Raw genomic sequence first — 576,716 nt, 5'->3', positions numbered from 1 at the left:
TGGGTGCAGAGTCCTCCCAGCAGTGCCCTTAGACAGGAGGGGTGGGTGCCTATCACTCCCAGCAGTGCCCTGAGACAGGAGGGGTGGGTGTGGAGTCCTCCCAGCAGTGCCCTGAGACAGGAGGGGTGTGTGCCTATCACTACCAGCAGTGCCCTGAGACAGGAGGGGTGGGTGTGGAGTCCCCCCAGCAGTGCCCTGAGACAGGAGGGGTGTAACACATGTGTGTGAGGCTGGAAGAACACACATGCATACTGCCTACAAGGGAACATGTCCCCATGAACTCATGTCAACAGACTCCATACACAAGTACAGTGATCACCAAGGATGCCACGAATGTTGCAGGTGGAGACATGGCCCTGCATGCATGGCCAAAGTAGAAGGGCACTGTCACACACACAGCTCATGTAGACACAGCTCTGCGCTAAATATTGGGAACACCCTGCAGGGAAGATATCAGGGTACACAGAGGAAGGAATACACCCTGGGACAATTGCACCATGCAGTAACTGCTTACATGAACAAAGAAAGTTAGCTAACACCTTGTGATGGCACACAGATCCCAGGGTCCCCCCAATGAGCAGCACACTACTACATATCCCACACACCCAACACATAAACACCACCCAAAACCATGTAGCAGCCCCACCAACACCAATACCAGCATAGCAGTAGTGTTATAATGAAAAAAATAATGAAGCTTTATTCAGCATGAGCACAATGTCCGTGGATCGCAGGCAGTGCAATATTCACAAAGCCCATAGGGCAGTCAATGAGTCTCAGCTGGATGGGGGACACAGTGGGATGCGTGTCCCCTACCTTGCCTGCACAGTTACATGCCTTCGTTTTCCACAGGGGTGAGGGCATCATGGGGGGGGGGAGCACCAGGCACCGCAGGGACATCAGGGCAAAGGGGAGGCGTTGTGGGTGCAGGGATGGAGGACTCCACCACAGGGGGTGGGGCAGGGCCAAAGGCGGAGGCCAGGATGGCAGTACACACCTTTGCAAGGTCCTCCAGGGATTCCCCTGCACCCGAAGGATCCACAGGCCCCAAGGAGGGGGGGGGGGTCAGAGGGATGGGTCGCAGCGCCACCGGGAGGGTGTAGACAGGGGGGGAGAATCAACCACCCTGACCGAGGACTTCCTTGATAGCTTGCGTGGTGGTGTCACTGTGGGGCTCAGGGACAGAGCGGCCATGAAGGAGTCCTTGGGGGAGATGTGGCCAGGAGAGCTGAGGGGAGGGGATTTGGAGGGAGTGGACTGGGTGGAATGCGGACTCCCACTATGGCTGCGTGTCACACGTTTGCCCCCCGACCCAGTGGGTGTGCCTACCTCACCCTGTGTGTGCGTGTCAGGAGGAGTGCGGTGGACCTTCCCTGCTGGTGTGGTGCCTGTGTCTGTTGATGTGGGTGCATGCCGACGTCTGGGTGTACGTGGGACAGGCATGGGAGTGGGAAGTGTGGATGGGGCAGGGGTAGGTGGGGGGAGGTCGCGCTGCAGGAGACCCACTGCTGCAGTCAGTGTGGAGTCTATGGACCTCAGCAAGTTGCGTTGGTCAGCCTGCGATGAATGAATGCCCTCCAAGTATGCCTCGATGTTGGTGAGGGTTTGGCCGTGGGCATGGAGGACATTAAGGATCGCAGCCTGACCAACCTGCAGCTGCCGCTGGATGTCCACTGACTCGGCATTGGCGGCAGCAGTGGAGACAGGGGCAGGGGGTGCGGTGCCTGGCATGAAGGAGACATGCGGTGACCGGGCACGCTGGGAAGGGACACGAGCAAGTGGGAGGCGGCTGATGGGAACTGAGGGGGCGGTGCGAGGTGTTGTTCCGCTGTCAGCTGCTGGTGCAGCCTCCGCCCACTCGGAGACATCCTCCTCGGACCTGTCAGCTTCGTATTCTGACGTGCCAGTCGACAGGTCCTCGGCCGCACTCTCCTCCGCCTCTGTCCCACTCGATGTGCCAGCCCCAATGTCACGGCTGGCACTGGTGCTCGGTCCCTCCGCCTGGTCTGTGTCCATGTCTCCCTCTGTGTCCCCCGACGATGCTGTGGGCAGGGTGGAGAGACAGAAATTAATCAGACACCTGTACACATCTGTCACATGAGTCCAATCTACATAGGTTACATTGCATAGCCTGAAAAGGAAGATCCCTAACTTCTACTAAACAAGGTACCGATGTAGGGCATGAAACACACAGTTGGTTGAGCCACCATGCCACTGAAATACCATGGAGAGCATGAGACAATAGCAAAAGACAGGAAACGGAGTCTGACATAGCACCCAGGCCCTGGGGACAATCCAGCACTGCATCTGCACCACACAGCGTTGGCGAAAATAGGGATGACCAGGGACCATATCCATGAACTTGAGACACATGCTGCATAGGTAATGCTGAAAACATGCCCAACATGACTGGGTCACTGCACCTTGCGTGTGTGTCCAGACAAACATCACACACTGCCCAGACCCAGCAAGTAGAAATCAGGATTTGACATATAGGCTTTGCCCGCACCAACCACCCCCTACACGAGGCAAATTGTTGAGACACAGGTGGCACCAACATCTCATAGTCTGGGTGATAAACACAGGGGCAGGCAAAATGCAAGATTGGACGCCAAACACCCAAGGTGCGCCTGTACAAATAATGAGGTACCAGTGCCCATCCTCAGATGAGTATAACAAGACACACAGGCACTGGCAACTGTGAGTATGAAGAAGGACATTCAGGTCAGGCTGCACAGTGGACACCTGTACAAAATTGCACATCAATATACATGGTGCCAGGGGACAATGGCACAGAGCACAACCTACGCTGTAGACACTGAGAGTGTCCATGTTTTGTGATGACACATACAACACTGAGGAAAAGGTGCCCCAGGGGACAGTAGTGGCCACGCAACTCCATGCTCCTGAATGGTAATGACTGCAACACACGCCACCATCCCTGCACTATGCGTATCGCACACTCAAGCACATCATGTCACAGGCCACTACATAGGACATGCGCGCTGTCAGGCATGACACTTGAGAGACTAACTCCCATGTCTGGACTCAGCATCAGTGCCAACTGACATGGAACCCACATGCAGTGAACTGGACAGGGCACAGCCAAGGTCCCAAAACCTGTTACACACCACCCCCACACATGATGCCACAGGCATAGTTCTCGTGGACAAAGCGCCAGCCTACATTACCTTGTGAAGGAGTGACTACACACAGACCAGGGAACACATTGCAAGGAGGGGAAGGGTGGCAGGAGCGCAGCGCTATACTGGGGCAAACTGGATCTGCACAGCACCTTTAAACCCTGGCAGTGAATTCATGCTACTGTGCCCTTACAAATGCCGGTGACACACAACAAACACACATGTACCTACCCCCTTCCGGCTGCTGCATCTCCTGTAAGCGCCTCTCCAAGTCTGGAAAGACCACCGGCAGCACACGCCTGTGGAGGTGGCTCAGACGGCGGCGCCCGCGGTTCTTGCGGCTCTCAGGTGAGTCCCCCAGCAGGACCCGTGCAATCCTCCGCGTCCAGCACCGGATATCCTGCCAGCGTTTCCTCACCTGGGACAGGCTCCGCCTCCGACCATCCACACCCCTCACGGCACTGACGGCAGTCAGCCAGATCTGCTCCTTGGCAGTGGCGCCTACCTGTGAGGAAGAACAAGTTACACCACATCAATACACCAGCCACATGTCACAGAGAGACATATGAGAACAAATTAGCTGGTTACAACAAGGCATGTCAAGCAGCCAACGCATTGCACCTTTGTCATAGGGACATGATCCTCTGGTGAGGGAAAAAGCAGTACGTGCCATTGTGGGTACACAGGTGGAATGATGGCAATTTCACAATCAATGATCAAGGCTCACACTGTGCATCACACCCACCCCTCCTGTCTCAGGGCACTGCTGGGAGGACTCTGCATCCACCCCTCCTGTCTCAGGGCACTGCTGGTAGTGATAGGCACCCACCCCTCCTGTCTCAGGGCACTGCTGGGAGGACTCCACACCCACCCCTCCTGTCTCAGGGTACTGCTGGGAGGACTCTGCACCCACACCTCCTGTCTCAGGGCACTGCTGGGAGGACTCCACACCCACCCCTCCTGTCTCAGGGCACTGCTGGGAGGACTCTGCACCCACCCCTCCTGTCTCAGGGCACTGCTGGTAGTGATAGGCACCCACCCCTCCTGTCTCAGGGCACTGCTGTGAGGACTCTGCATCCACCCCTCCTGTCTCAGGGCACTGCTGGTAGTGATAGGCACCCACCCCTCCTGTCTCAGGGCACTGCTGGTAGTGATAGGCACCCACCCCTCCTGTCTCAGGGCACTGCTGGTAGTGATAGGTGACACCCCTCCTGTCTCATGGCACTGCTGGGAGGACTCTGCACACACACCTCCTGTGTCTGGCCAGCACCTCAAAGCAGTCACATGCCACAGGCCACTGACGCCACCTCAGCAGAGTACACAGACACACACAGGCACAGGACATTCACCTGCCATTGCCAAATGCAGATACAAACCTCACTGCACATGTGCCACTAGATCGGGGGGGCTCACAGGTGTGGGGCTGTCTCTGCACGTCAGACACACAGCACTGCTCCCTGCTCACATGAGATGTGCAGGGCATATCCAGGCCTCATGCATCTGGGGTGGTCCACTACACATATGCACCCACACAAATGACATTGGACTTACACACACAGGTGTCCACACATCATGTGGACACCCTCAGCATAGGTACAGTGGACAAACACACATCTGTAGGCACAGTCAACTGTCACACTGGGGTAACCACAGAATCACAGGAGGACTGTAGTAGCTCCATTCCCTGGAGGATTAGACAGGCACAATGTGTAATGCCACATGCAGTGAATGTCACAGTAAACACAATGCAAGTGAGGAGAGCAGACATGCACCACAGCATGCTCTGGCTGGGAGACATCAGGCATCCCCCCCTGGGACCCCACCTACAGTACATGGCATGTGTGTCACACCAGGACACAATGGCAGAAGTCACAGTCACAACATAGGGACAGTCTGTGCCAGTGGCCTATGCACTCACCTGATACCCTGGTCGCCCATACAGCATGGGGTACTGTGGGAGGATCACATCCAGCAATGCCATGTTCTCCTCCAGGGTGAATGGCTGTGACCTCTCCACAGCCCTTGACATGGTTCCAGGGAATCAGTAGCAGCAGCTGGGTCGACGAATTCAAAGATGTGCAGGCAAGTACTCCCTCATGGGACCTGGCTGCCTTATATGTGCCTTTCTGCCCTGTCTCATGCACAGGAGTACAGAGTGATTGGTCACTCACATTTGCATCCTATGTTTCCACCAATCCCTTCAAACCTAGCAGTCTGTGTGTACTCTATCGGTTTCATTCTCCTGCATGATGTCAGCTCCACAAACACATTGCAACAAAGTAGATTAATTCCAACTGACTTCTGCTGTGCACCTTCCAGAAGAAATTCGATTTTTGAACTTGGTCTCCATGACAACCAGCATGCATGTAGGCCTTAATACTTGTCCCTCATGTGTCCCCTATGTAATTTGGAGCTTCACACACAGGTACGGTGCGTTCCGGGGCCCTAGGGCACCCCAAATGCATTGCAACGGCCCGTACACGCGTGCCTACGTTCACTATCACTATGGGTGTCCTCGCGTATGCGTACTCGTAGTGATAGGGAGCGTACAGGCGTGTGTACGGCCCGTACCACTGTGGGTGTCCTCGCGTATGCGTACTCGTAGTGATAGGGAGCGTACAGGCGTGTGTACGGCCCGTACCACTATGGGTGTCCTCGCGTATGCGTACTCGTAGTGGTACGGGCCGTACACACGCCTGTACGCTCCCTATCACTACGAGTGTGCATACGTGAGGACACCCATAGTGATTGGGAGCGTACAGGCGTGTGTACGGCCCGTACCACTACGAGTACGCATACGCGAGGACACCCATAGTGGTACGGGCTGTACACACGCCTGTACGCTCCCTATCACGACGAGTACGCATACGTGAGGACACCCATAGTGGTACGGGCCGTACACACGCCTGTACGCTCCCTATCACGACGAGTACGCATACGCGAGGACACCCATAGTGGTACGGGCCGTACACACGCCTGTACGCTCCCTATCACTATGGGTGTCCTCACGTATGCGTACTCGTAGTGATAGGGAGCGTACAGGCGTGTGTACGGCCCGTACCACTACGAGTACGCATACGCGAGGACACCCATAGTGGTATGGGCCGTACACACGCCTGTACGCTCCCTATCACTACGAGTACGCATACGCGAGGACACCCATAGTGGTACGGGCCGTACACACGCCTGTACGCTCCCAATCACTATGGGTGTCCTCACGTATGCGTACTCGTAGTGATAGGGAGCGTACAGGCCTGTGTACGGCCCGTACCACTATGGGTGTCCTCGCGTATGCGTACTCGTAGTGATAGGGAGCGTACAGGCGTGTGTACGGCCCGTACCACTATGGGTGTCCTCGCGTATGCGTACTCGTAGTGGTACGGGCCGTACACACGCCTGTATGCTCCCTATCACTATGGGTGTCCTCACGTTTGCGTACTCGTAGTGATAGGGAGCGTACAGGCGTGTGTACGGCCCGTACCACTACGAGTACGCATACGCGAGGACACCCATAGTGGTACGGGCCGTACACACGCCTGTACGCTCCTTATCACTATGGGTGTCCTCACGTATGCGTACTCGTGGTACGGGCCGTACACATGCCTGTACGCTCGCCATCACGATGGGTACACATACGGCAGCACTCCCATAGTGATATGGGAACGTACACAGGCCCTCTTCGCAGCAGTACAGCGGTTTTCACACATCACAGTGGTGACAGGCGGCACACAGGTAGGGATAGGGCGGACATACTTGTCCATGGATGGACATACTTGTCCATGAATGGACATACTTGTCCATTAATTGACATCAAGGCATCGTCTGTGCATCACTACATGTGTGGGGCACAGGTGTGACGGCCTGTGATGTGGAACATTACTCCTGAGTCGAGAAGGCACCAGATGTATGATGAGATGTGTACAGATGTACTGTGTGATGGTGCTATGTGTGCCAGGCATGCCCTTGACTCCTTTGACATGTGTGCATGTCGTACTGCACACTTGGGGTGAGCGGCACTGGCATGGCACGGACACCAACACACGGAAGTGTCCCCTGATGCCCGGTACAGGGGTCATGACACCTGACTTGTCACTACCCACGGTGCACAATGTGACTATGTCATGTATGTGTGGGGGCTTCCCATCAGGTTGATGTTGGAGCACCCTCAAAAGCTGCAGCCGTTGCAGCAACCAACATGTGTCTGTGTGTAGATTGTCAGTGCACACTGTTCCGCACACCATGCCACATGTGGTATCGGATGTGAGGTGCACATGTATGCATGGGACACGGAGTAGCGTGACAAGGACATGTCAGCATCCTCACAAGGAATGTGTGGTGAGTCATGACATGTGCACCTTCATGGCAAGGTGTGTGGGCTGTCCTAGTGTAATGTCATGTGACCTGTGGCTCCAGTGTTCCGCTACCAGTCTCTGCAATTGGCATCCTACGGCTGCTGATGTGTGGGCGTATGTCACTCCTGTCTTGCGTCTGGCTGTTCACTTGCACTGGGACACAGCTATTCCCATGGCGTGGCATAGGGAGGTTCTCAATCTCTGTGTGTAGCTGGGTCTTGGTAGGAGTGTCACCTTGCATCCATACGTGTCCTGGCCATGTAGCACATACCTGACTCCCTATGTAGCATGTGTGTATTGACAGATTAACATGTGCTCAGTACACATGATTTGTTGTCGTACTGCACTCACTCTTCCTTGTCACTTCCAAATTACTGCAGAGCGCCGCCTCTTGCCCGACCAATTCCGGACTTGGCTGCCATGCAGGAGAATGACAGCATCCGGCTCTACCGCTTCACCCAACCGTTGATTCTGGAGTTGACGGCGAGACTGGCACCACACCTGCAACCGCAGCACAGGTATCCTACGGCACTGACACCCCAGCTGAAGGTAATGGCTGCCCTACATTTTCTTGCCACGGGTACCTTTCAAAATACCATAGCTCATGTTGGTGGCATGTCCCAGAGCATGTTCTGCCGTGTGCTGCATGATTTCTTAGAGGCCATGTTGATTCACCTGGATGACTTCATCAAGTTCCCAACCCCTGAACAGATGACTGAGGTCAAGCGTGGATTCTATGCCCTGGGAGGGATGCCCCATGTCATTGGGTCCATAGATGGGACACATGTAGCTTTGGTACCACCACACGCACGGGAGGTGGCGTACCGCAATCAAAAGCACTACCACTCCATTAATGCCCTTGTGGTGTGTCTGTCGAACATGGTGATTTCACATGTCTGTGCTCGTTTTCCAGGATCAGCACACGATGCCTACATCATGAGGCGTAGCAGGATGCCTGAAATGATGATGTGTTGTTGGTGGGTACAGTCTGTCTGTCCTGTATTTTGCATAACCTACCAGCACGACCGCTTCACCACTTCTAACGATGTCCATGTGCTTCCCATGTAGGGGACGCTGGCTATCCCAACATGCCTTGGCTGCTCACACCTCTCCGCAACCCCATCACGCCGGCCCAGCTCCGCTACAACACCGCCCATGGCCGGACAAGGCGAGTGATCGAGAGGACGTTTGGCCTGCTGAAGAGCCGATTCAGGTGCCTCCACAAGACCGGCGGCGCACTCCCATATGCCCCGGCGAAGGTCTGCAAGATCTTCATGGTCTGCTGCATGCTGCACAACATGGCAGTTGAAAGAGCTGTGCCACTCATCCTGAATCAACATGACGAGGACCATCCACCCGTGGAGGACGAAGGGCTTGGCAATGGGGCTAGTGATGTGGAGGATGTGGAGCCGCAAGAGGACATCCGGACTCGGCTCATACGCGACTTCTTTGCTTAGTGGTGAGTACCAGTGTCTGAGTGTGCACGCATTGGTCCCCGTGTGGCATGTGTTGTGATGTGTGTGTCCACCTGCATGTATGGCACGTGAGTCAGAGGTGTGTGTGGGTGTGTCACTGGAGTGATGGTGGCAGTGATGGTTGTACTTCCCCAGTCATAATTGTGACCTAGCATGTTGTCATCCATACATGTGTCGAGTAAATGCACATGCAAGTGGCTGTGCTTTTTGTGGCTGACTTCTTGTGTGTCTCTCTTCCCCAGGTACTTGCGCTTGCCATCTGCTGCTTGCATTGTTGTGGCACTGCTATTCCTCATGGACATGACATCGTGGGCTGACTCAGTGTTACAGGCACGGACACGTTTGGAAGTCTCCATGGGGTAAGAGATGCATCTGGGGTGTATTGGGTGTGGCAGTTGTTCACGATGTATGCACACTGCCCCTGTCGATGTTTGGTTCCTCTGCAGCCATGTCGCATCCCCATGGGACACGACATGCAGCTGGGTACACCTGAATAGATGGTCTGCCTGGTTGACCGTCATCAGTGATGGGATAGGGGATTGTGATGATGGCATCAATGTGTGTGACACTGCCCTCGGCCACATACGGTTAGCATTGGCTTGACATGGTGTGGGACTTCGACATCAGCGGATCTATGGTGTATGGCAGGCTCTCCGTGTGCAGCTGTGGGTATTTAGCTGTTAGCCGACGCTTGTGTGCCAGTTCCATGGCGAACACGCATTTGTGCTGCAGAAGGGGGGTGCCAGTGTTGGACCCACATGTTACTCCACATGACGTCTCCATGTGTACTTCGAGTTGCCTCTGCAATCCCGAATACATGACTAATAAAGGTGTCCCTATGCCTCCAAGGTGCCTTTTCTCAGTCAATGCTGGTGTGTTGCCACGGTGCATCCAGCATGTCTGGCATGGTATTCCCTGATTGTGGCTATGTGTCAATGTGTCAATGTGTCGAGTAGCAAGATGCAAGCTGTGTGTGGGCTGAGACTGTGTATTGGGCATGATGTCCATGACTGTGTGGGTATTGTGACATGTGCCATCCCCATGCATCCAACTTTGGCCAGGCCCCCATTCTCTGCATCCACCGGACTCAAGCTTGCAGGACATGGTTCTGCCACCTGTCTACACATACCTGGGTGCCCCCCAGGACACTGGACTGGATCCCTGACCTCTGCGCATGACTGTTGCTGTACTCAATGTGTCTGTCAGCACGGTTGTTCGGCAACCCCCTCAGCTGGTTGGGCCCATCACGGGTGTGTATGGTGCTCCATGTCTGTCTTGCCTAATACACTGTGACCCATGTGTCCTGTGCCAGACTCAGGCCCCAGGGTGTGGATGGTTGAAGACAAAAGATGACTCAGGCATGTTTAGACTTTACAAGACACATGTTAGGTAATAATGCTACCAGCAGGCATCTACTCTTCATAGTGTGATTTATTATTGGGGGGGGGGACAAAGTGAGGGGCTTTCCGGGATTTTGGAATCCAAAGTTCAGTAGGGGAGTTGGTGTCCTTGCCATTGGAAATCCTCATAGTCCATGCCACAGTCTTTGTCAACATTGGTCAGCCAGTGACCAGCAGGGCCATGTGGCAGAGAATGTCTCTTGATGCTGTGATGCTGTTGCTCCAGTGGGCCAGGTGCCAGGCCAGGTGTCCTGGGAGATGGTGATGTTGCGCCGACCCTCACGGTCCTTTCCGTGGACGACCCGGCCTCCTGCGGGGACCCTCAGCAGCAGGCCGTGACGACATCTGGGATGCTCCGTCGGATGTTTCCTCCTCCTCCTCCTGATCCCTCCCTGTGGGTGGTGATGTTCTCCGCCTTCTGGCACAGGGAGGGTCGGCCATGTTGTCGGCCATCTGACGGAGTGTAGCGTGAATCCCCTGGAATGCCGTCACTTGCTCAGCCTGTCTGTCCTCCATCCTCCGTTGGTGTTGCAGTAGACAGGCATGTAGCTCCGCATGTTGCTGGGCCTGCTGGGCCTTGATCCCCTCGAGTACGGACACAACCTGGGCCATGCCCGTGGTGTCCTGCCGGTATGAGTCCAGGATGTTACGGACATGGGAAAATACCGGATCCCCAGCCAACTGGTCAGGCCCGCGCCTCCGCCGTCCTCCACTCCCACCACCCCTGCCCACTTGCACCTGGCCTGCCCTTGTGGGCACATCGGGTCTCCGGGACCCCTGAGGGGTGGCATTGGCGTTGTCGCCTGCCTCCTCCTGGGTGCCCGGGACACCGTGTCCCTCCTGGCGAGCCTGGCTGCATTGTGGTGTTGGGGCAGGGATCCTGGGTGTCTCCTGGGATGTGGCAGGAGTGGGGGTGGTGGTTAGCACAGTTGTACCTGACGCAGGTGCTGCAGGTGGTTGGACACCAGAGGGGCCAGGTCAGTCGGGGTCGTCCACAGAGTGGTGAGAGTGGTCGCTGCCGGTGGGATCGGGCTCCTGCAGATCCGGGTCCTGTGAGGCTTCCCCCCAGTGTTGGGGGGTGAACCACGACGTTGACCTGTGTGTGAGAGAGACAATGTTAATTTTGGTCCATGCAACATCCATGTTTCATCAGTGTCAAAGTTGGCACTTTTCCTCTTGGAATTGGGATCTGTCTTGCATTCCACTCACAGTGCACTTGTGCATGGGTGTGTCCCTTGTGCACCACTTTTGCCCTTTTCACTATGTGTGGCACGGTCTTACTTGCTGCGTCAAGTGTGACTGCAGTCAGCAGTGGAGTGGGCAGGTGTGGCGAGCCATGCATTGGCGCCTTCCGTGTAGCACTGTACATGTGCACATGGAGTGGATCCACACACTTATATGATCCAGGTAGCTGTCGTTGTGCTCGTGAACAGGTTGTGACATGGCCCTGTGTTTTGCCATGGTGAAGAGGGGGGGTTCTGGGACTGGCCACCCTTGTCTACATGCACGCAGTCTACCTGCTGACGAGCAGACATTCGCACACGCCACACGGCTGATTTGCTCTCCCTGTGTCTCGCTCCCTCTGTGTCCCCCTCTCCCTCCCTCCGTGTGTCAGCCTCCTCCCTCTGTCCGTCTCCCTCCGTCTCTGTCCCCCTCTCCCTCCCTCTCTGTCCCCCTCTCCCTCCCTCTGTGTCCCCCTCTCCCTCCCTCCGTGTGTCAGCCTCCTCCCTCTGTCCGTCTCCCTCCCTCTCTGTCCCCCTCTCCCTCCCTCTGTGTCCCCCTCTCCCTCCCTCTGTGTCCCCCTCTCCCTCCCTCCGTGTGTCAGCCTCCTCCCTCTGTCCGTCTCCCTCCCTCTCTGTCCCCCTCTCCCTCCCTCTGTGTCCCCCTCTCCCTCCCTCTGTGTCCCCCTCTCCCTCCCTCCGTGTGTCAGCCTCCTCCCTCTGTCCGTCTTCCTCCTTCTCTGTCCCCCTCTCCCTCCCTCTCTGTCCCCCTCTCCCTCCCTCTGTGTCCCCCTCTCCCTCCCTCTGTGTCCCCCTCTCCCTCCCTCCGTGTGTCAGCCTCCTCCCTCTGTCCGTCTCCCTCCCTCTCTGTCCCCCTCTCCCTCCCTCTGTGTGTCACCCTCTGTCACCTCAGCCCAGCTTCCTGGGCACACACTGTTAGCAGATCTTTGAGTGGCCCTTGGCTTGTTGATGTGAGTTTGTTTCTGATCTGCAGGCACCCATTGGGTGTGATGTGTGTCTGTGCGCTGCTGCTGTGGTGGTGTGTGCTGCAACTCTTTCACAATGTTGGCTGTTCATCAGCTGCTGTCATGTGCAAAACAGTGCCTTCACCCCCATGTGTTGATGCAAGGCGTCCGCCATTTGCTGGCAAGTCATTCCTGTGTTGGGACACACTGTTTGTCTGGCTGTGACCTAGGCCATATGGGCAGAGGGCATTGTTGTCTGCTTCTGAGTTGCACTTAGTGATTTTTGTGGCCCAGCCTCCCGCCATCCGGGTTACCGTGTCATGTGTTGGTGTCTTCTGTGGCCTGTGACTTGACATTGTCCAGCTGGGTGCATGGGGCATGGTGGCAGCAGTGGCATGTGCGTGCTCATGGAGTGTGGTTGAGTCATGCGATGGCTTGTGGTGGTTGCGTGCCTGTTAGTGATTTTGGTTGTGGATGCCGTTCCCCCCATGTGAGGTGCGTTGTTTGTGTACTCACCCGGGTCTCGGAGTCCCTCTAATCCTTCGACTGCCTCCACCGGCAGTATGGCCATCACCCTCTCCTCCCAGGGCTGGTAGTGTACGGGTCTGCGGGAGGGCCCTCCTCCTGTGGCGTTGGCCTGGTCGTGTTCCTCCTGCCTCTTGGCTCGGACCCTCCTCCGCAGATCGTACCACCTGTTCTGGCATTCCTGCCTGGTCCTTCTGGTGTCCGCAACAGCATTCACAGCATCGACGATGGTCTGCCACATGGCTATTTTTGCTGCCATGCTGGTGTTTCTGACCAATGTTCCAAAGATCTGTGGCTCGACTCTGAGGATTTCATCAACAAGGACCTCCAACTCTCGGTTACTGAACTTTGGATTCTTGGTGGTGGGCATGGTGAGGGGTGTGGGTGTGGATGGTGGGGGGGGGGTGTGTGGATGTTGGGGGGTGTGTGTGGATGGTTGTGGGTGTGTGTGTGTGAATGTGATGAGGGTGTGTTTGTGAAGGTGGTTGTGTGAAGGTGTGCAAGTGTAAGGTGTGATGAAGCTTGTAGTATGGTGCTGTGGTGTCTGGCAGCAGTGAGTCTGTTGCAAAGGCTCATGGTTTGTGTGTGTGGGCCCTTTTTATTGGTCCATGGGTGGGTGTGGCTGTGTTTGAAGTTTGGGTGGGTGTGTTATAAGTAGTGGTGGTGTTTTGGGCCTCTGTTTGTCTTTGGCAGTTGCAGGTCAGTGAAGGTGTTTTTGTAGTGTTTGTTGGCCATGTTTAGTGGCTTTGTGCCATTCGTATAGTGTATTATTGTGTGGTTTTGTTTTGTCCTGGTTGTGTACGTGCGTTTTGAGCGTGTGTACGGTGTGTACATGGGCCATTTGGTTGTACGGTGCTGTCCTTGTGTGTGGGTTGGTACGACTCGTACATGCGGTTGTGATGTTGGGGCCTGGGGTGCGCTCCGTACTTAGGAGGTTGTGTTGGGGGTAGGACCGGAACGTACTGGGGTGTACATTGACGGTGGAACGACACGTACACGGGTGGGGGTTCGACACGTACACGGGTGTACATCCAGGGGGGGGTGTACATTGAACGGGGGGTACGACTGGAACGTACTGGGGTGTGGGTACACGGTGGTACGACACGTACAGGGGTGGGGGTACGACTCGAACGTACTGGGGTGTGGGTACACGGTGGTACGACACGTACAGGGGTGGGGGTACGACTGGAACGTACTGGGGTGTGGGTACACGGTGGTACGACACGTACAGGGGTGGGGGTACGACTCGAACGTACTGGGGTGTGGGTACATGGTGGTACGACACGTACAGGGGTTGGGGTACGACTCGAACGTACTGGGGTGTACATTGACGGTGGTACGACACGTACAGGGGTGGGGGTAAGACTGGAACGTACTGGGGTGTGGGTACACGGTGGTACGACACGTACAGGGGTGGGGGTATGACTGGAACGTACTGGGGTGTGGGTACACGGTGGTACGACACGTACAGGGGTGGGGGTACGACTGGAACGTACTGGGGTGTGGGTACACGGTGGTACGACACGTACAGGGGTGGGGGTACGACTGGAACGTACTGGGGTGTGGGTACACGGTGGTACAACACGTACAGGGGTGGGGGTACGACTGGAACGTACTGGGGTGTGGGTACACGGTGGTACGACACGTACAGGGGTGGGAGTACGACTCGAACGTACTGGGGTGTACATTGACGGTGGTACGACACGTACAGGGGTGGGGGTACGACTCGAACGTACAGGGGTGTACGTACACGGTGGTATGACACGTACAGGGGTGGGGGTATGACTCGAACGTACTGGGGTGTGGGTACACAGTGGTACGACACGTACAGGGGTGGGGGTACGACTCGAACTTACTGGGGTGTAGGTACACGGTGGTACGACACGTACAGGGGTGGGGGTACGACTCGAACGTACTGGGGTGTGGGTACACGGTGGTACGACACGTACAGGGGTGGGGGTACGACTCGAACGTACTGGGGTGTGGGTACACGGTGGTACGACACGTACAGGGGTGGGGGTACGACTGGAACATACTGGGGTGTGGGTACACGGTGATACGACACGTACAGGGGTGGGGGTACGACTCGAACGTACTGGGGTGTGGGTACACGGTGGTACGACACGTACAGGGGTGGGGGTACGACTCGAACGTACTGGGGTGTGGTTACACGGTGGTACGACACGTACAGGGGTGGGGGTACGACTCGAACGTACTGGGGTGTGGGTACACGGTGGTACGACACGTACAGGGGTGGGGGTACGACTCGAACGTACTGGGGTGTACATTGACGGTGGTACGACACGTACAGGGGTGGGGGTACGACTCGAACGTACTGGGGTGTGGGTACACGGTGGTACGACACGTACAGGGGTGGGGGTACGACTCGAACGTACTGGGGTGTACATTGACGGTGGTACGACACGTACAGGGGTGGGGGTACGACTCGAACGTACAGGGGTGTACGTACACGGTGGTATGACACGTACAGGGGTGGGGGTACGACTCGAACGTACTGGGGTGTGGGTACACGGTGGTACGACACGTACAGGGGTGGGGGTACGACTCGAACTTACTGGGGTGTGGGTACACGGTGGTACGACACGTACAGGGGTGGGGGGGTGTACATAGACAGTGGTACGACACGTACAGGGGTGGGGGGTGTACATGGACGGTGGTACGACACGTACAGGGGTGAGGGTACGACTCGAACGTACAGGGGTGTACATACACGGGTGGGGGTGTACATACACGGGGGGTACGTGTCGGACGTACGGGGGCTGGGGGGAGTGTTGGGCGCATATGCGGGCACATGTCTCCATGGTTGCTATGGGAGTTCGGTGCGGACGGCGTTTTTTCCATACGGTTGTAGCCTCGGACGCACGGGATGGATTGTGATTCCTCGGTCGGACTTCACCTTTCACATTTATACGGTAAATCGTACGAGGACGTGTCGGACACATTTTCCGACCCGAGGACGTGTGGGGAAATATTCCCAATGCGGTTCGTATGGACTTTTTACCATGCGAATCGTGATTGCCAGTTCGTACGGCACTTGTACGATTCGTACGGTAAAAAGACCGGATACGAGTCGCACGGGGAATTTTTTTACCGGATCGTAATCGGCACCTCAGTGTTTGGTGGTCTGCCGCTAATTTTGGCACTCGCTGCACGAATCCTATTTTTATTCCTACTACTATGCTATGGCAAGCCAATCCACCAGCGTCACTCCCTGTGACTTGGAAAAGCTCTTGTGGAGAGGAAGTGGCGTGAGCGCATATTGCAGTTATTAGGTTTACCTCGTCTACGAGAACTAAATACCACATGGTTTCTGTCGTTCAGACCAATCTGGCAAGATTACCTGTTCTACGCTGCCTCCTTTGCGGTGAAGAATGCGTGCTAGACATCTGTCTAACACTCCCATCAGTCATGCCAACGGATATCGATACTCTGCTGGACCCGATAACGGCCCATACTCTGTGTTGTCCCCAGAGGCTACCAATCCTGATGACGGCATTCATTGAGATCTCACAGACGCAACATGCTACTGCTGAGGTACGAGATGGATCAACAGGTAACATCGGTAATGAACACTGCTACTGACGATGCGTCACATCTATGTGCAGTTAGTCTTCTAAACGAGGTAATCGACCTATCACCGACTACGGTAGATGGTTTTTTGTCTATGGGAATAGAGGATTTCATGTTTTCACCAGCATCTTACACTGACTTTTGATTTGGCTCACAGTGTACCGGATAATCTATGAATTTGGCCTTCGTTTTTTCAAAACAAAAGACAAAGTTTGGAACCTTTTTTTCAGATAATTGACCTTTTTTTATGGCTCAAAAAACTCTGCTTACAGTAGAACTATTCATAGAGAACAGACTTCTTTGGAACACTTCCAGGGACACATTGTCACCTTTTCTTCGCATATATGTAATCATGACATGAAATGGCCCTGAACTATTTATTTTTTTCCTTTCTGTAAAAATGGACCATTCATTATATATGTGTATATTTCTGTGCATTCATTTAGCATTTTAGCATCCATTGTAAACATATACTTCGGATGAAACATTACTTTAAATATGTACAGCACCTTTGCATTCCATGTTTGGCTGAGAGTTTTTAACATGAACTTATTTTTAAATATGCTTTTAGGAAAGTTTTTAGAGAACATGTGATACTCAATTTTTTGTGTTTAGCATTTAGTAATATCTATCATCCGTCAATGGAGTGGGTGTTGTGTTTCGATTTAGATGCCCGTACATAGGTTTCCCTGAATCATGTCCTTATGTAGGCACAATTCGCATTGCCCTTATTTAGGCATAGAATCCCAGTCCTTATTTAGGCATTAGCCATGCTATCCATATACAGGCATGGTCACCTACATCCCCATGTCACAACGAGTTCTTAGAAACCAGACCCTTAAGCCTTTGGGACTTTCCCTAGCTAGGATTATTGATTTCTCCAAGAACTCATCTATTATGCATGAACTACTATTCCTTAGGGGTTCATTCATCATGGCTTCCTCTGCCTGACTTTACGTCAATGCTAGCATTCCTAAGCACCTTCCAGGTATAAATATACCTTCCCTTAACATGGCAAGCACGGCACGGCTCAGCTCAATACGGCTCGCCACGGCAAGTTCGGAAGAATTCGAGTTCCCGTCTGACGCACTGACCAGACGCTGTCGTCCCTGCTCGCAGAGAATCCAGCTTCCAGTGTTCTGACTCTCTTCGTGGGGTGTTGGAGTTTGAGATTCGGAAAGAGATTCCCACCTCTCATTCTAAGGTATGGCGCTGACTAGAACCTAGAGGGACTCTTGGCATATAAACTTAGTATATACTATACTATAGAAAACAGCACCTACTTCTGATTTTGTACTACACTTAGGTTAGGTACACTGGGGTAGAACTATTTAGAAGCATCAGACGAGTATTCACTTTTTAGCCTGTGTTATTTATGTATGTATATATGAATATATGTCATAGCTAAAAGACAATGCTATTGCAGTATTATTTCTTCTTACTGCTTACGCTGTGCATATTATATCTTGCTTACTGTCTAATGATTGCAACAGCTCATATCTCTTACACGAGAAACAAGACTGTTGAATATCCTTTTATTGAAACGCCCGTCTATCTATTTCTGTGGAACTCTGATGAAACTAAGCATGCATGATTGACTGAGTGAAACTGTTATCTATTGTTTCCACGATTCTGGGACACGTTCCGATTCTAGGAGAAACAAAGTTGTCATGTTTATGCGGTTGTCAGAAACTAATCCCTTCTTGTTTATTCGAGAAGTTTCTAGTGACCTCTGAGTTAGCTGGCACATAAAGTAATTAAGTTTAATGTAATCGATAGAGGCATACTGACCTTAGTCCTATGCAAAAACTATAGTGTATAATATTCCAATGTGCAGAGTTTATAAGGGAAATAGGAACTACACTACAGTTTCAAATGATAAAAAACATGGCAGTGGGGGGTGTTGGAGAATTGCAATTGATTATGACGGATTAGACATGATGACGAGCTATATCTCTGTTGAGAAATGTCTCTGTATTTTGTACCCCACAAAACCTTAATAAACAGTATATAAAAAAGTGGGTCGTAGCAGAGAGTTCTAGCTTGCACCCCCTAGCCTTAGAGCTGCCATGGCCAGTGCAGGTAAGAGTGGTAGGGCAGTGGGGCCAGGTGCGGGGGAATTTCGACAAACGACGACAAGGGGAAATTTAATATATATTTAATTTTCCCTCGTGGTCGTTTGTCGAATCCCCTCCAACCCAGCCCTACCGCCCCACCACTCTTACCTGAATAGGCTGCAGCTGCCTTAAAGGTGGCAAAAGCATTGCCAAAAACACACAGAAGCTATTTGGCCTTATAGATGTTTGGCCCAATAGTTAATATAAGTGCATTATTCACTATTGGTGGCACCAGGAGCTAGAACAAAACTCTCACTAGCAGGCAACATTTTTAAAAATGCATATTGTGTGCATGCTTGTGGGTGAGGTGAACATGAGGTGAACGTGTAGTAGTGAAAGTGAGTAAGATTTAGTGAGAAGTAGTTAGTGAGATTGAGTGTCAGTGAGTATTAGTAAACGGGGTGAATTAGAATGAGCGAGTGAGAATTAGAGTGGCTGCAATCGAGAGAGTGGGTGACGGAAAATGAATGAGCAGCATCTGTGTCAGGGAGTGTGAGTAAACATGAGCAGGAGTGAGAATAAGTGGCAGTGAGTGAGTGTATCTGTGAGTGAGAATGAGTGAGTCAGAGCAAGTGAGAATACTAAAAATGACTTAAAGTGCAGACAAGTGAGTGAATCTGAAAGTATGAGTGAGTGAGATTAGGTGGATATGAGTGAAAGTGAATCAGTGTAAATGAATGAGTCAGAGTGGGTGAAAATGAGGGATAGAGATTAGGAATGAGTGCAAGTAGGTGTAAGTGCAAAAGTATGAGTGAATCAGAGTATGAAAAAGTGAGAGTGAGAATGAGAGTAACAGTGAGTGTCAGTGTGTCTCCTCAGATTTTATGGCTTTTGAGTAAATGAATGTTAAAATTGTGCTTTAAAATGCACTATTTGATCAAATTTTTATTCAAATTTCATTGAGAGACAATCCATACATACCCCTCGCCCCCCACCCACCCAAACGAGTGTCTGCACAAGTGGTCTTGCTCACTTACTTCAGCTCAGGGCAAATATTGCACCCCAACACATTCAAAGATCATGTCAGTACCCTAATATTAGTTGTTTCTAAAACATTTTTCTGAGTTGTGTTATTTAACTAAACCTACAGTTATTATGGAACTTCAGCACTGTCAATTATTAACATCGAATTAGGATTAAAGGTCATGTGACCTCACATCCTGGGAAGATTCAGTGTCAACAGTTATATGATATCACTTCCTGTGATATGATTATGGTCAAAGTGTGTGTGAGGTCACATCCTTATTTTGGTGTATTTGCATCGTTGAGGAGTGGAGGGTAGCAACTTGGAGAGAGGAGAGGAGTAAAGTGAGAATCAGCACACAAGGAGAGAGCAAGAAAACCCATGCGCTCCCAGATAGTGCTTAAAGTAAAAAGTAGTTCAAGGAATGAAAGCAGCGGAAGGAAGCAAGTTGTCCAATCAGAATATTGCAAAGATTAAATGTTTCAGAGGTGGGATAAAGAAAGAAGGGAGCAAAGTCACCAAATAAGGAGGAGTTGTGATAGTCAATAATGCCATCCAATCAAGAGCAAGGAGTTGAATAAAAGCCCTTTTTATGTGTATCTTTTAAGATAGTACAGACACTACACAGCAGAAGCTGCCTGTAGGCGAGGCCTAAAAATGAACTACAGTCCAATTTCTGCCTGTTCTGATGGTAACCCTTATTAGGGGTACAGAGCAGATTGAGCCTGCTCCATTACTAGGAGAGTTGTATAACACCAAGTTTTCAGCTTGTAGTAATAGACAGTGCCAAATGTTAAAAATGTAGTAAAACCTATGCAAAAAAAAGCTATTTGCATTTGTTATTCTTTATTTTGTAATGGCGTTGCCCAAATCAGAGCAAAAATACAGTCGAATTGCAGTACAAGTGATACATTCGCTCATGTGTTTTTCCACCCGCAACAACCACATCGATAAATGACTCGGATAGTGTTTCCCAGATTCCTCTTTCAGATTGAGGATAGTGACAGAATGATAGCAAAACGTAATTTATTTTCATATTGTGCTCTTTAAGGTTATGTGACACCATGGGTGCAATTAGACCCGAAATTCATGGAAAGGGCTAACACTCCCAGACAGTGTTGGAGGTGCCTGGTGCGACAGTCTTTTTTAGCACCCCATGCCCTCCTTCTCCATGAATTTCCTCATTACCACTCTCCAACACTGCACCTCATCTCTCCGTAGCCTCTCACAGATATACATTTAAATTTTTTATATTGCTACTCATAATTCACTTACACTCAGTTCTGTGATCTGCATGGCACATGTTCTTTGCAACAGGCACATCAGCCCTCTGCGCTACATTTACGATGAGCCTAAACTGACACCAGACAAACTTCCAATCTGTCATCAATAGGAACATTAATCTCCGGAGTTATCTTGACATTTTTATTGTTACCTGAAAACTGCTGGAGGCACCAGGAAGTTCACAGCAGTGGCTAGTAGTGAGGCCTTTAACTGTGCTGCCAGGGCATCATGATGTCCAAAGTTACTGCCACTTCAGGTACTGGGATTTAAGGACCCTTTTTCCTGTGAATTCTTCAGGCAGGTCTCCCTGTTCAGATCTCCTGTCTCATGCTAAGGTCTCTTGACCACTGTCTACTCTTCAGGCCACAGGTTTGCTTTCCAGGACATAAGGCAGGTTACTCTGAAACAAGGCAGGCGTTAGGTCTCATGGTGTTCCTGAGTCCAGTCAGGTTTTCCTGCTAACTATTTGTGGGTTGTTCATCAGGAGAAAATAAATTAAATATCCATGCTTGTCATCATACAAAGGTTGAGCAGTGACTATTCCTGTATGTGTTTGCTGTACAGACCAGGGCAATTACTGGAAAGAATGTATATTTAGTTCAATAAGTAAACACTGAAGCAGAAATATGCATCAGTGCAATGCAATGACACATTTAATGGAGTCCACTAAACTTGTACGGAGTGAACAAACCATAAGTGAGTCCATATTAAATTTAGGAAAAATACAAGGAACAGCCTCTCCAGACCATCACCTCACTTCCGGAATTCCGAATGGCCCTCAGAGCCTGTCAGTTCGTATCAGCCTCCGGGACCTGCTAATGCCTGGATACCATATTGGGTGATTAGCCACACTTTATAAATCCTGATTAATTGATTGATAGGAGAACTATGCACTACCTAGCTCCTTGTAGTCACTGTCATCCACTTACTAAGATTTAAAGGAATCAAAGGCAGAATGGGCACAGATAAGATCTGTGCAAGATTATTGGCAACAATTGAAAACAATGTTATTTTGAATAAAGCAGAGTGTAATAAAACCACTGCTCTGTTTCTGGATAATGACTAATCCTCTGTAACCATTGACATAACTCCATGCATCAGTCTGGATGTTAGACCTGGCATCCTTGGCGTGGTTTTCCCTGACTTTTTGCCTCTTGTGTTTTTGATGCTATGCTGGATTTCGTTTTTTTGCTGGTTTTGATGCTTTGGGCACTTTGCCACTGCTGATCAGTGTCAAAGTGCAAGTGCTCCCTGGGTAAATTGTTATTGTGATTGGTTATCCATGATTGGCATATTTGTCTTACCAGTAGGTCCCTAGTAAAGTGCACTATGTGTGCCAGGGCTGGTAACTCAAATGCTACTAGTGGGCTTGCAGCACTGATTGTGCCACCCACATAAGTAGCCCTGAAAAGATGTCTCAGGCCTACCACCACAGTGCCTGTGTGCAGTTTGTTAACTGCCATGTTGACCTGGCTAGTGCAACCACTTGCCAGGCCTTACCCTTCTTTTTTCTTACACAAAGGACACCCCTATGGTAGGCCCAATGTACCCCTCTGGGTAGGGTGCAGTGTATGTGAAAGGTAGGACATGTACTGGTGTGTGCAGCATGTCCTGATAGCGAAATACTGCCAATTTCGTTTTTCACTATTGAAAGGCTATCTTGCCCATAGGACAGAATGGGGAATACTCTGTGACATTTTACAAGCATGTCTTCCCATAGGAGTAAGATCAGAAATTAGAGTTTGGTATCCCTGAACTCAGAATTTAATAACAAATCTTTTAGGAAGGATGGTTTTTAAAGTCTGTGTTTGAAAATAGCACTTTTAGAAAGTGGCTGTTTTCTTGTCCAACCTTTCTGTGTGCCTCTGCCTGTTTGTGGATTGACTGGCTTGAGAGTGACAGGGGCTGGGGTGGCTCCAGGAGTCTGGGTGAGTCAGCATTAGGCTGAATAGGCCGATCTGCATTTGGAGTGGTGGGAGGAGTAGCAACTGGGCCTGAATAGGGCTGTGCCTGCCTTCCACATTTCTGACTCCACCCCCTGTGGTGTGTCTGATGACCCTGGCCCACACTAACAAAGAAAGACGTTGTGCACTGGCAGAGTGCACCCAGAACTGGTTTGGACTGGGCTCAGAGCCCCTTTCACAAAGGAATCAAAGACATTTTGGGGTATAAAAACCCCTGAACTTTAGATCATTCCTGGAGCTCAAGAGGAACCTTTGCAGAGGAGAAAAGCTGGAGAAACTGAAGAGAAGGACTGCCCTTGCTGTGTGTTCTGGGGCTAACCTGCAGTTGCTATCCTGCCAAGGAAAGGAGAAAGACTTTGCAGTGTGCTGTGTGTGCTGTGTCCCCTGCTTGAAGAAGATCTCCAAGGCCCTGAGGAGAGATGGCCTCCTGTTTTGAAGTCCCAGGAACAAAAGGACTTCACCTCCAGCTCCGCTGAACTCTGCTGTGTGAGTTCTGACCTGCCTAGAGTGCCTGACCCAGTTGTAGGGCCTCTGGAGGTTGTTGCTGCTGTTTGGGAGCTGGAAGAAGAAGAAGCATGAAAAGAACTGCAAAACCCGATGCATCGCTCTTCTTGCTGCACGTTTCACCGGCGCATCTCAATGGCATGAGAAGATTACCATCACATCGCCGTGCCACTGTGAAGATCGTCGCAGCGCCTGTCGCTGCTGCATGAACCGACGTATCAAGGGATCGCAACTGAAGAGGACCGACGCTGCGCAATGGCGCTGCATCGATCGCCATCGTATCCCAAAGATCCACGCATCGTACCTGTGCGAGACGCTTTCCCAACGCATCACCTGCAAACCGGAACCGGCACGAAGACTCTACGCATCGCTCCCCCTACAGACTGGACTCGATGCAACCCGTCCGCTGCGAGCAGCGAGGCTGTCGCATCGCCTCCTCAGGGTCTTAGGAGTGTCGCATCTCTTTGTTTTCCTACACTGCAGCTGTTTGGTTTGGGAACTTTTGTCGCATCCACAGGTACTTTGGTGAAAACCCTTTTTAAAGACATATTTTTAAACTGTATGTTGGATTTTTGTCATTTTGGTCTTGTTTAGTTTAGATAAAGATACTTTATTTTTCTAAACTGGTGTGGTGTCCTTTTGTGGTGTTTTCACTGTGTTACTGTGAGTGTTGGTACAAATACTTTACACATTGCCTTTGGGATAAGCCTATCTGCTCGTGCCAAGCTACCAAGGGGGTGAGCATGGGTTATCTAAAGAGTGTATCCCCCTTACCCTGACTAGAAGCAAGGCTCCCTATTTGGCCAAAGGTACCTACCTCTGCCAACTAGAGACCCCCATTTCTAACAATGGAAAAGTTAAGATACCTGATTTTAGGAATATGGAGGACGTTTTTGAGATAGCATGCCATCCTGGCATTCTATGGTTGACATGCTTGAGGATGTAAGATTGTGGAAAGAAGCAACATTATTTTCATGAAATTATACTGCCTCTATCATGTAATTTTATAGGTGCTACATTAAGGGGAACAGTCTGGGGTCTGTGATGTTACCACTAGACCACCACTTCTGCAAGGAGAAAGGATCAGCTCAGGAGGTGAAACATAAGGTAATGCCTGAACACAAACATTGAAATGAGATTCTGCAAATGCTAGAGCAAATATTGTTGATGTTCACCCTCAGGTTTGGCTCACAGTATTAATTTTAACTAAGACTCCCAGTTTTCTGTTTTCATTGACTTTTACACATAAATGCATACAGAAAACCATCTATTTTCCTGTCTGTATTTATATTTGAATATGGATAAATATGGAAAAAGCTCTTCTTTTGGATGATTATCAATACTGTCAGTCATGGGATTGAAGGTCAGTAGCTGTGCAGATTGACATGTAGGGGAGTTAAAAAAATGAATGACGATTTTCTAATGAAATTTAAATAACTGTGGATGAGCAGGTGTTTGAGCAATTCTACAATGTAAATGTATTCAGATAATTGCATTGTACTGGAAATGGCTGAAGCATGCAGACAATCAAATGTAAGTATAGATGTACCTGTTAATTGAATGCGGAAATATGCCCATTGCAGCTTCATTTATACACAAAACACAAAATAAATTCTGATAAAAACATATAAAATGACCAAAATATAAGTATGGATAAATAATACAGAAACATAAAAAAATAAATTCAATAAAATCAGAACCCCTAACTATACCACCTAGTAAGTTAGGACTCCTCAGTTTGACATGCACAAGATGGAGGGTGGGGATAACCCCCTTGACAGTGGAAGTTAATTGCCTGCATTCTTGTGAGTGGCGATCTAGACACTGAGGTACGGGGTTCCCTTTAAAATGTTTATGAAGAGTTTGTTGGCAAGTGGCTGCTGGTTAGATTTCCTGAAACAACTCTTTGATGGATGGTAGGGATGAAGGGTGTAGCTGTAGATTCTGGAACAAGGTGTTCCTTTAGGTGAGGCACAGCCTTTTTTTTCTTGATCACACTTTTAATTTGGCTGATGAGAGCCACACCAGGCACTCCACAGCCCGGGGCGGCCCCACCATAGAGGGGGGCTCCCTCACTCTGTATTGGGGTAAGTGCTGCGGCCCAATGCGGATTCTAGCCACCGGCAACCAGAGACAGCCGGCGGGTGCACGCCCGTAAAGTAGCGCTCCGGCGCAGCTAGGCCCAGCGCCGCGGCCTCAATTTTTGCGCTGGCCCCCCAGCACCACTTCTGGCAGTCGCAAGGCAATCAGGGGGGCCGCGCTCACCTCATCTCAGCAGCGGCGCCGATCCCCGCAAGACTCGCTCTCCGGAGCACGACTCGCCGCACCTGGATCGCTCCAAAGCCCGGTCCCGGGGTCAGCGTGGGCACCCGCCATCACCCACTGCTGAGGCCGCTAGCAGAGGGCCGGCGCCATTTTGACACCAGGCACCGAGCCACGACAGCCACAAACTCCGCCTTCGTAGAGGCACCTCAGCCCACACTGCGGAGGATCGCCATGCTCCTGGACCCTGGTATGAGGGTTGCTGCAAATTTAGGGGGGCTGCAGGGACAGAATAACCCAGGGCAAGGGGGCGCGGCGGGAAGCCTCTGAGCTCCACATCTCCTCAGGTCACCATCTTGGCCATGCCCCCGTGTTCTCTCTGTTTGAGGGGGTGGGAGGGCACCTCATTTGCTCTGGGTCTTGCAATAGGGGTGATTGGTGGTCCTGCGATGCTGGAACCCGACTTGCTCGGAGCCCAACCTTTTTCACCCAGTTCCCAAACCTAAAGGGGGATATGTGTGGGTTTGATCTCAAGGCACTGGCCAAGGGCTCTATATAAAAGTTAAACAATAGGGGAGAGAGGGGACACCCCTGTCTAGTACCTCTTTCTAAATATATCTTTTCCGTAAGGGACCCATTAACCAGTACACATGAGTTTGGGGATCTATATAGAGCTCTTACTGCTCTTACAAAGTTGATACCCAGCTTATAAGCCTCCAGAGTATTGTGTCAAAAACTCCAACTGACCCTATCGAAGGCCTTGGCGGCATCGAAGGTGATTACTGATAGGGGGAGTTTCTCCTCACCCGCCAAGTCTATTGCTCCAATTAATTTGTGGTTGAGTTCCTGAATCTGTCTACCTCTTATAAAACCTTTCTTATCTTCATGAATTAGGCAACATGTCCATTTCCCCAATGTTTTTGCTAATAATTGCGTAAAGATCTTGTCATCGCTGTTTAACATTGAAACGGGTCTATAGGGCTCACATAGGTTAGGGTCTTTCCCGGGCTTCAATATAATACAAATAGTTGCTTTACTCCAGGACTAAGAAGTTCCTGTCCCCTTATAAATATATCATTGAATAAGCTAGTAAGTTCAGGCACAAGTTACTCTTTCAAAACCTTGTAGATCTCATTAGGCAAAGCATCAGGCCCAGCCGCCTTAGCGCTTTTTAAACCTTTAACTATCTCTTTTACTTCTAATTCAGTGATCTCTGCTTTTAGTTCTTCCCTTTGCTCTTCTGACAGAGTTTGCTTTACCCAGAAGTTCAGATAAACTTTAATTTGGTCCTCACTGTTGCACATATCCTCTTTATATAACTCTCCCAAAAAACCATAAAAGGCTCTCTTGATTTCTGACTCTTCTATAGAATGTTGACTTTTAGCCACCTCTTGGATACTCAAAATCTTGTTACTGTTAAAGTCAGTCTTTGTTTTCCAAGCTAAAAGCTTACCACACCCCTCACCATATTGATAGTGGGTGAGTTTACTTGCCTCCCATTTTCTCTTAATTCGAGTGTCTAAGATATTTACTAGTTTCCTTTTTTTGTTGACTAATTCACCAGGAAATAATTCCACTTTAGCAGCTAAGATTTCTTCCCTAATACTCTTCTCCCGTCTTTGTATTTCTCTCTCTAAACTCTCTATGTCCTCTTTGTTCAGCTTGTTACAGTAGGCCGCTAAACTAATCAGCTTCCCCCTAAGTACTGCCTTATATGCATCCCACCGAATCTGGCAGGCGGTCCCCTCCAAATTTAACTGGAAGTAGGATATAGTTTCTTCTTTAAGGTCCTCTGTTACCTTAGCATCTAGAAGCAATGTCTTATCTAGAGTCCACCTCGGCTGAGGTTGCTGACTATGGAATTCAAGCTCCATCGATACTGCCGAGTGATCCGAAAGGTGTTTTGGGAGATGTCTAACCTTTTTTACTTCACCCCCTAGTGATTTATCAATTAAAAAATAATCAATTCTGGAGGAATGGCCCAGTTTTTTATTCTTAAACATGAACAGGTAAGATTTTTCACCTTTTCTTCTCCATATATCAATTAAAGTCATCCTGGTAAATCTTAAGCCAACTCCTCATTTTTGGTAGAGTGGGGAATTTTTTTGTGGGGCTCCTATCTTGTTTGGGGTCAATTAATATGTTAAAATCACCCCCAAGGATAATACACGTCCAGGAGGTATGCATAGAGAGCCTGTAAAGCTGAGGGGTCATCTACGTTTGGTCCGTAATGCCCTGCTATAGCCAATGATCTTCCGTTCATACGTATATTCCCTACAGCCCATCTCCCCTTTATATCAGTCTTGTACAATTCCATGATAGCTTTCACTGACCTTTTAAAAATAATGATTATCCCCTTGACGCAACATGGTTGATCAGTACAAATGAAAGAATCCACCCACCGCTGAGTTTTCATTATGTCCCCCCACTCTGCTTTTAAGAGATGAGTTTCTTGGAGAATTATTATGTCACACGTTTTGTTTCTAAGATACTCTAAAATCCTTTGCCTTCTAGCTCTTACTCGTAAACCATTCACGTTCCAAGTGAGGATATTAACTCCCATATTCTAAGATGATGATTTTGCTTTTACGTATATCTTTTGTGAATCGGACCAGATTTTTTTGTTTTTTTTCCCAAATTGCTCCCACATCCTTAGTGCACAATATTGTACATAACCCATGCCCACCCCCGCCCACTGTCCCAACCCCCCCAGAGAGAACCCTCGCTTTATCCATTGGCAGGTCAATCCTGCCTCTTTGAGATCCATACTCTAGGGCATATTACACTTTTTGTGCCTTTATCCTATTTATCAGTGATTCTACCTCTTTAGCTTCCCTCATATTATGCATCTGGTTGTCCCACATAATCCTCAATGATGCCGGGAACTTCATCTGCACTGTAGCTCCCAGTGTCTTCAATTCCTGCATGTATTGACCTAGCTCCCATTGTCGGTCCTGTGTCGTCTTTGACATATCCGATCTTATTTGGAAAGACCAGTCATTCTTTTTATGAGATCCTGCTCTTATTGCCTCTCTCAGAATTCTCTCCTTTAATGCATAGGTCCTGAAGTTGACTAAAATCTTCCTTGGGTTCACCCTATTTTTACCTTTCCCAAACGGGTCTCTGTGAGCCCTTTGGATGTCCTCATAGAGAACCTTGGTTTTGATCCACGGGAAGATATCTTTCAAAAGGTTTACCACAAAGTTTTTTATATCGTCTCCCTCCTGACCTTCTGGAATATTCAAGAGCCTCAAATTATTTCGTCTAGACTGGTTTTCCAAAGACTCAATCTTCCCTCTTAGTTCTTTCTCGCTGAGTTGCAGGACCCTCATATAATTTTCATTGGTAGTGAGCCTTTTGTCCATCTCTTCCACAGAGGCCTCGACTGTACTAACCCTTTCCATAATTGAGTTCATCTTAGTTTGTAAAGCCTCGCAGACTCCCTGAATTCTAAGCTGGTTTCTTTCAGATGTAGCAAAACTCGACCTCATCTCTGTGATCAGTGTTTCCATTAGATTGTCCGCAGATTTAGCTCCATCTAGCGATTTTGAACCTATTACTGGTAATTCCTCGCCCGCTCCATTCTCTCCCAAAATCAGACCTTCAAAATGATTGGCACTATGTGGGATGCCTGCCGTTAATCCATCCTCTGCCATTATATTTTTTTGTATGTGCTCAGTATTATCTGTCTTCAGTCTATCTGTCTTCTGTGGGCTTGGCTCTTTTGATTCTTTTGGGAGGGATTGCTTAACTTTAAAGTACGTATGAAGGGAGGGAGTGATTTCAACTTTTTTTTTGTCACAGCCTTGGTCCGGGTTGACACTATAGTAGACTCCAGGATTTGTGGTGGGGACACAGCCCTAATTTTTTCTTTATCACTCTGGAGTGTTAGTGTTCTGGGGGTATTCTACTGCTATCGTTATCCCCCTCCTAGGCGAGGTCTCTTGCACTAACTCTTTTGCGATACCAGTGCTTTTATTCTTTTTCAGGCCCTTGCTCTGAACCAAAATGTGGGATTTTATCACGCTATTTACTTCACTTACTCTGTTGGTCTATATTGCGCCTCTCGAAGTGCGAGTCCGTCCTTTCTTGGTGGAGGTAGCAACTTTGGTTGCCTTGGTGGAACCTGCCGTGCCTGCCATGCTTTTCTCCCCTCCGCCGGTGTTCTTGCTGCTGGGGCTGAGAGTAACCTTCTCACGGAAGGAAACTCTTGCTGCCGCCTTCCTGCTCTCCCGCAGGACTTGACCCGCCTTAGCCCACACTGAGATTGTTGTGAGGCTCCGATCCCGTCTCCGATCCCCTAGCGGCGCCGCATCAGCAGGGGGGCCGGGAGACGGAGTCCGAGATGGAGTCCGAGATCGCTCCTGAGTGTCGCCCTTCAAACCGTGTTGTGTCGCTGAAAGAGGTTCGGAGGGCAAAAGCTTGTTTACCGGGGTGACGAGGGACATGCTACGACCTTGGACGACATCAGGAAGCCTTCAGAAAGTAAGTTAACAGTTTAATAGGCAAAACCTTATCTCATGCTCAAAATTTGCCCATAGCCGTAGGGAGCTCTCGACCGGCGTTCCTATCCGGCCACTATATTCTCCCCCTGTTAGAAGGTGGTTCTGACACTATGGGCCACCCGGATTTTTCGCTTTTTGAGCACCTAATTGGTGAGCTTTTACTGTGGGGGAGTCTCATAAGTTGGGACTCACCCACAGTGAACTTAGGATGAAAGAGACTGCAAGGGGATTTCACTGCTGTACCCCTGGCCTGACCAGGCCACTGCGCAGCAGCTGGAGTAAGGGACACCGGGCTGGTTACATGCAGACACAGTTGTACATGCATGTGCACACGTGTAGGGGCTGCACAGGGGAGATGCCTAGTGTGCGCAGTCCAGGAGCAGCTACAGAGTGAATGGTGTGGCAGGACTTATGCAGAATTGGGTGGTGACATGGAACAGGCTTTATACAGTGGGAAGAGACATGCCAGTGAAAGTCAGTGTGCTTTACAGTGTTTATTCCATTATTCTCTTATGGGGATAGGGAGCACATGTGCTAGTTTTACTTTCCTAAGGCCTACAGATTCCAGACACCCACTAAAGTCCACGGTAACGGATGTGAAAAGGAGTATTCTGCAGAGTCCAAAGTCATAGTTGTACTGCTTTTGGGTCATCCAGAAATGTCGCATTTCTCTGAGTCAGTCATAACCAGGGCCTGGCTGTGGGCTGACCTCAGCTGGATGGACTGATAACTTTTCTTCCACAAGCTAAGGCCTCCTCTCCATGAAGAGAAGATGGGTGGGGCTACAGCCTCATCCATCAGCAGCTATCACAGGGTGCCAGGCACCAGCCTGCACCAAGGAGGGAAGGTTTTTTTTTTTCAGAGGCCATGTGGCAAGAGACCCTGGACGAAGCCATCTTGAACAAACCCAGAAGCTGGACAAGGAGGGAGCAGGCGCAGGGAAGTGAGGTGTGGCTGTTTGATAGGATAAACAGAGACTTCCTGCCAGCCCCCTACTCAACTTTTAAAAAGTGCTTGGACAGGAAGAGAAGCTCTCTCTGGGGTGTGGTCTGCTGAGGCGGAAGGTGCTGGAGCCTGGCAATGTGCAGTTGGAAGGAGGAACCCCCTGACTGCCCCCCAGGGCCCTAACAGCACTAGAAGAAGAGCCCAGGACCGGTGCGCAGAAGCAGGGGCCTCTGCGCAGGGAGAAGAGAGGCCAGGAGGAGAGCCAGGTGAAAGGCTGGTGCAGGGAGCCTGTGAAGACCGCTCCCTACAGAATGCACCCTCTTGGAGACCCGGAGGGCAAAGGAGAGTGCTCCCAGTGGCTGGGGAGCGCCACCAGGATCAAGACGACACAAAAATGGAGCAGATCGGACCCCCAGGGGCTGAGATATGGCCCCCGGAAGGTAGGCGACCTCTGACCCAAAAGAAGACCAATGACGAAGCGCGTGGGGCTCCACCGCCGGTCTCAGAGATGCCCGCAGGGTGGGTCAGGTCCCCAGGGGCTGCCCCCAGAAGAAGAGAAGCTGGGGAGTGCCGTTGCGCTCCCCGTGAAAGTGCCCTGAAGGGGGGCCAGGAGCCCACCCTGGCCCCCAATGAAGATGGAGACGGGGGAGCGCCGTCGCGCCCCCCCCAAAGAGGTCTCTAGGTGCCCGGGACCCCATCCCCGTGCCCCGAAGTCTAGCCGGGGAGTGCCGTCGTGCTCCCCGTGAAGATATCCCCCTGGGGGGCCAGGAGCTCACCCTGGCCCCCGCCGAAGAAGAATGGGAGGAGGCCGGGTGAGTGCCGCCACACTCCCCCGCAGTCCAGCAGACCAGAGGACGATGACGCGTCTGCCCGCAAGCAGACCAGAAGTGCCCAGCCGGCTCCCGCGGCCAGCACCCTCGTGGGGGTTTGATGTCCTTGACACCAGAACGTGGGCTTCTATTGGAATTCTCTAGGGCATATTATCAAGCCCCTTATCGCCGCTTTAGCGGCAGTTTCCTGCCACTAAAGCAACGATAATGTTTGCGCCGTTCTTGATAATATGCCCCTCTAGATCTACCTCTACTTCTCCACCTCTATCCCAGCTCTCTACCTCATCCCTCTTTTTTTATCTCAACAATCTCTCTGGTCCTCACTGCTGTTTCTGTCCGAGCTCCCTGTATATCTCCACCACCAATCCTGTATACTTCCTCCTCTCAACCTCATCTCTTTACCCTTTTTCTCTCTCTCCATTTCTCTTACCTCACCCCTCTCTACCTCTGAACCCCCTCTCTAATCTCTCTCTCAACCTCTCTCTGGGCCTACTCTTTATTATACCTATCTATTTCATGCCTCCACCTCACATCACTCCTCATCCCTTTCTACCCCATTGCTCCGTCTCACCTCCTATTCTCCCAGTTTACCCCACCACTCATTCACCATCTCACCTCTCCAGCCTCCCTCTTCTACCTCTCTTCTCTCTAGGTCACCAATATCTTACTCCTTTCTCAATGTCTCTTTCTCTAATTCAACCTATTTTTTCTAACTAACATTACCTTCCCTCTATCATGTTTCTTAGTACCTCCTTTAGTTCAATTCACTCTTTCCACCTTACAGCTCTCTCTCTTTATACATCTCTCTACCTTTCCTCTCTGTCTCTGCCTCTGGTTACCTCCCCTATTCCTGTGCACCTTCCTGGCTACCTATCAAACTAGGCTTTTTCTCTGTCTCAACTCTGTCTTTCTATTTCACTTCTTTTCCCTCTGTACCACATCTCTCTGTTTACCCTTCGCACCCGTCCTCATTTCTGTTTAACTGACATGCCATTTTGATCATCTTTTCATTTTGCCCATCTCTCTACCTCACCACAGCCTACCTGGCATCTCTTACTACCTCACTGTGGCATCGTAGAATGTTGCTCACGTTGCCTGGACAAAGGAATGTTTATGATTGAGGGGTCTGGAATGATGTGAAGCAGTGAAGCAGTTGAAGGTAGCTTCAGAAGTGCTTGCAGCAGCTTATGGTGGATGGGATCATTTACTTGCAATAAACATAAAGAACCAGCTATTATCACCGACTACCTTGTGCCTTTATTACACTTGGCGACGCTGGATGGTTCCAAATTCGTAAAGATTCATGCAAGATCCCAACACTACTTCGTTATTCAAGCATCATTTACAAAGGACACGCGTTTTGTTACGATCGTACTGCTCTACAGCTTTGCAGCACCATGTCAAGAAGTTGGTTTGGATTCTGACTGTTTTGGACTCGTTTAAATGAAACGCTGCTCTGTGAGTAAGTGCGCTCTTATCTATTTACAACAGCTGTCTTTGGATGCGTTTTTAGTCCGAGTGAAGCAACGTAATGAAGTGAGAGCATTGTGTGCGAGTAACAAATGCAAGTGAAACGGAGCATTGTTCGATTTTAAGACTTTCGGCATTTGTGTGATATCGGCCGCAATCCGGCACATCAAGGACTTTAATGAAACCTCATAGCATTTTTTAAATGTGTGCCTACCGTTTCGAACGCTGCCAAGGATCTGCCATTACACTGTTCAGTGTTCCGGTGTATGCAAGAGTAGACGCACAAACGTCTCACGTCATCAGGCCACGTTTCGTATTACGCTGGTCGTCAAGGGAACGCCTGGCGTCACCGATATTCTACACGCATCGCGCTGTTTATCTAAGCAGCGTCATCAGCTCGTTTTGCGCTGGTTGTCAAGGGAATGCTTTGTGTCAGCAACACTCTACACGCTTCGCGTTGTTTGTCTAAGCAACCGCTGTAAACAGAGAGATTGCTGCTGGACAGGAAAGTATATTTAGCTGCCTAAAGTAAACATTAAGAAGTGTATTCTTTCAGTGATACACACGTTTCACAATAAGAAGTGTATTCTTTCTGTGATACACGCATTTCACTTTAAAAAAAAAGAGAAAAGAAGAGGAACACAAAGTAATACTGGTGAATAATTTGAATAGCAAATGAAGGAAAGGAAGCAATTTGTTTTATTCATTCCGGCCTCATAGTAACCAGTGATTGTTAAGTGGCAATTCTCACATTCTCATTATCATTATTTCTTTCTCTTTGCATAAGGTACAATTTGTTTACGAAAAGTGGTCAGGTTTATAGCATTACAATGCAAAATGTTACTGCACCTCCATTTTTTCTGTCAGAACCAGGGAATCCTCCCATTAAGTGGCAAAAATGGTGCAAAGTTTTTGAAAGTTATGCTAGAGTTTGTGGTGCGTCTCTAAGTGCAGAGAGGAAGACGGCCCTGCTATTACATTGCCTAGGTTCAGAAGGACAAGAGGTCTTCGATCATCTACCTGAACTGGTTGATCGAAACCTCAATGAGTACGAAATCGCTATTGCTATGTTAGATAAACATTTTTTACCCAAGGTTAGTACCATTTTGGAGAGGTACCATTTTGGCAGAAGATCCCAATTGGAGGATGAGAGTGTCGAGAACTACATCACATCGCTCAGGAAATTGGCTTCCTCATGCAAATTCGCTGCAACTCTCGAAGAAAGGATAAGGGATCAATTCATGTTGGGTTGTAGCATTGAACGCGTCAGAGAGGAATTGTGGCAAAAAGATGAACCGAATTTAGAAGAAGTTATTGTAATTGCAAAAAGGATAGAACACTCTTTAAAATGCGTAGATGTCATAAAGAAAAATGGAGGAAGTGAAGAAAAAAACCCTGTACATACGGTCAAGACTGCACCTAGAGGAACAGTTGATCAGAAAGAAACCAAGAAAAACGAAGCTGTAAAAGAAACTCCCAGGAAATTTAATGTATCTAATGTAAAATGTTTTCGTTGTGGAAAAAATGGTCACTTTGCAAACGACAGGCAATGTCCAGGGTGGAAGGTTACATGTAGCAAATGTAAAAAAAGGGGTCATTTCTCGACTATGTGTAAAGGAAAAAACTACAAAGGAAAAGTTAGTGAAATATATTATGACGTAGATGATGATTATCAAGGCCAAGATGAAGTTGATTGTGGGCAAATTCAAGTGCAGGTAGTACAAAATGGAGAGGGGAGGTATTGTCCCGTTGATGAGATCTTAGTTAATGGGAAGCCTACTAGAGTCCTTTTTGATTCAGGTGCGAAAATAACCATTATTTCCAGAGAATTTTACAAAAAACAAATAATGGGAAAGGTAAAGGTTTTTCGACCTGACATAAAGCCTGTTGCCTATGGGGGTGAACCAATTAAACTTGTTGGGTACTTCTGGGGTTTAGTTGACTACAAAGGTAGATTAGCCAGTGCAAAAATTTATATATCACAAAAGGGAGATAGCATTCTCAGCTGGTTCCACCAGAAAGATTTAGGGGTCATGCTAGATCCAAATTCGTCGCCCCCCATTATTTTGAAAGAGAGTTTTGTGTCTAAGATGGTATCTGTGGTTCAAGACTCTTCTAACAAGGAGTTTGCAGATATTTTGAGGAACAGATTTCCAAGTGTATTTTCAACCAAGTTGGGTTGCCTCAAAGGGTACTTTCATCATATCAGAATGGTTGACAATGCTAAACCAGTTTGCTGTAAAGTTAGAAATGTACCAATTGCAGTTAGAGATTTAGTCGAAGCAGAGTTGGAGCGACTCAAGGACGAAGGAGTAATTGAAGACGTAGAGGCCACTCAGTGGGTTGCTCCGGTGGTCGCAGCCAAGAAAAGTGATGGGTCCCTTCGTTTGTGTGTGGACCTTCGCGAATTAAATAAGAGTGTAGTCATTGACCGATACCCCCTACCGAACATAAGTGACATGTTGATGTTCCTAAAGGGGGCAAAAGTATTCAGTACCATTGATTTACGGTCAGCATACCACCAGATTAGATTAGATGATGATTCTAAAGATCTAACGGCCTTTGTCACCCCTTTTGGGACATTCAGGTTTGCTAGACTTCCTTTTGGGCTGGTGTCAGCAGCCTCAGTTTTCCAAAGGGCACTGGAAAAGGTTTTAAAGGGTCTAACAGGAGTAAGAATTTACCAAGATGATATTTTGATTTTTGGAGGTGACACAAAAGAACACGATGACAGATTATACAAGGTGTTGGACAGGTTGAAGGATTCTAACCTTACAGTTAAGATTGAAAAGTGCAAATTCAGGAAAAGTTCAATTGAATATTTAGGACACACTATCTCTCAAGGAGGGGTGTTACCTAAGGAGAGTCTTATTAATGCAATACAGAATCTAGCTGCACCTACGAATAGAGAGGAACTTATGAGTTTTTTAGGTATGGCCGAATACTATAACAAGTTTATTAAGGGTTTCGCTTCTTGTTGCGTGCACATGAGAGCGTTGTTGCGCAAAGGTTGTGAATTTTTGTGGGATGCGGAATGTGAACAAGAATTCAGTGATCTTAAAGAGAAGTTAAATTCTGCTCCCAAACTGTGTAGTTTTGACCCCAAGAAGAAGTCAATTTTGATTACAGATGCAAGTTTAAAGGGACTAGGAGCAGTCTTAGTTCAAAAGGATCAGTCCCAAGAGCAAGTTATTCTTTTCCTATCCAGGAGTTTGCGAGATGCTGAGTTTCGTTACTCCGTAATAGAGCGAGAAGCTTTAGCGGTATACTGGGCAATAAGCAAATTAAAAAATTTCTTATGGGGTTCTACTTTTGAAGTCAGGTCTGATCACAAACCTTTGGTGGAAATTTTCAAGAACAAGGGGATCGATGCTGTTTCAGGGAGAATCACAAGATGGGTGGTCGGACTTCAAGACTACAATTTTGATGTAAAGTATCTACCTGGGGTGGAAAATAAGGTAGCTGATGCTTTGTCCAGATTAATTGGAAAGGAAAATGGCAACGGTGATGATGAGTGTGAAATGGATGAGGAAATGGTTTGTCTAGTGGAAGATTCTGCTATTGATAAGGACAAATGGAAAAAAGATGCTCTTGAAGACCAAGTATTGGTGAAGGTTTTAGAGGCCATTAACGGTGGGTGGAAAAAAGAACATAGAGAAGACGTAGAATTGGAGAAATTTTGGCATGTTAGAGACCAGTTGTCGGAATGTGATGGTCTACTTCTCAGGGGTTTGAGGCTCATTCCACCAAGTAGCATTAGAGCAGATCTCATTTCGCTCGCACATGTTACACATCAGGGCATTTCAAAGACGAAAGAGAGACTTCGTCTCAACTATTGGTGGCCAGGGATGGATATGCAGGTTGAAAGGAAGATAAGAGAATGTGTTGAATGTGCCCTGAGCGAGAGGGTAGCGAAACCCAAGACACAACCCATGGTGATAAGGGAAAGACCTGATGCCCCTTGGAAAGAAGTGGGTTTAGACATTTTGGGCCCCATACAGTCATCGGGTACTGATTGGTATGTTTTTGTGTTAGTTGATTTTTACTCAAGATGGCCTGAAATAGGTATTTCAAGAGGGGTTGAAACAAGACATGTGATAGGTTTCTTAAAGAAAATTTTCTCTAGGGAAGGTATACCTTCTAATATTTTAACGGATAACGGGGTGCAATTTGTATCCAGGGAAATGCAATCATTTTTTGAAAAAAATGGTATCAAGCACAAAAAGTCGTCATTGTATCACCCAGAAACCAATGGCATGGTTGAGAGGTTTAACCGTGTACTAAAAGAAACTATTAACATGGCTAAGTCAAGTGGTCTGGATTGGCGTAGTCAAATTTGGGATAAGGTTGAAGCTTACAGGGTTTCGCCTCACGCTGTCACTAATAGAACGCCTTTTGAACTATTCAGGGCTAGATGTCCCAATACTCGTGTAGCCCCTCCGTGGGTAAATGATATGCAACCTGGGTTGATCACTAAAAATGATAAGTCTAACTGGAGGGTCAAAGAATCACAGAAAATTATATCTAGGAAAGAGAATTTTGATGGAAGGAAATCTGTTAAGAGGACAGTGGTGAAAGTGGGAGATTGGGTTCTCATAAAGAACCCAATCAAAAAGAGGTCTGGAGTAAGATTTTTGAAACCCATTCAAGTAATAAAAGTGTTCACAAATGCTATAAAAACTGCTGACCACCGCATTTGGAATTTGAACAGGGTGGTGGTGGTAAGGAAAGAGTTTTTGATTAGGGGGAAGTTGTCTGATGGTTTTGATGCAAGCAGGGCTCCCCAAGGTATTCGCAAATCATTGTCTGATGGTAATGATGCAAGCAGGGCTCCCCAAGGTATTCGCAAATCATCCAGGGTTTCCAAGCCTCCCATGTTTCTAAAAGATTTTGTTAAATAGGTTTTGAATTTTCTTATGTTGTATATAGGTTTGCACCACTGCTGTAATTCATACATTTGTCTTCGTAAAGGAAGGGGATGTGTGGCATCGTAGAATGTTGCTCACGTTGCCTGGACAAAGGAATGTTTATGATTGAGGGGTCTGGAATGATGTGAAGCAGTGAAGCAGTTGAAGGTAGCTTCAGAAGTGCTTGCAGCAGCTTATGGTGGATGGGATCATTTACTTGCAATAAACATAAAGAACCAGCTATTATCACCGACTACCTTGTGCCTTTATTACACTCACCTATCTGCAAAGCTCCTCTCTGTCATACCACTCTCTCTACCTCACCACTTGGTGGACACCCACCCCGCACTCTCTCTCTGCTCCCTTTCCCTATTTCAAGCTCTATCTAGCACTATACCTCACTCTAAAACCTTACACATCTCTCTTCTTCTTTTCCCCTGCCTACCTTCCTCTTTCTACTCTGTATGCTTCTTTCTGGCTACCTCACCTTGTTCTCTTTACCGTTCATCTTCCTTCCCTATTTGTCTACCTCATCTCTACCTCTACTTTCCTTAAACTCTCTACTTCACCTCCCTCGCAGTGCCATTCTCTTTGCCTCTCAGTCCTTCGGTTTCTCTTACGCTGCAAGGGTGGCGGTCTTTATCCAGCCAGTGAGGTGTGCACACTGACAGCAGAGATGCGGGCAAGACAGAGGAAGAAAAGTAAGGAGAAAACTATTCGATTTCACCCAATAGACTGGTGAAATGCTAGGAGGAGTGCTTTGATTTTCCTTCTTGCAGCAGAATCCATATGGGAATTTATTTGTGATTCCAAATGTGCAGCTATTAACGGTAGGTTTCAAGTGGCATGTGCTTGTATCTCAGTTTATTATTATGCACACGCACACTAAACGCCCACTGCCCACCCTTAACATGCCTTTCCTACATTGCGAAGGGGATATCGGTTAGACATGAAATTCCTCATAAAATAATTGCTGCAGACAAAATAATATCTAGATTCTAGCACAAAAAGAAGTGCACTTATCAATGCTTCTTCAAGCTTTCTTAAGGTACTTTTTGGTTGGAGACGCTGGGCATCGGTTTCACTGTTTTAGTGTGCACCTGTTTAGTGTGCAGGTCTTTCATATGGACAGAGTTTGATACCAGTATCGACCAGCGGGACTCGAGGGAGTTCTATCTAGAAACTGAAGTTCACTGGCAGGTGGATTGAGCTTTGGGGAATGCCAGAAGACTGGTGCGAACCATGATAGAATGTCTTCAAAGCCCACTCTGGAGGAGAGCGTCAAGCAGTGCTCGATAGTTGACGGTATCAAAAGCTCAGGCCAGCACCATGTGACTTTGGGCAATAGCTCGCTTAATTTCCCCGATGGCCTCCGCGCCTTGAGACCCTTAGAAGTGATTAGTTGCCGCTTTACAAATACCGGGTTATTGTAATCTCCTTGAAGGACATCCAGCATTCTGAGAAGTCATCTAGTCGCTGTATGTTTTCTTCAAGAGTTGCAGATTCTGTATGGTCTTGTAAGAGTCCAGAAGATACCTTGTGTGAGTGAGGTATTTCCCATGCTGAGGATTGGTGTCAGCACATTACCTGTGATACTGTTCAAAACAGATATGGGGGTGAGTCTTGTGTGGTCTTGTGGGAGTGAGGTGTTACCAATGCTTAGGACAGGTGTCAGAACTTTACCTGTGTAACCCTTCACAACAGCTATGGGGGTGATTCCGTGTTTCTTTGAGTTTGCCTCTTGGGAGCCCAGGCGATACCTCGGATGTTGATGGAGAGGGTGATCAGGTAGAGAGGGAGTCCATTTAGATGGTATAACGTACATGTCTTGTGAAGTGGTTTAGTGGTGACTCTGGTGACAAGACCTGCTACATATAAAGAGAATAGTCACTTTTGTGGTAAGCAAACTGTGAAAGCAGGATTTACAATAAACCTCAGAAAAAATTTCCGTAATGCACTATTAAAACTGAACACTCAAAGATGGAGAACAGTTACTGACCTGCACATATGCAACTTGTTTAAATCATTCTTGTGGTTTAGTTTTCACCCAAATGTGACACAGCACATTCACGCCACAAATAAAAAGTTGTGGGCTGTAGTCAGACATTTTGAGAGAAACATTACGTCATTGCTTGGAGTAATGCAATGAACTTGATATTTAGGCTGAAGGCAAAGGGTCTCATTTAGAGGTGTGTGGGGCCCCTTCAAGAGATCCCTCCTGTCTCTTACACAAAAGTGGTGCAGCGGACGCCCTTTTGGTAAAGCTGAATTCCAAGGGGGCCACCATGTTGTTTTGGCTTGCTCTGCATTTTTTAGCCCATTTATTGGTTATTCAAGATAGCAATAAATTGCTGGATGGGCTTTGCAGTCCCAAAGCCCAGTGGATTTTCACCATACCATCATGGCAGTGTGGCACTTTTCTAGGTGGGGGTCAAATTCAACTCAGTATAGTTTCCACTGAACCTTCTTTCTGTCAATTATTTCCTACTTTATATCTGAGAATGAAAAATGCAATGGCCCTGATATACAGCGAGTAACAAGTTTGCTACCACCAGGTGGGGTCTCAAAGCTTACTTTACTTACCTGGGTCCGCCATGCCTCACATCCTGGACCCAGCTCACGCAGTGAAAATTTGCAATTGAAGTACTACCCAAAAGGCTGGTCTTCCTGATGCAACATTAGCAGCCTTGTGGCCATTTACTGACCGCTGGCAGAGCCGATGGAGGTCTCAATTGGCAGTCAGTAGTTTTTCCACCTCTAAATGAGGCGGGAGCCCACAGTTTGGGTGGAGCGGGATCCCTACTGCGGGATCCCTGATGACTTGCCGCACTGAACCCACTCTGCTGGATTGTAGTTCTATCTCTAGCTCCTTATCGCCAGGGCCTGGATACCCTCACAGGTGACAAGCAGTGCTCTGCAGATCCACCTTACGTTACATTACATTGCCATTCCAGAACAAGGTGAGATGCGTATATGCAGTGAAAAATAGCCCGAGTACAATAAAGGATTAGTTACACTCGTGCGTTTTTGTCTTATGATGGGTATTAGTCCAGAAGCAGTCTTTCAACAGACATTGCTAAGGGAAAGCTTCCCTTGAGATTGGGAAATCATAACTGCTCAGTTCAAAGAGTAATACCAGATGCAGGTACCTCTAACAGGATGCAGTGTATGGCAGGAGTTCACAAAATGCAATTTCATCTACAGAAAGGACATCAATGTGTTTCCTGACCTGTGAGAATGATGGTGAACGTGCTGGGCAAGGGCAGAAAAAGGTCTAGGGATGGGCCCTTTGAAACAGGCATTAGTATTAAACCATGAACCGCCCAGCTGCAGATAGATAGGAAATCCAAGTTTAATTCCTCTGAATCATACATTCTACCATGTATACAGCTGTATATGTCAGGGTTTGGTTTAAAATGAGGCTAAAGGATGAGGTTAGCACTTGAACAGGGCTGGTGGAACAATTTTCAGAGTGGGGGTGTCGCCATCAATGTTAAGTCACTGAAGTCATAGGGATTGTGAAAATCCAAGCATCACACAAAGAACAAGTGTAGCAAATGAGCCACGCCCATTTAGCAGGAAAGTGGTATGGGTGTGGTATGTAGTCGATGGTCCATTTGGAGCACATTGTTGAAAATATATTACTAAGCATCTATGATAGAACTTTGCCATTTACACACAGCACATTTGCCACTGAATGGCAATACAATTCGCACTGACATTCTTTTTTACTGGTAAAACTATATAGCATGCAAGCAATAATGTGTGGAAATCAGGATTCAGCAAATATTTGTCATTTGCACACCAACAAGTAAAGTGTCTTGAATTGTTTTGATTCTATTAAAATCTTTGTTTCCATCACAATTAAGAATTACAGAAGAAAAATGTGTTTCATTTGTCCTTTCCTAATGGTTGATATGTTTTCAAATATTTACAAAGTGCATGTTAGAAAAAAACTGACATCCTACAGCATTTCATTTCACACTATGCCTCAGCCAGATTGTGAGATAGTTGATTTTACAAATCCTCTAACTGTGCAGTCATAGAAATAAAAGTAAACACCAATCTATATGTTAAAAGAATAAGCAGCAATTTGTCAGAAGACATAGCCCAACAATTGACCTCTGTCTATGAACACACAGGAAATGTGACAAGATAAAAACAAAGGGGAAGATTACAAGACCCTTGCGACACTTTTGCGCCACTGTTGCATCACATTTTGTGATGCAGCGGTGGCATAAAGAATGCACCACATAGGGACCCATTTACAACGTGACACTTCTAGTGAGATGAGTCACCTTGTAAAGCCCTGCGTCGCATCATACCTGCGTCAGGTATAATGTAGGCAGGGTGAGCATTTCCACGTGGGAAAGCCTCCTAGAAGGGATGCAGTGAAATCTACAAGATTTCACTTCGCCACCTTCTAGGACACCACTGCGTCAAAACCCTACGCCTGCTTGGAGCAGGCGTAAGGAGTGACACAGTGTATTAGGAATAGGCCGCCCCATGTATTGCTGGAGTTGTGTTGTGCTTGCGACACGACTCCAGCAATGCGTGACTTTTGCGCTGACAGTTACGTCAGAATTTCTGACGTATCTGTCAATCCGTGTGCCATGGTGCGCCATATTGTAAATACGCTGCATCCATGGCCGCACAAGGGTTTTGCACGCAGGTGCAGGGAAACTGACGCATCGCTAGAGATGCGTCGGTTTCATGTTAATAAGCCCCAAAATGTAATGGCGTCCTTATTGACTATTCACCTTCTGAACTCCAGCATGTTTATTTTGGGGGTGCTGCAGCACCCTCTGCACCCCCTACGTCCAGTGCCTATGCACTTGGGCCAGCAGATTTACTGGGGTGGTGATAGGGCTTTAGTCCCATAAAGAACTTTCAAAGCTGGTCAAAAGCAGGCTTGTTTATTACTCTGTTTGGATTTACCTTTGGTTTAGTTTCGTGGTGGTGGCCAGAGGTTGTCTTCATGGACTCATACTGTACCAGACCCTGGCATTGCTCTTTCTGATGCCTCCATATCTAAAGATGTCAAGTACCTGTTTTTGCACATTGGCACTGAAGGGTCCACCACCAGATCCTTTGCATACTGATGATTTTAACACCCATTCACCTTCACATTTACCATCCTGATTGGTGAATCACTCATCTTCGTAGTCGAGGTATTCGAACAGGACAGTTTTGACTTTCATCTCACTGTTTTTCAGCAGGGCCAAAGAAGTGCCTTTTGTAAATTCACACTTGCAGCTCCTGATGTCTGCGTCTGCAGTAGGAAGCACTATAGTCCTCATTAGGAATGGCTATTACAAACTCTCATGCACTCCTGAATTACCATTACAGAGGGTCTTAAAAATTCCAACGTTCAAGAATACTCTGTATTTTGGAAATAACTTGTGGGAATCAGATTTGACGTGCAAATTTCAGCATATATTGTCCTCGTTTTTTTACACAGATATGTCATCTAATAGTAGCAGGTGAAATCTCTAGGAGAAGAGCCCTGCCATGCGGTGTTCCCTAAAAACTTCTAACTCCTGCTACCAGCTGCACCAGAATGAATAGGACACTCATAATGAGGGTATTCTTGATTATTCAAGATGGCAATCAATTGCTGGTTGGACTTTGTAGTTCCAAAACACATTGAATGTTCACCGTATTATGATGGAGTGACAGTTTTCTAGATAGGATCAAATTCAACTCATCACGGTTGCCCGTATAGCTTTCTTACCCTGTCAGGTATTTCCTATTTTTGCGTAATATAAGTATTTTTGAATTTTGCTTTTCTGATCTTTCAGGTCCTTTGATAATAGGTGCCTATCTTGCTCCAGTTCCCTTTAGTCCTGGTGTTATGTCCCAAAAGGCCAAACTCCTAAGCAGATGTTCCATTTCTGCAGAAAAGTATAGGGTACCCTGTGATCCTACAGGAAATTTGGGGTATGCATTAAAATGTAAAACATTCCAGGAGGGTAATATATCTACAACTAATTATATTTGAAGTGCAGGATCAGCAGTGCTCTCTGAGTTTTTTAAAATTTATTTTAAACAGTTTTCCATGTGTCAGTCTGTATTGTGCATATATATGACAGAATCCAAAGCAGTTAATATGTGCATTTATTCAATGTGTATTTTACATTTGCTTATAAGTAATACAGAGAGAGACACACACACATATATATTCCGACTGAACATCCTTGGTTTGAATGCCGACTGCTATATTATGATTAAGGAGGTCGGAATTCAAAACGGCCGGTCATTCCGGCTGGCGTCTGATGGGCTGAAGGAGCCCGTCGGCCAGTTTCAGCCATCGGGATTATGATGTCGGTTTCCAACAGGCTTACCATGTTGCGCTTTCCAACATGGAAAGCCTGTGGGAAAGCAACTTTGGGGGGCCCTAGCGGGGCCCAACTCTCTCTGCGGCCTCTGGTTGGGGGCATAGGTGCCCCCGTGTAAATCTGAGGTGCCTGCCACACGTTGCAGGGATTTACATTGACTAACATTCCTTAATAGGAGCTTGTGCTAAGGTCAGTTTCCGACAACCACACAAGCTCCCCTAGGGAAATGAGAGTCTGAGACAGCACCATGTGCGGTCGCATTGTAATTGCGGTTTCGGACCGCCGACCCGAGGTCGGTCGGTCTCAAAACCGCAGGGATGCCAGACGGAAGATCATTTCTTTCTAATTTTGGCACCCCGAGTGTGGTTGATGTGTGTTGAGCCTTTTATTTGTCATCTGCCCGTCTCTGGGACATGCATGGATCTTCATTCTTTTTTTATGCTCAGGTGCTCTGAATCAAAGTGTTATTCCATCTTCCTTATGCTATTCTCATTCTTTACCACTTCAAAGGTTGTGCACGGCATGCTTTTTCAGTCATTCTTATTGGTATTCTGATGAATTTTCTCACTCTAAATTCTTTCTAAACTGCAGATTAACAGTCTTTAGTCCCTTCCAAAGGGCATTTATGGGCATATCAGCAACACCCGGTGATAATTACGCTCACCGCTCTTAGCGTGAGGATGATTATCGCCGGGTAACGTGGATTTTTATCGCTGAGATAGCGTGCTATTAGCAACGCTTATCTCCTCAGCGATAAAAATCCTCACGCTAACTGCCTAACGTGAGATTATCGCTGGAAACCCAGCGATAATCTCACATAGTGTGGCATTAGCTTGCTGATAGGGACTCACAAACTTAGCCATGATATCCACCTTCGATAGGATATCATGTCTAAGTCAGTCCTGAAGCAGGCGTAAGCAAAGCAGCGATAACAGGGGTTATCGCTACTTTTTCTGCCGCTATGCTTCATAGCGTGGGGCTTGATGATAGGAGAAATGTCGCTTAGCGACATTTCCCCTGTCATGTTAGGTCAGGAACGCCCACTTTGCATCTCATTAGAGATGCAAAGCTGGGCGTTAGGAATCCCCACGCTAAAGCAAGGTTTCACGCGTTAGCGTGGCCTTGCTAATTAGGCGATAAAATTATCGCCGCTCTTTGGCCAAAAACGGCCGCAAAAGCGGAGATAATTTTTTATCGCCAGCTTGTAAATATGCGCCTTGGCTCCATGGTAGTATAAATATTTAAGATTATTCCCCTTGTTTTTACTTTGCACTGTTTTTTATATAATGTTTAGCAACACTGTTTCGTATTTTGTATGAATGGCACTTTTCATTGCAGGGGTGCTTGAGTGCCCCAGAGGAGAAGGGGCTGTCGCTTCAAATTCAGTTTTCCTGCCCGCAGCACGGGACGTGCCCAGGCATGTGCCAAGGACAAAACCAGGTCAAGAATGGGCCCGTCTTCGCCCGTCATCACCTGGCAGCAGCTGGGCTGGGTCACCCCCCTTTGCCCTCTCTCGTGGGCTGCGACAGTTACCTCCTTTTGACTTCTTGGCTGTTCACTTGTCTATTTGTAATCATTCAGCATTTTGCTTGCATGCACAATGGTAAAAGAAAGGCCGCTTCAAACAAACCCCCTCCCACCCCCAAAATGCTGCTCCAAGAGCCTCAACCATTGATGGGTTCGAAGCACAAGTGGTGAGAGTGATTTCTAAGGAGACTGAACTGGCGGAGAGCCGCCTCTCCCTGACAAGGATAGCCTTTCCTGCCAACTTTTAAACTCTACCCTACCTCTAGACCACCCTTCACTGTGCCCCTTGCAGGCCGAACCTGTGATTCCCAGTACGGCAGCTGTGACTTCCTCTCAGCTGGTTCTAGGTACCTTGTCTGAGCCTGCCCCACTAACTAATGCTGCACAGTAGTCCTACCAGTCATTATGCTCGACCCCAGCAATTAAGCGCAGGAGGAAGTCTGTAATATCTAAGACGAAACCCTCCGGGAACAACTCTGAGATACAAACTGGGGTTACCCTATGGCAGGGCCTGAACTCTGTGGATGACCTGGTCAAGTTACGTAGGGATGAGCTTGATGCCCTTCTAAGTGCCAAACTTGACCCCATCTTTGTAAGATTGTCGTCTGTTGAAGCTAGACTGAACAAAGCTCTGTAATATTGATACATCAGAGCAGGACCAATGTGAAAGTTGTGTTAATGTAACTGCTTACTCTGGCTGCCCTAGCAACCACACATCAGGTGGTAGTGTTCCTGCCAATGGTAGTCCCTGCTGGCCTGCGACCTTAGAGGGCAGCCCTCGTGGGTTGGGAAATTTACGGCTTTACTCGGCAGTACCCAGACACTGGAACCGAAGGCTAGGTTGCAACAAGCTCGGGAGGGGGGATCCCTATCGCACCTGAGTCATGTCATTATGTAACAATTTTGGCTAATGTACCTCCATTGGCAGCACCTGGGTCTGTTGAATCTACCATCGAACTAAAAAATAAGGTCATTCAATGGCTAGACTCTAAGACTAATTTTCTCTTTGTCTGGTGACATCTTAATGGTGCGTAGAGTTGGGTGGGTGAGATCACAACCCAAGTGCTTTGACACCCACCTACCCCCCAGAGGACGAATTTGGCTGGCTTAACAAGCGTACTATAACATTCGGGGATTTCCATTTCTAATTGCATTGACCCACTCTCCAGTCGCAGTAGATTGACTCCAGGATTCTGTGCCTAATGTGACTAAGTTAGATGTACCCCTCCCTATGAGTACTCTTCAGGGTCTAGAGGGTCCCCAGACAGATTTTCTCATTAATAAAAGTATTCCTGCACCCATACTGGGTTTCTATAATAGCACCAATCTTCCAGACAAAGTTGATGTTGGCACCCACAGCTTTAGTGTTCTTAGCTGGAATATTGCAGGGGCATAATGCCAAGATGGTTTGGTTCCATCTGGTCCAGCAGCTCAATATTGTCTTACTGCATGAAACATGGGCCACATCTGTGATGGATTTGTAGACTTTGCCCACTATACCTGTCGTCAGCACCAGGACGACCCAGTTCAGGCCTTCTGGCCTGGTTTAAGGTCACCCTTGACTACTCCATAAAATGCATCAACACAGGAAGCAAACTTTTTCAGGCATTTCACCTCAAATGATCATCAAATTATGGTCTCTTTGCTTTGATTTTTATAATGATGATTGTTCTGTCAGGAATAACAAGAATTACTCTGCACTCATTCCCTTAATAGCTTCTTTGTATTCTAGCCCTCTGTATAAAGGTGAAAGTTTAATGTGTTGGTTGCAGATTTCAATGCAAAGCTGGGGAATACCTCATGCCTCTCTGAGTTCCAACTCCTTGAAACACCATCCCTGTCCAAATCTAGTCGTCAGGGGTGCCATGCTGCTTCTCATGCTTGTCAATCATAACCTGTGTAATGCCCTTGAGTCCCTAGACTGTGATGTTGTCAAGCAGCCACATTCATTGGTAGAGGCCAGTGTTCAATCATAGACTATGTTTTTGTTACACAAAATGTGTCCACAAGAATTGTAGATGGCGGGGTAATCTCAACCATATTTAGTGACCATAATCCCCTTCACCTTTCAACTAGTCATTCTGCTAAAGGCAAAATTGAGTACTTGCTGGTAATTCACCGATAGTAGCCAAGGATCATTTGAGTATATTGGTTTGAAGGCATGCTGATATCGCACGGCTTTTCGCCAAGCTTATGCTTGGGAACCAGATCAGCATCTTAAACCGCCTCTCCTTAGAAGTTGACATACAAGTAGGAGTCAATTCCTTTCTGTCCCTGAGGTCTGCTATAAAAAACGATCCTCACAAAATAAAGGTTAAGTCTAATGACCTGGGGGTTGCCCCTTGGTTTGACAAAGCTTGCAGGCTGACCTGTATGAAATTATATCTTGCTTTGAGGACATCACCAAAGGATAGGGAGGAAATTGCTAATTGTTGGAAGGACTATGCACAGGCTCTGGCTGTGAAGAAAGCTGAGGTGAGGAGCGAGCACTGGGATATGTTGATCTGGGCTTGTTCCCTTAAGGTCCTTCTGAAATTTGGTCAATAACTATTCCCTGGCCAATGCAGTGAAGCAGGCTCTTAACTGCAATATCGCTCCAGCGGACTGGGTGAACCATTTTTGACACATACATGTTTAGTTTAGTTTAGTTTAGTTTATTAAATTCTCACCGTTAATTAAAACCATTGCAGTAAAATGTCATCGTAGCATTGTTACCACATTAAAAACAAAGCGAAGCAAACCATCAAATTGCAATTCATACACATATTACTGAGGAGGCAGTCCAGTAATTACTGTTGTAATCACGGGACCGGCTTCTAAAACCAAGGATAAAATGCTTTAGTGCAGAGACACAAGGGCAAAGTGCAGTGTTCGTCTGTGATAAGTTTTTGGGGAGGAGGAGCTGATAGGGCAGGGGCAGGAGGGGGAGAAAGCAGATTGTCCAAGAGTCTCACATATTTCCTGGACCTTGCAAGCACTTGAATATCTGTGGAAGTAAAGCAGGGAGCAGATGCCTCCAAACATGTGCTGACACCCTTTTTTAGATATCGGGGTTTTAAAAGAAGCCTTCTGAGAGCGTCAAGGGCGGGACAACAGCACAGAAGATGCAGCCATGATTAAGACCTGTAATTGCACAGTCTGCAAGCCCCCTCCTCATTAATTGGAGCCCATTGGTTGAAAGCAGTGGAGCGCAGACCTAGGAGACGCATAAACATTACATTTTTGTGGGCCACTGCGTTCAGACTATCAAGGAGGTAAGGTTGAGGTACCCCAAGGAGGTATGAGTCGTTTAAGGGAAGCAGGATAGGTGATGTTTTTAGGACCCAAATGTCCATCTGGTAGGAAATTTGTCTAACCTGCTTGTTGATAACCCTTTTCCAGGCTGTGTATGGAATAGAGTCTGCAGTTAGTGATGTTTCGTCAATATGTAGCATTCTTATGGCTTTTACAATTTGACGGTTCCATGGATTCCCAGGGCTGGCAAGGTTCTCTTTTAACAGGGCTTTAAGCGTGTTATCAGCGGGTTTTAGTGCCCTTATATAATACTTCAGGGTGTCAGCCTCACAGAAAATAAATTGAATTGTCTTTGAAGGCCCAGCTCCAGTCGTAGTCTAGCCCTGTGGATGTAGTTCGGGAGGTGGAAGATTTTTTTATGAATGGAAACCTGGGCGTGGTCGAGATTGGCCGAGCATGTTCCAGGAAAAGCCTGATGCCCGTAACTTAAGGCGGGAAGAAGGGTAGCTTTAATCACCTTCAGAATGGGTTTGGCAGAAGGACTACTCAGGTGCTGGTTAAGTCGAGTCAGGCTGTATGTTGTTGCTCCAGCTCTCTTATTCTCTCTTGACACATATATGACCTTAAGGATAGTGAACACAGAGGGGCTAACTCCGACCAGCCAGATTTTCCCATTGCAATCTCCTTCTCCTTGGGAGAAGTCCAGCAGCGGCCCGTGCAGGCAAAAGTGGTCAGGCGGTGGGGCCGGGTGAGGGGTATTTGGACAGCTGATGACGAGGGAAAATTAGTTATTTATTTAATCTTCCCTCGTGGTCGTCTGTCGAATCCCCCCAACCCGGCCCCACCACACAAAACTCTTACCTGCACGGGCCGCTCCTGGAGAAGTCATACCAGCTATCTTTCATAGCCCAGCCAGCAAAGCCCCTGGCCCTGATGGCGTACCAATGGACATGTACAAGGAGAATATTGATTTTTGCCCCCCCCACTTACAAACATGTTTAACTCTTCTTGTGTGATCGGGTTTCCAGAACCTTGGAGGTCTGCAAACATTGTACCCATTTTTAAAATAGAGAACAGGAAGGGTCTGGCCTGCTACAGTCGTATCTCCCTCTTAGATTCTTCTGTGAAGATTGTGGGACGCATAATTTTGGATACGCTAGAACTCTGGATTAATGATAACAATGTCCTGTCGGGGATTCTGTGTGCCTTCTGACCTTGCCTGGGTACCATTGAACAATGTCAGACCTGCTCCTTATAATTGGCAAGCAGAAACTGCTTAAGCGAGGTTCCATTCATCTCACCTTTATGGATCTGTCTAGCACATTTGACAGCATGAGCTGTTTCAAGCTATGGGATCTTATGACCACAATGGGGGTACAGTAGGGTCTAGCACAGTTCCTGAGGATGCTGCACCTTAATCTATCACAGTGAGATATTGGAATAATGGTGAATGCTCAGACCCCTTTACCCTACAGTGTGGTGTCCACCAGGGGTGTGTGCTGGCACCAATTGTTTTTCTACTGTATTTTAACAAGTTAGAGTCTGTCCTGCAAGGCATAGGAGATGATGTCTCAATAATTAGGCATACGCCGGTGCCTGTTCTCCTTTTATTGTTTTGCTAGCCAGAGCCCCTAATGGTTTTACGGTCCTCCCTGATGGCTATGTAGCCTTCATGGAGCGCCTTAACCTGGAAATTAACAGATCCAAAATTTTTGTTATGGTTTGCGGCCCTAAGAATGTGTGGACTTGAACACTTAGTGCCTTATTACGATGTCGGAACACTGTTGCAGAATCAGGACCAACTGATCTCTGGTCGGCAGCCCCGAATGCAATATTACAATATGACCGCACATGGTGCGGTTGCATACTCCCATTTGTTTCTGGGAGCCTGTGCTGCTCCCGTAAACTGACCGTAGCTCAAACTCCCATGGAGAAATGGGAGAGTCTGTTCATCCCAGCCAGTTTCAATTTCGACCGCCTGCATTGTAATGTGGCGGTCGAAAGTGAAAACCGAAAGTGTGACTCGGAAAGCCTACGACCTGTGGATGGTGGCTTTTTGAGTGTCATTGTAATGAGGCCCTTAGGAATAATGTCACGCCTATCGAGAGAGCACGCGCTTTTCCTTATCTAGGAGTTACGTTTCTTAAAAATCTCATTTTGTCTACAAATACTTGTGTGGCTAATAGGAGTACCAGCTTTTCACGTGCCTCTAGTTCCATCTTTAATGTATTGGCTTATTTGGAGAATAAGCCCATTCGCCTGCTCGAAATTTACAAGTGAAGGTGTGTCCCTGTCTTAACATATGGGGTTGGGATCTGGGCTTGCTGCATAACCGTCAATTTACAGAGTGATGAAAATAGGTTGCTCCGCAGATTATTGGGGTTGCTCCTAGTTGTCATAACTCTATGCTGCACAAGGAGCTCGGTTTAGACTATGTGGAAGATCGTATAAAGTATGCCCCTCTTTTACTCTGGTGTTCCATCTGGTGTAATGTTCAGGCCCTCTTCAGCAGAGATGTAATTGAGGATTGCTTGGCATGCTCCATGGGATCTTCAATACCATGTCTTAAGTATATCCAAGCAAATCTCTCTAGCATAGGAAGACCTAGCCTATTTACTAACCCTCCATTGAGAAGGAGGATACGCTGTGGCTAAAAGACAACTTTCTGACAAAGAAGGACAGGGATATCTCGGTTAGCATTAGAAGCTATGGGATGATTCAAACATGATTGACCCGTATTTGGAGAGATCACTCCTTACCAGCTTCCGTCTGGGCTCAGTCTGATTGAAACTGTTTCCCACTTGGTCGCTATGACATCACTAATATCAGCTGCTGTCTTTGTGATGAAATATCTGCTCAAACCCTGTTACACTTTGTCGTCTTCTGCACATTTTATAAATAATTGTCCAAGGGCCTACTGATTCCAGCGATCCAGAAGGCACAGATAAAAAAAACTGTAGAGCTGTCTGCATTTATGTACAGTCTTTACATACACAGGAAATATGTGTTAGGATGGGCCTCTTTTTAAAATCGACTGTCAAACTTCGCAATTTAATGAGGTTTTAATATAATTTTATTTAATCTTATGCAATTCCCACTTTTTATACATTCTGATATGAATTGTGTCTTATTTTACGAATGGTGGTTTTAAATTATTCTGCTTTGAATAGGAATGCTGTTTTAAATGTATTATACCCTGTGATTGTTTTTTATGTGCTTTTATCGTATCTTTTTGCCGAAATAAAGAAAGTGATTGATTGATTGATTGATTGATTGGCTACTGAACCTTACTTGACAATGATTAAGATAAGTTTATTGTGTAATTACCTAAAATCATTGCAAGTGAGATAAAAATATCACAGTAAAGACAAAGACAGTGATAAAAACCTGTTAAAAAAAAATCAAATTTCCTGTGTTGGAACACATTTTGCAAACACGGTAGCATGAATTCAAAACTTATAAAAGTGCAAGCAATCTTGCAGTTCTGTACAAAATTCCATATCTTTAAAAAAATCATGGCAAGGTAGTAATGCGTGCTATTCTGGCGTGTACGGCGACTTGCTGTCATTCAGGGATAGTACCGTCCGGGATGCCACCGGCCCATGCCAGAAATGTGCAAAGGGCGGAGACAGAAGGTGTACGACTTGTAAAATACAGCCTGTGTGTAAAAATAAGCAATGGGTGTCCAAGAGCAGCTCAGGATCATGCTAGGCATGTTCCCAAAGGCCATAAAGCTAAAGTGCAAAGTGCACTGCACCTTACATGTGGGATTCCAGATTTGTGTTTGTCTATTATTTCAATAAAACCACCTTTAAACGTGAGACAGAAGAGTGTTATTAGTTTATTTTGTTATGCATATTGTAAACGAGCTAGATCTGCTCATTTAGATGCTTTGTTGTTTCGCTATGAAAATCAAATTGATTAATAAAAGATTTAAACCATAAAAGCGAGACGGTCTTGTGTTGTACTCTAAGCGTTTTTAAACGTATTTTGTTTGTATCATCAATAACATTCAATTGTACATTTATAATATTGTTTAAAGCGCATCGTTTACAGAGCGTCCTGACATTTATGCCAGCAACTTTGCCCTACTCAGCTTCCACACCATGCAATTAGTATGTAACTAGTATGAAGACAAACGTGAGACAGGAAATGTGCAATAGCAATGATCCCAACGGAGCATTTTCTCGCACACAAACGTCATTCAAGGTGGTCCGTTAGTAAGGAGATATATTTATGTAGTTACCATTTCTCCACACCCTGCAAGATCTTGCATCACTATGCCATCTTTCCTTGAGGCCTTCATGTGCTGTTCGTCGCCACAGGCCATTCCTCAAAAGTCCTTTTTAGGTCTCGCGAACCAAAGGCTCGAAGAGACATTTTATATGTGGGATTTTCAAAGTGCTACCCAGTCTTTTGGCTGGCCTAAACCTTGAGTGCACGAGATCACATGCACGTGCACAGCTGCTCCTCTGCTCATTGCATTCCCCCCTCCCTTCTCAGCCAGCCCTTTGATGCTCTGCTCGATTACTTTCCCTTTCGCCGCTTTGACCCTTGCATTCCCCCCTCCCTTCTCACCCAGCCCTTTGATGCTCTGCTCGCATCTCCCTCCTCCCTGGGCGTGAAGGGAGACAGAGCCATCCTGCTTGATTGCGTGTCTGCGATCACTTTAATGAAATGCAGCGCTCGCTCCCCTGCTTTCACTAGGCCCGTTTGGCTTCCTCGCGTGTAGATTTTATAAAAGCTTCCTCCTCCCCCTTGTTTTTAGTTCTCGCCTAGTTCATTGCACAATGGAAATTGTACCTTATTCTAACTTGCCACACAATTCATAGTTAAGCAAACGGTTTATCCAGTAAGCACAGTACAACATGAAAGTAGGCAAATACTGCCTATCTTCAAATTCACATAATGCTTTTATTTCTGTTCATGTTGGTGTGTTGATTGATGCACACAGTGTTCAAAACATAATTGTGGTGCCTGTGCGTGTGACTGCTGTTTGACGTGACAAACATAGCCAAGGTTTTTCAAATGTTCCTGCGAAGGTAATCAGTGTGCGTGTCTGAGCATATGAAGAAAAAAAATCACATATCTACTTCTTTGGGAGATATCGTTTCGGGAGACTTGGGGTACTTTTGTTAACCTCCTTCTGACTCGGTGCGGACTGAACCCATCTGGTAAGAAAGAAAATACCCTTCAATGTTTTCATTTATAAATCGGACATAGTGCACCAATTAAGGAGATTATGTGGTAAAATGAGAATGTGTTCTGTTCATTTCAAAAAGCATAGCGTATATTTATGGTCCCTTCCCCTTTCCGATAGCACTTCAAGGACACACGCGAAAACATGCTGTTTGCTGCCATCTACTGGCCATAGATTCACTGCTGGGCTCTGTGAGACTGTGTGTAAGTGTCATTTAAACAGAATCCTGTTGGCGCAGACTCCCGAGTCCTGGCCCTAGATGCATTCGTGCTTTTCAGAACGGCATTTTGTACATAATTACCTGTGATGGCCTCTAAGCCAGAGGCCTCGTGGCTAGCGCGCTGCAACGCGCAGTAAATGACCCGGACACACTATGCAGTTTCCAGCGTGGTCCCGACTCCCGTTAGCGGGCCACGCCCCTTTATTTATACCGAGCGCCTGACGTCATGCGTCAGCGCTCGCACCTCACCTCCGATGCGGGTAGACTATACCGCTACCCCACGTCGGAGGATACTACATTCCTTCTAACCTTTATCAAAAACAAACAACAAACATTTTGACCTTGTAGGTCTGTTACCAGTTACCAGTCACTAGAATTCCAGTGAGCACCAACCCAAGATTACCCTATTTTTATACACTGCCAAAGATTCACAAAGGGGTCTCCCCACCTCCCGGGAGACCCATTGTGTCTGGCATAGGGTCCCTCTTGGAACCTCTATCCAAATTTTGCGATCATTTTTTCCGCCCATTAGTTCAAACCACCCCAACATTTCTCCAAGACACCAGAGATGTTCTAAAACTGATTGAACTTACTAACCTGGAGGGCCCACATCCAGATGTACTTCTTACTCTGGATGTGGAGGCCCTTTACACCAATATCCCTCAGCTTAATACTCTTGAGGTGGTGGAGACGATCCTGCTCAATACTAACTGGGACTCACCAACCCCCGTGAGTTTCATTATGGAATGTGCCAATATTGCTCTTACTGAGAATTTCTTTCTATTTGAGGATCAACTGTTCCATCAGACCCAAGGAACTTCGATGGGCAGCACCTTCGCCCCGAGCCTGGCATGCCTCTATATGTCAGACTTTGAGGGCAAGCATGTGCTCACGGACACCAATCCGTTCTTGAGTAACGTTCTCCTTTGGAGACGTTACATTGATGACATTTTAATTTTTTGGAAAGGCAGCATGGATATTATCCCGAACTTCCTGTCATGGATTAATGATCTTAATCCTTTCCTAAAATTCACTGCAACCTGTTCTGAACAGGAACTACCATTCCTTGATCTGACGATCATTAAAAATATGGGTACCTTGGAGACGATAACTTACAAAAAACCTACTGACAGCCATTGTCCTTTACTATACAATAGTTTTCACCCCAAGGCACTAAAAGACAATCTCCCCTATGGGCAGTTCTTACGCATCCGTAGGAACTGTAGCAAGATAGATGACTACAAAAAGCAAGCATCTGAACTTAGTAGGAATCTAACTCTGAGACAATATCCTGCTCGCATCATCAATAATGCACAAAAACGAGCACGCAATACCAACAGGTCAACTCTTCTCGAATCACAGACAAAACCAGAATCAGACCTCATTACATGTGTGACCACTTTCACCTCAGAGTCAAATATGTTAAAAAGGGTCATTAACAAACACTGGCGAATACTAGACTCGGGTGATCTGTCTCTAAGTAAACCGAGATTTGCATTCAAACGCACAGCCAACATCAAGGATCTCCTAATTAACACCAGACCAAAACCACCGGCCCCTACAGTCTCTACTACCTTATGGAACTTACCTCCGGTCAGCGGGCATTACCCTTGTGGCCAATGTGTGGCTTGCCCACTGACCCGAGCAAGCAAAACAGTCCAACTAACTACCAACTGGATTTGGACCCAGAAAAAACACACAAATTGCAACACACGCAATTGTATTTACCTTATCACATGCCCCTGTTCGTTGCAATACATTGGGATGACCACACGCCCAGTAAAGACAAGACTAACCGAACACAGAAGCAATGTACGTTGCAAAAAAACTAACACCAAGATGTGTTCTCACTATGCGGTACACAATCATACGCCAAATGAGCTAAATTGGACTATTTTAGAGGCCTTCCCAGTCATCACAAAAGAAGCCCTTTTTAGGAAGGAACAATGCTGGGTGTTTAAGCTTGCGTCACACATCAGGGGTCTGAACGATGACATACCTTGGGCTGAATTGAATCATTAAATCAAGCCCCCCCAATGTCATCCTGAAGGCTCGTCCTCATTATCCCCTGCCTGACTCTCCATTAATCATCTTGAGTTGCTCCCTAGGGGTTTCTATCATCTACATCTAAAATACCCCCAGGGACCACATAAACAGAACAGAAAATATATTTTATATTTTCTAACATAGGTATCATAAAAAACTACACGTGTTCATGTACACGGTAATTAGATTAAATCGCTCTCACCCCTCGACCACTCCCACGCCCCCCCTTCTTTTTTAATACAATCTTTGTAGTTCCATTCCCATTCTTTCATTTGTCCCGTTCTAATATGGCCGCCATGAACTACCGACCTCCCGGATGTCACATGACAGTAGCGCTAGGACAGCCCTATCCAATATGGCCACCACGTTCAGGGACGTCTTTCTAAAACGCTACATAAGAATCACCCGGGAAGTGTTCTTTACGGGGCCCAGAGCGAGGGTAGGACGCCAGCAAGTTGCCAGTCTACCTACGTCAGTACCTGTATTGTAAGACTGGATCTCGACGGTAAGCCGTTTCGCCATATTGGTTATCATGTGAATGTAACTTTGACCACCCTTTTTTCCCCCGTCTTTCCTCCCCTTTGTTGTTTTCCCTCTCGATTGCTTCCCCATAGAAATCGGAGCAACTATTGTGCTCTGTTCTCATCCGCGTCTGTCCGGAATTAGGTCGTGAGGGGTGAGACTTAACCTAATTGTGCCTTGTGTCCCGCGTATTATTTCCTTTACATTAGCGCGTTTGTTGCATGTTTTCACACAAGTGTGTAAATTAGTTCACCATCAACCTCCGACTTCCTTGACCTTAAAACGATCTTTTTAATAAATGTCATTTTTTCGTATCACGGTTGCATAACGTTACCGTTTTTATCATTCCAAAATATCCTTTCTGTCTTTGGATACTGTATTGATGGACACACATGTGCACAGCACAGGACTACTTTATAGCACTGCACTATAGACCACGACTGTATAGAAGATACAAATTGTCATTCTACTTAGTCACTTGAGATCGACTGTAGTCCGTCCACGCTGCACGGTATCGTCGGAATAGTCACTACCCCTGACACTCTGTCATTAGAAGTATCACGACGGATTGACTCCGTCCCCCCACCACCCACTGGTCGAATATTGAGAGTACACTATGAGTACACCTGTGTACCTTTTTACTTCACTTAGGCGCACCACTGTCCAGTGCATGCACTGTATGCCGATGGCTGGTTTAATCGCTGGTTTTGCTTCCTTTTTTCCCCTCCCTTTTCTGTTGTTTCTCCCCTCTCCCACAGGTCTATCCTCATCCCAGTACCAGTTCCTATATTAATCACCCCCTACCGTTTCTAGCAACTAGTGCTAAACGGTAGTGCACTCACCCTACACGTTCTATTTTGGTCCTGACAAAGTGCCATTGACCCCTTTTGGAGCAGCTGGGGCACGAAACATGTTGACCACACCCACACTTGACTAGCCCTCACGGAACATAACTCCTAAATAGGGCTTTCACATAATTTTATTAAGGCTGGAGCTACCTCATTAATAAAATACTTAAATCAAGTAGGACGGCCCTATACCTTTTTTAAACATCTCACTCCTTGTGCACTACCCTGCCCTCACACCCACACGCACCCATACGGCTTCTTCAAAAGATCCCCGACAAAGAGCCCCGGTTTCGGGAGCCCGTCAGGCATTGCAGCGCCGGCCTGACGAGGGGCAAATGCCCAAATGATGAAGCATGACATCCCTTGGGGTGTGTGAGGGCATTACGAAGAAAGACCTGTTCTTCCCCACTTCCTCCCCCTCCCCAATCAGCAACCCATAGGAACTGCTCTTCCTCTTTTCACTAGAATTCCAGTCCCAGGTCCGTCACACTAGGAAGTCAGCCAGCTGGGAGGATGGCGCCGGATTTCTTCTCAGGCAGTATCCGGACTGCCGTTTCCGCACTGATGGTGTTGTCGGGACCACTCCTTGCGAGGCTGCGCTCCCTGGGGACCTCGCCTGAGGGCTGGGCGACCTCCCGCCTGGTGTTCCTGGGGGCGACGTTGCACTCTGGTCTGGTTGATTCTCGTAATTGGTGGGGGTGGACCCCTGACTCCCTTCTGGACCTCCATCCGCTGGCGGCTGACTCGGCCAGTCGCCCTGGCGCTCCGACGGACGCTGGTCTGAGGTCCCGGGGTGCACTCTTTTGAAAAACGATATGTTCCTGGTGACCTCCTCGGTCCCTCTCCTCGCGGTGACCAGAGTTCCAGTTCGGCAGACTACTGTCCACGGTTTGTGTTCAAAGGGGAGCCGGAATTTGCTCCCAGGATACCTGTCCTTGAGATAGACTCTGTCTCTTACTTGAATGGTTGATGTCCGGGCTCCCCGGTCAGCACTGGCCTGTTCATTGGAGTGGGTCCTGTTGGCTAGGACCTTCCCCGCGTCGATCTGAGGCGGAATCCAGCTTGGATGATGCGGGATGGTGTCTCGCACTACTCGGCCCATGCTCGCCGGTCCAGGGGCTGCCTCTGTCGTGAGATGAGGCGTCAGCCGATATTCTCTCAGGAAGCTGTAGATGGCCCTCTCGAGCGGCGACCCATCGGCGTGCGCAATGCGTACCACTTTGTTGAGGGTCCGCATGAACCTCTCCGCTTCCCCATTGGCTTGAGGCCAGCGCGGGGTCACTTTCCGGTGGTGCATTCCCCACTCCTTTAGATAGTCCGCAAATTCTTGCCCTTGGAAGGGTGGGCTGTTGTCTGTCTTGACCACTTCGAATATTCCGTGCGTGGCGATAGTCTTCTCGAACTTTGTGATGACCTCCGCGGCTGTCTGGCTTCCCACCACCTCGACCTCCGGGTACTTTGTGTAGTCGTCGATGATCACCAGGGCATAGCGTCCATCTGGGAGGTGCCCAAAATCTGCGCTCACCCTCTCCCATGGTCGTTGCGGGTTTTCCTCGGTGATGACGGGGTGGGGGTGATCCGGCTGACCCGACGCCTGGCACCAGGAGCATGTTCGGACAGTTCGCTCCACCATAGGGTCCATCACCGGGAACCATACCTTGGCTCTCAGCCGACTCTTTGTTTTCACCATGCCTTGATGGCCCCTGTGTGCCAGGTCCACCGCTTGCTGGGTCAGACGGGATGGGATCACCAGTCGCGGGCCCCGAAGAAGACTCCCGCTGGTGTCAACCGAGAGTTCATCCTTGACCCGCATGAGCGACTCCAGGATGGCCTTGGCTTGCAGCGTTCGTCTGGCCATGGAGGACTGGATGGGGCGCCAGCCATTTGACTGGACGGCCGTCAGGACCAGTTGCAGACATTCATCCCCCTGGGTGGCTGCTACGATCGTGTCGAGGCTCATGGGCAATGGCCGGGACCTCTCTGATACCATCCGGACATTTTCTTCCGTGTCTTCAGCATCCTCTTCTTCCGCTTTAGTGGCTACTCTGGGATGTCTCGAGAGATAGTCCGCGGGATTCGAGGAGCCTGGCTTGTACTCCACTCTGTAGTCGTACTCCTGTAGCTGAAGGATCCACTTTTCGATCCGCGGCGGGGGTTTTGATGCCGACCCCTGAAACAGGGGGATGAGGGGCTTGTGGTCCGTGGACACGGTGAATGGATTGCCGTACACATAGACGTGAAAATGTCGGCAGGCCCAATGAATGGCAATCGCTTCTCGCTCGATCTGCGAGTACCTCTGTTCTGTGTCCATCAAAGAGCGGCTCGCATAGGCTATCGGGGCCCACTCACCATTCTCCTGCAGCTGCGCGAGCACTGCCCCTAGCCCATATGGGCTGGCATCCACTGCCACGTTGGTGGACCGGGCCGGATTAAAGTATGACAGGGTGGTGTCAGCCGACAACGCCGCCTTGGTGTCCTTAAAGGCTTGTTCCTGTTCTGGTCCCCATTGCCACGGGGTGGTGGATTTTGTCAGTTCCCTGAGGGGCTTCGTGAGGTTCGACAAGTCCGGGACAAACCGCCCGCAGAAGTTCACCATCCCCAGGAAACTCCTTATTTCCGAGATGTTGGAAGGTGCTGGAGCGTCCTGCACATCTTTGACCTTGTCCGGGTCCGGGGTGACTCCTTGGTCGGAGAATGTGTACCCAAAGAAACTGATCTTCTTCTTTAGGAATTGGCACTTCTCCCTATGTAGGGTCAGTCCGGATTTTTTGATCCTCTGTAGGACCCCTCGCAGTCTCCGATGGTGATCTTCTATCGACGAGGCGTACACCAGGAGATCATCGCTTACGTTCAGGACCCCTGGCAGCCCGCTGCGGACCTCTCGGATAGCGTTTTGGAACACCTCCGCGGCGCTTGAGATTCCAAAGTTGAGGCGTCGGTACCGCCTGAGGCCGACGTGTGTCGAGAAAGTAGTGATGTAGCGAGAGTCCGGGTGCAGCGGCAGTTGGTGATATCCGGACCGAAGATCCATCTTCGAAAACCATCTGGCCCCGTTCAGTTCTCCCAGGATGTCGTCAATGATGGGAGTTAGGTGACGCTCCCTCTTCACCGCGGCGTTGGGGAGTCGCATGTCCACACAGATGCGGACCTGCCCCGGCTGCTTCGGTTTTCTCGCCACTACGATCGGGGACACCCACGGGGTGGGTCCGCTGACCTTCTCGATAATCCCCTGCCTCTCCAGTGCCTCTAGCTCGTCCTCCACCTTCTTGCGCAAATGGAATGCAATGCGCCTGTGCCTCAGCGCCACCGGTTGGACCGACTGGTCGATGTGGAGGGATACTTCTTTACCTTTGAGGCATACGATGCTCTTTAAGATGTCTACGAACTCCTCCAGGATGGCCTCTAACTCTTCCTCTTGCACCGCCAGGGCGAACGATATCAGCCTCAGCTCTTCCGCTGACTGCCCACTGATCAGCATCCCGTTTCCATCAGGGGTCACGTACACTGTGGTGGGGATCTTGATGTCATTGTGGCACATCTCTGTCTTGAAACACCCCAAAAGCGGGATTGGTGTCTTCTGCCCATACGCGAATACTCTGATTCTTGCTTTGCTCAGAGGGGGGCTGGGATTCAGTTGTTCATACACATTGGCCGCCATGAGCTCGATCGATGCCCCCGTGTCTATGGTGGCTCTCACGTCCTGGTTGTGGATCTTGACTTTGCACCTCGGGAGTCGTCGTCTCTTCCGTCGTGGCTGGTCTACCGCGAACACGTAGTGGACCGGGTAGTCCCCTGCGTCATCATCCATGTCCTCTCCGTCTTGCTCTTCCGCCACCGTCTGGGCTGCCTCCTTCCATGGCTTTGTGGACCGGCAGACTGCCGCACAATGGTTCATCCACCCGCATGCACTGCATCTTTTCCCTCTTGCCGGGCAGTCTTGCAGGCGATGGGGCGTGCCTCCGCAGTATCCGCATCCCTTTTTCCTGTCTTGCGGCTTTCTCCCTGCGTTTTGGCGCGACTTGGGCCTTACCACATTGGTCGTGTCCACCGCGTTGACCTGTTCCGTCTTGACAGGGCGGTGGAGCGCCGCCTCCATGTGCGACGCCCTGGCTTGCGACAATTCTTTTGACCGGCCCAGAGTGAGGATGTCCGCCAGGGACTTGCCGTCCTCCTGAAGAATGTTGACTCTGAGTTTGGACGAGTAGCATCCTTGTATAATCTGACCTCGGATCTCCTCCTGTTCGTTGCGAAAGCCGCACGTGCTGGCCAGTTCCTTCAGGCGCCCATGGAATGCGTCCAGCGATTCTTCTGCTTCCTGCTTGGCCTGGCAAAATATGAACCGTTCGTAGTCCCTGTTCGCCATCGGCTCGAAGTGCGCATTCAGGGCATTGAGAAGCGTGACGTAGGTCTTTGGTGTAGCCTCCACCAACGTCTTGTAAATGCGATGGATGTCTTTGCCTCCCAGGTGGAGGAGTAGGGCCCTGCGCCGCTCTCGGGCTATGCCCGCCCCTTCGAAGTAGATCTGGAGACGATCGGTCCAGTCTCTCCATCGTGGGGCAAGAGAGGAGGAAGCTCCGTCGACCACAAACGGCTCAATGGCGGAAATCGACGCCATCTTGGCGCAGTCGCAAAGACACTCCGCAGCACGTGCACTGCTTACCTTCCTGGGACAGTGGCAGCCGCTTGGCTGAGGTCAGGTTAGACACCCTCAGGGCTTCTCCAGCGGCCTGGCCGTGTCAGGCCTCGCTACGGGGTCTTCCGCTCACCAGGGTGCCAGGCGCATACCTCCGCAGGCTCCGCCGGCCACGTGCGACGCACACACCCATCAGCAGGCACACCCCCGAGGAAAGGGGCCGAGCATGGGGTCTCACAACCTGCCTAGGGCACATAGCAGGTGAGCTGCACCCAGGCGAGACAGCAAGGAGCCAGGGTTGAGGGCACAGTAGTGGTGCACGAAGAGATGGCTGTCAGCACCACAGCATGGGGTCGTTTCTGCCCCTTGTCGCCAGTGTGGTGGCCTCTAAGCCAGAGGCATCGTGGCTAGCACGCTGCAACGCGCAGTAAATGACCCGGACACACTATGCAGTTTCCAGCGTGGTCCCGACTGCCGTTCGCAGGCCACGCCCCTTTATTTATACCGAGCGCCTGACGTTATGCGTCAGCGCTCGCACCTCACCTCCGACGCGGGTAGACTATACCGCTACCCCACGTCGGAGGATACTACATTACCTTCGATGCTAGCTGTCATCTAATCCCTAAACCATTCCTCTTTTCTGTTCCTCCTTTACTCCTTCTCTCTCCTTCTTCCCACTCGCACCGCTTTCTTTTCCTGCTCTCCCTTTTCTCACCTTTCTTTGGTTTCCTCTCAGCCCCGCCTCTCCTCCTAGCCCCATCCCCGCCCCCCTCCATCTGCTGTTGCCCTGTAATCCCCCCTTCTTGTAGGCGCGAGCCAGGCTCAATGAGCCCCTTTGGGGATGGGGCCGAACTGCGGAGATATAGCGCGTATTGCAAACAATTGACATGGGCTTGGGCGCCTGATCACTGCCGGATCACACACACAGTTATCGATTTCGCTTGATTTGTCCTTGTTAAGTTATTTCTCTCCATGCTGCAGACCGGGGGTAATTCCTTAAAGTGATTCCTCTGCCTGCCTGATCTGGCGGGGATGAAGGGGGGCACGGCGAGGCTGCCCAACTCTGGTGGCATCACTCATAGCCTGGCGCCGAGCATGTCAGCCATAAGATCCCTGGATGGCCAAAACAGCACTCATCTGCAAGATTCACACAGTGCGCCAGCTACTCTCACACTTTTGGCAGCTTAGTTTGTGCCGCTTTTACTTTGCATTCCAAACCTCACACCGGCGTCAGTCCCCACCTCTATTAGTTTGTTTTTTTACATTACACAAGGCAACATATCAAACCAGAACGCCAACTTCCCCATTTCATGTACCTGCCCTGGGCGTTAGGCTGTGGACGAAAAAATACGGTAATCATTCACTTTTATATACGGAAAAGTAGATTAGCAGGTAACGCGTAAACTTTAAACGTGTTTGCTTAGAGCACACATTTACAGCAAAATACTGGTTCAAGATCGGGGATCTTTTATCTCCTTTTAAATAGCGGCTCACTAAAAGCTATTTCGACACTCTGCACGTTTAATAGCACATGCTATTATTACTACTCTCAACTGTACTGGTTTTATCACCGTAAAGAGGATAATAATCTGAGTTAGCCCAAAGAGATTAAGTGATTTTCCCACAATCACAGTATATTCAGCTTATCCTAGGAATCAACCTGATTCTCAGTTCCAAAAGTCGGCAGCTCTGGGAGTGTGGCATATATTAATCACTTACTTATCAGAAGATGAGGGCTCACCTCTATTGTATACAGTATTGGGCTTTCAACCCAGCCATTGCTTGGCACTTTGTTGGAATCTCTGTCATTCTGCTTTACTGCAAGCTAAATAGCCACCAGAGCCCATGTGTCACTTCCATTCCTTTGTCTGGCACAGGGACAAGGCACAGATTCATTACATTTAATTGGTCTCCATTCGCTCGTGCCTTCGTTAAAGTGCTCTTCAATTGAAGTGCTATTTTTTTTTTACACGTGTTGCTGCATTCCTCTCCCACCCTCAACTTTGCATGTTGCTGACCGATCCACCCCCACCCCTCCGGTCTTGTTTTTAAGAGCAGTGGATGCATTAGTCCACTGAGGACTTTTATTTGTGTTGTTTGTGCTCAGGCATCCCGGTCAGAAAGCTGCTTCCGCCCTGCGCCTCCTCGCAATTCACAGGGTTACAATAACATCCCCATTAGCAGGGGATTAACCCTCCTTGAGAATTTGCTGACAGACTACAGCACACAGCAGGGGCTCGAAACCCTCAATCAGTTGATTCTGTGTTTGCACTTATACTGTCTGGGGACCCAGTGGCTCGACCAGGCGAGGTATCGACAGCGTCCCTACAAATGGAAACAGATGCATCCGGGCGCGGGAGTGACATAGAGTCACTCCGTCTTTACAGTGCCTCCGCTCTCACGTTTTGAAGTAGGTGGAGAGGGTTGCACTACTTCACATACAGCATGTTATATAATTGGGAGCCGCTAAACCACCTCCCACTAGTCCCTGCTGCATGTTGAGTGGTACGGCAAGAAAGACATGCAGTGCCATGAAGTTGATAGACAGCGCCGCTGCTGCAGCATACCAAAACTAACACACAACAAAGTGTGCATTTCAAGGTAATTCGTTTACACTTTCATTTTAAAAAGCACACACAGGAAGTTAGTCTTGGTATGTTTTATAATAGTCAGTAAAAACAAATTCAGTTTCTATATGTACTTTTACCTCCCGAACAGCATCCTTTCAGGCTCTTTCAGTTTAGACGCCATCGGGATGAAATTGAGATGGTTTTAGTGCCTGACATCTTCTTCTTCTCTTGTGTCTAGTATGGTTATCCGAGTGCACTTCAATGTGTTTGTGTGTGCGCGCTTCACCTCCCAAAAAGCATACTCTCAGCCTCTTTCAGTTAAAACGTCTTCGGGACAAAATTGAGGTGTTTTAATGCATGTTACCTTTTAATTTGACTCTTGCGTCTAATTGGGTTATCCGAGTGCACTTCAATGTTTTGTGTGTGCGCGCATCTGAGCAGTCTGATGAAAGCAGGTTGTCACATTTACAATGCAATAGGTCTCGCATTTGTGAGAATTTATGCTATTGGCATTGTAAATGACAATGCTTTTTATATATTTGTTTCAAAAACCAACACAATAATAAAAGGCATTGTAATCTACAATGCCAATGGCTCAAACTCTAGTAAATGCGAGACCTAATGCATTGCAAATGCTTGTTCCTTTCTGACCCAATTCAGCCTCTTGACATTTAATCTCAGCGCTAATCCGGTCATTTTAATATCAGTTCCCGAGGTCATCCGCCGTCTTGAAGAGACTCCCTTAAGCTTCAAATAGGGTCGAAAGGCAGTATGTACTTCTACAGACAGACCATTTGTTTTCCAGAACACTGTGTGAACCTCTCTCAGTGCTTCTGTACTTTCGAAGATCAATAAGGCATATGGCTGTTTGAGAAAACCAATATACCTGTACCACATGCACTGTTTTCACAACTTTTTCTTGGTTCTGGTATGTCACTTGGGTAATGCACATTTTACACTGATGCTTTAATTCTGTTTATTTAACTGCATTTTTATGCACAATAAATTGGACTTAATTGTTTGAAAAAAATAATGACATGCTGGATTTCTCTTGATTCAGTCTTCACAGTGATTTCGCTGTCTTACTGTAAACCGCATATATGAGTTCCATGTGAAAACCTGTTTAAACCTTGACCTAAAACAGTTAACATATTGTTTACAATATAAAGGAGCCTCGCCCCACTGCTTTCAAGCAGTGTGAGAAAGAAAAACATAAAATGCTAATAACTTTTTTTGTGCTGCTTTGTGGGCGGGCGGGGCTGCTCCGCACTCAAAGCAGTGCAGGGGAGGAGTGGTTTGCCCACTCCTAAGTGCGCAATGACTGTGGCCGGCCCGCTCAAGCAGCCGCGGCCGTGCAGGTAAGAGCGGTGGGGCAGGGTGGGTGGGATTTCGACAGACGATGACTAGGGAAAATTAAATAAATAATTCATTTTCCTCATCATCGTCTTTCGAAATCCCCCACCACCGCGCCCCTTCGCCCCACCGCTCTTACCTGCATGAGCCGCTGCTGCTCTCGGGCCGCCCGAACCAGTCATGCGCACTTTCCCAGTTCTCCATGCAAGCTGCATTACAGCCTGCATGGAGAAAATGCCCACCCCTCCAGCCCCTGGCGGCGCTCAGACCAATCACAATGCTGAATTGCAGCATTGTGATTGGTTTAGGGTAGGGAGCCTGGTTGCCTGATTCCTGTTCCTGAAGTCGGAGGCAGGAGAGCAAGAGCAAAGATGCGGGACCCGGCGGATAGGTACGTTATATTTTTTTGTTATGCTCCCTACCGTAATCGTGCAAACCCCCTGCGCAACCCGCCCGTGACCGTCCCCCTACTCGCGAGCCATGCTGGCTGCCACATTTAGAATTTGGTCAAGGGTAACTATCAGTGTGTCAGGGACCTGACCAAAGATGGCAAGAAAGAGCTCAAATTGGATCTTAATTTAAAAGTGGTTCCAAACAGTCCACCTAAATACGTTTGGCCCAGGGCCCCCAAATTCCTTAAGTTGCCCCTGCCGATGTGGTGGGACTACATTGTGTAAGTGCTTTTCCAGACACAAAGACTTACAGTTTATGAAAATACTGAATTTATGACATCTGGGCCGGAATGGGAACCCAAAGCAACACTGGCAATTTTATTGGAACGGTCCCACTCTAGGGTGGGGGGGTTGGGGGATGCAGGGGTGAAGGGGGACACTTACAGGGGGAAGCATGAAGCACTGCTGCTTAACAAAAATGCCCCCCAGCAATGCTGCATTTGTTAATAGGGCCGATGTTGCAGCATCACTGCAAAACCGCCCCTAGTAACAAAACCTACCCCAACCCCGCCAAAACCAGCCTCCACCCTTCCAGCTTCTCGATGCCCGGTACGGCCAGTCTGGCCCTGTATGACATCCCAAAAATGTTTTCTCCATAGGGAACGATGTCGCCATGTTGCAAATGTATAAAGAATCAGTAGAAAAGTTATATATTCTACAGAATACATTCAGTTCGATTCTGTGTTCCCTTTGATCAGCTAAAAATAGAAAATTACTCAAAGTGGGCTGTCAAACAAACTGTGAAAACTCGCATGTTATTTTTTAAAGGAGATATTTTTTTTTAGTGTCGAAGTTGTTTTCCTTGTGGTTTCACTTAACAGCGGAAAAGATATGTTAAACTAGAAGGTGGTGACAATCGGCAACTGCTGTGACTTTCAATCTTAACCCAACGATCAACGTAAATGACTTTCTAACAATGCCGATACATTTGCAAAGTACAGTCACACTGGGGTTTACTTCTTCGCTGTGTGTATGTCCTACGTGCACGGAGAGCAATATATTTTGAAAACGAGTTTTACGATTGCAGTAGAATACAATTCCACACCATAAAATACATTTTAAAAACACATATTGACTTCTTGCTGCAAATGTGAAAAACAAATGTCTGTGTCAAAGGTGATCATCGTTTTAAAAGCATACAGGGACACAGCAGCCAAGTGCAGCAAATGTCTTGGAACCCTGCTGTTTACAAGCGAATATGAAAAGGCACATAGTGACCATTGTTTAAGTTGAAATATATTATGTATGTGTGAGCTGTGGTTTTTAACAAAAGAATAGTAGCTGTTTTGTTTTCAACATAATTAATGGTACACAAAAATATTCGACTTACAATTATGACTCCACATGAAACGAAAAATAAACAATATCGAACTGATAGGTCTGGCTTTAATTACATAACGCAGGCAAACAAAGGCATGAACAAATGCTGCTTGTTTATGTCAGAGCATTAAAGCCAGACCTATTGGCTTTGCCAGTGCCTTTTTTTTATCTCAATTGACATGTTATGAAATCAGTTACTACCATTGACCACTAGATGGACACATTGGACATGAAATTATTATTTTTTTTATAGCCTACGTTACAGAATTATTTTAGTTTTGATGCACATAGAAAATAAACGCAGGAATTCATGTGAAAATATTTTACACTGTTTTTTATAGGAATGAAATATATATATATATATATGTATATATATATTCACTGAAAAAACCATAGGTTTCAGGCCTGATATAGTTAGGAATTAGCATTTAAAAAACCTTTGAAATTCACTGAAAAAAAGATAGGTTTCAGGCCTGATATACTTAGGAATTAGCATTTAAAAAACCTTTGAAATTCACTGAAAAAACCATAGGTTTCAGGCCCGATATAGTTAGGAATTAGCATTTAAAAAACCTTAGAAATTCACTGAAAAACAATAGGTTTTAGGGGTGTTATAGTTAGCTGGACATTTCACTCAAACAAAACCATTGAAATTCCTCCGATATAGTTAGTTGTACTAACTACATCTCGCGCGCCCGCTATCCACTGCTGATGGTGTCACATATTACATCATTCATGACATGGTCAGTGACATCACTGATGACATCATCCAGTGAATGTGGTTTGGTTCGTTATTTAAATATGTATTATATATATAGCAATTTGCATTGAAGAATGAGTGGATATATAAATATAAATATCTGGATGGAGGATTTAGTAGCAGTGTGGTTGACTTTTTACTTGACTAATTTATAGTGTGTCACTAAATATATTGGATTGTGACTAAACTGTGTGAATATCTGTATCACTGTGTCAGTTGTTGTGTAAACTGCTGCACTAGTTGGTTACTAGCTACGTGAAAGTCTATATTATTTAATGATTAGTTAACTGAGTATTTGTATGGGAGAGTGAATGTGTGTGTGGTTCGGTGGGGGGTGTGTGACTGGCCAAAGATGTGTAAATAGTTGATTCAGTACGCATATGGAGTTAAAACTACATGTTATAACAGTTGTTTGGGTGAGTGAATATCTTTATGGGTGTGGCGATGAGCAAATATATTTCTCAATGGTACATGTCCAACAAACTAGAACAATAAAAGCCAGTGTATGTGTCAGTTGTTGTATATCAATAAGTATACATAAGACTCAGTGAGTGTATGAGTGACTGTATGGATAACTGTATAGTTGTAATAGTGATTTATAACACACTAACTATGAGCTATTATCCATATGAATAGATGAAGTGGTGTTTTTATAAGTGTATAGCTAAGTAAAAGTAAGTATGATCCATTGTTTGCATAAGTGAGTAGGACAACTTCATAAGTGATTTGGGTGTGTGCTGGTGTGTAATGTCGATATAGGTTTATAAGTATATTTGATAGTGTTCTATTGATCATTGACAGCATATATGAGTGAATCTATAGGTAAGTGATTAGATGTGTGTATAGATCTAGGTATGACTGAGTGGGTGTTTAGAAACTTGTATTGGTGTGTCAATGGTTTAAAATCTGGCACTCTGTATTTTACAGTGAGTGATGAAAGGTTATACTAGTGTATGATGAGGTATATCTGATTGTCACGTGGATGATGTCATCAGTGATGTCATTTGAGATGTCATCAGTGATGTCACTGACCATGTCATGAATGATGTAATATGTGACATCATCAGCAGTGGATTGCGGGCCCGCGAAATGTAGTTAGTACAACTAACTATATCTGAGGAATTTTAATGGTTTTGTTCGAGTGAAATGTCCAGCTAACTATAACACCCCTAAAACCTATGGTTTTTTCAGTGAATTTCTAAGGTTTTTTAAATGCTAATTCCTAACTATATCAGGCCTGAAACCTATGGTTTTTCAGTGAATTTCAAAGGTATTTTAAATGCTAATTCCTAACTATATCAGGTATGAAACCTATGGTTTTTTCAGTGAATTTCAAAGGTTTATTAAATTCTAATTCCTAACTATATCAGGCATGAAACCTATGTTTTTTTCAGTGAATTTCAAAGGTTTAGTAAATACAAATGTTTAATGTATTAATTGTTATACTGATTTTTTGATACTGATTTACTACATTTTTTAAATTGTTTATTTTTAGATTTTTTTTTATTACATTATACATTACAATACAAAATATACTTTCTCAGAATGAATTACTTTAGTTTAAATACTTTGCAAATAGGCAATAGACTTTTAAGCACAGTAAACACAAAGCAACATTGAGCTCAATGTGAGTTTCTAGTCAAAGGCAATTAGTTACTGTATGGATTACTTTTCTAACCACAGGACTGGATCCTAGATTCTGCAAACTACAGTGTCCCGGGGGTGGGCACCCCGTGGCACTGCAGGAGCCGGCCCTGAGGTGTGGTGGTCCCCAGGGCCTATACAAGGCTCCAGGAGTGGGGCTGCGTGCCCCCCTCCCACATTTACAAGTTGCCCCGGGGGGTGGCGGTCCCCGGGGCTGGGGGGGCCTGAGAGCCCCCATCCCAAATTATTTTAAGCCCCAGGGGGTGGCGGTCCCCGGGGCTGGGGGGCTGGGAGCCCCCACCCATGTCCCTTGTGGGACCCCTGAGCAGGCCTAGGGGGTCAGGGTGTTTCTACCCTGCCCCCTTGTCGCGTTTTGTGCCTTTTTTTGTGGTTTTCTAGTGCCTTGCTTCTACTGAGGCACAAGATGGCTGCCATCACTTCCTGATTCAGAGTGTTGGCAGCCAATTAGCATACAGCTCGTGCTCGGGAGGGTTCACGGATTCTCCGAGGCCATAGATATATATGTACATTTAACTCGAATTTTCTCAGGAACTACGGAACAGATTTACACCATTAAAGCAAAAGGCATGAGTCTGAACTGAGGACTACCTCTTTGCCAAATTTGGTGTAATTCCATTCAGCAGTTCGGGCTGTAGCTGCGGCTAAAGGTCCTATGGGAAAACGCATTTTGGGACCCCCCTTTTTTCTCGGCCCCCGCTTGACGAATCACCGTGAAATTTTCAGGATAGGAGCAGACCAGAGCTGGCCAAAAGTTTGGAAAATTTCCCGAAGATTCATCAATCGGCGCCAACGTTATTCCAAATAGTTGCGGATTTCCTATGGAAAATAGGTCCTAACTATATCTACCCACTGGCGACCGCCAGTAGGTAAAATACATATATATATACATATATATATATATTTATACACACACACACACACACGCAGACACATATATATATTTTCACTGAAAAAAAACAAAGGTTATAGGGACGTTATAGTTAGGAAATGGAATAAAAACAAATTAGAAATATACTGAAAAAACAAAGGTTACAGGGACGTTATAGTTAGGCTAAAGTTTCACTCGTACAAAGCCAGTGAAATTCAGCAGTTATACTTAGCTTAGCTAACTATAACTCATGCCCCCACAATGCACTGCTTATGACCTCACATTTTACATCACTCATGACATGGTCAGTGACTTCACTGATGACATCACTGATGACATCTCAAATGACATCACTGATGACATCATCCAGTGACTGTGAGTGCTAAATATATATACCAATGTTTATTGGTGAATCAGTGGATGTGTGAGTGCCTGATTGGATGATTCAGTGGGTGCGTGACTAACTGTATAAGTGAGTGATTAGGTTTCTCTGTGAATGTATGGGTGAGTGACTGGTTGTGTGAATGTCTGTATCTGTCTGTCAGTTGGTGTCTAAGTGGTTGTATGGGTGTGTGTATGGGTATGTGAGTCTCTGTATGGGTGAGTGATTGGTTATCTGAGTACCTCTATGGGCGTCTGAGTATCTATGTGGGTGGGTGAGGGTGGGTGTGATTGTCTGTATGGATGAGTGAGGGTGTGAGTCAGGGCTCTATGGGTTAGTGAGTGTGTGAGGGGCTGTATGGGTTAGTGAGTGTGTGTATGGCTGTGTTGGTGAGTGAGTGCATGTGTCAGTGGTATATGGGTGAACAACTGGGTATGTGAAAGGCAGTATAGGTGAGTGATGAGGTATGTGAGTGGCTGTATCGGTGAGGGAGTAAATGTGAGACTGGTTGTGTGTGTGTGTGTGCGTGTGTCAGTGGCTGTATAGGTGAGTGAGTACATGTTAGTATCTGTATGAGTAAGTGAGTGAGTATGTGTAACTGCATGGGTGAGTGAGTAGGTGTGTGAGTAGCTCAATGGGTAACTGATTCAGTGTGTGAGTGGCTGTATGAGTGGATATGTCAGTGGCTGGATTTGTGAGTGTGTGTATGAGTGGCTATATGGGTGAGTGAGTGGATGTGTCTGTTGATTTTTGAATCAGTGAGTAGCTGTGTAAGCACTGGTATGGGCGTATGAATGGGTTTGAGAACGGTAGTGTGAAAGTTGGAGTGGGTGTAAGAAAGGTTATATGGGGTCTGAGTGGGTGCATCAGAGATTCTGTGGATTGTCATTAGTGATGTCATCAGTGATGTCATTTGAGATTTAATAAGTGATGTCACTGACCATTCATGAGTGATGTAATATGTGAGGTCATAAACAGTGCATTGCGGGGACACAAGTTATAATTAGCTCAGATAACTATAACTGCTGAATTTCACTGACTTTGTACGAGTGAAACCTTAGCCTAACTATAACGTCCCTGTAGCATTCGGGTTTTTTCAGTGAATTTCTAAGGTTTTTTGAATGCTAATTCCTAACTATAATGTCCCTGTAACCTTTGTTTTTTTCAGTGAGTTTCTATGTTTTTTTAAAGTAATAATGGCGTTTGCAGAGTGGTTGAGAAAGGGGGGTAGGGCCTCTGACCAGCTCTCAGGAATCCCGCTGTGTAGGAGTTACAGAAAGTACCAGGAGGGCTTCTTAGCCCCAACGTCCCTCAGCATCCAAGAGGACTTCATTCCCCAACCAGTAGTGTGCTAGAAGACGCGTTTGCAGAGTGGTGGAGAAAGGGGGCGTGGCTTCTGAAGACCTCTTAGCAATCCCGCTGTGTGGGAATTACTGGAGGTAACAGGAGGGGTTGTTCACCCCCAAAGACCCTCAGCAGCCAAGAGGGCTTCATCCCCCAGCTAGTAGTGCACCAGAAAGCGTGTTTGCAGAGTGATAGAGAAAGAGGGTGGGCCACGAAGACCTCTTAGCAATCCCACAGTGTAGGACTTACTGAAGGTAATAGGAGGGGTAGTTGGCCCAAAAGGACGTATTTGGGGGCCAACAAGCCCTCCTGTTGCCTCCAGTAAGACACACACAGTGGGATTGCTGAGAGGTCTTTAGAGGCCACAGCCCCTTTCTCCAATAATCTACAAATGTGTCTCCTGGTGCACTGATGGTTGAGGGATGAAACCCCATTGGTTCCAGAGGGTCCTTGGGGGCCAACAAGCCATCCTGTTACTTCCAGTAAGGCCAACACAGCGGAATTGTTGAGAGATCTTCGGAAACCACTCCCTTTTCTCCACTACTCTACAAACGCACCTTCTGGTGCACTGCTGGCTGGGGGATGAAGTCCCCTTGGCTCCAGAGGGTCCTTGGGGCTAAACTAGGTCCTAATCATAACTACCTACTAGCAAACACAGAGATTCACCAGCTCCAGTAACTAAAACTCATGCCCTAAGGTAACTAAAAACTCATGCCCCCTCCATGCACAGTTTTGTAATCAAATATGTGATTTCAGATGTTGCAGTGATGTTATCAATGATGGCATAGAACATATCATGAGTGATGTAATATTTAGGAATTTATGGCAAGAGTGTGAGTTACACTTCCCCTAGCACATGAGTTATAGTTACTAGGGATAACTATAATTGGTGAATTTAATTTTTTTTTAGTTAAAAATGTTAACATTGCCACTGAAATGATCACCTAACTATAACGTCATTTTAATCTTTTTTTTGTCATAGAATTTCTAGTGCTTTTAACGTAAAGTAATATTTTATTACCATACATAAAGCCAAAACCCTGCCACGCACCCCTCACGAACAGTTAACTCCCGCCACGCATAGCCTTTGGCTGTGTGCAGCATGGGCTTTGCCACAGGGCCAGGACCAAGCCAGGCCTTACAATCAACCCCCAAGGGCAGCCAACACCTGACACAAACGTTTTTTTGCCTTATGCAGCATGGGGTTGGCCAGAGGTGCTGGCCACAAAGGTCCTACATACAATTTCCCTGCAGGCTGTCAACCCCCTGCTGGAGCCATCCACCAGGAATGAAGTGACATGGCCCTCCTCCCTAAGCCACTATTGGCCCTGGGGACTCCATCCCCCTGAGCCTTTTGTTTTTAAAAAGGTGGCCCCAGGGACCCCATTCCCAGGTCCTTTTTTCTTTAATAATGGGGAGGGACGTATACAGCTACCCTCCCCAAGCCACTACTGGCTCCTGGCACCCCATCTCAAGGAGCCAAAAAATATGTTATATGGGGAGGTGGCATGCAGCCACCCTACTCAAAACTAAATGGGCTCCAGGGACCCCATCCACCAGGCCATACTTTAATTTTAGGAGAGGGGGCACATTGCACCCTTCCCGAGCCTTAAGATGCCCTAGGAACCCCATCCTTTAGGTCAAATACATTAATATAAGGGGAGAGTGTCCAAATACATTATTATTGGGGTCCCCAAGCCCAAATAGGCCCAGAGGACCCCATCCCTGGGGCCACACTTTAATTTTAAAGGAACGTCTTGTGGCCCCCCTCCGGAAGCCTTAGGAGTCTCCTGGGAACCCATCTCATGGGGCCAAATACCTTAATATTAGGGGAGGGGGCACGTGGCCTCCTCCCCAATCCCAAATGGACCAGTGGACCGCATCCCTATTGGTCAAACATAACATTGTGGGCTGCGGTGGGAGGAGCACCAGGGCCGCCGCAGCCCCAGCAGCTGCTTCTGCTTGGTCCCACTGGGTGAGAGCAATTAGAATTTACCTGCCCGCAGGAGCACAGGCAGGGAAACAGAATTATGCTCCCACCCAGCAATAGCATTTTCAAAGCTCCCGCAGAGTGCTAGTACACTTCTTTCCCTGATGGGACTCTGGGGTCTAATAAGGCTTGGTGAGGGGTTCATCTCGTCGGACCTCCCCTTTTTGACAGGTTTTGGGCCTCGTGTAATGGGGTCCATGAGCTTGGGAAGTGGGGATATGTGACCCCCTCCCCTTTTTATTGGAATTTGACCCAGGGGATTGGCTCCCCAGGGCCCAAGAAGGCTCAGGGAGCCGGGTCGCAACCCCTTCCCCTTAATTATGGAATTTGGACCTAATAAGGCTCTGGAAGGGGCCACACGTCCTCGTACCATTAGAATTCAGCCTTAGGGAAAGGGGTTCCCAGGGCCTAATAAGGCTCGGTGGGCCCTATCCCCTTTAAAAAAATATGGCCTGGGGATTGGGGTTTCCGCAGCCCGAAGGCCAACCGTATGCCACCCAACCTGATATGCAGGGTAGGGTTTCATGTCTGGCATAGATTTTTTGCATAGATTGACCAAGAACTGTAATAGTATTATATAACAAAAAACTATTTTGATCGCCTTCCCTGATGTAAAACTAATTTGAATTGTGAACAGTTCAGTCAAATCATTCAAACCAAAGTAAAGAAAGGGATAAAAACTATCACTAACAATTGACTCGAGTCTTCCAGAAAAAAACTATATAAAATGACATCTATGAAAACACAATTGATATGGTTAACCTATTGTGCAGTCAGTAATATATATATATTTTCATTGCAAGTGGGTGATCACTGCCTTACAACTATTCAAACATTTCATTCCACATTTGCCCAGGATAATGATGTATCTAGACCAGCAGTTCTTAACCTTTTGACTTCAATGGACCTCCTTTGAATCATTACTAGAATCCAGCGAGCCCCACTGAGTCATTATTGGAATCCAGAGACCCCAGGCCTAAGCAATTTTTATTATTTGAACCTCAAAACAATGTGCAAAAACAAAAAAACAATTATACACCAAATACTAAATTGTTTTGTTTAATTCACAATCAAATATAGAAAAAGATTACAGATTTTCAATGTTGCTTCTTTATTTGTGTATAGCTTACTAATTTGTTTTATTAACTTTAATATCATTTAATTTTTGTAAGCAGTTGCAGATCCCCTTAGTTTGATTGAGCACCCCCAAGGGTCCTCGGACCACAGGCTGAGAAACAATGATATAGACTCCAGCCATCATTAAAAATAACTCTTGATTTTCTCCTCTAGGTTTGTTAATTGCTTGCTCAATTCCAAAGTATATCAGCTCAGTGTAATTGTTATTGTATTTCTCTTGAAAGTGTCTGCCAACCAGATAAAATTGATTACTTTTAGTGATGACTCTTCCGTGTTTGAAAATGTGTTTTTGCACAGGGAAGGCAGTGCTCCGGACATACCAGCTGCCACAAGGACATTCAAGAATATATATACTATTGCTTATTCTTTATCAAAATCCCCATCCTTGCTGCAGTTTGTGTCTGGTTCTAATCAATTCCCAAATGGAATGCTCCATTTTAAATCTGAGGGATTCCAGCTACATGCATGTAACAGGCATACATTTGTTAAATGCATATGGCCTGATTCACAAAGGTAACTTACACATTTGAGTTATTGTAAGTAATGTTACACTTTGAGTGCATTTACTGCTCTTTGTTTAATCGAAAAAATCAGACTGTAAGTTACTCTTGAAAAAACACAGTAGTTAGTCCAGCATTACAGATGGGTAACCATTGGTCCTGCAACACTCCTTCATAGAAAATAAGGGGAAGAGGAAATTAAAATAAAACACAATAGGAAATAATGTTGAATTAAAGGAAAAATATAAATAAAATAGTTAACAAAATTAAATAAATACAATTTCATGTTAATAATGTAAAAAATAGTACATTTTTATTAAGTATATTATTAACTACATATACATTTTATTAAAATATAAGTAAATTAATTGTAATTAATCCTATGCATCACTTTTAATAATTAATAATGCACATTTCATTTTTTTTTCTTTCAGTGGGGATTCATTTTTTAATTAAAACTTCAGAAAAATTATTGTAATTAATTTAAAATATTTCTAATCATTAAAGATTTATGTAGAAAATAAGTTAACGGCGCTGTAGCATGTTTTTTTTGTCATGCATTCAAAATAAGTATATAAAATGATATATAAAATGAATTTACAATAATATTTTATCTAAAAAATTCTCATATTTATTTTTGTGTTAATTGCAGTATAAAAAAAAATCCCTCTACTTTACCATAGGGAGACTCTGTTGGCAGAACTCTCCCAAAACTGCAATGGCATGTAGCATGAATAGTATGTCTTTTCCCTTTAGGGACTTATCCTTCTTTGAGTTACATGTGCTAATGAATCAAAAGCAAATCCGTTATTAATAGAATGCACATTTGAGTATGTTAGTGTGTTCAGCACTGTTGATAGTCCAGCTTACTAAGCATTAGAGAGGGTGTTCACATCAGGTGACATCAAGATGAACTCGGCACAAATGCAGCGCCCCCTTTAACTGAAGGCTCCTGGGAGGCAGCCGGCCTTGACTAAGCATCTGTACAGGCACAAATGCAGCGCCCCCTTTAACTGAATGCTGCTGGGAGGCGGCCGGCATTGACTAAGCATCTGTCCGGGCACAAATGCAGTCCCCCCTTTAACTGAAGGCTGCTGGGGGGCGGCCGGTCTTCACTAAGCATCTGTCCGGGCACAAATGCAGCGCCCCCTTTAATCGAAGGTTGCTGGGGGGCGGCCGGCCTTCACTAAGAATCTGTCCGGGCACAAATGCAGCGCCCCCTTTAATCGAAGGTTGCTGGGGGGCGACCGGCCTTGACTAAGAATCTGTCCGGGCACAAATGCAGCGCCCCCTTTAACTGAAGGCTACTGGGAGGCGGCCGGCATTGACTAAGCATCTGTACAGGCACAAATGCAGCGCCCCCTTTAACTGAAGGCTGCTGGGAGGCGGCCGGCCTTGACTAAGCATCTGTACAGGCACAAATGCAGCGCCCCCTTTAACTGAAGGCTGCTGGGAGGCGGCCGGCCTTGACTAAGCATCTGTACAGGCACAAATGCAGCGCCCCCTTTAACTGAAGGCTCCTGGGAGGCAGCCGGCCTTGACTAAGCATCTGTACAGGCACAAATGCAGCGCCCCCTTTAACTGAATGCTGCTGGGAGGCGGCCGGCATTGACTAAGCATCTGTCCGGGCACAAATGCAGTCCCCCCTTTAACTGAAGGCTGCTGGGGGGCGGCCGGTCTTCACTAAGCATCTGTCCGGGCACAAATGCAGCGCCCCCTTTAATCGAAGGTTGCTGGGGGGCGGCCGGCCTTCACTAAGAATCTGTCCGGGCACAAATGCAGCGCCCCCTTTAATCGAAGGTTGCTGGGGGGCGACCGGCCTTGACTAAGAATCTGTCCGGGCACAAATGCAGCGCCCCCTTTAACTGAAGGCTACTGGGAGGCGGCCGGCATTGACTAAGCATCTGTACAGGCACAAATGCAGCGCCCCCTTTAACTGAAGGCTGCTGGGAGGCGGCCGGCCTTGACTAAGCATCTGTACAGGCACAAATGCAGCGCCCCCTTTAACTGAAGGCTGCTGGGAGGCGGCCGGCCTTGACTAAGCATCTGTCCGGGCACAAATGCAGTCCCCCCTTTAACTGAAGGCTGCTGGGAGGCGGCCGGCATTGACTAAGCATCTGTCCGGGCACAGATGCAGTCCCCCCTTTAACTGAAGGCTGCTGGGGGGCGGCCGGTCTTCACTAAGCATCTGTCCGGGCACAAATGCAGCGCCCCCTTTAATCGAAGGTTGCTGGGGGGCGGCCGGCCTTCACTAAGCCTCTGCCTGGCGGTGTTTATCACACACAGTTGCTCCCGTCAGACGCCAGAAATTAAATGTGGGTATTTTAATCACTCCCTTATCTTCAATATCGTCCTCTTTTTGTTTCTCTTTTAAATATTGCCAGTGGGAAAGGGAACCTTCATTACAATTCTTCTTTAGAGTCTATGACACGGTCAGAAAGGATGATTGATTTTTAAGGCTTACTTGACATACAAAAACTTTCAACAAAGAAACCAAAAGGAAAGGGAGCTTTCAATATAACCCACTTTTCATCTATCTGAAATGAATAAAAACTCTTGTCCCTGCGGTAGGGACTTTGAGTGCATTTACTGCTCTTTGTTTAATCGAAAAAATCAGACTGTAAGTTACTCTTGAAAAAACACAGTAGTTAGTCCAGCATTACAGATGGGTAACCATTGGTCCTGCAACACTCCTTCATAGAAAATAAGGGGAAGAGGAAATTAAAATAAAACACCATAGGAAATAATGTTGAATTAAAGGAAAAATATAAATAAAATAGTTAACAAAATTAAATAAATACAATTTCATGTTAAAAATGTAAAAAATAGTACATTTTTATTAAGTATATTATTAACTACATATGAATTTTATTAAAATATAAGTAAATTAATTGTAATTAATCCTATGCATCACTTTTAATAATTAATAATGAACATTTCATTTTTTTTTTCTTTCAGTGGGGATTCATTTTTTAATTAAAACTTCAGAAAAATTATTGTAATTAATTTAAAATATTTCTAATCATTAAAGATTTATGTAGAAAATAAGTTAACGGTGCTGTAGCATGTTTTTTTTGTTATGCATTCAAAATAAGTATATAAAATGATATCTAAAATGAATTTACAATAATATTTTATATAAAAAATTCTCATATTTATTTTTGTGTTAATTGCAGTATAAAAAAAAATCCCTCTACTTTACCATAGGGAGACTCTATTGGCAGAACTCTCACAAAACTGCAATGGCATGTAGCATGAATATTATGTCTTTTCCCTTTAGGGACTTATCCTTCTTTGAGTTACATGTGCTAATGAATCAAAAGCAAATCCGTTATTAATAGAATGCACATTTGAGTATGTTAGTATGTTCAGCACTGTTGATAGTCCAGCTTACTAAGCATTAGAGAGGGTGTTCACATCAGGTGACATCAAGATGAACTCGGCACAAATGCAGCGCCCCCTTTAACTGAAGGCTGCTGGGAGGCGGCCGGCCTTGACTAAGCATCTGTACAGGCACAAATGCAGCGCCCCCTTTAACTGAAGGCTGCTGGGAGGCGGCCGGCATTGACTAAGCATCTGTCCGGGCACAAATGCAGTCCTCCCTTTAACTGAAGGCTGGTGGGAGGCGGCCGGCCTTGACTAAGAATCTGTCCGGGCACAAATGCAGCGCCCCCTTTAACTGAAGGCTGCTGGGGGGCGGCCGGTCTTCACTAAGCATCTGTCCGGGCACAAATGCAGCGCCCCCTTTAATCGAAGGTTGCTGGGGGGCGGCCGGCCTTCACTAAGCCTCTGCCTGGCGGTGTTTATCACACACAGTTGCTCCCGTCAGACGCCAGAAATTAAATGTGGGTATTTTAATCACTCCCTTATCTTCAATATCGTCCTCTTTTTGTTTCTCTTTTAAATATTGCCAGTGGGAAAGGGAACCTTCATTACAATTCTTCTTTAGAGTCTATGACACGGTCAGAAAGGATGATTGATTTTTAAGGCTTACTTGACATACAAAAACTTTCAACAAAGAAACCAAAAGGAAAGGGAGCTTTCAATATAACCCACTTTTCATCTATCTGAAATGAATAAAAACTCTTGTCCCTGCGGTAGGGACTTGCCACAGTTTTAGCATAGGCTAGGTTACAACAGAGAGAAGGAAGAGTGGATTGGAAAGTAAGTTAAGCACAGCACAGATGGTTGAGCTAGTGGTTGTCTCAGGAAGTGCTCTGGTTCACAGCGGAAGAGGAATGAAGAGGGTGGACTAACTGCAAGAGAAAGCGAAGGCAGCTATATTTAGCTGGAGATATGAAACTCTGAATTTGCAGTTCTCCCTTTCTGTGGAGTGTTCAGCGGGCGGGTGAAGCTTCAATATTAGAACTAGAAAGACAGCTCAGTAGGCTGACCTCTTGCTGTAATCAGGTGTCTCCCGCATCAGGTGTAATCACTGACAACAAGCCTCCCCTTAACACCGCAACGGAGTTGGGTAACATTAACCAACGCCTGTCATTGCAACTCACAAAGGGAAATGGGAGGTCTGGTGCAGTAATTCATCAATAAAAGAATGTTTTCACGTGAAATACTGTGAAACTGCTTTAGAGAGTGGCAGCATTCCTATAGAGTTTTTAGGTCTCGCCTAGCATTGCAGCGCGAATGCGCTGCCATCACTTTGCGAGGCATGCAGTATACACTGTAGTGTGGAAGCTTTGTGAAAGCTCCGCCCACTCTCTGCCCATTGGCTTTTGTCTGAAATGCTGCCTTCCGATTGGTTTGAGGCTCGTTAGTCCCTCCTCGTTCATCATTTGTATCCTTCCACGGCTATTGGCCCCTTTACTCCTAACACTATTTTCTTTTAGGTCTCGCCTAACTTTGCAGCGCGAATGCGCTGACATCGCTTTGCGAGGCATGCAGTATATACTGTAGTGTGGAAGCTTTGTGGAAGCTCCGCCCACTCTCTGCCCATTGGCTTTTGTCTTAAATGCTGCCTTCCAATTGGTTTGAGGCTCTTAGTCCCTCCTCATTCATCATTTGTATCATTCCACACCTATTGGACCCTTAACTCCTAACACTATTTTCTTCCCTGTCTCCCCACACTACCGCCCTCTCCCTCGGTCTGTGACTTCTCACCCTCCCCCACCCCCCCACTCCCATTCATGATTTCGTGCCTGCCGGCACTTCCGTTTTCATGTTTATTATTGCCACTTTGAAATATGCGAGTTCAAGATGCGTGCTGTACAAAAACTTCTTGTGTTTAATTAACTAGATTTTAATGTTACTCCAAATATAATAAGACTCTAGGCAACATTCGGGGTATGCATGGCAACTGACACCTCTTAGTTCACAAATGGCATTGTTGTCGGGCGGGAAGAGCGGCAGTGTTTTAACTCATGCTTAAAACAAGCACTTTTAATAACTTCCTCTCAATTCAGTGCTATAATCTTGTGTACTGAGGTGATGCGCTAAAGAAATGCACTTTTTTTTAATTCTGAAGAAACATTATCGCACATTTACATCATGTTTACTGTATGATTAACATGTCGATCATTTCCACAGCTCACCCACTGGCTCATATACGCTTGGCTCGTCTCCGGCTGGCTCTACCTGCTAATTAATATATTGGCTCGCGCACCTCTAACAAAGAGAGATGAATAGATACATGACAGTGAGCCCGGTAGATGGTAGAGAAATAGACTGGTGCAGACAAACAGACAAAGTCACTCTCCATTGCCTCACGTCAGAATCATTACTTTCAATAACCTGATAATCTGCCGGCAACTCCTGCATGCCCCAACCACATCCCCCTCACCTATTCTTAGCAGAAGCGGCAGATTCTGAGCTGTGCCCTGCTGGTGCAGAGGAGCACAGCAGAGTCTGCAGAAACGCTGGAATCCCTGGCCTCTCCGGGCGGGCACCTAAGCCTTTCTGGTGCTTTCACACTCAGGATAAATGAATACATTTTGTTCTGTGCTTTAGTCGCCCCTCGGTGAGCACTGTTTGGTAGATGGAGCTCTGTGTTAATAAACACATTCAGAGAGGTGGTTGTGTACAAACAAACAACAGCCACAATACCGTACGATTTGAACGTGTAGTTAAATACCTGCTCATCGAGTACCTCATTGGCTGATCATTCCATGGCACTACCAAAATTACATTTGGACACATTTGCTCAACTGTAAAACACTCCCTTCTATGGGTCATTTAACAACTCGGGGCTTTGGGATTAGGTAACCTACTTTGGATGCTGTGTAAAAGAGTAAATACAAAAATGAATGCAATGAAACCAAGCAACCAGCACTGTCTAAAACACTGTGAAAACTGACATGCATTCTGCATTTTGTTTAGTTAATGTCAATTTTCTCATAGATGCGAGTAAAGTACTCTTAATATCTTAATGAAATCTGCACACTTTTTACATAATAGCACCGGGCGACCTTTGACAACTAGGCAATTATTACATTTTCATATACCCCCGAAACCCCCCTGCCCCCCGTCCCCTTGGCAAACTTCATTGCCTTCCAGTGTTTGAAGGATAACCAAGACGCAGTAGAATGAGTCAAATAGTCTAGAAAATTAAAGAGAAGCCGGGATTCGGATTCACATACTCCGATCCCGATTGCGTTGGTTAGTCTGTAAGCACTACTTTTATTAATGAGTTTAGCATTAGTAAAGCACGACGGTGTGCATGTGTGGTGACACTTCACCCATGAGGTACGTGCCAAGCGATTGTTGACACAATCCACACTTTGCATCTTTTTCAATATATTTCTTACGAAGTGCAGGACCTTTCCAAGGGATTTTGCACACTCCATACATTCACTCCAAAAATAAAATGTGTAGGTAAAAAACATTGCCATTTACAACGTCAATAGCTCTAACTCACAAATGCGAGACCTATTTGCATTGCAAATGCTTGTTTTAGGGGCAACAACGTGGCGGATATCTTGTAGGGGTGTGCCATGTATTTATCACGCCAGCAAAGTCTCAAATGGGTACCAATAATGGGCTGCCTGTGGTTTGTAGAGTTCACTGATTTCCCTACGTCTATCCAGTTTACACCTCTGCCACACAACCTTGCAATATTAACCTGCGAGTGGTAGCTGGTGCTGAAAATGGATGGCTGTTAGCTTTAATAATATTTTTTTCTTAGAATGACTTATAAGGGGCATAAAAGACCCCGTCTGAACATGAATACCAACATCCAGAGAAGTACACAAAGTACAGGTAGTGATCAAGAATTACAGGAAGTTTGACAGAAAAAGATTTGCAACTTTAACACACACAAAATCATCGTTTCCATATCTAGCTCTGTATGTTGTTTTTTTTTATTCTGGTACTAGAAGTTATTCCCTTTCCATTATGAATACTACACTGCAAGGACCACAATGCAAAGTCAGAAAAACAAATATGAGATGAACAATAGTTCTCCTCTCATTACTTTTAAACCAAGTGCTATGAGTACTGTGAAGGGATAGCCTCAGATGCAGAAGAATGGCGGGTCCAGGGGTGTCCGCAGAAGATAGAGGGAAGCTGGAGATGAGGATGACACAGAATTCAATTGGGTGGAGAATGGAGTGAGGGACCAGGCCAGGACTAGAGATGGGGGAAATCCCTGGAACTGATGGTTCTATCATGAATGAGAACTGGGCTGAGGAAGAGGGTGGACTGGGGTTTGCACTAGCACTGGGGAGAATTGGAATGGGGTTGATGATTGGACTGGGGCTGAGACTTGAGATTGAGGTCCAGATCACAAAACATTTTTGCTGGCGCTATTATGCGTACATGGTGTTAAGTAAAGCAAAGCTTGGTGAGAAGACTTTTCACCACCGTATTAAGAACGCACATTTGTGAAGGCTAGTAATGTGTGAAAAGTGTATTTGTGTATATTTGTTGTGTTGGGATTTGATGTGGTGGTGATGTGTTGTTTTTTTGTGTGGAGTTATTCTGCTACATTTTTGCATTGTATTGTTGTTGTGTTCTACTGTGGTTGTTGACTTGAGCTCTGTCTCTCAGGATCTTGGTCATTGAGAGACACTCTAGGGGATGGTGTTTAACATTGAGCAAACACAAGGAGATGATGGACGGAGTGCTGAAACTTTTCAGACACTCCCCCCTGTGATATCTGAGGGCTCTAGGCCCACATGCTGTTGAAGGAGACATAAACCAACACCGGAAACATAGTTGCTGGTAATGGCCATGAGTACGTGCACTTGGGCTCCTTTATTAGCAGGGCTCCTAATTGGTAACACCTGTGTTGGATGGGTGTAGATGAGTGTATGGGCCAGCCCTCAAGGGGGTGGCTTGCAAAACATTCAACTGTGTCCAACAGGACACAACATTCCTCCCAAATCCTATGAAAACAAAAACAACAAGCAAAAGTCCAACCTGTAGGAAGGAATGAGAAAACAACTAAGAACAACTTAAAGTCTCACAGTGCAGGACAGCGGTGGAATGGTGCAGCTAGAAGCACCCGGGCATCTTAGCGCGTGTCCATACTTTAACCAGGTACATCTGGACACGAACACAGTGCTGATGAAGTCTGGCACTCCAGCTTTGCATCAGTTAACTGACAGTTTCCCTACATGATGTTAATCGGTCCAGCGTACTCTTGCTGTGAGGCAATTGATGTTGTCCAATTCATATATAGGTGCATTGGGAGCCTGAGTGAAACCCAGCACCTTAATCCATTGACGTCAGTCTTGGAAATCCTTCGGTGGGGCAGAGTAAAATCCATCTCTCAGACTCGGGGAGGCCCTTTAAATGAGTTGCCATGGGACCGCCTATGGGCTGCACTGGGTCTGCACCGCCTAGTCACTCGCGCAACTTCAAGGGTAGATGTAACCAGGACAAACAGACTCACACCACCGGAACAGGATGTATGCCAGCTAGACAACTGGTCACTGGGTCTATGGATTGGTACACGGTGCAGGACTCCATTCGTGTCATTTAATGCCCCCTAGATGGTAGTGATGCACATGGCTAATGATGGGATGGCGGCCATGAAATAACTCGGAAAAAGTGGTGACAGGTCACGCAATGCATGTCCATTACATACATGCACTAAAATGTGGCGACAGGCCACGGAAACTCACGGAGGACTCCTGCTCACTCCGTCACATCCTTAGGACTACGCATTTTCTCCCGTCACGGACCACTCTCCGGTCCAGTCCTGTCCTGTCAATAGGACCGGGAGGCTTCCCAGATGCGCTAGCCAACTCAGGGACGGCAGTGAAAATAGATGTACCTTAATGGATCCAGTCTGTAGTGCCTTCCATACCCATCTTCCCCTTGATAAAGTATTCCGGCAACTCAGGATCGCTGTGGGAGGCACAGGACTCCCTTCTCATTTGCGGTTGTGGCAACCTGCCACAGGGAGTGTGGGAAACTCCTTGGTACTTCACAGATGGCGGGTAATCACCCTTCTGTCTTCTCTCCGCTCGAGGGCACTGGTCTCATACCTTGAGGCCGTGCACGTCATGACCATGGAGGGTAACTCCATGTGAAATTCCTCTTAACTGTACTAAAGCAGCAGGCCATAGCAGCATGGGTGTAAAACACACAGTCCGTTCAAAGGCAGCCACTGGGGCACAGGTGTACCATGGGCTATAGAGATCTACCTGAGTCTGACACTCTAGCTGTACCTGCCTCTCTTCTGCAGTGGCGGCCACGTGCCACCAGAGGCGTCTGCTCTCATCCTCAACAAAGTCAATAATGCATGCAACGTAAGAAAGTGAATCCTTTAGTGGCTGTGGCAGTGTAGGACCTCTCAGTGTTGATACATCCAGGTTAGTGAGGCTTTGCGAAGCTTATCCACAATGGGCGGGAACTCAGACGGTGTGCAGAAACATTTTCCCAGTCAGGCCCACACCACTCACCACTAGGTGGCGCCGCTGGTACTGCCATAGGCCACAGCAGCATTCAGGAGGAGTACCCCGTTACGGTAGTAGCAAAACCAGTCGAACAGTCATGGGGCATAGTGCCAATATCGGCAACTGTAGTCACATAACAACATCACAATACATCAATAAACCACACAACACATTGTTTAGTGGAGAAATTTGCTGCAGGTTTATTAGCATAACCAATATGCCAACATGGTGGGTTATCTTACAGGCGATCCCAGGGCAGGCCAACCCATATGCCGCCTGCCCGTCTGATAAGCCAAATTACACCGTGGCCATCGCCAATTGGTGCATACCAAATCTTGGGAGGGGCCACCCCTCCCATCCGTGGACCACCAGTCCACTCGCTTACTCACGCCCCCCTTGAAAGAGGTGGGCGTAGCGTTCCTGGCAGCCCCCGGTTGCTCAGACCCACAACCGCCCGTAGGACTAACGGGGCGCCGTAGTTCTTCCAGGGGACAACGCTAAGACATCCCTGGGTATCCTGGCTTAGCACCAAGCTGTGCTGCTGCATGAAGTACCCCTTGGTATCTGCAGACTCTGGATCGCCCTGTAACTCCTCCTGCAACACAAAACAATATGTTAGAAATTATGCCCCCCCCCCAAAACCTTATATTGGCCGTCCGCCGGGTAAGCAGAGGGGCGGGCAAGGCGAGACGGCAGGGACCAAGAGGCTGCACGTTGGGCGGGGGACAGCATAAGTACCCCTGTCCCCCCCCCTCCCCAGAAGTGGGGTCGGCCAGAAGTCTTCCCTGGATCCTGGCCCAGGGAAACTAGAAGGATGACTCCAGTGCCTTCCTGTGGCACTAAGGCGGCCGCCCTATTGAGGGGCCGCAGCACGGCCCCCAGGGCAGCCTTGGCATAGTGCCAATATCGGCAACTGTAGTCACATAACAACATCACAATACATCAATAAACCATACGACACCTTGTTTAGTGGAGAAATTTGCTGCAGGTTTATTAGCATAACCAATATGCCAACATGGTGGGTTATCTTACGGGCGATCCCAGGGCAGGCCAACCCATATGCCGCCTGCCCGTCTGATAAGCCAAATTACACCGTGGCCGTCGCCAATTGGTGCATACCAAATCTTGGGAGGGGCCACCCCTCCCATCCGTGGACCACCAGTCCACTCGCTTACTCACGCCCCCCCGAAAGAGGTGGGCGGAGCGTTCCTGGCAACCCCCGGTTGCTCAGACCCACATCCGCCCGTAGGACTAACGGGGCGCCGTAGTTCTTCCAGGGGACAACGCTAAGACATCCCTGGGTATCCTGGCTTAGCACCAAGCTGTGCTGCTGCATGAAGTACCCCTTGGTATCTGCAGACTCTGGATCGCCCTGTCACTCCTCCACAGCTCTGGGAGTGGCCACCGTCACTACCAGGGCCCCCCACCAAGGTAGGCCTCTTTACTTCCAACATGCTGATACCGGGCCTCGGCCAGGTCCAGCCACACAAGTCTTAGCCCATACAGGACCGGAGGCCAACATGCCCCTTCTGGACAGGTGCCCCCATCCATTCTAAACTCCCCGTGGATTTTTGACTGATATGACCTAAACCAATAATTAGGTGTTGGTTCAATGTTAACATTGCCTGGCTGAAGAGCCATACCTTTGACAAGCCACTCCTGCCAGGAAAGCCCATGCGGGTGGAGGTAAGAGTTGACAAGCCCGCCTTACTTCCTCTTTCACTCAGTTATCTGAGTCTGGCACTAGTCGGAGTATGTCCATCGCATTCCGTCAGTCACCACCCTATGAGAAGCCTTGCCCTCCCCCAAACTTCTGCTAGTATACCAGGGAGCAGACAGGACAGGGTGAACCAGAGGGGAACCAAAGTATAAAGACCTCTCTTTTTTGAATGCTGGGAATGCCAAGGGTTCTTCTAATACTTTGTAGCCCAATTGAGTTTAACCCAGGCGTTTCCCCCCAAACATATGGACCATATCGCCCTAGTTGGAAGGCAACTTCCACAACCTGCATAGCTGCCAGCCAAGGCTGGAGGGCGGGAGGAATTACACGTTATCGTTACTCAAATCAAAGGTGCCTGTTTCAACGAACTCCAGGACGGGATACTAAGTGAACCTACCAGGATATGCACCTGAACCAGAGGTCGGACCCAAGCCCCTCTAAGTTCTGCCACTCCACCTGCCTGTGAACATGTATCACGGGGCAGACCTCAGGCATCTAACCCATGCTTGGCCATGTCTGAGCTAAAACACATCTGAAAGGCATGACAACAGGCTAACCACCAACATTGCTTTCTGAATGCTCACTGACAATTGCCAAGGAAAATGCGCATAACTGAAGCAACTGGTTCCATGCCATCAAATTATTAAATTAACCTTCTATGACTGCAAAATGTGCTCTTGTGGTTGTCCGTGTTAGTGCTCCCGCCCACCATATCAGCCCTAACCAGGCAACCCTCGCCCTCTTGGCACTGGCACACTCCCGCCCCAGTAAGTGACCTAGGTACAGTGTCTCCCTGCTTGGCAGCCTGCCAGTGAAAAATACATCACATAACCCATACGTACCCTACCTGCCTTTGCGCTTTTGCTAAAATCTTGCCTGGCCGTCCTACCTGCCCAGATATACCCAGCAAAATTGGCTGTACTCGGTCGATTGACCCGACCAAACATCAAACCCACCAGTTTGGGCCAGGTAACCTGCCCCGAAACTCTGCAGAAACAACGAATAAGCATGATATGACATAAAGTAAGGCGATTCCTGATTGTAGTTTAAAATTTCATCTGCCCAACCAGATGTGCCCCTCGGAAAGGGACCACAATCGCTTTGAATTTGAGCCTCACTCAGCACAACCTTTCATCCTGTACCTACCTCCCACATGACGTGTAATTGAGCGCGCTGTAACCTTAGGGGTCTGCTGGCTCTGACAGAAGTGACAAGATGATGCATGCTAACCTGCCCCCAAATACCCAGAACACCCAGTGTGCGAGCTAACCACCAATGTTCTGCAAACGTTTGCCAACCCATATAATGTACACTTCCCCTTGATCGAGATGGGGCAGTCCTGTCCAAAGGAGTATGTCTTGAACAATATGCGTCCTGTAAGTACCTATGAATTGAGTACAACCGAATAATTCCAAGTACCTGGTGTTTTTAATAACTAATAGCAGGTCTGCCAGCAACAACAGGCATCCTCAGCTTACATTAGGAGTGTTGGATTAAGGGGATCCAGTGAAAAGGAAGGTATGACAGCATCCCATTTAACCAACAGTGGTGGGAACCACTCCTGTTTATTCTAGTACAAATCGTCCCTGTTAATCTGACACTGCCCGATGTGTGACCTAGGTACATGGTCTCCTTGCATGGCGGCCTGCCAGTGAGACAAACATCAAATACACGATAAGTACCACTACCTGCCTTCGCTAGGATCTTGCCTGGCATTCCTTCATGCCCAGCTATACCAAGCGATAATGGCTCTCCTCAGTCAATTGACCCGACCACACTTCAACCCCACAGAGACAAGATGCGGCCTGTAACCACCTGCCCTCAAACTCTGCGGAATCAACATATGAGCAGGATCATGTGCGAGCTTGCCACAAACGTCTGTAAAAGCCTGCCACCCCATCAAGTATTTACTACCCTTTGCTCAAAAAAGGGGGGGGGGCAGGGAGGGGCAGTCCTGTCTGGAGATGTGTGTATTGGGGGTCATGTGTTCTGGAGTACCATTATTTGAGTACAAATGTCACTACCTCCTAGTACTTGGTGTGTATAATACTAATACCAGGTCTAACAAATCAATCAGAAAACTATATGTCGTCCATTCGCATCTCGGCACAGGGCTTGTTGACACCCCCGCATAAAAACCATGTGTGACAAACAGGGAGATTAAAGTCAGGCTAACCCCAATCTTACGAGGAAAGACCCACCGCACAGCTGTGCTCGCATAACAACCATCCCGCATCAAACAGACATGGTGGAAAGACAACAGGAGCCTCACACTCTACACCCGCGGATAACACCGCAAGTAACTAATCGTTAGGGGTGGGCAGAATTACCGGAAGTGCCTTTCGCCAAATATAGCGAAACAGCACAAAATCTCCTCGATCTCGCGATATTTCGTGTGATCGCGGAGATTAGTGCTTCCGGTTGGGTGCCCTCGAGTCAGCTGTCCGTCATAGTGGGGGAAAGGGCGGGAAGACGTTGCCCACCGCTGGTGTGTGTGGCGGGGCTTCCATGCAGTTCACATGTCGCTTGTTTAAAGGGCCAGAGACCGATCAGAGCAGCAGACGAGGAGACAGAACCTCCTGGTGTCAGGAACTACATGGGGATTGCGCTCGAAAAAGTTGTGGATGCACAGAGCTCCATCGAGGATCACAGCTAATTTTTGACGGGAGATAACTGGACTCGAAGTACTTTCTACTGGCTAATCAGTAAGTGCTACCTCGTTGGGTAAATGTATAGTGCTTTTCCTACACTACAACTGCGTAAAGGGCCAGAAGAGTTGTCTACAGTGACCATGTGTGTCTTTAACGTTGCCACAACGCCGACGGGCCCCGGGGTTCCGTGAGTCAGCTGTCCATCATAGTGGGGGAAAGGGCGGGAAGACGATGCCCACCGCTGGTGTGTGTGGCGGGGCTTCCATGCAGTTCACATGCCGCTTGTTTATAAAGGGCCAGAGACCGATCAGAGCAGCAGATGAGGAGACAGAACCTCCTGGCGTCAGGAGTTACACCGGGGTTGAGCTCGAGAAAGTCGTGGATGCACAGAGCTCCATCGAGGATCACAGCTAATTTTTGACGGTAGATGTGGGGAGAAAAGCACACCTGCCCAGCCTCGACCTAGCTACTCCCGAATGTTTTCTGCTGATTAATGCGTTACTGAATTTGAGCTCCAACTCGGGCACCTGCTTTATTTATATCTGTAAGTGCTTCCTGTTGAGGTTTAATTTTTGTGACAGGAGCATCGTGCCAGAATGAATCCTGTCCTGCATATGTCCGTTCCGGTCGCAGATCGCGGAAGTTTCGACATTTTCACGTTCCGCGCGGAACGTGAAAATGTCGAAATGTCGCAATTTCCGCGAGCGGAACGGAAATCTCGCCCACCCCTACTAATCGTTTAACGTTCGAATAAATAACAACGGACATCCTTTCAGCATCTGAAGCCATAGCCAATTCAGACGTGAACTGGGACCCCAAGGCCTTTAGCATTGATGCAGACCTCGACACCTATGGTGTGTGTGATCTTTGCCCACTTTATTGTGAGCCGGGCCCCGCGATGCATACTTTCTTCATAGTCGATAAAGCACACGTAAACCACCCTAGCTGCTCCTTGCCGCTGGGTCATCCTACCCTATGGAGCCCTTCTGAAAGACCCAGGAACATTAAATCACACTCAACACTTAAGCTTAAAACTTTGCTTAGCATAGGTGCTGCAGGCGATGTGTACACCTTCCACCTGATCCCGGACACAGCGGTGAAGAGTCCCCGGAGGACACGGCTAATATAAAAGACACCAACAGAGCAGAGGGAGCCCTGCGCAGGCTTCAAGGATTGTTTAAGAGTTAACTAATCTGCAGGGCTACACAGCTTGCTCAGGCAATGACTATGGCAAGCAGACCGGCCACCACCACACCGCGCCTTTACTAGGTGTTCCGCTCACTGAAAAGCCTGACTGATCACCATTCATGGCGTTAATCTCTCGCGCATTGAGAATAACATCTCAATTATACAAATGTAAATGTATGTGAACGCAAAGGTGTTCAAACGTAAAACATGAGCTCCAGTTACATGTTATACTGAGCACATGTCATGCATCCCTATATTAACCACAAAAGAAGCACTACCTACAACAAGCCCATCTATTGGCTATCCAGCTGAACCAACAGAAGCGGATTAAAACAGGGTCACATGCGCACGTGCCGTGGGCCCAACTGGAAAGCAACAGCCATTGTGACACCTGACTGGTGATGTACAATCCTTGCGCTGGTGGTGAAGCCGACCACCTTCTAGCCGGCTGCCGCACAGAGCCCCCCTCATTGCCTATGAGACCCTGAAGCACAGACCTTCCTTACACCCTTAAGGTCTTGGAGCGCTGGCCGGAAAGTGCGTAACACAGCGGCTCCGTTGACAGGGTTGAACGGTTACCAGCCCCTCCCCCTGCAGTCTTCCATATACTAAAGCAGGAAACCAGAGAAGGCTGGAAATGAGCAAAAGGAACCTGGGCGACGCGACAGCAACTTAATTATGCCTGATCGTTTCTGTAGTGCAGACACAGGCTCCAAGCTCATTACGAAAGGTAAACCATTTTAACAGTGAGCCCACATCTTTGCTGATACCGAGATATGTCAAAATTCCCCCAAGGCGGGTGCTGACCCAAGCAGATTAAACCTCTCGCCTCACCTATGAGGACTGCACAGCCAGTCTAATCCCGCTGTGCTGCCCAGAGGACACGGTTGACAATCTCAGCAATGGCACCCTGCACATTTGTGAAACGCACACCCCATCGCATTCATCTGGGATTGGCAACCAGATGACAGGCATAACATCAACACCATATATTATAGTCGAATTAACCGCCGACTGTGAAGAGAAACGCATGCGGCCTCCCAAGGGACAAGGCACCCTCAAGTCATTCCAAAACCGCAAAAAACATCACCGGGGTGCAGGGTAGGAGCATTTTGCACCCGCTACCCATGCTCATTATTTGGGGAATCGGGAACACAAAATTAATGACCAGTGTTCCCCGAGTGGGTAACTGTGCCGAAAGCACCCAGGCCTCCCCTAGGAAAAAGCTGGTCCTCTTACCAGGAAACGTGCCTTGCTTTGCAGGCCGAGACACCTCGTGTGTGCTTGCACACCGTGACCACACATGAGTGACGCACCCGGTGTCCCCTCTTGTGTCGCTGCAACCATAAAACCTTGTGTACACCTGCCCCTGGTGACACCCCCTGAGTACTTCCACCCGGGTCCCCCTGTACTTGAGGGAGCTATTCTGTGCCTAGGTGATGTGCCTCCAGACTGGTATTTTGCTGTTTCTGTCATGCATGCGGAGAAATGATCCAGCAAGAACTTCATACCCGACCCGTCGGGGTTGTTGGCTTTGTCAATGGTTGTTAGTTGCATAAGATAATCAGCAGCAACTGAGCTTGAAAATAATATTGCAAAGTTTCACTTGGGCACGCTGACAGACAATATTGCTTATGATGCAGCATGTACATCATACCTGCCATTAACATTGTTTTTACCCGTTACATTGTAAGCTGCAATGCTGCATTTGCCTTTGGCTACTGGGGGGGAAGCACCGACTTCCCGATTATAATTGTTGGCTGCTATTGCTACTGAACCAGCACTGTGCAGCACTCCACTGTCCAGCAGTGCTGACAGGAATGATAACACCAAATTTAAAGAAGAACAATGCGTACTCTGTCTCATATGTATGTAAAAAACATTCCTTACCATGTGAGCTAAATCTAGAACATTCCTGACTTGTGTTGCATCTGTGCATATTTGAATGTATGGGGTAGGATTTAACGTAAACACACCATTCCTACCCTAAGTAAACTAGCAGCATTGTAAAATGATTATCCCTTTCCCATAATTAACAATCGTTTGTCGTTCCCAAAACGTGGCCCACAAGCCTGCTGCTAGTGCAATTAAAAGTCCGCATCAGTCTACCATGTCTGTGTAGAATTGAAAACACTCCGTGCCTCTTCAATTCACAATTGGACACACTCTGGCCCTGATATCTCTATTGCAAGACCGTCCCGAGTTAACCTATCAGTCACGCGCCAGGGGTCGATGTAGAGCGCATGGATGTAGCACGGAGGTACAGGTGAGCTACTCACGGATATGAGGATAATTTTTTATGCCAGGTATGAGGATAATTAATATGTCGAGCAATATTTGCTGGGGTACTTTTACTGAAGACATGACAAATGTTGCACGCTGAACAGCAAGAGATACGGTACCCACCCCCTAAACAGCTGCTCAAATGAAACGTTTTTAAAACGTTTTCCGGGCGCTTCACATCTGACTTTGACAATGGTTTGCAGACCCCTCTCTCTTTTCAAAGCGTTGTTAGTTTGACCAGTCAGTTACAAAAGCCAATGCTGAACCAGTGAAAAGAGTGATTTAAAACCTGGGTATACTAAAGTGCCTACTTCCCGCGCAAATCTTGTTCTCTCCGTTTAAACAACAAGGGAGTCGAACTCCATAAAGCCTGCCTGTAAGAACTGCTGTACATTGAAACCGGTAGCAACCCCAGCTTTTATACCATGGCAGACTCGCCACTCACATTCTACATACCACGCCAATCCACGAACCACGGGTCTTTCGCCATTACTGCAGGCAGTACGACGATATTCGGAAGGTTCTCGGGCGATGTTGCAGAGAATACGTTGCCGGTCTCTGAGCGAGGTGGCGAACCAGGAACTTTTCTCCATGACTGCCCAGAAAGTGTATGGTTGATGTTGATCGACAGTAAGCGCACCCGCGACCCCAACTGGGCCGGCCCTGCCAACCAGTATTGTCGCCTGTCGTGGGCAGCATAGGGAAGACCTACGCCCAAGTGGTTCTAGTGCCTGATGCCCTCCCCAAACGGTGCCCTGCCGCCGAAGGCGCCGCATTCAAAGGCCCCTTGGCCGGCTCCCTCCGCCGAAGCCATCGGCTCCCCAGTGCTGCAGGGAAGGGATCATGCTCCCGAAGCGTGCGCCCCAGACAGTGGAGGTTCGCAGGTCTGCCTCAGCCCCCGCGAGCTCCATTAAACCCTAGAAAGAGGGGGGGGGGGCAACGGTGCTACCTGCTCTCCCCCCTCCCCCACACATTGGGAGTCCCAGGCCCTGATAATCCCGACCTGGCTCTAGCTACACCCCAGGGGACCCCAAGACTTGGATGCCGAGGGTCGGCTGCTCTCTTTCCCGTTGGGGGAACCTGCCAGGGGATCCCCCTCGCCAGCTGGCCTGGCCAGGCCAGTCCGACGGCTGCCACATGGGGCCCAATAGGACAGACCCCACTCCCTCGCTGCCCCCCAATGAACAACCACTCGGGTGGCCGTGTAAGGGAGTAAATTACCCCGGCGTTGGAGGCCGCGACCTCGGCTACAGCCAGGCGTCTGCTGCCTCGGGACCCACACGCACTCAACCCCCCCCCTGACCCCTGTCCCCTCCCTTAGCCTCAAATCCCACCGGTACCGGCAACGCGGACCTCGCGGGGGCCGAGCTAACTCCAGGGTAACCCGGGTGGTGAGACCCCAATAGGGGGGGAGGGGGAAGCCGACTAACCTTGTGGTCCACAGCAGTCCCCAGCACGACCGAAAAGGCGAGTCGGCAGGGACCAAGAGGCTGCACGTTGGGCGGGGGACAGCATAAGTACCCCTGTCCCCCCCCCCCCTCCTCCCCGGAAGTGGGGCCGGCCAGAAGTCTTCCCTGAATCCTGGCCCAGGGAAACTAGAAGGACGACTCCAGTGCCTTCCTGTGGCACTAAGGCTGCCACCCTATTGAGGGGCCGCTGCGCGGCCCCCCAGGCAGCCTTGGCAGAACTCGTGCAATGGCAAGTGTAGAAGCAGCTTCAGGCACCCACTCTAAATGATCCGTGGACCCTCTCTTTCCATTCATGATGCTGGCTTTCAGTATAGTAACTCACTGGCCCCCTGTGGGGCTCAAGGTGATAGGACTGTACTGTAGCAATCATCTCCAGTGTCTCATCAGAAGGTAATTTCTGTCCTTGTATGTAATATTGCCGGCCAATGCAGCATGGCTGCCACTGTTGAACTCCTGTTAGACAGTCCTCAAACAAAGCATTCTTTTCCAGTCTTCTCCTCTTGGGGTTCAAAATAACAGCAGGCTGTGTATCTCCCTAAAATTGGAGGTCATAACAAGTGTTCTCTACCACGCCACAGAACGAACATTGCAAGAGGCAATTGAAGTGCTCAGCGGGCCCCACTCCCAGCGTGCTTTGCTGTTTGATTACCTCCCACCATGGCACTGCCTGTGGGGGCACATCCACCAAGAAAAAGTGCAGAGGTACGGAAGGGAGGAAACAGGAACAGAAAGACACAGAGGACCTTGAAGCAAGCAGCAGGGTACCGTCATCTGCAGCTGATATAATGGCAACGTTCTACGAGCACCTTGTTCTGCATGTGTCCACCAGGGGTTGCGTGTGTCCTCTTCCTTCTTCACTGGGGTGACAGCCAGCCCCTCTCATCACCAACAGAAGCCCACAATGGCTGCAGTCCCCCACAAGGAGGCATGCAGCGCAGTCCCCACGTCATCGATCCGTGCTGAGACAGCGCAGCTTCCCCATGCGCGCCTGATCGCAGACGGAATGTGCTTCGCAGTAGAGTGGGTTAGGAGGGGGCCATTACTTTAGGGACATGGACTCCCCACTGTAGGGCGGCACAGCGTGAGCACAGATGCATAGTACCCCCAGGGGCACCCCGCTGTCCCCCCTCCCCCAAATTAGGTTACCCAATGAAACACACGAAACAGTTGTAGGTGGGTAACAATTGCTACAGGTTTATTACATAATTCCAAGATATGTAATGGGTGGGTTATCTTACGGGCGATCCAAGGGCAGGCAACCATCTGGGTCGCCTGCCCGCCTGATGAGCCGGGCAGCGCGGGAGCGATGCCCGCCGGTGCTGCCCTCCAGGTGATTCTTTCTACGATCACGTGCCGTTGGTAATTCTACTCACGCCCCCCCTCTCGGGGCGGAGCGTCGCATAGCAAGCCCCCGGTTGTTCAGGCCCACAACCGCCCGCAGGACTAGCGGGGCGCCGACACGGCTTCCGGGACCTCTCTGGAGGCTCCTCGTTTTGGCTCAGGCACCCCCTATGGTGCCGCGCAGAGGTACCCTTTGTACCGGCCTGCTTCCAGATCGCCCTGTAACTCCGCCTGCAACGAAAAAGAAAACATTACAACGCTCAGAACAACCCCCCCACCATGCCTACGCCGGGTAAGCAGTAGGGAGGGAAAAGGCGAGGTGGGCGACAAAAGAGGTCGCCAGTGAGGGCGGGGGAAGGCTAAATAGCCTCCCCCTTGGCCAGGAAGTGACACGCATTGCGCGTCACCTCCGGCCCTGCCAACGGAGGGGGGCTCCATTCTGTGTCCCCGCCCCCCCCCCTTAGGGAGGGGGTGGGGAGGGGTGACCGGGGCCCCGGGGCCACTAAGGCACCGACCGCCGAGTGGCCCCCTGCGGGGGCCGCGGTCAGCAGCATAGTACCCCCAGGGGCACCCCGCTGTCCCCCCTCCCCCAAATTAGGTTACCCAATGAAACACACGAAACAGTTGTAGGTGGGTAACAATTGCTGCAGGTTTATTACATAATTCCAAGATATGTAATGGGTGGGTTATCTTACGGGCGATCCAAGGGCAGGCAACCATCTGGGTCGCCTGCCCGCCTGATGAGCCGGGCAGCGTGGGATCGATGCCCGCCGGTGCTGCCCTCCAGGTAATTCTTTCTACGATCACGTGCCGTTGGTAATTCTACTCACGCCCCCCCTCTCGGGGCGGAGCGTCGCATAGCAAGCCCCCGGTTGTTCAGGCCCACAACCGCCCGCAGGACTAGCGGGGCGCCGACACGGCTTCTGGGACCTCTCTGGAGGCTCCTCGTTTTGGCTCAGGCACCCCCTATGGTGCCGCGCAGAGGTACCCTTTGTACCGGCCTGCTTCCAGATCGCCCTGTAACTCCGCCACAGCCCTGGAGGCGGCTAACCGTCGCAGCCAGGGCCCCCCACCAACCCGCTATAGTCTTACCTGCACCTCTCCTATCTAGGGCTTCCTGCAACTAGCTGGAAGGGAACCATCCCTGCAGACAGAAGAGTTTGACATTCTGCCACCTCATGACAGTTTGACAGTGCTCGCGGGACTCAAACCCTGTGAGATCCCTTATAACCACAGGCCCAAGACTTACCAGTGAGCTATAGCTCCTGGAGTTGTAGATGGCCCCATCTATGTCCCCAATCCCTAGACGCTATCCTAATCGGATAGGGTCTGTTGAAATAAAGGGGCCTGTGAAGATGTGCAATAACTATTCGCCCCCCAGCGGGAAGGTTACACCTATTCACAATCCTGGGCCTGCCCGCTTTGACTATTATGACGAGAAGGGTTTTACTTAACATTTGTACAGTCCCCTCAGATAGTTAACCTGGGGCACGGGAGTGCACCTAACTGCCAGCGCGTGACCATGGGCAAGGGGCGACTCTTGCCCCTACCCACCATCCCTTATACCTTATAGGAATTATGCCCCTACGGATCCCTCAGTGATGATCCCTTAGGCATACCAGCTTCGGGAATCTGTTTGGCTTCAGCATTGCGCGCTGTCATAATGTCCCCTTGTGTTTGCCCCGCTGACACCCCAGTTATTGGGACAGCAGCACCCATAGCGCGGTAAAAGTGTCCGTAAACCAGGATCCCAGTCTCCTGCAGCTGCCGTACGCGACCAGTGATTCCGGTGGGGAGTGCCACCAACCGCAATGGTCCTCCAAGCATTATGGAAAGCCCATTTTTACCTGGGCCTATCTCCAATTGATGGTGATTACACCCAGCTGAAGGCCAGAGGCCCGCCTAAGGAGCCTATTCACTTGTTTTGCTACCCGGCTCCCTTCTGGGAGGGCCTCAGAGTTAGGGCAACGAGTGTGCTCCCAGGGCACGGTGCTGCTGGAAAGCAGATATCTGATACTCACACGCTGGTACCTTATCTGTTGCTAAATGCCCTACTGCAGGAAGTTTCCCAAGAACCGTAGACTTCGCGGTCCCACCAAACTTGATCCCATCACCTGGGGGGAACCCAGTGGTGGCAGGACCTGCATGGTAACTCCATCCCGGCGTAGCTATCGCTTATTTGTGCCGCCGAAGCAGGCAATGCCCCCTTAGTCTCAAGTTCTACCCCTAGAGGATGACCTTGGGGGCAGACAAGTCTGTGGGAACCAACCGGAAACTTTGGTGCAAATACCGGCCCTATTCTGAACGTAGCGAATGCTGCACGGTCAATAATGCCCTGATGCCCTGGGGCTCTACGTGGTCTTTACCAAACTTTGAACGACCGCACACTTGCTATATAACAACCATACCACCCACAAGCCGGGTGGAAGGTCTTCATTGAAGCAACCCGAAATCTGTCTTTGGTTGCAGGGGAATGCCCCCCAAAGTACATCTGGACCTATTCCTATATGGTTCCTTCAGCTACTCCTCCTGCAGGCCTAACTCTTGGTTATGGTGCCCAGCTCAGTGTTCTGCAGGCCAATCGGCTTAACCATGAACGATCGGTCGATTTGAGACAGAGGTAAACCACGGGTTGCAATCCGCTCGCGAGCGGCGCACCCACAACCACTTGGACAATCACGCCGGTAACCTTGTGCCGTGATTTAGGCCCTAGTGATGCGCTATGTGGTGACCACTTATTCTTTTGCCGCTATGTCAGTACGTCCCCGTATTCAATGCGATTGGGGCACTGAGCTGCACCCATATCTAACCCATCTAGTGGCTCAATCCAGACTTCCTTTAGCATTAGATAATAACTACCATTCTATCTCGGTTGCGTTGCCCTGCCCGACTAGGCACCCACCCGGGTGTCTAGGTTACAGTTAGATATGTGTGAGTTCCCCATATCAGTGACCGTTGAAGGCGGCCCACATAAGCATGTTGGCGTGGCCGAGTTGCGGGCTTAAGCATACCTCTTTTAGACTGTCGGCAGCGACCCGTGTTTAACTGTTACTAACATGGCAATGACAGTTCTACGTTAGGACTATCCCCACACTGGTCCGCCCTGCCCAAGGACTGATGCACCTGGGAGGGCGAGGCCGTAAGCAAAAGGTTGGAGACGAGCGACACATGGTCACGTGTGGTCAGGATCGGACTGCGCGACCCTTGCTGTAATTAGCACCTTTATGTCGCGCGAACTCGACCCGAAGGTATGGCAACGCTGTGCATGAGTAACATATTTACACACATATTCGGGCACGGGAGTGAGATCATGAGCCTCCAGGTCCGCGACCCTCGGGAACCCGGGCATACCAGGTCCAGCAGCTCGCATACATATTCGGGCACGGCGATATTCATTGATTTACCCAGCGTCACAAACCCAGCGCGAACTCGATCCGAAGGTATAGGCGCGCAGTTCATGAGCACCGTATTTACATACATAAACGGGCACGGAGAGATTAAGTGATCTGCCCGCAGTCACAGCGCGACTCGGCCGACGGTATATGGAGCGCAGTCCATGCGCCCCGTATCTACATACATATTCGGGCACGGAAGTGTGATAATGAGTCGCGACTGTGAGAAGTTGGCCTGGTATATGCTGTTCACTAGTTCTAGTGACCACCTTGTACCATGCCAAGCAACCCTTATGGTGTGGTTGTAAGTCAACCTTTTCGGACTAGCTGCCCTAGTGGTAGCGTAGGCTAAGCAGTCTTTGAGGCTAAACTCGTGAAGCGTGTTAAGCAAGCTGTTTTACCAATAGTAACCCCCTTTTATACCAATGAAAGGACACCACACAGATATATATTCAAAATATATATGTATTTATTTCTCAAAGTAACCCCTAGTCTCTTTATGAGCACAGGAGCACAAATCGTCAAACAAGATTATCACAGAATACACAGAAGTTGCACTTTATATGGATAGGCCCTGGTGGCCACTCGAACCATATACTAAAATAGTGGTATAAGTACCACGAACAGAAAAGGGAAAAGGCCTAGGGCCTCTAGAATCGCTGGGCCTACAAGGAGCTAACGTCAGTTAGTGACCAGGAGGTCCACGGGTGGCGTGTGCAGAGCAAATAGTCACACGCGTGCTCCCATAGGTTTCAATGGGTGCGTAAAAAGTACAAAGTTACTGCAAAAGGAATCTTCCGGATGACCTAGGAACTTAAGATTTGGAACACAGGCACTAGAGATGTAATACTACACTTGGGCACAGGTGTGCCAGCTTTACCTCACCCACAGGAAGCGGGTGCATAGGCCTCGAAGTGCGTCGGGTTTCTTCTATCTGTTCCGTGGGGCCTGTAGACAAAAGTGCTGCAGGCGGTCGGTCGGGAAGAGATGCAGTGGATCCAAGAGTGGATCGGAGATGTTGAAGACCTGTAAGCAGAGGGGACAGTGTTCACAGTCACTAGCCAGTGACCAGCGTGGCACCAGGTGGGTACCAGGCGATGTCGGGTGCAAACAGGTGATGAGGGGTAGCTTGTCTCCGCAGCCACGTGGTCCCTGAAGGTCGACGACGTCCAGGAGTCGGCTCACGAGCTGTCCCACGCAGGCTCTCGCTGTCGGCGGTGTCGGCGACTTGATCGAAGCAACCAAGCCTTGGCAAAAGCAATTGTAGGAGGATTCGGAAATCAGCTGTTGGTTCTGACCAGCAAGGTCAGAGGGATTGCTCCTTTGGAGGGGAGCAAGGGCCAGTCTGGAGCAACTAGACCAGCGGTGTTTGTCGTAGATTTCGTCGCCAAGATGGCCACTAGCCAGCGGGCCAGCAACCGGTTAGGCGCGTCGAGTGGCAAAATGCAGAAGGGCCCCACGCAGATCGTGGAGATGCTGGAGGGCTCACCTTTGGTGCAGATGCTGCTCGAGGGTTGGGCTTCTCAGGACCCAAAGCACAACTTGGAGGGAGCCTCGGTTGTTGCACTTGTCAGCTTGTCGTAGTCGTTCCAAGATGGCTGGCTCCACGTGTCTCGGTGCCTCCACGGGTCTCCTCTTTGCAGGGACTGTGGATCGGGCGGTGAGAGGTCTGGAGGTCCAGGTCTTGTCAGTCTCTGGGCTCGGGCTCCGGCGGGAGGCGGCGGCAAAGCAGACGTTGATTCGCTGGATGGTGCTTGCGTTAGCAAGGTGGTCACTCCCTGACCACAGGGGAGATTTTCTTCAGTCTTCTGTGCAGCAGAATGTCGAAGTTCCCGTCTTCTTCTTAGTTTCAAGTTGATTCCAGGATGTCTGAAGTCTTAGGACACAGCTCCTACCTTTAAGCGGATTCTAGGGGCCGGACTACCTGCTAGGTCCCTCCCTATGGGTGGGACCAGGAAGGGGGGTGGTTACACCCCCAATCCTTTGTCCAGCTCGCCCCAGGCCCGGGACTGGTGTGCCCCAGGACCGGTTTGAACTGGCATATGCACCGAGGCTCCTTGTGAGCCACAGGCATGTCTGGTTTCTTTCAAGCCCTACCTGACCAATACACAAAATCCTGTCTGGGGTGGTGCACGCACCTCCCCTGGCAGGAAACCCTTTGTCCACACCTCCCAAGCTGGAAGGACTCCCAGCAGCAGGAGGGCAGACTTGTGTCTGTGGTGGCAGCATCCATTTTGTGGAGCTGAGGCTATGTCTGATTTTACCCGGGTTTCAGGTACTGTACATGTCGTGTCCCTCTAGAAGGGTGGAATGCTAACCCCGTCGCCAGAATTGGCGAGGGGTTAGTATTCCAATTCGTATGACACCTTACTCGACATGTTTTGATAAAGCCAAACCAAAGATAGCATTTAACCGCGAGGTTCATAATGCACTTAAGAGTATATGGTATGACGATATCTGGAATCAGTAGAAGGAAGTTGTTCCGACCACTGCAGACAGGCTCAGCTCATGCCAGAGCACCATCTCACATGGAACCAAGCGCTCTGCCTTCAGGATTGTTAAGGCCTGCCATAGGAGTGACTTATAGGTTACCAGGTGTCCCATTTAAGGTTAGGTATAGGTATACTACACCTAAGTAAGAGGTGATTACACCAACTTACCCCAGCTGAGTGATCAGCCAGTTGTGTCAGATTGTTAGGCCAAGCCTGGGGTGGCATAATACATGCTGCAGCCCCTGGCAGGCCTTGGGTACACCAATGCCCTGGGTACCTAGTGTACACTGGTACAGGGGCTGACAGGGTGATCCACTTCCAATTGGTTATGCACCTAGGGTGCATAGTTTTAATTTAGTAGAGAGAACAGCAGGCTGGGGGTCTGATTGGCAGGCCCACAGCCTCAATATGTCAAAAACCAGTGAAGCAAAAAGCAAAAATTTGGGGTGACCATAGGATAGCAGACCCTACTCTCCTACACAACCCCCCCCCAAACGCTGGGACATTAAACTAGCCTTGACCAGTCTCGTCTTCATGTCCTAAGTGGAAGTACCTGGAGAGACCATCTGCATTCCCATGGTCAGTACCTGGCCGGTGCTCCACTGTAAAGTCCATCCCCTGTAGGGAAATGGACCACCTAAGCAGTTTGGGGTTTTCACCCTTCATCTGATTTAGCCACAAGAGGGGCTTATGGTCGGTCTGAATCTTGAAGTGAGTGCCAAACAAGTATGGCCTCAGCTTCTTCAGGGCCCACACCACAGCAAAGGCCTCCCTCTCAATAGCTGACCAATTCTTCTCTCTGGGGGTCAACCTTCTGCTAATAAAAGCAATGGGTTGGTCTTGACCATCTACATTAAGTTGTGACAGCACAGCTCCCACACCCAACTCAGAAGCATCTGTTTGGACAATAAACTCTTTGGAGTAGTCAGGACTTTTCAGGATAGGTGCAGAGCACATGGCCTCCTTCAGGTCATCAAATGCCTTTTGACAGCTTACTGTCCACTGAACCTTTTTGGGCATCTTCTTGGATGTCAGATCATTAAGAGGAGTCACAATGGACCCATAGTTCTTAACAAACTTCCTGTAGTACCCAGTCAAGCCCAAGAAAGCTCGAACTTGAGTCTGGGTGGTTGGAGGGGACCAGTCCTTGATGGATTGTATCTTACTCTCCAGTGGTTGAACTTGGCCTCCACCTACAAGGTGGCCCAAATACACAACCTTACTCTGCCCTATCTGGCACTTAGTAGCCTTGATAGTGAGGCCTGCCCTTTGCAGAGCCTCAAGAGCCTTCTTCAGGTGGATCAGGTGATCCTCCCAGGTGGAACTAAAGACAGCAATGTCATCAAGATATGCTGCGCAAAAGTCATCCAACCCAGTAAGGACTTGGTTCACCAGCCTTTGGAAGGTGGCAGGTGCATTCTTCAGACCAAAGGGCATCACCACAAACTGATAATGCCCACCTGGGGTTGAGAATGCTGTTTTGGCCTTAGACTCCTCAGCTAACCTGATTTGCCAATAGCCAGCTGTCAAGTCAAATGTGCTCAAAAACTTTGCAGAAGCTAGTTTGTCTATGAGCTCATCTGCCCTTGGAATAGGGTGTGCATCTGTCCTGGTGACAGCATTGAGTCCTCTGTAGTCCACACAGAACCTCATCTCTCTCTTGCCATCTTTGGTGTGAGGTTTGGGGACCAGAACCACTGGGCTAGCCCAGGGGCTCTCTGAGGGTTCAATGACACCTAATTCCAGCATTTTATGTACCTCAGCCTTTATACAGTCCCTGACGTGGTCAGGTTGTCTGTAAAGTTTGTTCTTTACAGGCAGACTGTCACCAGTGTCCACAACATGGGTACACCAGTCAGTTTGACTAGGTATCAAGGAAAACATATGTGAAAATGATTGTAGAACCTGTCTACATTCAGTCTGCTGATGGGCAGTGAGGTTGCCTCCAAGGGTCACTCCTTCAACTGAGCCATCTTCAGGGTTCTGAGACAACAGGTCTGGGAGAGGGTCACTCTCTTCCTCCTGTCCCTCATCTGTAGCCATGAGCAAGCCCATGTCTGCCCTGTCAACATATGCTTTAAGCCTGTTAACATGGAGTACCCTGTGGGGACTCCTGGGAGTTCCTAGGTCCACCAAGTAGGTGACCTCTCCCTTCTTTTCCAGGATTGTATGGGGTCCAGACCATTTGTCTTGGAGTGCTGCTGGGGCCACTGGCTCCAACACCCATACCTTCTGTCCTGGCTGATACTCAACCAAGACAGCCTTTTGGTCATGCCAAGCTTTCTGTAAGGCCTGGCTTGCCTCAAGGTTTTTAGATGCCTTCTCCATATACTCAGCCATCCTGGAGCGGAGACCAAGTACATAGTCCACTATGTCTAGCTTAGGCTTTTTGAGAGGTAACTCCCATCCTTCCTTCACCAAACACAGTGGGCCTCTCACAGGGTGCCCAAACAACAATTCAAAGGGGCTGTAGCCAACTCCTTTTTGTGGGACCTCTCTGTAAGCAAACAGAAGGCAGGGTAGAAGGATATCCCATCTTCGCCTGAGCTTTTCAGGTAATCCTTTGATCATACCCTTTAGGGTCTTGTTGAATCTCTCAACAAGCCCATTGCATTGTGGGTGATAAGGGGTGGTGAACTTGTAGTTGACACCACATTCCTTCCACATAGCTGTTAAGTATCCTGACATAAAGTTGGTACCTCTGTCAGATACTACCTCCTTAGGAAACCCCACTCTGGAGAATACTCCCAGCAGGGCCCTGGCCACCACAGGAGCTGTAGTGGTCCTAAGGGGAATTGCCTCTGGATACCTGGTGGCATGATCCACTACCACCAGTATAAATCTGTGCCCAGATGCAGTGGGAGGATCCATGGGACCCACTATGTCTATTCCCACTCTTTCAAAGGGGACCCCCACCACAGGTAGTGGTATCAGGGGGGCCTTTGTTGTGCCACCTGATTTGCCACTGGCTTGGCAGGTAACACAGGAGCGACAAAACTCCTTTGTATCTTCATTCATATGAGGCCAGTGAAAGTGAGGGACAAGTCTGTCCCAGGTCTTATTCTGGCCTAGGTGTCCTGCTAAAGGAATGTCATGGGCCAAGGTAAGAAGGAAGCTCCTAAATTGCAGAGGTATGACCAACCTCCTGGTTGCACCAGGCTTGGGGTCTCTAGCCTCTGAATAAAGGAGCCCTTCATCCCAATACACTTTATGGGTACCTTGAGCATTCCCAGCAGCCTCAGCAGCAGCCAGCTGTCTGAGGGGTTCAAGAGAGGGACAGGATAACTGAGCCTGCCTCAAGTCAGCCCTTGAAGGTCCCCCTGTCCCCAGAAACTCAACCTGATCAGGTTCAAGCTCTTCAGGGACAGTTCCTTCAGGGTCCTCTAGATCAGCTTCCTGGGAAGGCTGATCATCACTCTGAGGCAGGGGGGAAGGCACAGCCTTGACCCTCCTGTTCTTCTTCTTGGTAGGTGCTTGGTCCATTGTTCCAGGATCCAAGACCTGAGGTTCAGTGAGGCACTTTTTGGCCTGTGACCTGGTCACAGCAAGGACATGTGATGATATACCTAACATCTCTGCATGAGTCCTGTACTCCACTTCTGACCATAGAGAACTCTCTAGGTCATTGCCCAACAAACATTCTACTGGGAGGTCTGCACTAACCACAACCCTTTTGAGGCCAGTTACCCCTCCCCATGAGAAGTTAACAACTGCCACACTATGTGAAGTAGTGGCATTGCTGGCATTGGTCACCAGGTAGTTCTCACCTGGTATGTACTGTCCAGGATCCACAAAGCCTGGTGTCACCATAGTGACACTGGCACATGTGTCCCTGTAGGCTTGAGCCACTTTGTCATTAATTAAAGGAGTCTGTCTGTACTTGCCCAGGTTACTGGGGCTCACAGTCAGGGACAAATCAATGTCCCCATCACAGATCAAGACTGCCTGTGTAAGGGTTCTGTCTAAGTCAGAATCTCCTTCAGTTCCCATAGTGATTCCCACTACACCCTTTGTCTGGGGACCAACACTGCTAACAGTAGTACTGGGAGCAGGTGCCTTAGGGGCAACAGTGTTGGGGGCTCCACCCTTTTTGCAATCACTAGTCCAGTGAGTTGTATTTTTACAATGATTGCACCAGGGTTTCTTCTGACCTTCTTTCTTCTTCTTGGACTGTTGGGACCCACCCTCCTTAGCAGTAGTTTGGGGCCCTGTTGAAGACTTCTGGTCTTTAGGTTTCTGATCTCCACCCTTTTGGTCTGTTTTCTTCTGATCACCCCCTTGGCCCTGGTTCTGGTTCTTTTGCTTAACCCTGGTTCTGACCCATTTGTCTGCCTTCTTTCCCAATTCTTGGGGAGAGGTCAGATCAGAGTCAACCAAGTGTTGATGCAGTTGCTGGTTTTGACAGTTATTTAAAATCTGTTCTCTCATCATCAAATTATACAATCCTGTAAAATCAGATACCTTACTTCCCAGCAACCAACCCTCCAAAGCCTTAGTGGCACATTCAATGTATTCAGACCAGTCCTGAGTCTGTGTCTTTTGGGTGTCTCTGAACATTAACCTGTACTGCTCAGTGGTTAAGCCTAACCCATCAACTAGAACACTCTTCAGGACTCTGTAGTTTCTGACATCCTCTTCTCTAACAGTGAGGAGTCTGTCTCTGCCTCTTCCTTCAAAGGAGAGCCAGAGGATTGCTGCCCACTGATCTTCAGGAACCTGCTGTACTTTGCAGGCTCTCTCAAGAGCAGTTATCCACTTGTGGATGTCATCCCCACTTTTGTAGGGGGGCACAACCTTAGACAGGTTTCTATTGTCGAAAACCCTATCTTTGTCCTTAGGGACAATGCTGCCACCAGTGGGTATGGACCCACTCTCTTTATGCTGTCTAGCCTTGCTAAGTTTCTCTTCCATCAGGGCTACTTCTAGCTCCTGCTTCCTGATCCTCAGCTGGGCCTCTTGCATCTTGGCCTCATGTTCCCTCCTCTGAGGGGTGGTCATCCTTCTCCTGGAGTGACCTTGAGAGCCTCTAGAGCCATGGGAAGCATTGGAGTCACCTGAGCGATTCCTTTGCCTTCCAAGCCCTGTGTTAAGTCCACTGGGGAGATCCAGTGGGTTGAACCCACTGTCAGTCCCCAATAGCCTTGGTTTAGCTGGGCCAAGTATAATACTTGGCACTGGGCTAGTTCTCCCTTCATCCTCACTACTGTCAGTATCCTTTTCACTCTCATCCTCTGTGGTAGGCATCCCATCTAAGGGGTGACTATTGGGAAGGGGTACTTCAGTGGCATCTTTAGAAGGGGGGCCTCCTGTTCCTGTCCCTAAGGGGGCTAACTGGGAAGCTTTCTTGAGTGCTCTCTGATTCTCATCATTCTGTAAGAGCTCTCTGAGCTCAGCAGAGTTTGGGTTCTTGGGCTGTTTAAGGCCTCTAAGAGTTGCCAAATGCCTGAGCTCATTCTGATTAAGGGTAGCAAAGCTGGATGGTGCCCTCTGGGGGTCACTCTCAACAGAGATGGGTACAGTGGACCCCTCTGCCCCGGCCATTGCTCTTAAGTGTGGGTGGATGTGTTGCAATCTACCTACACTTGGGTTTACCTACTAAACCTATCTAGTAGTTGTAGTCAGGGTGTGCTACTCCCTTTGCTCTACAACAACTAAGTTCAGTAGAACTTATGTATATCTAATCTTGTTTTATATGTACCTACAGGTACCTATGTGATCTTTCAATTGGTAACCAAGAGATTACAATGGTAAAACACAGCAAGCTCAAATCCAACCGCTGCTCACCAATGTGAGAAGTTGGCCTGGTATATGCTGTTCACTAGTTCTAGTGACCACCTTGTACCATGCCAAGCAACCCTTATGGTGTGGTTGTAAGTCAACCTTTTCGGACTAGCTGCCCTAGTGGTAGCGTAGGCTAAGCAGTCTTTGAGGCTAAACTCGTGAAGCGTGTTAAGCAAGCTGTTTTACCAATAGTAACCCCCTTTTATACCAATGAAAGGACACCACACAGATATATATTCAAAATATATATGTATTTATTTCTCAAAGTAACCCCTAGTCTCTTTATGAGCACAGGAGCACAAATCGTCAAACAAGATTATCACAGAATACACAGAAGTTGCACTTTATATGGATAGGCCCTGGTGGCCACTCGAACCATATACTAAAATAGTGGTATAAGTACCACGAACAGAAAAGGGAAAAGGCCTAGGGCCTCTAGAATCGCTGGGCCTACAAGGAGCTAACGTCAGTTAGTGACCAGGAGGTCCACGGGTGGCGTGTGCAGAGCAAATAGTCACACGCGTGCTCCCATAGGTTTCAATGGGTGCGTAAAAAGTACAAAGTTACTGCAAAAGGAATCTTCCGGATGACCTAGGAACTTAAGATTTGGAACACAGGCACTAGAGATGTAATACTACACTTGGGCACAGGTGTGCCAGCTTTACCTCACCCACAGGAAGCGGGTGCATAGGCCTCGAAGTGCGTCGGGTTTCTTCTATCTGTTCCGTGGGGCCTGTAGACAAAAGTGCTGCAGGCGGTCGGTCGGGAAGAGATGCAGTGGATCCAAGAGTGGATCGGAGATGTTGAAGACCTGTAAGCAGAGGGGACAGTGTTCACAGTCACTAGCCAGTGACCAGCGTGGCACCAGGTGGGTACCAGGCGATGTCGGGTGCAAACAGGTGATGAGGGGTAGCTTGTCTCCGCAGCCACGTGGTCCCTGAAGGTCGACGACGTCCAGGAGTCGGCTCACGAGCTGTCCCACGCAGGCTCTCGCTGTCGGCGGTGTCGGCGACTTGATCGAAGCAACCAAGCCTTGGCAAAAGCAATTGTAGGAGGATTCGGAAATCAGCTGTTGGTTCTGACCAGCAAGGTCAGAGGGATTGCTCCTTTGGAGGGGAGCAAGGGCCAGTCTGGAGCAACCAGACCAGCGGTGTTTGTCGTAGATTTCGTCGCCAAGATGGCCACTAGCCAGCGGGCCAGCAACCGGTTAGGCGCGTCGAGTGGCAAAATGCAGAAGGGCCCCACGCAGATCGTGGAGATGCTGGAGGGCTCACCTTTGGTGCAGATGCTGCTCGAGGGTTGGGCTTCTCAGGACCCAAAGCACAACTTGGAGGGAGCCTCGGTTGTTGCACTTGTCAGCTTGTCGTAGTCGTTCCAAGATGGCTGGCTCCACGTGTCTCGGTGCCTCCACGGGTCTCCTCTTTGCAGGGACTGTGGATCGGGCGGTGAGAGGTCTGGAGGTCCAGGTCTTGTCAGTCTCTGGGCTCGGGCTCCGGCGGGAGGCGGCGGCAAAGCAGACGTTGATTCGCTGGATGGTGCTTGCGTTAGCAAGGTGGTCACTCCCTGACCACAGGGGAGATTTTCTTCAGTCTTCTGTGCAGCAGAATGTCGAAGTTCCCGTCTTCTTCTTAGTTTCAAGTTGATTCCAGGATGTCTGAAGTCTTAGGACACAGCTCCTACCTTTAAGCGGATTCTAGGGGCCGGACTACCTGCTAGGTCCCTCCCTATGGGTGGGACCAGGAAGGGGGGTGGTTACACCCCCAATCCTTTGTCCAGCTCGCCCCAGGCCCGGGACTGGTGTGCCCCAGGACCGGTTTGAACTGGCATATGCACCGAGGCTCCTTGTGAGCCACAGGCATGTCTGGTTTCTTTCAAGCCCTACCTGACCAATACACAAAATCCTGTCTGGGGTGGTGCACGCACCTCCCCTGGCAGGAAACCCTTTGTCCACACCTCCCAAGCTGGAAGGACTCCCAGCAGCAGGAGGGCAGACTTGTGTCTGTGGTGGCAGCATCCATTTTGTGGAGCTGAGGCTATGTCTGATTTTACCCGGGTTTCAGGTACTGTACATGTCGTGTCCCTCTAGAAGGGTGGAATGCTAACCCCGTCGCCAGAATTGGCGAGGGGTTAGTATTCCAATTCGTATGACACCTTACTCGACATGTTTTGATAAAGCCAAACCAAAGATAGCATTTAACCGCGAGGTTCATAATGCACTTAAGAGTATATGGTATGACGATATCTGGAATCAGTAGAAGGAAGTTGTTCCGACCACTGCAGACAGGCTCAGCTCATGCCAGAGCACCATCTCACATGGAACCAAGCGCTCTGCCTTCAGGATTGTTAAGGCCTGCCATAGGAGTGACTTATAGGTTACCAGGTGTCCCATTTAAGGTTAGGTATAGGTATACTACACCTAAGTAAGAGGTGATTACACCAACTTACCCCAGCTGAGTGATCAGCCAGTTGTGTCAGATTGTTAGGCCAAGCCTGGGGTGGCATAATACATGCTGCAGCCCCTGGCAGGCCTTGGGTACACCAATGCCCTGGGTACCTAGTGTACACTGGTACAGGGGCTGACAGGGTGATCCACTTCCAATTGGTTATGCACCTAGGGTGCATAGTTTTAATTTAGTAGAGAGAACAGCAGGCTGGGGGTCTGATTGGCAGGCCCACAGCCTCAATATGTCAAAAACCAGTGAAGCAAAAAGCAAAAATTTGGGGTGACCATAGGATAGCAGACCCTACTCTCCTACAGCGACCCTCGGGGGGGCCAGGTAGACCAGGCCCGGCAGCACGCGTGCATATTCGCGACCCTCGGGGGTCCAGGTGGACCAGGCCCAGCAGCACGTATGCATATCTGGGCATGGGGTGATCAGTGATTTGCCCGGAGTCACAACCACAGCGCGAACTCGATCCGAAGGTAATGGTGCGCCGTTCATGAGCACCAATATACATACATCATCAGGCACGTGGATAATAATTATCTGTCCAGAGTCACAGCGTGACCCGCCCGAAGATGTTGGGAGTGCAGTACATGAGCCCCGTATTGACATACCTATTAGGGCACGGTCGATTAGTGATTAGCTCAAGCCGTAATGCGCGCAAAATTATTAGAGCGCTGGACACAAGCACCGACCAAATACCATTCATGTGCAGGAGTCGTCGTAATGCCCGGAATCACCTAATGCGTGCAAATGTGGGCACAAGCAAATTCTTGTGAGTAATACATGCACTTGAATCATGAGTCTGCATTATAGGAAGCCAGCCACTACATGTTGCATATTTATCTAGCGTGAACTCGACCGGAAGGTATTGGAGCAAAATCTTGTGAACAATGCCTGCACTTGTATCAAGTATCTGCCTTATAGGAAGCCAGCACATACATGTTGCATATTTGTATAGCGCGAACTCGACGCCAAAGGTATTGGAGCGCTTTATATGAGCACCGTATCTACATTACACAAACCGGCACGGGGAGCGTAGGAGATTAGTACCCATAACACGATCCCCGTGGCAGGTCACGCGAGCACCGCACCAGATTACCCTTGAGGTGCGGGGGGGGGGGGGGATTCGTAATACCCGTAATCGCGTGATGTGGACAGTGCATGTACTGGTATCATGTATCTGCCTTATAGGAAGCCAGCAATTACATGATGAATATTTATATAGCGCGAACTCGACCGGAAGGCATTGGAGCACTTTACATGAGCACAGTATTTACATTACATCTACACGCAGGGGGTGCTTAAGACATTCATACCATATTACCAGCTCCCCGAACCAGATCATGCGAGTACCGGACCAGATTATCCATTGACGTGCGGGGGGTTTATTAATGCCCGTAATCGCGTATGTGAACAATGCATGCACTTGTATCATTTATCTGCCTTATAGGAAGCCAGCAATACATGTTGCATAATTATATGGCGCGAACGCGACCTGAAGGTGTTGGAGCGCTTTACCTGAGAACCTTATTACATTACACATTCAAGCACGGGGAGCTTACAAGATTTGTACCATACTAAACGATCCCCGTGCCAGGTCCATTGCGTCTGCCGCAGCCCACTGCATGCCCCCCCCACCCCCAACTGCAGCGTGAGGGGGGGGAGATAACCTTAACCAGGGAGCGCCACAGGTGTTGCACCGCCCGCGATCAGCGGGGACCCAGGCAGCTCCCAGCCTTGCAGTGCTGGTGTATTAGGGCCATGAACCGACGCTAATCTCGTAACGGCTCCCCCGGCGCAGGGTGTGCGGCTTCTTTGCCGTCGAACCCCCATTCATTTACTTTGCACGCGCATGAGCATCGTATTGACCCTACCCAGGGCACTGGTAACTCAGTACCTCAATCGCGTTCGAACGCGAAATCGACACGAGGTATTGTGGCCCCTTACTTAAGTCACGCAGTACAATATTAACATGCTTGAATGCCCCAGATCACGCGAGCTCCACACGAACGCATTGAAGCGCTTGCAAGAGCGCCGGCTGCATAGCACAAAGTGTATTGGAGCGCTTACATGACAAGTCCAAAACTCCGTGATTATGCACTCTAGGCAGCCCCCAATTCCTGTTGGACCCCGGCCGCCCCGTCACTAATCTCGATGGATCAACATAATTGCGCGAGCTCGACCGAAGGTGGTGCTGCGCTTCACATGAGTGCCGTATTTAAACTTCTAAATATAAGCACTGGGCGCTTCCCTCCCAAGTACCATCTTGCGTGAGCGAGTGTCAGGAGCAACCTGTTGCATATTTATGCAGCGCGCCATCGCCCCGAAGGTATTTGAGCGCTTTACCTGAGTGCCCTAATTACATTACACAACCAGGCACTAGGCGCGTAATTCAAACCAAATGATATGCCTTTGATCACCGGGCCACACAGGTGCTCGAATGTCATAATCACCGTCTAAATTTACACATCGGGGCCATGAATAGTTTAAACGCGCGTAAATGCTTGTTTCTTGTTGGGCACGGGGAGATTAAGTGAATTGCCCAGAATCACGGGATGTTTTGCCGACGCCGAGGCTTCGAACCTCGTTTCCTATTACCAATGTCGGCAGCGCCCCATCAGGAGCTCTACCAATCGGGGCTACGTCCCTCGGTACACCGATAAATTCGGCCGGCGGACCGCGTCACTGCCCTTTAAAGTCGCCACCCTCGCCCTAATCTTGCGCCCCCTCCGCCCGTGGCCCACCGCGCCACAGGGCCCTGTCGATCTGGTACTGCCCAGGGACAGGGCCAGGGCGGAGTGGGTGCAGCAAGACTCACCGCAATCTGGAGACCCGACGACGACCGATCGAAAAGATGGGAGCTGCACCTCTTTGAAAGGTTGTGAAGATTGTTGCCTATTTATAGCGCAAACTCGACCCAAATGTATTGGAGCGCTTTACACGAGCACCGTATTTACATTACGCATTCAGGCATGGGGAACTTAAATGATTTGGCCGGAATCACAGGATGTTGACGCGACCCGAGAATGATTGAACCCTGGTTACCAGCACCAAAATCGGCAGGAAATCAAAATATTTATTTAATGCAGGTTTGTACTGCGCGAAGGTATGACGGTGCTTTACAGGAGCATCGGTTACCTTATTCATTCAATGCAGGTTTGTGCAGCGCGACGGAATGACGGCGCTTTAAATGAACACCCGTTACATTCCGGCGCGGGGAGATTAAGTGATTCACCCAGAAGCACAGGATGTGGAGTCGACCACTAGGCTCGAACCTTGGTTTCCTGCCCCAAAGTCGAAAAACCAACCGTCAGACCACAATCGCTCTCCTACAAGGCACGATGCGGACGCGGGCCCGAGACTCGAAGACCCCGCCCCCCTGATTGAGGACATGCCGCTGACCGCGGCCCCCGCAGGGGGCCACTCGGCGGTCGGCGCCTTAGTGGCCCCGGGGCCCCGGTCACCCCTCCCCACTCCCTCCCTTCGGGGGGGGGGCAGGGACACAGACTGGTGCCCCCCTCCGTGTCAGGGCCGGAAGTGACAAGCAATGCGCGTCACTTCCGGGCCCAGGTGTGAGGGGGAGGCTATTTAGCCTTCCCCCACCCTCACTGGCGACCTCTTTTGTCGCCCACCTCGCCTTTTTCGGTCGCAGTCTCTGGCTCCTTCGTTCGTCGTCCTCGCCGCTGCGATCCCGGCCCCACCGCCATCTCGAACAACGGTGAGTCTTGCTCTACCCTTCCCGCCCCGGCCCCGTCCCTGGGCAGTACCAGGTCGCCGGGGCCCTGTGGCCCGGATGGCCACGGGCGGGTTAGGGCGCAAGTTGGGCCAAGAGGGCTCAGGGCCGCAGACACCAGCAAACATGAAACCTTCCCAGCTTCATGCGAAAGGGGCCCCGTGATAATGTGATGCAGTGTCGTAGAAACGATAGTTTGTGCTATAAAAATGTAGAATGAGCGGCGCTCCCTGGGGAAGGTTATTGCCCCCTTCCCAACGGCTACGAGGTCGGGAGGGGGGCTCGTGTAGTGGGCGCCCCCCGTACGTTGTTGTGTGGGGGGCTGAGGTGGGCGGGGCCAAGGGGTAGCCGTGGCTACCTGATAGTTGGGGGCGGATCTAGGGTAATCCGTTCCGGCCCGCGGGATCGCGTCCGGATTGCGGGGGAGGAGAGTTGGCCTAACCGCTAGGGCGTTCGACCTCGAACCTGGGGAACTGGGTTCGAGTATCGGCAATGACGTTGGAACAGCCTTTGATTCTGTGCAAATCACTTAATTTGCCCGGGCCTAACAAAAATGTATGTGCTCTCATTCTATTGTATTCCGAATGACGCGCCTAGTGCCTGCATGGGGTAGGAAAACAGGGCACTCAGGTAAAGCGCTCCAATACCTGTGGGCCGATGGCGCGCTACATACATATGGCAACAGGTAATCGTGGCTGCCCATATATGCGTGTCACGATGCCAGTGCAGGCATTGCTCGCGAGTTGTTGCTCCAAGAAACTCGAGCTCACAAGATTGCCTTGGGAGCGAAGCGCCCAGTGCCTTCACGGGAGAGAAAATGCGGCACTCATGTGAAGGGCATCAATACCTTAACCTCAATCTCCAATAACTGCGGCCTTTTTTCCCGCTGCATAACGGATACAGGCATGCCCAGGTTCGCGATCTCAATCGGCTTGGTGCATTTGAATCCTGGGTCCGCGTCCGCATTCTGTGATTAGGGGCGAATCCCGTGCCTAATATTGATTTAATGACGGTGCTGCGCGCTACAATGTCATCGGGTCGCGCGGCTGCTCGATAACGAATAAAGGCTTAGAGAGCAAACCTTTAGAAAGGCCGTGGCTCATGTCCTCAATCAGGGGGGCGGGGTCTTCGAGTCTCGGCCCGCGTCCGCATCGTGCCTTGTAGGAGAGCGATTGTGGTCTGACGGTTGGCAGGAAACCAAGGTTCGAGCCTAGTGGTCGACTCCACATCCTGTGCTTCTGGGTGAATCACTTAATCTCCCCGCGCCGGAATGTAACGGGTGTTCATTTAAAGCGCCGTCATTCCGTCGCGCTGCACAAACCTGCATTGAATGAATAAGGTAACCGATGCTCCTGTAAAGCACCGTCATACCTTCGCGCAGTACAAACCTGCATTAAATAAATATTTTGATTTCCTGCCGATTTTGGTGCTGGTAACCAGGGTTCAATCATTCTCGGGTCGCGTCAACATCCTGTGATTCCGGCCAAATCATTTAAGTTCCCCATGCCTGAATGCGTAATGTAAATACGGTGCTCGTGTAAAGCGCTCCAATACATTTGGGTCGAGTTTGCGCTATAAATAGGCAACAATCTTCACAACCTTTCAAAGAGGTGCAGCTCCCATCTTTTCGATCGGTCGTCGTCGGGTCTACAGATTGCGGTGAGTCTTGCTGCACCTACTCCGCCCTGGCCCTGTCCCTGGGCAGTACCAGATCGACAGGGCCCTGTGGCGCGGTGGGCCACGGGCGGAGTGGGCGCAAGATTAGGGCGAGAGTGGCGACTTTAAAGGGCAGTGACGCGGTACGCCGGCCGAATTTATCGGTGTTCCGAGGGACATAGCCCCGATTGGTAGAGCTCCTGATGGGGCGCTGCCGACATTGGTAATAGGAAACGAGGTTCGAAGCATCGGCGTCGGCAAAACATCCCGTGATTCTGGGCTCTTGCAAGCGCTTCAATGCGTTCGTGTGGAGCTCGCGTGATCTGGGGCATTCAAGCATGTTAATATTGTACTGCGAGACTTAAGTAAGGCGCCACAATACCTCGTGTCGATTTCGCGTTCGAACGCGATTGAGGTACTGAGTTACCAGTGCCCTGGGTAGGGTCAATACGATGTTCATGCGCGTGCAAAGTAAATGAATGGGGGTTCGACGGCGAAGGAGCCGCACACCCTGCGCCGTGGGAGCCGTTACGAGATTAGCGTCGGTTCACGGCCCTAATACACCAGCACTGCAAGGCTGGGAGCTGCCTGAGTCCCCGCTGATCACGGGCGGTGCAACACCTGTGGCGCTCCCTGGTTAAGGTTATCTCCCCCCCCTCCCGCTGCAGTTGGGGGTGGGGGGGGCATGCAGTGGGCTGCGGCAGGCGCAATGGACCTGGCGCGGGGATCGTTTAGTATGGTACGAATCTTGTAAGCTCCCCGTGCTTGAATGTGTAATGTAATAAGGTTCTCAGGTAAAGCGCTCCAACACCTTCAGGTCGCGTTCGCGCCATATAATTATGCAAACATGTATTGCTGGCTTCCTATAAGGCAGATAAATGATACAAGTGCATGCATTGTTCACATACGCGATTACGGGCATTAATAAACCCCCCGCACGTCAATGGATAATCTGGTGCGGTACTCGCATGATCTGGTTCGGGGAGCTGGTAATATGGTATGAATGTCTTAAGCACCCCCTGCGTGTAGATGTAATGTAAATACGGTGCTCATGTAAAGTGCTCCAATGCCTTCCGGTCGAGTTCGCGCTATATAAATATTCATCATGTAATTGCAGGCTTCCTATAAGGCAGATACATGATACCAGTACATGCACTGTCCACATCACGCGATTACGGGTATTACGAATCCCCCCCCCCCCGCACCTCAAGGGTTAATCTGGTGCGGTGCTCGCGTGACCTGCCACGGGGATCGTGTTATGGGTACTAATCTCCAAGGCTCCCCGTGCCGGTTTGTGTAATGTAGATACGGTGCTCATATACAGCGCTCCAATACCTTTGGCGTCGAGTTCGCGCTATACAAATATGCAACATGTATGTGCTGGCTTCCTATAAGGCAGATACTTGATACAAGTGCAGGCATTGTTCACAAGATTTTGCTCCAATACCTTCCGGTCGAGTTCACGCTAGATAAATATGCAACATGTAGTGGCTGGCTTCCTATAATGCAGACACATGATTCAAGTGCATGTATTACTCACAAGAATTTGCTTGTGCCCACATTCGCGCGCATTAGGTGATTCCGGGCATTGCGACGACTCCTGCACATGAATGGTATTTGGTCGGTGCTTGTGTCCAGCGCTCTAATAATTTTGCGCGCATTACGACTTGAGCTAATCACTAGTCGACCGTGCCCTAATAGGTATGTAATACGGGGCTCATGTACTGCACTCCCAACACCTTCGGGCGGGTCACGCTGTGACTCTGGACAGATAATTATTATCCACGTGCCTGATGATGTATGTGTATCGGTGCTCATGAACGGCGCACCATTACCATTCGGATCGAGTTCGCGCTGTGGTTGTGACTCCGGGCAAATCACTGATCACCCCATGCCCAGATATGCATACGTGCTGCTGGGCCTGGTCCACCTGGACCCCCGAGGGTCGCGAATATGCACGGGTGCTGCCGGGCCTGGTCTACCTGGCCCCCCCGAGGGTCGCGACTCATGATCACACTTCCGTGCCCGAATATGTATGTAGATACGGGGCGCATGGACTGCGCTCCATATACCGTCGGCCGAGTCGCGCTGTGACTGCGGGCAGATCACTTAATCTCTCCGTGCCCGATTATGTATGTAAATACGGTGCTCATGAACTGCGCGCCTATACCTTCGGATCGAGTTCGCGCTGGGTTTGTGACGCTGGGTAAATCAATGAATATCGCCATGCCCGAATATGTATGCGAGCTGTTGGACCTGGTATGCCCGGGTTCCCGAGGGTCGCGGACCTGGCGGCTCATGATCTCACTCCCGTGCCCGAATATGTGTGTAAATATGTGACTCATGCACAGCGTTGCCATACCTTCGGGTTGAGTTTGCGCGACATAAAGGTGCTAATTACAGCAAGGGTCGCGCAGTCCGATCCTGACCACACGTGACCACGTGTCGCTCGTCTCCAACCTTTTGCTTACGGCCTCGCCCTCCCAGGTGCATCAGTCCTTGGGCAGGGCGGACCAGTGTGGGGATAGTCCTAACGTAGAACTGTCATTGCCATGTTAGTAACAGTTAAACACGGGTCGCTGCCGACAGTCTATAAGAGGTATGCTTAAGCCCGCAACTCGGCCCCGCCAACATGCTTATGTGGGCCGCCTTCAACGGTCACTGATACGGGGAACTCACACATATCTAACTGTAACCTAGACACCCGGAGGGTGCCTAGTCGGGCAGGGCAACGCAACCAAGATAGAATGGTAGTTATTATCTAAGGCTAAAGGAAGTCTGGATTGAGCCACTAGATGGGTTAGATATGGGTGCAGCCCAGTGCCCCTATCGCATTGAATACGGGGACGCACTGACATAGCGGCAAAAGAATAAGTGGTCACCACATAGCGCATCACTAGGGCCTAAATCACGGCACAAGGTTACCGGCGTGATTGTCCAAGTGGTTGCGGGTGCGCCGCTCGCGAGCGGATTGCAACCCGTGGTTTACCTCTGTCTCAAATCGACCGATAGTTCATGGTTAAGCCGTTGGCCTGCAGAATACTGAGCTGGGCACCATAACCAAGAGTTAGGCCTGCAGGAGGAGTAGCTGAAGGAACAATATATGAATAGGTCCAGATGTACTTTGGGGGGTATTCCCCTGCAACCAAAGACAGATTTAAGACCTTCCACCCGGCTTGTGGGTGGTATGGTTGTTATATAGCAAGTGTGCGGTCGTTCAAAGTTTGGTAAAGACCACGTAGAGCCCCAGGGCATCAGGGCATTATTGACCGTGCAGCATTCGCTACGTTCAGAATAGGGCCGGTATTTGCACCAAAGTTTCCGGTTGGTTCCACAGACTTGTCTGCCCCCAAGGTTATCCTCTAGGGGTAGAACTTGAGACTAAGGGGGCATTGCCTGCTTCGGCGGCACAAATAAGCGATAGCTACGCCGGGATGGAGTTACCATGTTGGTCCTGCCACCACTGGGTTCCCCCCAGGTGATGGGATCAAGTTAGGTGGGACCGCGAAGTCTACGGTTCTTGGGAAACTTCCTGCAATAGGGCATTTAGCAACAGATAAGGTACCAGCGTGTGAGTATCAGATATCTGCTTTCCAGCAGCACCGTGCCCTGGGAGCACACGCGTTGCCCTACTCTGAGGCCCTCCCAGAAGGGAGCCGGGTAGCAAAACAAGTGAATAGGCTCCTTAGGCGGGCCTCTGGCCTTCAGCTGGGTGTAATCACCATCAATTGGAGATAGGCCCAGGTAAAAATGGGCTTTCCATAATGCTTGGAGGACCATTGCGGTTGGTGGCACTCCCCACCGGAATCACTGGTCGCGTACGGCAGCTGCAGGAGACTGGGATCCTGGTTTACGGACACTTTTACCGCGCTATGGGTGCTGCTGTCCCAATAACTGGGGTGTCAGCGGGGCAAACACAAGGGGACATTACGACAGCGCGCAATGCTTAAGCCAAACAGATTCCCGAAGCTGGTATGCCTAAGGGATCATCACTGAGGGATCCGTAGGGGCATAATTCCTATAAGGTATAAGGGATGGTGGGCAGGGGCAAGAGTCGCCCCTTGCCCATGGCCACGCGCTGGCAGTTAGGTGCACTCCCATGCCCCAGGTTAACTATCTGAGGGGACTGTACAAATGTTAAGTAAAAACCTTGTCGTCATAATAGTCAAAGCGGGCAGGCCCAGGATTGTGAATAGGTGTAACCTTCCCGCTGGAGGGCGAATAGGTATTGCACATCTTCACAGGCCCCTTATTTCAACAGACCCTATCCGATTAGGATAGCGTCTAGGGATTGGGGACATAGATGGGGCCATCTACAACTCCAGGAGCTATAGCTCACTGGTAAGTCTTGGGCCTGTGGTTATAAGGGATCTCACAGGGTTTGAGTCCCGCGAGCACTGTCAAACTGTCATGAGGTGGCAGAATGTCAAACTCTTCTGTCTGCAGGGATGGTTCCCTTCCAGCTAGTTGCAGGAAGCCCTAGATAGGAGAGGTGCAGGTAAGACTATAGCGGGTTGGTGGGGGGCCCTGGCTGCGATGGTTAGCCGCCTCCAGGGCTGTGGCGGAGTTACAGGGCGATCTGGAAGCAGGCCGGTACAAAGGGTACCTCTGCGCGGCACCACGTGGTGCCTGAGCCAAAACGAGGAGCCTCCAGAGAGGTCCCGGAAGCCGGTCGGCGCCCCGCTAGTCCTGCGGGCGGTTGTGGGCCTGAACAACCGGGGGCTTGCTATGCGACGCTCCGCCCCGAGAGGGGGGGCGTGAGTAGAATTTCAACGCCACGTGATCGTTAAAAGAATCACTTGGGGGGCAGCCCTTGCGGGTCGTTCCCGCGCTGCCCGGCTCATCAGGCGGGCAGGTGAAGTAGATGGTCGCCTGCCCTTGGATCGCCCGTAAGATAACCCACCCATTACATATACTGGAATTATGTAATAAACCTGCAGCATTTGTTACCCACTTACAACTGTTTCTTGTGTTTCATTGGGTAACCTAATTTGGGGGAGGGGGGAAAGCGGTGTGCCCCTGGGGGTACTATGCCGCTGACCGCGGCCCCCGCAGGGGGCCACTCGGCGGTCGGCGCCTTAGTGGCCCCGGGGCCCCGGTCACCCCTCCCAACTCCCTCCCTTCGGGGGGGGGGGCAGGGACACAGACTGGTGCCCCCCTCCGTGTCAGGGCCGGAAGTGACGCGCAATGCGCGTCACTTCCGGGCCCAGGTGTGAGGGGGAGGCTATTTAGCATTCCCCCACCCTCACTGGCGACCTCTTTTGTCGCCCACCTCGCCTTTTCCCTCCCTACCGCTTACCCGGCGTAGGCGTGGTTGGGGGGGGGGTTTCTGAGCTTTGTAATGTTTTCCTTTTCGTTGCAGGCGGAGTTACAGGGCGATCTGGAAGCAGGCCGGTACAAAGGGTACCTCTGCGCGGCACCACGTGGTGCCTGAGCCAAAACGAGGAGCCTCCAGAGAGGTCCCGGAAGCCGGTCGGCGCCCCGCTAGTCCTGCGGGCGGTTGTGGGCCTGAAAAACCGGGGGCTTGCTATGCGACGCTCCGCCCCGAGAGGGGGGGCGTGAGTAGAATTTCAACGGCACGTGATCGTTAAAAGAATCACTTGGGGGGCAGCACTTGCGGGTCGTTCCCGCACTGCCCGGCTCATCAGGCGGGCAGGTGAAGTAGATGGTCGCCTGCCCTTGGATCGCCCGTAAGATAACCCACCCATTACATATACTGGAATTATGTAATAAACCTGCAGCATTTGTTACCCACTTACAACTGTTTCTTGTGTTTCATTGGGTAACCTAATTTGGGGGAGGGGGGAAAGCGGAGTGCCCCTGGGGGTACTATGAGCCACGGCCTTTCTAAAGGTTTGCTCTCTAAGCCTTTATTCGTTATCGAGCAGCCGCGCGACCCGAAGACATTGTAGCGCGCAGCACCGTCATTAAATCAATATTAGGCACGGGATTCGCCCCTAATCACAGAATGCGGACGCGGGCCCAGGATTCAAACGCACCAAGCCGATTGAGATCGCGAACCTGGGCATGCCTGTATCCGTTATGCAGCGGGAAAAAAGGCCGCAGTTATTGGAGATTGAGGTTAAGGTATTGATGCCCTTCATATGAGTGCCGCATTTTCTCTCCCGTGTAGGCACTGGGCGCTTCGCTCCCAAGGCAATCTTGTGAGCTCGAGTTTCTTGGAGCAACAACCCGCGAGCAATGCCTGCACTGGCATCGTGACACGCATATATGGGCAGCCACGATTACCTGTTGCCATATGTATGTAGCGCGCCATCGGCCCACAGGTATTGGAGCGCTTTACCTGAGTGCCCTGTTTTCCTACCCCATGCAGGCACTAGGCGCGTCATTCGGAATACAATAGAATGAGAGCACATACATTTTTGTTAGGCCCGGGCAAATTAAGTGATTTGCACCGAATCAAAGGCTGTTCCAACGTCATTGCCGAGACTCGAACCCAGTTCCCCAGGTTCGAGGTCGAACGCCCTAGCGGTTAGGCCAACTCTCCCCCCCTGCAATCCGGACGCGATCCCGCGGGCCGGAACGGATTACCCTAGATCTGCCCCCAACTATCAGGTAGCCACGGCTACCCCTTGGCCCCGCCCACCTCAGCCCCCACACAACAACGTACGGGGGGGGGCGCCCACTACACGCGCCCCCTCCCGACCTCGTAGCCATTGGGAAGGGGGCAATAACCATCCCCAGGGAGCGCCGCTCATTCTACATTTTTATAGCACAAACGATCGTTTCTACGACACTGCATCACATTATCACGGGGCCCCTTTCGCATGAAGCTGGGAAGGTTTCATGTTTGCTGGTGTCTTATTGTGAGAGAGTAGTCAAGAGTACGTTCCATGTTTAGTTTCTAAGCTGGGTGTCTGGTAAAGCATGACGAGTTACGCGCACGCAACTGGACCACATCCCTAACGCGGCCCTGAGCCCTCTTGGCCCAACTTGCGCCCTCCCCGCCCGTGACCATCCGGGCCACAGGGCCCCGGCGACCTGGTACTGCCCAGGGACGGGGCCGGGGCGGGAAGGGTAGAGCAAGACTCACCGTTGTTCGAGATGGTGGTAGGGCCGGGATCGCAGCGGTGAGGACGACGAACGAAGGAGCCAGAGACTGCGACGGAAAAAGGCGAGGTGGGCGACAAAAGAGGTCGCCAGTGAGGGCGGGGGAAGGCTAAATAGCCTCCCCCTCGGCCAGGAAGTGACACGCCAACGGAGGGGGGCTCCATTCTGTGTCCCCGCCCCCCCCCCCTTAGGGAGGGGGTGGGGAGGGGTGACCTGGGCCCCGGGGCCACTAAGGCGCCGACCGCCGAGTGGCCCCCTGCGGGGGCCGCGGTCAGCGGCAGATGCGGAATAACTGTACACTGTATGCAGGTGCAGTCCTCAAACATTCCTCAAACAAAGCATGGCAGGGAAGCTCAATGACATTGTAGCGAAGATTTGGGAGTGTTTGACGAACCACTTCTGAAAGCAGACAACTGGGACATGGTATATACTCGGTAAACACCATCCAGTCCATCAAATGTACAGTTTCTGTATCAGGTGAAAATCGGCATGTCCATTGTCCCCCGACATACATTACAGTAACGAGTAGGCGCCCGGCCAGTGTGCTGTTAATAAGCTCCGGTACAGACCCCTTGTTTCGTGTTGTACCCACTGGTTTACTATGGACGCCATTGCGCCGCTGTCCCCATAATCCACACCTTTGATTGCGCCAAAACACTACAGGAGAACCTAAGGTAGATAACGTCCCCCTCAACAAGGCCAATTCCCCTAGAAGCAATTGATGAAATGCATGAAATGATAGCACAGTCCAGCAGCAAAGGTGCAATATAGCCAGGGTCCATATAACGATGTGGGGACAGTTTGGTATCTTCAATAGCAAGTCACTTTTCTGAGGTTGCATTGCGGCTGCTAAGTGGCACCTTAATCACCTCCCCATGCCTCGGGCAACAGCAGCCCTCCTTTTGCCGCGAGCCGCTTCACTCACGTGGGCAACGCCGAGCCTCAGCTGCGAGACCCTGCACAGGTGTGGCTGCTGCCTCTGATATCGCACCACCCAAACAAAGGTATGCAGGATTGTGTTCACCCCTTCACCGTCGACACTGCGTCGGCCATCGCCCTGGCCAGACCGCTGTGTAATCTCCCCGCACAGCATTGCTGAAGCTGCAGGAGGGAAGGTGAGTGCCCCCTTTCTTTCTAAAACGCAGGCAGAGGGCCCCCACATGTCCATCACAGAAGCGGGGTCACTTACGGGTCCTCTCATGATCCACGAGTCCGATGCACACCAAGAAGCACCTCCGGCCAGGGATGGCAACCTCCCACAACTGCGGCCTCTATAGCCTCTGTAGTGTTCTCCGACGCGGGGTAGCGGTGCAGTCTACCCGCGTCGGAGGTGTTGCGTGAGCGCTGACGCATGACGTCAGGCGCTTAGTATAGATAAAGGGGCGTGGCCCAGAAACGATAGTCGGGGCCACGCTGAGACGAGTACGAGTGTCCGAGTGCATTCACTGAGATCGCGGCGCCAGTAGCATGTGCGCGAGCGACCCCAAAGATATCACACTGGCGACGAGGGGCAGAAACAACCCCATGCAGAGGTGTTAATGGGCCGATCCAAATGTGGAAAGTGAGCTTTGATCATGGCCCTGCCTCCATGAAGCACTGCCTGGCCTGGGCTAACCTGCTGTGTGCCCCCAGCGAGTCGGCTGCATCCCAGAGCAGCCTTGCAACCCCGGAGAGTGCATGCAACAGGGGTTTTTTCCACGCCCACACGGTCGAGTGTGCCCAGCATCCTGGAGGAGGGCGGCTCCTACGGTGAGGCCTAGGACAGACAGGCCACAAGGAAGGCCCGGACAGTTTTTCATCATCCTCGGCCGGGAGGCTGCCACTGTGCCCAGGAGGTAAGCAGCGCACGTGCTGCGAGGTGTGGTTGCGGCTGCGCCAAGATGGCGTCAATCCCGGTCATCGAGCCTTTTGTGGTGGACGGTGCCTCCTCGTCCCTTGCCCCGCGATGGAGAGACTGGACTGATCGCCTCCAGATCTACTTTGAAGGGGCGGGCATAGCCCGGGACAGGCGCAGAGCCCTACTCCTCCACCTCGGAGGCAAAGACATCCATCGCATTTACAAGACCCTGGTGGAGGCCACACCCAAAACCTACATCACGCTTCTCAACGCCCTAAATGCGCACTTCGAGCCGATGGCGAATAGGGACTACGAAAGATTCATCTTTCGCCAGGCCAAACAAGAGGCTGAGGAATCGCTAGACGCGTTCCACGGGCGCCTGAAAGAACTGGCCAGCACGTGCGGCTTCAGGGACGAACAGGAAGAAATCCGAGGTCAAATAATACAAGGATGCTACTCGTCCAAACTCAGAGTAAACATTCTTCAGGAGGATGGCAAATCTCTAGCGGATATCCTCACCCTGGGGCGGTCAAAAGAATTGTCGCAAGCCAGAGCATCTCACATGGAGCCACCGCCCTGTCAAGACGGAGCAAGTCAACGCGGTGGACGCAACAAACGTGGTGAGGCCCAAAATGCGCAAAAACACAGGGAGAAAACAGCAAGACAGGAAAAAGGGATGCGGCTACTGCGGAGGCACACCCCATCGCATGCAAGACTGTCCGGCGAGAGGGAAGAGATGCAGTGCATGCGGGTGGATGAACCACTTCGCGGCAGTATGCCGGTCTACGAAATCACGGAAGGAGGCAGCTCAGACAGTGGCTGAAGAGCGGGAAGGAGAGGACATGGATGATGACGCGGGAGAATACCCGGTCCACTACGTATTCGCAGTAGATCAGCCATGACGGAAGAGACGACGACTTCCAAGGTGCAAAGTCAAGATCCACAACCAGGACGTGAGAGCCACCATAGACACTGGGGCTTCGATCGAGCTAATGGCGGCCAATGTATATAATCGACTAAGTCCATGCCCACCGTTAGGCGAAGCAAAGATCAGAGTATTCGCATATGGACAAAAGACACCAATCCCGCTCTTGGGGTGTTTCAAGACGGAGATGAGACACCAAGACCTCAAGGTCCCCACCACAGTGTACGTGACTCCAGAAGGAAGCGGTATGCTGATAAGCAGACAATCAGCAGAAGAGCTGAGGCTGATATCATTCGCCCTGGCGGTGCAAGAGGAAGAATTAGAGGCCATCATGGAGGAGTTCGAAGACGTTTTCAAAGGCATCGGATGTCTGAAAGGGAAAGAAGTCTCTCTCCACATCGACCAGTCAGTCCAACGAGTGGCGCTGAGGCACAGGCGCATTGCGTTCCACTTGCGCAAGAAGGTCGAAGAAGAGCTGGAGGCACTGGAGAAGCAAGGGATTATAGAAAAGGTCAGTGGACCCACCCCTCTTGTGTCCCCGAACGTAGTGGCAAGGAAACCGAAGCAGCCGGGGCAGGTCCGCATCTGCGTTGACATGCGACTCCCAAACGCCGCGGTGAAAAGGGAACGTCACCTAACACCCACCATTGACGACATCCTGGGAGAACTGAACGGCGCAAGATGGTTCTCGAAGATGGATCTCCGGTCCGGATACCACCAACTGCCGCTACACCCGGACTCTCGCTACATCACCACATTCTTCACGCATGTCGGCCTCAGGCGCTACCGACGCCTCAATTTCGGAATCTCAAGTGCCGCGGAGGTGTTCCAAAACACCATCCGGGAAGTCCTTAGCGGGCTACCAGGGGTCTTGAACGTAAGCGATGATCTACTCGTATACGCCTCGTTGATAGAAGATCACCACCGGAGACTTCGCGGGGTCCTCCAGAGGATCAAAGAATCCGGATTGACCCTACACAGAGAGAAGTGCCAGTTCTTAAAGAGAAAGTTCAGTTTCTTTGGCTACACATTCTCCGACCAAGGAGTCGCCCCGGACCCTGACAAGGTGAAAGATGTACACTAGGCCCCGGCACCTTCGAACATTTCGGAAATAAGGAGCTTCCTAGGGATGGTGAACTTCTGTGGGCAATTTGTCCCAGACTTATCGAACCTCACAAAACCCCTCAGGGAACTGACAAAATCCACCACCCCATGGCAATGGGGTCCCGCACAGGAACAAGCCTTTAAAGATACCAAGGCAGCCTTGTTGGCAGACACAACCCTATCATACTTTGACCCGGCCCGATCTACCAATGTCGCTGTGGACGCCAGCCTGTATGGGCTAGGAGCAGTTCTCACACAGTTGCAAGGGAACGGAGAGTGGGCCCCGATAGCATACGCGAGCCGCTCCCTGACGGACACAGAACAGAGATACTCGCAGATAGAGCGAGAAGCAATCGCCATCCACTGGGCCTATCGGCATTTCCACGTCTACGTGTACGGCCATCCGTTCAGAGTGTCCACAGACCATAAACCCCTCATTCCCCTGTTTCAAGGGTCAGCGTCGAAGCCTCCGCCGAGGATTGAAAAATGGATCCTTCAACTACAGGAGTATGACTACCAAGTAGAATTTAAACCAGGCTCATCCAATCCCGCAGACTATCTTTCGAGGCACCCCAGGGTGGCCACCAAAGCGGAAGAAGAGGACGCCGAAGACACGGAGGAATATGTCCGGCTTGTATCGGAAAGATCCCGGCCTCTTCCCATGAGCCTGGAGACGATCGTAGAAGCCACCCAGAGGGATGAATGCCTGCAACTTGCCCTGATGGCGGTCCAATCAAACGACTAGAGCCCCATTCAGTCCTCCATGGCCAGACGAATGCCGCAAGCGAAGGCCGTCTTGGAGTCAATTGTGCGGGTCAAGGATGAACTCTCAGTTGACAACAGCGGATGTATACTCCGAGGCCCGCGACTGGTGATCCCATCGAGTCTGGCTCAAAAAGCGGTGGACCTCGCACACCGGGGCCATCAAGGCATAGTGAAGACGAAAAGTCGGCTGTGGGCCAAGGTATGGTTCCCAGGGATGGACCCACTGGTTGAGCAGACAGTCAGAACATGCCCGTGGTGCCAGGCTTCGGGTCAGCCGGATCAACCCCACCCCATCACAGAAGAAAACCCCCAACGGCCATGGGAGCGGGTGAGTGCAGACTTTGGGCACCTCCCTGATGGACGCTATGCCCTAGTGATCATCGACGACTATTCGAAATACCTAGAGGTCGAGGTGGTGGGAAGTCAGACAGCCACAGAGGTCATCACCAAATTCGAAAAGACCATCGCCACCCACGGAACATTCGAAGTGGTGAAAACAGACAACGGCCCACCCTTCCAAGGGCAAGAGTTTGCTGATTATCTCAAGGCTTGGGGGATTCAACACCGGAAAGTGACCCCGCGCTGGCCTCAGGCAAATGGGGAAGTAGAGAGGTTCATGCTTACTCTCAACAAAGTAATACGCATCGCGCATGCCGATGGGTCGCCACTCGAGAGAGCCATCTACAGCTTCCTGAGAGAATATCGGTTGATGCCTCATCTTACAACAGAGGCAGCTCCAGGACCGGCAAGCATGGGCCGGGTAGTGCGAGACACCATCCCGCATTACCCAAGCTGGTCTCCGTCTCGGATTGATGCCGGAAAGGTCCTAGCCAACCGGACCAACTCCAATGACCAGGCCAGTGCCGACCGACAAGCCCAAAGGTCAGCCATTCAAGTGAGAGAAAAAGTCTATATCAAGGACCGGTACCCCGGGAGCAAGTTCAGGCTCCCATTTGAACATAGGCCCTGGACAGTCGTCCGGCGAACTGGCACCATGATAACAGCAAGAAGAGGAACCCAGGAGGTCACACGCAACATCTCGTTCTTCAAAAGGGTGCAAGCCGGGACTCCGGAGCTGCAATTGTCAGAACACCTGGGCGCCAGACCAAGTCATCCGCCAGTAGAGGGAGGCCCAGAAGGTGATCAAGGGACGACCCCCACCGACGATGATGATCGATCTGACCAGGGTGCACCCTCTGTGCCGGGAACACCAGGCGGAGGTCTGCCAAGCTCCCCGGGGAGATCCCCTGGGAGCGAAGCCTCGCAAGGAATGACCCCAACGTTACCGTCATTGCAGGGACAGCACTCCAGATATAGCCTGAGAAGAAATCCGGCTCCATCCTCCCAGCTGGCCAACTTCTTGGTGTGACAGACCTGGGACTGGAATTCTAGTGACTGGTAACAGATCTACATGATCAATGTTTATTTGTTGTTTGATAAAGGTTAGAAGGAATGTAGTGTTCTCCGACGCGGGGTAGCGGTGCAGTCTACCCGCGTCGGAGGTGTTGCGTGAGCGCTGACGCATGACGTCAGGCGCTTAGTATAAATAAAGGGGCGTGGCCCAGAAACGATAGTCAGGGCCACGCTGAGACGAGTACGAGTGTCCGAGTGCATTCACTGAGATCGCGGCGCCAGTAGCATGTGCGCGAGCGACCCCAAAGATATCACAGCCTCTGCGGCACCCTCCTTTCTTCAGGGAGGAACGGTCAAAAGGCCCCAGGTGGGAAATGTACCTCCCGCTCTTCACCTCGCACACAGGCGGCACAGATGCTGGCAGCTCCACTGCCCACAGGGCCATGGCGCGCCTCCCACCCCCCCACAGCAAAGTGCCGCAGCAGCAACGCAGAGCCCATGATCACCTCAGGGCCAGCCTCGCTGAGCCGTCGCCCCTCTACCGCTGGCAGAAACGTCGACAGCTGCAGGCACTCACAGGCACCCTCCCAGCAGCAGGCCATCTCAGGCAGCACGGTGGAAGCACGGCCACAGACCGCCCAGCAGGAACATCGCAGGCCCCCACAGCAGGCACACGGGGACAGACACGCTTCGTTGCCAGTGTGATATCTGTGGGCTCTAGGCCCACATGCTGTTAAAGGAGACATAAACCGACACCAGAAACATAGCTGCTGGTCATGGCCACAAGTACGTGCACTCGGGCTCCTTTATTAGCAGGGCACCTAATTGGTAACACCTGTGTTGGATGGGTGTAGGTGAGTGTATGGGCCAGCCCTCAAGGGAGCGGCTATCAAAACATTCAACTGTGTCCAACAGGACACAATAACCCCCAATCACTATTAGATCTGGGTTGAATCCATCATTGTTCTTTAGCTAACTTCACCAACCCAGTTCAGATCCAGCCATATGCAAATCAGTCTTGACCCTGTTCCTCATGGGGATGACATGGAGACAAACAGGTCCACTCTCTCAGCATTACTATCCCTCGTGGAAATTGACGGGAATGTTAATGGGTGCTGACGCACTCCAGCCCTCCCATAAGATTTCAGATACTTATAAAGGCTTCTGGGGCACCACAGATTATGGGCGTACACAGGCTCTCATGCAGGATGTGGTAGCTCCCAGTGGCTCTACAAGACACTGTAGGTTGGGCTGGGCAGCAGACACACAACTTCTAGTCTTGGCACTCTCAAACTCCTCAAAGCAATGCATGGGGCACTGGTTTTGGGCTCTTGTTCAGGGACATGTAAATTATGTTTATTTTACACCCAAAAGAGAGAGTGAGAGAAATATATATATGCTACCGATACACGTTCTCCCTTGCAAACTCACATCACCAACAGTTGGTGAAAAGGTTTATATACGGAGGCTCCACATTTCATTGGACTCCTTAGATATCTCAGACATCAAATGCACCCTCGGAAGAAAAGTGAAATCTGTAGGGTATACCCTGAGGTATTATTATGTTAAATGGATCCCAGTTGTTATCTAGATATTAATATTTTATAACGAACACCCAACAATGTTTATGTCCATTCGTGTGATACTAACCTTCTTAGTGAGAAAGTAACAATGATGAAGCATGCCGCTATGAAATCATGGATGAAGTGTCTTCTCCTGACGTCTTCTGATATCTCAGATGTCTAAAGAGTCCAACGAAAAGTGGAGCCTCTCTATACAAACCCATGCACCAACTGTTGTGGATGCAAATTCTGTATATGACAGGTGGCCTATCTTCTCTTCTTTGGGTTTTCAGCAGTGTAGTCTTTTCTGCATTCTTGGAGTATACTTGGTACCCCTGAAAGGCAAATATCCAAGATTCCTGTCTCTAGTCTCAGCCTTCCTCTTCACAAACAGGTTAAGCTTTCCAAATTGAAAGTTTAACGGGTAAGCTGATATCCACTGTAGTGGCAGTTGTCCTACAACCACCTTCAATCAAATTGAAAGTTGTCTTTCAACTCTGGGAGGGTGCTTATTGGGTCAAAGCGAATTTCCTTCCAGTGGGCATAGCTCTATGACAAACAATCTTCACGGCATCTGACACTCAGAGCATGTGGATTAGGGTGTGGAGGATCTCTTGCCCAATCAGGTGCTATTGCTGGGCTCTGGCCACTGTGACAGAACAGGGCACAGTAAGAAGGGAGTGAGCACTGTTGAGAATGTACCCTTTCTGCAGGGTCACATGATGTTTTTTCCTTTTTGCTGAACCCTATTTTTGCTGGCTAGAGAACTCTGTGCGCCTTACCCCTGCTAACTAATAGTAAAAGTGCCTGTTCTCCTCCTTCAAACATGATAAAATGGTATAGTCCTGATTGGCATATTTAACTTGCCTATAAGTCTCTATAGTATATGGTACCCTCAGTGTTGCCGGGGTTGGTAAGGTAAATGTTACTAGTGGGTGGCAGCTCTCATTGTGCCATCCACTACAGCGGCAATGTAAGTGTTACTGTAGGCCTGCCACCAGTAGCCTGGCTGTGCTGGTTTAGCGTCAAATTCGACCTCTAATAAAACCCTTTTGACCTGCCTAACCCTCCTTTTACATATTCATAATCACCCCTCAATAGGCCTTATTGGCCATAAAGGCAGGGTGAATAAAATTTAAAAGTAGGACACGTAAAAGCTTAAAATCAAACATGTCATTACACTGAAAATTTCCTCAAGCTATCTTCACTGCAGTAGGTTTGGCTGTTCCATAGCAAAACATTGGAATACAATATTATCATCACCTTGCTCTTCTCTCTTAATGCTGATCTCAACTTCACATGCTGAGTTCAGATCTGCTGTTGTGCCGTCAGCTGCCGTGCAACATTTCACGTTACACGCACACTTCAGGGTCCTGACGCGCTATCGCGCGGACGAGAAGGAGAAACAGCCGGGAGGCTGCAGCGTCTGGATTCATTCGTCCTGGGGAAAAAGCACAACAAGCATTTGCAAATAGGTCTCGCATTTGCGAGAGTTTAAGCTATTGGCATTATAAATGACAATGCCTTTTATTTGGGTTTTCAAAAGCAACACATTTATAAAAGGCATTGTTATTTACAATGTCAATAGCTCAAACTCATGTAAATGCAAGACCTATTGCATTGCCAATGCTTGTTTTGGTATGTTCCTGGAAGCAGTTAGGCTGTAACGCAAATTGTGTTTTCTAGCCTTTGTATATAGTATACACCCACTATTCAAACTAAAAGGTGCACATGATGTCTCTAAAATAGTGCATCTTTAACTGTGCTTGTTTCTTAATCTTTTTTATATAGCTTGTTCCAGTGTAAAAATATACCTCTCATTTTTACCATGTAAACATATTTTGTTTAATTGTACAAAAAAGTTTAAAAGTGTCCAAAAAATGTTTGCATTTTAGAAACTGCTGGCCGAGCCTGGCAGAAAGTACATTTTCTCTTTTTGATTATAATATTTAAGTGTTAATATAGTTACAACTTCCGTATTTCGAAGACAGTTCGTATGGGTCGAACCTGATGATAAAACAATATTTTCTCGTCTTGTGGGAAATAAACCCACTAAACTAGAACCTGTGTGAAAGAAACTGTACTTTTTTGTGTTTGTCCCTTTGTCATTCCTACACAGGTCTGGTGAATCGACCCCCACTTGAACCTGTAAAATAACAATTACGGCTGTAGTTAGTCCTTTGTACATGCAATCCCGTGTATGCACACAAACATTATTTCGCAGATCAAATTCTGTCCTTTACTTCGAAGGCCTACGCCGCAACACAAGCCTTGAACTGTTATTGGAAGACAGAAATGCCTTGGAAAGAAATCACCATTAATGGAAAACCACGTGTGAGATTCCAGATCTAGGTGCGCGCAGGGAAATATGCCAACTGAGTTATGGTGACAAAATAAGTCATAAAATCATGTTTGAACAATAACAGATTAAAATTACAGATGCAGGAAAATGAGTAAATGTATTCCAAAAGGTGAGAAAGGTGTGTGTCTTTATGCACCGGAAAAAAAAGAATCTCGTGCAATGAAAAGTGTAACTCAGTAAAGCATGAGTGTCATTTCAGGGGTAACTGAAGGGACAGGTAGACAGGTAAGAGGGGTCTTGTGAATAGGGAAGTGCCGATGCAGCGGTTCTGTGAGAGTGGAGGAATAGAAAGGGGGGGGCAGTGAAAACACAGGGACAATGAGACTCTGAGAAAGTAAGACTGGCTCAGTTTAATGTCCAGCGCTATGACTGTACGACGAAGAATTAGTGAACAATATATTTAAGGTGAGAAAGGACAGGGCAATTACAGGTGCACAGGACAAGCAATCGAAACATTAAAGAGTGGGTGAGTACTACACTGTACAACAAGCATTGGTCGCGGGGAATGCAAAGATGGGGGCTGCAGCGGGAGAGGGAGGCGCGCGTCGGCAGAAACGCGAGTGGTGCGCGCGCAGCAGTGCCCAAAGTGAAAGTAATTGCACGTTCACGCGAGCGTGAACGCAAGCATTAGGCCAGCACATGCCAGTGGGAAGCACTTTTAAATCCCACTTACAAAAGTCGAGCAACAGCGCATGCGCTGCTGTAGGCTCGACCTAAAAAGCGGAAGAGCGCCCTCAGAAAATGGAGATACCGAAGAACCCTCTACCGATGGCAAGCGGTGGAGTGTGCACCCGGCCACGGGAACCCCCGGAGGGGGGAAAGGAAAGCGCCCGGCCACGGGAACCCCCGGAGGGGGGAAAGGAAAGCGCCTGTAATAAGGAGGCTCGCGGCGTACCAGCTAAAGTATAATTAACCACGGGCAGGAATAACCCTTGAAAGCTGGTAACACGGCTAGCCTGACACCACACAACAGAGGTAAGCGATTTTGGAGATAAACAAAAAGCTCATTGACTCAAATCTGCCATTCCCTTAGCAAACGCCGGTAAACAGTTCTGGATTGGGGTAAAGTGGAGGGGGTAACTTGTGTTGGTAATTAGTGGATAAACTAAGAATCTAAGTGTGAATAAGGTGGTGGAGTATTCATAGGCTGGGCTGAATTTGCCTCATATACTCTCCCGTTTTGCTACCATCGTTCTATCCACTCATTTACACCCTCTCTACCTCCTACGGCATATATTACTCAATACTGTAGGAGTGGACATCAGATGGCACCAAAGAAGACAATAACAAGTAAAGCAAGAAAAGACCTCCCGACTCCGAATAATGAGTCAATGGAACAAAACATGTCCCTAGTAGAAAGTACGGATGGTCGGGAGGAGAATGCTAAGAGTGTGCAAAGAAAAACTACTAAGAATAAATTGACACTCAAAAAAATCGCAAGGTAGTGGGAAAGGGGGAAGTCTTGTGTCAAAATCGATAAAAGACTTTGTAGGCAAACACTTTAAGAAGATTCTTACACCCCAAAAAATTCAAGCCCAGGATAAGGATGTGCCAATGACCCGAAAAGTTAACGTTCACTGTGTCTCAAGTATAGAAGAATCACTGATTGAAAAAAGTATTATTAGCTAAATTAATATCAACCTGGAACCAAGACTTTCCTCGTCCTCAAGGATATTTTCTATGACGGGCTCCGTAGAAGAAGAATATGAGGTGGATGTCTCAAAAGACCTGCAAGCCCAGAAAGATATTAAGGACTCGGAAATAAGGTCTAGGCTAGAGAAAAGCATGGGTCAATCGATGATTCAAGGTTCCAAGGTTATAGAAGAATTAGAGCGTAATAGTACTTTGGACTTGGACATAGCAACACCTTCAGCCTCAATGCTGGACATAATGTTATGGATGCAAAAAACCTTGCAAGGCCTGGTAGAAGTTACATTATCTAATAATAAAACATTAAACTCCCATGAAATGTACCTAAAACAAACTGTAAGAGAATTACAAGGCATCAGGGGTCTGATGCCATATGTGGTTAGACCGGTACCTGACATTCCTACCCAAGGTGGTGCAGGGGAACCAGGGCAAATGAATAATTGTCATGATGTGTATATCTCTAGATGCCCAATGCTAATTAGGAGATGGGGGGAACACCCTTGGTATAGGGGGCCTTACACAAGGTTTCATCTAAAAAGACAAACCTACCAAAAGGGAAAACAAAAGGGCCCAAAGAAGGGAGGGGATAAGGGAGTGGGACCTTACGAAACATCTCACGAAAGAGGATCTCCCCCACATGACAAGAGGTCAAAAAGGGTTTTAGAGAGTCCCCCAATTATGAGACAGGTGGCAACAAGGGGGAAAAGGGCCCATCAAAAATTCACTCGTAAAGTAGAAAGTGAGGAGAAAATGTTGGGAAAGTGGGTAAACACGCAGGAGGAGAAAGAACTCCCTAAGAATCCAGGGAGGGGTGGAAAAACTCCAAAAAGCCCAACAAATCCAACTACAAAGAAAGATACAAGGGAAAATAAAAATTTGGGTATAACAGTAACAGAATCAAGTGATAAAAAACTGATATATGTTGAACCCTCTGAAGTAGAGAAGGGGAGGAAAAAGCTAAGAAAGATTGTGCCCCTAAATCGTTCAAAACTCTTATTTGTTTTCTCAAAATGCCCTAGCCTGAAAGAAATTGAGACAACAGATCTGAGGCAGATAGGATTCAACTTGAATAATAAAGGTAAGGAATTCACAAAAGTCGAAGTCTACTCAGGGTTGGTAAAAACAGCAATCTTAAAATCCGAAAAAGAAATATTAAAGGAAGGAATAAGATTAATATCAGAAGCCGAATTGGATAGGGTAAACCAACCTGATAGTGCCTTCTTGAAATGTCACGCGGGTCTGGGGAAAAGGCAGGCAAGAATGATAACAGGGGCACGTGGGGAAAGAGCAAATATCAACATAGTTGTAGAGAACCCAGAGCTAAAAATTAGTTGGGGTAATAGGAGCCCAGGAGATAGCCCTATAAGTACACCCGCATGGGGCTTGAATGAGTCTGGCAGTCTTAGTGAGATTGATTAGGGAAGTGGGTTGTCGCATAGCATAAAAATAATTTCATGGAATATAAATTGGTTTACAGGGCAAACAAACACTGAGAGTATAAAATATGCCTCCCTACAGGCAGACATTATTTGTCTGCAGGAAACTTGGCTATGTGACAACACCCCGCCAATCAACGGGTTTGTTAGACATCATAAACCAGCTAGTAAAAAAAGATTTGGTTGACCTTCCGGGGGGAGTATGACTCTTACTTCTACCGGGACTGCGAATAAGTGGATAACTACAGCCTGTAAATGGGTGTTGGTTAGCGAGTTATCCCTACTGGTCTCTGAAAGGCCAAATGAACGATTGATTCTGGTGAACATCTACATACAATGGGGCTCTCAAGAGGAGTATGAAAGGGAAATGGGGCTGTTTAAGGATGTAATGAACTCGGTGTGTGACAAATATGGAAATGATCTGTTAGTCATTACGGGGGATTTTAACCACAAACTAAATCCTAAAAAATTAGATCTTTGGCTAAAAGAAATCGTAAAAGCGTATAACTTAATGCCAGCACTTTTCCCTATTTGCACCATGAATAAACAAGATGAAGTCTTAAGGAAATTCTTGGTTTCAAAGGGGTTAATTAGTTTAAATGGTAGGGTAGAATCTGATCGCCCAGCAAAGCAGACATTTAGAAAAGGTAACCAACACTGCCCTATAGATTATGTGTTTGTGCATGCATGGAACTTTGATAGGTTAAAAGGGTTTAAGGTAATCCAGCGCAAGGAAAGTGACCATAATGCCCTTTATTATGAATTAACGAGGGGGCCCATAAAACATTGTGAAAGAGTCCTTCCTCAAACTATGTCATACCCAAAACGTCTGACTACAAAATTAACAGATGAATGTTTAACGACATTAGCGAGTTTCCAACAGAACATATTCTTGGAGGAAGCTACTGATCAGAAGGTCTCATGGTTTGAGGATAAAATTAAACAGGTTGTACAATGTCTTAGAGTTGACTTAAAAAGGAAGGAAAAGGGTGCTAAAGATATACGTTCAAGTTACAGAAAGCAAGTAAGTTGGTTTGATCATGCATGTAGGGGAAAAAAAGGATAATAAAGAGGGTAGAAAGATCCTTACGGCTAAGCTATGATCAGGGGGGTCTAACTAAACTAAATAAACTAAAGAAAGAATATGAAATACTGGTAAGGTCTAAGAAGAGGATTTTTAAAGTAAAATGTTGCAATAATTTACTGGAAACAATAGAAACAAAAAATGTTAAAGGGTTCTAGAAGTTGATCAGGACGCCTCAGGTCGGACCCCTGGAGCCCTGAGCTGTGTGGTCGATGAGGCAGCCTGGGAGGAGTATCTAGGCCAATTATATAAGGCAAGTCATGTGCCTGAAATAAGTAAGGGAAGTGCCCTTAGAGGAAGGATAGCAAAAGAGTTAAAATCATCCTTTTTGGTAGAAAAAGTGAAGGAAACTATTAGGAAGTTAAACCTAACCCGAGCCGCTGGGCCGGATAATCTACCTGCTGTGATAATTAAAACTCAGCTAGACTGGAGGGCACAATTTTTCTCTCAAATGTTTTTAGCTGTCTTAGATTCAGGAATTGTCCCTAAATCCTGGAGGGGGGCAGTGATTAAGCCTCTTCACAAAAAAGGTGATAGGAATGATCCTAAGAACTACAGAATAATTAATCCGTTAGATATTGGAGTGAAAATGTTCTCAAAAATATTACTCGTCAGATTGAAGAACTGGGTGGAGTTACATTAGATCGTGCCGGTGGAACAAGGAGGCTTCAAAGAAGGGCACTCAGCGATAGACCATTGCTTTGCCTTATGGGCATTAGCACAGAAATCCATGGAGCAGCAGGGCAGATTATACTGCTGTTTTGATGACTTTCGTGCAGCTTTTGATCTGGTAGATAGGGAGTGCCTTTGGGAGACGCTAAGAAATTATAACATCCCGGAGGATCTCCTAGCAATAATTCAAGAGTTGCATAGATAGAACTGGGCACAGGTCATTAAAGATACAATGGGGGCTTTAACTCCGGAAATAGCGATCAATAATGGCCTAAAACAGGGTTGCATATTGGCCCCACTTCTTTTATCAATCTTTCTCACAGACCTTCCATCTTCCTTGATGACCGATAGAAGTGAAAGTCCAAAAGTAAATGGGAAGCATTTATCCTCTTTACAGTATGCAGACGATTTAGTCATCCTTGACCAAACAGAGCTTGGTCTGCAAAGGAAGTTAAATGCGTTCAGCACATATTGTGCAACTAAACGTCTTACAGTGAATATGGATAAAACAAAAATCAAAAGTTTAATTGGTCTCTGGGGCAAACAAAATTAGAGATTGTCAACCAGTATAAATACCTTGGAATATGGTTTGACAAGTCTCTAAAATGGGGTACGCACCTGGAGGCCCAGAAAGTAAAAGCCCTAGCTTCAGTTTGCGGGCTGAAAAATTTCAATCGTAGTTATGGTGCCATGTCCCACAGACCATTGCTGAAGGCTTTCATTGCAATGACCCCTCCACAAATGCAGTAAGGTGCTGAAATTTTATGTTTAGGAGGGAAAAGTACCTGGAACAGTGAGGAAGGGAAATGTTTAAAAGCATTGATGTCATTACCTAGCTCATCAATGTTACAGTCAATTAGATTGGAGCTAGATGTGACCTCATGGAATGTCCAGGTGCAAGTGGGTTTGCTAAGATTCTGGAAACGGTTGGGAACAGGAGAAGAGATGATGGCGTATGGAGGAGATTCAGCAGAGTGAACTAAAGTGGGCAAAAGAAACAAGTAAGAAACTTTATTCCATCTGTGATGATCAAAGATCAGTTTCTGTCCCTCTTTTGGCACGGAGATAGTTCTGGTTGCGGCCATAAATGAGATCAAAATATCTCAACTTCAAGTGTGAAGCCACTTTGATTTAGTTTGATCACTTTGCTGCCTCTGACACGGTATCCCATACCATCCTTTGGAACACACTGATAGAGGTAGACAGACAGCACTCTATTTCCAAAATAATCAGTGGCGGCGCCAAAAGCTCAGCTCAGTAGTGCGCAGCCAGCACTATTACATCTCAGTGCGCCAAATAGCAAGGCTGCACATACCTCTTTAATGCACCACCAGACCCTTCCTGTCCTTTTAGCTCACTCTTGCAGGATCCTGTTTTCTTCCTTTGTGATGGGTTTTCAGTCTCTCTTTCTCCTTTGTGTGTTTTTCTCTCTCTTGTTCTCAGTAAATATCCAATCATCATAAATGTCTGCCAGTCTTAAAAAAGAAGTGCCTGTGGGCCCCACAGGCAAACAGTGACTCAAATTAAGCACTTAGGTTTAGTCTTTGAGAGGCGTGCCTCTTTTGCTAAGGACTATACTCAGTCTGTCTTATTGGCCCTCTTCTAATCAAGCTATAAATTCATTGCTTGAGGGGGTACCTCAGGACTCTGCTCTGAGCCCCACTCTGTTCAACCTCTATGTTGCACTGCTGGCTGCCTTCTGTCCTTCTATTGATATACAATTTATTTTGCCTCTTGCTAGTGATCAAGCCACTTTTCAGAAGCAATTCAGAGCCTGAAATGTGCCATTGCAGAATGTTTAGAGGGAATTTTTCCTGCTCTTGCAATACAGAACTGTTTGTTTTTACTCAGTGCTCCTTCTTGGATTTTTGTTGTTGGTCTACTGACTTGGCAACTACCCCTTCATCAGTGTTTTTATACACAAGATTGATGTCATTAATTCTCCACTGAGTTTTACAGACCAAACTTCTAAATTTCACTGAACATGCTGCCTTTTCCTAAGAATGCTTAGAAAGATTCTACCTTATATTCCTTGTAATTTTCACAACAGGCTGTGATTATCTCTACCAATACACATAAACCCTGGAAAATAGCCACGGTAGGGGACCAGAGTCAAAGGGTCCTAAACCGATGAGCTGGCTTCCAGCCACAAACTATTATACACAAGCAAGTCACCAAAATCTTTTGAGATTTTTATCTAATCTAACACATTATGCAATATGCTCATATAACATCATTCTGCTCCTAGTCATATACAAAAATGTGGCGGTATGTCCTTATATACCACTAGGTGTCATGCTTCATCATAGGACTCCCCATGCTCTTCAAAAACCCTGTTTGATGATAATACATTAAAAACCAACGTAGGACACCAATCTCACCTTTATACTAAGTGAGTTACCACTTGGTATTAAAAATACAGTATGGAGAACAGGGGAACTAGTACCACATCCCCACTCAAATTGTCAACATGTTTCTGCCTGTTGGCTCAAAAGATTCCATGAGATTCATCAGGACGGATCCTCTTGTGGCACATAAACAATGTACATTCCATTCTTTTAGTGGTCTGACCTTTGTCACCACCCTACGCTCTTAGGTCCCTAGTTACCTGAAAGACATTAATGATGTAATTATTCTAACTAATTTCATAGGCTGAACATTTGGGACACAATGTCCCTCTCTTACATGCGAGCATCAAATGCACGCTTCACTTCCATGCAGTGCGGGTGTGACACTGCATTTGTGGATCACACTTCTCAAAAAAGTGTCATGCTGTGAAACCAGCTCACATCCTTTTACCCTAATTACGGGTCATCTTGGCCCCATGGAGGAAGGGCTCAGGAACCCCTGTAATTACACACTATAAGTGAGAAAATGGGATTGGCAAACTTACTCTATTGAAAATATTAAAATGGGACTTCAGGTAGTCTTGCCTCCCACCACTACCCACTTACTAGACCATGGTGCATTCCTCGTTGGTCACCTACTGGTACTGGCTCCTTCCTCCCAATGATCGTGGGAGTCACTGTGAAGCCGGTTTAAAAAAATACACATGTGAACATCCATCCAAGTGGCTGGCTGTATCCCCCCTAATTATATTCAGCAGTATGGAATAATGGTTCTGACAAATTGTAAAAGCAAAAATTGAATTGAATTGAATTGTGTATTTAAAAAGCGCAGACTGTCACTGCAGTATACTAGATCACCTGTCCATGTGGTCTGTTCTGTGATGACTAGAAAAATAAAAGTGAAGATAAATAAACATCGCAGCTCCATTCGGTGCAAAAAGAAGAACACCAAACTAATACTCCTCTATCTGGTGGCTAACCACAATGACAGAGAACTATCTTGGGTGGTGCTTGAAAAAGTGGCAACAAATGTCCCTGACATAGCTAAAAAAAATGTAATGGCTGGCTAGGAGTGGGGGTGATAGGGCGGAGGTGGGATGGATAAAAAAAATGGAAATAATGAACTTAACTTCTCCGCCGTGCCACCGCACGATTTTCCTCTCTCCTCGGTCTCCTGAAAGCACTGGAAGCAACTAAACTTCTGGAATCTCCCAGCCAATCACGACGCGGCAGAAGCAGCGTCGTAATTGGTCTGAGTGTCCTGCTTGGATGCTCAGGCATTGCCTGGGAGCCTGGGCATGTTCTTCACAGGGCAGTGCAAAACAACCCAATGGAGAACATTCCAATTGCACATAACAGTTTGGCCAGCCCTAGAGGGCTGGCATGTGCACTTACAGGAGTTCAAACCCCTCCTCCCCTGCTCTGGTGTCACAGAGCCCAGCCCTGCATAGAAAAATAAAATGATAATAACGTCCTGTTATTTTCATTTCCTTTGTCTTTTTTGCACTTCTGAAATAGCAGTGAGCGGAGCCTTAGTGGAGGAGCCACCACTGGAGATGGTTATACCATCTGAAAACAAGTGGCTTGTTTGTGTGATTATCTCTATTCTGGACTACAATAATAATTTCTTGGAGTTCCCACATACCTGTTGTACCTCCTACAACCTGTTCAAAACTCAGCACCTCGCCTTATTCTGGAACTGAGGAAAAGCACCGGCGTCTCCTCTCATCTCAAGGCAGTTCATTGACTGCCCATCACAAAATGCAGTATGTTCACATTGTTAAGCCTTCGTCATCACACTTTTGATACACTTACCCCACTTTATATCCAGACTGTAGTCTCTCTATACTGCCCTTGTCATATTCTGTGCCCCACTTCCTCTCAACTTCTTCAGGTCCCTGAATTTCATCATGTGGGTAAGGTTGCAGATCCTTTGTTTACCTAACAGATAAAGAGCCTAATTTAAACTTTGGCGGATGGGGTACTGCATCACATTTGTGACGGATATCCCGACCGCCGTATTACAAGCACATTATATCCTATAGCACTTGTAACACAGTAAATGGGGTATCCGCCACATTTGTGATGGAGTATCTCACCCACCAAATCTAAATCAGGCCTAAAGCCTGGGGAACACTGCCCTTGATGGGGAGCACTGCTCTTGACTTTGTCCTTTACTGCCTCTGTCTCCTAAAAGTTATGAGACTGCTAGAAACTAATTTCTTCTCCCCTATATAATACATTTAGTATTTTCAGGGAGGAAATGTGTCCTAGTGGCCAGAGCTAAAGACTTTTGAACAAGAGAAACCTGGTTCTGTGCAATCTTAGAGTCTGATTTATATATTGGCGGTATGGATAACCCGTTTCAAGACTGTGGTCTGCCCGCCCACCCGATTTAAATGCAGATAGATCTTTGGTTTAATCACGAAAGAGACTAGTCCATCTCTGCCGTGATTAAACACCTCCGACGGCACGACCAAGTAAGGGCCATTGGAGTTTGACCTCTAACTCTACCCACCTAATTTAGATTGGCAGAATTAAAGATCAGTTTTCACTGCCCATCCCCACCAGGAAAACCCTGGCGGTACGGGACAGTGAAAACTATTAAATGCTCCACTCAGCATTGGAGAAGACTACCATGGCAAGGGGAACATTGTCTGTTTGTTTTTTTCAAAAAGAAAATCCCACTTCTGGATTTTCTTTTGAAAATAAAAAGAAAGCAGTTTGCCATGCGGCTCTGTCATACTTGATGGTGCCATGCCTCAAACTCCAATAAGCATGTGGCAATGCATTAAGATATGAACATCAGCTTGGTGATCAATTCATAATTTGAAGGGCGGAAGTGCAGTCATAGCGACAAAGTAAAATACTCCAAACCTCTGTTCGCCAAATTATACATTTAAACTCTCTGGGCCTAGGGAAGAACACAAATGTGTAACTAGTCTACTTCTATTGTAAAGTGTTCTAATACCGTTAGGCCAAGTACTGCAAAAACTGCATGAGGTCAGTACTAGAGCATCCTGTTACCTGATAGCAGTGTACTTTGGAAGCATATTCATTAATTAAAGTATGCAGGGCATACAACAACAGTTAGTCCCCTAAAAGGGCATTTTGAGGATCAATAGGCTGTGGCATGAGTGGACCAGAGACCATATTGTACATTGTGCGTAGAGGCACAAAACATGTGTGTACTTTCATTGGGTGACCTGCTGGGCACAATGGTATTACGAAAGGGGCCACAGACATGTGTGTATCCCCTTCTGTGATACTAACTGTTAGATCTGGGGGTCTCTAGTTGGCAGAGGTAAGTACCTTTTTCCAAATAGGGACCCTTGCTTCTAGTCAGGGTAAGGGGATACACACTGTTGATAACCCCTGCTCACTCCCTTGGTAGCTTGGCACAAGCAGACAGGCTTATCCCCAAGGCAATGTGTAAAGTATTTGTACCAACACTCACAGTAATATAGTGAAACACCACAAATGGATGCTACACAAGTTGTTTTATAACAATATAAATCACTTTATATAGATGAGGCAGATCAAAACAACACAAAAATCACATACACTATCAATCTCTTCCAATAATGGGTCTCCAATAAAAAGGTTTACTGTAATAATGTTCTTTTATAGTAGAAAGTTCTTGTAAGGATAAAAAACACTTGTGGGCTCAATATGGCAGTGAGCCCTCATTGCTAGCATGTGGAAACTGTGCCTTTAGCGATCAAAATGCCGCCGTTGTAGCACGAATGTGCTCTGCTGGTGCGTTCAATTCCTCTGTTGGGAAATCACCCTTTTACCCAAAAGCGCGGGCGCGCCTGTTACAGAAAGGACACTGCCTTTAAATATTGCCCCCACTGCCTTTGAAATCGCCAGGGGGACGCTTGTCCTGAATATGGCCTTCGTTGTAGCCCGGGATGTGCTATACTTTAAATCACCCCCTTCGATTAATGCGTGCGCCGCCAGCAGCGAGTTGCAGCACAAACAATCCTCCTTACGCCGGCTCCGGTCCAAAATCAGAGCCGGTTACCTTTTTAGATGCGGAGGGGGACTTTGCAGTCTGTGCAGGTCCCCGGTGGACTGCTTCCTTCTCCGGTGGCGCTCCCCGGCCTCGGGCGCCGCTCTGATCATCGTTGCAGAGCATAGGGTGGTCGCTGGGAGACGCCTCGCACCAGCGCGGATCGGTCAGGACGAGCCTCCTTGTTGCTGGGCAACCTGCAACGCTGGGGGCCAATCCCAGCGCGGCTTGTCCGTGAGGTAGGTGAGTGAATGGGCACAAGGCTTACGAGGCTTCCCGGGCCGGCGGCAGTGATTTTCCCTCGCACAGCGCTTCTCTCCGCCGTCCCACCGGGCCGGCGGCGGTGATCTCGGCCCCTTGGTGATGTACTCGGGTAGTACACGGGCACGCTCTCTCGAGCGCCGTATCAGTTGTTCTGGAGGCACGGCAGACTTCACACATAGCCTCGCTGTGTGCCGATAGCACACCGAATCGATTACACGCAGGCAGGCAGGGAAGAGCAGAGTTCACGAGGTCAGAGGTAGTGTGCAGCAACACGCACTCAGCGCCAACACAATGGTTCCTTCTGCAAACTGTTGTGTCCCTGAGTTTGATAACACGAGGCCAGCTCTTCCCAGGCCCTTGGAGATAGGTGGACTTGAGAGGGGGTAAAGCACACAGCACAGCTCCTCTTCAAGTAAGGGGGAAACAGCACACAGCAGACAGTCCCTTGGTCCTCTTCCTCAGTAATCACAGCAACTGCAGGTCAGCTTCCAGACACTCAGCAATGGCAGCACTTTTCCTCAGTTTTCCTGGCTGTTCTTCTTTGGCAGGGATTCCTTCTTGATCACAAAGTTTCCTAATCTAATTTTACAGGGGTCTCAGCTCTACTTTTATACCCCAAATGTCTTTGTTCTTCCTGTATGAGAGGTCCTGGACCCAGTCCAAACCAGTTCTGGGTGCACTCTGCCAGTGCACATCTTCTTCCTTTGTGAGTGTGGGCCAGGGCCATCAGATGCACCGCAGGAGGTGGAGCCAGCATTGTGGAAGGCAGGTACAGCCCTATTCAGACCCAGGTGCTACTCCTCCCCACCACTCTACATGCAGATGGGTCTATTCAGCCTAGTGCTGACTCACCCAGTCTCCTGGAGCCACCCCAGCCCCTGTTACTCACAAACCAGACAGTCAATCCACAAACAGGCAGAGGCACACAGAAAGGCTGAACAAGAAAATAGCCACTTCACTAAAAGATGTGTTATTAAATTCTGAGTTCAGGGATACCAGATTCCATATGTCTATCTTGCGGTTATGGGAAGATATGCAGGTAAACATGTTACACAGTATTCCCCATGTTACCCTATGGGCAAGATAGCCTAATAGTGAAAAACGAAATTGGCAGTATTTCACTATCAGGACATGTTACCCACAATAGTACATGTCCTACCTTTCAAATACCCTACACCCTGCCCAAGGGGGTACCTTGGGCCTACCATAGGGGTGTCCAATGTATAAGAAAGGGGAAGGGTCAGGCCTGGCAAGTGTGTACACTGGCCAGGACACCATGGTAGTTCACAGACTGCACACAGGCACTGCAGTGGCAGGCCTGAGACACTATTTTAGGGCTACTTATATGGGTGGGACAATCAGTGCTGCAGGCCCACAAGTAGCATTTGAATCACCAGCCCTGGCACACCAATCACAATAATAATTAAACCAGGGAGCACTGGCACTTTGGCACTGATTAGCAGTGGCAAAGTGCCCAAAGCATCTAAACCAGCAATACAAAATCCAGCAGTGTCAAAAATATAGGAGGTAGAGGCAAAAAGTCAGGGGAAACCACGCCAAGGATGCCAGGTCTAACACTAACAGAGCTGGCACACATGCAGCACCAGCGCAATCATGAGAGGGCATTCTCTTATTTGCATGGGGGATGTGGTGCCATGCAAATGAGGGGATCACTTTGCCTCTGCGCCCGCACCTAATGGCATATGGCAACAGACGTAGAGGCAAACATGCCCTTAGGAGGCGCTCTGAAAGTGTGCCACAAAAAGGTGGCACTCTTTCAGTGAATCTCCTAAAGGCAGCCCTCTGGAAGGGGACATAGAGGGTCCCAGGAACCATCGCCCCAGACATCCCCCAACAGGTGGGTGCAGTTACTCACTGTACCCGCTTGCAAGGGGATCTCTCTCCCCTCTTGAAAGTGCAGGCAGGTGCCGCCTTCACTGTGAAACACAGAGAGGCTTTGAAGCAGCCGCTTCATATTTCACTTGAAAGAACTGCCCCCAGGGTATCGCAAATTCGTGTGTGCTTTGAGTGGCAGAGCATTCTTTGCAATACGGCACACTGTTCCTGTTTGCACCTGTCATACCTTTTCAAAGGTGCGCCATGGCATAAACAGGGACAACGCGTCGTATACATAATATGGCTGTTGGAAAATGAGGCAGAATCTGTGAGGCCTGCACAAATAACATGACTACATTTGTCCTTCACTGGGAACCAAACACCCATTTGTAGCGCCTGACTCTCAGAGGGTAGCATTGCAGAGTAGTCTGAGGCTTACTCAAGGGAGGTGGTGTCGGCTAGTTATCGCCATTTGCAGGTGCAGAAAAATAACACTCAATAATTGATTGTCCAGTCTGTACTTTGCTTTATAAAAGTAAGAGTACATTTATTAAACACACACACTACTCAAAACTATGCACCAATTTACAAATATACATAAGCTGTTGGAATTACTTTGTGACATTGCATAACATCTTCACCCCTCCCGCAGGGGGGGTGGGGTCTAGTACCACCACTCCCATGTATGCACATCAACTTGCCCCCAATGCAGATAGTTGAGCATAACCTGGAGCGAGGGCCCTGCGCACTGGCACCATCCCAGTGGCGACCCACCCCATTACCTCAACAAGCATTTAAAAGGGGTAAACCTGCCTTGGTGACACATGACCCTGACTGAGCATCTCTTACTGACCATAAAGTATGCACCTCTATATCTTAAGGGCCAGCAGTCTGGGGTCTTCACCTAAGCGCAGCAGCAAGAATCCATGTTTACGCACACTTTCGAATGACAGTACTCATCACCTCGGTTGATCATTTCAATGCATTGCAATTACAGTCCCTAAAGGCATCACAGATGAAATCACAGGATTACGCATATACAGCTAGACACCCTAGCAGGACTGTCTGGCAACATAGCCCCACTTGGCTTATGACATCTCCTTACACATGTGACTTACAGTCCCTTCAAAAGAAGTACCCCTGGCAACTACACTTCTCCTGCAGTGCGCCTCTTCACTTTAAAAGGAATCACAGGTAAAAGCATGGGATTACATAAATACAGCCAGACCCCCTAGCAGGAAGGTACAGCAACATAAGTCCATCTAGCTTAACATCACCTTACACAGGTACTTCACTTTACACATGTGACTTTCAGTCCACCTAAAAAGAAATAACCACTAGTAAATGCATTTGGGTGCAATTACACCACTTCACCTCCAGAGGATGCACTTCTCCACACATCCCCAACTCAGCTCTTCACTTCATGATGCACTTCTCCACACACCCTCAGCTGTAGAACAAACGTTCCAGCCTAGAAGGTGTGTAAATGCTAGCTGAGCCCTTGAGGGGTAGTTTCCTTTAGGTTCCCTTGACACTGACGGTGGGACTTTTCTTCTTGCTGGTGGGGGAAGACTGCGCTTCTCCCGCAGCTCCCCCCAGCACCTTTTCACAAGTGAGGGTGACCCCCCTCCTCTGGGGGCTACAAAACACCAAAACTGCAGATTTCCAAATGCCTGGCAAGGCATTATGGGGCGCTTCATGCTCCTCTTTACCAGCCCCAGCCACTGGGAACACTCGCCCCCCCCTTCGGGGTCTCTGAGAGGGTGGATTCACGAGGGAGTTGCCTTCACTGGCTCCCTGTACCAGCCTTTAGCCTGGCTCTCCTCCTTGGCCTCTCTTCTCCCTGCGCAGAGGCCACTGTTCCTGCGCACCGGTCCTGGGCTCTTCTTCTGGTGCTGTTAGGGTCCTGGGGCAGTCAGGGGGTCTCTCCTTCCAACTGCCCATTGCGCCAGGCTCCAGCACCTTCAGCCTCAGCCACTGGGAACACTCTCCTCTGCCCTCAGGGTCTCTGAGAGGGTGGATTCAGCAGGGAGCTGTCTTCACTGACTCCCTGCACCAGCCTTTCGCCTGGCTCTCCTCCTTGGCCTCTCTTCTCCCTGTGCAGAGGCCACTGCTCCTGCGCACCGGTCCTGGGCTCTTCTTCTGGTGCTGTTAGGGTCCTGGGGGAAGTCAGGGGGTCTCTCCTTCCAACTGCCCATTGCGCCAGGCTCCAGTATCTTCAGCCTCAGCAGACCACACCCCAGAGAGAGCTTCTCTTCCTGTGCAAGCACTTTTTAAAAGTTGAGTAGGGGGCTGGCAGGAAGTCTCTGTTGGTCCTATCAAACAGCGACACATCACGTCCCTGCCCCTGCTCCCTCCTTCTTTTCCAGCCTCTGGGTTTGTTCAAACATGGCGTCGTCCAGTGTCTCTGGCCTCATGCTCCCCTTCCCCCAGTACTGCCTTCACCTGGGTTCAGCTTGGTGCCTGGCACCCACCGAAAGCGGTTGATGGATTGGCTTGTAGCTCCACCTATCTCCCTTCCTTGGAGGGAAGATTTTCGCTCAGGGAAGAAAGGGCATTAATCTAACCTGCCAGGGCCAGACCCCAGCCAGAGACTCAGAGAAATATGACATTTCTGGATGACCCAAAAGCAGTACAAACATGGCCTTGGACTTTGCATAATACTTCTTTTCACCTCCAATACAATGGACTTTAGTGCGTGTCTGTAATCTGTAGGCCTTGTGGAAGTTAATCTAGCCATGGGCCCCACATCCCCATAGGGGAATAATGAAGTGAAAACACAGTAGGACACACTGACTTTCCCTGGCATGTTTCTTTCCAGTGTATAAAACCTATTCCATGTCACCACCCAATACTGCATAAGTTCTGCCATACCATTCATTTTGTAGCTGCTCCTGGACTGCGCACGCTAGGAATCTCTCCTGTGCAGTCCGTACACGTGTGCACATGCATGTACACATATGTCTGCATGTAACCATCCCGGTGTCCCTTACTCCAGCTGCTGCGCAGTGGCCTGGTCAAGCCAGGGGAACACAAGTAAAATCCCCATGCAGTCTCTGCATCTTGAGTTCACTGTGGGTGAGTCCCAATTTATGAGGCTCCCCCACAGTAAAAGCTCAACAATTAGGTGCTCAACAAGCGAAAAATCTGGGCGCCCATAGTGTCAGAACCACCTTCTAACAATGGCCCCTGGTGTGCTTTAACTTTTCATATGGTGCATTTGGAGCTCTTAAGTGACCTGCCCACCTCTTTTAACTACATCTTGAAACCACCCTAAACTCAGGAGTTGGTGATTGTGATGGAAATTACACTGCATATTTCTAAGATGGCTTCTTGCAGTCTTCCTGAGTGAGCAGCAGGCTTCTCCCCTCTCTGAATTACAGATTAGCCGAATTAAATAGTCTCTTGTCCTTGGAGGGGTAATAAGCAGGCATGGCCGGCACAGGTCAGAGCGGTAAGTTGGGGCATGGTGAAAGGTGGGAGTCGACAAATGATGGGATAGGTAAAATATATAATAAATGAAACCACTAACCTTGAGCTCGCCACATCGCTAAGTCGGCAATGCAGCGAGCGCAAGGTAAGTGGTTTTATTTTATTTTTTATTGAATTTTACCTATCCCATCGTCTGTGGACTCCCCTCCCACCCTGCCCCGCCCCTGCTCCGACCCACAACTCTTACCTGTGCCGGATACGCCTGGTAATAAGTCCCCAGTAACTGAACCTGGACATCCCTAATGAGTGCAAATCAGACTTTTTCCTTCTCCACTGCCCTCCCTTCCGGAGCACACATGCAGAGTCTCCATTTTGCCCCACCTAGTGGATATATATGTTTGTCCATTCCGAGCAAGATTCTGCTGGCTTTGTCTGAGTCCAGAATTTCCCATTACACATTAAAATCTGTACTCAGAAAAGCCACTTTTTAAGTGAATTGTGAAAAAAAAAGAATACTGCTGTCACTCGGCACATCAGCCATTCTCTGACTATAGCACGGTTAGGAGTATTTATTACATTCTAATGTCAGTAGTTTCCCCACAATCTGGAAACATTTCAAATTGAGCGTTCTACTGGCATTGAATTTAAAAAACAAGCATAATTCCATCTTTGGACCTGCAGAGACAAAGGACCAGAGGCCTTCATGGTGTGCAGCCATTACTGTCATGGTCATACTTTTGTGGTAATACCGGTGAGCATAGGAAATCCCAAGCTTGGCTTGGTCCCTCAGCTAAGGTCAAAAAGGGAGCAGAGCTACAGATGGAATCACTACAACTGTGGGCCTGGAGCGGAGGGTGGGTCAGTCTGTGAGATAGGAATGAAGCCCAGGATGAAAGTGGGGCTAAGGATGAGTCTGCAGCTTTGGAGGCCAGGGCAGAGGTTTAGACTAGGGCTGATGGATTGAGGCAGACAATGGGACCTGTGCTGATGATAGTGGGCTTTAGAACTGGGCTGGGAGTGGGATTACGCAGGGACGAAGGGCTGAAGATAACAATGGGAGGTGACGATGAGGCTTGGAGCAGCTTTGGTGTTAGGGCTGTAGATAGTCAACGAGGATAAAATCGGTCTAAGTGTCAAAGACTGAAAATAGGAATGACGTCTGAGGATGGGAGGGGGTGAGTTTGGAAATGTGAGTGGGTGATGGGTGGGTCCGCAGCTACAGGTGCACTGGGAGTGGAGTGTGAGTGGGTGATGGGTGGGTATGCGGCTACAGGTGCACTGGGACTGGGGCGTGAGTGGGTGATGGGTGGGTCTGCGGCTACAGGTGCACTGGGAGTGGGCCATGAGTGGGTGATGGGTGGGTCTGCGGCAATAAGTGGTACTGGAAGTGGGCAGGAATGGGTGATAGGTGGGTCTGAGCCTACAGGTGGTACTGGGAGTGGGGCATAAGTGGGTGATAGGTAGGTCTGAGGCTACAGGTGGTACTGGGAGTGGGTCGTAAGTGGGTGATAGGTAGGTCTGAGGCTACAGGTGGTAGTAACTGGGGCGTGAGCGGGTGATAGGTGGGTCTGAGCCTACAGGTGGCACTGAGAGTGGGGCGTGAGTGAGTGGTGCAGGTGGTACTGGGAGTGGAGCATGAGTGGGTGATAGGTGAGTCTGAGGCTACAGGTCGTACTGGGAGTGAGGCGTAAGTGGGTGATAGGTGAGTCTGAGGCTACAGGTGGTACTGGGAGTGAGACGTGAGTGGGTGATAGGTAGGTCTGAGGCTACAGGTGGTACTGGGACTGGGGTGTGAGTGGGTGATAGGTGGGTATGAGGCTACAGGTGGTACTGGGATTGGGGCATGAGTTGGTGATAGGTGGGTCTGAGCCTACAGGTGGCACTGAGAGTGGGGTGTGAGTGGGTGATAGGTAGGTCTGAGGGTACAGGTGGGCATGACTGGGACTGAGTGTGAAGCATGATGTGAGAATACAACTGGTTCTAAGGATGGCAGAAGAGCTGTGGAAGTGGATTATTAATAACCCACTGGTGCAGGGTCACCCTTTAGTCCATGGGTTCTTAACAAGTAAGGAGGAATCGACATTGAAGAGAAGTACAAACCATAGGTCATTTAATTAGCATTCATGAATGGGGCTCTGTCCGACATGCACCATAGAGATACTCAAGGAGAGAGCACACCGAACGATGGTTACATGGGTTTTTATAGCAAAGATCACAAACAAGGGACGCCCAGAGGTAAATAGAGCTTTGGGAAGAACACACAAATGAAACAATCGGTGATAATCAACAGCCTTGGTGCCTTGTGTAACTGTTGCGTCCTGAAGCCGCACAACAAGATATGCTATCTGATCAAACTTTACTTGAGGCTTTACCACTTTCTGAAAAGCCCTGTGCAGACGCCAGCTGTTCATTTGACCTGACTCTGCATGTATACACAGCCTACAATGCCCCAATCTAGATTCTTTACTCATGTTTATACAGATGTGGTGTCAATGATAGAGCCAGGCTGAAAGAGGAGCAGGGGTGAGAAATGGATGAGGCATAGCTTAATCAAAAAAACGAGAGAATAAGATTTTACATTTCAACAGTACTTCCTTTTCAGCTATGCTGAATCCATTCTAAAAAAGTACATATATTAATCTTGAATGTTAATATTCATAAGTTCGGAAATTTCAGTGTGCAATACTGCTCACACAAAGTTCTGCTCGGGCTCTGGTTACAGCGATAGCAGGAGGCCCATTACCCTTGGTTGTTCGAGTGTTGGGAAAAACATATCTTGTGGCGGAATTCCCTCTGCGATACTCCTCTATTTCCCATAGTTCCTTTGGCTTGTGAATCCCCTTCCTCATCGGGGTAACAAACCTTGTTTAGCTGGGCATTGAGTCTTCCTACATCAGCTTGAGTGATATTGCTAATTGCAGAGGCCCACAAAAGTGCGAACCAGGCTCTACAGGAGCCATTATGTGAAAATGGCAAGGGAATGAAAGGTGTTCCTCCCTTCTTCTGATGAGCTGGCATCATTCCACATACCCAGCAGTTGGTAGTGTTCGTAGCATTATGAGTATGATGTACAATTTGGATGAAAGTGTTATTGAGGTAGGACATCCGATGTTTCTGTTCATGGTAGGGAAGAGTGAAGTAATAATGTTCCGTGGGGTCAGGAGAAGTAGCGGGCAATAGGGTTCGAGCCGGAATCACTTTCTCCATTGTCCAAAAAACTGCTACCAATATTATCAACAATATGATCAGAGTCACCATACACAGAGTCTTGTCATTACCTTGCTACTTGGATCCTACTTTATACATTTCTCCTTCTTGGTATCGATACAACCACAGGTCGGAGAGAGATCCAGGCACCACTGAACACGTATCACAATCCCCTCTGAACCTAGTTCAGCTGATTCGGTGATCCTACCGTGTCACAGCCGAACCGTTCCACTAATTGAAACCGGTCCTCCGGTATCTCTATCTGCTCCTTCCCTTCCTTGGTAGTAAATCGTACCTTGTTGCTGAAGGCGTAGTTTGATCAGGAAATAAAGTGTCTTGATTCAGAGGAGCAACACTTTTCTGAGTCTGTAAGATGTCTTTCAGATCATTTCTGCCTTCTGGCTGGAGAACAGTTGCTGGGATTCGCTTGCAGTGTGCTACATTAATCCAATGGCGTCTGTTGGTGACACAGACAGCAGTTCGAGTCGCAAGCAGGATCTGCTCCGGATTCTTCCAGCGATGCTCCAAATCTTTAGAACGTTGGACGTTTTTTACGAGAAAGAAGTCACCAGGTTGAAGACCATGAGCCGGACCCTCTGACTTGTGTGGAATAGCTTCATGCACCAGCTGATGAATCTGAGACAGTTTCTTAGTCAATTTTTTTAGGTAATCACTCAAAACAGGGTCCCCATACATTTATAGGCCTACCATTGACTATCTCAAAGAGAGAAAGTCCAATCTTACTATGTGGGATGGAACGAACAGATAACAATGCTAGAGGCAATGCTCAGCCGTTTTCCGAATGAGTGGATTATCCCAGACCTGATCTAGGTGGGAGATGGTGTTTTTGGCTGGTCCATGAGCCATAGTATCAAAAAAGGTAATAAATAGGCATAGGGCAACTTCCATTTTGACATATCTTTTGACCTCCAACATTCCTCTTCATCTAACTCTCCTTCCTTTTGCCATTCTGCCCTTTCTTGTTCAGTGGCTGACTGCTGTTTTTCCTTAATCTCTGTATACATGTTTTCCCATCTTTAAGCTTGGGATCATAGTACATATACTTTACTCGTGAGTGCACTTGCAGTATCTCGTGCAACTTCGTCAGCGAAAGCATTTCCTTGTCCCACCTTGTCTGTAATTTTCTTGTGGGCACTACATTTGATAATGGCTACACTCTTTGGCAATGTCAAGGCAGTACGAAAACTATTTACCAATTTGCCATGTTGTATTTTAGAACCATGGGAGGTTAGGAATCCCCGTTCCTTCCAAAGTTTGCCAAAATTTTGTGCCACACCAAATGCATACTGGCTATCCGACAAATATTTATTGATAATCCCTGACTGAGTTCGCAAGCCCTTAAAAGCACAATGAGTTCAGCTGCTTGGGCAGATTTTTGTGGGATACAGGCTGTTTTCACCACAGTTTGTAATGTGGTTATAGCATAGGATGCAGATGTGGTGCCATTAGGTAGTTTTAAACATGAGCCATCCACCCATAGTTCTCCCTCAGGATCTGACAAAGGTGTATCCTTAAAATATATTCTTCCCTTAGTTTGTTCTTCTGTGAGGAAAATACAGTCATGTAAATCTTGAGTTTGTTCAGCTGGCAAAGGTAACAGCGTAGCTGGGTTTAATGTCAAACATCTCTTGAGTGTGATATGAGGTGCCAAAAGCGTATGTTCGTATCCTGTGAGTCTAGCGCTAGTCAAGTGTTATGTTTTTGTCTGGTTCAGGAGCGCATCTACAGAATGTGGTACCTTAACCATAAGCTTGTTACTCAAGACTATCCCTTCAGGTTGCTGTATAGAGATGGCGGTGGCAGCAACTGCCCTAAGACAACCTGGACGTCCTCTGGCCACTGGGTCTAATACAGCTGAGAAATAAGCACATGAACGATGCTTATTACCACATGGTTGTGTCAAGACGGACAATGCACATCCTTGTCTCTCGTGTACATATAGGATGAAAGGTTTTGCATAGTCTGGAGTGCCTAACACTGGAGCAGAACAAAGGGATGCACGAAGCTGCTGATATGCTCCCTGACATTCTGATGTCCATGGTAGAGGAGAGGGAGTATCTTTAGTAACAAGGGACAAAAGAGGTTGATGATAAGTGAGAAGTTCAGGATCCACTGTCTACAGTAGGAAGTAATACCAATAAGTGCCCTGACTTCTTTTTGGGTACTTGGAATAGGAATTCTTAGGATAGTTTGAATCCTGTCTTTAGTCAGAGTGTGGCCTTCCGTAGACAAGTGGTAACCCAAATAAGTGACCTCAGACTGACAATATCACAGCTTATTCTTAGAAACGTTATGTCCCTTAACAGCAAGATGATGCAATAGGGAGAGAGTGGCCTCTTTACAATGCTCAACTGTGGCTGCGGCTAGCAAAGTATCATCGACATATTGCACAAGTGTAACTCCTGGTGGCAAAGTTCATCCAACTGTCGTTAAGTGCCTGACTGTAAATACTAGGACTCTCTGCATAGCCTATTGGAGCCCTACAGAATCTAAATGAGCGGCCCCATAATGAAAATCCAAATAGATATCTGCTGTTTTCATGTATAGGAATAGAGAAAAAGGCGTTCTTGAGGTCGATAACGGAAAATACAGTGGCTGTAGGTGGGATTAATGTCAACAAGGTCGTAATATCAGAGACGACAGGATATTGAGGAATCACTATTTTGTTGACTTCTCTTAAATCAATCACGAATCGATACATTTTATCCCCTGTTCCATCGCCCCGTATTAAGATAGGGAGAATGGGGCTATTGCATACATTAGAGGAAACTTCCTCAACCACTCCTGTACGTATCATGTCATCAATGATAGATAACAGTACATCCTCACCTTCCTTTGATATGTTAGATTGCAGGACCCTTGGTAAGGAAGCATCCTTCCGAACCTGTATATGCACTGGGGAAATGTCCATTCTTCCCACATCTGTGTCAGCTATAGCCCAAACACATGAAGAGACAGAATCAAGGTCCGAACATAAAGAAAAATTATATTGTTTAGGCAATGTCTTTTTCCCAAAAATGACGCGTACTCCAGATGAGGAACAATGTATAGTAGCATGGAAATATTTCAAAAGATCGAGTCCCATCAGATTATCTGGAGCATGTGGGGGAAGTAAAAAGGGTGCTGTAGTGATGACATTTTTAACCTGCAAAGGTAGTTTTTGGGACACAGGGCTAGGAGTTGGTGTTCCATCAAATCCTATCGATGTAATCACTTGGCCAGACAAGGGTGTCCCAGGGGCCAGTTTCTGAGATATTGCACTACGTGTCGCCCCTGTATCCACTCAAAATTTCTAATCCTGCGCAAGGATAGTGGCTGTTATATAGGGCCCTGACTGGTCTACAGGTATCTCAACTGGTCCTCCTTGTCCTACGCTGTCCTAGGCAAAATGTGTTCCCACAGTTTCCTCTGATTCCCAATCCTCCATAGAATATTGATTATTTCATTGATCAAAATAATTCACTGACCTATTTTTCTCTGGAGCTTGAACCTGCTGTAGCTGCTGTCGGGGAGCTGAAGTCCCCCAACTACCATTCACTTGTCCCCTTCTTCTCCCACCAGCAGCTAAAACAGGACATTTGGAACGCCAATGTCCCTTCTCCTTACAATAGGCACATTGATCCAGCCCTAGTGGAGTTTGTCTGCGTGGTGGCCCTACTAAAGGTGGTTGTCTGAAATTCTGACCATACTTTTGACCACGACCTCAACCTTGAGGTCCATAGGCCTGGACCATCATTACCTTAGTTTTCAATTATTTTAGTTTTCCTTCTTTTCGTTCCTGCTCAGTGGTCACCTGCTTCTGAGAATACTGAGCCATATCTAATATAGCTTTTGGGGTTACTGAAGCCCATGTACTCTCAGAATTTTTTAGGCGAAACAATATCTCAGGAAGTAAATTTCCCATAAATCGATCTACAAATAAATGTGCACCTGGAACACTTCCTCAAAGTGAGTAAAGAAATCAGGTACAGTCTCTCCCTGTTTTTCTTTACAAGCAGTGAGAAGTGCCCAATCTATTTTCCTGACTGGAACCATTGTTTTTATATAAGTGAGTATGTTTCCAGGAAGTTCCAGTATGAGCTGACTAGGTTTCTTACCAGGCTTCCTATCCCTATCGGCTGCTACTATGGCAGCCCAGTCTCCTCCCAAGTCAACAGCATGATCCTGTTTCCGGGTAAGTTGCCACATATCTGGTGGCAGGATCATACCAAAAAACATATCAATATCTGCTAAGGTCATGATGCAAGACTGCCCTACATCATCATAAAATCCTCTAGGATTTTTCCGTATGTCTGGTAAGGAGGCTTTTAAAGTGAGTACATCCGTCCTTTTCCAGGGCGTACATATCCAACTATACAAAAAAAGGGCTCTAGCATCAGGATTAATAGGGTCATCATTATCTGCATTCCCTCTTCCAGGAATGAACTGTTGCGCAGCTTCCCTCATAGGTCTTATTCGAGGAGAGGAAGAGAGTTAATTACGATGTCCAATTATCAGTGCTATGGCAGTGTTAAGCCTACTTACAGGGAAGGCTCCTATCTGACACTGTTGATTAATAGCTCTAACATCATCAGGGACATTCTGTCCTGTAGTCATCTCCCATTAGACCATAAGTTGATGAGAAAGCTTATTTATAACATAACATTACATAACAGGTGTATTTGTAAAGCACACGTTCACCCCAGCAACGGGGTATCTTGGCGCTGAAATAACAGATGTATATTGTTACCCAACTCAATGGTACTCATTTTATCAACCTCAAATGGATGAAAGGCTGAGCAGACCCGCCGGGATTTGAACCTGTGACCATGAGGTCAAACACAGGTCCCTGCAGTGGATGCATTAGTCCACAGAGCCACCAGACCCGACTTCTCCTACCTCCATTTCTAGATCACTCAACCAATTTAATTCCATCAATCTTATCGCATCCTGATGTGATTGAGGTACAGTAGAATGAAGAATTTGAGGGGTCAGGACAGATACAGAAAGTACAGGATCATCAGTCATTTCGGGTGCAGTAGCCTGGGATGGGGGCGCAGTGGCCTGGGATGCGGGCGCAGTGGCCTGGGTGGAGGGGTAGAGGATGTACCGGTACTGGTTGGAAAATAGGGAGCTGGACAACCACAGGCAAAGGAGGTGGAACCGGAGGTACAGGGGGAACGACATTTGGTGGTCCAGGGGGAAGAGGTGTTAAGGGTACATATGGGGGTGGGGGTAATTCGATCAATAGTCCATCAATGTCTGAATCCACATCCTCTTGGTGGACCTGAACTGCTACTGTCGGTCTAACTATATATCCCTTAGATATTAATAATCTATGCTCTCTATCTAAACATTCCTTTTTCTCATGAACTTCCTTATCCTTCAATTCCTTATACTTCTGATACTCTGTCTTCCTTTCCTTTCCTGGTTCCTTAGTACCTTCTCTGCCTTGAGCTGCCGCTTCTTCACTTCTTTCCTCCACATATGCAAACTGTCAAACATGGCTGGCCTAACTTTCTTTAAAAACAATTGTTTCTCTAGATCCTTGAGTTTGGGAGGGTCCATTTGTTCCCTCTAATGTCCATTGCAACTGGGGATCCCCTTTTGTATATTCCACAATGCATTATACATGATGGGACAAATACCATATTTGATGTACATCTCAAAAATCAGCGTACCTTGTGGTGGCGCCGGCTGACTTGCTTCCAAAATGCTGTGCTTATCGCAGCAGCAACAACAAAACTTCCAAAGAGTGCTAATTACAGGCATATATGTTATATAAGATATAAAAAACTTATAAACAGAGAGAAATAAAAAATATTTTCACATTACCTGTAAGAAAGAATGTTAGTCAAAATAAATAACAAGTTCCAAAAGAGTATCTAAATTCCAAAATTCCAAGCAGATTCCGAACGGATACCAAACAAATGCCAAGGCAAATACAAAACAAATTCTATCCAAATGAACCGGTTCAATACAGATTTACCTTCTGTGTAGTCTTCAACTTCCACCTGTCGATCCTCCCAGATCCAAAAGAATGACCATCCGAGGGCCCTAGTCAAGGCCAGCCTCCGCCAGGAAGATCAGAGTTGGAGAGCTGAAAAATCACCTTGGACCACGAGCAACACTAGTCTCTTCATGTGGGGCGCCCCTCAGCGAAGTTTGTCTTACTGACCCGATCTTCTCCCCTGGTCCGACTGCAAGCCCTTGATGGAGCCCCACGTCTGGGCGCCAATTTGTGAAAGTGGTTTCTTAACAACCCACTGGTGCAGGGTCACCTTTTAGTCCATGGGTTCTTAACAAGTAAGGAGGAATCGACACTGGAGTGAAGTACAAACCATAGGTCATTTAATTAGCATTCATGAATGGGGCTCCGTCCGACAAGCACCATAGAGATACTCAAGGAGAGAGCACACCAAACGATGGTTACATGGGTTTTTATAGCAAAGATCATAAACAAGGGACGCCCAGAGGTAAATAGAGCTTTGGGAAGAACACACAAATGAAACAATCGGTAAGAATCAACAGCCTTGGTGCCTTGTGTAACTGTCGCGTCCTGAAGCTGCACAACAAGATATGCTATCTGATCAAACTTTACTTGAGGCTTTACCACTGTCTGAAAAACCCCGTGCAGACGCCAGCTGTTCTTTTGCGCTGACTCTGTATGTATACACAGCCTACAATACCCCAATCTAGATTCTTTACTCATGTTTATACAGATGCGGTGTCAAGGATAGAGCCAGGCTGAAAGCAGAGCAGGGGTGAGAAATGGATGAGGCATAGCTTAATCAAAAAACAAGAGAATCAGATTTCACATTTTAACAGAGCTTTTGCTACAGATGTCACTTAGACTGAGGATGGACTAGGATTGGGCATGCAACTAAGATTGGTTAAGGCAGGAACTTTTGGGAAGGTCAAACCTTCCAAGTCCAGGCTTCATGAGCTCCTGAACTTTTTTTAGTCAGCTTTAGGGGGCAGGACCTAACACTTGAGATCCGCCAGTCCTGACTCTTCTCATCTAAACTTGCTTCACGTAGATCATGCGCCACTGCACGTGGGTGGTGAGCACCCTCCACAGGATGCATTACGTGATAATAATCAAGGTTATTGCTCAGATAAAAACCTTACAATATATCAATGTAAAATACAGTCATCTGGTGTAAAGTTCAGATTGAACAAACAGATTGGAGATTACCTAACACATGGCTCCATTACCATTCTCAGTCTGATTTCATTGGGAAAATTGGCACGCACCCTAAGATTATTATCAGTATAATGATTACAGTTTACTTCTCCTTCAAAAAAGTGAATTAATAGGCAGTACGGCCAATATCGCCTTTAAAGAGCAACAATATTTTGTATGTAGCTAGTAATGCTTGAACTTTCTGTTCTTTCATTTTTAACAAAGTGAACTTTATTTCTCACCAATTGGAAAATTCAAACAATATTTTGCAAAATTATACATTTTACAAACACATTGTGCGTGATCGGTCGGAGGTCTAGATCTGAGGAATGGAATTAGGCCAAGATCTGGCCTTATGTTCTGGAAAAAACTGATGGTGGGAGTTGAACATGGACCATATGAGATAGGGCTGAAGAGGGATTAGACTAATGATGAGTCTGAGAGGGGTGTGTGGCAAGGAACAGGCATGTGACTAAGGATAATTGGACTAGGTCTAGGTAGGGCACGGAGCATTGAAAATAGGATTGAGAATTGGGCAGAGGCTTACAATTGGCCTGGGACTGATAATGAGACTGCTTTGAGAGGGGCATTGCTTAGAAGGGGATTGGAACTGAGAATTAAACTTGGTGTAAAGATGATGCAAGGGACTGTGCCTCAGGAGAAGCTGAACTCACGACAGAGGATGCAACCTGCGGCTGAAGATGGGATGAGCGATGGACTGGAGCGGAAGGGATCGGGTACTAGAAGGAGAGAGAGTAGGATGAGAATGGCGATGAGTATGGAATCTGGCTGAGGGTGGGTCTAGGGTTACAGGTAGAATTAGGCCTAAGGACTAGACTAGGGTGGTAATAATAGTTCAAACTGGCTGGGTATTAACTGTGGGAAGTGGCTAAGGATGGGGCCATAGTGTGAGCATTGGACTTGGAGCTAAAGATGAGGCTGGGGGTTAAAGCTCAAACTGTGTTTAAGAATGGGTCTGGGGTATGAAGATGGGACTGAAAAATTAGGTGAGCAGTCAATAGAAAATGGACTGAAAGCATCGACTTGGAGGTCAGAAGAGGGGCTCGAGCTATGAATAAGCCAATTCCAAAGTACAGGACTGGAGATGTGGTGAAGATCAGGTTTGTAAATGTCACATAGAGAGGATGAGGCTGAGGATGGGATTAAAGCTTTGCTATTTTTAATTTATTGAATGTATTTGTAAAGCACCTAACCACATAGTGCTCACGTGGAAACAAAAAGACATTACAGGGAAAATGTGTGAATATTATTTCATATCAGGATGACAAGTGGGAGATGGAAAGGGTGTAACAGACTATAGGAGCACAGCATGTGTACAACGTAATATGAAAACAACAGTCTATGAGGCCCTGCAGCCAGGTAAGAGACAATATCTTTGAGTTTATATCATTGTGGGGCACCAAGGATCCTGGTTCTTCAGATTCCACTGTGATTTTGAGTTTGCCCTCTGAAAAGATGCAGTTAGGGAGTTTGTGCTGCATGAGCCATAGGAGGTCTTAAAGGACTTGCAAACAACCATAGGGTGACAATGGCGAAGAAATAGGAAAAGGGATTCATGTGGTAACATGTCTTTTCACCATGGATAAGGTTAGCTGCAGATTGTGGGTGTAAAAGATGCAACTGTAGTTTCAGGCAGCCCCGCCAGCAAAGTTTTAACACAGTTCACCAACATAAGGACAATCAAATGAGAGAGCAGAGCTTACACAGTCAAGAGGAATACACAGCTTAGCTTAGAAGAGCATGTGATGGTAATAGGGTGCAGTCTTGCAGCATGGTCACTTGAGCTTCCAGTACTAAACCTAAGGATTTGGAAGAGGCTGACATCTTGGAAACAAAGCAATTTGCTGACAATTGGGAGATTCAGTCTTGGATAGGAAAGAGAGCTTCCCTTGTCTAAAGTTCAATAAGAATTCTGACTTTTTTGTTTGAGCTGTAAGAATGCTGGCATCCTACAGAGGCCAATAATTGGGCCTGACACCCAGGAAATAAGCTGAAAATGTATACATAAATGCATTGATTACTTTATCTGGGAAGGACAAGATCTGATATTATAGATTTTCTTCTACATGAAGTGACCCCTGGGCTAAGCTTGATATCACCTGCATATTGGTGGATATGATGCTGTGCCCTGATAAAAGGATGCTAAATTGGCCCATATAGAGGTGAAAGAGGATCGGAAGTAAAATCAATAGGATTAACCAGATCGAGATGAAAATTATTTTGACAACGAGCTTGGTGCTGAACCTGAAGATTAGAAGAGTTCGATGGAAAATGAAACTGAGTAGGATATAAATTAGGATATAAATTGAATTTGAGTGCGATGGAGATTGAGACTAAAATGTAGGGCTGAGAGTGAGATATGGTTGAAAGCAACAATGAGATGTAGAGAAATACAGAGGTTGAGAGTGAGCTAGTAGCTAGAAGTTAGATAGATAGAGAGAGAGAGAGAGAGAGAGAGAGAGAGAGAGAGAGAGAGAGAAAGATGGAGGGCAGTGATGTAAATGTTGACAACGAGATTGTAGTTAAATATGAGACAGAGAATTCAATCTGGAGGCTCAGATTAGAGTGAAAAGAGGGAGCTGGATGATGACCATGAGATTAAGACTGGAATTGAAATTGGGATATATGAAATGTAGGTTTGAAGTGAAATTAGAATTGAGAGTGAAATTGAGTTTGAGAATTATATGAAGGTTCAGACTGAGTTGTAAGTTTTCTGAATTGTGAAGTTTAAGAGTGAGAAGGAAAAGGTTAGTGCCAAGAATGTTCAGAGCTGTAGGATGATTAAAATGATGGTTGATGGTATCATAGCTTTCACCACAGTAGTGTTGTGAATGAGATATGGGTTATGTTCCATTATGGAAGGAATTATTGCCTAATGCTGAGGCAGAGCTTGGTCCGGACAAGCATTTACAGTTCAGAACCCTCACTGATAGGTTTATAGATTTTGATGGTGGTATATAAAGTGGTTGTCACCACCGAAATTTTGGGGAATTTAGTATTTTAATTGCCTAAAATATGTCAAAAGTCCCCCTCTGCTGTCAGTCTTTAGGCTAGCATAGAGTAAATGTTCATAAATGCTAGCTGAGGTTTCAAAGCAGGTTTGCCCTTACCCCTTGTGGTTTCGCGTAAACTAACTTATCATCCTTGTTTGGTGGGACCTAGGATACTTGTTTTTTTCAAGGTAAACCATGGTAAGCATTATATGGAAGCTATGCTGATCTCTTTTCTTTTTCTGTACTTTTGCGAAACATGCTAATGAAGCTATTGAATATTAAAAAGTGATGTTTCTTACTAGGGATATTAATTTACTTAACAAGGTGCACGTAGAAGAGAGAGGATTTAACTTAAGTTTGAAAATTAGATTATGCTTTCAAATGTAAGCACAAGTAAGGAAAATTTGTGTTTCAGAAAGATGGAGCTAAACTTTGGGATTGGGATTGAGACTAATGCTGCTAATGAAAGTGTGATTGGGCATCAAGTGCATATTGTGGTAAGTGTGGAGATTTAGCATTGGGTAATATTGATGAGATTGTATGAGATATTGGTTGAGATAAGGAATGATATTTTCGTGTAGGCGTTAATTACGGAGGAAAGTATAAAAGGGGATAAAAGGAGGGCTTTGAGGTTGGCACTTAGCATGATACTTATGTGGAGCATTTAATGAAAAAACGAGAATGGGATTGGAGATAAAATGAGAAGGAGATGAGGTTAATTTACTGTTAATATCAGATTATAGCTTACATAGAGGGCTAGGTTGGGGGGTAAACCTGATACTCATGGATACATTCTGATATTAAAGACCTGATTAATTGTATTTTACTGAGTATTTAAATTTAAAGTGTAAAATAGGAAGTGTGAAAAGATATAAGAATGCTAGTGCAATTGGTGAGTAAAATAGAAAATGGAGAGCAGACATGTATGGTATAGAAATGGAGCGTAGATTGAAAGGTAACATGTACAGGAAATGTGCAAATCAGGATAAGACCGAGAATTTGGTTAAGGACAAGATAGAGTCTGACTATAGGGTGGCGTAGAAGAGAGATGTTGCTATGGAAGAAATCAAGGTTAGACCAAGGACTAGAGGGAAGTGAACCGTTGGATGCGAGGAACGTTGACACTAAAATTGAGGCTAAAGTGGGATTGCAGATGCGACTGGAGATTTGGCTGAGTTACTGAAGCAGGGTTGGGTTAAATTATAGAAAAGGCTGATTTGGGAGTAATGGTGTAAGAATGGGGTTTGAAATGAATAATGAAGTTGGGTTGGACCTTGCTATTGAAATGAATGATTATAGTGTCCATTGTAGATTGTAGAAGGGTACATTTGTGAGAGTGATAGCTAATATCATAGGCTAAGATTGATAGTTGTGGTTCACAATACATCCGGTCAGCTGTGTGTGAAAAATCACAACCAATAGAAGTATGTTGTCCTTGCCTCGTATATAAATATAATACTTGCATTGGTGAGGGGAGTCCTGGAAGTGCATTTCATAAAGAATGCACTACCTACCCCCTGGGTGTATCCTATATATATATATATATTCCTATTCCCAGGCCCTCGACAGCAGCAGTACACGCACTTCTGAAGTGAGTCACAGGCAGTGCATTCTATATATATCCCATGCCTGTTTTTTACAGGTATTGATGAAGTGAGTCCCAAGGCACATTGTGTATAAATCTCGTACTCCATTGTTTAAAAAAGTGTTTACAGGGACCAGTGGTGTAAGTGCCAAGAGTGTATAGACTATCTAACGCTTCATTTTCTATATACATTTTGTACAGATGCTGATGCATTGTGTCTTTTTGATGCACAGTGTATAATTCCCATGTCCCATTCCCTCTTTAAATGTGCTACAGAGACTAATCAGTTCTAGGATATAAGCTGTGATGATTTCAGGTCCTGTGTCCTATATACATGTTGTATAAGTTGCATCCTTCCTTTGTTGCTTACTGCGGAGATGAAGGTCTATGAATGAAGGCACCAGCTTCTTGGAGGACATTCCTTTCCCCACAGTCCACTATGCAAAGCTTTCTTTGCTTAGGTCTCTCTAGGATGGAACCCTCTAGAATATTCCTGGGAATGCAGGATCCAATGAAGGCAGTGGTAGACAAAGAAATATGCAAGAAGTCATTGAAGTTCACCAGGAGGGTTCTGATACTGAGTCTGGTATTGGGTTTTCTTCATTCTCACTAAATATAATCCGCCATCTCAGGCTGTGCATTATACATGATTTCCGATAGATGGCTCAGCAGAGCTGTAAATTGCAATCCCAGGTTCATGGTGTGATAAAAGGTTTCCATCATTCCACAGAGTTCAGTCAGACATGTGGCTGGCACTGCAGCAATGGAACAAAAAAACGCAAATTGGTAGAGTGCTCGAAAAACGCTTTTCTAGCACTGAGCAGTGTATTATGGTGGTGCAAACAAACATGATACTGAAATTCCCTCTGTTCACTCTTCTCTTAAATGTACTGTGCTTAGAGGTGTAGTAACCCTTTAGTTTAATACAGCTTGAGGAGGGTGAGGCATCTGTAATGTTAGCCAAATCCAGAACGTACCTTCTCCCTTGGTTCAACGTGACATGGCTGTAGAAGTGCTTCTGCTTCCTGGATTGACTTCCATTTTCTCCATCTCCACAGAATCATTCCTGCTGCGCTGCCGCTGGAAAGCCAGGGATGCCTTCCGGATACTGGAGGTCTCAGAGGCCGTGCCTTCGAAGAGCTTGGCCATGAACCCCAACCCAGCGGACTTGATGAAGGAGCTGCCGGCGAAGGCATAGAGGATGGGGTTGACACTGCTGCTCAGGAAAGCCAGTGCTGTAACGGTGGGACGACCCTTCTTGGCCGCTTCTTTCAGGCTGTCACTGGATGGGCCTGATGCCATGTTTCCAAGGACTTGAATAACGTTGATAACATGGTAGGGAAGCCAGAAAACGGCAAATGTCACCATAATAATAGTGATGAGGCGCCCAGTCTTACGTTTTCGCTGGAACTGAGCACTTTTTAACCGCAAGCAGATATAGATGTAACTGGTAAGAATGGCTGAATAGGGAATAATGAAGCCAAATAGCGTCTCGAAGAGGTACTGGAAAATGATGTGTTTGGAACTGCTATGGGATGGGATGCAGACTGTCGAACCATTGGCTGGGTTGGAGAAAATCACCCTATAAAAGGGCATTGGTATGGCCAACGCAAACGACAGAATCCAGATGCCTATTATGATCGCCATGACCACCACTTTGGTGCGTACCTTCTGTGACACATAGGGCTTGGCCACAGCAAGAAAACGGTCCAGGCTCATAGAGGCAATGAGAAAGATGCTGGCATACATGCTCAGGCAGCCGACGTAGTGGCAGATCTTGCAGATGGCAGCCCCGAAGGCCCAGTAGCCTGTGGCCAGAAGCTGGATAAAGAGTGGTGCTGTGAGTAGCACGATCGTGTCGGCCACAGCCAGGTGCAGAATCAGGAGGCAGGTGACAGTGCGCTTCTTCATGATGGCCAGGATGGTCCATATGATGAACAAATTGCCAGGAAGGCCGACAAGCAGTGCCGCGGAGAGGATGGTAATGCCCAGCGTTGGTGAGGCGCCTGGTCCCTTTGGAGGCGGCAGCGCCAGGGTGCTGTTGAAGAAGGAGGAGTTGAGGTAGGTGGGGTTCGTGGGAAAGCTCGCCATCATCATAGTTCTTCCTCCTGGGGGACAAATGTGAAACTGTTAGTCGTGAGAAGTCAATGGAATTACTTAAACATATCACACTTCCAATTAAACATCAAACTACTAGTCCATCACCTGCTGAGCATCCCGAGGGCTAGTGAGGGGCATCTGTGACTTGCCCGTTCTAACCACTGGATGTTCAGTGCTGTACTGCATTCCCATGCAGTCGCCCAACCACGGAAAGGGACTCTCTAACTCTTTTCAACAAAGTAATGTTAGCTAGGACCCTTCATGCCTCAGTTCCAATGAGCCCTGTTATCCATCATACCCAGAATTTCTGAATTCCTGAGACCCTGATAATCGTCCCACCTACCAAATCCTCTTCCCCTAGTGCCCATGTGCCTTTAAGTTGTAGCTACTCTTTTCATGCTCCCCTTAAACATTCAAATGTTCCTCAAATGTGAATCTGCTCCGCTGATCGCTTGCGGACCTGCAAGTGCAGCCAAGTGTCACGACCTCGGCCTTCATACACAGAGCGATGGGCGCTTGGCTCCTGTGGCTCGTGCGGATCTGCTTATTTATACAGACAGTAGTTCTACGCATAGAGCACGGGCGTAAGACATGCCCCCGCAGCCCCCGCGTTGCGGGGGAGCCCCCACGCTCCAGGGGCCCCCTCACTCTAAGGGGAGGGAGACGGCTGCACCTGCAAGCAAGCCTCTTCAGCCTCCCCAAGTCCCCATAAATTAAACTGTGCGCGCACACCACGGTGACGGCATCTAAGCCTCCGAGTCTTCCCTCTCATTCTGTCTCGCTCCTCAGTTAGTGAAAACCGAGACTTCAAGAAACAGATATTACCCTCTCTTTCCTCCTTTCGTTTATTTGCTCCCCTGTGAAATGGATCCAAAAAAGAATAACATTTTTGCTGGAAACTTTTTCTGACACAAGTGCAGCCTCTGGGTGGAGAGAAATAAAACATTCCAAATGTAAAAAATAAATAACTAATTAAAGCAAGACAGAGTGGTTGCAAGGTGTCCAGATTGATTTATTTACACCTAAACACATTAGCGCCACTTTACAGTGTTTGCCAGTGAAGTGATTCTTTTGTTTTCTTCTCTCTCTTTAAACAACATTGTTTTCCCTGTGTGGGAAAGTGCACCTTGCCAGGAGGTACTGAAATACCTGCTTGATGGGTGAATTGGAAAACAAAATGTGTACAGCGACTGTGTGTTTATGAATGTGGTCTTTTTAAACCATACTGCCTATGTTTTGAAAGAATATAAGCAATGGGCACTGAAACGGGTCCCTTCCGGGCCCTGTAGTCATGGCCTTACCATTTCACGCAAAAGCACTCACTAATTTCAGAATAATGAGTGTAAAAGGAAAAAGGTAACCATGTTGTTCCTGCTTACATTTCACATGCTTTACTTAATCTTGCATTCCCTATGAGTGTTTGCTTTTTCTAGGATGTTGTTAATTTTTTTTAGGCAGCATATTGCTCTTGTCTAGTGCGTAATTAGAATTGAGTCACATCCAGGTGTTTATAGCGGGTCAGTGCAGGTTTCTCTAAGTGGGGCAGTATGGTGTTCAGTGGGGGAGAGGATGTGGCGCTATGGTCAGAGCTGCTGAAGTGGAACTGGTGAACCAGGTTCCTCCTTAATGACCAGGCTCCCAGACCACTCTCCTGAGGGAGCACATTCCTGTGCTACACCTTAGAAGGCGCCGCAAGATCTTAAAAGCCCTGGTGTCTTAGCACCAGCAGGTGGACCCTAGCGGTGGCAAGTGTGGATTAACCTTGAAGACCTGTCCACCACTATCCATGAAGTTCAACTCCAGTCTTGGGGACAGACCTATGAAGCAGCACACCATAGAGTGGCAGTGACTCTGTCACTGAGGTCACAGGACCCTTGAGCAGGGTGGCTCTAAGGCAGTACGACCACACCGGGCGCTAACTTCAGGTGGGAGCGTCGTGTTTGTAAGTATATTATGGTTTTAAAAGCACTTGCTGCCTCCTGCCTGGCCTCCAACATTTTTGGGCAACAATAAAAATGTCTTGATAACTCCAGTGATTAATGTTCTTAGTCGAGAGAGATGGTGTTTTGTCTAGTGGAAGGTTTGAGGAATGGCAGAGGTGTAATGTGCATGCTGCTCAGAACATGTGCCATGCATATCACAAAGTGCACATATTACGAATAGGTCAGTGGGTTACTGCTTTTGTCAGAGAGACCCTATTGTTACTTGCAGTTAATAAGTTAAAATCCTAACATAGAACAGTGAGATATTAACTGTCATGTAAGAGTTGCATGCAAACTCCAAGGTATAAGTTAGAGCGTTATGTTTTTTCCCCAGTCTTCGATTATCCTAATGTTGCAAAACAGGGTTCATTTGGGTAGAAATCAATTCTGATTATTAAAGAGAACCCCTAACCATGATATTATGTTTTTAATTCTGCAGACCAATCACTATTAAACTATGCTGCCTACTAGTATGGTTGTTGTCATGTGACTCCTACACCTTGTAATCCTTTGTCTTATGTAACATTTTCTAAACAGTGATTTACACACATATGAATGATTGTCTCTGTGTAATATGTGTGATGCAAAGTGCTCTGATACCCTACACTGGTATTAGTGGTGCTGTAAATTTTCCGATACTTTATTATTTTGAACGTTTTACACATGCTAACAGTCTCTGCAAAGATTTTTCCTTAGTAGTACTAGTGGAACATACAACTGCAGCAATGAGAAAGGTAACCAGTCAACCTTTGCAAAGGGCCTTTCACTTCACAGCAGCACAAGTCACATTTTTGAGTAACTTTTGATGTGTTTGAGCTAAAAACAATTTATTAGTTAAAATCGTCAGATTATGCAGCAGATGATGTATTATGTGGCAAATATGGCAAAGCCATAGTTATGTGGAAAACATTTGCAAACTAGGATATTTTGCCATTCATGTTTGAACTCTCTCTCTAGGCATCTTGAAGCTGGAAAACTCCTGCATCCATCCCAAACTGGGTTTCACCCCTCTCAAGGTACTGAAACAGCCTTACTGGCAGTTGCCGAAGACTCTAGAAGGATTCTTGATGCAGGTGGTTCTCGAGCCGTGATATTGTTAGATCTCAGCGCGGCATTTGATATGGTTAATCACTGTATCCTAATGCATCGACTCAAAGATCTGGGTGTGACAGGAACAGCCCTGAATTGGCTGTGCTCTTTCCTCGAGGGTAGATCCTTCCAGGTCTTCGAGGGCGAGGCCATTTCAAGCCCTAGGCCCCTTTATTGTGGAGTGCCTCAGGGGTCGTCCCTGAGTCCCACTCTCTTTATGGTTTACATGGCTTCTCTCGCAGACATTGTTCTACCCTTTGGGGTGCATATAATTACATATGCTGACGACACTCAATTAGTGGTGGCATTTAACTACAAAAGCAATTCCCCTACTTGTCTTGGCCCATGTCTCGAGGAGGTGATGAGGTGGATGTGCCATTCCCATCTAAAACTGAACGGTGATAAGACCGAGCTTATTTTGCTCGGTAATTCCTCCCCACTCGAGGTTTCCTCTATCTGGCCAGCATGTATGGGCCCTGTGCCTATCCCCAAATCCGAAATAAAGCGTTTGGGTTTCTGGCTTGATTCTGAGCTTAGGATTTAAACCCAAACACGGAAAGTTGTTGCCTCCTACTTCGGTATTCTAAGACTGCTGCGTAAAGTGTTGCCTTTGCTACCCCCTCAAGCAAGAAAGCTCGTGGTCCAGGCACTTGTCTTATCCCGCCTGGACTATGGTAACGCTCTTTATCTCAGTGCTCCCTGTGCGGTCTTTAAGAAACTTCAAATCATGCAAAATTGTGCCGCAAGGATTCTTGAGGGTACTCCAAGCCGCCAGTCAGCCAAAGCTGCACTTAGGTCTTTACATTGGCTTTCTATTCAGGATAGAGTCCACTTTAAAGCCCTCTGCACCACTCATAAGATGCTAGGGGGTGTAGGACCGGATATCATTTCTACCTTTGTCCAGCCCTACCAAGCCAACAGGCGGTTACGTTCAAATGACCTCCACCTGGCGTCTGTTCCCAGAATCAAGAGGTCCAGAAGTGGCGGCCGGCTCTTCTCTTACAACGCCGCTAAACTCTGGAACTCCTTGCCGCTTCAGCTACGTAAAGAGCCAGACCACACCGTCTTCTGCAGGAGGCTCAAAACCTGGATTTTCCCTAATTGATTGCCACAGCTTAGTGCGGTCTCTGCCCTAGCGCTGAGCTCCCTTCGGGTAACCATGCGCTTTATAAATGCTATTTCATTTCATTTCATTTCAACTGCTCTTGTGGAAAAAGGGAGGAGAAGTGCTGATGACAGAAACTCCATGGCTGGGAGACAAATGGCTTGCGATTCCACTTTTAAAGATATTTGGGACATTCAGTGATTGGAAATGTATCCCACTTTGTGAATGTATTTTAATGTCAATAACACATATTTAACCTTAAATAAACATGTGTATCTATTGGTTAAATTAAATAATGTAATAAGCTGTAACCGGTTAGTGAAATGGGAAACGAATGCTAAAAATTCTGATATTTTGGTCTTTCTGCCACACCTCTCACTCCGCCCACTGACCCAATCCATTGGTTATTCCTGCCCTCTGATTCTCCTCCCACAGTTGATCTACCACTTTTTTTCCCCCACTTCGACCACTGCCTGGCACTAACATGCATTAGAGACAACTGTGGGCTTTTACCACTGGGTCTCTTAGAGAATGACACCTCAGGTCCATACACGGGGGCTAAACACAGCACGTTTCTGGGTTCTCCGCACAACGTGTTTGCTATTTGACGCCAGACTTCTGCAGCATGTGTTGAGGAAATTAAACATCCCCTTGCGCTTGTATAAATCATAGCTGCCAAGTGGCATTGGCACCATGTCGTGTCCATTTGTAGCTTTTATCCAACAACACTTTGCATGCTGGAATATTTAACCCCTTACTTAGATGGTCACAGCACAACTCCCAGAATGCATGGCGCTGTTGGCTTAAAATCCAGGCCTGGCTGGCGGTGTCACACGTGACGATAGAGCCATTTGGAGGCAATGGTGAATCTGTAATTTAGCAGGCGTGCCTATACTCTTAGTAAATTGTAAATACCGCCAGTGTTGAAACACTGAGGTCTGAGGCCTCTGTTTGTTATGAACTAAGGCCCAGTTTGGTGGTTCTGGCTAGTCCTTTGAAGGGAAGCTGCTGGACTTGTTTTTACCATGCACTTTGAAAGTATTTTCACCTTGATGCAAGAAGAAAGTTGGATTGTTTTACAAAACATGCTTGATTTTTGTATATTGCTGGACTGGTGATTGCTTTATTTTGCACTTTGAAAGTATTTGCACTTTTTCTTTTGCTTTACTAACTACAGTTTGTATAGATTTTCATTAGGTACTTGCTGATATGGTTTGTTTTTATTCTACATGCAGTGTTATTTATGGTGTATTGCATGCACTTGTCTGTAATACGTGTACCTTAAATCTTGTATTTAGCATTGTTTACACTACAGAAATGATAAATTAAAACACGTGTTGCCAGCAGTGGCAGACCTTTTGTCAGTTTCAGTTGGTGATTGCTATATTTAGGTGTTAAACTCATATTAACGAGGTGATACCTTTGCCCATACAGCATTAACATGTGTAACAAGCATTTGCAACGCAAGAGGTCTCACATTCACACGACTTTGAGCTATTGGCATTGTAAATGACAATGCCGTTAATTTATGTTTTGGGTTTTAAAAATAAATAAAAGGCATTGTCATTTACAATACTAATAGCTTAAACTCTCGCAAATACGAGACCTATTGCATTGCAATAAACAGGCCTTCTCGACCGCTTGTTAGATTGCAAATATCAGAGGAAGAGACTGGCCTGCAACATATTCAAAGTAGTGATAAACAGTGCAGTGAAGAAGATGTGTAAGTGTTGTAAATTTCACAGACACAAAATGTGAAATGAGAGTTACGTCATGTTGGAAAACGAGGCAGTATCTGTGAGGCCTGCACAAATAACATGACTACATTTGTCCTTCACTGGGAACCAAATACCCAATTGTAGCGCCTGACTCTCAGAGGGTAGCGTTGCAGAGCAGTCTGAGGCTTACTCAAGGGAGGTGGTGTGGACTAGTAATCGCCATTTGCAGGTGTGCAAAAATAACACTCAATAATTGATTGTCCAGTCTGTACTGTGCTTTATAAAAGTAAGAGTACATTTATTAAACACACACACTACTCAATACTATGCACCAATTTACAAAAATACACAATCTGTTGGAATTACTTCGTGACATTGCATAACATCTCCACCCCTCCCGCAGGGGGGGGTGGGGTCTAGTACCACCACTCCCATGTATGCACATCATCTTGCCCCAATGCCCCAATGCAGTTGGTTGAACATAGCCTGGGGCGAGGGCCCGGCGCACTAGCATCATCCCAGTGGCGACCCCCCCCCGCCATTATCTCCACAAGCATTTAAAATAGGTAACCCTGCCTTGGTGACATATAACCCTGACTGAGCATGTCCTACTGACCATAAAGTATGCACCTCTATATCTTAAGGGTAGCAGTCTGGGTTCTTCACCTAAGCGCAGCAGCAAGAATACATGATCACTAGAATGCATTGCAATTGCAGCCCCTAAAGGCATCACAGATAAAATCATAGGATTACTCATATACAGCCAGACACCCTAGGAGGAATGTCTGGCAACATAACCCCACTTTGCTTATGACATCACCTCACACAAGTACTCCACATTACACATGTGACCTTCAGTTCCACTAAAAGAAATAACACTAGTAAAAGCATTTCTGGTGCAATTACATCTCTTCACTTCCAGGGGATGCCCTTCTCTAGACATCCCCTACTCAGCCCTTCACTCCATTATGCACTTCTCAACCCTCCTCCAGCTGTAGAACGAAAGTTCCAACCCAAGAGGAGTTAAAATACTGGCTGATCCCTTGAGGGGTTATTTCTTTCAAATCCCAAGGAAACTTAGGGTGACTTTTCTCTTCGTGCTGGGGGGAAGACTGCGTGTTTCCAGAAGCTCCTCCCAACACCTTTTCACAAGTGAGGGTGACCCCCCTCCTCCGATGGAGGGCAGCCCGGGGACCCCACCCCCGGCTGCCCCAACCTGTTCCCCGCCCGGCGAGGACCCTCGCGTGCTGAGGCAGGGGCCGGCAAAACTCTAAACGTCTGCCCGCTCATGCGGGCAGACACGCAGCGTCTGCTCTGGAGCGGTTCTTCGGGGGGAGTACGACGGCACTTCCCCCACCTCCTCCATACTCGGGGCCCAGGGATGGGGTCCCGGGCCCCTGAACATCTTCGGGGGGTGCGACGGCGCTCCCCCTCCTTCCGCATCGGTGGGGGCCAGGCTGGGCTCCTGGCGCCCCGCCTAGGGCCACCTTCACGGGGAGCGCAACAGCACTCCCCGTCTTCATTTTTCGGCAGGGGCCAGGGTGGGCTTCTGGCACCCCGCGGGTGTACCTTCACGGGGTGCGCGACGGCGCACCCGACTTTCTTTCCTTGGGGGGCAGCCCCCGGGACCTGACCCACCCCGGCGGTAGTTTCAAGACCAGCGGCGGAGCCCCACGTGCTTCGTCGTCGGTCCCACCAAAGGTCAAAGGTTGCGTACCTTCTGGGGGCATATCTCAGCCCCCAGGGGTCCGATCTTCTCCATTTTCATGTCCTCTTGCTCCTGGTGGTGCCCCCCAGCCACTGGGAGCACTCTCCTTTGCCCTCCGGGTCTCCAAGAGGGTGCATTCTGCAGGGAGCGGTCTTCACTGGCTCCGTGCGCCAGCCTTTCACCTGGCTCTCCTCCTGGGCCTCTCTTCTCTGAGGAAGTCTCTGTTGGTCCTATCAAACAGCGACACATCACTTCCCTGCCCCTGCTCCCTCCTTCTTGTCCAGCCTCTGGGCTTGTTCAAAATGGCGTCATCCAGGGTCTCTGGCTACAAGTCTCTGAAGCCCCTTCCCCCCACGCTGCTTTCCCTCCTTGGTGAAGCCTGGTGCCTGGCACCCAGTGACAGCTGCTAATGGATGAGCCTGTAGCCCCACCCATCTTCTCTCTGTGGAGAGAAGGCCCTAGCTTGTGGAAGAAAGGTTATCAATCCATCCAGCTCGAGGTCAGCCCTCAGCCTGGGTCTGGTCATGGCTGGCTCAGAGAAATATGACAGATCTGGATGACCCAAATGCAGTACAAATATGACTTTGGACTCTGCAGAATACTTATTTTCACATCCGCTACAGTGGACTTAAGTGCATGTCTGGAATCTGTAGGCCTAACGGAAGTTAATCTAGCCCATGGGCTCCACATTCCCATAGGGGAATAATGAAGTAAAAAAACAGTAGGACACACTGACTTTCCCTGGCATGTTTCTTTCCAGTGTATAAAGCCTATTCCATGTCACCACCCAACACTGCATACGTCCTGCCACACCATTCACTTTGTAGCTGCTCCTGGATTGCGCACGCTAGGAATCTCCCCTGCGCAGCCCGTACACGTGTGCACACGCATGTACACATGTGTCTGCATGTAACCAGCCCGGTGTCCCTTACTCCAGCTGCTGCGCAGTGGCCTGGTCAAGCCAGGGGGACACCAGTAAAATCCCCATGCAGTCTCTTACTTCCTGAGTTCACTGTGGGCGAGTCCCAACTTATGAGGCTCCCCCACAGTAAAAGCTCAACAATTAGGTGATCAAAAAGCAAAAAAATCTGGGCGGCCCACAGTGTCAGAACCACCTTCTAACACATCAAATACGAGCTATAAACACTAACAAAGCGCCCCACCACCTTTTGCTCTGTGATGATAATGTCATGGCTGAGGAGGAACAGCTGGAGGAGAGGGGCTATTTCTTGCCGTCTGTGATTTGAGTGTGCAGTGTGGCATTGCGTAATTTCATTGTGATCTTTGGCCTAATAAAAAATACTCCAGCTGTAGTAGGGCCGTGGCTTCACCTCCTGATGCAGGGCAGGCTGTGCTTTATGATAGGCATGGAGTTAGGGAGGGATGGTCTTGGCTGCAGCTCTGGCCTCGTACAGTGCCCCTGCTATTATTTGTGAGCGAGAGGCACTGAGGTGGTGGTATTGGTATTGGTGGTGGTGGTATTGGTGGTATTGGTGGTGGTAGTTTTGTTGGTATTGGTGGAATTGGGGGTGGTGGTGGTATTGGTGGTGGTATTGGTGGTGGTGGTATTGGTGGTGGTTTTGGTGGTGGTGGAATTGAAGGTAGTGGTATTGGTGGTGGTGGTGGTATTGGTGGTGGTATTAGTGGTGGTATTGGTATTGGTGGTGGTATCGGTATTGGTACTGGTTGTAGTGGTACTGGTATTGGTGATGGTGCTACTGGTATTGGCACTGGTGGAATTGGTATTGGTGGTTTTGGTGGTGGTATTGGTGGTGGTGATATTGGTGGTGGTATTGGTGGTGGTGGTGGTATTGGTGGTGGTGGTATTGGCGGTGGTGGTGGTATTGGTAGTGGTGGTATTGCTGGTGGTATTGGTGTTGCTGCTGGTATTAGTGGTGGTATTGGTGGTGGTATTGGTGGTGGTGGTGGTATTGGTGGTGGAGGTATTGGTGGTGGTGGTGGTATTTGTGGTGATGATGGTATTGGTGGTGGTGGTGGTATTGGTGGTTGTGGTGGTATTGGTGGTGGTGGTGGTGGTATTGGTAGTTGTGATATTGCTGGTGGTATTGCTGGTGGTATTGGTGTTGCTGCTGGTATTAGTGGTGGTATTGGTGGTGGTGGTATTGGTGGTGGTGGTGGTATTGGTGGTGGAGGTATTGGTGGTGGTGGTGGTATTTGTGGTGATGATGGTATTGGTGGTGGTGGTGGTATTGGTGGTGGTGGTAGTGGTGTTGGTGGTGGTGGTATTTGTATTGGTGGTGGAGGTATTGGTGGTGGTGGTGCTATTGGTGGTGGAGGTAATGGAGGTGGTATTGACGGTGGTGGTATTAGTGGTGGTGGCATTAGAGGTGGTGGTGGTATTGGTGGTGGTATTGGTGGTATTGATATTGGTGGTGGTGGTATTGGTGGTGGTGGTAGTGGTATTGGTGGTGGTGATATTGGTGGTGGTGGTATTGGTGGTGGTGGTATTAGTGGTGGTATTGGTGGTGATGGTGGTATTAGTGGTGGGGGTGGTATTGGTGTTGGTGGTGGTGGTATTTGTATTATTGGTGGTGGTGGTATTGGTGGTGGAGGTATTGGTGGTGGTGCTATTGGTGGTGGTGGAGGTATTGGCGGTGGTGATATTAGTGGTGCTGGTTTTAGAGGTGGTGGTGGTGGTATTCGTGGTGGTATTGGTATTGGTGGTGGTATTGTTATTGGTGGTGGTATTGGTATTAGTCTTGGATTGGTGGTGGAGGTATTGGTGGTGGTAGGCATGGAGGGAGGGATGGTCTTGGCTGCAGCTCTGGCCTCGCACAGTGCCCCTGCTATTACTTGTGACCCAGAGGCACTGAGGTGGTGGTATTGGTGGTGGTGGTGGTATTGGTGGAATTGGTGGTGGTGGTATTGGTGGTGGTTTTGGTGGTGGTGGTATTGGTGGCATTGGGGGTGGTGGTGGTATTTGTGGTGGTGGTATTGGTGGTGGTACCGGTATTGGCACTGGTGGTGGTATTGGTGGTGGTGCTACTGGTATTGGTGGTGGTGGAATTGGTATAGGTGGTTTTGGTGGTGGTATTGGTGGTGGTGGTATTTGTGGTGGTGATATCGGAGGTGGTATTGGTGGTGATGGTATTGGTAGTGGAATTGGTGGTGGTATTGGTGGTGGTGGTATTTGTGGTGATGATGGTATTGGTGGTGGTATTGGCGATGGGGGTAGTGGTGTTGGTGGTGATGGTATTTGTATTGGTGGTGGTATTGTTGCTGGAGGTATTGGTGGTGGTGGTGCTATTGGTGGTGGCGGTATTGGAGGTGGTATTGACGGTGGTGGTATTAGTGGTGGTGGTATTAGAGGTGGTGGTGGTGGTATTGGTGGTGGTATTGCTGGTGGTATTAGTGGTGGTATTGGTGGTGGTATTGGTGGTGATGGTGGTATTGGCGGTGGTATTATTAGTGGTGGTGGTATTAGAGATGGTTTGGATGGTGGTATTGGTATTTGTGGTGGTGTTGGCGGTATTAGTGGTGGTATTGTTATTGGCGGTGGTATTGGTATTGATCTTGGATTGGTTGTCGGGTATTGGTGGTGGTGGTACTGGTGGTGGTATTGGTGGTGGTGGTGGTATTGGTGGTGGTGGCATTTGTGGTGATGATGGTATTGGTGGTGGTATTGGCAATGGTGGTAGTGGTGTTGGTGGTGATGGTATTTGTATTGGTGGTGGTATTGTTGGTGGAGGTATTGGTGGTGGTGGTGCTATTGGTGGTGGCGGTATTGGAGGTGGTATTGACGGTGGTGGTATTAGTGGTGGTGGTATTGGTGGTGGTATTGGTATTGGTGGTATTGTTATTGGTGGTGGTGGTATTGGTGGTGGTATTGGTAACGGTGATATTGGTGGTGGTGATGGTATTGGTGGTGGTGGTATTGGTGGTGGTATTAGTGGTGGTATTGGCGGTGGTTGTTGTATTGGTATTGGTATTGGTAGTATTGGTGGTGGTGGTATTGGTGGTGGTGGTATTGGTGGTATTGGTGGTATTAGTGGTGGTGGCATTGGTGGTGGTATTGGTGGTGTTGGTATTGGTGGTGGTATTGGTAGTATTGGTGGTGGTATTGGTGGTGTTGGTATTGGTAGTGGTGGCATTGGTGGTGGTGGTATTGGTGGTGGTATTGTTGGTCGTATTGGTGGTGGTGGTAGCATTGGTGGTGGTGGTATTGGTGGTAGTGGTATTGGTGGTGGTGGCATTGGTGGTGGTATTGGTGGTGGTAATATTGGTGGTGGTGGTATTGGTGGTATTGGTTGTGGGTTTGGTGGTGGTATTTGTGGTGGTGGTATTGGTGGTATTGGTTGTGGTATTGGGGGTATTGGTGGTGGTGGTATTGGTGGTGGTGGTGTTATTGGTGGTATTGATGGTGGTATTGGTGGTGGTATTGATGGTAGTGGTATTGGTGGTGGATATGCAGTAGAGTAATACTGAGTGCTGTTTAGATTTGAACCTTTTTAGACTTATAAATCACTTTAACTCGACAGGATTACTCAGTAAGTTCAGTGCCTTTTATCCATTGAAATGTTGGTACATTGAATACCTTTGAACTGGTTATTAGTAACCTCTGTTATTCACTGCATGGTATTTGTGGTAGTGGTATTGGTGGTATTGATCGTGGTGGTGGTGTTAATAAAACAGGTTTTTGAAAACAACCCTGTAGGTGGCTTTAGTACAGATGGCATGTAACACAGATGTGCTGTTGTTAGCTTCAGCCCATTAGCACACAATTATTTGCTACCTGGAATTCACATGACTTAATTCCCTAACCATTTCTAAATCCATTTTACTTGGGGGCTTGAAACAGACATGAGATAATGCCGGGATAAAGTGATTGAAAGCAAGCGCCCTTGTTACTGGGGCGGCCGTGCTGCTTAAAAAAACAGAAGTGGTTTCAGCTGAAGCAGCGCATGTCAGGCCTGCAGTAAGAGAAACTCAATCAAGTGCTTACAGACTAAATAATAGGTCCCGTGTAATAACTGAAGTAAAAGGGCCCGTCGCCATGGGAGGGTGCAAATGAAGACAAGGCCATATTAAGAAGGGACTAACAAGCCTATTAACGAATCCGAAGCCAGCATTTACGAAAGACAATGATCCAAGCCAATGAAGAAAATGAGATGAGAGTGGGTGCAGCTTCTCTCCCATACTCTACTGCAGCAGTCTCGCAGAGCAAAGAGTGCATGCGTGCTGTCACTAGGCTCAACCTAAAAATGAGACAACACTATGGGAATACTGCTTGAAAATGTGCCGCATTATACCGCATAATATTGTAAACCCTGCCTCATAAATTGGTTTCCTGTACTGCATACTTCCAGTGGCCCTTTCTGTTAACCTTCCTATACTCTGCATTTACTCATTTTATACTATATTTCCTCATCTTCCCATGGAATTTACTTCCTCACTATAGCCCCCTCTGTGTAATGTTTTTCTCTTTTCTCATTCTTTTCCTTACTCTGTTGCATCATCCCTGTGAGACCTAATATATAGCGTTACTAATAAACATCGTACAGCACACACTTAAATACCCACTGAGGCTCAAATGATGTGGCTAATTATTACCCATGAAAATGGTAGTTTGTAATCCACCTTGCAATGAAGTCAGCTATTTGCACTGGAGTTCAACCCTGTGACATGTGATTTAATGCTCAATCTCTGCAAGTGGTGTTTAACTCGTTCAGCTATCATTTCTCGAGAGATAACTGCTGTCTCCTCTTTCGATCTGCCTTACCCATTTTACTATTTTCTATTCTCAAATTTCCCTCCATATTTGACTATAATGCCCCTTCCTTCCATCTTCAGTTCCTCGTGTCTTCTCTTATCTCACATTCTGTACTGTGCCGCCCTCTGATTCCTGTACCTCTCCTTTTTAGGTCGAGCCTAGAGCAGCGCATGTGCTGCTGCTCGACTTTTAGTAAGGGGCTTTTCAAAGCGCTACCCACAAGCTTTTCCCGGCCTAAAGCTTGCGTGCACGCTTGGTGCACGCCGCCATCTGCCTTTCTTATCTCTTCCTCTGCATTGCTGGCCTAATTACTTTCACTTTCGCAGTCATTGCTTGTTGGTTTATGTCCATCGTCATTCTTGCCCTTTCCTTTCTCTAGTAAAGCAGCATTCCTTGCATGCTGCTTGCATTTGGTTTCACTATGTACAGCTATTTGCTCATGATTTACCAACAGTGTGTTAATGGTGGTTATCTCTATAAACCGTGCTCTGCAACGGATACCAGATCCCTAGCCATGCCTTATCATAGAAGTAGAAGAAAGAGATGGGAAGCCTCATTTCGCCAAGGCTCGAGATGTGCCCAAGATAATTCAGTGACACAGATATGCAAATATTGTTTTACAGTTCTCTGATCGATTACCTAGGAGTTGCTTGCACACATTGCAAGAATCCCACATCACACAGAGTCCCGCCAGAACAGCTTGCAGCAGCTTGTGGCGTTAATGAAATGCATACAGTAGCGCATGCATAATTCTTGAAGCCTTGGTGTGTTTTGAACTTCGAAGATAGTTAGAGCGGTACACTTAAAAGCAAAGTGCTTTGCTTATTAATGCAAACCTTTGAGACGATCACCGACTTTTGATTACTTTTTTTGCAGCGTTAGGTCCTGTGACAACAACATTCAAGTTGAAAGCAACTTTACTATGCTGTTCTTACTGCACATACAAACAAGCATTGGCATAGCCAAATAGGTCTCACCTTTTGGACCTTATAAGTGTTTAGTTATCCAGCACAATATCCTTGGTGCAACAACATGAAGTGTTGCATGGCTAAACACTTATAAGGTCCCAAAGGCGAGACCTATTGGCTATGCCAATGCTTGTTTTTCTAGCCCCTCACATCTTAAAGAAAGCACCTTTATTACCTCTATAGAGCAGTTAAAAAAACGCCATATGTCAGTATCATGACTGTCTGTCCAAGGTGAGACATGCTGGCAGTGTGACTCCATCAGACGTGGCTGACAGAGTGAACAAGTGGGTGGCTTTGGCGGATGAATGCATTCAAAGTAGTCTTTAGCCCACGGCCTCATAAACACTGAATATGATTGTGGCCCTGCTTCAGGTGGTGTGAGCCTATGTGACGACAGAGATGGGGTGGGGTGGAGGGGCTGCCCAGATACTGCCCAGTAGTCACTAGTTGCCCCAGCATCTGCGGAAAAAGACCCAATACTTATACAGTGGCATTTATCAGCCATCCCTATTCAACATTATTGTGCGTTTCATTTGCCATAGAATTATTCCCGTTACCTAGCAGAGAGCACCAAGGGATTCCCATAGGACAGAACCAGAATATAATATTGTCAGAAATTATTCTAATGTTGCGATTAATCTCCTCCAATTGTGATAACTATTGTCATTGTGCTGCTCACACATCTGTGCATGTTAACTGATTCTTTATCACTGGAGCATCGGAATTCAGTATTTTGTTTCTTAATGGGTCGTGCACAATATTTATGACATAGTGAAGTTTGCATAGATAAATGTATGTGGTCTACCCATAGTTGGCACAGTTACCTTCTGTTCTGAAGATTTGTGAGCGGCGTAGTTTCCCTCACAAATTTGCCCACATAAACGTGATTAGGAGGTGCTGTTGAAAATAGTAGGTTTATTTAAAAAAAAAAAATTATGACAAAAGGGTGTGAAAGACCAATGTTCCATGTGAAAATCCACATAGGGAGAACTCTGCAACCTACCGGCATTGTTTGCAAGAATTATGTGACGTTTGTAAGAGAACTAAGCATTGGAAACCCAATATGTCTCGCCTATGCAAGAGCTAATGGATTTGCCAATGTGTTGTAGCCAAGTTGAACACCAGCGTGGCTACTGTTCAGCATGGCTAAAAGTTAGGGGCATATAGGAGAGTGTCATGGAGTAGAGTGGAGTAGAGTGTCAGAGTGGAGAGGCGTAGAGTGGAGTGTCGTAGAGTGGCATGGAGTGGCGAGAGTGGCGTGGAGTGGCAGATAACTGAGTAGAGTTGAGTGGAGTGTTCTGGAGTGGCATAGAGTGTCGTGGAGTGATGTAGAGTGGAGTGTCATGGAGTGACATAGAGTGGAGTGGTGTAGAGTGACATAGAGTGTCATGGAGTTTTGTGAATGGGGTAGAGAGGAGTGGAGTAGAGTGGAAGAATGTAAAGTGGTGGGGCGAAGAGTTGAATAGAGAGATATACAATGGAGTGACATAGAGTGGACTAGAGTGTCGTGAAGTAGAGCAGAGTGTCATAGAGTGGGGTGGCATAGAGTGTTTTAGGTGGGAGTGTCAGAGTGAAGTTGCATAAAGTGGAGTACAGTGTCATATAGCAGAGTGGAGTACAGTGGAATGGAGTGGCATGAAGTGGCATAAAGGGAGTTGCATACAATGGAGTAGGGTTTTGTGGCATAGAGTAGAATGTTGTACAATGGAGTGGCATAGAGTGGAGGAGAGTGACATAGAATGGAGTGGCATAGAGTGTCGTAGAGGGTGCAGAGTGTCATAGAGTTTCATGGTGTAGTGTCAGAGTAGAGTAGACTGGACTAGAGAGGAGTGGCATGGCATAGGGTGGAGTGGAGTGGAGTGGCGTAGAGAGGAGTGGCGTAGAGTGGAGTGGTGTAGCATTGAGTGAAGTAAAGTATCATAGAGTGGAGTGGTGTAGAGTGTGGTAGAGTGTCAGAGTGGAGTGTTGTGTTATCAAGTGTCATGTTGTAGAGTATTTTGGCGTAGAATGGAGGGGAGTAGAGTGGAGGTGCATAGAATGGAGCGGTGTGTTGTAGAGTAGACTGGTGTGTTGTAGTGTGGCATAGAGAGGAGTGGCATAGAGTGGAGGGGCATAGAGTGCAGTGTCATAGAGTGGAGTGGCATAGATGGGAGTGCTGTGTCCTAGAGTAGAGTGGCATGTTGCAGAGTGGTGTTTCGTAGAGTGACTTAGAGTGGAGGGGCACAGAGTAGAGTGCCATGGAGTGGAGCGTTATGTCCTAGAGTAGAGTGGAGTGGCTTGTCGTCGAGTGGAGTGATGTGTCGTAGAGTGGAGTGGAGTGGCATAGAGTGGCGTGTTGCAGAGCAGTGTATAATGGTGGCTCACAGAGTGGAGTAGAGTGTTCTTGAGTGATGTTGTAGAGTGGAGGGGCATAGGGTGGAGTATGCAAGGTGTGGTAGCACACTGCCATTACAGACAACATATTCTCAATTGAAATGACCATTACATTTGCACAGCTATACAGTTTTACTGAAAAATACACAGCACACAAACAATAATGTGTGAAAATGTTGTTACCTAGTGTACCTATTTGTTTTGAACATATTAATATTTATTTCAAGTTCACTTCATAATATTGCAAAAATGTGCTTAATTTGTGCTTTCCTGATTCTGATGTATTATAAAATATCTGCACAGTTAATTTACAAACATGTACATTTTGTTGTGTGCTGGAAAAAGCCTGTCCTTTCAGAGCATGATTGTCACATAAGTCCTCTCACCTTGAAGTCAGACAAAGAAAAGTAGACGCAAGCTCCCTGGGAACACAGAGCCTTTCATTTGACCTCTGTCTTTGAATGCACTGCAAATGTGACAATATAAGAACAAGGTTTAAAGGCCTGTTTCGAGAAAGCAGGATCTCATGGAAGAATACAGTTAACAGGCTATGCTCCACGGGAAGAGTGAACTCAAGCTGGACAACCTAAAACAAATAATGCCAGCAGGTAGAAAGCAAGCAAATATAAACACAAAGCCAATGGTAAGCAATGGGCGGGATGCATTTCCAGGTAAGCTTTCAGAATGTCCCCAAGACGTTGTTGGCAACCAAACAGCTGCACTGTCTGGCAGGCTTCTACCTAAAAAATGTGTACACCTGAGCACAGACCTAGCTTTCGTCCAGTTCATCCTGGTGCACTTATGAAAATGGGAAATACATGCTACATCGGGAATCAGAGCCCTGGGGTTGTACCATGATACCGTTCTCTGCGCAGCATCCATGTAGAAGGGGCTGGAACGTTTCTTCTTTCCATCTACAGCATGTATATTAACTCTAGAAATGTCTGAGTTAGCATATGTGCTACTAACACAGCACCAGTGGCATAGGGAAACTTGAGGGGGACCACCGTGCAAAGTACACAGAGGAGCCCCCACGTCCCGGCTCACCACCTATCACTTTTGCTGAGGGGGCCCTCTGGAGCTCAGGGCCCCCTGCATCGTGGGCAGGGCCGTATCAACAGCATTATAGGCCCCTGGGCAAAGCAGTGCACTGGACCCTGCCTACACAACAACTCACACTAATAAAAAAAATGTAACAGGAAATGTGTGTTAAATTCTGCTCTGCATGGGGCCTCTACGTTTGTGAGGCCCTCATGTAACTGCCCAGCGTGCCTATGCGCTAAGACGGCACTGGGGGCTGTGGGGGCTTATGTTATGCCACTGAACAGCACGGTAATTGGCTCTTTGTGTTTCCGAGCTCTAAACCTGAGAATTTCTTGCTTTAATGTATATACTACAGACAGAAAAATAGACACTGGCAGATATTTTTGGTGTCCAGGCAGCGCACAGACCGCGTACATGATACAGGTGCAGATCTTTAGGCAAGTGAGAACAGCCAGGGCGGTCTTTGCACGTTCTAATAGAAATATACATAGCTAAACTTGTAAAAAGGGGAGCTACTTTAGTTCCTTCATTGTACTGGGGTCAGAAGGTTGTAGAGGTGGGTGAGCCAAGAAATTAACCAGAGCCGAGACAAGGTCTGTCTGGGATCGGAGAGCCCGTGCACGGCCCGAGCTCTGAAAGTATTTGGCGTGTGAATCATGCAACAGACATCTTGTAAAAATATATATCTAAAGCTCTTCAAATTTTTATTTTTAATTTATTCAGACCTCACAAGAGATCAACAAATACAGATATTTAAAAATTATTATTCTTGGGGTTGGATAAACTGTTGAATTTCTAATGAAAAGTGATTGATTAATACTATTTATACAACAGACAGTTAATAGAAATACTCAGATTAAACGTTTTTAAAATAACATCAAAAAACTTTAAAAAAATGTAATAAATGATAACATACAAATTAATTTGCGGGATAGTTACACAGCATAATTAGATCATGAGTTAACCTGACATTGTATCTTAACTGAACGGGTGATATAAACCGTCGTTTAGCCTCTACCAATCTCAGGTTGGGGCAAATTAATAAAACATGATGCAGATCTTGTTGGCCGCCTTTGCATAGATCACATATGCCTTTAGAATTATTTGTGCCTTCCCACTTCGCTATAAAAGTGGCTAAAGGGAGAATGTCCAATCGTAAGAGGAGGATACAACGGCTTGCCGCATACTCTAACTGGAACTGTAGGTGAGGTCTTCGGAGTTCAAACAACTACATTTCTTTAGCATGTGGAAGAGTTTCACCTTAGTATCAGATTATATCACTGCAGTGTGAGGCATCTATTTAGAATTTTTAAACACGAACTAAAACATTCTTGTCCCCTGCCCCAACAACGTCACTAATGCACAAAGGGTAGAGGTGGGCAAGGCAAAAGAAAAACGCCAGCTCAACTTTGCAACTCAGCGGCGCAATAACAAGTAGTTATTATGGACTGCTGGGAGTAGAACAAAACAAAATCAAGCTTCCTTTGCCTTCAGAGGCTTTGAAATGCAGGGCCGTTTCTAGGTATTTTGCTGCCCTAGGCGAGAATTGAAAAATGCCGCCCCCACCCTTTTACTACCATCACTCATCAGTTACAAGTTTGTAATCCTTGCTAAGCACACTCGGTCTTCCATCCTGCCGAGGTAGGTAAATAGAGCAATTGTGACTTTGCAGCCTTTGGAAACTGTATACGCATCGTGTAAAGCGCTATATGAAAATAACTGTATTATTTTTGTTTGCGGGGTGGCAAAAGGATGAGGTGGGGGATGGTTGGGTGGGTGGGGGTAGCAGCGTTCTGTGACATCACATGATATAGGCTTCGCTCGATCAAGTGACCAGAAAGAAGAGCGTCAGTCAGTCCGCAAGTGCATGGGAAGCCAGGTTGCAGAACCCCAGGCGCTTTTTGCCTGAACTTGGGTTTCATGAGGCGCTTTCTAAAGGTCTATCTGTTTGAGCTATGAATTCACCGACTATAAGATGCACTGGGTAAATAGATTGATGCAGTAAAATTAAATTTCAATATTCAACTTGGGAAGGAGAAATGTATTCAAGGCGAGAATGAATAATTAATTAATGTTATTACTAATAATTCAGGCTGCATGTGCATCAGTGAATATTATATTTATTTACACACGATGCCTACTATCAAGTTTCCGACAGAGAATATCTTATGCTCCTTTCAATGAAAGTGGAATTTCACTTTGTTGTGGCTCTTACATAAATCCAGCCTTCCCATTTTCTTTTCGCCTGTTTAATAGTATGCCAATAAAAGTATTATCCAACGTTGTCATTGGTTTTGTGTTAAAGTTACTACAATCGAATGTACTTTCATGTTGTTATTTTTATAACTCTCGCCATAATAAAATACTTTAATATTTTTGTTAGAAAATAATTTACCATAAAACAACTATTTAATTTCCCTTTTTTTAACACTATTTTTACAATAAAAGTAATAGTTTAGTTAGTACTGGGGATGTGATAGACATATTTCGATAAAGTGTTATTACACTGTTTTTTTAAAATGAATTAACAAAACGCGTTTGTACACTTTTTGCATTCCTTTGTAATTAATATTATGATAAAAGTATCATAAACATTATTTTTAATAATTATTATAGCAATTACCATGTTTTACGTGTATATATTGCTTCTTATCACTCTGAAGGTGCATTTACACTGTTTCTCCGTCACATTATACGTGGAAATTACACAGTTGGTAATTTTGTGTGCTACTTAGAACAATGCTATAAAAGTTACTTCACTTTAATCATAGCACGAACAATCTCCACCTAATGCAAAAACTACAATACTTGGCCCAAGTTTGGATAAGCACTTACTTGCTAAAACCATTTGGGAATTAGTAGCATGTTATTAACAATATTAACAGCGCCACAAAACCAGAAAACACCAGTAGCAAGCGCCTGGCTCCTCACTCCTGATCGACTGGTATAATCTTCTTGGTGCACTGAATGGCTGACGCCACGCAGCTCCATTGTGGCGCAGAGCTCTTTCATCCCCGTCCGTCCCCAGCCTGATGTATGGCACCTCTCCCGGCCACCGATCCACTTTTGCCGCCGGATTTCAGACACCTTTGTTTCCGGCGCCTTTTAATAATGAATGTGAATAACTGAGACAAAAGAGGGACCCCGGGCTGAGTGCGTGCGCGAGGAGCACCACCGGAGGAAGAACTCTGCCAAGCACTTTGCCGCCCTGGCCGGTCTGAGGGTCCCTGCGCTCTGATAGTGGCGTAATTGGTGAGCCCCTTACCGCACCTCACATGTACACTCCCTTGGCAGTGCTGGGGATCCCTGCACCTTGAGAGAGGGGCTTAACAACCCCGGCCCTCTTCTGCACCTCATGCAGGGCAGTTTCAAGGTTATTTTGCCACCTTCCGCCTTCTGCCACCCTAGGCAGCCGCCTAGTCCTGCCTAATGGTAGAAACGACCCTGCGGCTAAACATCTATCTGGGACAGGATTACTAGCAACACTCGTGCCTATATTGATCTTGTTCATCCCACGTTTCCAAACACTAAAATAGTCTATTAAACTTAGCCTCCAATCCCCTATATCGGTATCTCAGGAATTGCTTCTTATATGTATTTCCTCATGGGAGTTATAGGGTAAATCTACCGTCACCAATGTGTCTAGCAGTATAACCAGTAGGATGTAGGTTAAATTAGGGAAAAAAGGCAGAGCAGAAAACACAAAAAAATCGTCCCGGGTGCATACCTACCCCAGTGGGTCACATGTCACTTAGTCAAACAGGTCAGGGGGGAAGAGGAGGCTCCATAGAGCATTCCATCTCTCAGGATAACCCAGCTATCATGTATAATAAGCTATCAATTCATCTCCGGAAGGAGCAGGGGAAAAACAAGTATCGCCATTCATTCGGAATTTCTATACCCCATATCTGCAGAGGCTGTGCTCATAGCCCCCTGTGAGCCGGTCCCTAAAACTTTTAGTTAGTAATATCTACTGATCTCCCAGGTGATTCCGGGATGAGCCCTCATTATCCATATGTGGCACGGGGCCACCCCTGGCTCCTTCCCCTTGGTCCTCTCGTCTACCATCCTTGAGCACCTCCGCCCATAAATCTGCCAATGGGCGTCATCTTATCCCTTACGAATGCTCTCTGATCAATGCCAGCTACTCTGCCCTGGCCCACACGCCAAAATCTTTTGTCCACAGGGCCACCCAAGGACCAATCCTGCCATTTCAGTGCATTGCTATTTGTCGTCTGGCCAACACTTAAGCCAGGTCTGCAAATCTAAAACCAATCTTATGTGCTTTAGGTCTGGGGAATAATCCCAGAAGGCACACATCAACAGTGCAGGGGAGCAAACAGGCCAATACTCCATTAACTGGAGTTTTCACTGAGTCCCAGAAGGGGCGCAACCCTGGACAGCTCCATGTCATATATCCAAAAACCGCCACCAGCAACCCGCACCTGAGGAAGCTCGATAGAGCCACTTCACGAGGTGACGTGCGTTGCCCAGTGTCATAAATCCCTGAAGCACCATATGTGTCTCAGGTTCCTGTTGGCAGTCAGGCTACAAGGCCTTAAATGCTTGCATTATGGCATGGTACATCAGGAATTGTCCAGGGGCAACTCACTCTGTACCATCAAGTCCACTAATAGGATAAGCGCCCCCAATCAGTAACAATCCCCAACTGTGATCAGGTTCACCGTGGACCATTCGGCTTGCTGTTGCCCTGTGAATTGGGAGGGGCGGTCACCTTGTGGCAGCCCCATCATTGGCAAAGCTGAAACATACAAAGGAGCCCCAGCCATCCTCTCCTGACATCTCTGCCAACAGTGCAACGGCACCTTCAGCAACACTCCTGGCTGCGGACTCGTCATTTTCAGGTTAAGAAGTCTAGCTATTGAAGTCCCCTGATTAGTTTCCAACCCTATGGCACCCATCTCTTCAAGATACTCTCCATCCAACCATTGAGTTATCTATTGAAGCTAGGCAGCCAGGCAAAATAATTCAAAATCAGGGACACCCGAGTCTGCGTCATTTGGCGGCCTCTAAAGTACCACCAAAGACATTCAATTGCACCCCCGATCCCATATCACTTCCCAAAGCAACATATCTAATTGATTAAACCGGGAGCATGTTATCTGTACAGGGAGATTAACAACGAAATACGGCAACCGGGCAACATAATCATATTGGATAATGATGTTCTCGCCATCAATGGTAATTTTAGGTAATGACAAAATTGAATACAAGACATGAGAGCATACCGCTGGTCCCAAACTACCTTCTTTAAGGTTTTCTGAAATCATGAAGTGCCTGGATACTCAAATATTTGAAGGACGTTGGCAACCACTTCAGCCCCGAGGACAGGGCCATCTGGTGGGATGCCCCCGCTGTTATAGGTAATAGACATGTTTTGGATTTATTTAAGTCCTCCAGCAGAGCGTATGCATTCTTTTTTTTTTTTTTTTAAGAATTTTTTATTGAGATACTTCAAACATCACAAAGCAGTGGTATGCATAGTTTTCGTAAAAGCATATAATTATCTTGTCATGATAAGACATTAAACATTCAATTGAACATCTGTCAGAATATCTGGTTCTTCCGCCTTGACATGTCCAATTCCACAGTCGGGGATACACATAGACCCCGCTGTGTGTGTTCCACCCAGCCCATTTCTTATCCCATTTTTTGGGGCACCCCCTGGCTTTATACACTGCTTTTTCAGCAACCATGCATTTGTCCATTTCCGCTACCCAGTGCCTGATCAACGGTCGCTCCGCTGCCCCCCATTTTATTGCTATCGCTCTCTTGACCAGTGTATATCCCAACGTGGATAATTGTTCTATTTCTGTAAGATCCGTAGCATCCCAGACATTGAGAAGCCCCAGTGATGGTGTGAGAGTTATGTGCTTCCCCGTGGCGTCCTGCTGTTGTGTTGTCGCCCCTTCCCATATGTGGCATAGGAGCAGACAGCCCCAGATAATGTGAAAAAAGGTTGCCTCTTGTTGACAGTCACATAGGCAGAGTGCACTCTGCGTGGCACCCATTTTTACTAGGGTCCCCCCGAGAGATACGCTCTATGAAGGACTTTTAATTGGATTAAACGAAAGCGGAGAGTGATAGCTGCTTCCCTTGGAGACATCAGTGCTGTCTGCCAGTCCTCGTCTTCTATTTGCCCTAGCTCTCTCTGCCACTTATCACGCAGTGCCTGAAAGGGATCTGGCAGATTATTACATAGTTTTCGATATGTTACGGATACAGTTTTGGTGGGCATTGACTCAGAGAGTATACGGTCCTCCAAGGGGGATGACTCCTTTAGGGCACTCATATCTGGTAGTGCTGTCATGAGTGCATGACGGATATGCAAATATCGGAACATTTCCCCCTGGGCTAATTTACATTTCTGTTGTAGTTCCTGAAATGTACGGATCTTGCCCTTCTTCACTAAATGACCAATGTGGGATATACCAATCATGTCCCATTTGTCAAAGCCCGGCTGAAAACATAGGAGCCCAAGTTTTTGAGTAGACCATAGGGGCGAGGCCTGAGTTAACACCCCCGGCCAACCCAAGCGTTTAGTTGCCTGGTGCGAAATTTCAACTGTTTGTGCAGCGGGGCCCACATACCTCCCCCTTCGGACCTTTGTATACATAGCTCCTAGGCACCCTTCTCTCTCCATCTGATATCTGTCTAACATATAAGCAGGGTCTATCGGGGAGCGATAAAGCCAATGATTTATAGCCACTAATTGCGAGGCCCAATAATAAAGTCTATTATCTGGAAGGGCAATCCCCCCATCGTACCACCCTTTTGTCAATTTATGTAGCCCTATACGAGGCACTCCTCCGTCCCATAACAGCAGTCAAACCTCGCTTTCAATGCCTTTAAAGTACGAGTCAGGTACCCTGTAGGGGCAGTTTTGAGGAATCGCAGGAGAGCCAGCATTTTTAACAGAGCATGTCTGCCCAGCAGAGACAGCGGCAGAGATCTCCAATGTTTAACATCACTGCACAGTCTTTCCAGGGGGGCGGCCTGATTCTTAGCGTAAAAGAGTTGGGGATCCGGTGTAATATAGACCCCTAGATATCGAAAGCCATCTGGAGCTATCTCAATCTTGCATCCCACGGGAGCCTGGGGACAGGGCCCCGAAGAACAAAAAGCACCGATATGGACCGATTTATGGCATATCCTGAATATTTGCCAACATTTATGAAAATGTTTAACAAGCTGTGTATTGAAGCATATGGGGACACCAGATATACTAGAATATCATCTGCATATAGCGAAATTCTGTCTTTGTGTCCTTCTGTCCACTTCAGCCCCCTCTCACCCATGTTGCCAGTGGTTCAAGGATTAGGGAGAAGATCAGGGGGTATAAGGGGCATCCTTGCCTGGTGCCCCTACCCAACGGGAACACTCCAGACTTCCGGTGGTTGACCTTTACCTGTCCCATCAAGTCTGTATAGAGAATCTGACCCACCCTATAAACCTCGGGCCAAACCCTAAACTCCCCAGAACCTCAAAAAGATAAGGCCATTCTATGGAGTTGAACGCCCTAGAGGCATCCAAAGAAAGCACTACAGCATCTTCCACAATGAAGGTCTGGCGCCCAAGGACATTGTGGATGCGGTGAATGTTTAGAGCTGTGTTTCTTCCGGGCATAAACCCTGATTGGTCCACATGGACCAACGAAGGAATTACTGACGCCAAGCGGGAAACCAAGAGTTTTGCCAGGACTTTTGCTTCGACGTTAATTAACAAAATTAGTCGACAGGATCCACAACTATCAATGAGCTTTTCCCGATGACAACAATTGAGGCCAGACGCTGGTCCACAGGCAGGACCCCCTTCTCAAGGCTTTTGTTATACATATTTTTTCAGGTGGGGCGTGACCCTTTGGGCTACAGACTTGAGGAATTCATTAGGGACCCCATTAGGCCCCATTGCCTTCCCTGATTTGGAACTGTATATTGCCTTGCCAATTTCCTCATCATTGAGATCTTCATCCATGAAGTCCCTATCCTCCTCCGACAGAGTGGGCAGGTGTAAGTCAGCCAGCCGTTGTCAGGGTTCTGCGGCTGTATACTGAGCCGAAGAGGTATAAACCTTTTCTAGATAATTTGCGAACACTTCCGCAATGTCCTGCGGACCTGAGATCTGGCTCGTCCCTTCAACAGTCAATCGGGGCACCCAGCGTTCCCCCTGCTCCCTCCTCTCCAGCCATGCCAGCATTTTCCCTGCCCTATCTCCCAGTTTGTAAACCTTATGTTGCGATTGGAGTAATCTGGCCCGAGTCTTTTCCTCCGCCAGGGCTTTGTATTCCAGTTGTTTGACCATTAGGTGGTGCGCCCCGCCTCACTAGGCTAGGAGGCGTTTTGTGCCTCTAATCTCTGTAGTTCAATCTCCAGCTGAGAAAGCTGCCGGTTTTGCTGCTTGATATATCCCGTTTTAAACGCCAGGGCCTGCCCCTTGAGCACTGCCTTATAGGCTTCCCAAATTGTCTGAGCCGACTTCACCGACCCCACATTTTCATTGAAATAATGGTCTGTCTGCGTGAGCAGTGTCTCTTTGATATCCGGGATTTTAAGCAGCCAAGGGTTGAGAACAATCGTGTTGCGCTGTCTTGTATTGAGATAAGTAAGCTCAATCCACACTGGGGAGTGGTCTGAGATACCCCTTGGTAGACCACTTGGATGCCTGAAGTGTCCAACCTCCACCAGGTGTGTGAGGAAGTAGTCAATGCGAGACATGCTCTTGTGGGTATTGGAATTGTAGGTGTAGTAAATCAAGTCTGGGTGCAGGGTGTGCCATATGTCCTCCAGGCCAAAAGCCTGTGCAAAATCTTTAATTTGAGTGCTGGGCCGCATCAGGGGATGCTGAGGATGCCTATCCATATGGTCATCCATAGTCATATTGAAATCCCCTACCAGTATGAGTGTGCCCATGGGGAGATCCACCAGAATTTTCCCTAAGTCAGCAAGTGCCTCCCTACCCTACGCAGGGGGAAATATGCAGAAACCACATTAAGTGACCTCCCCTCCCAACTGGCCTCCAGAACTACAAACCTCCCCTGTGGATCCACCCATGTGCGGGCAAGGGTGAGGGCAAGGCTTTTTCTGACAAGTATGCCCGTACCCCTCGAACCCGAGGTGAACCCGGCATGTACCAACAATTTGTATCCTCATCGTGTAAGGGCCTTACAGGTATTGCCCACGAGGTGTGTTTCCTGGAGCAGGACTAGGTCCAGGACATGTCTCTTAAGATACTGCAACACAACCCCTCATTTTATGTTGTCACCTAGCCCATTTACATTCCACGTTAGAATAGACAATGACGTTTCTACCCTTGTCTCAGCCATAGGTCTTGCACATGAGAGTTGAACAATTCTACAAATACCCTGTGAAGGGCTGCCGCCTTTTCCAACATTGTTACAACCAAGTGGGTAGCCACACAAGGGCAGCCAAGTACAGTCCAGTAAGAGAACCATTTGGAGGCATGCTTTGCAGTGGAAGTGAAAACATAGGCAATCATATCTAACTGTTTGTGCTTTGTGATTAAAAACCAAACGTAATACAAAAAAACTCTACCCCCCAACATCACCCCTCCCTGACCCCTGCCAGTGGATCTCAAACTACTCACTCCCCAACAAGGCAGAGTGCCTGTCGCCCCACCCATTAATAAAGAGGCCCTTGGTTGCAGCCATACCATCTGCCGAGTGCAAGGATGGAATCATATTACACTAAATGATGGGGATAGTTCCCTGCCCCCTCGCTAGCTGCTACACTAAAGCTGCTGATTGGTAGTATTCCCGAGCCTTATTTGTGAGGTACCAACTTATTCACCTGTGCCAGTCTTGGTGAGAAGTCCCAATATGGTCCATCAGCTCCAATACCTAAAATTCTCACTACTAAGTATATCCACTCTGCCCATTTCAACCTCACCTATGCCATTCACTTAGCTGCCAGTTGTGAAGTCCAGTTCCCCACGAGCCGGGTCACTTAGATGCATGGCACTGTTATCAGGTCTGTAAGAGCGAGGCCCTCTGTTGCGGTCTTTTTGTGGCTTCTTTACCCGACGCCAACCTTCGAGCCAGTCCACGCGTCTTCAGGGGAACCATGCCTTTCCCTCCGCTTTAAACCTAAGTTTTGCCAGGAAAAGCATGGCGTATTGTATCTCTTTGTCTCTCAATGCCCATTTGACCGCCATGAAGCTATGACGTTGAGATTGGAACTTTGTGGTAAAGTCCGGAAAAAAGGAGATCAGACTGTCGTCTATTTTGAGCGGGGGTTGGAGCGTGATGCCTGGAGTATAATGTCCCGATTTCGGAAATTGAAAATTCATGCTATAATCGGTCTCGTGGGGACCCCTGGCTTAGGCCGACCCCCGGGGACTCGATGTGCGCGTTCGATGGAAAAATAGTTTGAGAGTCGTGCGGGTTGCAGCTGCTTCAGAATGAGATTCTTGACAAACAGATCTACCGCAGGCCCCTCCGCCCACTCTGGGACCCCCAGAATACAGATGTTATTTCTTCAGGCCCTCCCTTCGTAATCATCGAGCAGCGCCTCCATTTTAGTCTGCTGGTCTCGCAACTGGTTCACTTGCGTCTTGAGCAGGGCAGTGTCTTTGTTTAGCATAGTCGTGGCATACTCCACCTCTTTTACTCTGGAGTCCATTTTCCGGAGGTCAGCTTTAATGAGGGATACTTCAATATTCACAGTGTCTATGTGAGTCTCCAGGGGAGTACGTACACCTGTGATGGCCGTCATGATGTCCCGGAGCATTAGCTCCTGCTGCTGTTGCAGGTCTGGTTGATTATCCACACCCTCCCACTCGCCATTGTGAGGGTGCCGCAAGCTTTATGCGGCCGATTTGCCAAAGGGCGGTCCCAGTATTCTACGCCGCCTGCTCAGGGGAGGGATTTCCCTGCTGGCCTGTTGGGTTTCCCAGTGCACTGATCTCTCTGTGTTCAGGGGAGGATGGAGGGCCAAACTCAGAGCACGTCAATTATAGCCCCACTACTGCGAGAGGTAGCCCCGGCATGGATATGGTGGTCGTTCCCTCCTCACAGCCCCTCAAAGGCTCACCCAGTCCAGATTGATCGCAAGTAGAAACGGGCCCAAAGTATGCCTCCAGTGCCTCACGTAATATAGTCCACTACACTCGGTTCATGCAGGCTGTGAGAAGGCTCCCATGGCCCCCCAGCACACTCCCTTGATAAGTCCCCTGTCTGGCTTGACATGAACACCACACAGCTGCGCCCCCAATCCACGCCCCCCAACAACGTCTGTGGAGTAGATCGTCACTGACTATTTACAGCTTGTGGTTGGTGGTGGGAGCTCTCCACAGGTTGCCTCTATCCGTGGTGGCTGCCGTACTCAGGGCTCCAGTCCCTTCTTTATGAGGCCCAGATAGACAGGCACCCCTCCTGCGCAGAGAAAATCAAGGTGCATCCAGGTTCCAGTGGGGGGCAGGGGCACGCACTCACCGCTCAGGTGCTGTGGTCACTGCCATTGTTTTGGGCCGCCGCCGCCCGCATTCCGCTGGGCCTGAGAAGCCTGGGCGTCCAGTGCCGTCCAGGTCAGTCTGCGGCTCTCGTGGCCGGAGGTGTAGTTCCGCCCCTCCAGGCGCTGTCACTTTAAGGTTGATGTTGGGGTCGCGTGCGGGTGCACTCTCTGCTTCCTTACTAGATGCACCTCCGATCGTAGCAGGACCTCGCAGCACCGCCACGAAGCGAGGCCCACCAGGCACTGCATCGGCAGATCGCGGAGCGAGGGCGCCGTGCCACGTTTCTCGTTCGGTGCCCTGTCTGCACCGGCAGTTCAGCACCAAGGGATCGGCACTCAGGCGAGTTTTCGGCCACACTTTGCTCCCCAGTGCTCAAGGGAAGTGTTAGATTTAGGGGTCTCTAGTTGGCAGAGGTAGGTACCTTTGACCAAATAGGGACCCTTGCATCTAGTCAGGGTAAGGGGCTACACTCCTAAAGTAACCCCTACTCACCCCCTTGGTAGCTTGGAACGAGCAGACAGGCTTATCTCAGAGGCAGTGTGTAAAGCATTTGTGAACACATACAGTAATACAGTGACATCACTACAAATGGACACCACGCAGGTGTATTATAAAAATAAATATTTTAATATAGACTTAACACAAAACCAAACGACAAAATTCCACAATACTGTACTCAAAAATAGACTCTAAAATAGTAGAAAATAGCTCAGTTCTCGCAAGTTGTAAATGCAACACTTTACTCTGAAAGTACCTTGGATGCGTAACGCAAAGCAACAAAAGGGTTGCAGGGAAGGTGATGCGTCGGTTCCTTACACTCAGGGGAGTGGATGCGTTGGTTCCTTACTGCTGCGCAGGGGAGTTGATGCTCGCTTCCTTACTGTGTGGGGAGGTGATGCGTCGGTTTCTTACTGCTTTCCGGTATGATGCGACAAGATGGCACCTAGATGCGATACTCTTCTCTGGTGCGATGCGACAAAATGGCATCTTGCTCATGATGCGACAACGTTGAGGCGATGCGTGCACGCCCGACGTCAGTGCGGCAACTAGATGATCTTTGGAGCCATGACAGGCCCTCTTCTCCGGTGATGCGACGGCGACCTCTGCGGCGGCAGCACGCTTCTCCAGGGATGCGCCACACTACGGCGATGCGATGGCGGCACGCTTCCTTGGCGATGCGACGGCAAATGCTGCGGCGGCGACACGCTTCTCGTTGTTGAGTCGCGCTTCCAGCTCCCAGCGACAAGCAGTCTCTCAGAAGGCCCAGCACAACAGCAGGCACTTCAATTCCCAGCAAGGGAATTCAGGGGGGAGCTGGTTGGTGAAGTCTTGTATCCCTGAGTCTTCAGGCAGGAGGCAAGCTCAATTTCAAGCCCTTGGAGATCTTCTGCAAGTTGATGAAAAGCACACTCAGTCCTCTTCTCCTTCCTTTGGCAATGAAGTAACCACTGCAGGCCAACCCCCATACACACAGCACAGGGGTAGTCTCCTCCTTCAGCTTCCTGGTTCTTCTCCTAAGCAAAGGTTTGTCTTGATTCCCAGAAGTGATCTTAAGTTCTGGGGTCTGGGTCTCCCTTTTTAAACTACTAAATCCTTCGTCCTCTGAAGGCAGAGGAGCCTGTACCTAGTCCAAACCAGTTCGGTGCAGTCCTGGAGCAGTTTGTTTACAGGACTCCTTTTTTCCTTTGACAGTGTGGGCCAGGGTCATCAGACGCACCACAGGAGGTGGAGCCAGCATTGTGGAAGGCAGGCACAGCCCTATTCAGGCCCAGGTGCTACTCCTCCCACCACTCCTCATGCAGATAGGTCTATTCAGCCTTGTGCTGACTCACCCTGTCTCCTGGAGCCCCCCAGCCCCTGTCACTCAGAAACCAGACATGGAAAACACAACCTAGCAGAGGCAGGCTTGGATAGTTAGGCAAGAGAATACCTACTGTCTAAAAGTGCAAATTCTGCCATATGCCACACGCATTTCAGGATGATTCCCTTGTTCACTGCCCGGCTTCTGGTGAACAACAGCTATGCAGTTAGTATGGCACCTGCAAATGTTTTAAAAGTCCCGCCCTCATGGGCGTGTTCTAAATTGCACTCTGGATCTTAAAGTTCCCATTTGTATTTGCAGAATTTGCACTGAGAGGCCGTACCTGTGTCTGCTGCTGCCCACCAAGCAATAAAATGCATAATTAACATTGCGATGAGATGTGTGGTTAGGCTCCGCCCAGATATATATGTGATTTTACTTTTGATTTTCTCAGGAACTACTGAACGGATTTACACCATTTAACCAAAAGGTATGACCAAGGGCTACCTTTTTGCCAAATTTGGTGTAAATCCGTTCAGCAGTTCGGGCTGTAGCTGCGACTAAAGGTCCCTAAGGAAAATTGCATGGGGAAAACATGTTTTGGGACCCCCCTTTTTTCTCGGCCCCCGCTTGATGAATCACCCCGAGACTTTCAAGATAGGAGCGGACCGGAGTGGTCCACGAGTTTTGAAAATTTCGCGAGGATTCCTCAACATTTGTTTCTTATGGATATATATTATCTACTGGCGGTCGCCAGTAGATAGTTATAGTTAGAATCGTGTTTCCATAGGAAATCTCAAAATTCTATTTTGAATAACTTTGGCGCCGGTTGACGAATCCTTGCGAAATTTTCAAAACTAATGGGGCGCTCCGTTCAGCTTCTACCCTGAAAGTCTCGGGGTGATTCGTCAAGTGGGGGCCGAGAAAAAAGGGGGGTCCCAAAACGCGTTTTCCCCATGCATTTTTCCATAGGACCTTTAGACACAGCTACAGCCCGGACGGCTGAACAGAATTTCTTGAAATTTGGCAGAGAGGTAGCCATAAGGTCAAGGAAGTGCCTTTCGCAGGTCTGGTGTAAATCTGTTCAGTATTTCCTGAGAAAATAGCATTTAAAAGCATATCAATATCTATACGCGCGCACTGTGCAAGCCCTGTGCGCGCACCCTGCCGTGCGCGAGCGTAATTCTGATTGGTTGTTAGATGTCAGTAAAAAGTGTCGGCCGCCATTTTGTCTGTCGCACTGAAAAGGAAAGGTGGAGACCGTGAATAGGGGGCAGGGTAGGGAGTTCTTGACCCCCTAGCCATTGTCAGGGGGTCACAGTAGGAGCAAGAAGGGGGAAAAAAAAGATTTTTTTTTTTTTAAAAACATCGCAAGGTGCGCGCACTCTGCGCGCACCCGAAAAAAAACATTAAAAAAAATAGAAATAAAAATCACGTTTAAGTGTTTAGATATTAGGTGGCTCTAAAAAGAGCCCTTGTGTTTATTGAGTGTTTTTCGGTACCTACAAGTAAGTACCGATGCAGAGTCTAAAGTTCAAGAGGAAGACTCTGTTCCCTTCATCATTGAAATGTACACCGTCTCCTCTATAAATGTCTTGCATGTTGTAACGCAAGTTGTTGTGGTATATAGAACCCATACCATAGTCTCTGAGGAAAGCAGAAACAGACTTATTGACGTGCGTTCTTGCTTTGTCAATTTGTGGACAAAATTGGTTGGACCAGTTCCACTTTTGCCCTTGGCATATATTAGAATATACAAAGGCAGTTTGTGGAAAAAGTGACATCAATTGCAGAAAGGTGTCCTTAATAAGCATTTCCAGACCTACCCCAGTTAAAGTGCCTAGGTTATTACCACCACAGTGCACAATAATAAGGTTAGGCTGTGGGAGATGTAGAAAGGTTTTCACCAAAGGCATTAATTGGTGCCACTTTAACCCTCTCTGACCAATCCATTTAATGTCTACATTTGGCAAAGCAAGGTCTTTGAAAATACCTCTTTTTTCTGCATACTTTTTACTCCAGAAGACATAGCTATGACCTACAATCCACACTGTGAACATCTTCCAAGGAGAACAGGATGCACTCAGGAGGTGTCTTTCAGTAGAATGGCAATATGAAAAGAAAGACAGTTGAAAAATGGAGGCATACATACTTTTTTTTAATAAAAAGAACTCATTGGCTGAGTCAAACCATTTTACAGTTAAAACTAGGCTGTATGTTTACATTTTTAAAAGCATGTTTTGGATTGGTACAGAAAAATGTGTTCCCACAGAAGATTACTTTGGATATGCTGTTAGGTTTGAAAAGTCAAGCACTCTTGCTCTAAGGATTAGAAACATTGTGTGCTGAACTTCTGACCTCTCTGCTCACACCAGTGTTCCATGACCTGTTGCTATGGTAGCAGGCAGAAGTCATGTTGGGGGAAGGGATGATTTGGAAAGGGGTTGAAAGTTGCAACCAATAGAAATGTGTGATTCCATTTGAAAAAATGTGGGAAGGACTGTGATTTTACATTAACATGTATATGTGGGAAAAAAGAGAGGGAAAAATTGCCATTTACTGGTTGTGGAGAGAGGAGAGAGGTGTACAGCTCTGAGATTCTGGCTCTGATAATCTGCTGTTTGAGTGCCACATTTCTTTCTCAACTAATTAATTTTAAAGGTGAGTTATGAGTTTGAGAGGGGAAGTATGTGGTGTATTTTGATATAAATAATAGAATTGTCATCCTTGTTTTAAAGTTGTGTTTTACATTTTGTGATTTAGGAGAAATTTAACTCGAACTTGTAAGATATTATGGAGTATGTCTTCACTGTAAGTTAAGGTGTACTGGTATCACTGAGGAATACTGTTTTGTGCCTAGAATCACATCATGAGTCTGTGTGCACACAGGATTTGTTGTCAGAGATTTAATTTGTGTTGCTCTTGTTCTGTTAGCCTTGCACCCGCAGAAAAGGGGCAGTTTGTTTGCTTAAAGTGTGATGGTTAGCATTCAGCAGAAATTAGTTACTCACAAAAAAGAGGCAAATGCAAACACATTTGAAAATAGCATGGTACATTTTCCTACCACTTTAAAAGTGGTGTTTTACATTTTATGTTAAGGAAGATATTTAAGTGCCTTGAACATGTTAGATATTATGGAGTATGTCTTCACTATAAGTTAAGGTGTACTGGTATCACCCAGGAATACTGTTTTCTGCCTAGAATCACACCATGATTGTGTTGGTCTTGCTCTAGTACCCTTGCACTCGCAGGAAAGGGGCAGCTTGTTTTTTGTAATACATGGTCATGGTGTCAAGGAGCTGTTAGGACATGTACTCTTTTCTGCTTGTCTAAAATATAAGAAAAAAGTGTCAGGCTGTCACAGTAATTATCACTTACTCCACCACAGTACTAAATGTGCTTATAAATTGCCAAAGAAAATATCGCTTTGTGCCTAGAATCACACCATGAGTCTGTGTGCACACAGGAATTGTTGTCAGAGATTTAATTCATGTTTCTCTTGTTTTGTAAGACTTGGACTTGTAGGAAAGGATCAGCTCATGTGATAGGATTTGAAAAGTTGAAAAAAAAAATTGTAATGAATTAAAATTACATAAAGGTATTTTTTTTTAGTTTTTTGCAGGTATTGCTGAGCAACAGTGAAAAAATATAAAGATGCCTATAAAGTCAAGAAAGAGAAAAGAAAAGAAACAACAACTATATTTGAAGACAACTGGTAAAAAAAAAATAGGAGGAGAAGCGTGTGTTGGAAATCAGAAAAAGTCTTCTGGTAAGCAAACTAAAGATTTTTTAAAAAATATCTTCCAAAAAAAAAAATGATCGAAAGATAAATTCAAACAGTGTTTCAAGTACAAAACAACAACAGAGTTGACAGCAAAAACAAAATGCTAATGTAGACTCAGAAGTAAGAAAGAGTGACTTAACACGGAAAATAGATTTTAAAAACATTCGTCGAAAAATGTTTTAGAGAAGAGTGATGTTAAATTTGCTAAAGGATGTGAAAAAATATAAGAAAAAAAACAAATTTTATAAGAAAAAGAAATTAATTGAAAGTATTGTTACCAAGGCATTAGAAATAAAAAAAAACTATTCATTTTAATTTTGAACAGGATGCGTAGATTAGATAAATTAGTCAATGCAATGAAGTCACAAAGCAAAAGGAAAAGAGAAGTCAAAAAAAATAACTTTTGTAAAGTGTTCTTAGGAGAATGGAAGCATAGTTCAAGTACTGAACCATTTTTTAATGAAGAGAGTTATCTTCAAAGTAATAGTTTGTTGCATGCAGTTGACACCAATGGAAGAGCATATGAAGTTAAGGATGGTTGTGTAATGGAAAACGAGAAAATGGTTCCAAGAAATGAGGAAGAAGTGATAGCTGATGAGGTTATGGGGAGATGTCCTAAAGCCCCAGTGTACACTTGGAATTGTAGTAGTATTTGTACTGTGCGTCAGGAATCTATTGATAAATTACGTGACTTTTTAAGAGAATATAGTAAAAAGAGTGTTAAACAGAAAATTAAGGTGCTTCAAAGACTAGATCCATGCAGAGTGAGAGAGAATACTGGTTTGCAAGGACATTCTCTGGCTTGTCTATCTAGGAAAGTGTGTCAAAGTGTTTTTCACCATTTTAGGATGCTGGCAGTACATCATACTGAAATGAGAAAGTTTGTGAGAAGATTGTATTTTGCTAAAAGTCCAGCACTAAAATTAAATGAGTTGAATAGGGCTCTGTTCCGTGGAACTGTATCAGATGTTGAGAAGGTTACTGATGAAATTCAGTTTAGTTACTTTGGTCCGGAACAAGAAAGTGCAGGTAATGACACAGTTATTGAGGAAAATGTGGAAGAGAATGTAGAACTTACTGTTAGTACGAATTTTGAAGATCAAATGACAAAATTTACTATCATCTCTAATGAAAGACCAAATATTACTTGTATTTGTTGCCGGAGAAGCCATTATAAAACTCAAACAAGGAATGTTGATCTCTATAAAAAAAAGTGAAAAAGACGTTATTTCTTGTAAATTGTTCTTAAAAGGTATTTTTGACATTTCTATTCAGGTATGTTTTAGTGAGGATACATTTGGGGCTTTTTTAAACAATCTTTCAGATTGTTTTTTTTTGCCCGCTGTTAAATGATGAATACAATTGATTTCACTATTTTCAATGAAAATCAAAACATTCTGAAAACAGCAAAAAAAGGGCAAAAAATTGCTTTGCTAAATATGAAAAAACTGTTTAATAAAGTGTATTGTTGAATATTAATACTTTTTTTCTTTTTTTCAGAACTAGAAAGAAAATTTAGAAGATGTAATTCAGTTTCCTTGCAATTAAATAAAAACATTTATTTCTAAATAATTTACTTTGATGGTCAGGTAAGTTTAACATATCTGTATGTGTCACTGCTTTCGTTTCATGCTTCCTTTTCTTCACCTCTCCTTACTCTGCTTTTCTCATTTCTCTTCTCACTCTCTCTTCCTGCTTTACTACTCTTTTGTAACTCCCTCACTCCTTCTCTACTACTCCCCTACCTTTACTACCTCCATCACTAATTTTTCATCCATATTTCAGTCTCTGTATCCATATGTCTTAGTCTTTTTAACTGCCTTACTCCTTCTCAGTTGTTTGCTCTCTGTCTCTGTATCTGTCACTCTCGGTTTGTCTGTTTTACCCTTAATTTCCTTAACATCTCTGGGGCACATTTACAAGCCACCTGCACCACCACTACGTCACTTATCTTGACGTACTAGTGGCGCAGGGTGCTTTTCCATATTTACAAGGAGAGGATAAGCCACTCTGTGTGTCTTTTCCTCTCCTTGTAAATACAGCCAATTCAAATGCAGCACTAAAATGAGCTATTATCTTTTTTGATAGGTTTAGGGTACCTATAGGTAAGTACTGATGCAGAGTTTAAAGTTTAATAGGAAGACTCTCTTCCCTTCATGTGTGAAATGTACACCATATCTTTTTTAATTACTTTGCCACTCCCCTCTCTTTGTCAGGGAGTCCCTGAAGGTTTACTAAAGGTGAGAAAAATGTTTTTTTTTTTTTAAATGTCATTGGGTGCGCGCAGGGTGCACGCACACGGAAAAAAAAGGCAAATAGATTCAAAAAACAAGTTTTTGTGTTTTGATTTTAGGTGGCTCTAAAAAGAGCCCTTGAGTTAATGTAGGGACAGAGGAAGAGAAAAACGAAAAAAAAAAATAACAAAACTATGGCCTAGTGCAAGGGTGCTCCTCAAATTTCCTCTGAATGAGATCAATACTGCTCTCACCCATAGTAATAGGAGTACCACAATCCATGCACCGTGTACTCATCCTCCCAAAACAAGGACGAATATCCAGAGATGTGTTAGAAGGTGAAGGCACCATTGCAGAAGAAGTGCTTGCCTGAGCTGCCGAAGATGTGCTCGGCTGAGCTGCTGCAGATGTCGTCGGCTGAGCAGGTGGAGGGTTTGCTCCAGAAGCTTGACGAAAAGTCACAGGATGCATTGCCTCAACGTGCCTCATCATAGTGTGAATACTAAAAGAGTACTTCTTATTAGCATTCCCACGTGACAAGGTGCGCTGACACAGTGTGCAGGTGACCTTTGGTGCATTCACCTTCTTTTGTCCCTCAGGAAAAGTGAAAAACTGCCATTTAAAGGAGTCTTTCTGCTTCCTCTGCCTCTGTCTCTCAAGAGTGTCCTGCTCACTCTCAGAAGCAGACTGGTGCTCTGCCATTGTCTCACAAAAACAGAGTAGCTCCTTCTCCAAGGGAATCAGAACTAATAATGAGGGGAGTGGGTGTGGTTTTTGAAGAATGTGGAACAGAAAGTACTTTGAACCAATGAAAAGTGATGTTTCTTGATCACATGACTTGCCATGAGGGGATTGGGTGTGGTGTTGAAACAATATGAAACTGAAAGTAATGAAAACCAATTAAAAGTGTTGTTTTATTATTCACATAACCCGAGGTGCACGCACGGAGCAAGCTCAGAGCGCGCACCGTGCAATTACGCATGCGCAAACGCATACGCGCGCATGCGCATAAGTATTATGCGTGTACGTAACGTGCATACGCAGCACGCGCGCATGCGCGAACGTCAGCGCGCGTACTCTACGCGTATACGCGAGTGTAGCGCGTGGAGCACGTACGACGCACGCATGCGTACGTACGCATGCGTACTGGGTGCGCGCTCGCTGCGAGCGCATACTAAAACGTACGTATGCGTACGTATATAACGTACGCATGCGTACATAAAAAACGTACGCATGCATACTAGGTGCGCGCTGCGAGTGCGCACTAAAACATATGTATGCGTACGTAGATAACGTACGCCTGCATACATGAAAAACGTATGCAAACGTACTAGGTGCGCGCTCTGAGCGCGCACCCTAAGAATTTATAGAAAAAAATAAAAATAAAGTGGACATAAGTTAATAGAAGATATTAACTATGCTGTTCAACTTTATCCAAATTCAAAGTAAAAAAAAAATTACCCACACAAAATTAAAGGAAACAGATAATTTATAAATGTATACATAGGGAAATTTTTGAAAAAGAAATATATAAAAAATATATTAAAAAAATAAAAAATTAGCATTTAAAAAACCTTTGAAATTCACTGAAAAAACCATAGGTTTCACACACGTTATAGTTAGGAATTAGCATTTAAAAAAACCTTGCAAATTCACTGAAAAAACCATAGGTTTCACACACGTTATAGTTAGGAATTAGCATTTAAAAAACCTTGCAAATTCACTGAAAAAACCATAGGTTTCACACATGTTATAGTTAGCTGGACATTTCACTCGTAAAAAACCAATGAAATTCCCCCGTTATAGTTAGTTCAGCTAACTATAACTCGCGCGCCCGCAATCCACTGCTGATGACGTCACATATTACATCACTCATGACATGGTCATTGACATCACTCATGACATCACTGATGACATCTCAAATGACATCACTGATGACATCACTGATGATGTCATCCAGTGAATGTGTGTTTCTGACCAATTTTAATATGTTTAATATATATAGGGAAAGGCCTGTTGAAGAATGAGTGGGTGTATAAGTCTGTGAATGGAAGAGAGTAAGAATGTGGTACTATTTTTATGAGTAAGTGAACTTGAGTGTGTATAACTGCATAGGTGAGTAAATGGGAGTGAGATGAATTATTTGCATGACTGACTAGGTGTGAGAGTACCTCTATGGATGATTGGTGGTGTGTGAGTGTCTATGTAGGTGTATAAATGCATATGATAGTCTTGTACGGAGTGACTGTATGTATGAGTGACTGTACAGGTGAGTGAGTGGAGGTGTATGTAGACCTAAGAGTTAATGAGTGGGTATGTAGTTATTGGTTTTGGAGTATCTATGGTTTTGAGAATGGACGTCTGAAATTTTTAGTTGGTGTATCAACGGTTAAATTAGGTTGTGAGAAGATGCAGTAATTTATCACCTGCATGATGTCATCAGTGATGTCATCAGTGATGTCATTTGAGATGCCATCAGTGATGTCATCAGTGATGTCACTGACCATGTCATCAGTGATGTAATATGTGACATCATCAGCTGTGCATTGCGGGGGCGCGAGTTATAGTTAGCTGAACTAACTACAACAGGGGAGTTTCTAGGGTTTTGTACGAGGGAAATGTCCAGCTAACTATGACACCCCTGAACCCTATGGTTTTTTCAGTGAATTTCTAAGGTTTTTCAAATGCCAATTCCTAACTATAATGCCCCTGAAACCTTTGGTTTTTTCAGTGAATTTCAAAGGTTTTTTAAATGCCAATTCCTTACTATAACGTGCATGAAACCTATGGTTTTTTCAGTGAATTTCAAAGGTTTTTTAAATGCTAATTCCTATTTATAACTTATCTCTGAAGATATCATGTTTAATGATTTTGATTGGATTTGTATATTTTTCAAATTCAGTGTGTCAATTTCATTAATAAAAATTTTTGTTAAAATACTTTATTATCACCATTTTTTAAACTTATTTTTTCAATGAATTCTTTTAAAAATTAAAAAATATTATTTGAACTTAATGGGTTTTTCAAACATTTTTTTATATTTTTCAAAATATTTTTTTAGCTATATGTTCAAAACTTTATTTTATATATTTTTTTCAATGTTTTTGGATCCGCGCACCCTATGCGCACCGTTCTCGTTCCCTACGCGATAGCATCCGCGCATGGTATGCATCGGGTACGTGGTTAGTGCGCGATTCCAATGCGACCGGTACGCGACTCCCAGCCTATATGCGACATGTTCGATGTAAGTAACGTGACGTTTACGCGCTTCCGCGATGCGTCATCTGCGTCTATGAAGTGGTAGGTGCGCGGATCCCGCGAAGTATTTAACATTTAAAAAAACATATATATGTATTTCATGTGAATATTAATTGAAGACAAACTCTGAACTAGTCTTAAAAGTAATATATTTTTACATCTAATCCTATAAAAATGTTTAATTCAATTTCGCGTATGCGCGCTGGGTGCGTGCTGCGTATGCGCAGGGTGCGCGGATCCCATGTGACCTGCAAAAAAAGAGATTTGATTGGTTCATTACACTTCCTCTTCTAACTATTGAAAGACCCCACCCATTTCAATCATTCTTCTTTGACCTTCTTTAGAGGACCATCTCTTTGGAGAGAAGAAGATTTTTTAGACTAAGTTTACACTTAGCTCTAACTTTTTTCAACCAAAAATGGCTTTAGGGCAGCAGGCATCACCTGCATCTCCTCATATTTCTGAGGATGAATTTTTGGAGGAGGCACCACCCAAAGAACTTTTTTCTTCAGTGGTGTGGAAATTTTTTACTTTTTCCGAGGGGCAGAATAAGACCAATGCCACCTTGGTCACATGCAAGATTTGCAAAAGAGTCCTGTCGCGAGGGGATCCTAACAAGGAATACTCGTGCAGCATGGCAAGTATGATGAAGCACATGAGGACCCTTCATCCGAACAATCTTGCACGAGAAGAGTGCCAACGGATGAGAAACACTCCTGCTCCTGCGCCTTCCACCTCATCGCAGCCGAGCACATGAAGAGTGCATCCATCAGCCCAAACCTTGGACATCCGTCCTCAATTTCAATTTTTAAAAGTGCTCTGCACTAAGTGCAATGCGACTTTGTGCTATGGTGAGCAGTCGATCGATCTGATCTGCCGCCGGCAAGAAAGTCACATTTGCTATTTTTTTTTTTTATTATTGTTCCCTGAAGTTCATTGTTTGGTTTCTCCTGTTTTGTTTTTTGTTTGTTTTTTCAGAAAAACCAAAAAAATCACAAAATTGTTAGAAAAACCAAAAAAAAAAAAAAAGAAGAAAGAAGAAAAAAAAACGTTCTTGTAAGAACTAACTCTCCTGGTTTAAAAAAAGAGCTAAATTTCTTTGTTATGGTGTGAAAGTTTAGATGAATGTATGTGTAGTACGTAATTGACTGAATGAATGCATTAGTAGCGTATGGTAAATGTATAAGTGCAGAACTATGAGGAAGTGCTGCAGCATCACACAGTAACCTCTTTAACTACACTGTGCTGTAGTACTTCCGAAGCACAGGGATGCAACATATGTACATAAATATGTTGCAAATCTATGCTTCTCTCTGCACGGCTGCTTAAACTGCAGCCATGTGGTGACACAGGCACCCTTGCACCATAGTGCAAGGATATCTGTGTCATGTGCTCTTTGTTTTTCTGCAGGAAGACACACCTTCCTGCACAAAAACAATGAGAAAATGCATTTTTATCCTTCAATGTATGCTGAACATTTCAGCATGCATTGAAGATATAAAAATGTGGAGAAATGAAAACAATTCTCCTTGTTGTGCCTTCCTACACCAATTTTAGAATGGTGCAGCATTCACACACATATTGAGATTCATGATTTCTGATAAATCTAGAAAGGTTTCTTGTTCTATGAGTATTCAGTGCAATCATGCACAACAACACTTATAGAACACCCTTTCAACGCAAAGTGGTGTGCATAATGAGGTTGTATTTACATGGAGTATGAAAAGTGCACAGAGTGCCTTTTCCTCTCTTTGTAAATATGAAAGAGTGTCTTGCGCAATAACTATGTTACAAAAAGTGACATATTTCCGGTTTCAAAATTCCTTGCGAATGATAGAAGGTAAGCACAGAGTTTTGCCTGCAAAGATGTTCAAAGAAGAATGATTGAAATGATTGCGGTCCTTCAATAGGTACAATGGGAAATATTATGAACCCCTAAAATCTCTTTTTTTGCAGGTCACATGATATCTGATTATGGTCAGATTTGAAAACTACATACGTATAAACAGAGTGTTTTTAGAAACATGTTTCAACTTTGTAGCTTCTTGCAGACCTCGTCATTCTGCAAATTGAGACTTAGTTAAACTTACCTTCATAATAATAGGAATAAAAAATTGTATACATTTTTGTCATATAGTCATTGCAATCTAAATTCATATAAATTGCTTGTTTTAAAATTTGGATCTGTGAAAGAAAAGAAAAAAAAAATATAACATGTAATAATACATTTTTTACAACACAGCATAATTTCCACAAAGTAATTTGTTTGCCTTTTTCGCTGTTCTCAGAATATATTGAATTTCACTAGAAATAGTGATTTCAATCGTACTCATCACTTAACAGCGGGCAAAAAAAAAACAATCAGAAAGATTGTTAAAAAAAAAAAAACATACTATTCTCAGTAAAATACCAGAAAATACAAATCATACACATATGAAATGCTTACAGATTACAAAATTTTATAACTTTAACTTATAAAAACTGTAAATGTTGCCGCATTAAAATAATCGCCAAATAAATGACCACCAAAAAGTCCATATTTCAAAAATATACCTTTCCTTGAGGCCAAATGGTATTTTTGCACTTCTTCTTTATGTAAATTGTCCAATGGTAGTCCTATTAAATTATAATAATAAATTCCTCGGAGAGTGAATTATCTTCCTAAAACTTTGGCTTTAAAAATATTAGGTAGGAATTTTGTAATTCCCTAGGCAAACGTTGTTTGAAAACCAACTGGGCATCATTACAGAGTGTCCAGCCTTTGTCACATTTTAGATAGGCAGTGTAATGTCCAGATGTGGTGGAAGGACCATCATGGAAAATTATTGCAATTGCTACAAAAGTCCTTCCTGATATTGATAATTGTGTTGCTACAAACTGCTTTATTAAAGTATCCAATTTTCTTCCGTCAGCTGTACAACGTTGCATCATTAAAATTATGTATTTTCCATATTTTGTTAAGAATAAAGTGGATAACATTTCTGATTTACATTGGCTACACTCCATGTTTTGAATTGCACCTTTCACTAATTTATTGAAAGACACTGATTTACAGTCTGGTATTGTTAAATACAGAAATCTCTCAGTGTCTACATTGGTGCTACATGTATACATGCAATTTTCACAACAATGTTCCCATTTGTAAGAAAGGCCAAAAATATTTTCTATTTCTACACCTTCATTTTCAAAAATTGTAAGCATATACATTAAAAATTCCTGAGCATCTTCTTGGATATTTTGTGTAAATTGTGTAGAACCAGAACACACATCCAAAAGATTACAAACATCTGAAACAGATTGTATTTTACTTCTATCTGTTGTCAATTTTTCATAAACAGAATGCAACAGAGAACAAAATCTTTTTTCCCGATTTTGCATAATTTGTGCTTGCAAACCTTCCACATATAAAACAACATTGACCACTACATTAGCATAGCAGTTGACACCAGAACTATTTTCAAACTGATAACCAACAATCTCTTCAACAGTGTCCAATTTCTTTTTACCTGCAATCGCAACATTATCTTGTTCTTTTCCCTCTTGTCATCTTCAGTACAGATATTCTCTAACCTTCTTTTTTGACAAACCACACGCTTTTCAAATACAGGATATTGACCTAAATTTGGAGCATACACCCTTCTTAACCTATTATACTCTTTTACACAGTTTGCATCTGCAGTAACCTTTGTCTCATCAAAATCAATCAAAAACAAACCAGATAATGTTCTAACTCGCGACAAAGCAACATATGCCATACCCTCTTTAAATACAGTAGATCCAATGTTCACCAATGCACTGTCTACACTTAATCCTTGAGATTTATGAATAGTCACTGCATATGCCAGAGAAAATGGAAATTGTATCCTACAGACATATAAATCTTTAGCAAGCAAAAAACGAACTGAACAACGACCAATTTCTGATCAAATTAAACTTTTAAAAATTCAATTCCTTGTTTTTTCTGATAATTCACAAAATCCACCACTTTGCCCATTACACCATTAACTAAACCTTTCTCTACATCCAAATTACGCCTTAAAATTACCCGACAGTTTACACACGCATATAGTGTCTTTTCTAAACCAGCAGTTTTTGATATTTTTTTTTCTAAACAATCCAGTTTTGAGCTCAACTTACCCGTCAAAATAATAGTGATTCCTTCATGCAGTATTTTATCGATGGCTTCCATTTTTACAATTTCTTCATTTTCCAGTTTTAATAATTCTTCGTTGAATATTGAACACTCATGCAGTGTTGGCATTAAGCAAATCACTGACTTATTTTTAGAAATTTCCACGTACACTTTTGCAGGAACTGCATTTTCATTTGGAAAGACATTCCAAAGTAATCGACTCTCCAAAGCTTCTTTCCCTTCTTTTGAAAGAATTCCAATTCTTATATCTTGAAGAATACTTCCATATTCAGCATCATTTGCCTGTCGCATATTTGTTGTCAGTTCTTTGTATTCAAAATTACTCCAAATGTTCACATTACCAACACTGCCAAGAGACTTTCTGGTATCTTCATGGGCAAGTGTTTTAAATACCGGTTGTCCTTTTACCGGAGTCAGTTGCAGTAGATCTCCAAAAACTATGACGTGTTTTCCTCCAAATAACACGTCATACTCTGTTTTTAACAATTTGCTGCATTCTTAAATGCACAAAGGCAAGCATCAAGTTTGAAACCATGCTCACTTCATCAATAATGAGAAGTTTCATTTTCTTCAGGACTCTTGAAACTTCACAACAAGCTTCTCCAGATAGCTTGTGGTATTCCAATTTGTTCTCATGCTCTACTGGTAGCATTAGTAAACGATGTAAAGTAATTCCTTTAATGTTATGTGCTGCCAACCCAGTTGGAGCAGTGACAACACAAGACAAATGCGACTCAGTTGTTTTTTGCAGATAACTTGTAATTACTTTAATTAAGAAACGTTTTCCTGTTCCAGCTTGACTACTCACATACATTCGGATAGGTTGAAATTATGTACATGGGCACCCTCTCTTTTCATGAAGTAATCCATGGTCAATCTGCTCTTTCACTTGCTGATATATTTGTTTCTGTTCAACATTTTGTTGCTCTTCCAAGTTTCCTAACTGTATTGCATCTTCTAGTGCTTGATACATTGCTGTTTCCACCTCATTCATTGCAATCGCTGCTTCATTTTCAACAATTGGTTTTCCTAGTGGATCTTGACTCAGTGCAGCAGAACTTTGACTGTCTTGAGAACTGTCTCTAGCAATCTCAGCTGCAATTATAGCTTCTTGATCAATTTCATCATTCAACATTTTGTATGCTATCTTTACAAGCATTAAATGAATCTTCATAGCTGGGAAAATCTCCAAGTAATTCCAGTTCTGAACGCCATGGTTTGAACATTTGCAAAAGGGCTAAATAGTAAAATTCCCTTTTGTCAGCAGTGTCACAACTCAGTTTTCTGTGATTAATTAAATTTCCTTTCCTTTGTTTCACCAGACATCCTTCGGAACCAATCACTCCATATTTTCCATCGTTGATGTTCTCTGTAGTATTCCGTTTAAAAGTGTAGTTTTTCAGCACTTCATAGAGACACATGTTCTCAAGATGATGACTTGTATTTGGATAGTATGTGTCCAACATATTGGTTTTCAAAATATCTGTACTTTCAGGGTCATTTTCTGCTAAATATTCAATTTCTTGAACAGATCTCAGTACCCGATTTCGCATTCCTGCAAGACCTAGACTCACCCAAATGATTCTTCTACTTAGACTTGCAGATGATAACCGATCTGAACATTCATATGCTCCAATTTCACAATGCGATAACATCTTCAAACTGAAACTGTATAATTTCTTACTTAGAGTTTTCTCGTGAGAAATCTCTTCCCACATTTCTTTCAATTCAGTCTTTTCTGATTTAGCAATGTAAGACATTACATATCGAGCAACAGCAATGAAATTGTCCGCAACATACTGAATATCCATGTTAACGTTCCACATGGATAAAATAACTGGATTGTAGTCATTTATGTATTTTGATTCTTCGCTTCTTCTTAAGTTGTAGGTGTTTTTCGGAGACTTTCTTGTGATGGTATGTCATACAGCTGACATAAAACTGTTCACTCTTCCTTTGGATAATACAGGACGTGGAAATCCAAAACGACATTTGGTATAGAACTTATCCTTTGGCTTGTACTTTCGTCGACAGTATTTTCCACATCGATGGCTTTGGAATCGTAAGATTTGTTGTTTTAAGTTTTTGTCTTCTCTGCTATTGGAAAGAGCACATGTAGCATAATCTTCAATGAAAGACAAAACAGTTTCATCTGAATCTGTTCCAAATTTGGGGGCGTCCTTGACCCATAACAACATATGTATGTGAGGAGCACCTCTTGCTTGATACTCCTTTCTCCAAAAGAAATCCACAACTTCTCCAAGAGGAGGATTCTTTTTATTGCAGATGAAAGACATCATAGTTTCAAATCTATGATTGAAATATCTGCATACATTGACAGGATCCAAAGAGTACAATTCTCCAGGTGTCTTGTATTCAATATTTTTTATATTGGAATTTGCCTCTCAAAGAAATTCAAGTAAATCATCCCAAGCATACTCAGCACAGCTTAGTGTAACGAACCATGTAGGAGTTCCCAAGTCCCGCAGCATACATTTCAGTTCTCCATGTCGACGATACCAATATTTATTAGTCCCACACTGACATGCCATCAGATTAATCAACTGAGATTCTAAATGATCATCTCTCTGATGCACTTTATCCATAAAATCCTTTGCAGTTACATTTTGAAGATGCATTCCAGTTTTTAAAATGTGATTTACTGCATATGAAAGTCCAGACAAGTCAATTTCAAACAGAAGATGAAACATATAAGGGATACATTGACAAAATCTTGGATCTTCTGCATATAATCTTGTTGTCCGATATTCAGATGCAGGAATCTGCACAGGACGTTCATCATATCGTCTACCTTTTCCTGTTGGAAACAACTGCGGGAAACAACGAGCTTCCAAGCTCTCTTCCCATACACTCATGGGACTTCCTGTTGCTTTTTTCATTTGAAACAAATCAATTGTATTCCCCATCACCTCTTTGGAATGAAGTAGATGTACACTGTAATGTTCATAGATCTCTTCACATCTGGACATGTCAACTTTTTCAATTTGTCCACTTAATGTTTCAGTATCTTCTGCTAAATCTATTTCTTCTTCTCCAACAAACACATTTCTATAGTACTCATTATTTTTTAACAGATACAATGACGCCTTTTGCACTTTTCTAACATCCACTAACTCTTGCCAGATTTCCTTATTCTTAGTAGGAACACCATTAACTAGAATGACTAGTGGCTCATTTTCTGCATGGTCTACACCAATAGTTTCAATATTTTTCGTTAAATCTAATGGTAAATACACAACTCTTCCTTTCAATCCTCTTTGCAACTCTGATGGAAGTAATTTACTTGTTTTGGGCTCCATACGAACAATAGCCTGAAACGGGTGAACACATTGTATGAGAATAGACTCATACGTATTTAAATCTATCAGCTCTTGAGGAATAGCAACCAACTCTAGATTATTATGAACAGCTCTAGCAGGCATTTTATTCTCATCTAATTTGTTATAACAATATTTGCAAATACACTGCTCACATCCCAAATCAAAACAACCCTCTACCAACAAATAAGTTGCAAATTCCATCCACTTATCATTATCTTCTATTTCACTTTTTAAACACAGATTGACACCCCTAGTCTGATTTTTATAGTGACTTCGCCGACAACAAATACAAGAAACATTTGGTCTTTCACCTGAAATTACCTTAAACTTTGTGATTTCATCCTCAAATTTTTCTGTAATTACGGGTCTTCAACATTTTGTTCTACTAATGTCAGTTTCTTCACTCTCTTGCTGAGGCCCAAAGTAACAAAACTCAATATCCTCACAGACATGCTTCACATCTGATACTGACCCACGCAAAAGAGCACTGTTCAACTCACTTAACTTTCGTACTGGAATTTTTGCATAATACAACCTTCTCACTAACTTCCGCATTTGAGTATGATGTACTGCCAGCATTCTGAAATGGTGAAAAACACTTTGACAAACTTTCCTAGAAAGACAATCCAGAGAATGACCTTGCAAACCAGTATGTTTTCTCACTCTGCAAGGGCCTAGTTTTTGCAACAGCTTAATCTTTTGTTTTACACTTTTTTTAGTATAGGCTCGTAAAAAACGACATAATTTTTCAATAGATTCCTATCGTACACTGCAAACACTACTGCAATCCCAAGTGTACACAGGATTTTTAGCTCGTCTCCCTAAAACTTCATCAGCTATCACTTCTTCTGCATTTCTTTCAGCAATTTTCTCTTTCTCCATTGGACAACCGTCACTAACCTCATAACCTCTACCACTGGTGTCAACTGCATACAATAATTTTTCACTCAGTGAATAACTCTCTTCATTAAAAAAAGGCTCTGAACTAGAACTGTTTCCATTCTCCCCAAAAAATCACAAAATCTTTTTTTATTAATAATTCTTTTCCTCCTACTTTTGGCCTTCATTACATATATTGGTTTATCTAGTGATCTAATTCTGTTTAACACTAAAATAAACAGATTCCTTTTTACTTCAAAAGCCTTTTCCACAATGCTTTCAATATGCTTCTTCTTTTTATAAAATAAAGCTCTCTTTTTATATTTCTTCACATCTTTCAGCAAATTATGCACTACTCTCTTGTAAAATATTTTTTTGCGTAATTCCTTATACTGATTTTGCCTTCTTTTACCATACTTTATCTCCTTTGACTGAACATTTGCTTTTTTACTTTTCTTCTTATTTAGAATTTTTTTCTTTCTTGAAAAATTCTCAGTAGTTCCAACATTATCTACATTCTGTTTGCTCCTACAAACTTTTTTTATAAATTGCTTCGTGATCTTACCAGAAGATTTTTTCCTTTTAGCCACATTATCTTGTACAATCAATACTTGTGGTTGACTTTTCTTCAAGTAATTCTCCTGTCTCTGTTCTTTTCTTTTTCTTTTTTTTTCAGGCATTATTTCTCTATTTTAACGTTGAAAAACAGTATCTGTAAAAAAGAATCACAAATAAATGTATATTAATAAATTTCAAATTTACACTATTCCATTACTGTACAAACACATTTTATATAAAAACTGACTAAGAAACTATAGCCCTGAAGCACAAGTTTGACGATGATAAAAAACACTACATGCATAGTGCATACTACTTTGAAGCAGTTCATGCCCTAAAGCCTACCTCACTAAAAGACTACATGCTAACTGACTGAATGATTACAGTACTATAAGGAGACACACTAGGTGAGTAACAGGGTGTTTGCTAGAAGTGTATGAATACTAACTGGGGAATTGAAGGTGTGAAAGACAACTGTGTAGGTGATTAGAGGACTGAATGCATACTGGATAGGCATTTAAATCTGTCCATGTGCTAAGGCCTGGCTCACTGCATGAGTACTTGGGTACTGACTGAATGATTAGAGTACAGCAAGGAGAGTGCCTGGGTGAATTTATAAGTGGTAGGCTTTTGGCGCAGGGAATGGATTAGTACTTGGTACTGAATGGATCACTAGAGGAGTGCAAAGGGAGTGACAGGATGTTTGCGGGACGGTATGGATACTGACTAGGGAATTGAAAGTGTGAAAGACAAGTGTCAAGGTGATTAGAAGACTGCATGCATAGTGGATAGGGGTTTGAAGCAGTTCATGTGCTAAGGCCTGGCTCAGTGCATGAATACTTAGGCACTGACTGAATGATTAGAGTACTGCAAAGAGAGTGTCTTGGTGAATGTATAAGTGTTTGGGTTTTGGCACAGTGAATGGATTAGTACATGGTGCTGAATGGGTCACTAGAGGACTGCAAAGGGAGTGACAGGGTGTTTCCTGGAAGTTTGTGGATACTGACTAGGGAATTGAAGGTGTGAAAAACAACTGTGTAGGTGGTTAGAGGACTACATGCATAGTGAATAGGCGTTTGAAGCAGTCTATGTGATAAGGCCTGGTCACTGCATGAGTACTTGGGTACTGACTGAATGATTAGAGTACAGCAAGAAGAGTGCCTGGGTGAATTTATAAGTGGTAGGCTTTTGGCGCAGGGAATGGATTAGTACTTGGTACTGAATGGGTCACTAGAAGAGTGCAAAGGGAATGACAGGATGTTTGCTGGACTGTATGGATACTGACTAGGGAATTGAAAGTGTGAAAGACAAGTGTCTAGGTGGTTAGAAGACTGCATGCATAGTGGATAGGGATTTGAAGAAGTTCATGTGCTAAGGCCTGGCTCAGTGCATGAATACTTAGGCAGTGACTGAATCATTAGAGTACTGGAAAGAGAGTGTCTTGGTGAATGTATAAGTGTTTGGGTTTTGGCACAGTGAATGGATTAGTACATGGTGCTGAATGGGTCACTAGAGGACTGCAAAGGGAGTGGCAGGGTGTTTCCTAGAAGTGTATGGATACTGACTAGGGAATTGAAGGTGTGAAAAACAACTGTGTAGGTGGTTAGAGGACTACATGCATAGTGAATAGGCATTTACAGCAGTCTATGTGATAAGGCCTGGCTCACTGCATGAGTACTTGGGTACTGACTGAATGATTAGAGTACAGCAAGAAGACTGCCTGGGTGAATTTATAAGTGGTAGGCTTTTGGTGCAGGGAATGGATTAGTACTTGGTACTGAATGGGTCACTAGAAGAGTGCAAAGGGAGTGACAGGGTGTTTCCTGGAAGTGTATGGCTACTGACTAGGGAATTGAAGGTGTAAAATACAAGTGTATTGTATGTTAGAACACTACATGCATACTGCATAGACATTTGAAGCAGTCTATTTGGTAATGAATGGTTCACAACATAAGTACTTAGAAACTGACTAAATCATCAGACTACTTCTAGGACAGTGCCTGGGTAAAACTTTAAAATGTTCAGTTCTGCCACAGTGAAGAGAATAGTACATGGTACTGCACCTTAGTGTCAAACCCTGACTCATTTTATCAATGCATAAGCAAAGACTAGCTTCTAATGCTACTAAAACATGACAACATGACAGGTTTTAAAACAGTTATCTGCCAGACAATACACGATGTTACCAAATGCTTCTCTCACAGTGGTTCCCAAATGCACACAGACTCACAGTGTGATTCTAGACAACAACCACTATCCCTAGGAGTTTACCAAAACTCATTCACTACTATGGAAGTGTTAAGGAAACTGCACACAATGTACATATTTCAAGACTGCACTTTTGTGTCAAAGCCTGACTCATTTAATCAACGCATAAGCAAAGACTGGCTTCTAATGCTACTAAAACTTGACAACATGACAGGTTTTAAAAGAGTTATCTGTCAGAAAATACACAATGTTACCAAATGCTTCTCTCACAGTGATTCCCAAATGCACACAGACTCACAGTGTGATTCTAGACAACAACCACTATCCCTAGGAGTTTACCAAAACATATTCACTACTATGGAAGTGGTAAGGGAGCTGCACACAATGTACATATTTCAAGAGTGCACTTTTGTATCAAAGCCTGACTCATTTAATCAATGCATAAGCAAAGACTGGCTTCTAATGCTACTAAAACTTGACAACATGACAGGTTTTAAAAGAGTTATCTGTCAGCAAATACACAATGTTACCAAATGCTTCTCTCACAGTGGTTCCCAAATGCACACAGACTCACTGTGTGATTCTAGACGAACAACACTACCCCTTGCACTATACCAAAACACATTTCTTCATCTACAAGGAGTACTACATTTTAGTGCAGAAACATAACTCATTTCACAAATTCATAAACAATGACCGGTTTCTAATTCTACCAAAATATAAAAACTGCACAGTTATCTGTCTACAAACACATGAAAAAAACAAATGCTTATCACAGAAAGGTTTCTACATGCACACACACTGTCAATAAGATTGTAGAGAAAAAAAAGTACTCCCTACACTTTAGCAGGAGAAATACATTAGTCAGATTAAAATCAAAATAGTCTACATACATCTCCTCACAATTAAATAACTCACCTTTCAAGCTGTTTTGTAGATTAAGAAGTATATCAGTCACACACCAGATATCAGTCACACACCAGATTTTCTTATACAGAATCTCTGCACTGTGGACCTGTCAGCAGAACCAAAGAATGGCAAAGATTCCCTCTCATTTTCCACACATATACATGTAAACATCAAATCACATTCCTTCCCACATAAATTCAAAAGCAAACACACATTTCTATTGGTTAAACATTTCAACCCTTTCCAAACGACATAAGCTTCAACCCTTCCCCCAATCTGCCTTCTGCCCGTTACTATAGAAACAGGTCATGGAACACTGTACTGAGCATACAGGTCACAAGTTCAGCACACACAATGTTGCTAATCAAGACAGCAAGTGTGCTTGACTTTTCAACATATCAGCTTATCATATATAATGTTCCTTACAATCAGTTTTTGTTAACCAATAAGAATCATGCATTTAAAAAACAGAAATATACACCCTACCTTTCAGTGTAGAAGGTTGTCAAACAACCAATGATTTCTTGTGTTTTTTCAAAATTGCATCTTAGCCACCATTTTAGAAACATCTTACTTTCCAAACTGCCATTTCATTTACAGAGACCATCTGAGTGCATCCAGACCTCCTTACAAGATGCTTAGAGTGTGGATTGTGGGACAAAGCTACATTTTGAAGCCAAAGGTATACAGAAAACAAAGGCATTCACAAAGACCTAGGTTTGCCAAATGTACACATTAAATGGATTGGACAGAGAGGGTTAAAGTGGCACCAATTGATGCCATTGGTGAAATCCTTCGTGCAAATCCAACACCCTGACCTCATATTAGTGCACTGTGGTGGCAATGACCTAGGCACTTTGACTGGGGTAGGTCTGGAAATGCTTATGAAGGACACCTTTGCAGAACTGATTTCACTTTTCCCTAAAACTGCCTTTGTGTATTCTAACATATGCCAAAGGCAGAAATGGAACTGGTCCGATCATTTTTGTCCATTTTTGAGAAAGCTAGAAAACATGTGGATAAATCTGTTTCTGCTTTTCTCCGAGACTACAGAATGGGGTCCATTTACAATAACAATCTGCACTTTCATATGCAAGAGATGTATAGGAGAGATGGAGTACACTTTACTGATGAAGGAAACAGAGTCTTCCTCAACAACTTTAGACTCTGTATAGGTACTTACTTTTAAGTACCAAAAACTCTGAATGAACACAACGGCTCTTTTTGGAGCCACTCAAGAACAAAACACTTAACCCCTTATCTTTATCTCCCAACAATTTCATTTTTTTGTTTCCTTGGATCTGCGAACCCACCACGATAGAATCCGTGCATCCAACGCGATAGGATGCGCGCACCGTGCGCGCATTTCGCCGTTTAAAAAAAAAAAGGGGGGCCCCAGGGGGTCCTTCTGGGAACCCCTAAGCACCTCTAGAGGGTGGGAGTATTAGATATTAGATATTTATGTACTTTTAACTCTAATTTTCTCAGGAACTACTGAACGGATTCACACCATTTATGCTAAAGGCACGAGTCTGAACTGAGGACTACCTCTTTGCTAAATTGGTGTCATTCCGTTCAGCGGTTCGGGCTGTAGCTGCAACAACAGATCCTGTGGGAAATTGCATGGGGAAAATGCGTTTTGGAACCCCCCTTTTTTCTCGGCCCCCGCTTGACAAATCACCACAAAACTTTCAGGGTAGGAGCGGAGCTGGCCAAAAGTTTTGAAAATTCCGCGAGGATTCGTCAACCGGCGCCAGACTTATTGGGAATAGAATGTTTCGGATTTCCTAGGGAAAATTGGTCCTAACTATAACTATCTACTGGCGACCGCCAGTAGATAATATATGAACAAAACGCTGTGTCATTCATTCCTTGAAAAAACAGCAACCGCGGACACCTTTCTGCTTTCCAGACAGTGATTTTTATTCGGAGCACAGACAACGACCAACTCTACGCGTTTCGGGACAGATTCCCTTTCTCACGAGTGAATCTGTCCCGAGACGCGTCGAGTTGGTCGTTGTCTGTCCTCCGAATAAAAATCACTGTCTGGAAAGCAGAAAGGTGTCCGCGGTTGCTGTTTTATCAAGGAATGAATGACACAGCGTTTTGTTCATACGTAGAGGATTGCCACCTCACAGCGGACCACCATCGCAAGTGGGTAAGGGACGGGCTTTCTATAGCTCGTTAGCGCTGCTGTTGCGGATTTTACCTATAGATTCACTCATACATGCTGTCAATGATCAATAGAACACTATCAAATATACTTATACACCTATATCGACATTACACACCAGCACACATCCTATTCACTTATGAAGTCATCCAACTCACTTATGCAAACAATGGATCATACTTACTTTTACTTAACTATACACTTATAAAAACACCACATCACCTATTCATATAGATAATATCTCATACATAGTGTGTTATAAAATCACTATTACAACTATACAGTTATCCATACAGTCACTCATACAATCACTGAGTCTTATGTATACTTACTTATATACAACTGACACATACACTGGCTTTTATTTTTCTAGGTTGTTTGACATGTACCATTGAGACATATATTTGCTCATTACCACACCCATAAAGATATTTACTCATCCAAACAACTGTTATAACATGTAGTTTTAACTTCATATACCTACTGAATCAACTATTCACACATCTTTGGGCAGTCACACACCCCCCACCGAACCACACACACATTCACTCTCCCATACAAATACTCAGTTAACTAATCAATAAATAATATAGACTTCCACGTAGCTAGTAACCAACTGGTGCAGCAGTTTACACAACAACTGACAAAGTGATACAGATATTCACACAGTTTAGTCACTATCCAATATATTTAGTGAGACACAATAAATTAGTCAAGTAAACAGTCAATCACACTGCTACTAAATCCTCCATGCAGATATTTATATTTATATATCCACTCATTCTTCAATGCAAATTGCTATATATATAATACATATTTAAATAACGAACCATGATGTCATCAGTGATGTCATTTGAGATGTCATCAGTGAGGTCACTGACCATGTCATGAATGATGTAATATGTGACATCATCAGCAGTGGATTGCGGGCGCGCGAGATGTAGTTAGTACAACTAACTATATCGGAGGAATTTCAATGGTTTTGTTCGAGTGAAATGTCCAGCTAACTATAATACCCCTAAAACCTATTGTTTTTTTCAGTGAATTTTTAAGGTTTTTTTAAATGCTAATTCCTAACTATATCAGGCCTGAAACCTATGGTTTTTGAGTGAATTTCAAAGGTTTTTTAAATGCTAATTCCTAACTATATCAGGCCTGACACCTATGTTTTTTCAGTGAATATATATATACATACATATATAAACATAGATATAATCTGCATATCTATATAAATAAAAATATAAATGCATGCATGCATATACATATATGCATACATATGCAAGTTATGTACATGAAAGTTTGAAAAACACTAATACAAGCAAAGCTAAAAAGCCACCTAATTACAAACAGAATTGCTTTAACTTAAACGAGGGCGAGACCTATTGCATTTTCAATGCTGGTTTACTTTGGTTCCATCAAGAAGGCATTCAGATGTATCACACATTTGCCATACATTCTGAATGGTAGCACTCTAGTTGTTCATTAGATCACTCTAGTAAAGCTACTGCTCACCAGGAAAGTCCGCTGGTGGTATTCAAAGTGCATGTTTCAGTCTGCATGACAGAATATTTTAATGATATAGAAGAGGATTTGAGTCAAAATGTGCCCTAATTTTTCTTTCTGCAACATTAATCATAATTTCTATTTCAAAATCAACTCCGTCATTTTGTTCCTTTGCAAGTTAAATGTTTTAAGTGTTACCACTTTATTCCAATCAAGATGGCTTCAGGTGTGCCATACTTTTGTCATAAGTAAGACTGTTAGCGCTCTAGTTCTTTAGAACACTGGGACATTCTGTTATTGGGCTATACTTGGGCTACATCTGGGTGATATTTGTGCTACATTTGGGCTCTTTTGTCTCTAGTGGCCATCTTGGGAGATTTCTTTGTTATGAAGTTTCCTAATTTCCTCATTTACGAATGTCTCCTCAGTAGGAAATCTTTTCGATTTTTTACTTTGATTCCATCAAGAAGGCATTAAGATGTGTCACACATTTGCCACAAATTCGGAATGTTAGCACTGTAGTAAAGCTACTGCTCAACAGGGAAGTTTGCTGCTGGTATTGAAAGTGCATGTTTCAGTCTGCATGTCAGAATTTTTTAATGAAATAGAAGAGGATTTGAGAAGTCAATCAAAATGTGCCCTAATTTATATTTTTCAGCACTAATCATAATTTCTATGGCAAAATGAACCCCCTCATTGTGTTCCTTTTAAATTAAACTACTGACTCTCTACTACTCACTCGCTACTACACTCTACTACTCTCTACTACTACTCTCTACTACTCACTCTCTACTACTCACTCTCTACTACTCTCAACCACTCACTCTACTACTCTACTATTCACTCTCTACTATTCTCTCTCTACTACTCCCTCTCTACTACTCACTCTACTACTCTCTACTCACTCTCTACTACTCACTCTCCACTACTCGATCTCCACTACTCGATCTCCACTACTCGATCTCCACTACTCGCTCTCTACTACTCGCTCTCTACTACTCTCTACTACTCTCTACTACTCACTCTCTACTACTCTATACTACTCACTCTACTACTCTCTACTACTCTCTACCACTCACTCTCTACTACTCTACTACTCTCTACTACTTACTCTCTACTACTCTCTCTCTACTACTCATTCTCTACTACTCTCTACTACTCGCTCTCTACTACTCACTCTACTACTCACTCTCTACTACTCCTCTCTCTACTACTCTCTACTACTCACTCTCTACTACACACTCTCTACTACTCACTCTACTACTCACTCTCTACTACTCTCTACTACTTACTCTCCACTACTCCGCTACCCTCTACTACTCACTCTACTACTCTACTTCTCCCTACTACTCTCTCTACTACTCACTCTCTACTACTCTACTACTCACTCTCTAGTACTCATTCTCTACTACTCACTCTCTACTACACCTTACTACTCACTCTCTACTACTCACGCTCCACTACTCCACTACCCTCTACTACTCACTCTTTACTACTCACTCTCCACTACTAACTCTCTACAACTCGCTCTCTACTACTCTCTACTACTCACTCTACTACTCACTCTCTACTACTCTCTACTACTCACTCTCTACTACTCCACTACTCTCTACTACTCACTCTCTACTACTCATTCTCTACTACTCCCTACTACTCTACTACTCACTCTCTACTACTCTCTACTACTCACTCTACTACTCTCTACTACTCTCTACTACTCTCTCTCTACTACTCACTCTTCCACTCACTCACTACTACTCTCTACTACTCACTCTCTACTACTCACTCTACTACTCACTCTACTACTACTCTCTACTCCTCTCTACTACTCACTCTCTACTACTGACTACTACTCACTCTCTACTACTCACTCTCTACCACTCACTCTCTACTACTTACTCTCTACTACTTACTCTCTACTACTCTCTACTACTCACTCTCTACTACTCACTCTCTACTCTCTATTACTCATCCTCTACTCTCTAGCTCTCTAGCTCTCTCTACCTCTCTCTCTACTACTCTTTACCTCTCTGCCTTTCTACCTCGACCTCTCTCTCTACCTCTACACCTATACCTCTCTACCTCTTTCTCCCTCTCTCTACACGCACACATATGCACATATATATATGCATTTATATATGTATGTGTATATATATTACCTACTGGCAGTCGCCAGTAGGTAGTTATAGTTAGGACCTATTTTCCATAGGAAATCCGCAACATTCTATTTGGAATAACGTTGGCATCGATTGATGAATCTTCGCGAAAGTTTCCAAACTTTTGGCCAGCTCTGGTCCACTCCTATCCTGAAAATTTCACTGTGATTCGTCAAGCGGGGGCCCGAGAAAAAAGGGGGGTCCCAAAATGCTTTTCCCCCATGCATTTTCTCATAGGACCTGTTGACGCAGCTACAGCCCGAAGTGCTGGACGGAATTACACCAAATTTGGCAAAGAGGTAGTCCTCAGTTCAGACTCGTGCCTTTTGCTTAAATGGTGTAAATCCGTTCAGTAGTTCCTGAGAAAATCACATATATATCTGGGCGGAGCCTAACCACACTTCTCATCGTGAGATCTGATTGGCTGTCAGCACTTCATCCAAGAAGTGTTGGCAGCCATCTTGGGACCAATATACATGATAGCACCTCATTAAAAAGCATTGCAGTTAATAGAAGGTTTTAATACTTTAGTTACATTATAAATCATTTGTTGATGGTACCATACTCATTTTAGGAATTATGGTGTGTTCTAAGGTGATTTTACCATGTGAAAAAGCCTTCTGCTGTGATATCATGAATCATGTTTGAGAGAAAACTATTTTCTCATGCTTTTCCCACAGAGGTTTGGAAGGTGATCTATAAGCTAAACTGAGAGCATATTTTCTGTAAATTCACATTATCTTTCTCAGTCATGTGAGAATGAAGTCTGACATTCTCAGTAAAACATGTACATCCAACAAGGGCAGAGACTGTCAGTTGATTCCTTTGTGTTCTACTGCAGCTTACCAGAATTTTCTAAAGAACAACTAGAGCGCTAACAATCCTACTTATGACAAACGTATGGCTTCAGGTGTGCCATAATAAGCAACTAGAGTGATAACATTCTGAATTTATGGCAAATGTGTGACACATCTGAATGCCTTCTTGATGGAATCAAAGTAAAAAACTGAAAGTATTTCCTACTGAGGAGACTGTAGTAAATGAGGAAATTAGGAAACATCATAACAAATAAGTCTCCCAAAATGGCCACCAGAGATAAAAGAGCCCAAATGTAGCCCAAATATCACCCAGATGTAGCCCAAGTATAGCCCAATGACAAAATGTCCCAGAGTGTTCTAACGAACAACTAGAGCGCTAACAGTCTTACTTATGACAAACGTATGGCACACCTGATGCCATCTTGATTGGAATAAAGTGGTAACACTTAAAACATTTAATTTACAAAGGAACAAAATGAGGGGGTTCGTTTAGCCATAGAAATTATGATTAGTTCTGCAGAAAGAAAAATGAGGGCTTATTTTGACTTCTCAAATCCACTCCTATTTCATAAACAAATTCTGACATGCAGACTGAAACATGCACTTTGAATACCAGCAGCAGACTTCCCTGGTGAGCAGTAGTTTTACTACAGTGATCTAATGAGCAACTAGAGTGCTAATATTCAGAATGTATGGCAAATGTGTGACACATCTGAATGCCTTCTTGATGGAACCAAAATAAAAAACTGAAAGTATTCCCACTGAGGAGACTGCAGTAAATGAGGAAATTAGGAAACTTCATAACAAATAAATCTCCCAAGATGGCCACCAGAGACAAAAGAGCCCAAATGTAGCCCAAATATCACCCAGATGTAGCCCAAGTATAGCCCAATGACAGAATGTCCCAGAGTATTCTTAAGAACAACTAGAGCGCTTACTGTCTTACTTATGACAAAAGTACGGCACACCTGAAGCCATCTTGATTGGAATAAACTGGTAACACTTAAAACATTTAATTTAAAAAGGAACACAATGAGGGGGTTCATTTTGCCATAGAATTTATGATTAGTGCTGAAGAACGAAAGATTAGGGCACATTTTGAGTGACTTCTCAAATCCTCTTCTATTTCATTAAACAATTCTGATATGCAGACTGAAACATGCACTTTCAATACCAGCAGCAGACTTCCGTGGTGAGCAGTAGCTTTACTACAGTGATCTAATGAGCAACTAGAGTTCTAACATTCAGAATTTATGGCAAATGTGTGACATATCTGAATACCTTCTTGATGGAATCAAAGTAAAAAACTGAAAGCCTTTCCTACTGAGGAGACTGCAGTAAATGAGGAAATTAGGAAACTTCATAACAAATAAATCTCCCAAGATGGCCACCAGAGACAAAAGAGCCCAAATGCAGCACAAATATCACCCAGATGTAGCCCACATGTAGCCCAATGACTGAAGTGGTGCAAAACACTTATTTTTTGAGTATTTGCAGATTTATATAGTGCAGACTTGTCAAGTATTGGAGTGCTTTACATGAGCATTGGTTACATCACACAAGATCAAATTCATTTTGGTTGTTGACATGGGGAGATTAAGTGATTTGACCAGAATCACACAATGTTGAGCTGAAGCAGAAACTCCAAACTGGTTCCCTAGTTGCAAAGTCTGCAGCTCTGGAAGTAACACCACATCCTCTCCCCTAGGTGCAACATTTAATCAAGTGGTCAACTGGATAAAAAAACATAAAGATTACAAATAATTTAAAAGTTCTTTGTCACTATTTGAAAACTCAGAAAATATGTCCTCATTTTAGTTTTTTAGAGCACTAACCATAATTTTTATGCAAATAAGACCCTCTCATATATGTAATTTCTAAAGGAAATACTGTAGGTATTACAGTTTTGATTACATCAAGATGACGTCAGGCGTTCCACACTTTTGTAATAAATATAGAATGTCATCAATCTAGTTGTTCATTGGGATACTGTTGAGAGGCAGAGGCCAGGGGCACGGACTCTGAAAATTGAAGGCAGGCAGGAGAGTGCAGAGGCAACAATTTGACCACGCTGGGCAGGCAGGAAGGGCAGTGGCAGCACAACAGACTATGGAGGGCAGTGGAAAGGGGGGCAGGGGCAACAAACCAACAATACAGGACTGGCAAGAGAGGCTGTGGCAATATAATAGACCATTGTGGGCAGAAGGAAGAGGCAGTGGTAGTACAACCATACATGCCAACAGACCCGTTTCAGCCAGGAAACGTCCAATGTTTTTAAGCTCAAATGGGCTTTATTTGATCTGTCTCCTGTCTACAATCTCCTCTTTTTCAATGTAACTCAAAGGGGAAAATCAATATCCCAGTTTTTTTTCCAAATCTCTCTCTTACCAAGTTCAACATGTTCGCAAGTATGGTACATTGGATAATGGTAGGCAGGAGGCAGTGGGGTAGGGACATGGACTCGGATAACAGAGGACAGTAGGGACATGGAGAGGTGCACCAAACTGACCCTACAGGGCAGGCATCAGGGTTTGCAGCAGCACAATACACCACACAGCGCATGCCGGACGGGAGTGCAGCACAACAATCCATAGAAAGCAATAGGGAGGGGACAGGACCATGCACATGGACAACAGAGAACAGAGGGGAAAGAGGCAATGGTAGCTAGCTGACCATAATAGACAGACAGGAGAGAAAGCTGCAGCATAACAGATCATAAAGGGCAGGGGGGACGGATCAGGGGCATTACAATGGAACAGACAAGCCAGGAGGTAGGGAATAGGGGTCTGCATATGGAAACAGAGGGCTGGGGGCAAGGGGGCAGGGCAGGAGCAGCAAGATGACCATGGAGGTCAGGCAGGATGGGCACTAGAAACAAGACACACCATGGAGAGCAACAATGAGACTATGATGGCATACACACAGACCATGGAGGGAAGGTGGGAGGGGGTCAGGGGCAGCTAGCTGACCACACAGGGAAGGTGGGAGGGGCCATGGCAGCACAGAAGACCATGCATGGCAAGCAGGAGGGTTAGTGGCAGCACAATGGCTATGATGGGCAAGAAGGAGGGTGCAGGGGCATGCACAAAGGACCATGGAGGATAGAAGGGAGGGTCAGGACCTGGGCACCGACAAGAGAGTTCAGGGGAAGGGGCCTCACAACAGACCGCGCGGGGCAGGCAGGAGGAGCAGTTGCAGCAAAACAGACCAGGGAGGGCAGAAGGGTGTGGCAGTAAAATGGACCATGGAGGACAGGAGGAGGGGGATAGGGGCATGGCATGTGGACAGGCAGAGTGGAGGTGGCAGGGACAGGTTACAGTCATCGGACAATGCTAGTCAGATGGGAGGGGAGTGGCAGCTCAACAGAACACTCAGAGTAGATAGGAGTGACAGGTCCATGGAACATGGTGGGCAAAAAGGATGGAGCAGGGGCATGCACAAAGACATCGGAGGGCAGGGGGAAGGAGAATAGGGGCAGCAAGCTAAGCACAGAGTTTAAGCAGGAGGTCAATGATGGGGCATAGAATTGGGCAATGGAGGGCAGGAGGAGTGGACTGGTACATCATACTAAATGGAGGGTAGTGGCAGCACATCAGACCATGCATGGCAGGAGGGAGGAGGCTAGTACATGGATTCAGACAACAGAGGACAGGGAGGAGGTGGATGGGGCAGCAAGCTAACTGTTCAGAGAATGTGGGTATTAGGAACTTCATTGTTTTTAAAATGTGTGTCTGTGCGAACTACTTAAAATATGAACAAGTATGCAGCATAATCTCACTTTTATTCAGGAAGAAGAGGACGTTTGTGACTGTGACTCCGAGCTCACTTGGCAGAAACACCCCCTGACCCTCCACCCCCCATCGCAAAATGTAATGCCCGTGAAAAGGGTAGGTGGACGCAGTGTTATATAGAACATAGTCCTGACAGCACGATTGAAAATGAAAACTAGATATAGTATATGGTATAAACTATGCACCAAAAAGTGTGATATAAGATGAACCGGGGCGTGAAATATAATAACCAATACATTGTGCGCAATGACAGATTCATTGGAGAGCGCGAGATAGCACAGGCACTAGCGCGTGCTATGCGACATGCGCCTTGGAGTGTAATATGCACAGGGCAGTGTTGTGTAACCTAACTAGTCTCTAAAGTTGTAATATAAAATATGTGTTGGGGAGTGTAACGTTGCATATGCACTGTGACAAAGATATGGATCCCAGATTGTAATATGTATGGCATAGCACTGTGCATTATTACATAGGCATCGAGGAAGGCACGTTAGATGGGGCAATATAACCTGTGCAAAGGCAAGTGTGGCATGACATATTCACGGGGTGGTGTTACAGTGCACATGGGCTAGAGAATGTCATAGCATACGCACTAGCTGATGGAATACAACACAGAGGTGTGAGGCACTCGGCGGGCACTGGTGGGTGTAACACAGCATTGGGCTCAGCCAGGAGTACGCTGTGACTCTCAAGTGAGGTTTGTCTCCTTTCCAGAGAGTAAAATAAAAAGTATTACACATCCGGCAGTGGATGTGTGTTTTATTAACCGTGAGGGGGGTTTCTTGCATAGTTTTGTCGAATTTTTGTCGAATCCCCTTTGAATGGCTTGGTGTGCATGTATATTAAATATGCCCGTCAATAGCTACCCATGTTTGTATAAATAAACGACAAGGGTGTCTACTTCGAGAGTACCCAACGGCGGGGGCTCCGGGATTAGGCACGGTAGGGCTTCAGACACGTCAGAGCTTCACTAGCGGTGTAAATACATTCCATGTGGATTCATTCTATGCATAGTCGCCTTTTAATGAATATCACGCAAATCGTCATGGTGATAGTTACATACGGTTTGTCCAGCATGTCCTAGGTGTTTCTATAAATATATATTTTTTTAAAATTATAAAAAACAAAGGCCAGCCATGGGGGATGGGGTCCCCGGGGCCATAAGTGGCCTGAGGCGGGGGGCAACGCAGCCCCCTCCTAAAGAATAAATAAAAAAAAAAGGCAATGACCCGGGGGTTGGGGTCCCCGGGGCCGATTACGGCCTTGGGAGGGACAAAATTATTTTTTTCAACAAAAAAAATTAGGGTGCAGGCCCTGGGGGATGGAGTCCCAAGGGCCAGTAAATTAGAAAAAGAAGGGGGGCCACACAGCCCTCCTTCTTAAAAAAATAAAATTAATAAAAGACCGGCATCGCGCCGGAGGCCACGCCCCCTCCTTGCAGCACTTTGCAAACGCGCCCCCTGGCCAGTTGTAAGTTGGGGAATTAATTCCCCTTCAATCCTGAGGGACCCTGGGGGCCAACTAGCCCACCAGGTGCTTCCATAAGCGCCACTGCTCTGGGTTGCAGAGAGGTGGTGCAGGCCGTGCCCCTTTTTACACCTCTCTGCAATGGCGCTTACTGGACGTACCTAGTGGGCTATTTTGCCCCTAGGGATCCTCAGGATTCAAGGGGACTTAATCTCCCAACTTAAAAAACGGCCATAGGGTGTGTTTACACAGTGGGGAAGGGAGGGGACGGGGCCTGAGTTGACGTGTGCAAACAGGCCCTATGGAGCGTTTTAAGTTGGGGAAATAATTCCCCTTCAATCCTGAGGGCCCCTGGGGTCTAACTAGCCCACCAGGTGCTTCCAGTAAGCGCCACTGAGCTGCGTTGCAGAGAGGTGGTCCAGGCCGTGCCACTTTTTACACCTCTCTGCAACGCAGCTCTGTGGCGCTTACTGGAGGTACCTAGTGGGCTAGTTGGACCCTAGGGACCCTAGGGACCCTCAGGATTCAAATGAACTTAATCTCCCAACTAAAAACGGCCACAGGGCGTGTTTACACAGTGGTGAAGGGAGGGGACGGGGCCTGAGTTAACGTGTGCAAACAAGCCATGTGGCGCCTTTTAAGTTGGGGAAATAATTCCCCTTCATTCCTGAGGGACCCTGGGGGCTAACTAGCCTACTAGGTGCTTCCAGTAAGCGCCACTGCGCTGTGTTGCAGAGAGGTGGTCTAGGCCCCCACCCTTTTTTACATCTATCTGCAACACAGCTCTGTGGCGCTTACTGGAGGTACCTAGTGGTCTAGTTGGACCCTAGGGACCCTCAGTATTCAAGGGGACTTAATCTCCCGACTTAAACGGCCACAGGGCTGTGGTGCGTTTTAAGAGGTAGTTTTAATCCCCTGCCCTATTATATACTAGGGGCTTACAGAGAAGGTCATGCAGATCACAGGGGGACCCCAATGCATAGTGTTCCCTAGTGTATGTAGGTGTTTTCACTGTATTCTGAGTGTCTTTTAACATAGCACTGGCTCTAGGACTGGTTAGTCAGACTCAGGTACCACCAGTATCCGTCTGAAAAAGTTGAGGGTACAGTATGATTTTGCAACAAGGCTTCTTTCTGCTCTGCTGTTTGTTCTTTCTGCACGTTATCCTTCTTCCTGCACTTTTCTGCGTCTTTGAGGACTTCTGTTGCTTCTTTCTGCATTTCTTGTTTTTTCTTCCTGTGCTTTTTTTCTTCTTTCTTCACATGTCCTATCTCTCTAGGCATAGTTAGGAATTAGCATTTAAAAAACCTTTGAAATTCACAGAAAAAACCATAGGTTTCAGGCACGTTATAGTTAGGAATTAGCATTTAAAAAACCTTAGAAATTCACTGAAAAAACCATAAGTTTCAGGGGCGTTATAGTTAGCTGGACTTTTCACTCGTACAAAACCATTGAAATTCCCCCGTTATAGTTAGTTCAGCTAACTATAACTGTCGCGCCCGCAATGCACTGCTGATGACGTCACATATTACATCACTCATGACATGGTCAGTGACATCACTCATGACATCACTGATGACATCTCAAATGACATCACTGATGATATCATCCAGTGAATGTTTGTTTTTCTGAAAATTACATATGTTTTATATATGTATATCTCAAGGTCGATCGAAGAATAAATGGGTATATAAGTGTCTAAATGGATGATTTGTTTTTGAAAAATTGATTGTATAACTGACTGATTAACTGTATCTTAATGGCTTAGTGAGTAATGTTTAAATATGTAAATATCTCTATCAGTCTCTCACTTTGTGTATAAGTGGCTGCATGGGTTGGTGAGTAGCTACATGAGTGTCTTTTATCCCCCAGGGCCTGCACCATAATTTTTTTTGTTGTATACAAACATGGGTAGCTATTGACGGGTATATTTAATACACACGCACACCAAGACATTCAAAGGGGATTCGACAAAAATTCGACCAAACTATGCAAGAAACACCCCTCACGGTTAATAAAACACACATCCACCACCGGATGTGTAATACTTTTTATTTTACTCTCTGGAAAGGAGACGAACCTCACTTGAGAGTCACAGCGTACTCCTGGCTGAGCCCAATGCTGTGTTACACCCACCAGTGCCCGCCGAGTGGCACACACCTCTGTGTTGTATTCCACCAGCTAGTGCGTATGCTATGACACTCTCTAGCCCATGTGCACTGCACTGTAACACCACCCCGTGAATATGTCATGCTACACTTGCCTTCGCACGGGTTATATTGCCCCATCTAACGTGCCTTCCTCGATGCCTATGTTATAACGCACAGCGCTATGCCATACATATTACAATCTGGGATCCATATCTTTGTCACAGAGCGTATGCAACGTTACACTCCCCAGCACATATTTTATATTACAACTTTAGAGACTAGTTAGGTTACACAACACTGCCCTGTGCATATTACACTCCAAGGCGCATATCGCATAGCACGCGCTAGTGCCTGTGCTATCTCGCGCTCTCCAATGAATCTGTCATTGCGCACAATGTATTGCATATTATATTCCACGCCCCGGTTCATCTTTTATCACACTTTTTGGTGCATAGTTTATACCATATACTATATCTAGTTTTCATTTTCAATCGTGCTCTCAGGACTATGTTCTATATAATACTGCATCCACCTACCCTTTTCACGGGCATTACATTTTGCGATGGAGGGTCAGGGGGTGTTTCTGCCAAGTGAGCCCGGAGTCACAGTCACAAACGTCCTTTTCTTCCTGAATAAAAGTGAGTTTATGCTGCATACTTGTTCATATTTTAAGTAGTTCGCACAGACACACATTTTAAAAACAATAAAGTTCCTAATACCCACCTTCTCTGAACAGTTAGCTTGCTGCCCCATCCACCTCCTCCCTATCCTCTGTTGTCTGAATCCATGGACTAGCCTCCTCCCTCCTGCCATGCATGCTCTGATGTGCTGCCACTGCCCTCCATTTAGCATGATGTACCAGTCCACTCCTCCTGCCCTCCATTGCCCAAATCTATGGCCCATCATTGACCTCCTGCTTAGCCTCTGTGCTTAGCTTGCTGCCCCTATTCTCCTTCCTCCTGCCCTCCGATGTCTTTGTGCATGCCCTTGCTCCATCCTTTTTGCCCACCATGTTCCATGGACCTGCCACTCCCATCTACTCTGAGTGTTCTGTTGAGCTGCCACTTCCCTCCCACCTGCCTAGCATTGTCAGATGACTGTAACCTGTCCCTGCCACCTCCACCCTGCCTGTCCACATGCCATGCCCCTATCCCCTTCCTCCTGTCCTCCATGGTCCATTTTACTGCCACACTCTTCTGCCCTCCCTCGTCTTTTGTGCTGCAACTGCTCCTCCTGCCTGCCCCGCGCGGTCTGTTGTGAGTGTCCTTCCCCTGAACTCTCTTGTCTGTGCCCAGGTCCTGACACTCCCTTCTATCCCTCCTTCTTGCCCATCATAGCCATTGTGCTGCCACTAACCCTCCCGCTTGCCATGTATGGTCTTCTGTGCTGCCGTGGCCACTCCCACCTTCCCTGTGTGGCCAGCTAGCTGCCCCTGACCCCCTCCGCCCTTCCCTCCATGGTCTGTGTGTATGCCATCATAGTCTCATTGTTGCTCTCCATGGTGTGTCTTGTTTCTATTGCCCATCCTGCCTGACCTCCATGGTCATCTTGCTGCTCCTGCCCTGCCCCCTTTCCCCCAGCCCTCTGTTTCCATGTGCAGACCCCTATTCCCTCCCTCATGGCTTGTCTGTTCCATTGTAATGCCCCTGATCTGTCCCTCCTGCCCTTTATGGTCTGTTATGCTGCAGCTTTCTCTCCTGTCTGTCCATTATGGTCAGCTAGCTACCATTGCCTCTTTCCCCTCTGTTCTCTGTTGTCCATGTGCATGGTCCTGTCCCCTCCCTATTGCTTTCTATTGATTGTTGTGCTGCACTCCCGTCCTGCATGCCCTGTGTGTTGTATTGTGCTGCTGCAAACCCTGATGCCTGACCTGTAGAGTCAGTTTGGTGCACCTCTCCATGTCCCTCCTGTCCTCTGTTATCCGAGTCCATGTCACTATCCCAATTCCTCCTGCCTACCATGATCCAATGTACCATACTTGCGAACATTTTGAACTTGGTAAGAGGGAGATTTTGAAAATAAACTGGGGTATTGATTTTCCCCTTTGAGTTACATTGGAAAAGAGGAGATTGTAGACAGGAGACAGATCAAATAAAACCCATTTGAGCTTAAAAACATTGGACGTTTCCTGGTTGAAACGGGTCTGTTGGCATGTATGGTTTTACTACCACTGCCTCTTCCTTCTGCCCACAATGGTCTATTATGTTGCCACAGCCTCTCTTGCCAGTCCTGTATTGTTGGTTTCTTGCCCCTGCCCCCCTTTCCACTGCCCTCCATAGTCTGTTGTGCTGCCACTGCCCTTCCTGGTTGCCCAGTGTGGACAAATTGTTGCCTCTGCACTCTCCTACCTGCCTTCAATTTTCAGAGTCCGTGCCCCTGGCCTCTGCCTCTCAACAGTATCCCAATGAAAAACTAGATTGCTAACATTCTATATTTATTACAAAAGTGTGGAACGCCTGACGTCATCTTGATGTAATCAAAACTGTAATACCGAGAGCATTTTCTTTAGAAATTACATATGAGAGGGTCTTATTTGCATCACAATTATGGTTAGTGCTCTAAAAAACTAAAATGAGGGCATATTTTCTGAGTTTTCAAATAGCGACAAAGAACTTTTAAATTATTTGTAATCTTTATGTTTTTTTAACCAGTTGACCACTTGATTAAATGTTGCACCTAGGGGAGAGGATGTGGTGTTACTTCCAGGGCTGCAGACTTTGCAACTGGGGAACCAGGTTGGAGTTTCTGCTTCAGCTCAACATTCTGTGATTATGGTCAAATCACTTAATCTCCCCATGTCTACAACCAAAATGAATTTGATCTTGTGTGATGTAACCAATGCTCATGTAAAGCACTCCAATACCTGACAAGTCTGCACTATATAAAACTGCAAATACACAAAACATAAATGTTTTGCACACTTCTGTCATTGGGCTACATGTGGGCTACATCTGGGTGATATTTGTGCTGCATTTGGTCTCTTTTGTCTCTGGTGGCCATCTTGGGAGATGTATTTGTTATGAAGTTTCCTAATTTCCTCATTAACTGCAGTCTCCTCAGGAGGAAATGCTTTCAGTTTTTTTAGTTGCTCATTAGATCACTGTAGTAAAGCTACTGCTCACCACGGAAGTCTGCTGCTGGTATTAAAAGTGTATGTTTCAGTCTGCATATCAGAATTTTTTAATGAATTAGAAGAGGATTTGAGAAGTCACTCAAAATGTGCCCTAATTTTTCTTTCTTCAGCACTAATCATAATTTCTATGGCAAAATGAACCCCCTCATTGTGTTCCTTTTTAAATTGAATGTTTTAAGTGTTACCAGTTTATTCCAATCAAGATGGCTTCAGGTGTGCCATACTTTTGTCATAAGTAAGACAGTAAGCGCTCTAGTTGTTCTTTAGAACACTCTGGGAAGCTGCAGTAGAACACAAAGGAATCAACTGACAGTCTCTGCCATTTGGGCTCTTTTGTCTCTGGTGGCCATCTTGGGAGATTTATTTGTTATGAAGTTTCCTAATTTCCTCATTTACTGCAGTCTCCTCAGTGGGAATACTTTCAGTTTTTTATTTTGGTTCCATCAAGAAGGCATTCAGATGTGTCACACATTTGCCATACATTCTGAATATTAGCACTCTAGTTGCTCATTAGATCACTGTAGTAAAACTACTGCTCACCAGGGAAGTCTGCTGCTGGTATTCAAAGTGCATGTTTCAGTCTGCATGTCAGAATTTGTTTATGAAATAGGAGTGGATTTGAGAAGTCAAAATAAGCCCTCATTTTTCTTTCTGCAGAACTAATCATAATTTCTATGGCTAAACGAACCCCCTCATTTTGTTCCTTTGTAAATTAAATGTTTTAAGTGTTACCACTTTATTCCAATCAAGATGGCATCAGGTGTGCCATACGTTTGTCATAAGTAAGACTGTTAGCGCTCTAGTTGTTCGTTAGAACACTCTGGGACATTTTGTCATTGGGCTATACTTGGGCTACATCTGGGTGATATTTGGGCTACATTTGGGCTCTTTTATCTCTGGTGGCCATTTTGGGAGACTTATTTGTTATGATGTTTCCTAATTTCCTCATTTACTACAGTCTCCTCAGTAGGAAATACTTTCAGTTTTTTACTTTGATTCCATCAAGAAGGCATTCAGATGTGTCACACATTTGCCATAAATTCAGAATGTTATCACTCTAGTTGCTTATTATGGCACACCTGAAGCCATACGTTTGTCATAAGTAGGATTGTTAGCGCTCTAGTTGTTCTTTAGAAAATTCTGGTAAGCTGCAGTAGAACACAAAGGAATCAACTGACAGTCTCTGCCCTTGTTGGATGTACATGTTTTACTGAGAATGTCAGACTTTATTCTCACATGACTGAGAAAGATAATGTGAATTTACAGAAAATATGCTCTCAGTTTAGCTTATAGATCACCTTCCAAACCTCTGTGGGAAAAGCATGATAAAATAGTTTTCTCTCAAACATGATTCATGATATTACAGCAGAAGGCTTTTTCACATGGTAAAATCACCTTAGAACACACCACAATTCCTAAAATGAGTATGGTACCATCAACAAATGATTTATAATGTAACTAAAGTCTTAAAACCTTCTATTAACTGCAATGCTTTTTAATGAGGTGCTATCATGTATATTGGTCCCAAGATGGCTGCCAACACTTCTTGGATGAAGTACTGACAGCCAATCAGATCTCACGATGAGATGTTTGGTTAGGCTCCGCCCAGATATATCTATCTTTTTAACTCTAATTTTATCAGGAACTACTGAACGGATTCACACCATCTAAGCAAAAGGCACGAGTCTGAACTGAGGACTACTTTTTGCCAAATTTGGTGTAATTCCGTTCAGCAGTTCGGGCTGTAGCTGCGTCAACAGGTCCGATGGGAAAATGCATGGGGAAAACGCGTTTTGGGATCCCCCTTTTTTCTCGGCCCCCACTTGACGAATCTCCGTGAAATTTTCGGGATAGGAGCGGACCGGAGCTGGCCAAAAGTTTGGAAACTTTCGCGAAGATTCATCAATCGATGCCAACGTTATTCCAAATAGAATGTTGCGGATTTCCTATGGAAAATAGGTCCTAACTATAACTACCTACTGGCGACTGCCAGTAGGTAACATATATATATATATATATATAACCTACTGGCAGTCACCAATAGGCAGTTATAGTTAGGATGCAGTTTCCATAGGAAGAGCATTTTTTCATTTGTCAATAACTTTAGTGTTGTTTAATAAATCCTCACAAAATTTTTAAAACTAGTTTGCCACTCACCTCACCTGCTGTCTTGAAAGTTTTGGGGTGATCCGTCAAGCGGAGGCCAAGATAAAGGGGGTCCCAAAATGCATTTTCCCCATGTAAATTTCATTATAAACTTTAGACACGGCTACTGCCAGAACTTCTGAACGAAAGTAGACCAATCGCGGCAGAAAGGTGTCTGTTGGTCCAGAAAGCGGCCTGTTTGTAAATTGGTGTTAATCTGTTCTGTAGTTACAGAGGTTTTTAAAGAAATGTCCAATTGTATATATAGTGACGTGGATGATCGATAACCCCTCACGATCTCATGCGGAGATCTGATTGGCTGCAAACACTTCAAACCAGGAAGTGTTGGCAGCTATCTTGGGACTTGGCTTGAGCCGCGCCCCAGAAAAAATGTTTAAAAAAAAAAGAAAAGAGGGCTGAGTAGAAACCCCCTGACTTCCTAGGCATCCTGCAGGACTCCCACAGGGTCAAAAAAGCATTTAAAAAAACAATAAAATCGGCGGGAGTCACGCTGGATCCACGGTTTCCACAAAAAAAGTGAAAAAAAACAAAGAGCAGGTGTTCATGCTTCATTAATATTGGGCCCCTGGGAGGACCAGGTACCGGGAGCATTCACAGAGTAAAGGAAGGCGGGGCACGGGAAACTATTTTCTCATGCTTTTCCCACAGAGGTTTGGAAGCTAAACTTAGAGCATATTTTCTGTAAATTCACATTATCTTTTTCAGTCATGTGAGAATGAAGTCTGACATTTTCAGTAAAACATGTACATCTAACAAGGGCAGTGTTGGACTTGGCCCTTTTTCCCTGAATTTGTTTCGTTTTTTTAATGCATGTTAGATCAAATAATCAGTGTTAAGGTGCAGGTGCTCCCTTCTCCCAAGATGGCTGCCACAGGCCCCTGCTACTGCAGAGTGGTCTTCATTAGTAGCACCCTAGCTGCCAGGAGCTGGCTGGGACCCCACAACAATGGTGCGACACCAGCCCGCCTTTTTTGTCCCATAGGTAGAATGGGGAAGCTCCTGGAATGTGCTGGAACCTTCTAGAAGGGAGGTGTGGTTTTTACTTTTGCCGCCTTGGATAGTGGTCACCTGACCTAGGGATACTTAACAGAGGGAGGGAACTTTTTCTAGTTAGTTGGCCAGTGGGGTAAAGCAGAGCTGGAGAATCCACGCAGGAGTTTTAGGCGGTAGGGCCTAGCCAGGGACTTATGCCGCTGAGAGTGACAGGATTTAGGTGCTGCCTCTTAAGTGAGTGAGGGATCCTGTAAAGCCCACTGATCTTGCCCAGCAGTAGGAGGACCCAGGGAACCTCTGCCCAGCCTGACTAGGAAGGACCTAGTCGCCAACTCAATCCCTACCCCCCAGGAACAGAACCCCCCAAGGGCGCCGGAAACATCTGCGCCATCAGGACTTCAGGTCACCCCTGAATGCTGAAACTGAATGCTGAGACCTCATGTCACGTCTGCATGCTGAACCTGAATGCTGAAACTGAATGCTGAGACCTCATGTCACGACTGCATGCCGAACCTGAATGCTGAGACTTCAGGTTGAACCTGAACACTGAAACTTTAGGCTAAAGCTGATTGCGGAAGGGCTGGGGATCAACCAGGTACTAGCGCTGAGACCCCTGCGCTCCCTGACCTGGCCTGGGATCCCCTGCATCAATCCCCGTTGAGCGCGGAGCTCTCCCGCTTAATTTGATCCCCCCCCTTTGTGTGCGGGGACCAGAGCGCTCTCACCGCCGCGGCCCGGAAGCCTGAAGTGTGCATCATCACCACAGCGTGGCCCGCGGAGAAGCCTGGGGCCCCGTCGCTGCCGTGGCAGTTGCATGCGGAAGGATCTACTGCGGAGTCCGGAGCTGGGTCGGACGCCTCCAGACGTCGAGATCAAGGTAAGCCGGGAGGCTTGGGACGGACCCGGTGCGCCCCCTACAGACCGGGAGTGGCACCGCACCCCGACACCCGGATCCCCCCTCCGTGGGAGTTCCCCCCGTTCACCCAAGACTTTGACACCCCGCCGAGGGATTGCCCCTCTCCCCCGAGACTGTTGAGCAGCGTTGTGCCCCACAAACTGCACAGAAGTACTTGAAGCTTGATTAGTACGAGTAGCGCTATGTTCGCAGGCTTTGCTCTGCAGTGGTCAATGCTTAATTATTACGAGTAACGCTGTGTTGGTAGGCTTTGCTCTGAAGTGTTCAATGCTTAATTATTACGAGTAACGCTGTGTTGGTAGGCTTTGCTCTGAAGTGTTTAATGCTTAAATATTACGAGTAACACTGTGTTGGTAGGCTTTGCTCTGAAGTGTTCGATGCTCAATTAGTACGAGTAACGCTATGTTCGTAGGCTCTGCTCACAAGGATTCACGGCGCAATTATCACGAGTAGCGCTGGGTTCGTGAGCACGGTTCAAGAGTGTACAAGGCCTGACTGGTGCGAGTAGCGCGGTAACCGCCCACTGAGGCGCTAAGGGTACCAGGAGGGCGGGAAGCCCGCGAAGGCGGACCTGAGCCCCTACTAGACCCCAGGTGAGGCGCAACGATTCCCCGTCCGTACAACAGATGTCAAGGTCTACGAGTGTGGCCTAGGGCCCCTGGGGGAATTGCGGGTGAATATAGCGCTGAGGTCACCAGGTACTGCCTACAGCACCGTTATGTATGATTGGTGCAACAGATGCTAACCTATGTGGAGAAGGCCATTTACCTCTAGTGAACTGCATTTACATCTAATGAATTGCATTTACCTCTAGTGAACTGTATTTACATCTAATGAATTGCATTTACCTCTAGTGAACTGCATTTACATCTAATGAATTGCATTTACATATAGTGAACTGCATCTACATCTAATGAATTGCATTTACATATAATGAACTGTATTTACGCCTATCTGCTTAGATAAACTTGAGTTGTTTGCATAAACCCTACTGTGTGGCGTCCCTTATTGTGTGCGTTCCCTGCTTCAGAGGATGTGTGTGTTGTATGGTCGCTTTACACATAAGCCTTTGGGTGCCTAACCGCTCGTGTCACGTTACCCCCTTAGGGCTTGGTGACCCCGGGTCTTACAGGCAAAGACTGTCAGTTGATTCCTTTGTGTTCTACTGCAGCTTCCCAGAGTGTTCTAAAGAACAACTAGAGAGCTAACAGTCCTACTTATGACAAACGTATTGTACACCTGAAGCCATCTTCATTGGAATAAAGTGGTAACTCTTAAAACATTTAATTTAAAAAGGTTGATGATTAGTAAGGTTGGGGGTAGTAGGCGTAGTGTGGCTACGCCGAGCATCACGGAGTGAATCCAAATGCGACAGATGCGCATGCGCGGGCGGCCGCGCATGCGCATTTGTGAGGAAGTCGTCGGCGAGAGAAGGAAGAGGGCGCCCCGGGACGCCGCAGCTCAGGTAAGTTATTTAATTTACTTCAAACTTGTTTTTTAAAAGTTTAACATTATTCTTAATGTATTTTAAGAGCGGGCGTCAGGGAGGCGGGTGGCGGGCAACTCGGTCCGCCGTGGGTGTGCGTAGCTTGGATGCCCTACGCCTACTTCGCAGGTCGCGAAGTAGGCAAAGCTACGCACACTCCGCGGCTGGAGCGTAGAACTGCGCCCAGGGTTAATGATTAGTGCTGCAGAAAGAAAAATTAGGGCACATTTTGAGTGACTTCTCAAATCCTTTTCTATTTCATTAAACAATTCTGACATGCAGACTGAAACATGCACTTTCAATACCAGCAGCAGACTTCCCTGGTGAGCAGTAGCTTTACTACAGTGATCTAATGAGCAACTAGATTGCTAACATTCTGAATTTATGGCAAATGTGTGACACATCTGAATGCCTTCTTGATGGAATCAAAGTAAAAAACTGAAAGTATTTCCTACAAATAGGTCTCCCAAGATGGCCACCAGAGACAAAAGAGCCCAAATGTAGCACAAATGTCACCCAGATGTAGCCCAAGTATAGACCAATGACAGAATGTTCCAGAGTGTTCTCAAGAACAACTAGAGCACTAACAGTCTTACTTATGACAAAAGTATGGCACACCTGAAGCCATCTTGATTGGAATAAAGTGGTAACACTTAAAACATTTAATTTGCAAAGTAGAGAGTGAATATTAGAGTGTGAGTCGTAGAGAGAAGTAGAGTGAGTACTAGAGAGGGAGTAGTAGTGAGTAGTAGAGTAGTAGAGAGTGAGTGGTAGAGAGTAGTAGAGAGTAGTAGAGTGAGTAGTAGAGAGTAGTAGAGAGTGAGTAGTAGAGAGTGAGTAGTAGTAGAGAGTAGTAGTGGAGAGTAGCAGTAGAGAGTAGTAGAGAGTGCGTAGTAGAGAGTAGTAGCAAGTGAGTAGTAGAGAGTGAGTAGTAGAGAGTGAGTAGCAGAGAGAGAGACGTAGAGAGTTGTAGAGAGTAAGTAGTAGAGTGAGTAGTAGAGAGAGAGTAGTAGAGAGTGAGTAGTAGAGAGTAGTAGAGAGTGAGTGATAGAGAGTGCTATGGAGTGAGTTGTAGAGTGAGTAGTAGGGAGTGAGTAGTAGAGTGAGTAGTAGAGAGTACTAGAGAGCGAGTAGTAGAGAGTGTGTAGTAGAGAGAGTAGTAGAGAGTGAGTAGTAGAGTGAGCAGTAGAGAGAGTGTAGTAGAGAGTGAGTAGTAGAGAGTGAGTAGTAGAGAGTAGTAGAGTAGTAGAGAATGAGTAGTAGAGAGTGAGTAGTAGAGAGTAGTAGAGTAGTAGAGAGTGAGTAGTAGAGAGTAGTAGAGAGTAGTAGGAAGTGAGTAGTAGAGAGTAGTAGAGAGCGAGTAGTAGAGAGTGAGTAGTGGAGAGTGAGTAGTAGAGAGTAGTGGAGAGTGAGTAGTAGAGAGTGAGTAGTAGAGAGTGAATATTAGAGTGTGAGTCGTAGAGAGAAGTTGAGTGAGTACTAGAGAGGGAGTAGTAGTGAGTAGTAGAGTAGTAGAGAGTGAGTGGTAGAGAGTAGTAGAGAGTAGTAGAGTGAGTAGTAGAGAGTAGTAGAGAGTGAGTAGTAGAGAGTGAGTAGTAGTAGAGAGTAGTAGTAGAGAGTAGTAGAGAGTGAGTAGTAGAGAGTAGTAGCGAGTGAGTAGTAGAGAGTGAGTAGTTTAATTTAAAAGGAACACAATGAGGGGGTTCATTTTGCCGTAGAAATTATGATTAGTGCTGCAGAAAGAACAATTAGGGCACATTTTGACTTCTCAAATCCTCTTCTATTTCATTAAAAAATTCTGACATGCAGACTGAAACATGCACTTTGAATACCAGCAGCAGACTTCCCTGGTGAGCAGTAGCTTTGCTACAGTGATCTAATGAGCAACTAGAGTGATACCATTCAGAATTTATTGGCAAATGTGTGACACATCTGAATGCCTTCTTGATGGAACCAAAGTAAACAAGCATTGAAAATGCAATAGGTCTCGCCCTCGTTTAAGTTAAAGCAATTCTGTTTGTAATTAGGTGGCTTTTTAGCTTTGCTTGTATTAGTGTTTTTCAAACTTTCATGTACATAACATGCATATGTATGCATATATGTATATGTATGCATGCATTTATCTTTGAATTTATATAGATATGCAGATTATATATATGTTTACATATGTATGTGTATATATATATATATACACATACATATATATAAATGCATATATATGCATTTATATATGTGCCTAGGTGTGCATGTAGAGAGAGGTAGAGAGGTAGAGGTAGAGGTGTAGAGGTAGAGGTATAGAGGTAGAGGTGTAGAGGTAGAGGTGTAGGGAGTAGTAGAGCAAGAGGTAGAGAGAGGTAGAGAGGTAGAGAGTAGAGAGTGAGTAGTAGTGAGTAGTAGAGAGTAGTAGAGACTGAACAGTAATAGTGAGTAGTAGAGAGTGAGTAGTAGAGAGTAGTAGAGTGAGTAATAGAGAGTAGTAGAGAGTGAGTAGTAGAGAGCAGTAGAGAGAGAGTAGTAGAGAGAGAGTAGTAGAGAGTGAGTAGTAGAGTGAGTAGTAGAGATTAGTAGAGAGAGAGTAGTAGAGAGAGAGTAGTAGAGAGAGTAGTAGAGAGCAGTAGAGACTGAGCAGTAGAGTGAGCAGTAGAGAGTGAGTAGTAGAGAGAGAGTCGTAGAGAGAGAGTAGTAGAGAGAGAGTGGTAGTGAGTGAGTAGTAGAGAGTGAGTAGTAGAAAGTGAGTAGTAGAGAGAGAGTAGTAGAGAGAGTAGTAGAGAGAGAGTAGTAGAGAGAGAGTAGTAGAGAGTAATAGAGAGTAGTGGAGTAGTAGGTAGAGAGTGAGCAGCAGAGTGAGTAGTAGAGATTAGTAGAGAGTGAGTGGTAGAGTGAGTAGTAGAGAGAGAGTAGTAGAGAGCAAGTAGTAGAGAGCGAGTAGTAGAGAGTAGTAGAGAGTGAGTAGTAGAGAGTGAGAAGTAGAGAGAGTAGTGGAGTAGTAGAGAGTGAGTAGTAGAGTGAGGAGTAAAGAGTAGTTGAGAGCGAGTAGTAGAGAGTGAGTAGTAGAGAGTAGTAGAGAGTGAGTAGTAGAGAGTAGTAGGGAGTGAGTAGTAGAGAGTGAGTAGTAGAGAGAGAGTAGTAGAGAGTGAGTAGTAGAGAGTGAGTAATAGATAGTAGTGATTTAGTAGACAGTGAGTAGTAGAGAGTAGTAGAGAGTGAGCAGTAGACTGAGTAGTAGAGAGTAGTAGAGAGTGAGTAGAAGAGAGTAGTAGAGAGTGAGTAGTATAGAGCAAGTAGTAGAAAGTGTGTAGTAGAGAGTGAGTAGTAGAGATAGTAGTAGAGAGTAAGAAGTAGAGAGAGTAGTAGGGAGTAGTAGAGAGTGAGTAGTAGAGTGTAGTAGTAGAGAGTAAGTAGTAGAGTGAGTAGTAGAGAGAGAGTAGTAGAGAGTGAGTAGTAGAGAGTAGTAGAGAGTGAGTGATAGAGAGTGCTATGGAGTGAGTTGTAGAGTGAGTAGTAGGGAGTGAGTAGTAGAGTGAGTAGTAGAGAGTACTAGAGAGCGAGTAGTAGAGAGTGTGTAGTAGAGAGAGTAGTAGAGAGTGAGTAGTAGAGTGAGCAGTAGAGAGAGTGTAGTAGAGAGTGAGTAGTAGAGAGTGAGTAGTAGAGAGTAGTAGAGTAGTAGAGAATGAGTAGTAGAGAGTGAGTAGTAGAGAGTAGTGGAGTAGTAGAGAGTGAGTAGTAGAGAGTAGTAGAGAGTAGTAGGAAGTGAGTAGTAGAGAGTAGTAGAGAGCGAGTAGTAGAGAGTGAGTAGTGGAGAGTGAGTAGTAGAGAGTAGTGGAGAGTGAGTAGTAGAGAGTGAGTAGTAGAGAGTGAATATTAGAGTGTGAGTCGTAGAGAGAAGTTGAGTGAGTACTAGAGAGGGAGTAGTAGTGAGTAGTAGAGTAGTAGAGAGTGAGTGGTAGAGAGTAGTAGAGAGTAGTAGAGTGAGTAGTAGAGAGTAGTAGAGAGTGAGTAGTAGAGAGTGAGTAGTAGTAGAGAGTAGTAGTAGAGAGTAGTAGAGAGTGAGTAGTAGAGAGTAGTAGCGAGTGAGTAGTAGAGAGTGAGTAGTTTAATTTAAAAGGAACACAATGAGGGGGTTCATTTTGCCGTAGAAATTATGATTAGTGCTGCAGAAAGAACAATTAGGGCACATTTTGACTTCTCAAATCCTCTTCTATTTCATTAAAAAATTCTGACATGCAGACTGAAACATGCACTTTGAATACCAGCAGCAGACTTCCCTGGTGAGCAGTAGCTTTGCTACAGTGATCTAATGAGCAACTAGAGTGATACCATTCAGAATTTATTGGCAAATGTGTGACACATCTGAATGCCTTCTTGATGGAACCAAAGTAAACAAGCATTGAAAATGCAATAGGTCTCGCCCTCGTTTAAGTTAAAGCAATTCTGTTTGTAATTAGGTGGCTTTTTAGCTTTGCTTGTATTAGTGTTTTTCAAACTTTCATGTACATAACATGCATATGTATGCATATATGTATATGTATGCATGCATTTATCTTTGAATTTATATAGATATGCAGATTATATATATGTTTACATATGTATGTGTATATATATATATATACACATACATATATATAAATGCATATATATGCATTTATATATGTGCCTAGGTGTGCATGTAGAGAGAGGTAGAGAGGTAGAGGTAGAGGTGTAGAGGTAGAGGTATAGAGGTAGAGGTGTAGAGGTAGAGGTGTAGGGAGTAGTAGAGCAAGAGGTAGAGAGAGGTAGAGAGGTAGAGAGTAGAGAGTGAGTAGTAGTGAGTAGTAGAGAGTAGTAGAGACTGAACAGTAATAGTGAGTAGTAGAGAGTGAGTAGTAGAGAGTAGTAGAGTGAGTAATAGAGAGTAGTAGAGAGTGAGTAGTAGAGAGCAGTAGAGAGAGAGTAGTAGAGAGAGAGTAGTAGAGAGTGAGTAGTAGAGTGAGTAGTAGAGATTAGTAGAGAGAGAGTAGTAGAGAGAGAGTAGTAGAGAGAGTAGTAGAGAGCAGTAGAGACTGAGCAGTAGAGTGAGCAGTAGAGAGTGAGTAGTAGAGAGAGAGTCGTAGAGAGAGAGTGGTAGAGAGAGAGTGGTAGTGAGTGAGTAGTAGAGAGTGAGTAGTAGAAAGTGAGTAGTAGAGAGAGAGTAGTAGAGAGAGTAGTAGAGAGAGAGTAGTAGAGAGAGAGTAGTAGAGAGTAATAGAGAGTAGTGGATTAGTAGGTAGAGAGTGAGCAGCAGAGTGAGTAGTAGAGATTAGTAGAGAGTGAGTGGTAGAGTGAGTAGTAGAGAGAGAGTAGTAGAGAGCAAGTAGTAGAGAGCGAGTAGTAGAGAGTAGTAGAGAGTGAGTAGTAGAGAGTGAGAAGTAGAGAGAGTAGTGGAGTAGTAGAGAGTGAGTAGTAGAGTGAGGAGTAAAGAGTAGTTGAGAGCGAGTAGTAGAGAGTGAGTAGTAGAGAGTAGTAGAGAGTGAGTAGTAGAGAGTAGTAGGGAGTGAGTAGTAGAGAGTGAGTAGTAGAGAGAGAGTAGTAGAGAGTGAGTAGTAGAGAGTGAGTAATAGATAGTAGTGATTTAGTAGACAGTGAGTAGTAGAGAGTAGTAGAGAGTGAGCAGTAGACTGAGTAGTAGAGAGTAGTAGAGAGTGAGTAGAAGAGAGTAGTAGAGAGTGAGTAGTATAGAGCAAGTAGTAGAAAGTGTGTAGTAGAGAGTGAGTAGTAGAGATAGTAGTAGAGAGTAAGAAGTAGAGAGAGTAGTAGGGAGTAGTAGAGAGTGAGTAGTAGAGTGTAGTAGTAGAGAGTAAGTAGTAGAGTGAGTAGTAGAGAGAGAGTAGTAGAGAGTGAGTAGTAGAGAGTAGTAGAGAGTGAGTGATAGAGAGTGCTATGGAGTGAGTTGTAGAGTGAGTAGTAGGGAGTGAGTAGTAGAGTGAGTAGTAGAGAGTACTAGAGAGCGAGTAGTAGAGAGTGTGTAGTAGAGAGAGTAGTAGAGAGTGAGTAGTAGAGTGAGCAGTAGAGAGAGTGTAGTAGAGAGTGAGTAGTAGAGAGTGAGTAGTAGAGAGTAGTAGAGTAGTAGAGAATGAGTAGTAGAGAGTGAGTAGTAGAGAGTAGTGGAGTAGTAGAGAGTGAGTAGTAGAGAGTAGTAGAGAGTAGTAGGAAGTGAGTAGTAGAGAGTAGTAGAGAGCGAGTAGTAGAGAGTGAGTAGTGGAGAGTGAGTAGTAGAGAGTAGTGGAGAGTGAGTAGTAGAGAGTGAGTAGTAGAGAGTGAATATTAGAGTGTGAGTCGTAGAGAGAAGTTGAGTGAGTACTAGAGAGGGAGTAGTAGTGAGTAGTAGAGTAGTAGAGAGTGAGTGGTAGAGAGTAGTAGAGAGTAGTAGAGTGAGTAGTAGAGAGTAGTAGAGAGTGAGTAGTAGAGAGTGAGTAGTAGTAGAGAGTAGTAGTAGAGAGTAGTAGAGAGTGAGTAGTAGAGAGTAGTAGCGAGTGAGTAGTAGAGAGTGAGTAGTTTAATTTAAAAGGAACACAATGAGGGGGTTCATTTTGCCGTAGAAATTATGATTAGTGCTGTAGAAAGAACAATTAGGGCACATTTTGACTTCTCAAATCCTCTTCTATTTCATTAAAAAATTCTGACATGCAGACTGAAACATGCACTTTGAATACCAGCAGCAGACTTCCCTGGTGAGCAGTAGCTTTGCTACAGTGATCTAATGAGCAACTAGAGTGATACCATTCAGAATTTATTGGCAAATGTGTGACACATCTGAATGCCTTCTTGATGGAACCAAAGTAAACAAGCATTGAAAATGCAATAGGTCTCGCCCTCGTTTAAGTTAAAGCAATTCTGTTTGTAATTAGGTGGCTTTTTAGCTTTGCTTGTATTAGTGTTTTTCAAACTTTCATGTACATAACATGCATATGTATGCATATATGTATATGTATGCATGCATTTATCTTTGAATTTATATAGATATGCAGATTATATATATGTTTACATATGTATGTGTATATATATATATACACATACATATATATAAATGCATATATATGCATTTATATATGTGCCTAGGTGTGCATGTAGAGAGAGGTAGAGAGGTAGAGGTAGAGGTGTAGAGGTAGAGGTATAGAGGTAGAGGTGTAGAGGTAGAGGTGTAGGGAGTAGTAGAGCAAGAGGTAGAGAGAGGTAGAGAGGTAGAGAGTAGAGAGTGAGTAGTAGTGAGTAGTAGAGAGTAGTAGAGACTGAACAGTAATAGTGAGTAGTAGAGAGTGAGTAGTAGAGAGTAGTAGAGTGAGTAATAGAGAGTAGTAGAGAGTGAGTAGTAGAGAGCAGTAGAGAGAGAGTAGTAGAGAGAGAGTAGTAGAGAGTGAGTAGTAGAGTGAGTAGTAGAGATTAGTAGAGAGAGAGTAGTAGAGAGAGAGTAGTAGAGAGAGTAGTAGAGAGCAGTAGAGACTGAGCAGTAGAGTGAGCAGTAGAGAGTGAGTAGTAGAGAGAGAGTCGTAGAGAGAGAGTGGTAGAGAGAGAGTGGTAGTGAGTGAGTAGTAGAGAGTGAGTAGTAGAAAGTGAGTAGTAGAGAGAGAGTAGTAGAGAGAGTAGTAGAGAGAGAGTAGTAGAGAGAGAGTAGTAGAGAGTAATAGAGAGTAGTGGAGTAGTAGGTAGAGAGTGAGCAGCAGAGTGAGTAGTAGAGATTAGTAGAGAGTGAGTGGTAGAGTGAGTAGTAGAGAGAGAGTAGTAGAGAGCAAGTAGTAGAGAGCGAGTAGTAGAGAGTAGTAGAGAGTGAGTAGTAGAGAGTGAGAAGTAGAGAGAGTAGTGGAGTAGTAGAGAGTGAGTAGTAGAGTGAGGAGTAAAGAGTAGTTGAGAGCGAGTAGTAGAGAGTGAGTAGTAGAGAGTAGTAGAGAGTGAGTAGTAGAGAGTAGTAGGGAGTGAGTAGTAGAGAGTGAGTAGTAGAGAGAGAGTAGTAGAGAGTGAGTAGTAGAGAGTGAGTAATAGATAGTAGTGATTTAGTAGACAGTGAGTAGTAGAGAGTAGTAGAGAGTGAGCAGTAGACTGAGTAGTAGAGAGTAGTAGAGAGTGAGTAGAAGAGAGTAGTAGAGAGTGAGTAGTATAGAGCAAGTAGTAGAAAGTGTGTAGTAGAGAGTGAGTAGTAGAGATAGTAGTAGAGAGTAAGAAGTAGAGAGAGTAGTAGGGAGTAGTAGAGAGTGAGTAGTAGAGTGTAGTAGTAGACAGTGAGTAGTAGAGTGAGGAGTAAAGAGTAGTTGAGATCGAGTAGTAGCGAGTGAGTAGTGGAGATTGAGCAGTAGAGAGTAGTAGAGACAGAGTAGTAGAGACCGAGTAGTAGAGAGTAGGTAGTAGAGAGAGAGTAGTAGAGAGTAGCAGAGTGAGTAGTAGAGAGCGAGTAGTAGAGACAGAGTAGTAGAGTGTGAGTGGTAGAGAATGAGTAGTAGAGAGAGTAGTAGAGAGTAGTAGAGTAGTAGAGAGTGAGAAGTAGAGAGCGAGTAGTAGAGAGTGAATAGCGGAGAGTGAGTAGTAGAGAGAGTAGTAGAGAGTAGTAGAGAGTGAGTAGTAGAACGTGAGTAGTAGAGAGAGTAGTAGTAGAGAGTGAGTACTAGAGAGTGAGTGGTAGAGAGTAGTAGAGAGTAGTATAGAGTAGTAGAGTGAGTAGTAGACTAGTAGAGAGTGAGTAGCAGAGAGTAGTAGTAGAGAGTAGTAGAGAGTGAGTAGTAGAGAGTGATTAGCAGAGAGTGAGTAGCAGAGGGTATTAGCGAGTGAGTAGTAGCGAGTGAGTAGTAGAGAGTGATTAGTAGAGAGTGAGTAGTAGAGAGTGAGTAGTTGAGAGTGAGTAGTAGAAAGTGAATAGTAGAGAGTGGGTAGTAGAGAGTGAGAAGTAGAGTAGTAGAGAGTATGAGTAGTAGAGAGTAGTAGAGAGTAGTAGAGAGTGAGTAGTAGAGTGAGTAATAGAGAGTAGTAGAGAGTGAGTAGTAGAGAGTGAGTAGTAGAGAGTAGTAGGTAGAGAGTAGTAGAGAGTGAGTAGCAGAGAGAGTCGTAGAGAGTTGTAGAGAGTAAATAGTAGAGTGAGTAGTAGAGTGAGTAGTAGAGAGTAGTAGAGAGTGAGTAGTAGAGAGTGAGTAGTAGTAGAGAGTAGTAGTAGAGAGTAGTAGAGAGTGAGTAGTAGAGAGTAGTAGCGAGTGAGTAGTAGAGAGTGAGTAGTTTAATTTAAAAGGAACACAATGAGGGGGTTCATTTTGCCGTAGAAATTATGATTAGTGCTGCAGAAAGAACAATTAGGGCACATTTTGACTTCTCAAATCCTCTTCTATTTCATTAAAAAATTCTGACATGCAGACTGAAACATGCACTTTGAATACCAGCAGCAGACTTCCCTGGTGAGCAGTAGCTTTGCTACAGTGATCTAATGAGCAACTAGAGTGATACCATTCAGAATTTATTGGCAAATGTGTGACACATCTGAATGCCTTCTTGATGGAACCAAAGTAAACAAGCATTGAAAATGCAATAGGTCTCGCCCTCGTTTAAGTTAAAGCAATTCTGTTTGTAATTAGGTGGCTTTTTAGCTTTGCTTGTATTAGTGTTTTTCAAACTTTCATGTACATAACATGCATATGTATGCATATATGTATATGTATGCATGCATTTATCTTTGAATTTATATAGATATGCAGATTATATATATGTTTACATATGTATGTGTATATATATATATATACACATACATATATATAAATGCATATATATGCATTTATATATGTGCCTAGGTGTGCATGTAGAGAGAGGTAGAGAGGTAGAGGTAGAGGTGTAGAGGTAGAGGTATAGAGGTAGAGGTGTAGAGGTAGAGGTGTAGGGAGTAGTAGAGCAAGAGGTAGAGAGAGGTAGAGAGGTAGAGAGTAGAGAGTGAGTAGTAGTGAGTAGTAGAGAGTAGTAGAGACTGAACAGTAATAGTGAGTAGTAGAGAGTGAGTAGTAGAGAGTAGTAGAGTGAGTAATAGAGAGTAGTAGAGAGTGAGTAGTAGAGAGCAGTAGAGAGAGAGTAGTAGAGAGAGAGTAGTAGAGAGTGAGTAGTAGAGTGAGTAGTAGAGATTAGTAGAGAGAGAGTAGTAGAGAGAGAGTAGTAGAGAGAGTAGTAGAGAGCAGTAGAGACTGAGCAGTAGAGTGAGCAGTAGAGAGTGAGTAGTAGAGAGAGAGTCGTAGAGAGAGAGTGGTAGAGAGAGAGTGGTAGTGAGTGAGTAGTAGAGAGTGAGTAGTAGAAAGTGAGTAGTAGAGAGAGAGTAGTAGAGAGAGTAGTAGAGAGAGAGTAGTAGAGAGAGAGTAGTAGAGAGTAATAGAGAGTAGTGGAGTAGTAGGTAGAGAGTGAGCAGCAGAGTGAGTAGTAGAGATTAGTAGAGAGTGAGTGGTAGAGTGAGTAGTAGAGAGAGAGTAGTAGAGAGCAAGTAGTAGAGAGCGAGTAGTAGAGAGTAGTAGAGAGTGAGTAGTAGAGAGTGAGAAGTAGAGAGAGTAGTGGAGTAGTAGAGAGTGAGTAGTAGAGTGAGGAGTAAAGAGTAGTTGAGAGCGAGTAGTAGAGAGTGAGTAGTAGAGAGTAGTAGAGAGTGAGTAGTAGAGAGTAGTAGGGAGTGAGTAGTAGAGAGTGAGTAGTAGAGAGAGAGTAGTAGAGAGTGAGTAGTAGAGAGTGAGTAATAGATAGTAGTGATTTAGTAGACAGTGAGTAGTAGAGAGTAGTAGAGAGTGAGCAGTAGACTGAGTAGTAGAGAGTAGTAGAGAGTGAGTAGAAGAGAGTAGTAGAGAGTGAGTAGTATAGAGCAAGTAGTAGAAAGTGTGTAGTAGAGAGTGAGTAGTAGAGATAGTAGTAGAGAGTAAGAAGTAGAGAGAGTAGTAGGGAGTAGTAGAGAGTGAGTAGTAGAGTGTAGTAGTAGAGAGTGAGTAGTAGAGTGAGGAGTAAAGAGTAGTTGAGATCGAGTAGTAGCGAGTGAGTAGTGGAGATTGAGCAGTAGAGAGTAGTAGAGACAGAGTAGTAGAGACCGAGTAGTAGAGAGTAGGTAGTAGAGAGAGAGTAGTAGAGAGTAGCAGAGTGAGTAGTAGAGAGCGAGTAGTAGAGACAGAGTAGTAGAGTGTGAGTGGTAGAGAATGAGTAGTAGAGAGAGTAGTAGAGAGTAGTAGAGTAGTAGAGAGTGAGAAGTAGAGAGCGAGTAGTAGAGAGTGAATAGCGGAGAGTGAGTAGTAGAGAGAGTAGTAGAGAGTAGTAGAGAGTGAGTAGTAGAACGTGAGTAGTAGAGAGAGTAGTAGTAGAGAGTGAGTACTAGAGAGTGAGTGGTAGAGAGTAGTAGAGAGTAGTATAGAGTAGTAGAGTGAGTAGTAGACTAGTAGAGAGTGAGTAGCAGAGAGTAGTAGTAGAGAGTAGTAGAGAGTGAGTAGTAGAGAGTGATTAGCAGAGAGTGAGTAGCAGAGGGTATTAGCGAGTGAGTAGTAGCGAGTGAGTAGTAGAGAGTGAGTAGTAGAGAGTGAGTAGTAGAGAGTGAGTAGTTGAGAGTGAGTAGTAGAAAGTGAATAGTAGAGAGTGGGTAGTAGAGAGTGAGAAGTAGAGTAGTAGAGAGTATGAGTAGTAGAGAGTAGTAGAGAGTAGTAGAGAGTGAGTAGTAGAGTGAGTAATAGAGAGTAGTAGAGAGTGAGTAGTAGAGAGTGAGTAGTAGAGAGTAGTAGGTAGAGAGTAGTAGAGAGTGAGTAGCAGAGAGAGTCGTAGAGAGTTGTAGAGAGTAAATAGTAGAGTGAGTAGTAGAGAGAGAGTAGTAGAGAGTGAGTAGTAGAGAGTAGTAGGGAGTGAGTTGTAGAGTGATTAGTAGGGAGTAGTAGAGAGTGAGTAGTAGAGTGAGTAGTAGAGAGTAGTAGAGAGCGAGTAGTAGAGAGTGTGTAGTAGAGAGTGAGTAGTAGAGAGAAGAGAGTGAGTAGTAGAGAGAGTAGTAGAGAGTGAGTAGTAGAGTGAGCAGTAGAGAGAGAGTAGTAGAGAGTTAGTAGTAGAGAGTAGTAGAGAGTGAGTAATAGAGAGTGAGTAGTAGAGTAGTAGAGAATGAGTAGTAGAGATTGAGTAGTAGAGAGAGAGTCATAGAGAGTTGTAGAGGCTAAGTAGTAGAGTGAGTAGTAGAGAGAGAGTGGTAGAGAGTGAGTAGTAGAGAGTAGTAGAGAGTGAGTAATAGAGAGTAATAGGGAGTGAGTTGTAGAGTGAGTAGTAGGGAGTAGTAGAGAGTGAGTAGTAGAGTGAGTAGTAGAGAGCAGTAGAGAGCGAGTAGTAGACAGTGTGTAGTAGAGAGTAGAAGAGAGTGAGTAGTAGAGAGAGTAGTAGAGAGTGAGTAGTAGAGTGAGCAGTAGAGAGAGAGTAGTAGAGAGTGAGTAATAGAGAGTAGTAGAGAGTGAGTAGTAGAGAGTGAGTAGTAGAGAGTGAGTAGTAGAGAGTAGTAGAGTAGTAGAGAATGAGTAGTAGAGATTGAGTAGTAGAGAGAGTCGTAGAGAGTTGTAGAGTGAGTAGTAGAGAGTGAGTAGTGGAGACAGAGTAGTAGAGTAGTAGAGCGTGAGTGGTAGAGAGTAGTAGAGAGTAGTAGAGTGAGTAGTAGAGAGTAGTAAAGAGTGAGTAGTAGAGAGAGTAGTAGAGAGTAGTAGAGAGTGAGTAGTAGAGAATGAGTAGTAGAGCGAGTAGTAGAGAGTAGTAAAGAGTGAGTAGTAGAGAGCGAGTAGTAGAGAGTGAGTAGCGGAGAGTGAGTAGTAGAGAGAGTAGTAGAGAGTAGTAGAGAGTGAGTAGTAGAACATGAGTAGTAGAGAGAGTGGTAGTAGAGAGTGAGTAGTAGAGAGAGTAGTAGAGAGAGAGTAGTAGAGAGAGAGTTGTACAGAGTGAGTAGTAGAGAGTGAGTAGTAGAGAGTGAGTGGTAGAGAGTAGTAGAGAGTAGTATAGAGTAGTAGAGTGAGTAGTAGACTAGTAGAGAGTGAGTAGCAGAGAGTAGTAGTAGAGAGTAGTAGAGAATGAGTAGTAGAGAGTGAGTAGCAGAGAGTAGTTGCGAGTGAGTAGTAGAGAGTGAGTAGCAGAGAGTAGTAGTAGCGAGTGAGTAGTAGCGAGTGAGTAGTAGAGAGTGAGTAGTTGAGAGTGAGTAGTTGAGAGTGAATAGTAGAGAGTGGGTAGTAGAGAGTGAGTAGTAGAGAGTAGTAGAGAGTATGAGTAGTAGAGAGTGAGTAGTAGAGTGAGTAATAGAGGGTAGTAGAGAGTGAGTAGTAGAGAGTAGTAGAGAGTGAGTAGTAGAGAGTGAGTAGCAGAGAGAGTCGTATAGAGTAAGTAGTAGAGTGAGTAGTAGTGAGAGAGTAGTAGAGAGTGAGTAGTAGAGAGTAGTAGGGAGTGAGTTGTAGAGTGATTAGTAGGGAGTAGTAGAGAGTGAGTAGTAGAGTGAGTAGTAGAGAGTAGTAGAGAGCGAGTAGTAGAGTGTGTAGTAGAGAGTGAGTAGTAGAGAGTAGAAGAGAGTGAATAGTAGAGAGTGAGTAGTAGAGTGTGTAGTAGAGAGTGAGTAGTAGAGAGTAGTAGAGAGTGAGTAGTAGAGAGTGAGTAGTAGAGAGTAGTAGAGTAGTAGAGAATGTATAGTAGAGATTGAGTAGTAGAGAGAGAGTCGTAGAGAGTTGTAGAGAGTAAGTAATAGAGAGTAGTAGGGAGTGAGTAATAGAGAGTAGTAGGGAGTGAGTTGTAGAGTGAGTAGTAGGGAGTAGTAGAGAGTGAGTAGTAGAGTGAGTAGTAGAGAGTAGTAGAGAGCGAGTAGTAGAAGAGAGTGTAGTAGAGAGTGAGTAGTAGAGAGTAGTAGAGAGTGAGTAATAGAGAGTAGTAGGGAGTGAGTTGTAGAGTGAGTAGTAGGGAGTAGTAGAGAGTGAGTAGTAGAAGAGAGTGTAGTAGAGAGTGAGAAGTAGAGAGTAGTAGAGAGTGAGTAATAGAGAGTAGTAGGGAGTGAGTTGTAGAGTGAGTAGTAGAGAGTAGTAGAGAGCGAGTAGTAGAAGAGAGTGTAGTAGAGAGTGAGTAGTAGAGAGTAGTAGAGAGTGAGTAGTAGAGAGAGTAGTAGAGAGTGAGTAGTAGAGTGAGCAGTAGAGAGAGAGTAGTAGAGAGTGAGTACTAGAGAGTAGTAGGGAGTGAGTGGTAGAGTGAGTAGTAGAGAGTAGTAGAGAGCGAGTAGTAGAGAGTGAGTAGTGGAGAGTAGTAGAGAGCGAGTAGTAGAGAGTGAGTAGTAGAGAGTGAGAAGTAGAGAGTAGTAGAGACTGAGTAGTAAAGGGAGAGTAGTATAGAGTGAGTAGTAGAGAGTAGTAGAGAGAGAAAGTAGTAGAGAGTAGTAGAGAGTGATTAGAAGAGAGTAGTTGAGAGCGTGTAGTATAGAGCAAGTAGTAGAAAGTGTGTAGTAGAGAGTGAGTAGTAGAGAGTAGTAGAGAGTGAGTAGTAGAGATAGTAGTAGAGAGTGAGAAGTAGAGAGAGTAGTAGAGAGTAGTAGAGAGTGAGTAGTAGAGTGTAGTAGTAGAAAGTGAGTAGTAGAGTGAGGAGTAAAGAGTAGTTGAGAGCGAGTAGTAGCGAGTGAGTAGTGGAGATTGAGCAGTAGAGAGTAGTAGAGAGTAGTAGAGAGTAGTAGAGTGAGTAGTAGAGATTAGTAAAGACTGAGTAGTAGAGAGTAGTATAGTAGAGAGTGAGTAGTAGAGAGTGAGTAGTGGAGAGTGAGTAGTAGAGAGCAAGTAGTAGAGAGCGAGTAGTAGAGAGTGAATAGTAGAGAGTGAATAGTAGAGAGTAAATAGTAGAGAGAGAGTCGTAGAGAGAAGTAGAGTGAGTAGTAGAGAGGGAGTAGTAGTGAGTAGTAGAAGAGTAGAGAGTGAGTGGTAGAGATTAGTAGAGAGTGAGTAGTAGAGAGTGAGTAGTAGAGAGTAGTAGAGAGTGAGTAGTAGAGAGTAGTAGCAAGTGAGTAGTAGAGAATGAGTAGTTTAATTTAAAAGGAACACAATGAGGGAGTTCATTTTGCATAGAAATTATGATTAGTGCAGAAAAAACAAAATAATAGGGCACATTTTGAGTGACTTCTCAAATCCTCTTCTATTTCATTAAAAAATTCTGACATGCAGACTGAAACATGCACTTTGAATACCAGCAGCAGACTTTCCTGGTGAGCAGTAGCTTTGCTACAGTGATCTAATGAGCAACTAGAGTGATACCATTCAGAATTTATTGGCAAATGTGTGACACATCTGAATGCCTTCTTGATGGAACCAAAGTAAACAAGCATTGAAAATGCAATAGGTCTCGCCCTCGTTTAAGTTAAAGCAATTCTGTTTGTAATTAGGTGGCTTTTTAGCTTTGCTTGTATTAGTGTTTTTCAAACTTTCATGTACATAACATGCATATGTATGCATATATGTATATGTATATGTATGCATGCATTTATCTTTGAATTTATATAGATATGCAGATTATATATATGTTTACATATGTATGTATATATATATACGCATACATATATATAAATGCATAGATATGCATATATATATGTGTATATATGTGCGTGTAGAGAGAGGTAGAGAGGTAGAGGTAGAGGTGTAGAGGTAGAGAGTAGTAGAGCAAGAGGTAGAGAGAGGTAGATAGGTAGAGAGTAGAGAGTGAGTAATAGAGAGTAGAGAGTGAGTAGTAGAGAGTAGTAGAGACTGAGCAGTAATAGTGAGTAGTAGAGAGTGAATAGTAGAGAGTAGTAGAGTGAGTAATAGAGAGTATTATAGAGTGAGTAGTAGAGAGTAGTAGAGAGTGAGTAGCAGAGAGAGAGTAGTAGAGAGTGAGTAGTAGAGAGTGAGTAGTAGAGAGTGAGTAGTAGAGTGAGTAGTAGAGAGTAGTAGAGACAGAGTAGTATTGAGCAGTAGAGACTGAGCAGTAGAGTGAGTAGTAGAGAGTGAGTAGCATAGAGAGAGTGGTAGAGAGTGAGTAGTAGAGAGTGAGTAGTAGAGCGTGAGTAGTTGAGTGAGTAGTAGAGTGCGTAGTAGAGAGTGAGTAGTAGAGAGTGAGTAGTAGAGAGCGAGTAGTAGAGAGTGAGTAGTGGAGAGTGAGTAGTAGAGAGTATTAGAGAGCGAGTAGTAGAGAGTGAGTAGTAGAGAGAGTAGAAGAGAGAGAGTAGTAGAGAGAGAGTTGTAGAGAGTGAGTAGTAGAGAGAGTGGTAGAGAGTAGTAGAGAGTAGTATAGAGTAGTAGAGTGAGTAGTAGACTTGTAGAGAGAGTAGCAGAGAGTAGTAGTAGAGAGTAGTAGAGAGTGAGTAGTAGAGAGTGAGTAGCAGAGAGTAGTAGCGAGTGAGTAGTAGAGAGTGAGTAGTAGAGAGAGAGTAGTTGAGAGTGAGTAGTAGAAAGTGAATAGTAGAGAGCAGTAGAGAGTGAGTAGTAGAGAGAGAGTAGTAGAGAGAGAGTAGTAGAGAGTAGTAGAGCGTGAGTAGTAGGGTAGTAGAGAGTCGTCAGTCAGTGTCAGTCAGTGCCAGTCAGTCAGTGTCAGTCAGTCAGCGTCAGTCAGTCAGCGCTAAGACGCCATGGCAAAAACCCATTTTTAATTTCATTTCATTTCAGTGTCAGTCAGTCAGTTTCAGTCAATCAGTGTCAGTCATTGTCAGTCAGTGTCAGTGTCAGTCAATCAGTGTCAGTGTCAGTGTGAGCCAATCAGTGTCAGTCAGTGTCAATCAGTCAGTGTCAGCTAGAGCAGCTCTGCTGACCTGGTTCTCTGGCTCTAAAGCAGTTCTGCTGACCTGGTTCTCTCCCTCTAAAGCAGCTCTGCTGACCTGGTTTCTATGGCTCTGCAGCAGCTCTGCTGACCTGGTTCTCGGCCTCTAGGGCAGCTCTGCTGACCTGGGTCTCTGGCTCTAGAGCAGCTCTGCTGACCTGGGTCTCTGGCTCTAGAGCAGCTCTGCTGACTTGGGTCTCTGGCTCTAGAGCAGCTCTGCTGACCTGCTTCTTAGGCTCTAGAGCAGCTCTGCTGACCTGGCTCTCTGGCTCTACAATGGCTCTGCTGACCTGGTTTCTCTGGCTCTACAGCAGCTTTGTTGACCTGGTTCTCTGCACTCACAATGCACGCATCCGACTTCGCGAAAATATTTAAAAATAACATGTTTATTATAAGTACAAATATATTATTTTTATGAATATCTTAGATAATCTCTTGCCCTAATATGTATATTAAAGACACATACATATCATTTTGGAACATACATTTTTTTGCGGGAGTCGCGCACCCAGCGCGCCCCAGCACGTATATGACGTCACGCGGGACCCACCACCATGCAAGCATCTCGTACAATAATGCGCATGTGTCACGAATGCGTGGGAGCAGGAGTCGCGGACTGGTCGCATACCAATCGCGCACATCACGTAATATTAAATGTATATGATGTAACTGAAAAACACACAACTGTCGCACACCGTACGCGGATCCTTCACGACTTTTCTAAAATGACAGCTAGAATCCGCGCAACCACCGTGATGTGTACACTTTGAGTGCACGACTCCGGAAAAAAGTTGGAATTTTTTTTTTTAAAGAAAATATAAATATATTAAAATAAAAAATGAAAACAAAAAGCTAATCAATATTTCAGTTTGAATATGTTTTTAATTTTTTTTTGCAATTTTCTGAAAAAGATATAATGTTATTTCATGAATAAAATATTTATAAATAGTTTAAAAAACTGTAGAAAATCAGTAGAAAAAAATAGGTATAACTACTATCACACTTAAAAATTTGCATTTAAAAAACCTTAGAAATTCACAGAAAAAAAACCATAGGTTTCAGGGGTGTTATAGTTAGCTGGCCATTTCTCTCGTACAAAACCATAGAAATTCCTCCGTTATAGTTAGTCCTGCTAACTATAACTCACGCGCCCGCAATGCACTGCTGATGATGTCACATATTGCATCATTCATGACATGGTCAGTGACATCACGGATGACATCACTGATGACATCTCAAATGACATCACTGATGAAATCATCCACGTGACAATCTGATACACCTCATCATACACTAGTATAACCTTTCATCACTCACTGTAAAATACAGAGTACTATATTTGAAACCATTGACACACAAATACCAGTTACTACATACCCACTCACTGATTCCTAAGTCTACACACACAACTACTCATTCAACAACAGAATCATTTATACATGCAGTCACTAATTAATAGAACACTATCAAATGCACTTATACACATATATAGACATTGACCCACCAGCAGTCATCTTAGTCGGTTATGCAGTCATCCTACTAACTCATGAAAAAAATGTATCACACTTACATTTACTCACTTACACAACTATCCAACAACACCTCATTTATTCAAACACATAGTAACTCATAGTTAATATGTTAAAAAAACACCATTACAATTATACACTCATTCATATAGTTACTCTCACAATCACTGACTCTTACACATACTTATTTATATACACCAACTCTCACATACAATGCCTTTTATTTTTTTACTTTGTTGAAAATGTACAACTAAAACATATATTCGCTCACCAACACACAAATAAATATACTCAGTCACCCAAACAACTGTTTCCACATGCACTCTTAAACCTATACACCTAGTCAATCAACCATTCACACATCTATGCATAGTTACACACACCCCATCCAACCACACACAAACTCAGTGTCCCATACAAATACTCACCCAACTAATCAATAACCAATATACACACTCATGTAGTTAGTGACCAACTGATGCAGCATGTTATACAACAACAGACACAGTGATGCACACATTCACATAGTTTAGTTACCAATCCATGTATTAAGTGAGACACTTTTAATTACTCACTTAAACAGTCAGACAGCTACTAAATCCTCCATCCAGACAGTTATATATCCACTCAATCTTCAATACAGATTGGTATATATATAATACATATTTAAATTTCAAACTGAACCACATTCACTGGATGATGTCATCAGTGATGTCATATGGGATGTCATCAGTGATGTCACTGACCATGTCATGAATGATGCAATATGTGACATCATCAGCAGTGCATTGCGGGTGCGCAAGTTATAGTTAGCAGAACTAACTATAATGGAGGAATTTCTATGGTTTTGCACGAGTGAAATGGTCAGTTAACTATAACGTCTCTGAAACCTATGGTTTCTTCAGTGAATATATAGATATACATCTATTTATATATATTGATATAGATATATGTTATATATTTCATTGTGAAGCTGCCTTGTATGCACAGCAAAAAGTAAGCAAGGCAGCTGGGATTTTCTGTCAGAGACATGGAAATATACTGTTCAGGCCAGGAAGATACAAGATGGGCTTGATTGTCTTGCTCTGCATCTGAAAAGCTGAGAGCTAGCTTGGATGGGGGTAATCCACCGGCATTCGATATGGTCGATCACAAGGTATTGATCAACCGTATCGATTCTTCAGGAATCAGAGGGTCAGCTCTTCCATTTCTTAAATCCTTTCTATCCGCGAGAGATCAATTTGTAGCTATGGATAGTTACTCTTCCAGCCCATTCTGTGGGGTACCCCTGGGCTCTTCATTGAGCCCTACCCTTTTTAACCTATATGTTATGCCCCTAGCCAACCTTATCAAATCATTTGGGTTTTCTTTGATTAGCTACACAGATGACATCCAGATTGTTGTCTCTTTGGCCGGAAGGCAGCAGGAATCAGCTGCCGATTTTTGCAGCTATAACAGATTAGCCACTGGATGACTAATAACTGTTTAAAGTTAATCTCCTTCAAAACAGAGGTATAGTTTCTAGGTAACAATACCTCCTTTTGGTCTCCAGACTGATGGCCGTCAGACATGGGGAGCTTACTTGGTCAAGTACCCAAAGTGAAAAACTTGGGGATAGGATATGACGATCACTTTTCATTTGACAAGCAGACTATTGCAGTGCCCTCCTCATCTTTCTTCACCTTAAAGATTCTGAGAAAGGTCTTGCCTTTTATTCCTTTGGAACTTAGGAAATAAGTGGTCACTGGCCTCATTCTTTCAAAGTTGGATTACGGCTATGCCCAATACATTAATTTTCAGAAGCAGTTACTTAATAAGTTTCAGATTCTGCAGAAAGATGGAGCACGATTGCTGGCAGGAATTCCTAAACATCCATCTGCCTCTCAGGCCCTAGTCGAACTCCACTGGCTACTGGTGCATAACCGCATAGATTTCTAGGCATTGTGCATTGCTTTTAAGGTCCTGCACGGCATTGGACCGGACTATTTATAAAATATTTTTTCCCGGTACGTTAAATCCAGAGCTCTGCATTCTGCATCAGTGCACAATCTGGTTGTGCCTGAATTTTAGAAAGCTCATCGGGGATGCAGAAGCTTTGTCTATGGCACTACTAAGCGGTGGAATGCCCGGCCTTAACATTTGAAGATATGGGCTGCACACGGTGCACGCCTGAGCTTGGCCTGGGCGAGACTGGACCAAGAGCGGCCCCGGCTTTACCCGTCATCGCCTGGAAGAGGCTGGGCTGGGCCCCCCCTCATTCACCGAGAAGCTAGCAGGGCATGCCCTGTGGGTACTGGGACCAGTCATCTGCATGAATTCACCAGGAGCCCGGTACAACATCAACATTCTAAACTGCTTTTTGGCATAGAACATTAAGAGGAAGGGAAGGGGAACAAGAAAAAGGAATGTACCATCTAGAGCAATCAGCATCTGAAAGTGACCTACCCCTGCATGGCAAAAGGACTACTACTGCGTGCACACCTGCTGTGTTTGCTGCCGGAAGCTACCCCTCTTCTTCCTTGGCTACTTCAGCCTACAGCCGCCGCATCTACCATTCAGGGACTCTACCCCAGCAAGCTTTGCGCCAGAGGCAACGAGGTAAACCAGGGGTGCCCAGTGACGCATAAATCCAGCTCAGGGTATCCGCAGCTCAGGGCACCTTCAGCGTGGGACGCGCGCGGGCGTGCCTGGGTTGCGCCTGGGCAAAGCCCAGGCCAAGTGCAGAGCCCATCTGCGCCGATCAGAGCCCGGAGGAGGCTGGGCTGGGCCGCCCTCCTGACATTTGCATCATTGTTTTGCACGTCCGCTCATCGATCAGGCCTCTACTTGAGGACTTTGGATTTATGGATTAAGGTAATCGTTTGCCCATCCTCCAATAGTTTGCATAGTGGTGATATTGTTGTATTATTTACTGGGGCCCTATGCACGTAACAGTCCCGTGTACCGCACATTAGTCCCAAATGAGAAAACGAAAGGCTACTTAGGAGGGCAAAGCAGCCAAATAAAAGAAGTTTAAAACGGACTTGATTAACTCTGAGGGACATAAAGCAGGGAGAGATGGGGGGGGGGGGTGGTATTTGACCGAAATGATAGTCTATTAGCGTGTGAAGGCATTCTCGAGTCCAACATATCCTGCATCCCAGCACATAGCACACAGACCCTTGAACGCCCCACATATAGTATCTTTAATGGCCGTAATTTAACATCTCTTAATGCAGGGAACAATAAGAATCCTGAAACTGGTGCCCACAGACCTGGCCTGAGTGGGGATGAAACTTTAGTTATAGAGGAGGAGGTGCCCACGGACGAGCTCTCAATCTTCCAGTCTAGTAACAGCTATGCTCCACTTTTTGATGCTGCAGATGATCCAGCCAAGTCTGCTGTAACAAAAACCAATGCAAAAACAACAGTTGATGGACAGAATGCAGAACAATGTCATACATTCACCCTAGTACAGAGATCTGGGTCTAAATCCATCGTTTTTTTGCTCACCATGCTATTCCAGTTTGAAGGGTCAAGACTGATTTGCATATGGCTGGGTTCAAACTGGAATGGCATGGTGAGCAAAAAACACGATGGATTTAGGCCCAGATCTCTGTACTGGGGTGAATGTATGACATTGTTCTGTCCATCAACTGTTGTTTTTGCATTTGTCACCCCGAGTGGGACGGGTATGCTCAGACGTGAGTCCCGTGCTCTCCATGCCTTTGGAATCAAGCTATCCTGGCTGAAGAGGGGTGAAACCCCGAAACCGGTCCTAGGATGCTTGTTTCCAGTCCAGGGAGAACCTGGCTTGGCAGTTCGGGCTGGACTGTTCCCATGAGGCACAGGGTCAAGACTGATTTGCACATTGCGGGGTTCAAACTGGAATGGCATGGTGAGGGAAAAAACGATGGATTTAGGCCCAGATCTCTGTACTGGGTGAATGTATGACATTGTTCTGCATTCTGTCCATCAACTGTTGTTTTTGCAAGTAACAAAAACTAAAGCACAAATAAGGGGGCCCAAGGCAAAAACACGATATAAAAAGAAAAGGAACCCCATTGACCGGCCTTATTGTCTGCACAAGTGGAATCGTAGATCATTATAGTAATGCCAAAGACATACATATAAACTCCACATGTAGCGAATGGTCTGGATCAAGCCCACTAAGCCCAAATTCTTAATCTGACAGAAGAAATTAAGGCTCTCAAGAATCTAGTGGGCAGCCTCTGTGAATTCTTTATTAGGGTTCATAATGACGTCCAATACCTAAAAGTTAGTTTAAGATCAAAGTCCATTTCCTTGGCCCATGACTCAGGCAGGTTGGATAACCATCAGTCATTGACAGGAGGTCCTCGGACCGTCAATAGAGATGAGGGCAGTAGTAGTGTAAGCTGCCTAAACCAAGGACAGGCCCAGGGAGTTCACCTTGTACTGAACAGGGTAAGGGGGGGCCACAATAAATAGGGTGGCGTATAGTAATTTATCCACGCCACAACAGGTGATTGCCCCCCTAACATGTACTTCATCCCTGCAGGCTCCCAGACCCATCCCTCCCCATGGTAGTGATGCCATCCCAGTGCAGAAGCAGATAATTCATTTTATCAATGTACCTAAGACAGCACCCAGACTACAAATAGAGGATGAGGTCTCTCAGATCAATAAATCTATTCACTGGATCAGGCAAGTGCGGGGTTGCCGTTCTATCATCAGGGAGGATATTTTTGGGGTTAGAAGGTACTCCACCCGGGGGGGCGACACGGGTGCCATAGCTATCACTCTAATACACACGATCTGGTTGAGAACCTGGTAGCCTATGATTTACGGACACAACATCTTTTTAAAACAACCATCCATTTTAAATAAGACCCCCCCCCCTGGTGAGGCGAGCAAATCTTTCCCTAATAGTTGTGCTGCTTCCGTGCAAACTGTGTCCACGTTAAGTGAGATTGATTGACAGTTCCCCCTGTCCTTTTGGCACATCATGTTGGCTGCCCAAACAGATCGAACCAACATGTACCCTACCTCTCCATTAACAATGAACCCTTTGAATAAGCTAGGATTCCCTGATAGAGCTCAAGTCCATTCAAACCAAGAACTTGATCCAGCAGCCCCAATCCCTACCATGTATATTAACATACACCAAACGTCACACACCATTTCATTATTATCTTGGAACATTGCAGGATTGAGGAATAGGGATGACGATCCTGACTGGAATGATTTCATAGGAAAATTTGATATATGCGCGTTTCAGGAACCCTGGTCAATAGAGCCGCTTTACTATCCGGGATACCTAAATTATTACAGCCCAGCCACTCAGGGAGTTAGGGGACGGCCACTGGGGGGCCTCACAATCAGGATTAAACAAGATATTGGTATCCAGATCCGGGTCCTACCCCCGATATGCAGTGACATCCTTGCATTAAAGGTGGCTCTTGGACCATATGGATCTTCCATCATCATAAATGTATATGCTAGAGGCATGTGTGGGGGTGGAGATCCGAAACCATTAATGCGTTCCTAGATACCCTCCCAAGGGATGGCGGAGTTATAGTTGCTGGAGATTTAAATACCACATTTGAGCTGCTCAACAGCAAGGATAATGACCTAGCGAGAGAGGAGGATGAACATTGGGCCTACCCCTCACTAGTGATCTTTTAGTCTCAAATAACATGCGTAGAATTAAATGGTCCAGGATCCTACCTAGTCCAGAAGCATTAGCCATAATAAGTAGTGCGCTTGAGTGTACAATAAGTTTGATGGAGACATCTTGTACCTTCCATGAATCAGTCGCAGAACTTACACAGCTCCATAACTCTCTGTTCTTAAAAATTCGAAGGCATTTCTTAAAACAATACAAGCGCAACGCAAAAGTTATCACACCCAATCGCCATTGGTATAACCACAAATACAGGCATGCCCGAAAAAATCTTGGGGAAGCAATTAAGGAAGGTATTGTGGCCAGAGTGCGTACGGCTAGGGCAACCTACAAGAATGTTATCCACTGCGCCAAACAATCTTTGGAAAAGAGCAGATGACAGCAATTAAAATGTGACTGCGATAGCAAAAACTCTAAGTGGTTTTGGAATGTGGCCAAATAGGGTAGGAGTGGAACTGCACAGCCACCAGAAAACCATGTTGACCCTGAAGCATGGGTTAGCCATTTTGCCACTCAATATGATGATGACAAAGCAGATGGGCAGTTACCCTTTTCAATCCACCCCTTACTTGATGGTGGGACATTCAATGAGAAAGATCTCAGTGATGCACTCAGCGCCCTGACAGTTGGTAGAGCCCCCGGGTTAGATTGTATTCCTACTGACATTTTCTTGTGTGACAAAAATGGTCTAGTTACGTACTATTACTGGCTGACGCCATAGCCCAAGGTGCACCTATTCCGGATACCTGGCGGGGGGGGGGGCGTAGATAATCCCCATATACAAAAAAGGGGATGCAACTATTCCAGGCAACTACAGGTCTATACGTCTTATAAACTCCATACAGAAAGTGATGGCCAGGCTTGTTCTGGTTAATGTCCAGGCCTGGATTGAGGCAAATTCAATTTTCACTCCTCTACAAGCAGGCTTCAGGGCCCACATTAGCACTATTGACCAGGTCTTTCATTTTGTTCTTCTATACTGGTGGACAGTTATCCTCGGCAAGGGCAGCATGTATACCGCCTTTGTCTACCTTAAATCCGCCTTCGACTTGGTCTCAAGAAATAAATTGTGGGTGGTCTTTAAGGAGATGGGGATGCCAAATACGCTGGGGGGCGGCCGTAAATAAGACAGATCCTGTTCCTGTGCTAAAGGGTGTTCGCCAAGGATATTTGTTTGCTCCCACACTGTTCTTTCTTTTTATAAACCAAGTGGCTAGCTTTCTTGATGCCATCCGCACTGAGGCTCCTGTCCTAGCTGGAAGAAAAATCCCCATTTTAATGTTTGCTGATGAAACGCTGATAATCTCCAAAACACCGGGTGGATTGCAGCGTCACTGGAGGGGTCTTAAAATCAATACTGCCAAGACAAAGTTCATGGCATTTAATCAGCACAGATCGTTTAGAGGGAAAATGATGATGGATGGGTTGCCCCTGGAGCAGGTTGATGCTTTTGTTTATCTGGGCATCAAACTGCATAAGGAGACGAGATGGAAGCCACACATCGAGGTTATGGCACTAAAGCATCGGCAGTTAGCAGGTATTGTTAGGAAAGAATTTAAAACTTCCCTGACAAAGCCATTAAGTCCGGTACTTCAAATTTACAACACCAAAGTACTGAGCTCAGTCCCATACGGGGCTGAGCTGTGGGGCCTAGATAATTTGACCCAGCTAACAACAGTAGAGAATACATTCCTGCGCGCACTCATTAGTTTGCCCCAGAGCACACCCACCCTCCCTCTAGGAAAGGACTTAGGCAGGAATGCTCTGGTGGATTCAGTCAGATTACGGCCAATTTTATTCTGGCGCAGAATATGGTGCACGCAGGAATTGGCAGTGTCCGCAGAGGGCCTAAGGGACATTGTAAACTTGGATTGCTTTCATAAAATTAGCTAGTTACGTGATTTGAGAAGCTTGATCAACAAAATGTGCCTTTCACACCTGTGAGACTCCCCTTCCACCGAAGTGTTTCTGACAAAAAGTAGCCTCAAAGAAATATATTGGGATAAGGTTGCACAGGATGAATTTAGATGCTATGATCCGACTTCCCTCTCTGGGCTTTTCCTCCAGATTAAACCATGCCCGATGCTTGAGCCCTATTGGGATACTATTAAAAAACCTTTGGATTGAAAACTTTACTTCCAATTTAGATCAGGCACTTTGCCCCTGAAGTGTTTTACTTCCAAATGGTCTCCCATTGGAGACAACAAATGTCTTGCATGCGCCAAATATGTAGAATCATATGCGCATGTGCTTTTTGCCTGTCCTGCCTATGCTGGCCCACGTAAAGCATGGCTGGCCCAGCTCTGTAAGAACATAGGAATAAGGTCTTATAACAGGTCTTATAATATAGCTCTGCAAATCTTCTGCACTGATCCATCTCCCAGGTATGCAATTCCGGTGGCTAAATTCCTGAGGTGGATGTGGCATATACGTTCCAAACAAATCAGGGCTGGTTAATGCTTAAGATGTAATTTCCCACTACTGGTGTGTGACCGTGCAAACCCGTACTTGTGGGGTATGCTACGCTTGTCAAGGTGTTTTAGATTGTTTATTTGTTGTTTTGAACATTTTCTTTTTAACACTGCTTCACATTATGTGTAACATAATGATGGCTTTGATTGCACTTTTGTACCAATGTTTAACCTATTTTCACTCTTTGTAGCAGTCTTTAAAAGTGTTTTATTTTATTTGTAATGCTTTTATGACTAGTACAGTCGACTAAAGCTTCTTTGTTTGATTGATATGTACTTCCCTGCCTTCTTTCAGGCAAGATTTTACGACCTGGCTTTTTAATCTCTAGATTTGTCCTATATCACATTTTTTTCCCTTCTGCTGAACTGGCAAGCACCAAGACGCCCTCTGGCAGATGATGCACTTTAGAAAAAACGTTGTTTTAATTTAAATTAATTTCATTTCATTTCATTATCATCCGTGCTATTGGAATAAGGAGAAATGAGGCCATAGCTGGAGTTCATAGTGGGTCATTTAGGAGAAGTGACCTTGTATCCACGAGAGGTCTAGATTTAAAAAAGGAATTGTAAAAAGGTTTGCTGGAATTCTTGACAGGTGGTGGCAGCAAGAATAGTAAGGCCCTACCGGCAAACGCAAGGTAAGTGGTTTTATTTATTTATTTCTCTACTTTTCGCTTTCCTGTTGTATGTCAAACTCTACTACACCCTGCCCTGACTCGCCCGGCCCTGCCCTACCGCCCCACAGCGTTACCTGTGCGAGCCACCACTACCTTTTAGTGGTCTAGATGTTACTATTTCCACCGTACTATTCCATCTGATCTCTAGAATAACAGTAAATTCATGATACTCCTGGTGTATTGGGGAAATCATTTAAATAAAGCTTAACGCCAGACCACACTCTAACACCAGGGGTATTCGGATTCAATCTACTAACAAGCTTAGATGATTAATATGTTAATCAGCACCATGGCACTTTATAGAGGATTATACTTCTCAGTGGTTCAAGAGTTGATAATCCTACAGGCACTTAGTAAACAGGAAGCTCGACGGCCCAATATAGCACTAATAAAAAAGTAGAATTGGCCTTTGATAATACCAGTGCCCCACAAACCTACACGTGCTTTTGACTGTAGTCAATTTCAAGGTTGAGATTTTAAACACAACACATCCTTTCGATGTCTTATTTTTTATATTATTAGGAAATAACAAATATGAAGCCTTCTGGTTCAAGTCCTAGTAACGAATCAGGAAGTTTCAGATCATGTTGTGTCTACAATTTTAAGAAACAATTAGTAATTATGTACTACACTTCACCAAGATTGTATGTGTTTTATTTAGCTCTGTGTATATGGTAACATTGTGATGGTTTTTAAAACAATAACTCTTGATTTGGTTTTGTATGTTTTATAAGATGAATATTTAGGTTGGATGAAACACGGAGAGTTTGACTAATAAAGTCCCATTTGTTTAGAAAGAGTGGAATCTATCTCCCAGTTTTGGGCACTGAGACATACTTGATGAAATTCAAGAGAGTGATAAAAGAATGGGCTACATCAGATGGTTAATAATGGTGGGTAGCAAGAAGAACACTATCTGGGAAGAGTTTCCTTAAGACAGTAAAATTCTTGAGCCAGGCCCAAGAGTTGGTAAGCTTGCAAGAAAATCAGAAGGTAAGACTGAGAGATGAAAGTACAGCGGTAAGAGGAAATTGGTGACCCAGACATGCAGAAAGGAATACAGGAGTTAGGGATGGGGATGGGACATTGGAGCCAGAAGGAAGGTGATCTGGTTAGCAAGTGAGAGAGATGTAGATGTAAGTACTGGGGCGTAGCTATCAATAGTGTTGCAGATACAGTGGGTCCAGGACTCAGTGCTGTGAGGGCTGCAATGTACCCACATTACGACGGTATTTCACTGTTCAACCAATGCACAGAGAGCCAATTTATCTTGCTTCCACTAGGTCTCGTGGCATCAGTGCTATGCTACTTTGTAAGTATGAATGAGTTTGTCTTCAAAGACATCAAAGTGTGTACCCTGAATCCGGTCAAGGGGAAAATATTTGGGATTTCTCTTGCCTTCGTAATGACCCAACCTAGTTTAACCTTTTGTCAAACTTAGAAATGTGTTTGTGTGGTATTCACCGGAATACCAAGATACACTAAGACTTGTTGCCTTTTACATTGGCTTCCAGTTCGGGAACGCATCCAATTCAAGCTTGCATCTATCACTTACCAGGCTCGATTGGGTACGGCCCCTGCATTCATTTCCTCGGAGATTATCCCCTACTTGCCAACTAGGGAGCTCCGATCTTCTTCCCAATCCCTCCTGACAGTTCCCCGGTTTCGCCGGAAAAAGTGGGGGGGCTCAAAATTTTCGACTCTTGCCCCAATCCTTTGGAACTCATTGCCCCTGGATCTCAGATCCCTAACCCTATACTCCCAGTTTCGAAAGAAACTCAAAGCCTACTTCTTTAGCAAAATCTTCATTTAATCCTCTGTTACCCGACCTCCCTTCCTTGTCTACAGGAGATCTGCCAGTTTACAGCGCCATGAAACCGCTGGTGTAAGAGCGCTATATAAGAATTTTTAAACTCAAACTCAAACTTGCCTACAAATATCTGTCTCTATTGCTGTGCTGATGGTCTCCTTTTTACTTTGATCCATATTCTCCTTTACCTCGTTCGGTTTCTTGCACTGAGAATCCATCTCTGCAATTGTGGCATAGCCTACAAGGAACCAGGAGAGCTCCAGATCATGTCAACCTACCTGAAGGTCAAATGAATAATAATATAATAATAATACTGGGGCTTATAAAGTGCGACAGCTACCCCAAACAGGGGTGTCCCGGCGGTGAAGCAGTAGGTGAATTACGACCAGAGAATTAGTGGACATATAATCCATATTAATCCGCCGGGGAACAGCCATTACAACGCGGTTTTTACCACGCGCAGCTTTTACATCGCATGCGTTACAACGCATGCGATGTTACAACGCAATGCCATTACAACGCAAGTCTTTACATCGACTTGCGCTAGATGGCGTGCTAACATTACAAATAGTGTCGTTTACTATCCCAACACCTTCCCTACTGTTACGTGGACTGGAGTTGGAATAGTAAATTACACTTTTCTAATGTTAGCACGCCATCTAGTGCAAGTCGATGTAAAGACTTGCGTTGTAATGGCATAGTGTTGTAACATCGCATGCATTGTAACGCATGCGATATAACTGCACGCGTTGTAATCACACGCGTTGTAATGTCATACATCCTAATCCGCCCTAAAGAACCACGTTTTTAAAGCTTTCCTGAAGCAGGTTTCTGTGTTAGCCTGCCGCAAAGCACCTGGTAAGGCATTCCACAGTGAAGCTGCACCAACTGTGAAGACTCTGCCGCCCAGCCGTGTTTTCACAAAGCATGGGGTGTGCAGCAAGTTCTGAGAATTTGAGCGCAGCACGCGGTTTTGCTTATATAAACACAGTCTCTCCTTCAGGTAACCAGGGCATTTTCCGTTAAGGGCCCGATATGCCAGAATCATGGCCTTGAATTTTATTCTTTTCTCCACTTTAAGCCAGTGGAGTGTCTGTAAATGCGGAGAGACATGGTGTCGGAAAGGGATACGTCGAACCAGTCTCGCAGCCGCATTCTGTATCATCTGGAGACGACATATGGCATATTTTTGGAAGGCCAAGGTATAGGCTATTCACATAGTCAAGCCTGGATGTAACTGTGGTATGTACTATTGATTTGCGGCAATCCTCAGGTAAAAAGTGGAGAATTTTCCGGAGGTTTTTTAGTTTACTAAAACAGATTGATGAGACCTGCTGTATTTGGGCTGAAAAAGAAAGGTCTGCCTCCGATTTCACCACTAAATTACGGATACGCGTGGCAGGGGATGGTGGTGAACCCATTTCTGGCGGCCACCACAGCTCTGGATCTGGCGCTGGGCCCTTGCCGAAGAGCAGAACTTCTGTTTTCTCAGCATTGAGCTTTAATGTGTTTGTATTCATCCACAGCGCTGTGTCCCGCAAACAGCCCTTGAAGTTCTTAAAAGCATCTGCCGTCCGCTCCTTAAATGGAAAAACCAACTGGGTGTCGTCAGCGTAGGAAATCACTATCACACCCCAGTTGGCAATAATGGAGAACAGTGGAGCTAGGTAGAGATTAAACAATAGAGGGCTCAAGGCTGAGCCCTGGGGGACGCCACAGCTGAGCTGTTTTGGTTTAGATTCAAATGGTTGTAGGGCAACTCTCTGCGTGCGACCACTCAGATAAGATGACAACCAAGTTAACACTTTCCCACCAAAGCCCACACCTTGTAATCTTTGAACCAATATGGCGTGGTCGACAGTATCGAATGCAGCGGACAGATCCAGGAGCACCAGCAATGCTGATGCTCCTGAGTCCAATGCCCATCTTACTGACTCTGCCACCTCGTGGAGAGCGGTCTCCGTACTGAATCCTGCTCGAAAACCAGATTGAGTATCGTGTAAGGCGCCATTCTGCTCAATAAAAGTGGTCAATTGGCGCTGAACCAGTTTCTCTAACATTTTTCCAGGTGCGGGGAGCAGGGAGATGGGTCTCAGGTTGCTAAGGTCACCTGGGTCACCATGTGGTTTCTTTCTCAAAGGGAGAAGTGTTGCATGTTTCCATTTATCAGGCCCGTGTCCAAGGAGGTGTTCCATATATGGCGTAGCCCATCCGTCAGGGAAAGGGCTAACATTTTCCATAATTTGGGGGGGCATGGATCGTCTGGAGCACCTGATCGACATTATTACATTTCAACTAGCGCCTCCTGGTGAGAGATCGGAGTAAAATTGGTGAGTGGCGAACCCTCCACTGCACTTGGTGATATATCCGCTTTCTCAGTTGCCTCAGAGGGCCTAAATGAGTCATAGACTTTTAAAATGTTATCTTCGAAATAACTGGCAATTTGTTCACAAAAGGCCAGGGACGATGTCACTTCCATATCTATTGCCTTAGGTTTAAAAAATGTTTGACCTACTTTAAAAACTTCTCTACACGAGTGGTCTGCATTCTGAATGCGTGCAACAAAATAGTCCCGTCTGGCTGCTTTTAGAGCCTTAAGAAACTCTTTTAATGCTTTTTTATAAATTTTCTTAGCTAGAACACAGTAGGCCAACCTCCACTGTCGTTCCATTTTTTTTTGCACCTACTTTTATGTTCTTTCAGGGCAGTGGAGAACCACGGGGCAGAGGGGGAGCATCTAGAGGGTTTCACTACTCTAATCGGCGCGGCTAGCTCCACCAAATCCGCAATCCATTGATGTATAGCAGCTGCATCTGCATTGGGGTCAGAGGAAAGACGGGGATAATTGTCCAGCAAAATAGGGCTTAATGATGCCTCAGACAAGTTCTTCCAATTTGCCATGAAGTTAAGAAGGTTATTGTGTTGTGTACCAGCTAATCCACTGGGGACCTTAATAACTCTGTTGCAGGGAGCACCAATAAATTGGCTCTGTTGTTCTATATTAAAGAGCAGCATAAACTTAGCTTACACTGTTGCGGTTTTCTACATGCAGTGGTACAGGCTCTTTCGCCCCACTGCTAACCTCACACAATTTTGCAGGAGGCCGATAGGATCTGGAACAAGCTGCGTTCCCTTTTCTATGGCAGTTGAACCTGGAGCATTGGCACAAGTCATGTGCTCCTAGCTTGGGACAGTGAAAGATATTGGACTATATTGACCTATACATCATGCGAGGCAGCTCAACAATCAAACTTTCTGTGTTGCTTTGCGTGAAAGCGAGACAGCAGGACAGCGCCACATCTACTATGATATTGCACTGTTGCTGTCATACCCTGCGCTGGTTCACTTTTGGCTGCCTTCCACCATACACACACACCCTTTTGCTTTAGTGCAAAGGTGTATGTGTAATGTCTAGCATATAGCATAGGTTTTGGACAGGAAGCGTATCCTTCTAGTACAAAATACTACGCTTAGACATACTTTAACAGTTTATTAACATTGTCATGCAAAGGTAGGAAAGTCTGAAAAAATGTTTTTTTTTCTCAAACGTTATGCTTACCTCAAGGAGGTATAACTTTTTGATGCACAGCCCTATCTGTCTTTTTAGGTCGAGCCTAGACAGCGCATGTGCTGTCTGGAAGACCTCTTGTAGTAGGAAAAAAACTGGAAAGGACTTATAGCCTGCCTGCTTCTTTCCTATTGGGTTATTGCATTGTTGCTCCTCTTTGCTGCCTCCGTAATGGCTAAACGAAGCGATAGCTCACTTCCGTTTCACAATGGGGTTTTGGGGGGGGGGGGTGGCTGACCAGCGGGAGGCCTGCCACCCCTGGGATTTTGGGCCGGGGGGGCAGAGGGACCACGGGGGCGTTTTTTGGGCTCCTTGGGCTGGTTGGGCTGGGGTTGGGCGGTTTTTGGGCTTGGGGGGGTTTATAGCCGGCCATTTCGTGTCGCGAGCCACCATTTTGGTGGTCGTGACACGACAGCTGGCTCAGGGAGGCTCTGGGCTTTTGGTTTTTCCCGCCCTCCCTCCCTGGTTGTCCCCTTTTTTCAGCTGGGTTTTTTGCTGTGGGACTTGGTTAGTCTTTTCAGCTTTTTTCTGGGTTGTTCTTTTGGGAACAGGTGCATCGGGGGGTAAAATGTGTATGGGGTTCGTCGCTGGAACAGGTGCGGGTGTGGTGCGCTATGCTGCTGGGGGCGTTTTCCTAGGTCATTCATGATAATTTTGTATGGTTACAGTTATGAAAGAACATACAAAGTTTACCTAGTTAGGTAGGTGTAGAGAAGTTAGGAATGGCAAGTGGTTTTTATAATCGTTGCAGGGGAGAAAAAATGTTAGGGGAGGGGGTGGGGGTAAGATAGGAAGACAATATTTAGTGAGGCTTAGTTTTGTACGGCACAGGCCAAGGGATTTGTATGTAAGGTGCACCTGTTTCCAATAAAATGGCCTTTTTCATACCAATAAACGAGTTTGTGGCCTGTGCTGCCCCCCATGTTGGGCCCAAAGAGCAGCACCGACCAACTACAGTTACTCTCCGCCTGCATTGGTCATCTGTTCCTCAGAAGTACTCTTTTTTTTTTTCTTTTTTTTTTTTTTTACATTGGCGGCACCCGTGCTTTGCCTTTAAACATGTTATGCTAAAGCGCGGGTGCTTTTCACACCACTTTTCATAGAAAAGGTTTTTGCTCTTTGGTTTCATTTTAGTTACAACTCGGTCAGTAACTAAAAAGAAAAAATATATTTGCAGCATCCGTGCTTAATCTTTAAACATGCTAAGCTAAAACTCAAGTGGCGCGATTTCCTCAAAAGAAATAGCAAAAACATATATTTTTTTCTATTGCTTTACTTTTGCAACAATCACGGGACCCACGCTTTAGCTCACCATGTTTAAAGGTAAAGCGTGGGTGCCGCGATTGTAACAAAAGGTAAACAAATGGATAAACAAAAAGCATGCAGCCGCCATTTTTTCCTATTTGTTTACTCTTGTTACAATTGCGGCACTCGCGCTTTACCTTTAAACATGTTAAGATAAAGCGCGGGTGCCACGATTGCTGCAAAAGTAAAGAAATAGAAAAATATGTCTTTCTTTACTTTTGCAGCAATCACGGCATCCGCAGTTTATCTTAACATGTTTAAAGGTAAAGCGCAGATGCCGTGAAAAACTTTTTTCTTTTAAGTTACTGATCCAAGTTGTAGCTAAAATGAAACTGAAGTGCAAAGATGTTTTTTTAACGAAAACTAGTGTGGGGGAAGCAAAAAGAGGTGAGGATGGATGGCTACGTACAACTTCTTCCAGACCTCATAAATTATATGCAGACGAACATACTTTGGAAATGCTGTTTCAAAAATGGTGACTGGAAAGAATCCAAAAGCAAAGTCTGCAGCGTGGTGTAAATAATCCTATGTCTGTAGGGTATGCTGTCGCTTCCAAACATTTCACATTCATGGAACTGAATGAAATGGAATACCTTCCCCTTGACAAGAGCAAGCGGAGAGGGGAAGCGCGCAGCGCACAGTAAGCCTTTCATCCTTTCAATAACAGCCTGCGAACCGTGGTGCATTCTCTCACTGCCACAAACCCTTCACCTTATGCAAATACGACGGCCCGAGATGTAGCTCCGGTGAGTGGTAAAAGTAAAATAGCAATTTGATTGGGCCTGTCACGTTCTAGAGGAAACAGGACATTGGAAAAACTATTTTATTCTTGCTGGCTCAGGAGCTAACTTTCTCGTTCGAAAATTGTTCTTTGAACATTTCTTCTTTTGATGAAATCGAACAGAGTGCCTACTAGTCCCTGAATTTTCTTTATTGCTAATTTGGTTTATAAATGAGCCCTTGACAGAGGAATTATTGTCTATTTAAACATGATTTAATTGTGATTCTTAATTGTCAGCCTCTGTTTCAATGTACACATCTAAGGGAAAGCCGCACTTTCAGAAAAAACACGTAACCCACTTATTTTTAGCAGCTGAAATGATTGTAAACATTAAAGTCGGTCATACCATACCGCGTATGCACCACAATACAATTTTGTACGTCGTCCATAAACATTCACTGTGTGATGGACATTCCTGTTAAGTTGTCCCTGAGTCTACGAGCTAATATTTTTCATCAGACCAAGCCTTACATTGGCTATTGCTTTGTTCCTGGGAGCATTAAGCACTGGCAGTTATTTTACCAGGGCAGAAGTGTCCCATGGCAACAAACCAGTTCTGGCCACAGCTTGAAATGTGTTTAAGTTTGGATTATCCCTCAGTGTGATTACTAGCTGTTTATTGTTCCCGACCCAGTGGTACCCATTTTATCTTCCTCAGGAGGATGAACGCTTGCCGGTTGCAGTCCTATACCAAAATAAGTCTGGCCTGCAGGAAGCAGAGGCAACGCAGTTAAACAAGCCACTACTTTTATGGCCAGTTTGCGTGGGGAAAGCCAGCGCTGGGGTTCCAGAAATAACACCACCTGCCTGCTAGAAACAACAAGCATTTGCAATGCAATAGGTCTCGTATTTACACGAGTTTAAGCTATTGGCATTGTAATTGACAATGCCTTTTATTTATGTTTTAAAAACCAAAACATAAAGAAAAGGCATTGTCATTTACAATGCCAATAGCTTAAACTCGCGTAAAGTCGAGACCTATTGCATTGCAAATGCTTGTTTTATTAGCTAGGGCTTTGCAGCAAAAGCCACGGGTGGTTGGATGGGAATGCCCATGTGCCATCCATGGATGCCTCCTTGATGCAAAATAGCATACCGCGCTTCTGTGCATTACTTTAAGGCTACTTTCGGTAGAAAATCAAGATCTGTGCTCGAAGTAAATCCTATTTCAAGACTGAAACAAATTTGCCTCGATTTTTGTGACACTGCACTGACGGAAATCCTTCATAAAAATGGCCCACCGTCCTCACGCACTGCATCATGTGGCCACGTGCACTGATTCAGGCAATCTCCGACCAGGCCAAGATGATTCTATGCATCTGTTGCAGAACACTATGTTCTGGATAACGAGAGTCATTTACAGCACAACCCACCACCTACCATTACATGGGACACTTGCTCAACGAGACCTGGGAGTAGAAGCACAGTGAATAAAATGAATACAACTCTTGAAATGCATTTCGAAATATCTCTTTCCGCTCTATGTCGCTTTAAGGGAAGCTGTTTTCAGCTCAGAGGAAGGTTACAAAATCCCCAAGAAGCAGAAGAAGTAACAGAGGAAACTGAAGACGCTCTCCTGCCCACTGCCATGACGTTCAACTGCGAGGTTAAAGTAACAGCAGCCAGTGGCGTAACAAAACTTGAGGGGGCCCCCCTGCAAAGCACATGGAGGGGGCCCCCCTCCCCCAGCGGCGTGGCCCTCCATCTACCACTTTGCCCTACCACCCAGAAATCTAGCATATTTTGATTTGAAACCTCCAACATTTAAATGAAATGCCTCTATATTGTCTTTCTCTAAATTCTAATGAGAAAGTGGGAAACCCTCTTAACATACAAGCTATGCCATTTGTAACAATACTGTCAAAAGCAGATTATTTAACTGAGGCAGAAATCAGAACAATGCCAAGGAGCGGTCCTATTGTCTCAGGAACTGCCTATGGCTGAAGAACAAAGAACAACCATGAAGGGTCTGAAATAGAATTGCCAATACCTTGAAACTTTGAAAGAACAACCCAAACCTGCAATTCCATAAAAACTCGACTGACAATATACATGAGACGTACACACGCTACAACTCAGTATCCTGCGAAAGTCAAGAGAAATAGACTGGTGAATTATCTGCATGCCACACACTAGCGACTGTCAAGGGTTGTGCATGATAATAACGTGAACTGAGGAAGCAATTTCAATCATAATGTCTTTATTAGTAAGCACGGCAAAACAGGCAGGCAAACAAGGTTGAGGAAGAAAACTGTTTGGATGCTTCAGAACATTGATGCAGATGTTTGTCTGTTTTAATTTATCATTTCTGTAGTGTAAACAATGCTAAATACAAGATTTAAGGTACACGTATTACAGACAAGTGCACACAATACACCATAAATAACACTGCATGTAGAATAAAAATGAACCATATCAGCAAGTACCTAATGGCAATCTACACAAACTGTAGTTAGTAAAGTAAAAGAAAAAGTGCAAATACTTTCATAGTGCAAAATAAAGCATTCACCAGTCCAGCAATATACAAAAATCAAGCATGCTTTGTAAAACAGTCCAACTTTCTTCTTGCATCAAGGTGAAAATACTTTCAAAGTGCATGGTAAAAACAAGTCCAGCAGCTTCCCTCACAAGGACTGACCTGAACCACCAGACTGGGCCTTAGTTCATAACAAACAGAGGCCTCAGACCTCAGTGTGTTAAAACTGGCGGTATTTACAATTTACTAAGAGTATACGCACGCCTGCTAAATTACAGATTCACCATTGCCTCCAAATGACTCTTTCGTCACGTGTGACACCGCCAGCCAGGCCTGGATTTTAAGCCAACAGCGCCTTGCATTCTGGGAGTTGTGCTGTGACCATCTAAGTAAGGGGTTAAATATACCAGCATGCAAAGTGTTGTTGGATAAAAGCTACGAATGGACACGACATGGTGCCAATGCCACTTGGCAGCTATGTTTTATACAAGCACAAGGGGATGTTTAATTTCCTCAACACATGCTGTAGAAGTATGGCGTCAAATAGCAAACATGTTGTGCGGAGAACCCGGAAACGTGCTGTGTTTAGCCCCCGTGTATGGACCTGAGGTATCATTCTCTAAGACACCCAGTGGTGAAAGCCCACAGTTGTCTCTAATGCATGTTAGTGCCAGGCAGTGGTCGAAGTGGGGGAAAAAAAGTAGATGAACTATGGGAGGAAAATCAAAGGGCGGGAATAACCAATGGATTGGGTCAGTGGGCGGAGTGAGAGGTGTGGCAGAAAGACCAAAATATCCCAATTTTTAGTATACGTTTACCATTTCACTAACCGGTTACAGCTTATTACATTATTTAATTTAACCAATAGATACAAATGTTTATGTAAGGTTAAATATGTGTTATTGACATTAAAATTCATTCACAAAGTGGGATACATTTCCAATCACAGAATGTCCCAAATATCCTTAAAAGTGGAATCGCAAGCCATTTGTCTCCCAGCCATGGAGTTTCTGTCATCAGCACTTCTCCTCCCTTTTTCCACAAGAGCAGTTGAAATGAAATGAAATGAAATAGCATTTATAAAGCGCATGGTTACCCGAAGGCAGCTCAGCGCTAGGGCAGAGACCGCACTAAGCTGTGGCTATCAATTAGGGAAAAGCCAGGTTTTGAGCCTCCAGCGGAAGACGGTGTGGTCTGGCTCTTTACGTAGCTGAAGCGGCAAGGAGTTCCAGAGTTTAGCGGCGTTGTAAGAGAAGAGCCGGCCGCCACTTCTGGACCTCTTGATTCTGGGAACAGACGCCAGGTGGAGGTCATTTGAACGTAACCGCCTGTTGGCTTGGTAGGGCTGGACAAAGGTAGAAATGATATCCGGTCCCACACCCCCTAGCATCTTATGGGTGGTGCAGAGGGCTTTAAAGTGGACTCTTTCCTGAATAGAAAGCCAATGTAAAGACCTAAGTGTAGCTTTGGCTGACTGGCGGCTTGGAGTACCCTCAAGAATCCTTGCGGCACAATTTTGCATGATTTGAAGTTTCTTAAAGACCGCACAGGGAGCACTGAGATAAAGAGCGTTACCATAGTCCAGGCGGGATAAGACAAGTGCCTGGACCACGAGCTTTCTTGCTTGAGGGGGTAGCAAAGGCAACACTTTACGCAGCAGTCTTAGAATACCGAAGTAGGAGGCAACAACTTTCCGTGTTTGGGTTTAAATCCTAAGCTCAGAATCAAGCCAGAAACCCAAACGCTTTATTTCGGATTTGGGGATAGGCACAGGGCTCATACATGCTGGCCAGATAGAGGAAACCTCGAGTGGGGAGGAATTACCGAGCAAAATAAGCTCGGTCTTATCACCGTTCAGTTTTAGATGGGAATGGCACATCCACCTCATCACCTCCTCGAGGCATGGGCCAAGACAAGTAGGGGAATTGCTTTTGTAGTTAAATGCCACCACTAATTGAGTGTCGTCAGCATATGTAATTATATGCACCCCAAAGGGTAGAACAATGTCTGCGAGAGAAGCCATGTAAACCATAAAGAGAGTGGGACTCAGGGACGACCCCTGAGGCACTCCACAATAAAGGGGCCTAGGGCTTGAAATGGCATCGCCCTCGAAGACCTGGAAGATCTACCCTCGAGGAAAGAGCACAGCCAATTCAGGGCTGTTCCTGTCACACCCAGATCTTTGAGTCGATGCATTAGGATACAGTGATTAACCATATCAAATGCTGCGCTGAGATCTAACAATATCACAGCTAGAGAACCACCTGCATCAAGAATCCTTCTAGAGTCTTCCGCGACTGCCAGTAAGGCTGTTTCAGTCCCTTGAGAGGGGCGAAACCCAGTTTGGGATGGATGCAGGAGTTTTCCAGCTTCAAGATGCCTAGAGAGAGAGTTCAAACATGAATTGCAAAATATCCTAGTTTGCAAATGTTTTCCACATAACTATGGCTTTAACCATATTTGCCACATAATACATCACCTGCTACATAATCTGACGATTTTAACTAATAAATTGTTTATAGCTCAAACACGTCAAAAGTTACTCAAAAATGTGACTTGTGCTGCTGTGAAGTGGAGGGCCCTTTGCAAAGGTTGACTGGTTACCTTTCTCATTGCTGCAGTTGTATGTTCCACTAGTACTAATAAGGAAAAATCTTTGCAGAGACTGTTAGCATGTGTAAAACGTTCAAAATAATAAAGTATCGGAAAATTTACAGCACCACTAATACCAGTGTAGGGTATCAGAGCACTTTGCATCACACATATTACACAGAGACAATCATTCATATGTGTGTAAATCACTGTGTAGGAAATGTTACAAAAGACAAAGGATTACAAGGTGTAGGAGTCACATGACAACAACCATACTAGTAGGCAGCATAGTTTAATAGTGATTGGTCTGCAGAATTAAAAACATAATATCATGGTTAGGGGTTCTCTTTAATAATCAGAATTGATTTCTACCCAAATGAACCCTGTTTTGCAACATTAGGATAATCGAAGACTGGGGAAAAAACATAACGCTCTAACTTATACCTTGGAGTTTACATGCAGCTCTTACATCACAGCTAATAGCTCACTGTTCTATGTTAGGATTTTAACTTATTAACTGCAAGTAACAATAGGGTCTCTCTGACAAAAGCAGTAACCCACTGACCTATTCGTAATATGTGCACTTTGTGATATGCATGGCACATATTCTTAGCAGCATGCACATTACACCTCTGCCATTCCTCAAACCTTCCACTAGACAAAACACCATCTCTCTCGACTAAGAACATTAATCACTGGAGTTATCAAGACATTTTTATTGTTGCCCAAAAATGTTGGAGGCCAGGAAGGAGGCAGCAAGTGCTTTTAAAACCATAATATACTTACAAACACGGCGCCCCCACCTGAAATTAGCGCCCGGTGCGGTCGTACTGCCGTAGAGCCACCCTGCTCAAGGGTCCTGTGACCTCAGTGACAGAGTCACTGCCACTCTATGGTGTGCTGCTTCATAGGTCTGTCCCCAAGACTGGAGTTGAACTTCATGGATAGTGGTGGACAGGCCTTCAAGGTTAATCCACACTTGCCACCGCTAGGGTCCACCGGCTGGTGCTAAGACACCAGGGCTTTTAAGATCTTGCGGCGCCTTCTAAGGTGTAGCACAGGAATGTGCTCCCTCAGGAGAGTGGTCTGGGAGCCTGGTCATTAAGGAGGAACCTGGTTCACCAGTTCCACTTCAGCAGCTCTGACCATAGCGCCACATCCTCTCCCCCACTGAACACTATACTGCCCCACTTTGAGAAACTTGCACTGCACTGACCCGCTATAAACACCTGGATGTGACTCAATTCTAATTATTCACTAGACAAGAGCAATATGCTGCCTAAAAAAATTGACTATATGACACCACCGGGTATGGGTTCCCAAGCAGCAAGGCCAAACCACTGCCTTATCTATATATCAAAAAATTGCCAATGCTGCTAAGCTTAATAAAGCTAATTATTTAGGCTCCTCACCTATGAGCAAAACTATAAGTGGGTTGGACTCACGTTGTTAGATTCAATCTTTCATTTTATTTTTGTATTCAATTATTATAAATTTCTTTGGTCATTTATTTACCAAATTTTGACGTTTCACAAAAATCATATACAATACAAATAAACAAATTTTGTACATTAAAACACCCTCCTCATACTATTCATACACACTATCACTACTATTCTCCATCAATCATTCTCATACATACCATCATACACACTGAGCTTATTTTATCAACAAATACAACAATATTTTATCAAAACAAATTTTTCACAGTGCCATAGGTCTTGTTATATACACATAAGTATATCTTTCATAAATTTGCAATTTTAATTTTTCTCACTTCTGGCACAAAATATAGGGTCGACCCTATATTTTGTGCCAGAAGAGAGAAAAATTAAAATTTATGAAAGATATACTTATGTGTATATAACAAGACCTATGGCACTGTGAAAAATAGGGAATGCACGATTAAGTAAAGCATGTGAAATGTAAGCAGGAACAACATGGTTACCTTTTTCCTTTTACACTCATTATTCTGAAATTAGTGAGTGCTTTTGCGTGAAAAGGTAAGGCCATGACTACAGGGCCCGGAAGGGACCAGTTTCAGTGCCCATTGCTTATATTTTTCAAAACATAGGCAGTATGGTTTAAAAAGACCACATTCGTGAACACACAGTCGCTGTACACATTTTGTTTTCCAATTCACCCATCAAGAAGGTATTTCAGTACCTCCAGGCAAGGTGCACTTTCCCACACAGGGAAAACACTGTTGCTCAAAGAGAGAGGAGAAAACAAAAGTATCACTTCACTGGCAAACACTGTAAAGTGGCGCTAATGTGTTTAGGTGTAAATAAATCAATCTGGACACCTTGCAACCACTCTGTCTTGCTTTAATTAGTTATTTATTTTTTACATTTGGAATGTTTTATTTCTCTCCACCCGGAGGCTGCACTTGTGTCAGAAAAAGACAACGTTTCCAGCAAAAATGTTATTCTTTTTTGGATCCATTTCACAGGGGAGCAAAGAAACGAAAGGAGGAAAGAGAGGGTAATATCTGTTTCTTGAAGTCTCGGTTTTCACTAACTGAGGAGCGAGACAGAATGAGAGGGAAGACTCGGAGGCTTAGATGCCGTCACCGTGGTGTGCGCGCACAGTTTAATTTATGGGGACTTGGGGAGGCTGAAGAGGCTTGCTTGCAGGTGCAGCCGTCTCCCTCCCCTTAGAGTGAGGGGGCCCCTGGAGCGTGGGGGCTCCCCCGCAACGCGGGGGCTGCGGGGGCCTGTGTTACGCACCTGACAGCAGCCTCTCTCTTCGAAGGATGCTCTGGGACAAACTGCGTGCATCTTTGTCTAAATCCGTATGGAGACTAGAAGGTGCTTGTTCTCCTGAGAGACTTATAGATGATTCAAGTTAGGTGTGTGTGCAATGTGGTTCTAAGTTACTTAGCACTATGTGGAAGTGTTTATAGAGGTAAATAGTTCTCTTCTCTTCTGACCACCGAAGAGAAATCGGAACAGCTATCCTCATTTCTTCAATACTTGCAACAAACAAGCATTAGCAAATCTGGGACTGGAGTTTTTAAAGGAAAGTGCATCGATAGGCAATTTAGTTTGTGTGAGAAACTGAGTTTTCCAATGCATAATGTGTGAGAACATGGATGGATGTATCCTGCATAAATGGATGAAAAGGTGGAAGCATGGACGGAAAGTAGGGTGGATGAATGGAGGATAATTAGTGCATTGTTAAGATGAGTGAGTGCACGGATGACTCACTCAGAAATGGGGAATTCCTCAATTTCTGTCAGAGTTTCTTCTGGGGATTTCGCCAGGAACTGACATTTCTGGATAAAGCACAACATTTCCTCAGTGTTCCCAAGGATCTTGTAATTCCGATGAGGCTGGTAACTCTGGTTACCAACCTCATCAGAATTACATAGGCATTCCTAACCACTCATAATTGAGGCCTATGTATTAGTACTAGAATCTTTGATAAAACCAGAAGCCAGCATTTATCTTAAGTACTTAAAGATTTTTGAGTTCACAAATGTTTTGACGCAGACACATGGTGTAAAACAGATAGCACAGAACTAACATGTGCACCAGCCCTATCACAAGGAGGTGTGCCCTAATGTCCTTGTAGTGTGGCCCCTTGGAAATGAGGGCAACCATTTTCTTTAGTCTCATGCCATATTCTAGAGGCAGACGCAAAGAGACTGCATGCCAAGTCACATAGACAGTGTGCCTCCCGGTGGTGCCCTTTGGAAGGAGAGAAAAGGGGGCTCCAGAGAACCACTGCATGCCCCTGCAGACAGGTGCACACACTCACTGAACCTGTTTACAGGTGGATCTCTGCATCCCTTTGAAAGTCAAGATGTTTGCTACCTGTGTGGTACTGTAAATTTCGGAACCATGTTGGTAGCCCGGTCCTACCATGCCGATTTTGGTATCAGCGGACCGCAAATGACTAATGCAGTATGTATGTGTGTTTTCGTCACGTTTCCTTGATGAACTCACCGTGTATGCAATACTACATATTAAACCCTCGGGTTCCATTTTAAAACGGTAACCATTTTGTGGTTGCCCTCACATAGGCTGCACACTGAGGTCATGCCTGGGCCTAAAGGACACGCAATCTTTCTGTGACTTCTTTGTGACCTGTGCAAACTGACTCCGCTGCCCGGGGTCAGTCCTGCCCGGCCGGTTCCTTTTACTGCGGCCAAATGGGATTAGCATCAGGGCCCGACACACCATAAAGTCGTGTATCCCACACTTCCCTGACTAATCTCTTTCACACCTGACTCTGTTTCCTACTTTATGGCTTGTTTTACAAGGAGGAGGTGTCCGTTTTATTGGGGTCTGCTGATATCTGATGAGGGTTCTGAGCCTCGCTGGGTAAATAATTATGTGCTGACCGAGCTGGAATGTGGGATTATCATCATGACTGTGCTCTTTCTTTGAAGCGAAAATATGTGAACGACCACTTGTAAAATAGGGGCGGTATTGCCCAGAGCGTAATATTCTGTATATAAGAAAAGACTGGTTTTTGGTTGGGAGCAGGCTCCTGAGAACATACACTGTGCTGTACTTCTCGGATACCTGTGATTGGTCTGCAGCCAATAAATACGATCTTTGACTTCATCTAGAAGACTCTGTGTTTCTGTAGTCTGAAACAGGAAGAAGTCGAAGTCTTCGGGTGTGTCCCCTGGCACCGCTGGGTTGGTTCTGAAAAACCCAGTACTTCACCTGCACAGTAAAAGGTGGACTGGTGGCCTCAAAGAGCCAGATCTCCTTTCACTAGTGTGCAGTTTCCTGTGCTGGAGCGGGTTCATACCCACACTGGGATTAGTGAATTTGTAGTGATATGGTGCACTGTCCCAGTCTGCCCTGGCGCACAGACTCAAGTGTGCACCCCATCACAGAGTGGGGCAGTACCACTTAAACGTAATGCAGTCCATATAGTTTCAAATAGTAAATATATATTTGAGGTCCTCATAAAGAAAGATGTAACAAATGTGCGCAATCGTTTCTGAGACTAACCTGGGCAACCCTGACACCCGATAGCTATTCTTCATTCATAGTGGGCATTCCGGACATGTGATGGTGATCCATGGGCAAATGAATTGGCTTCTGTTTGCTAAAGACTGTGGAGGACATTATTGCAGGCATAGCACGAGTGGCCAAGTGTGTGGCCCGAAAGATATGCATTCATGTCTCTAGTAAACCCAAGCCCTTTCTGACTGAAGTCAAAGCTTACAGATCAATTAAGGTAACTAGTGATCCTGCTCCGTGGCATTTGTGGGCTGTGTGAGGGGCCACAGGACAAATATACACAGTTGCAAGTATCATCATTGATCTCTCTGAGCATGGTATCCCTCTGTATCTACCAATAACTACTTACAACAGTGTTTAGAAAGAATATCGGAAACAAAAATATTGTGGGATAAATATCAAGTCAAGAATATCGAGGGCAAAATATTGTGAAGGTAAGTTTATAAAGTAAGCTACGTTTTACTATGTATAACTCCAAATATATGTACCTTGACTATGTATATATTGCCGAGGTACAGATAGGAAATCTATACTTACCTAATTGCACTCACCGTCTCAAAATTGTGGTTCTCAAAATTTTTGACACAATATTCTGTCCTCACAGTATTTTTGTTTCTGATTTCTGTCAGTGATCCGCCTATAATTTCTCTTTCTAGTGTATTTTGGATTTTTTGATCCACCTACATTACTGGCATAATAATCTGAAGTCTCAAGATTGCCAGGCTCATGCGTGAACTCCTCATCCAGTCCCGCAGTAGTGGCTGCTATCGGACAGGGGTGGAGGGTCGAGGGTGAAGAGTAATGGGAAAAAATAGGACTTACCTGAAATGGACGGACGCCAGCCTCTCCTCCGTCCTCTTCATCTTCCGGTCTTCAGTACCAGCCGGCAGCAGCAGCAGGAGCACACCCTGGCACAAAGGCTCTCCTGATCCAATCACAATGCTGCGATTCTGTGTTGTGATTGCTCTGAGCACTGTGACGAGACGAGGACAGGGAGACTTTGCATGTTCCTCACCAGGCTGTTTAATGCAGCCTGGTGGGGAACAGGCAAAATGCCCAGGACTGCTTGACCTGCCCAAGAGGGCTGACCAAGCAGTTCTGCGCACTTAGGGAGTGCAACCACTCCTCCCTTTGTGCTGCCCAGCCCCACGAGCCATTCTTACGTTATTATCATTGTACTTTTCCTTTTGAATAGTGGGGCGACGCTCCTCCGCATTAGCGGAAAAGCCGCCACTGCAGTCCAGGTTTTTAACTTTGCACTGTGGGTTTTGTAGTCCTGATTTTATAATAGGGTACAAACGAATATATGTGCAAGAATGCAAAGCAAAAACGTGGACTGGATGAGCTACGCTAACAGGGACATGGGAAACTTGAGAGCTCGAAATATTTTTAAAAATAATTTCAAAAGGTTTTGCCATTAGCGATTTGTAACATATGTAGCAGCACCTTTTTTAGTGATGTAAGTAATGTGATAAAAAAAATCATGAGGATTTTCCATTTCTTGGTAGAAAATCAGTAGTGATTCTAATAAAGAATTGAACACATCAGAAATAATTTAATTTAGAATATTCAATAACATGAAAACAACGGTCTATTGTTTACATTTGGAATTACCCTGTTGTTTGGGGATAGTCACATACTACAGCCCTCTTTGGTTTGCGCCAACCAAAATCAATTGTGTGTGATCAATTTAGCACAACTGCCCTTTGTCATCAGTGGCAAACAGATCGGTCATCCTTGTGCAGTCCCCAAAATAGTACCCAAAGCCACAACCGGGACAATGCAGGGCCTTCTTGGGTTTGACCATGGGACTGTAGTTTTTGGCTACCAGGAGTTTGGTAGACTCTTGGTAAGGATACTATTTCATAGTTGACAGCAGGTTCCAAGTCAGCTTGATCACTGTCAGTCAGTCCTAAATTTTAACCAACAGCACTCTGATTTATGTGACTTGTGCTTTTCAACTTCACTATAAACTCAAATGTGCCACAGGGCTCCTGAAATCTGCCTGCCTCCTTGAATCCACCAACCAATGCCTGCTCCCTGCAGCTGCCCTGGGTATTGGTAGCAGAAGCTCTCAGGTATCAAGAGTCAGCCCCGACGGTCTAGCGCCATGTTGCATGACTTGGTGGAATTGCAGCTCCTCTCTATTGACTCCCACACTTGCTTCTTGCACCCTGGTACCTGATCACATCCTGTGGTATTTTCTTGACCTACGCGGAAACACTGCAAATAAAGCACAGACATTTTCCAGTTAAGTTGAGGGGTCAATAGGTCTTGTGTGCATGTGAGAATATGTGTGTGAGAAAGCATGCCTGTAATTGTGCATGTGAGTGGGTCTGTGTGTGTGTGATCCCATAGCAGCGGGTGTAGAATGATTTTTGGGGACCTTGGCACATGGAAGCATAACAATGGCCATGTCATTGTTTTGCAGTTCAGAACTTACTGACCTCCATGGCATTATGGTGGCCATCTCTGTCATAGTAGACCTAGAATATTGTAGATATCCATGCCACATTATGGCCCTTGTAATGGCCACCTTCAGCATAATGGTGGCTCTAACACATTGGGGGCATCATTAGCATATTGTCCTCACATGGCATTATGGTAATCAAGTCTTGCATAATGGTGTACCTCATTATGTTGTGGTCATCTTTGACATATTGAGGCTCCATGTTGGTCACTAATGGCATAATGCTCATCATGGCTTTTTGTGGATATCCTTAGCTTTTCTGTACCCTTGGTATGGTGATTTTGGCATGTTATGGGAATCCTCTGCACAGTGTGGCCCTAACAGTGTCCAGCCACACCTGGTATAAACGGGACCTTGACACATTGTTGGTGGCTTTAGTATATTGTACCCCACTTATAATTATGAAATCCACCCCTGGCATAATAGCGGGGCTGAATATTGTGGTCACCCTGGCACTAAGATGGCCATCCATTGCATAATGATATTCACATCGAATCAGAATTCAGCCTTGGTATGTATTACACCTTGGCATGATTTTGGCATCTGTGGCTTAGTGTGTGGCTTGGTGAGCATAACTCGCAACATTTACTGTAGCATAATTACACAAAATTACAGCAAAAGTATGTACGATTATGCGGAATTACAGAAGGATGATAACCATGCATTTAGCTCTATTTTCTTAGCACAAAATGTATTGTGTCAATTTTTTTTAGCTAAATGCAGCACAACAGGTAAAGTAGCAGCTGTTCGCAATTTGTTCTTATATTTTTGCGGTAGGCATTTTCCCCCCACATTACTCCAAATTACATGGCCGGGCATAATCACGTAATTTTGTTATTTTTTTTAAACTCTTTTTATTAACATTTTCATTCCCATCCATTTCTACCATACCATATCGTTTTATACAGTGCGTTTTACATCCGTCTTTTATCAGCCTGTGCCGTACAATAATGACCCCTTTCAGTATCCTCTTTCCCTGTGCACCCGCCCCTGTAACCACATCAAACCACCTTCCATCAGTACTCTTTATACACACCCCTGCTAGTCTGAATTATCCGATGGGGCTTCTGCCTGTGGGGGCTCACAGATGTTACCCCGATATTCATTCCATTTTCCCCATATCTTATTCCATTTTTGGGGGCAACCTCTGTGTATGTAGACCGATTTTTCGGTCACCATTAGTACGTCCATTCCATTGCACCACTTTCGGAGTGTCGGGACTTGCCGGGCTCCCCACTGCTGCGCAATATCTCTTTTTGCTAAGGCCATCCCTAGTGCTACCCATGTTTGCACTGTCTGATTAAGGTCCACGCCCTCCCAAACGTTTAATATGCATTCCCTTGGTTCAGGAACCAGTGTTACACCAGTGACCTGCGCGATTGTGCGCACTATTGCTTTCCAGTAGTTCTGATTGCTACGCATTGCCATATTATGTGCCAGAACGTTCCCGGCTCCCCACATTGTCTAACACACAGCGGTGTATCGGCTCTGTGTAATTTATGCAGTAGTGTCCTGGTGTAATAGGTACGATGTAGGATCTTCAGTTGTATTAATTTAAATCTAGCTGATATCGCCACTTCTCTTGGTGATGCTAGCGCTTCCTGCCAGTCCGTCTCATCTAACTCACCCACGTCAGTCTCCCATCTAGCTTTTAGGGTTTGTGTCGGGTCTGGTTGGTTATTTATGATTTTTTTGTATGTGAGTGAGATTGCTTTCTTCGTCATATGGTCAGTCAGGAGCCTGTCTTCGAGGGGTGAGGATTCTGGCAGTTTCGTTCCGTGTGGTATTATGGCTGTTAGAGCATGTCGTATTTGTAAGTATCTAAACGTCTCTGTATCAGCCAATCCATAGCTCTGTTGCAGTTCCGCGAACGGGATGGTCTCCCCCTTTTTCCATACGTCCCCCACCCTTGAGATACCGATCAGGTCCCATTGTCTGAATCCCTTCGAGTTCTTTAGTCTTCCCAGCTTATTTGTGTCCCAGAGTGGTGTTGCCTGTGTGATGACTCCTTCCCAACCCATATCCCTTTGTACTTCATGCCAGATTTTAATTGTATGGGCTGTGGGGCCTACGAGTTGTTTATGTTGATTCCTGTTGTAGAGTACTCCCATAAGATTGTCTACACCCAACAGATGCCTATCCATGCGATAGGCCGGGTCTTCCTGAGCAGCGTGAAGCCATTGGTTGATTACCGCCAGGTGTGAGGCCCAGTAGTATACCTTAATGTTGGGGAGCGCTATTCCTCCATCATACCAGCCCTTCACTAATTTGTGCAACGCTATACGCGTCGCCTTACCATCCCACAGCAGCTTGTTTAGTTCGTTATTTATTTCCCTGAAATATGCTGGGGCGATCAGAAATGGTGTGTTTTGCAGGGCGGATAGAAACCTCGGGAGTGCCATCATTTTAAAGAGGGCCGCCCTGCCTAAGAGGGTGAGCGGTAATGCACGCCAGCACTGCACATCTCTGCGGAACCGCTCCAGAGGTTTCTTGAGATTTTCAGCTATGAAGTGGGCATCCTGCGCTGTGATATGGATACCCAGATATTTGAACCCTTCCGGCACTATCTTGGCAGCACAATTATGCGGGAGGCGAGGCTGAGCACCTGCGAGTACATAGATATGCGATTTCGTCCAGTTTATGGTATATCCTGAAACCCGGCCAAACGCCGCACAGATATCCATGAGGCAATTAAGGGAGCGGGTCGGCGAGGCCAGATAAAGGAGTATGTCGTCCGCGTAGAGCGATATTCGGTCCTCCCATCCCGGAGCCCACTTAAGCCCACGGATTACTTGGTCTTGCCGTATCCACGCTGCCAAGGGCTCCAGCACGAGTGCGAATAGGAGCGGTGACAATGGACAGCCCTGCCGCGTCCCCTTTGCCAGTGGAAAGGTGTCTGAGATTCTCTCATTGGCCACAACCTGCGCCATCGGTTTTGTATAGAGCAGTTCCACCCATTTTATGAAGTTGGGACCAAAACCCAAATGGTGAAGGACCACGAATAAGAATGGCCACTCCACCATATCAAACGCCATTTGTGCGTCCAAGGAAAGAATTATAGCGTCTTCCTCAATTAGGGACTTGCGTGCCATCACACCATGCACTCGCCGTAGGTTTTGTGCCGTGTTTCGGTGAGGCATAAACCCCGATTGATCCGGGTGAACCACTTCCCCCAAATAGGGCTGCAGCCACGTCGCAAGCACCTTGGCCAGTATCTTGGCTTCTGCGTTGATCAGGGATATGGGCCTGTATGACATGCAACTGTTTGTCGGTTTGCCTGGCTTGTGTATCACTACTATCGTTGCCAGGTGCTGGTCCCTGGGAAGTTCCCCCTTCTCTAAGCTATCGTTGTACATGTTCAATAGGTGGGGCGTTAGGTCCATAGCCATGTGCCTGAAGAGCTCTACCGGAATACCTTTAGGTCCCAGGGCTTTACCAGTGTGGAGCGCGAGTATCGCCTGAGTCGTTTCTTCCTGTGTAATGTCCGCCTCAAGTGCGTCCACTGCCGTCTGAGCCAACTTTGGCATTTGGATGTCATGCAGGAAGGCTCTGTTGTCTTCTATGGTGGCCGCAGCTGTTGGCGTATAGATACGTTCATAGTGTGCCGCCAGTTCCTCTACTATGGCCTGGGGGTCTGTGATAGTCGTGCCATTCTGTGTGACGAGCTCCGCTATCCACCTATTTGCTTTGTCTTTCTTGTCTAACCATGCCAGCAGTTTACCTGCTTTGTCTCCCTGTTCATATACTGTGTGCTTTGTAGTCTGAAGTCGAGATTTCGCTTCCTCCCATACAAATGTCTTGTACTCCTGTTGTGCTAGCTGTAGCCCGTGCGTGGTTGCTGCCGTGATGTCGGCTGCATGCTCCGCCTCTGCCCTTTGTAAATTGTCTTCTAATGAAAGGAGTTGTTGGCGTTGGCGCTTTTTGTGGGGTGATACGGATGATATGGCCTGGCCCCGTAGGAACGTTTTATAGGCTTCCAAGAGCGTCGCTGGTGACTTCACCGTTCGCTCATTCTCAGTAAAGTATCGTTTTGTGGCGGTGACCAATTTTTTCTTAATCTCTTTAACTGTTAAATAGTATGGGTAAATCGGGAAGAGCCTACACCTGTCTGGGATGCCTGACGAGCAGGTTATCAGTATCGGGGAGTGGTCCGATATTCCCCTGGGCAAGTGCGCCACTTCTGCTATCTGTTCCACCCCTAGCACCTGGGTAAATATGTGATCTATTCTCGACTCACTGTTATGTACTCCTGAGTGGAATGTGTATTGCCTATCATGTGGGAATTTCGCTCTCTAGGCATCCGTTAGGCCGATCGTGTCTATGAAGTCTTTCAGTTTTGAACTGGAGCTGTTGGATCCTCTAGGGGGTCGCCTATCAATGGTCGCATCAATCACAGCGTTGAAATCCCCCCCTATAATTGTTGCTTCTTGCGAAGCGAGAGCAGAAATGCGCCTAGGTCTGGGAGCGCGGAACCATGCAATGCCGGCGGGATATATACCGACACAAAGTTGTACCTTCTCCCTTCCCACTGGGCCGCCAATGCCGCGAATCTGCCCTGCGCGTCGGTCCAGGTCTGTTGTATTACCAATGGACATCGCTTGTGGATCAGTATTCCCACACCCCTGGATCCAGAGGTGAACTCCGAATGGACTCCCATTTTATACCCCCACCTGTCCAAGGCTCGACACGCGGAACCTACCAAGTGCGATTCTTGCAATAGCGCCACCGCCGGTCCCTTCCTTTTAATGTATTGTAATACCAGCCCTCGTTTTATCTTGTCCCCCAGCCCGTTGACGTTCCATGACAGAACCGTGAGGTGTTTGTAATTACAGGTGTGGTCTGTGATATGCGGGTTGTGAGTCTCAGTTAATGACTGTTCCACGTCCAGCCCCATATTCTATGTTGTCTTGTATGCGTATTGTACAATGCACGTAGGGAAGAGAATTTATGCGGATGCCGCTTTGGCTTGTGGTATGCAGATAAACTTTTCGTAACAAAACCCCCTGTAAACACCCCTTACCCCCCACCCTCCTCCCTGCTTCCCTGCCCGGCGGATTCCAAACTACCCACCACCCCAACTGAGCAGAGTGCTTTCTCCCCATAACTTTGTACTTGCGTGCCAGGGGGGAGATGCCAGTTGCACCCTGTCCTAGTCTCGCTCTCAGAAGTTCAATATGTCCACGGCTGTAATGATGACCAAGTTCTGGCCGTGCAAGCCACTTTCACAACTTCTATCAGTATGGTATCGTCCTCTTTGGAAGGTAGGTCATTACAGTGCCGGTGAGAGTCTCCGAATCACGTAATTTTTGATAATTTCACATCACAAGTGTAACGTAAAATTACAACGTCGCCCAGGACTAATATGTATGTAATGGTTTGTGTAGAGTGTAAACCTAGCCACACAGCGAGATGCAGAAAAGGGGGTAAATTGTGAAAACAATTCATGATTGTTTACAACAAGGACAGGTTTTGTGGGTAGCTGCTAGCTTTCACATTGGGAATTAGTTTACTCTGGTGAGTTATTTCTTCAGTTCCTTATAGAACTATAAGAGAGCCAGAAGCAGTTCTGATATTGATTGGAATGTTGTTATTGATCCTGGTTGAATGGATGGAGAAGACTTTCTTTCAGACTTTTCTAATTTGCATTTAGCTTCCTGATTAAGAATTTAACAAATGGGTTACTCCTTCACAAATGTAAGTCATCCTGTCTGCCTTATTACAAGTGTATTATGTCACATGCCACATGGAATAAAGAGGATAGGATGTTCGTCACATTTCTGTCAGAGTAACCCATCCACCAAACTCTAATTCAGGGTGTTATTTTCCAGTAAAGCGAAGTCCTGGCTCCTGAAGTGACAGTCATGTTAGGCAATTATCTTCTCAGTCAGGTTTTCAGGGGTATATTTCTGGTTTCCTTGTATGTGATCCAACTGGCCTTGAAGATGATGCTTCTCTGTTAGGATGGCAGTGTAATGTCTTTAGTGTTTGAGGGATGTGGTCAAACTTCTTTAGGCTTTTGAGTAGACATACATGGGTGTGCAGGATGCTATTTAGGGGAACTAATGTGGTATTGTTGAGAAAACTGAACTGAACATTACCGCCATCCACGTGAGAAAGGACTGAGAACTCTATTTTAACTACTGTTCTGATGTTGGTCCAGGTAGGCAAGATATTGCTTTTCTCAACAGGATGTGATATGATGTCTTGAAGTTTTGGTAATGTGTTTTTTTTTAAAAGTCATCTCTATTGATGGTGATTCCACATTGAGTTTTGCAATGCTATCTTGCTGGGCTAAGATGGTCCATGTTTATTAAGAAAGCCGGCCTTGAATCAGTGCTTATTTATTATTACTGGCAAACAGGAGGAATTCTGTTTAGGTCAGGTGGACCTTCAGGCAGGCATTTGATATTCAAATCTGGATGAGATCATGGAAGGTTTTGAGGATGCAGAGTTGTGTGGATTCAAAGTGTTGGTGGATATCAATACTTCCGTCAGGATCCTGATGCTCCTAACTGGATGAGTTGGTGAGGTAGGAGAGGATTGCGTTAGAGGAACCTGTACAGGATTTCAGAACATGGATCAGTTTTTGGTAGTGCCTGTATTGAAGGCTGTAGTGATGCTAAGTAGGATCAGGAGACAGGGGTTATTCTTGTCAGCGATTAAGATTGCATCATTGACTACTTGAAAGATGGCAGTTTCCCTTCTCCATGGTGGTCAGGAAGCTGAATTGATACTCCTTTAAGAGGTTATTCGTAGTGATCCGATCTTGTAGTTGAAAGGAGACTTTTTATCAATCTGATCTCGTTGTTGAATGGGAACTGCAATTTTGATGATTATTTATAAAAAGGTAAGTGGGTGATGAAGCAGTAGATGTGGATTTCATCTGGATCCAGGGAGAACTTTCACAGCAGGAAATAATTTGTCCTTATTTGAGATCATCTGGGAAGGTTGACTTAGAGAGAAGTTGACAATATTGAGGAGGTGCAGGAAGGCATCTCCATGAAAATATTTTATGATGGATGACCGTATAATGTAATTTTCACAGGTGGTGGTTTTGAGGTAGTTGATAATGTTGGTAAGTTTGTTTTGCAGAAAGAGGTCAAAAGCTGCTGACTTAGAGGTGAAACAGTGGGGAATTGAAATCAGGGTGGATTCCTGATGTTGCTGATATTAGTCATGCTTTTGAGTACATCCTTGTTGAAGAAATAATTGTCAACTCTGCACGTGTCACCTGATTGTGGCATTGGTAGGTCCGGCAGGGTGTTAGTGAGGTGTTTTATGGTCTTGAAAAGTGCTTTGTTTCTATTGGTCCCTTCACTGATGATAGCTTTGTAGAAGGTGAATTTAGCTGTGATGATGAGGGATCCGAGAGGGGTGGAGTTATTTCATTTGGGTGAGCTTTTGGGGGGCTTTAATCCATTTCCATTTGTTGTTTCTCTGCATTTGGAGCATGTGGTCTCTGAGAGCTATTTGGAAAACCATTGTATTGAAGGTTTGGATCTGTAGGATTGTCTTTTCACTGGTGCCTTGGGGTAAATATGATTTTTCAAGGCAGTTTTCCATATTATGAAGAGTTAGTTGACATTTGAGATTTGCTGATGACAGCTGGAGATTTTAATAAGTTCTTCATGGGTAAAATCCATGAGTATGACTATGAAGTAGTGGCATGTTTGTTTAAGGAGGGAGATCATAAAATCATTTGCCAACAATAGTCTCTTGTATACATTTAGAATTAGTCTGTTGTTGGGATGGTCAAATATAGCTGATGCATCTAGTCCGTGTCACCCTACAGCCTTTTTTGTGCGTGATCGATTTTGTGTACAAAACTGTGCGACAGTCTTTTAAGATTAGTGGCAAACAGCTTGTTCATCCTTGCTCATATCTTCTTAAAATGTGCCCCAAACCCACAACTGGAAAAACAGAGCATCTACTTGTGCATATATTTTTACATCATGTGGCACAATATGTTTGTGTTTGATATTCTGATGTATAACCTTCCTGTGCACCAAAGAGCCCTAGTACCACATTACTTGGCTTTGGTGAAAATGTAACAATATCCTCACTCCTCCTCGTTACTTTCAACTTCTTGGATCGGAATGACATGCAGTGATATGTTCATCATCAAACAGAAACACTCAAAGACACAGCATAAGCTATCAATGGGATAACTGTATTCAAACCTGGTGTTTATTGTGCCTTGTCATGTTTGGGCATCCATGGCATAGTGTATGTATATCTGTAACGGTGTTTGTAGAGTGCAAACCTAGCTGAATAGCAACTGGACGCTGAACATGTGGTGGTGAGTTCTGAATGTGATTTATGATTGCTCACGATGACAAAGAATATTGGAGTTGGTAAGTTCCTATTGTGTTGATAGGTTGTGTTCTCCACTCAGATGTGTCTTCAGGCCTTTTTTAAGTCTCGGCCTGACGTAGGCAGCGCATGCGCTGCCTCGTCATACGAGGCTTCTTGGAATCGACACGATTCCAGAAGCCTCGTCCCTGCTCCGCCTTTTGATTTGTGCGCGTTGTTTTGCGTCACGAATTGTGCCAAAGGCAGCGCAATGATTGCACTGCAGGCATGTCACTCCCTAATTGTTGCCACCCTGTCTCCTTTTAGCCATGCCCCCTGGGATTGGATCTTTTACTCGCGCCGCAACACTCACTCCTTCATTATTCATTGTAGGCACTTTTTTCCCCATATAGGAGAAAGCTTTACTTTATTGTGCCAATGTTTGTTTCAAAGGCAGAGATAACCCTTAGACAGGCCATGTGATGCGCCTTTGTGTTTTTCTGCCAGGTATTCTGTGAGCGTTCGCAAAAAACTGACACGTGACGCCGACCCTGAGGTTTAACACGGAGGGGGTAGGAAGGGAATCTACACTGTACGTTGTGTCTTAGACTTCTGACGCTGAGGAGATGGGGTTAGGTCCAGCAGTGAGATGCGCCCGTGGGCACGCTACAATGGGCTTTGCTACCTACAGACCGTGCTCTGTGGCGTTGCGATCCCTCACCCACAATTCATGTTGATTACTCATCTTAGTGTCTGGCCGTTCACAGGCGCCCTCACCCGGCAAGATTGCGTCTACCGCCATGAAGTCTTCTGTGATGTATACGCGCCCCCTACTACGCTCACACACAAATCCTACGTCAATTTTTTTGGACCCAATGAGCTTGCTTCATACGAGGCACAAACAGAGAGGCGGGAACTTCTCATTTTTAACTTGAGAGCTTTCTATGTATATTCTGTGCCACGCGGTTTGCCCTAGAATCTGTGCTCCAATCAGCCACGCGTAAGCTTCCAGGTGCGTTCAAAGACATAGCGCAAAATTTTAATAAACATTTCCCCAAAAATGTAGCGCCTTAAAAAAAAAATTCCGATGCGTGTCTTCATTGCCAGTCTGGAAACTGCCATCCCTTAACTTGTCTTGTGCACGTTTCTCCATCTATCTCCCGCCAATAAGGGTTTTTGAAAATAAACACACACAAGTTTTAGCACATATTTTATGGCAACAGCGTTTACGCAAGTTCATCTACATAAGGGAGGACTACCGATTGTATGTCTTTTTATTTTTTATTTATCATTTTTTACAACGACGTTTCCCTCACCAAATCCTAACACTTTAAAAACCGTAAAAGGTGTTTCATTATGTTTTTATAGCATTACTATTTTTTTTTCTATGTCCTAACAGTCGCTTTTTGCTACGTCAGCTACCTCAATTGCAGTTATTTTATTAAAAATACAAAACCCGAGGTGTGCCAAGGTTTGTATCGGAGCGGGTGTTTTCTACGCCCCTCGCAAATGCGCAGACACAGATTGATTACTGGGGCTCAGGACGACAGTGTGCTATTGTACAAATGAGTCCAGGATCTCCTGTTGAACGTCTGTAATCTGGGCTAATTACTTCGTTTAAAGTCAGCAGGGCCGGGCGCCATGTTTGCAGTCTCCGGTTTTCCTGTAGCCGCTATCAGCAGGTGTAATAATCCTCTTCTTCAGGTCAAGCACCCATAAAGCAACAAAACTATAACTTCCAGAATGCAATGCGGTTTTTAAATGACAGCCGGGGACTGGCACTTTAACAGCCTGAGTGCTGGCCAACCGATAGTTCCGTTTTTTTAATTTAAGAATTATATTTTTTAACTTTGGAGGGCGTCCTGGTGCTGTTTAGAATTACATAGTGCGCGAAAACGTTTTTATAGTTGCCTACTATTTCCAATCAGGAGGATGACTTTTAGCCAGTCCTAATTTTCTCCTTCGCTACACTTAGCATCATGGGCTCTCTCTTAGATTGGAAAAAAACTACAACTAACAGGCGGCTTTGGGCTGTTGACTGAAAACCCAAGACTGTTTGACAGTCCCCCCCATGACCAGCTGAGACATATGACGTTAGTTGGTAGTTTTCTTTCCTTCATGACACCCCCCTTTCATAACTGCCTAGTGTCAGATGGGACACCTTCAGCCAGTCTTGGCTTTTTGAGCCAGCAGCACTATGTATGTGTGGGTTATTGGCGGCCACACCACAAGTCCCAGAATGCAGCGGTTTGTAACAAAGTGTGTTTTTATCTTCAGAACAAAATGGGCCATTCCAGGCTGCAGCTTTCTCGGATTTCGGGAATATCTGCAATAGTAAGAATTTTTCTCAAGGAAGGCCTAGACCTGCCACTTGGCACTTTCCTGACACCTTCCTTTTGGGAAAGCGGCGAAATGACACGCTTTCACTTTAGCACACACGTAAGATCACAGGTGAAGTGGCGAAGCTGGGACATTTACCTGTAGAAATAGACACGTGTCTCTGTTCCTTGATTTACAGGTCTGACATTTGAAAGAGCAGCTGTTAGAATCCCTTATCACCTCTGATTTCAGTTCAAGATACATACCCCCTTCCAATGAACGGACTTTATCACTGTGAATCATCATTGGGGGATCTCACTCCACCTCCTCCTCTCTCTCTTTCAATTAGTTTCCTCATTCTCGCTATTCACTCGCCCCTCATCCTCCCTCGCGTTTATATCTCCCCTTCACCTCTCCTCTTGCGTCCTCCACCCCTCACTCTTCCCTATCACTCCCCCCTCTCTATTGCATCCTTCCCTTTCTATCTTCTTTCACCGCAGTTCTCCCTACTCCTCTACACCTCTTTCTCAGTTCTTCTCCTCTTCTCACTTGCTGCCTCATTCATTCCATACCTCTTCCCGTCGCGTTTGCTTCCACTTCTCCCCTTTTCCTACCACCATCTCTACTTCCTGGTACCAGCATCTCAACACCCTTGCAGGCTTTCTTTCTGTGGCCCCCTCCCACCTCCATTGCACGTGCTATGTCAGTAGTGTTCGTCCCCTTTCCATTAAATAGGGTGCTAGTTACAGGGGGTGGTTTAACGGCCAGAGCTGCCGACTTTGAAGCTGCGAACCAGGTTGGAGTCTCGGCTTCGCCTCCACATCCTGTGATTCTGGGTAAATCACTTAATCTTCCTGAACCCACCCAAATTGAATGTGTCCTTGTGTAACGTAATTGGTGATCATATAAAGCGCTCCAATGCAAAATATAACAATAATAATTATTTTGAACAGCGCTGTGGAATGGCATGCAGTGAGTAGGCGCTATGCTCTAAGACTTTAATATCAGGACAGTGCAGGGGTTTAGTGGAAACCCCACAAGTGACAAAGCAGAGGGGAGGGGACAGGGGCACCGTCAGGATGGCTTTACAAGAAGCCCAGGGACAGAGAGTTAAATATTGAACAAGAGAGAAAGGGGTCAGGAAGGAGCCGAATTGCAGTGCATTAAGCGGGGCCTCCTTGACGTGCCAGGGAGTGTTTAACTGGCAGCAGCTGTGAGGTGCCCCTCCCTCATCCCTGGGGCCTGTGTCGGGATACTGATGGATGTTAAACATACTTACGTAAAACAACATATTCCTTTAATCTGTTATATTTAAATCAATGCAGAAAGCATAATTCGGAAAAACAAGCTGGCAAGATTTTAACACATCGCGAAATAAACGTTTTATTTTGTATACGAGTAATTTTCTTAAACGTAATAAAAATTTGGCCCCTGCCATATTCGGTCGCCTCGTGTCTCCAAAGAGCGTGTTCTCTCCTTGGACTTACTGTTTTCTCTCTGGTCCAGTGGCAGCAGACATGGTTAGCCCCTGGGCTCGAGTCGGGGTACCACGCGGGTGGATGTCATTCCCCGACTTATTTTACCGGGAGCTCGATAACTGAAGCAAATGGAGCCACACATTCACTCTTTGGCCTCTCTGGGGCGAGATCAGAACCCATTCAGAACGCTGCTCACGCGCTGGCTTCTCTGATGCAATCGCATCTAAGGGGTGAGCGAGGGGAGGCAATGAGTCTGATGGTGCAAGCCACCTTTCGTGCTGTCACTTCCTGTCGTGACGTCAGCGTCCCCCCACTTCTTTTTTAGGTCTCGGCCTGACGTAGGCAGCGCATGCGCTGCCTCGTCATACAAGGCTTCTTGGAATCGATATGATTCCAGAAGCCTCGTCCCAGCTCCGCCTTAACTTTCGATTTGTGCGCGTTGTTTTGCGTCACGAATTTTGTAAAGGCAGTGCAATGATTGCACTGCAGGCATGTCACTCCCTTATTGTTGCCACCCTGTCTCCTTTTATCTACGTCCTGCGGGATTGGATCTTTTACCCTCTGCGTTACACAAGTGTTTTTATTTACTGGGGAAGCACTATTTGTTTCCCCTTCCGTCTGTCTCTCTGAGACACAGCTGCTTGTTTACAGCGGCTGCTTGGCCAATCTGTTTTTCTGCCAGAGTGTGTTTGAGTGCGTGTGTGAGATAGAGAGCATGTTTGTGTTGGCGTCAATGTATGTGTCTCTGGTCTGTGGTGTTCGTGTGAGAAGTGGCACGATGTCTGTGCGTGTGACGGTCACACATTGCAACCCCGTGTCTCTTTGTTTGTAGCTGCGTGTTGCCGCCCGATGCCACAGGCCTCCTCTCTGCCATGTCGGTGAAGATCTGAATTGGAAGGGCTTAGACATTATTTAAATGCTAGGATTAACATGTCGCGCATGCCTTCATTTGGGCATAGTTTAAGAAAGAAATCTGTGGATTTACATGTACCGTATAGGACACAGCTGAGCCAGAGTAGGAGGTGTTAAATCAGCGCCGTGAAATAAAACCTCAGTACACGCGAGAGATTGGCGTGTTGAAAAAGTCTTCTTTTATGACAAAAGTGCAGCGAGTCCAGACTTGGGATCTGACATGGTCCAGTGACTTGATTGCTCTGGTCTGACCTGGGTTTTACTATATTCCTCCCCTCACCTCAGTTGTCCACATGGCGTGATTCCCTGCCGTTAACTCTACTTTTATGGACCTCATTTTTGTCATCGATCTGAATTGGAAGGGCTTAGACATTATTTAAATGCCAGGATTAATGCCCTGATGACAAACTCAGGTTTAATTCTGCGATCAGGAGTTTGCACAGGGATTGTAGTGCATAGCTGTGCGATGATGATCCAACTCCAGATGTTTTACCCTGGCAGATTTCAGCATGTCTAATCTGATAGAATTTAACAGGGGAAAAGGCCTTGAAAAAAATAATAAACAATTGGAATTTCGCACTTTAAACACCGATTCGGAGTGTGAAGGTTCATTTCCAAATCAAAAACTTGGAATAGGAGGTATTAATCATACATGATGCATACCTCAGCCAGGGCAGTGTTTTTTTACTGGGGAGGTAAATACGGTATGGGCCCACTTCTATTAAGGTTGTCAGTGTCTTCAAAGTACTCATTCTCTACTACTCTCTACTACTCACTCTCTAATACTCACTCTCTCCTACTCTCTACTACTCACTCTCTCCTAACTCTCTCCTCACTCTCTACGACCCACTCTCTACGACTCACTCTCTACTCTCTACTCACTCTACTACTCTCTCCCTACTCTCTACTCACTCTCTACTCTCTACTCACTCTCTACTCACTCTCTACTACTCACTCTCTTCTACTCGCTCTGTACTACTCACTCTACTACTCACTCTCTATTACTCTACTCATTCTCTACTACTCACTCTACTACTCACTCTCTACTACTCTCTACTCACTCTACTCTCTACTACTCTACTACTCACTCTCTACTACTCTCTACTACTCACTCTCTACTACTCTACTCTACTCACTCTCTACTGCTCTCTACTAATCACTCTCTACTAATCACTCTCTACTACTCACTATCTACTCACTCTCTATTCACTCTCTACTACTCTCTACTACTCTATACTACTCACTCTCTACTACTCACTCTCTACTACTCTCTACTCACTCTCTAGTACTCACTCTGTACTACTCTCTACTACTCACTCTACTACTCTACTCATTCTCTACTCTCTACTACTCACTCTACTACTCACACTCTCCTACTCACTCTCTACTACTCTCTACTCACTCTCTACCACTCACTCTCTACTCACTCTCTACTACTCTCTAATACTCTCTGACTCTCTACTACTCTCTGCTACTCTCTGCTACTCCCTCTCTACTCACTCTCTACTCACTCTCTTCTCACTCTGTACTACTCTCTACTACTCTCTACTACTCACTCTACTACTCTCTACTACTCACTCTCTACTACTCACTCTACTACTCTACTCATTCTCTACTACTCTCTACTACTCTACTCATTCTCTACTACTCTCTACTACTCACTCTCTCCTACTCTCTACTACTCAGCCTCCACTACTCTCTACTCACTCTCTACTAACTCTGTACTACTCTCTACTACTCACTCTCTACTACTCACTCTCTACTGTTCACTCTACTACTCTATCCCTACTCTACTCACTCTCTACTCTCTACTCACTCTCTACTACTCACTTTATTCTACTCACTCAGTACTACTCACTCTACTACTCTCTACTACTTACTCTCTACTACTCTCTACTCACTCTAATCACTCTACTTACTCTACTCTCTACTACTCTCTACTACTCTACTACTCACTCTCTAATACTCTCTACTACTCACTCTCTACTACTCTACTCTACTCACTCTCTAGTACTCTCTACTACTCTCTACTAATGACTTTCTACTAATCACTCTCTACTCCTCTCTTCTACTCACTCTCTACTACTCACTCTCTACTACTCACTCTCTACTACTCTACTCATTCTCTACTACTCTCTACTACTCTCTACTACTCTCTACTACTCTTTACTGCTCTCTACTACTCACTCTCTACTCACTCTCTACTCACTCTAACTACTCTACTCATTCTCTACTACTCTCTACTACTCACTCTTTACTACTCACTCTCTACTACTCACTCTCTACTCTCTACTCACTCTCTACTCTCTACTCTCTACTCACTCTCTACTCACTCTCTACTACTCACTTTATTCTACTCACTCAGTACTACTCACTCTACTACTCTCTACTACTCACTCTCTACTACTCTACTCATTCTCTACTATTCACTCTACTACTCACTCTCTACTACTCTCTATTCACTCTACTCACTCTCTACTACTCTCTACTACTCTACTACTCTACTACTCACTCTCTACTACTCTCTACTACTCACTCTCTACTACTCTACTCTACTCACTCTCAAGTACTCTCTACTACTCTCTACTAATGACTTTCTACTAATCACTCTCTACTCCTCTCTTCTACTCACTCTCTACTACTCACTCTCTACTACTCACTCTCTACTACTCTACTCATTCTCTACTACTCTCTACTACTCACTCTCTCCTACTCCTTGCTTACTCTCTACTCACTCTCTACTACTCCCTCTTTTTACTACTCTATACTATTCTACTCTCTACTAATTCTCTGCTACTCACTCTCTACTACTCACTCTCTACTACTCACTCTACTACTCACTCTCTTCTACTCTACTCTACTACTCACTCTCTATTACTCTACTACTCACTCTCTACTACTCACTCTACTACTCACTCTACAACTCTACTCTACTACTCACTCTACTACTCTACTCTACTTCTCTAATACTCTCTACTCACTCTACTCTCTTTTACTCACTCTCTACTACTCTCTACTACTCACTCTACTCTCTAATACTCACTCTCTACTCTCTAGTACTTACTCTCTACTCTTTACCTCTTACCTCTCTACCTCTTCCCTCTCTACCACTCTACCTCTTACCTATCTACCTCTCTACCTCTTACCTCTCTACCTCTCTACCTCTTAACCTCTCTCTCTGCCTCTCTCTCTACTACTCTCTACTCTCTACCTCTCCACCCCTACCTCTCTACCCCTACCTCTCTACCTCTCTACTCTCTACCTCTCTACCTCTCTACTCTCTACCTCAGACGCTACCTCTCAAACGACCTCTCTCTCTTCCTCTCTCTCTGCCTCTCTCTCTACCCCTCTCTCTACTACTCTCTACCTCTCTACGCGTACACACATGTAGATATATATTACCTACTGGCAGTCGCCAGTAGGTAGTTATAGTTAGGACCTATTTTCCATAGGAAATCGGCAACATTCTATTTGGAATAACTTTGGCTCCGATTGACGCTTTGCGAAATTTTCCAAACTTTTGGCCAGCTCCGGTCCGCTCCTACCCTGAAAATTTCACGGTGATTCGGCAAGCGGGGGCTAAGAAAAATGGGGGTCCCAAAACGCGTTTTCCCCATGCATTTTCCCATAGGACCTGTTGACGCAGCTACAGCCCGAACTGCTGAATGGAATTACACCAAATTTGGCAAAGAGGTAGTCCTCAGTTCAGACTCGTGCCTTTTGCTTAAATGGTGTAAATCCGTTCAGTAGTTCCTGAGAATATTATAGTTAAAAAGATAGATATATCTAGGAGGAGCCTAATCACACATCTCATCGTGAGATCTGATTGGCTGTCAGTACTTCATCCAAGAAGTGTTGGCAGCCATCTTGGGACCAATATACATGATAGCACCTCATTAAAAAGCATTGCAGTTAATAGAAGGTTTTAAGACTTTAGTTACATTATAAATCATTTGTTGATGGTACCATACTTATTTTAGGAATTGTGGTGTGTTCTAAGGTGATTTTGCCATGTGAAAAAGACTTCGGCTGTGATATCATGAATCATGTTTGAGAGAAAACTATTTTATCATGCTTTTCCCACAGAGGTTTGGAAGGTGATCTATAAGCTAAACTGAGAGCATATTTTCTGTAAATTCACATTATCTTTTTCAGTCATGTGAGAATGAAGTCTGACATTCTCAGTAAAACATGTACATCCAACAAGGACAGAGACTGTCAGTTGATTCCTTTGTGTTCTACTGCAGCTTCCCAGAGTGTTCTAAAGAACAACTAGAGCGCTAACAGTCCTACTTATGACAAACGTATTGCACACCTGAAGCCATCTTGATTGGCATAAAGTGGTAACTCTTAAAACATTTAATTTAAAAGGGAACAAAATGAGGGGGTTCGTTTTGCCATAGAAAGTATGATTAGTGCTGCAGAAAGAAAAATTAGGGCACATTTTGAGTGACTTCTCAAATCCTCTTCTATTTCATTAAAAAATTCTGACATGCAGACTGAAACATGCACTTTCAATACCAGCAGCAGACTTCCCTGGTGAGCAGTAGCTTTACTACAGTGATCTATTGAGCAACTAGAGTGCTAACATTCTGAATTTATGGCAAATGTGTGACACATCTGAATGCCTTCTTGATGGAATCAAAGTAAAAAACTGAAAGTATTTCCTACTGAGGAGACTGTAGTAAATGAGGAAATTAGGAAACTTCATAACAAATAAGTCTCCCAAAATGGCCACCAGAGACAAAAGAGCCCAAATGTAGCACAAATATCACCCAGATGTAGCCCAAGTATAGCCCAATGAGAGAATATCCCAGAGTGTTCTAACGAACAACTGGAGCGCTAACAGCCTTACTTATGACAAAAGTATGGCACACCTGAAGCCATCTTGATTGGAATAAAGTGGTAACACTTAAAACATTTAATTTACAAAGGAACAAAATGAGGGGGTTCATTTTGCCATAGAAATTATGATTAGTGCTGCAGAAAGAAAAATTAGGGCACATTTTGACTTCTCAAATCCTCTTCTATTTCATAAAAAAATTCTGACATGCAGACTGAAACATGCACTTTGAATACCAGCAGCAGACTTCCCTGGTGAGCAGTAGCTTTACTACAGTGATCTAATGAGCAACTAGAGTGCTAACATTTAGAATTTATGGCAAATGTGTGACACATCTGAATGCCTTCTTGATGGAACCAAAGTAAAATACTGAAAGTATTTCCTACTGAGGAGACTGCAGTAAATGAGGAAATTAGGAAACTTCATAACAAATAAATCTCCCAAGATGGCCACCAGAGACAAAAGAGCCCAAATGTAGCCCAAATATCACCCAGATGTAGCCCAAGTATAGCCCATTGACAAAATGTCCCAGAGTGTTCTAACGAACAACTAGAGCGCTAACAGTCTTACTTATGACAAAAGTATGGCACACCTGAAGCCATCTTGATTGGAATAAAGTAGTAACACTTAAAACATTTAATTTACAAAGGAACAAAATGAGGGGGTTCATTTTGCCATAGAAATTATGATTAGTGCTGCAGAAAGAAAAATTAGGGCACATTTTGACTTCTCAAATCCTCTTCTATTTCATAAAAAAATTCTGACATGCAGACTGAAACATGCACTTTGAATACCAGCAGCAGACTTCCCTGGTGAGCAGTAGCTTTACTACAGTGACCTAATGAGCAACTAGAGTGCTAACATTCAGAATGTATGGCAAATGTGTGACACATCTGAATGCCTTCTTGATGGAACCAAAATAAACAACTGAAAGTATTTCCTACTGAGGAGACAGCAGTAAATGAGGAAATTAGGAAACTTCATAACAAATAAATCTCCCAAGATGGCCACCAGAGACAAAAGAGCCCAAATGCAGCACAAATATCACCCAGATGTAGCCCACATGTAGCCCAATGACAGAAGTGTGCAAAACACCTTTTGTTTGTGTATTTAAAGTTTTATATAGTGCAGACATGTCAGGTATTGGAGTGCTTTACATGAGCATTACTTACATCACACAAGATCAAATTCATTTTGGTTGTAGACATGGGGAGATGACCAGAATCACAGAATGTTGAGCTGAATCAGAAACTCCAACCTGGTTCCCCAGCTCAAAGTCTGCAGCTCTGGAAGTAACACCACAACCTCTCCCCTAGGTGCAACTTTTAATCAAGTGGTCAACTGGATAAAAAAACATAAAGATTATAAATAATTTAAAAGTTCTTTGTCGCTATTTGAAAACTCTGAAAATATGTCCTCATTTTAGTTTTTTAGAGCACTAACCATAATTTTGATGCAAATAAGACCTTCTCATATATGTAATTTCTAAAGGAAATGGTCTAGGTATTACAGTTTTGATTACATCAAGATGACGTCAGGCGTTCCACACTTTTGTAATAAATATAGAATGTTAAAAATCTAGTTGTTCATTGGGATACTGTTGAGAGGCAGAGGCCAGGGGCACTGACTCTGAAAATTGAAGGCAGGTAGGAGAGTACAGAGGCGACAATTTGACCACACTGGGCAGGCAGGAAGGGCAGTGGCAGCACAACAGACTATGGAGGGCAGTGGAAAGGGGGGCAGGGGCAACAAACCAACAATACAGGACTGGCAAGAGAGGCTGTGGCAATATAATAGACCATTGTGGGCAGAAGGAAGAGGCAGTGGTAGTACAACCATACATGCCAACAGACCCGTTTCATACAGGAAACGTCCAATGTTTTTTAGCTCAAATGGGCTTTATTTGATCTGTCTCCTGTCTACAATCTCCTCTTTTTCAATGTAACTCAAAGGGGAAAATCAATACCCCAGTTTTTTTTTCAAAATCTCCCTCTTACCAAGTTCAAAATGATCGCAAGTATGGTACATTGGATCATGGTAGGCAGGAGGAATTGGGGTAGGGACATGGACTTGGATAACAGAGGACAGGAGGGACATGGAGAGGTGCACCAAACTGACCCTACATGGCAGGCATCAGGGTTTGCAGCAGCACAATACACCACACAGGGCATGTGGGATGGGAGTGCAGCACAACAATCCATAGAAAGCAATAGGGAGGGGACAGGACTATGCACATGGACAACAGAGAACAGAGGGGAGAGAGGCAATGGTAGCTAGCTGACCATAATGGACAGACAGGAGAGAAAGCTGCAGCATAACAGACCATAAAGGGCAGGAGGGACGGATCAGGGGCATTACAATGGAACAGACAAGCCAGGAGGGAGGGAATAGGGGTCTGCACATGGAAACAGAGGGCTGGGATCAAGGGGGCAGGGCAGGAGCAGCAAGATGACCATGGAGGTCAGGCAGGATGGGCGCTAGAAACAAGACACACCATGGAGAGCAACAGTAAGACTATGATGGCATACACACAGACCATGGAGGGAAGGTGGGAGGGGGTCAGGGGCAGCTAGCTGACCACACAGGGAAGGTGGGAGGGGCCATGGCAGCACAGAAGACCCTGCATGGCAAGTGGGAGGGTTAGTGGCAGCACAATGGCTATGATAGGCAAGACGGAGGGTACAGGGGCATGCACAAAGGACCATGGAGGATAGAAGTGAGGGTCAGGACCTGGGCACAGACAAGAGAGTTCAGGGGAAGGGGCCTCACAACAGACCGCGCGGGGCTGGCAGGAGGAACAGTTGCAGCACAACAGACCAGGGAGGGCAGAAGGGCGTGGCAGTAAAATGGACCATGGCAGGGTGGAGGTGGCAGGGACAGGTTACAGTCATCTGACAATGCTAGGCAGGTGGGAGGGGAGTGGCAGCTCAACAGAACACTCAGAGTAGATGGGAGTGGCAGGTCCATGGAACATGGTGGGCAAAAATGATAGAGCAGGGGCATGCACAAAGACATCGGAGGGCAGGGGGAAGGAGAATAGGGGCAGCAAGCTAAGCACAGGGGCTAAGCAGGAGGTCAATGACGGGCCATAGAATTGGGCAATGGACGGCAGGAGGAGTGGACTGGTACATCATGCTAAATGGAGGGCAGTGGCAGCACATCAGACCATGCATGGCAGGAGGGAGGAGGCTAGTCCATGGATTCAGACAACAGAGGATAGGGAGGAGGTGGATGGGGCAGCAAGCTAACTGTTCAGAGAAGGTGGGTATTAGGAACTTTATTGTTTTTAAAATGTGTGTCTGTGCGACCTACTTAAAATATGAACAAGTATGCAGCATAATCTCACTTTTATTCAGGAAGAAGAGGAAGTTTGTGACTGTGACTCCGGGCTCACTTGGCAGAAACACCCCCTGACCCTCCACCCCCCATCGCAAAATTAATGCCCATGAAAAGGGTAGGTGGACGCACTGTTATATAGCACATAGTCCTGAAAGCACGATTGAAAATGAAAACTAGATATAGTATATGGTGTAAACAATGCACCAAAAAGTGTGATATAAGATGAACCGGGGCGTGAAATATAATATGCAATACATTGTGCGCAATGACAGATTAATTGGAGAGCGCGAGATAGCACAGGCACTAGCGCATGCTATGCGATATGCGCCTTGGAGTGTAATATGCACAGGGTAGTGTTGTGTAACCTAACTAGTCTCTAAAGTTGTATTATAAAATATGTGCTGGGGAGTGTAACGTTGCATATGTACTGTGACAAAGATATGGATCCCAGATTGTAGCATGTATGGCATAGCGTTGTGCGTTATAACATAGGCATCGAGGAAGGCACGTTAGATTGGGCAATATAACCCGTGTGAAGGCAAGTGTGGCATGACATATTCACGGGGTGGTGTTACAGTGCACATGGGCTAGAGAGTGTCATAGCATACGCACGAGCTGGTGGAATACAACACAGAGGTGTGTGGCAGTCGGCGGACACTGGTGGGTGTAACACAGCATTGGGCTCAGTCAGGAGCACGCTGTGACTCTCAAGTGAGGTTCGTCTCCTTTCCAGAGATTAAAATAAAAGGTATTACACATCCGGCGGTGGATGTGTGTTTTATTAACCATGAGGGGGGTTTCTTGCATAGTTTGGTTGAATTTTTGTTGAATCCCCTTTGAATGGCTTGGTGTGCGTGTGTATTAAATGTGCCCGTCAATAGCTAATCACAAGAAAACTCCACTGGATGTGTGGAGGGGGGAACTAGAGGCATGGGGTTCTAGGAGCAGCAGCCTCCAATATTAAATGTTCATCCCGTCAATAGCTACCCATGTTTATATAAATAAACGACAAGGGTGCCTACTTGGAGAGTACCCACCGGCGGGGGCGCAGTGATTAGGCATGGTAGGGCGTCAGACACGTCAGAGCTTCACTAGCGGTGTGAATACATTCCACGTGGATTCATTGTATGCATAGTCGCCTTTTAATGAATATCACGCAAATCGTCATGGTGATAGGTACATACGGTTTGTCCAGCATGTCCTAGGTGTTCCTATAAATATATATATTTTTAAAATAATTAAAAACAAAGGCCGGCCCCGGGGGATGAGGTCCCCGGGGCCATAAGTGGCCTGAGGAGGGGGGCAACGCAGCCACCCTCCTAAAGAATAAAAAAAAAAAAAGGCCATGACCCGGGGTTGGGGTCCCCGGAGCCGATTAAGGCCTTGGGAGGGCCAAAATAATTTTTTTCAACAAAAAAAATTAGAGTGCAGGCCCTGGGGGATAGGGTCCTCAGGGCCCATAAATTAAAAAAAAAAAAATAAATAAAAGACCGGCATTGCGCCGGGCGCCAAGCCCCCTCCTTGCAGCACTCTGCAAACGCGCCCCCTGGCCAGTTGTAAGTTGGGGAAATAATTCCCCTTCAATCCTGAGGGCCCCTGGGGGCTAACTAGCCCACCAGGTGCTTCCAGTAAACGCCACTGAGCTGCGTTGAAGAGAGGTGGTCCAGGCCGTGCCACTTTTTACACCTCTCTGCAACGCAGCTCTGTGGCACTTACTGGAGGTACCTAGTGGGCTAGTTGGACCCTAGGGACCCTCAGGATTCAAATGAACTTAATCTCCCAACTAAAAACGGCCACAGGGCGTGTTTACACAGTGGTGAAGGGAGGGGACGGGGCTTGAGTTAACGTGTGCAAACAAGCCCTGTGGCGCGTTTTAAGTTGGGGAAATAATTCCCCTTCAATCCTTAGGGACCCTGGGGGCCAACTAGCCCACCAGGTGCTTCCAGTAAGCGCCACTGTGCTGCATTGCAGAGAGGTGGTCTAGGCCTTGCCCCTTTTTACACCTCTCTGCAACGCAGCTCTGTGGCGCTTACTGGAGGTACCTAGTGGTCTAGTTGGACCGTAGGGACCCTCAGGATACAAGGGGACTTAATCTCCCAACTTAAAACGGCCACAGTGCGTGTTTACACAGTGGGGAAGGGAGGGGATGGGGACTGAGGTGATGTGTGCAAACACGCCCTGTGGCGCGTCTTAAGAGGTAGTTTTAATCCCCTGCCCTATTATATACTAGGGGCTTACAGAGGAGGTCATGCTAATCACAGGGGGACCCCAACGCATAGTGTTCCCTAGTGTATGTAGGTGTTTTCACTGTATTCTGAGTGTCTTTTAACATAGCACTTGCTCTAGGACTGGTTAGTCAGACTCAGTTACCACCAGTATCCGTCTGAAAAAGTTGAGGGTACAGGATGATTTTGCAACAAGGCTTCTTTCTGCTCTTCTGTTTTTTCTTTCTGCACGTTATCCTTCTTCCTGCACTTTTCTTCGTCTTTGAGGACTTCTGTTGCTTCTTTCTGCATTTCTTTTTTTCTTTCTGTGTGTTTTTTCTTCTTTCTTCACATGTCCTATCTCTGTAAGCATAATTAGAAATTAGCATTTAAAAAACCTTTGAAATTCACTGAAAAAACCATAGGTTTCAGGCACGTTATAGTTAGGAATTAGCATTTAAAAAACCTTAGAAATTCACTGAAAAAACCATAGGTTTCAGGGGCGTTATAGTTAGCTGGACTTTTCACTCGTATAAAACCATTGAAATTCCCCCGTTATAGTTAGTTCAGCTAACTATAACTCACGCGCCCGCAGTGCACTGCTAATGACGTCACATATTACATCACTCATGACATGATCAGTGATTAATTATTTGCATGACTGACTAGGTGTGTCAGTACCTCAATGGAAGATTGGCGGTGTGTGAGTGTCTATATAGGTGTATAAATGCATATGATAGTCCTGTACTGAGTGACTGTAAGTATGAGTGACTGTACAGGTGAGTGAGTGGAGGTGTATGTAGACCTAAGAGTCAATGAGTGGGTATGTAGTTATTGGTATTGGAGTATCTATGGTTTTCAAAATGGTCATCTGAAATTTTGAGTCGGTGTATCAAAGGTTATATTAGGGTGTGAGAAGATGCACTAATTTATCACATGGATGACATCATCAGTGATGTCATCAGTGATGTCACTGACCATGTCATGAGTGATGTAATATGTGACTTCATCAGCAGTGCATTGCGGGGGCGCGAGTTATAGTTAGCTGAACTAACTATAACGGGGGAATTTTTAGGGTTTTGTACGAGGGAAATGTCCAGCTAACTGTTTTTAAAAACGTGTTTAAACTTTGGAGCTTCTTGTAGATCTCTCCAGTCTGCATATTGATACTTAGTTAAACTTACCTTCACTGTAATAGAAATAAAAAATAGTATACATTTTTTTTCAGATTTCCTTTGCAATCCAAATTGCTGTAAATTGCTTATTTTAAAATTAGGATCTGTGAAAGAAAAGAAAAAAATATTTATAGCATGTAATAATACATTTTTTACAACACAGCATAATTTCCACAAAGTAATTTGTTTGCCTTTTTTGCTGTTCTCAGAATATATTGAATTTCACTAGAAATAGTGATTTCAATCGTACTCATCACTTAACAGCGGGCAAAAAAAAAACAATCAGAAAGATTGTTAAAAAAAAACAACATGCTGTTCTCAGTGAAATACCAGAAAATACAAATCACACATATATGAAATGCTTACGGCTAACAAAATTATATAACTTTAACTTATAAAAACTGTAAATGTTGCCGCTTTAAAATATTCACCGAATCAATGACCACCAAAAAGTCCATAATTCAAACATATACCTTTCCTTGAGGCCAAATGGTATTTTTGCACTCCTTTTTTATGTAAATTGTCCAATGGTAGTCCTATTAAATTATAATTATAAATTTCTCAGAGAGTGAATTATCTTCCTAAAACTTTGGCTTTAGAAATATTAGGTAGGAATATGGTGATTCACTAGGCAAACATTGTTTGAAAACCAACTGGGCATCATTACAAAGTGTCCAGCCTTTGTCACATTTTAGATAGGCAGTGTAATGTCCAGATGTGGTGGAAGGACCATCATGGAAAACTATAGCAATTGCGACAAAAGTCCTTCCTGATATTGATAGTTGTGCTGCTACAAATTGCTTTATTAAAGTATCCAATTTTCTTCCGTCAGCTGTACAACGTTGCATCATTAAAATGGTGTATTTGCCATATTTTGTTAAAAATAATGTGGATAACATTTCTGATTTACATTGGCTACAGTCCATGTTTTGATTTGCACCTTTAACTAATTTATTAAAAGACACTGATTTACAGCCTGGTAATGTTAAATACAGAAATCTCTCAGTGTCTACATTGGAGCTACATGTGTACATGTGTACATGCAATTTTCACAATAATGTTCCCATTTGTAAGAAAGGCCAAAAATATTTTCTATTTCTACACATTCATTTTCAAAAATGGTAAGCATATACATTAAAAATTCCTGAGCATCTTGTTAGATATTTTGTGAAAATTGTGTAGAACCAGAACACACATCCAAAAGATTACGAACATCTGAAACAGATTGTATTTTACTTGTGTCAAAAACAGAATGCAACAGAGAACAAAATCTTTGTTGCCGATTCTGTATAATTTGTTCTTGCAAACCTTCAAGATAAAAAACAACAATGACCACTACATTAGCATAGCAGTTGACACCTGAACTATTTTCAAACTGATATCCAAAAACCTCTTCAACAGTGTCCAATTTCTTTTTACTTGCAATCACAACATTATCTTGTGCTATTCCCTTCTCAACACCTTCAGAACAGATACTGTCAAACCTTCTCTTTCGACCAACCACACGCTTTTCAAATACAGGATATTGACCTAAACTTGGAGCATACACCCTTCTTAACCTATTATACTCTTTTACACAGTTTGCATCTGCAGTAACCTTTGTCTCATCAAAATCAATCAAAAACAAACCAGATAATGTTCTGACTCGCGACAAAGCAACATATGCCATACCCTCAATACAGTAGATCCAATGTTCACCAATGCACTGTCTACACTTAATCCTTGAGATTTATGAATAGTCACTGCATATGCCAGAGAAAATGGAAATTGTATCCTACAGACATATAAATCTTTAGCAAGCAAAAAAGGAACTGAACAACGACCAATTTCTTTAACTTCTTCAATCTGATCAAATTTAATTTTTAAAAATTCAATTCCTTCTTTTTTCTGACACTTAACAAAATCTACCACTTTACCCATTGCACCATTAACTAACCCTTTTTCTACATCCAAATTTTGCCTTAAAATTACCCGACAGTTTACACACGCATACAGTGTCTTTTCTAAACCAGCTGTTTTAGATATTTTTTTTTCTAAAGAATCCAGTTTTGTTTTCAACTTTCCCGTCAAAATAATAGTAATTCCTTCATGCTCTATTTTATCGATGGCGTCCATTTTTATAATTTCTTCATTTTCTAGTTTCAATAGTTCATCGTTGAATATGGAACACTCTCGCAGTGTTGGCATTAAACAGATCACTGATTTATTTTCAGCAATTTTCATGTACACTTTTGCAGGAAGTATATTTTCATTTGGAAAGACATTGCAAAGTAATCGACTTTCCAAAGCTTGTTTGCCATGTTTTGTAAGAATTCCAATTCTTATATCTTGAAGAATACTTCAATATTCAGCATCATTTGCCTGTCGCATATTTGTTGTCAGTTCTTTGTATTCAAAATGAGTCCAAATGTTCACATTACCAACACTACCAAGAGACTTTCTGGTATCTTCATATGCAAGTGTTTTAAATACCGGTTATCCTTTTACCGGAGTAAGTTGCAATAGATCTCCAAAAACTATGACGTGTTTTCCTCCAAATAACACGTCATACTCTGTTTTAAGAATTTGTTACATTCTTAAATGCACAAAGGCAAGCATCAAGTTAGAGACCATGCTCACCTCATCAATAATGAGAAGTTTCATTTTCTTCAGGACTCTTGAAACTTCACAACAAGCTTCTCCAGATAGCTTGTGGTATTCCAATTTGTTTTCATGCTCTACTGGCAGCATTAGTAAACAATGTAAAGTAATTCCTTTAATGTTATGTGCTGCCAACCCAGTTGGAGCAGTGACAACACAAGACAAATGTGACTCAGTTGTTTTTTGCAGATAACTTGTAATTACTTTAATTAAGAAACTTTTTCCTGTTCCAGCTTGACCACTCACATACATTCGGATAGGTTGAAATGATGTACATGAGCACCCTTTCTTTTCATGAAGTAATCCATGGTCAATCTGCTCTTTCACTTGTTGATATATTTGTTTCTGTTCAACATTTAGTTGTTCTTCCAAGTTTCCTAACTGTACTACATTGTCTTGAGCTTGATACATTGCTGTTTCCACCTCATTCATGGCAGTTGCTGCTTCATTTTCAACAATTGGTTGTCCTAGTGGATCTTGACTCAGTGCAGCAGAACTTTGACTGTCTTGAGAACTGTCTCTAGGAATCTCAGCTGCAATTGTAGCTTCTTGATCAATTTCATCATTCAACATTTTCACATAATTTGCAAAAGCACTGCATTGTATGCTATCTTTACAAGCATTAAATGAATCTTCATAGTTCTGAAAATCTCCCAAGTAATTCCAGTTCTGAACGCCATGGTTTGAACATTTGCAAAAGGGCTAAATAGTAAAATTCCCTTTTATCAGCAGTGTCGCAACTCAGTTTCCTGTGATTAATTAAATTACCTTTCCTCTGTTTCACCAGACATCCTTTAGAACCAATAACTGCATATTTTCCATCATTGATGTTCTCTGTAGTATTCCGTTTAAAAGTGTAGTTTTGCAGCACTTCATAGAGACACATGCTCTCAAGATGATGACTTCTGGGTAATATGTGTTCAACATATTCATTTTCAAAATATCTGTACTTTCTGGTACTTTTTCTGCTAAATATTCAATTTCTTGAACAGATTTCAGTACCCGATTTCGCATTCCTGCAAGACCTAGACTCACCCAGATGATTCTTCTACTTTTTGAATATAGACTTGCAGATGATAACCAATCTGAACATTCATATGCTCCAATTTCACGATGCAATAACATCTTCAAATTGAAACTATATAATGTCTTACATAGAGTCTTCTCGTGAGAAATCTCTTCCCACATTTCTTTCAATTCCGTCTTTTCTGATTTAGTAATGTAGGACGTTACATACCGAGCGACAGCAATGGAATTGTCCGCAACATACTGAATATACATGTTAGCATTCCACATGGATAAAATAACTGAATTGTAGTCATTTATGTATTTTGATTCTTCACTTCTTTTTAAGTTGTATGTATTTTTCGGAGACTTTCTTGTGATGGTATGTCGTACAGCTGACATAAAACTGTTCACTCTTCCTTTGGATAATACAGGACGTGGAGATCCAAAACGACATTTGGTATAGAACTTATCCTTTGACTTGTACTTTCGTCGACAGTATTTTCCACATCGATGGCTTTGGAATCGTAAGACTTGTTGTTTTAAGTTTTTATGTTCTTTGCTATTGGGTACAGCATATGTAGCATAATCTTCAATGAAAGACAAAACAGTTTCATCTGAATCTGTCCCAAATTTGGGGGCGTCCTTCATCCATAACAACATATGTATATGAGGAGCACCTCTTGCTTGATACTCCTTTCTCCAAAAGAAATCCAAAACTTCTCCAAGAGGAGGATTCTTTTTATTGCAGATGAAAGACATCATAGCTTCAAATCTATGATTGAAATATCTGCATACATTAACAGGATCCAATGAGCACAATTCTCCAGGTGTCTTGTATTCAATATGTTTTATATTGCAATTTGCCTCTCGAAGAAATTCAAGTAAATCATCCCAAGCATACTCAGCACAGCTTAGTGTAACAAACCATGTAGGAGTTCCCAAGTTACATAGCATACATTTCAGTTCTCCATGACGACGGTACCAATATTCATTAGCCCCTCGCTGACATGCCATCAGATTAATCAACTGAGATTCTAAATGATCATCTCTCTGATGCACTTTATCCATAAAATCCTTAGCAGTTACATTTTGCAGATGCATTCCAGTTTTTAAAATGTGATTTACTGCATGTGAAAGTCCAGAGAAGTCACTTTCAAACAGAAGATGAAACATATAAGGGATACATTGTCGAAATCTTGGATCTTCTGCATATAATCTTGTTGTCCGATATTCAGATGCATGAATCTGCACAGGACGTTCATCATATTGTCCACCTTTTCCTGTTGTTGGAAACAACTGCGGGAAACAACGAGCTTCCAAACTCTCTTCCCATACACTGACGGGACTTCCTGTTGCTTTTTTCATTTGGAACAACTCAATCATATTCCCCATCACCTCTTTGGAATGAAGTGGATGTACACTGTAATGTTCATAGATTTCTTCACATCTGGACATTTTTCAATTTGTCCACTTAATATTTCAGTATCTTCTGCTAAATCTATATCTTCTTCTCCTACAAACACATTTCTATAGTACTCCTTATTTTTTAACAGATACAATGATGCCTTTTGCACTTTTCTAACATCCACTAACTCTTGCCAGATTTTCTTATTCTTAGTAGGAACACCAATAACTAGAATGACTAGTGGCTCATTTTCTGCATGGTCTGCACCAATAGTTTCAATATTTTTCCTTAAGTATAACGGTAAATACACAACGCTTCCTTTCAATCCTCTTTGCAACTCTGATGGAGGTAATCTACCTGTTTTAGGCTCCATACGAACAATAGCTTGAAACGGGTGAACACATTGAATGAGAATAGACTTATACGTATTTAAATCTATCAGCTCTGGAGGAATAGCAACCAACTCTAGATTATTATGAACTGCTCTAGCAGGCATTTTATTCTCATCTAATTTGTTATAACAATATTTGCAAATATGCTGCTTAGATCCCAAATCAAAACAATCCTCTACCAGCAAATAAGTTGCAAATTTCATCCACTTATCATTATCTTCTATTTCACTTGTTAAATACAGATTGACACCCCTAGTCTGATTTTTATAGTGAGTTCGCTGACAACAAATACAAGAAACATTTGGTCTTTCACATGAAATTACCTTAAACTTTTTGATGTCATCCTCAACATTTTTTGCAATCACAGGTTCTACATTGTCTTCAACATTTTCTTCTACTAATGTCACAGTTTCTCCACTCTCTTGCTGAGGACCAAAGTAACAAAACTCAATATCCTCACAAACCTTCTTCACATCTGATACTGAGCCACGTAAAAGAGCACTGTTCAACTCATTTAACTTTAGTGCTGGACTTTTCGCATAATACAATCTTCTCACTAACTTCCGCATTTGAGTATGATGTACTGCCAGCATCCTGAAATGGTGAAAAACACTTTCACAAACTTTCCTAGAAAGACAAGCCAGAGAATGACCTTGCAAACCAGTATTTTTTCTCACTCTGCAAGGGTCTAGTCCTTGCAACACCTTAATCTTTTGTTTAACACTTTTTTTAGTATATGCTCGTAAAAAACTACATAATTTATCAATAGATTCCTGTCGTACACTACAAATACTACTGCAATCCCATGTATACACAGGGTGTTTAGGATATCTCCCTAGAACTTCATCAGCTATCACTTCTTCTGCATTTCTTTCAACCATTTTCTCTTTCTCAATTGGACAACCATCTCTAACTTCATAACCTCTACCACTGGTGTCAACTGCAAACACTAATTTTTTGCTCTGTAAATAACTCTCTTCATTAAAGAAAGGCTCTTGTGGCAAGATGACGAAGGGAACGTCATCGTTTGGCAAACGCCGAAACAAGACGCACACACTGTGTCGTCGTTGTGGATCAAAGGCGTACCATCTCCAGAAATGTACCTGTGGCAAGTGCGGATATCCTGCCAAGCGCAAGAGAAAGTATAACTGGAGTGTGAAGGCTAAGAGACGCAACACCACAGGTACCGGCCGTATGAGACTCTTGAAGGTTGTCTACCGTAGATTCAGGAATGGATTCCGTGAGGGCACTACACCAAAACCGAAGAGGGCAGCAGTTGCAGCATCCAGTTCTTCATAAATATTTTGTTAAAATAAAACATGCCACATGAACCGGAACTGTGTTTCCATTCTCCCAAAAAAATATCACAATTTTTTTTTCTATTAATTACTCTTTTCATCCTACTTTTGGCCTTCATTAAATTGATTGGTTTATCTAGTGATCGAATTCTGTTTAATACTAAAATGAATAGTTTCCTTTTTACTTCAAAAGCCTTTTCAACAATGTTTTCAATATGCTTCTTCTTTTTATAAAATAGAGCTCTCTTTTTATATTTCTTCACATCTTTCAGCAAATTATGTACTACTCTCTTGTAAAATATTTTTTTCATAATTCCTTATACTGATTTTACCTTCTTATAGCACACTTTGTCTCCTTTGACTGAATAATTTTTTTTTTTGCTTTTCCTTTTTTTTCTAGTTAAAACATTCACAGTTGATTCAGCGTTGTGTACATTCTGTTTCCTCCTACAAACATTTTTAATAAATTGCTTTGTGATCTTACCAGAAGATTTTTTCTTTTTAGCCACATTATCTTGTACAATCAATACTTGTGGTTGACTGTTCTTCAAGTAATTCTCCTGTCTCTGTTCTTTTCTTTTTCTTTTTTTTTCAGGCATGATTTCTCTATTTTAACGTCGAAAAACAGTATCTGTAAAAAAGAATCACAAATAAAAGTATATAAAAGTATATTAATAACTTTCAAATTCACACTATTCTATTACTGTAAAAACACATTTTATCTAAAAACTGACTAAGAAACTATAGCCATGAAGCACAAGTGTGATGATGGTTAAAACACTACAAGCATAGTGCATACTACTTTGAAACAGTTTATGCCCTAAAGCCTACCTCACTAAAAGAGTACATGCTAACTGACTGAATGATTACAATACTATTAGGAAACAAACTGAGTGTATGAATACTGACATGAATATTGATGGTGTGAAAGACAAGTGTGAAGGTGATTAGAGACCTACATGCATACTGGACACATGTTTCAATCCATTCATACGTTAAGGCCTGTCTCACTCCAATACTATTTGGATACTGATTAAATGATTAGAGTACTGCAAGAAGAATGCCTAGGTGAGTTTATAAGTGTTTGTGTTTTGGCACAGTGAATGGATTACTCCATGGTGTTGAATGGGTCACTAGAGAACTCCAAGAGGAGTGACAGAGTATTTGCTAGAAGTGTATGAATACCGACTAGGGAATTGAAGGTGTACAACACAAGTGTGTAGGTGGTTAGAGGACTGCATGCATAGTGGATAGGCATTTGAAGTAATTCATGTACTAAGGCCTGGCTCACTGCATGAGTACTTGGGTACTGACTGAATGATTAGAGTACTGCAAAGAGAGTGCCTGGGTGAATTTATAAGTGTTTGGGCTTTGGCGCACTGAATGGATTAGTACATGGTGCTGAATGGGTCACTGGAGGACTACAAAGGGAGTGATAGGATGTTTGCTGCACTATATGTATACTGAGTGGGGAATTAAAGATGTGAAAGACAAGTGTGTAGGTGGTTAGAAGACTGCATGTATACTGGATAGACGTTTGAAGCAATTCATGTGCTAAGGGCTTGCTCACTGCATGAGTACTTGGATACTGACTGAATGATTAAAGCACTGCAAGGAGACTACCTGGGTGAATTTATAAGTGGCTGCCTTTCAGTGCAGTGAATGGATTAGTACATGGTGCTGAATGGGTCACTGGAGTAGTATAAGGAGAGTGAGAGAGTATTTGCAGGAACTGTATGAATACTGTCTGGGATATTGAAGGTGTGAAAGACAAGTGTGTAGGTGGCCTGCATAGTGGATAGGGGTTTGAAGCAGTCCATGTTCTAAGGCCTGGCTCAGTACATGAGTACTTGGGTCATTTGTCCAAAGCGAGTTTGCTCCCTAACTCTTCGAACAATATCACTGTGGTCCCACTGGGTTTCTTTTATCAGCCCCCGAACATTGTCAATCCATACAGACAGGAACGGGAGTACCCCCCAGGGCACTTATTCTATAACATTCCGGTTCAGAATCGCTATGACCTTTTCTCCCACCTGGACCAGGTAGATTGACGCCCTAAGAAAAGAGAGAGCCTGGAATCATTGAACTCTGTAAATCTAATAGATCTTAGTCCACTCACACAGAGTTTTAATGCTTTGAATTCTACCGACGACAGGGTAAATATTCACATAACTACTGAATTTGAAGCTGAGAGGGATGCCAAAGAAGTATTCCCCCTGCCCATCATTAACACTACTATTGATGTGGATGATAATGGCCCTGGGGTGGTGGTTAAGCCTGTTCTTAGGTTGGAAAATGACCCAACGATATTTACTATATTGGGACACACCTCCTTAGCAGATTTAAGTAAAAACATGATTAAGGAGAAACTTGCAGATCATACCTGTAATTTATTGTTTTGGAACATTGCAGGCCTGAAGTCCAAGATTGGACATAATTACTCTGGTTAGGGATCGTCGTTTCCTGATTATAAGGGCCATTCTTGATAGATCTTCTAGCATATTGATAGTGAACTTTTCCAATAATGCTCTGCGTAAAGATCAGGCTGATATGTTGAGGGCTATATCCACATACATCAACAAGTCTCAGGAGGCTCTCTGTAAAGATCTCTTGATAATATGGGGCGGAGACTTTAACATTAGTCTCTGTCAACACTGGGACACTGGAGTTTGTGGCCTGGGATACAGCCGTGGGTCTAGTTTCCCCCACTTTAATCACTGTGGTTCTGGAGAGATTTTAAATGATATCATGCATTCAGGCGACTTGGGCTTTGCAAACATCCTGTGTAGATCCCCGGCTCCTTTTAGTTCAACTTTTAATGGACGTGGTCTTTTTTCGACCATTGATTTCATTTTAATTACAGCAAGACATGCCTCCAGACTTACTAATTTTCAAACTTATGATATTGCCCTTAGCGATCACTTTCCACAAAGCATTGGTTTCAATTTATATCAAAAATCAATCATAGGCAATGATCACTCGATCCATTGTATAGAAGATATCACTCTGACGAGACAAAACGGATACACATTAAGTTGGAAAAAGATTGATCCAGTTTTACTGATGAATACGATTCTAAGCAACTGCAGCGAATCGATTAGCAAATGTTCTGGCGGCGGCCACATAGCGTCCGAGATAGTGGAGGGGTTTCTTGACCTATCCAAGATCATAAGAAATTATTTACATGTAGATCTCAACAGGAAATCCATCCCAAAAAAGGGATGGTTTGACCACAGTTGTAGCAAAGCGCATTCAAACCTTAAACTTGTCCTCCATAGCAGGCCTAGAAACAATGACATAATAAAAGAAGCAAGAAGGGCTTATCAAAATACTTTGAAAGCAAGAAAAAATAGCCTTAGGGAGGAGGCATGGAATAATCTTAGAGCCGCATCTGAAATGAAAGATACTGCTGCTTTTTGGAAAGCGGTAAATGCCCCGTATTTAGCTGACACAGAGGGAGCAAGTATTGAAATAGCCATAACAGGGAAGGAATGGGTGGACCATTATTCCAAACTATATTCCACCCCTTCCCCTGTAACAAGTATTAGCGACTTGGAGGAGAATAGTACAATATCCCACCCTGTTAACCTTCACTCTCAGCTTAAAATGGAATTGTCAGAGATCGAGATGGCAATTAGTTCTAGTAAGTGCGGTAAAGCTCCAGGGCCAGACGGCATTCCAGTGGACCTTTTTAAATATAACATAGCCTTCTGGGGACCCATTTTAACCCATGATGCGGTGCTTATGGCCCGCAACCCGAAAAGCCTCCAGATGGTTTTAGACAGTTTTGCAAAATTTATGTCTGATTTGGGACTTACAGTTAACCCGTCAAAAACCTTTATTTTAAAATGTGGACAGGGAAGCAGTAGGAGCCGGCCCTTGTTTCTTGACGAGAATCGTCTAACCTGTACAAACACCTTCTCGAATCTGGGGGTTCTCTTTGACCGCACTGGCCTATGGTCAAAGGCCGTAAACTCACGAAGATTATTGTTCCAGAAGGCCTTAACAGCTCTGAGCAATTTTAGTAAAAAATTAGGCAGCCATCCACCTACTGAACTACTCCACATTTATAAAGCTAAGTGCGTCTCAATTGCAACTTATGGAGCTGGTTTGTGGGGATACGTAGACGTGACCTCATTACAAAAGTGTGAAAATAGATTCCTTAGAAATTTGCTTGCTCTCCCAGTAAGCACCTCTATTTTTAACTGTCATTCTGAGCTGGGACTATCTTATATAGAGGTCATCATTGGGATTTAACCTTTTCTCCTTTGGTATCATATATGGACCACATAACAGACTAGTCTAAATCGTCAAGTGATTTGTGATTGCTGCGCGTTAGATGGGGCTTCCCAGATAGGATGGCTCATGCACATGAAAGATTTCTCACGAAAACTGGGCCACCCAGAATATTTTGATAAGCCTAGTACTTTATCTAAAGTAAACAGGAAAACATTAAAATTAAGCTGCCTGCATTATCTTGAAAATAACAGATTAAATAGAGAAATTAATAAAACCTCGGTTCGAGTGCATCAAAACATTCTCACTACTTTTAAGATACAGCCCTACCTAACATATGTAGCTTCTGATTATGATAGATTTTTATTGACACGGTTCAGGATGTCTATTGTACATAGATTATTTAGCTTCCCTGTAATTAATGATTGGTCCAGGCAACTGTGTAATTGTCCCTGTGATGGTAATTATCAAAGGAAATGGTGGATAGTCCCAGCACTGAGAATATTAGGGATGAAACAGTGTCGTCCTGCCTTTTTAATTCTCCACTCTTTGGGGGAAAAGTTTATAACCCTAGCTGTCGCTTCGTTTTTAAAGGCTGTTTTTAGATGTAGGAAAACTATTATTATGTAAAAAAATGTACTGTAACATTTTTCTTACCCTGTTCGGTAGGATACTCCTCTTAACTTTGTAGACCTATATGTTTTATATTGTTTGATTATTATGAACTGATATTGTGCTTTTATGATTATTTGTTTTAATCGAATAAAGCTTCCTTCGATTTGATTTGATTTGAGTACTTGGGTACTGACTGGTTGGGTTTTCGCACAGTGAATGGATTAGTTCATGGTGCTAAATGGGTCACTAGAGGAGTGCAAGGGGAGTGACAGGGTGTTTGCTGGAAGTGTATGGATAATGACTGGGGAATTGCAGGTATGAAAGACAAGTGTGTAGATGGTTAGAGGACTGCATGCATAGTGGATAGGGGTTTGAAGCAGTCCATGTGCTAAGGCCTGGTCACTGCATGAGGACTTGGGTACTGACTGAATGATTAGAGTACTGCAAGGAGAGTGCCTGGGTGAATTTATAAGTGGTTGGGTTTTGGCGCAGTAAATGGATTAGTACATGGTGCTTAATGGATCAGTAGAGGAGTGCAAGGGGAGTGACAGGGTGTTTGCTGGAAGTGTATGGATATTGACTGGGGAATTGAAGGTGTGAAAGACAAATGTGTAGGTGGTTAGAGGACTACATGCATAGTGGATAGGCGTTTGAGTCAATTCATGTGCTAAGGCCTGCCTCACTCCATTACTACTTGGATATTAACTGAATGTTTACAGTATTGCAAGGAGAGTTCCTGGGTGAATACATAAGCAATGACTGGCTTCTAATTCTACCAACACTTGAGAACAGGAAAGGTTTTTAAGCAGTTATGTGTATGCAAATATATGAATTACCCAAATGCTTCTCTCACAGTGGTTCCCAAATGCACACAGACTCACAGTGTGATTCTAGACAAGCAACACTATCCCTTGGACATTACCAAAACACATTCACTACTCTGGAAGGAGTAAGGAGACTGCACACAATCTACATATTTCAGTACTGCACTTTAGTGTCAAACCCTGACTCATTTTATCAATGCATAAGCAATGACTGGCTTCTAATGCTACTAAAACTTGACAACATCACAGGTTTTAAAACAGTTATCTGTCAGCAAATACACGATGTTCCCAAATGCTTCTCTCACAATGGTTCCCAAATGCACACAGACTCACAGTGTGATTCTATACAAGCAACACTATCCCTAGGAGTTTACCAAAACTCATTCACTACTATGGAAGAGGTAAGGGGACTGCACACAATCTACATATTTCAGGACTACACTTCAGTGTCAATGCCTGACTCATTTAATCAAGGCATAAGCAAAGACTGGCTTCTAATGCTACTAAAACTTGACAACAAGACAGGTTTTAAAACAGTTATCTGTCAGCAAATACACGATGTTACCAAATCCTTGTCTCACAATCCTTACCCAAATGCACACAGACTCACAGTGTGATTTTAGGCAAGCAACACTATCATAAGAGTTTACTAAAACTCATTCAGTAGTGTAGAAGGCATAAGAGTACTGTACACAATCTACATATTTAAGTACTGCACTTTAGTGTCAAAGCCTGACTCATTTTATCAATCCATAAGCAAACACTGGCTTCTAATCCTACTAAAACTTGACAACATGACAGGTTTTAAAACAGTTATGTGTCAGCAAATACATGATGTTACCAAATGCTTCTCTCACAGTGGTTCCCAAATGCACACAGACTCACAGTGTGATTCTAGACAAGCAACACTATTCCTAAGAGTTTACCAAAACTCATTCACTACTGTGCAAGGGGTAAGGGGACTACACACAATCTACATATTTAAGTACTGCACTTTAGTGTCAAAGCCTAACTCATTTTATCAAAGCATAAGCCAAGACTAGCTTTTAATGCTACTAAAACTTGACAACATGGCAGGTTTTAAAACAGTTATCTGTTCGCAAATACATGATGTTCCCAAATGCTTCTCTCACAGTGGTTTCCAAATGCACACAGACTCACAGTGTGATTCTATACAAGCAACACTATCCCTAGGAGTTTACAAAAACTCATTCACTACTATGGAAGGGGTAAGGGGACTGCACACAATCTACATATTTAAGTACTGCACTTTAGTGTCAATGCCTGACTCATTTAATCAAAGCATAAGCCATGACTGGCTTCTAATGCTACTAAAACTTGACAACATGACAGGTTTTAAAACACTTGTCTGTCAGCAAATACATAATGTTAGCAAATGCTTCTCTCACAAACCTTACCCAAATGCACACAGACTCACAGTGTGATTTTAGACAAGCAACACTATCCTGGGAGTTTACCAAAACTCATTTACTAGTATAGAGGAGGTAAGGGTACTGCACACAATATACATATTTACGTACTGCACTTTAGTGTCAAAGCCTGACTCATTTTATTAATGCATATGCAAAGACTGACCTCTAATGCTACTAAAACTTGACAACATGGCAGATTTTAAAGCAGTTATCTGTCAGCAAATATATGATGTTCCCAAATGCTTCTCTCACAGTGGTTCCCAAATGCACACAGACTAACAGTGTGATTCTAGACAAACAACACTATCCCTAGGAGTTTACCAAAACACATTTGCTAATCTACGAGTACTACATTTTAGTGTTCAAACATGACTCATTTTGCAAATTCATAAACAATGACTGATTTCTAATTGTACCAAAATATAAAAACAGCACAGTTATCTGTCTGCAAACACACGACAAACACAAATGCTTATCACAGAATGGTTTCTACATGCACACACACTGTCAATAAGATTGTAGACAAAAAAAGTACTCCCTACACTTTAGCAGGAGAAATACATTCTTCTGATTAAAATCAAAATAGTCTACATACATCCCCTCACTATTAAATAACTCACCTTTCAAGTTGTTTTGTAGATTAAGAAGTATATCATTCACACACCAGATATCAGTCACACACCAGATTTTCTTATACAGAATCTCTGCACTGTGCACCTGTCAGCAAAACCAAAGAATGGCAAAGTTTCACTCTCATTTTCCACACATATACATGTAAACATCAAATCACATTCCTTCCCACATAAATTCAAAAGCAAACACACATTTCTATTGGTTAGACATTTCAACCCTTTCCAAATGACATAAATGTGAACCCTACCCCCATTCTGCCTTCTGCCTGTTACCATAGCAACAGGTCATGGAACACTGAACTGAGCACACAGGTCACAAGTTCAGCACACAATGTTGCTAATCAAAACAGCAAGTGTGCTTGACTTGTCAACATATCAGCTTATCATATATAATGTTCCCTTCACGCACTTTTTTTAACCAATAGGAATCATGCGTTTAAAAAACAGAAACATGCACCCTACCTTACAGTGTGGAAGGTTGTCAAACAACCAATTATTTCTTGTCTTTTTTCAAAACTGCATCTTAGCTACCATTTTAGAAAAATCTTACTTTTCAAACTGCCATTTCATTTACAGAGACCATCTGAGTGCATCCAGACCTCCCTTCAAGATGCTTAGAGTGTGGATTGTGGGACACAGCTATATTTTCTGGAGCTAAAGGTATGCAGAAAACAAAGGCATTCACAAAGACCTAGGTTTGCCAAATGTAGACATTAAATGGATTGGACAGAGAGGGTTAAAGTGACACCAATTGATGCCATTAGTAAAAACCTTTATGCATATCCAACACCCTGACCTCATAATAGTGCACTGTGGTGGCAATGACCTAAGCACTTTGACTGGGGTAGGTCTGGTAATGCTTATGAAGGACACCTTTGCAGAATTGTTTTCACTTTTTCCCAAAACTGCCTTTGTGTATTCTAACATATGCCAAAGGCAGAAGTGGAACTGGTCCAATAATTTTTGTCCACAGTGAATAATATATATATATATATATATATATATATATATATATATATATATATATATATATATTCACTGAAAAAACCATAGGTTTCACACATGTTATAGTTAGCTGTACATTTCACTCGTAAAAAACCAATGAAATTCCCGCGTTATAGTTAGTGCAGGCAACTATAACTCACGCGACCGCAATCTTCTGCTGATGCTAATACTGTATTTCGACACTTATTTGCCCATGTCTTCTTCCATTAAATTTTAGCTATACATATATTACAAATATTTTTTTTCATAAAGACACATATGTCATCAGCAGAAGATTGCGGTCGCGTGAGTTATAGTTGCCAGCACTAACTATAACGCGGGAATTTCATTGGTTTTTTACGAGTGAAATGTACAGCTAACTATAACATGTGTGAAACCTATGGTTTTTTCAGTGAATTTGCAAGGTTTTTTTAATGCTAATTCCTAACTATAACGTGTGTGAAACCTATGGTTTTTTCAGTGAATTTGTACGGTTTTTTAAATGCTAAGTTACTTTACGCCATTCGTGGCGTGCGTGCCCAGTTAACGCAGTTCATTCCGTGCGCGCACAGTGAGCACGCGGTGCGCTTCGCGCACCGCGCGCCCACTTTACGCAGTTAGTGCCGTGCACGCACGGTGGTCACGCGGTGCGCTGTGCGCACCGCGTGCCCACGTTAAGCGGGATGGGCCATGTACGCACGATGCGCTTCGCGCACCGTGCGCACATGGGGGACATATTATGCGCATCTTTGTGAAATGTATTCTTTGTTAAATTCATAGCTCTAATATGCCATGCACAAATGGTGCCCTTCGGACACCATTTGCACACGGGGTGGGGAGAATGTGGATAATTTTTTTTTTTATAAACTTTTACCGTACGCGTACGGTAAGCGTAATCGGCGATTTTCCGAAAAAAAAAATTTGGGGCTTGGGGGTGGTTTGGGGACCCCTGTATCAATGCTGGGTGGTTAGGATCTCATGAAACTGCCTCTTTACACATTTTTGGGGTTCGTTTTTGCTGCCCAACTCAGGGAGCGAGAGAGAAAATGGCGGACGCCGCTTCCTGGTTTCGACCGATTCGAATGTTTACTAAGAGCTAAGAGCCAATCAAAATCGCGCTCGCGCACGCCACCGTACGCGTACGGTAAGCGCACCGTAAGCGCACCGTAAGCTGGCTCAGATATATATATTGATTTAAAGGCTATTTTCTCAGAATCTACTGAACAGATTTACACCAAACCTACAAAAGGCACTTCCTTGACCTGAGGACTACCTCTCTGCCAAATTTCAAGTAATTCTGTTCAGCCGTTCGGGCTGTAGCTGTGTCTAAAGGTCCTATGGAAAAATGCATGGGAAAAACGCGTTTTGGGACCCCCCTTTTATCTCAGCCCCCGCTTCACGAATCCCCCCGAGACTTTCAGGGTAGGAGCGTAGCGTAGCGCCCCACCTATTTTGAAAAATTCGCAAGGATTCGTCGACCGGCGCCAAAGTTATTCAAAATAGAATGTTGCGGATTTCCTATGGAAACGTGGTCCTAACTATAACTACCTACTGGCGACCGCCAGTAGGTAATATATATATATATCTATATATATATACAGTTAGATCTAAGTCATACAACACCACATTTCTTCAATTGTTGTTATATATGTTATATAGTTTTTGAAAGTTTATATGACCAACAACATCAAGTAGTTAAGTTGCATCAGTTTGGACCAGTTGTTCGTATAAACTTTCAAAAACTATATGTTCAAACAATCATAAAATCATTGTGTTCGATAAAATTTCATGCCCAAAATAAGTTAATATCCAAGCGATGCAGGAGAGATATTGAATTGTTTGAAAACTTATAATATATTAAGCCCATCAATTAACAACAATTGAAGAAATGTGGTGTTGTATGACTTTGATCTAACTGTCCTGTGGACAGGGATGCCATAGCAAAGGTTGAGGGCACTTAGCCCGTAATTGGATACAGGACACTCAGTCCAATTTCACATTCCATGAAAGATCAACTGCTTATACACGCAGCATTGGTCATTGAATTCGAGGCTTAGCCATGAATTAAATGCGCTGTTGTTCTTACTTAAGAACAAGTGCATTATGGGTGTAATACTTAACATACCCTTTGCGATATGGCATCTCAGCCACCAGCCATGCTAGAGACAATTCAGCCAATTGCTGAATAAAGTTTGTTGAATATGGTAAAAAATAAACTACCAAACCCACAATGCACTGGTAAAGCAAGTAATGTGCACAGGTATATAAAGTAAAAATTGTAAAAGGACTAATGTAATACACTACCGTGATCAGGAACTATGGTTCGAAACGCGTAGGAGAAAGACACGATTGAAATAAATAACATCTTATCATCAAGAGGAGTGCCGTTCCATTCTTTTTGTGGAAAATAAACATTGCGAGACCTTGTCCTGGTCTCGACGTGGGCACCGACTGAAAAGTGCTCCCACTGTTAACAGGACGTTTGAGGAAAGATTGATATCGGAACAGCGGAGAGCCCAGCGTTGCAATTTGATTCCCCTGCAGCAAAGGACTGACAACTGCGAGGAAGGTGCTCTGTGCTGGGACCACTACAGGCACGCATTGAAGGAATTTGTAACAGACCCATCCGTAAGAACGCAGGACAGCGAGGAATCGAATAAAGGAAAAAAGGACACAACGATCCACAGAAACCTGGTAGAGCGCCGGCGTGCGGGGTCGGAGGACGCTGATACGTCAGGAGTCTCCCAGGTAAGAGCACCACAATATCTGTGAATGTATGTCGTGTACGCTGCAGTAAGGATAAAGCGCATTTTATAACTATTCTAAAGTCACGCGCTAATGGAGATAAATACATTCTCTCCGAGTTTCCTCTCTTGGTGGTTTTAAACAAATCGTGACTCAGGGTTAATTTTAAAACCTCCCTGTTCTCAAGTAGAACCTCAAGGAGTGTTATTTTGGTCCCTAACATTGTCAAAAGAAAGGATTAAACAATTGAAAAACGAATATAAAACGAACAGAAACATTGTCTACAACATAAAACCTGGGCTATAAATTAAAAAACATTGTCCTCAAAAATGGAGGAAAGAGCGGCAAAAAGAATATCGAAAGCAGAGAATATGTTCCAAAGGGGAGCAACAACATCTAGGAAAACAAATGAAACGGATAGAACATTGCAACCTCAAGTCACTACCATTAAACAGCTCTTCATACAATTAGAGAAATTACTACGGAAGGAGACCTCACAAGGCTGGGAAATTATAACTCTTGAAAAATATATTGAATGCGGGATGGTACCAAGAGGGCTCTGCATATTCACCCTTCCAAACCATCCAGACACTAAACCAGAAATGCTGGAGGAGTGGGGTAGGAACAATATGGAATGTTCCAGAAATATGATGCTTATCATTATAAAATATGCAAGGAAGGATGTAGAAGAGTTACACCAAAAGATAATGGAAATTGAAACCCAGATTTTGACAACAAATGAGAACAGTGAGATCATAAAAAAACTGCGAGCTAATATGGAACGTAACTTAGATAAGCGTGAGAAAGAAGTACAGGAAAGGAAACAACGAAAATTTCGTAGGGATGAGGATGTCTACGAATTTGGAACCATCTTCACCTTTGCGAAAAGATTCGAGATTTTTAAACAACAATGGGAAACGAAGAAAGTAAATGTTGACCCGCTCACTGGTCAACTAACAAGTGAGTCTGAATCTGACTTAAGGGAAGTGGATCAAAGAACAACAGGCCTACGGAAATTCTCTTTTTTAGAGGAAATGAAGCTGCTCTATCAGGAGCAGCAAACACCCAGAGGCAAAACAAGAGGCCGAGGCTCAGGGAGAACCAGGACAAGGGGAAGGGGATCCTTTCCCTCAAAAGACCAAGAAGGAAAACATGAAGAAGCAAGCGGCAAAAGCGGAAGATACAATTTGAGGAACTGCACAGTGATGAGAAAATAAAATCAAGAGCTCTCAAGATCCCCTATTTAGTCATCAACCTATCATGATATACTTTGACAAAAGCTGAAAATTATCTTCTCAATAAAGGAATCGCATTCTGCCCTGAAAAACATCAGGACCCAATTGAAACGAAAATAGATCTGTACAAATATGTAAGAAAATTAAAATGTAAAAAATTATTTGCTAAACAGCCATCTAAAGCAAGGAGTGATCCAAATCAATCAATGGACATGGAAGACCCCGGGATCTATAGAATAGCAGAGGCATCACATCTTCATGTTGCATATGAACTGGCGAATGAAACAAATGTCTCCCAACTAACAGATAGTCAAATATTGGAGGAAATGGGTAAACGGATACCAACGCATTTCAAAAAGAAATCAAAGTTTTGCTCTGCCCTCCATCCTGGAAATAAAATTGACATCTTTTATGATTTGATACTGGGGGATCTGGAGATGATGCAAAATGTTTCAAAAAATGACAACCGGGAAAATCTAACCAGGATCGAATGCATCCCATGCAAACATTAAAAAACAACAATGAGATCGAAATCAAACCGGCCGATAAAGGCGGAAATATTGTGGTGCTGGATAAACAATACTACATAGAAGAAGCGATGCGGCAACTCAATGAAGCAAAGAACTACAAAATTCTGTCCAAGAACCCCATTAATTAATTGATGTCAGATCTGAATAAAAAATTAAGCACATGGCAAGAAAAGGGTTTAATAACAGAGGATGAGAAGAACTTCTTGATGGTGGAGAATCCAATCATGCCAACAATTTACTTTCTTCCGAAAGTGCATAAAACACTAAACAAACCACCAGGGCGCCCAATTATTTTGAGCTGCGGAAGCCTGTATGAGAATGTGTCAACGTATGTGGATTATTTTCTAGCACCAATTGTTACAACACTTAGCTCCTATATAAAATACACTGGAGACTTTTTACGCATGTTGATGGATACCCAATGGCAATCAACCTACCTCCTTGTGACGATCGATGTGGTGTCGTTATACACCTCAATCGACCATGATAGAGGATTGAATGCCATTCAATATTTTTTGAAGCAGAGACCAATTAATGAACTGGAGCACTCTAAAATGCTGATTGATATGATAACAATGTGCCTACATAATAATGTTTTCTTATTTAATAGGAAGATGTATGCACAATGCTGTGGTACTGCGATGGGAGTTTCCTTCTCTCCAAGCTATGCGAATCTCATGAAGGGGTGGTGGGAGAGAAACATAGCTTGGAGGGAGGAAAACGATCATCACATGATGAACGTAGCCCTTTGGCTACGCTTCATAGATGATCTGTTTTTACTGTGGTAGGGAACTGAAACAGAATTTCAGGCTTTCTTTACAGAGTTGAATGATAATGATGTGGGCCTGAAATTCACATATAACCTAAGTTCCAAAGAGATTGAATTTCTTGACACCAAGGTTTACATCAAAGACAATCAGATGCACACAACAGTGCATAGAAAAAAGACAGCCACAAATAGTCTGCTTCATGGATTAAGCTTTCGCCCTCAATCACTAAAGAAAAGCATACCGTATGGAGAACTATTACAGATGAAAAGAAATTTCTCAGAAGATCAGGAAATGGAAAAGAAATTTGAAGAAACCAAAACACGCTTTTTACAACGTGGATACAAATACAAAGACATCAAACGAGGTGAAATCAAAGCGAGGCAAAAAACCAGAGCAGGCACACTGGTGAACAACAAGAAAGAAAAAGAAAGAGAAAAAGAAAATGATGAAGAAGGAAAAAATACAAATTGTAACACAGGAAACAGTAATGAAACAACTCAATCTAACGATAGTCAGCCACGACTGATACTTACCTACAGCAAAGAGAGTTACAAAATTCAGAAAACAGTAACCAAATATTGGAATGTCTTAAAAAAAGATCCGGATATAGGCAACACTATAGGAGATCGGCCTTTGATATCTTTCAGAAGAGGACCGAATCTTTCAGATCATCTGGTGAGGAGACATTTCGAAGCCAAAAAAACTGTCATGGCTACAGTTAAGATCTAAAGGCTTCTCAAAATGTACAACATGCAAAGCCTGCAAAATTGGTAAAAACTTGAAGAACCTAACAGATCCTACTGGAAAGGTATTCGAAATAAAGGAAACCATAACATGTGATTCGACATTTGTGGTATATATGCTCCAATGTTTCTGTCGAAAAAACAATATATAGGAAGCACGATATGCCTTCTAAAAAAGCGTATACTGGAACATACACGTGCGATTCAAAATATGGACAATACAGATGCCATTGCGAAACACATGACCACCCATAAAGGAAAAACTTGGTTGGACATCAAATACTCAGGATTGCTAACAGTCCCTCCAAACGAACGAGGAGGAAACCAAATACAGAAATTACAAAGACTGGAATCTCGGATGATAATGAGATTTAAAACCAAGCATCCCTTGGGACTGAATGGAGATGAGGAGATGTATGTTCACTTATAATATTGAAAGAACAAACTGAATGTACGAGCCAAGGATGAAATTGAAATTGATAAACAACTGGTCCAACCTGATGCAACTTAACTACTTGATGTTGTTGGTCATATAAACTTTCAAAAACTATAAGTTCAAACAATCATAAAATCATTGTGCTCGATAAAATTTCATCCCCAAAATAAGTTAATATCCAAACGATGGTGGAGAAGTGTGGCTCAATGGTTAGAGCGGCAGACCTCGATGCAGAGCACTGGTCTGGGACCAGGGTTCGATTCCCGTCACGGCAGGGTCTCGGGCTATAAATTCCGCGGACCGGATATTCTCTCGCCTCAGTGCCTATTCTAATCATGGGTCCCACGCTGCAACTCTGGGCAATAGCTTGCTTAATCTCCACAACGGCCCCAACAGCGCTGGGATGCCTGGCCTCACCATGGGGGTGCCCAGGAGTGGACACCTCACATGGAAAGCCAGGAAGGGTTCCTTCAGCGGTATGAGTACAGCGCTGAGATACCCGTAGTGGTGATCAGCGCTATATAAATACCTATACATTTACATTTACATATTGAATTGTTTGAAAACTTATAATAGATTAAGCCCATCAATTAACAACAATTGAAGAAATGTGGTGTTGTATGACTTTGATCTAACTGTCCTGTGGACAGGGATGCCATAGCAAAGGATGAGGGCACTTAGCCCGTAGTTGGATACAGGACACTCAGTCCAATTTCACATTCCATGAAAGATCAACTGCTTAAACACGCAGCATTGGTCATTGAATTCGAGGCTTAGCCATGAATTAAATGCGCTGTTGTTCTTACTTAGGTTTCAGGGGTGTTATAGTTAGCTGGACTTTTCACTTGTACAAAACCATAGAAATTCCCCCGTTATAGTTAGTTCAGCTAACTATAACTCGCGCGCCCGCAATGCACTGCTGATGACGTCACATATTGCATCACTCATGACATGGTCAGTGACATCACTCATGACATCACTGATGACATCTCAAATGACATCACTGATGACATCACTGATGACATCATCCTTGTGATAGAGTGGCAGACCTCCTCTCACCCTAATATAACCTTTGATACACACATTCAAAAATAGAGACTACAATTTTCAAAACAATGGACATACCAATACCAGTTACAACAACCTCTTCAGTAATTCTAGGATCCACAGACACATCCACTCATTCACCAACAGTCCTATACAGTCACTCATACATGTACTCACTCATCATATGTACTCATACACCTATACATCCTGTTACACAATGCCACTCATCCATAGAGTTACTCACACACAGTCACTCATGCTAATAAAGAATCAAACATACATTTACTTGCATATACAGTTATACACACACCACCACACTTACTTCTACGGAAACTTACACATACTTAGTCTTTTAAACAATCACTTATAGAAACACATACTTATTCATACAGGAACTCTTTCAATCTCTCACTCTCACATATACTCACTTATATACACCAATAGTCACATATACTAGTTTAAAAAATATATGTAGTTACTCATAAAGACACTATTGAGACAGTCATTCACTCACTAACACACCCATACACACACTCATCCACCCATACAGTCCTGCACACATGCTGTCTTCAACACATACAAACAGTGAGTCACTCATTCATGCAACTATGCACTACGTAATACCCCCCACCGAACCATGCAGACACTCAGACTGATACTCAAAAAACCAACTAATAACCTATATAGACACCCATGTAGCTACTCACCAACCCATGCAGCCACTTATACACAAAGTGAGAGACTGATACAGATATTTACATATTTAAACATTACTCACTAAGCCATGTATTCACTATGATACACTTAATCAGTCAGTTACACAATCAATTTTTCAAAAACAAATCATCCATTTAGACACTTATATACCCATTTATTCTTCCATCGACCTTGAGATATACATATATAAAACATATTTAATATTCAGAAAAACACACATTCACTGGATGATGTCATCAGTGATGTCATCAGTGATGTCATTTGAGATGTCATCAGTGATGTCATGAGTGATGTCACTGACCATGTCATGAGTGATGTAATATGTGACGTCATCAGCAGTGCATTGCGGGCGCGCAAGTTATAGTTAGCTGAACTAACTATAACGGGGGAATTTCAATGGTTTTGTACAAGTAAAAAGTCCAGCTAACTATAACACCCCTGAAACCTATGGTTTTTTCAGTGAATATATATATATATATATATATATATATATATATATATATATATATATATATATATATATATATGCATTTATATATAAGTATGTGTATATATATACATACATACATAAACATATATATACACGTCTGCATATCTATATAAATATAAATGCATGCATACATATACATATAAGCATACATATGCATGTTATGTACATGAAAGTTTGAAAGACACTAATAAAAGCAAAGCTAAAAAGCCACCTAATTACAAACAGAATTGCTTTAACTTAAACGAGGGTGAGACCTATTGCATTTTCAATGCTTGTTTAAATTTCAGATGAGTTAGAGGCAGTTCTCTTGTTGATGGTGATGTTGTTTCTGATCACGGATGCATAGATGGAAAAACCCTGCTTTATGGGTTTTTTTTTGGTGGTACTGTCTACCTGAAGGGGTTATTTTCTCAGCCAGGTTTGCAGGAATATGTTCCTAAAGGCCTTCTCTGTGATGCATCTGATCTTGCACATAATGATGCTATTCATGGTGGGACAGTGTTGCTCCTTTAGTGCTGGGGTGATGTGGTCAAACTTCTTTTGCCAGTTGATGAGACCTGTTGCAGTGGGCAGGATGCCGTTTAGGGGAAACAATGTGGTTCCAGGGAAGACACAGAGCAGACCATTTACCTCCATCCATATGAGAAAAGATTTAGGCCCTGCACTGTTGTTCTGAAGTTGACAGTGCTTAATTTGTAAGAAAAATAAGTGTCAGGGCTCTCGTAGGCCACTGCAGCTTGTACCACATATTGCCCCTGCCATGCTGCCAGTGAAACTAACAACATAACTGCTAACTATCACACTCCTACAAGTGTGACAATTCAGACTATTTCAGGCCCCTATAGCTATAGGAATGGCTTGGCCAGCAGATAATAGTCATTTTTAATTAATATAGCATTAATAATTAACTGTTGTTGTGTTCATCTCTAAATTAGCTAGACAGCTCTACCTTGTGGCAGGCTGTCACAAGCGCCAGTGCTGATAATTTAGGGCTGGTGCCAGCACCAGAAACCACTGGCTCAAATTAAGCACTGGAAGTAGATTACATGGGAAAATTGTGACTCTTTTCCACAAGAACAGTTTGTGCATGATGTCTTGATTTTCTTGGACAATGCAGGACTGTGTTGGAGAAGCCTATACAGCTTTCCAAAGTGTGGCTTAGGCCGGGATAACAGTTATGTAATTTATTTTGCGTTAAGTACACTAAAAGCCCCCAAAATTACAAAAAGTGCATGTTGTTACGTAAAATGCCGGTCAGGCATTTTGCACATTTAATAGTATAAAGTGCAACCTTTTGTCCGTTTTGAACATAAGGACGCATTTTGCACACAAAAAAGTGCAAAATCACATGAGATGCAAACAACAGACACTTCTGTTCTGTTCGTCAGTGTTGTTTCCATGCTCCGTTAATATGATTTTTACCGGAACAGAATCTCAGTTACGTAACGTGGCATACTGGTCTAATTTCAAACATTTCTGTATAACAAAATGTCACAAATTGTGTGCCATTACAGAAGTGTAAACGAAATTCACCATTCCTATTGTAGATCAGAGCTTGGTGATCGACTGTATCGAAGGCTCCAGAGTCGTTGAGCACAATCAATAACAAGCATTTACAATGCAATGGTCTCGGCATTGTTAAAGTTAAAGGTATTGGCATTTCTCATGACATTATTTTTGTTTATGTTTTTGTTTTTAAAACATTTAAAGAAACGGCATTGTTATTTACAATGTCAATAGCTTAATCACTCTCAAATGCGAGACCTATTGCATTTGCACCCACACACAGAGCCACACACCCAAAGCCACCCACACACACAGAGCCACCCACAAAGCCACTCACATAGAGCAACCCACACACAAATAGAGCCACCCACAGAGCCACCTACACACACACACAGTTACCCACACACAGACAGACCCACCACGCATAGAGCCACCTACAAAAAAAGCCACCCACGCACACAGAGCCACCCACACACACAGACCCTCCCCCACACACACAGAGCCACCCACACACACACACACACAGAGCCACCCCCACACAGAGCCACCCCCACACAGAGCCAACCCCACACACACACAGAGCCACACAGTTGAAGTTAATGTTTTACTCAATGTTTATATGTTGCAGACATGCCGCTCTGCTTCTAGTTAGCCTTTCAGTTCAGGTGACGAAACGTAAGTGCACGCCCCAAGTGAGAAGAGTTGAAAATTATAAACATCAAGCAAAATGTAGAGCTAAAGAGAAGCCAAGAAATATGCACCTTGACCTCTTTGCCACAAGTGTACTACTCGGAGATAGAAGAGACTCCAGAAAGAGCACTCTGTTTACCTGCAGTACAAGGCTGAGCACAGCAGGCGTCAACACAGACAGCAGCTGCACACCTAAAAGCTCACTCATCTATTGTTGGAAGGGCACCAGCATGCCTGATGGGAGGTGTGGCCAAAGCAAGCTCAGATTCTCTCACGACATGTAAGTTGAGAGGTCCAGGAGTGCTGTTAGCAACCTTCGAAGAGCCTCCGGGAAACTGGTCATTCAAATTTCAGGATCCAATCTTAACCCTCTTGGACCGATTAACAAAGATTATGCTGTGGCTTACTCTCGTAGTACTCTTGAATTTTGGAGGCGAGCCTGAAGTAAGCCAAGAGCGCTCCTAGTTCACTCTTGAAACCAGTACTACAAGAGAAGGGCACACTTACTCCTACACAAATCTTCCATGATAGTACTCATTTCTACTGAGGTCCCAAATGACAGATTTATACCTGAAATTCATGAGTAAACCAGGACTACTGTAAGAGTAAAACACATTTACACGAATCATGATAATTAGGCCCTTAATATCGCTAATTGTGGCGTTTTCCACTAGGATCGCTCGTTTCCTGCCAGTTGACTGTTGAGATTACGACTATTCCTCTCCAGTGAGTTTTAACGAGGGGGATGTGGCATTTCACTCGAAGTTAGGCCATGCAGCTGTCGAGCTAGGCGCAGTTATCCCTCGACTCCAGCTTGCAGTATTTACTCGGTCTGCTCGATTCGCCGTCGCTCGGGGGATTCAGCTCGTTGCTCCAGCTTTATGGACTGCATGCTCTCTAAAAAAAAAACACAGAGCCGCCTGACGTCCATCTAGTGAGAGCCATCCAGCTACATTTTCTATAGGGCATAGAAACTACAGCCATTATAGTCCTTGGGCCACAAACTACCTTCGGAAGAGCTCGCATGAAAGTAACCGGACACAAAGCACAACTCTCGGCACCTGTCTGCAACAGTCTCAAAACAACTTCGAAACCAAGGTCAGGAAAACAAACAAGCCACCCCACATGCAGGTGGGAGAGAAGGAACTCCCTCTCCCGCCTCAACTTTCAATGATAAAATACATTCAGACGACTGCGTGTCCGAAAGTGTCTGTTACAACATAAAACAGGTTGTAAAAGCGTAATTTTACAAGCAACACCAAAGACACATATACGACTTCCTGAGCAGTAGCCGAACACGGGAGCCGACAGCAGGGGGAGTTGACGCCATTAACACCACCGCCTTTCTCCGAGGTCAAGCAGAAATGTCTCGGAGAAACGCAGCAGCGTTTTCGGATTCGGGGGCGTGTTTTTCTTTCTCTCCTCTTGCCATTGGCTGGAATGTTTCCATTCCAGAGGAGAGAAAGAAAGTAAAAAACACGACCCCGAATCTGAAAAAGACGGGGCTTGTTTGGAGAGCCAATGCTCTTCTCCAATGGCTGACCAGTATTTCAGAGGCCAGCCAATGGAGAAGAGGTAAAAAAAAGGGGCGGGTTAAAGCCCCACTCCTAACATTAGCAAGCCTTCTAGCCGTGGTGTCTCTTTTCATCCGTCCTCCCTCCGGCCCTGCCCCCACACTCCCTAAACCAGCCCCACTCTCACCGAACCTTCCCCTGTTGCACAGCACTCAGGCTCAGAAATCACATTGAATGCACATCGACCACTGAATGCCCCCTGCAGTCACAGGTGTCAGCATCCGTGGCAAGGGGCATTAACATGACACGGTAGGTATACCCTGCCCTCACAGGTGCCAGCATCCGTGACTAGGGGCATTAACATGACACGGTAGGTATACCCTGCCCTCACAGGTGCCAGCATCCGTGACAAGGGGCATTAACATGACACGGTAGGTATACCCTGCCCTCACAGGTGCCAGCATCCGTGACAAGGGGCATTAACATGACACAGTAGGTATACCCTGCCCTCACAGGTGCCAGCATCCGTGGCAAGGGACATTAATATGACACGGTATGTATACCCTGCCCTCACAGGTGCCAGCATCCGTGCAAGGGGCATTAACATGACACGGTATGTATACCCTGCCCTCACAGGTGCCAGCATCCGTGGCAAGGGACATTAATATGACACAGTAGGTATACCCTGCCCTCACAGGTGCCAGCATCCGTGGCAAGGGACATTAACATGACACGGTAGGTATACCCTGCCCTCACAGGTGCCAGCATCCGTGGCAAGGGACATTAATATGACACCCACGCGAGGTATACCCTGCCCTCATACCTGTCAACCTCAGGGACAGGACAAGCTGGGTGCACCCTGCCCTCACGCATTCCAACATCTGGAGAGACACGCGGGAGGAGTTCACTTTCCTAAACATTTTCTTATTGGAGGGATATTTTTGGTGGAATAAATGGAAAAATAGAACATATCCTTCTAAAGACATGTGACATGTGTAAAATATTCATAGTTCAAGTTATGTCAGGTTGGGTCTGTAAAATATTTATCTTTCAAGTTATGTTAGGGTGGGTCTGTAAAAAAATCATATTTCAACCTATGTCAGGGTGGGTCTGTGAGTTAAATGCTCCTCACCCATCGTCTGCAGTGATCGGAGGGTCAATGTCCTCATTTCATCAAGGTCAACTCAGCCTCCTGAGGCCGGTAGTGTGTGCATGTAGCACCTGCTTCGGCATATGAAGTGCTATACAAAGAAAACAAGTTACGTTTACCGCTCCCAATGTACTTCAGTTTTAAAATACAATTGCTCACCTTTCAAGTGCTAAAGAAAAACTAGACCTGGGAGAAATTTCAATTAATCTGGAGTAAAAAGAGTAGTTTCGGAAATTCCGCATTACTCTTGGATGCGGAATTACTGTTAATAAAACGATTACTCCTGCTTAGGTGATTAAGAGGAGTTTTGTGGGGGAAATCTCACAGTAAAAGCACATTAGAGTTCTTCTGCATTTGGCTCTATTTCTTAGCACAAAATGCATTTGTGCGCCTATTTTTTGCTAAGAAAGAGCTTTAAATGCAGAATGACTTTTCTGTAATTTTGTGGAATCTCACAGAATTCTTAGGTAATTCTGTGTGATTCCACTGTGCTGAATAACACGCCTTACGACCACCCTTAACAAAACATGCATAGACGTCTGAAACCTCACCCATTGTGCGTGAGTCTCACACCTTTGAACACGTCACTGTGGACTTCCATCCTTTTTAATAGACTCTCAACCCCGGCCCCGCCCATAATGCTTGCGTTAAAACCTGAAGGTTGCCAACATCCATGCAGTTTATCTCTCGTGCAGTCTCTGACTTGAACCTCTGTCTGACCGTCACCTACAACCTGAGGAGTCTGGGAAGTTGGGCCCAGCTGCCACCCTACAATCTTACTCCTAACTCATGCTTTGGAAGTGTTTTGGAGAATGGTAGAAGGGGGTGGAGACTAGGGAATGTGGAATTGTAATAATAACATTGTGAGGGAAGAGCAGACAGGAGGTACCAGGATCTTTTGGTGGGGAGGGGGAGTGGGGGTTATGAGGTGAAGCTGTCAGTAGATTGAATATAGCCCATAGGCAGGGCAGGGCCACTGGAATTATGGTATTGTGCTGCTGCAGTGATTTTCGCATAATTATAGATTTTCCACATTTGCCACATAATCCATCATCTGTTGCATAATCTGGGTTCAAAGGTTACCAAAACTGCAGCAACACGTGTTGCTGCTCAGTGGAAGTTCCGTTGCAAAGTTGGACTGGTCACCTTTCTGTTGCTTATTGCTTTATTTGGGTGTTAAACTGGCCCTAAAGAGGTGCAACTAATGCCCAGATAGTAATAAGTTTAAAATTGACAAAATAATGAAGTAACACTATCATGATTATGCCACATAATCTTGCATAATGTGCCTTTTCTTGCCACATCATTTACTCAACCCTGTGGCATAATTCCAGTGACCCTGCTTGTAGGTATGTGGGTGGTGGAAACAAAGTAACACATGTTGCACATTTTCGCAAACAGATGAAAGCTGGTGGGGCAAGTAGAAGAGGTGAGAGCGTGAACCAGAGGGGGGTGGGTCCAAGGTGGGCACAAGAGGCGGGTGACCAGACGCAGCGGGTGGTGGAGGCCCAGTGGAGAGGGAACGAACGGGCAGTAAGGGGTCGGTGAGCAGGGGATGACGAGATCCATTTAATGGGTAGTTAGTGGATGGAGTATGGGCAGGAGATTGGAGAATGGGCAGGAGATGTGGGAATGGGAAGGAGACTGGGGAATGGGTAGGAGAGTAGATAATGGGCAGGTACTGAAATAGAGGCAAAACGTAGAAATAAGTGTCAGAGTGAAGAACGGAGAGGAGAGGGGTGAATGTGCAGGAGAGGGGTAAATGGGCAGGAGACAGGTGACTGGGCAGGAGAGGTGTGAATGGGTAGGAGAGGGCGGAATGGGCTGGCGAGGGGTGAATTGGAAGGAGAGGGGTGACTGGGCAGGAGAGGGGTGACTGGGCAGGAGAGGGGTGAATGGGCAGAAGAGGGGTAAATGGGCAAGAGAGCGGTGAATGGGCAAGAGAGCATTGAATGGGCAGGAGAGGGGTGAATGGGCAGGAGAGGGGTGAATGGGCATGAGAGGGGTGAGTGGGTAGGAGAGAGGTGAATGACAGGAGAGGTGAATGGGCAGGAGAGCAGTGAATGGGCAAGAGAGCAGTGAATGGGCGAGAGAGTTTGAATGGGCAGGAGAGGGGTGAATGGGCAAGAGAGCAGTGAATGGGCAGGAGGAAGTGAATGAGTAGGAGAGCGGTGATGTGCAGGAGAGGGGTGAATGGCGGGAGAGAGGTGAATGTACAGGGGATGTGAATGGGCAGGAGAGCGGTGTATGGGCAGGAGAGAGGTGAGTGGGCAGAAGAAGGGTGAATGGGCAGGAGAAGGGTGAATGGGCAGGAGATGGGTGAATGGGCAGGAGAGGTGAATGGACAAGAGAGCAGTGAATAGGCTGGAGAGCAGTGAATGGACAAGAGAGGTGAATGGGCAGGAGGGGGTGAATGGGCAAGAGAGCAGAGAATGGGCAGGAGCACGGAAAAGGGCAGGAGAGTGGTGAATGGGCAGGAGAGGGGTGAATGGCAGGAGAGGGGTGACTGAGCTGGAGAGCGGTGAATGGGCAGGAGAGGGGTGAATGGGCATGTGAGCGGTGAATGGGCAGGAGAGGGGTGAATGGGCAGGAGAGGGGTGAATGGGCAGGAGAGGGGTGAATGGCAGGAGAGCGGTGAATGGGCAGGAGAGGGATGAATGGGCAGGGGAGGGGCGAATGGGCAAGAGAGTTTGTGAATGGGCAGGAGAGGGTTTACTGGCAGGAGAGGGTTGAATGGACAGGAGAGCAGTGAATGGGCAGGAGATCGATGATGGGCAGGAGAGCGGTGAATGGGCAGGAGGGGGTGAATGGGAAAGAGAGCAGAGAATGGGCAGGAGAGGGGTGATAGGCAGGAGAGAGGTGAATGGCGGGAGAGGGATGACTGGGCAGGAGAGTGGTGAATGGGCAGGAGAGGGTTGAATGGGCAGGAGAGGGGTGGATGGGCAGGAGAGTGGTGAATGGGCAGGAGGGTGGTGAATGGGCAGGACAGGGTTTACTGGTTGGAGAGAGGGGAATGGGCATGAGAGGGGTCAATGGGCAGGAGAGCGGGTGTGGGCAGGAGAGCGGTGATGTGCAGGAGAGGGGTGAATGGCGGGAGAGAGGTGAGTGTACAGGGGATGTGAATGGGCAGGAGAGCGGTGTATGGGCAGGAGAGAGGTGAGTGGGCAGGAGAAGGGTGAATGGGCAGGTGAGCGTTTACTGGCAGGAGAGCGTTGATGGGCAGGAGGTGGTGAATGGGCAAGAGAGGGGTGAATGGCGGGTGAATGAGGAGTTCCTGGAATATGGGCGAAGGTAGAACTAAGTTTGTTGAACGTGGACCCGGGTTGTGCAGCGCCCTCTGCCGAGAGGGGGAGGCGTGGAGGCGGGGAAGGGACACCTGAACCCGAGGAGACAGCCGAGGCGCTGCAGGTAGGAGAAGGTGTTATGCTGGAGTGGGGGCAGCGGCGGGTGTGAAGGTCGGCAGAGGGGGGAGAGTTCTAGAAGAGGTGAGAGTGGAGGAGGGGCTGTGAACAGACTAGTGACCAGGGGCAGGGGTGTGTGGGGGCTGAGAGAGCATAGGGGCGAATAAAGCAGAGGGCAGACGGACGGGAGCCGCACCCCATGGCCTGTGAGGGACAGCCACGGCTGAACGGGGCCTGGTGCTGCCAGAAAGGGGGCAGTAGGGGGACACGACGGGTGAACTTGCTGACCTGGGACCGGTGGCCCCAGGGGGCCATGCCATCTCCTGGCCGCTTCAGACCGGCCCTGACCTCGGTGGGGGCCACCTGGGACTCCCCCGGGCACTGATTGGGGCACAGCTCCCTGTAACTGGAGGGCCCCGGCAGAGCCCTCTGAGAGAGCCGGGGGGAGCGCGCCGCATTCTAGGGACGGTGTAAAGCGCAGCGACTACCAAGGCCTCGGCCTCTCGGCGCTGCACCTCGCCTCAAGCCTCTCCGTCCTGAATGCTTGCATCTGGGACACAAAAATAAACACATGGACAGCACCGGACGAGTCACTGGATAAATGGATACACGAATGGGTACGTTTATCGATGACTGGACAGCGAGCTGTGCAGGAGACACAATCGACGCGAAGAAGGAAGCCACGATTCATCAATTATCCCCACGACCTGTGGAGCTTCGATATAAAGAACGGAAAACGCTTTTTTTTTTTATCTGGAAAGATGAAGTGAACGAACCCTGGAACACAAGAGCTTCGAGGCGCACCGTACAGGGTCAGGAATTAACAAACACTAGTGCAAGCCGTGCCTGCAGCTGCCCCTGTGACCTCCTCAGCACAGCCCTGTGCCATATGCTTGATAACGTGTGTGGTGGTGCGAGGAGCTGTGAAGTACAAATAAAGTATTTTTCACTCACACCCACAGGGTACAAACGGAGCGAAAACTTCCCCTCTGTCGATGTTTAAGGCACGTGCGCTTCGCCAGGGTCAAGCGTCAGACGTGTATTTCATGTTATGAATGAAAATGCATACTTTCAAGAAGGGGGCAGCATGGTACATGCCACGCGGACTGGCATTGCGATTTGACATGCTATAATCCAATTGGACGTGTATCGTAAATACATTCACGCCCGGGCGAGGTGCAGTGTGTGGACGGAGCGATACTTGCGAAATGTCCCCCTGCACCAGGGTCCGTACAGGACTCTGGAGCATCGTGTCTCCACAGCAGGGATTCAGGTCTCCGCATAAAATATTGCGTTTGATATACCGGGTCTGCTTTAAGCGGCTGGAAGAAGCCCACAACTTAGGGGTTTCATTGGTTCCACGTGACCATTGCAGGAGTCTTTGACATCTTAAAATTAATGTAATTTTTCCGATGAATTCTAACAATCGTGAGGCATTCCCCCGTGCCTTCGCGAGCAGATTTGACTTTCATCCCTCCCATGATCAGAGTATTTATAATTCCCACGTACCCATTAATGTGTTTATTAATTGGCTCCTTTTTGATCCATTTGACATTCTATAATATCATTGGGCGCAAATGCATTTATCCAAGTGTCGTGCGCTGGCCACTCTTCTCACAAATCTAGCGCTTTGTGCGGCCACTCCGCATGTCAGCTGCCTCCTGTATGGAGTTCACTGCCTGGGGTGTATATTTCGACCAGACACGTTACTCGAAGACTACAGCGGACAGACATACAGGCTTTCATTCATAGATCGATTCATACATTCATCCTAGTACTTGCTTCTCTGGTGACTCTCTTTTAATGGCACTTTGCCTTACAAAGCCCTTGTTAGAGCGGTGTGCCTTCGAATCACTTTAAACCACAGGTGCTACATTTGAACAATTTATTGTTACTTATTATGTCCACCTTTGGAACACGAAATGCTAAATCGGCCTTGCAGGAAGTGAATACATAATCGTTGATTTGAGAGAAGCGCTTAGAAACACTTTTACCATAAACGAACCGACAGTCAAATCGTAACAGTTCTTTTCGCAGGGCACCCGCCTGGGCTAGTGATTTACAAAGCTATACTACACTCCCTGCCACCTGACCCCGCAGCCTGATCGTCCCTTTGTCCGAGTGGTTTATTGTCCTAGAAACTGCTTTAAAGCGCTATATTAGGTATGGCCCTATATGCAACAAGCAACTGGCACGAAAATATCTGCAGGGGAAATATCTCCATGGTTCCTTTTAGCACGCGGCCATCACCTGATGCATATAGACAAGGACGCCATTGACACCACCGCCTTTCTCCGAGGTCAAGCAGAAATGCCTCGGAGAAACGCAGTGGCGTTTTCGGATTCGGGGGCGTGTTTTTCTTTCTCTCCTCTTGCCATTGGCTGGAATGTTTACATTCCAGAGGAGAGAAAAAATCGAAAAAACACGCCCCGAATCCGAAAAAGACGGGGCTTGTTTGGAGAGACAATGCCTTCTCCAATGGCTGACCAGTATTTCAGAGGCCAGCCAATGGAGAAGAAGTAAAAAAATGGGGCAGGGTTAAAGCCCCACTCCTAAATATTAAATCTCGGAGCGAGACTGCGCAAGCGCAGTCTTCGAGCCGAGACCAAAAAAAGGGGCACTTCTTTTGATTAGGCGGGCATCATAAACTTCTTGAATGAAGTTGTTTCTTCATAGGTGGTGGGTGTGAGAGAGTGAAGGATGTCGGTGAATTCAGTGCAAGCAGCGGTCTATGACTGTTCTCCTAGAAGTGAATTCTGGCGGGAACTGGAAGCAAGATTAATTTCTGTCTGAGGTTATCGATATGGGCTCTGATTGTATTTAACTTCGCAGTGAATAAATCACTGTTGGCACTGTACTTGTTGACTGATTGTGGGATTAGTTGACCTGGCAGACCTGAGGCCTTGCAAGGACTGAGACAGTTGATTGGCTGACTGCACTACTGACTGTAGTGGGCGATACACGGTGTCTTTTGGGGTGTCTATACCACCCTTAATTGTGGCCATGTCATATAGTGGTAATTGTGAGCATATAGTAGGCATTCTTGGAATCCCTGTGCCCATCCCAATTACAGAATTGGTATGTTGCTTAGCATAATGATGCCCTGGCATCATGCCTGTAGCCCAAAGTTCATGGTGTCATCCCTTAACTTCTGGTAGGTACTCCTGGCACAAAGTGGGAATTCCTTCCTCTCTGTGGCTGCCCGTTGCTTGAGGTGACTGTCACTGACGTGTGCTTATAATACATACATATGTCTTCTGAGGGTGATCTAGGAGCTTATGAAGCTAAACACACTTAGCCAGAGCTTGTGCAAAGAAAGGGGAGATGGCGGTGGGGGGGGTGTTGGTGGCAGAAAATGTACCGCGCCAATGGCTTCAAAGTTACTCCAGTCTGCACAGCATTCCAATTAAGTACTTCGCGTCTTTCCACCATAGTTAAATGTTGATGAAATCTACGCGGACTGGTAGTTTCTCATCGCGGGCGGTCGCGAGCATACGTGACCACTCGCAATGAGAAACCTGACCTCCCCGCATTGAGAATCTCGCCGGGAGGTTTATTTTCCACGCTCGCAATCGGCAACTTGATGTTGCTGATCGCGAACGAGGAAAAAGTCTCGCCGGGATGTCATTTTCCTCGCTCGCGGTCGCCAACTTGACGTTGAGGACCGCGAGCAAGCAAAAAATGACCATTACACTACGCTACGCGTGTTTGCACTGTGCTACGTGCAATTCGCGTAGTGCGAAGTAGCGCAACTTCGCAAACTACACGAGCGTAGCATAGTACTTTGCCCAGGGTTAGAAATGGGGCGAAATTCCGAGTTAACGTGGAAATCTATTGTGATAATCCCAAATCCTTCGATAATTCCCAATTTCTGAGTGGTCCCTTTAGGGAACACTTGAAATGCCAAGGTATTTCTGCATCCCAGAATTACCACTAACCTCGTTATTATATTTGCAAGTGCGTTAATACTACATTAGTATTCCCACACCTCTAGTGACGAGGACTAACTGTAAAGCGTATCTCTGCAGAAACATTTGTAGTATTAAACAAAAATAAATACAACATAAATTGTTTTGGTTTCATGTGGATGTCCTGGTGCGAATAAGTTTGCAAAGTAAGTGTTACTGGAACGTTTTCCTAAGACCTTTGCAAAGGTTGAAAAGAATATGATTTCCTCCAGCATCCAAGACCATGCCCATTCCATTTTAGACAAGTGGGTAGACATGCATCTTTAAGTGAATTTTAAAAGGAGGATGACCACTTGATGTTTTAGCTTTGATTTATACTGACTCTACAGTTAAGGTTATCCATAGAAGACCTGGACTTTTTCCCAATACGTCTGTTTTTGAATTAGCTTCAAAAACACAACTTGAAAATGCTTTGAATTTTTTTAATTCTTATAGGCTAAATTTAGAGAAATGAGTTTGAGGGTCAGCTGTGACTATCGAATGGCTATACCTTTTTATATTGCCTACATTGAGGCTATTTTTGGATGAAGGTCTAATTGTTGTGATTATTTGAACATTTCCTGATCGAAAGAGATCTGGAGATTGCTAAACCTGGGATGATTACTTTTGCTAGACAATACTGGCACATATTCAGGCTACCCAGGGGTACCCCGCTAGCTGCTTTGTCATATCAAGCAGGAAACTGTATTACAGCTATTGTTGGGCGGTACCTCATTACAGATGCCAAGATGGAGATGTTTGCGTTGCTGTACGGCTCGTAGCCACAGAGCAATTTTCTATTAAAAATGTTTAATATATATAATGTATAATTCTCAAATTGGTGAATAAATTGTCTGAATGCATTTTAATGACAAATTGGTTCTTGCAAAAAATAATTATATTTGTAATATGTAAACCAAATTGTATTGTATTGTATTGTATTGATTCTTGTATAGCGCTACTGTGACCCTACGGGTATCCTGGCGCTCTGATATAGCACAACTATTACCGGTTCGAGATGATAAACACACGGGGGATTAGGCTTTCGGAAACAGCCAGGTTTTAAGGCTCTTTCTGAAGTCGGTTAATGAGTCAAGTTGTCTAATCTTCTGTGGTAGCTCATTCCACAGCAAGGCTCCTGCCACGCTGAAAGCCCGCCCGCCCATCCTAGACCGTTTGAATCTAGGAACTACCAACCGGTTAGCGCTGGAAGAGCGAAGCTGTCTCTGTGGGAGGTACCAGGTGAATTTTTCCTGGAGTGGTATTGGGCCCATCCCATGTGTTGCTCTATATACCAAACAGAGGGATTTAAATTGGATCCGTTCTTTGATTGGCAGCCAGTGAAGCTCTCTCAGAGCCTGAGTAGAGGATGAAGCACGTCTACGGTTTAACACTAATTTGGCTGCAGCTGATTGGACTCTTTGCAGCCCCTGGATGATATATTGAGGGGCCCCCAGATACAGGGAGTTACAGTAGTCCATCCTACTTAACACTGTGCTGCTCACGACCAGGGAGCGCATCTCATTCGGTAGAATCGGTAAGATCTGGCGCAACAAGCGCAGTAGCCCAAAACACACACTGGCTGTCTTGCCTGCCTGAGATTCCATTTGGAGGTTGTTATCTATAAGGACCCCCAGGTTGCGTATTGTCTTAGTCGGGGTCAACGAATCTTCCTCTGGGGCAAGCCTGAATTCGACCGGGGATAGTAGAGGTACTCTTGCTGGTGAGTAGTACAGTATCTCAGTCTTTCCTCCATTGAACTGTAGAGAGTTACGCTGCAGCCAGTCTGTGGTCAGCCGCATGCACTCATGGAATCGTTCCGTGGGGACAGCATGTTTACCCTCCATGGAGAATACCAATTGCGTGTCATCAGCATAGTTGACCAATTCAACCCCGAATGCTTTAATAATAGAGAAGAGTGGTTGTAAATAAATGTTAAAAAGAATGGGGCTGATACTGGAGTCTTGCGGTACTCCATGGGCTATAGAAAAAGTCCTAGATGTAAATGGTCCCAAGGTTACCATCTGCTGTCTCCCTGTCAGATAGGAACGGAACCACTGCAGTGCCCGTCCCTTTATCCCGATGCCCTCCAGTCTCTTGAGCAAAATTGGATGACTCACTGTGTCGAATGCGGCCGACATATCCAGGAGCACCAAAACCGCTGTGCTCCCGTTGTCCGCCCGCATCCGTAGATTATCCATCATAGTTGTCAGGGCTGACTCTGTCCCATGTTCGGGTCGGAAACCAAACTGATCCCTATCCAACAAGTTATGCTCTTCCAAGTAATCTGAAAGCGATCTGCTCACAACCCTTTCCAAAATTTTGGGCGAATCTGGCTCTAAGAGTGGTAGTAAAAATGGTTTAATGGTAGTAAAACAAAAAACTAACAAAACTAAATAAAAATAAAAAAAACACATTCAAAATAAACACCTGGGGATTCTATTCCAAACACAGTGGGTTTCTGATTGAAGAACCCAGAGATATCACACCAAAAATCGCTGAGCATTGCTAAACGGTTGAGAGGAACATGGCGGCCGCCAGCTAAACGGCCGCGGGCGCGTCTCACCTCGGGTGCTTTCAATGACGGTCTGAGGCCGTGGATGTGTTTCCCCCGGATGATTTGATTTCCCCGGGGGGGCATTTTTTCTTGTTTTTTTCTTGTGCAGAGAGCGGGCGATGCGGGGAGCCCTCAGCGGACCTAGCAAGCTCTGTGACTGGAGGTGGGAGGAGGCAGCGCGGGACGCTGCCTGCTTCTGGTTCCGTGTTGCAGGGGGAAGAGGCAGCACTGGCTTTGATTTGCAAGCCAATACAGCTCTCGGGTTAAGGCTGATGTGGGAGAGCAAGGAGTGGCAGGACAGTTGCAAGAGGAGCCAGGTAGCGCTGTAGGCTGGTGAGTCGGTAGTGTGTGCAACCCACTTACCGGTAAGTCCACCAGCTGGTCCTTCCATTGTATTTAAGGTTTTAGGCAGAGCGGGCTTCTTCACAACCGGGCGGAGGGGGGTAAGTGACTCTTTTTGCTGCATGGAGGCGGGCGAAGGAGGAGACATAGAGGCAAAAGAGGCAAAAGGGTTTTTTTCTCCCCGTAAACTTGGTCGCTACACTCTTAGAGCCAGATTCGCCCATTCCTCACAGAATTTAGATATTACTCAGCCTATACTGACCCCTAAAAAATTCCCCCCTATCTTGGAGACTAACATAAAATAAAAAATATGGAGGAAGCGAGGGTTCACGACCGGAGAGGTAGATATAAAGGGGAGAGAGGTCCCTAAGAACAGAGGGAGGGGTAGGGCGAAGCAGAAAACCTCTCTGAAAGTGAAAATTACCCCCTCCTTAAAAACCTACTATAAAGTCATGTCCTCCACTGCGGATATAGGTGAGGTAGTTGAGATAACTACGCAAGAGGAGTTGGAGGGGGGGCTCTTTAATTCTAATTCTAAGTCCAAGTCTAAGACTAAGGCTCCAGCCAGCAACGTGGGGCCACCTCCACTCTTGACTCTAAGAAGCCCACTTTAACCCCGTCATTGATCTCATCTGATCCCCACTTAGCAGTGACTCTCTCTAACAGATTTAACATACTTGAAGTTCAGGAACTTCAAGTTTTACAGGATTCCCAAGACAGCATAAAGGAGATAGTTACGGGAACAGCCACTGAAAATCAGAAAGGGGAAACTGGAGAGGCTGGAGGCCAAGGATCTGTGTCTTGCTCCTTGTCTGATATCCTACTCGCTATGAAGGAGGAAATGTCAAGAGAGGGTTTAAGATATCAGAAATCAACCAGGCAGTGTTGGCCAGTAGTTTCTCTGTCTCTGAGGCTAACCAGGCAGCAATTCAATCGTCATGCGAGGTTGTGGCTCAGAGACTGGAAGATGTAGTGGCAAGAACTGACTTAATGGAGGTGGAAATTCCGGTAATCAAGGAAGCTATAAGCTCCGTTTCAAAAGATGTAGCAAAATTGACAACACAGAACAAGGAGATTAAGGACGACTTAGTACGGCTGGAGAACCACTCCAGGAAAAACAATTTAAGACTTTTAAATATTCCCGAGACTCTCGAGGGGGCGGATATTAAAGGATTTGTTATCTCCCTGTTACAGGGGACGGTTTAAAAAAACTCACCGGATATAAACCTGGCACAAGAGATTCAAAGGGCCCATCGAGATCCCTTTAGGAGGAATCCCGGCCGACAGAAACCTAGGAAGATTCTGATCAATTTCCTTTCCTATTCCGTCAAGGAGCAAATACTGTCTGCGGGTCTTAAGGAGGGCTCAATATCCTTTTCGCTCTCAGGTCAAGAACCATTCTCCATCCAGATAAGATCCGACATATCTCATATAACAGCAACAAGGCAATGGGAGTTGGGGAGTAGATTAGAGGAGCTAAAAAGTCTAGGAGCAAAGGCACAGTTGAAGTTTCCAGCTCAATTCCAAGTTATGTACAATAACCAGATGCATCAGCACTGCACTACTGAAGAGGTAGGTGCTTTTATAGATAACATTAAAAACGGGAGGTGAACCATGAGGGGGAACAACTACAGCTTAGTAACAGCATAAGGGGCCCCCCGGCCTTAGGTTTTCAGATCGTTTTTATTTACTTATTTCTTTTTTTTCTTTTTAGTTTATAGCCTGAGGTGGGAGCGGCCTAATAGGCATTGCCTATTGGAAGGGAGGGTTCCTCATGGGAGTAAGGAGACACAGGAGGGTGGGGGGGGTAGGAGGGGGTGCACAGGGTGGGGTGCAATGGGTGGGGAAAAAAAATCTTGTCTCACTTGAAGTATTTAACAACTTGGTTGATTGATCTGGGTCAGGGATTTGTAGGCAGCTGGCAGGCGTTGTGACAAAACAAACAAGGACGAGTTTTATCTCTTGGAACATAAATGTGTTGAGATGCCCAAGGAGGCAAAGATTGATGATGAAATACTTGGAGCTCTCTGAGGCACAGGTTTGCCTCCTACAAGAGACGCATTTGACCTCTGGGGAATCCAAACAATTATTTTCCGGTATGCCTTGGGTAAAAATTTTGATTAAGCAGGGGCTAGCTTGTTCTATAAAAGCGTCACAGACAGATCAATCTGGGAGGTGGATTGTTGCACAATTGTTCCTTGGAGGTACAGATTTAATATGTGCTTCCTTTTATGGCCCAAATGTGGATGATCCATCTTACATCTCTAAGTTGCAGTCTAAGTTAATCTTGGAAACCCCTCCTATGATTGTGGGTGGCGATTTTAATGTCCTCTTAGATCCCCTTTGTGAGAAGTTGGCCTGGCATACGCTGTCTTCTAGTTATAGGGGACACCTTGCACCAGTCCAATTCGACTCTTACTGATGATAGCTTTAAGACAACCTTTAAAGAAAGCTATCCTAGTGGTAGCTGTGGAGAGCAGCCTTCAGGCTAAGTCTTGAAGGAGTGTTAAGCTTATTGTTTTACCATAGATAACCTCTTGAATGAACAAATGAAAGAGTAGTCCACACAGGTATATATATAAAATATATGTATTTATTCTAAACAGAATCCCACAAGTCTCTTTATGAGGCTGAGGCAAAGTTACAATTCAAAAAAGCATTGATAGATACAATAAAATAGCACTGGAATCATAGGGCCCCAGGGGGGGACCAAACCATATATTAAAAAAGTGGTATAAGAACCACGACAATTCTACAGACAATGCCTAGGGCATTTAGGATCGCTGGCCCCTTAAGAATCCACCCCAGGTTATGAGGAAGGGGACCCACGGGAGGTGCGTGCAGTGGAAATAGCTGCTATCGGGATCTCTATTAAAGCCTATGGAGAATGTCGCGGTTTGATTTAAACAGATTAAAGTCACTTCTAGCAGGAGTACAAAGTTAAAACTTCAGAGTTAAGCTTTTGAAGAGCCCACTACCACGAGAGTACCGAGGTACCGCTGTTACCTGCCCCAGGGAAGCCGGGTGCATAGGTCGTTTTCTATGTCGGGTCGCGGGCTGATTTTCAATGGAGAAATGTTCAAAAGTGCTGCTAGCCAAAAGCGTCGATGATGCCGTGAAGATTGAAGTTGTAGATCTTGTAGAGAAGAACCTGAAAGCAGAGGGGACAGAGTCTGGCTCACGGCACAGTGACCAGGGAGCTCAAAGCAAAGAGCCCTTCAATGTCGGGTGCTTCAAGTGGAAAGAGGTGTAGCTTGGATCTGCAGCCACGGGCTCCGGGAGGCTTCAAGGAAGGCCAGCTTCAGGAGAGCGACTGTCCCACATTGTGTGAGGGTCGCTGCGGTGTTAGTGTCCGGATTGGATCCACTAAGCCTTGGCAACTACAACACACGCAATATGAACAAATCAGCTACTGGTGCAGACCCACAAGGTCTGTGAGAGGTCTCCTTTGGAGAGACTGTAGAGCATGCCTGGAGCAATCAGGGGAACTCTTAGATGTTGATATTGTCCTCCGCTCGGGCCCACAAGTTGAGAGACAAGGGACCGTGGAAGGCAGCAAAATGAAGTGAATAAAAGAGAGCCCACGGGCCACCAGAGGGGGCTAGAGTGCTGATCTTTGGCACAAATGCTGCTTGGTGGTTGGCTCAATAATAGGCCAAAGCACAACTTCCCCACTGGTAAGGGTCGTGTGCTACGCAAGAGGTGGCCAGTGTCCTGGGGTATTGGGAATCTCGGCACCCACGCGGTCCACGGTGCTCAGGTTTGCTGTGCACACTCACTGGCCTCTGGGATGCTTAGGAAACCCACCTCAAGGGTGCTGGAAGTCGACAAAGTTCGTGAGAGCAGCGAAGTTCCAACCAGGTCACTTGCAGTGTTTCAGGTGCCTGCCAAGCAGGGGGATAACTCCTTTATCCCAAGGGAGATTTCTTCAGTCAGCTGGGCAGCAGCTTGTCGAAGGTCAAGTTTGTAAAGTCCAAGATTAATCTGAGGCTCTGGGGCCATGTTATTCACCTTTATCCCCAAGATTAGGGGAGTGTCCAGAGTAGTGTCCACCAATGAGAGGTGAGGCGGGAAAGGGTGGCTACACCCTCTCCCCTTTGTGTGTTTCCCGCCTGGGCGATGGGCAGGATACCGCTGAACCGGTTCCAGGCGGTGTATGGAGAATGTAGGCGCTGTAGCTGCCTACGTGCAACTCTGAAAGGCAACTTTGGTGCACCCACCCTGTTCCAATCCACATATCCTGTCTGGGGAGATGCTAGCACCTCCCTGCCATAGGAGCCCTATTGTCCAGCTGGCGAGGCTGGGGTTTTCCCCAGCAACAGCCAGCCAGAGTCGTGTGGGTGGCGGGTAGTAGCCATTTTGTACTACATGTGCACTTTTAAATTGGTGTCCGAATTCTGCAGCTTTTCCCATATCGCCCCTCTAGCAGGGGGGAATCGTGCCCTCATGCCCATGGCTGGACTGGGGGTAGGATTCCTACATGTTTGACACCAAACACGATATGGTTCTGTGTAGCCATTCTCAAGTTATCACGCTATCGCAATAGACTTATAATGCGGTTAAGAGTATATGGTATGGCTACACTACAAACAACCCAGCAATGATTTTACGAGGGTTGCAGAGAGGCCCTACTCAGGTAGGGGTCCCCCCTCACACATACCTCAGCACCCTGCCCTGTAGGATTAGAAAGGCCTGCTATAGGGGTGACCTATGAGAGTACATGTGTTGTAATGGGGTGGGATATAGGGTACCTATATCCCTGTAAGGGGTGCTAGCACCACCTTACCCAGACTGCAGTAGTGGTCTGGTGGTGTCAGTTTGTATGGCTGTCCCAGGGTGGCACAATAAGTGCTGCAGCCCCGGTAGGCCGACTGAGGGACCCATGCCCTGGGTACCTAGGGTACCATCTACAAGGGACTGTCAGGGCATCCTCAGCATCCAATTGGTTTGTACCTAGGGTACTCACATCAGTTTTAAGGAGAAAGCAGATAGGCTGGGGTCCTGGATAGCAGGATCCCAGCCAGACTAGTCAAAAAACACTCAAATACCAGGCAAAAAGTTGGGGGCAACCATTAGTCAGATTCCACCTTCCTACATAACCCCCCCCCCCCCCAAACGAAAGGAGATTAGGCTAACCTTGTCCAGATAAGCCTTTATTTCCTGAGTGGCCATATAAGGAAGAACCTGCACTAGCATGGTTGCTCCCTGTCTCATGGTCCACTTGGGCAATCCTACCCCAAGGGGTTCTAGAGTTTCTCCAAAGTCTAGGGGAATTACCTGTATTGGTTTTTGGTACAGAGGTGGGCTGGTGGGGTGTCTGAGTCTGGAAGTGAGGCCCTATTTGGGGTGGTCTTAACCTCCTCAGGTCACTGGTCACCATGGAAGCCTTTCTGCCTATGACTGTGTCATATCTGGCCCTAAGGGTCAACCTCTGGCTGACTACAGCTGGGGGTTGGGTCCCTCTGGTTGGAATAGTGGAGGGCACTGGAATGTTTGGGGCAACTATGCCCCAGGTTTCCCTGTGCCCAACAAAGTCCATCTGGGGGATGCCTTACCTAGGGGTAAGGGGGATCCCTCAGTTTGTAGAGGAATATTCACCTGTCTAGAACTACTCTGCTGGGGGTCCCTAATCTGCTGATGAGGGGGTTCCTCTGGACAGGGGCCCATTAAGGGTCCACTGACCTCCCTGACCTCTGCAGCCCTGGGCTGACTGAGACAGGGTAGAGAGGGGCAGGATACCTGCTCCAGACTGGGTGCCATCTTGGAAGGATCCCCTGCCATCAGAGCTGTGGTCAGGTCAGGCCTGTCCACTTCTGGGGCTGGTACTTCACAAGGGGCAGGATCAGTTCCCTTAGAAACTTGACCCTCACCTTTGGTCTGGTGGGGGAAGGACTGTTCCTGTCCCCCTATGCTCTGTTTGGGTGGAGTGATCCATAGTTTCAGGCTTCATTCCTCTTACTTTCTCCTGGGGTGGAGGTGAGGCCTTTAAGGTCTCATCCACTCTCTCAGGGATGCCTACCATTTTCAAATGGGCCTTGTTGTCTACCTCAGCCCAGGCTGAGATTTCCAGATCATTCCCCAGTAGACAATCTACAGGCAAGGTTGGGGACACTGCCACTCTCTTTGGGCCAGTGACCCCTCCCCAGCTGAGATTTACCACTGCCATGGGATGGTCTGTCCTAATTCCATCTATATTGGTCACCTGGTAGCTAAACCCAGGTAAAAGCTGTTCTAGGGGCACTAGTCTCTTGGTCACCATGGTGACACTGGCCCCTGTGTCCTTGTAGGCCACAGCCTTCTGACCATTGATCATGGGCTCTTGTTTGTACCTGCCCGAAATATTGGGACTCATGGTAAAGTTGGCAAACCCCATGCCACCATCACAGACTAGAGTTGCTTGTGTAGGGGACCTGGTTAGGCCAGAGTCCACCGAGTTCCCCAAGAAAGCCCAACTAAATTTTTGGGTGCACTCCCACCACCTGGGGATTACTACTAGTAGTAACAGGAGGTGTTGGAGCTGCAATGGGAGGAACATTTTCTTTATTGCCATTCTTTGAACAGCTGGAGTCAGTTTTCCAGTGGCCAGGTTGCTTACACACATGGCAATATGGTTTCTTGTTAGAAGAGGAAGGATTTTGGGACCCACCCCCAGCACTGGGTTTTTGGGGCCCTTCAGAGGACTTTTCTGTTTTATTATCCCCACCTTTCTCTTTGGGCTTGGTAGAATCTTTCTTCTGGTCACCACCTTGGTTCTTGGGCCTGATCCTGGTTCTGACCCATTTGTCTGCCTTCTTTCCCAATTCTTGGGGAGAGGTCAGATCAGAGTCCACCAGGTGCTGGTGTAAGAGTTGGTTCTGGCAATTATTAAGAATCTGCTCCCTCATAATGAGATTGTACAATCCTTGATAATCTGTTACTTTACTGCCATTCAACCAACCTTCCAATGCCTTGGTAGCACAATCCTCAAAGTCTACCCAATCTTGATCCTGTGCTTTTTGGGTGTCTCTGAACTTAAGTCTGTACTGATCAGTGGTTAAGCAAAACCCATTGTGAGACCGGCCTCGTGGCGTGGGCCCTCCCGACCAGCAAGTTACCCTGCAACCACGCCGAACCTCATTGATACAGCCTTCCGGCTCCCGCGGGCCAACATCCCGAGGGCCGACCAGATCCCCAACATGCATGCCCGGCCGAGGGAGAGCGAAACCCCCCCCAAACCAGACCGAGAGGCGCCGATCCTGTCACACCTCTGGTCTCTCCCCCGAGGGAGGTTTCGATCGACCACCAGGCTCCCGGGGAGCAGGCGCCTCGCCCGCTGGGTGTCTGGAGTCCCTCCCGGACCCACCTGAACAGATCAAAGGGCCGAGCGACAGGAAACCCCGACACACCGCCCCCCAGGCACCAGACCCCTCTCCGCGAGGACCCCGGACTTCAAAGAGGAGGGGGAGTATAACAAGGGGTGCTGAAGGGACGAAAGCAGAGAAGACCTGGAATGACGAGAGCCTGCTGACCTGGTCGCGGCTCGATCGCTCCCCGAACCGAAGAACGCTACCCAAACTCTGAACCATCTGAGCCCTGCTGACGCTGTCGCGGCTCCCCGAACTCTGAACCATCTGAGCCCTGCTGACGCTGTCGCGGCTCCCCGAACTCTGAACCATCTGAGCCCTGCTGACGCTGTCGCGGCTCCCCGAACTCTGAACCATCTGAGCCCTGCTGACGCTGTCGCGGCTCCCCGAACTCTGAACCATCTGAGCCCTGCTGACGCCGTCGCGGCTCCCCGAACTACGAACCTCTGGTGCCTGCTGAGTGACTCGCGGCCCGCTCCTCCAAGAGAAACGGCAGAGATTGCCGAGAGAAGCAACATCCCCTCAGCTCGAGGATTGAGAGCTGTGCGCCGGATACCTCGCAGAGACACTGATTCAAAGACTGTCCCGCTACCCCTTTTCCCTCATCACGAGATCACTGCCGCTTGTGGCATCAATTCTGCACCTGCCTTCCGGATCATAAAGATCCCTGACAACTACCGATAAAAGTCTATTGTCTTACAACTAATTACTGTGTGGTGTCCCTCTATCCGAAGAGAGAGTAAGCGCGGCGTGTGCGATCCTAGGTACGAGACCCTTCCAGGAAGGGCCTCCCCGCTCTTGCTCGGCCTAACTCTGGGAAAGGTGGGCCTCCGGGTGGTCAGGAACGCATTCCGAAGCCTCCCCAGGGAACGCCTTCCAACATATGGTGGCAGGCGACGGGATCCGAGCCAACACCTAGAGATCGTGCAGTAGACGGCTTACGCACTACCAAGAAGAAATGGAAGGAGAAACTTCCCTAGGTGCCGCAGGCACCAACCCGAGCACAACATTCCAAAAGGACCTGTTAGAATCTTATACGCACCGAGAACTGAAACAATTTTGCAAAGACCTTGGAATCGCTACCACCGGACTAAGCACGAAAGAGGACTTCCAGGGGGCATTAAAAACCTGGGTCGAGGCGGGAACTCCCCAGACACAAACAGAAGGAGAGCCTCCCAACGAACCACGAAGCACCCCGGGGAGGAACGGCGCCCCCGAGGGGGGCCTATCCCCAGAGGAACTAGCGGACCGAGAAAGAGGTCGCAACCACGAACTAGAACTAGCAAAATTAAAAATCGGAGAGATAAAACTGGCGGAAAAAAACTGGCGGTGGAACAGTTACGCCTACAAGGAGAACTCGAGGAAAAGAAACGACAAAGAGAACACGAAGAAAGAAAACTCCAACTGGAGCACGAACGTAGCCTGAAAGAGATCGAGCTCAAAGCGAAGAATGCGGAGGCCAGACCCTCGGAAACCCAACCCCTCTCCTCCACCGTGGAACCAAAGGTCCACATCCCCAAAGACGTGGTGAAAGAATACTATAAGAACGACGACATCCAGCAATGGTTCAAAGCCTATGAAGTCGCCTTGACCTCCCACCGAGTCCCGCAGAAAGACTGGGGGGCTGGGCTGTGGGGCCGGTTCCTGAGCGAGGGGAGAGATACCCTGCTGGACCTGCCCTCCACGGTGATGAACTCCTACAGTCACATGAAAGAGGCCCTAGTAGCCAGATATGGGCTCACCCCTGAAATGTACCGGCAACGGTTTAGAGACTGCAAGAAGATACCCGTTACCACCTGGGTGGAGTACGTGAACTTTTACAGCCGGGCCTTGGACGGGTGGATCAAGGGCAGCAAGATCTCCACCTTTGAGGAGCTGTTCGACCTAATCGCATGGGAACACTTGTCCGCTAATTGCTTTGTAGATCTGCGCCAGCACCTCCTGGACAGCAAACTCCCAGACCCTCGGAAACTGGCCGTCGAGGCTGACCGGTGGGTAAGCACCCGGGCCTCCCGGGGCCCCGTGGGAGACTACAGTCGCCACAGTCAGGGACCCCCCCACCAGAGGGGTGGAGGGAATCAAGGCCGGCCAAGGGAACTCCCGGGGGGATCCCCGCTCAGCCCCCCCAGTGGACAACCTCCGCCCTTTCCAGCTCCACCTCCGGCCAGCACCGGGCCACCGGGGAGGCCGGGGCCCCGAGTGAGGATCACCTGTTTCCGCTGCCAACAGACCGGACACTATGCCAGCGACCCTCAATGTCCCATGTACCAGCGAACCGCCACAACAACCCCGCCGGCTCGACAAATGGCCTCCGTAGCCCTGGGGGAAGAGATGGAAGACTCCGAAGAATGGGAACCAGCCGCCATGGCCTTGGTCTCCCTAGGGGACCCGGAGATGGTCCCCGGAACGTCCCTGCCCGCCAACACGAAGAAGTACCGACAGCAGGTAACGGTCAACGGTCACCGCGTCGAGGGCCTCCGGGACACGGGGCGAGTGTCACGGCGGTTCATTGTCACCTGGTCTCCGAAGATCAGCTCCTACCCGGCGCCTTTTGTCCCGTCATATCGTCAGACAATTCCGAGAGCCTCTGCCGGATGGCCCTAGTCCCCTTCGAATGGGGGGGGAGTCACCGGCAAGTTAAAGGTGGCGGTACGAACCTCCCAGCCCGTGGACTGCCTCCTGGGCAACGACCTTGAGAACTCCCCGTGGGGACAAGTGGAACGAAGAGCCCATCTCGAGATGATGGGCCTACCCGAATGGGTATGCGCCACCACGCGCTCAATGACTCTCAGAGTGCCTTCCTCCGAGGGGGGAGAAGCCATGCCGCTAAGCACCGCCACCATCCCCGAGGTCCAGAATACGCCACCAGGGGCCAACGACCCCCTTCTGGATGAAACCACCGCTCCCGACGAAGGGTCCGTGCCTTCCGACCCCGAATCCCTGACCGAACTCGGGGACCTGCCAGAACTGGCCCAGTGGCACTGCCAAGGAGGCCCCTCCCGTGAAGAATTTTGCCAAGAACAATCCACCTGCCCGTCCCTCATTGGACCCCGACAACAGGCCGAGGCCCAAGCAGCAGGCGACCGGACCGGCACCCACTGGGTAAACTGGGAAAACGGCCTCCTGTACAGCGAACAGAAGTCGGCCGAGTTGGGATCGGCCCGAATACTAGTGGTACCCCTGCGCTTCCGAAGTCTCCTCCTGGGCCTGGCCCATGATGTACCCCTGGCCGGACACTTAGGCCAAGATAAGACCTACCAACGACTCGTCACCCACTTCTATTGGCCCAAGATGCGAGCAAATGTGGAGGCCCACTGCAAGTCCTGCCCCACGTGCCAGGCCAGCGGAAAGAGTGGGAGCAAGCGCAAGGCTCCGCTACAACCCTTCCCAGTCGTCAGTACCCCTTTTGAGCGGGTAGGAATCGACATCGTGGGACCACTGGACCCCAACACCGCCCAGGGCCACCGGTTCATCCTCGTCCTGGTGGATCATGCCACCCGTTACCCCGAAGCCATCCCTCTCCGCACCGTGACGGCCCCCGTGGTAGGCCGGGCCTTGATGGGGATCTTCTCCCGCGTGGGGTTCCCCCGCGAAGTCGTGAGTGACCGGGGTACGAACTTGATCTCCCGATATATGAGGTCCCTCTAGCAGCAGTGCGGAGTATCGTACAAGTTCACCACCCCGTACCACCCCCAAGGAAACGGCCTAGTCGAGCGCTTTAACAAAACACTGAAAGGAATGATCATGGGCCTCGAGGAACCCCTACGCTGGAGGTGGGACGTCCTCCTCCCATGCCTCCTGTTCGCCTACCGGGAGGTTCCACAAAAATCCCTGGGGTTCAGCCCATTCGAACTACTATATGGACACCCAGTCCGGGGACCCCTGAGCCTGGTCAAGGAGGGTTGGGAAACGACTCCCCGGGGGACCCCTCCGGATGTGTTCCGATACATCCTGGCGCTCCACAACCAGACCCGGAAATTCCGAGAACTCGCAGAGGCGAACCTCGAAGCTAGCCAGGAAGAGATGAAGCGCTGGTATGACCAGAATGCTACGCTGGTCGAGTTTCATCCGGGCCAACAAGTCTGGGTCATGGCCCCGGTGAAACCCTGCGCCCTCCAAGATAAATGGACTGGACCCTTCAAGGTGGTCGAGCGGAAGAGCCAAGTCACCTATCTCGTCGATGTGCAGTCCCCACGGAACCCCCTCAGGGTTCTCCACGTGAACCGCCTCAAACCCCACTTTGTACGGACAGAATTGAGTTTGCTCCTGGCCACCGACGATGGGGCCGAAGAAGACACCGAGCCCCTTCCAGACCCTCTGGGGGCGAAAGAGACCGATGGTTCCGTGGAGGGGGTGAAACTATCAACCACCCTCACAGCCCAACAGTCCGACGACTGCCGCCAGCTACTAAGGCAGTTCGCGGACCTCTTCTCCCTAACCCCTGGGGTCACCAACTGGTGTGTCCACGACGTGAACACCGGGAACAGCCCGCCAGTGAGACACCGGGCCTATCGGGTCCCTGATCGGGTCCGAACCTGCATCCAGACCGAGGTGGCGAAGATGCTGGACCTCGGGGTGATTGAACCCTCCGACAGCCCCTGGGCCAGCCCGGTAGTCCTGGTTCCGAAAGCGGCTACCCCGGGTGTCGCCCCCGAGCTGAGGTTTTGCGTGGACTACCGAGGGCTCAATGCGGTCACCCGAGCGGACGCTCACCCTATCCCCCGTGCCGACGAGCTCATTGACCGCCTCGGGGCCGCTCGCTACCGCAGCACCTTCGACCTGACTAGTGGATACTGGCAGATTGCCCTCACCGAGGGAGCCAAGGAGCGCTCCGCCTTCTCCACCCCGGATGGGCACTACCGCTTTAGGGTGATGCCGTTTGGAATGAAGAATGCCCCGGCCACCTTCCAGCGGCTGGTGAACAGGGTCCTGTCCGGACTAGAGGGGTTCAGCGCAGCATACCTCGACGATATAGCGGTATTCAGCTCCCAATGGACCGAGCACCTCCAGCACCTCCGACAAGTCCTGCTGGCTCTGCGCCAGGCCGGCCTCACCATCAAAGCCAGCAAATGTCAAATTGGGCACGGCTCCGTAACCTATCTGGGGCACCAGGTGGGAAGTGGGCAGGTCGCCCCCCTCCAACCGAAGATCGACGCCATCTTGTCCTGGCAACCCCCCACGACCCAAACGGAAGTCCGGGCCTTCCTGGGCCTCACCGGTTACTACCGGAGGTTTATTAAGAACTATGGCAGCATCGCAGGCCCCCTCACAGAACTAACCTCCAAAAAACACCCCAAGAAAGTACACTGGACTCCCTCCTGCCTGAAGGCGTTCGACACCCTAAAGGCCGCCATGTGCGCGGCGCCGGTGCTCAAAGCACCCGACTACGCCCAGGAGTTTGTGGTCCAGACGGACGCCTCGGAACACGGCATCTGGGCAGTCCTCTCCCAGTTCGACGACAAGGGCATAGATCGGCCCATAGCCTTCATCAGCCGAAGGTTGCTGCCCCGAGAACAGCGGTGGAGCACCATTGAGAGAGAGACCTTCGCAGTAGTCTGGGCCCTCAAAAAGCTACGGCCCTACCTGTTCGGAACACACTTCCGAGTACAAACGGATCACCGACCCTTGCGGTGGTTGATGCAGATGCGAGGGGAAAACCCCAAGTTGCTACGCTGGTCCATCTCCCTCCAGGGGATGGATTTCACGGTGGAACATCGCCCCGGGACGGACCACGCCAACGCGGACGGCCTGTCCCGATTCTTCCGCTTCAGCGAGGAGAACCCCCAAGTGGATGGGTAGTTCTCCCCGCCTTTCAGCTGGGGGTCCACGTGTGAGACCGGCCTCGTGGCGTGGGCCCTCCCGACCAGCAAGTTACCCTGCAACCACGCCGAACCTCGTTGATACAGCCTTCCGGCTCCCGCGGGCCAACATCCCGAGGGCCGACCAGATCCCCAACACGCATGCCCGGCCGAGGGAGAGCGAAACCCCCCCCAAACCAGACCGAGAGGCGCCGATCCTGTCACACCTCTGGTCTCTCCCCCGAGGGAGGTTTCGATCGACCACCAGGCTCCCGGGGAGCAGGCGCCTCGCCCGCTGGGTGTCTGGAGTCCCTCCCGGACCCACCTGAACAGATCAAAGGGCTGAGCGACAGGAAACCCCGACACACCGCCCCCCAGGCACCAGACCCCTCTCCGCGAGGACCCCGGACTGCAAAGAGGAGGGGGAGTATAACAAGGGGTGCTGAAGGGACAAAAGCAGAGAAGACCTGGACAGACGAGAGCCTGCTGACCTGGTCGCGGCTCGATCGCTCCCCGAACCGAAGAACGCTACCCGAACTCTGAACCATCTGAGCCCTGCTGACGCTGTCGCGGCTCCCCGAACTCTGAACCATCTGAGCCCTGCTGATGCTGTCGCGGCTCCCCGAACTCTGAACCATCTGAGCCCTGCTGACGCTGTCGCGGCTCCCCGAACTCTGAACCATCTGAGCCCTGCTGACGCTGTCGCGGCTCCCCGAACTCTGAACCATCTGAGCCCTGCTGACGCCGTCGCGGCTCCCCGAACTACGAACCTCCGGTGCCTGCTGAGTGACTCGCGGCCCGCTCCTCCAAGAGAAACGGCAGAGATTGCCGAGAGAAGCAACATCCCCTCAGCTCGAGGATTGAGAGCTGTGCGCCGGATACCTCGCAGAGACACTGATTCAAAGACTGTCCCACTACCCCTTTTCCCTCATCACGAGATCGCTGCCGCTTGTGGCATCAATTCTGCACCTGCCTTCCGGATCATAAAGATCCCTGACAACTACCGATAAAAGTCTATTGTCTTACAACGAATTACTGTGTGGTGTCCCTCTATCCGAAGAGAGAGTAAGCGCGGCGTGTGCGATCCTGGGTACGAGACCCTTCCAGGAAGGGCCTCCCCGCTCTTGCTCGGCCTAACTCTGGGAAAGGTGGGCCTCCGGGTGGTCAGGAACGCATTCCGAAGCCTCCCCGGGGAACGCCTTCCAACACCCATCTATTAAAGCATCTCTCAAGACATAGTAATCATCTGCATCCTCTTCTCTTACAGAGAGGAGCTTGTCTCTTCCTTTGTCTGCAAAGGAGAGCCACAGGATTGCTGCCCACTGCTCTACTGGGACCCTTTGTACTTTACAGGCCCTCTCAAGAGCAGAGATCCATTTGTGGATGTCATCCCCTGTATGATAGGGGGGGCACAATCTTGTGGAGGTTCCTATTGTCAGGGACTTTCTCTCTAACTCTAGGGGTTTCATTACTGCCACCAGGGGTCTCTAGCCCCACTTTCTTGAAGCTTTCTGAAGCTCCAGGGATTCCCTGTCCAATGCTAACTGTTCTCTCCTGAGCTGAAGTTTAGCCTGCTCAAACTGGATCAGTCTGCATTTCCCCTCTTGGGAGGGTTCTCTTCTCTGAGAAAAGGCAGAGGTCCCCTTGGATCTCTCAGAATGGTTGGACCCCTCTGAGGGGGATCTGTTCCTTCTGGTTGGACCCACCATTCTCCCTTTAGGGATGGAGAGAGTGCCTTTTGGGCCATCACCTCCATGTTGTGAATGGTCTTGTTCATCCAGGTTGAGTTCATCTTCCTCTTCCTGGTCCTCATCAGAGGACACCCCAGGGGTGTCCTCTTCTGGGGGATGCACACCCAATCTGTCTACCCCATCAGACATTAAAGTCTGCTTAAAGTCTGCTATGAGCAGGATTTCCCTGAGACGTTGGGTATTGGCACCTTTGTTTGTCTTAAGTTGCCTAGAGGTGCACATCTCCCTCAGCTCAGCAAAGGAGAGATGATCATATTTGTCGACTGGGACCCTTTGGGGTCCTTCCAGAGCCGTATGGGCACCTGAACTTAAAGACATTTCTAGTGTAGTGGTACTGGTGTATCTACCTACACTAGGTGTGGCCTACTGAACCCTTTCTTGAGTTGTATTCAAGGTGTGCTAAACCCTCTACACACAACTCCTAAGTTCAGTAGAACTTATTATAGTCTAAGCTTGAATTTATATGTACCTTTGGTACCAAGTGGCTTTCACTTTAGAAATTCAATTTGTTATCTGGTAAAACAATGGCAAGCTTGAATCCAACCGCTGCACACCAATGTGAGAAGTTGGCCTGGCATATGCTGTCTCCTAGTTATAGGGGACACCTTGCACCAGTCCAATTCGACTCTTACTGATGATAGGTTTAAGACAACCTTTAAAGAAAGCTATCCTAGTGGTAGCTGTGGAGAGCAGCCTTCAGGCTAAGTCTTGAAGGAGTGTTAAGTTTATTGTTTTACCATAGATAACCTCTTGAATGACCAAATGAAAGAGTAATCCACACAGGTATATATATAAAATATATGTATTTATTCTAAACAGAATCCCACAAGTCTCTTTATGACGCTGAGGCAAAGTTACAATCCAAACAAGCATTGATAGATACAATAAAGTAGCCCTGGAATCATAGGGCCCCAGGGGGGGACCAAATCATATATTAAAAAAGTGGTATAAGAACCACGACAATTCTACAGACAATGCCTAGGGCATTTAGGATCACTGGCCCCTTAAGAATCCACCCCAGGTTATGAGGAAGGGGACCCACGGGAGGCGCGTGCAGTGGAAATAGCTTCTATCGGGATCTCTATTAAAGCCTACGGAGAATGTCGCGGTTTGATTTAAACAGATTAAAGTCACTTCTAGCAGGAGTACAAAGTTAAAACTTCAGAGTTAAGCTTTTGAAGAGCCCACTACCACGAGAGGACCGAGGTACCACTGTTACCTGCCCCAGGGAAGCCGGGTGCATAGGTCGTTTTCGATGTCGGGTCGCGGGCTGATTTTCAATGGAGAAATGTTCAAAAGTGCTGCTAGCCAAAAGCGTTGATGATGCCGTGAAGATTGAAGTTGTAGATCTTGTAGAGAAGAACCTGAAAGCAGAGGGGACAGAGTCTGGGTCACGGCACAGTGACCAGGGAGCTCAAAGCAAAGAGCCCTTCAATGTCAGGTGCTTCAAGTGGAAATAGGTGTAGCTTGGATCTGCAGCCACGGGCTCCGGGAGACTTCAAGGAAGGCCAGCTTCGGAAGGGCAACTGTCCTACATTGGATGAGGGTCGCTGCGGTGTTAGTGTCCGGATTGAATCCACTAAGCCTTGGCAACCGCAACCCACGCAAGATGAACAAATCAGCTACTGGTGCAGACCCACGAGGTCTGTGAGAGGTCTCCTTTGGAGAGACTGTAGAGCAGGCCTGGAGCAACTAGGGGAACTCTTAGATGTTGAGATTGTCCTCCGCTCGGGCCCACAAGTCGAGAGACAAGGGACAGCAGAAGGCAGCAAAATGGAGTGTGTAAAAGGGAGCCCACGGGCCACCGGAGGGAGCTAGGGTGCTGATCTTTGGCACAAATGCTGCTTGGTGGTTGGCTCAATAATGGACCAGAGCACAACTTCCCCACTCGTCAGGGTCGTGTACTACGCAAGAGGTGGCCGGTGTCCTGGGGTATTGGGAATCTCGGCACCCACGTGGGCCACGGTGCTCAGGTTTGCTGTGCACACTCACTGGCCTCTGGGATGCTTAGGAAACCCACCTCAAGGGTGCTGAAAGTTGACAAAGTTCATGAGAACAGCGAAGTTCCAACCGGGTCACTTGCAGTGTTTCAGGTGCCTGCCAAGCAGGTGGATAACTCCTTTATCCGAAGGGAGATTTCTTCAGTCATCTGGGCAGCAGCTCGTCAAAGGTCAAGTCTGTAAAGTCCAAGATTAATCTGAGGCTCTGGGGCCACGTTATTCACCTTTATCCCCAAGATTAGGGGATTGTCCAGAGTAGTGTCCACCAATGAGAGGTGAGGCGGGAAAGGGTGGCTACACCCTCTCCCCTTTGTGTGTTTCCCGCCTGGGCGATGGGCAGGATGCCCCTGAACCGGTTCCAGGCGGTGTATGCAGAATGTAGGCGCTGGAGCTGTCTACGTGCAACTCTGAAAGGCAACTTTGGTGCACCCACCCTGTTCCAATCCACATATCCTGTCTGGGGAGATGCTAGCACCTCCCTGCCACAGGAGCCCTATTGTCCAGCTGGCGAGGCTGGGGTTTTCCCCAGCAACAGCCAGCCAGAGTCGTGTGGGCGGCGGGTAGTAGCCATTTTGTACTACATGTGCACTTTTAAATTGGTGTCCGAATTCTGCCGCTTTTCCCATATCGCCCCTCTAGCAGGGGGGAATCGTGCCCTCATGCCCATGGCTGGACTGGGGGTAGGATCCCTACATGTTTGACACCAAACACGATATGGTTCTGTGTAGCCATTCTCACGTTATCACGCTATTGCGATAGACTTAGAATGCGGTTAAGAGTATATGGTATGGCTACACTACAAACAACCCAGCAATGATTTTACGAGGGTTGCAGAGAGGCCCTACTCAGGTAGGGGTCCCCCCTCACACATACCTCAGCACCCTGCCCTGTAGGATTAGCAAGGCCTGCTATAGGGGTGACCTATGAGAGTACATGTGTTGTAATGGGGTGGGATATAGGGTACCTATATCCCTGTAAGGGGTGCTAGCACCACCTTACCCAGACTACAGTAGTGGTCTGGTGGTGTCAGTTTGTATGGCTGTCCCAGGGTGGCACAATAAGTGCTGCAGCCCTGGTAGGCCTACTGAGGGACCCATGCCCTGGGTACCTAGGGTACCATCTACAAGGGACTGTCAGGGCATCCTCAGCATCCAATTGGTTTGTACCTAGGGTACTCACATCAGTTTTAAGGAGAAAGCAGATAGGCTGGGGTCCTGGATAGCAGGATCCCAGCCAGACTAGTCAAAAAACACTCAAATACCAGGCAAAAAGTTGGGGGCAACCATTAGTCAGATTCCACCTTCCTACACCCTTAAAGACAGGTCAAATCAGGGGCATCATATAGGGGCTCCCCGTATTCGTCGTGCAATAAAGAATTTAATTCACGACTTGGAGTTGGTGGACGCCTGGAGGGGGAAGATGGGAGACTTAGCCGGTTTCACGTTTCATAGTAAAAAATATCATCATTTATCCAGGATTGATTACTTTTTTTAGTCAGCAGGAATCTCCTTGATATAACATCTGCGGTCTCCATACTTCCAAGTCATCTCTCGGATCACGCCCCAATTCTGTTTTCTTGTAAAAAAACAACAAATATGATTCAAACAAGATGGACACTAAATAGGGCTAAGTTAGCTGACCCAGAAATTATTCAGGCCACTAAAATTTCTTCTTTAGAGTTTTTTGATCTAAATATCGGCTTCATGGCCATCAAAGTTGTTTGGGATGCTTTTAAGGCTAACCTGATAGGTTGGCCTCATATGCTCCAAAAATCGAGCTGAAGCCCGGGAATTAAGACTTAGTGAGGAAAAAATTAAACAGTTAGAAGTCGAAAGCCTACTGTTAATAGGAGAGAGTCCAGCCAGGTTGGGCAAAGTGCAGGAGGATCTTGACCAGGCTAGGCTAGAGTTTAGATGAGAAGTGTAAGGCTCAATGGCTTAATAAGAATATGGAGAACTATGAATACGGGGAGAAAGCAGGTGCTCTGCTGGCCTGGAAGGCCAGAACTGACCACTCTATAAACATCATTAGCGAGTTAGTGATAAACAACAGCGGGGAGAAATCTACCTGCATGGAGGATATACAGAACTGCCTCCTCACTTTATTCTCAGATTTCTATAAAGAGAACTTAACCCCTTCAAAACAACAAATACGGGCATGGTTGAGCAGTAAATCGCTACCTTCCTTAACCCAGACTAGTGGAGACCTCCTTGACGCCCCGATTTCGTTGGAATGGATAAAAACTCAAATTAAGCAATCTAAAAATAATAAAGCATCAGGTTTGGACGCCCTGCCAAACGAAGTCTACAAGCTCCTGTCAGATGAATTAACTCCAGCCTTGGGTACTCTGTTTCATTCAACCTACAGTTTAATAGGTCAAATTCCTAGCTCTTGGAAGGAAGCAACCATCGTCTTAATACTTAAACCTGGGAAAGACCCTTTAAAAGCAGACTCATATTGTCCGATCTCCCTGCTGAATGCTGATTATAAGAGCTTTATGGGCATTTTAGCAGGGAGATTGGCTAAGTTGGTTCCTGGATTGGTTAACACCGACCAGAAAGGCTTTATAACTGGGCGCCATATCCAGGAACAGATGCAGCTGCCTATAGGTAATATTGACCTGGCCATAGTAAGATCAGACCCCTTGGCAGTGATCGCTTTAGACGCTGCCAAGGCGTTCGACAGGGTATGTTGGGCCTACCTCTGGGAGGTTTTGGAAGTAATGGGTTTTGGTCCCATATTTATAAAAAACTTTGAGGAGTTGTTACCAGGGAGCGTCAGCAAAAATCTTGATTAATGGATTGCTTACTTCGAAATTCAGAGGGGGACTAGGCAGGGTTGCCCTATCTCGCCCCTGTTATTCGACCTATACATACAGGCCATTAGATCAGAAGAGCTAATTCCTCCCTTTAAATCTCAGCGGTATCAATCTAAAATAGCCTTATATGCTGATGATATAATCTTATATACCAGCAACCCAGAAGTGACAATCTCGCGGGTTAGGACCCTATTGGAGGAGTTTGGCCTGATTTCCGGTTATCTAGCTAACTCCTCCAAGATGGAGGTGGTGTGATGGAATATTGATCAATGGGGGGGATTGACCAGTTAAGAGTTCAAATATTTGGGCATCAATATTGTTAAAGATCTTGAGAAAATCCCCCTCATTAATTTGAAAAAAATCATCAAGGATATAGATCATCTGTTTGCAAGGTGGAGGAACCTTCCCTTGACTATCTACGGGAGGGTTAACCTGGTAAAAATGATCATCCTCCCGAAGCTGACCTATCTGTTTAATGCAGTCCCCCTGACTTTCCCCCAACAGTCTATCTCTAAGGTTCAAAGTAAGATCGGGAGCTTTGTTTGGGAGGACAAGGGAGTAAGGCTGTCGTGGAAGAAATTGAGGCTTAGATTAGTCAAGGGTGGGTTATCTCTTCCAGACATCAGCTGGTATTTGGTTGCATTCCAATTTAAAGCTACACGGGTGCTTCTCTCTAATCCAGCGGGTACGGCCTGGGGAGTGTTGCTTAGTGAATTGGCAATAAATGAAGGCGGGGGAGGTGCCGAAGGGTTTCTTTATAAGTTTGGGTCCCCCAAAGTTTTTAAAAGAGTGCGCTTGAAGGGTCTTAAGACTGCATTAGAAACTTGGTTTAAAGTAAGAACCAGATGTGGGATTGGTTACTACTCCGACTTTGCCCCCATATGGGATTCTCCAGAGACTCCACTTTGTCTCCAGGATGGTCTAGCTGGCCCCATTAAGATAGCAGGAGTTTTTACATGGTCGGACTTGGGCGACACAAGTGGTATTTCTCTGTGGGAATTACTGAGAGCCAGGATTGGGCCCGGTTTTTCCAAGTTTAAGTTTTTACAACTTAAATCCTGGTTTGAGGCAGACATTGGGGGCATAAGGAGTAATTGGGATACAGAGGTCTTGTTTCAAACTGTTCAGCCATTGAAGAAAGAAATTTCTATCTGGTATAGGATGCTAGTAGGCGCTGATGACCTAAGTATCCCACCACAGACATCGGTCTGGAACCAATCCCCATTTGAATCTGGCATTGGTGAACTTTTAGAACCATCTTTAAAATTACTGTACAAGTTTACTAAATCAGCTAGTCTAAAGGATAAACACTTTTTTTGTGACCAATCGCATTTATTATACGCCAGCCAGAATAGCCAAATTCGCCCCACTCCCTGAACCAAATTGTGCTAGATGCATGTCACCTAAAGCCAACGATATACACATGTTTTATGAGTGTCCCGAATTAGGGCTGTTTTGGAAAGGGGTTGGAGACTACCTGTGTAGAATCTTCGAAGTTAATATTGTGGTTAATGGATCCCTAGTTTTCTTCGCCAATGATGGACTCTCCACCTCGGACCTAGTACAGACTCATAAAGGACTGTTGTTATGTTTGATTTTGTTGGCCCGTAGGGAGATATGCATAAAATGGAAAGATTCCCTTCCCCCGAAAACAGAGGACTGGCTTAAATCCGCACTTGCAATGGCTTGGCTCAAACCTGTTGGAACCAGTGATAGCCCAATGAGTTTCTGGCAACCTCTTATCAGTATGGGCTGAGATTTGAGACTACTTTGACAGCTATGGCTAAATTCATTTTGGTCCTATGATTACACCATAACCCCCAAAGGGGTTGGTCGGGCGACCTAAGCAAGTGCAGAAAGTCGGAGGGTCCCCAGTCCGATAACAACAGCTTTTTAAGTTCTGCAGTATGCTTATTGGTGAGATGAGGACAAACATTGTTTTTAAAAAATATCGCTGAGCCTGTACATTATAAACCTAAAGCCATGAGGTTCCATCTCAATCATCAAAACATTAAGGTTCTCAAACACATACCTGGAGACTGCATAACAGAAGCAACTGGATTTGGAATCAACTCAAACATTTCAAGTCAAAAGTCTTAGAATTTTACAACTAGCGCCTAGTGATTGCAAAATATAACTCTGACTTACCAAATCAGAAATTATGAGAGTGCAGAAAAAAAAGCCATAAAACCCAAAAACAAAAACCCAGACATTTTAAAGCAAAGGCCCCTACAATTTTAGGCTTCTTTGAAACGTTAGAAAAAATACTAAATTTCCAACAATCTATGGCTGTCTCATGATGAAGAACCAGTTTGGTTTAGATCATTTGAAGTGTCCTTCTCAGCCTCTCTGCCTTTGTGAAGAGTAATACTTCTTACAGCCGGTAGCACTGGGAATGGCTCCAGGAAGGAGTCTCCACAACATGAGCACAAAGAAGTGTGAGATCTCTGCACCTAGCTGTCATTAACAATTCTGATAATTAATTGCATACAACAGGGACAACCCTAGGACCTGAACCAGGGGTAATTATCAATGTAGTCCAAACAACGGTTCAGGTACACCACTTAGGAAAAAAAAAAATCTTTAAAAAAAGGGAGAAGTAAAACATTCAAAAATAACAATCAAGAAAAAGAAAATGTATATATACTACCCAAACATTGGCCTTCTGCTACACACAATGCCCATGTACAAATAATCTTTACAAATAAAGAAAATAAATGTTAATATTATCAAAAAAAGCAAAATACATTTAAATATAATAATCGGGGCGCTCATACAGTTACACAGACAGTGTGACAATTGTGAACATTGACAGGTGTAAACAGATAGTGGCTGAGGGAAAATCAAAAATACAGGTTTCTAAACAAAACAAAAATACAAAACAAAAACAATAGTATCCTCATTCATTGAAGCCACAATAATGGCGTCAACGGCGTTTCAACCCTTTAAATGATTCGAGGGTCATCATCAGGACAGAAATATCAATTTTGAAGAGCGTCCACTTTAGTTCAATAGAAACTTCTCAATCTACATAAACAGTCAGTTACCATAAAAGATATATGGGACACAATAGCATTCGTAGCCTCAAATACATTGAGGTAGATACATAATCTGCTGTAATCTCAGAGAAATCTGCAAGAAGATATAGGAGATGGAAAACAGACATAAGCTATCAAAGTATAGTCATCTAATGGCCTTTCATCAAAAATATGCAGTCATGCTGGGTCAGAGGATGCCAGTCGATCATTTCAGTGACGTATTTAGTGTCGACCCGCTTGACCCACCAGCATGCCGACTCTCCTAGACTCATCGGCTTCAATGAATGAGGATACTATTGTTTTTGTTGTGTATTTTAGTTTTGTTTAGAAACCTGTTTTTTTGATTTTCCCTCAGCCACTATCTGTTTACACCTGCCAATGGTCACAATTTTCACACCGTCTTTGTAACAGTATGAGCGCCCCAATTATTATAATTAAATGTGTTTTGCTTTTTTTGATAATATTAACATTTATTTTCTATATTTGTAAAGATTATTTGTACATGGGTATTGTGTGTAGCAGAAGCCCAATATTTGAATATTAACAATCCTGAAGCAGCAATTAGGGACAGAAAAATGGCAGGGCTGGCCTAAAAACATTTTCACCTTGAATAACAGAAACCATAGTCTGACCCTTTGCACCTACCATCTACCATTTAGCAGAACTAAGTAAAAACTAATCAACATCCCCTTTGTGAGAAGTTGGCCTGGTATACGCTGTCACCTAGTTATAGTGGGCACCTTGCAACAGTCCAAACAACCCCTTATTGATGATAGGTTAAAGACAACCTTTATTGAAAGCTATCCTAGTGGTAGCTATAGAGAGCAGCCTTCAGGCTAAGTCTTGAAGGAATGTAAAGCAGCTTGTTTTACCAGTCTATAATCTCTTGAGTGGCTAAATGAAAGGAGACCACACCAGGTGTATATAAAATATATGTTTTTATTCCTAAACACACTCTACTAGTCTCTTTATGAGGCTAGAGGTAAAAACACATAAGTTACACTTCAAAATATTACAGTAAAATAGCACAATACACGTTAGGCCCTAGCGGCGGACCAAACCATATACTAAGAAAGTGGTATAAGAACCACAACTTGACTAGACGCAAGGCCTAGAGCCTGTAAAATCGCTGGGACCCCAAGGAATCACCCAAGGTAGTGACAGGGGACCCACGGGGGCCATGTGCAGTGTGAGAACACAGCCACGAGGTCCAGTTAGCTTCAATGAGGAAAGTCGTGGTTAGATTTTTAAAGTTAAAGGACACTTAGAAATGGACTAGGACCAAACCCTCTTGGACTTAGAGAGTTTAGGGCCAATACCCACGGGAGCACCGGAGCACTCAAGTTACCTCACCCAGGGAAGCCGGGTGCATAGGTGTCAAAAGGTGTCAGGTCGCGTCGTCGTTTTCAATGGCAGCTTGCGAAGAAGTGCTGCTGCCGGGAAGATGCGAAGTGTCCAAAGAGATCCAAGCCTGGATCGGAGATGTGAAGAACCTGAAAGCAGAGGGGACAGGGTCTGGGTCACTTGCCAGTGACCAGGGGCACAATAGACGAATGCCAACCGATGTCGGGTGTTGCAGGTGCGAAGAGGTGAAACTTGACTCTTCAGCCACGAGGACCAGGAGGTGCCGAGGACAACCAGGAGCTGGATTTGAGCTGACCCACAAAGGATGTCGGTGCTGCAGCATCGGTGCCCGGATTGGACACAACAAGCCTTAGCAACAGCAACCCACACAGAAAGGAAAAAGATGCTTCGGTGCGGACCAGCAAGGTCCTGGGGACTCTCCAAGCAATGGAGAGTTGGGGCCCATCTGGAGCAACCAGGGACGCCAAATTAAAGTAAGAGTTGCCTTCACAGGGATCCACCAGTCAACGGACCAGGGATCGAGAAGGTACCTCAAGTGGAAATGCAAAGAGCAGGCTCACGGAACACTCGTGGAGTGTAGGCCCACATTCTTCAGGGCAAAAGGTGCTCAGGGTCTGGGCTACAAGTAACCCAATGCACAGCCTCAAGAGTAGTCGGGAAGCTGATGCACTTGCAAATGTGCACGGTGTCTAGGGGTTCCGGTTCCAAGGTACCCATGAGGGCTACGGGTCTCAGCTTTGCTGAGGACTCAGTTCAGCCTCTGGGAAGTCTGGAAATCTACCTCTGGCATTGCAAAGTCTTTGGCGTCCGGCGGGAGCTTCGGAGATGCAGACCAGACAGATGTGTCTTTGGTGCCTGCCAAGCAGGGGAGTAACTCCTTTACCCCAAGGGAGATTCTTCAGTCATCTGGCGTTGAACAGATCGTCGAAGTTCCAGGATTCAGTTTCAGAGTTTCGTCCAGGATATCTAAAGTTCTGGTTACAGAAGTTCCTTCTTTATACCCAAGGAAGGGGTTGGACTAACTCAGGGGACCCACCTATGGGAGGGTTTGGAAAGAGGGGTGGCTACACCTATTTCCTTTGTCCAGTTTCGCACCAGAGCAGGGGCTGGTAACCCCTGCAACCGGTTTGAGCTGGACTATGCATAAGGACACCAAATGTGCCCCCAGTGCAGGACTTCAAACCACTCTGGGAGTGCTACCACCCAGCCCTAATCCACTAAGGCCTGTCTGGGAGGTGGTAACACCTCCTTGTGACAGGAAACCTATTGTCAAGGCCTCCCCTGCCGGAGATTCGATCAGCAGCAGGAGGCCAGACCCGTGTCTGTGGCTGCAACATCCATTTTGTGATGCCAGGGCTCTTTTAAGCTGGTACCGGGTATACCAGTGCTGTCATGTCTCTCCCTCTAGAAGGGTGGGATCATACTCCCACACCAGTTACTGGTGTGGGGCTCTGATTCCAAGGTGTTTGACACCAAACACAACATGTTTCCGTGCAGCCATTCCTAAGTTAGCATTTACCATTTGGTCATAATGCACTTAAGAGTATATGGTCAGGCTGCATCACAGACAACCCCGGAGAGGAGATTCCGAAGGCTGCAGAGGGGCTCTGCTCATGCATGGGCACCCTCTCACACAAAACCAAGCACCCTGCCTTCAGGATTGATAAGGCCTGCCATAGGGATGACTGATACGTTTATATGTGCAGTGATAGGTGAGATATAGTGAACCTATATCTCTGTAAGGGGTGCATGCACCACCTTACTCAGGCTGCAGTAGCAGACCTGTGGTGTCATTTTGGAGGGCTTCCCAGGGGTGGCATCATACATGCAGCAGCCCCTGGTAGGCCTCTGGGATACCTATGCCCTGGGTACATAGAATACCATATACTAGGGACTTATAAGGGCACCCCAGAATCCAGTCTGTGGTGTACCTAAGGTACTAGGAATCCATTTAGAGAGGAAGCATCTAGGCTGGGGTCCTGAATAGTAGGGCCCCAGCCAGACTAAAGTCGAAAAACAGTGTTACATCAGAAAAAAGTGGGGGTAACCTAAGAAGCAGATCCTACTCTCCTACACCCTTGCTTCTAAGGTTCTCATAATTGCTAAAAGTAGCCCTGTCTACATACTACTTTCTTCATTGTCTGGCTTTCCACCCTCCACCCACAGGAATACAGGCAATACACATCCTCACCCCCCATCTTGTGACATACCACAAACAGGGGCATCCAAAATGGATCCCATTTTGATTTTGTAATTAATGCTGTCAGTCTCAATTAGGGCGAGCATCAGAAGACATACGCTCCAGCAGTTGCAGAATCTCCTTTTTAATGTTTTCATTATTTACCCTGTGTACTCTTTCATGTTGATTATGAGTTTACTGCAGGCTTTGAGTGCAGGCTATACTTCTTGATGTTTTCCTCATATACTTTAAGAACTTCAACTGATCAGCTGTTCTTGCTAAAGCAGTGGTCTACCTGTAGCCTTTTAGGGGCATCGTCTGTTCGCCTGATTCCAGAGCCTAATATAGCACTATCTCACTGGCCAATAATGTTTCTTTCTACAGTTTTGCATCCTAAAATTGCTTGCAATTTATGAAAAAAGTTCCTCCCCTGGATTCTCATGAAAACTGACCTTGATTTAAGACTTCTGATTGATGCTTCTCCTTTTTTTCAAATGAATCTCTCCTTACTTTCCGTGCTCTGCATGTCTCACCTCTATCTTAGCATAGCCTCTTCTAAGTCACATGTTTGTTTGCTTTAATCTCTATTATTTTATTTCTGCAAATTGCTCACACCTCGTCTCAAAGATCACAAGCTCTCCTTTAAGGATCATGCCAATGCAACCTATCAATACCTAATCTCCTGTAGCCCATCTATTAATACCACCAGCCACTTGCATGAATTCACACACCCGCTCCTACTAAATATCACACCTAACCCTATTATTGTAGTCTACCACATAGAAACTGGAGTGAATGCATGGAGTGTTTTCCTTTAGAGGCCAAGACTAATCCCAAATCCCAGTAACCAACAAACGCCCCCCAACCTTGGATTGCTCACCGGTGTGCCACCCAGCGTAAGGAGCTTCAACACCTCATCAGGGGTAATAAGCACAATATAAATGCAATTACAAAACAATATAAAACCCTCCCGGCCACACTGATTACTAATACGTAACACTCGGCAGCCTGGAATTTGATTGTAGGTTATACAGACAGCATAATAGTTTCCTTGCACTGCTGGACACTCATACACTCTATGAAACGAAATTGCTACAGGTTATGTTCATCTCCCAGTATTGTACCAGTCCATGACAATAAACCACCCATCACTGACTGAAGAGGGAGGAATAACTGAAGAGAAATGCCACATGTCACTGGCCCATGGAGGACTTTAAGTCGGCCCATCACTGCAGATCCCAAAAAGCTACACACTCTGACCGCTTCTTGACATGTCGCAATGACAATCTGATGCGGGGAGATTATATTAACAAAGTTCATGCCCACAGATCTCTCCAACATTTCTCCCACTAACCTATACCTGCCCAGGACCATGAACTTAAAACAAAATATCTCAGAATGCAGTAACCAAGTGGACTGTAATCATTGGAAACACCATAAAGGGGCCTACAGAGTTGTTCAAAGCTGCCAGGTTACTGAAAATCATCAGCTGTACGCCTCTCGATTTAACACTTCTTCATCCATCACACTGCTAAGCGCTGCATCCCCTCATACAATACCTTCACCTTGGTGGCCATCTCGCACGACATGGAAACACTTCCCACATAGGATCAAAACAAAGACAGCACACACTTCAAATCTCACATCCTTCACAGTTTAACACACCTCATGTCGGCAAGCACTTCAGCACCACAACATAGAGAGACAGTGAGTACTATATAAATATTACAATACAATACTCATGGTGTAGACGGTAGAACTCAACCCATTATTCCAGAGGTGATCTTCAAAACTGAGACCAATACTCTATTTTCGGCGCTGCACAACTGGAAATAATGCTGTACACCCACCAGACGAGTCCTCCAGAACTCCCTACAGATAACCAATAGATTTGGATACCATACACCAGGGGTGGCTGTGAGAAATAAAAAGTTGGGTTGACTGACATACAGAATCAGCCTTCATGACTGGCCTCAAGAACAGGCTCCAGAATTCGACCCTACACTGCCTCACACGCGAGATCTAGAATGCTTAACTGCTAATCAATGGGGCACTCCCACGTCCCGCTGCCCAGTCGCCTTGCTATTCCACGCCTGAGGCTCTCATTTACAAACCTCTGATCCCAAGCAATGCTGGGTCGTCTGTCCAATGTTACGCACAAACATGCACACTCCAAGCGACCTCCCACCGTCAACTTATGGGTGTTTTCCGAGCGAAGATTGGGCCAGCGCCACCAAGCAGCTCAACGCTATGCATTGGACCCAGGGCTACGGACACGAGCACACGCAGGTCTCTGACCCCAGACTCACCTCCGCCCTCCTTGGTCATAAAAGATGAACTGTCGTCGTCCTGCGCGCCGATGGCAGTCTGTAGCGAGCTCGAGCTCTCTGCCGCTTGCCTCTAGTTTCTGCTCTGATGGGTGATTTGAGGAAGTCACGACAGGATTGATTCATCTCAGGCGCAGGGTGTGTCAGAACCCGGGAGCGCTCCAGGTGCAGCCCTTCTGCTGGCACCTTGGGGTTTGGCAGGGAAGGGATGATGGTCAAGATTGGCACTGGCCGTGCCAGTGAGGCTTCTCAGGGGGTGACTGGCACTGCTGCAGAAAGAGTTGTATGTTACCTGTAGGCCAGTAGTTTTATTTTTTATTTTTTATATTTAGTGCATTTTTATAAAGCGCGGACATTACTTACCCAAAGGTGTCAGAGCGCTGTACAATAGAGCTAGTTACGTTACAAGAGAAAAGTGGTACAGAATATAACATTACACAGACTAAAAATGAAGGGTACACAAACACAAAATCCAACACAGCACGCAGGGGAGAGGAATCTACAGGAAAAAATACAAATTTACAACGAAGAGCGAACTTCCAAGAGGGGCCTGAGCATGAAGGGTACACAAACACAAAATCCAACACAGCACGCAGGGGAGAGGAATCTACAGGAAAAAATACAAATTTACAACGAAGAGCGAACTTCCAAGAGGGGCCTGAGCATGAAGCGTACACAAACACAAAATCCAACACAGCACGCAGGGGTGAGGGATGCACAGGAAAAAATACAAATTTACAACGAAGAGCGAACTTCCAAGAGGGGCCTGAGCATGAAGCGTACACAAACACAAAATCCAACACAGCACGCAGGGGTGAGGGATGCACAGGAAAAAATACAAATTTACAACGAAGAGCGAACTTCCAAGAGGGGCCTGAGCATGAAGGGTACACAAACACAAAATCCAACACAGCACGCAGGGGAGAGGAATCTACAGGAAAAAATACAAATTTACAACGAAGAGCGAACTTCCAAGAGGGGCCTGAGCATGAAGCGTACACAAACACAAAATCCAACACAGCACGCAGGGGTGAGGGATGCACAGGAAAAAATACAAATTTACAACGAAGAGCGAACTTCCAAGAGGGGCCTGAGCATGAAGGGTACACAAACACAAAATCCAACACAGCACGCAGGGGAGAGGAATCTACAGGAAAAAATACAAATTTACAACGAAGAGCGAACTTCCAAGAGGGGCCTGAGCATGAAGCGTACACAAACACAAAATCCAACACAGCACGCAGGGGTGAGGGATGCACAGGAAAAAATACAAATTTACAACGAAGAGCGAACTTCCAAGAGGGGCCTGAGCATGAAAGGTACACAAACACAAAATCCAACAGAGCACGCAGGGGAGAGGAATCTACAGGAAAAAATACAAATTTACAACGAAGAGCGAACTTCCAAGAGGGGCCTGAGCATGAAGGGTACACAAACACAAAATCCAACACAGCACGCAGGGGAGAGGAATCTACAGGAAAAAATACAAATTTACAACGAAGAGCGAACTTCCAAGAGGGGCCTGAGCATGAAGGGTACACAAACACAAAATCCAACACAGCACACAGGGGAGAGGAAGCTACAGGAAAAAATACAAATTTACAAAGAAGAGCGAACTTCCAAGAGGGGCCTGAGCATGAAGCGTACACAAACACAAAATCCAACACAGCACGCAGGGGTGAGGGATGCACAGGAAAAAATACAAATTTACAACGAAGAGCGAACTTCCAAGAGGGGCCTGAGCATGAAGGGTACACAAACACAAAATCCAACACAGCACACAGGGGAGAGGAATCTACAGGAAAAAATACAAATTTACAACGAAGAGCGAACTTCCAAGAGGGGCCTGAGCATGAAGGGTACACAAACACAAAATCCAACACAGCACGCAGGGGAGAGGAATCTACAGGAAAAAATACAAATTTACAACGAAGAGCGAACTTCCAAGAGGGGCCTGAGCATGAAGCGTACACAAACACAAAATCCAACACAGCACGCAGGGGTGAGGGATGCACAGGAAAAAATACAAATTTACAACGAAGAGCGAACTTCCAAGAGGGGCCTGAGCATGAAGGGTACACAAACACAAAATCCAACACAGCACGCAGGGGAGAGGAATCTACAGGAAAAAATACAAATTTACAACGAAGAGCGAACTTCCAAGAGGGGCCTGAGCATGAAGGGTACACAAACACAAAATCCAACACAGCACACAGGGGAGAGGAAGCTACAGGAAAAAATACAAATTTACAAAGAAGAGCGAACTTCCAAGAGGGGCCTGAGCATGAAGCGTACACAAACACAAAATCCAACACAGCACGCAGGGGTGAGGGATGCACAGGAAAAAATACAAATTTACAACGAAGAGCGAACTTCCAAGAGGGGCCTGAGCATGAAGGGTACACAAACACAAAATCCAACACAGCATACAGGGGAGAGGAATCTACAGGAAAAAATACAAATTTACAACGAAGAGCGAACTTCCAAGAGGGGCCTGAGCATGAAGGGTACACAAACACAAAATCCAACACAGCACGCAGGGGAGAGGAATCTACAGGAAAAAATACAAATTTACAACGAAGAGCGAACTTCCAAGAGGGGCCTGAGCATGAAGGGTACACAAACACAAAATCCAACACAGCACGCAGGGGAGAGGAATCTACAGGAAAAAATACAAATTTACAACGAAGAGCGAACTTCCAAGAGGGGCCTGAGCATGAAGCGTACACAAACACAAAATCCAACACAGCACGCAGGGGTGAGGGATGCACAGGAAAAAATACAAATTTACAACGAAGAGCGAACTTCCAAGAGGGGCCTGAGCATGAAGGGTACACAAACACAAAATCCAACACAGCACGCAGGGGAGAGGAATCTACAGGAAAAAATACAAATTTACAACGAAGAGTGAACTTCCAAGAGGGGCCTGAGCATGAAGCGTACACAAACACAAAATCCAACACAGCACGCAGGGGTGAGGGATGCACAGGAAAAAATACAAATTTACAACGAAGAGCGAACTTCCAAGAGGGGCCTGAGCATGAAGGGTACACAAACACAAAATCCAACACAGCACGCAGGGGAGAGGAATCTACAGGAAAAAATACAAATTTACAACGAAGAGCGAACTTCCAAGAGGGGCCTGAGCATGAAGGGTACACAAACACAAAATCCAACACAGCACGCAGGGGAGAGGAATCTACAGGAAAAAATGCAAATTTACAACGAAGAGCGAACTTCCAAGAGGGGCCTGAGCATGAAGGGTACACAAACACAAAATCCAACACAGCACACAGGGGAGAGGAAGCTACAGGAAAAAATACAAATTTACCAAGAAGAGCGAACTTCCAAGAGGGGCCTGAGCATGAAGCGTACACAAACACAAAATCCAACACAGCACGCAGGGGTGAGGGATGCACAGGAAAAAATACAAATTTACAACGAAGAGCGAACTTCCAAGAGGGGCCTCAGCATGAAGGGTACACAAACACAAAATCCAACACAGCACGCAGGGGAGAGGAATCTACAGGAAAAAATACAAATTTACAACGAAGAGCGAACTTCCAAGAGGAGCCTGAGCATGAAGGGTACACAAACACAAAATCCAACACAGCACACAGGGGAGAGGAAGCTACAGGAAAAAATACAAATTTACAACGAAGAGCGAACTTCCAAGAGGGGCCTGAGCATGAAGGGTACACAAACCCAAAATCCAACACAGCACGCAGGGGAGAGGAATCTACAGGAAAAAATACAAATTTACAAAGAAGAGCGAACTTCCAAGAGGGGCCTGTGCATGAAGGGTACACAAACACAAAATCCAACACAGCACGCAGGGGAGAGGAATCTACAGGAAAAAATACAAATTTACAACGAAGAGCGAACTTCCAAGAGGGGCCTGAGCATGAAGGGTACACAAACACAAAATCCAACACAGCACGCAGGGGTGAGGGATGCACAGGAAAAAATACAAATTTACAAAGAAGAGCGAACTTCCAAGAGGGGCCTGTGCATGAAGGGTACACAAACACAAAATCCAACACAGCACGCAGGGGAGAGGAATCTACAGGAAAAAATACAAATTTACAACGAAGAGCGAACTTCCAAGAGGGGCCTGAGCATGAAGTGTACACAAACACAAAATCCAACACAGCACGCAGGGGTGAGGGATGCACAGGAAAAAATACAAATTTACAAAGAAGAGCGAACTTCCAAGAGGGGCCTGAGCATGAAGGGTACACAAACACAAAATCCAACACAGCACGCAGGGGAGAGGAATCTACAGGAAAAAATACAAATTTACAACGAAGAGCGAACTTCCAAGAGGGGCCTGAGCATGAAGGGTACACAAACCCAAATCCAACACAGCACGCAGGGGTGAGGGATGCACAGGAAAAAATACAAATTTACAATGAAGAGTGAACTTCCAAGAGGGGCCTGAGCATGAAGGGTACACAAACCCAAAATCCAACACAGCACACAGGGGAGAGGAATCTACAGGAAAAAATACAAATTTACAACGAAGAGCGAACTTCCAAGAGGGGCCTGAGCATGAAGCGTACACAAACACAAAATCCAACACAGCACGCAGGGGTGAGGGATGCACAGGAAAAAATACAAATTTACAACGAAGAGCGAACTTCCAAGAGGGGCCTGAGCATGAAGGGTACACAAACACAAAATCCAACACAGCACGCAGGGGAGAGGAATCTACAGGAAAAAATACAAATTAACAACGAAGAGCGAACTTCCAAGAGGGGCCTGAGCATGAAGCGTACACAAACACAAAATCCAACACAGCACGCAGGGGTGAGGGATGCACAGGAAAAAATACAAATTTACAACGAAGAGCGAACTTCCAAGAGGGGCCTGAGCATGAAAGGTACACAAACACAAAATCCAACACAGCACACAGGGGAGAGGAAGCTACAGGAAAAAATACAAATTTACAACGAAGAGCGAACTTCCAAGAGGGGCCTGAGCATGAAGGGTACACAAACCCAAAATCCAACACAGCACGCAGGGGAGAGGAATCTACAGGAAAAAATACAAATTTACAAAGAAGAGCGAACTTCCAAGAGGGGCCTGTGCATGAAGGGTACACAAACACAAAATCCAACACAGCACGCAGGGGAGAGGAATCTACAGGAAAAAATACAAATTTACAACGAAGAGCGAACTTCCAAGAGGGGCCTGAGCATGAAGGGTACACAAACACAAAATCCAACACAGCACGCAGGGGTGAGGGATGCACAGGAAAAAATACAAATTTACAAAGAAGAGCGAACTTCCAAGAGGGGCCTGTGCATGAAGGGTACACAAACACAAAATCCAACACAGCACGCAGGGGAGAGGAATCTACAGGAAAAAATACAAATTTACAACGAAGAGCGAACTTCCAAGAGGGGCCTGAGCATGAAGGGTACACAAACACAAAATCCAACACAGCACGCAGGGGTGAGGGATGCACAGGAAAAAATACAAATTTACAAAGAAGAGCGAACTTCCAAGAGGGGCCTGAGCATGAAGGGTACACAAACACAAAATCCAACACAGCACGCAGGGGAGAGGAATCTACAGGAAAAAATACAAATTTACAACGAAGAGCGAACTTCCAAGAGGGGCCTGAGCATGAAGGGTACACAAACCCAAATCCAACACAGCACGCAGGGGTGAGGGATGCACAGGAAAAAATACAAATTTACAATGAAGAGCAAACTTCCAAGAGGGGCCTGAGCATGAAGGGTACACAAACCCAAAATCCAACACAGCACACAGGGGAGAGGAATCTACAGGAAAAAATACAAATTTACAAAGAAGAGCGAACTTCCAAGAGGGGCCTGAGCATGAAGGGTACACAAACACAAAATCCAACACAGCACGCAGGGGTGAGGGATGCACAGGAAAAAATACAAATTTACAACGAAGAGCGAACTTCCAAGAGGAGCCTGAGCATGAAGGGTACACAAACACAAAATCCAACACAGCACGCAGGGGAGAGGAATCTACAGGAAAAAATACAAATTTACAACGAAGAGCGAACTTCCAAGAGGGGCCTGAGCATGAAGGGTACACAAACACAAAATCCAACACAGCACGCAGGGGTGAGGGATGCACAGGAAAAAATACAAATTTACAAAGAAGAGCGAACTTCCAAGAGGGGCCTGAGCATGAAGGGTACACAAATACAAAATCCAACACAGCACGCAGGGGAGAGGAATCTACAGGAAAAAATACAAATTTACAACGAAGAGCGAACTTCCAAGAGGGGCCTGAGCATGAAGGGTACACAAACACAAAATCCAACACAGCACACAGGGGAGAGGAATCTACAGGAAAAAATACAAATTTACAACGAAGAGCGAACTTCCAAGAGGGGCCTGAGCATGAAGGGTACACAAACACAAAATCCAACACAGCACACAGGGGAGAGGAATCTACAGGAAAAAAATACAAATTTACAACGAAGAGCGAACTTCCAAGAGGAGCCTGAGCATGAAGGGTACACAAACCCAAATCCAACACAGCACGCAGGGGTGAGGGATGCACAGGAAAAAATACAAATTTACAAAGAAGAGCGAACTTCCAAGAGGGGCCTGTGCATGAAGGGTACACAAACACAAAATCCAACACAGCACGCAGGGGAGAGGAATCTACAGGAAAAAATACAAATTTACAACGAAGAGCGAACTTCCAAGAGGGGCCTGAGCATGAAGTGTACACAAACACAAAATCCAACACAGCACGCAGGGGTGAGGGATGCACAGGAAAAAATACAAATTTACAAAGAAGAGCGAACTTCCAAGAGGGGCCTGAGCATGAAGGGTACACAAACACAAAATCCAACACAGCACGCAGGGGAGAGGAATCTACAGGAAAAAATACAAATTTACAACGAAGAGCGAACTTCCAAGAGGGGCCTGAGCATGAAGGGTACACAAACCCAAATCCAACACAGCACGCAGGGGTGAGGGATGCACAGGAAAAAATACAAATTTACAATGAAGAGTGAACTTCCAAGAGGGGCCTGAGCATGACGGGTACACAAACCCAAAATCCAACACAGCACACAGGGGAGAGGAATCTACAGGAAAAAATACAAATTTACAACGAAGAGCGAACTTCCAAGAGGGGCCTGAGCATGAAGCGTACACAAACACAAAATCCAACACAGCACGCAGGGGTGAGGGATGCACAGGAAAAAATACAAATTTACAACGAAGAGCGAACTTCCAAGAGGGGCCTGAGCATGAAGGGTACACAAACACAAAATCCAACACAGCACGCAGGGGAGAGGAATCTACAGGAAAAAATACAAATTAACAACGAAGAGCGAACTTCCAAGAGGGGCCTGAGCATGAAGCGTACACAAACACAAAATCCAACACAGCACGCAGGGGTGAGGGATGCACAGGAAAAAATACAAATTTACAACGAAGAGCGAACTTCCAAGAGGGGCCTGAGCATGAAAGGTACACAAACACAAAATCCAACACAGCACACAGGGGAGAGGAAGCTACAGGAAAAAATACAAATTTACAACGAAGAGCGAACTTCCAAGAGGGGCCTGAGCATGAAGGGTACACAAACCCAAAATCCAACACAGCACGCAGGGGAGAGGAATCTACAGGAAAAAATACAAATTTACAAAGAAGAGCGAACTTCCAAGAGGGGCCTGTGCATGAAGGGTACACAAACACAAAATCCAACACAGCACGCAGGGGAGAGGAATCTACAGGAAAAAATACAAATTTACAACGAAGAGCGAACTTCCAAGAGGGGCCTGAGCATGAAGGGTACACAAACACAAAATCCAACACAGCACGCAGGGGTGAGGGATGCACAGGAAAAAATACAAATTTACAAAGAAGAGCGAACTTCCAAGAGGGGCCTGTGCATGAAGGGTACACAAACACAAAATCCAACACAGCACGCAGGGGAGAGGAATCTACAGGAAAAAATACAAATTTACAACGAAGAGCGAACTTCCAAGAGGGGCCTGAGCATGAAGGGTACACAAACACAAAATCCAACACAGCACGCAGGGGTGAGGGATGCACAGGAAAAAATACAAATTTACAAAGAAGAGCGAACTTCCAAGAGGGGCCTGAGCATGAAGGGTACACAAACACAAAATCCAACACAGCACGCAGGGGAGAGGAATCTACAGGAAAAAATACAAATTTACAACGAAGAGCGAACTTCCAAGAGGGGCCTGAGCATGAAGGGTACACAAACCCAAATCCAACACAGCACGCAGGGGTGAGGGATGCACAGGAAAAAATACAAATTTACAATGAAGAGCAAACTTCCAAGAGGGGCCTGAGCATGAAGGGTACACAAACCCAAAATCCAACACAGCACACAGGGGAGAGGAATCTACAGGAAAAAATACAAATTTACAAAGAAGAGCGAACTTCCAAGAGGGGCCTGAGCATGAAGGGTACACAAACACAAAATCCAACACAGCACGCAGGGGTGAGGGATGCACAGGAAAAAATACAAATTTACAACGAAGAGCGAACTTCCAAGAGGAGCCTGAGCATGAAGGGTACACAAACACAAAATCCAACACAGCACGCAGGGGAGAGGAATCTACAGGAAAAAATACAAATTTACAACGAAGAGCGAACTTCCAAGAGGGGCCTGAGCATGAAGGGTACACAAACACAAAATCCAACACAGCACGCAGGGGTGAGGGATGCACAGGAAAAAATACAAATTTACAAAGAAGAGCGAACTTCCAAGAGGGGCCTGAGCATGAAGGGTACACAAATACAAAATCCAACACAGCACGCAGGGGAGAGGAATCTACAGGAAAAAATACAAATTTACAACGAAGAGCGAACTTCCAAGAGGGGCCTGAGCATGAAGGGTACACAAACACAAAATCCAACACAGCACGCAGGGGAGAGGAATCTACAGGAAAAAATACAAATTTACAACGAAGAGCGAACTTCCAAGAGGGGCCTGAGCATGAAGGGTACACAAACACAAAATCCAACACAGCACACAGGGGAGAGGAATCTACAGGAAAAAAATACAAATTTACAACGAAGAGCGAACTTCCAAGAGGAGCCTGAGCATGAAGGGTACACAAACACAAAATCCAACACAGCACACAGGGGAGAGGAATCTACAGGAAAAAATACAAATTTACAAAGAAGAGCGAACTTCCAAGAGGGGCCTGAGCATGAAGGGTACACAAACACAAAATCCAACACAGCACGCAGGGGAGAGGAATCTACAGGAAAAAATACAAATTTACAACGAAGAGCGAACTTCCAAGAGGGGCCTGAGCATGAAGGGTACACAAACACAAAATCCAACACAGCACGCAGGGGTGAGGGATGCACAGGAAAAAATACAAATTTACAAAGAAGAGCGAACTTCCAAGAGGGGCCTGAGCATGAAGGGTACACAAACACAAAATCCAACACAGCACGCAGGGGAGAGGAATCTACAGGAAAAAATACAAATTTACAACGAAGAGCGAACTTCCAAGAGGGGCCTGAGCATGAAGGGTACACAAACACAAAATCCAACACAGCACGCAGGGGTGAGGGATGCACAGGAAAAAATACAAATTTACAACGAAGAGCGAACTTCCAAGAGGGGCCTGAGCATGAAGGGTACACAAACCCAAAATCCAACACAGCACGCAGGGGTGAGGGATGCACAGGAAAAAATACAAATTTACAACGAAGAGCGAATGTCCAAGAGGGGCCTGAGCATGAAGGGTACACAAACCCAAAATCCAACACAGCACACAGGGGAGAGGAATCTACAGGAAAAAATACAAATTTACAAAGAAGAGCGAACTTCCAAGAGGGGCCTGAGCATGAAGGGTACACCAACACAAAATCCAACACAGCACGCAGGGGTGAGGGATGCACAGGAAAAAATACAAATTTACAAAGAAGAGCGAACTTCCAAGAGGGGCCTGAGCATGAAGCGTACACAAACACAAAATCCAACACAGCACACAGGGGAGAGGAATCTACAGGAAAAAATACAAATTTACAACGAAGAGCGAACTTCCAAGAGGGGCCTGAGCATGAAGGGTACACAAACACAAAATCCAACACAGCACGCAGGGGTGAGGGATGCACAGGAAAAAATACAAATTTACAATGAAGAGCGAATTTCCAAGAGGGGCCGGAGAATGAAAGTATTAGTTCTGAAAGTGTCTTTGGAAGAGAAGAGTTTTGAGTTCAGCTTTGAAGATTCGGGTAGAGGAGGTGGCACGGAGCAATGGGGGAAGTGAGTTCCATATTCTCACCGCTTTGCCTGAGAAGGATTGCGCCATCGATCTTTCCCTTTTGAAGACGGGGGGCTCAAGCAGAAGCTTTTCCGCATTACGAGAGGTTCGAGAGCCTCCGGACAATTTCAATTTATTTGCCAGGTAACGAGGGAAGGACGTGTGCAAGGCTTTGTGTGTGATGCAGGTAGTTTTGTAAATAGATCTTGCCTCAATCGGAAGCCATCGAAGAGAGGACAGGATAGGCGTGATGTGGTCGCTTCATTTAGACCCTGAAATGAAGCGAGCTGCTGAATGGAGGGTGGATTTGAGAGGGGAGAGGTTTGATTTCGGTAGGCCCGTCAGAAGAGAATTGCAATAATCCAGTCTTGAAGGAACCAGCGATTGTACCAAGGTTTTTAAGTCTTTCTCTGGGAAGAATCGACGGATCCCCCATAGAAGGTGCAACTGGTACCGTGCGTTTTTTGGCAATAGAGTTGATGTGGGAGATGAAGTTGAGTCTTTTGTCAAGAATGACACCTAGAGATTTAGCGCTGTCGACAATGATGGGTTTGTTGTTGAGCAGGTTCAGCTGATCCATCCACGATTGAACAGGAGGAGGTGAGAGAGAGGTCGAAAGGAGGAGGAATTCAGTTTTGGTGGGATTTAGAATGAGTTAGTGAGCTAACATCCAGTTGTGGATGGAGTTGAGAGTAGAGTCGAGTAAAGAGAGATCGTGTGCTGAAGACACCTTGAGGTAGATTTGAGTGTCATCCGCATAAAGATGGTAATGGATCCCATATTTGCTTAGGAGGGTCCCTTATGGTTCCAGATAGAGATTAAAGTGAGTGGGTGCAAGGGTAGAACCCTGAGGGACGCCTTGACCAACCACCAATGGAGACGAGAGACTGTTTGCTATCTTGATCATTTGGGATCTGTCCGAGAGGAATGAGGCAAACCATTTAAGCACTGTGCCTTCCAAGCCCATTCTCTGTTGAAAGTGTTGAGGAGAGTGTTGTGATTAACAGTGTCAAAGGCTGCAGAGAGGTCAAGAAGAATCAGAAGGCACGATTCCCCCGAATCGAGTATATGCAGCGCATCATCAATCACTTGCAGCAGGGCTGTTTCAGTGCTGCAATTTTGGATGAAGCCAGATTGGAAAACATCGAGGAGATTATTGTCCATAATATGTAGGGAAAGTTGTTTCGCAACACATTTTTCAGTGATTTTCGAAAGAAAAGGGAGGTTGGTGATAGGGCGGCAGTTGTTGAGGTCGGTTGCATCAGCGGAGGGTTTTTTTTAGAAGAGGGGTAACCTGTGCTGATTTAAGGGCAACAGGGAGGGAGCCTTGACTGAGGAAGAGATTAACCAGTCCGGTCCAGTAAGAGAGAGTATGGGTGTAGAAATCGATGGCGATGATGCTAGGGATGGGTCAGAAGAGTGGTTGGATGGTTTGGTTTCAAGGATGCATTTGAGGAGGTCATCTTCCGAGATAACGTCAAAGTTTTGCCAGGTGACTAAGGATTTCCGCTCCTCAAAGGGGGTGGGGTGGGCGTCTTGATCCACCAGTGCTTTGACCTTTTCATCAAAGAAAATGGCGAAATCGGCTGCTTTCTTAGTGGAGTCCTCGGGCTTAGTAGTTAGGGGAGAACAGTTTGGGTTTTTGATGAGGTCAAAGAGTTTTTTGGGTCTGTTTTTGGCTGAGTCAAGAGGGATCTGAAATGGGATGCTTTTTCATGGAATTTGTGGTTGTGGTATTTGGATCTTTCTGAACGTAGCAGAGAGAGATTGAAGGTAGAAGAAGATTTTCTTCAATGTTTCTCCAGGATTCTAATGTTTTTCCTTTCATTGTAGAGAGCTTTATTGAGCCAAGGTGCTGAGGGGGTGTGTCTTTTCCTTTTGCTTTGGAGTGGAGCGATATTGTCGATTTCAACTGCTAGGACTGAGAGGCACTGAGTGGTGGGAGCGTTGACATCCACGTTAGGGTCAAGTCTAGGAAGTGACCGCATAGCAGAGTCACAAAAAGTGACAAAATCAATGTTTTTAGTGTTGCGGAACCAGGTAGTAGCTCTTTTAGGTTGGCCGAGAGTTATAACGTGCGAAAGATGAAAACGGAAGGGAACAAGGAAGTGGGCAGACCAGTCTACATGGATGGGGGGGAGCAGTAGTCAGCAGGTTTGCTTTGGATATAACAAGATCCAGAATTGAGCCCTTGGAATGAGTGGTTTCAGAGCAATGTTGGAAGAGATCGTTGGCTGAGAGAAAGGTGGCAAGCTTGTTGGCAGCCGAGTCTTCCAAAGAGCCCCAATGGAGATTAAAGTCACCCAGGAAGATCTGTCTGTCACTTTGAGAAAATTGGTCACTGATGAAGTCAGTGAGTTCCTCCACAAAGGAAGAGCAGTTACCAGGCAGGTGGTAGATGGCGTGGAATCTAAAGGGTGAGCCATGATGTATTTGAAGTTCTAGGGATAGGCATTCGAATGTACGGAAAAGGGTGGTAGGGAAGGATTTCATTTGAAGAGAATTCCTGAAGATGATAGCGACACCGCCCCAATTTTGTCTGATCTGTCATTTCTGAGGATAGAGTAGTCAGTGGGTACCAGAAGATCAAACAAAGTATGAGAAGAGTCATTAAACCAGGTCTCAGTGTGGAAGAACATGTCAAGATTCTGGAGGGTGATAATGTCAGAAATTTCCAATTTATGTTTGATTGCAGATCTGCAGTTGTGGAGCAAGCAGTGCAGCTCTGACGCAACTGTTTTAGTGATGGGGGTGTTAGGGCTGGTAAGGGAGATAGGGATAAGATTCTTGAATGAGGGTGCCCGGTAAGAGGGAGGCTGGTAGGTTCTGACAGAGGAGATGGTCTGAATAGTGCACTGCGTAGAATTAATGGGAGATGAAGGTAGAGGGGGAGTGACGCTGGTGGTCTTGTAGCTGGCTAGTAAGTTGGAGATGTCTGTAGAGGACAGACTGTGGTTTGCTTTATTGGGGCGCAGGAGCATGGAACTCCTCGGGAGGGTATTAGGGAAGGGGGACATCTTGGCACTTAAAAGTGAGATGGACGCTACAAGCTGGGAAATGGAAGAGATAAGAGAATCAAGTTTATTTTCTAGGGAGAGGAGAGCTGAGCACGGAGTGTTGGGTGGCTTGATGGATAAGGGTGGGAGTGCGGAGGGTGAGGGGAACGGGTGGGGGAACGGGATAAGGGAGGTGGAGCAGAGGGTGATTGAGGACAGGGAAATATGGATGAGCGGGAAATGGGAGGGAGTGAGGGAGGACGGAGCAAGGTGGGGGAGGGGGAAAAGGGAGGAAGTGCAGAGGGAGAAGGAGGAAGGGGAGGGGTGGGGGAATGGGTGAGGAGTTGGGGAGCAAGGGTAGAAGGTGGGGAAAGATGGTGGGCGATAGGAGAGGATGATAAAACAGAGGTGGGAAGAGAAATATTTTTACTGGTGTTGAACAGAGGAGAAGAGTAGAGATCATAAATAGGAGGAGAAGGTTGGGGAGTCGGAAGGGGGTCAAATGAAGGCCAAAAGTAAGGGTAAAAGAGAGGAGAAGAGGCTGAACAGGGAGGGGAGGACAGGGGGTTAGATGAATGCCAAAGGTACGTGGAGAAGAGAGGAGAGGGTGCTGTACAAGGGGGTTAGGGAGGGGGATCCAAGGAAGGCCAGAAGTATGGGGAGAAAAGAGAGGAAGGTGCTGGACAAGTACTGTAAGTTATGAACGGTGATTGAAGGGGTCAGGCAACAGGTGGAGTGAGGGGGAGACGAGGGAGGAATTGTCGAGGAAGGAGACATGGTTAGGAAGCACAGGAAGAGGGAGGGGAGGTTGAAGAGAGAAGGGAGGTGGAAGGGAAGAATTAAGGGGACGGGGGACGGGGAAAAGCGGAAAGGGATGAGGTGAAAGGGGGAGGGGAAGTTGAAGAGAGAAGGGAGGTGGAAGAGAAGAATTAAGGGGACGGGGGATGGGGAAGAGTGGAAAGCGATGAGGTGAAAGGGGGAGGGAAGGGGGAAGGTAAGGAAAGTTGATCGGTAGACCAGGTTGTAAGACAGGGGGAATAATAAGGGGGGACGTTGGTTGGATTAGGGGGGAGGAGAAAGCGTTAGAGAATCGGGCAGGTGCAGGGTGGGGAGGGGAAGTGGATGCCGGAGGCAAGGTAGAAGAGCTAGGGGGAGGAACCAATTGGGAAGGGGGAGGGGTTGGAGAGGAGGGAGCAAAGGAAGGGGGTCACAAAGGGTAGGCCTGTGCTTCACGGGAACGCAGCCTGATTGAGTATCGGGGAGTCAGGGGGGGAGAAAGGGAGAAAGGAGATGAGCTCAAAGGAGAATCCGGGGAAATCATAGTTGTATGGGTTGGACGAAGGGAGTGGAAGAGATGATCAAAGAGGGAAAGACAGGAGTCTGTAGCTTGTATCATGACAGTACCATTATTGTAAAGTGTAATGGTGAGAAAGCCATTAAAGCTAGTGGAGAGGGACATTTTTAGCCGCTGTCCATGCGGGATGGATGAGGAGGAGGAGACGTTGAGGGAATTGAAGAAGCTGGTGGACCAGGAAGGGATATCGTGAGTGAAAACAATTAAGTAATTTTTGAGTTTCCCTAGGTACCCATTATGGAATTGATCAACAAAGAGGGAATCAGGGAATTGTTCAATGGTGTTGTGCTTGAATCGTTTTGCTGCTGCTTTGGTCAGATTGGGTGGGTAAATGACTTTGAATCAGTTAACTCCCGACTTAATTCAAATGGAAGCCATGATAGGGAGAGGAGGGGCCACCAGGGTAGTGATAGCTCAAAGAAGAAGAAGAAGAAGAGGAGGGCGCATATTCCGGAAGTCAAGTGAGGATAATCCAATGAGATTGTGGACTGGAGGCGACTAGAAATGCACGGTTAGGGACTCTGGTCTAACTCCCCTCTAAACCATCATACCGGTGGGATAGAAGGCTAGGTTGTGTCCAGTGGCGGAAAGGGAGTGGGATCATAACGGGGTCAAAACCTACCACCCAGGTAATAGGACCTCCAAGTATGGAGGTCAGCATGGAAGTGGGAGTCCCCTAGAGGATCACAGTGATAGGTAGAGACATTGATCCTGACCTAGATTGAAACTCCGGGCGAAGGCAGCTCTCCGGGCAGGTATATGGCCGCCGTAGTAGCAGGACCAGAGGGGAGGTCATCCTGGTTAAGCAGAGACAAAGGCGGTTGGAGAGCAAGTAGAATAGGACCAATAAGGAGGAACTCTTGGCCACCCAAGGTGGGCCAGCTGGCCAGAATGAAAGATGTCCAGGACTGGTGACTGACTCCAACAGCTCCCAGATGGCTGCCTCATTAGCTCTGCCAGAGAGGAGGTTCGTGGGAGTCCCTTGCTTAAAGATTCAGCCCCCCCGAATGGTTTTTTTTCCGTAGCCAGCCCGCCCCCCGAAATTTGGCTCTAGATGCGCCTCTGGCACACAGTAAACCTAAGGCAGGCAGACACGTGCAGATGTCCGGTCGCACTCCCCCTCCCGCTTGATCACCGTAGGTGCTCCGTCATTTTGGTAGCAATTTTCTTTCTACCCGATACGTGCAAATTATTCCTGACATATTGTACTGGCAGAGGTGTGGGCAGAGATGTGTGCAACAGCAAATGCAGAATATGTATAGACGTGCTGGCGCTGCCATATTATGAGACCGCTTTAAGTTGTGGCGACGAGTGGTAGTGAATAACTGCGGGCAGACCAGGTCACATGGGCGCCATTGCAGGGTCAGGCAAGACGTAGCCGGTGGAGAAATCTCTTTGCTCTAGCTATAAATACATCATAACTTGCGGTCACCCACCTTCATACGCCAGAATTGCTACAAGGCGAAGGGTCATGGGCTCTCTGCTTTATTTCCGTGCATTTCATCTCCCGAGCTCGAACGTCCCAGGTGCCGCCATTTTGTTGAATCCGTATCGGCAGAACTCACCAATTTCAACTTCGAATTGCTGCCACTTAGGGTTATAAGAGCCGGTTCTCTGTCACGTCTTGTGCCACAGACTCTAACGAGGTGAAATCTTTCATTCCCTTAGTTTCTCACGCTCCGTGACTCCAGAATTAATCACTGCTCGCTCCTTCTTGCTTTGAACATTGTTGAACATTGTAGTTCACCCCCTTGGGCCTACTCAGTCATACTGTTTGGTCAGTGCACCGCGGAGTTACTTGAGAATAAGGTCGGCTTATGAGCCCCTCGAAGCGGTTACGTTTGTACTGCGCACTATAACGTTGAACAACATTATTAAAGGTGTTTAGAAAGATGGCATTTCACATTTTTTTCACGTGGAAGGGAATTTTGCACAATACAAGGTTTCAGAGTTTATTGCTTAGTTATCTATTCATTATATTTCGACATCTGTTTTCATGGCTTTAACTTTCATACAGCGCCACACATCACTTCTGGATAGTTCAGAACATAGTCTCCGAAACCGGTAAGTAAAACAATGCACATTTAGCAAATAATTGAGAATGTTATTTTACAAAAATATAGGTCTATTGCTTCAGTCAATGAATTTCAAAGGCGCTAGTCAGTCATTTCGATCCAAGCATCACCCTTCAACCACTGCCCTCTAAAATACCCCATCCCAAGTGCTTGGCAGCAGTGGCATAACAAAACTTGAGGGGGCCCCCCTGCAAAGCACATGGAGGGGGCCCCCTCCCCCGGCGGCGCGGCCCTCCATCTACCACTTTGCCCTACCACCCAGAAATCTAGCATATTTTGATTTGAAACCTCTAACATTTAAATAAAATGCTTCTATATTGTCTTTCTCTAACTTCTAATGAGAAAGCGGGAAACATACAAGCTATGCCATTTGTAACAATACTGTCAAAAGCAGATTATTTAACTGAGGCAGTAATCAGAACAATGCCAAGGAGCGGTCCTATTGTCTCATGAACTGTCTATGGCTGAAGAACAAAGAACAATTCTGAAGGGCCTGAAACAGAATTGCCAATACCTTAAAACTTTGAAAGACCAACCCAAACCTGCAATTCCATAAAAACTCGACTGACAATATACATGAGAAGTACACAAGCTATAACTCAGTATCCTGCGAAAGTCAAGAGAAACAGACTGGTGAATTATCTGCATGCCACACACTAGCGACTGTCAAGGGTTGTGCATGATAATAACGTGAACTGCGGAAGCAATTTCAATCATAATGTCTTTATTAGTAAGCACGGCAAAACAGGCAGGCAAACAAGGCTGAGGAAGAAAACTGTTTGGATGCTTCAGAACATTGATGCAGATGTTTGTCTGTTTTAATTTATAATTTCTGTAGTGTAAACAATGCTAAATACAAGATTTAAGGTACACGTATTACAGACAAGTGCATGCAATACACCATAAAGACACTGCATGTAGAATAAAAACAAACCATATCAGCAAGTAGCTAATGACAATCTATACAAACTGTAGTTAGTAAAGCAAAAGAAAAAGTGCAAATACTTTCAAAGTGCAAAATAAAGAAATCACCAGTCCAGCAATGTACAAAAATCAAGCATGTTTTGTAAAACAATCCAACTTTCTTCTTGCATCAAGGTGAAAATACTTTCAAAGTGCATGGTAAAAACAAGTCCAGCAGCTTCCCTCACAAGGACTGACCTGAACCACCAGACTGGGCCTTAGTTCATAACAAACAGAGGCCTCAGACCTCAGTGTGTTAACACTGGCGGTATTTACAATTTACTAAGAGAATAGGCACGCCTGCTAAATACAGATTCACCATTGCCTCCAAATGGCTCTATCGTCACGTGTGACACTGCCAGCCAGGCCTGGATTTTAAGCCAACAGCGCCTTGCATTCTGGGAGTCATGCTGTGACCATCTAAGTAAGGGGTTAAACATTCCATCATGCATAGTGTTGTTGGATAAAAGCTACCAATGGACACGACATGGTTCCAATGCCACTTGGTTGGCAGCTATGTTTTTTGTACAAGCATAAGGGGATGTTTAATTTCCTCAACACATGCTGCAGAAGTCTGGCGTCAAATAGCAAACAGGTTGTGCGGAGAACCCAGAAACGTGCTGTGTTTAGCCCCCGTGTATGGACCTGAGGTGTCATTCTCTAAGAGACCCAGTGGTAAAAGCAGTGGCGTAACAAAACTTGAGGGGGCCCCCCTGCAAAGCACATGGAGGGGGCCCCCCTCCCCCAGCGGTGCGGCCCTCCATCTACCACTTTGCCCTACCACCCAGAAATCTAGCATATTTTGATTTGAAACCTCCAACATTTAAATGAAATGCCTCTATATTGTCTTTCTCTAAGTTCTAATGAGAAAGTGGGAAACACTCTTAACATACAAGCTATGCCATTTGTAACAATACTGTCAAAAGCAGATTATTTAACTGAGGCAGAAATCAGAACAATGCCAAGGAGCGGTCCTATTGTCTCAGGAACTGCCTATGGCTGAAGAACAAAGAACAACCATGAAGGGTCTGAAATAGAATTGCCAATACCTTGAAACTTTGAAAGAACAACCCAAACCTGCAATTCCATAAAAACTCTACTGACAATATACATGAGAGGTACACAAGCTATAACTCAGTATCCTGCGAAAGTCAAGAGAAATAGACTGGTGAATTATCTGCATGCCACACACTAGCGACTGTCAAGGGTTGTGCATGATAATAACGTGAACAGAGGAAGCAATTTCAATCATAATGTCTTTATTAGTAAGCACGGCAAAACAGGCAGGCAAACAAGGCTGAGGAAGAAAACTGTTTGGATGCTTCAGAACATTGATGCAGATGTTTGTCTGTTTTAATTTATCATTTCTGTAGTGTAAACAATGCTAAATACAAGATTTAAGGTACATGTATTACAGACAAGTGCACGCAATACACCATAAATAACACTGCATGTAGAATACAAATAAACCATATCAGCAAGTACCTAATGACAATCTATACAAACTGTAGTTAGTAAAGCAAAAGAAAAAGTGCAAATACTTTCAAAGTGCAAAATAAAGCAATCACCAGTCCAGCAATATACAAAAAGCAAGCATGTTTTGTAAAACAATCCAACTTTCTTCTTGCATCAAGGTGAAAATACTTTCAAAGTGCATGGTAAAAACAAGTCCAGCAGCTTCCCTTCAAAGGACTGACCTGAACCACCAGACTGGGCCTTAGTTCATAACAAACAGAGGCCTCAGACCTCAGTGTGTTAACACTGGCGGTATTTACAATTTGCTAAGAGTATACGCACGCCTGCTAAATTACAGATTCACCATTGCCTCCAAATGACTCTTTCGTCACGTGTGACACCGCCAGCCAGGCCTGGATTTTAAGCCAACAGCGCCTTGCATTCTGGGAGTTGTGCTGTGACCATCTAAGTAAGGGGTTAAATATTCCAGCATGCAAAGTGTTGTTGGATAAAAGCTACCAATGGACACGACATGGTGCCAATGCCACTTGGTAGCTATGTTTTATACAAGCACAAGGGGATGTTTAATTTCCTCAACACATGCTGCAGAAGTCTGGCGTCAAATAGCAAACATGTTGTGCGGAGAACCCAGAAACGTGCTGTGTTTAGCCCCCGTGTATGGACCTGAGGTGTCATTCTCTAAGAGACCCAGTGGTAAAAGCCCACAGTTGTCTCTAATGCATGTTAGTGCCAGGCAGTGGTCGAAGTGGGGGAAAAAAAGTAGTAGATCAACTGTGGGAGGAGAATCAGAGGGCGGGAATAACCAATGGATTGGGTCAGTGGGCGGAGTGAGAGGTGTGGCAGAAAGACCAAAATATCCCAATTTTTAGTATTTGTTTCCCATTTCACTAACCGGTTACAGCTTATTACATTATTTAATTTAACCAATAGATACAAATGTTTATTTAAGGTTAAATATGTGTTATTGACATTAAAATTCATTCACAAAGTGGAATACATTTCCAATCACAGAATGTCCCAAATATCCTTAAAAGTGGAATCGCAAGCCATTTGTCTCCCAGCCATGGAGTTTCTGTCATCAGCACTTCTCCTCCCTTTTTCCACAAGAGCAGTTGAAATGAAATGAAATGAATGAAATGAAATAGCATTTATAAAGCGCATGGTTACCCGAAGGGAGCTCAGCGCTAGGGCAGAGACCGCACTAAGCTGTGGCAATCAATTAGGGAAAAGCCAGGTTTTGAGCCTCCTGCGGAAGACGGTGTGGTCTGGCTCTTTACGTAGCTGAAGCGGCAAGGAGTTCCAGAGTTTAGCGGCGTTGTAAGAGAAGAGCCGGCCGCCACTTCTGGACCTCTTGATTCTGGGAACAGACTCCAGGTGGAGGTCATTTGAATGTAACCGCCTGTTGGCTTGGTAGGGCTGGACAAAGGAAGAAATGATAGCCGGTCCCACACCCCCTAGCATCTTATGGGTGGTGCAGAGGGCTTTAAAGTGGACTCTTTCCTGAATAGAAAGCCAATGTAAAGACCTAAGTGCAGCTTTGGCTGACTGGCGGCTTGGAGTACCCTCAAGAATCCTTGCAGCACAATTTTGCATGATTTGAAGTTCCTTAAAGACCGCACAGGGAGCACTGAGATAAAGAGCGTTGCCATAGTCCAGGCGGGATAAGACAAGTGCCTGGACCACAAGCTTTCTTGCTTGAGGGGGTAGCAAAGGCAACACTTTACGCAGCAGTCTTAGAATACCGAAGTAGGAGGCAACAACTTTCCGTGTTTGGGTTTAAAACCTAAGCTCAGAATCAAGCCAGAAACCCAAACGCTTTATTTCGGATTTGGGGATAGGCACAGGGCTCATACATGCTGGGCAGATAGAGGAAACCGCGAGTGGGGAGGAATTACAGAGCAAAATAAGCCCAGTCTTATCACCGTTCAGTTTTAGATGGGAATGGCACATCCACCTCATCACCTCCTCGAGGCATGGGCCAAGACAAGTAGGGGAACTGCTTTTGTAGTTAAATGCCACCACTAATTGAGTGTCGTCAGCATATGTAATTATATGCACCCCAAAGGGTAGAACAATGTCTGCGAGAGAAGCCATGTAAACCATAAAGAGAGTGGGACTCAGGGACGACCCCTGAGGCACTCCACAATAAAGGGGCCTAAGGCTTGAAACGGCCTCGCCCTCGAAGACCTAGAAGGATCTACCCTTGAGGAAAGAGCACAGCCAATTCAGGGCTGTTCCTGTCACAACCAGATCTTTGAGTCGATGCATTAGGATACAGTGATTAACCATATCAAATGCTGCGCTGAGATCTAACAATATCACGGCTAGAGAACCACCTGCATCAAGAATCCTTCTAGAGTCTTCCGCGACTGCCAGTAAGGCTGTTTCAGTCCCTTGAGAGGGGCGAACCCCAGTTTGGGATGGATGCAGGAGTTTTCCAGCTTCAAGATGCCTAGAGAGAGAGTTCAAACATGAATGGCAAAATATCCTAGTTTGCAAATGTTTTCCACATAACTATGGCTTTGCCATATTTGCCACATAATACATCATCTGCTACATAATCTGACGATTTTAACTAATACATTGTTTATAGCTCAAACACATCAAAAGTTACTAAAAAATGTGACTTGTGCTGCTGTGAAGTGGAAGGCCCTTTGCAAAGGTTGACTGGTCACCTTTCTCATTGCTGCAGTTGTATGTTCCACTAGTACTAATAAGGAAAAATCTTTGCAGAGACTGTTAGCATGTGTAAAACGTTCAAAATAATAAAGTATCGGAAAATTTACAGCACCACTAATACCAGTGTAGGGTATCAGAGCACTTTGCATCACACATATTACACAGAGACAATCATTCATATGTATGTAAATCACTGTTTAGAAAATGTTACATAAGACAAAGGATTACAAGGTGTAGGAGTCACATGACAACAACCATACTAGTAGGCAGCATAGTTTAACCCCTTCAGTGCCCGCCCCTTTCCCCGCCCAGTGCCGGCCGTTGCATTAGCGGGCGGGGTCTATGACGAGCTGGACTCGTCATGGGCACAGCGCCACCGCGGCCCATGACGAGTCCAGCTCGTCATGGGCACTGAAGGGGTTAATAGTGATTGGTCTGCAGAAACACAAACTCAGAATTAAAAACATAATATCATGGTTAGGGGTTCTCTTTAATAATCAGAATTGATTTCTACCCAAATGAACCCTTTTTTGCAACATTAGGATAATCGAAGACTGGGGAAAAAAACATAACGCTCTAACTTATACCTTGGAGTTTACATGCAGCTCTTACATCACAGTTAATATCTCACTGTTCTATGTTAGGATTTTAACTTATTAACTGCAAGTAACAATAGGGTCTCTCCGACAAAAGCAGTAACCCACTGACCTATTCATATTATGTGCACTTTGTGATATGCATGGCACATGTTCTTAGCAGCATGCACATTACACCTCTGCCATTCCTCAAACCTTCCACTAGACAAAACACCATCTCTCTCGACTAAGAACATTAATCCCCGGAGTTATCAAGAAATTTTTATTGTTGCCCAAAAATGTTGGAGGCCAGGCAGGAGGCAGCAAGTTCTTTTAAAACCATAATATACTTACAAACACGACGCTCCCACCTGAAGTTAGCGCCCGGTGTGGTCGTACTGCCTTAGAGCCACCCTGCTCAAGGTTCCTGTGACCTCAGTGACAGAGTCACTGCCACTCTATGGTGTGCTGCTTCATAGGTCTGTCCCCAAGACTGGAGTTGAACTTCATGGATAGTGGTGGACAGGTCTTCAAGGTTAATCCACACTTGCCACCGCTAGGGTCCACCGGCTGGTGCTAAGACACCAGGGCTTTTAAGATCTTGCGGTGCCTTCTAAGGTGTAGCACAGGAATGTGCTCCCTCAGGAGAGTGGTCTGGGAGCCTGGTCATTAAGGAGGAACCTGGTTTACCAGTTCCACTTCAGCAGCTCTGACCATAGCGCCACATCCTCTCCCCCACTGAACACCATACTGCCCCACTTAGAGAAACCTGCACTGACCCGCTATAAATACCTGGATGTGACTCAATTCTAATTACGCACTAGACAAGAGCAATATGCTGCCTAAAAAAAATTGACAACATCCTAGAAAAAGCAAACACTCATAGGGAATGCACGATTAAGTAAAGCATGTGAAATGTAAGCAGGAACAACATGGTTACCTTTTTCCTTTTACACTCATTATTCTGAAATTAGTGAGTGCTTTTGCGTGAAAAGGTAAGGCCATGACTACAGGGCCCGGAAGGGACCCGTTTCAGTGGCCATTGCTTATATTCTTTCAAAACATAGGCAGTATGGTTTAAAAAGACCACATTCGTGAACACACAGTCGCTGTACACATTTTGTTTTCCAATTCACCCATCAAGCAGGTATTTCAGTACCTCCTGGCAAGGTGCACTTTCCCACACAGGGAAAACAATGTTGTTCAAAGAGAGAGAAGAAAACAAAAGAATCACTTCACTGGCAAATACTGTAAAGTGGCGCTAATGTGTTTAGGTGTAAATAAATCAATCTGGACACCTTGCAACCACTCTGTCTTGCTTTAATTAGTTATTTATTTTTCACATTTGGAATGTTTTATTTCTCTTCACCCGGAGGCTGCACTTGTGTCAGAAAAAGACAACGTTTCCAGCAAAAATGTTATTCTTTTTTGGATCCATTTCACAGGGGAGCAAATAAACGAAAGGAGGAAAGAGAGGGTAATATCTGTTTCTTGAAGTCTCGGTTTTCACTAACTGAGGAGCGAGACAGAATGAGAGGGAAGACTCGGAGGCTTAGATGCCGTCACCGTGGTGTGCGCGCACAGTTTAATTTATGGGGACTTGGGGAGGCTGAAGATGCTTGCTTGCAGGTGCAGCCGTCTCCCTCCCCTTAGAGTGAGGGGGCCCCTGGAGCGTGGGGGCTCCCCCGCACCGCGGGGGCTGCGGGGGCCTGTGTTACGCCCCTGGGTAAAAGCCCACAGTTGTCTCTAATGCATGTTAGTGCCAGGCAGTGGTCGAAGTGGGGCAAAAAAAGTAGATGAACTGTGGGAGGAGAATCAGAGGGCGAGAATAACCAATGGATTGGGTCAGTGGGTGGAGTGAAAGGTGTGGCAGAAAGAGCAAAATATCCCAATTTTTAGTATTCGTTTCCCATTTCACTAACCGGTTACAGTTTATTAGATTATTTAATTTAACCAATAGATACACATTTTTATTTAAGGTTAAATATATGTTATTGACATTAAAATACATTCACAAAGTGGGATACATTTCCAATTACAGAATGTCCCGAATATCCTTAAAAGTGGAATCGCAAGCCATTTTTCTCCCAGCCATGGAGTTACTGTCATCAGCACTTCTCCTCCCTTTTTCCACAAGAGCAGTTGAAATGAAATTAAATGAAATTAAATAGCATTTATAAAACGCATGGTTACCCGAAGGCATCCCAGCACTAGGGCAGAAACCGCACTAAGCTGTGGCAATCAATTAGGGAAAAGCCAGGTTTTGAGCCTCCTGCGGAAGATGGTGTGGTCTGGCTCTTTACGTAGCTGAAGCGGCAAGGAGTTCCAGAGTTTAGCGGCGTTGTAAGAGAAGAGCCGGCCGCCACTTCTGGACCTCTTGATTCTGGGAACAGACGCCAGGTGCAGGTCATTTGAACGTAACCGCCTGTTGGCTTGGTAGGGCTGGACAAAGGTAGAAATGATAGCCGGTCCCACAACCCCTAGCATCTTATGGGTGGTGCAGAGGGCTTTAAAGTGGACTCTTTCCATAATAGAAAGCCAATGTAAAGACCTAAGTGCAGCTTTGGCTGACTGGCGGCTTGGAGTACCCTCAAGAATCCTTGCGGCACAATTTCGCGTGAATTGTAGTTTCTTAAAGACCGCACAGGGAGTACCGAGATAAAGAGCGTTGCCATAGTCCAGGCGGGATAAGACAAGTGCCTGGACCACGAGCTTTCTTGCTTGAGGGGGTAGGAAAGGCAACACTTTACGCAGCAGTCTTAGAATACCGAAGTAGGAGGCAACAACTTTCCTTGTTTGGGTTTAAAAGCTAAGCTCAGAATCAAGCCAGAAACCCAAACGCTTTATTTCGGCTTTGGGAATAGGCACAGGGCCCATACATGCTGGCCAGATAGAGGAAACCTAGAGGGGGGAGGGAATACCGAGCAACATAAGCTCGGTCTTATCACCGTTCAGTTTTAGATGGGAATGGCACATCCACCTCATCACCTCCTCGAGGCATGGGCCAAGACAAGTAGGGGAACTGCTTTTGTAGTTAAATGCCACCACTAATTGAGTGTCGTCGGCATATGTAATTATATGCACCCCAAAGGGTAGAACAATGTCAGCGAGAGAAGCCATGTAAACCATAAAGAGAGTGGGACTCAGGGACGGCCCATGAGGCACTCCACAATAAAGAGGCCTAGGGCTTGAAATGGCATCGCCCTCGAAGACCTGGAAGGATCTACCCTCGAGGAAAGAGCACAGCCAATTCAGGGCTGGTCCTGTCACACCAAGATCTTTGAGTCGATACATTAGGATACAGTGATTATACTTATCAAATGCCGCGCTGAGATCTAACAATATCAGGGCTAGAGAACCACCTGCATCAAGAATCCTTCTAGAGTCTTCCGCGACTGCCAGTAAGGCTGTTTCAGTCCCATGAGAGGGGCGAAACCCAGTTTGGGATGGATGCATGAGTTTTCCAGCTTCAAGATGCCTAGAGATAGAGTTCAAACATGAATGGCAAAATATCCTAGTTTGCAAATGTTTTCCACATAACTATGACTTTGCCATATTTGCCACATAATACATCATCTGCTGCATAATCTGACGATTTTAACTAATAAATTGTTTATAGCTCAAACACATCAAAAGTTACTAAAAAATGTGACTTGTGCTGCTGTGAAGTGGAAGGCCCTTTGCAAAGGTTGACTGGTTACCTTTCTCATTGCTGCAGTTGTATGTTCCACTAGTACTAATAAGGAAAAATCTTGTCAGAGACTGTTAGCATGTGTAAAAATTTCAAAATAATAAAGTTTCAGAAAATGTACAGCACCACTAATACCAGTGTAGGGTATCAGAGCACATTACATCACACATATAACACAGAGACAATCATTCATATGTGTGTATATCACTGTGTAGGAAATGTTACATAAGTCAAAGGATTACAAGGTGTAGGAGTCACATGACAACCATACTAGTAGGCAGCATAGTTTAATAGTGATTGGTCTGCAGGAACACAAACTCAGAATTAAAACATAATACTATGCTTAGAGGTTCTCTTTAATAATCAGAATTGATATTTACCCAAATGAACCATTTTTTGCAACATTAGGATAATCAAAGACTGGGGAAAAAAACATAACGCTCTAACTTATACCTTGGAGTTTGCATGCAGCTCTTACATGACAGTTAATATCTCACTGTTCTATGTTAGGATTTTAACTTATTAACTGCAAGTAACAAAAGGGTCTCTCTGACAAAAGCAGTAACCCACTGACCTATTCATAATATGTGCACTTTGTGATATGCATGACACATGTTCTTAGCAGCATGTACATTACTCCTCTAACATTCCTTTTCATGAGTCAAACCTTCCACTAGACAAAACACCATCTCTCTCGACTAAGAACATTAATCACTGGAGTTATCAAGACATTTTTATTGTTGCCCAAAAATGTTGGAGGCCAGGAAGGAGGCAGCAAGTGCTTTTAAAACCATAATATACTTACATACACGACACCCCCACCTGAAGTTAGCGCCCTGTGCGGTCGTACTGCCCTAGAGCCACCCTGCTCAAGGGTCCTGTGACCTCAGTGACAGTCACTGCCACTCTATGGTGTGCTGCTTCATAGGTCTGTCCCCAAGACTGGAGTTGAACTTCATGGATAGTGGTGGACAGGCCTTCAAGGTTAATCCACACTTGCCACCGCTAGGGTCCACCTGCTGGTGCTAAGACACCAGGGCCTTTAAGATCTTGCGGTGCCTTCTAAGGTGTAGCACAGGAATGTGCTCCCTCAGGAGAGTGGTCTGGGAGCCTGGTCATTAAGGAGGAACCTGGTTCACCAGTTCCACTTCAGCAGCTCTGACCATAGCGCCACATCCTCTCCCCCACTGAACACCATACTGCCCCACTTAGAGAAACTTGCACTGCACTGACCCGCTATAAACACCTGGATGTGACTCAATTCTAATTACGCACTAGACAAGAGCAATATGCTGCCTAAAAAAATTAACAACATCCTAGAAAAAGCAAACACTCATAGGGAATGCAAGATTAAATAAAGCATGTGAAATGTAAGCAGGAACAACATGGTTACCTTTTTCCTTTTACACTCATTATTCTGAAATTAGTGAGTGCTTTTGCGTGAAAAGGTAAGGCCATGACTACAGGGCCCGGAGGGGACCCGTTTCAGTGCCCATTGCTTATATTCTTTCAAAACATAGGCAGTATGGTTTAAAAAGACCACATTCGTAAACACACAGTCGCTGTACACATTTTGTTTTCCAATTCACCCATCAAACGGGTATTTCAGTACCTCCAGGCAAGGTGCACTTTCCCACACAGGGAAAACAATGTTGTTCAAAGAGAGAGGAGTAAACAAAAGTATCACTTCACTGGCAAACACTGTAAAGTGGCGCTAATGTATTTATGTGTAAATAAATCAATCTGGACACCTTGCAACCACTCTGTCTTGCTTCAATTCGTTATTTATTGTTCACATTTGGAATGTTTTATTTCTCTCCACCCAGAGGCTGCACTTGTGTCAGAAAAAGACAACGTTTCCAGCAAAAATGTTATTCTTTTTTGGATCCATTTCACAGGGGAGCAAATAAACGAAAGCAGGAAAGAGAGGGTAATATCTGTTTCTTGAAGTCTCGGTTTTCACTAACTGAGGAGTGAGACAGAATGAGAGGGAAGACTCGGAGGCTTAGATGCCGTCACCGTGGTGTGCGCGCACAGTTTAATTTATGGGGACTTGGGGAGGCTGAAGAGGCTTGCTTGCAGGTGCAGCCGTCTCCCTCCGCTTAGAGTGAGGGGGCCCCTGGAGCGTGGGGGCCGCCCCGCACCGCGGGGGCCTGTGTTACACCCCTGCTTCGCAGCTCGCAGTCTACTCCCACAAGTCACATACCTATCACTTTGCAATCTACCTCTTTAAAATAGCACAGGTAATTTAGTTCAGTGTATTCATCATTTTCTGTCATTAAAATCTCAGTAGTTGGACCAATGCTTTAATGGCAGTGAGGAGCTCAGGAACTTCACTGTTGGCCTCCTTTGACCGTGTCCAGCATCTGCGAAGGTAGTTGTTTAGAAATGGGGGTCTCTAGTTGGCAGAGGTAGGTACCTTTGTCCAAATAGGGACTCTTGTTTCTAGTAAGGTTAATGGGATACTCACTTTAAATAACCCCTGCTCACCCGCTGGGTAGCTTGGCACCAGCAGACACTTATCCTAAAGGCAATGCGTAAAGTATTTGTACTCAAAACACACAGTAATACAGTGATAACACCACAAATGTACACCACACCAGGTTTGGAAAAATAAAGTATCTTTATCTAAACTTCAACAAGACCAAAATGACAATAATCCAACATACATGTAAGAAGAATATGTCTTTAAAAAGGTTTCAAACAACTTGGTCCAAAGAAAACTATGGTTGCGTGATTTCTCACAAAGTACCTGAAACTGCGTCAAAATTCACAAGGCCATACAGCCGCAGAGAAAGGAAGCATTGGAAAACACAGCGATGTGCCAGTTCTTGAGACCTTGGAGAGGCAATGCGACAGTTCTGCTGCATGCAGGAGAAGTGATGCATCGTGTCCGGTCTGTAGGGAGAAGTGAGGTGTCGAAATCCAAGACGATTCTGGTATGCGTGACACACCTGAGGAGATACGTCGCTTTGCAAAGCTTCTCGCCGTTTGGCGTCGGTGCTGGGAGCTGCGTGGTGAGACTTTGCGTTACCCGGTGGGATTCAACTAGGTTTTGCGTCGTCCAGGGTCAGTTCCGAGAGACTTTGCACGGCTTTGCGATGCTTCGCGACGGTTCTTGCAGAGATTAGCTACAAAACCCACCTCTGAGGCCCTGTAACTGGAAGGAGGCACCTCAGGCAAGGATAGGACTTACAGATGGCAGAGTCCAGCACCACCAGCAGATGTGCAGGAAGTAAGCACAGTAACAGTAACAGGAGGCAAGCACACACAAACCCTTGGAGAATCTTCGCAAGCAGGATACAAAGCAAAGTCCAGTCCTTTGTCCTTTCCTTGGCAGAAGCAGCAACTGCAGGCCAACCCCACACAGGACACAGCAAAGGGACAATACTCCTCGCATCTCTCCAGCTCTTCTCCTTGGCAAAGGTTCCTATTGATTCCAGAAGTAATCTAAAGTTCTGGGGTTTTAGGTCTAATACTTATACCCCAAAATGTCTTTGTTCTCTTTGTGCAAGGGCCTCTGATCCCAGTCCAAACCAGTTCTGTCCTCACTGGTGCAGAATGACCACAGGGGGTGGAGACAGAATTGTGCAAGGGAGACAGTTCCTATTCAGGTGCAAGGAAATCTCTCCCCACTACTCTAAATGCAACCAAGCCCCATTCAGCTCAGCTCTGAGTCATCAAGGAAGGCCCAGGCACACCTCAACCCCCCCAGTGGCTGTCTACAGTGAATGCACATCCCCAGCCCCTGTCACTCCAAAACCAGACAGTCAATCTACAAACAGGCAGAGGCACGCAGAATGGTTAAACAAGAAAATGCCTACTTTCTAAAAGTAAACACAAGGAGATGATGGACGGAGCGCTGAAACTTTCCAGACACTCAACCCCAGTCACAGATCTGGGTTGAATCTATCATCGTTCTTTAGCTCACTTCACCACCCCAGTTCAGACACAGCTATATGCAAATCAGTCTTGACCCTGTGCCTCATGGAACAGTCCAGCCCAAACTGCCAAGCCATGTCTTCCCTGGACTGGAAACAAGCATCTAAAAGTGACAAAATTTAAAAACCATCTTTACTAAAAAGATGTGTTATTAAATTCTGAGTTCAGAAAGCCTAAACTTTATTTCTCTATCTTGTCCAAATGGGAAGTTATACTTGTAAGATGTTACAAAGCATTTCCTATTCTATCCTATGGGGCAAGAGAGCCTTTCAATAGTGAAAAACGAAATTGGCAGTATTTCACTATCACACACACCAGTACATGTCCTACCTTTCACGTACACTGCACCCTGCCCAGGGGGTACATTGGGCCTACCAAAGGGGTGCTTTACATGTAAGAAAAGGGAAGGTTAGTGCCTGGCAAGTGGGTGCACTTGCCAGGTTGACATGGCAGTTAACAAACTGCATACAGACACTGCAGTGGCAGGTTTGAGGTACCTTTTCAGGGCTACTCCTGTGGGTGGCACAATCAGTGCTGCAGGCCCACTAGTAGTATTTGATTTACAGGCCCTGGCACACTCAGTGCACCTTACAATGGGCTTACCAGTAAATCAAATATGCCAATCATGGATAACCAATTATGAAAACAATTTACAGAGAGTGCATATGCACTTTAGCACTGATTCACAGTGGTAAAGTGCCCTGAGTCCTATAGCCAACAACAACAGGTCAGGAAAAAATAGGAGGAATCAGCATAAAGTTTGGGTATGACCCTACATAAAGGTCCAAGTCAAACAGTAGTACCGAATCTTGTGGCGAAGGTGGATGATTTCACCATGTCTCACAAAACACATCTGTGGCTTCTCGCTGCTTCTATTAATACTTACTCCTAGGGAAACTCCTGCCTTCCCCACAAAGTCAAAGCAGCTCTCCTCTCTCATGACCCTATCAGACGCACGTCTGGATTACTGAAGCTATCTGTACTCTGGGTTTTCTTATTTACTTGCTGAATTGGGTGCCGATGGTTCAGAACGCCAGTATCTGCCTAGTTTGTGTGGCTAGAAATTGTGATCACGCTACTCTTCTGGCTCCCAGTTAGAGACTTTGGTATGGTGCACCAAATTCTCTTCAGCATATTATTGGCCATCTCGAAAGTAAGATTTTCTGGCCAGTGCACACTCTATGCTTAGCTCAGTCCAACTTGCTTGCCATCCCTTAAGTTGGTCAAGTGTGCAATGGTGGCTGACCCATCTCTGAAACCATATAAAATTTGTGGGCAGTAGTGTTAGGGACCGGTGCACTTTAAGGTGTTATCTTTGCATGAGATCGTCTGCTTTGGAACACAATAAAGAAACTACAAAGGGCAAAATCAGTGGACTCAGTTCAGCAGACTTAGAGATTACTATAAACTGAAAAACCATTAAATGATCCAATTCACCACATAGTTCATTTAAAAATGCTGACTTCACATGGAGAGGTCATCTTGGCACGTGGTATACATATACGCGTGGCCACTTATCTAGCTGTTTGCTCCACTCTATGATTGAAGGGTTACCATGCCACTTTTATGATGAACCTGACTTCAGGTACGGCTTGTGGTTTACAGACCCAGCACACTCTTAACAGGATTTTTTTTGCATACCCTATTTTTAACAAATACCGCCTATTTTGAAACCGATATTTTTACTTTCAAACATAATACTTGAACACAAACAGTAACTGCCACAAACAAAGCTTTGATATTGTGACTTTTCATTAGGAGGTGTGACATTACTACATTGTTCCTGACTAGAAAATATATATATGTTACCTAGTAGCGGTAACCACTAGATAGTTATAGTGAGGGCTGCTTTTCCATAGAAAGATAGTTTCTGCTTTTCTAATAACTTTGGCCCTGTTTGACGAATCTTCACAAAACTTTCTAAAAATCTAGTTCATCCACCTCAGCTCCTAACTGGAAAGTGTCGGGAGAAACTGTCAAGTAGGGGCTGAGAAAAAGCGGGGTTCCTAAAACACATTTTTCCCATCTATTTATCCAAAGTAACTTTAGACGCAGCTACAGCCCAAGTCTCTGAGCAGATTTACACCAAACTTTGCAGAAAGCTAGATCTTGTTCCAGAAGAGTTCTTTTTGTGATGTGGTGTAAATTCATTCAGCAGTTTTTGAGAAATTAACACCCCAAAAAATTGTACATTTCAATCCTTGGATCCTTCACGGATACTTCGTTTTGGTTTAGTGAATCCACAAGGCAAAGCTCGCATTGTGATTGGCTGACCTCAACTTGAATGGCAAGTTGTGGCTGCCATCTTATGACTCAGGGGCTCAGTACGTGTGTTCTCTAAAAACTTTATAAATTAGGTGGAATGGAGTAGGGTAAAGATACTCTGACTCCCTGCATCAGTTTAGGGTGTTGGGAAGGGACCCCCTCTGTAGTTGAAACTATTAAAGAAATATTTTTTTTGTTCATACATGGATATCAAAGCCATTGCTTCACTCAACGTGGCCCCCTGAGACTTCATGATGGATTCATGAATCATTAAGCCTGTTTTTAAAAAAAAGATACACACACACAAACACACACACACAGAAAGACATACACAACACTTCACACATGCTCACCTACACATAAATCCACACAATGATACACAGAGATACCTACAGAACTCCTCCAGGCATTCACAGACATAACCTCACACAAGACATGCACATACACCCACACACACATATATCATCCCCATACACACGCAATCATTCCCCACAGATAGAGGCACAACCACGCTCACATTCCTATACACAGTCACACTTACACCCTCGCAACCTCATACACTCACATACACACAGACACATGTACACAGTCCCACACACACATACTTTCTCACATGCACACAACTGGACAGCTGTTTTTTGAAAAGATTAACAGACACACACATGCGGAGAGACACAGGCACTCACACAACCATGCAATCCAATATGTATATAGTCAAACACAAAGTCACACAATCCCAAACACTTTGTTAAGGGTTTGAGCGTTTGCTCCTCTTTGGGTAATGTAGATGTTTTAAGCAGCAACAAAACTATTGTTTCTTTGGGTCAATGTTATTCGAAGAAGACAGTTATCCGATATTTGTCTTGAATAAAGTCTTTATTGATTACATGGTATATTCTTCATATGTAATTTTTGTATTTTTCCTCTGGAGGTGAGACAGCCAAACAGCCAACACATGTTTTGCTCTCTGGTCAGTGCGACCTGGTCCTTCTCAAGGCTTTCATAGTTGTACTTAGAGTTAGTAGAGATCTTGTATGATATAGCGTATAGTTCTTCAGAACATTAAAGCAGATAAATATCGTTTTTCAGGCAGCGGAGCAAAAAAGTCCCGGGTCAATCCCTCACAAAGAATTTTAAAGTGTGCTTTCACAATCCCAAACACTCGCACAACCATAAAAAATATAGTCAGCCACAGACCAACACAACCCTCCACACACCTACATAATGACACACACAGATAGCTATATAATTCCCACACACTTGCAGACAGAACCCCACACAACTGCACACATACACCCATGCAATCACACTCACACTCAGAGAACCCCCACACAATCACACACACACAACCCCCACAGACACATTTATATGCATCGTTAGCGCCCCATATGCACTGTCATACACACACCCATAGAACTCCATGCACTCACATACACACAGAGACATATAGACAACACCACACACACAAAGTCACCCACACACTCACACAATGCCCCACAACCAAACGTACATCCATACAATCACACATACAGACACCCACACTACACTCTCACATTCTAACAGACTGAACACTACCCAACAACACATATGCATACACACACTCACACAATGCCACATACGCCCACATAACACCATCACACACTCATATTCACTGCCATCCCCACAAGCACACTATCAATTCCCAGACCTGACAATCACATAAGCAAAGTCACACACACAGCTAAGCAACTCCACAAATTCACATACACACAGAAACAAGTACACAACTCAACACACACATACTTGCACTCCATCACAACCACTCCAACACAAAGAGACTCACCCTCACAACGCACACACACAGCCACACAATCTCATATACACACCCCAGACTCTCTCTCACATACATAAGTACATAACCCCACACACATATTCACCCACACACCCAAAGAAACACAAACCCTGTCACACACACAGACTTACATGAACACACACACACACACACAGTGTAGGCACCACTTGGGCTACATTTTGGGCTTCACAGCAGCAGGGCAGAGCTTAAATTGAGCCCAAAAATTAGTAACACACAATAAGATAACATGTGTATTGGCCAAGTGCATATTCACCCATAGGCATCTTGGCGCTGAATAACAGATGTTAATTGTTACCCAACCATACTCATTTTGTCAACCTCAGATGGATGGAAGGCTGAGTGGATCTGTCAGGGTTTGAACCTGCGACAATGAGGTCAAACACAGGCCCCTGCAGTGGACACATTAGTCCATTGAGCCACCAGACCCAGCTTTGAATAAGGGAGAAGAATATGATTAATTCAGTAAAAAATTGATTAAAGTGTATATATGTATAATTTGTTACCCATTACATTTTAGCCTTATAAAATGTTTACAACAATAGAACTGTGTAATATAGGTAACTGTAAAAAAAACGTGGAAATTAAATGTTCGAGGCATATGAGCTGCTGCAGTCACATTATTGCATTAGATCGCCGCCTAGTGTTGGGTCCGGATGTTGCACGTTGTTGTCTTGGAAGAGTCTTCGAGATCTCACGAGATAGGTGACTCCTCCCCTGGACTACAGTGCGCATGGACAGCTCCTCCATCGTCAGATTGTTTTTTTCCGCCATCGGGTTCGGATGTACTTCTGCGAAGCCAACTTCGACTCCGAAGTTTTCAACTTTCTTCATAGCAAATCCAACTATCTCGACGGGATTGCTCTCCGGTCGATACCCTAGAACTTTATGAGACTTTATTTCTCATATTTCCATCGACGCAGGCCTCCTGGCCTATCGACGCCACTCGGGCCTCGGGCCCATGGAAAGGACCCCCTTGAAAAAATGTCCCCAGTGTGGTGCTAAATACCCACACACGGATCATCACCCGGTGTGCAACAGATGCCTATCTCCGGAGCATAGAGAAGAAGACTGCTCAGCCTGCGCACTCTTCCGTTCCAAAAAGACAATCAGGAACCGAAGGGCCCATCGACAAGTGATGCATCGGCAAGCAGCGGCACCGGCACCGGAACCGGACGATATCTTCGACGACCCCTCGGATGCCGAGGACTCGGACGATCTACAGCTCGTCACAGTCGAAGAATCGGACTCAGATGACCGAATCCCATCGGGGCAGCACGTGAGTACCGATGCCCCTGTCCCAATCACCCCACATAAGGATCCGGTCAAGACATCGCCACAAGGCCTTCATCACGATCGAAATATCCCTTCGGAAGCCCCACCCTCGGGCCCGGCTCCGAAGATAACAGAAAAGCCTTCCGGTAGCTCGGGACCGAGCAAACCGTATCTCCCTACACCCAAAATGCCTTCGGTGCCGAGAAAAACATATCCGGCTCCGGCGCCGAAAGACTCGACCGTTCCCAAAAACGTCGAGCCGAAGCTTCTCGAGTTGAAAAAGGTCGATCCCAAGAAAAATATCGACCCGAAAAAGACTAACGACTCCAAAAAGGTCACCGAGCCTAAAAAACAGATCGAACCCAAGAAAACGGTCGATCCGAAAAAGGACGGCGAAGTCAAGAAGGCTCCCGAACCAACCAAAAAGAAGGTTCCCGAGCCGGATAGGTCGAAGCCGAAGCCTACAAACCCTTCGACTCCCAGCAAAAAACAACACAAATCTTCGGTGCCGAAACCACCAAATACAGAGGAGGAGCTGTTTTTTCCGGATCCTGTCGATCCAAAACAGAAAAGAATCATCATAGACCCTAAAACAGGTCATGTGGTGCTCCACAAGAGGAAAATTTATCCTGCATTACCCTCTCCTATGGCTCTAAAAAGGAAGGACATTGCTACTTCTCCTATTAGGCCTGTCACCCCTCCTCCTCTCTCTCCTATTCTACCTTATGTGCCATACACACACCCCATGCCTCCACAGCCTGTTGGGGACCCATATGACGACACAGATAATGATCCACAGGACCCTTATGATGATCCTGATGACCCAAATCCCAACCTGGACACATGGGGAAACCCATATTCACCAGATAACACACCTCTTTTGGATCCCACACCATACCCTTCAAAACCATCCCCTCCTGATGACACCATTGCATTTCATCAGTTAGTGGACAGGGCTGCTAGTTTCCACGGGGTAGATATGCATGCTGACCCTCTGGAAGAGGATTTCTTGCTGGACACCTTCCCAACCACAGAAAGAAGTGCCCGCACTTTACCCATGCTCAAAGGAGTTTTAAAACATGCACCAGAAATATTCAAAGACCCCATTAGGGCTAGGATACTCAACCCTAGACTGGAAAAGAAATATAGAGCAGCACCCTCCGACCCTACATACATCAAGGGTCAACTACAGCTAGACTCTTTAGTAGTTGCCAATGCACGAAAGAGGGCAAACTCACAAACCACTGGCGATGCTGCACCACCAGAAAAAGAGTCCAAACTACTGGAGGCCTCAGGGAAAAGGGTGGCTTTACAAGCAGCCAACACCTGGAGAATAGCTAACACACAAGCATTGTTAGCTAGATATGACAGAGCACACTATGACAAACTAGAGGAGCTACTACAACATCTCCCTGACCCATATAAACAACAGGCAACTGATCTTATCCAAGAAGGAAAGTTCATCACTAATGCCTCGATAAAGTGTGCTCTAGATGCAGCTGACACAGCCTCTAGAACAGTCAATACAAGCGTAATGTTAAGAAGACACGCCTGGCTTCGCATATCAGGTTTCAAACCTGAGGTGCAAACCACTATTCCCAATCAACCCCTTAACCACGATTTCCTGTTTGGGCCTGAAACAGATGTCCTACTAGACAAAATGAAAAAGGACACTGACACCGCTAAATCTATGGGTGCACTACAGTCTTACCAATCCAAACGTTCCTTTCGTAGATCCTCTTATAGAGGTACAGGGAGAGGGTATAATACACAAACCTCTCAAACTTTCCAAACTACCTCTCAAAACACATTTCAAAAAGGCAGAGGAGGATATAGAGGAAACAATACTAAAGGCAGAGGTAGAGGTAACAACAACAACCGTACCTCCACCACTCCCAAACAGTGACCTCCTACACCTGCCTCCAGACCACTTAACACCAGTCGGAGGCAGATTATCACAGTTCCTACCTGTCTGGGAATCCATCACAACAGACAGGTGGGTGAAGCAAATTATCCATTCTGGTTACTGTCTAGAACTTACATCTACTCCACCCAACATACCACCCAAACACAGACCAATGTCAGAGGAACACACCATACTATTGCAACAAGAGGTCTTAGCAATGCTACAAAAGCACGCTATAGAACCAGTTCCCCTGCAGCAACAAGGAAAGGGAGTTTACTCCCTCTATTTCCTAGTCCCCAAAAAAGACGGCTCCCTCAGACCCATTCTCGACCTTCGTCCCCTCAATCACTACATACACTCAGATCATTTTCACATGATCACACTTCAACAAGTACTACCACTACTACAGCAAGGCGATTTTCTCGCCACGCTAGATCTCAAAGACGCATACTTTCATATACCCATTCATCCCGCGCACAGGAAATACCTCAGATTCGTAGTGCAGGGACAGCACTACCAATTCAAAGTCCTACCTTCGGGGTGAAAACAGCACCAAGGGTGTTCACAAAATGCTTAGCAGTAGTGGCAGCACATCTACGGAGACAACATATTCATGTGTTTCCATATCTAGACGATTGGCTGATAAAGTCCAAATCACATCACCAATGTCTGCAGCACACTGTGACCACAATCCATCTATCGTACACAATCTGGGATTTTCATTCAACTACCCCAAATCCCATCTACAATCCTCCCATATACAGCAGTATCTGGGAGCAACAATAGACTCCACAGTAGCAAAGGCTTACCCAGCTCCAGCCAGGATACAGAACATTCAAGCAATGATCCAAAAATTCCAACCTCAGACTCTCTTGACAGCTGAGTGTTTATGCAACTCATAGGCATGATGGCATCTTGCATATTCATAGTCCCACATGCTCGGCTACAAATGCGTCCCATACAAGAATGCCTAGCAACACAATGGAACCAGGCTCAAGGGAAACTAAAGGACCTAGTGTTGGTAGACAGTCGTACCCATCGCTCTCTGCAGTAGTGGAACACACAAAACCTTTCAAAAGGGCGACTGTTCCAAGAGCCAGTTCCACAGGTAGTGTTGACAACAGACGCATCACTCACAGGGTGGGGAGCCCATCTACTTCAACATACAGTGCAAGGTCTATGGACACCGCACCAAAAGATACACCACATAAACTACCTAGAATTACTAGCAATATTTCAGGCAATGAAGGCCTTTCAAAAACACATAGCCAACAAGACTGTCCTAGTCCGGACGGACAATATGACAGCAATGTTCTACATACAGAAACAGGGGTGGACACACTCTCTGCAGCTTTCACGCCTAGCGCAAAGCATATGGAGATGGGCCAGTCCACAAAACATCCATCTTCTAGCAGAACATCTCCCAGGAGTGAACAACCAGATTGCAGACCTATTCAGCAGACACAGTCAACAGATCCACGAATGGGAACTTCACCCGGAAGTCCTACTCCCATTCTTCTAAGCATGGGGACACCCAGACATAGATCTGTTCGCCACAAAACAAAACGCAAAATGCCCATCCTTCGCCGCCAGGTTCCCACACCCGCAGTCGAAGGGCAATGCGATATGGATGAACTGGTCAGGCAGATTTGCATACGCTTTTCCGCCAACCCCACTCTTTCCATTAGTGGTACGCAAACTAAAGCAACAAACACTTACGATGATCCTGGTTGCTCCCACATGGGCACGACAACCATGGTACACAACACTCCTAGAACTCTCAGTCGTCCCTCATCAACGACTACACCTCTCTCCAAAACAACTCACACAGAACCATGGAGAGATACAACACCCCGACCCCAATCAATTGAACCTAGCAATCTGGCTCCTGAAGTCTTAGAGTTCGGATACCTTAACCTGCCTCTTGATTGTATGAATATCATCAAAGAGGCAAGACGTCCCACTACCAGAGCCTGTTATGCAAACAAATGGAAAAGATTTGTTATTTACTGCCAAAATAATCAAATCAATCCTCTGGACGCTTCTGTCCAAAACATAATTTGTTATCTGCTACACTTACAAAGATGTAATCTAGCATATTCATCTATAAGATTACACCTAGCTGCTATTGCAGCATACCTTCAAAACAGACAACACGTGTCTCTCTTCCGCATACCACCTATTAAGGCGTTTATGGAAGGGCTCAAAAGAGTAATCCCTCCAAGAGCTCCACCTTCCCCAATCTGGAATCTTAACATTGTACTTACTAGACTTATGGGCCCACCCTTTGAGCCTCTACATTCTTGCGAATTACAGTTCCTAACATGGAAGGTGGCCTTCCTAATAGCAATTACTCCACTCAGAAGAATGAGTGAATTGCAGGCACTGACAATTCAAGAACATTTCATGCAAATACACCAAAATAAGGTAGTTCTCAGGACAAACCCTAAATTCCTACCAAAGGTCATAACTAGTTTTCACATTAACCAATCAATTGAGTTACCTGTCTTTTTTCAAAAACCACAGTCAGTAGCGGAAAGGGCACTCCACACACTGGATGTCAGAAGGGCCCTACTCTACTACATAGACAGAACTAAACCATTTCGCAAGACAAAACAGTTGTTTGTGTCTTTCTGTCAACCTCACAAGGGTAACCCTATCTCAAAGGCAGGAATAGCCAGATGGATAGTTAAGTGCATACAAATATGTTATCAAAAAGCTAAACGCACTTTAACTATTCCCCCAAGAGCACATTCCACGCGCAAAATGGGGGCATCCATGGCTTTTCTAGGGAATATACCCTTAGAACACATTTGTAAGGCAGCTACATGGTCTACCATACATACCTTCACTAAACACTATTGTGTTGATGTGCAAGCCAAACAACAAGCTTCTGTAGGTCAGGCTGTCCTTAAAACACTTTTCGAAACTACTGCAACTGCCACCGGTAACCACCACTAGAGGAGGAACTGCTATACAGTCTATGCAATAATGTGACTGCAGCAGCTCATATGCCTCGAACGGTAAATGCTACTTACCAGTATGCATCTGTTCTTGGCATGTAGAGCTGCTGCAGTCACATGCCCACCCTCCTCCCTGGTGCCGGGCACAGTTGCAGTACTATCTTATTTAGATACATTTACATGGACACCTTTTCTTTCTATTACTATCCTCCATCTTTGCCACAATGGCGAAAAAACAATCTGACGATGGAGGAGCTGTCCATGCGCACTGTAGTCCAGGGGAGGAGTCACCTATCTCGTGAGATCTCGAAGACTCTTCCAAGACAACATCGTGCAACATCCGGACCCAACACTAGGCGGCGATCTAATGCAATAATGTGACTGCAGCAGCTCTACATGCCAAGAACAGATGCATACTGGTAAGTAGCATTTACCATATAAAACAAAGGTTAAAGTGATGTTACACTTTGGGTACAACATATAGGGTTGTTAGAAATTGTGTTTCTGGTTGGCAAAGGTATGCCCCCTGTCTATGCAAAAGCCACAATTCTAGTCAGGGTAAGCTAGATCGACACTCAAAGATAACCTGTGCTCACCCTCTGGTAGCTTGGCACAGAGCCGTCCGGCTTATTTCAAGAGGCATTGTGTAAAGTATTTGTGCAGCACACACACACACACACATACAGAAACACACACACATACACAAACAATGAATACACCACAAAAAGACTCTACACAGGTTAAAAAATATAGATTATTATATTATAAACAAAACAAGACCAAAAAGACAAAAATCCAATGTTTAGAAGTTGCGATATTAAAAGAATAAATGCAGAAAAGTGCTTAGAGGCAAGTAGTGCTAAAAGGTTACCTTAGGACGCATTGGACCGGGGCAAAGTCAAAGTTTGAGCTGACCCTGGGGAACGGCAGGCCCGCTACAGAACCCACACAGGGCCCAGTGAACAAAGTACCTTTCCTGGTCACAAACAGCGATATGTGTAGACCTTCTTCACGCAATGAAGGTAATGTGTCACTTCCGAAAAAGGGTGTTGAAGTCAAGAGGCTTTGAGTGATACGCCAGTTTCTGCCACTCAGTTAAGAGGATTCATCGATCTCACCAAGTTGCAGTAGCGACCATGTGCGGTCTGATGTGTTGATCTCAGGAGACAAATTGTTGGTTCCGCTGCGATGCACCAATTTTCCTTCCAGGAGCACAGGTAGAGACTTTCATTTCCTTGAGTCCCAAGCAACAGGAGGCAAGCCAACAAGGCCTTGGACATCACTTGGGGTGAAGGCAGAGTCCAACTCTCCTTCAGTTGAGTCAGAGAGCAGCAGGCAGCAGGGAAACACAAGAGAAAAGTAGGACTTCCAAGTCTGCAGTCCAAAGATGTGTCCTTCCAGCAGCGCAGCAGTCCTTCTGACAGGGGTTCAGTTCAAGAGAAGCGACTGATTTTAGGGGGTTAGACACCTAGTACTTATACCCAAAAGTGCCTTAGATGTGTGGGGGAGTATCAGGATTCCTGCCACATCTTACCTCTCTTGACTATCGCAATATACCAGCAGGACTCATATCATTCCTCCCAACACTTATGAATGAACAAAGGTCTTGTACTCTGACTTTTGACCATATTAGATGCTGTTGGTAATAGCTAGTTTCAGCTGGTGGTCCCCGTTTAAAAAAAAAAATGCTTAATAGCTTTTACAAATGTTTTACCATGCATATGCAAGGTCGAGTTTCAGGCACCATGGAAACATCAAGAAAATCCACCAGAATAAGCATCAAGCAACCGGCATAGATGACCAGACCGTGAACCTTCGGAAAGACAGTCTTCATCAAATTAATCTCCTGCACCTGTTCCTTGCTATAAGCAATTAGAATGTGACCTTTGTGAACATTCTAAAACATCTTCTAGAAGACAGCCTCATCAAATTAATCATCTGCACCTGTACCTTGCATTGAGCAATTAGAACCGACCTTTGTGAACATTCTAAAACTCCTTCTAGAAGACAGCCTCATCAAATTAATCATCTGCACTGTCTAGTTTTCTATTGTAATCGAAACTCTTGAATGCCTTGCTAGCTCCCATTCTTCTTCCTTTGACCCTTCTTTTGTCACCGGGTACTAATTTGAAAAGATCTACAAACTCTTGTACCAAAGGCGCCCTTTTGTTTTTTCCGATAAGTGTGAACCGAGAGGCATAGCTAGTCCCATGCATGATAATTTGTTTCTATAATGCAATTAATCTTTACTCTCACTTTCTTCTCTACTACCTTCTGCTCTGGCCCCAGACTCTCTACTCATCCCACACTGACCATGAGTTTCTCTTACCTTGTTGCAGCTTTTCTTTGCTTCCATGATACTCTTTATTCTCCAGTGTGTAGGAGAGTAGAATCTGCTTCTTATGGTCACCCCAACTTTTTGCTGATGTTTCACTGTTTTTCAACTTTAGTCTGGCTGGAGCCCTGCTAATTCAGGATCCCAGCATAGCTGCTTCCACTCTAAATTGATTCCCTGTACCCTAGGTACACTCCAGATTGGATTCCGCGGTACCCTTATAAGTCCCTAGTATATGGTATACTATGTACCCAGGGCATAGGTACCCTAGAGGCCTACCAGGGGCTACAGCATGTATTATGCCACCCTTGGGAAGCCATCCAATTTGACACCACAGGTCTGCTACTGCAGCCTGAGTAAGGTGTTGCATGCACCCCTTAATGAGATATTGGTTCACTATATCTCACCCTATCACTGCACATATAAACATATCAGTCACCCCTATGGCAGGCCTTATCAATCCTGAAGGCAGGGTGCTTGGTTTTACGTGAGAGGGTGCCCATGCATGAGCAGAGCCCCTCTGCAGCCTTCGGAATCTATTCTCCAGGGTTGTCTGTGATGCAGCCTGACCATATACTCTTAAGTGCATTATAACCAAACGGTAAATGCTAACTTTGGACTGGCTGCACGGAAACATGTTGTGTTTGGTGTCAAACACCTTGGAATCATACCCCCACATCAGTAACTGGTGTGGGAGTATGATCCCACCCATCTAGAGGGAGAGACATGACAGCACCGGTATACCATGTACCAGCTAACAGAGCCCTGGCCTCACAAAATGGATGCTGCCAGCCTCAGACACACGTCTGGCTTCCTGCTGCTGACCGGAACTCCGGCTGGGGAGGCCTGGGCAATAGGTTTCCTGTCACAGGGAGGTGTTATCACCTCCCAGACAGGCTTTAGTGGATTAGGGCTGGGTGGGAGCACTCCAAGAAAGTTCAGCACTGGGGGCACATTTGGTGTCCCTGTGCATAGTCCAGTTCAAACCAGTTGCAGGGGCTACCAGCCCCTGCTCTGGCGTGAAACTGGACAAAGGAAATGGGTGTAACCACCCCTCTTTCCTGACCCTCCCATAGGTGGGTCCCAAGAGTATGTCCAACCCCTTCCTTGGGTATAAGAAAGGAACCCCTGGCTACAGGACTTTAGATTACACCTAGATGAAACTCTGATACAGAAATCCTGGAACTTCGATGATCTACACGACTAGATGACTGAACAATATCCCTTGGAGTAAAGGAGTTACTCCCCTGCAAGGCAGGCACCAAAGATGCATCTGACCGGTTTGCATCTCCAAAGCTCCCGCCGGACTCCGAAGTATTAGCAACACAGGAAGTGGGTTTCCAGACTTCCCAGAGGCTGACCCGAGTCCCCAGCAAAGCTGAGACCCATAGCCCTCGTGGGTACCGTGGAACCGGAACCCCTGGACGCCATGCACATTTACAAGTGCATTAGCTTTTCAACGTCCCTTGAGGCTGTGCATTGGGTTACTTGTAGCCCAGACCCCGAGCACCTTTGTCACCAAAGATTGCTGGTCTACACTCCACGAGTATTCCGTGAGCCGGCCCTTTGTGTTTCTACTCGAGGTACCTTTGCGATCCCTGGTCTATCGACTGGTGGGTCCCTATGAAGGAAACTTTAACTTCAATTGGGAATTGGGCTTCCCTGGTTGCTCCAGATGTGCCCTGACTCTCCATTGCTTGGGGAGTCCCCAGGATCTTGTTGGTCCACACAGAAGCATCTTTCCTCTTCCTGTATGGGGTGCTGTTGCCAAGGATTGTTGTGTCAAATCCAGGCACCGATGCTGCAGCACTCGACATCCTTTGTGGTACAGCTCGAATCCAGCTCCTGGTCATCGTCGATGCCTCCTGGGCCTCGTGGCTGAAGAGTCAAGCTTTTCCTCTTCGCACCTGAAGCACCCGACATCGGTGGGCATTCGTCTATCGTGCTCCTGGTCACTGGCTAGTGACCCAGACTCTGTCCCCCCTGCTTTCCGGTTCTTCACATCTTTGATCCAGGCTTGGATCTCTTCGGACACTTCTCCTCTTCTCGGCAGCAGCACTTTTCTGTATCTTGCCATTGAAAGATCGACGAAGACGCCCGACACCATTTGACACCTATGCACTCGGCTTCCCTGGGTCAGGTAACACGAGTACTCCTGTGCTCCCATGGGTGTTGGCCCTAGAACCATCTAAGTCCAAAAGGGTTTGTTCCTAGTCCACCTCTAAGTGTCCTTAAACTTTAAAATTCCAACCGCAACTTAGAAGCTAACGGAGCTCGCTGCTGTGTTCTCACACTGCACACGTCCCCCATGGGTCCCCTGTGTCACTAACTTGGGTGGTTCCTTGGGGTCCCAGCGATTCTACAGGCTCTAGGCCTTGTGTCTAGTCAAGTCGTGCTTCTTATACCACTTTCTTAATATATGGTTTGGTCTGCCCCTGGGGCCTATCGTGTATTGTGCTAATTTACTGTGATATATTAAGTGTAACATATGTGCTTTGACCTCTAGCCTCATAAAGAGACTAGTAGGGTGTGTTCAATAATAAATACATGTATTTTATGTATATACCTGGTGTGGTTCTCCTTTCATTTAGTCATTCAAGAGATTATAGACTGGTAAAACAAGCTGCTTTACATTCCGTCAAGACTTAGCCTGAAGGCTGCTCTCCATAGCTAGCACTAGGATAGCTTTCAAATAAGGTTGTCTTTATCCTATCACCTCTAAGGGGTTGTTTGGACTGGTGCAAGGTGCCCACTAGAACTAGTGGACAGCATATGCCAGGCCAACTTCTCACATTGGTGTGCAGCGGTTGGGATTCAAGCTTGACATTGTTTTATCAGATAATCTCAAGTGAGTGACTAACTGAAAACAACTAAAGGTACCTGAGGTACATATAATTCAAGCTTAAATTACAGTAAGTTCTTCTGAACTTGGAGTTGTGTGTCAAGGGCGTAGCACACCCTTTCCACAACTCAAGAGAGTTTAGTAGGCCACACTAGAGTAGGTAGTGCATACACCACACCACACTAATGAAGTCTTCAAGACCAGGAACCAGTGGATCCCTGCCAGAAGCCAGTGGGCTTCTACCATCCAAGTATGACAAACTCCCATTCTTGGAATTGAGAGCATTGTGTAGTACTAGGAAATTGAAGACAGGGAAAAGTACACCCAACGCCTCATAGAGGTACTGCTCTTAGATGATCTCAGAAAGACCTTCAGGTCTGAAGGGGTAGGCAGAGTGTGTGGGGCAGCAGATGAGGAAAGGCCCAGGGGTGAAGATACCCATGACCTGACCTCTGAAGCTGGCCAGGAAGATGACAATGATCTTAACTTGGAAGATACAACTCCTCCTGAAGATGAGGAAGATGGCCATGATGACCCTCTCTTTACTCCACCTGGGAGAGTTGACAGGGTGCCTAGAAGGTCAAGATCTCCTTTTCTGGAGTCTAACCATTCTGGTACATCTGTAGGGACCTCTGTTTCTTCTCATAGGAGGGAATCCTCCCATAAGAGGAAAGAAAGGCTGCTCAAGTATGAGGAAGCTCAGCTTAGAATCAGAAGAGAGCAGATAGCCTTAGAAAGGGAGTCCCTAGAGCTTCGGAAAGCTAGAAGACAGTTGGGGCTAGAGCCCCATGGTGGCAGCAACATCCCTAGTGGTAGAGAGAGGTCTCATGACCATAGGAACCTAAGCAAGATTGTCCCTCCCTACCAGAGTGGGGATGACATCCACACATGGATGACTGCACTGGAAAGGGCCTGTAAAGTACAGAGGGTCCCCCAGGAGCAGTGGGCAGCAATCGTGTGGCTCTCCTTTGCAGACAAAGGTAGAGATAAGCTCCTCACTGTTAGAGAAGAGGATGCTGATGATTACTACATCTTGAAGAGTGCACTGATTGAAGGGTTTGGCCTAACCACTGAACAATATAGGTTAAAGTTCAGAGATACCCAAAAGACACAGAATCAAGACTGTGTAGACTTTGTAGATTGTGCTACTAAGGCTCTGGAGGGATGGTTACTTGGCAGTAAGGTGTGTGATTTCAAAGGATTGTACAACTTAATTATGAGGGTGCAAATCCTTAATAATTATCAAAATCAGCTGTTGCATGAGTACCTGGTGGACTCTGATCTGACCTCTCCCCAAGAATTGGAAAAGAAGGCAGACAAATGGGTCAGAAACAGGGTTAGGCAGAAGGTTCAGAACAAAGGTGGTGACCCAAAGAAGGGTGGGGAAAAGGGTAAAGACCAGAAGTCTTCTCAAGGTCCCCAAAAATCTGCATCTGCGGGGAGTCCCAATCTAACAAAGGAAAAGGCCAAAAGAAACCATGGTGTAAAATCTGTAAGCAGAAAACCCATTGGACGAGTGACTGTTCAAAGTCCAAAGACTCATCTCCAGCCACCATTGCACCTAAGGCAACTGTTCCCCCTAGTTCAGCTCCAAGTGGTGGTACTCAGAAAAAGGGTATAGTAGGGTTAACCCTAGGTTCTGATATGGACTCTGGCCTAGTCAGAGTTTCAACTCAGGCTTTCCTGATCTGTGATGGAGGCATGAATATGTCCTCCTTTGTGAGTCCCAGTAACTTGGGCAAATACAGACAGCAGCCTTTGATACATGAAAAAGAGGCTTTGGCATTCAGGGACACAGGAGCAAGTGTCACAATGGTTACAAAAGATCTTCTGGCTCCTGGGCAGATTATACTTGGCGAGATGTACCAAGTGACCAATGCTAGCAATGTCAGAACAGACCATTCCTTGGCAGTTGTTAATTTCTCCTGGGGAGGGGTAACTGGCCTCAAGAAAATTGTGGTAAGTGCAGTCCTCCCTGTTGAATGCTTGCTTGGCAATGATCTAGAAACTTCAGATTGGGCAGAAGTGGAGCTCAGGACACATGCAGAAATGCTAGTAATCCCTGCACATGTATTTGCTGTGACCAGGTCACAGGCCAAAATGTATACTGAACAGGCCCTGGATCCTGGACCAGGTGCCTCCCAAGAGGAGGAGCAGTAGGGTTAAGGCAGTGCCTTCCCCCCTGACTCAGAGTACAGATCAGCCTTCTGAGGGAGATGATCTTAGGCCTGAAGAAGGAACTGTCCCAGAGGAGCTTGAGCCTGATCAGGTTGAGTTCTTGGGGACAGACGGCCCTTCCAGGGCAGATCTGAGCCAGGAGCAGCTGAGCTGCCCTTTTCTTGAACCCCTGAGACAGCAAGCTGCTGCTGAGGCTGCTGGGAATGCTAGTGGAACCCATAAAGTCTATTGGGATGATGGACTCCTATACTCAGAGAGTAGAGACCCCAAGCCTGGTGCTTCCAGGTGGTTGGTAATACCTCTGAAGTTTAGGGGCTTTCTATTAACACTAGCCCATGATATTCCCCTAGCAGGTCACCTGGGCCAAAACAAAACTTGGGACAGAATTGTCCCTCACTTTCATTGACCCCACAAGGAGTTTTGTCGCTCCTGTGTCACCTGTCAAGCCAGTGGGAAGGCAGGTGGAACCACAAAGGCCCCCCTGATACCGCTACCTGTGGTGGGGGTTCCCTTTGAGAGGGTTGGGATTGATATAGTTGGTCCCATGGATCTTCAGACAGCCTCTGGGCACAGATTTATCCTGGTGGTGGTGGACCATGCCACTAGGTACCCAGAAGCAATTCCACTTAGGACCACCACAGCTCCTGTGGTGGCAAGGGCCCTCTTGGGAGTATTCTCAAGGGTGGGTTTTCCTAAGGAGATAGTATCAACTTCATGTCCAGTTACTTGACTGCAATGTGGAAGGACTGTGGAGTGAATTACAAATTCACCACACCCTATCACCCACAATGCAATGGTTTAGTTGAAAGATTCAACAAAACCTTGAAGGGCATGATTAAAGGTCTCCCAGAAAAGCTTAGGTGCAGATGGGACATACGTTTGCCCTGCCTTTTGTTTGCCTACAGGGAGGTTCCTTTTGAACTTTTGTTTGGCCATCCTGTTAGGGGTCCATTGTGTCTGGTGAAGGAGGGATGGGAGTTACCTCTCAAACCCCCTAAACAGGACATAGTGGACTATGTACTTGGTCTCCGCTCCAGGATGGCAGAGTATATGAAAAAGGCAACTAAAAACCTTGAGGCTAGCCAGGATTTACAAAAGGCCTGGCATGACCAAAAGGCTGTGCTGACTGTTTACCAGCCAGAGCAGAAGGTGTGGGTGTTGGAGCCTGTGGCCCCAGTAGCCCTCCAAGATAAGTGGAGTGGCCCCCATACAATTGTTGAAGAGAAGGGAGAAGGAAGTTACCTACTTGGTAGACCTTGGAACTCCCAGGAGTCCCCATAGGGTACTCCATGTCAACAGACTGAAACCATATGTCGACAGGGCTGACATGGACTTGCTCATGGAAACTGATGTGGGACAGGAGGAAGAGAGTGACTCACTCCCTGACCTGCTCTCTCAGAACCCTGATGATGGGTCAGTAGATGGTGTAGCCCTGGCAGGTAGCCTCACTGTCCAGCAACAAACTGACTGCAGAAAAGTTCTCAGCCAGTTTAGGCATATGTTCTCACTGACTCCAAGTCAGACTACCTGGTGCACTCCTGAAGTGGACACTGGGGACAGTCTGCCTGTTAAGAATAAGATTTACAGGCAACCTGATGATGTCACGGACTGTATCAGGACAGAAGTCCAAAAAATATTGGATTTGGGAGTTATTGAACCCTCAGATAGCCTTTGGGCTAGTCCAGTAGTCCTTGTGCCTAAACCTCACACCAAAGATGGCAAGAGAGAGATGAGGTTTTGTGTGGACTACAGGAGTCTCAATGCAGTCACTAGGACTGATTCCCATCCCATCCCAAGGTCAGATGAACTTATCGATACTTTGGCCTCAGCCAAGTTTCCGAGCACATTTGACTTGACAGCTGGCTACTGGCAGATCAGACTAGCTGATGATGCAAAGCCAAAGATAGCATTTTCTACCCCTATTGAGCACTACCAATTTGTGGTGATGCCCTTTGGATTGAAGAATGCACCTGCCAATTTTCAAAGGTTGGTGAATAAAGTCCTTACAGGCCTGGAAGCCTACAGTGCAGCATATCTAGATGATATTGCTGTCTTTAGCTCTACCTGGCAGGATCACCTGGTCCACCTGAGGAATGTTTTGGAGGCCCTGCAAAAAGCAGGCCTAACCGTCAAGGCCACTAAGTGCCAGATAGGGCAGAGTCGGGTTGTATACCTGGGCCACCTTGTAGGTGGAGGCCAGGTTCAACCGTTGCAGAGCAAAATCCAGACCATCATGGACTGGGTTGCTCCAACAACCCAGACTCAGGTCAGAGCTTTCTTGGGCCTGACTGGGTACTACAGAAGATTTGTAAAAGGTTATGGATTCATAGTGACTCCATTGACTGACCTTACTTCTAAGAAAATGCCCAAGAAAGTTCAGTGGACAGTTAGCTTTCAAAAGGCATTTGATGACCTAAAGCAGGCCATATGCACTGCTCCCATTCTGCAGAGTCCTGATAACTCCAAAAGGTTCATTGTGCAAACAGATGCATCTGAGTTGGGGGTAGGGGCTGTACTGTCACAGTTGAATGATGAAGGTCAGGATCAGTCAGTAGCTTTTATTAGCAGAAGGCTGACCCCCAGAGAGAAACGTTGGTCGGCCATTGAGAGGGAGGCCTTTGCTTTGGTTTGGGCTCTGAAGAAGTTGAGGCCATACTTGTTTGGTACTCACTTCATTGTTCAGACAGACCATAAGCCCCTCTTATGGCTAAACAGATGAAGGGTGAAAACCCCAAACTTTTAAGGTGGTCCATTTCCCTACAGGGGATGGACTATACAGTGGAACATAGACCTGGCAGTAACCATGTCAATGCAGATGGACTCTCCACATACTTCCACTTAGAACATGAAGACTCAACTGGTCAAGGTTAGTTTAATGTCCCTGCGTTGGGGGGGTTGTGTAGGTGAGTAGGATCTGCTTCTTATGGTCACCCCCACTTTTTGCTGATGTTTCACTGTTTTTCGACTTTAGTCTGGCTGGGACCCTGCTATTCAGGACCCTAGCCTAGCTGCTTCCTCTCTAAGTTGATTTCCAGTACCTTAGGTACACTCCAGATTGGATTCTGGGGTACCCTTATACGTCCCTAGTATATGGTATACTTTGTACCCAGGGCATAGGTACCCCAGAGGCCTACCAGAGGCTGCAGCATGCATTATGCCACCCCTGGGAAGCCCTCCAAAATTACACCACAGGTCTGCTACTGCAGCCTGAGTAAGGTGGTGCATGCACCCCTTACTGAGATATAGGTTCACTATATCTCACCCTATCAATGCACATATAAACCTATCAGTCACCCCTATGGCAGGCCTTATCAATCCTGAAGGCAGGGTGCTTGGTTTTATGTGAGAGGGTGCCCATGCATGATCAGAGCCCCTCTGCATCCTTCGGAATCTATTCTCCAGGGTTGTCTGTGATGCAGCCTGACCATATACTCTGAAGTGCATTATAACCTCGCAGTAAATGCTAACTTTGGGATGCCTGCACGGAAACATGTTGTGTTTGGTGTCAAACACCTTGGAATCATACCCCCACACCTGTAACTGGTGTGGAAGTATGATCCCACCCTTCTAGAGGGAGAGACATGACAGCACAGGTATACCCGGTACCATCTAACAGAGCCCTGCCATCACAAAATGGATGCTGCCAGCCCCAGACACTAGTCTGGCCTCCTGCTGCTGACCGAAACTCCAGCAGGGGAGGCCTGGACAATAGGTTTCCTGTCACAGGGAGGTGTTATCACCTCCCAGACAGGCTTTAGTGGACTAGGGCTGGGTGGGTGCACTCCAAGAGTGCTTTGAAGTTCAGCACTGGGGGCACATTTGGTGTCCCTGTGCATAGTCCCGTTCAAACCGGTTGCAGGGGCTACCAGCCCCTGCTCTGGCGCGAAAGTGGACAAAGGAAAGGGGTGTAGCCACCCCTCTTTCCTGACCCTCCCATAGGTGGATCCCCAGAGTATGTTCAACCCCTTCCTTGGGTATAAGAAAGGAACCCCTGGATACAGGACTTTAGATTACACCTGGATGAAACTCTGATACAGAAATCCCGGAACTTCGACGATCTACACGACTAGATGACTGAAGAATCTCCCTTGGAGTAAAGGAGTTGCTCCCCTGCAAGGCAGGCACCAAAGACGCATCTGACCAGTTTGTATCTCCGAAGCTCCTGCCGGACTCCGATATATTTGCAACACAGGAGGTGGGTTTCCAGACTTCCCAGAGGCTGACCAGAGTCCCCAGCAAACCTGAGACCCGTATCTCTCGTAGGTACCGTGGAACCAGAACCCCTGGACACCGTGCACATTTGCAAGTGCATTAGCTTCTCGACGTCCCTTGAGGCTGTGCATTGGGTTACTTGTAGCCCAAACCCAGAGCACCTTTGCCACTGAGGATTGCTGGCCTACACTCCACGGGTGTTCTGTGAGCCGGCCCTTTGTGTTTCTGCTTGAGGTACCTTTGCGATCCCTGGTCTGTCGAATGGTGGGTCCCTGTGAAGGAAACTTTTTTATTTTTTTATTTATGCTTTTTTATTTATGCTTTTTCGTTTTCCATACAAAAACAGTAGCAAACAGTATGCAATCAGTCAAATTGTGGCATTGACATAGTGTGTAGGGTACATACACATACATTACGTAACTCATAGTGCGGCATGGTGCAACATCCAGGCCAAATGGGACCTCAGACATGGCAGGCACATAAAATACAGTGCAAAGTGAGTGCATGCAATATAGTCGAACAAACAGCTTTCAGGCCTCAGATGTCAGTAATTTTCAACAGATAAGACGTGAGCGGTCCCCAGATATCCCGCGGCTTGGATTTGGTGGGCAGTTCCTCTGCATAGGACGTGAATTGATCCCGGCAGTAGGCCAGATCCTGCAAACATAGCTTAGTGGTGGGTGCAGCCCTACTGCCCCAGCACAGGGAAATCCTACGCTTAGCCATGAGCAGTGCTATGGAAACAAATTTTTTATTGGATGGTTTCACCTTGGCACCAACCGCCAGCACACACACTCTCAGGTCACAGGCAACAGACTCTTCGACCATCAGACCAAGTACTCTTGTAAGTGAGCTCCAGTAATCATTAATTTTGGGACATGCCCATGCTAGATGATAGAAGTCAGTCCCCGGGGCTCTACAGCGCTTGCAAGTGTCAGCCGGCCGCAGCCCATATCGATGAAGCTGCGTCGGCGTGTAATATAGCTGATGCAGGTATTTATAGTGTATTAATCGTAGATTACCATTGGCCGTCGGCTGACTCATTAAACGGCAGCTATACAACCAATCACTCTCCGAGAGGGGTTCTGGCAACACAGCATTCCCCCGAGCCAACGCAACCGATTCTCCAGGCGGTACATCCTTCTGCGATGCGTTGTAAAGTCTGGTGACTAACTATGCCCTAGATGTAGTAGTATATATCAATTGCAGCGCCTACAGAGTCGGAGGCTCCATAGGGAAAGTGGGATAAAGGGCTTGCATCGCTGATCGCAATCTAGTGTAGGCAAAAAGGTGCTTGGCGGAGACATTGCCTCGGGTGTTTACGTGATCCGGGGTTATGAACTGGCCACTTGGGAACACATCCGCCATTGTGACCAACTCCATATCTTTGAGGGTCTGTCGCATACCAGCTTCACTAGTTACCGAGAGGTCTGAGTGGTGGAGGAGCGGCATGCCGGGCGCATATAACGGTAACTTGTGCGCCCGCTGACCGAGGTCACGCCAGGCCTTAGCCGTAGTTTGTATAGTATCAACTTCCCCCTTTTCAAATACTGTATAGTTGTTGACTATCATTGCCTTTAGCGGTATAGGGTGCACCGCCCCGGCCTCTACCGCCTCATACGGAATATAAGCTGGATCTTGTTGCCAATAATAGGCATAGTGCGCTTGCGCACAGAGATAATACAGGTGAAAGTCAGGCGCGGAGAAGCCGCCTTGGTCATATAGGAGTGTTAGAATCTCCCACTTAAGGCGAGGCTTTTTTCCTCCCCAAGCTAGTGTGACCAGGAGAGAGCGAAGCCTGTCAAAGAAGTGTCGCGTCAGGCGCACCGGGATGTTTAAAAACAGGTACAAAAAACGCGGGAGAACCACCATTTTCATCAGCACTTTCCGATCCGCGAACGATAGCGGCAACTTGATCCACCTATTTACTTGCCCCTCAAGCCGCACGATGGCCGTGCCAAAGTTAGCCTGTATGATGACCTGCTGGTCCCTACACAGCCAAACACCTAAATATTTTACAGATTCTGAGCACCACGTTAAGGGATACTCCACGTCAAATTGCTGCGTACTCTCCGTGAGTGGCAGAATGGTCGACTTGGACCAGTTGATGCCCAGGCCCGAGAAGCGCTCAAATCGAACATATTCCCGGATAAGCTGCGAAAGAAACCTCGCCGGCTCCCGGACATACAACACCATGTCGTCCGCATACAGGGAGACTGCAAGCGGACGTTGCAAAAACCGCAAAGCCGCCTGAGCATGTCGTTGTCTTAAGATACAAGCTAGGGGCTCTAACACAAGAGCAAATAACAGCGGCGATAATGGGCATCCAAGCCACGTGCCCCGTTGGATAGGGATCGCCTCAGATAGTTGCCCATTAATCCTGACCCGGGCCACCGGATTGGTATATAATAATTCATTCCAATTCGTAAAGGCAAATGGAACCCCCATGCGATGCAGGACCGCGATCCTATAGGACCATGATATCGAATCAAACGCTTTCGCAGCATCTAGCAGAACTGCCACCGCTGGCAACTGGGGCTCCAGGACATGCATAACGGCAAAAATTGTACATAAATTATGCGACGTGGATCGAGTGGGGACAAACCCTGACTGATCCGGAAGGACCATAACAGGAAGGAGTAATTGCAGCCGGGTGGCTAACACTTTTGCTAAAATTTTAACATCCGTGTTTATGAGAGATAAGGGACGGTAAGAGTCACAACTGTCTGGCGCCTTCTCCGGTTTTAAGAGCACAACCACTAGCGCCTCACGCATGGTGGGCGGCAAGCACTAGGCATCATACGCCTCTTCATACAACTGCAGGAGACAGGAGGCCAACTGGTCTACATATTCTTTATAGAATTCAGCCGGCAACCCGTCAGAGCCTGCAGCTTTCCCATTGGGCAGAGTTGCTATAGCATCGCGCACTTCATCCAATGTGAGTGGGTGCATCAGGAAATCTTGTTGCCTACGTGACAGCCATACCAAAGCAATGTCCTCAAGATACTGCTCGAGCTCGGCCGCATCAGCCGTGGGCTTATGGGCATACATCCCGGCATAATATTCTGTAAAGGTACGCAATATAGACGGCGTGTCATAATGTGTGCCTGCAGGCGTAGTGATTGCATGGATCATGTGCATCCTATTCTGGGGTTCCATGATACGGCTAGCCAACACTCGGCCCGGCCGGCCTCCCTCCCCATAATAACGCGCCTTGCACCGGCGTGACAGATGGTTTATTTCTTGGTCAGCTATCGCATTGTACTTCACTACTTTTCCCTTAATGAGCGCTAACGTACTGGGGTCCGCCTGGACACCATATTTGCATTCTAAATCACTTAATTCCTTTTCTAGCATATTCATGGAGCGACGTAATGATTTTAATACCCTGGCCTGCAAACTGATACACTTCCCTCGTATGATCACCTTAAACGCTTCCCACAGCGTTTCCATAGTCTGAACGGACCCTGTATTGAATGCAAAATAATCAGAAACAGCCTCCGGATCCCCTCTCTAAAAACCTGGTCTAGTAATGAGGACGATTGTAAGCGCCACTGAAAGGGAGGAGGAACGTGAGATGGCAAAGTCACATCCAGATCCACCGGCGAGTGATCCAACAGCGTTCTAGGCAGATGTCATATCCTCGTAGCCCATGTGCATACTTCCTGCGTACCTAACCAGTAGTCCTGGCGGGACCAAGACTGTCGCGCATAGGAGTGACATGTGCCCTCTTTAGTGTGCGGGTGCCTTAAGCGCCAGATATCCGTAAGGCCCAACGACCACATCCCATCTTGCACAGCTTTAGCAGCTCTTCAGGGGGGCAGAACTGTCGTGGACTCCCGATCTAATGCAGGATCTAAAACCACCCGCGCCCCTCGTCATCTTCATCCACATGTGTTGGCACAAATGGGACACCCCTTTTTACTGGGATCATAACACCCCACGCATACGAGGAGTATAAAGCAGCCAGCCGCACTCCCGCCCACCTGGTGGCAACCTGCGAGACAGTATGTTTAGTGAAATGTGTCTCCTGCAACAGGGCAATGTGGATGTGATGCCGGTCTAGATAAGAAAGTACCTATCGTACCTTCTTGGCATTATTAAGACCCCGCACATTCCAGCTAATCCAGGAAATATTAGACCATTGCGGATCCGCCATGCCCGCGCCCTTTAGCCATATAGCCCCTCACACAAGCTAGAAAAAAATGAGTTACACAAAGCTGCACCCGCTATGCCATTCCAGTCAATGCCAATACAACACAACATTGATCCCCAACTACCCCTCCCACCCACAGCAGCATAAAACACACACTGCAAGCAACCCCCCCCGTGAACATTATAAAAACAAAAGGACATTTCTCTCATAACCCACATCAAAAAAGAAATGGAGAAAAACATTACCCCCATAAGGGTGCCAACCTCACTAACAAATGAAACCTTTTGGGGTATTCCCTTAGAGTGGGTCGCTAGTAGCCCTTTGGCTCCCCGTATAAACAAGGCGGGCCGAGATAGGTAGAAAGAGGCTAACCAATACATGACCTACCGGCAAGTACTAGTGGATGATAAGCTCAACCGCTCTATAAATCAGCAACGGTTGCGCAGTACGCCCCCGATCTTGAACTGACGTAGACTTAAAGCAAATCTATGAACAGTTACTGTAAAACAGAAAACAATATCACATAGACGTCTATCTTAATGCAGATGCTATTCCCGGAACAGAGACCTATCAGGCTCTTTGCATATAAAAGGCCAGCATCACAGGACTAGCAGTACAGTTATAAGGAACGTCAACATAATCTCTCGTGCTCAGCCTTCCGAATCAGAGTTCCCACCCTTATCACGCGGCATCTCCTGCCACTCAAGTCGCCGGGCATATTGAAGAGCTTCTTTCGACGTGGTGAAAATACGCGCCTTCCCATTGTGTTGGATGCGCAGACGGGCAGGGTAAAGCATAGCATACTGAATCTGAAGGGCTTGTAGCTTTTTCTTGACCGTTTGAAATTCCCGCCGAGCTTGTTGTACTGCAACCGTGAAATCAGGGAACAGCTCTATTTTCATCCCTTGGCACTCTAGCCGTCCCTTTTCCCTAGCCAGCCGAAGGGTGGTGTACCTGTCCCTATAGTTCAATACTCTAGCAATTATTGGACGCAGAGGAGCGCCCGGGACTGGCCGAGCAGCGAGTGAACGGTGGGCTCGCTCAACTATCAGCACCTTTGAGAAGTGCTCCACCCCCAGCAGTGTCGTGAGCAGCGTTTCGACGTATGACTCCATGGGGCCAGTGTTGGTGGACTCCGCAACCCCAGTTATGCGTAGATTATTCCTGCGGGAGCGGGCTTCGATGTCCTCACTCTTTGCGCTGATTACCTCCAGTACATTTTCCATACTAGAACATGTCGCACTGACCGCCTCCACGCGGTCCACCATGGTTGAAATGCGCTGCTCAGCTTCTGCGATCTGCCAATCATGTTTCGTAATCTTCGATGCCATGGTATCCATACGCAAGTTAATGTGGTCAAACTTAGCGTCAATAGTGTGTAGACTTTGTTGCATATTGAGCATCATACGCTCCAGTTTTGTAGTCGCACCCGCCTCCAGGTCAGGTTCTGCATCCGAGGCAATAGGTGTTGCGGCCTTAGTGTGTTTCTTAGCCTCAAACTGCAATTTGGTTTGTTGCTTGTCGGTCTTGCCCATGCTGACAGATTTCTAGCTGGCAGACTCGTAAGCCGGGGCGTCACCTGAAGTACTAGAGGACAATAAGCACAATGGACCAGCTCACCCCAGGTCAGAACTAGAGCAGTTCAAGCAGAGACAATCTAATGCCAGATGACCACGGTATTCCAGGGTCTACATCAATGCGGAGTACATAAGCTGGCCCCGTGCACAAAATGCCCCAGATCGACCGCCCATAGACCCAAGCGCTGCCAAACGGTAGTAGGACACAGCGCAGAAAGTCACCACTCACTGAAGATTACCACTGTGCAGAAGCAATGAGACAGGCACCGTCCCGCCCAGCTGTAGCAATGAAGTAAGCAGCACTCCGCACCCGCAAAGGTCTCAGCCACAGCCCGGGAGCTAAAGTGCGACGTAAGGATTGCTGTGCACCATGGCCCAGTATGGTACATGCAGGGCAGGCAGTCAGTCCACCATTCAGCGCAGAGTCAGCCCCCAACTTCTCCAAATACGCAATCAGCAGCTATCAGCTTCAAACAGTAAATGCTGCAAATGAGCGTCCACATGCAGTTCCAAAACCTCACAGAACCCACAATAGAGATGGCAGGCAGGTGGGCTATACCATGTACTGCAGGATGAACGAAGCATACACAAGACAGCAGGCCAAAAGATCCTGAGACATGGAGGGGTAGCTATCAGAGGCGGCCAGCAGGCACTGCAACTAAATGTCCCCAGGCAGTACTGTGAGCAAGCGTGCAGCTAGTCACTGGGAAATTGCAGGAGTGAAGTCATATAGCGCACTCACCGGTGCGATCTGGCCACAGAAGTAGGACACAGCAGGGGCTCATCCGCCGCCGTCTATGCGCCAGGCCTGAACCGCGCGCCTGGAGAATTCCCGCTGTCAGCCAGAGTGCGTCCGCCGCGCTACAGACACAGGCCAGCGCCAAAGCCCGTAAGCACGGGCCGCCAGAGTCAGTCCTGCGGGGGTCCCAGGGTGTGGCAATGTACTGTGGAGCTGACTGGCCTATGACCTAAGAAGGTCAGAATGTGGCATGGATTCCAATGTGGAATCAGACAGAAGGGCTATCGTGGGGGTTCTGTAAGTGGGAGTTGAAGATGAGCTGTTGGTGGATGAGGTGCCAATAAATCCACTTGCTTACTTACTTGGCCTGCCTCCTACTTATTTATGTCCCCAAGGACACCACATTTATTTGGCGACGAGCGGGAGTAAAGGCACCTCAACATCGACTTGGCACTAACCTCTGGAGGGTGTCTGCGTGGATCCTGGAGCTGATTTTCATCATCTCTGGTTGTGAGGAGGTGCAGTTGGAGGCCTTCGTGAGTGGTGTTGCTCCGGGTGCAACACAGCGGATTTCTTGGTGGAGAAGATTTTTCGGGAGGAGGAGAACAGCTGGTGGTATCGAGAGCGCGAGACCGCTCCGTTATATGGATTGCTTTTCAAGGCCGTGAGCGCGAGGCTTCAGCGTGCTTGCAGAGGAGTTACCAAGGGAGACGCGAGGCATCTGCGCTCCGTGATATGGATTGTTTTTCAAGGCTGTGAGCGCGAGAGTTACCAAGGGAGACGCGAGCTTTCTGCGCGTGTGCCAGCAATTCCCAGATGGAGGCTTGAAGTACCAAACGGAGGCTTGGAAGTAGCCAATGAGAACCTCGTTGGGGGCCATTTTGAGTCGTTGGGAAGATTACAATGCACTTGTGAGGAAACACGGTGTTTGGAAAAGGCAGAACTTTGTGCTCATTTCTCTTGGAACCTGTGGGAACGTGCACAGTATTCATACTTCATTGGAAGTGTGTTTATAACTTGTTGTTCCCTTATGTGAGCCAGCTGGTCATAATTACTTTAACATTTTATTGAAATTTTGGATGGGTTAGTGCTACCAAGGGTGGAACTGGTCGCTTGTTCAAAAAAAAAAAAAAAAGAAGAATTTTTTTTATTTTTTATTTTTTCTTTCTATTATTTTTTGATTGTTCTGATTTGATGTTTATTATTGATAGCTTGGTAATATTTAAGATCTAAAAGAGTTTATCGACATGCAGAATGTAACGCAACCTCCGTTTTTTCTAACTAGTCCAGGTGAGCCGAATGTAAAATGGCAAAAATGGAAAAAGATTTTTACGAATTATGCGAGGGTTTGTGGCACGAATCTCAGTGCCGAACGTAAGCATTCGTTATTGTTGCATTGCCTTGGGGGTGAAGGTCAAGAGGTGTTAGAACATTTACCTGAGTTAAGTGCTTCTGAACAAAGGAACCTCAATGAATATGTATTGAACAATTGGACCGTCATTACCTACCAAGGCTGAGCACGATAATGGAAAGGTATCATTTTGGTCTAAGGGGACAGAAAAAATAGGAGTCGGTGGAGGAGTATGTTTCGGCTCTGAGGAAGCTTGCTTCCTCATGCAAATTTGGTCCTGCTGTGGAGGAGAGGATTAGGGATCAGTTTGTGTTGAGGTGTGCGCATGATGATATCAGGAAAGAACTCTGGTTGAAGGATGAACCTCTGCTCGAGGAAGTGATTACTATTGCCAAGCAAGTTGAGCACATGAGGAAGTGTGTTGATGAGTTGAATGAAGAAAAGTGTAAAAGTGAAGAAAAGAGTAAAAGTACTGTAGTTGAAAATAAAATAGAAGAGGTGGTATGTCAAGTACAAAAGAGGGAGGTTAAGGGAAAAGATACTAGTATATTTATGCCTAGCAATGTAACCAGTTCTCCTGTTGGAGGAAAACCTGTGTGTTTTAGATGTGGACGTTTTGGGCATTTTGCTAATTCACCTTATTGTCCTGGACTGAGAGCCATCTGCAACATGTGTGGTCGGAAAGGACATTTCGCTAAATGTTGCAAGGGTAAAGGTAATAAAGATAACAGTGTAACTGCAAAGAATCAGCCTGAAGTAAAGGTGGTCACATTTCAAGTTGATGCAAGTATAAGTGATCATCCTTCTCATGTGGTGGATATAGAAGGGGTACCCCTTAATTTTAAGTTTGATTCCTGTTTGCACCTGACAATAATTGGTGAGGATGTTTTTATGCAACATTTTGTCAATAAGGTGAAATATTTCAAGAATGATCTTTCTCCCATGGGCTATGGTGGTTTACCTATAAAAATGTCTGGATATTTTGTGGCCACCATTGAACTTTGTGGGAAGATGATTGCGGGGAAGATATATGTTGCTAAGCGGGGTGATTCCCTTATGGGTTGGCCTCATCAACGTCTATTGGGGGTATGGTTAAACCCCAATGCCTCTCCACAGGTTCAAGTACAAGCGGTTGGGGATACGTCTCTCAGGTTTGTAGAACAGTTTGCTGACATATTTAAGGATACTTTGGGGTGTCTTAAGGGATACAAACACCACATTAAAGTAAGAGTAGGAGCGGTACCTGTTGTGGCAAAAGTAAGGAGGATTCCGTTGAATGAACAAGCTGGTGTTCAGAAGGAGATAGATAAATTGGTGAAAGCAGGCATAATTGTACCAGTTGAAGCCACAGAGTGGTTGGCTCCGATAGTCGTGGCCAAGAAGGCCACTGGCGAAATTCGTCTTTGCATTGACTTGAGGGCATTGAACAAAGAGGTCATAGTGGATAAGTTTCCCTTACCGAACATTGATGAGATGGTTGGTACGTTGGGTGGTGCGAAATTCTTTTCAACTCTTGATCTGGCCTCGGCATACCATCAAGTTGTGTTAGATGATTCCTCCCAGGATCTCACTGCTTTTGTTACCCCCATGGGTACTTTTAAATTTTGTAGAATGCCGTTCGGGCTTGTGTCGGCGGCTTCTGTATTTCAACGAATAATGTCACACATTATCAGAGGTCTTATTGGAGTTAATTGCTATCAGGATGACCTTTTGATTTTTGGAAACACCTTACAAGAGCATGATTGTCGGGTTTTTGCTGTCCTGCAACGTCTAAGGGAAGCGGGTCTTACTCTTAGGAAAGACAAGTGTAAATTTGGGTTGCAGGAGGTAAATTATCTTGGACATTGTATAACTGGACAAGGGATTTTTCCCAAGAAGGAATTGGTAGAATCCATCATGAATGTTTCTGTACCGGTCAACAAGGAAGAATTGCTTTCTTTTCTTGGTATGGTAGAGTTTTACAGTAAATTTATCCCTGGTTATGCAAGTAAAACTCATACTTTGAGGAAATTGACTGTAAAAAATGCGGAGTTTTTGTGGTCAAGTGAGTGTGAGGAGGAGTTCCTCTTGATCAAGAAGGAGTTGAGTAAAGCGCCAGCTCTTCATGCGTTTGTGCCTAGTGATCCGACGGTTATTATGACGGATGCTAGTGAAAAAGGGTTGGGGGCGGTGCTGCTTCAGAAGAAGGATGGAGTGGATTGCTTGATTGCTTGTGCTTCAAGGTGCCTAAGAGGGTCTGAAAGGGGTTATTCAGTTATAGAGAAGGAGTCCCTAGCCATATTTTGGGCTTTAAGGAAGTTTAAAAATCTGGTGTGGGGTGTAAAGGTCTGTGTTTTGTCGGACCATAAGCCCTTAAAGGAGGTGTTTTCTAAGAAAGGTCTTGACTCCATTTCTTCTAGAATATGGAAATGGATTATTTCTTTACAAGAATTTAATTTTGAAGTTGATTACATTCCAGGTGTGGTCAATAGGTCTGCTGACTGTCTTTCTAGGTTGGTTGATCTTAAAGGGAGCAAGGAGGAGGATGGTGAGGATGATAATGAGGTGGTTAATGTCTGTGAAATCACGGATGGTACTGTTACCCAGGAGGATTGGAATTCAGAGATTAAAAAGGATGATGAAATTTCAAGAGTGATGGTGATGTTGGGGGAAGGTAAACGGTTGGAGAAACTGTGGAGTTTAGTATCTGATGAGCTTTCTGTGGTGGACGGCTTACTTTCGAGGGGCACGAGGTTGGTTCCGCCGTTGGGTATTAGAGAGAAATTGCTCAATTTTGCTCATATTGGTCATCTTGGGATTGTCAAGACTAAGGAACTGTTGAGGTTGCAGTTTTGGTGGCCTGGGATGGATATGGAGATAGAGAGGTTGGTTCGAGAATGTCCTGAATGCTGTGCTAGTGACAAGATTTTGAAGACTAAACAAACCCCAATGGTGTGCAGGAAGTTACTTGATCATCCTTGGGATGAGGTTTCTATTGACATTGTTGGTCCTTTGCATGGGGTATGTGATACTCCATATCTAATAGTGGTTCTGGACTTATACTCTAGGTGGGTTGAGGTAGGTGCTGTTAGGGATGTATCTACGGTGTGTGTCATCAGGTTTTTGCAAGAAATTTTCAAGAGAGAAAGTTTTCCTAACAGTATTCTTTCGGACAATGGACCACAATTTACCTCTAGTGAGTTCAAGGATTTTATGGTGAGGTGTGGTATTCAACATAAAAGGTGTGCCATATATCATCCTGAAGCTAATGGTGCAATAGAAAGGGTCAACAAGACTCTTAAGGAGCGTATTCAGTTGGCAAGAGCTAGTGGGTTGAATTGGAAGGAATCACTTCAAGATAGAATTTTGGCTTACCGAGTGTCCCCTCATTCAACTACTGGGAGATCTCCTTTTGAATTATTTAAAGGGAGAGTACCTAATACTTTGTTGTGTCCTGGTTGGATGAAGTTAAACAAAGGTTTTGTTGATAATCAGGTAGGGAGGTGGAGGGATAGAGAGATAGAGAAGCAGTCTTTGAGGTAATTTTATGTTGATGATAAGAAAGGTGCCCAATTTCAGGTGGTGAAGGTTGGGGATATGGTTAAGATAAGAGCTCCTGTGGGGTGTCAACCTTGGTCGAAATATACTAATGTAAGACCTGTGGTTAAGGTGTTCAACAACGCTGTTAAAACAAGTGATGGGAGGATTTGGAACAAGAGTCGCGTTGTAGTGGTTAATCCTGTTGCTTCTGTTGGTCAAGCAGATAGCGACAGGTTAATCTCCGGTCCTGGGTCCTCTGATCTATTGTCCTCTGGTTCTAATCTGCCTGGGGTCTTGAGGGGCATCCGGGAAAGAAGTCAAAGGGTGCGCAGACTTCCTCTATATATGAAGGACTATGTTAGGTCATAGGTTGGTTCTGCTAGAGTATGGGGGCTCATTTGCATATGTCACATGTTAATGTTTTACTGTGAAGTTTTTCTGTTCATTTTGGTAATATGTTACTGGATAGCTTATGTTTCTCTATCTTGATTCTGTATGATAATTTTTCTTGTTTTATTATCATTTGCAATTTTGTTATTATTATTGTTGAGGGGGAAGATGTGTGGCAATGTACTGTGGAGCTGACTGGCCTATGACCTAAGAAGGTCAGAATGTGGCATGGATTCCAATGTGGAATCAGAAGGGCTATCGTGGGGGTTCTGTAAGTGGGAGTTGAAGATGAGCTGTTGGTGTATGAGGTGCCAATAAATCCACTTGCTTACTTACTTGGCCTGCCTCCTACTTATTTATGTCCCCAAGGACACCACACAGGGCACATTAGGAAGTCTCGAAGGGCCCCCCGCACCACCTCATGCCTCACGCCGCATCGCCTCACCTCCAGTACCGGCCGGCGTCCGCAAGCGCCAGGAGCGAGGCCCTGCCCCCCAGCTACATACAAAGGCAGGGTCTGGCTGGCAGACGGCGTCTCTCCGCCCCTCCGTCACCCGGAGCCACGACCAGCCACACCAACAGCAGGGGCACTGACAAAGAGTACACCAGGCGCCGGGAGCTAGGCAGGCAACCCTTCGCAAATCAACAGCAGACGTTCCGGTGCAATCAGGGACAAAATGATCAGTACATGCCCTCGGGTGCCGCCATTTTGCTGCAGGCGAGGCCTGGCACGCCAGAGTGAAGCGGCGGCAGGCAGAGGCGATCAATGCACCCAGGAAGGCCACCAAAGTGCTCCTCAGCGCTGCGACACCAGTCACTGTTCCGTTTCAGCCATGGATGGCGCCAGGTAACACGGATTATAGACGGATTGTTATCTCGGCCAGCAGAGCTGCACTAGAGTGCGGCCATTTTGCTCCAGGCTCTCTAGCGCCCCCCCCTGTGAAGGAAACTTTGACTTCAATTGGGCTTCCCTGGTTACCCAAGATGTGCCCTGACTCTCCATTGCTTGGGGAGTCCCCAGGACCTTGCTGGTCCGCACCGAAGCATCTTTCCTCTTCCTGCGTGGGTTGCTGTTGCCAAGCCTTGTTGTGTCTAACCCGGGAACCGACACTGCAGCACTCGACATCCTTCATTGGAAAGCTCGAATCCAGCTCCTGGTTGTCGTCGATGCCTCCTGGTTCTCATGGCTGAAGAGTCAAGCTTCCCCTCTTCGCACCTGAAGCACCCGACATCGGTGGGCATTCGTCTATCGTGCCCCTGATCAATGGCTAGTGACCCAGACTCTATCCCCTCTGCTTTCAGGCTCTTCACATCTTTGATCCAGGCTTGGATCTCTTCGGACACTTCTCCTCTTCCCGGCAGCAGCACTTTTCTGCATCTTGCCATTGAAATCGACGAAGACGCCGACACCAATTGACACCTATGCACCCGGCTTCCCTGGGTCAGGTAACACGAGTACTCTTGTGCTCCCATGGGTGTTGGCCCTAGAACCATCTAAGTCCAAAAGGGTTTGTTCCTAGTCCACCTCTAAGTGTCCTTAAACTTTAAAATTCCAACCGCAACTTTCCCCATAAAAGCTAATGGAGCTCGCTGCTGTGTTCTCACACTGCACACGTCCCCCGTGGGTCCCCTGTGTCACTACCTTGGGTGGTTCCTTGGGTCCCAGCGATTCTACAGGCTCTAGGTCTTGTGTCTAGTCAAGTCGTGGTTCTTATACCACTTTCTTAACATATGGTTTGGTCCGCCCCTGGGGCCTATCGTGTATTGTGCTAATTTACTGTAATATTACTAAGTGTAACATATGTGCTTTGACCTCTAGCCTCATAAAGAGACTAGTAGGTTGTGTTTAGTAATAAATACATATATTTTATATATATACCTGGTGTGGTTCTCCTTTCATATAGTCATTCAAGAGATTATAGACTGGTAAAACAAGCTGCTTTACATTCCTTCAAGACTTAGCCTGAAGGCTGCTCTCCATAGCTGCCACTACGATAGCTTTCAAATAAGGTTGTCTTTAACCTATCACCTCTAAGGAATTGTTTGGACTGGTGCAAGGTGCCCACTATAACTAGTGGACAGCATATGCACGGCCAACTTCTCACACAGTGCACTTCTATGCCATACTTGAAGCTCCTTGGTGCTTACATTTTCCACTTGTGACCTCTGAAAAGCATCAAGACTCCTCCTGTCCACCATTAATTCACCCTGCCGATATTCGGCCCTCTGTTAAAGCTCCACTGCCATTTGGTCCCTTTCATACTGCCTCACTTCTCCTTCTTACCATTCATCATTTCAAACATTTGTACTCGGGTATTCATTGGCCGCCACCCCACTGTCATATTTCTCCCAATCTTTCATTTTGATGTAAATGCCCCATGCCCAAGCTCCCTCTGTGTAGCAGGGACTGTCCACAACCCCCCATGTCTTAAGACCAGTGTTTCAGAGCCGCTGCTGACTCTGCTGGCTTTACCAACCCATCGACCATTTCTTTTGTTGGCATCATTGATGACTGATCCCCAAAGCCACTCCAACCTGAAGGCTACCTATCACCAGGGGCCCCACGAGCCTCTCTAGTTCTCACAGTCTCTCTCTGCCTTTCATCTACATCCGGGATCCATATCAATTGCCCATTGCCTGAGCTTCAGTGCCAAATATTTTGTTTCAATCCCCTTTGGGCATGGTGACTCCCTATTCCTCATGTTATGTGTTATTGTTATGTCCTTTGTTTTTTTTCTATTAATTTTCACTACGGATATTTTCCCTTTCTTGGAAACTGTATTCACTTCCATCCACTTCCACCCATATTGTCCCCGTCATACTTGGTGCGGGCGGGACTACATTTGCCAGCAATCTCCTCCATTTGACTTCACCTCCAATGGGGTCACCTCTCACTTCCTTTGCAGCGCCACGTGGCGACCCGCCTCTTTCACGGCGTGACAACCACCTCCGCTACCCACTCTGATGCTTGCCTTTGGGGACACACCATACCTACCCATGCCTGTCCTAATACATCAGGTTTCAGCAGATCTTCACTTCCTACAGCACACGAAGTAACGAAGGCAATTTAGTCCCTTTATCCCCATTTAACAAAGATAACTTAGTCCCCATACCCTTTGGCAATTAATGGAAAAGGATAGGAAAGGAAAAGAGGAAAAGAAATAACAATGAAATCCAATAGAATCGACGGAGCACATAATCTTGTAATTTCTTGGGTTTCCTTTTTTATCCGTGAACTTTATTTGTACGCATCATCAAGTACATACTTTTACCTAAATCACACTTAAACGTCCTATCTGAGTCTATTCCCATACTTGGATCCAACGCCACTCGAGACGTACTCCACCAACTACCATCAGGTAATCTCACGGAATTTCTTCATACTTCACAAAACTGCTCAGGTTCCCTGAACTTTGAAAAACTCTTGACTCATCTCCAACTTTCATTCTGCACACATATACGTTTTTTTTAATGTTCACTCTTTACTCACTAACATCAATGAAGTTTATTTCAGCTGTTTTCCAAAACTCACACGTCCATTTCTCTAGAGAATAGTTACCATCCAAAAAGAACTCAGTTCTGTGGAAGCTTTCCTTCCTCTCATTAATTAAAAAATAACCTGTCCAGTGACTACATGTGGTGCAGTGCAACATGAACACACAAAATCTTTGATAGATTTGCTCACATCCATGTTATTACCTTATAGAGATTGAATAAGCTCAACCTGAATTCTGTTAAAACATTCTACCTTCCCATTATTTTGCAGGAGATAGACATGTGTTCTAATGTGTTTGAAGAAACAATTTCAGATGATGTAAATTGTACACCATTGTTTGCCATAATCTCATTAAAAAAATCTTTTGAAAGCATTCAATTATGTTCTTAGTTGTTGGAACATTGATAGGTTCAACTTCAACCCATCGAGAGAGATGATCAACCAAGACAACCAAATACATAATTTAGTGTGGCAAAATATCAAATAGACCCACAAAATCAACTTGTATTCTTTGCCATGCTCTACATAAAAATGGTGTTTAAGATTCTTTCTTACCCTTGGTTATTAAAACTTTTTCACTCTTATTGCATTTCACAAATCTCTTAACAAACTCATCAATTTCCCCATCCATTCTGGGTCACCAGGAATCATTCCTTATTCTTCTTTCGTTATAGTAGAACCCAAGTGACCCGGATGAGCAGCTTCAATTGTTTTAGATTGAAAACACATAGGAGGAACTCATTTATCACCCTGTACCAATGTATTACCTTCAATGAATAGTTTGTCTAACTACACAAATGCTTTAAAAGTTACCTGAAACATTCTGTAAACTTAGCACAAATACATTTCACATCAAAAGGATAGTAGCTGTTCCTTTTTTGCACAGTAGCTTCTGCTATACTCTTAATTTGACTTGGTTTAGGTTTAATTCCTTGTTCAGATAAAACATGATCAAGCTACTCAGTTTTTCTTCTTTTAAATATACATTTGTCTTTTATGAGAGATACTCCCCTTTTTTCTAATTCGCTCAGAACATCAATGAGTCTTGTTATGCTCATGTTCATTATCAGTAAAAAAACAAAATGTCCTCTTGAAAGACTACATCCTGAGAGTATCCTTATACCATATCTGACATGAGTCTCTGAAAAACAGCTGTGGCCGACACCAGGCCAAAGGCCAGCCTACATATTTTCAAAACACCATCTGGGATAGAATAGGCAGTAAGATGGTGAGATTGAACAGGAAGTTCTATTTGGTGATATACTGCTCTCAAATCTAATTTTATCAACCAACTAAAGTGTCCAATTTTTGTTAACAAATCTTCAATCCTAGGTAAGGGAATATTATCCACCCAAATGAATTAATTGGCAGTTCGTACATCTACACACACCCTAAGCCCGCCTGATTGTTTTCTGTGCTAAAATGTCGGAGACAACCACAAAGTTGCTTCAACTTTCTCAATAATATCATGTGCACATACATCTTCTAACACGTTGGACAAGTCCTTTCTTACACTGAAGGGTATATTATGTAGCTTATGCTTAACTGGTAGGGCTCCTTGTTTGACTCTTATAGTATTTGAAAAATATTTTATTCTTTATTACCTATCCAGAAAAACTCTTTAAAATGTTTCTTCCAAGGAATCCTTGAGTAAACTTATTCTATTTCTTTCAATTGTAATGGGTTTGACTAAACCAAGTTTTATAGTTAAATCAAATACCGCTTGGTGGCGCCATCTTAGAACATGGATACCTTTCTTTCCTGCATAAACCTTTCCTTTGATGGATTCATCCAAAAATTCAATTGCAGTCCAAAAACATAACGTGTTAAGTATTTTTCTATGTTCAAGAGCAACAGTTACCATATCACGAAGTAATAACAATTTGTCACCCCAACTTAGCAAACTTCTCCTGAGACACATTGGTAATACACGATCCTGTATCTACAAAGAGCTTAATCTCTTTTTTCTATCAGCAGTTCAATGCCTTGATCCGTAATATTCTTATTTACTTTCATCCTTCACTACCAACAGTAGCTCCTCATTATCGATATGTATATCTTCATTCCTCTCACATTCTTCATTAAGTACACAACAGACATTGCTCCTTTTTACTTCTCTCCACACTCTAAAAAAATGCAATTTTTTCCTCAATTCCTACACTGTTGACCTAAAGGTGGGCAGTTTTTAAATGAAGATCCTCACCTAAAACAAATTACTTTTCATTACATTTGGATGCTATCGCCTCATCTTCAGAGTTCAATGAAGTAGGATATAATGTCAACAGAAAAGGTATATTTGATCATAGGCTACATGCTCTAACGCTGAGCATATACAAATATTTCTGTAACAATGACATCAAAGCTTCTCGTAATCTCATGTCTGTTTTCTCTTTTATCAACGCTACTGTTCTGAGTGACTCTTTGAGCTGTACCTAGAGAGGATTGTGTATGCACTGTGGTCAGTACAAGAATCGGACTAACACAGCACTACTAAGATTCCACAGAGCATGTCCTAGTAAAGTGTACTGTGTACTCTTCTTATGGAAGTGCTCTCTACACTTCTGAGGGTCTCATAAACCAGGAAGCCCTTCCTAGTTAAAATCCCTCTTTCGGGGGCAGTAAGCGAAAGGAGTCTTTCATCTTCTGAGTCTATCAGAATCCAAGTACATGCAATGTCTAATTTGGGCCTAGCTGGGACCTAGTGAATGTGAATAGAAGATCAGGTCCACACACATGCCAATGTGCAAGATTGCCTTTGTACATGGATATAAGTGTTGCAATGCTGCACTTTTACAGATGACATAGGGCAAGACTATATTTGCACATGGACAGAAGTCCATAATGTTGCCCTTAGAGATGCCAAGGTGTAAAACTGTCTTTCGAAATGGATATAAGTGCACACTCAATCAAGGATTTGTAAATGTGCAAGACTGTCTTTTCACAAGAATGATGGTGTACAAAGATGCTCTTACACAGAGATGCCAATGTGCAAAACTGACTTTACGCAATGCTGCTAGCTCATGTTACTGCCTGTGCTCCAGACGGCTTGTAGGCAGACCTACTTGTATACAGATCTGCTCCTGCTGCAAGTGAAAGGGCAGGCAGTATGCATGACACTCATGCAGAGAGCTACCAGTGTGCATGGCTTCCTGCACACACCTGCCTGCTTTTCCGCAGTATTCTGAGGGTACAGAAATGTGCACAGTGCTACTAGTGTAGTTCATGCATGGAAAGATCTTTGCCTTTGCACAGGACTGCGTACGTGCAGCCAAAAAGGACATTCTGTGTACAGGAACGGTAGTGTATAATGCTGTCAATGTACAGGTGCCTGTGCACAGGCTGCCTCCTGGGGGAGGAGAAGGAGGAGGAGGAGGAGGAGAAGGACTACTTGCCTGGGAATGCAGACAGAGAAGACCGAGACAAATGCAGAAAGCAGGAGAGCGAAGTAAACATCTAAGGGGCATATTCACAAGGAACTATCGCCGAGTTAACGGCACTTTATCGCAGCCAAAGTTGCGATAAATTTATCGCCCCATTCACAAGCTGGTGTTAACAGCCCACAGCGCCAGTTTACCCATGATAGCAGCCGCAAAAAACATCGCCACGGATGACCCCCGCAACTATCGCTAATGAGATGCAGAGAAGGCATTCCCGTGCCAACAGCCGCGACAACACAACTCCACAACATTCACAACGACCAGACAGAACTGCCATAAGAACACAAAACCAGAGATAAGGTGCGTTAGCAGCAGGAAAATAACACCTGCTCTGACCTGGTGCTAAGTCGGACCACAGCCTGCATCACAAAAGGGAGCACAGCCCACAGCCACATCGGGAGGGCAACAGATGCCATGGAGCCACTGGTCATGCGGCCGGACACCCAAGAGGGCCACAACACCCACTGCCACCACCCCAGGACCCCAAACCCCACCCAGAACACCCCCCCGGACCACCACAGAGGCAGCGCAGACAAAGACAGCGGACCCCCAGGAAACGCACCAGCCTCACAGACCCAACACCTGACAATGTCATTGCCCACTACAGGCCCAAAAGTACAACAATCCTACGCATCCTGACTAACAACGCCCAACAGGCCGACGGCACAAACACAGCAGACAACCAACATCCCACCCCACACAAAGCTGCTGGCTGTGCTGCACCTGTTGTCCCCTGGTACCGCCCAACCAGCACCCGCCACAGTCGGAGGAGTCACACAGCCATCCATATCCATAGCTGGATGCACGCAAGTGTCGGGGGAAATCCACAGCACACATGTCATACCTGTGCCCCCTGCCAACACAGCACACAATCACCGCAACAGAGGGGAGGAACATGGCGATCGGCGAGTAGCGGGTCGCGGAGGCTCCCGAAGGTCAGGAGGATAGGAATGTTAAATCATCATTGAAATACCGGGATTTATACATCGAAGGCATTTACAAACTAATATGACTTATGGTCTGTGAATAACGGAATATCTACAAACCTGGTTCCGTTTTTAATTTTTTGGGTGGTACTGATTGCATGCGGCCACGAATGCCCCCTCAGCTGCTGCCCATCGGGAGATGCCGGTGCGAGAGTTCCGATCGAGGCTTGGGGAAAGCGAACGCCGAGGTGCAGCGTCTAAAGGTCTCGAGAGTTTGTTTGCCTTCGTGTTGTTCCCTGGGCTCTGAGTGACGCGACGGAGATTGCTGGCACGGCGAGGCAGTGAAAGATTTAGGCGAGGGCGTGGAGTCGGTGCGGGACTCTGAAGATCTGCAGAGCCCTAATCAGCGAGGTGTAGGCTTGGGGAGAGTGCCAGTTACCCGTGGAGACTCAGGTCTTCTCTGGGCTCGTGCTGCTGCTTGCCTGAGGCGAACTCGGAATGCAGGCAGCCTAATTTACTTCCAAAGCTGTCAAGGCAAAACAAAAGACATGGAAGACGTGGAAGACAACGAAAGAGGTGAAACCACTCTACTTTCAAGGAGATCAACGTATGCAGGACACAGTGAGCTGGTTATAAAACAACAGATACCAGCTAATAAGGGTAAGGAGAGGGGACTAAAACTGGAAAATCTATCTATAAGTTGTCTAGAAAAGCATAAGGAAGGAAAGCAGGGAAGGGAAGGGAAGGTGGCTAACATCTCGACTCATATAGTCCCTGGGCAAATACAATCTAGATATACTCTAAGGAGTGCTAAGCTAAAAATACATATGTTGGATTCGCAGGATACAGAACAAAGGACACTTTCAACTCCAGAAGCTCTAAGTCAAGCGCAGTTAAAAACTCCGAAGACGAAGAAAAATCTTTCAATACAGAGTGAAAAAAAGGGTGCAGGATTACGGGAAAATAAACACCTTGCTAAAACGAAGACTATCATTTAAATCAACACCGTCTCTCCGAAACGTTTTTAAAACCACTCCTGCTATATTAGTGCTGAAATCGAGAGTAGAGACAGTATCACAGGGTACCAATACTGTATGTGACTCAAACACCCCTCAGAGTATTGCACAGGTCATCCTAAGCAGCATTCCTACATCCAATAAATTTCATCCACTTATGATTGAGGAAACACTGCTAGAGGATAATTCACAAGATATGGAGATGTTAAGTGCATCAGAGAATGCATCAGGAAAAACACCTAGGGACTTGGAGCAGGCAATACAGGGCAGCCCCGATGTACAAAAATGCACTGTATGAAGCACAGACTTCCCAGGCACCGTCAACTATACATCAGGATAAGCCTAACAATCCTAATATGGGAAAACACTATGGAGATGTATTAAATAACCCTCAACTAGCCCAGCCTGCTCAGATGTGCGATTTAATTCAGGCATTATCAAAAGAGATGAAAGAAAGGTTTGCATTCTCAGTAAAAAATCAGCTTGATATTAAAATCTCTTGTAAAAAATGTGAAGCTAAATTAGATTTGTTGGCTGTCAGAACAAATGCCCTTGAAGAAACGGTAGCCGACTTAGTAACACAGACAGACGATAATGAAAAACGCATAGCTATACTAAATGATAGAGGGCTAGAAATACAAGATAAACTGGAATTGCTCGAGAACTCACAAAGGAGAAATAACATCCGTCTTCTTAAAATTCCAGAAGGGATGGAGGGAAGTAACCTGAAAGAGTTTGTAATACAACTTATAAGGCAGGCAACCCATATCGAATGCTCAGAAGAAGTACTCAGGGCTGATATACAAAGGGTACACAGGGACCCTTTTAGGCTCAGCCCAAATAAAATGAGACCCAGGAAAATCTTGTTGAATTTCTTAACTTACAGTTTAAAGGAAGACATTTTAAATAAAGCCCTTAAAGTAAATTCTCTCTAAGCAGAAAATGTAACATTTCAGATACGCTCAGATTTTTCTGCAATCACTGCATCTAGACAAGGGGACCTGGGGAAACTGATTGACCCGTTAAAAAAATTCGGAGCAACAGCACAACAAAAATTTACACCATCATTAAAGGTCATGCACAACAACAAAATGCAAGTATTTAAAAGGGTAGAAGATGCTGAAAGTTTCCTAAGTTCACTATCGAGTGACCATGAAACAACAAGATAAAAGAAGCAAAAGCCTTTAAGATGTAAAAGTCTGTTTTCTCTTTTAAACTATTCCCTGACTGAAGGGGGGGCTCCATAGGCCTAGGTAGAGGCCATCGAAGAAGAAAGGTGGGGTTCTCCATGGGAGGGTTCACTAGAGAAAGGGAGGAAGGGTAAAAGGGGGGGGAGCACAGGGTGGGGAGCAAAGGGAAAAAAAACAAAAAATGTCCAATTTGCCAGAATGAAATTAAAGTCATAGGAAAGATATCTGAGAGATGAGCCACCCATTAGGAGATCCAGTGTTTAAATTAAAGGTACTTTCCTGGAATCTAAATGGATTAAGAACAAATTACAGAAGGCAAACATTATTTCAATATCTAAGAGTTACCCCAGAGCAAATCCTCATACTACAAGAAACCCATTTACTAGAAAATGAGCTACACAAATTCTGTAAAACTCAAAAGTGGATCCAAGATGTGGTCTGTACAACTCAGTCATGTCCATCTAAGGGTGTAGCTATAATTATTTTTAAAAAATCGGCTATCTCTTTAGAGAAAAGCACGGCAGATAAAATGGGGAGATGGGTCATAACTAAAATAAAAATACATTCGCACAAATTTACAGTTGCGGGCTATTATAGTCCGAACACGGATGACACGACTCCCTTTAAAAATTTACTATCAGAACTATTAAATTATACAGATCCATTAATATTAGCGGGAGACTTCAATGTAGTACTAAATCAAGTTCTAGATAAATCAATCACAAGTAGATCCACTCAGAATTTTAAAACAAGAACATTAAACCAGAATGAGATTAAACAATTAGCGTGGCATTGTGTCTGGAGGTCGAAAATGGGTAACAGAAGAGGATTTACATTTCACAATAAGAAATATAAACATAAGTCCAGATTAGATTATTTTCTCCTAAATACATCATTAAAACAATGGGTGCAAGATGTTAAACACATGGGGTTACATCTGTCTGACCATTCAGCAGTATCCTTAGAACTTAATGTTGCGATTAGACCAAGTATCAGGAGATGGACACTAGAACATGCTATCCTATTAGAAGAAGATAGACACTAAGCTTAGAAACAGAGAGTTTTTTTCACATTAATTTAGGCACTGCACCTAGACATATTGTTTGGGATGCTTATAAAGCATTCATAAGGGGTCAGATTACTGCTATACAAATTGCGAGACATAAAAAGTATAAAGCTGAAATTGAGACCATAGAAAGCGAGATACAAAAAATAGAATATGATCTCAATATACAACAAAGCACTTCACTTAATGTTGAGATGTCTAAAAAATTAGAAACTCTCATATTAGATCTAGAAGAAATCTTAGAATCAAGACTAAAAAAGAAATGGCAAGCCAGTAAAATATCTCATTCTGAATATGGGGAAAATTGCGGGAAGCCTCTGGCGTGGAAGACAAAGCAGGACCTAGCCAGAAGCAACATTAATGAGATTAAGTCAGATTCTCAAGATGCAGTATACAACTCTCCAGATGATATTGGTAAAATCTTTCATGCGCATGAAGATTTAAATGTTCAAGAATTAGAGATAAGGAACTGGTTGGGTCAAACATTTTTAAATAAAATCACGGATGAGGCATCCAGAAACATGGATTAGGGCGATCTCAATGGTAGAAATTGGAGAGGTTATAACAGCAGGCAAATCCGGGAAAGCTGCGGGCCTGGATGGTCTACCGGCAGAGCTATATAAAGTTCTAAAGGGTGTTCTTACTCCAATCGTGCTGACATTATTTACTTATATTTTTGAACAAGTTGGAGATATACCACCGTCATGGAATAAGGCAATTTTTGCGTTAATTCTTAAACCTGCTAAACCATCTTGTTCATGCGATTCATATCGACCTATCTCTTTGCTCAATATAGACTATAAAATATTTTCTAAACTATTGGCAGAGAGATTAAATGGAGTGGCAGGGAATTTATTGCATCATGATCAGAAAGGATTTGTTAGAGGCAGGGGGATAAAAGACCTTATTTACAACTTGGTCGGAGCGATAGATATAGCAACCCTACACAAGACTCCCCTGGCAGTAATAACAATAGACGCCATGAAGGCATTCGACAGAGTCAATTGGACATATTTAAAATTTATATTAAAAGAAAATAATATAGGGAAAAATATTTGTAGGGCAATCGCATTGATATATAAATCACCGTCGCCCAGAATTTTGGTAAACGGTAATCTATCTGACGCAGTTAATATCCAAAGAGGTACTCGACAGGGCTGTCCCCTATCCCCTATGCTTTTTAATTTATACATAGAACCGTTAGCTGGAAAGTTTAGAACACATGACATAATACCTGCTTTTATATTTAGAGAATGGAGCAAAAAGGTGGCATTATATGCGGACGATCTCATGATATATATGACAAATTTAGACACCACCCTCCCGTTAATATATCAGGAAGCACAACATTTTGGAAAGATTTCAGGCTATGAAATAAACAAAGCCAAAACTGAATGCATGACTTGGAATTTGGGAGGCTCTACCAACCCAACAAAAAAAACAATAAAATATTTAGGAATATTGATTTCACAAGACATTGGAAAAATTACGGAAATAAACATACATAAAATTAGTAAAGAGATACAGAGTTCTAAAACTGGATAGGCATACCTCCCGTTAACATTCATCGGAAGAATAAACCTAATAAAAATAATGTTGCTCCCAAAAATAATTTTTTTATTACAAAATATACCGTTAGCATTTAAGGAGAAATCTTTAAAGTCTCTACAAGCAAGACTGAATGCATTCATCTGGGCTCCAAAAGGAGCACGTATTACATGGAAGAAATTGCGAAGAAAAAAGAACAAAGGAGGCTTGTGTCTCCCAGACATAGTTATGTATGCAAGAACTTTTTCCCTAAAAACAGGAAAAATGCTAATGAATACACCAGATGGGTCGGACATTGGTATAATGTTTAAAGAGATGCTCCTGGATGTGGAGAATGGAAATCAAGGCTTTCTTTATAAATTTGGAGATCCAAGATTTTACTAAAAAGTTCACTTAAATGTACTACATGGTTTAGCTACTACCTGGGCCAAAGTTAAGAAAATTCTAGGAATTACCTACTTCAGTGCCCTTGCCCCTATATGGAATACACCAGGTTCACCAGAATGGAATAAAGATATCCTCGTAACCCCTTTAATTGAAGCAGGAATTCATCAATGTGGACAGTTAGCCCCGAATGGTACTTTACTATCTTGGGAAGAGATGAATCTATTGGCGAACAGTGATCTTTCTAAATTTAAATACTGGCAAATAAGCAGTTGGTATCATTCAGTGGGCTCAGATGTAGGACTATCTAATGAATTGGAATCAGCATTAACCAAAAATGTGGTAAAGAAAAAAGAAGTGGCAACCCTATATTGGCTACTAATGGAAATGGAAGATGGTGAAATAAAGTTACCAATGGAATTATGGGGAGATAACTTGCCTGGCTGCAACATCGAAGAATTATGGCAAGTATCTCATGATATTTTACACACAACAGTACAACCTGCAAATTTTAAAAGAAATCATGTTTTTTGTATTCACAGGGTTTATTGGACCCCATCTAAACTTGCAAAATTTTCAAAGGTTCCGACCCCAAAATCACAAAATGTCTCGAGATAAAGGCGAATGACATTCACATGTTTCTAACCTGCCCAAAACTAAGTAAGTACTAGGAGGAGATAAATAGAGGTATGGAAAGCATATTTGGGGTAACCAAACAGGTGAGTATAAATGTAGTCTTTTTTGGGTTGCCAATCCAATATAAGTCAATGTCAAAGGGGGACAACAAATTATGTTTATATTTGATTTTGATTGCACGTAGAGAAATATGCAATATAGATTGGGTGACTTCTATTAGATATACAATGAAGTTGGACAGGGCTAGATTAAACAACAGGAATAATAATAGCAATAAGAAAGATATTTGGGCCCCATGCGAAAGTTGGTTGGACACATTGGGTTAATACAAAAAATAGTTTATATTGGTCCAATGATTAAGCCTTACACAATTTATTTACTAATTCTCTTTGGCTCTAGTGGGTCGTTCCGAGAGATATAGAGCCATTATCTAGAGAAGCTCTGTGTAAAGCATTACCATCTAGATACGGAGCTCTCCGGTTGGTGCCAGCTCGAAGAGGGGCCACAGGAGTTAATAAAGCAAACTCAAATCAAGCTGATGGCGAATGAGGACTAGAAAAATAAAATCACCGCAACAGAAAGCACACGTCTCACAGCAAAGTGCAGACAACAACCGAACACCGTGGAAACTCCAACAATCTCGCCTCCAAATACCCAGCCATTGTGCACATTTCCTCCAACCTCTGACAGACCATCAGCAATCAGCGTCCCCAGGATGGCACCAAGGGAAATGCACAGCCCCCTGGCAAGTTCAAAATGAACACCCCACTCACCTCAACTCCACAACCATACAACTCACAATTCTGGCAATGCACACGTCACAAAATCTAAACCAACATGCAAAACAATATGCCCACCCACCAGACATGACAGAACAACTTACAATGGTAACCTGGGCAAGCCCTGCACATGAGCCATCAACGGCATGGCACCTCAGCCACACACTAGCCGAATGTGGGGAGAGGTTGCAACCAGGCATGTGTGAAGGAGGCAGGAGAACCATGACTGGGAAAGCACACAATGCCAAGAGTGGCGGAGATGTGCTGGACAGACCGCAGTATGCAGAACACACCCATATCCATGGCGCCACACACCACTGGTGCATGGAGTGTGGTGGACAGTGGGCGCAACCATGTCCCCCCGGCCAGTGGGGAAGTTCACGCAAATATTGCCTGTTACGTCCCCCCGTAAGCATGAGCGGAGTGGGATTGCCGAGCATACGCCAGGCCAGCGTAGGGGTGTGAATAAAAAGGACATAGCCTTGGGCGTGGTCCACTTCCGGAAAGCCCAACGTCTCTGCCAGGGCGACACCTCTCACCACGGCACGAGGCCGATGCCGTCCTCGTGTGTGTAGTTGCCTGCGATCCTGTGCGCCTGCCGTACCCTGGCCCGCTGGACCCTGAAACTACCAGGCCCGCCCTTGCGCAGCTGGGCCACACTGATCACCTGCCGACACCGGCGTGTGCCAGTGCAAACTCCAAGCACCAGTTCCGTGATTTCTGCAGCCTCCGCAGACCATCGCTGGCCCCCCGACGCTGGCCCACATTACTCCTTCCACAATCACATTCTACACCGGCGTCCTCTTCGGCCCAGTAGGTCCCATATGTGAAACTGTGTCCTGAGTCCTGAATGGCAGTGACCCCAAGGCCTGGGCAGTGACCCCAAGGCCTGGGCAGCGGCCACAGCACCAGACCCCCCCCCCCAATCAGTGAGGCATAGTTCCATATGGGCATCTTGCAATATGTGGTGCCACTGAACCTGAACTATGCAGGCCGGTGGGGCCATCCAACCTATGCCGGCGACACTCGGTGAATGACCCATGCCGTCCGCTACCTCAGGCCTACACTGCGGTCCATTAGGTCACACATGTGGAACTGTGTTTTGGGATAGGTGTGGAGGAATCCACATGCCTCATCGCAGGCAGCATCCCCTAACTGCACTGGTGCCACTAACTCTGTGTGCAATGAGTCATGGGCACCATCTGTTTGGACACTGGTGGCGTCAGAGCCCTTGGCCTGGTGGTTTTCTGCATCTTCTTCTGGCTGGACTGGACTTGGTGTCCGACATGTGTCTGTTCCATTCATCTCCACAATAGTGACTGTATCAGCGTGGGCCTGCCCTCTGCATTCTTCCCTGGGGGTACACCTTCCACTGTCCCTAGAGACACTCCGCGACAAGGCACCTTGTCATCCCGTGGACCTGCTCTGCACCCGTGACCCTGCCTCAGTGCACCGCAAGTTAGCGGCCCGTGGCCAAAGGCCCGTGCAGGATGTTGTGCATCCGGGCCACTAACTCTGTGCAGCACAAATCATGGGGCCTTTATGGTTGTATGGTTGTGTCCTTCACGATGTACACTGTTGTCGATTTCTGGCTGCAGCAGGCAGCCCTTGCCGGCTGGTGTGCACACACCCCACACACAGGTGTCACTCAGTAAGTGTGCCTGCTAATAAATGTGGCTGTGCGCACGTGCCCATAGCCATTCACAACTTCTGAGCAAGTGTGTCCGTGTGTTCATTGTGTCAGCTTGATGTGCACGGGCCCTGCAACATCACAGTGTGCTGTCTTCTGCGGACATTGCCATGTCACCTCAACGTTGGCAGTGACCCTGGACATGTAGCCCCGCACCTGCCCCCTGGCATGCACAGGCTGCGTGTGCTTGTTCGGCGGGAGGGCAGGGCGTGGTCCAGGTGTGGCCTGGTGCAGGAAGTGCGGTAAGTGTGTCTCTGTATTGGGGTGTTGTCGCCACCAGGGCCACAGTACACGATGTTGCAATGTGGCATGTACCAGGAGGGCTGGCCCGCAGGTACGGGGACATGTAGGAGCGATAGGACCCTCGGGGCCTTGGCACATGCATGCCAGGTGTAATGTGTATCAGTCTTGCGGATGCATGAGTCTGTTGCCTGTCCTCATTCACTGCGCGGTCCCAGCCAGCCATGGGCTGGACACCTGTGTCCACCCTGTCTGGACCATTGGCCTATACCCAAGTGGGCGCACACCTTCGAAGGCCAGCGTCACGGTGTTGTTGGCATGGCGCTGGACATGCGCGGACAAGGATTAGAATGGTGTCCCGTATGAGTGCATGTGATGCAACCGTGCAGCGCACACAAGTGTGGGTGCCCACGGCAGGGCGGAGCAGCTGTGTGGCAAAGTGACGCACAGTGAGTCCGCTCATGTGCATCATGCTGGGCATATCATCCATGATTCCCAGGGTCGCAGACATCCCACCACACCCACGACCGGCCTCTGTGCGTCTCCTGTATGCATGTAGCTGTTGAAGTTAACGTAGGGATGAAAGGTCCTTTGTCTGTACTATCAGGCGGTAGTACATCTGCAGCTCCGAGCAGGAACTTGCATGTGCCCAGCATCCCCTGACAGGTACGAAATGCATTTGGTTGATAATCCCACACACGCACTGCCCGGCGTGAGACCAACATGTACACATCCCACACGCAGTGGTCCTTGGTCGTAGTTGGCGTGCATGATATGGCCTTCACACGTACTCTCACCCCCTCCAGGCCAGCACCCGTTGCACACAGACACTGCTCATTGCACCGAGCTGTGCCATGTCATCCTCCGGACTGTCTCAGGGCAAGCCAGTGCCACTTCAAGCAGAACCACTGACGCAATGGCAGACCATCCCATATAGTACGGACCCCTGCCCACACCACATCTTCAACACGGCCGACCACATCATCGCACCCCACCTCCGCGACATCATCAACGCCTCCTTCAACACCGCCACCTTCCCGGAGTGCTGGAAACACTCCGAGATCAGTGCCCTGCTGAAGAAACCAACTGCAGACCCCTCCGACCTCAAGAACTACCGCCCCATCTCGCTCCTCCCGTTTCCTGCCAAAGTCATCGAGAAGACCGTCAACAGACAGCTAGCCGCCTTCCTCGAGACCAACGGATCCCTCGACCACTCGCAATCCGGCTTCTGAGCCAACCACAGCACGGAGACCGCCCTCATCGCAGCCACAGACGACATCAGATCCCTAATGGACAACGGGGAAACTGCGGCCCTCATCCTCCTGGACCTCTCTGCAGCGTTCGACACTGTCTGCCACTGCACCCTGGTACAGCGCCTGAACAACACCGGCATCCAGGAGAAGGCCCTGGAGTGGATCACCTCATTCCTCGCCGGAAGAACCCAGAGAGTCCGCCTCCCCCGTTCCGGTCAGCGGCCACCGAAGTCATCTGCGGCGTTCCACAAGGGTCATCGCTCAGCCCCACCCTCTTCAACGTCTACATAAGCCCCCTCGCAACCATCGCACGTCAACACAACCTCAAGATCATCACCTACGCCGACGACACCCAGCTGTTCCTCTCCCTCACCAGCGACCCGGACGCCGCCAGAGCCAGCCTACACGAAGGGATGAAAGACGTCGCCGAATGGATGAAGAACAGCCGCCTGAAACTGAACTCAGACAAGACGGAGGTCCTCATCCTGGGATCATCACCCTCCACCTGGGACGACTCCTGGTGGCCCCCCGCCCTGGGAGCCACCCCCAAGCCAACGGACCATGCACGCAACCTAGGCTTCATCCTGGACTCCTCCCTCTCGATGACCAGACAAGTCAACGCCGTCTCGTCTTCATGCTTCAACACCCTGCGCATGCTTCGAAAGATCTTCCGGTGGATCCCCACCGAGACCAGGAAGACGGTCACCCAGGCCCTCGTCACCAGTCGGCTGGACTACGGGAACGCCCTCTACGTCGGCACTGCCGCCAAACTCCAGAAGAAACTCCAACGGATCCAGAACGCCTCAGCACGACTCATCCTGGACATCCCCCGACACAGCCACATCTCCGGACACCTGAGAGACCTGCACTGGCTCCCCGTCAACAAAAGAATCACGTTCCGACTCCTCACCCACGCACACAAGGCCCTCCACGACCTGGGCCCCAAGTTCCTCAACAGCCGCCTGACCTTCCACAAGCCCACCCGCCAGCTCCGCTCTGCCAGCCTCGCTCTCGCCACCGTCCCCGCATCCGCAGAGCCATCGCCGGAGGAAGAACCTTCTCCTACCTGGCAGCCAAGACATGGAACTCCCTCCCCATCCACCTCCGGACAATGCAAGACCATCTCGCCTTCAGGAAGCAACTCAAGACCTGGCTGTTCGAGCAGTAGCGTTCCCCCCCCCCCCCCCCCAGCGCCTTGAGACCCTCCGAGTGAGCAGTGCGCTATACAAATGCCTATGATTGATTGATTGATTGATTGACACATGGTCTACTCCAGTCATGTGGAGCTGTACCATGCACGTCTGCTGCATGTACTGGGGGCAGATCAGTTACCGGGTGGGCTTTCGCCTTGCGCACGTCACCTGCGTTGCATTGTCGCTCGTGCATATTCGAGTGGTCCATGGATGTCTGCCTCTCCAACTTAACGGTAGCTGACCTGGATTTCGACGTGTGTGTGCACCCCCTGTTGGACCACAACCAGGACTGTCACCAGGATGACCGCTTATGGCATGCATGGATGTTCGTCATACAGGCTGGAAACTGGACCTGGGAGATTGCACGAATCGTTGTGTGCAGTGAGCACATTGAGCCACTATCCGATTGGGCTTTGGTGCACATTGGGTCCACTGGTTGGAGTCAGCACATCTCTCCTGGTCAGCTGATGGATTACGTCGACGACATGTCAGATGTGTTGGCCGACGATCGCTCATTGGAGATGTTGGCCTACGCAGCTGCACTCGCGTTCATGTACGAGTGACAAGGTACCTCCAGCCACAACTGGATGTGAGCCATTGCACTTGTCACAACACATGGTTGCATGTTGTGGATATGGTCACAAGTCCAGAGACGACAGTGGACATGGCTACATTAGCCAGGACTCATGTTCCAGGCGCGGACAACCAACGCGGGTTGGCACTGACTTGTGTTGGTGAGGCACTCCCCGAGATGGACCTGGGCGCTTTCCTATGCTCCTCATTCAGACATGCTGCTGCATTGGTCTGCATATCGTGGCACTTATCTTGGCCGTACTGACTCGCATTTTTTGATAAAGTTTCCGCACTTTCACTTGTCTCCAACTGTGTTGTGTCTTGATTTGTATGCCAATGTGTGTCACGAATTCTCTGGCTCCCTGCCATCCGTGCATTGTTACCCCATCAAGACTATGTGTTTGTACATGTGCATTATCATGTCCTTGTTTCGTGCTTTGCCAGATGCGTATGGCCATTTACCAGCCACAGGCGGGTGCACTTGTGTCCTGTGTTTGGTTGTGCACAAGTTGGTCTTTGTACCACATTGTGTTGGATGTTGGGGTGCTCTGCTTCCTATGTGTGTGTGCTGCATTGTGTGTGAGATGTCCCTTCAGCTCTGATTTGGCTCACCCTTCTCCCTTTCAGGCGGTGTTGTGTTCACTTCTGTGCCTGTTCAGTGGTGTGACATTGCCGGGTAGTGTGACTTGTGCACCTGGTTGGTGTTGTTACTCGTGAGCATGGTTTGTCTGCTGTTGTGCTGTGCTTAGTTGTGCATGTATGCCATTGTGCCCATCTCCCCCATCCTCCAGTTCCTGCTGGTTCCTCTCCCTGTTGCTGTTGTGTCTGTTGTTTGGTGCAGTATGCGGTCCCCGAGTCCTGCCACCATATCCAGACTCATGTGGTGGACCCCATTTCCTCCATGTCATTCAGCTCCTGGTGTGGCGCTGGACTCCCACCTCCGGTGTGCATTGCTGCCTTCTTGTTGTTGGTGTGTTTCTGCTTGTGTGTGCCTTTCGCATCATTGCTGGAGTTCTGGTTTTGTGCCATTGTCCTCCTCCGCTCTCAGGCTGCATTCATCTTGTCCACGTTGGCCTGCCATGTACAATGTTTTGTTGCAAATGGGTTTGGTGGGGTTGTCTACTGGCTCGGGTTGCCTCCATTGTGGTTGGCTGTTGTTTTCTGTTTGGTCTGTCTTACTTTTTCAGGTTTTTGTAGTGCTTATTCCTGCCTGCCATGTGTTTCGCGGTCCTGGCGCTGCTTATCCCTCCTTTCCTCATCGCGGATGGGCTCATCGCATGTTTTCTGGTATTGTGGTTTGTGTTTTTATCTCCGTCGGGGTGGTTGTATCGCAGACATTGGCCGCGTTTTCGGAGGACTATCGCATGGCACCGCATTGTTTTCAATTCCACGTTGACACTAGGTTATTTTCCCGCGATGGGCTGCGATGTTGAGAGTTGCGTTAAGCTACTCTTGTGGTAGTTATCACATGTTCTTGTGAATATGCCCCTAAGTGTTAACAGTGGCACAAACCAAAATTGTGGGCTACCTGCGGAATGTAAGGAGGCGCCCATGAGTCACCCATGTCTCACAGATATTTATTGACCTTGGGATGAATTGGGGACCCTTGAAGTGCTGGACCCCAGCTGCGCTGCAGGGCTTGTAGGGGCCTGTGTTACGCCCCTGAGTGTTAAGGAAGAGCAATACTGATGTCAGATTAAAGTACGCAAGCGTTCGTCCTCCTTTCTCTCCAGTACCACAAACGCCACCAGTTTTAAAGAGGCCACGAAGTGTAGCGAAACAACCACAGTTCTCTTTGCCTAGTCCAGGCTAAAAGTTAATAACGACAGACATTTCAGAATGTTCCTCTTTTGATGATATCTGCCTGGGCTTTGAGACCAGTTGTGGCATCAGCACTGGTGGCCCTTTTAACAGTCTCTCCACTCCAACTGCTGAAGAGTGGAGCACTCCTGGGCGAACATTTCAAGGAACTCTGAGGTGAGCAACAAGACACACTAGGAAGGACCGGGGGAGCAAGTGTTCAAGGGGAGAGGACTGATACACAGAGTAGATTACAACACTAAAATTGCAGAAGTGGAGAGAGGGCTAATCTGGGAATAGAGAGGGGATACATATGTAGGCTTGGAGAGAGAACTCATGAAGGAATGCAGAGGAGAAGAGTGTTCATTTAGCATTTCAGAATCGAAAATGACAAATTCGGTAAATAGGACATTGGTAGACATTGGATGCTGTTGTGTGGGAGGGTGAAGGGCCGTGCTTTACCTGGCGGCCCCAAACAGACATTCTGCTATAAATATTGCTGACATTCTGCCCCACCTACACTCACTTTCTCACATCTGTGAGGCCCTTGGCATGGTGTTTCTGCCGGCGGAACCAACGGGCACTACCAGAAGAAACATGAGTGCCTTCCCGACTCTGAGTGGACAGTGTGGGCCGTAAGTTTGGTGGACAGGGTACTCCACCTGTTAGCCAAACTCACATCAGGGCCTAAGCAAGAGAGGATTGCATATAGTGGAGATATAAATTACGCGGGGAGAGACTAGTGAGAAAGTGATTGGTGAGAAGAAAAAGAGGGATGGGAGAGGCGAACAAGGGATGAAGCTACAGAAACAGGATGACACTAAATAGGGAGTAGGGGAAACTGCATAGTGAGCAAAAAATGCATTGTGCATGATAAATTACAAATATTACAGATTAAATAAACATTAAAGGACGCTGTTACTATGTCAGACGAAATATACCACTTACAGACACGTAATTACCACATTTCATAAATGAAATGCATTCCTCTAAATTACATGTTTGTTCTCAAAATCAGCTTGCATATGTTTTTATTGGCGATTGTTTCCTGTATATTGCAAGCACTGGCAAAGCTGCTAGAATTTGAGATGTTGGCTACCGGCCTATTGGCAATGCCAGTGCGTGTGTGTGTATTTCTTCTTGAGTATTCCAAGAAGACTTCCCGTTCATAATAGCAGACATTTAACAAGGACAAAGCACTTCCTTACTGACTGGACCAACAGGGACTGTGAGCATGCCTTGTACATCACCCCAGCGCAGCAGTAGAGGCTGAATAGTGAAGTAACGATGTGGGAAGACAAGTTGTAGATTAGATGTATATTTATTATGTCTGGAGAGAACAGCTTAGACAACCACTTCCAGCCGGTACATTGAGATCTCACAACGGACCAGCGTGGAACCTGGAACCCCAGAAGGCTCATGACATTCTATCATGTGAACACTACACACATTCCCCCTTTAAAAAAAACATTTGCTAAATAAATAAAATTTACAAGATAGTCAACATATGCATGAGAATTAAAATCTAACAAAATCATTCATCTTAACAGGTAATTTCCTAATGTGAGAACTTTTCCTTGGAACAAAAATCTCTTCATTCTGCATAGGTAAACACTCCCCAGAGACAACATTTTGATTCACAAGGGGAGTAGTACTTGGTGCCACAGCAGTATCCGGAATTGAACTTGGTTCTACAATGGTATCACGAGTATCTAGATCGTGAGAATTAGAGAATGGAACACAAAGATCTGGTCCAGAATCAGCGCCAACAAAAGTGTCTAGAAAATTCTGAAAATCTTCTTTGTTCTCATTAATTATCATATCTTTTTGTGGCATAACATTCGGTTCGCTAAGGACATTGTTAGACCTGTACATAGATACCCGTCTGAAATTCCAAATTTTCCCACCTTGTACCCTGACTGCTTTGCTGAAAACCTCAATTACTTTGACTGGATCAGACCATTTAGACCATTTTGTGTCGGGACAACCAAATTTAACCCGTACCAAATCACCCACTCTAATTTTATGATTTGATGGACGACTTTTATAACTCTCTCTTTGCATTTTATCTTGATATTTTTGTACTCGTTCTCTGACTAATTTAAAATCCAAAGTCGGATCATTGAGATTATTAGTTCTCAACCACCAAGGCCTGAGCTTCGAATTAGCTTTTCTTCCCCTTAACATTCCAAAAGGAGAACAACCAGTAACAGAGTTAGGGGATGTACGATACGTAAGTAAAGTGGCTCGCAAGGCTTTCCTCCAATCAATGTTACTCTTAATAGCCAATTGTATGGACTCTTTTACCACCCTCTTGAAATGTTCAACTTGACCATTGGCCATAGGATTGTAATTAGAAACTCTCTTGTGAACAATACCACATTTATTTAAAAACATTTCTAGCTCTTTGCTGATGAATTGTGGACCATTATCCGAAACAAGTTCAGCAGGAAGACCTTCCCTACTGAATACATTATCCAAAAACTCTATAACTTGAGTTGAGGTAATTTTGTCTACGATTTTGACCTCTGGCCATTTTGAGAAATAATCTACCAAGACTAGAGCAAAAACATGTTTTGCAGAAGAAAGACACAAAGGGCCAATTATGTCAACCCCCAACTTCCTCCATGGTCCTTGCGAAAATTCAATGGGAGAAACATCCACAGATAAAGGTTTAACTGACATCACTTTTAGAGCATTGGGTACATTCTCTAACCCACTTGTCTACCATGCTATCAATGCAAGGCCACCAATAGAATTCCCTCAAGCCTCGCTTCATGCAGGACATGCCCAAATGTCCTTCATGAGACAAATTGATCAATTTTCTCCTGATTCCTTGAGGAGGAACTATTTTATCACCTCTAGTTACAAATCCGTGTGAGAACATCAGTTTGTCCTTAATTTTGAAGAATGAACTGATTTATCCATACAACTTTCTCTCTTCAGGCCATCCAACTTGCAAGTATTTTATCACACTATTCAGTATCACATCATCAGACATTGCCTTTGCCCACATTTCCTCAGAGATGGTTTCCGAGCTTACACTATAATTAACATCCTCCATAGTATAGGCTATATCACATTCTTCTGTTTCCCTATCCAGCTTTGGAACATCAGGCAAAGAAAGTCGAGACATGCAATCAGCATGTACATTCATACGGCCAGGAATGTATACAACTGAGCATTGGTACTCTTGTAGTTTAGCAACCAATCTTGCCAAACGTGCCGTAAGTGTTCTGCCACCTCCCGCTGTTAACATGTTAATTAAAGGTTTATGATCTGTCCTTAATTGAAATTTCATGCCCCACAAAAATTGCCTGAAATATTGGGCAGCCCACGTGCAAGCAAGCAACTCCCTCTCAATCGTGGAATAGTTATATTCTGCACCACGCAGTGACCTGGAGGCATAAGACACTACAAACTCTTCTCCAAAATTCTTTTGCACAAGCACCGCACCTAGACCCGTGCTGCTAGCATCCACTGCTACTATACATTCTCCTCCAATATCAAAAGGTCTCAAGAAAGGAGCAGAGCTGATATCTTTTTTTAAAGCTTCAAAAGCTAATTTCTGCTCCTCACTCCAGATAAATTTGGCATTTTTCCTCAATAATGCCCGTAGAGGGAATACTTTTGAAGAATAATTTTTCACAAATTTACTATAGAATTCAGTTAGACCTAAAAAAGACATCAACTGCTCTCTCGTGGTAGATGGCGGTGCCTTATGAATACTAATTACATGGTCTAACTTCGGTTTGATACGTTCACTTGATATTTCATGTCCTAGATATTCAACAGTATCCTTCCTGAATCTACATTTAGAAAATTTGAGTGTTAAACCTTTCTTCTGTATACTATCTAAAACCTTTTTTAGATTAGAGTCATGTTCTTCAAAATTTTTCCCAAAAATTAAGATGTCGTCTTGGAAAGCAATTGCACCAGGACAACCTTCCAACACATTCTTCATAAGCCTTTGAAAGACTGAGGCTGCACTGGCTAACCCAAAAGGCATCCGTAAGAATTGGAACATACCTTCGGGTGTAATAAATGCTGTTAAAGATTTGGATTCCTCGTGTAACATAATTTGGTGGTATGCACTAGCTAGATCCACAGTGGAAAACACACAGGCACCAGAGAGAGTTGAGATCAATTTGTGTATGTTGGGTAAGGGGTGTCCGTCAATCCAGATCTCTTTATTTAAACTGCGTAAGTCAACACACAGACGGAGATCCCCATTACTTTTGAGGGAAAGAACCACTGGAGAGACCCATGGAGAAGATTCTATAGGTTCAATCACACTCCTAGAAACTAGATCTGCTAACATATCTTTCAATTTGGTGCGGTAAGCCAAAGGTATGTTGCGGACTTTATGTCTCACTGATACAGCAGAGTGTTTAAGGATAATATTATGTTTAAAATCTACATATTTCCCAAGAGTATCCTTGAATACCCCAGGATACAAGTTTTTTATGTTTAGTACAAATGCCTCATCGCCTGTAGAAACACTATTCATAGGCGGTGAGGCATTAGGATCCAATTTTATACCCAACTCTTGTTGGTGTGGCCATCCTAATATAGATACTCCCTTGGTCGAAACATACAATTTACCTTTGATTTTTTTTCCTTTGAAAACAAAATCTACCCAAAGGAAACCCTCCAAGTCAATTTTGTGCCCTGAATAGCTACCCGGTTTGATATCTGGAGGTAACAATTCTTTGCTATCCCACAATTTTTTTAATACATCCCTGCCAATAATAGAATACCATGCGCAAGAATCAATCATCATTGACACTTCTTTCCCATCAATTAATATTGTACCAGAAGGAAAACCTTTACAATTACTCTCACAAACACAAGAAATACAATTAATTCATTAAATTCCGTAGAAAGTTCTTCCTCTTCATAAGCAACGCAGTTGACCATCTGTAATGACCTACACATTTTCCCAAAATGTCCTGCTTTCTTACACTTAATACAAATTTTATTCCAAGCAGGACACCCTTTGTAGTTACCAACGTGATCAAAACTGCCACATCTGTAGCAGATGACAGGATTTCTTCTATTGCTGAATTTATTGTCTTTAAAACTCGACTCTTTCCTATTGACAAACGGCAGTCTTTTGGGCGTGAATTTATTCTTAACTAGTGATACTTCCGCTACAGGGTCTTGTGCCTTCGCATTAAAAGTTTGAGGTTGGCCTCTGATCTCGTTAACAAACTTTTCAGATTGTTCAATGTCTTTGGCAATATTAACTACAGCGCTTAATGACGATTCTGTGCCTAACCACAATCTTTCTTGTATCTTCTTACTCTTTGTCTTCATCATTATTTGGTCTCTTAGTACCTGCTCATAATTAATGGTATCAAATGCACATGAACCAGCTAAAGAACGTAGAGCAGATACATAACTCTCAATTGATTCATCTTCTCTCTGAGCGCGAGAGTAAAATTTGAATCTTTCCATTACCACATTTGTTTTCTTCCCAAATCTGATGCTCATTTTCTTGACAGCGACTTCAAAATCATTTACTCCTTCTGTGCTCTCAAGAGGAGGTAAATTATCGAATTCCTTAATCCCTTGGCCACCTAAACAATGTCTCAAAAGATCCAATTTTGTTTTGGGAGAACAACCATCCTCCTCTAAAACTTCTACATAAGCTATAAACATGGGGTACCATAAATCCCATTCCATCTTAGGTTCACCAGCAGAGGGTAAAAAATGTGGGGGTGCTGAAATGTTGGACACCGCGAATATAGAAATAAACAAATTCAACAACAGTATCAGAAATATCTATATGCAATATCATTTATAAGCAGGCTAATGTTTTGAAAGCCCACGACTGTACTTGCTCAGTTTAGTATAAGTGGTATTGGTATAGTTTGCCTTATATTCTTGAACAGGATAGTTTTTACAGAGAGAGAAATAAACACACAATGAGTAGTTCCTTGCAGAAGAACATTAATAAAACTTTTCCTTACTAGAAAGGTGTGCGAATCACCGAAATAATGTTCGCACCTTTAAAGCAATCCCAAAGAAAAAAAACGAGAAAATGCTCTTGAAATGACGAAAGAAAAGATACCACTGGTGAAGTTCCACACCTAAGATGGCTGCCGGAAGCGCGTGATGTCATCATGCTCCCAGCATGCACTGTGATGTTCAACTTCCAGTCCTCTACTTACGTAAGGGTGCGCGCATGCTGAGGAAGTTCCAAATGCGGGTAAAGTGAATTCTTGTTTACTTTCGAATTTCATACGCTGCAGTGCACCGATCCGATACTAGAAATGTAGATATCCAGATAATTTTCCAAAATTGCTGCGAGCGCGATATAAATGTCCTTGTCACTTCGCTATTCCTTGTGCACACAACCGCATTGTTCATTCGGGCTCCGCCACAGGTACACAGCTACACCGGACAACACAGCTGCTAATCCTTCTGCCCAGGGCCGCACTGCTTCCTCGGGCTCACACGGCAAAATCGGACACACTGGATTCAGCCGCGGGTGCAATTGATAGAGATCTGGGTGTATATAATATCCCTACTTCCACGGATAGAGTAATCTCACAGTTACACACACATACATTCTTCATACACTAGGGCCCATTTCACTAACATACGCTCAAATACTCTACCAGCAATAACCTGTGGAAAGAAAAACTCCTAAACACCCTGCATCTATATCGGGGTCGATAAGATCTGGTTATTGAGACTGCCCTTAAACATAATCAAAACAATCTATACAATAATAATCAAAATATGATACTCAATAATTGACAAGAAATAATAACCAACACCATATTCAAAATTATATTGCTTTATCTAAAATTAGTCAAAGAAAATCAATCAGAATAAATCATTTTTCTCATAGTTACCTATTCTAGCTAAATGTCAGAACGGGTCAGGACAAGTCTCTCGGTAAAGTCTCTCAAGACGAAGTCCCCTCAGCAACGATCTTCACCAACGCAGATTCGGAACGCGGCAAAGGCAAATGGCAAGTGGCAAAAACCCTCTCTAGGCTAACAATTCTTATAGTGAATTAAACAAAGGAAAATATAATTTGTATTGACTTCTTCCGTCAAACCTCTGAGCAAAGCGAGAAGGAAAGGATGTAGCATCGCTACATTTGAAAATCTCCGCTCAGGAAAAATCACAAAATAAACATAACGGAACAGGAACCAAAAAATACATTTGTATCTTGTAATTTCCACGTCTCCTCGGCAATGAGATCATAGTTCAGAGTCTTTCTTTAAAGCTCCTTTGTTTCCCAAAGCTGCCAAGGACGTTTCATTTCATTTGGAGATCGCCCAAAACTGCTGCTGTCCTCACGGAAAGTTTTAACCAGGCAAAGCAAGGACTGTGGTCAGCTGACTTCAGGACCATATTCAGCAAGGCTCTCTCTCGTCACAATTTTCTACTCGAGGCCAGGCTCTACATGTCGGCCATCTTTATTTAGGCCACAATAGGCCACAATAGACCATCTTAATTAAAAGAGACAAAAACAACGTTACCACAGCATAGTGATTGAACAATGTTAACCCCACTAATACCCTTATGTGTATGCAATTATCTAGCTCTCGCAACATAAAAAAGCATTAATTCGAAAAGCGTTTTGTGCTTAAAAATAAACAACACACAGCAATATTTAAACATGTAAACACGCACATTATTATTAAACAGCACACTTATGCGTTCCCACGTGTAATTCTCTCTTGTTAAAACAAACGAGTTGATTAGTATAAACACTTACACAAGACAAATAATTAATAATTAATAATTAATAAATTAATATAACAAATAGACATGCCAGAGCTTCAAAACCCAGTTAATTTTCAAACTGAAAACTCTGCTCTAACAATCCCCCCTTTGGTGATTTTATCCCCAAATAAACCCAAAAAACAAAATTAGTGAAAATTTAGTCCCATTTTAGGAGAAATCGGAAATGTCTTTTCCTCCTTACACAACACTACACACCAGTCACCCTTTCATCATCCCTCTTTGTTTCTAAATAAACACTCTCCCTCAATTCTTCTAATTCAATTTCTTGTGGTTCTCTTTTCAACCTCTTGTTTTTCTTCTCTTTATTCAATTTCTTCTTCCCTCCCCTGTTTTTACAACACACACACACTAATCTCAGTATCAATAAAGCAATAATTATACAAGTTAAAGGAAACAATATTCTACCTATAATAGTACTACCTATTTTTGCAATAAAATCTTTAACAGCTATCACCTTATTAGCTATTTTAGTCCATAAACTCTCAGCTTCAAGTGGTACTAATTCTTCATGCAAATCAGTAATATTTTTGATATAGACCTTCAGGTCTTTACTTTCGTCTGGAATGTAAGTGCAACAATGTTGAATTTTCAGCATTCCACAAACTCCACCCTCCTTGGCCAATAAAATATCAAGGGCAAGTCGATTTTGCATTGACATGGCACGTACGGCACTTAATTCCGTATTCACTAAAAGAAACCCTCCAGCGGTATTTGTCGATAAGCGATCCACCACTGTTGACAGTTTCCGAATTCCATAAGCATTTAAAGAAATTCCCACTGCTGGAATTAAAACCCCAAAAATATCCCCCACTATTTCAGACCAGGTTTCTCTCTTGAAACGCATTAGTAAATTAATATGTTCTACATCCCTTATTTTATCTATATGGAAGATCTTTGGAAAGACCAGGCCCACATAACACGTGCCATACCAATGGTCAGGCAACTTGTAATAAGCCTTGTTCCCACAAACATAATACACTCCTGGGAAAACCGTATCTTCTCCACCCCTGAAACCCCAACCTGTTGCAATGAAGTATGTATCATGGCACTCACTAGTCCCAACAAAATATGTATCATATTGGGATTTCCTCCTTGTAATGCATAGCTTACCCTTCTGTGGTGCATCTAGAGCTAAAGTTGGACTAGCCCCATTTCTCAATTCTTTTCCCATCTCAATGTCCCAAATAGTCTCACTCACTTTATATTTCCCTGCTTTCTCATGCATGTTCAATCTCCTTTCCTCTACCATATCCAGGAAAGCTTTCTCCTCTTCTTTCAGACTGCAAGTTAAATTATTCTTAAAAATGTAATCTAATGTTAATCCTTTCTCTTAAATAAAAATTTCACCAAAAGTGTTAGCTTCTTTAGCTGGATTCAGCTCTTTGTTCATTGGCAAATGCCCAAAAATACTATCTCTGTTAGACATCTTATAATCTATTTTCCCTAACAAATAGAAAACACTACTTAATATACTACATGAAATACCATATGTAGCTGGCAAATGATGATAAGTAACACCCTCTGAAACGGATGCAGGTAATTGCATACAAACGTAGCAATCCCTAACTTCCATTGTTTTCACATATTCGTATAGCAATTTCGAAAAAACATTACTAGAAAAATTATTAATTGACCTATCTTTGTGTATGTAAGTATTACTAATTCTAGTCGGAACTACTTTTTGCAAATTTTTCTCTATCTCTGTCATATTTTCTGTATGCATCTCAAATGTAACTTTAAAAGTAACTAATAAAACTAAAACTCCCCATAGTAGCATTAATAATCCAGTACAGCAGCAGCACATTCTACACCATCTTTTAAAGAAGGCACATCTATTTTGATTATCCTCTATGTTAGCCATTTTACTACTTTGACCTTGTCTTTTGACTTAGCCTCTACTACTCCACTACTGTTATTTCCCAACTTTGGATTACTTCAGACAACTGAATTTCAGACTTTCTCTTTTCACTTTTCCTCCAAGTGATTTCTCAGTTCACTCAATTTGGATATTCATCAGTTTTCACTCCTTCTTCTTCAGTAACATCAAATTGTATCAGATCATCAACAACATCTTGTGCATCATCTGACTCTTCTCCAATGTCAGTCAGGATAACTTTTAAGATTCCTTCTTTTTCCTCAACCACTTTTCTCAAGATCCCCTCCGGATTATCTCGAGTCACTGTTTCTTCTTCTCCTTCTTCAGACAGTGCCACATAAGACCATTCCGGTGATCTGTACTTTTGGTTGGGTCTTCTTATTCTTTTTATTTCTTCAGGTTCTCTTGATTCTTCTTGCTCCTTTCTTTTTACTTCATTTTGACTCGATACTTCATTCACTTGTTCAGCTTTTGATGTATTTGTTCTTATTACTCTGTATCTCAATCTCTTTACTCTGTTGTTAGGCCAACGATCTCCTTTTATCACCTTTTTCGGCCTAATTTCTTTATTATTTCTTGCTCCAATCGAAGTTCACTTTCTCAGAACTGGACCCTCTGTTTGTTCATTCTCACTCTCATCCAATTCTGTTTCAAGTGCCTTCTGTTTTCGTTTTCTAGCAGTTTTCTTTTTCTCCACAGTTTCTTTCACCACTATTTGAGACTTCCCTACTCCTGTCCCTCCTCGGGTCTCCGACACGCAATCTTCTTGCTGTCTACTTGTCCCTTCACCTAGCTTGTCAAGAATGTTCCCTACACCTCCTTGGGGATCTTCCGCAATCTGTCCCTCTCTATCTTCTTCTGACCCTGCTTCTTCAAGTATAATCTCAAGTGGTTCTTCTGTCTCCTCCTCTTCTGATTCAGGAGTAATCTCTGTGGAATTGCTCTTTTCTTTTCTTTTTTCTTCACTGCTTTTTGAAATTTCAGGCTCTCTTACAGAATCTGATCTCCTTTCTGAGACTCTCAATTGTTCTCTTGGAGTTTTTTCTGCTTCTTTTCTCACTGGTTCTGGGTCTTCATCATCACTGGAATCTGATTCTTCAAAGTACTCTTTACCAGTTCCCTCTTTTGGGTTTGGAACTCTTAGAGTATGACTCTCATGCACCCAGTTTTTCACACCAGCACACTTCACTGCAGTTGTCGTGGTTAGAATGACTTGTCTCGGCCTTCCCCACCTTGGAACTAAGCAATTTCTTCTTCTGTGCACCTTAATCCTTACCCAGTCTCCTGGACTCAGATCATGAGCTTGCTTCTTCTCAAGTGTGGTAGCTTCTTCTCCAACCTGGTGAAACACAGAATGAACTGCGTCAGCCAGGCCTTTACAGTAATCCAAAATCATGTCATCAGTTATTGTCATCAACTTATTGACAGGTACAAATGCATGGCGCATTGCACGTCCCATGATTATTTCGTGCGGACTTAAACCAGTAGTTCTATCTGGAGTAGATCTAATAGTCATTAGCACTAGAGGCAAGACGTCGGGCCATTTCATGCCAGTGGCTAAGCACATTTTACCAATTCGGTTTTTGATTGTGCCATTTATCTGCTCAACCACACCAGAAGCCTCTGGTCTGTATGCACAATGTAGCTCCTGCTGTATGCTTAATGCTTCACAAATCAAACTCATGAGTTCATTATAGAAGTGTCCACCTCTATCAGACTCAATCGTTACTGGAAACCCGTACCTAGGAATCAACTCCCTTAACAGTAACTTTGCCACTGTTACTCCATCATTTCTCCTAGTCGGATAAGCTTCAACCCATCTTGAAAACAAACAGACTACCACTAGAACATACCTCAGTCTGTTCACTTGGGGCATTTCAATGAAATCAATCTGCATTCTTGTAAAAGGACCTCCTTCTCTGCCTATTGTTCCCAGACTCACCACTGTCTTTTTCCCAGTGTTAAATTGCTGACAAATCAAACACCTTTGACAGATGCTCTCTGCAATTGTCCTGAACTTTGCATTGTACCAGGTCTGCTTGAACGACCTAATCATCGCATCCCTCCCCAAATGTCCCTGGCCATGATACATTCTTGCCATTGACGACAAAATGGAGTTTGGCATTACTGGTCTGCCATCCCTATAGACCCAAACATGGTCTGTTTCTCTTGGGGCACATCCTGCCTTAATCCAATCTTTTTTCTCTTCCTCTCCTGCCTCATCCTGCAACTGCTTCACTTCATCCCATGTCTCTAAGACATTAGTAAACATCACAGAGCAAAAAGACATTTCACCCTCTCGTTCCCTATTAATAGACTGATTGGATTTCGCACAGTATTGAGCAATGTCATTCGCATAACGGTTTCCAACCGTTATAAAATCCTCCCCTTGTCCATGGGCAGCACACTTTACAACTGCTAACTCCTTAGGCAGCTGTATCGCCTCAAGTAATTTCCCAATCACTTCAGCATTCTTTATTGGAGTTCCACTCGATGTCAAGAAACCTCTTTGTAGCCAAAGCTGGCCAAAATCATGCACCACTCCAAATCCATACTGACTATCAGTCATCACAGTCGTCCTCAAATCTTTCCCAATTTCACAAGCTCTTGTCAATGCCACCAATTCAGCAACCTGTGCAGATTTCACTCCTTTCAATGGTGATGCTTCCATAACCTCTGAAACTTTACACACCGCATATGCTGCACATAGCACACCATCATCATTTCTCAGGCATGAACCATCCACAAACAACACATGATCACTCTCATGCAAGGGAAGATCCCTTATGTCTGGTCTCGGTTTTGTACAGTAATCAAGCACATCCAAACAATCATGATCATCTTCTGTTTTCACACCCACATTTTCAATATCCGGCAAAAGTGTTGCTGGATTCACATTTACACATCTCTCAAGAGTCACATTCGATGCTCCTAGAATCACTTTCTCATATTTAGTCAACCGACTATGTGACATGTACTGAGTTCTACTTCTTGTCAAAAGAATTGCCACATTGTGAGGTACGAATACCCTTACAGGATATCCCATTATAATTCCCTCACTCTGTTCCAGACTTTTACATGTTGCAGCCACAGATTTCAGACAACCTGGTAAACCCACAGCTACAGGGTCAAGTGTCGATGAGAAGTACGCAATAGGCCTTCTCAGTAATCCATGCTTCTGAATTAAGACTGAAAGTGCATATCCATTTCTCTCACTGCAGTACAATTCAAACTCCTTTTCGTAGTCAGGCATACCCAAAGCTGGAGCCTCACACATTCTATTTTTAAGCTCTTCAAATGCTGCCATTTGTTCTCCATCTAGTTCCAATGGGTCTGTCATCTCACTTTTTGTCAGTTTAATCAGTGGCTTTGCTATCAGCGAAAAATTAATTATCCACTGACGACAATAACCCACCATCCCCAGAAACATCCTCACTTCTCTCTGGGTCTTTGGGGCTTTCATTTCCCTGATGATTCTGATTCTGTCATCAGTCACTTTTCTCAGACCTTTTTCAATATTGTGTCCAAGATAATGTACCTCTTTCTTGCAAAATTGCAATTTGGCTGGAGATACCTTTAACCCTCCATCTGCCAGATGATTCAGTAAAGCTATGGTATCTACTTCACAAGCTTCACGTGTCTTTGATGCCACAAGTAGGTCATCAATATATTGTACTAGTACTGAATTTTCAGGCATGATCAAACTCTCCAACGATTTTTTCAACAACTGATTGAATATCGAAGGACTCTCTGTATACCCCTGTGGGATTCGACACCATGCTAAAATACGCTGGCCAAACCTAAATGCAAAAATCGGCTGGCTGTCATGATGCAATGGAATTGAAAAGAACGCATGACACAAATCAATCACTGTATACCACTCAGCATCATGTGGAATCTGATACAGGATCACTGATGGATTTGGCACAATAGGACAACATGCCACCACAATTTGATTAACTTTTCTCAAATCCTGTACGATCCTAAATTTCCCATTAGGCTTCTTTAACCCCATTATCGGTGAATTACACGGACTACTCAGTAGTTCTCTCAGGACTCCCTGCTGAATCATTTTCTCAATTATAGGAGTTATTCCTTCAATTATTTCTGGTGTCATTTTGTACTGAGGAATGTTAGGATATGTAATTCCCTCTTTCACTGCAATTTTCACTGGATCTACATTATTCATCAATCCCACATCCTCTCCAGTAAAATCCCAAACTGTCCTTTTCACTGTGTCCCTCAGCTCTCGAGGCAAATCCTCTGGATCAAACACAGCAAATGCACCAATTAACTCACTTTCCCTATTTTCTAGAGTCACTCGGTACAAAACATCCTCATCTGGTGTTTCAAAAGCTATTCCATCCGGTGTACAAAAAATTGTGCAGTTCATCTTGCACAACAGATCCCTACCTAACAGGTTCACTGGACTCGTGTCACAGACAATAAATCTGTGCATGTCTGAAAATTTCCCTATCTGTACTCTTACTGGTTCCGTAAGACGTGTTCTGATTTGTGTATTAGCTACACCAACTACTTGGATTGCTTCATCCGAGAGAGGAAGATTTCTAACATCTGTTGACCTGACAGTTGATCTTGTCGCACCTGTGTCTACTAAAAAAGTAACACTCTCTTCATTTATTTTCCCATCTACAAATGGTCCTGCCTGGTCTATTTCTAGAGTTGCACCAAGTATGCACTCTTCCTCCTCTCTTCGGCACCGTCAATAATCACCCTCAGATTCACTCCCTTCATTCTTTAACCCCTTCAGCGCTGCGCGGATTCCCCCGCGGTGCTGAAGGGTTCTAGCGCGGGCGTGGTCATGACGGAACGGTTCCGTCATGAGCACAGCTCAACCGATGCTCATGACGGAACCGTTCCGTCATGAGCATCGAAGGGGTTAACAAGTACTGTTGTACCTGATTAGAACGCCTTGGTTTGTTTACCTGTTCATCATTGTAGAATCCTGAATCCTGATTATACTTTTGTGCTCCTCTATTCTGCGGCAAGGGCGGTTTTGGCTCTTGACTCTGCTGTCTCACAACTTTCTGCTGTTGCTGCTGTTGATTTTTCCCCTCGTTCTGCACCTGTTGATTCAAGGAATTTCCCTCATTATTCACTAATGGTGGATTGGTACACTCCGATCTCCAATGCCCCAATTGGCCACAGTTGTGACAAGGAAACTTCTTTTTTGCTTCCTCAAGATTCCCCTTTCCTTTCCCTGCATATCTAGGTCTATTCCCTGCATTATTTCCTGGATTATTCGCCTGTTCCATCAACTGTGCTTCCTGTCTTTCTGCAACTTTCACTTGTGCCCACATTGCTTTCTCTTTCAGCTTTCTTTGTTTTGCTTCAATTTCATCACTGAAGTATTTAGCATGTCTCAGAATCTCATCTATTTTCTTACTCTGCCAATCCACTGTGTGCTCACGAATTCTCTCACCAATTTCAGGTCTCAGGCCATATACAAATCTGTATACAAAATGACTCAAATCTTTGTCACCCAGGTGTTCATCTCCACTGAATTGTTTAAACCTCAGTATCAGCCTCTCGTAAAAAGCATGAACTGATTCTTTTGCTTCCTGTTGTGTTCTATCTATTTTTACCCAGTCTGTCTCTTTTGCAGGTACTTTACTCTTCAGGTATACCATCACCTGATCGTACTTTCTCATTACTTCTGGATCTGGTGCTCCTGTTCTTGGATCTCTTGGATATTCCTCAGTAGGCCAACTCACAACTATTTTACACTCAGTCCACAAGTCTGCTGGAACAATTATATCAAACAGACTATTCAGGTCAATCCACAGCACTTTTGACAATTTCACAAACCTATCTACCTGCCTATACCACTCGACGGGCTTTTCTCTCAATCGAGGGAAATCATTCGTAAATGATAAAATATCCTGTCTGGTCCATGGAACATGTACATATCCTCCTCCAGGTATTTCTCTCATAGGATAATTATCCACTGGTTTCTCTTTTTCTCTCACTGGAAAAGCTGAATAAGTTGTTCTATCTTCAGATTCCTCTCTTTTCTTATACCACCTATCCTTCCATTTTTCTACATCTCCCCATCTTCGCAATAATGCAACCATTTCTTTAATCTGTCCTGTTCTACCAGTTGCATTCAAATTTTCAATATCCTTTTCTGTAAAATCCATCCTGTAGGTTTTTTGCAAAGCTTTCACTTTATCAATGTCAACTCCCTGCTCATTCGCTATTGCTCTTAACCTGTCATGTGTATTTCTCGCTCTCCAGGTAATATTTTTACACATGAACATTAATTCACCATCATGATGACTTTTAAGAATTTCTGTTGGAACTGTCCCTGTAACAAGCTCTTCTAATTCTACACGTAACCTAGCCACATCAATTGCTTGTGAATCTTTATCCTTTTTCTGAAGAACTTTCATCCAATCATTCAAATCTTCAGCTGTTATTGCAGTAGTTTTTCTCACTGGAACCACTCTCTTTTGCGGTTCTAAAATTGGCATCCCTGAACAACTAGCTTCACTAGCATCCAATATTTCACTACATGTGTCATGTCTGGATTGTCTCAGGTCACTACTTTCTGTCCTTTTTCCTGAATCTCCTGAAGGACCAACTGAACTTATCAAATTATTCCCAACATATGGAATCACCAAACCATTTTCACCTATTCTCTGCTTGTCAAACACAGGCATAACCGGACCTATTGTTACCGGAACCGTAACAGCTTCCAGATTCTTCGTTAACTCCCTAATCTTTTCAGTCAGCTCTGTTGTAGTTCTAGCTAATTCTCTTGCATTTTCGTCACCACTTCGATTCCCTTTCTCCCTGAAAGAATTACCACTTCTTGATTCAGATGTCACATTTTCTGTCTCACTGATACAAACTGTATCTCTTATTGGAGAAACAACTGGTGTACTCTCATCTGGTTCTGGTCTATATGGAGGTGGTCTTTTGTAAATCATGTCATTCAAGACCTCATCCTCATATTCATTAACTCCATATCTTCTCATTTCTGACTCAGGAACCCTCTCTGCTCCTTCTTCAACTGTTCTCATTGGATATAATCCCTCTGACATACTAGCATCTCGCCACCTTTTCATTCGATCATGATGAGTCTCACGATCATGTCTCCTCCCAAACATGTACCTGTACTGTCCTGCAGATCTCTGTTTTTCTCGCTCATGTACTTCCTCTTCCCATTCCACTAAAGCCTCAAACTGTGTAGGTCTTGGTTTCGGGTCTAGACATAACATCTTTTCCCGTAAATTTCTCAACACGGCCAAATTAAATGAACCATGTTCTGGAAACGCTAGAACACCATCCTCTTTGGTATACCTAACCCAATTCTCCAACCATATACAGGTATGATACCCATATCTTGCAGCCATGTAGGATGCAGGTGTTTTCGGTGGAGGTAACAATTCACCCTCTCTCGTCTTAACATCTTTATCCTTGTTAAACCACTTTTTAATTTTTCCAAAGAATGTTTTCTTCTTTTTCTCTTCTTGGTAACACATTTTAGCTTTTACCAAACTTCTACTTTTTCCCCGTATTATAAATATACAATACAGATTTTCAACCAATAACAGCGCGACTCACACTAACGCACCAATCCTGGAGCGTCTACGTCACTAGAATAGCTCTTCCAATCCTTGCGCGGCTCACACCAACACACCAATCCCAGCGCAAACACTATTCTGATCTATTATCCAATCAGAGCGCGGTCTTCCTGACGTCAGCAGTCGCTGCAGTCGCTTGTCTCCTGTCTCCTGTCACTCGTCTACCCCTCCTTTACAAAATCTTTTCAGTAGACTTCGTGTCAAAATTTCTACAAAATCTATTAGTTACAACATATAAACATCTCCATTGTCTGCTTCGCTAACCACAGAATAGTAAAAGAAATCTATTTCACAAGAACCATCAAACTTTCATACATCTCTTAACTGTTTCCTCCAGGACTTATCCAAAGAGTCTTACAATCAATTAAATGTATATACATTCACGCACATTCATACAAGAAAATATAGTACATACACACAGAATCCTGCTTCCCGAGAACAGCAAACAATCTGCTCCACTACAGAATTATAACACACGTTAACCAAGCAGCTTACCCCTGCCCAGTTCCTCAAACAAGCTTAGAGAATACCTATTACTCCTCCCGCGATAAGCTTTAACGGTGAACCTTACGGATCCCTGGGACTTAAGACCAGAATTTCACAGATAACCTTCACTACCATACACACTCCTTATATACCAGAAATATATTCTAATAGTAACATACAATAATGTCACTGATTCCGAACTCAGACAATGTGAATTTTCCTGCATACATACAGGACCAACAATCCCGTCTTTCCCGAGAGCAGCATATACTTCCCTCTGCCCTACTACGGAACTGCTACCAGCTTCCAAGTTCCAGAAGCACTACATATAACTCAACATGACGACTCCAACATATAGTATTAGTACATATACCAACATCAATATTCAATAATCAATAATCAATATGTAATCTAATCAAATCAAGACAATCATCAATAACCATCCTACTCTGCTACCAGGAAATTGATAGAGATCTGGGTGTATATAATATCCCTACTTCCACGGATAGAGTAATCTCACAGTTACACACACATACATTCTTCATACACTAGGGCCCATTTCACTAACGTACGCTCAAATACTCTACCAGCAATAACCTGTGGAGAGAAAAACTCCTAAACACCCTGCATCTATATCGGGGTCGATAAGATCTGGTTATTGAGACTGCCCTTAAACATAATCTAAACAATCTATACAATAATAATCAAAATATGATACTCAATAATTGACAAGAAATAATAACCAACACCATATTCAAAATTATATTGCTTTATCTAAAATTAGTCAAAGAAAATCAATCAGAATAAATCATTTTTCTCATAGTTACCTATTCTAGCTAAATGTCAGAACGGGTCAGGACAAGTCTCTCGGTAAAGTCTCTCAAGACGAAGTCCCCTCAGCAACGATCTTCACCAACGCAGATTCGGAACGCGGCAAAGGCAAATGGCAAGTGGCAAAAACCCTCTCTAGGCTAACAATTCTTATAGTGAATTAAACAAAGGAAAATATAATTTGTATTGACTTCTTCCGTCAAACCTCTGAGCAAAGCGAGAAGGAAAGGATGTAGCATCGCTACATTTGAAAATCTCCGCTCAGGAAAAATCACAAAATAAACATAACGGAACAGGAACCAAAAAATACATTTGTATCTTGTCATTTCCACGTCTCCTCGGCAATGAGATCATAGTTCAGAGTCTTTCTTTAAAGCTCCTTTGTTTCCCAAAGCTGCCAAGGACGTTTCATTTCATTTGGAGATCGCCCAAAACTGCTGCTGTCCTCACGGAAAGTTTTAACCAGGCAAAGCAAGGACTGTGGTCAGCTGACTTCAGGACCATATTCAGCAAGGCTCTCTCTCGTCACAATTTTCTACTCGAGGCCAGGCTTTACATGTCGGCCATCTTTATTTAGGCCACAATAGGCCACAATAGACCATCTTAATTAAAAGAGACAAAAACAACGTTACCACAGCATAGTGATTGAACAATGTTAACCCCACTAATACCCTTATGTGTATGCAATTATCTAGCTCTCGCAACATAAAAAAGCATTAATTCGAAAAGCGTTTTGTGCTTAAAAATAAACAACACACAGCAATCTTTAAACATGTAAACACGCACATTATTATTAAACAGCACACTTATGCGTTCCCACCTGTAATTTTCTCTTGTTAAAACAAACGAGTTCATTAGTATAAACACTTACACAAGACAAATAATTAATAATTAATAAATTAATATAACAAATAGACATGCCAGAGCTTCAAAACCCAGTTAATTTTCAAACTGAAAACTCTGCGCTAGCACAATCACAGCACAATTTTTATTACAGCCGCCGGTGCATTCACGCACTTAGCCAATAAATTAAAGTAGAAATACCTTCAGACCATTTCAGCAAAGTGAACGCTGTCCTCTCCTTAACTCCCGCTCGTCGCCAACATGAAGTAACGATGTGGGAAGACAAGTTGTAGATTAGATGTATATTTATTATGTCTGGAGAGAACAGCTTAGACAACCACTTCCAGCCGGTACATTGAGATCTCACAACGGACCAGCGTGGAACCTGGAACCCCAGAAGGCTCATGACAATCTATCATGTGAATACTACAAATAGTTCCACCCTCCATCCTCTGTTCATCTTTAGTTTTATAAACGTTGCTGGGTGCAGGGGTTAATAGTTTAGCACCCATACTACGCTGAGCATGCAGTTGCAAAACAGTTTTTGTTGCAATAACATTCCATTAGTGACAACAAAACACTGCAGCAGCCAAGCCTGTCTTTTTATGTACGATACGTTTTATTGTCTGAATTAACACCCTGGCATGGCTGACGGATTTGTTGGACGTGCTTTGATAACGTATCGCAGTATTAGATGTCAGTTCACGAATAGCAAGGGGGGCCGGGACAGATCAGGACTGAGGGGCACTGATAGAGCTGGGAGTGAGCAGAGTCCCACTCCCACTGCGGGAACAGCAGAGACTGCAGCGAGACCGGATTAGGAGGATACGTTGTCACAGGCACGTGTACCCCAGTACTATGAGGGTAGCATGCGATGCGTCAGAACCGAGGTGCTCACGCAGAGCTTTGCCCGAGTCCCAGTGCAGGAACAGCGGGTGTGTTGCACGCCAGGCTAGGGGTGCATTAGCAGAGCTGTGTTCTCGTTGAATCATTCTTGCCAAGGGGTGGCTATGTGCAGATTTCCTAACATGAAGTTGCACAAGCAGACCTGCTGCGTGACACAACCTGTCTTCGTAACAACCACAGATTGCGGAATTGGTCCTTCCCACCCTGTTGCCGGCTCAAAGTACACACATTGGGCAACAGAGAAATAACCCTCTTCCCAAGAAGCTCTGTCGTGCGTGAAATGTGTCCATGGACCGATTTTCTTCTCGCAACAAGCTGTACTAAGGCCTGGATATTCCCCAAAGATACTGCCCTCGCACACAATGCTTTTCACTCTGTGCATTGCTAGTGCGGGTATATTGTAGCTCTGAGCTTTAATGCTCCTACTGCGGGGATCTGCGTGTCTGTGGACTGCACAACACATTCAAATGTCCAAGTCACATAAGGGTTCACTCATCCCTCAGGGACGTAATGCAAGCCCCTGCCACCCATGCCGCGCAGAGGGGCCCACAGCCATTTAGGGGGTCCCTGAACCCTACAGAGGGGCCTCACTCAATCCCTCCCCAAGATAAATGAATATCTGTTACATATGGCAGACTCAGGAGCCCCTGTGCACATTCTACAGGGGCCAGCATGATTTTACATCACGCCTCTGTTATCCTTCCAGTGAGGACGACTGTTCCAAACACTATACTAAAACAAGCATTGGCAATGCCAATAGGGATGGTTTGTAAACTAAAGTGCCTTTTGTGACACTGTTGGGTTTAGGCACTCAACAAGTCATCTATGCATGCATTCTGTCACTTATGTTTACATCTATGCGCCCAGTCATCCATCCACAGACTCATTCTTGCATTCAACCTGAATACCACAATAAAACAAACACAAACTCAACAACATATGCCAGATAAATTGGAAAGAATGCAAGTAGAAAAACGAAAAGATGCTGCTGTCTCGAGACATCAAACATATGCTTTTAATAGCAAAACTAAACATAGCATGGGGTGTCCATCTTGCAATGGTGTTGTCCGTGGTCTACTGTTTTTAAAGTTGCAGCATGGTTGCCACCTTTAGAACCAATGTGTTGGCCATCTTGGAATAGTAAATTAATAATACAGAATGACTAACAGTTTTCCAAAATGGTCACCTGGTTGGGAGCAAGTGGCTGGGCGTGAAGCATCATACTGTGGATGCAATGAGCGGCTAGCAAGCAACACGTTATCACTACTTGGGGGACTGTAGTATTTTCTTAAGAAAAATTAAGATAAAACAAGAGAATGAAAGAAATTAAAGGGGGACTATAAAAGGAGAACATTTAAAACTAAAGAACTCACCAACCAAGCCTGACACTGAAGCACAGTCCTAGTCAAGTGGTGATGCACATGTAGCAATCAAATGTCATAATTCACAGGGCAAAGATAGTAACTGATATGACTGAGCCATTACACCAAACAGTATGCTGTCATGGATTTAGGCAGAGTGTAAATAACACTCAGACTTACTAATGGCAGAAGAGCTCTGACCCTATCTGTACCTATATGTATAGATTAATTAAGGCCTACTGCCTTTATCATAACTTTCCATAACAAAAAATCAGGCCTATTAGCTTTATTATTGGCTTATCACAATAACTAATTCAACCCCATTGTGTTGGGCAACAGCTTTGCCACAAGTCAACCACCAAGTATACCGTGATAAATTACAGATATGTACAAAACTTGGATTGTCAAAACAAGACAAAATTCCTCCTAAAACAGGCTAATTATGCTTTTTGTGGTGCACATCTTCTACCCTCATGGTTTGTTTGTGTAAGTCACCAAAAGCAAAACCCTTGCCTACCATGGTATTCAGTGAGATTGCATGTAACAAAATACCTCGTCATGAAATTGCAAAGGTACAAAATTAGACATGGCTATGCAAAATACTATTTCTACTAAGATGGCCTAACAAGGATTCTCAAGAGCTAACCTTCTATATCCACGAATTGTCACAGGGAATAACCAACACCAAAGTCCTTGCCTACTGCAGTAACCAATGAGATTCCATGTAACAATATCCTTCCATGGAGGCTTTCATACAGAGTAATAGAAGTATGCCCTTAAGTGAATTGACGTTAACATGTACTATTCACAATCATTACATAAGGCCTACTGCCTTTATAGTAACATTTCATCATAAATAGATTAGTCCTATAGCCATGATCATTGGCTTGGCATCATAACCAACTCATACCCGCTGTATTGAGTATAAGCTTTGCCACAAGCTATAAAGTATAGTGCAAGCACTCAGGGCCCAGTTAAATCCTGTAGTCAGTGAAACCATCTTGTGCGTGGAGCCTAAGCCTCTCTCTCAGTAGTACTCTGAAAGTTATTTTTTGTTGATCCTAAGGCCTGGCGACAGCTGGGCTGTCAAACCAGACCTAAACAGTCAGCATCCTTATTCCACATGTGGGAGTCCAAAAACAAAGGCCAGCATAGGACCACGCAAATACAACTGGTGAAAGATTTAATTGAGACCATTAGTAGGGGAGCTACATGGTTTGAGAGATTTCAGAATCTGCCATTTCGACAGAGCATAGTCAGGTATAGCCAGGAACACAGAACTACTAGGCTCCTTTACTGGGACCCCTCCTCACATACATGCAGGCTATTAGAGCTGGTCGTCAGTAATGGGGAAAGAGCGCCATATGTAAGAAGACACTTGGGATTGAGGGGTAAAAATATAGTGAGGTTGAATATAAAATTGGGCTACTGCAATTATGAGGCAATGGAGGACTCAATTATGCAACTGGGTTGACTAAATAACGTGCCAAGAAAAGGTAAACTATGTGGTATAATCCAGCACATTCTGTGACAGGATTATTTTGCTGGTTTGCCATTTTAGCACACATTACTACAGTCTGGAAAACGTAGCAGTTTAACTTCTAAATAAGCAATCAGCAACTGAAAGGTGATAAATCGACCTTTGCCAAAGGTCTACTACTGTGCAGCATCAAGTGTGGCACTTTTTAGTAATTTCTTATCTGTTCCAGCTAGCAACGTCTGTTTCTTATTAAAGTATCCCAATATTGCAGCAGATGGTGGGTTATGTGGCAAGTGAGGTAATTCCATAATTATGCAGAAAATGCAGCAGCTGCAGAATCACATAATTCCAGTGACACTGGTATAAGAACGGCTACAGAAGTGAGGAGGAGAACTGGAAAATATAACGAGCGACATTCCCAGAACACTAGATCTTCATACAGTGATTGTTAACTGAAAATGAACGGGAGTAATATGCCATGGTTCTTGAGAAGTGGCTGAAGTGGAACGCTTGAGGAGAGGTTTGGGAAAGGATGGTTAACATTGACTCCAAAGATGACAGACATTACCGTCCTGTTTAATGGAAACAAACAACCACACTGACAAAAAGTAACAGCCAACTCTCTCTACCTCCTCCAACTCCCTCTTTCCAGCAGCCCCACCTAGAATTAATGCTTTAAGGTTTGTACATATTTAGCAAGAAGGATAATCTGGTTCATTTCTTGATTTTCGGAATCCCATTCATGTGTATACCGCAAGCTACACCTACTGCTTTTGCGAAATGTTAGGTACCCGCAGCTTCCATCGGAAAGTTAATTCTCAAATGTCTTGTGTTGGGTAGTGAGGAACCACGCCCCAACCTTTCCCCTATATAACTTTTCTTTCTTTTGTGTTCCCATTCTCCATACCGAATAAAGTGCATATCCTTTGTTGCCACATTTTGTATCTTGGTGTTTGTGTGGAACAGGCAATGTTACATCACATGAGTTTATGACGCAGGCCATTACAACACGGTAATTACAACGACCAAGTTGTTACATCGCATACCATTACAACGCAAGTCCTTACAATGACTTGCTGTGGGGGGGTGCTGGATTTTGGAATAGTATAATATACTATTCCAAATCCAGTCTGTGCAACAGTAGGGAAGGTGTTGGATTTTAAATCCAACACCTTCTGCCCCCTACAGCAAGTCGTTGTAACGACTTGCATTGTAATGGTATGCGACATAACAACGCGGTTGTTGTAATGACTGCGTTGTAATGGCATGCATTGTATCGCATGCATGGTAAACAATGTTTACCGTTTGTGTGATGCCTCAAAGGACGTGATTGCTTGTTTAGCTGCTAACAGCATATGTGGAGTTGTGTTGCCTAAAGCCCTGTGAATATAGCCAACCTCTGCTGACGGGCTGTCCAGCAGAAGGGATTCTGGACTGCACAAGATCCCTGCCTGTGGCCTAGTTAACCCCACCAAGAATAGCCTTTAAAAACATATCCAAGGGGGGGACAGGGTCATAGAATATGTGTGATATTGCCCGTTCCCCATCAACACTCCAGCATGCTCTTGTCTGAGATAGATAGATGGTGTGGAGATGCTATGGACACCTGTACACTGTCTTGAGGGTTATTTCTCGTCCCTGAGCACGCACAGCAAAATTATTCAATTGCTGGAGAATTCCGTCCCATTGTTGATCCTCTAGCTGGATCCTAATTCCCTCCCCTACGGTATTTGGACATTCCGCTTACTCTTGTGATCAGCCATATTCAATATCTTACATACAGCAGAAAGTATGTGCCTAAACCGTCTGGTTTGTAATACATCCTAAAAGGGTGTCATGCACCGCATGTCGCGCCTTGTACTTGGGAAAGTAGAACCCAAGGCTGTATTTGAAGACGGTGGGGCCATTCTGTTTCAAGTGAGCTCTGATTTGAGGGAAATATTTGATCACCCCTTTCTCATTAGGTCCCCTAATGAGACTCATCACATTTCCTTAACTGGCAGAGTTGCCTTTGGTGGCAAAATGATGGGACCCATGTTCAGAATGGGAGACAGGATGTAAAGAGGCTGATCATGGCATGACATCAAATAAGGAGTAAGAAAATGAGAGTGACAATAAAGCCAACCAGTGGTAAAGAATGGGCGGGCTCTAAACCCACTGTAACATTTTGGTATAGTCCACTGCAGCCTTTCCCCTACTGGCATCTAAAACCTTTCTGGGAGGTATGACCTAAACAACGGTGGCTTGGCTGACGTAAGAGGGATGGAAGTACTCTTGGGTTCCAGAAAGACATTTGGGTTCCACACTGAAATCTCTGTAAGTAAGTTAAGTCAGTTACGGTCCAAAGTGATGAACTGAGTAAGTAACTGGCTTAGTCAATATTCAGTGCAACTCAAGAGAAGGGGTGCATTTGAAACTGAAAACACCAGTGGCAGTGCAGACTTGGCCGAGGCCATTTGATAGAAGAGCAGAACAGGTTAATATCCCACAGGTGCAAATAGAGGTGAACATAGAGCAGTTCATCTATCTATAGCTCTTGGTCAGTGGACGGGGAGGTAGACTATGTTGACGGAAGCCCCAAATCTACAAATGCTTCAACAAATGCATGGCCCTACCTTCTAACAGGAGCAAAGGGGGCAAACCCAACAACAGAACAAAAATGAGCACAGAAAACTCACACATACACCAGAAAAGTCAGAGAAACGTAATGTGTTCCTTATCTTTTCTCAATACCTGTGTTTCTGTTATATTGGTGTTTGTGCTGTTAATGGTCTTCTCAGTTTGTTTCGCGTAATTTGTAAGACAGTGGTTAATTTGTAAAATAATAAGTGCTTGTGCACAAAGTTCTTCTGAGCAGCTAACAGTCCGCACAAACTCATGTGTGGATTGCTGAATACCAAGGCTGTGTAGTTCTGGTTGCAACTCATACCTCTCGTCTGCCTCCAGACACTTCCTGCCTCTTTATTTCTCTCACGCAGGTTCTTTACATCTCTGGTTTCCCCTCTTGCCGCTGTTTTTCCATCTTCTTCTCTGTCTTTCTTTTCCCTTTTTAGGTCTCGCATGGACAGCGAAAGCTGTCTCTTTGAGACATTTTGTAAGTGGGCTTTCAAAAGTGCTACCCACATGGTTTGCTGGCCTAAAGCTTGAGTGCACAATGGCGTGCACGTGCACAGCTGCTCCTCTGCTCCTTCCATTCCCCCCTCCCTTCTCACCCAGCCCTTTGATGCTCTGCTCGATTACTTTCACTTTCGCCGCCCTTCTCACCCAGCCCTTTGATGCTCTGCTCGATTACTTTCACTTTCGCCGCCCTTCTCGCCCAGCCCTTTGATGCTCTGCTCGATTACTTTCACTTTCGCCGCTTTGATGTTTGATCGCAAACGCGATCACTTCCGCTTGGCATAGCCTGTACTTGTTCTCTTTGTCCTCACACATGCTCTTCCCTCTATGTTTTTCTCTCTGGTCTCACATGTGCTATTCCCTCTGTATTTTCACTCTGCCCTCACATGTGCTTTTCCCTCTCTATTTTTCTCTCTTTCCTCACAGATGCTATTCCCTCTGTATTTGTCTCTCTTCCCTCACATGTACTCTTCCCTCTGTAGCCCAGATCTGTAAATAACTCTGCCATCTTCCTCCGTTACTTTTTTTTTCATCACTCACAGAATTCCCGTGTCTTGCATAGTGATCGGAGGCTCTTACAAATATGTTTTAAATGATTTAATGTGTTCATGTTTCTTGCCTGCTTTTTTCCCTCTAGCACATTTAGAATGTGACATGTAAGCGTTGTTTCGGGTCTGTCTGCTGTGTACTGCTTTCTGCTGGACCTGGGTAGTTCTATTTTAACAGTGTAGTGTGTTTCTCCCCTCATTACTGTTTTATTTCCGTCTCCCTGCTACAGCCTCGAATGCCACAGCTGCTGGCCGGGATGATAGCAGAGCCCGCTTTCCTCTCAGAGTACACTATCTTTGCCGTGGAGGATCCCAAGCAGCCTAAGCCACAGACTGGCAGTGCAGTGAGTCCCGCCCGCCCCGCCCTGCCCTCCCCGCAGCAAAGCCTCTAGCTATGGAACCACAAACATCTGTAATACGGCACCAGAAAACCCCATGTCTGATCGTGTGCTTTAAAAATACTTCTTACGTCTCATCGCCATTGTCAGTCACTCATAGCGCTAGGAAACCTCAGACGTGGTTAGAAAGAGCTGCATGAAGAAAATGTACTGTTTCTTAGGCCTCTCAGAGGCGTGTACAATCCTTATGAGGACTCGCGCACTCTGATGCGCGGACTGCATTTAAAGATTGATTACAGCGCACCTGTGCTTCTTGGCACTTCCAAATGAGGCAGAAGCAGTCGTGTATAGAACACACACAGCACCCACCCCCCCAGCGGGCACGGAAACACACAACCCACGCCTTCACAGTTCTGCACAGGACACGGCAGACAGAGTGGACACCCAGCCAGGGGCGTAGCTTCCATGAGTGCAGGAGGTGCTGTGAAACCGGGCCCCAGACACCTGAGGGGCCACTGATTCTTGAAGGTTTCTGTATTTAAAAAAAGTTCAAACAGCAGCCAACTGGCTCATTTCCTGCCTTGAACTAGGACCCACGATGCACTGACCACGCCACAGCAACCTGGAGGCCCTTTGCCTGCCTTGCACTAGGACCCACGATGCACTGACCACACCACAGCGTCCAGCTGCACACACTGTGAAGTCACAGAAACCAACCTCTCCTACGTCTCTTTCCTCCACCCATCTTTTTCTCTCTCCCTCCCGCTCTCTCTCTCTCTCTCTCTGTCCCTCCCTTTCTCTGTCTCTCTCTCCTTTTCTTTGTTCTATTCTCCTTTTCGTGTTTTCTTTCTCTTCCATTTTTCTCCTTCTCCCTCTACCTTCTGAGTCTGTTTACGTTATAATTCCTTTCTTTATCTTTCCTCTTACCTCCCGTTTTCTCTCTTCCGATTCTCTTGCAGGCTCTCTCCCCACGCTCTTTCTCCCTTTCCTGCTCCGTCCCACCTTACCTGTACCCTCTCCTCTTCATGCCATCTGTCTCTGGACCCTTTCTTGCGTTCTTTCCTTTTTTTCTCCCCTTCCTTGATTTTTCTCTTCCTCTCCCACTGTTCTCTTGGTCGTTCTTTCTCCTACCTCTTCCTTTATATGTGCTTCTCCATATTCCTTTCCTTCCCTGTCCAGTGGTTTGCAGTGTGGCCCAAGTAATTACCGGAGGCTGAGATTAATTCCAGCATTTTATTCTGTTTTTTTAGTTCACTGCACATCAGCATCACAGCTTCCTCGTCTTGTACACCTACAGCATAGGTGTTTTCTGCTTTGCACCGCTGTCTCTCCTCTCGCACAGCTGCCCCTCCTCCTGCACATCTCTCGCACAGCTGCCTCACCTCCCACATCTGTAGCACAGCTGCCCCCTCTCGCACATCTCTAGCACAGTTTCCTCCCACACAGCTGCCTCTCCTCTCCGACATCTCTAGCACAGCTATCTCTCCTCCCGCACATCTCTAGCACAGCTGCCTCCTCCCATATCTCTAGCACAGCTGCCTCCTCCCATATCTCTAGCACAGCTATCTCTCCTCCCGCACATCTTTAGCACAGCTGTCTCCTCCCTTATCTCTAGCACAGCTATCTCTCCTCCCGCACATCTCTAGCACAGCTGCCTCCTCCCATATCTCTAGCACAGCTATCTCTCCTCCCGCACATCTTTAGCACAGCTGCCTCCTCCCTTATCTCTAGCACAGCTATCTCTCCTCCCGCACATCTCTAGCACAGCTGCCTCCTCCCATATCTCTAGCACAGCTATCTCTCCTCCCGCACATCTCTAGCACAGCTGCCTCTCCTCCCATATCTCTAGAACAGCTGCCTCTCTTCTCGCACATCTCTAGCACAGCTGCCTCTCTTCTCGCACATCTCTAGGTCAATAGGTCTCACCTTTGGGACCATATAAGTGTTTAGCCATGCAAGACTTGATGTTGTTGCACCAAGGATATTGTGCTGGATAACTAAACACTTATAAGGTCCCAAAGGCGAGCCCTATTGGCTATGCCAATGCTTGTTGTGTTTGTCTCTCTCCTGCTCTGGGTCAAAGTCTGATGAAGACAAATAAGTGCAAGTCCCCGAAATTGGGTGCTGATGGGCCCCAGCTGCAACCACCGGCTCAAATTAAGCACTGGTAAGGTGCTAAGTGCAGCATTGCACAGACTTTGCTGATTATGAAATCAGCTATTGCACGGCATTACAATATATTTTGTGTAGTGTGATTTGTATTCTTTTTGCCGTTTGGCTTACATTTTTACTATTCTTATATTTAAATATTACTAAATTGTTGTTTCACATTAAAAACTCACAACTGTGCCTGGACATTCACATCTATATTGACATTGTGTTAATTATGTTGTGCTGTACTTAGACTGCACCCTACACCATCTCCTTTGATGTTTGTCTTGGCTACTCATTTCATCCCAGAGACTCAAAAGTTCTTGAAGGCCACATCTGTTGGACTTCGACTTCGGTGGACGGGTTACTCTATCACCAACGTATTACAAGTGTCACTGAATATAATGCACTTGGAATAAGGCGGACAGGATATCCATCACGTTTGTGATGGTGTAACCAGTCCACGAAGTCTAAATCAGGCCCTAAGTGTTCTAGTTAGTTGGGAAAACTAGCGCTCTTCGTATGGTGAAATGTTTTTTCACAAATATTCACTGGTGTATAAGAGAGGTACTATTTGGCAGCAGTTCACAGGACACACACGCACACCCTTCAACATATAGCCACAGACGAAACTCCACTGCCCATGTGCTGTCTTCTTTGTATCAGTCAAGCTGGCTAATACCTTTTCAATACACCAAAACGGATGGCATTGCCAATGCTTTTTTTGTTTTTAGATCTCTCTATTCAACTTCTGAAGGTCAGCATAATTTGCCTCCTAGAAATCATGACAGAAACATGAATTAGGCTTAGGTGCATATTCCTGGTGGCTTACAAGTCAAATGCAATAACAATTCACTTGTTTGCTTGAGTTCATACTCCTGGTGGTATAGTGCATAGAAATTCATTCTTAATCTCTCGTGCTTGACCAGGGTGGACTTGGCACAGTCTTTCTACCGGAAACAGAGAGACGCCTGCAGCATTCACCTGCAGTCACTTTAAGGCCATGGAGGTGGCTAGGTGCAGCCCGCGTCAGTCTCACACGTGGCCGCCCGGATTGATCTGCTGTCCCATGGCGATCTGTGTATTAGTGCAGTCACAAGTCCCGCAGTGGCAGATCTGGCCAACCGATGCAGATGAGGCAAACCTGGCTGGGCTAACACGAGTACCTAAACAGCTTGACTCGGCCTAGGTGAACCCCACAGCATTTATGTCTCCGATCTGGCCAGAGGAACCTCAAAGCAGTTATACCCTAATTGGGCCACACAAAACTTACAGCAGTTGTAGCCACTATTGGGCCTAGAAAACCTCACGGCAGTGGTAGCTTTGATTAAGCCAGGCAAACCTCACAGCAGTTATAGCAGTTCCCCCCACACCTGTGAAGAGCCTGGGAGACTGGTTTCAACATAGTTGGCTACTGACTTCTCTCTTCAACCGTTTCCTTCCACTGGGTGTCCCTTTGATTAGGAACATACTGAGCTTCTCCTCCTGGACATCCTCCTCTCCTGCAGGGCCACAAAATCTCTTTCCCTCTCTCAGCAGGTAAGCAAGCTTCTAGGCACTAAACAGCTCCTCCAGCAGCAAGGGCAAACTTCAGGTGATGCCTCCTCACCTCTGGGAGACTGTCTGTCAGAGAGACAAAAGCCCTGGTCACACAGCAGTCCTTTGAGTAGTCTGTAGAGCACTTCATTTCCTGTTCATGAAGAACTGGAACAAAGTGGGGGTGATTTAGGTTCTATTTTTATATACACTTTCTAGACAAGGGATGTGGATCAAGTCTCGGGGAAAGGATGTAGCCTTACGGCTAGCGTGGTCGACCTCAAAGCTGGGGAACCGGCTTCGAGTCTCGACAATGATGCTTCACATCCTGTGATTCTGGGCAAATCACTTATTCTCCCCGTGCAAAAAAATTGAATGTGTCCATTTGTAACAAAATTGGTGCTAATGTAAAGCGCTGATACCCGATGTCTCAGGTCTAGTTTGCTCTATATAAAACTCTATTAAAAAAAAAAGTCTCAAACTTCAGAACCGGTTTGGGGTGATTTTTACTCAAGTGTCCTTCTCAGTCTGCTGTCCAGACACAGCCTTTGAGTAAAGTGATTATTCTCACAATAGGCAGCACTGGGACTGTCACCAAAGTGGAGAAATCACAAAAACACAATGAAATGTCAGATTTCTGTATCTGGCTGTTATTAGCCTCTCCAAAGCAAGTAGTCAAGGAAGGGTAGGCATAACCTAGAAACCTTCTCCCATTGCACAACAGAAATGGCAGAGCCTCCATAAACCCCTACTATCAACCAAATGGCAGTGCTCAGTAAGAACTAATCAGCAGCCCCTGGGAAATCTCTGCTCAATCTGTGATAGCTATTGCACAAACGTCAGGCAATCCCCAGAGTGTTAAATTCATGCTGTACCAACAATTCGAAAGTAAAGATCACAACACAAAAAAAAAAAAACTATTTAGAAAAATAGGGAATATTTAATGAGCAAAAAGACACCTATTTTTTAGAAGTGGGTAAAGGTAACTGGGGCTAAGATTTTAAAAAAGTTTTAAGGGAAAAAAAGGACATAAAAAGTGAATTATCATCTGACAGCAACAGTTTGCAATTCACCACAATTAGGTATGATTTCATCTGGACTGCAATGGAATAGAGGACAGATGCACCAAGCAGGCCATCCTGATCAAAGTTTTAACCTCAGGACCTGATTTATATCTTGGAGGTATGTATACTACTTTGAAATGGCGATGGAGTATATATAAAACCAAGGTTATGGTCCGCTCGCCAAATTTGAAAGCTGGCTGACCTTAGGTTTAATCACGGCAGAGACTGCTCCTTCTCCACTCTGATTAAACCCCTCTGATGGCCCTGCGGGTAAGAGCCATCGGAGGCAGAATAAATTGGCAGAAGTAGAGGTCAGTTTTTACTGCCCGTCACAGCCAGGAAAAAACCCTGACGGTAAGGGGCATTGAAAACTGCTAAATGCCCCCCTCACCATGGGAGAGAACTCCTATGGCGAGGAGAGAGTTTATTTTTTTTATTTTAAAAAAATAAAATAAATCCAGTGTGAGGATTTTCTTTTTGAAATTAAAAATGAAAACTGTTTAGTGCAGGACTCCACCATGCACCAAAATGTAAACAGCACTGACAGGAACCACAATTACAGCGGTTCCTGCCAATGCACTTGGTCATTTCTAAATTTGGCAGGGGGAAGCTCTGTCAGGGTGATACAGTAATTTACTCCACATTCCTGGCAAAGAAACGGGCCATCCTCTATTATGTAAATTAGGCCCTTTGTCTCTGCAATGGAAGCTAAAATCTTCATTTTGGGCGAAGTCCAAGGGTTTGCCTAACAAAGGTCTCTTGACGTCGAACACATCATCATTGAGCTCCTGCTAAAGCTGTTGGTTTTGCACTGAGGGCAATAGTGGAACAAAGACAGATTTCGGGGTGCAGAGGGTGCTTTGACCAGCTGATAGATTTGCAGCTGCATCCTGGTCCAAGTGCCAGATGGAGCGCCTGATTTAGAGTTCGGCAATCAGGATACTCTGCCATAAATGTGGCAGAGTACCGTGCTCGTCAAACTCGTGGTATGCCATCTTTAATTTGAGTTCAGCGAATTGCTGTGTTTCCGACGGACAGAGTCCCAGCAGGTTTTTTCACCAGAAACCTACCCCTACAGCTGACAGGGATGGGCTGTTGGTATAGGAGCATCACACCCTCTGCCATATTTAAACTGTGCATTCTGATGTTCCTTATTAAATATGACCCCCACACCTGGGAAGAAAACTCTCAGGGTAGAAGGGCCATTAGGTTTTTTGTTTTTCAAAAACATCTTTGCTTGAAAAACACAAAGGTTTTCTGAGCAACTGCCTAAAACTTGGCAGCCGCTCTGCAGACTTTAGGCCTGATTTAGAGTATTGTGAGCATCATGAGCATTCCACCAGTGTGGCAGAGGTCATTATCTCGGTCACACTGGCCGTACTATCCCCCATCATATTTCGTGACCCCTGCCAGCGGTCTCTCTGTGCCTTCAGAGGAGCTGCTACCATGTTTTAGATGGCTGCCCAGCACACGTTTGTTTTTTAAACAGATTTCCCTGACGGCCATGAGCCGAAAAGAAAGAACATAAGACTGCTCGCTCCAAATAGGGTAAACAGGTAATGAACTCTGCCACCATGACAAGTAGCAGGCTGCCCACCATAGTGCAACTTAGCTCTTAATCACTTTCTTGTAAGTCAAGTCCTTCAGCAGGGCAGGCCTAAAAGCTGTAGCTGAGCAGGACTGCATACGACGGGGCACGTTTATTGCAAGGTACAGCTGAATCTGGTTTCATTGTGGTGAGAAGCTCAGAGCCGAACAAGCCTGGTTTTCTTGTATGCCTCAGCATCATATCCCAATTTTCCAGAGATGAAAAAAATGACTAAAGGCAGGGGACAGGAGGAGTGCTACATGCACTCCACTCCCTTGAACAGCCGGGCTGGAGAAACCCCCACAGATTCCCTATCCTGAGTGGAGCGTCTTTCTAGCCTACCCAGGCAAATCCCCGCGCTGCTCTGCAGTACGGGGATTGGATGAGAGTCTGTCCCAGGGGCTTCTGGGACCCAGGAAGGGGAGAGGCGGCGCAAAGAGACGCTGGAGGCAGCTGGTAGCTAAAGATACGTTTTTTAAAAATCTATTTCAAAATTTCTAACACCCCGCCCCCCTGCGTTTCCTTCCAACCCCGTTCCCTCCACCCACCCCACCACCCTTTAGTTGTGGCACCCACCACTGAATGGTACACTTTGTGTGTGACTTATTCATATAAAAAATATGTTTTTCTACACGGCAAAGGCACTTTTCCTTAATGTGTGTTACTGCAGGCCATTTAAACTGCAGCTTGACTAGAGGGCAGTCGTGCTCCTAGCAGATGTATTTTTGTCATATATGTGGATGGTTTATAAATACACTATCACTCACATATGACATTTCATTTCCACCTCAAATATGCATTTTCTGTGCCATTCACAATGGTCTTACAGAAAGGTTAAATAGACCACTTGGGTGAAAGCAATTTGAGAAGGAATATATAGGCAACATGCATTCTCAAATAAGCACCAACATCAAATTTAGTAGCAAGAACAACATTGAAGATATTCTGTTCTAAAAAGTGACAGTTATCTGTACAGTTAGCTCAATGTTAATACTTTCATGAGTGTTAGCATTGACGTTAAATACCTCTTCTAACACATTAGCCACACTTCAAATCTCACTGATCGAGAGTTTCGCCCCACAGTTCAGAAATACTATTGCAAAGCACTAGGAAGTCTCTGAACTCTTCCTTCTGCTCTTAATTTTCCTTTAACAGGTGTAGACACTGAGTGCTAGATGGTGGGGGGCAAATAACATGACAATAAGACCAATATTTGGGCAATCATATCTAAGCTTTATTTTGACATATTCAAATAGTAAGTTTCTCTTTGGGCTTATCCTTCAGATGAAAAGGACAATTCAAGCAAAAAGGTTTCTGGGCGAATCCACTTGTGAGTGACTAAAAGTAAACAAGACATACTTTATTAACAATCCCACATGGTTCAAGCATACACTGTATAAAAAGAAAACTTATGAAATTGGCTTGTGAACTTCGAGTAAGAGAAAGGATAGAGAGTAACTTTTTTCAAGATAATCTATGTTAATAGTCGACCCCATCTTGGGGAAAGTTCTGTTTTTAAGAACTTGAAGGACTTTCTAGATCCAAATATCTGGATAGAATTGCTTAAATGAATACTAGGATTCAATCATGTATAGTATTTAAAAGTTTTAAGCATAATGTGAAGTTAGGAGAAGAAAATTATTTATACACTCCAGTCAGTCTTATATAACTCTCCAGCTCATTTATTATTAGATAGTCCTTTATTTCTAATACCTCGTCATATGTTTTTGAGAAAATTGTTTTTTATATATGGCAATTATTCTCAACAATATGCCCTGTTGTTCTTGTCTCAAATAAAATGTTTCGACACTGTAGCGGCTTTAAGCAACCTTTCTAATACTAACAAATTTGCAACATGTTATTTTTTATGATTAATTGTACAATTCTTAATTGCATAATTGCATGATTTTGTCTAATGGATTGTGCCTAAATAAAATTGAAGGTTAATATAGAAACTTGAAAATCCACTTGTGCGATCACAGGGAAAGGGATCATGGGCCAGATGTATGACCCTCACAAACGGGAGATCGGCCCGTTTGCGACCGCAAAAAAGGGTCATGGTATGTACAAAAACTATTTTACGAGTCACTAACTCGCAATATAGCGTTTGCAACTCTCGCTATTAGGAAGGGGCGTCCCTTCCTAATAGCGAGACTCACTGCCATGTACCAGGGACCACCGCCTGCCCTTAAAAAACTAGCATTTGCAATGCAATAGGTCTCGCATATACGCAAGTTTGAGCTATTGGCATTGTAAATGACAATGCGTTTTATTTATGTTTGAAAAACCAAAACATAAATAAAAGGCATTGTTATTTACAATGCCAATAGCTCATGTAAATACGAGACCTGTTGCATTGCAAATCCTTGTTACAATCAGTTCTCTGGATATTGCACTGCTGCAATAAGTGTATTAACCACATCAGCGACTAAACCAGTATTCTAACCTGAGATTTGTAGATTTTGAACATTAGCATAGATCAGAGATCTCAGTTGAAAGCGTTAAGGACCCAGATACGAAAACTATCTTATTTTCACACTGATAAAACGGTCAACAACGTTTACCACAAAACTTTTTCCCCGCAGGGAATTGCAACGCGGTCGTTACAACGACGCGTTTTAATTCCGCATACCATTACTCCGCACGTCGGAACAACGACTTGCGGAGGGAGGAGAAGGTGTTGGATTTAAAATCCAACACCTTCCCTAATGTCCGCGCAAACTGGAATTGGAATAGTAAGTTAGACTATTCCAACATCCAGCACCCCCCCTCCGCAAGTCGCTGTTACGACTTGCGGGGTAATGATATACGGAATTACAACGCGGTCGTTGTAACGACCGCGTTGTAATTCTCTGCGGGGAAAAAGACTGCGGGATAACGAGGCATATTCTGATAAAACAGTTCAGTTTGAACGTCATTTACAGATTCAGACACGTTACACCGGATTCTTTACCGCAATTTAAGCTCTAAAGAACCTCCAGCTTAAGCTCAGAAGGGTAATGTGCCCAGTCTTAACAAGGACGGGACGGCACACATCACGCATGCGCATGAAAACCCACTCATCACTTACAAAAACCAGAAGGATCGGAATCGAAAGTTAACGGAGGAACACCAGGGAATTCGATTCTCCTATGAATGTGAGGGTGAGATTGTCTTGCCACTCGTGTCTGTCCACATCTGCGAGGGTCACACTCAGGGCTAATCATGAGTTATCTACGATATTCTTTAAGAAAAGAGAGGCCACTACAGCAAAAGTTGTACTGTTCACACAACCGTATTAATATGCTAATTTAAATGCAGCAGTGTTGCCAATCCATGTCCCAGTTTGTAGTTTCTTCCCTTAAAATAACCGCCCACAATAGGTTCTATTTAGTTACAACGTAAAGAACGGACTACATTGTATCCTCAGCAGACATCATGAAATGGCAACATTTATGTATAAAAAAACGTGGGTTGCAGGGGAGGAAGCTGCATTCATGGGATATATTGTGAAGATAAATGAACACTTGAAAGTTTAATGTAAACTGACACTGTTTCAGCGCCATCTTTGAGTATGATTATGCTACTCAGATCGTAAGCAATTCCATTTACACAACTTTAAAACTGTTATAACTTTGAATATTAAATTGTCTCCAAAACGTTGTCCTAAAAGAGAAAGTCTTTGCAGCTCACTGCGGCTATACAATAGACGTGGTGAAAAAGTGCAGCATCACGACATCACCACGTTTGTATCTTAACCAACTTTCATGAAAACAAGCATTTGCAATGCAATAGGACTCGCATTTATGCGAGACCTATTGCATTGCAAACGGGAGAGCGGGTCGGCGGATGACAGGGGTGCGAGAATGCACGAACAACGGGAGTGGGGGGCGGGAGAGAAGGCATATACAGCGGGAGGGGGGCACGGGAAGCAAATAGTTCTCATGAAACACAAAGTAAAGGGGCCAGTAGCCATGGAAGGATACAAATGATAACATGGCCGTCATAAGGAGGGACTAGCAGCCTATAAACCAATCGGAAGGCAGCATTTACAAAGTACAAAGACAAAAGCCAATGAAAAAGTGGGCGGGGAGTGGGCGGGGCTTCCCTCAGGTAGTCAACTACCACAGATCAACCCCAGAACAGTGTTTGTGCACTGGCTCAGGGCTTGACCTAATGAAACTGAAAAGTTTCATTTCTCTTTATTAAATGCATCCCGTTTTTCTTTAAGGAAAACTGAATGCATTTAAAAACAAGCATTTGCAATGCAATAGGCTCTCGCATTTGCAAGAGTTTGAGCTATTGGCATTGTAAATGACAATGCCTTTTAATTATGTGTTTTGAAAAACTGCAAGTGGTGTGTAAACACGCATTTTGTACCTATAGTTGTTGATTACGAGAAGTAAGGCTGGCAGTAACTGCACCTCTTTTACTGCCAGCCTTGCTTCTCGTAAGCAAGGACTATAGGTAAAAAGTGTGTGTTTACACGCCGCTTGAAGGTTTTCAAAACCTATAAATAAAAGGCACTGTCATTAACAATGCCAATAGCTCAAACTCTCACAAATGCGAGACCTAATGTATTGCAGTGTGCACCAGTATGTGTATTTTGCCTTTTTAGGTGTACACCTTATACAAGCAGGGGTATGTTTGCATAAATATTATGACATCAGAGGAAGTGCAAATTGAGGACGTATTATTCTCACAATTTACAATTAATCTTGTCATATTCAGGAACTATTTTGCTGGATTTTTACCAACAAGTAAATGCGAATAACATGTAAGGCACACGTATTAAATAACATAAATGCGAGTTACGCTTATGTGTGGGAAATACATGGCTCTGCTAGGTAAGCTCAATTGGTAAGGCAATGACTTAAGATTTTTTGTGTGTATCCGGAGGGTCACTGATTTGAATCCTGGTTGGTAAGCTGGAAAATAGTAACATGCATTTATTTATAGTGCTATGAGGGCCCAGCCCACAAAAGAAAGCAATGTGAATATATGTCAGGATCTTAAATAGTATTAGACAAAGGCTTCCAAAGTTTAGAAAATGAAATGTATTGCACACAGCAGAAGACAAGCTGCATGAAGTATAAGAATGGCTGCCACAAAATGTGCAAAATGATTCAGTGTATAAATGCTTACATGGCCATGCAAAGTTGAATAACAAAGTTTAACGAGCATGACAACAGCAAATAAGTGTGACAACAGGGGAGTGAGAGGATGATGACTGAAGGGCGCTAGAGGGAGGGAAGGGTCATGGAAGAGGAGGGGGTGGTGACATAAAACTGTTGACAAACAAAATGAATACCTTGGAGAATGGTAGCAGAGGAAAAGAATACCAGAGCATGCAGTTGACAGAAATATGATCGCTGACAATAGTGATGTTTCAAGATAGTGATGGCAGAGTAGGGTGGTGGCAGGATACGTTAATGGCAGGAGACATGCGCATGCGCTGCCCAGCCTCGACCTAAAAATACGTGAAGCCTACATTTGGAATAAATACCTAGATTTGACAGTAGCAGTGTCTGGCTCTGTAAAGTGCTCAGCCTGGGTCAAACTGTCCTGGATGTCTCCCTTCCTCTCTTTGCAACAGCCCTGATATCTCTGTTAGAGATTAACAAAAACGTGGCCCACCTACAAGTAGTGAAAAATGAAACAGCAAGATTTCTGGCTGCGTGGGATCATGTCTCAAACACTCTTAGTACACTACACTTGTTGTCAAGAAACACAAGCTTTACTAAAGACAATAATTCTGGCATTGTTGGCTGCCAGCTTTTGGCTTTGCAAATGTTTTTGAATTGTATCGTAAAATTGTTTAAATGAAATACTTATTGTGTGTAGGTGCCCGTTTCCCAAACCACTCTTCGCATGGAAGAAAAATCCAAGTATTGGCCAGCAAATAATTCAAGCCGATACTACTCTACCCAAACCCAAAAATGATTTACTGGCCCAATGGAACTTAAAGCCCATTGAAGGACATCGCAAATGTGGAAATTGCATTGCCTGAGGAAACACTATAGAGGGCACTGAATTCGTCCATGACAGAATAAGATGGAAACATACCGAATTTACAAACTGTAAGCCAAAAAATGCTGTCTACGCTATAATTTGCCCTTGTCAAAAAATCTATATAGGGAAAACCAATCAACAGGTCAATACAAGAATCAACCAACATCGGTCTAGAATAAAGAAAAAAGTTATGACCGCACCCATGGTTGAGCACTTTGTTGAAAAATGTCATAACGAAACCCAATTCAGATGGAAAGTGTTGGCCAGCTTTAAATCTTCAAAAAATACCCATATGGATATTGAGAACCTGCTATTACGCAAAGAAGCGTATGTAATTTTGAAATTTAATAGCACGACAGCAGGTTTAAACAGCATGACCGAATTGGCAAAAATATAAGACACTACGAAGCCCAGAATGCATTGCGTTGGTGCACCAAAAAACCTATGAGACCAAACGCAGGTAAATGCTATCTGGAACTACAACCCCCATGATACTAAGCCAGAAGCCATTAAAGAGATGCTTTCAATGGGTAATGCCGTCACTTCAACAGAATTAACCAGAAGCGAAGAATAGAATCATTACAAGGTATTGCGCCTTTCACCTCAGCCCCGTGTTTTAAACAAACAATATTGAAGTGCCAAGCCTGATGAGGAACTCAAATTTTACATTTCAGAAAGACGCCCATTACATTTGAAAAATACATCGCGAAGACCAGAGCTCGTGGTTTAAATGAACTAAAGGTATGCCTTTATTCAAAACTAAAAGATAACGCAACCGCTTCTGTAACATGATAAAAGCCTTTATTAAACTAAGCGTTCATGATCTGCTTTGGTTCCAGCTCGTTGCAAAGGCCATTGCGAGTGAATGTAACACGAAGGTTTCACCGCGCTAAATAATACAGGTACGCCAGAAGCTCTTTAACTTTATTTATTAGTGAAAGCTCACAAACATGTCGAACGCTTTATTAAACCTAAGCGTTCCGTTTCACTTTCAGCTCATTTAAAAAGCTTCTGTGAGCTGTGGACATGAAGGTTTCACCGCTTTAAGTAGAAGCTACAGTCTTCAGGTATGCTAAAAGCTTTTTTAATTATACTCATTAGCGAAAAATCGCAGGCTCTATTTGACTAATGACCTGTCACTCTTCACACAGAGCCTGCTCACGAAATAATATAAAGGCAGAGAAGCCCTGAGTTAAAGTATTCCCGGCTGAAAGAAAAGGTAGGCTTTAAAATCGACACAGTGCAACCTTTTGCTAAATTTTACAAACAAGTTTATGGCAGCAAGAAAAAACATGTTTCCTTCTTTTATACAGATAAAGAAGACTAAACGGATAAAAACACACTAGTGTCCAGGTATACTACTTGATGTACATACTTAAAGAGAAAGTAAAGATTTAAGATTTCAAAATAAAGGGAGCTCCTGTGATTTTGTTTTAAAAAAAAATGTTTTCATTCATCCTAATTTCAGAAACCCTCATTCCTGTCAAAAATCAAGAGCTCTGATGAGAGTCCGCATATTCATTATCAGAGACTTGAAACGCGTTGGCTTCATTATGATTCATGATATGAATATGGAGGAATTGTGAATTTATTTTTTGTCAGGACATAGAGAAAAAATTCCATGTATTTGACACTAATATTTTTCCCCGTGTTTGCTCATTTTGTCATGTTTCCTTAAATTGAAACGTTGATATACACAACATTTGTTGAACATTTTTATGAAATAATATCTATATATGAAATAGGATTTAGAAATAAGACTTCTAAGACATTAGGATGGTTGGTTTATGATTTTTTCACATTAATGTTTTTAGATTGTGCATTTAAAACACAATTCTGTTGTTTAATGTTTTGTTAACTATATGTACACAAGTATTTTCTGTATATAGACATTATTGTCTTTTTTTCTGTTCCAAATAGGCAACAAAGAATCTTTTTTTAAAAAAAGCTGAAGACAAAGGTATAAATAAAGTACCAGATCAAATAAAAGAAATAGTTTGGTCTAGCGCTAATTTAAGACGCAAAAACAAAACAGGTCCTGGCCTATTCCCCTGCTGCACGTATAAACAAGCATAGGCATAGCCAATAGGTCTCGCCTTTGGGACATTATAAGTGTTTAGCCATGCAACAGTTAATGTTGCACCACGGATATTGTGCTGCATAATGAAATACTTATAAGGTCACAAAGGCGAGAGCTATTGGCTATGTCAATGCTTGTTCTCAGTTGTCTTGGGGAAGTTGAGCTCCAGCACCCTGGAAATGAGTAGCACTTGCCTCGCACCCCACAAAAAAGCACTGTGATGTTTCATTCAGCACCTTTGGATTTTTAACCAATTAACGTAAAACTTTTACAGTACAGTCTTATTACCCCATTTGGCCTTGTATTTTCAAAATGTTCTTACAGGATAGAATCCGCACCGGACCGTCATTTAGAATGTCAGCCTTGCTTGCTCCAATTCCAGGTACACATGTACGCCTTATCTCTTTCAAAGTTCACCAGCCGCCACTGCATGGCAGTCCGACCGCACATGCAGCGTTAGTTAAATGGATTGAACAACAAGCAACATAACTGACCACACTTGAATGTTAAATGAATGAATGAAGTGCAGTGCTCCATCCATAATAAATGGCTGGGGTGCACTTTTAATTTAAGTGCTAGATGCAACAGATTTATGAGCAGTGGCTCAAAAGAAACCGTGAGATTGTAACTAAACCCTTGGCGAAGGAAAAGTCAACAGTTTAAGGTGGTGTCATGGCATGTTGTTTTACACTTCAAACGAAAATGCGCTATAATTCACGTCATCACTTCCTATCTCCGCACCCCATTCTTTAGCGACACATCTAGTTAACAGATTCAAATCAATCAATCATAGCATTTATAAAGCGCACTGCATACCCGTGAGGGTCTCACGGCGCTAGGGGAGGGGGGACGCTGCTACTGTTCGAAGAGCCAGGTCTTGAGGAGTCTCCTGATGGTAAGGAGGTCTTCGGTCTGCCGCAGGCGGATGGGCAGGGCGTTCCATGTCTTAGCAGCGAGGTGGGAGAATGATCTGCTGCCGGCAGTCACTCTTCGGATGCAGGGGACGGTGGCGAGGGTGCGGTTTGCGAAGCGGAGCTGGTGGGTGGGGATGTAGAGGCTGAGTCGGCTGTTGAGGTAAGCTGGTCCGGTGTCGTGGAGTGCCTTGTGTGCGTTTGTGAGGAGCTTGAAGGTTATCCTCTTGTTGATGGGGAGCCAGTGCAGGTCTCTCAGTTGGGGTGTGATGTGGCTGCGACGAGGGATGTTGAGGATCAGGGGTGCAGAGGCGTTCTGGATGCGTTGGAGCCGTTTCAGGAGTTTGGCCGGGGCTCCTGTGTAGAGTGCGTTGCCGTAGTCCAGTCTACTCCTGATGAGGGTCTGTGACCGCCCTTCTAGTTTCGGTGGGGATCCACTTGAAGATCCTGCGAAGCATGCGGAGGGTGTTGGAGGAGGAGACGGCGTTGACCTGCTTCGTCATGGAGAGGGTGGAGTCGAGGATGACCCCAAGGTTGCGTGTGTGGTCGGTGGGTGTGGGGGGTGCTCCTACTGCAGTCAGCCACCAGGAGTCATCCCAGGCCGAGGGGGAGGATCCGAGGATGAGGACCTCCGTCTTGTCTGCTTCAGTCGGCTGTTTCTCATCCAGTCGGCGACGGCCTTCATTCCTTCGTGGAGGTTGGTTTTGGCGGTGTGGGGGTCTTTGGTGAGGGAGAGGATCAGCTGGGTGTCGTCGGCATAGGAGATGATGTTGAGGTCATGCCGTCGTACGACATGGGCGAGTGGTGTCATGTAGACGTTGAACGACGTAGGGCTGAGGGATGAGCCTTGGGGTATGCCGCAGATGATCTCGTTGGCTTCGGAGTGGAAGGGGGGGGAGGCGGACGCCCTGAGTTCTGCCGGAAAGGAAGGTGGTCGTCCAGTCCAGGGCCTTCTCTTGGATACCGGCATCGTGGAGGCGTGTTCGTAGTGTGCGGTGGCAGACCGTGTCGATGGCGGCTGAGGTCCAGGAGGATGAGGGCCGTGTTTTCTCCGTTGTCTAGCAGGTTACTGATGTCGTCGGTGGCGGCGATGAGGGCAGTTTCGGAGCTGTCGTTGCTGCGGAACCCGGACTGGGATGGGTTTAGGATGCTGTTCTCCTCGAGGAAGCTGGTTAGTTGTTTGTTGACAGCCTTTTCAATGACCTTCGCTGGGAACGGGAGCAGGGAGATGGGTCAGAAGTTCTTGAGGTCCTTGGGGTCCGCCTTGGGTTTTTTGAGTAAGGCGTTGATCTCTGCATGCTTTCAGCTCTCCGGGAAGGTCGCTGTCTCAAAGGACATGTTGATGGTTTTCCGGAGATGGGGTGTGATGGTGCTGCTGGCTTTTTTGAAGATATGGTGTGGGCAGGGGTCTTCCGGGGATCCGGAGTGGATGGTGTTCATGATCTTGATGGTGTCGTCGTCATTGATGTGGGGCCAGGTGAGCAGGCGGTTGTTGTGGGTGGTGGTTGTGGGAGCGGGGGTCTCAGCAGTTGCCGGGGTGGTGACGGCGTCGAAGCTGTCGTGGATGTCGGCGATCTTGCGGTGGAAGAAGGGGGCCAGCGAGTCGCACAGGTCTTGTGACGGTGGGATGTCGTTGGTGTTGGAGCTGGAGTTGGAGAGTTCCTTCACGATGCTGAAGAGCTCTTTGCTGTTGTGGGCGTTGTTGTCTAGGCGGTCTTTGAAGGAGGTCCTTTTGGCGGATCTGATGAGGTGGTGGTGTCTGCGGGTGGCGTTCTTGTGGGCTGTGTAGCTTTCTAGTGTTCGTTCACGGATCCAGTTTTTTTTTAGTTTTCGGCAGGTTCGCTTGGAGGCCTGGAGGTCTTCGGTGAACCAGCTGGTTCTCTTGCTGGTGTGGGTCTTGGAGGGCTTCTTGAGCGGGGCGAGGGTGTTGGCTGCGGCGTCGGGGTCGGTTGGGTCTGCGGGTGGGCTCTGGGCAAGTCTTAGCTGGTCCAGCGGCGGCGAGGCATCTGCTGGGTGCGGTGGTGTGTGGTGGGTTTCCGGAAGGTGAAGTGGATGCAGCGGTGGTCGGTCCAGTGGAGTTCGGGGGTGTGGTTGAAGAAGACGTGAGAGCTTGCTGAGAAGATGGGGTCAAGCGTGTGGCCGGCGGAGTGGGTGGGTGTTGTGATGAGTTGTCTGAGTCCGAGGTTGGCGAGGTTGTCGATCAGGGTGGAAGAGTTGGAGTCATTGTTGTTCTCGGGGTGGAAGTTCAGGTCCCCGAGGAGGATGTAGTCCATCGAGGCGAGGGCGTGTGTGCTGATGAAGTCAGCAATGGAGTCGCTGTTCGGGGGATCTGTAGACGAGGGTACCTCTGTGGGTGGTGTTGGGGTCGGTGTGGATCTGGAAGTACAGGTGTTCGGCGGTGCTGAGGGTGTCATTGGTGTCTGTCGAGATTTTGAGAGTGTTTCTGTGGACGATGGCGATTCCTCCTCCTACTCCGTTGGTGTGGTCCTTGCGGGTGATCTTGTAGCCTTCCGGGATAGCTATGGCGATGTCGGGTGCCGAGGAGGGGTTCAGCCAGGTCTCCCTCAGGAAGGCGACGTCTGGGGCGTTGGTGTCGAATAGGTCCCAGAGTTTGACGGCATGTTTGCGGGCGGAGTGGGTGTTCAGCAGGATGCATCTGAGGAGGTTGGGTTCTACGGTTGGTGGGTTGGAGGACTGGATGCTGGTGAAGCTGCAGTTCCGGCAGGAGAAGGGTCCTTGGGTGTGCTTCGGGGCGGCCAGGCAGCAGGTGCGTGATCGTCCGGCATTGAGTGCGTGGAGGGTGCTGGAGTCGTAGCGGAGGTGGGTGTCGTGGCGCTAGCGGGAGCCAGGGGTCCTGGTGCTAGGCGCGGTCCAGGCGCAGACGGGCTTGCCTTAGGCGCGCCTTCGGCACGCCAGTGGCACGGCTGCTGCACGCGACCTCCATATGAGGAGCTGTGGGAGAGAGGAGTAGCTGGGAGGCGGGAGCGGGGCGGCGAATGGGAGTGCAGGGGGGCGAGGCCGGAGGGACGCAGCGGCGGGAAAACGGGCGGGGAGCGGCAAGAGGCACAAAAATCAACAGTATGGGCACAGAGGAAGAAAACAAGAACAACAAGAAAACAAGTTATGCACAGAAGCAATGGGGCACAGAGGCACAGAGGGGAAGCAACAACAGAAAAAACAGAAAAACAAAATGGTACAGAGTCAGAGGCAGTTAAGGCACAGAGAGCAATAATGGCACAGGAGTACCAGTGTCACGGACCAATGCAGGTCCAGGCGGCAAGACCGGCAAGGCAGACAGAGCCGTGCAGCAGCATGGGTAGCGAACTGCCTGCGAGCAGGGTCAGAGGTTACTCATGCGTACAGAGATTGATTGAACCCATGCCTTCAAAGATCAAAGTGAGGGACTTCTGGGGAAATATAAGAGCAATTAAACTGGCTAAAGCCGAAGCAATTGAGAAGGCCTCTCAAAAACAGTCTGGCCTGGCGCTGCAAATTCAAGAAAGCATGGCTGACTGAGAAAACAGGATGGACCCTAAATGGGGGAGATTCCACCTTCAGATTAGACAGGGTTGTAAATACTTGCGAGCCCCTGGGGCTCCTGGCAATCCGCGCCGAGATGCAATCTCGGGATTGGTGCTAACATTAAACAGCTCTCCATTTAAAACGCCTTTAGAAAGTGGACATTCCACAGCGTGCTTCTTTCTCCGAGGCCACAGTGGGCCCTTAAGCAGCGTGTACCACATCAGAACACAGCATTAACAACAAGCGCGCGCGCATCGCGCTAAAAGTAAAAAAAAAAAGAAAAATGACCTAAAAAAAGGGTATTATACGGCATGTGTGTGTGCTGTGAACAGTTTGTAAGAGAAATCTAGGCAGTAAGGGGCCAAGAGCGCGTTAGTAAGTGGGTAGTGTGGTGCTGTGGCCTAATGCTTTGTGCAAAATTATTGCGGTAGAAGAGTGCAAAGAAGAGAAACTGTGCACGTGCTGTATGTATAATGCGGTGTTTGTGGGTTGCGGATTGAGATCCTTACACAGTTTTTTTATAGAGCCATGCACCCGCTTTCACTTTGTTTACTCCCCGCGTTCCCACTGCTTTAAAGATGTAAATTCAAACGAAGCATTACCCACAGTGTACCCCTGCATTATACCTAGAGCACACGCACAGTTTTCCATCTCTGCCCTCTTGCGTGCTGTCAAAGCATGCCTAAAGTGTAGTGTTTGCAGGTTGAGGCCAATATCGGCAACACAATCCCCATAACACATACAGCAATCTCCTGATGAAATAAACACACAAGACACCTTTTTTCGTGGAGAAAATTGCTGCAGGTTTATTTGCATACCGAAATATGCCAACATGGTGGGTCAGCTTACGGGTGATCCAAGGGCAGGCAGCCCCTCTGCTGCCTGCCCACCTGATGAGCCAAATTCCACCGTGGCACTAACCAATTGGTGCTTACCAATTCTGGGGGAGGGTTTACCCCTTCCCACCTGTGGACCACCAGTCCACCCATCTACTCACGCCTCTTGAGGGGGGCGGAGCGTATCCAGGCAGCCCCCGGTTGCTCAGGTTTTCAACCGCCAGTAGGACTAGCGGGGCGCCGTCGTTCTTTCAGGGTCCAACGCGAGGACCACCTGGGGATATTTGGCTTTTGCACCCTTGTGCTCCTGAAGAGGGTACCTTTCAGCCTCTGGATCGCCCTGTAACTCCGCCACAGCTCTGGGTGTGGCCACCGTCACAACCAGGGACCCCCACCAAGGCAGGCATTCTTACCTACATCCTGCTGATTCCAGGGCTTCGCCCATGTCCTACAAAAACAAGTCCATGCCCACTCTAAACAGGTGAACACCATCCTCTTCAGAAAACCCTGTGGACTTGGGATGCAGCAGACCGTGCCTAATAAAGCCAATCCCCCTCTGTTCAGTGAATTTGCGCATGGCACTGTTAACTCTGCTGCAAGAGGTTTCCATGGCATCCCGTAACCGGGTCCCTAGCCACACTGAACGTGGGGTTATCTCTGACCACCATAACTCACATGCCCCAAATTGGTTGCTTAACGTACACATGGAGGATTTCATTTCTTACAGCAGAAAAGTCAAATCAATGCCTCCCAGGTGTATGACCAAAATGTTGGGAGGGGAGACACCCCTCCCCCCCCAGTCTGTGCCGCAGCTTCTTCAGCAAGCTGTTCCAGCCCATGCCTGGGACCCCCCACCAAATTAACTCAGTGGGGAAATAACCCATGCCTCCATTTCCTGCCTTTCGCACATCGTGCCACTCTCAAGACTCACCAAAGGCCATTCACTCAGACCCTTGATCCTGGCAAAATAAAGAAATGCTAGATTGCTAAACACATATTTTGAAGCACTGCACACCATTCTATACACCTACACAAGATTGCACATAATTTCACACAATAACAACGCACCCCACCCAACATCAGATGCATCACAGGGTTGCCTTCGGTGTACTCAAACTTCGCACTGTACATCATTTACTTAACCTGTCCTCCGTCCACTCCCCTGGGTGGCTTACGGACGGATGTACCGTTTAAAACATTGGAATTCCCATTGTCCCACCTGCCTGATGCGCTCCGCTGACATGCTCGCCCTGAAAGCTGCAGTCGCTGCCTCTATCCGGAAAGAGTGACTGCAAAGGCGCTTGCCAGGACCTGCATTGCCTGACATTAAGCATACCTGCATTACCTGTTCACCCTGAAATTTGGTAAAGGGCGTGCTGTGAGCCTGAATCAGTAAATAACCCTCTCCTGAAGGGCGAATGGCCAGGTGGGAGGCGACCAGACCCACTGGGCAATACCTCATTTCCCCCAGTTGGTGCAAACAGATCACCCTCCCTTGCCTCGCCAGGTCCGTTTTTAGTCTTCTCACTAGGATTTTAAGGGAAGCCCCAGAGAGCACTGCGTCATGTCCCTTTAATGCCACTCCAGATGTATCTGTTTTGGACCTTGCCACTAATTAGCTGATTCTCGGGGACTCGGAAAATGCCAGGCTGCATGTTCCACCTCTGACTGCGATATTTTGTTTGTGAGTCGCCCTGCTGATGGTCCCACCCTAGCGTTAGTAGCCCACTGCAAAACTTCTGTTCTCGTGTACCAAAAATGCAAAATGCGATGCAGGGCGCGCTACGAAATTCGTTTTATTTATTTTATTGTTTACTTACCTGCAATTATCCATATTCCGGTTTTTAGAACCCCCCACCCTGCCCCTCCCCGCCTTTCCGCCCCACGGAACTCCCTCCACGGGCCGCGGCTGCGACCAGCGATAGAAAAGCTCCTGGATGGGGTGAACAGGAAGACTGTATGTACAACATCCGATCCCATTCTAACTGCGGGCTCTAGTTGGGTGCTGTGTTGCGGTATTGATACTTCCACCTTGCTGTGATGAGTAAAAGCTCAACTATACGATGAGCCTAGAAATATGTGACCTAAGCAAAGGAGTGCTCGTGCACTTGCCATGATTCCCGCCTTTCTTACAGGAATTCTGCCTGTTCATTTTATCTTTGGTGTTTCCCCCCCCAGACTTCCCAGGCTGATTATTGCTAACCATGTGAGCAGCTGTTGGCCTTAAAGATGGAAATTTCCCAGTTGCCACCTGAACTCATGCACTGCCACCTAATGTGCTATGTTGTAAGCGGTGAGGTGCCTAACTTTTGTCTCTTCGCCTTGGGGAGCTTCAAAGAATTGCATTGGTCCTGAGATCCTTCATAAGCATGATTAAAAAAAAAAAAAAAAATGATGGACATACCACTAAGTGAGAATGGCTCTACCCAGCCCCAACTCCAGAGATAAACATGCATTGAAACCACAGATACACCTTTGAGGTATGTTAACCTGCCCCAGAATCTCCTTCTCCCTGCTCCTGGTGTAGGAGCCTGGCCTGGAGGTACAACCCCTCCGCTCTTGACACTCACAATGATATCAGCTGGCTGAAGCTGCGACTCAATTTCGTTACAATTGTTTGCCCATGCCTGTTGAAAGTAAATTGTACTCCTTGCATTCGGGGTCTGGGTGAACTAAAGGTGGGTGGGGGGGACTCATATCAGCCTTTGCAGTACCTGAGTTATTGTTTTGACCAATTTAAGGTACACATGCTGCTGAAACTGGCCCTTCAGATCTCTGACTCTCCCATGGAAGCAAGAACCTGTGGCTCTTAACTAAAAAACCTGTATGTATGTGCCAAATATGACGTGTACTTGAGCGCGCCGACAACTTGAAAGGTATGTCCGCTCTGAATCACAGATGTCTTATGATACTAGCCTTTATGGTAGTCATATTATCGAACTCAAGGGGCTGCAAGGCTCGGTGATCCTGCTGGGTGCTGTACCTGCGACCCTGTGTAAAAGCAGTCCCCCACCGGGGGTGCAATAGTCCTAAAGCCTCCATCTTTTTAAAGCAAGGACTGCCCCCACACCAGCAGTGCACAAACCCTTACGAATCATAGTTCTTTGCACTGTCAAGGTTAGCCTAGGTGATTGTTCCCTAGAAGTATAGTATGGGGCCTACTTCACCCTTAAAGAAATGCATACTCTCTTAAATGAAAAAAGGTGCACAATGGAGCTGGCGGCTACTGATGTTAACCCACCTGCCCAACTAGGATCAGAGAGCTAGGATCAGAAAGGGATCACTTGCTCTAAAATTCCCTAGATCCTTGCCTGGCATTCCTATATGCCCAGATATACAAAGCGATAATGCTCCACTCGGTCAACATGGCCCGAAAGACACACCAAACCCGTGGAGACAAGAAGAGGTATGGTAACCTGCCCCAACTCTGCGGCAACATTAACATGTGTGAGCTTGCAACAAACCTCTGGAAAAGCATGCCAACTAACAAACCTTCTCATGCAGCCACTCCTTGACCTGAATACTAACCAGGTTAAGATTATGAATGGTTTCAAAAGGACCCGTCTCTCGTCGCATGCTTGGAACACTTCTCCTTGAATCCCCCTAGTCAGTAAATCCAATGCAGGGTAGCAGCACAGCTAAGCTCACACATAAATCGCCAGCCTGTGCGAGCAGACCAATCATTCATCGCTCCCCAAGCCATCCGAACTGACCATGATCACCCTCGGCTGTTGTTCCCTTTTGACCCACCCAGCTTAAAACAGCTGGATATGACCCGGGTACAAGGTTAAGGATAATAGTCAAGGGCATGACAGGATAAGGCATATCAGAAGTAGGCCAATCCTCCCTTCAGATTGCAACAAATATTGGTTAACAAGCATGCTCATCTATTGCAGAAGTCATCCCAATTTGCTGGTCCAGGTGTACCTTGATGAGTAATTATCTTGCACCGTTATTCAATGGGCCAAATGCACGCTGAAAAGTACTTATTAAAGCCACCCGCTGTGTTACTGGTTCTGGCCCGAACCTAGACGCTCATGGCATTGGATTAAAACATTTAAGCTGGCGTCTCAGTTTAGATTGCGTGCTGCCTGGTCCCGCCTTCTCTGCTATTGTACCCGTCAATTGGGGCATCCTGTAACATTGTACCCATAGCCCGCCAGGACTATTGATTCTGCCACTGGTTGGTAATTGCCTGAGGTACACGAGCAACACTGAGGCTAGCTCGTATGGATAAAACACCAGATACCCCATTGTTAGATGGCATAATTAGCATGCACCTAATCAAATGTGCCACCTGCAGGTACAAAATTATTTTTTTGTGCCCCCCTGTCGCCTAATGGTTCTGACCCGAACACTTGCTCTGTCCTGAAATGGATTACAAGATTTAAGCTGTAGTCTTTGTTAGCATAGCGTGCTGCATGGTTCACCCTTTTCTGTCATTGCCTCCATGTATGTAATCCACCCATAACCTTACCCCTTCAGCAAGGCTAGAGGTAGAGAGCTATTCTGCAGGTCTCATGTTGTGTTTATGTTTTCACTAAATCTGCCTCTAATACACATGCCGATTACAGCAGTGGGCTCTGCCCATGAATGTTTACCTATTTAGAAGGCAAAAGGACATGTGATGAGGCCCAGAGTTGTGGAAATGTGGATTTTCCTGATCAGTTATGTCCCCTATCTTGGACCCCAACGGTTCTATATGCATGTTACAAGTACATGTATGTTCCCTCCAGTTCCAGTTTCTAAGACGCAAACATATGTGTGTCTACCGTTGACATGTTCTCTGTCAGATCCGCCATCACAGGGTTGGATATTCGATTCCTAAGTATGAAAAGCCACCGACTTTATATGGCTAAGTTACTCCATTTTTACAGTTCAGGCAAGTAGGCCCGATTCTGTCCTCAAAGCCTTTCCCTGCTCTCTGTCTTTGACAGCTTCAGCTTGAGCTCGCATCTGTATCCATGAACTTTGTCCTACTCCCTGTGCAGCTAACGGTGACTGCCTCGGCCAGTTTTCGCCTGTCTGCCAAGAAGTTGTATTTCACCTTCGAATTATCTATTTTACTCTTCAGCCGATGCATTCCTGTCCAGTGATTTAGGTAAACATTTCCTTTAGCTCACAAGCAAAGGACTCAGCCTTTCCGTCCTCCTGCAAGTGATTCATAGCCCTGTTGCCATGGAAAGTTTTCTATCCCTCGCATCTCATATAGACACTTAGACGCTTGTACACGCACACAGTCAGTATAGAATAGATTCTGTCCGAGAGTTCTTCCTTGTGGATAACATAGTTCTTTAAACATAGGATGTTAGATATGATTTGGGATTAGGTTGACTTGACCCCAGACTTCTCGTCTCCACATGTAGAGCTAAATGTCAAGTCCCCTTCACCCCCTAGTTGCACGTCAATTACACGTCATGCTGCCGCGCGCGCATCTATGCCAAGTATTATCTTATAGATCCACCTATGTCTGATAATTCTAACCAATCATGTTTCTTTTATTCCTTATTACGCCTAGTTTCGATTATGTCACTGTTTTGTCACTTTTCTTATCAAATGTTACGCCTTCTACATTCGTTTCATTGTAATGCACTTATTATAAAAATACATGTCTGTTAATGAATTATTGTACTTCACTTCCTGAACCCTCGTGGTGACGGAACCTGAAGGCCGCGACTCGAGTCGGCCATTTTGAATGGAATAAAGCCCATTAGAAAACCTCTTATACCACGGATTCTGCCTCTTGTTATTTTGAGCTATTTACTTTATTTTAAGATTCCGTATGAAATTCAGTCCGGTATTTTTATTTACCACATAATGGCGCCCGAACAGGGACACTTTCTCATCTCACGCGCCGGCGGTGCGTTGCAGGCCCGGTCTCCTGCCACAGCTGGACGGACCATAAAACGCGTACCAGCAGGATTTCCTGTAAGCTCCCTCCGGTCAAGCGGGGGCGACTGAGGCTGCGATCAACCCAGACGAGGCGGTGAGAAGTGCGAAGTATCCCGACCAGAGCCTAGCTGAGAGAGCAAGATCCGAGGTATACAGAGGCCCACCAGGTTTTCCGAAATCCCGACGTCCAGAGGGTCCGATGTCCGCAGTTATCGAGTCCTGTCCATTCTCTGAGGCCTTCCGTTTCAAGGAGCTACTCGGTGAGTACCATCGCCGGGGAGGCGTGTTGACGCGCACATAGGTTGTGCCGGTCAAGACGGATTTGGGTACACAAATCCGGTCTGCACTGTTTAGCAGTGTATATGTACTGTTTAGCAGTATATCAAGTATTCCGAAGTATTCAGTTATTGTCAAGAATTCAGCGTGGTGATTAGTTAGGCAGACTGTCATCATTGTCGACCATTGTTATAATGTTTAATGTTTAAAGTTTAAAGTATTCAGAAATGTCTTGCATATTGTGGTATGAATGACTGTTCATTGTTCACTGTTCATTATTGTGTTTCTCGTATTAAGCAAGTTCAAGAGTAAGTATCAGATCAGTTGTAAATATGCCGCTCTTCTCGAAGTTAAGACAGATTACTACCAGAAAAGGGGTGCTTGAAGAAGCAGTTCCTATTCCTCCTAGGGATACTCCAGGGCATTTCATGTACCATAAACATGGCTTAGATGCCATATTGTTTCTTGATCTATGGGTAGATTATACCAAAGGATTACCGGAAAGTCAAAGGTGGCCCATAGCGGGAACCTGGGATGCAGAGTGCATCATGAAAGTGGAGGAAGAGTTATGGAAAAGAAAGGTCAGACAGTCACAGAAAGACGCTGTTGAGTTATGGCGTAAAGAATCTCATAGACGAACAGAAAAAGCACGTAGACAAGAAGAGAGGAGTAAAGAAAGTTCAAATAAAGTTCAAGAAAATCTATTAATTGAGGAAGGTATCCGAGTGAAATCAGAACAAGTGAATAGACAAAGAAATGCTCTTATGAATGGTATGTATCCCCTTCTAGCCGAAGGACTACCTAAGGCTGCTCCAGAGATACCAAAAGACTTGCCACCCCCATTATTTCCAATTAAGGTACATCCAAAGGGGCATCCCAGAACCGCAGAAGATGTTTTTCTTTCCTCATATCTAGACGATGCAGCTCCCGAGTATGCTAACGCCACACCACATAGACCGTCTGGCGGAGGGGTCCAACGTCAGGATCAGGTATCTGTCCCCGTGCAACAGCAAGTCCCGATACAAGCTTCGGCAAGCACATCTGTTTCCGCATCTGTCTCCGCAGTCGACTCTACAGAGGTATCGACACCCATAGTTGCTGTGTCACGTTCAACGAACCCATTCACACCCGACGCCCCAGATAGGGCCACGGGAGGTGCTAGCAGTACTTTTACACCACCTAGAATAAATAAACTTGTCTTTCAAGAGTCAGCGCATTCACGTACACCTAAATTCGTAAGTGAACGTACGCTTAAAGAACTCCTTGTAAATTGTAGATATGACCCAGTGGTTGGTAAAGAGGACGAAATGGTCCTGGCATCATTACGTATCAGGCGAGCCGCAGAATATTTAGCAAGGTTACCAGGGATGACTACGCATCTAGATAACATATATCATTTTGTTCAAACAGGACGAGATCCAGGATGTATTAACAGAGCTATGGAATTCCAGAAAGTAGAGATACAGGGGGAACTGTTACGTTTCCTCATAAACTGTGTAATCAGAAATCAAGATCGTCCGGGGGTAGACCCGAATGCAATGCTTATTCTTACAAGATGGAGTCAGAATATATCAGAAGGGAGACACGATAAGCAAAATTGTATAATAGCCATGTGCCGAAAAATACGTAAAGAAATAGAGCGTATTCATGAAGAGAGATTGGGAACAGACGAGTTTGAGCAAGATGAAGTGTCCGAATCAGGGAATTCCGCAAGACAGTCAGAGACCATAGCTTATGTAGGCAGAGGAAGATCTTGTGAAAATACTAGATGTTTTTCTGATCCCATACACTCCGTATGTCCAAATAATAGCAGAACGTATCCGACGCCTGTAATAAATCTGAAGTCTCCTGAACATTCGTTTCAAGCCGCAGATAAGATACTACGAGAACGAAGAGGTTACCACCTCCTCGATTCTATGGATGAGCAAGAATTAGCCAGATCAGCCGTTCACTGGATTGACAGTCCTGAAAAATACGGTGATGAGACCGTAGCACACACGTTTCTCAACCTCAGTACAGATGAACAACGCTTAGCTGGAATCTATATGATTCAGCAACTTCTCATATTATATAAGAGCCAACATGCTGACCCTGGTCCTTTACCTGATATATTAACGGAACTACTCACAAACAGATGGAGAGGTTCTAGTAATAAGCTAATTAAAGAGATATTAGTGTCACGTAAGCAGTACGTCCTTTTTGTAAGTCCGGATTCTCTCTCGCTGCCCCACAGAGAAAGAACGCCGTACTATATGGATAGACAAAATCCTTTACGAGAAGTGCACCCAATAAAAGGCGAAGACAATGAGTTTCACCGTGTATTTGTTTACACACCCATATCAAAAATGGAATTATTAGAAATGAAGAAAGTAGTACCAAGTCATGACAAAGACCCAGCGGGTTTCCACCGAGAAATTAAAGACATGTTACTGATGGGAGAGTACACCTTTCCTGATATTATGACGATATTAAAGGTGCTTTTGCCTGCTGGCATATATGAAAAACTGAAAGAAAAAGAGTGGGAAGTGGGAGACCAAAAGATAGACTGGACAGCATTAGCAGAGGAAGAAAGGAGCCGAGCTGCAGGTTCAGGGCTCGGGGATAAAGTTAAACTGTTACCAGGTTTACTAGTACAGGTACTGCCACGTTTATTAACTACAAAAAAGGAAGATTGGGGTGCAATCACAGCCTGCAAACAAAAGCAAGATGAAGACACAAGCGATTATTATGCTCGATTTGAAAAATGTTTTGGTATAAATAGTGGTATAAAAGCAAGTAGTGACTCATATCCACATTTATTTGTGACAAAATTGGTGGAAAATGCATTGCCTCCAGTGAAGAATAGAATATTGAAATTCGAGAGTACCTGGCAAAGTAACACTCCGTCGCAAATGCTACAAATGTTACAGTATCATCACAATAGAATTAGGGATGAACAAGAACACGAGCATAGACGCATGAAGGATACAAAAATGAAAATGCTAGTTTCTCAGACAGTACCAGCAGATGGTCACAAAAAGGGTGTGACACATTCTGGTGATTCTGCAGTTCCTGTAAAAGGAACCTGCAATTACTGTAAACAACTAGGCCATTATGTACATGATTGTCAAGTCCTGAAACGTAATATAGCTACAGGTATTGCAAAAGAGAGACCACGATTAGTTAGACAAGATCAGAATGAACAAGGAGCTATGCAGCATGGACAGTCCATGCCAGTTCAGCAACAGTCTATGCCAGCCTCACAGCAACCCATACAGTTTGTGCCAGCTGCACCACCGTTGCCTGCTACTGCCACACAAACCACAACACGACAAATGTATCAGACTGCACAGTATGAATACCCTGAGTATCAGCGCTACGCATGAACCAGCCTAGAGAGGGAAGTCGACTTACCGCTTATCGAGATTCCTGTAGATCAAGAAGGACCTTATGTACATAGTGAATTATTAGGTCAAGATAGAAAATTCTTACTCGATACAGGGGCAAGTCGAACAACCATAAAACGTAGTGAAGTTCCAGGGGCACCCCTCTCAGGCTCTCAAAATGTTTCCCTTGGTTTTTCAGGAAAACCTATTGTTAATGAAGTATCACAGCCTCTACCACTTACGTTAGGACCTTTGACACGAACTACAGATTTATTGCTTACTAAATCATGCCCAGAAAATCTGTTAGGAATTAAGACTCTGAAAGCACTAGGAGCCATAATATGTTGTTCTCCGGAAGGAGTAAGGTTGTTTTTACGTGATTTTAAAGGTCACTATGTGTCTAGAGACATGGATCCCCGACTACAGACTTTACCAGTACATCTATGGGCACAAGGCCCTACGGATGTTGGCTGCATGAACATTACACCCTATCGAGTTACATTGAAAGCAGGAGTGGTACTACCACGAATGCGACAATACAAGTTATCGCATGATGCTGTAGTGGCTTTGTTGAAAATCATTGATGAGCTAATTGCCCAGGGAGTAGTTGTAGAAACAGACTCCAATGTATGTAATTCACCGATAATTCCGATTCTTAAACGAACTGATCCTACTGCTCCGCCAGTATACCGATTGGTTATTGATTTGCGTGAACTAAACAAGTGTATTGTACCACAATTCCCTGTGGTCCCTGATATATCATCATTGTTGACAGCAATTGATTCCGAAGCAACATTCTTTACTGTAATCGATCTCAAGAATGCCTTTTTCAGCGTCCCAATAGATCCGGAAAGCCAATACTTGTTCGGATTCAGTTTAAATGGGCGCAGTTTTAAATTCTCACGCGCTCCCCAAGGATTTACAGAAAGCCCCAGCATCTACAGCCAAGCACTGAAAAGAGAACTTGACAGTATCCACATGCCAGTCAATACTGCACTGCTTCAATATGTCGATGATCTGCTGATCACCGCAAGAAGCGAGTCAGAATGTGAAAAAGCTTCTCTGACAGTTTTACATTTCCTAGCCGACAAGGGGCACAAGGTGTCCCCTTCTAAGCTGCAATTCTGTGTTCAGCGAGTTATTTATCTTGGTCACTCGCTGTCCAAGGAGGGAAGGCAGCTTACACCAGATCGCATTCAGTTAATTGCTAACATGTCAATACCCCAGACACAAAAGGAGGTGCGAGCTTTCATAGGCCTCACTTCATATTGTAGGCAGTGGATCCCTCAGTACGCATTTCTAGCAAAACCACTTATTCAGTTAACCACACAGGAGGCAGCCACATCGACTGTTCTCCCTTGGACTCAGGAACATACACAAGCTTTTGAAAGCCTAAAGGAAGCTTTATGTCAAGCACCTGTTTTAGCAACGCCATGTTATAGCAAACATTTTACACTCTTTGTTACAGAACGCGAAGGTACTGCCTTGTCAGTACTCACTCAGGATCAAGCAGGATCATGCAAGCCATGTGCTTATTTTTCCAGTACATTAGATCCCGTAGCGCAGGCTTTGCCTGCATGCCTGAAATCAGTGGCAGCGACAGCTTTAGCAATCAGACAAAGCGATGCCATAGTATTAGGACACCCATTGACAGTTCAAGTACCACATGCAGTAGAGGTTCTTGTGAACCGAACACAAACACAACACTTGACCATAGCAAGACTTACCGGTTATGAACTGACATTGTTTCAACCACACATAGAGATCCGACGGTGTAATACATTGAATCCTGCTACACTATTACCTGTAATTGGAACAGACCCACTAGCTCATGATTGTGTTGAAATCATTGAAATAAAGACGAAACCTAGACAAGACTTGACAGACGTTCCATTGTTAGATCCAGACCTGACGTTGTATGTAGACGGATCATGCATGAGAGCAAGTACAGGAGATTTAGTGGCCGCGTATGCAGTCACAACAGACACTGAAGTTATTGAAACAAATTGTATAGATACTTTGTCAGCCCAAGCAGCAGAACTCATTGCTCTAACGCAAGCCTGTATTCAAGCCACAAATAAGAAAGTTAATGTATACACTGACTCACGTTATGCATTCGGAGTTGTACACGACTTCGGCGTGCTGTGGCGAGAGAGAGGTTATTTAACGTCCCATGGTGCCCACATTCAGCACGGACCCCTCATTCATGCTTTGTTAGACGCAATACATCTACCCACTGCTATATCGATTATGAAATGTAAAGCACACACGAAGGTTACTGATACCATTTCTCAAGGCAATGATTTAGCTGACAGAACAGCTAAACAGACTGCTCAGAATCGCACATTAGACATGACAAAGCCAATAGTTCAGACACCAACACAGTGTATGACAATTAAGGATCCCGCACTTGATGTAATTGACATACAGACACATGCCACAGCAGAAGAAATAAAGAAGTGGACTGAACTAGGAGGGATCCAGACAGATCAAGGGTGGATGACAAAGGAGAAATCTGTATGGTTTCTCCCTGATTCCATGGTTCAAGCCATTATAGCTACAGTTCACAGTCCAGCACATTTAGGAGAGAAGGCTATGCTAGACAGCATTCAGCACATTTGGTTCAACAAACATTTACGAGCAGCAGCTAAACAAAAAGTTCGTACCTGTATGATATGTTGTCAGTTTAATCCAGGAAAGAGTGTTCCCGTAGAGCAGGGTGGATTTCAGCCTCCTGACCATCCTTTTGAAGTCCTCCAGATGGATTATATTCAGATGGAACGTTGTCGAGGATTCAAATATGTCCTCGTAGTTGTCTGCGCTCTCTCCCGTTGGACAGAGGCGTATCCCGTATCAGATTACACTGCCCCGACTACTGCCAAGCAGCTAGTTCGAGAATTCTTCCCACGGTACGGTTTACCACGTGTTGTATATTCAGATAACGGTCAGCCTTTCTCATCCGAATTAATGAAACATGTCTCACTCTTGTTGGGATATCAGTGGAAATTCCACTGTGTCCGACACCCCGAGGCAGCAGGTCTCGTAGAAAGACATAACCAGACACTGAAAATCAGACTGTCCAAAATATGTAGAGAGAAAGGTGTCGACTGGATAGTAGCATTACCAGTTGCACTCTTTTATATGAGAATGGTAGCACACTCTAGAACAGGGCTATCCCCGTATGAGGTGATCTTTGGTAGACCACCGAATATGTGGGGGACGCCTATACCACGCAAAATAACTGACATTGACTGTAACATGCTGACAGATTACTTGGCTTCCTTGATGTCTGCACTACAATCTTCTCGTTCACAGGTAGCTGCAGCCTTTCCCGACAACACTGAGGCGAAACCCCATGACATTGTTCCGGGTAATCTTGTCTTTGTGAGAAATTTCGACAGGAAAAGTCAATTGGAGCCCAGGTGGAAAGCACCGAAGTTGGTCCTGTTGACCACAAGAACAGCCGTGAAGATCGAGGGACGTAAAGGGTGGATTCATTCAAGTCACGTCAAAAAATTTCATGGACTACCTTCAGATATAGACACTGTGCCCTGCACTCCCTCACAGACTGATTCAAAACTTCCTTTTGTTGAAAAGAATGACTCTCAGTGCTATAAATTAAAGCTTAGGCCCAAACAGTCGAGCAATTTGATTGTTTAAGTCCTCTCCAAGGTGAAGCGGTTGAATTGTCTCCGACATGTATCCCTTGGACCTGAGTAGAGAAAATACCCGAGAAATGTTGAAACGACAGGCGTATTGTAAATCACTGCGTAGCCACTGTATTGTGACTTTATTAATTTTGTTTTTCTTGAGTTTTTTAATAGTTACTGCAAGTATATTGTTGCATATGTATTATCCTGATTCTAAACGTGTTTTCAATATAACTGATGAACACTCTTTTAGTGACCTACCGCCACATGAGTTGTCCTATAGACTTGCGCTGCGTAATAACACATTCATTAGTATGTTACATCATTCCCATCAGACTAGTAATGCCACCAATTGTTGGGTGTGTGGCCGACTCCCTCCCTATCAGAATAACAAAGGAGTTCTGCCTTTCTTTCCACATCCGTTCACACACAATGGCTCCTGTGGAGCATGGTTTAGTTTATTACATTCCATAGACCCAGACACAGCAGTTTATCAACAACATTGGATATGGGGAAATCTGAATCTAGTTTTATTCAAAGTCTGTCACCCTAATAAGGAGGGTCACCCCAGTAGAACAGGAACTGATTTAGAAAATGAAGTGTATAAATTAGGTAATTTTACGCCTAATCTTATGATTTTGAATGTCAAATCCGAAGTTGAACTAATTCTGCCCACTATGTCAGTATTTCCAGTTAAGGGTGAATTATGTGTAAGAAAAGTTGGTTCCATACACATGGGCCATAGCCAATGCGTTACTACAGTAGAATATAGTGATCAAGGTAAATCTTCATTTAGAGCTTCTCGCCATTCTTACTTTATATGTGGTCAGACGGCATATATGCGTCTGCCTCTAGATTGGGATGGTACCTGTTACATAGCATTCCTTTTGCCACCTGTTTTCCTAGCTCCCCCTGATTATTATCGAAATGTTCATTTAGTACACAATAGAGAGCAAAGAGATCTCCCAGTTGTCGATTATACTGAAACAGCATGGGACAAGTATGTAGATTTCAATAAAGGTATCTTTCCCTATATAGGTACAATATCAAATAGTAAGCTGATACGCAGACTCACCAAGACTCTTGAAGCTGTAGTAAACGAGACTATAGCCGCCCTAGGCAATCTGACAGAGGAACAATCAGTGATGAGAATTGTTGTTCTCCAGAATCGTCTTGTCCTTGACGTCATCCTGGCCGATAGGGGCGGAGCTTGCAGGGTCATCGGATCCAGCTGCTGCATATTCATACCAGAAAATTCGCCATCTGTATATAAAGCTATAACACGCCTTCATAAGATTGTAAGCCAGATACACGAGAATCCAGGCACTTGGACGTGGTCCGGGTGGTTTTGGAGTGTGATATCAGCCTGGGGATGGAGAGTTCTATCCTTCCTAGGTATTGGCCTTCTTATGCTCTTCAGTTGTTGTTTATGCCTACAATGTGGACCAGCGATTTGTGGTCTGTGTGCCACATCGTGTATTCCACATCAAGGTTTTCGTTCAAAATACCGGAAGAAGAAGGAAGAAGAAATGATGCTCCATGAGCAAATCAATGGAATGATGAAGATTGATGTCTCGTGAAGGGCAAGAAGGGGACAAGGAGGGAATGTGGAAATGTGGATTTTCCTGATCAGTTATGTCCCCTATCTTGGACCCCAACGGTTCTATATGCATGTTACAAGTACATGTATGTTCCCTCCAGTTCCAGTTTCTAAGACGCAAACATATGTGTGTCTACCGTTGACATGTTCTCTGTCAGATCCGCCATCACAGGGTTGGATATTCGATTCCTAAGTATGAAAAGCCACCGACTTTATATGGCTAAGTTACTCCATTTTTACAGTTCAGGCAAGTAGGCCCGATTCTGTCCTCAAAGCCTTTCCCTGCTCTCTGTCTTTGACAGCTTCAGCTTGAGCTCGCATCTGTATCCATGAACTTTGTCCTACTCCCTGTGCAGCTAACGGTGACTGCCTCGGCCAGTTTTCGCCTGTCTGCCAAGAAGTTGTATTTCACCTTCGAATTATCTATTTTACTCTTCAGCCGATGCATTCCTGTCCAGTGATTTAGGTAAACATTTCCTTTAGCTCACAAGCAAAGGACTCAGCCTTTCCGTCCTCCTGCAAGTGATTCATAGCCCTGTTGCCATGGAAAGTTTTCTATCCCTCGCATCTCATATAGACACTTAGACGCTTGTACACGCACACAGTCAGTATAGAATAGATTCTGTCCGAGAGTTCTTCCTTGTGGATAACATAGTTCTTTAAACATAGGATGTTAGATATGATTTGGGATTAGGTTGACTTGACCCCAGACTTCTCGTCTCCACATGTAGAGCTAAATGTCAAGTCCCCTTCACCCCCTAGTTGCACGTCAATTACACGTCATGCTGCCGCGCGCGCATCTATGCCAAGTATTATCTTATAGATCCACCTATGTCTGATAATTCTAACCAATCATGTTTCTTTTATTCCTTATTACGCCTAGTTTCGATTATGTCACTGTTTTGTCACTTTTCTTATCAAATGTTACGCCTTCTACATTCGTTTCATTGTAATGCACTTATTATAAAAATACATGTCTGTTAATGAATTATTGTACTTCACTTCCTGAACCCTCGTGGTGACGGAACCTGAAGGCCGCGACTCGAGTCGGCCATTTTGAATGGAATAAAGCCCATTAGAAAACCTCTTATACCACGGATTCTGCCTCTTGTTATTTTGAGCTATTTACTTTATTTTAAGATTCCGTATGAAATTCAGTCCGGTATTTTTATTTACCACAGAGTATCTGTGACCTTCAAACTTGCTAGAAGCTGACTTTCCATGACAAACCAAGTAATTTTGAACCCTTGGTCACTCATTTGTGCAGGAGTGTCTACATGGAACCTGGACGTCTGGACACCTATAGTTGCCAGTGCTAGCCATATAGCACTAAATTGGTTGCCGACCATTAAGATTCCCTACTGAAAAGGAGGCGCACTTCGAACCAAGTACCCCCCGGAGCGTGCAGCTCACCAACCGTGCAGCACTGCTGCAAGGAAGACCCCTAACACCAAGGTTGAACAAACCATGCCTACTTTATTCTCAATTACGTGTATGCTTGAAAACACTCCTTACCCTCTCCCTAAGGACTAACTCAGAACCTTCCAGACTGGTGTCGCATATGTGACACTTGAATGCATGGGGAGTCTTCAAAGTACCCACCCCTGTCATTCCATAGGTAAGCTCACATTGTTTGTGACACTGATCATCCCTTCTGAACCTATGACCCCGGAGGAAAACCCAATACTGGGATCCAGTCATGCAGGCCACACTCCACTGTGTTCCTCATCCTTAGTACGCTCGTAGGCGCGTACCCAGTGATCAATATATTTATTTTAAGTAAATGAAAGAACTATCGCAGATCGGCAGAGAACATTATCTGTCTCTTAAAGAACTTCTGACCTAAATCAGGGAGGGCGATGTACCAAAAGGATAATGGTAATTGATAATAGGTGCCAGAAACAGGAGCAGGCCAGCTTCACCTTGGGCACCTTTAGGAACGTAACAACGAGATAGTAAAGGTTTATGAGCATTTCAATGGTATTAGCGGAACCCGGCCCACAAACAGCCCCACAGGCACAAAAGAAAGCCGCAAATGCCACAAGCAGCTGAGTAGGAAGGGCCTCAGCAGGCAGAAAAAGGAAGCCCGTAAAAGCTGCGAGTAGCTCTTAGTTCCGCCCCTGTTCAATCCGGAGCCAGCAGAATTAAAAAAAGAAATCCTGATCCCTTATTTCTAGATCTAGAATTTTTCTGCACTCTGTTTCATTCGTCCGTATCAAATCATCCAACTCAATGGTACTCATTTTATCAACCTCAGATGGATGAAAGGCTGAGTGGACCTATTGGGAATTGAACCTGTGACCCTGAGGTCAAACACCAGTCCCTGCAGTGGAGGTATTAGTCCACTAAGCCACCAGACCCGGTCCTGCTATCGTACTCCTAGACCAGCTTTCTTAAAAATTCAGATACTGCATCATACGGTAATATGTTACATATCCCATATAAACATTAGAAAATAAAAGAAAAAACATTTTTTTACCCTATGTAATACATCAATATTAAAACAAGAGCAAGACTCTCATGCATATTATCTTATGTTTCTCCACTGAAGGATGTTGTCTGTCAGATGGGATGTCCAACTGACCACATGCTTCGATCCCCTCCTCCTGCTAGTGGGCACCAGGATAGCTCTAGTGTCCCACACACAAGTATGTCTCTCTTACTCTCCTGCCACGCTACCTCCTGTCTCGCCAGTCCCACCAGCCGTCTTCCTGCGCTGCACCACGAAGACCGTGGGCTCCGGCAGAAGCACATTCCATTTAACTCGCCTTGTATCCTCCACTATGTGACACATAAGCCCATGTGTAATGTGAACAGAGCTCGCTGTCTGCGGCACTACAGAAGGCAGAGAGCTAGACGTAGGGCAGGGGATCACTGACAGAATATATCGAGAGTCGAAATATCGACCTACAGAAATAACACAAGAATATTGCTGTCCAGAATATCAAAGTCCTATCTACATAATGGTAAGTACAAAAATATCGATAAATATCGTTGTTAAAAATATTGTTGTCAAAAATATCGTTTTTAAAAAAAAAGTATAAACAATAATGTAAAATAAAGTAAATAACACATAACTAAAATAAACATAGTTAAAAATATTTTAAAATGTTTGAAGTTATAAGTAATACATATAATGTAAAAATCAATTGAACATATATATCTATAAAATATAATATATATACTTAATAATATTTCTAAATTATTATTTTAATAACTTAACATATTATAAATATATATATATATTCACTGAAAAAACAATAGGTTTCACACACGTTATAGTTAGGAATTAGCATTTAAATAACCTTGCAAATTCAATGAAAAAAACATAGGTTTCACAAATGTTATAGTTAGCTGGACATTTCGCTCGTAAAAAACCATTGAAATTCCCATGTTATAGTTAGTTCAGCTAACTATAACTCGCCACCCGCAATCCACTGCTGATGACATCACATATTACATCACTCATGACATGGTCAGCGACATCACTCATGACATCACTGATGACATCTAAAATGACATCACTGATGACATCACTGATGACGTCATCCATTGAGTCTGTGTTTCTTAACAATTTTAATATGTTTAATATATATATATATGGAAAGGCCTGTTGAAGAATGAGTGGGTGTACAAGTGTGTAAATGGATGAGTTTCTTTGGTGCGTAACTGACTCTATAAGTGAGTCATTAAATGTATCTTACTGCAGACTAGTGACTAATCTGTGTGAATGTGTGTATGTTTCTGTCTGTTGGTGTATAAGTGGCTGCATGGTTTTGTGAATATCTATATGAGTGTCTATGTGGGTTATCGATTGGTTGTCTGAGTATCTGTATGGGTGCCTGAGTGTTAGTGTGGGTAGGCTGTGTGTGACTCTGTGCATAGCTGTGTGAGTGGGTGATTCTATGGGTGCATGGTTTTAAGAGTGCATCTGTGATGGACTGTACGGTTGAGCGAGTGTATGTATGGGTGTGTTAGGGATTGAATGTATATCTCAGTGGTACATTTGTGACTAACTACATATGTGAAAGGCAGTATATATGTGTGTAAGAGTATATAAGTGGCTAGATGTGAGAATGTGTGATTGTGACGGTGACTGTATGGATGAGTGTGTGCTTTTGTCAATGATTCTAATGGAGCATAAAAATGTGATACTATTTTTGTGAGCAAGGGAACTTGATTGTGTATAACTGCATAGGTGAGTAAATGGCAGTGTGATTATTTTTATGAATGACTAGGTGTGAGAGTACCGATATGGATGATTGGTAGTATGTGAGTGTCTATATAGGTGTGTGTATAAATTCATATGATACTTTTTTATGGAGTGACTGTAACTATGAGTGACTTTACAGGTGAGTGTGTGGAGGTGTATGAAGACCTAAAAGTTAATATGTGGGTATGCAGTTATTGGTATTGCATTATTTATGGAAATGAGAATGGAACTCTTTAATTTTGAGATGGTATATCAAAGGTTTTATAAGGGTGTGAAAAGATGTTGTAGTTTATCACATTGTTGACGTCATCAGTGATGTCATCAGTGATGTCATGAGTGATGTCATGAGTGATGTCATGAGTGATGTCACTGACCATGTCATGAGTGATGTAATATGTGACGTCATCAGCAGTGGATTGCGGGTGCGCGAGTTATAGTTAGCTGAACTAACTATAACGGGGGAATTTCAATGGTTTTTTACAAGCGAAATGTCCAGCTAACTATAACATTTGTGAAACCTATGGTTTTTTCATTGAATTTGCAAGGTTTTTTAAATGCTAATTCCTAACTATAACGTGTGTGAAACCTATGGTTTTTTCAGTGAATTTGCAAGGTTTTTTAAAAGCTAATTTCTAAATATAACGCGTGTGAAACCTATATTTTTTTGTGTTTTTGCATGGTTTTTTGAATTCTAATTCCTAACTATAATGTGTGTGAAACCTTTGTTTTTTTCATTGAATTTCTTTGTTTTTTTACATCCTTTTTTTTCCTTTTTATTTTTTCCTTTAAACACTATTCTACCTATGTATATATTCATGGTTTTAATTCATTCTTCAATTTATAAAGATTCACCTTTTTTAAATAAATGGTTAGATATAGTTGTATAACATAGTTAATATCTTCAACAATCCTTTTTTTTTTTTTATTTTTTTTTACCGTAAGCGCATGCTTCGCTTTATGTACGGTGAGCGTACGTAATATTTCTACTCTGTTTGCGCATGCTTACGCAATTTGCGTAGGCATCCGTACTTCCTAAGCGACGCGTAAGCGCATGCTTTACACGCGCGCGCACGTTACGTGGAAGTGTACAAGCGTGCCTGTAATGCGCGCGTGTCTTCCGTACGCGCATGCGTACTTTTACCGTACGCGCTCGGTAAGCTTAACGTGCGCGTACGGTTGGTCATGTGATCAAGAAACAACACTTTTGATTGGTTTAAACTACTCTCACTTCTAGAATCTTCCTACACCACACCCATTCCCCTCATTACTGCTTGTGATTTCTTAGGAGAAGGAGCTGAATTGTCTTTGGGATACAATGGCAGAGCAGCAGACCTCTTCTGAGAGTGAGCAGGGCAGCAGCATCATCAGGCAGAGAAGGAGGAAACAAAAGAATTCTTTTGTTTGGGAGTATTTTACTTTTCCAGAGGGGCACTTTGTGAGCGTGTCTTATCTAGAGGTAACCCAAGGAAGAAGTATTCCTTTGGTAATCACACTATGCTGAGACACATTAGGGATGTACATCCCAGGACTTTTGCTCGACATTCTGAAGCAAACCCTTCAGAAAGTCACCCGAGCACACCCGCAGAAGCTCAGCCGAGTACATCTTCGGCAGCTCAGCCGAGCCCTTCCTCTGCGGTGGGAGCATCACCCTCTTCTGCTCCTCTGGAAACGAACCCTCGATTTCAGAGGGTACAAATGAGGTGCACCACATGTTATGGTCTAATTGTTCATGGGGAGAGCAGTGTTTCCCTAATAAACAAGAAGATAGACCAGCACATGTGTGGTCCTTGTTAATATTCCCATTATTTCTTTCCTCTGTCCCTGTATTAACACAACTGCTCTTTTAAGAGCCAACCTTACCTTACAACTTTTTAAAAAAAATTGTAATTAATTTTTTAAATATTTTTTTGAACCGTGCGCATTTTTTTTTTTTTTCTTTTTTAAAAAGAATTTTTTTTTTTTACCCTACAAGGTCCTTGAGGGAGTACAACGGAAATGAGAAAAGCAGAGAGAGGAGAAGTGAAAAAAAGGGAGCATGAAACTAAACGTGTGATAAATACAGAAATTTCACACTTACCTGACTAACAAAATAACGTATTTATTAATAAATGCTTCATTTAAATTGCTAGAAAAAAGGTTTATTTTTTCGTAATTTTTTTTTCTCAATCTGAAAAAAAAGAAAAAAGTATTAATATTTAATACATTTTAGAATACAGTACACATATTTTCATATTTAAAAACAATTTTTTGCCCTTTTTTTGCTGTTTTCAGAATATATTGCATTTCACTGTAAATCGTGAAAGCAATTGCATTCATCACTTAACAGCGGGCAAAAAAAAATAACAATCTGAAAGATTGTTTAAAAAAAGCCCAGAATCTCTTCTCACTAAAACATACCTTTATATAAATGTAACATATTTTTTAAAAATATCATCTAAGAACAATAACTATTTCCACTAAATATCGTCTTAAAATTTTTGTTGCATAAGCATAATCACCAAAATAATGTGTCAAAGAAGTCCACAATACAAATTGTTACCTTTCCTTTAGGCCAAATGGTAATTTTTAAAATCTTTTTTGATGAAATTTCCAATGGTAATCCAATACAATTGCAAAAATGTTTTGTACAGATGTTGCAAATTCTATCTAAAATTTTGGTTTCAGAAAAATTAAATAGGAATTTGCTAAATCAAAAGGCAAACGTTGCTTAAAAACCAATTGAGAATCATTACACAGTGTCCAGCCTTTTTCACATTTAAGATAAACTGTGTAATGACCAGAAGTTACACTAGGTCCATCATGGAAAATTATTGCAACTGTAACAAAAGTTTTTCCTGAAATTGATAATTGCTGTCCTATAAACTTCTTTATTAAAGTGTCCAATTTTGAACCATCAGCTCTACAACGTTGCATCATTAAAATTACATACTGTCCATATTTCTTTAAAAATAACGTTGAAAACATGTCAGATTTACATTCACAGCATTCCATGCTATGATTGGCATCTTTAACTAATTTACTAAAACTCACTGATTTACTTTCTGGCAATGTTAAATAGATAAACCCTTCTGAATCAACATTAGAGCTGCATGTGTAGAAACAGTTTTCACAAGTATGTTCCCATTTATAAGAGAGACCGAACATATTCTCAATATCTATGCCTTCATCTTCCAGTACCATAAGGACATACATCAAGAATTCCTGTGCATCTTGCTGGACATTTTGAGTAAACTGTGTACGTCCTGAACATACATCTAAAAGATTTCTAATTTCAGTAGCACTTTCTATTTTAGTTTTATCGATACTCAGCTTCTCATAAAGGAGACTTAGCACAGAACAGAATCTTTTATCATGATTTACTATTATCTGCTCTTGCAAACGTTCAAGATAAAATACAACATTTAGCACTACATTAGCGTAGCAGTTGACACCAGAGCTATTTTCAAAATGACAACCAACAACCTCTTCAACATTATCCTTTTTCTTTTTGCTTGCAATCACATGAGTCTCTTTTTGTTTTCTCTTCTCTACATCCTCATTACAGATATTCTCAAATCTCCTTTTCCGAGAAACAACACGTTTTTCCAACACAGGATACTGACCTAAATGAGGAGCATAGCTTCTTCTTAATCTATTATACTCCTTTACACAATTTGCATCTGCACTAACTTTTGAGTCATCAAACTCTATCATGAATAAACCAGATAATGTTTTCACTCGTGACAAAGCAACATATGCCATACCTTCTTTGAACACAGTAGAACCAATGTTTACAAAAGCACTATCTACAGTTAATCCTTGAGACTTGTGAATAGTTACAGCATATGCTAGAGAAAATGGAAACTGCTTCCTACGTACATATAAGTCTTTTACAAGCAAAAAACGGACTGAACAACGACTAATCTCTTTAACCTCTGCAATCTGATCAAATTTTATTTTTAAAAATTCAATTCCATCTTTTTTCTGGTATTTCACAAAACCCACAACTTTACCCATAGCTCCATTCACTAAACCTTTTTCAACATCCAAATTTCTCCTTAAAAATACTCGACAGTTCATGCAAAGATATAGATTTTTTTTCTAATCCAGCTGTTTTCGAAATGTTCTTCTCTAGAGAATCCAATTTATTTTTCAGTTTGCCTGTTAATGTAATAGTAATTCCGATATGCTGAATTTTATCAACTGCTTCCATTTTCTTAATCTCTTCCTTTTCCAATTTCAAAAGTTCTGCATTGAATATCGAACATTCACGTAGTGTTGGCATTAAGCAGATTACAGTATTATTTTCTGCAATGTTCTTGTATATTTTCTCTGCAACTATTTCTTCCTTTGGAAATAAATTATGTAGCAACCGACTCTGTAATGCTTTTCTGCCAACTTCTGTGAGTAGTCCAATTCTGATATCTTTCAGAATACTTGCATAATCTTCATCGTTTGCTTGCCTCATATTGGTAGTAAGTTCTTTGTACTCAAAGAACGACCAAATATTCGCATTACCAATGCTTCCTAATGACTTCTTCGTGTCTTCATGTGTCACATTATTAAACACTGGTTGTCCTTTAACTGGAGTAAGCTGTAGAAGATCCCCAAAAACTATAACATGTTTTCCTCCAAATAACACGTCATAGTCTCTCTTTAGAATTTGCTGCATTCTTAAATGCACAAAGGCAAGCATTAAGTTTGATACCATGCTTACCTCATCAACAATGAGAACTTGCATATTCTTCAACACTATTGAAACTTCGAAGCATGCTTCTCCTGTAAGCTTGTGATATTCTATTTTGTTCTCATGCTCCACTGGTAACATTAGCAAGCGATGTAAGGTAATTCCTTTTATATTATATGCTGCTAACCCAGTTGGAGCAGTAACAACACAAGACAAAGTTGAATCTGTTTTTTGCTGTAGGTAGCTTCTGATGACTTTAATTAAGAAACTTTTTCCAGTTCCAGCTTGTCCACTCACATACATCCTGATTGGTTCAAATGATGTGCATGTGCACTCTTTATTTTCATGGAGTAATCCGTGATCAATTTTTTTTCTGACTTCTTCATAAATTTGTTGTTGTTCTTTATTCAGTTGTTGTTCCAAATTTGGTAAGTCTATTAAATCTTCTTGAGCTTGATTCATAGCTGTTTCAACTTCATTCATGGCTATTGCAGCTTCATTTTCTACGATTGGTTGTCCTAGGGGATCTTGACTGAGCGTTTCAGAACTTTGGCTGTCTTGAGAACTGTCTCTAGCTACTTCAGCTGCAATTGTTGCTTCCTGTTCAATTTCTTCATTTAACATTTGCACATAATTTATGAAAGTACTGCATTCAATCATATCTTTACATGCATTGAATGAATCCTCATAGCTTTGAAATTCTCCAAGTAGTTCGTCCTCTGTACGCCATGGTTTAAACAGCTGTAAAAGTGCCAAGTAGTAAAATTCCTTTTTGTCAGTAGTGTCGCAACTCAGCTTCCTATGATTAATCAAACTTCCTTTTGTTTGCTTCACCAAACATCCTTCCTCACCAATGACTTTATATTTTCCATTTTTGATGTCTTCTGTGGCTTTCCGTGAAAAAATTTAGTTTTGCAGCACTTCATAGAGACACATGTTCTCAAGATGACAACTTCTTTTTGGGTAATACGTGTCCAACATGTTTGTTTTCAAAATATCTGTACTTTCCGGGTCGTTCTCGGCCAAATATTTAATTTCTGCAACAGATTTCAGTACCCAATTTCGCATTGCTGCAAGGCCTAAACTTACCCAAATTATTTTCCTGGATTTCGAGTACAGACTTGCAGATGATAACCTATCTGAGCATTCGTAGGATCCCATTTCTCGATGCAATAACATCTTTAAACTGAAACTGTATAGCTTCTTACTGACAGTTTTCTCGTGAGAAATCTCTTCCCACATTTCCTTCAATTTCGTTTTCTCAGATTTAGTAATGTACGATGTGACATACCGAGCAACAGCAATAGAATTGTCTGCCACATACTGAATATCCATGTTAGCATTCCACATGGATAAAATGACTGGGTTGTAGTCATTTATATATTTTGACTCTTCTTTTCTTCTTAGGTTGTACGTATTTTTTGGAGATTTTCTTGTAATAGTATGTCGCACAGCTGACATAAAACTGTTGACTCTTCCTTTTGAAAGAACAGGTCTGGGAAATCCAAATCGACATTTTGTGTAGAATTTATCTTTGCTCTTGTACTTCCGTCGACAGTATTTTCCACACCGATGACTTTGGAAACGTGAAACTTGGTCTTTTAACTTTTTCTCTTCTGTGCTTTTAGGTATAGCACATGTTGCATATTCTTTGATGAAAGATAAAACTGCTTCATCAGCATCTGTTCCAAATTTTGGGGCATCCTTGATCCACAACAGCATATGAATATGAGGAGCACCTCTTGCTTGGTACTCTTTTCCCCAAAAGAAATCCACAACTTCTCCAAGAGGTGGATTTTTTTTATTGCAGATGAAGCACATTATGGCCTCAAATCTATGATTGAAATATCTGCAAACATTAACCGGATCCAATGAGCACAGTTCTCCTGCTGTCTTGTATTCAATGTTTTTAATGTTTGAATTTGCCTCTCGAAGAAAATCCAGAAGATCATCCCAAGCGTACTCTGCACAGCTTAGGGTAAGGAACCATGTAGGAGTTCCTAAATTCCGTAACATACATTTCAATTCTCCATGGCATCGGTACCAATATTCATTAGTCCCACGCTGACAAGCCATCAGATTGATCAATTGTGATTCCAAATGATCATCTCGCTGCTGCACTTTGTTCATAAAATCCTTAGCAGACACATTATGTAGATGTACTCCACTTTTTAAAATGTGATTTACTGCATAAGATAGTGCAGACAAGTCACTTTCAAATAACAGATGGAACAAATAAGGAATACTTTGATGAAATCTGGGATCTTCTGCATATAATCTTGTAGTCCGATACTCAGAAGCAGGAATCTGGACTGGACGTTCATCGTATCGTCCACCTTCTCCTGTAGGAAAAAGCTGGGGAAAACAACGAGCTTCCAAACTCTCCTCCCATACGGGAGTTCCTTTGGCTTTTTTCATCTGAAACAGATCAATAGTGTTTGCCATAACTTCTTTTGAAAGAAGAGGATGTATGCTGAAATGTTCATACATTTCTTCTTCTTTTGACTTGTCCACTTTTTCAATTTGCCCAGTTGGTGTGTCTGTGTCTCCTAGTAAATCTTCTTCATCTTCATCTATATAAATTGATTCATACCATTTATTATTCCTTTTCAAATATAAATTTGCTCTTTGTACTTTCCGTACATCTACCAGCTCCTGCCAAATTTTCTTACTCTTTGTAGGTACACCATTAACCAGAATAACTAATGATTCAGTTTCCAAAGTATCTGTATCAATAGATTCCATATTTTTTTTCAAATCCAACGGCAAATAGACAACTCTTCCTTTTAAACCTCTCTGTAAATCTGAAGGAGGTATTTTACCAGTTTTGGGCTCCATACGTACTATAGTCTGGAACGGATGAACACATTGAATGAGTATAGACTCATACGTATTTAAATCAGAAAGTTCTGCAGGAATTTCAACCAATTCTAAATTATTATGTACAGCTCTAGCTGGCATTTTATTTTCTTCTAACTTGTTGTAACAGTATTTACAAATACGATGATCTTCACCCAAATCAAAACAATTTTCAAGAAATATATATGTTGCAAAATCCTTCCACTTATAATTATCTTCTTCTTCACTTTTTTTGTAGAGATCAACATTCCTTGTTTGGATTTTATAATGGCTTCTCCGGCAACAAATACAAGTAATATTTGGTCTTTCATTAGAGATGATAGCAAATTTTGTTATTTGATCTTCAAATTTCTTATTTACGGAGGGTTCTACATTCTCTTCCACATTTTCCTCAATAACTGTGTCATTCCCTGCACTTTCTTGTTCCGGACCAAAGTAACTTAACTGAATTTCATCAGTAACCTTCTCAACATCTGATACAGTTCCACGGAACAGAGCCCTATTCAACTCATTTAACTTTAGTGTTGGACTTTTAGCAAAATACAATCTTCTCACAAATTTTCTAATTTCAGTATGATGAACTGCCAGCATCCTAAAATGGTGAAAAACACTTTGACAAACTTTCCTAGATAGACAAGCCAGAGAGTGTCCTTGCAAACCAGTATTCTCTCTCACTCTGCATGGATCTAGTCCTTGAAGCACCTTAATCTTCTGTTTAACACTCTTTTTACTATATTCTCTTAAAAACTCACGTAATTTATCAATAGATTCCTGTCGCAAAGTACAAATACTACTACAATTCAAAGTATACACTGGGGCTTTAGGACGTCTCCCCATAACCTCATCCGCAATCACTTCTTCCTCATTTCTTGGAACCATTTTCTCCTTTTCCATTATACAACCATCTTTCACTTCAGAAGCTCGTCCAGTGGTGTCAACTTCATGCAGCAAACTATTACTTTGAAGATAACTCTCTTCATTAAAAAATGGTTCAGTACTTGAACTATGCATCCATTCTCCTAAAAACACTTTACAAAAGTTATTTCTTTTCACTACTCTTTTCGTTTTGCTTTGTGACTTCATTACATTGACTATTTTTTCTAATGTAAGCATCCTGTTCAAAATTAAAATGAATAGTTTTCTTTTTAATTCTAAAGCCTTAGCTACAATGGCTTCAATATCTTCTTTTTTTCTCGCTTTTTTCTTATATTTTTTCACATCCTTTAGCAAATTGGACATCACTCTTCTCTGAAACATTTTTCTACGGATCTCTTTAAATGCTGTTTTTCTTTTTAAGTCAATCTTTATTGCTTCTGCTTGTACATTAGCATTAAGTAAATTCTCACTTTTGTCCTGTTGTTTTCTACTTGAAACAGTTTTTCCAATGGGGACATTTTTTTAATTTTTCCTTTTTTTGAATATATTTTTAAAGAATTCCTTTGTCTGCTTATCAGAAGACTTTTTCTTTTTTCCAACATGAGCATCTTCAACTAACTTGGGTCGTCCAGTTGTCTTCAAATATACATGTTTTTTCTGTTCTTTTCGCTTTCTTGATTTTATAGGCATCTTATATTTCCTTCACTGCTCTGCAGCAATACCTGAAAGAAACTAAAAAAAAAAATACCTTTTTGTAATTTAAATATATTACTATATTTTTTATGAGCTTTTCAAATCTTATAATACTATCTACCCCTTTCCTACAAGTGAAAAACACAATAAAACCAACACGAATTAAATCTCTAAGAACAATTCCTGTGTGCACACAGACTCTTGGTGTGATTCTAGGCAGAACACGATATTTGATTTGCAATTCAAAAGCACACTTACTAATGTTTTTTTTGCAACTGATAATTACTCTAACAGTCTGACATATTTTCCTTATAGTTTAGAGAGGCAGAAAAGAGCACATGCCCAAACAGCTTTTTCAGACCATGTACATGTGTAACCTGGCTGACTGACTACACTCCAGCAAAGGTAATGAGCCTTGGTGATGTTCAATGCATTAGCGTTACTCACTCCTACCTAAAACACCACACAGTGCTGATTAGTAAGCATGAGTGTACAGGAAAAACAGCTAGCTCTCTGCTAAGAGTGTGGTTCTGGAGACTGTCTACTGTCAGGTGCAAGAGAGAATTGAATGGACCCTTACATAACTGCATAAACACTGTAAACATGTATGTAAGACTACATGTGTGGTAAGGGTTAATATGAGTTTTTAGCATGTAGCAACTACATGACCCATTGCACGTGTGGAAGAAAAATCTACCATGTTGATTTCAAATATGTTAGCATTTGCCTCTCATTTGAGATACTGTTTTGGGCTGAATGCTAACCATCACATTTCCAGAAAACAAGCTTCCCCTTTCCTACGAATGCAATTCTAAAAGAACCAGAGTGACACGAAATACATCTCTGACAACAATTCCTGTGTGCTCACAGACTCATGGTGTGATTCTAGGCAGAAAACAAAATTTGCTTGCCAATTTCAAAGCACACTTACTACTGTTTTTTTCTGCAAGTGATAAGTACTCTAACAGTCTGATACATTTTCATTACAGTTTTCAGAAACAGAAAACAGCACATGTGCAAACAGCTTTTTGAGACCATAAACATGTGTAACCTTGGTGACTGACTACACTCCAGCAAAAGAAATCAGCCTTAGTGATGTTGAATGTATTCGCGTTACTCACTGCTACCTGAAACACCCCTCACTTGTGAATACTAAGCATGATTCTACAGGATAAACAGCTGGGTGAATGCTAAGAGTCTGCTTCTGCAGACTGTGTATTTTCAGTTGCAAGAGACATATGCATGCATGCATCCATAACAGCATAAACATTGTAGTAATGTATGTAAAACTACATGTGTGGCAAGGTTTAATTGCAGTTTTGTATATGTATGACCAAGCTCAGCAAATGCATGATTAGAAGCAAACTCTGCTATATCAATTTCAAATGTGTTAGCATTTGCCTCCCATTTGTGTGTTACTGATTTATGCTGAATGGAAACCATCATATTTACAAAAAGAAAGCTGCCCCTTTCCTACAAATGCCATTCTTACAGAACCGGACCAACACTATTAAAATCTCTGACAACAATTCCTGTGTGCACACAGACTCATGGTATGATTCTAGGCACAAAACAGTATTCCTCAGTGATACCAGTACACCTTAACTTATGGTGAAAACACACTCCATAATATTTTACTAGTTCAAGACAGTTAAATTTCTCCCAAACCACAAAATGTAAAACATAACTTTTAAAGAAGAATCTCAATTCTAATATTTATATCAAAAATCACCACATACATCCTCTCTCAAACTCATATCTCACCTTTAAAATTAGTTAGTTGAGAAAGAAATGTGGCACTCAAACAGCAGACTATCAGAGTCAGAATATCAGAGCTCTACACCTCTCTCCTCTCTCCAGAACGCGTAAATGGCAATGTTTCCCTCTCTTTTTTCACACATATACATGTTAATTACAAATCTCAGTGCTTCCCACATTTTTTCAAATGAAATCACACATTTCTATTGGTTGAAAACTTCAACCCTTTTCCAAATGAACCCTTCCCCCAACTTGACTTCTGCCTGCTACCATAGCAACAGCTCATGGAACACTGCTGTGAGCAGAGAGGTCAGAAGTTCAGCACACAATGTTTCAAATCCAAAGAGCAAGAGTGCTTCACCTGTCAAACCTAACAGCAAATCCAAATTAATCTTCTGTGGGAACACAATTTTCTGAACCAATACAAAACATGCTTCTAAAAATGTACACATACAGACTAGTTTTAACTGTAAAATGATTTGAATCAGCCAATGAGTTCTTTTTATTTAAAATAAATATGTATGCCTCCATTTTACAACTGTCTTTAATTTCATATTGCCATTCTACTGAAAGACACCTCCTGAGTGCATCCAGATCTCCTTGAAAGATGTTCACAGTGTGGATTGTAGGTCACAGCTATGTCTTCTGGAGTGAAAAGTATGCAGAAAAAAGAGGTATGGCGAGAGACCTTGCTTCGCCAAATGTAGACATTAAATGGATTGGTCAGAGAGGGTTAAAGTGGCACCAATTAATGCCTTTGGTGAAAACCTTTCGACATCTCCCACAGCCTAACCTTATTATTGTGCACTGTGGTGGAAATGACCTAGGCACTTTAACTGGGGTAGGTCTGGAAATGCTTATTAAGGACACCTTTGTGCAATTGATGTCGCTTTTTCCTCAATCTGCCTTTGTATATTCTAACATATGCCAAAGGCAAAAGTGGAACTGGTCCAACCAATTTTGTCCGCAGATTGACAAAGCAAGAAAGCACGTCAACAAATCTATTTCTGCTTTCCTCAGAGACTATGGTATGGGTTCTATATACCACAACAACTTGCGTTACAACATGCAAGGCATTTATAGAGGAGACGGTGTACATTTCAGTGATGAAGGCAACTTTAGACTCTGCATCGGTACTTACTTGTAAGTACCACAAAAAAACACTTCATAAACACAACGGCTCTTTTTAGAGCCCCCCTAATATCTAAACACTTAAATTTGATTTTTACTTCTATTATTTTTATCGTTTTTTTTCTGCCGTACGCGTACGGTAAGCTTACCGTACGCGCACCCCGTGATTTTTTTTAAAAACAATTTAAATGTATTTTTCATACTTTTGTGACCACCTTGGACCCCCTGACAAACGCTAGGGGGTCTGCAACTCTCTTCGTTGCCCCCTTTTCACGTTCTCCACCTTTGTTTATCAGTGTGAGACACACAAAATGGCGGCCGACACTTCCTGATTTCGACCGATTCGAATGTTTACAGTCATGTAACCACCAATCACAATTAAGCTCGCGCACGGCAGCGTGCGCGTACGGTAAGCTTACCGCACGCGCTCGGAGCGCGCTTATAGATATATATCTTGATTTAAATGCTATTTTCTCAGCAAATACTGAACACATTTACACCAGACCTACAAAAGGCACATCCCTGACCTGAGGACTACCTCTCTGCCAAATTTCAAGTAATTCTGTTCAGCCGTTAGGGCTGTAGCTTGGACTAAAGGTCCTATGGAAAAATGCATGGGGAAAACACGTTTTGGGACCCCCCCTTTTTCTCAGCCCCCGCTTGACAAATCCCCCCCAAGACTTACAGGATAGGAGCGGAGCGGAGCGCCCCACCTATTTTGAAAATTTTGCCAGGATTCGGCAATCTGCGCCAAAGTTATTCCAAATAGAATGTTGCGGATTTCCTATGGAAACACGGTCCTAACTATAACTGTCTACTGGCGACCGCCAGTAGATAATATATATATATATATATATATATATATATATATATATACACTTAAAAAACCATAGGTTTCACACATGTTATAGGTTTCACACATGTTATAGTTAGCTGGACATTTCACTCGTGAAAAACCATTGAAATTCCCCCGTTATAGTTAGTGCAGGCAACTATAACTCACACGACCGCAATCCTCTGCGGATGACGTCAGATATTACATCACTGATGACATATGTGTCTTTCTGAAAAATAAATATTTGTAATATATGTATAGCTAAAGATTAATGGAAGAAGACATGGGTAAATAAGTGTCTAAATACAGTGATGTAATATCTGACGTCATCAGAAGAGGATTGCGGTCGCGTGAGTTATAGTTGCCTGCACTAACTATAACGGGGGAATTTCAATGGTTTTTCACGAGTGAAATGTCCAGCTAACTATAACATGTGTGAAACCTATGGTTTTTTTAAGTGATTATATATATATATATATATTCACTTAAAAAAACCATAGGTTTCACACAAGTTATAGTTAGCTGTACATTTCACTCGTAAAAAACCAATGAAATTCCACGTTATAGTTAGATCAGGTAACTATAACTCGCGCGCCCGCAATGTACTGCTGATGACGTCACATATTACATCACTCATGACATGGTCAGTGACATCACTCATGACATCAATGATGACATCTGAAATGACACATTGTGCATTGTGGTCGCGCAAGTTATAGTTACCTGATCTAACTATAACGTGGAATTTCATTGGCTTTTTACGAGTGAAATGTACAGCTAACTATAACTTGTGTGAAACCTATGGTTTTTTAAGTGAATTTGCAAGGTTTTTTAAATGCTAATTCCTAACTATAACGTGTGTGAAACCTATGGTTTTTTCAGTGAATTTGTACGGTTTTTTAAATGCTAAGTTATGTATTTATTTTTAATTTTTGCGCGCACGGTGCGCTTCGCGCACCGTTGCGCATTTCGTACCGTGCACGCCTCGCCATTTTTTACAAAATATCAATTGTTTTTTTCTCCCTTGGGGGTCCTTAGATTTATATATTAAATGTGATTGTTAATTCTCTTTTTTTTTTAAAAATTTTTTTACCGTACGTGTACGGTAAGCTTACCGTACGCGCACTCCGCAATTTTTTTTTAAAATTATTAAATTTATTTTTCATACTTTTTGGTCCTTCGTGAACCCCCTGACGAACGCTAGGGGGTCTGCAACTCTCTTCATTGCCCCCTTTTCATGTTATCAACCTTTGTTTTTCAGTGCGAGAGACAGAAAATGGCGGCCGATACTTTCTGATTTCGACCGATTCGAATGTTTACAGTCATGTAACCACCAATCAGAATTGAGCTCACGCACGGCACCGTACGCGTACGGTAAGCTTACCGTAAGCGCACGGAGCGCGCTTACAGATATATATATATTGATTTAAATGCTATTTTCTCAGGACCTACTGAACAGATTTACACCGGACCTGCAAAAGGCACATCCCTGACCTGAGGACTACCTCTCTGCCCAATTTCAAGTAATTCTGTTCAGCCGTTCGGGCTGTAGCTCGGACTAAAGGTCCTATGGAAAAATGCAAGGGGAAAACGCGTTTTGGGACCCCCCTTTTTTCTCAGCCCCCGCTTGACGAATCCCCCCGAGACTTTCAGGGTAGGAGCGGAGCGTAGCGCCACATTAGTTTTGAAAAATTCGCGAGGATTCGTCAACCGGCGCCAAAGTTATTCCAAATAGAATGTTGCGGATTTCCTATGGAAACACGGTCCTAACTATAACTATCTACTGGCGACCGCCAGTAGATAATACACATATATATATATATATATTACCTACTGGCGGTCGCCAGTAGGTAGTTATAGTTAGGACCACGTTTCCATAGGAAAACCTCAACATTCTATTTTGAATAACTTTGGCGCCGGTCGACGAATCCTCGCGAATTTCTCAAAATAGGTGGGGCGCTACGCTCCGCTCCTACCCTGAAAGTCTCGGGGGGGTTCGTCAAGCGGGGGCTGAGATAAAAGGGGGGTCCCAAAACGCGTTTTTCCCATGCATTTTTCCATAGGACCTTTAGAACGAGCTACAGCCCGAACGGCTGAACAGAATTACTAGAAATTTGGCAGAGAGGTAGTCCTCAGGTCAAGGAAGTGCCTTTTGTAGGTTTGGTGTAAATCTGTTCAGTAGATCCTGAGAAAATAGCCTTTAAATCAATATATATATCTGTGGAAGCTTACGGTGCGCTTACCGTGCGCTTACGGTAAGCTTACGGTAAGCTTACGGTAAGCTTACGGTACGCGTACGGTGGCGTGCGCGAGCGCGATTCTGATTGGCTGTTAGATCTTAGTAAACATTCGAATCGGTCGAAACCAGGAAGCGGCGGCCGCCATTTTCTCTCTCGAACTGTCAGGGGGGTGAAAAAAAAAAGGTGGATAATGTGAAAAGGGGGCAGGCTCGACAGTTCCTGACCCCCTAGCCTTGGTCAGGGGGTCCCAGAAGGACCCTCAAGGGCAAAAATAAAAAAAAATTATTTTTCGAAAAATCGCCGTATGCGCGTAGCGTACGCGCACGGCGACCTGCGGAATTACGCGTACCGTGCGCGCACGGAAAAAAATTTTTTGCGAAAAGGGAAGCTTAAAAAAAAATAAAAAAAATTGTGAGGTAAGGTTGGCTCTTATAAGAGCCGTTGGGTTCATACAGGGATGGAGGAAAGAAAGAATGGGAGTATTATGAGCGTCTACAAACATGCTGGTCTATCTTATTGTTAATAAGGGGAAGACTGACCTCCCCAAAAGCAATAAGACCACCACATTTTGTACACCTCATTTCAACACTCGCAAATCGAGGGTTGATGTCCAAAGGAAAAGAAGAAGGTGATGCTCCAACAACAGAGGAAGGGCTCAGCTGAGCTGCCGATGATGTACTCGGCTGAGCATCTGAGGCTGGGCTCTGGTGACTTACTGAAGAGTTTTCTCCAGTATGTCGAGCAAAGGTCCTTGGGTGTCTGTCCTGAAGGTGTCTCATCATAGAGTGATTTCCAAAGGAATATTTCCTACTTGGATTTCCTCTTGATAAAACACGATCACAAAGTATGCAAGTGACCTTTGGAGCATTGACCTTTTTCTCCCCCTCTGGAAAAGTGAAATACTCCCATACAAAAGAAGTCTTTTGTTTCCTCCTTCTCTGGATCATGGTGGTGCTGCTGGCCTCACTCTCAGAAGAGCTCTGCTGTTCTGCCATTGTATCCCAATGTCAATCCAGCTCCTGCTCCTAGAGAATCACAAGCAGAAATGAGGGGAATGGGTGTGGTGTGGGAAGAATCTGGAACTGAAAGTAGTATCAACCAATGAAAAGTGTTCTTTCAAGCAGTAAAGAGGGGAATGGGTGTGGTGTGGGAAGTTTCTGGAAGTGAAAGTAATTTCAACCAATAAAAAGTGTTCTTTGTAAGTCACATGGCCTACCGTGCGCGCACGTGACGCTTACGGTGCGCTTACGCAGCGCTTACGTCACTTTCGCGCATGCGCATTACACGCCCCTGCGTAACCGCGACGTTGCTTCCGGGTGTACGCGTACGGCACGCACGTATCACGTATCGCGCATGCGCATTACACGCCCCTGCGTAACCGCGATGTTGCTTCCGGGTATACGCGTACGGCACGCACGTATCACGTAGGCGCGCTGCACTAATTACGTCCAGAGCGCGTAGCGTCAGCTTACCGTACGCGTATTTTACAAGCGCGTAGCGTCAGCTTACCGTACGCGTATTTTACAAGCGCGTAGCGTCAGCTTACCGTACGCGCACGGAAAAAAATGCATTAAAAAAAACCTTTCGATAATGCAGGATATAGTACATAAATTATTAAAAAAAGGCTTACAAAAAATGAAATAAAAAAAAATTGCATTAAATTATAATAAAAATATAAAATCGAAATAAAAAACCACTATCCACATTGACCCCACCCCCTGTGCTTTTGGTGGCGTTAAGTGGGCGCGCACGCCACGAATGGCGTAAAGTAACTTAGCATTTAAAAAAACGAAAAAAATAAACTGAAAAAACCATAGGTTTCACACACGTTATAGTTAGGAATTAGCATTTAAAAAACCTTGCAAATTCACAGAAAAAACCATGGGTTTCACACACGTTATAGTTAGGAATTAGCATTTAAAAAACCTTAGAAATTCAGTGAAAAAACCATAGGTTTCACACACGTTATAGTTAGGAATTAGCATTTAAAAAACCTTAGAAATTCAGTGAAAAAACCATAGGTTTCACACATGTTATAGTTAGCTGGACATTTTACTCGTAAAAAACCAATGAAATTGCCCCGTTATAGTTAGTTCAGCTAACTATAACTCGCGCGCCCGCAATGCACTGCTGATGACGTCACATATTACATCACTCATGACATGGTCAGTGACATCACTCATGACATCACTGATGACATCTCAAATGACATCACTGATGACATCACTGATGACATCATCCTTGTGATAGAGTGGCAGACCTCCTCTTCCCCTAATATAACCTTTGACACACACATTCAAAAATAGAGACTAAAATTTACAAAACAATGGACATACCAATAACAGTTACAACAACCTCTTCAGTAATTCTAAGATCCACATACACATCCACTCATTCACCAACAGTCCAATACAGTCACTCATACATGTACTCACTCATCATATGTACTCATACACCTATACATCCTGTTACACAATGCCACTCATCCATAGAGCAACTCACACACATAGTCACTCATGCTAATAAAGAATCAAACATACATTTACTTGCATATACAGTTATACACACACCACCACACTTACTTCTACGGAAACTTACACATACTTAGTCTTTTAAACAATCACTTATAGAAACACATACTTATTCATACAGGAACTCTTTCAATCTCTCACATATAATCACATATATACACCAATAGTCACATATACTAGTTTTAAACATATGTAGTTACTCATAAAGACACTATTGAGACAGTCATTCACTCACTAACACACCCATACACACACTCATCCACCCATGCAGTCCTGCACACATGCTCTGTTCAACACATACATGCACCTATGCACTACGTAATACCCCCCACCGAACCATGCAGACACTCAGACTGATACTCAAAAAACCAACTAATAACCTATATAGACACCCATGTAGCTACTCACCAACCCATGCAGCCACTTATACACAAAGTGAGAGACTGATACAGATATTTACATATTTAAACATTACTCACTAAGCCATGTATTCACTAAGATACACTTAATCAGTCAGTTATACAATCAATTTTTCAAAAACAAATCATCCATTTAGACACTTATATACCCATTTATTCTTCCATCGTCCTTGAGATATACATATATAAAACATATTTAATTTTCAGAAAAATACACATTCACTGGATGATGTCATCAGTGATGTCATTTGAGATGTCATCAGTGATGTCATGAGTGATGTCACTGACCATGTCATGAGTGATGTAATATGTGACGTCATCAGCAGTGCATTGCGGGCGCGCGAGTTATAGTTAGCTGAACTAACTATAACGGGGCAATTTCATTGGTTTTTTACGAGTAAAATGTCCAGCTAACTATAACATGTGTGAAACCTATGGTTTTTTCACTGAATATATATATATATATATATATATATATACACATACACAAAACACAAATAATATAAATTAAAATTACAATATATATATAACTAATTACATTATTACAATATTTTTTATCTTTTTAAAATACATTTTACACTACATTAACTAAAACAGTAGAGAAAATATTGGATAGCGGGGGGGATAAAATTACTATTCCTACTCCAGAGAGTGCAACAGTAGGGAAAGTGTTGGATAGCGTAATGGTAAAAATTACTATTCCCACTCCAGTAAATGCAACAGTAGGGAAAGTGTTGCATAGCGTAGGGGTGAAAATTACTATTCCCACTCTAGAGAGTGCAACAGTAGAGAAAGTGTTGGATAGCAGCGGGGCAAAAAATAGCTATTCCCACTCCAAAGAGTGTAACAGTTAGGAAAGAGTTGGATAGCGTAGGGGTAAAAATAACTATTCCTACTCCGGTGAGTGCAACAGTGGAGAAGGCTTTGGATAGCGGAGGGGTACAAATTACTATTCCCACTCCAGTGAGTGCAACAGTAGGAAACGTATTGGATAGCAGAGATGTACAAATTACTTTTCCCACTCCAGAGAGTGCGAGAGTAGGGAAAGAGTTTGATAGCGTAGAGGTGAAATTTACTATTGCCACTCCAAAGAGTGCATCAGTAGAGAAAGAGTTGGATAGAGTAGGGGTAGAAATTACTATTCCTACTCCAGTGAGTGCATCAGTAGGGAAAGTTTTGGATAGAGTAGGGGTACAAATTACTATTCCCACTCCAGTGAGTGTAACAGTAGGGAAAGTATTGGATAGCGTAGGGGTAAAACTTGCTATTCCCACTCCAGTGAGTGCAACAGTAGGGAAAGTTTAGGATAGCGGAGGGGTACAAATTACTATTCCCACTCCAATGAGTGCAACAGTAGGGAAAATATTGGATAGCGGGGACGTACAAATTACTATTCCCATTCCGGAGAGTGCAAGAGTAGGGAAAGAGTTGGATAGTGTAGAGGTGAAATTTACTATTGCCTCTCCAAAGAGTGCATCTGTAGAGAAAGAGTTGGATAGAGTAGGGGTAAAAATTACTATTCCTACTCCAGTGAGTGCATCAGTAGGGAATTTTTTGGATAGAGTAGGGGTACAAATTACTATTCCCACTCTGGTGAGTGTAACAGTAGGGAAAGTATTGGATAGCGTAGGGGTAAAACGTATTATTCCCACTCCAGTGAGTGCAACAGTAGGGAAAGTTTTGGATAGCGTAGGGGTAAAAATTACTATTCCCACTCCAGTGAGTGCAACAGTAGGGAAAGAGTTGGATAGCGTAGGAGTAAAAATTACTATTCCCACTCCAGTGAGTGCAACAGTAGGGAAAGTGTTGGATAACCCACAACCCATTCATAAAAAAACACAATTTATATAATTATCAATACATTTATTAATACTCATTAATAACCACATTTTTATTTAATTAATAATAAAGTATTTATAAATAATAAATAAACATTATTAATTACTTTATTATTATTAAATTACTACCCACCCTATTCCCCTATAAACCCACAACCCGCTCCTAAAACAATTACACAACTTATATAATTATCTATTAATTAATTAATTAATATTAATTAATAACTAATTATTAATTAATACATTAATTATATATACTAACAAACATTAATAATTACTTTATTATAATGAAATTACTTCCCACCTTATTCCCCTATAAACCCACAACCCGCTACAGAACTAAATTATGCAAAAATGAATTTACGTAAAAATATTTACTGCTAAAAATGTAACACATACATTTAAAAAAAGAATACACTCATACCAAAAATTACCTCAAATACTTTTAACACAGATACTAAAATACAGAACACTAATATAAACATCGATATTAACAAAGATATTTTTACAAACGATATTACTGTCTCCGTTATTAAATAAAACGATATTTCTTATCTTACTGTCGATATTTTGTACCACAATATTCTTGATGTCGATATTTTTGTATTATTAACAACAATATTTTTACAAACGATATTACTGTCTTCGATATTAAATAAAACGATATTTCTTACCTTACTGTCGATATTCTGTACCACGATATTCTTGATGTCGATATTCTTGACCTACGATATTTAAAACTCAATATTATGGTAGGTCAAAATAAAAAACTCGATATTCTGTCTGTTCACTGGGGCAGGTGCTGCCGAAAGGCCCTGAACCGCACATGTCAGGGCTGGAGACTGCACAGGGCAGAGTGGCTGGGAGTGGGGCTGGTACAGCACTCGAGTAGACCCGCAGAACCAGTGACCAGGGATGATGCTGGAGACACCATAACCCCTGCAGGCACACAGCAGGAAGAGCCCAGCAGGCTTACAGGACCCGGCATCTGCGGCATGGGGACAAAAAGCACTGTGAGGCTGCAGAGCTCAGCAACGTGGGGGCACGGGTGCCCCCATCCTGTCTCTGCTGCTGTGGGGGAAGCCAACAGATACAGCACCCAAAATCCCGCACAACAAGTGCAGGCTCAAGGACTGCTGCCTGGCACGTGCTTCAGCTAACGTTTAAAAGAGCCGGACTCCCTGCCCCCGGAAGATGCCAGGAGTGGGAGGAGACCCCGCGGGAGTTGAGCTCGCGGTGAGGTGAAAGAAAAGTCGAGGTGAGGCCCGCCCCGAAGGCCCCCCATTGCAGACACTTGGCGAGCCAATCCTTTCGCTGAGTGGAAGGCAAGTCAACGGGACCTGCGCCTGCCACATCTCTCCCAGTACCCTGCGCTGCCCCCCAGTGGACAGCCAACAGTGGACCATGTGTCCTGCCCTACCACCCACCCCCTTGCAGGCGTCATCAGGGTATAGGAGCCATTACCACCCAATTTACAGGTATTCCTACAGGGCAAGGGAGGATGCTACATCAGGAGCCTCCATGCCAGCTGCAGAGGGGCACAAGGGTTCCAAGCGGGCAGAGGCCCTGGAGTCGACTTTGCCGGATTAGTGCGTAGTGGAGGGGGGCCCTCGTGTGCTTGCTGCACCCCCCACGCAACAACAGGCCTAAACAGGCAGGGCCTCTAAGAGCGCTTCTGTTGGATCAAAGGCAGCGGAAGGGGGAGCCTCGCAACATCAGGCCAACGCGGGCCGAGGCCCCGGAGCTGGCCAAGCCAGACTAGCAGTAACTCTAGGGGAGGGAGAGCAAGCGGAGCTCGCTCCCTTCCCCCTCCAACAGGCAACAACGGGCACATGCGGGCCAAAGACCTGGAACCGGCCCTGCCGCTCAGAAGCGGAGGGAAGGAGGGGAGCCTCGCTAAGCTCGCTGGCTCCCACCCTCCCCCAGCACACACTGTGCATACACATGGCCGAGACCTAGCCCGCGCCAAGCTGGCTTGGTGTATGGAGCCTCCTTCCACACCTAGCCTCTTCCCCGGTCTGCAGTATACTGACCACGACCAGGGGAGGGGGCCGCTGCACTATGCACGCAGAGAGCTGTCCTACCCCCCTCAAGGCAGACTGCAGCCAAGGGCAACGGCCGGGCCTTGCAGCCTTGCCTAAGGGAAAGGGGGGGATAAGCATTCATCACAGTACGACATACAGCTCAAGGAGAGATCCCGGCGATCACGTCTAAACGGCGTGCAAGATTGCCACTAAAGAGAGCGCCAGGTGGGCGGGAGCGGTATTTATAAATGGCTCCCCGCCCACCAGCGTGCCAGTAATGATGGGGGGCACACCAGACCCATAGGGGGGCCCTACAACACTAGCCTGTCGCCATGTGCCACTAAGGTGGCCGCCCTCTTATGGCCGCCCCCTGCGTGTGCCGCAGGCAGCCACATTTCTTGGTAGTGAGTTTATTCCCAGGGGTAGCAAGAGGCATATTTACAAGCCCCTTGCGCCAATGGAATGTCACTTTTTTTGACGCTCCGGTGGCGCACAGTGCAGACTCATATCTACGCAAAGCCACCGAGCGCTGCTTTTCATGGCCTTTTAGATAAAGTGTAAGGCCACACTGCATGAGTTGCTGCGTTGCCTTACATTGCGGCCGGGAGGCGTGCCATGGGTGTTGCTGTGGGTGTTCCCCCCCCCCCCCCCCCCACAGCACCCGTGGATTTTGACACTACCCCAGATTTACAACATAGTGTGAATCAGGGCAGTGCCAAAACCTACGCCTCCCAGACCAGGCGTAAGAAGGAGAAATGTTTACATTTCTCCTCGTTTTTGGCTCTTTCCACATGTGCTGCATTCTGTAGCAGACACAGAACGAGGAACATGCCTCTTTTGATAGTTTATGTACAGGAGGGTGCCCCTTCCTGCACAAAAACAATCATGCCAACAATACAGACACCCTCAAGGGTGCCTGATTGGCGTACGGCTGCAATTTCTGCGCCAGCTGAAAGGACAGGAATGCACTGTATCGTGTAAATACGGTGCATTTCTGTCCTTTCGAATTGGCGTGGGGCAGCACAGCAAAGTGACTTGCGGCTCTGCCCTACGCCAATTCATTGTAAATATGACCCTTGGTGTCTTCCTGTCTTATCCAACCAATTATAAAACTCTCATATCTGTCCTCAATTTTGGCCTAGTCTTTTCTAGCATCTCCATCATCTTGTCCCTATCCAAACTGTCCCATTTTCTAACAACCCTTAATTCCTTCGACCGTAGCCTACTTAAACAACTGGTTAGAAGATCAAATTGATTACTAAGGTGGTCTGACCGACACATGGTTCAATGTTGCAGTTTCCCAATGTTGGACTTGGCCCTTTTTGCAGGCTCATCCCTAAACTTTTTGCCTTCCTCCTGCATTTTTTCTGACCTGTTGTTGGCTGTTTTATGACTCTGGGCACTTTACCACTGCTGATCAGTGCTAAAGTTCATATGCTCTCCCTATGTAAAATGTATATGTTGGTTGGATTCCATGATTGGCTTATTTGGTTTACTGTCAGACCCCAGTAAAGTGCACCAGGAGTGCCAGGGCGTGTAAATACAAATGCCGCTGGTGGGCTCGCAGCACTGGTTGTGCCACCCACAGAAGCGGCCTGGTAAAATGTGTCTAGGGTCTGCCATCGCAGAACCTGCGTGCAGTCTGGTACTGACATGCTGACTGGCAAGTGCACCCACTTGCCAGTCCCTAAACCTTCCCTTAACTTCATGTTAGTCACCCCTATGGTAGGCCCAAGGGCAGGGTGCATTGTAGCATAAGGTAGGACAAGCCCTGATGTGTGTGGCATGTCCTAATAGTTAATTACAGCCATTTTCGTTTTTCATTATTGTAAGGCTACCCTGTTCTCATAGGCCAGAATGGGCTGTTAAGATTGTTACATCCTATGATCCTAACAGACCCAAGGAACATGGTAGAAAATCGAGTTTAGTATGCCTGAACTCAGAATAATAAGGTACATCTTTTCGTAAGGTTTATTTTAATATTCTGCGTTTGCAAATGCCACTTTTATAAAGTTGGCCTTTGCTTGCCTAACCATTTCAGCCCGCCTCTGCGTGATGTGTATCTGATGTCTGGCTTGCGTGAGTGACAGGGCTGAGGGAACCCAGATGGGCAGGGCTACGTATCCTGGTGGTGAATAGGAAGATTGACAGCTAGATGGGTGGGAGGAGTACACCTGGACTCTGAATAGGACTGTGCTCTGCCACCACAATGCCGGCTCCGCCCCCTGTGGAGCGTCTGATCACTCTGCCCTGCACTCCGAAAGAAGAAGCCTGCATCGCGTCAACAAAGTGCTCCAGAACTGGACTGAACTAGGCAAGGGCCCCCCTGGCCTGGGAGAACAAAAGAAATGCAGTATAAATGTAGGAGCCCTGCTCCTAAGAAATCAGATCCGCTTTTGACCCAAGAAGAATCTCTGCCTGAGGAGGAGGCACCGGGAAAGCTGTAAGGAGGAAGACTGTCCCTATCCTGGTGGACTGCCCTGCAGTGGTGTCCTTGCTGCCAAAGGAGAGAAGAGGAACCTTTTGCTGAAGACTTTGCTTTATTTGTACTTTCAAAGACTTGTGCTTTTCAAAACGATCTCTAAGGGCTTGGAAGTGAGCTTGCCCCCTGAACTGAGCCCCAGGACCATTGAGCTCAACCTGACCTTCACTCGCCCGCCGCTGGACTGTGGTGTTCCTTCCCTCGCCGGAGTCATGACTCTTGTGCCCCCCAGCCCCTCCTTGAGCCGTGACCTGACTGCTTAGCCGCCCCTGCCTTGGGAAGAGCCTCGCTCGATCTGAGCCGCTCCCCCGACCGCGTTGCCGGGCTGCCCCTGTCACCTCGCTCGCCGGAGGCTCCCTGCGCACTTTCACCCCTCCCGCCGGAATCGGCGTTGTGAGCATCTTCCAGCCTCGGACGGCCCGGACGCAGACTGCGTGCCCAGCAGCCCCGCTGTGTTCACTTGCCACCTGCAACACCCCGCTCTTGCCGTGAGCCTGAAGGATCAGACCCCCATCGTGAAGTGTGGGAGCCCCGGACGCCGCCTCGCCCTTCTGACGAAGAGCCGCTGAAATCCCGCACCCGCCTTCACGTCAAGAAACAAGGTACTGTACTTACGAACTCAACCACGAGCTCGCTTCGGATCCAGGGTCCGCAACGTTCTGATTTCCCTGTCGTCTGCCGCGTGCTTCCCGGTTGCCGCCTCAGCGCGAAGTGCGCTGAGGCCCACAGTCACCTTTGTGCCCGCCTAAGAACTTTCCGTAACAAAGAGAACTTTACCGTATTTATAGAAATTGTGGCCCCACCGCTACTGGGCCTTGTACTGAATCTGCTGAAACTATATAAAAGCCTTATTTTCATATACAACCTGATTGGTGTCCATTTGTGGTGCATGCAAGGGGTTTACTGTATGTGTAATTGCAATTGCTTAACCGTGTACGCCTGAGGTTTAGCCTTGACTGCTCGCGCCACGCACCTAGAGGGTGAGCAGGGGTTATTCTGAGGAGTCATCCTTTGCCCTGACTAGAAGTAAAGGGTCCCTGCTTGTCGCTGGTACTTACCTGCGCCAACCAGATCCCCCTCATTTCTAACACCCAATAAGCTGTCAAAGGTCCACACCAGATCCAAACTTGCGCTTTTGATGGGTAGGTTTATTCATAGTGCATCAATTTAAGGGAGGTCATAAGCCCCATAAATTGCTGACTTTTTGCGATAACATCACTATCTTTGGCCCAACAATTAGCACAAGCATGAACACCAAAAAGAAAGCGAAAGGCCAGTAGAACTTTGCCCCTGGGGTGCCTTTGTAAACAGATAAATTAACAAAAAATATTTACAACAGGCGCAGGGCGGAAGCAGAAACCATCGGATGACAGTGGAGGAGAGAGAAAAAGAAAGCAGGTGAGGGGCAGCATGAAGCAAACGAAACAGGAAACACACCGAGTTGAGTGTTTACTACAAAAGAAAATAAGCATTGGCAAAGTAAACAAAAAAGTCTGGGCTTTTTAGGTGGAGGAGTTCTTTGCTATCTGTAGTGTGAAATGGGTGGATGCACAAACAGACAACACACACCTAAATGTACCCAAATACTCTGAAATGGGACACATATACACATATACACAGGCATCAGAAATACAGGCATACACATTGTCACGCAACACAAAAGGACACATATACAGACACAGCTTGATGTTAAGAGTGATACTGCTCCGGTCTTAAATCACAGACAAGTGAATATCTCTAAACCACTAAGGTAAACTGCTTTAGACTACAGAGCTGTGAGATAAAGCATATTTCACGGGTGTCAGTTCCTGCAGAGCAGAGTTAGTCCCAGTTCATACAAACCTCACACTTCTAGGTTCCACAGCAGCAGTGCCTACTATTCAGCAGCAGAGGGCGCACAGCCTTGACCCAGATTTAGTGAAAATATAAATATACTAGTGGCTAAGTCATTGTATGAAGGAGAAAATAATGCTGTACATGGCTGACTGGGTGAATGTGTGATGAGGTAAAAGGTTAGTGTTTTTTGTGAGGGCTGTTGTAAAGTTGTGATTGTGAGTGAATGATCTAAGAAACACATTTCAATATGGGTGAGCTCTAAGGTGAGTAGGTTGGTGAGTGGTTTTGCTGAGTTTTGTCACACGTACTGGAGTGATGTGGATGTATGATCTGCGGTATGAGTGGGTGAATAAGTGGAGTACATGGATGAGTGGCAAATTGTTGCAAGTATGACTGGCTGACTGTACAGGGCTGACTGTACAGGTAACTTGTAAGCAAATGGTTTTGAGTGGCCTACGGAGATGACTGTCTGTTGGGATGGAAATGTATTCTGAATGGGAAACAGGTGTGTACGCCTGCCCTAAGTGACCTGACTACATGTGAAACTGGTACTCTGATATTTTGTTGGCCTAGCTGGCACTGCTGGCATGCCAATGTAGCATGCACACAGGCTAGGCTTGTCCATGGAGATTCTAAGATCTACAACCCGCCCTGTAGCCTCTTTATTGACATATAACCACTGTCCATGTCCTGGATTGTTGTGAGTAAGCAGTGGCAGCAGTGCTGGAGTGAGGTTTTCCCTAAGATTCGTATACCTCCTCCATTTTATCATTTTGAATTAAAACGAATAACTGATTTAATATTAATAGTATTAATGGTTTGCTGTGTTCGAATAATCAACATTACTAATTAGAAAATACACGTGGGAATCGCATTTGCATGGCCTGATTGATATGTAAACTAATTTCGTATGCATACTAATGTCAGATATTTAGAATTTGCATGTTATATGTTGCTTTTGTGATGTGATTTGTGAATCGTGCTTTAAAATGTGAGTATAAACCGCAATGCGTGTTGCTTTTGCTAGATAAATACACACACATAGAGGGTTTAGTGAGGGAATAACATTTTAATAGTCACTTCCATGTATTAATTACGTTTTGTGTTTCTTTGCTTAAGTTGACCTTTCTGGAGTGGCCACAAAATGGCTGCCATCCCTATTTTGACGGACAGACGAGATACAGAAGTCACTGAGTGAAGTGCGCCTGCGCTAAAAGATGAGCAACAATAACCTCGTCCTGACCCCAGGCTGACTGTACTCGTGAAGGTCGCACCGGGAGGAGTGCCAATCCTCAGACAATGGACTTCCTTAAACTAAGAACTGTTATAATTGATGACACCATGGACACAAACCCGTATGGGAACCAAAATGCCCTGAATGGACTAGTAACTGTTGCAAATTATTAGTAAATTGAGAATTACATCTAATGAAACATCAAGCGCATGAGAATCAGGAAGAATGATACTGGTTCAACCAATCAAATTTGTTTTAAAACATGTATTGTAACATTTTGTTGTTGATTTTACTATAAAAGAAGTAGACTAGAGAGGGTCAATATTCTTATCGTTGCTTTAGCTTGTTTTCCTGACGTTATGCTGACGGAGAGGACGGTGACACTGCTGGACAGCTGCTTGCCAGAGACTCTGACGGACTGATCAGATGCCCAATTAATTTACGAACTGATTGATCGATTTATGGGCATAGAGACGAAAGATCTGAATTTGACATAGAGGACGCCATTTAGCCAGATTAGGTAAATATGCGAATCAAATATTGAATGCTTTATGATTTTCTTATGCTTTAATTAGATAAACATTTCAATTAATTTAAGAACTGTGTCGGGTTATTATTTGAAGTATATTGATGTATATTGTTTAGAAGAATTAAGTGTCGCTTTTCCCAGCAACTCAGCTGATCCATGGCCTATCCATGGGAGGAATTGCTAGGTTAAAAAGTATTGAGACCCTGGTGAGGTAGGGAGGAATAGGTGAACTTGTTACTCATCAGGGGATTTGTGCATTTTTCCTCCCATTTCCAGCACATGGAATAGAGAAAGGATTCCCCACTCTCGAGGACCATTGATGTAAAGTGGAATGAATGATTGGTGTTATGGGCCCCACCAGTGAATGAGTGAATGAATGTGGTTGAAGAGATCTGTGGTCTGTGACGTAGAAAGGGGATTTTGGTATTCAGCGCTGGAGCAGTTTTTCTGGTAGCAGAATGATGGTTAGCTATTGTTTTGGGTTTAGTGACGATTGCTTGTAAATAGCTTATTGATTATTGATTGGTATTGGTTTATGTACTAACACTCTATGTTGAGTTGCGTCGAGTTATATGTTGTTTGCACGGCTTCTGGGATGTAGGAAGTCGGAAGTTTGTAACAGTTCCATAGTAGAGCAGAGGTAGGTGCTGCTCTCGGGAAAGACGGAATTGTTGTAGCCCTGTAGGTACACAGGGGAAACGTGTGACAAGTGAAGTTGCACGGCGCATTGTCTGTGTTCGATTCGGCGGCATCGTCGTGTGTTGCCATTAGAAATATTCTCGGTGTGAGAGAAGTGTGTACGATAGCGAAGGTTTCCTGTGAAATTTTGGTCTTTAAGTACCAGGAAACCAATTGGCATACCGAGAACGCTTACTACTGAAAAGGTAGCAGGTATATTCTGAGCTTGCTAGAAGGACAAAGTAGAGGGAAGCGCTGCTTTGGTAACGAATGGTATATTCTGTAGTAGGGAAGAGGTAAGCGCTGCTCTCGAGAAAGACAGAAGTCTGCGTGAATGATCTACATTTTCCCTGTATGACAGTGTGTGTATGAAAAAGGCATTCTAATTAATGGCAAAACTCTAGTGTTATTTAATTCTAGAGAAGCGGTTAGTTGATGTTTGACAGAAGAGTGAAGTAGAGGGATGTGCTACTTTATCAACGAAAGTAAAGTTTCCGTAGTAGGACAGAGGTAAGCGCTGTTCTCGGGAAAGACGGAATTCTCATGAGAAAGGTCTTTTGCTGTTCTTTGGTTAGCGAATCAGACAATGGAGATGTTTTAGTGTTGTTACTAACAGAATTGTAAAAGTTGCAGTAAGAGTTCACGGAGCGGTCTTGTAAAGGAGGGGTAGACGAGAGCAGAGCAGAGCTGCTGCAGCGGCTGCTGACGTCAGAACAACCGCGCTGGGATTGGACAGTAGAATGGAGGCGTAAAACGCTTTGGATTGGTGCGTTAGTGTAAAGCCGCGCTAAGAGTGGAGGAATACCATAAATGCTCCCTGATTGGAGTGTTAGTGTGAGTCGCGCTGAGATTGGAGGATTGTGATAGTGACGTAGACACTCCCGATTGGTGCGTTAGTAAGAGTTGAGCTGTGAGTGGACAAAATAGCGGTACCATTGTAAGAAGACTAAACGGTACACGAAAATCGAGAAAATGTATTACCAACCACCAGAAAAGAAGAAATCGTGGTTTGGGAAAATTAAAAGGTGGTTCAAGAAAGATAAAGTAGTTGAGACTAGGGAAGGACAGTTACTTCCTCCACCAAAAACACGCCCGCATCCATAATGATTGCGAAATATGGGTATCATACTTGTATTTGGTTAGATAATTGGGTAAAATACACCAAGGATAATGGAGTCCTGGCGTTTCCAGAACATGGTTCCTTTAATTTGGCTGTTTAGAGAAACCTCAGAGACAAAATGATGGACTTAGAACCAAGACCTAGACCAACACATTTTGAGGCATTGACGGAATGGGAAGACGAAATGCATGAACGAGAAAAGCAGAGAAGTGGTAGGGGTTACCGATACATGTTCGGTAGATCATACGGACATGAGACACATGATGACCGGATGAAAAGGTGGCGGAATGTAAGTATGACTGAGGGTATGTATCTTGTGAGAATGGTAGGAGAGAATGAAGGGAGAAAATGCACCGAGAAAAGGCGTAATGTGGATTTGAGTGGGTATGAAGTGAATGAAAAAGAAGATGATGTTCTTGATGAGGTGTTTTACAAAAACCCACCACCGTATCGACCAGAACCAGAAGCATTGTCACCAAGTGCCCCAATGAGAGAAACCTTACGAATAATTAAAACAGAGACTATGTCACCAGAATTAGGGAAAAGTAACTCTGCAAGAGAGATAGAAAAACAGACAGAAAGTAGGGTAAATGGTGAGAATTCAGTAAAACAGGCCAAAACTACCCTAGAATTAACCGAGAAAATATGAGAATTGACCAAAAATCTAGAAGCCGTAACAGTTTGAGTAACGATAGGTCCAGTAATGCCCATATTTGAGAAACAAAAAGATACTGAACATTGTTTGACAGTGCCGTACAGAAGCCAAAATCTAATTGAAAATGCTGAACGGAGTCAAATTGAGAATCCGTGGGGACCGACAATAAATATGTTTGAACCGAGCGTTTCAAATAATCGATTTGTAAATCAAATTTATGTTGAAAAGAGCAGAATGACAGTGGAAACATTATTAGAACCACAAAAGGCCCCAGAACAAAATAATGTAGACAACCCAGTAGGGCCTTCTGTAGAAGAATTAAGCGAATGGCTCAGAGAGCTACAGAAAAAGGATCAAGAATCCCAGTCAATAGATGTGGCCAAATTACGAATGGAATTAGAAGAATTAATACTAGGAACTATCCCTACTGAAAAATTGAAAAACTATCCGTATGAGGAATTGTTGTTTCTCTGCAAGAGTGCAACGTGGAGAGCGAAAAACTTACATGAAAGATTATAGGAAATTGCAAACGAAATGGGAATAGATTTTGACAAAGTAAAAGCACTGCCAAAATCTTATCGCGTTGATTTCACTGAGAAGGATATAGAGAACATGAATACTACAGGAAGGATAGGTCAATTTAAGGACATAATCGGTTTGTGTAGAAAATGGGGAGATGTGGACAGATGGAGAAGTAAGTGGTGTAGAAGACGCAATAATATTACAGAAAAGACAGTTTCAGCATTTCCCGTTAGAGAGAAAGAAAAGGTAACGACAGAATACCCCATGAGAGAGATTACAGGAGGAGGGTATGTACATGTTCCATGGACAAGACAGGACATTTTGTCTTTCACAAATGATTTCCCTCGACTACGCGAAAAGCCCGTTGAGTGGTACCGGCAGGTAGACAGATTTGTAAAATTGTCAAAGGTTTTATGGATAGATTTGAATAGTCTATTCGATATAATAGTACCAGCAGATTTGTGGACAGAATGCAAGCTGATGATAAATTGGCCCACTCAGGAGTATCCTAGGGACCCTAAGACGGGAGCTCCCGACCCAGAAGTAATGAAGAAATATGAGCAGGTTATGGCATTTCTGAAAAATAAGGTACCACCTAAAGAGACCGATTGGGTAAAAATTGACAGAACCCAACAGGAAAGCAAGGAGTCAGTACATGCATATTATGAGAGGCTAATTCAGGCTTTTAAACAGTTCAGTGGAGATGAGAACCTGAGTGATAAAGATTTGAGTCATTTCGTATACAGATTTGTATATGGTTTACGCCCAGAAATTGGTGATATGATAAAGCAGCATACAGTTGATTGGCAAAATAAGAAAATAGATGAAGTTTTGAGACATGCAAAATATTTCAGCGATGAGATTGAGGCAAAACAGCGAAAACTGAAAGAAAAGGCAATGTGGGCACAGGTAAAGGTAGCCGAACGTCAGGAAGCTCAGTTGGTAGAACAAGCGAACAATCCAGGATTAAGACCAAGATTTGGTTCAGGGAAAGGGAAAGGTAATATAGAAGAAGCTAAAAAGAAATTCTCATGTCACAATTGCGGTGAGTTAGGGCATCGGAAATCCGAGTGTAAGAACCCTCCAAATACTAATAATGAAAATCGATCGTTGAGTCCACAGGTGCAGAAAGAGGTGGGTGGTCAACTGCAGCAACAGCAGCAGGTGGTTACCTCCCAGAATCAGGTGCCAAAACCCCCTTTTCCACAGAACAGAAACTCACAGAAGTATAGTAAGGAATCGGGATTCTACAATGAAGAACAGGTAAATAAACCATCACGCGCTCGCACTGTTTCGCAGTATTGGCTGCAACATGATGAGAGTGATTCAGAAATGGGTTATTGACGGTGCCGAAGGGAGGAAGAAGAGTGCGTACTTGGCACAACTCTAGAAGTAGACCAGACAGGACCATTTGTAGATGGGAAGATTAATGATGATAACATTACTTTCCTAGTGGACACTGGCGCTACTCGATCGACTGTTAGATCAGCGGATGTTAAGAATCTTCCTCTTTCGGATGAAACGATCCAAGTAGTTGGTGTATCTAACCAACAGTTAAAAACATACCTTATAGAACCCGTAAAGGTTAGTATAGGGAAATTTTCTGAAATGCACCGATTTGTGGTGTGTGACACTAGTCCTGTGAACTTAATAGGTAGGGACCTGTTGTGCAAGATGAATTGCACTATATTTTGTACTCCAGATGGAATAGCTTTTGAAACACCAGATGAGGATGTATTGTATAAAATGACCATAGCTAACAGAGAATGTGAGAATATTGGAACATATGCAGTATTTAATCCAGATGAACTGCCCAAAGAATTGAAACTGTCTGTAAAAGCAGAGGTTTGGGATTTCACCGGAGAAGATGTAGGGCTAATGAGAAACGTAGACCCAGTAAAAATTACTGTAAAAGAAGAAGTAAGTTATCCAAACATTCCTCAGTATAGATTGACACCTGAAATAATTGAAGGAGTAACTCCAATAATTGAGAAAATGATCAAGCAAGGAATTCTGAGAGAGATAATGAGCAGTCCATGTAACTCACCCATAATGGGCCTGAAAAAGCCAAATGGGAAATTCAGAATTGTGCAAGACCTGAGAAAGGTAAACAAAATCGTTGTACCATGCTGTCCCATTGTACCAAATCCATCAGTGATTTTGTATCAGATTCCCCATGATGCAGAATGATATACTGTGATTGATTTATGCCATGCGTTCTTTTCCATCCCATTGCATCACGACAGTCAGCAGATTTTTGCATTTCGGTTTGGAGACCGTATTTTGGCATGGTGCCAAATCCCACAGGGGTATACAGAAAGCCCCTCAATATTTAATCAATTGTTGAAAAAGTCATTGGAAAGTCTGCAAACGCCCGAGAGTTCAGTATTAGTACAGTATATCGACGACCTCCTTGTGGCGTCGAAAACTCGTGAAGCTTGTGAAGTAGACACTATAGCTTTACTAAATCACCTGGCAGATGGAGGACTAAAAGTGTCCCCTGCCAAACTGCAGTATTGTAAGAAGGAAGTACAGTATTTGGGACATAACATTGAAAAAGGATTGAGGAAAATAACAATAGACAGAATCAGAATCATAAAAGGAATGAGAGCCCCCATGACTCAAAGAGAAGTGAGAATGATCCTGGGAATGGTAGGGTACTGCCGCCAGTGGATCAGCAACTTTTCGCTGATTGCAAAACCTCTGTTCGGCTAACAAGGAGTGATGTAAAAGATCCCCTTGAATTGAATAAGGAAGAATTAGCAGCATTCAAACGATTGAAAGATGGATTGTGTGAAGCCCCAGCATTAGGTATGCCTGATTATGAAAAATAATTTGAGTTATATTGCAGTGAAAGAAATGGATGTGCACTTTTTGTGTTAATCCAGAAGCATGGAAGATTGAGGAGACAAATTGCATATTATTCATCGATGCTTGATCCAGTAGCCGTAGGCTTCCCTGGTTGTCTGAAAGCAGTAGCTGCAACATGTCGAAGTTTGGAGCAGAGTGAAGGAATCGTGATGGGATATCCTTTGAAAGTGTTTGTACCTCATGATGTGGCGATTCTTTTAACAAGGAGTCGTACTCAGTAAATGACACATAGTCGGCTGACCAAGTATGAGAAAGTCATATTAGGTGCAACGAATGTGAGCCTTGCGAGATGTGTGAATGTGAATCCAGCAACCTTGTTACCAGATGCTGAGAATGTGGAAGTGAGTGATGAAGCAGATCATGATTGTTTGGATGTGCTTGAGTATTGTACGAAACAGCGACCAGACATAAACGATGTACCTTTGGCAGAAAATGATTATGTCATGTTTGTTGATGGGTCATGTTTGAGAACAGAAGAAGGGGTGTTGAGCATATGCTGTGTGCACGGTTGCAGCAGTGATGGAAGCATCCTATCTAAAAGGAGTAAAATCTGCTCAAGTAGCAGAATTAGTGGCTCTAACTCGAGCATGCAAAATTGGGAAAGGTGTGAGAGTGACTGTGATAACTGACAGCCAGTATGGCTTCGGAGTTGTCCACGATTTTGGCCAATTGTGGCTACAAAGAGGTTTCCTAACCTCAAGTGGAACTCCTATAAAGAATGCTGAAGTGGTTGGAAAGTTGATTGAGGCGATACAGCTGCCTAAACAATTGGCTGTGGTGAAATGTGTTGCCCTTAACCAAGGTGAGGATTACGTTACTGTCGGCAACAGATATGCCAATGACATGGCACAGTATTGTGCCAGAAATCAGTATTCAGTCAATCGGGCAAAGGAGAAAGAAATGACTTCCTATTCCTTAATGTTTACTAACGTTGTAGGGACATGGGAAGAAGTGAGACAATTGCAGGAGGAAGCAGGAGATGAGGAAACAAGGCAGTGGGTAAAAGCAGGATGTGCACCAAGGGAAAAGGATCATGTGTGGGTCTATCGAGATGGAAGACCAGTCATGCCTGATAGCATGTTGTCTACCATGGCACGGATGTATCATGGCCAGGGACACATAGGGAGAGATGCTATGATCAGGTCGTTTAAACAGACCTCGTACAACCCAAAATTCAGAATTATATCAGAGAGTCCATGTCAGAGATGTCTAATTTGTCAGCAATACAATCCTGGAAGAAAGACAGTGGTGAGCCTAGGAACTATAAGCCAAGAAGGAGGGCCTTTTATCAGAATGCAGATAGACTTCATTGAGATTCCAACATTTAACAGATTGAGGTACGTTCTGGTCATAGTCTGCCTATTCTTCAGGTGGGTAGAAGCATACCCCACAAGGAGAAATGATGGATTGACTGTAGCAAAGCTGCTTTTGAGAGAATTCATCCCCAGGTTCGGGTTCCCAGTGACCCTTGAATCAGACAGAGGAGGGAATTTCTATAATGAGATAGTAAAATTGGTCAGTGAAGCATTGAATGTACAACAGAAACTGCACTGTGCCTACCGACCAGAAGCTTCTGGTGTGGTTGAGCAAATGAATGGTACAATCAAAAACAGAATTGGGAAAATGTGTTTAGCCACAGGAATGAAATGGCCTGATGTCTTGCCTCTAGTTTTGATGACCATACGTGCAACCCCAGATAGAACTACAGGGCTAAGTCCTCATGAAATAATCATGGGACGTGCAATAAGGCATGCTTACATACCAGTCAACAAACTGATGACGATTTCTGATGACATGGTGTTGGAGTACTGTAAAGGCCTGGCTGACACAGTTCACTCTGTTTTTCATCATTTTGGAGCAGATGCCACCACCCTTGAAAAGAAGCCAGCCCATGATCTGAGCCCAGGAGATTGGGTGAGGATAAAGGTCCACAGAAGAAGAAACTGTTTGGTTCCCAGGTGGGGAAAACCAAGACAAGTCATTCTGACCACGGCAACAGCTGTGAAGTGTGCTGGACTGAAAAATTGGATCCATGCCAGCCATACCCTGAGAATACTAAATCCAGTGGATTGTAAGGAGAAAGAGTACTATGACGAATCAGAGTCAAGTACTGAATCAGACAACGAAGAATCAAAAACACGAGAAAATCCTGAAAGGGGGGGAAAACGAACCAAAACAGATTCTAGTCCCCAGAAGTGTCTCTCTGAGAAGAAGATTGCAGATTTCTGACAGCTCAGACTCTGAAGACGAGCAAAGAAAGAAGGGTGCTAGAAAAGAACCTAACAAGAAGGAAGGAAAAAACAAAGAAGAAGCAGTAAAAGAAAGTCAAAGAAAACAAATCCCAGATGAAAAATTGAGAGAAATTCCACCTGAAATAATAGATTTGAATGAAGCAGGGACAGATACAGAGAGAGAGGGACAGATTGCGGAAGACCCCCGAGGTGGTGTAGGGAACTGCAACATCCAGCTAGGTGAAGGGACAAGTAGTCAGCAGGAAGATTGCGTGTCGGAGACCCGAGGAGGGAAAGAAGTAGGGAAACCAGAACAAGTGGTGGATAAAGAGACTGGTGAAAGGGAAAAGCAAGTTGGGACAGAGTCAGAAGAGAGTGAGAACGAAATACCTGAAGGTCGAGTTCTGAGAAAGAGAGCTTGGAGAGAAGAAAAGAATGAAAAGAATGTCAAAGAAAGTAAATTGAAAAGAACTGTAAAGCCAGAAGTTTGGCCGAACAAAATAAAGAGACTAAGATATCGATTGTCTCGAGTGAAATCACCAAGAGCTGAACAGGTGAATGAAGTCACGAGTCAGGAAAAATCAAAGGAGGAAGGAACAGTTGTAACCAAAGAGTCCAGAAGAACAAGAAAACCTAACCAGAAGTATAAGTCGCCGGAATGGACGTATGTGGCCCTGCCTGAAGAATCCCAAGAGGCAGACAGTCAAGGAAATCCAGAGGAGGCTTTACTGAAAGTGGTTAAAGAAGAAGAAGAATCAGAAATCCTGAGAGTTCTCTTGTCCGACATTGGAGAAGAAGAAGCGGAGATTCAGGAAATTCTGTATCCTGATTGGGAGAAGGAGGCAAAGGACGATGAGATGCCAAACTGAATAAACAAAGAAGCTGTTATCTCATCCCCTAAGACGGTAGCAATAGCGGCACGACTCCGGCTGGTACAGCTCAAAATCCTTCATAGAATATATATAACAGGCCCCCAACTGGTACGCATGGGGGTTCATGCCGATGGGTCCTGTAGACGGGGGTGCTCCCAACCAGGTATTTTCATGCACATCATATGGCATTGCAGGCTAATCCAGGAGTACTAGCGTAAGATACATGTAGTCATGAGCGAAACTTTGGAGGCTGAGATGCAGCCAGAAACACCCAGGTGCCTCCTCAACGTCTGGGAGCCGACAGACCTTAACACCTACGCCACACAATGGGTCACACTCTGCTACATGATAGCCAAAAGAAACATTGCACAGCTCTGGGGGGCCTCGCATGCGCCCACAATTGCAGACTGGAAAAAACACCTTGACTGGTGTATACAACGTGAAAAGTCTGTCTACACGGCTCGGGGCTGCCCCCGTAAATGGACCAAGATATGGGCCCCTTGGAATCAATATCGTGGAAACATATGTACCCCCCCTCGACTACCAGACGAAGATGTCTCCCCCTCTCCGTAATTCCCACTGCATAATCTTATTGTATCTTTCTGTATTTGTTGTCTTGCGGCTCCTTTTTTGTGACTCCGTTATGCTATGCTTTGCTGTCGATTTTGTTCTAATAAAAAGAATTATTAAAAAAAAAACAAAGAAGCCTTTGATGTGGAAAAAGATTATAAAAGAGAAGAAGTAGAAAACTAGTGGAACCAAGTAGAAGCTTAGAAGCTTTGGGTTAAAAACTGGTCACAAAGTAGAAGAGGCTAAGTCAAAAGACACGGTCTATTTTAGTAAAAAATGGCTAACATAGATGGTAGTAAAAGTAGATGTACATTCATGAAAAGATGGTGTAAAACATGTTGCTGTTGTACAGGATTATTAATGCTTTTATGGAACATTCTAGCTCTTGTAATATCATTTAAAGTCACAATAGATACAATAGAAGGACATGGTCAAAACAAAACTAACATAGGTAAAATTTCGAAGGTAGTACCGACTGTAGAAACAAACATTAATTTGCATAAAGATAGGTCTATTAACGATTTCTCTAATAATGTATTTTCAAAATTATTGTATGAATATGTAAAGACTATGGACGTAAGGGACTGCTACGTCTGGATGCAGTTACCTGCTTCTGTGGCAGAGGGTGTGACTTATCATCACCTTCCAGCTACTTATGGAATAACATGTAGTGTAATAGCTAGCTTATTTTATGAGTTAGGGAAATTAGAGTATTATTTTTCAGATGTAGATAACATTTTTGCATTAGTGCCTGCTAATAATAAGCTAAATAAGGTAAGACCTGCTAAAGTTTTGGGTGAATTTTTCCTAGAGACTAGTGAACTAACATTAGAAGTTGTGTTCAAATATAATTTGACATGCAGTTTGCAGAAAGAAGAAAAGACATTTTTGAATATGGTTGAGGAAAGAAGGCATAAGATGCACAAAAAGGCATCAGAAGCAAAGGTTGAGAAAACGGCTTGGGACATAGAAATGGAGGAGCATCTGACAAAAGGAGAGTCTACACCAACAATAGCTTTGGATAGGCCTCAGAAAGGAAACTTTTGTATAAGAAGAAATCAAACTGCATATGATAACCTTTTTGTAGGTAGTAGTGAGTGCCATGATGCATACCGAATCATAGGTGGATGGGGATTCAAAGGTGGAAGAGATCCAGTATTTCCTGGAATATATTTTATCTGTGGGAACAGGGCATATTATCGTTTGCCAGACCATTGGAGGGCACATGTTATGTAGGCCTGGTATTTCCAAAAATCTTTCACATGGACAGAGAAGAGGGTGTAAATAGTTTAAATAGTCATTTAGTGCGTAGAAAGAGAGAATCTTGGGCAGAAATTGTGGGTGACATCTTTTGTGCATTGATACCAGCAGTGGGAATAACTCTGAATGCAAATAAAATTAGAAGATTGTCTACAGTAGTGGATCGCTTGTCAACAAGCACTGCTAATGGATTCTTATTGGTTAATACTGAAATGGTTGCGATGCCTGCTATGGTAATGCAAAATCGACTTGCCCTTGACATTCTATTGGCAAAAGAGGGTGGAGTCTGTGGAATGCTGAAAGTTCAACATTGTTGCACTTACATTCCAGACGAAAGTAAAGATCTAAAGGTTTACATTAAAAATATTACTGAATTGCATGATGAACTTGTACCACTGGAGGTTGAAGATGTATGGACAAGAATGGGAAAGAAAATAGCTGCTATTAAAAATTTCTTAGCTAAAATAGGTAGTACTGTTATAGGTAAAATTCTGTTTCCATTAACATGTGTGATAGTTTCATTATTAGTGATAAGATTAGGGTGTATGTGTTGTAGAAATAAGAAAACAAATAATAAAATAAAAAGAGATAAAATTAAGAGAAAAGGAAAAGATCCACAAAAAGATTTAGAAGAGATAGCCTTAGATGAGTGGAAAGAAAGTATGTATAAAAATGTAAAAAGAGATGAATATGAAGAAACTGAATTTTGAGCTATGAGTAAGAAGTCATTTCAAATTTCCGTAAAAGGGTACTAAATTTGGGTGTTTTGTGGTGAGGTTTTCCTTAAGATTTGTATACCTCCTCCATTTTATCATTTTGAATTAAAACGAATAACTGATTAATATTAATGAATTTGACATAGAGGACGCCATTTAGCCAGATTAGGTAAATATGCGAATCAAATATTGAATGCTTTATGATTTTCTTATGCTTTAATTAGATAAACATTTCAATTCATTTAAGAACTGTGTCGGGTTATTATTTGAAGTATATTGATGTATATTGTTTAGAAGAATTAAGTGTCGCTTTTCCCAGCAACTCAGCTGATCCATGGCCTATCCATGGGAGGAATTGCTAGGTTAAAAAGTATTAAGACCCTGGTGAGGTAGGGATGAATAGGTGAACTTGTTACTCAGCAGGGGATTTGTGCATTTTTCCTCCCATTTCCAGCGCATGGAATAGAGAAAGGATTCCCCTCTCTCGAGGACCATTGATCTAAAGTGGAATGAATGATTGGTGTTATGGGCACCACCAGTGAATGAGTGAATGAATGTGGTTGAAGAGATCTGTGGTCTGTGACGTAGAAAGGGGATTTTGGTATTCAGCGCTGGAGCAGCAGCATTCCGAATTTGTGGATTTATGATACTTAACAGAAAGTTTTACTCATGGCTGGGGAATGCAGGCTACCGCTGCACTCATGTAACGTTCCTCTTAGATGTGCCTTTTCTCTTTCCATGATAGCTGTCAGATGAGAGTCTTCGCACTTCATTGTGCCCTGCATGGAGTCAGCGTCCACTCTACCTGCTCTGAGAGCCATCACCGCGCACAGAGACTGTGTCTGCACTGCAACCAGAAAATTAAATTTGAAAGAAATCACCCCATACCTGTCCTGCATTTTAGACAGTTGATCAGCATATCCTCTCTTAAAATTGAGTATAAAAGTGGAACCCAAACCATGCCATTTGCTTAGATCTAGATTTATAATGTGCTATCAGCCAGGTGACTCTTGGCGCTAAATGAAGGCTGAGAAGAAAGTGTATGGCAAGTCAGAAAGCAGATGAAAACTGTAGAAACATCAATGTTGTACGTGCTTTCCTAAATTATAAAACATGGTGATGGTTTGGTTCTTTCATTGGAGATGGTTCTATATGTGAGGACTTGATTAGAACCAGCCCTACCACATAGATGCCCTCGACGGAAACAAGAAGTGGTTAATGAGACAGAAGATGCAGAATGAAAATGTTTAGATGGAATATATTAGTGAAACCGGTTCAAAATACTGACAGGGACCCACCTGTGCCAAAAGCGTTGAGCTATACAGAGAGACTTAAAAGATCACCCGGTTACAAAACTGTAACCAATGTAGTTCATATAGAATATGTGAAGCATGGCAGTAAAGAGGGACACCTGTTACCATCATTCCCACTTGAATTTGTGTTGCCTGGAGCCTCGAAAGAAAGGATTTTTGTATGCCATGAAAAACTGAGGGAGTGCTCAAAGGAAGCATCAATGGAATTTACACAAATATACCACTGCTGAACCTAAGTTGTCCATCTGGAGTAAGGTGTCTATTTTGACTCCCAGACTTTTTACACTGGTTGCTGCCAGAGGACAAGGATCAAAATCTCGAGGGAAGAAGATATGTTGGGGGATCTGATTTCTACCAATTATCATGATTGTGGCCTTGTCAGTCATCAGCTTCAACCAGCAGGGGCTCATCCATTTGTGTGGAGAAAAGGTGTCCTAGGATGATTTACTAAGTCTTAATGCAAATAGAGTATCACAAGCATAGATGCAAATTCAAATGACAAAAGTGCATACTAAAAAAGCCAGAGGTTTCATCTAGGTAAAAAAGAGATTTGTGGACAAACCAAACCTTGAGGAACACTACATGAACAGTTATCAGAAATAGAACAAATTTGTGCGAGGGAGACCACTTAAGACCTGCCTGACCAAGAATCCAAAAATGTACTCTGAATTCCAATAGAAGAAAGTTGGTTGATAAGGAGTTGGTGGTCCACAGCATTAAAAACTGCAGACAGATCTAAAAGTATGAGTGCATTGCTATGACCATTATTGGCTTATTAATACAAATAATCCATTACAGCAAGCAAGGCTACTTCTGTGCTGCAATCAGGTTGAAGCCTGTAGAGTTATGTGATCATCTGCAGTAGGACCCTTGTTTTCCTAGGCGGACTCATTACAGAGTTCCGTAATCAGTTGGGAGGATATTTGGGTGTGTCTGGGTGTGGTCAATAAAGTCTATGACGCAGTGCGTTTAGGTAACGGTTGCATGCTGACGAATAAAGGTGTGTATTACAGAGCTCCCTGAGTGGCATAGTCATTTGCGTGCTCCAGAGCTGACGTGGATGCTACAACTAACGATGAGTAGGGGATATGTGCCCCTAGGAAAGAAGACTGCTCTCCCTGAGAGTTTCCCAAAGTCCAGCAAACTGCTTGTGCATGCAACGTGCACCCCAAGAAGTAGGCTACAGTTGGTAGTCAAAGCACCACTTGAGCTCACGCAAGGCCCTCTAAGAAGGTGAATGCCCTACAAAGAAGCACCATCACAAAGTCCACCAGAAACCTACTGATAAGGCCAAAAGAAGAGATACTGCACTACAGTGTAACACAGAGTCATCATTCATACAAAGCATAAACCTAAAGGCGTAACAGCCAGGTGCAAGAAAGTGCTTTAAGGCAGAGACAACTAGGCACAAAGGAATGCTAAATGCAACAACCAGGTATGATGCACAAAGTTGAGATCAGTGATGAACATATGCCAGAGACAAAACTGTTACTTACCAGCAAGAAAGAAGATGGTACTGAACGACATCAGCCTGGGCGCAATGACCAAGAAGTAAGTACACCGCTAATGCTTACAGAAGGTGCAGGTCCAAGTGAGCAGCGATCGTCGTCGGGACAACATATACTCTCAACATCAGCAAGTCCCAACACAGGTTATAACGCTGCTGTGTTCCTAAAACCACCACCGCCATTCGACACTGCCAAAAAGTAGAATATTGACTCCACATGGATTGCATGGATAGAAACTTTCGATGACTTCATGGATATTCTAGAAGAAGATCATCAAGTACTTAAAGAACCTTGCAGGTGATGGAGTGAAAAAAGTGATAGAGAAAATATCACAAGTTGATGAAATATCGTACCATCAAATAAGGAAGAAATTGGATGCCAAGTTCAGTCCAATGCTAAATGCCGACTATGAAAGGTACATTTTCCACCAGACAAGACAGCAAGCTGATAAAGCTATGGAGGAGTTTGTTGAAAGAATTACTACCCTCATCAAAGCACTGCAAATTCAGTGAATCCAATAACGAGGAAGCCATGCGTCTCCGATTTGTTCAGACGACGCATGCTGAGAGAGTCACTCGGTCTAAATAAGGTACTCATGGGTGTGAGAGCGGATGAGTGTGCAGATCGAGAGGCTGCTGATATGCAGTGGCAGCTGGTGACATTTGAAAGTGGTGAGCGTAAAATTTTGGTATGACTTTTATGTAGTTAGTGACATAGGCAAGCTTAATTGATGAACGTGGGGTCCAAACTGGATCCTCCTCCAGGGAAAAAAACGGAAAAAAGATCTGCACATCTTCACCCAGCTCTCTTTCCTCTTCAGCGCCCTTTTCTCACTCTTCCCGAATGCACTTCCTTGCATCTCCCTCACTTCAGCACTTCCAAACAAACACTGCACTCACTTGCATTTAAGCAACTTATTTACTTTTGCTTTTGCCCTGTAAATATTTTGCTATCTGTGCACCCCCTTTACACACATTTTCACAAAACTGCAATTACAACTGGAATACATGATCATTGTTCTGTGTGCTCTGCAGAAAGGCCAACTGACTGAA

General features: G+C 45.3%; 2 protein-coding genes and 1 non-coding gene across 3 annotated transcripts; 1 reads left to right on the top strand and 2 right to left on the bottom strand.

Annotated features, from left to right (window-relative positions):
* Positions 1-160,591: 160,591 nt before the first annotated feature.
* LOC146871810 (leukotriene B4 receptor 1-like) lies at positions 160,592-454,444 on the bottom strand. The gene is made up of 2 exons (XM_085651598.1): positions 454,309-454,444; positions 160,592-168,155 (listed from the first exon to the last, which is right to left on the bottom strand). Exons 1-2 carry the CDS (start codon positions 454,346-454,348, stop codon positions 167,038-167,040), a joined length of 1,158 nt encoding a protein of 385 aa, XP_085507724.1. The 5' UTR covers positions 454,349-454,444; the 3' UTR covers positions 160,592-167,037.
* Positions 321,291-321,630, top strand: LOC146871811 (large ribosomal subunit protein eL37-like). Its single transcript, XM_085599780.1, has one exon. The coding sequence runs from the start codon at positions 321,305-321,307 to the stop codon at positions 321,596-321,598; it is 294 nt and encodes a 97-aa protein (XP_085455906.1). The 5' UTR covers positions 321,291-321,304; the 3' UTR covers positions 321,599-321,630.
* Positions 454,445-504,047: 49,603 nt separating the features above from the next.
* Positions 504,048-504,146, bottom strand: LOC146871809 (small nucleolar RNA U13). The gene has a single exon (XR_014959856.1). It is a non-coding gene; the product is annotated as a small nucleolar RNA U13 (small nucleolar RNA).
* Between the last annotated feature and the right edge of the window lie 72,570 nt (positions 504,147-576,716).

Source organism: Triturus cristatus, chromosome 1_1, assembly GCF_964204655.1.
Source record: "Triturus cristatus chromosome 1_1, aTriCri1.1, whole genome shotgun sequence".
Classification (NCBI taxonomy): Eukaryota; Metazoa; Chordata; class Amphibia; order Caudata; family Salamandridae; genus Triturus; species Triturus cristatus.
The sequence above is the reverse complement of the archived record's forward strand: the minus strand, read 5'-3'. Positions and strand labels throughout refer to the sequence as shown.

Bases quoted from the DNA above. Each gene is read 5' to 3' on its own strand.
- LOC146871810 (XM_085651598.1), bottom strand. From the start codon at position 454,348: ATGCAATCAGTACCACCCAAAAAATTAAAAACGGAACCAG. The intron at 168,156-454,308 runs GTTTGTAGATAT...TTTGTCCCCCAG, and splicing joins AAAATTAAAAACGGAACCAG to GAGGAAGAACTATGATGATG.
- LOC146871811 (XM_085599780.1), top strand. From the start codon at position 321,305: ATGACGAAGGGAACGTCATCGTTTGGCAAACGCCGAAACAAGACGCAC.